Below are 576,716 nucleotides of genomic sequence, written 5' to 3'. Positions count from 1 at the left end.
AACTCGCAGGTAGGGTCGGTGGTGAGGAAGGCAAATGCTGTGTTAGCATTCATTTCAAGGGGACGAGAATATAAAAGCAGGGATGTAATGCTGAGGCTTTATAAGGCACTGGGTTAAAGCGGCTAAAGATGAGCTGGCATTGCAGAGGAGGTTTATGAGAAGGAGTGTGGAAACGAAGGGTGGTTTGATGGCTCTGTGCCTATACTTGCCGGAGGTTAGAAGAGGGGGGGGGGATCTCATTGAAACCTATGGAATATTGAAAGACCTACAGTAGATAGTGGAAGTGGAGAGGATGGGGAAGTCTAGGGCCAGAGGGCACAGCCTCAAAGTGCAATTGATTAGTAAGGGGAGAAGGCAGGAATATGGGGTTGAGAGAGATAATAAATCGGCCATGATGGAATGGCAGAGCAGACTCGATGGGCTGAATATCTCGGGGTCTTATTACGAACTGTAGGTACAAGTATATCGCACTCCTCAGGACTGGACAAGCTGTTCAGAGGACAATATTGGAGGTATAGAAAAGGTACAGGGGAATGCACAGGGTGTAATGACTTGCCTGACAGTTGTAGGGGTGGAGGCCGGCTAGCTCCTAGTCACCCACCCCAATTTATAAACAGTCCCCTTAAAATTCGGTACGTTGACTTTTGTTACACGTTAAGCAGCATCCCCCGGCCCTTTCTGGAGACTGGGGTGGGGGGGGGGGGTGGGGGGGAGGACAACTTTAGCTTAACCTGTATTTTGAAAGGTTTGTGTGTCACTGTTCATGTTGGTGCTACGGTAATGTGGCAGTTTGCGTGACGCTCTCTGAGCTCGGGGCATCGGAGTTGTGAGTCTCACTGTCCAGGAGGAGTGTGCCCGTTCTCCTCCCACAGGCCAAAGACGTACCGGTTGGTAGGTTAAATGGTCTTTGTAAATTGTCCCGTGATTATGCTGGTGTTAAATTAGTGGGTTGCTGGGCAGGCTGGTAGAGCCTGTTCCGTGCTGTATCTCTGAATAAGTATAGTGCTGTAAGTAAGGTGCTGCTTTGATTTCTCAACCTGGCTTCTGTTTATACAGCAGACTCCTCACCAGGAGCTAACTCCCTGCATTATTTGTGCTATTCCCCATATCTGTTTACAGTCACAGACTCGATAATCTCACTTGGGCACACACGAGGAACTCTGCAGATGCTGGAAATTCAAGCAACACACATAAAAGTTGCTGGTGAACGCAGCAGGCCAGGCAGCATCTCTAGGAAGAGGTACAGTTGACGTTTCAGGCTGAGACCCGTCCTGACGAAGGGTCTTGGCCCGAAACGTTGACAATCTCACTCTGGGCACGTATAGAGCCACTTTTGTTTGCTTATTGTTACGCAGGACGTCCCTACCGGGAAGGATTTAGATTGGAGTCTAATTCCATTGTCTGTTGGTGAGACCCCCGGTCTGGTTTCTTAGCCTGAGGGTTGAATTTGGGTTTCTGTCTGTGAGTTCAGTACGCACAGGAGCAGCAGTCAGCTGTGCTGTTCACTCGAACCTGCCGTTCAGTAAGCACACAGCTCTGAACTCTGCCTTTTCCTGCCTCATCCACTGTAAGGAGGCTGTATGTTCTTCCTGAGTGCATGCACAGGTTTCCCCCGGGCTCTCAGGTTTCCTCCCACAGTCCACAGCTAGTTGGATACTTTATTGATCCCAAAGGAAATTAGTGTCACAGTCACATTACAAGTGCGCAGATATACAAATATTAGGAGAAAAGTAAGAAAAAATTAGAAAAAATTTCCCTCAAACAGTCTAACAGGAGGGAGGTTACCACTTCCCCAGCTATGGGTTGACTCATTATAGAGCCTGGTGTCCGAGGGTAAGAATGACCTCACATAGCGCTCTTTGGAGCAACACAGTTGTCAGCGTTTATTACTGAAAGTGCCCCTCTGTTCAGCTAAGGCGGCATACGGATTGTGAGAAACATTGTCCAGAATTTCCAGGATTTTCCGTAGGGTCCGTTGTTCTACCACAGCCTCCAGTGTGTCCAGTTTGACTCCTATAACAGAGCCAGCCTTTCGAATCAGTTTATGAGGCTGTTGGCATCAACCGTATTGATGCCAATGCCCCAGTATGCCACCACATAGCAAACGGTGCTGGGGACAACAGGCTGGTAGAATGTGTGAAGGGGAGGCCTGCATCCTCAATCTCTTCAGGAAGTCGAGGCGACTCTGGTCCTCCTTGGACACAACCTCTGTGTTGTTGCTCCACTCAAGTCTGTCATCCATGTACTTGTAGGTCCTCACCGTCAGTAGTAACTGGGAGCAGGGCCGGCTTAGTCTTCCTAAAGTCCATCACCATCTCCCTTGTCTTACTGATGTTGAGCTGCAGATGATTCAGCTTGCATCATTTGACCAAATTCTTCACCAGGGCCTCATTCATCCTCCCATCCTCTTTATACACCCAATTATTACTGAGTCATCAGAGAATTTCTACAGGTGCCATGACTCGGTGTTGTGCCTGAAGTCAGAGGTATGCAAGGTAATGCCAATACGGCTCCCCAGTGGGGCCCAGTTCTGCTCATAACCGCGTCTGACACACAGCTCTGAAGTCACACATTAGGTTAATTACTCATTGTAAATGATCCCGTGATTAGGCTAGGGTTAAATCGGTGAGTTGTTGGGCGGTGTGGCTCAGTGGACTAGAAGGGCCTGTTCCATGCTCTCCACCCTCTTGCAGTTGACACTCCAATGTCTTTCAGCCTTGGGTGCGGATCAGTACATTAGCACAGTAGCCAAGCAGTTAGCATAAGACTGACGCCAGAGACCGGGGTTCAATTTGGGCCGCTGTCTGCGTTCTCTCCGTGACTGCACGGTTCTCTGGCGCTCCGTTTTCCTCCCACATTACAAGGACGTACAGGTTAATTGGCTAATTGGACCAGAATGGCCAGTTACTCTAAATTTAGCGAGGCACAAGATCTCCAACCTTCATCTGGGGTCCATAGTTCTGACAATGTAGGGGGGAAGAAATTTTGTCCCATCAGATCTCTGCTGGTCTACAGATCAGTCCAATTCTCTCCTAACCTTTTCCCCCCGGAGACTACTTTCCCTGCATCCTGATCAGCTTTCTCTCACCCGGTCCGGCCCCTCGCCAGAACTTTCTCTCACCCGGTCCGGCCCCTCGCCAGAACTTTCTCTCACCCGGTCCGGCCCCTCGCCAGAACTTTCTCTCACCCGGTCCGGCCCCTCGCCAGAACTTTCTCTCACCCGGTCCGGCCCCTCGCCAGAACTTTCTCTCACCCGGTCCGGCCCCTCGCCAGAACTTTCTCTCACCCGGTCCGGCCCCTCGCCAGAACTTTCTCTCACCCGGTCCGGCCCCTCGCCAGAACGCTAGGGGCAACTTGCGGAAGCCAGCTGCAAACTCACAAACCAACCGACACGTCTTTTGCACGTGGGAGGAACCTGGAGCACAGGGGGTCATGGGAGAGTACGTGCACGCGCGCGCGCACACAACCACACGTACGCGCGCATGCCTTGGGACTGAAAGTTGAAAAGCAGCGGGTCACTGCTGTCAGTGGGTCCATCCTTATTGTGAGTCGTAACGGGCTGCATCCCCGTCTGGCGTGGAGGGGCCACCGCACAGGATCAGAAAAAGCTGCAGAAAGTTGTAAGCTCTGCCAGCTCCATCACGGGCACTCGCTTCCCCAGCGTCAAAGACAACTTCATCAGGCAATGGCTCAAAAAGGCCGCATCCATCACATGGGTCCTCACCACCTGGGACATGCCCCTTTCTCACTGCTGCCATCAGGGAGGAGGTACAGGAGCCTGAAGACTCGCGTACAGCTCCTTCCTCTCCACCATCAGATTTCTGAATGAGCAGTGAAGCCATGAACACTACCTCATATCTTTCCTTTTTTTTTTGGCACTTTTTATTTATTCATGTTTTTTAAATGTATTGTTTTTGTTATTTTTATTGCCATGTTCTGCCACAAAAACATTTCACTACCTATGTTGGTGGTGTTAACCTGATGCTCATTCAGACATATTCCCCTAGTTTGAGGAGCGCCGGGAGTAAACCCACGTATTCGCGGGGAGGAACGTTTGAATTCCAAACCCCAAAGCCCTGAGTGGTTAGTGTGCCACTACCTTAGTTGTGCTACACGAGGAAATCTGCAGATGCTGGAATTTCAAGCAACACACGTAGAAGTTTTATGTGTGTTAGTTGTGTTACTGTCTGTTTTAATGTACATGTGGTAAATAAATTTGAATTCAGGCTCACTCGAGAGATTTTTTGCTGGTTTGGATTAGCTGGCACCTTTTGTGGATAGTCAGGAGGAAACAAGGATAGTATTCAGTATTCTGGGTTGGGATAGGTCCTGTTAAACCGGCTAAGCAGGAAAGGTTTCTGGGAGCTGTTGGAAATTGGTGCCTGGTTTGAAATTGACAGTTCTGATGAGGTTAGAGAGTGAGACTGCAGCCAAGATAAATTTGGAAGAGGTTTGGGTTCTCAGGTTTCATTCTCATGTCACTTTCCGAGTATGCATTCACAACTCCATATTCAGCCGCAAGCACGTGATGAATAATGGTGCTTTCCCTCTGTTTTTTGTTCTCCTAGAAACAGGCCCTCTTCCTCTTCCCCCCCCCCCCAATCTAACCCATGCCAAATGAGTAATCTCCCTAGTCCCATTGATCTGCACCTAGACCATAGCCATCCATCCCCTTCCCATCCATGTAATTATCCAAATTTCTCTTAAATGTTGAAATTGAACCTGTATGTCCTAACCCCAAAGCACTTAACAGTACAAGTGACAACACTCTGATTCAGTCAATTTAAAGTAATTAATTAATTAGCAACCCTTAATGGAGTAGGCCCCTCCAGCCCTGCGAGACACGCCACCCCGGTAACCTCACAACCCTGATTAACCCAAACTTGTCATGGGACAATTTACAATGACCAGTTATCCTCCACAGTACATCTTTGGGGAAAACCCACGGGATGGATGTACAGAGACTCCTTAGAATGGCGCTGGTATTGAACTACGGAGTGCCCTGAGCTGTAGTATTGCGCTAACCGCTTTGTTACCGTGATGCCCATAACAACCAGCGTGTCTTTGGGATATGGGGAGAATCTGGAGCAACCCTGGGAAACTCACTCAGTTGAGGAGCGGGTACACCCTGTGCGCAGACAGCACCGGGCGTCACGATTGTACCCAGTTCTCTGCTATTGTGTCACCATTTTCTTCATAATCATACTCTAACGATTATTCCTGAGCTTGGAGTCTTCAGAAAAACAGTCACCCTGAGAGAAATTCAAAAATATGTGGTGCAGAGGGACTTGGGAGTTCTTGTGCAGGGTTCCCTAAGGGTTAATTTGCAGGTTGAGTCAGTGGTGAGGCAGGCAAATGCAATATTAGCATTCATTTTGAGAGGACTAGAATATAAAAGCAAGGAAGTAACATTGAGGCTTTATAAAGGCACTGATGAGGCTTCACTCGGAGTATTGTGAGCAGTTTTGGGCCCCGTATCTTAGAAAGGATGTGCTGATGTTGGAGATGGTCCAAAGGAGGTTTACAAGAAAGATCTCTGAATGAAAGGGTTAACATGAGGAGTGTTTGATGTCTCTGGGCCTGTACTCGCTGGGATTCAGAAAAATGAGGGGGGACTCTCACTGAAACCTATTGAAAGTTGAAAGGCCTTGATAGAGAGGATGTTTCCTGTGGTGGGGCGGGGGAGTCTAAGACCAGAGAGTTGTGAATCTGTGGAATAAGCCCGAGATTGATTCTTGATTGGTCAGGGCATAAAGGGATACGAGGTGAAGGCAGGAGATTGGGGCTGAGAGGGAAATGGATCAGCCTTGATGAAATGGTGGAGACTGGATGGGCCAAATGGCCTAATTCTGTTCCTTTATCTTCAAGTCTTATGGACTTGAGATTTGACCTGACACATTTCACGCAAGATGACAGTAAGCAGTGATCAGCCTTGTGCAGGTGTGCCTGAGTCTCCTCTTGCTACGCCTTACCAGATAGCAACTGGCCTGGAATGCACGTCCTTGATTGACTGGGATTAAATCACTAACTGCATTATCACTATGCATCATCATTATGTGCTGTGTTGTATGACCTGGACGATCATGATCTATTACCCGTGACTGTTCTTGGCAAGTTTTTCCTACAAAAGTGGTTTGCCAATGCCACCTTCTGGGCAGTGACTTTACAAGACGGGTGACGCCATCCATTATCAGTAATCTTCAGAGATTGTCTGCCCGGCATCAATGGTCGCATAACCAGAATTTGTGATGGGCACCAGCTGCTCATACGACCATCCACCACCTGCCCCCATGGCTTCCTGTGACGCAGATCAGGGGCCGGGCAGCTGATACACCTTGCCTAAGAGTGACCTGCGGGCTCGTGGAGGGAAGGAGTGCCGTACACCTCCTTTGGTAGAGAAATATCTCCATCCTGAAACCCATTATCACTGTACACAGGCTAAATTTTTTATAGTGAATTATTTAGAGTTGTTGGAAGCATTTTTTTTTCCCCTTTCACTTTCTGACTGTTTCCACGAATGGAAGGGGTGGGTGGTCAGGACGAAGGGTCTCGGCCCGAAACGTCGACTGTACCTCTTCCCAGAGATGCTGCCTGGCCTGCTGCATTCACCAGCAACTTTGATGTTTGGGGCAGCAATGAAGGTCTTCCATCTGTTTGTCCTTGGCGGTCCATACATTCCAGAAACCAGTTTTCGTCTTGGTCTTGGTGGTGTTCAGTGCCCCTTTCACGTCAGTAGCTTCCTGTCTGCTTTCCACTACTGTCAGACATGCAAATCCCAGGTGGAGACACGGGAATACCGTCACACTCAGATGTAGAAGGACTCTGTGTTTCTGTAACAGATTTGTTTGGCCAGTCAGGGTTGTTAACCCCCAAGCTGAACCCCCCTCAAAACCTGGAGGGGGGGGGTAATGGTGGAGGGGTGCTTTTCTGACGAGAAATCTGCAAAGATCGGTGCTGGATATCGTGTTTGTAATTTCAACGACTAGGACGAGAATTGAGAGGGTGTGATGAGCAAGACTGCAGACAACCTGATTCAGTACTTGCAGAGCAACTGTAGTGAGTCTGTCTCCAACTCAGAAGGCTGCATGCTGGGGTCACAAATGATGTGCTGGATTTTTATTATGGGTGGGAGGGGTATGGTGAGCTATGTTCCAGTGGCACTGGGCAGAATGATAATGTTCTGAAGGACCTGTTTCTGTGGTGTCACTCTGTCACTCTTGGCTCTCTTGCCATCGGGCTCCTGGACTTTGCATGGCTCAGTGGTGAACTGGCTCCGTATCTGAGGCCTGCAGCCAACGGGATCCTGGGCCAATTTCACTCACCTCAGCACTGAACAAGGCGCTGTGGACTCACTTTCTGGGACTCTGCAGTTCACCTTCTGAGTATTACTTGTTTACCTTTTTAGCAGAAAGTGGGACTTGTTCTTTTATTTTTCCGCACATTGTCGGTCCTTGCGGAATTTCCCATGAACTACTGTGTTAAAGCTAACGGCATTGTGAAGGACCCCACGCACCCCTCAGACAAACTCTTCTCCCTCCTGCCATCTGGCAAAAGATATCGAAGCATTCGGGCTCTCACGACCGGACTGTGCAACAGTTTCTTCCCCCAAGCCATCAGACTCCTCAATACTCAGAGTCTAGTCTGACATCTACATCTTTCTTTTTCAATCTTTTTATCAGTTTCATAACGATAGACATAACATAGTATTGATACAAAGTTATTGAGATTACATTGTTATAATTAACATATTTAAATATAAACCCAGTTGGCACACTGGTAGACTGACATCTACATCACTTATTATTGTAATTTGTCCTCTACTGTGCCTATTGTCTTGTTTATTAATTATTGCAGCAGTCCCCGACCACCGGGCCACAAAGCATGTGCTACTGGACCACGAGGAAATGATATGATTTGGCGATATGAAATTATATGAGTCAGCTGCACCTTTCCTCGTTCCCTGTCACGCACTGCTGAACTTGAAATAACTTATCGAATCATACCAAACAACACACAAAACCTAGAATAACACTAACATAGTAAAAACAGGAATGATATGATAAATACACAGCCAATATAAAGTAGAAATAATGTATGTACAGTGTAGTCGGGAAGATTAAACCAAAACCGATTTGTAGAAAAAACATCGGCACGTACGCGTATGCGCACGTACACACATGCGCACACAGGTGCCGCGCAAGGCTTCGTGGTCATGGTAGTCTTTCTCTGGGTAAACACAAGTGTCCTGTATTTGACTGCTACTTTTGTTCCTTATTTGGGAGTGAGAAAGTTGGCAACCCTACTTGAACAATCCCCCCACCCCACCCCACCCCATCTCGGCGGCCGGTCCGTAAGAATATTGTCAATATTAAACCGGTCTGCGGTGCAAAAAAGGTTGGGGACCCCCGAATTGTACTGCCCTGCACTGTTTTGTGCACTTTATGTAGTCCTGTGCAGGTCTGTAGTCTAGTGTAGTTTTTATGTTGTTTTATGTAGTCTAGTATAGCCTTGTGCTGTCCCACATAGTCTAGTGTAGTTTTGTGTTGTTTCATGCAGCACCATGGTCCTGGAGGAACGTTGTTTCATTTTTACTGTGTATTGTACCAGCGGCTTATGGTCGAAATGACAATAAACTTGTTTTGTGGCAAGAAGATGAATCTCGAGGTGGTAAATGGTATACATAAATTTACTTCGAAGCCTGTGAAAATTGGAGGAATCATAGTCAGCTAATGATGTACACCACCTGGAAATTTGGGCGCAGCACAGGCAGATGGAATTTACTCCAGAAAAATGTGAAGTCAGGCACTTCAGGAAGTCATGTTCTTGTTGGACGTGTCAAGTAGATGTCAAGAATGTACAGAAAGATCCTGAAAATAATAACACGGGTGGTGAGAGTAGTTGAAAGGGAAATGCACACACAAAAAGCTGGAGGAACTCGGCAGGTCAGGTAACCTCTATGAAGGGGCATAAACAGTCGACGTTTCATGACGAAGGGTCAGGAAGTATGTGGAAACCATAGAAAGAGCGTAGAGGAGATTTACAGGGATGTTGCCTGGATTGGGGAGCATACCTTATGAGAATAGGTTGAGTGAACTCAGCCTTTTCTCCTTGGAGCGACGGAGGATGAGAGGTGACCTGATAGAGGTGTACAAGATGATGAGAGGCATTGATCGGTGGATAGTCAGAGGCTTTTTCCCAGGGCTGGAATGGCTAGCATGAGAGGGCACAGTTTTAAGGTGCTTGGAAGTAGGTACAGAGGAGATGTCAGGGGTAAGTTTTTTTTACGCAGAGAGTGGTGAGTGCGTGGGATGAACTGCCGGTGATGGTGGTGGAGGCAGATAGGGTCTTTTAAGAGACTCCTGGACAGGTATATGGAGCTCAGAAAAAATAGAGGGCTATAGGTAAGCCTAGGTAATTTCTAAGGTAAGTATATGTTTGGCACAGCTTTGTGGGCCGAAGGACCTGTATTGTGCTGTAGGTTTTCTAAGTTGCTTCGTCTCTGCCCAAAAAGTCAGCTTATTCTAATTTTGCAGATGCAGCTGAGGTCTTCGAGAAAGCCCCCTCCACCCCCCACCCCCCAAATCTACATCGGGCCTCACTGATGTAGAGCAGGCTGCATCTTCAGTGCTGGATACAGTAGATGACCTCAACAGGTGAAGTGTTGCCTCACTTGGTGCCCTGTACTGTTTTTTTTGTACAGGTGACACTGATTGGCTGCAGATCAGATCACAAGAGATGCTGAATGACTGTTCATGTAGAAAACCCGCTTTTGAAATGGCTGATGAGGAATGCTGTGGCAAAGTTGTTCCTCCGTGATGCAAATGGGTCATCGTCTCAAGTGCTTCTCCATGGAAACTGCTAATCACGTCAATTCTTTCTAGCTTAGTTACTGTTTTAAGTATAGTATTGTGTACGGTTCTGGTCACCCCTCTGTTGAAAGGATGTCCAGGTTTTGGAGAGGGTGCAGAAGTGGTTTGTTTACCAGGAAGCTGTCTGGTTTAGAGGGCATGCACTATCACGAGAGGCTGGATAAACTTGGGTCGTTTTCTTTGTAGTGCCGGAGGCTGAGTGGAGATCTGATAGGTTTACAGGATTGAGAGCATGGATAGAGTGAACAGGGAGTATTTGTTCCCCAGGGTAGAAATGTCTCATATCAGAGGGCATACGTTGAAGGTGAGAGGGGGTAGGTTTAAAGGGGGGATGTGAGGGGCAAGTTTTTTTTTAATACCCAGAATAGTGGATGCCTGGAATGCACTGCCCGATATGGTAGTAGAGGTAAATACCTTAGAGGCTTTTAAGATGCACATGGATGCAAGGTAGATAGGGGGATATGGACATGGTGTAGGTGGGAGGGGTGTTTTTGATTTGGTTTTAGCCAGTTTGGCACAACATTGTGGGCCGAATGGCCTGTTTCTATACTGTACTCTTCTATTAATCTATTAATATTTCTGGGGCCAATGTAGCACGCCAACAACTCACATACATCTTTTGGGATGTGGAGGAAACCCGTGGGGAGAACTCCTTACAGACAGTGGGTGGGAATCGAGCTCCGGTTGCTGGTGAGAGCTGAGTGTCTGATGGCGACCGAAGGTGAATGAGCCGCGCCCCCCCCCCCCCCCGATCGGACGCAAGCCCCTCCCTGTCCACCCCACACACGCCAATTTTGCTGTCACCTAAAGGTTAATATTGCAAGTCCGGTTTGCAGTACACTATGCTAACATGTTGTTCTCTTTTAGGTGCACAAGAATGGTAAGAAAACATACTCGTACACCAACCATGCCGTGGAGTCTGACAACTTGTGAGCAAACCGGATGCGGAAAGCTGCCTCCGGCTCGTTCCCGAAGTGGGCGGCTATGAAGCTTAATTTTATATCCATTATATTAGCTTTCTATTAAAAAAAAACTTTCAAAAATGTCTTTGCAAAAGAATGTTGGATTTGCTCCACTGCCAATTGTAATGTTAGAGATGCCTAGACCATGAATGTTATGGATGCTCAATATTACACATTTTTTAAGTGCGATTTTAGGGGAAGGTTTGGGCTCTACTGACTGCAAGTGGTGGGCTAGTAAGCTCAGAGAGGATATACACTGGGAGGGGAGGGGGGTCAGGAATATTCAAAGTCTGATACTCCAATACTATGTCCAAAAATACATGTGCATCTGCCAGTTGGTGGGGTGGGAGAGCAGGGTCTGTAAGGAGACCAGATGGTCAGATGGTAGTGGTCAACGATGTATTTTCATCACCCAGGTCCACATGAATTGCAATACCCCACAAGAGGGTGAGGCGTTTTGTATGGGAATGTTCGGGAGCATTGCTAAGAACTTGCTGGGTTCTGTGCAGAGCGCAGTCCTATCTACACGTCTCAGAAAGGGCTTCCAGAATAACTGTTGGATTGTGTTTCTCCAGCAGGAGTGTGAGGGCCACAGATCCCGGACTGATGCCTCATCTCTACCTTTCTCTGTTGGGAATATGGCAGCGTAGCTTTTGTCATTTTGTCATTTAAGTCAGTTTTGCAACAAGGGGCCACTTGGTGTGTGGATTCTAACCAGGAGCATCATCCCACCAACTATCCTGTACCCTTCCAAGCTTTCTGAAGGAGCTGTTGGTGCAACGGTAGTAAGGTTAACATCCAGTCACTGCTTGAGGATATCCAACACCCAGATGTGTTTTTTTTTTTGACTGAGAATTATTCCTGTTCTCCTTTGAGGTTGTGTGCGGAAGACTTGCAACCAAATGGGGAAGGGCAAAAAGTAAGGCCGCAATGTTATATTGTGTTTAATTTTATCCGTGTATAGTGATTCCATCCACAACATGCCAAGCCACGTATGTAAATAGTTAAACAAATATTCTTTGTGTAAATTGCACATTTGCATTGATGTTTGATTTCTCTAGTACCTCCTTCAGCCTCTTTTTGAATAATGTGCCTGTCTCTGTCCTGACCTCCCTGGATTCCACTGACAGTGAGTTGGTTTGGACTCTTGCAAACAATGGAAAATTGGTTATCCCTGCCCCCGCCTTTTTTTTAAACCATTTGAAAGGAATGTTCCCATTGAATGGAAGTATAAGACAAGGTAGACATTTTGAAAAAGTTCACCCAATTTTGCTATTTGTAACTGTTCTCGACCAAGGTTGGGAAAATTGGCCAAGAAAACTGAGCAAAAAGAAAAAGTGTGAATTAACCCCGTCTCCCCTGTGAGCCCCTGGGATGCCAGGCGCCAAATTTTAACCACCTTGCTCAATTAAAGCTTTTTATTTGAAGCCTCGAGATTCGTTGAACTCTGGACCAACTGGAGTTTTCTTCTATGGACTACAAAACCAGTTGCATGAAGGAGCTTTGCAAAAGTTGAGAGCTAGTAATATCCAATTTTGTGCACCTGCTTGAGGTGTGTCTTTGTTACTTGTTATTTTTAAACATACCTGTATAATTTTCATCTAAGCTGTATATATGTAAAGGCTATGATTCTATTAGAATGCTTTTTTAAAAGTATGATTGTGGGATTGTGTAGGTCTAGGGGTAGTTCAAGCTTTGACTACCCTGTGACCACAGCCCAGTGTCTCTTCTGGGATTAAACACTGTCAGGCTATAGTTCTTCATTGGGATAGCTTTGTTTTCTATTGGGGATGATCAATGTCTGATTAAGATGGAGAATATTTTCTAGGGCAGCTGACAATGAAGGAACTATTCAGGAACAAGAAGCTCCTGTGATGTAAAAAAAAAATTTAAAAAAATTCACATTTTAATTGGAGTTGCACAGATTTTCCAATGCCCACATTAGGCATTTTCAGGTGTGCACTCAATTTTTGAGTTGAATTTTACTCAAAACTACAGTGGCAGGTACAGCAATCCAAGATGGATTTCTCTGAACCAGTGCATGAATGTGCAGGTAAGGCATAAGCCCAAGGTGTTGAGATTGAATCTGTGGAGAAGGAAGTAGCATTAATTATTTGATTTCAGGGCTGGGATATAAGCTATTATTTTCCTGTTTGAATTCCTCATGTTATTAGTAATCATGAAACCATTGCTGTAATCAGAAACCTATTTATTGCATTATCCTTGGTATCGCAAATAACGTGATTTGCTGCTAATTGTATTTATAAACAGGCTGAATTCAACTCCACTCCTTTTTGAGGACAGCAAAATATTTAAAACAAGTGCATTGTTTTTTTTTTGGTGTCAAAATCCTTTACATTGCAATATTGGTCTTAAACCATGTGTGTTATAAAAGATTTTTCTTTTTGAAAATTGCCAAATGTAGGAGATATTCTGAAATGTGTTATTGATGTAATCTGTAATTGAAAAGGAAATTAAAAAAAAAAATAAAATATTTTGTTTCCTTTGATTATTAATTGGTCCCATGGTCACGGGGAAAAACTCATTTGCTTCAGGTTCAAGATTGTTTAATGTACCCAAGTGAAGTGGAACAGAACAGCCTAGGAACAGATCCTTTGGCCCACAATGTTGTGCCAAACCAGCTAAAAGGTAAATCCAAAAACACCCAAACAGTAAGCCCCCCTACCTACACAATGTCTGTCTAAATCTTAAAAGCCTTTAATGAATTTGCCTCTACCACCATGCCAGGCAGTGCACTCCAGGCAAAAAAAAACTTGCCCCTCACATCCCTCTTTGAACCTACCCCCTCTCACCTTTAATGCATGCCCTATTATTTGATATTTCAACACTGGGAAATAGATACCTATTCTAGCTATGCATCTCATAAATATATAAAACTCTGTCAGATCTCCTCTCAGCCTGTGCTGCTCCTGAGAAAACAACCCAAGTTTGTTCAGCCTCTCATGACAGCCCACGCCCTGTAAACCAGGCAACATCCTGCTTAAGCCTCTTCTACACCCTCTCTGAAGCCTCAACATCCTCCCCACAGTGGAGCAACCAGGCCTATGTGCAATACTCCAGATGTGAGTACAACTTACCTTCCCCAAGCAGTAAGCCTGATCAATACCACCTCCCACTTACTCCACTGCTTTAATATTTCCCATTGGTCACCTTGTGTAGTGTTAATTTTATGGAGATACAATCAATGTAAATAAGCTATTTTATGTATAATATTTGTGTTTTTATTAACATTTTTAATCCTGTTTTTTTTGTGATGTACCTCATTTGGAGGACAATTATTTCATTCTGTTGCAACTATATCTGGAGTATTGTTTTTTGGTCTGATGGTCCTCCAGGGGATGCTACGTAGCCTCCTCTGACAGGAGAGGGGTAAACCCCCCATGAGCAGAGTGGGTGGGGTCCTTTATGATTTTTCTGGCCCTTTCTATTTGTACATCCATTAATAGGTGTGTCAGTTATTGTGGTGAACCGTGTGTTATTTAGTAGCAAGTATTTACAACAACAGACTGCACTTGTATGCCATCAGTTGACAGCCAGACTACCTCAAAATACCACGTAGGCTCCAGTTATTTTTTTTTGTCTCTCCTCCAAGACCTGTCATTTGTAATGTCAAGAACTTCAGAAGGCCCTCTGGCCGAGTGCATCTTAGCTCTCCTACAATCAGTCGATGCACAAGCCAGGGTAGGTCAAGGAGAACAAATGTGTATGGTGTAGTTGTCCATGGGGTTTTTGTGGAAAGATACGGAAGTAGATGGCCAGGTCTGTCTTCCGCACAGATACTGCTGCTGCCCGGGTTGGAACCCAGCCGGATTCAAACTCTGGGCCCTCCAGTGCTGATGCCAGTACACCACCAGCCAGCCGACCCGTAGTCATCTTAAGGTTCCCTAAGGTTGTTACAGTTGTTGGGGCAGGCCTGGGCAAGGTTGTATGGAAGACCAGCAGCTGCCCCTGCTGCAAGTCTCCCCTCTCCACGACACCGATGTTGTCCAAGGGAAGGGCATTTGGACCCATACAGTTTGGCACCGGTGTCATCGCAGAGCACTGTGGTTAAGTGCCTTGCTCAAGGACACATGTTCCCTCGGCTGGGGCTCGAACTCACGACCTGCAGGTCGCTAGTCCAATGCTTTCACCACTTGGCCACGTGCCGGTAGCGGGATAAGCTCCCACTATCCATTAAGTGTTCCCAATGGTGTGTGTCTCAAATAGCCTCTGACAACCAAGTCCACCTCCTGGCCTTCGCATGTGGCTTAGCTGCTGAGCCTGGAGGAACTGCTTCCATTGATGGGAAGGGGCAAATATGGGTTACTAGAGCCAGTCACGTCAGGCAGATGGAGCTCGTCAGCTGTGGTTGGCAGCTCACCTGGCAGAAGGGAAACTGATCTCAAACCACCGCTGCCTTGGGGCTAGACCCACTCATGGAGAAGGCTTCGGGAGTAAACCCCGAGAGAACGTGTAAATAGAGCTACCTTTTCAATCAGGTCCGCAATCAAGATTCAAAAGGCAGAGCTATGCAGCAGTTTCTCAGAAACAGGCTGCAACCAACCAATGACAGGTTCATTAGTAAGGGCGAATAAAAATAACACAAGTGAAAGCAGAGCGGCATTCTTTTGAGCGAGCCAGTGTTTAGAGTGGCTTTGGCTCATCAGGCTTGGGCTGGTAAGTTAAACTTTCCATTCTTAATTGTTCATTCCACTTCTGATAGAGCATAGTATAGTGAGATTGGCTCCAGGGAAGTGTTTTTGTACTGTGTGCGGGATGCAGGAAGTCTTGGGGACCTCCAGTCTCCCGGATAAACATGTCTGCACCAGGTGCACCAATCTACAGCTCCTGAGAGAAAGCACTGAGGAACTGGAGCTGCAGCTCGATGACCTTCAACGACGGGAGAATGAGGAGGTGATAGATGGGCTACAGGGAATTAGTTACCCCGAGGTTGCAGGAAACAGATTTATTTATTTACTGGGGGGAACAGTGGAACGGGCCCGTCTGACTCTCTGAGTCACAGTGCCCAGCAACCCAGGCCTATTCACGGGACAATATACGGTGACCAATTAACCTACTGACCATGGACTGTGGGAGGAAACCAGAACACCCGGAGGAAACCTCTGCACACGTGGGAAGGAACATACCAGGATGGTACAAGATGGAACTCTGAACTCCGACAGTCCCAGCATCACGCTAACTGCTTCACTACTGTTGCTGCCCTTAAAAATCTTAGAGTTTTAAATTTCAAGACTTTAATTACACAGCTACTGTGTTGTACCAAGCACTCCCCTTCCTCTAGCAGTGGGGCATTGGAACATTCTGGAATGTCCTGATGCAGCTTTACAAATGTCTGTTGCTGCTTCATAAACGTACAATTTCCAACAATCCCTGCACACCCTAATTACAATTGATTTTTCGGACTCTCATGGCAATTTTCTCACAAAATCTTCCAATCTGCATGGTCCAGTATTATGATTAATTCCCTTTTAAGCCAATAGAGCATTTGCTTGTCTGTTGCTCTCTGAAATGAATCCATTACAAGTCAAGCCTGCTGTCTTCAATCTGAGCAGGTGTTACAAGAGAAAGACTGTGGCCTCATATTCTATTTCTGCTATAGGTTTTGCACTTTGGGATAACAAAATGAGATGGTCTTACACTGAGTCGTAGGGTACTAATGAGGTGGGTCTTACACAGCGAGTTGTAGGGTACTAATAAGGTGGGTCTTACACAGCGAGTCGTAGGGTACTAACGAGGTGGGTCTTACACAGTGAGTTGTAGGGCACTAACGAGGTGGGTCTTACACAGCGAGTCGTAGGGTACTAAGGTGTGCGGTACAACAAAACGATCAGGAAATGCAGATCGATAATTCCTTGCAAGTGGGGCCACAGATCATAGAGAGCTTTTGGCACATTGGCTTTCATATATCAGTGCATTGAGTACAGGAGTTGGGAAGTTACCCTGTAGTTGTATAAGACAATGGGGAGGCCTAAGTTGGAGTATTGTGTGAAGTTCTGGTCACCTACCGACAGGAAAGATGTCAATAAGATTGAAAGAGTGCAGAGAAAATTCACAAGGACGTTGCTGAGGCTTGAGGGCCTGAGTTCCATGGAAAGTTGAATAGGTCAGGACTTTATTCCATGGATTGTAGGAAATTGGAGAGAGATTTGATAGACACATACAAAGTTATGAGGGGTTTAGATACGTAAATACGAGCAGACTTTTTCCACTGAGGTTGGGCAAGACTAGAACCAGAGGTCATGTAAAGGGTGAAAAGTGAAATATCCTTCACTCAGAGGGTGGTGCGAGTGTGGAATGAGCTGCCAGTGGAAGTGATAGATTTGGTTTAACTGTAACATTTAAAAGAGGTTTGGACAGGTGCATGGATCAGAGGGGTGGGGAACACTGTGGACTGGGTGCAGGTAGATGGGACGAGGTTGAATATCAATTCGGCGTGGACGGAAGGTCTTGTTGCTCTGCTCTGACTGGTTATTGATAACATCATAACTCCAGAATGATCCCTAACAAACCTTCATAAAATTTTACTGAAGGAGGCTGTGGATACTCCAGCACTGAATAAATTAAATATGAACAGATACAAACAAGGTTAAGGGATTGGCTATGAAGGTGTTCTTGAGTTATGGGTTCAGCAGTTATCATGGTAGATACCAGAGCAACACTTAGGGGCCATATGCTCATTCCACCTCCAGTTGCTGATCTTTTTATGAAATTATGCTAAATGTCAGCAGTCTCCAGCTGCAGCAACATGTTCAATTTGTGCACTTATTTAAAGAAGGATATCAAGATGGTGAGGAAGGTGCAAACTTTGATAATCTTCCTCACTGTCCACTACTCCCTCAGTTTGGTGTCAACTGCAAATTTGCCGATCCAGTTACCCACACTAACTTCCAGATCATTGATATAGACAGCAAGCAACAACAGACCCAGCACCAATCCCTAGTCACAGGTCTCCAGTCAGACAAGCGACCGTCTACTATCACTCTCTGTCTTCACCCAACGTTGAATGCGATTGACTACTTCCTGAATGCCAAGTGACTGAACCTCCTGTGCAGGACCTTGTCAGATGCCTTCATAAAGTCCATGTAGACAACATCCACTGCCCTGCCTTCATCAGCTTCCCTGGTAGCCTCCTTGAGAAACTCTAAAAGATTGGTTAGACATGACCCAACATGCAGAAAAACCACGTTGACTATTCTTAATCAGTTCCAAATACGATCCAAAGACTTTACTACACACTACTGACATCAGACTCACCAGCCTATAATTACCCAGTTTATTTTTAGAGTCTTTCTTGAGCAACATTAGCTATCCTCCGGTCTTCAGGAAATAAAAATGGCACCTCCCGGCTTCTTACTTCATCCCAGCACTCCCACTCACCTCCTAGCTGGTAATCCTTCCCTCCCCCCACCTTCTTATTCTGGCATCTGCCTCATTCCTTTCCAGGCCCGATGAAGAGCCCTGGCTAAAAATGTCGACTGTTTACTCTTTTCCATGCGTGCTGCCTAGCCTGCTGAGTTCCTCTGCCATTACTTTGGATTTCCAGCATCTGCAGATTTTTTTCCAATTTCCAAACTAACTTCCAGCTGATACTTTGTGGCTTGTGAAGCCAACCGTTGTGACTCCGTCCCATTGAAATTACAGAGGGGAAGGCAAATGATGAACTCGAGGTGGGCACTTTGTTGAAGGTCTTTCTCTGTCACTGGAAGCACATTTCAGCACTGAGCTGTTTAGTCACTTAAACTTCTGGTTAATTGTATGTTCATGGAGACATCCTTCAACACTGTAACAAAAGAGGTATATTCTGGATGTCTGGTGTTTGTACTTGGAGGCTTTTGGAACCAGTATTGAATATTCAAATGGGTTTTGCTAGTTGGGATCTGCTGCCATTGTAACTATGTAATTCTGTCAATTTATGTGACTATATTAAGGTTAAGTAGGTGACCACAGCAATTGAAACAGTTGTTACTTGTTTATTTATTTATTTTTATGTAGCGGCAGAGCGAGAAACAGGCCCTTCTGGCCCTAAGAGCCATGTTGCCTAGCAACCCACCTATTTTAACCCCAGTCTAATCACAGGACAACCTACTAACCGGTACGTCTTTGGTCTGTGGGAGGAAATTCATGCGTTCCAAGGGGAGAAGGTACAAACTTACAGAGAACGCCGCAATTGACCTCTGAACCCCGATGCCCCCAAGCTGTAATAGCTTCGCACTAACTACTAACCTACCATGGCGCTTTGTGTCGAAGTATAAAACATTGTGTGGGGAGAGTGAGATTGTCTCCTCTCTCTCTTTCCTATTAGTAAGGGATTTTCTTCCAGTACTTTTCCTAAATGGCTAACACCTTGATACTCAGTGCTTAATTGTGAACTTCGTTATTGTTCAGTCATTTAGCAAGATATGGAAGTAGATTGCCAGGCCTTTCTTCTGCACAGATTCTGCTGCTGCCCAGGTTGGGGTCCGGCTGGATTTGAACTCAGCACCATCTGCTTTGAAGTCCAGTGCTGATGCCACTACACCACCGACCGGCAACCATGAACTTATTGGAAGATAACTCGGGCTCAAGAATCCTCCTCTTCTGCTTCTTATGTCTTTGTGTTTAGACAATGTAAGGCAGGTAATATAGCACATTCCAGAGCCTAGTAGGTGCCAAATTAGATTATGAGAACACTCAGTCCTCTTTTATTGTCATTTCAAAATGCATACAAGCATTAAGAAATGATACAATGTTTCTCTGGAGTGATATCACAGAAAACAGGACAAACCAAAGACTAACACTGACAGAAGCACATAATTATAACATATAGTTACAGCAGAGCAAAGCAATACCATAATTTGATGAAGAACAAACCATGGGCACAGTAAAAAAAGAAGTCTCAAAGTCCCCAAGTCAATCGACTCCCGAGTCCCCGATAGCAGGCGGCAAAAGGGAGAAACTCCCTGCCAAAAACCTCCAGGCACCATCAACTTGCCGATGCCTTGGAAGCAGCCGACCACAGCTGACACTGAGTCCACCCGTCCGAAAACTTCGAGCCTCCGATACAGCCTCCCGAGTGCCTTTGACCTAGCCCCGGCCGCTGAAACACGCAAAACCAAGGATTCGAGGCCTTCTGCTCCGGAGATTCCGGTTACCACACAGTAGCAGCGGCAGCGAAGCGGGCATTTCAGAAGTTTTCCAGATGTTCCTCCGTACTCTCATGTCCGTCTCCATCAAATCAGGATTGTGCACGGTCCCCTACTTGACAGATAACCGATATTCATCACCGGAAAGGCAGCGCGGGCTGCCCTCACTCCGCCATCTTCTGCTCCCTTAAGCTACAGTCAAGTACTGACATTAATAGGATCCCTATACATAACCTCAGTAACCTCAGAATTGAAGGACGTCCCTTTAGGTAGAGATGAAGAGGAACTTTCTTTAGCCAGAGGGTGCTGAATCTGTGGGAATTCATTGCTCTTACAGATCAATGGGAATATTTAAAGTGGAGGTTGATAGGCATTTGCTCAGTAAGGGTGTCAAAAGCTATGGGGAGAAGGGAGGAGAATGGGGTTGAGGGGGAAAACAAATCAGCCATAATCAAATGGTGGAGCAGATTCGATGGGCCAAATGGACCAATTCTGTTCCTATATTTTATCATCAGTCACGGGCATTGACCTCACCAGCATCGAGAACTGGTGATGCCTCAACAGACTGGCATCCACCATTAAAGACCTCCATCGCCTAGGACATGCCCCCTCTCATTTCAACCATCAGGGAGGAGGTACTCACTCAACGGTTCAGGAACAGCTTAGAAACACAGAAAACCTACAGCACAATACAGGCCCTTCGGCCCACAATGCTGTACCAAACATGTACTTACTTTAGAAATTACCTCGGGTTACCCATAGCCCTCTATTTTTCTAAGCTCCATGTACCTGTCCAGGAGTCTCTTAAAAGACCCTATTGTATCTGCCTCCACCACTGTTGCTGGCAGCCGATTCCACACACTCACCACTCTCTGCCTAAAAAAACTTACCCCTAACATCTCCTCTGTACCTACTTCCAAACACCTTAAAACTGTGTCCTCTCGTGTTAGCCATTTCAGGCCTCTGACTATCCACATGATCAATGCCTCTCATCATCTTCTACACCTCTATCAGGTCACCTCTCATCCTCTGTTGCTCCAAGGAGAAAAGGCCAAGTTCACTCAACCTGTTTTCATAAAGCATGCTCCCCAATCCAGGCAATGTCCTTGTAAATCTCCTCTGCACCCTCTCTATGGTTTCCACATCCTTCCTGCAGTGAGACGACCAGAACTGAGCACAGTACTCCAAGTGGGGTCTGACCAGGGTCCTATTTAGCTGTAACATTACCTCTCGGCTCTTGAACTCAATCCCACAATTGATGAAGGCCAATGCACCATATACCTTCTTAACCACAGAGTCAACCTGCGCAGCAGCTTTGAGTGTCCTATGGACTCAAACCCCAAGATCCCTCTGATCCTCCACACTGCCAAGAGTCTTACCATTAGTACTATATTCCGTCAACATATTTGTCCTACCAAAATGAACCGTCTCACACTTACCTGGGTTGAACTCTATCTGCCACTTCTCAGCCCAGTTTTGCATCCTATCAATGTCCCGCTGTAACCTCTGACAGCCCTCCCACACTATCCACAACACCCCCAACCTTTGTGTCATCAGTAAATTTATTAACCCATCCCTCCACTTCCTCATCCAGGTCATTTAAAAAATTCATGAAGAGTAGGGGTCCCAGAGCAGATCACTGAGGCACACCACTGGTGACCGACCTCCATGCAGAATATAACCCGTCTACAACCACTCTTTGCCTTCTGTGGGCAAGCCAGTTCTGAATTCACAGAACAATGTCCCCTTGGATCCCATGCCTCCTTACTTTCTCAATAAGCCTTGCATGGGGTACCTTATCAAATGCCTTGCTGAAATCCATATACACTACATCTACTGCTCTTCCTTCATCAATGTGTTTAGTCACATCCTCAAAAAAATTCAATCAGGCTCGTGAAGCACGACCTGCCTTTGACAAAGCCATGCTAACTATTCCTAATCATATTATGCCTCTTCAAAAGTTCATAAATCCTGCCTCTCAGGATCTTCTCCATCAACTTACCAACCACTGAAGTAAGACTCACTGGTCTATAATTTCCTGGGCTATCTCTACTCCCTTTCTTGAATAATGGAACAACATCCGCAACCCCCTGATCCTCTGGAACCTCTCCCATCCCCACTGATGATGCAAGGATCATTGCCAGAGGCTCAGCAATCTCCTCCCTTGCCTCCCACAGTAGCCTGGGGTATATCTCGTGCAGTTCCGGTGACTTATCCGACTTGATGCTTTCCAAAAGCTCCAGCACATCCTCTTTCTTAATGTCTATATGCTCAAGCTTTTCAGTCTGCTGTAAGTCATCCCTACAATCGCCAAGGTCCTTTTCCGTAGTGAATACTAAAGCAAAGTACTCATTAAGTACCTCTGCTATCTCCTCTGGTTCCATACACACTTTTCCACTGTCACACTTGATTGGTCCTTTTCTCTCACGTCTTATCCTTTTGCTCTTCACATACTTGTAGAATGCCTTGGGGTTTTCCTTAATCCTGTCCGCCAAGGCCTTCTCGTGGCCAATTCTGGCTCTCCTAATTTAATTCTTAAGCTCCTTCCTGCTAGCCTTATAATCTTCTAGATCTCTATCATTACCTAGACTTTTGAACTTCTCGTAAGCTTTTCTTTTCCTCTTGACTAGATTTACAACAGCCTTTGTACACCACGGTTCCTGTACCCTACTATCCTTTTGCTGTCTCATTGGAACGTACCAATGCAGAACCCCACGCAAATATCCCCTGAACATTTGCCACATTTCTTCTGTACATTTCCCTGAGAGCATCTGTTCCCAATTTATGCTTCCAAGTTCTTGCCTGATAGCCTCATATTTCCCCTTACTCTAACTAAACATTTCCCTCACGTCTGTACCTATCCCTCTCCAATGCTATGGTAAAGGAGATAGAATTGTGATCACTATCTCCAAAATGCTCTCCCACTGAGAGATCTGATACCCGACCTGGTTCATTTCCCAATACCAGATCAAGTACAGCCTCTCCTCTTGTAGGTTTATCTATATATTGTGTCAAGAAACCTTCCTGAACACACCTAACAAACTCCACCCCATCTAAACCCCTCGCTCTAGGGACATGCCAATCGATATTTGGGAAATTAAAATCTCCCACCACGACAACTCTGTTATTATTACACCTTTCCAGAATCTGTCTCCCTATCTGCACCTTGATGTCCCTGTTACTATTGGGTGGTCTATATACTCCTTGCATTAAAATAGACACATCACAAGCCATCGGTCTGAGCACGTCCCTTCTCTATCACCTGTGACTACCTGCCTGTAGCTCCTATCTATCACCTCCTCACTTTCCCTGACCAGACGAAGTTCATCGAGCTGCATCTCCAGTTTCCTATCACGGTCCCTAAGGAGCTGCAGCTCGACGCACCTGGGCAGATGTGCCCGTCCGGGAGGCTGGGAGTCTCCAGGACTTCCCACATCTGAAACTGAGCACAGAACACTGGCCTCACACATTCTTCCTGTCTGTATTCTACACAGATAACCTCCCTTGTCTCGATCCTTCATCACTGAAGCCCCGTTGAGCCAAAGCCTTCCTACTCTGTTTCCTGCTCCTCTATCGCTCACTCTATAAGGCCTTTCTCCTTTTAAACTCTTCTCGATGTTCTCACTAGCTGACGTCAATGCGCTTGCGCGGTCGTGCCCTGATCGAACCGCTGAATAAAATAACTGTCTCCTTTTAAACTCTTCTCACTTTTAATAGTCACAACATCATAGCTCCAAGTACTGATCCATGCTATAAGCTCATCCACTTTGTTCATGATGCTTCTTGCATTAAAATAGACACATCTCAACCACCATTCTGAGCGCATCCCTTCTTTATCACCTGCCTGTCCTCCCTCTCACACTGCCTACAAGCTTTCTCTATTTGTGAGCTAACCGCCTCTTCCCCAGTCTCTTCAGTTCGGTTCCCAACCCCAGCAAACCTCCCCGCCAGGATATTGGTTCCCCTGGGATTCAAGTGCAACCCATCCTGTTTGTACAGGTCACAACTGCCCCAAAAGAGGTCCCAATGATCCAGAAATCTGAATCCTTGCCTCCTGCCATGCATTTATCCTCCACTTCACTCTATTCCTATACTCACTGTCGCATGTCACAGTCAGTAATCCTGAGACTTACTACCTTTGAGGTCCTGCTTCTCAGCTTCTTTCCTAACTCCCTTTAGTCTGTTTTCAGGACCTCCTCCCTTTTCCTACTTATGTTGTTGGTACCAATATGTACCACGACCTCTGGCTGTTCACCTTCCCACTTCAGGATATCATAGACGCGATCAGAAACATCCCGGACCCTGGCACCTGGGAGGCAAACTACCATCCGTGTTTCTTTCCTGCGTCCACTATCACTGCTGCCATCCTCTTCCCCCTACCCTCCTGAGCCACAGGGCCAGACTCTGTGCTAGAGGCATGGCCACTTTTACTTCCCCCAGGCAGGCTGTCCCCCCCAACAGTACTCAAACAGGAGTACTTATTGTTAAGGGGAGACAGCCACAGGGGTGCTCTCTAGTATCTGACTTCCCTCGCCTGACTTACCCACTTATCTGTCTCCCTAGGCCCTGGTGTGACAGCTAAGCTTCTTCCCCTCTGTCATCAGATTTCTGAATGGACAATGAATCCATGAACGCTTACTCATTCGGACATGGTGTGGACATGGTGGAGGATTACAAATACCTGGGGATACGAATTGACAATAAACTGGACTGGTCAAAGAACGCTGAAGCTGTCTACAAGAAGGGTCAGAGCCATCTCTATTTCCTGAGGAGACTGAGGTCCTTTAACATCTGCCGGACGATGCTGAGGATGTTCTACGAGTCTGTGGTGGCCAGTGCTATCATGTTTGCTGTTGTGTGCTGGGGCAGCAGGCTGAGGGTAGCAGACACCAACAGAATCAACAAATTCATTCGTAAGGCCAGTGATGTTGTGGGGATGGAACTGGACTCTCTCACGGTGGTGTCTGAAAAGAGGATGCTGTCCAAGTTGCATGCCATCTTGGACAATGTCTCCCATCCACTACATAACGGACTGGGTGAGCACAGGAGTACATTCAGCCAGAGACTCATTCCACCGAGATGCAACACAGAACATCATAGGAAGTCATTCCTGCCTGTGGCCATCAAACTTTACAACTCCTCCCTTGGAGGGTCAGACACCCTGAGCCGATAGGCGGGTCCTGGACTTATTTCCTGGCATAATTTACATATTACTATTTAATTATTTATGGTTTTATTACTATTTATTATTTATGGTGCAACTGTAACAAAAACCAATCTCCCCCGGAATCAATAAAGTATGACTATGACTATTTTTATTTACATTTTACTTTCTTTGATTTCTTATTGCACTACCTATTTATTTTTAAATATATTTTTATTGTAATTTATAGTTTTTATATTATTATATTATTATTTTATTTTTACCTTATTATGCCTTCCAATGTACTGCTGCCACAAAACAACAAATTTCACGACAAATGTCCAGTGACATTGAATCTGATTCAGAAGATCGACATTTTGGTTCAGGAGCTTGCATTGGGTGTGAGAGTGAAGAGGGAGGATAGACAGCATAAAGAAGTGAGAGACTTGAGGGGAAGATAGACAGGAGCTGGTGTGTGATTGGTGGAATCAGGAGAGATGAGAGATGATGGGCAGATGGAGCTGTGGGGGGGGAGAGGGGAGGGGAAGATAGACAGGAGCTGGTGTGTGATTGGTGGAATCAGGCAAGATGAGAGGTGATGGGCAGATGGAGGGGAAGATAGACAGGAGTTGGCTTGTGATTGGTGGAATCAGGAGAGATGAGAGATGATGGGCAGATGGAGCTGTGGTGGGGGGGAGGGAAAGATAGAAGCTGGTGTGTGATTGGTGGAATCAGGGGAGATGAGAGGTGATGGGCAGATGGAGCTGTGGGGGAGAGGGGAGGGGAAGATAGACCGGAGCTGGCGTGTGATTGGTGGAATCAGGCAAGATGAGAGGTGATGGGCAGATGGAGGGGAAGATAGACAGGAGTTGGCTTGTGACTGGTGGAATCAGGAGAGATGAGAGATGATGGGCAGATGGAGCTGTGTGGGGAGGGGGGAGGGGAAGATAGACAGGAGCTGGTGTGTGATTGGTGGAATCAGGGGAGATGAGAGATGATGGGCAGATGGAGCTGTGTGGGGAGAGGGGAGGGGAAGATAGACAGGAGTTGGCTTGTGATTGGTGGAATCAGGAGAGATGAGAGGTGATGGGCAGATGGAGGAGAAGATAGACAGGAGCTGGTGTGTGATTGGTGGAATCAGGGGAGATGAGAGATGATGGGCAGATGGAGCTGTGTGGGGAGGGGGGAGGGGAAGATAGACAGGAGCTGGCTTGTGATTGGTGGAATCAGGTGAGATGAGAGATGATGGGCAGATGGAGCTGTGTGGGGAGAGGGGAGGGGAAGATAGACAGGAGTTGGCTTGTGATTGGTGGAATCAGGAGAGATGAGAGGTGATGGGCAGATGGAGGGGAAGATAGACAGGAGCTGGTGTGTGATTGGTGGAATCAGGGGAGATGAGAGATGATGGGCAGATGGAGCTGTGTGGGGAGGGGGGAGGTAGAGCTGGAGGCTGAGAAGTGACGTGGGGCTTCCCTTAAGTGAGGGACGATGGGCAGATGAAACCAGGTGTGGAAGGGGAGAGTTTGAAGAGGTGGAGGCCAATAAGAAAAAAGGAACAGAAAATGGAGCCGTGTAGTCGGAGGGAAGGTGGGAGGCAGAGACTGGGGTTAGAAGGTGAAAAGTGGAACAACGCATACAAAGTGCTGGAGGAACTCAGCAGGTCAGGCAACATCTGTGGAAATGGATATTTTCAACATTTTGAGCCCTGATTCTTCACCATGACTGGAAAGGAAGGGGACGGATGCCAGAATAAGATTTTGGCGGGGGTGGAGGGGAAGGAGCACAGGCCGGGAGGTGGTAGGTGAAGCCAGGTGGGTGGAGGACGGGGGATGAAGTAAGAAGCTGGGAGGTGAGAGGTGGAAAAGGTAAAGGGCTGGAACTGATAGGACATGAGAGTGGACCATGGGAGAAGGGGAGGGTGGAGGGCACCCAGAGGGAGGGGAAGAAGTAAGAGGCCAGAATGGGGAATCGAAGAAGAGGGAAGGAGTGAAGGAAGGGGACAAAAATTACTGGAAAGGAGAAATTGATAATTATACACCAGGTTGGAGCCGATCGAAACAGAATGGGAGGTGAGGCTCCTCCAACCCAACAGTGGCCTCATCGTGACAAAAAAGGAGGCCGTGGACCAACTTGTTGGAACAGAAATGGGGAGAGAAATTAAAATGGTTGGCCATCTGGAAATTCCGCTTTCAGCGGATGGAGTGGAGGTGCTCGACAACGTGACTCCCCCCATTTACCTCAGGTCTCACCAGTGTAGAGGAGGCCGCATCTGGGGTCACTGGACACAGTAGACAAGCCCCAACAGATTCACGGGTGAAGTGTTGCCTCGCCTGGAAGGACTGTTTGGGGCCTGAGATATCAACTTCCATAAATGGTACTTCGTGGCTTTGTGCAACCAAAGATTGGGTGTGGAGCATTCTGATTCTGTTCCAGTGAAGCTACACGGGGGAGGACGATCGATGAATGTTCCTGCTATTTGCACTTTGTAAAACTCTATCTCTGCCAGTTCTGGACAGAGCTCTTTTGTTACTTAAACTTCTGATTAGCAGCTGCATATTTGTGGCTCCATCTTTCGACACTAACAACAGGAGTATGTTTTGGGTGTCTGGCCCTTAGAACAGACATCAGTATTGAATATTCAAATGGGTTTTGCTAGTTGGGATCTGCTGCCATTGTAAATATGTAATCCTGTCAATTTACCTGACTACATTCAAGATGCTAAAGTCAAGTTGGCGATCATAGCAATTGAAACTGTAGTTAATTGTTTATTGTTACCTTTGTGTTGAAGAAGTATAAAATATCATGGAACACACACACGAAATGCTGGAGGAACTCAGCTGGCCAGGCAGCATCTATGGAAAAGAGTACAGTCGACGTTTCGGGCACAGATCCTTCAGCAGAATTTTCTCTTGTTTATAAAATGTCATGTCAGGAGTGGGAGATTCTTTTCGATTTGCCCTCTCCTGGAGGTTTGTTGTGTGAATAAAGTCTTTTATTTTTTCCCCCAAGTTACACCTCCCACGTGGCTCCGTTTTAGTCAGTCCCAACAGGGATGGGGAAGGAAAGACTTGGCAAAGGAAATACAGATGGATCGGTGTGTGGGTGTTGGCCAGAAGGAACCGGGTGGGGAGGGTGACAATCACAAACAAGGGAAGATCTGCAGATGCTGGAAATCCAAGCAACACACACAAAATTTTCATTTTAAAAATCTTTTTTATTAATTATTATTAAAGATCAACAAAAAATACATTAAGGTAATCAAGTCAATATGTCAATATGTACAATAAAGAAATAAATTACCAAATAACTGATTGACAAAGCTAAGCAATATATCAATAATAAGAAGAAAAAAATAGTGTTAAGAATATTTTTTTTGAAAGAAATAAAGGAAAAAAAGAACCCCTACTAACTAAAACAAAAAAACCCTACTAACTAAAAAACAACGGAAAAAAAAAACCCATTGGGAGCACGACCCCGGAGCTATACGCCATGCAAGCTTCCATTAAAAAAAAAACATCAATCCGCCAACTCAAATCCATTTAAACAAAAATCAGAAGGAAACCATCTTAATTAACTCAAATCAGATGATAGTAGCCGGCAAATGAACCCCACCTTTTCTCAAAATCAAATCGAGGATCAAAAGTTCGACCTAATTTTCTCCAAACTAAGACATAGCATCACCTGAGAGAGCCATTGTATCAAAGTGGGAGCAGAGGCATCTTCCCATTTCAATAAAATAGCCCTTCTAGCCAATAATGTAACAAATGGAACACACAGAAAACGCTGGAGGAACTCAGCAGGCCAGGTAGCATCTATGGAAAAGAATACAGTCAACATTTCTGGCCGAAACCCTTTATCGGGGGGTGACAAATCTAGGTAATGGAGGTGGTAGTGGGGGGCATGTGAGATAGAAAGAGTGAACGAAGAGTGAGAGAAAACCTAGGTGGACAGGTAAGTCTGGGAAAGTAATACTGCGGGGTGTGAGTTACCTCCCTCAGATTTCTGGAGAGCATTCAGCCCTCTTCTCATTGCTACCATCAAGGAGGAGGTACCTGAGCCTGAGGACACACACTCAATGTTTCAGGAACAGCTTCTCTCCTCTGCCATCAGATTTCTGAATGGACGATGAACCCATGAACACTTTCTCAGTATTCTTCCCCACTCTGTTTGCATACTTATTTAATTTAATATTTTAGATATATACTTACTGTCATTTATAGCTTTTTTATTAGTATAATACCCTGGGGAAGATTTCTACTTCAATGCTGTGAAGTAGTTTTATTTCAGCAGTTTTCTGTAAGAGCAGTGTGTCCTGCTAGTAAGACTGTTTTGGCTTTGGCTAAACATAAGGAGCCATGTTGTCCAATTTGGGAATGTGGTATCAGCCAATCCGGATCGTCTTGGTACATGTAACTTTCTGCCCAGTGAAACATCAGGGAGTGCTGGGCAGGAGCAGATTTCTGAAGGGCAGTAGTCTGGTTTGGGGTTTTTTAGGTGGGGGACAAGGTAAGATGCTGCAGGATGCTGTTTGAAGGTGAGCCCCCTTTATAAGAAGTGCTTTGTGCAGATGAATCTCTCTAAGGAGGAAGGGCCAATACTCTGGTGAGAGCCAGTTCATTTAAGATGGTCTTCAAGGGAGGTACAAACTGTGGTAGGTGCCTTCATGCAGACCATGGGGTAGGTACATGAGTAAAGTGATAAACCGGACTACAGAAATGAGCTCCAATGTTTATGTGCACATTTAGACTGGTTTAACAATAATGGGCCCTTTTATTTCTTTTCTTTTCTATTAATTGTTTAATAAAGTTGAAAATTGGTAAATATACTCTTTATAATTTAATGCTGGCGTATGATCTGTCATTTCTTGCTGACCAATAATTGTGTGTGAGCCGTATTTACACAGCATTCGGTACAATCAATGTTCCTTAATCAGAACGTCCCAACTTTCTTCCAGCACTTTGTGTGTGTTGCTTGGATTTCCAGCACCTATAGATTTTCTCTTGTCTGTGATCCCAACTTTCCTGTTTGGTGGAACCCTAATCATACTGACGCTAGACGTGTACTATTTGTGAAAGGTGGTGTTCTCACTGATGAGTCATGTGGCTGTTAGCGGAGTTGGCTAACGGGCCAAGTTTGTGTTCGAGCCCGGTGAGAGGGTTACATTTGTATATATTGAAATGTACTGCTGCTGAAAAACAATAATCTTTATGATATATACTGGTGATATTAAACCTGATTCAGATTCAGAAAGGATTTAATTACTGGTTAAGTTTTGCACTGCATCATATACTGAATGACCTGTTCCTGTGCCGTACCCTTCTATGTTCACGGCGGTGTAGTGGTTAGCCCAAGGCTTTACGGTTTGGGCGACCCGGGTTCGATTCCCACCCCTGCCTGTAAGGAGTTTGTACGTTCTCCCTGTGACCCAATGGGTTTTTTCCGGGTGCTCCAGTTTCCAAAGACGGCCGGTTGGTGGGTAATTGGTCATTGTAAATTGTCCCGTGATTAGGCTAGGGTTAGATTGGGCGATTGGTGGGCAGTGAGGCTCGAAGACCTGAAGGGGCCTATTCTGTGCTGTAGCTCAATAAATAAACAATTAATTCAAGCTTAGTGGAGGAATTTACAAACTAAAGACACAACGACTAAACAGAGCCACCACTTGCTCTTGTCCACACTGCAACACAATATGCGGGTCCCAGATCGGCCTCTACAGCCTCCTGAGGACCCACCAACAGACAACCCCTTAGGAGAACGTCACACTCCACTCGAGTGATCGCACTACCAATGAAGGAATGGTTATTGCATTTCCAAGTCAGGACGCATTTGTTATCCTTGCCTTTCTCATTGATAGAGGTCATGGGTAACTTCACCCATAGAGATAACTTCACTTGTGAAGAGTTTATTGGCTGTTAAACTATTTGAAGCAGATCGAGATATGAATGGCAGTCCACAATACATTCCTTTTCATATTTCCACACAGCGTCGGCCACAGATGATGGGCTTTGTTTCGCTCCAAGTGCATGGCAGGGAAAAATGTTCTGATGCAGGGTTCCAACACGAATCGTCAACAATTCCATCCCTTCAGACGCAGACGCTGCTCGGGTGGCCGAGTTTCAGCAACAGGCTGGTGCTGCCCATCTTGGCATCTGCCACCCCCGGTGTCGCTCGGTACAGTTCAGTCAGTCACAGGATCAGGCCCTTTCATTTCATGCCCCAAAGGTGGCCTTTGGAAACAGCCCTGATGCTTCGTTGCACACTCTGCTCTTTTTCTTGTCATTCTCCTTTTTGAAGCCTAACTCCAATTCTTTCCTAAAATTATTTCTGCAATCACCTGCAAGATTCATTAAATATGTTTTTCTCTTCTAATCCTTTCTATTCCCGTGTTTAACATCACACCCCTGCCTTTGTACTTACTTCACGCCCGTTATACTGCTGGCGTTTCAGGCAGTAATGAAGGTCCTCCATCTCTGGTGGTGTTCAGGGCTTCCTTCATCGTGTCTGTAGCCTCCTCTCGGTTTTCACTACTGTCAGCCATGTAAGCCCTGGATGGAGGCTCGGGAATACTGTCGCACTCGGATGTAGAAGGATTCCCCATTGCTGTTCCCATAACAATTTCGTTTGACCAGTCAGGGTTGTTGGCCCCGATCCTGAAACCCTGAACCTGGAGAACCGGTGGACCACTCTTAGTGTGGCCTCTACCCTTTGACCTGTCCACCATGGGTGACCCTACCAAGGGCCAAAACGTAAAGCCCTGACCCCAGCCAGCATAGCTCTCCAGGTCATTGAGGCACACCAACCTCCAAACCCTACGACAAGATTGTGGTCCTCTTGGAGATGCTGCCTTTGTGCCTCAGCTTTTTTCTGTGTGTGAACTTCGTCAGTGCACACAGAGCTGAAAACAATCTGCAGATATTGATGGGGGATCTCATTATAACCTACCCAATATCGAAAGGCCTACACAGAGTGCACGTGGAGGGGATGTTTCCTACAGTGCGAGAGTCCAGGTTTTAGGAATTGTAGAGGAGCTTTGCCCCAAAGTGGAGCAGTGGAGATGATTTAGCAGTGCGCGATAACTTTAATAATAGATCGCAAAGTAGCAAGCCACGACGAGCCAGAGGAAGGAGAGAACAGAAACCGAACACAAAGGGAAGCAAGGTAAACCTCAGGCAGGGAGATTGAAGGTGAGGAGCAACTGGTTCGATGAGTGAACAGGGTCTGTGGGGTTAAATAGGCTGCAGGTGGTGAGGCCAGAGTGAACGGCAGGTGAATCCTGTTAGCTGGGTGGAGACAGGGCGGTGCCAATGAGAGCAGGCCTGACAATAGGACCAGGGGGCAAGGATGTCCCTTTAGAGTATTAGATTATTAGATTATGAGGACACGCAGTCCTCTTTTATTGTCATTTAGTAATGCATGCATTAAGAACTGATACAATATTCCTCTGGTGTGATATCACAGAAACACAGGACAGACCAAGACTGAAAAACTAACAAAACCACATAATTATAACATATAGTTATAACAGTGCAACAATACCATAACTTGATGAAGAACAGGCCATGGGCACAGTAAAAAAGTTCAAAGTCTCTCAAAAGTCCCACATCTCACGCAGACGGGAGAAGGAAGGAAAACTCTCCCTGCCATGCCCAACCACAGTCCGACTCTGAGTCATCCGAAAACTTTGAGCCTCCGATTAGCCCTCCGACACTGAGTACTGAGCACCATCTCTGCCGAACGCTTCGACCTCAGCCTTAGTCGCCAGCAGCAGGCAAAGCCGGGGATTTTGGGGCCTTCCCTCCAGAGATTCTCGATCGCGCAGTAGCAGCGGCAGCGAAACCAGGCATTTCAGAAATTTCTCCAGATGTTCCTCTGCTTCTCACGTCTGTCTTCGTCAAATCAGAATTGTCCACGTCCCCTATTTAACAGATACGATATCATTTCACCGGAGAGCTGCGCGCGCTGTGTCGCGCTGCCATCTTCTCCTCCCGCCAAGCAGGAATAGAGATGAGGAGGAACTTCTTTAACCAGAATGGGTGAATCTGTGGAATTTAATGCCAAAGACAGCTGTGGAGGCCAGGCCGTTGAGTACACTTAAAGTGGAGGTTGAAAAGTTTTTATTTCTGTTGAGATACAGCGTGGAGAAGTCTCTTCTGACCTTTCGAGCTGTGCTGCCCAGCAATCCCCGATTTTAATCCTAGCCTAATCACAAGACAATTTACAATGACCAGTTAACCTAACAACCAGTGCATCTTTGGACTTTAGGAGGAAACCCATGCGGTCATGGGGAGAATGTGAAAACTCTTTACTGGCAGCAGTGGGATTTGAACCCAGGTTGCCTGTACTATAAACCATGCTGCTAGCCACTGTGCTACTGTACCACCCATTAGTAAGGGTATGAAAGGGTACAGGAAGAAGGCAGAAGAGTGGGAAAATAAATCAGCATTGGTGGGATGGCAGAGCAGACTCAATGGGCTGAATGGTCTCATTCTGCTCCAGTGGGAATAGAAAATCTCTTTCAACGGCAATGAGCAGAATATCTGTTAAAATAAGACCTTACCTTAGTGTTTATGTCACGACACGTCATAGTTCCAGTGAAAAATTGTTGTTAATCGTTAAGTTGTTTAATTTTTAAGATTCCTGTGAAGTGACTTGACATAATGGGACGTATTGATGGGAGTGAACTGGTTTACAGATGGAGTGGCTGTGATGATGAAATTAATCAAACATGAGTTTATTGCTCCTGGGATTTTAATGGTCGTGGTTCAGTGTGTCACTGCCTGGCACAGTCATTCTCAGCAGAGAGGATCTAAATTCCTCACAACCACGGCTCCCGACTCCCGCATGCAACCGAGTGAGGAGTGAACACGTTTCAAGTTGCAGAGTGGAGATTCCCTGTCACACAATACAGTATAGACCATACTCCAATTTCCAGTGTCAGAATCAGGTTGAATATCACCGGCCTATGTCAGAAAATTTGTTGTTTTGTGGCAACACATAGTAATTTTAAAAGCTATAAATTACAAAAAGAAAAAAATATATAAAAAATAAGTAGTGCAAAAAGAGAGGGATAAAATAAAAAGATTGAGGAGGTGTACACGGGTTCATTGTCCATTCAGAAATCGGATGGCAGAGGGGAAGAAGCTGTTGCTAAAATGTTGAGTGTGTGTCTTCAGGCTCCTGTACCTCCTCCCTGATGGTAGCAATGAGAAGAGGGCATGTCCTGGGTGATGGGGGCCCTCCATGATGGATGTGGCCTTTTTGAGGCGTTGCCTGTTGAAGATGCCCTTGATGCTGGGGAGGCTAGTTCCCAAAGTGGAGCTGGCAGCTCTCTGCAGCTTTTTCTGACCCTGTGCAGTGGCCCCTCCGTACCAGACGGTGTTGCAGCCGGTTAGAATGCTCCCCATGGTACATCAGTAGAAATTTGCGAGTGTCTTTGGCGACATACCAAAAAACCTACACAGCGTCCATATCTCTCCATTCTCTTCACGCTCATCTAAGAACTTTTTAAATGCCTCTATCACATTTGCCTCCAACCCTGTCCCTGGAATTGCGGTCCAGGCACCCACAGCTCTTTGAATAAGAAAAGCTTGCCCCACACATCGCCTTCCAACTCCCCCCGCTCACTTTAACGCAAACCCTGGTACTCTCTTCCCAGCAGCACGTTGAGATGGACTGCACTGGTTAAACAAGAGGGAAAGGAATGATTAAAGGTTAAAGATTAGCTTTATTTGTCACAGGTACATCGAAACATCACAGCACGTAATGAAATGCACGGTTTGTGTCTACGACCAACACAGTCTGAGAATGCTGGTGTCAGCTCACAAGTGTCACCATGCTTCTGCCACCAACTTACTGACCCTAACCCTTACAGACAGTGGCAGGAATTAAACCTGGGTTGCCGATGCTGTAAAGCATACGCTAATGGATGCCACAATAACAGCGTGACACTATTACAGCTCAGGGCATTGGAGTTTGGAGTTCAATTCCGACATCCTCTGTTAAGAGTCTATATGTTCCTCCCCATGAAACGTATGGGTTTCCTGCCACAGCCCAAAGACATATGGGTCAGTAGGTTAATTGGTCATTGTAACCTCTGCCATAGTTGGATGCATCAGCAAGGGAGATGAGGCTGAGTACAGATCTACGGCAGGAAACTTTGTCACACGGTGTGAGCAGAATTATCTGCAGCTTAATGTGAAAAAGACTAAGGAGCTGGTGGTAGACCTGAGGAGAGCTAAGGTACTGGTGACCCCTGTTTCCATCCAGGGGGTCAGTGTGGACATGGTGGAGGATTACAAATACCTGGGGATACGAATTGACAATAAACTGGACTGGTCAAAGAACGCTGAGGCTGTCTACAAGAAGGGTCAGAGCCGTCTCTATTTCCTGAGGAGACTGAGGTCCTTTAACATCTGCCGGACCATGCTGAGGATGTTCTACGAGTCTGTGGTGGCCAGTGCTATCATGTTTGCTGTTGTGTGCTGGGGCAGCAGGCTGAGGGTGGCAGACACCAACAGAATCAACAAACTCATTCGTGAGGCCAGTGATGTTGTGGGGATGGAACTGGACTCTCTCACGGTGGTGTCTGAAAAGAGGATGCTGTCCAAGTTGCATGCCATCTTGGACAATGTCTCCCATCCACTACATAATGCACTGGTTGGGCACAGGAGTACATTCAGCCAGAGACTCATTCCTCCGAGATGCAACACAGAGCGTCGTAGGAAGTCATTCCTGCCTGTGGCCATCAAACTTTACAACTCCTCCCTTGGAGGGTCAGACACCCTGAGCCAATAGGCTGGTCCTGGACTTATTTCATAATTTACTGGAATAATTTACATATTACTATTTAACTATTTATGGTTCTATTACTATTTATTATTTATGTTGCAACTGTAACGAAAACCAATCTCCCCCCGGGATCAATAAAGTATGACTATGACTGTGACTATGACTAAATTGTCCCGTGTCCCATGACTAGGCTAGGATTAAATTTTGGATTGGTGGCGGTGTGGTTTGAAGAGCCAGAAGGGCCTATTCAGCATAAGTAAATAAAAGCCTCTACGTTACTGACCTGAGTGATAAATGCTTGCCTTTCCAGCAACACATAAACCCTATGACTTTAAAAAGAACCTCCAAGAGGACCACACACTTTGTCGTGGTTTGGAGGCTCGCGCGCTTCAATGACCCGGAGAGTTACGTTGGCTGGAGTCGGGGCTTTATGCTTTGGCTCTTGGTAGGGTCACCCATGCCCAACAGGTCAAAGGGTAGAGGCTGGACTCAGAGTGGTCTGCCAGTCCTCCAGGTTCAGGGCTAACAACCCTGACTGGTAAAGGCAATGAAGATTTCTTCTGCATCTGAGCGCAATGTATTCCTGAGTCTCCGCCTGGGACTTGCGCGGCTGACAGTAGTGAAAGCCGAGAGGAAGCTGCTGACTTGATGAGCACTGCCAGAGGTGGAGGACCTTCATTGCTGCCCTAACCACCAGCGGCGTAACGGGCAGGAAGTAAATGGGTTCACTAGGAAGCTGGAAACACTAAAAATATCTGCTGGAGGACCTCAATGTGGCCAATTCCTTCCTTCCTCGGATGCTGCTCGACCTGCCGAGTTCCTCCAACAGATTGTTGTTTGCCCCTGATGTCTCATCAGTTTCCAAAATGAAACTCTGAATGTGCATAGTGAGTTTCAATATGTGGGAATAAACCACAAGGAGGTTTATAGTGAGGTAAATATTGACCAGTACAAGGAACTCTGCCTTCTCTTTGAAGTAGGCCAGAGGTACTATTTGCATACATAAATCAGCAAGATGATGACAAGAATTCAAAGCAGGGCTTGCTATTTATCTCCATGTCACAGTCATGTTCAGAGTTTGTCACAGTTCTCACCAAGTTTAATGTCAAGGCAACAGTGTTTACCAAAGGAGTTGACAATGTTGAAGGTAAAATGGTAGAGGGTTGGCAGCAACTATATTTACCTCAGCCTCACAATCACAACTTGCAACTATAGTTGCAATCACAGTGATGTCAACGGTGGTTGCTGCCGTTCTCATATTATTGAGAATAGCTCCTATTCAAATTACAGTTTTATTGCCCCGATACCAGCAGAGTTCCAGTTCTATTAATAGCTGGCTGTTCTTTTCATTTGGTTCAGCAACGAGTTGAAATTTCCTTCTGCGCGTCTTTCTACAGATGTACTGTGGAAGGTGTTCTGACAGGCTGCGTCAAAGTCTGCTGTGGGGGAGGTGGGGCTACAATTGGATCAAAGTAAGTTGCAGAAAGTTATAAAATTAGTCAGCCCCATCATGGTACCAGCCTCCATCCTATCCCAGATGTCTTCAAGGAGCAATGCCTCAGGAAGGCAGCGCCTGTCATGAAGGAGCCCCCCACCCAGGGCACGCCCTCTTCTCATTCCTACCATCAGGAGGGAGGTACAGGAGCCTGAAGCACACACTCAGTGATTCAGGAACAGCTTCTTCCCCTCTGCCATCTGATTCCTAAATGGACATTGAACCCGTGAAGACTACCTCACTACTTTAAAAAAAAATTATTTCTGTTTTTTTGCACTACTATTTTAACTTAACTATTTAATATACACATATATATATATATACTTACTGTAATTCAGTTTTTTAAAATATATTTATCATGTACTTACTCCTGCCATAAAGTTAACAGATAAACAGATTAAGAGATTAACAGACTAATAGATAAAGTTTATTGCGTTCACTCTCCAGAAGTGGCTGCGTGACCTTGGCTTCACTAGAAGAGAGATCGTCAACCAGCAGGACAGTAGCTGAGGCGGCAGAGAAAGGATCAGCGTGGGTGTGGACCAAGTATGTCCAGAGGGGCAGATAGTCAGACAGTGTATACATATCTTGCAAATCCTTCAGTAGTTGCATAGTCACCTGAAGAGCAGACTGTCTGTTGGATGGAAGTGACCAACAACTCTGATAGAGGCAGATGCCAAGTTTTTAAGCTCACCAGTGGGAGGTGGTGCTTTAGCACTGCTGGCCCACCACCTCGAGGGAGTCTTAATCATAAGCGGGCCGAAACTCCTGAAGACAGGTGGCAGATCAACTGATGATCCCACTGGTGATAGCACAGAACAGTTAACATCTTAGTCCACGTGTATTTTGTAACAAATTTCACACCAGTGATACTAAACCTCTGATTCTGACTCTGATGATCAATCTATGCATATAAGATATCCTATACATTTATATGTATTTCTTTTTTAATTATTATCGTGTTCTTTATCTTTTGTGTGTGTTTTTTTGTGCTGCTTTGGATTCGGAGTAACAATTATTTTGTTCTCCTTTACAGGTGTGTACTGGAAATGACTTTAAACAATTCTGAATCTTGAAATTAAAATTCTTTCTGTTAAAGCTACCTACTCTTTTATTGAACACTGGGATTCAGGTGCTTATTTTTCCTTCGACTTACGTAGGTACTGTTTATAGTCTAGGAACACCTTGCGTTTATGCTTAATTGGCTACTGGAACTCCTGCTTGTTCTCGTTAACCAGTCACAGTGTCTCCTAATACTGTCTCTTCATTGGCACTAATTATGGCGAATGCCAGGTGATTATGGCGGATGACATAATGATTTTTATTTAATTAATAACTTTATTTATTTAAGAAACAAAACAGTAACTGGCCCTCTGTCCAAATACATCCACGCCACCCAGTTACACCCATGTGACCAATTAACTCCTAACCCTTTGGACTGTGGGAGGAAACCAGAGCACCCGGAGGAAACCCACGCAGTCAGAGGGAATTGAACCCGGGTCGCTCGTGCTGTGATAGTGTTACGCTAATGTTATGCAGAGCTGGAATTACAGTGGAATCAAGTTATTTGGGCCACCGGTTAATCAGGTCAGCCCCCTTAATTGAGACAAATCTCAAAGAACAAATCAAGAAAATAGCCAGGATTCCCTCCGTTTATTTGGGACACTATGCTGCTTAATTGGGACAGGACGCCATTGCCGAACAGTTGCCAATTAGCCTCAGTTGTGCGCAATTGTGTGCCCATTAGACGTTACGCCGGGCTTAGAGTGAGGTTTCAAATTGCATCAGTTGTTTCTGCTTGTATTATGGTATTCATCTGGGTTGACGAAGGCTGATTCAAAAAGCAGTGATTTTTAAATAACAGTTCTTTATTTTGACTGAAAAAAATTTCAGACCCTTGCCAAGATGCAGAAGATCAATGAAGGTAATCCATTACCTCTACGAGGTGTCTGCGTTGATTTTGTTCATTCACAGTCAATCACAACTACACGGCAGATGAGTTCCTCTGTCAATAATTTTACAAACTAATACACAGTTTTATAGTACTGGTAGTGTTCTAACTTGTTCCATCTTTCATTTAAATATATAATTTGTCACTCAGTTAAATAGATTTTAATTTGTCTTTTTTATACTTTTTTTAACAATTTCTGTGACACCCCTCTTAATTGGGCCAAAATGTACTGGTCCTGATGCGTCCCTATTAACTGGAATCCTACATCTATACTGTTGTAGCAGCAGTTCTGCGGAGTATAGCAGCAGGTGAAATTAATGCTGCTTCATGTTTTTTTGTAGATACCATAGTAAGTATCTGCCTTTACTTTGCTAAAAACTAGAGTAGGTTCAATAGGTTCCTTTTCAAAGACAGGGGGCTTCCCTCCCTCCACCACCAACGCTGCCCTCAACCGCATCTCTTCCATTTCATGAGCGTCTGCTCTTACCCCATCCTCCCGCCACACGACCAGGGATAGGATTCCTCTTGTCCTCATCTACCACCCCACCAGCCTTTGCATCCAGCATATAGTTCTCCGAGACTTCCGCCACCTCCAGCTGGATCCCAGCACCAAACACACCTTTCCCTTCTTCTGCTTTCCACAGGGATCACTCCCTACCTGACTCCCTTGTCCATTCATCCCTGCCCACTGATCTCCCTCCTGGCACCTATCCTTGCAAGCGGAACAAGCCCCTGCCCCTACACTTCCTCCCTCACTACCATTCAGGGCCTCAAACAGTCCTTCCTGGTGAGGCAACATTTCACCTGTGAGTCTGTTGGGGTCATATACTGTGTTCGGTGCTCCCGGTGTGGCCTCTTGTACATCAGTGATGCCCGACGTAGGTTGGGAGACCACCTTGCCCACTTTGCCCAGCGCCTACACTCCGTCCGCCAGAGCAAACGGGATCTCCCAGTGGTCACCCATTTTAATTCCACTTCCCATTCCCATTCCGACATGTCCATCCATGGCCTCTCCCACTGTCTTGATGAGGCCACACTTGGATTGGAGGAACAACACCTTATATTCCGTTTGGGTAGCCTCCAAACTGATGGCATGAACATTGACTTCTCAAACTTCCAGTAATGCCCCTGCCCTCCTTCACCATTTCCCATCCTCTTGTCCCTCTCTCACCTCATCTCCTGGCCCACCCATTGCCTCCCCCCAGCTTTTTCTTTCTTCCATGGCCTCCTGTCTCCTTCGCCAATCAACTTCCTGGCTCGTTGTTTCATCCCTCCCCCTCCAAGGTTCAACTATCACCTGCATTTCTTTTTCCCCTCCTCACCTTTTAAATCTACTGCTCATCTTTTTTTCTTCAGTCCCGCCGAAGGGTTTCAGCGCGAAACATCGACTGTACTTTTTCCATAGATGCTGCCTGGCCTGCTGATTTCCTCCAGCATTTTGTGTGTGTCAGTGGGTACCTTCTCAGTTTGGAGTCATCATGTTTGCCCGAGTGGAGCATTTTCTATGGGTTCTGAGAAACCTACGTCCTAGATTTAACTTCAGCAGAGTTTCTGTTGTCCCGTCGTCACCATTTACAGCCAGGATGACAGAGAGCAGCAAAAGACTGCAGATGCTATAAATCTGAGATAAAGCCAGAAAAAACTAGAGATACTTAGCAGGTCTGCCAACATCTCAGTTTCAATTTCTCCTTTTGGCATTTATCCTCCCATCCCCTTTCCCTCTTCTATTCCGCACTCCGGCCTCTTACCTCTTCACCTCACCTGCCTATCACCTCTCCCTGATGCCTTTCCTCTTCCCCTTTCTCCCATGGTCCACTTTCTTATCCAGTTCCTTCTTCTCCAGCCCCTTGCCTTTTCAAGCTATCAGCTCCCAGCTTCTTACTTCATCCCTCCTTCTGCACCCTCCTGGTTTCACCTATCACCTTCCAGCTTGTCCTCCTCCTTTCCCCTCCCCCCCCACACTTTCATATTCCGGAATCTTCCTCCTTCCTTTCCAGTCCTGAAGAAGGGTCTCAGCCCAAAATGTTGACTGTTTATTCCCTTCCAGTGATGCTGCCTGACTTGCTGAGTTCCCCCAGCATTTTGTGTGTGATGCTAAAGACGGTTAATGTTTCTGATTGATCTTCCTATAAATCACCATCAGTGTCTTTCTCCACGGGTGCTCCCACCCCTGCTAAGTAGTTCCAGTATTTTCTGATTGCATTGTGGTCTAGTGGCTTACAGTGGTGTACGTGGGATTGTGAATGCTCCCTCTGAAATTCAGTGTACCAAAGGTGTGACATCGAGAGTTGTCTGACATTCATTACTGTTCTATGTTTACTGTTTAATATGTAAGCTATCACGCCAGCTAACATATCTGTCACAGACCCAGCCCAGTGCATAATAGGGTCAGGCAAGGTTGCATTTTCACACCAACCTGCTTCCCAATATTGCTCGCTCCAACAATCTCTGCTTGAAAGAGGAACGAATCTACAGCACACATAGCGAACTGCTCGGCCTTCACCTGCTCGTAGAATCAGCCACCTCCGTCACAGGCACCGACCTCCCCGCCGTCCAGGGCACTTTCAAAAGGCGATGCCTCAAAAAGGTGGCCTCCCTCATTGAGGACCCTCGCCACCCAGGACATGCCCCTTTCTCAATACCACCATTAGGAAGGAGGTACAGGAGCCTGAAGGTGCACATTTGATGTTTTCGGACCAACTTCTCCACCCCAGCCATCAGGTTTCTGAACGGCCCACAAACCCATGAACACTTCCTCACTATTTAGTAGCTGGTGAACGCAGCAGGCCAGGCAGCACCTCTAGGAAGAGGTAGAGTCGACGTTTCGGGCCGAGACCCTTCGTCAGGACTGGCCTGCTGCGTTCACCAGCAACTTTTGTGAGTGTTGCTTGAAATTCCAGCACCTGCAGATTTCTTTGTGCTCACTATTTAGTTCTTTTTTTTGTATATTTTTAACTGTTTGTTGTGTTGTACTGCTGCAAGAAAACATTTCACAGCATATATCATGATAATACACCTGTTCTGTTTCTCATTCTGAAACAAAAACACTCCAATTCAATATACCATATAAAGAATATGCCTGCGTACATGCCGAACTGTAAAGGCTGGATCTGAACGATAACTGATGTGAGGGTAGACCATGCAACAAGCTTCCAAAGGATAAGGGTCTTTACCAGCCTGCCCCCAGCCCAACAATCCACAAGAGAATACGGGTCACTTTCTGCGTCTACCCTGGCAGCCATTTCTTGGTGCTGGGAGGGCATTCCAGCACAGCTGAGAAAAACAGGCCTCAAGGCCCAGAACCTCAGACCCTGCACTGATCTCATGGTCCGTCCAGCTCCGAGTCAGAATTGGGTGGAATGTCACCAGCATGCGCCATGAAATTCCTTGTTTCACGGCAGCGGTACATTGCAATGCATGCACAATAATGGCGGGCTCTTCGCTTGCAAAGATCAGAAGGGGCAAAGTCTCCAGGGCTGTAGGACTTTCCTTCCCGCCTGCGCTGTGAAGGCGTGTAGTGAAGATCAGTGCGCGCGGACCCATTCCACTCTTTAGGCCAGGGGACGTTCCACAATGGCACCGCGAGCTCCGACGGCTGCAGCAGTTACAAATCTGTAGGTTGAGTACCGGAGTGTTCCTCCTTCTAGACAGATTGCCTGGTGAGGCTAACGAGTCCCGTCTACCCGGGTTTGGAATCGGAGCTGTCCTTCTCCTAGACTGGCTACCAACCAAGACCGATGAGCCCAGCCTGCCCGCCCAGTTATACTGGACACTCCGTCACGCCATGACATTGCAAACTCAGTAAGAACAGGGACACCATGTGAAGGCGTTGTTATGGGCACAGTCGTGTAGGAGAGGCCATATACGAGTGAGCCCTTGCATGGCGAGCCAAACAGAGGTTCTGTGGCGATCACTCCACCCGGAAAGGGAATTCGCCTCAACCCAATTCTCCATAACTCCCATAGCCACTGTTGGGCCTCTTTTGTAGCTGCATCAATACGTTGGGACCAGGATAGATCTTCAGAAGTTTTCTGATGACTCTGCCATAGTTGGATGCATCAGCAACGGAGATGAGGCTGAGTACAGGGCTACGGTAGGAAACTTTGGCACGTGGTGTGAGCAGAATTATCTGCAGCTTAATGTGAAAAAGACTAAGGAGCTGGTGGTAGACCTGAGGAGAGCTAAGGTACCAGTGACCCCTGTTTCCATCCAGGGGGTCAGTGTGGACATGGTGGAAGATTACAAATACCTGGGGATACGAATTGACAATAAACTGGACTGGTCAAAGAACACTGAGACTGTCTACAAGAAGGGTCAGGAGACTGAGGTCCTTTAACATCTGCCGGACGATGCTGAGGATGTTCTACGAGTCTGTGGTGGCCAGTGCTATCATGTTTGCTGTTGTGCGCTGGGGCAGCAGGCTGAGGGTAGCAGACACCAACAGAATCAACAAACTCATTCGTAAGGCCAGTGATATTGTGGGGATGGAACTGGACTCTCTGACGGTGGTTTCTGAAAAGAGGATGCTGTCCAAGTTGCATGCCATCTTGGTCAATGTCTCCCATCCACTACATAATGTACTGGGTGGGCACAGGAGTACATTCAGCCAGAGACTCATTCCACCGAGATGCAGCACAGAGCGTCATAGGAAGTCATTCCTGCCTGTGGCCATCAAACTTTACAACTCCTCCCTTGGAGGGTCAGACATCCTGAGCCAATAGGACTTATTTCCTGACATAATTTACATATTACTATTTAACTATTTATGGTGTTATTACTATTTACTATTTATGGTGCAACTGCAACGAAAACCAATTTCCCCCGGGATCAGTAAAGTATGACTATGACTATGACACCCAGGAACTTGAAACTCATCATAAATCCCTTCCGCGGCCGTCTTTACAGCTTACATGACATTCTCTCTTCTGTGTAAACAGAAAATACGGCGTTATCTACTGTGATAAAGATGATCTTGGAACCCAATGAAAGAGAGATTAGGACCGCTTGTGAGTGGTCGGATTACGAGATACACCTGTACTGGCCACATCAGTGCACCAAAGGCAATGCAGCCGCCTTCCAGACAAAGCACAAGAGGATTTTGCATTTGTCATCCCCTGACATGCTTGTGGATAAAGAAAGAAAGATTAGCCGTATTTGTCAATGTGGAGCAGACAGCGAGTCTGAAAACCTGGCGGGAGCAAAGGATGTTGGGAATGGTGAGGGTGGAGCACCGCGCAAGGGGTGTTGGACAGGTGGCAGGGAAGGAGTGCCCGGAGCAGGGGGTGCCATGGGGTCTAGACACACCCAGCCCTGAGGTACCAGGCAAGGTCATTTGGTTCCAAACAATTGGTTTATTGGTCATTATAGAATGTCTCTCTGGTGCTTCCAGCTCCCTCCCCTCTCCTTTCCCCTTTTCCCAGACATGATTCCCCTCTCCGTGTCCCCTTCCCACTCTCAGTCCACAATGGAGACCCATATCAGAATCTGGTTTATCATCAGTCACATATGTCATGAAATTTGTTTTATTTTTGTGGCAGCAGTACAGAGCAAAACATAAAATCACTACAGTACTGTGCAAAGTTCTTAGGCATCCTCGCTATATATGCGTGTCTAAGACCTTTGCACAGTACTCTACATCGAAACATACAGTGAAATGCGTCATTGGTGTCAAATCAATTCAGCCAGGGTTGTGCTGGACCATGCTTCCGATGCCAACATAGCATGCCCACAACTCACTTACCCTGACCATGCCAACTTTGGAACGGGGGAGGGAAATGGGGCATCCAGAGGAAACCCGTGAGGTTTCGGCGGGTGGGGGGGGGGGACATACAGGCAGTAGTGGGAACTGAACCCCGATCGGTGGTCACTGTAAAGAAAAGTGCTAACCGCTACACCAGCATGTCGCCCCCTGCAGGTAATAAAGCAAAAATGCGCCCTTACTGACCTGCGACGTGGTAGCCATTGTCACAACACCTACTGGGTTGGGTTCGATACGGATGATCAGATGAAATTCTGACCCAGATGTTATCCGATAACCACACACTCATTGGCCACTTTATTAGGTACACCTGCTCGTTAATGCAAATATCTAATCAGCCAATCGGGTGGCAGCAACTCAATGCATAAAAGCATGCAGACATGGTCAAGGGGTTCAGTTGTTGTTCAGACCAAACATCAGAACGGGGAAAAAATGTGATCTACGTGACTTTGACTGTTGGTGCCAGACTGGATGGTTTGAGTATCTCAGAAACTGCTGATCTCTGAGAATTTTCACGCACAACAGTCTAGAGTTTACAGAGAACGGTGCGGAAAAAATAATCCGCAGAGCGGCAGTTCTGTGAGTAAAAACGCCTTGTTAATGAGAGAGCTCAGGGGAGAATGGCCAGACTGGTTCAAGCTCACAGGAAGGCGACAGTATCTCAAATAACAACAGTGGTGTGCAGAAGAGCATCTCTGAATGCACAACATGTCGAACCATGAAATGGATGGGCTACACAGGGTTCCTCTCCCGTACCCACATCTGTGGCCACTGAGTGAATGATGTTATCAGATAGAATATTGTTATCCTATCTTTGGTTTTAAAGCCTAACAACTGGGCTATTGGTTTCTCTAAGGAAGGAATAGCTGATTAGTTAAAATTCTGACAACAGTTCTTGGTACTAATTTGCCTCACATCGGTCAGGAAAGATTCATCTCTCATCTCTTTTTAGTCCTCTCTTCTGGAGTAGCTGAGGATGTCTTGCTTGCATTCTGGTTTTGTGGGTTCTGAAGTGGCTATGATGCTGGCTGGTGGCGAAGTGGCTTCAGCGCTGGACTTCGGGGCGAGAGGTCCCGAGTTCGAATCCGGCCGGCTCCTTTGCACACTCTCCATCCGTGCCTGGGTTCAGTGTTGAGTTAACATCTCGACCTGGTTAAAAAAAAACCTGGAGTGGGATGGGCTCCGCCAGGTTTCAGATGCCCAAGGTAGAAGGAGATGAGTTATACAGCTCTTGTTACATGCACGTGCAGTTCAACTCTTTGAGTGAAAATGCAGAAAGTTTGAAGTTAATAACTCATCTCCTTCTACCTTAGGCCACAAACTTATCAATCACCCCTGCTGTGGACCACTTTCTGGAGGTCCAAGATGCCGACTTCTACAAAGAAGTAATCCGTATGCTCCACGACCGCTGGACTAAGGAAAAATAAATGTGCTAGGTTTTCTAAAATTGACTCCTTCTACCTTAGGTCACGAACTTATCAATCACCCCTCATACAGGTGTACCCCATACTGATGTTATACTGAAGGAGACTTTAAAATTTAACCTGAAGTGAATTTATTCTGAAAACCTCTAATGGCAAGAGCTTGGAGTAGTCTACTTCTAATCTGGTGTCAGGTTTGCTGGTTGCGTGTCTCTCCCGCCACAGATACTGGAGATGTTAGCCTACAACGGGGGCATTAGGGGCTTCTTCTCCCAAGAACGTCTCAGTATGAAGCCTGCTGCTCGTTTTGCTGATCAAAGCACTTCCATATCCACTAGCGTCAGTGGCCCGCCGCTGAGGTCAGCACTACACGATAGAACATAGAATAGTACAGCACAGTACAGGCCCTTTGACCCACAATGTTGTGCCAACCCTCAAACCCTGCCTCCCATATAACCCCCCACCTTAAATTCCTCCTTATATACCCGTCTAGTAGTCTCTTAAACTTCACTAGTGTATCTGCCTCCACCACTGACTCAGGCAGTGCATTCCACGCACCAACCACTCTCTGAGTAAAAAACCTTCCTCTAATATTCCCCTTGAACTTCCCACCCCTTACCTTAAAGCCATGTCCTCTTGTATTGAGCAGTGGTGCCCTGGGGAAGAGGCGCTGGCTATCCACTCTATCTATTCCTCTTATTATCTTGTACACCTCTATCATGTCACCTCTCATCCTCCTTCTCTCCAAAGAGTAAAGCCCTAGCTCCCTTAATCTCTGATCATACTCCATACTTTCTAAACCAGGCAGCATCCTGGTAAATCTCCTCTGTACCCTTTCCAATGCTTCCACGTTCTTCCTATAGTGAGGTGACCAGAACTGGACATAGTACTCCAAGTGTGGCCTAACCAGAGTTTTATAGAGCTGCATCATTACATCGCGACTCTTAAACTCTATCCCTCGACTTATGAAAGCTAACACCCCATGAGCTTTCTTAACTACCCTATCCACCTGTGAGGCAACTTTCAGGGATCTGTGGACATGTACCCCGAGATCCCTCTGCTCCTCCACACTACCTAGTATCCTGCCATTTACTTTGTACTCTGCCTTGGAGTTTGTCCTTCCAAAGTGTACCACCTCACACTTCTCCGGGTTGAACTCCATCTGCCACTTCTCAGCCCACTTCTACATCCTATCAATGTCTCTCTGCAATCTTCAACAATCCTCTACACTATCTACAACACCACCAACCTTTGTGTCGTTTGCAAACTTGCCAACCCACCCTTCTACCCCCACATCCTGGTCGTTAATAAAAATCACGAAAAGTAGAGGTCCCAGAACAGATCCTTGTGGGACACCACTAGTCACAATCCTCCAGTCTGAATGTACTCCCTCCACCACCACCCTCTGCCTTCTGCAGGCAAGCCAATTCTGAATCCACCTGGCCAAACTTCCCTGGATCCTATGCCTTCTAACTTTCTGAATAAGCCTACCGTATGGAACCTTGTCAAATGCCTTACTAAAATCCATATAGATTACATCCACTGCACTACCCTCATCTATATGCCTGGTCACCTCCTCAAAGAACTCTATCAGGCTTGTTAGACACGACCTGCCCTTCACAAAGCCATGCTGACTGTCCCTGATCAGACCATGATTCTCTAAATGCCTATAGATCCTATCTCTAAGAATCTTTTCCAACAGCTTTCCCACCACAGACGTAAGGCTCTCTGGTCTATAATTACCCGGACTATCCCCACTACCTTTTTTGAACAAGGGGACAACATTCGCCTCCCTCCAATCCTCCGGTACCATTCCTGTGGACAACGAGGATTATAAAGATCCTAGCCAGAGGCTCAGCAATCTCTTCTCTCGCCTTGTGGAGCAGCCTGGGGAATATTCTGTCAGGCCGCGGGGACTTATCTGTCCTAATGTATTTTAACAACTCCAACACCTCCTTTCCCTTAATATCAACATGCTCCAGAACATCAACCTCACTCATATTGTCCTCACCATCATCAAGTTCCCTCTCATTGGTGAATACCGAAGAGAAGTATTCATTGGGGACCTCGTTCACTTCCACAGCCTCCAGGCACATCTTCCCACCTTTATCTCTAATCAATCCTACCTTCACTCCTGTCATCCTTTTTTTCTTCACATAATTGAAGAATGCCTTGGGGTTTTCCTTTACCCTACTCGCCAAGGCCTTCTCATGCCACCTTCTTGCTCTTCTCAGCCCCTTCTTAAGCTCCTTTCTTGCTTCCCTATATTCCTCAATAGACCCATCTGATCCTTGCTTCCTAAACCTCATGTATGCTGCCTTCTTCCACCTGACTAGATTTTCCACCTCACTTGTCACCCATGGTTCCTTCACCCTACCATTCTTTATCTTCCTCACCGGGACAAATTTATCCCTAACATCCCGCAAGAGATCTCTAAACATTGATGGGCCGAAGGGCCTGTACAGTACCATTGGGTTCCAAAAGGATCACAACCATTTCAACTAGTGCGTGGAAAGACACACACTCAGCGATTCAGGAACAGCTTCTTCCCCTCTGCCATCCGATTCCTGAATGGATACTGAACCCACGAACACTACCTCACTACTTTTTTATTTCTATTTTGCACTATTTATTTCATCTAACTTTTTTAATATACTGTAGTGTAATTTACTTTTTATGAATATGTGTGAGGGTTGGTTGAATCCTGGGCTGGTCGTCCTGCTTACTTAAGGAAGGTGAAGCGTCTTCCATAGCCTGTGAATGCGGAGCAGCGTATATTGACCAGACGGGATGCACGGTGGAAACCCGCATCAAGGAACACGGGATGGGTATGAGTTTGGGTTACCTGGAGAAATCGGCAGTAGCAGAACATTGCACTTGCAATGACCATAGGATTAACGTCAACAGCACAAAACTGCTGTGCCGTGCCAATGGCTTTTGGACTACCTGGCGAAGGAAGCCTTTGAAATAAAAATAGAGACTAAGAATATTAAGAATGACAAAGGTCTCTCTCTAAGTAAGAACTGGGATTTGATTGTAAGCAAGTTGGGACAGAGGAAATCTGATTGGATGATGATTAACCAACGGGGGGGACAGATGATGGGGGTATATATAGCATCAGACTAGATGTGTCCAGGCATCATCCCTGACAAAGGTGGCAGAGTTTGTCATTAAAACCACGGTTAAAATGACACCTGTACCCCAACTGGAAACACGAGAAGAGTCTATTTGAGAATTGGTTTGTCACCAAACACACTCACAACTACAGATGTACCATTCTAACTTGATGCGTCACCGTCTGGTACGGAGGGGCCACTGCACAGGATCAGAAAAAGCTGCAGAGATTGTAAACTCAGCCAGTTCCATCAGGGGCACCAGCCCGCCCAGTGTCGAGGACGATGGCCCAAAAAAGGGGGCATTCATCATTCAGGACTCTCATCAGCTGGGACAAGCTGTTTGCAGGAGAAGGCACTTCAGCTGAAACTCGGTGTCCAGGAACAGCTTCTTCTCCTCTGAAATCACATTTCTGAATCGACAATGAACCCAAGAACACTGCCTCAATAGTATTTTTGCGACCTTTTTGCCTTGCTTACTTAATTTAATTACTTATACAGTATATATATACCTCATTGTAATCTGTAGTTTTTATTAGTATGCATAACACTGTACTGCTGCCACAAAACGACAAATTTCACAACATATGCCTGTTAAATGAACCCGATTCTGGCTGTAGCAATGGAACAGGGAAATGGGACTGAGATTATGATCAGTCAGTAGTAAAACTACAAAGGCAAACAGCCAAGATGATGATCACATCCAGCGAGACCTTTCAAAATGCGCTGCCCTACCCTCTTCACCGCTGTTGACCTGACCGTGGCCTTCACTTTGCTCAGCCACTATCTCCTCCTCCGTGTCTCCTCTCTTTCTCCGGTTTGATCTCACCTGTTTCCACTCCGAAGCACCTCTTGCAGATGTGACCTGGGTCAGTAAGAGGCTTCTGCCAGCCACTTGAGCAGGGCGCACAGGGCTGTGGATTTAATGCAAACAACTGGGATTAGTGTAGGTGGTTGGCATAGACGTGGTGTCTTCAAGTGCCTATTTCGATACCGTACACCTGAACAAGTCTAAAGTTAAGACTTTTTCTTTACCCCGATAAAGCCAATTATGTTCTTTATCCTCTATATATCTCTGCAGTCCTTTCACTCCAGAAACTCCTTCGGCAACTACTCTTCCATATACCATCTACTCTTTGTTTTCCCTTCCTCCTCCTCCTCCTCATCAGCATCATTATGTGCCGTGTCATATGACTGGGGTGATCGTGGTCTCTCGGCAAATTTTTCTACGGAAGTGGTTTGCCATTGTCTTCTTCCGGGCAGTGTCTTTACAAGACAGGTGACCCCAGCCATTATCAATACCCTTCAGAGATTGTCTGCCTGGCATCAGTGGTCGCATAACCAGGACTTGCGATATGCACCAACTGCTCGTACGACCGTCCACCACCTGCTCCCATGGTTTCACATGTCCCTGATCAGGGGACCAGCAGGTGCTACACCTTGCCCAAGGGCGACCTGCAGACTAGAGAAGGGAAGGAGCTCTTTACATCTCCTTCAGTAGAGTCGTGTCTCCACTCGGCCACCTGTACCCTCAGCCCTCCTTTAAACCCCCTCTCTCTCTCCCACATTTAAATCAGCTCCCTAGTTTTGGACAACCCAACATGGGAAACAGCCCATGGCTTTCTACCCTATTGATGCTCCTCATAATTTTAGATACCTCTATCATGTTGCCTTTCAGCCTCCACTGCTCTAGTAGCAGTAGTGCTTTCACTGTGAGTTGAGTGTGATGTTCTCCTAAGGGGTTGTCTATTGGTGGGTCCTCAGGAGGCTGTAGAGGCCGATCGGGGACCCACATTCTGGTGCAGTGTGGGCAAGGGTAGGTGGTGGTTGTGGTTCGTGGTTGGGTTTTTGGTTGTTCAGTCTCTTTCACAGCTGCCACTTGTTCTCTGCGACACAGTGGAGTCGCTCTCTCGTAGCGCAGCTTCCTCTTGAGCAGATTTCCTCCAGGTGTCTCTATCGAGTGCAATGTCTTCCCAGTTTGTAGATGTGGTGTTGAGTTTCTCCAGGCTGATTTTGATGTTATCTTTGAAGTGTTTCCTTTTCTCACCAGGGGCTGACAGTCCGACCTTCGCCTGGGAGTAAAGGATCTGTCTGGGGAGATGTGAGTTAGGTATTCAATGACATGACCTATCCATTGGAGAAGGTGTTGCTTTATCATGGTGGAGATGTTGTTCATGTTGGCCTCCTCCAGTACACTGGTGAAACAGTCTCATCTTATTAAACTCAAACTTAAGCAAATTTGTGGATGACACCGCGACTGGGGTGTAGTGAAGAGCGAGGAAGACTATCAGAGCTTGCCATGGGATCTGTTCCAGCCGGAAAAATTAGCTGAAAAATGGCAGACGGAATTTAGTGCAGACAAATGTGAGGTGTTGTGCTTTGGAAGGACCAGCCGGGGCAGGTCTTATGTGGACAACGGTAGGGCACTGAGGAGTGCAGTGGAACAAAGGGGTCTGGGAATACAGGTCCATAATTCTTTGAAAGGGGTGCTGCAGGACGATAGGGTTGTAAAGAGAGCTTCTGGCACGTTGGCCTTCATAAATCGAAGTATTGAATACAGGATGTTGAATTTTATGTTGTAGCTGTGGAGGGTTTGAGTTATGAGGAGAGAGTGGATAGGCTGGGTCTTTTTTTTCCCTTGGAGTGACCCTGGAGGCTAAGAAGTGACCTTATAGAGATTCAAAAGACTGTGAGGAGCAGAGGACATTACAGCACAGGAACAGGACCTTCAGCCAAGTGTTGTCCCAAACCAATTAAATTAGTAATCACGAGGAAATCTGCAGATGCTGGAATTTCAAACATCACATATAAAAATTGCTGGTGAACACAGCAGGCCAGGCAGCATCTCTAGGAAGAGGTACAGTCGAAGTTTCGGGCCGAGATCCTTCGTCAGGACTAACTGAAGGAAGAGTTAGTAAGGGATTTGAAAGTGGGAGGGGAAAGGGGAGATCCGAAATGATAGGAGAAGACAGGAGGGGGAGGGATGGAACCAAGAGCTGGACAGGTGATTGGCAAAAGGGATACGAGAGGATCATGGGACAGGAGGCCCAGGGAGAAGGAAAAGGGGGAGGGGGGGAAAACCCAGAGGATGGGCAAGGGGTATAGTCAGAGGGACAGAGGGAGAAAAAGGAGAGAGAGAAAGAATGTGTGTATATAGAATACACACATTCTGAAAGAATACAGGACGTTGGATTTTATGTTGTAGCTGTATAAGATGATGGCGAGGTCTAACTTGGAGTTTCGCGTGCAGTTCTGATCACAGGAAAGACATCAATAAGATTGGAAGAGTACGAAGAAAATTTACAAGCACAAGAGATTCTGCAGATGCTGGAAATCTGGAGTTACACACACAAAACGCTGGAGGCACTCAACAGGTCGGGCAGCATCGATGGAGAGGAATACAGTGAAAACATTTCTGGCCGGGACCTCTCATCAGGACTGGAAATGAAGGGGGAAGAAACCAGAATAAGGAGGGGGTGGGGAGGGGAAGGAGTACAATCTGGAAGGTGATAGGCGAAGCAGGGTGAGGGGGAAGGTAGGTGGGGGGGATGTTGAGAAGCTGGGAGGTGACAGGTAGAAAAGGTAAAGGGCTGAGGAAGAAGGCGTTTGATAGGAGAGGAGGTGGACCATGGGAAAACATTCTGGCTTCTTCCTCCTTCCTTTCCACTCCTGGTGAAGGGGAAAGGCTTTGAAGCACTGACTCTTTATTCCCCTCCATAGATGCTGCCTGACCTGTTGAATTCCTCCAGAATTTTGTGTGTGAGAGAAAATTAACAAGGATGTTGCCAGGACTAGAGGACCCGAGTTACAGGGAAAGATTGAATTTGTTAGGACTTTATTCCCTAGATTGTAGAAGACTGAGGGGAGACTTGATAGAGGTATACAAAATTATGGGGGCTATAGATAGCGTAAGTGCAAATAAACTTATTCTATTGAGGTTGGGTGAGACTGAAACTAGAGCTTGTAGGTTAAAGGTGAAAGGAGAAAACTAGGGTTGCCAACTTTCTCACTCCCAAATAAGCGACAAAAGTAGCAGTCAAATACGACACTTGTGTTTACCCCAAGAAAGACTACCATGACCTTGAAGCTTTGCGCGGGCACCTGTGTGCGCATGCGTGTACGTACCAATTTTTCCCTACAAATCGGTTTTGGCTTAATCTTCCCGATTCTGATACACTGTACATACATTATTTCTACTTTATATAGGCTGCGTATTTATCATATCATTCCTGCTTTTACTATATGTTAGTGTTATTTTAGGTTTTATGTGTTATTGGTATGATTTGTTAGGTTATTTTTTGGGTCTGGGAACGCTCAAAAATTTTTCCCATGTAAATTGATGGTAATTGCTTCTGCGCTTTACACCATTTCGGCTTACGAAGGGTTTCATAGGAATGCTCTACCTTAGCGAGGGAAATACGGGACAAGGGCGGTCCTGTATGGGACAAACCAATTTAGCCCAATATACGGGATGTCCCAACTAATACGGGACAGTTGGCAACCCTATGGGGAACCTGAGGGGAAACTTCTTCACCCAGTGACTGGCACGGGTGTGAAACAAGCTGCCAGTGCAAGTGGGTTTGATTGCAATATTTAAAAGAAGTTGGATAGGAATATAGATGGGAAGGGGTTGGAGTGCTATGGTCTTGGAGCAGGTCGGTAGGACTAGGCAGAATAATAGTTCAGCACAGACTAGGAAGGCCGAAGGGCCGGTTTCTGTGTGGTGGTGCTCTATAACACAACAGACATCCTTGCTGGTCTCATTATCAGATTGATTCCTTTATTTTATGATCATAAAAAGAAAGAGGAGAATGGTAAGAACTTTGCAGCAATATACTGTACACGCATGGTTGTGGTCTTCTGCTGCTGTAGCCCAAGGTTCACGTGTTGTGCACTCGGAGACCCTCTTCTGCACACCACTGGTGTAACATGTGGTTATCTGAGTTACTCTCACCTTCCTGTCAGCTTGAACCAGTCTGGCCATTCTCCTCGGACCTCCCTCAATAACAAGGTGTTTCCACCCACAGAGCTGCCGCTCACTGAATGTCTTTTGGTGGCACGGAGGTGTGGTGGCTAACACAAGGCTTTGTAGTATCAGCGACCCGGGTTCAATTCCCGCCGCTGCCAGTAAGGAGTTTGTACGCTCTCTCCGTGACCACGTGGGTTTCCTCCGGGTGCTCCGGTTTCCTCCCACAGTCCAAAGGTCAGCAGGTTCATTGGTCATTGTAAATTTAGATTATGAAGACACGCAATCCTCTTTTATTGTCATTTAGTAATCCATGCTTTAAGAAATGATACATTATTTCCTCCGTTGTGGTATCACAAAACACAGGACAAACCAAGACTGAAAAAACTGACAAAACCACATAATTATAACATATAGTTGCGACAGTGCAACAATACCATAACTTGATGAAGAAGTCCATGAGCACAGTAAAAAGTTCAAAGTCTCTCAAGTGTCCCACATCTCATGCAGACGGAGAGAAGGAAGAAAAACTCTCCCTGCCATGCCCGACCACAGTCCGACTCTGAATCATCTGAAAACTTCGAGCTCTGATCAGCTCTCCGACACCGAGTACTGAGCGCCATCTCTGTCCGAATGATTCAACCTCCATCTCGGTTGCCAACAGCAGACAAGGCCAGGGATTTTGAGACCTACCCTCCGAAACATTCCCGATCACGCAGTAACGACAGCAGTGAATTGGCGTTTCAGAAATTTTTCCAGGTGTTCCTCTATGCTTTCACGTCCATCTCCATCAAATCAGAATTGTCCACGGCCCCTATTTAACGGACACAATATCATTTTTCACCGGCGGGCTGCACACGTGCGGCATGTTGCTCTCTCTCCTCCCAGGATTAGGCCAGGATAAAATCGGAGGGTTGCTGGGTGGCATGGCTCAAAGGGTCAGAAGTGCCTACTCCACACTGTGTCTCAATAAATAAATAAACTCTAGAGAACGTTGTGTGTGAAAATCCCAGGAGATCGGCAGATTCTCAGATACTCAAACCACCCTGTCTGGCACCAAGAACCATTCCATGGTCAACGTCACCTAGATCACATTTCTTCCCCATTCTGATGTTTGGTCCACCTGAACCTTGTGACCATGTCTGCATGCTTTTTTGCATTGAGTTGCTGTTGCATGATTGGCTGATTAGATATTCGAATTAACGAGCAGCTGTACAGGTGTGCCTGATAAACAGAGAGTATATAATAATTTAGGGAAGCAAGATATATTGAGCTGTAAATGAGGGATGGAAATAGATATCAGGTCCCACTGCTATGTCTCTCTCAGAAATCCCTCTGCTCAGTTGCTGGCTTGCCAGGTACAATACGAAATATCCCCTTTGCTGCGTAGGGATTGTAAATAGACTGAGTGATGAATGGATGTCTGTTCTGATCGAGGCGATTCAACAAAATAAAATGGTAAGGCTTTTAACAGCTCAATGGTGCCTTTGTGTTGGAACCTGAGCGCGAGGTTTGTGGTTGAATTCCGTCTTCAATGTTATCTTTTGTCCACTTAAGAAAAGATCCTTTTTATTTAGATTTACAAAGCAGAATAGCTAACATTCCAGTTTTAAACTCAGGAGTAAGTCTACTAATATGCAAAGCAATAGGAGGTGAATATCCTAGTCTGGTCTCACCTTTCCCTTCCCCACCTTCCCATTCTGCCTTCTGTCCCCTTCTATTTCTAACCTTTTTAAGCCCCCCACCCACAGATGCTGTATAGATTTCTAATTGGGCACTACCTCACTATATTTTTCTCTCTTTATGCATTACTTATTTAATTTATTTTTATATATACTATTTACAGTTTATGTTATCATGTATTGCGATGTACCGCTGCCACATAACAACAAATTTCACAACACATGCTGGTGATATTAAACCAGGTTCTGATTTACGTTGATCACATTGGTTATAGTGCAATTGTTAAAATCCTCACGCACACACCTTGCCCCCTCTCCTGGTCTCACCTGTCACCCATACACCTTGCCCCCTTGCCTGGTCTCACCTGTCACCCACACACCTTGCCCCCTCGCCTGGTCTCACCTGTCACCCATCACCTTGCCCCCTTCTCCTGGTCTCACCTGTCACCCACACACCTTACCCCCTCTCCTGGTCTCACCTGTCACCCACACACCTTGCCACCTCTCCTGGTCTCACCTGTCACCTACACACCTTGCCACCTCTCCTGGTCTCACCTGTCACCCATCACCTTGCCCCCTCTCCTGGTCTCACCTGTCACCCACACACCTTGCCCCCTCTCTTGGTCTCACCTGTCATCCACACACCTTGCCCCCTCTCCTTGTCTCACCTGTCACCCACACACCTTGACCTTCTCCTGGTGTCACCTGTCACCCACACACCTTGCCCCCTCTCCTGGTCTCAACTGTCACCCACACACCTTGCCCCCTCTCCTGGTCTCACCTGTCACCCACACACCTTGCCCCCCTCTCCTGGTCTCACCTGTCATCCACACACCTTGCCCCCTCTCCTGGTCTCACCTGTCACCTGCTGGTTTTTATTCTTTCCACCCCTCCCCATCTTCTTCTTCTGGCTCCTGCTCCCTTCCTTTCTAGTCCTGATGAAGAGTCTCAGCCCGAACTGTTGTCTCCATTCCCAACTCTGGTCACTTCCCCCTTCTCACCTGCCTAATACTTCCTCCTGGGTCCCTCCTCCTTCCTTTTCTCCTATAGTCAGATTCCTTCTTTTCCTGCGCTTTACCATTCCCAATCACCTAGCTTCACCTGTCGCCTTCCAGCAAGCCTCTTTCCCCTCTCCCGCCTTTTAAATCGACCATCTCCCCCCTCCCTCTCAGTCCTGATGTCGGGTCTGAAATGTCGACTGTTTACTCTTTTCCACAGATGCTGCCTAGCCTGCTGAGTTCCTCCAGCAACTTGTGTATGTTACTCTTTTTATTCTCCTCCACAGATGCTGCCTGACCTGAATCAGAATCCGAATCAATCTATGTAAATAACCTATCTTCCGTTCTTATATTTATTGTGTTTTTAATTATTATTGTGTTCTTTATCTTATTGTGGTTTTTGGGCTGCGTCAGATCTAGAGTAACAATTATTTTGTTCTCTTTAACCCCTGTGTACAGGAAATGACATTAAACAATCTTGAATCTTGAAAATTGGAATCACGTTTATTATCTCTGACATACAGTACTGTGCGAAAGTCTGAGGCACCCTAGCTATATATGCTAGTAGTAATTTTATGTATTGCACTGTACTGCTGCCACAAAAAAAAAGTTCATGCAATATGTGAGTGGTGATTAACCTGATTCTGAAATGGATCTGTACTGTGGACTGAGAGAGGGAGGTGAGCCGGGAGAGGGGAGAGAATGGGAAGAACCAGAGCAACATTCTGTAATGCAACACACACAAATGTTGGAGGAACTCAGCAGGTCAGGCAGCATCCATGGAGAGGAATAAACAGTCGATGTTTCGGGCCGAGACCCTGAGTCCTGATAAAGGGTCTCGGCCAGAAACGTTGACTATTTACTCCTTCCCATAGCCTGCAGATTTCCTCCAGCATTTTGTGTGCATTGCTCTGGATTTCCAGCAGCTGCAGATTTTATAGGCAGCAGGCCAGGCAGCATCTCTAGGAAGAGGTACAGTCAATGTTTCGGGCCGAGACCTCTCGTCAGGACCCTAACGAAGGGTCTCGGCCCGAAACTGTACCTCTTCCTAGAGATGCTGCCTGGCCTGCTGCGTTCACCAGCAACTTTGATCTGTGTTGCTTGAATTTCCAGCAGCTGCAGATTTTCTTGTGTTTGTGAGACATTCTGTAGTTATCAATAAACCAATTGTTTGGAATCAGATGATCTTGCCTGGTGTGTCTGCACCCGTGCCACCCTCCCTGTCCCTGGCACTTCTTCTCTGCCACCTGTCCAACACCCCTCCCGTGGTGCTCCACCCTCACCTTTACGGACGTCCTTTGCTCCCGCCAGATTTACAAGCTCGCTCTCTGCTCCATGTTCACTAATACGATACTGTGCAAAAGTCTTAACAGTACTGTATAGTGTGAAATTTGTTTTGTGGCAGCATTCTAGTGCAATTCATAAACTATATTACAAATTTCAATAAGTATATACATATATATACATATATATATACATACACACACACACACTCCATATAGAACAAAAAGATAACAAGAATAGTGAGGTAGTTTTCATGAGTTTATGGGCAATTGAGAAATCTGTTAACCATATAACCATATAACAATTACAGTTCGGAAACAGGCCATCTTTGCCCTTCTAGTACGTGCCGAACTCTTACCCTCACCTAGTCCCACCGACCTGCACTCAGCCCATAACCCTCCATTCCTTTCCTGTCCATGTATCTATCCAATTTAAATTTAAATGACAACATCGAACCTGCCTCAACCACTTCTGCTGGAAGTTCGTTCCACACAGCTACCACTCATTAGCTGATGACTTTCTGGGTTCCTCCAGATTTTGTGAGTATTGCAGATTTTCAACAACAGAGGAGGAAATATTTTACACAAAGGGCACAAACTTCCATAGATGTGTGATGGAGAATATATTGACTGGCTGAACCATGGCCTGGTATGGAAACACCAATGCCTTTGTCCTGTGGAGGGGCATGTCTTATTCTCATTGTCAAAAGTCACTTCTGTCGTGATTGGTTAGTTTAGAAACTGCAGCTGCTTTTCCCATTGGAGAGCTGCCTGGCGTCCAGTTTCAAGTGTCCGGGGTATATAGGGAGCACGTGTGGGAGGTTCTCTCTCACTCTCGCTTCCTTTGTTTAAGGCAAGTGGTACACATGGCCTTTGGGAAGGTATGCTCTGTACGTGCTTTTAGCTAAGTATATTTGTTGAATGCACATATATCTGTTGAGTATTCAACTTTGTAGCGTCTGTAACTTGGGGAACATGAATTGGTTGAATTTTTACTGTTTCTAAATGAATGACTGATATAACCCATAGTCAGTGTATTTCCTGTCTCACTTGCCTGATTCAACATTACAGCTTTTGAACGAAAAATCCACAAAGGGTAGTGGATTTGACCCAGCACATCACAGATAAAGCCCTCCCAACTACTGAGCACATTTACATGAAATACTGTTGCAGGAAAGCAGCATCTACCATCAGGGACCCCCACCACCCAGGACAAACTCTCTTCTCACTGCTGCCATCAGGAAGGAGGTACAGGAGCCTCAGGACCCACATCACCAGGTTCAGAAACAGTTATTACCCCTCAACTCTCAGGCACATTTGCCTCCGTTATTGAAATGTTACTACAACTAATGATCTCACTTTAAGGAATCTTTATCTTGTTATTTCATGTTCTCAATATTTATTGCTACTTATTCATGTTTGCATTTGCTGTGCCGTCTTCTGCACTCTGGTTGATCTTTCATTGATCCTGTTATAGTTACTATTCTATAGATTTGCTGAGTATGCCCACAAGAGTTGTGGGCCACAAGGGTTGTATAAGGTGCATACACATAAATAAAGGCATCTGTTAGTCTTGCGGGACCATGGATCTGCGCCTGGAAAGTCTTCACTCTCCAGGGCGCAGGCCTGGGCAAGGTTGTATGGAAGACCAGCAGTTGCCCATGCTGCAAGTCTCCCCTCTCCACGACACCGATGTTGTCCAAGGGAAGGGCATTAGGATCCATACAGCTTGGCGCCAGTGTCGCCGCAGAGCAATGTGTGATTAAGTGCCTTGCTCAAGGACACAACATGCTGCCTCAGCTGGGGCTCGAACTCATGACCTTCAGGTCACTAGTCCAATGCCTTAACCACTTGGCCACGTGCCCACGTGACATACACATACTCTGATAATAAAAGTCACTTTGAAATTTGGTACTCGGATTAAACTGCCAGAGATGATGGTGAAGACAGGGAGGGGCACTGGAGTTGCCTTTCTCCATTATTCCAGGCAGACTATGATCCACAAAGCTAGACCAGCACAGCCCACTTAGCAACATGCAAAACATACCCAAAGCACTGGTGATATTCTCCATTGGATACCCCCTTCATTGGGTTTTTGCTTCCTCTTTACTTGTCACATGTAATACTGTGTCTGGCTCCAACAGGAGTCGATAATGGAGTTGTGCTTGGGGTGGGTCAGCGGGTCGGAGTGTTGATCAGTCTTATTGCTTGAGGAAGTAGCTGTTTTTGGTGGTCCCGCCGTGGATGCTACGTAACCTCCTCCCTGATGGGAGTGGGACGAGCAGTCCATGATCAGGGATGGTGGGATCCTTCATGATATTGCTGGTCTTTTCCTGGCACCTTTCTGTAAATATGTCCGTCTTGGTGGGTAGAATGGTGCTGGTGATGCAGTGACAGGGAGGACGTAGGGACGTGAGTCTATTTCCCAGGAAGGGGGTGCGAAAAACAGGTTGAAAATCAGAGGTGCGGGTTTTAAAAAGAACATCAGGGGCAGCTCCTTTGCACAACGGAGTGACCAGTCAGAAAGAGTAGTTGTGCTGGGTGCATTAGCATTGTTTAAAAGCCACCTCGGTAAGTACGTTGACCAGACAAGATTGGAGCACTGTGGGCAAACGTGGGCAGATGAGTGGTGGAGCCTGCTGAACAAAATGGTTGGCATTGGCCCGTGTGGGCTGAGGGCCAGCTTCTGCGCTGTGCCATGAGTGCTGAATAGTTAATTGATCCAAACTGCCATTCTTATTGGAAATATGGATAATATATAGATGCTAAATCAATCACAGATGGAGGCAAAGAGGTGACAGATGCAAACGTTGGAACCTGGAGCAAAGGTACACCCATCATCCAGGACATCTCCATCGTTAAGGACCCCAGTCACCTGGGAAATGTCCATTGTTAAGGACCCCAGTCACCTGGGAAATGTCCATCGTTAAGGACCCTGATCAACCAGGTAATGTCTATCTTTAACGACCCTGAATACCTCGAAAATGTCCATCATGATGGAATCCGATGACCTGTGACACGTCCATCATTAAGGACCCCCATCACCTGCAACATGTCCAACATGAAGGACCTCAATCACCCTGGACACGTCCATCATTAAGGACCCCCATCACCTGGAAGATGTCCATCATTAAGAACCTGATGACCTGGGATATATCCATCATTAGGGACTCTGATGACCTGGGACACGTCCATCAATAAGGACCCCAATCATCTCAAACATGTCCATCATTCAGGACCCCAATCAGCTGGAAAGTGTCCATGATTGAGGACCCATATCACCCGGGATGTGTCCATCAGCAAGAACCCTCAACACCTGGGACATGACCATCATTAAGGACCCCGATCACATGGGACATGTTAATCATTAAGGACCCTGATCACCTGAAACATATCCATTATTAATGACCTCCACAATCAGGACACACCCTTGTCTCATTGCTATCATCAGGGAGGACGTACAGGAGTCTGAAGACATAAGAGTTGCTTCTTCCTCTCAGCCATCAGATTTCTGAACAGATAATGAACTCAGGAACACTACCTTACTACTTTTCCCGCTCTTTTTGCGCTACTTATTTAATTTGCATATAGCTCTGAGGTGCAGGAGTTTAGCTCGAAGGTGATAGGTGAGTGGGATTGGTGGTTGGAGAGGAAGGAATCTGATAGGAGAGGAGCACGGACTAGAAGGGCCAAAATGGCCTGTTTCTGTGCTGTAATTGTTATATGGTTATATGGAGAGTGGACCATAGGAGGCATGGAAGGAGGAGGTGATAGGCAGGTGAGATGTGCTAAGATGCCAGAGTGGAGAATAGAGGAAGAGGGCAGGGGGTGGGATTTTTTTTTGCTGGAGGAGAAATCGTTGTTCATTCCATCAGCTTAGAGGCTACCCAGATGGAACATCTACCCCGAGAAGCCATGGACCGACACGTTGGAACGGGAATGGGGATTAAAATCTTGGCCACCAGTAAATTCCGCTTTTGGCAGATGGAGCGGAGGTGCTCAACGAACTGGTTCCCCAGTTTACGACTGGTCCCATCGGTGTAGTGGAGGCCGCATCGGGAGTACCGTACACAACAGATTCACAAGCGAAGTGTTGCCTCACCTGCAGGGACTGTTTGGGGCCCTGAATGGAGGTGAATGGTCAGGTGTGGCACTTGGACCACTTGCAGGGGTAAGTGCCGGGAGGGATGAATCAACAAGTGAGTCGTGGAGGAAAGCAGGGGGGGTGGGAAGGTAAAGATATGTTTGTCAGTAGGATCCCTTTGGAGATGATGGAAGCCGTGGAGGATGATGCATTGGATGCGGAGGCTCATGGGGTGGTAGGTAAGGAAAAGGGGGAGCTTCTTCACTCAGAGGGTGGTGAGAGTGTGGAATGAGTTGCCAGGGGAAGTCAAGGATACGGGTATGATTGCAACATTTAAGAGAAGTTTGGATAGGTACATGGGTGGGAGGGGTATGGAGGGCTATGGTCCCTGTGTGGGTGGTGGGACTAGGCAGAATAACAGTCCAGCATGGTCTATTAGGGCCTGTTTCTGTGCTGTAGTGCTCTAACACTATGACGCTGAAGGAGTATCATCTGATCTTAGACCTTGTTTACCTATGAAGCCAAAACTCTGCACATACTGAAATTATGAAGTGAAAACAAGGAGTGATGGAAACACTCAGCAGGTCAGGCAGCTGCCATGGAAACAGAGTCACAGCGAACACAGTTGCTGGAACCTGGAGCAAAAAGTGAGTTACACATCACTAAACTTTTCACACAACCTATGGATTCACTTTGAAGGACTCTTCATCTCATTTCCTCGCTATTTATTGCTTATTTATTGTTATTATTACTTTAATTTCTTTTTTCTCAGCTCAAGCTGGTAAAATGCTATTTAATGCTATTGTGTAGTGACTTTGGGATGATAACAGTTGTAGATATTCCTATTGGGACCATGGATACTCCATTCATGTTCCATAGTCTTTTAATTTCCTCTTTTAATTCAGCATATTTCTGGTGTTTTTCACTTATTGATTTCAGTAAGTTATGTGTGTTTGGAATGGCTATATCTATTAAGTAAGTTGTTTTTGCTTGTTTATCCTATAATATTATATCCGAACGGTTATTATGGATCCGTTGTAATATAATTTGTGGAACTCTGACTCTAAACCTGGATCAGGCTTGTATTTATAGTAAGGTATAGTGTCTTTTATGAGTTTGTATTTTAAAGCAAGGTTTTTGTGAATGATGTTTGCCACTTGACAGTTCCTGTGTAAGTAATCAGATTGAGTTAAACCCCTGTAGGATCCCATAATGTGATGGATTGTTTCTGGGTTTTTTTTGCCATTTTCTGCATTTATCATCTTGAATTTGTTGGTTTTTTATTATGTATTGTTGATTTGTTTTGTATTAACTATCTGATCCTGTTTTGCCACTAGGAACCCTTCTGTTTCTGGGAAGAGGTCTCCAACTCTGATCCAGGCGTTCAACACTTCCTTGTCAACATCCAGTCTGCTCCGATCACGGGGATATCTTCCATGAAGGGTCATGCTCTTCCATTGGTTAACTTTTTCTTCTGTGGTGATAATATCTTCATTTTTCTGGGCTGTGCTTTCATTTTCTTTTCGTGTGTACTCCTGGTAGAATTGTATATGCTCATGTGGAATGCTGAATCCTGTTTTCGTGGATAAAGACATATCCTCAGAAGTTTTATCAGACTGTTGTGTAAATTTTTATGTCTGTTTTTCCTCTTCCTCCTCCTGTCCTAGGCAGGATTAACCTAAGTGTGTTTGAGTGTACACAGAGTTTTCTAAAATCTGTCATTTCAGCTCTTATTTTTCTTTGTAAATTTTCCAGATCGGTTTTGGACCAAGATATTATGCCAAAGGAATATATTAATATGGGATTAGTGAAAGTATTATATTATTACTATTGAGTTATGCTTGACAGACTTTCTTAAGCTTTAAAGTAAATTCTATTGAAGGTTTTCCATTTATCACACTATATCTTTGTTTGTTGATATTCCAGAACCTTATGTTTCATATTCATCCATCAGTTGTATTGTACCATCTGTTTTATATTTTATTGGCCCTATTGCACCTACCGTTATGTTTAATGTTCTGCATTTTCCAGTCCAAAGTTATGTTGATATCTTAAGAGAATAGTTCAACTGTTTGAATTAATTGCTTCAGCTTTACTGATGCAGGAGCGTATAATTTCAAACCGTCCATGAATTCTTTGCTGTTTCTAATTTGATACCCGATTTTCGTCTGATTCAGTAAGCTCGAGGGTGAGTTTAAAGCTCGAGAGTCGTGCTGGAAAATGCCTCGGTTTATTTTGATAAGGGCTTATTCTGCCTCTTTTTGGTTGTTATAGATAAAGGTGATTCCGGTTTAAGAAGGCACTGGTGATGCCCAGCGACTATGTATTGGCAGCAATAAACAAAACAAAGCAAACTAAATACCTTATTAATAACACTTTACTGATAATGATCGATCAACGAGGAGCTGAGCTGTGGTGGAGGTGAGATTTGGCAGGAAGCATTTCGAGGAAAGCTGAGGTGAGTGGTGGCGGAGGCGAATCGGAGACACAAGGAAGGCATGTTGAGGCAAGCAAAGGTGGAGGTGAGAGGTTGAAGCAGAGTTGCAGCGCTCCTGAGGGCGAGGAAAGTTCTGATATCTGCTCAATTTAAGAGCCAGGCCGCACTGGAAAGGTCGGGTCCGGCTGAATCATAACGACAGGGTCCAGGCCCCAGAGTGGTCCGTGAACAAGGAATGACCTGATGTCTGGATGATTTAAGGACCGGGCCAGACTGAAAAGGTCAGGGTGTTGGGAGTGGAGGTGAGGTGAGGGCCGGTTCCAACTGGTTCTGCTCTCTGCCCCGCAATGTTTACTGGGCTCTGCGCTGAACTGAGGCTGTGGCCTGCTCTGACAACAGTGATGCCTGGCTTCACATCTGCGGTCTCATAACATTTACTTGACTTTGCGATGAACTAAGGCAGTGGGCTGCTCCGACTGCAGTGATTCCCGGTCTCGTGTCTTTCACTAAACCTCCGTTGTGAAGCTACCATTTGTGCAATTTGTTTCTTTTCTCTTTGCTTTGTGACTGCCTGTAAGGAAATGAACCTCAAGGATATATAATGATCTTAGATAATAGAAGTACTTTGAACTTTATAGTATGTCAATGTTTCATCAGACAAAGGATTCTCACAAGTGTTGCATATAGCTTATATATATTAGGAGCATCTATTAACAGCGAGTGTGGGACAGAATCAATTGCTTTTTGGTAGTCAATGTAATAAAATGAAAGATTTCTGCTTTTCCTCTGGGCTTGAATTACGGAATCTATTATCAGTTGTTCTTTGCATCCTTTCAAACCCTTTCGGCATCCTTTTTGCTCTTCTGTAATTATATTGCGGTATCCAAGTGAGTGGTGATTAGTTGCGAGATGCATGATGTTACAAGTTTATATAGAGTTTGTAAACAAGTAATAGGGACGATATTTAGATGAGTCATTTTTGATTTCCCCTTTAGGAAAATACCTAAAAAGTTAAAAATTCAGACACTTTTTCATGATTTTTAAAGTTGTTGATGTATTAATGTATTAATAAAGACAAGTAAATTTTTATTCCAATAATTATGAATATAATCACTGCTATTACTTATCCGGTTGTGGGTATTTTTTATAACCTCTTCAGCATATCCGTTGTAACTTCAGGTATTTGCACATCTTCAGTTGTGCAAGTGCATTCTTCTTCCTCCCTAATCCAGCTTGCGTCTTGATTTTTGCGTCACCTGTTTGACCAGATGTTATGCAAAAGGATGCAGGGAGAAGGCAGGAGATTGGGGCCAGAGGGAAATGAGTCAGCCGTGATCAAATGGCAGAGCGGTTTCGATGAGCCAAATGGTTTAATTCACCTCCTATGCCGTACGTTCTTATCTAGTAGGTCTTCGGACTGTGGGATGAAGCTGGAGGAAACCCACTCACTCAGAGGGAGAACGTACAAACTTCCTACAGCGGATGTCGGAATTGAACTCTGAACTCCGATGCCCCGAGCGTTAATAGCATCATGCTAACTGCTACACTACCATGGTCCCTCTGTCCTATAACACTCCCCTGGGCCCTAATCTTCCCTGTGAAAGTCTAACCCTGTTTTGATTTCCCAAAAGTCAGCAGCTTGCCCTTACCTGGACTGAATACCGTTCGCCATTCCTCGACTCACACTCTGAGCTTATTGAGATCCGCCTTGTGCTTCTTAATAACCTTTCATCTGTAAACTGTCTCCTTCTTCACAAGTGTTGGCTGGGTATTTCTAGCAACACTTTGCTTTTATTTCAGATTTCCAGTGCCTACAGATTGTTACTTTTTGGTTAACAGTCACTATTTACTAAACCTAGTTCTTTTTATTCAAGACTTATTAACTAAATTTAACGCAAACACGAGGAATTCTGCAGATGTGGGAGATTCAAGCAACACACATCAAAGTTGCTGGTGAGCGCAGCAGGCCAGGCAGCATCTCTAGGAAGAGGTACAGTCGACGTTTTGGGCCGAGACCCTTCGTCAGGACTAACTGAAGGAAGAGTGAGTAAGGGATTTGAAAGTTGGAGGGGGAGGGGGAGATCCAAAATGATAGGAGAAGACAGGAGGGGGAGGGATGGAGCCAAGAGCTGGACAGGTGATTGGCAAAAGGGGATACGAGAGGATCATGGGACAGGAGGCCCAGGGAGAAAGACAAGCGGGGGGGAACCCAGAGGATGGGCAAGGGGTATATTCAGAGGGACAGAGGGAGAAAAAGGAGCGTGAGAGAAAGAATGTGTGTATAAAAATAAATAACGGATGGGGTACGAGGGGGAGGTGGGGTATTAGCGGAAGTTAGAGAAGTCGATGTTCATGCCATCAGGTTGAAGGCTACCCAGATGGAATATAAGGTGTTGTTCCTCCAACCTGAGTGTGGCTTCATCTTTACAGTAGAGGAGGCCGTGGATAAACATGTCAGAATGGGAATGGGATGTGGAATTAAAATGTGTGGCCACTGGGAGGTCCTGCTTTCTCTGACGGACAGAGCGTAGGTGTTCAGCAAAGCGATCTCCCAGTCTGCCTCGGGTCTCGCCAATATGTAGAAGGCCACATCGGGAGCACTGGATGCACTATATCACCCCAGCCGACTCACAGATGAAGTGTCGCCTCACCTGGAAGGACTGTTTGGGGCCCTGAATGGTGGTAAGGGAGGAAGTGTAAGGGCATGTGTAGGACAAGGGAGATGCCCTCCTTTTTTAAAGAAAGGGGCTTCCCTTCCTCCACCATCAACTCTGCTCTCAAACGCATCTCCCCCATTTCACGTACATCTGCTCTCACTCCATCCTCCCACCACCCCACTAGGAATAGGGTTCCCCTGGTCCTCACCTACCACCCCACCAGCCTCCGGGTCCAACATATTATTCTCCGTAACTTCCGCCACCTCCAACGGGATCCCACCACTAAGCACATCTTTCCCTCCCCCCCCCCCTCTGCTTTCCGCAGGGATCACTCCCTACGCGACTCCCTTGTCCATTCGTCCCCCCCATCCCTCCCCACTGATCTCCCTCCTGGCACTTATCCTTGTAAGCGGAACAAGTGCTACACATGCCCTTACACTTCCTCCCTTACCACCATTCAGGGCCCCAAACAGTCCTTCCAGGTGAGGCGACACTTCACCCGTGAGTCGGCTGGGGTGATATACTGCGTCCCGTGCTCCTGATGTGGCCTTCTATATATTAGCGAGACCCGACACAGACTGGGAGACCGCTTTGCTGAACACCTACGCTCTGTCCGCCAGAGAAAGCAGGATCTCCCAGTGGCCACACATTTTAATTCCACATCCCATTCCCATTCTGACATGTCTATCCACGGCCTCCTCTACTGTAAAGGTGAAGCCACACTCAGGTTGGAGGAACAACACCTTATATTCCGTCTGGGTAGCCTCCAACCTGATGGCATGAACATCGACTACTCTAACTTCCACTAATGCCCGACGTCCCCCTCGTACCCCATCCGTTATTTATTTTTATACACACATTCTTTCTCTCACGCTCCTTTTTCTCCCTCTGTCCCTCTGACTATACCCCTTGCCCATCCTATGGTTCCCCCCCCACCTTGTCTTTCTCCCCAGACCTCCTGTCCCATGATCCTCTCATAGCCCCTTTGCCAATCACCTGTCCAGCTCTTGGATCCATCCCTCCCCCTCCTGTCTTCTCCTATCATTTTGGATCTCCCCCTCCCACTTTCAAATCTCTTACTAACTCTTCCTTCAGTTAGTCCTGACGAAGGGTCTCGGCCTGAAACGTCGACTGTACCTCTTCCCAGAGATGCTGCCTGGCCTGCTGCGTTCACCAGCAACTTTGATGTGTGTAACTAAATTTAACTCTTTTTTTTTTTTTCCCCAAATGCCAAGCTGTGAATGATTATCCCAGTAATAACTGAGTTGCTATCCATTCCTTTTTTTCACTGAAGTGAATATAATGTAGTTAAGGTAATGTTTTCCAGACCTGTATTCCTTTAGTGCATTGCTGATGCAGAGGTCATACGTAGGTGGACAGACAGATAACTTTTATTTTCTTTTTAATTTACTTAGAGATACATCATGGAATAGTCCCCCGTGGCCCTTCGAACATTGCCACCCCAGCACCCTGACAACCCCGATTTAACCCTAACCTAACCATGGGACAATTTACAATGACCAATTAACCTCTGACACCCCGAGTTGAAATTGCTCCATGCGAACTACAGTAGTGCCCAATTAAGGCCAATTTATACTTGTGCGTCAAATCGAGCCACGTACCCTATGCCTAGCCTGACGCTCACCTCCCCAAAATGTAACTACGCATCGCGGTGACGCAGACCGCAACAACTGTGATTGGTCCGCTTGGTAGCATCGCATTTCCTCCTACGCTGCAATAGCTTCCCATTGGGTGACTGAAGGGCAGGGAGGGAACTCTGGCTGCAATGCTTTCCATAAAGCTTTACAGACCCCCGAAATTATGGAGGACCCTGTGCTTGACGCCAGTTTGTAACTAGCTGCTACAGCCTGTTGACTTCCACCTGACGCTAAAACTCGAATGGTGGTTGCCAGTCTCTGAGTGTACTGTGCGTACACTGATGCAAAATAAATGGTTGGAGACGATGAACCAAATCATCAAATCTACCTGCCGACATCTGAAAATATTTGATATGCATTTCCTCGTCCATGTCTCTCAGTGGCCGGACAAGTTCAGAAAATTCACCCTCCTTCAGTTTCAGTCGCCATTGTGTGAAGTTCGAGTTTCTTCGTGTTGAATTTCAACATGAAGAAGCTCAACACAGTGGCATAGAAACCCCACCGCCAACTCGCATTTTGGCAGTGAATTGCAGAGTGACGCAGACACGCCAACGCACAAGTATAAATGCTCACAACGGCGTAGCCCACTTGCGTTGGCTACGTACGCACAAGTATAAATCACCCTTTAGCTGTTACACAAAGTGCAATGAAGGCAAATATCACTGAGCAAAACCCCAACGATAACAAGTAACATTCCCAGACTGTGCTGAGTTAGGTAATCTTAGGCATTGTGGCATCTGGGGTGTTGCAAACAGCAAGGAGAGGGCGTGGTAGCTTGATCTTTCTACATTCAGTCTTCCAAAGACATCCATGTGCTGGGAGTGATCCTTGTTTTGCAATGCACACTAAAACAGCTAAGGAACTAGGAAACTGATCACTATTCAGTAACGTCAGAGTAAGAACCTCATGGAATAAACTTGCGCAATGGGTGAGTTGATGATTAAACGTCTCTTTCAGAAAAGGGAACTTTTGAGCTTCATGGTGAGGTTCTGAGGGTTGATCAACCTAACACAATCGTCAAGCCTCAAATAGAGATAAAATCAAACAGACAAAATTATGGAGAAATGATCAAATCCAGGAATCAGAATCTCAGGAGAAGATTCCCAATGATTTTTATTAACGACCTGGATGTGGGGGTAGAAGGGTGGGTTGGCAAGTTTGCAGATGACACAAAGGTTGGTGGTGTTGTAGGTAGTGTAGAGGATTGTCAAAGATTGCAGAGAGACTTTGATAGGATGCAGAAGTGGGCTGAGAAGTGGCAGATGGAGTTCAACCCGGAGAAGTGTGAGGTGGTACACTTTGGAAGGACAAACTCCAAGGCAGAGTACAAAGTAAACGGCAGGATACTTGGTAGTGTGGAGGAGCAGAGGGATCTGGGGGTACATGTCCACAGATCCCTGAAAGTTGCCTCACAGGTGGATAGGGTAGTGAAGAAAGCTTATGGGGTGTTAGCTTTCATAAGTCGAGGGACAGAGTTTAAGAGTCGTGATGTAATGATGCAGCTCTATAAAACTCTGGTTAGGCCACACTTGGAGTACTGTGTCCAGTTCTGGTTGCCTCACTATAGGAAGGATGTGGAAGCACTGGAAAGGGTACAGAGGAGATTTACCAGGATGCTGTCTGGTTTAGAAAGTATGCATTATGATCAGAGATTAAGGGAACTAGGGCTTTACTCTTTGGAGAGAAGGAGGATGAGAGGAGACATGATAGAGGTGTACAAGATAATAGGAGGATTAGATAGAGTGGATAGCCAGCGCCTCTTCCTCGGGGCACCACTGCTCAATACAAGAGGACATGGCTTTAAGGTAAGGGGTGGGAAGTTCAAGGGGGATATTAGAGGAAGGTTTTTTACTCAGAGAGTGGTTGGTGCGTGGAATGCACTGCCTGAGTCAGTGGTGGAGGCAGATACACTAGTGAAGTTTAAGAGACTACTAGACAGGTATATGGAGGAATTTAAGGTGGGAGCTTATATGGGAGGCAGGGTTTGAGGGTTGGCACAACATTGTGGGCCGAAGGGCCTGTACTGTGCTGTACTATTCTATGTTCTATGATGTGTTCAATGGTGGAGAAGCCCTTCCCAGCACTGAGCACGTCTACATGAAGCGTTATTACAGGAGAGCAGCATCCATCATCAGGGACCCCCACCACACAGGTCACGCTCTCATCCCGCTGCTGCCACAGGAGCCTCAGGATCCACACCATGAGGTTCAGGAACAGATATTACCCCTCGCCCATCAGGCTCCTGAACTAAAGGTTCCTTGTGGCAAAGCAGGTGGTTAACACAAAAAAATCATCAAAAATACAGAATAAAAGACCAACCAATTCAAAATGATACATGCAAGAAACCAGAAACAATCCAAACATATCACAGCATCCTGCAGCAGGTTAACTCAATCTGATTTCTTTTTTTTATTTATTCATTTACGAGATGTGGCATCGCCAGCTAAGCCAGCATTTATTGCCCATCCCTAGTTGCCCTTGAGAAGGTGGTGAAGAGCTGCCTTCTTGAACCGCTGCAGCCCCTGAGGTGTAGGCACACCCACAGTGCTGTTAGAGAGGGAATTCCATGACTTTGACCCAGTGACAGTGAAGGAATGGTGATCTGTTTCCAAGTCAGGATGGTGAGTGACTTGGAGGGGGATTTCCAAGTGGTGGTGTTCCCAGGTATCTGCTGTTCTCATCCTTCTAGATGGTAGTGGTTGTGGGTCTGGAAGATGCTGCCTTAGGAAGTTTAGTGTGTTGTTGCAGCGCATCTTGTAGATAATACAAACTGCTGTAACTGTTCATCGATGGTGGAGGGATTAGATGATGGAGCTGCACTCATCCAGGTGAATGGTGAGTATTCCATTACACTCCTGACCTGAGCCTTGTAGATGGTGGACAGGCTTTGGGGAGTCAGGAGGTGAGTTACACGCTGCAGGATTCCTAGCCGTTGACCTGCTCTGGCAGCCACAGTGTTTATATGGCTAGACCAGTTCAGTTTCCTGCCAATGGTAACCCCCAGGATGTTGATAGTAGGAGATTCAGTGATGGTGATGCCACTGAATGTCAAGGGACGATGGTTAGAGCCTCTCTTGTTGGAGATGGTCATTGCCTGGCACTTCAGTGGCTCAAATGTCACTTGTCAGCACAAGCCTGGATTCTGTCCAGGTCCTGCTGCACTTGGGTATGAACTGCTTCACTATCTGAGGAGTCACGAATGGTGCAGAACATTGTGCAGCCATCTGCGAACGTCCCCACTTCTGACCTTGTGACGGATGGAAGGACATTGATGAATCAGCTGAAGATGTTGGTCCTCGGACACTTCCCTGAGGAACTCCTGCAGTGATGTCCTTATTTCTTACCCAGTCACTATCAAGTGGCAAACGTCATTCAATAAAATATTGCTTTAAGATATAAATTTATAAGACACCATACCTTACTATAAATACAACCCTGATTCAGTTTTAGAGCCAGAGTCCTACAAGTTATGTTATGACTGAGCCATTATTAAAGATAGGACAATCCATTACAACCATCCAGATATCATGTTACAGGATAAAGAAGGAAGAACAACTTATTTAATAGACATTGCTATTCTAAACACACATAACATACAGAAATCAGTAAATGAAAAGCACCTGAATTAAAAGAGGAAATTGAAAGACTATGGAACATGAACAGGGTATACACTGGCCCAATAGAAATATCAAAACTGGTATCATCCTAAATACACTGCACAATAGCATTAAACAATGAGGGCTACACAGCAATATCTACGTAAACCTTCAAAAAACCACAATACTAAACAGCACTAGAATAGTTCTTAGCAATTGACAAATGAGCGTGCTTGGCTATGCCTGTACCTCAGGTTTTACCAGCTTGAGCTAAGAGAAAAAAATATTACAATAATATTCATAATTATTGGTATAATTATGGCAGTGCGCGAGGCCACTTCGGTGGTGATGTCTGTTATCCGTCAAGTAGGGGACCGTGCACAATTCTGATTTGATGGAGACGGAGGAACATCTGGAAAACTTCTGGAATGCCCACTTTGCTGCCGCCGCTACTGTGTGGTAACCGGAATCTCCGGAGCAGAAGGCCCCGAAATCCTTGGCTTTGCATGTTTCAGCGGCCGGGGAGAGGTCGAAGGCGCTTGGCAGAGGATGGCGCTCGGGAGGCTGTATCGGAGGGGCTGGTCGAAGGCTCGAAGTTTTTGGACAGACGGACTCAGTGTCGACTGTGGTCGGCTGCTTCCAAGGTATCGGCAAGTTGACGGTGCCTGGAGGTTTATGGCAGGGAGTTTCTCCCTTTTGCCGCCTGCTATCGGGGACTCAGGAGTTGATCAACTTGGGGACTTTTGAGATTTTATTTACCGTGCCCATGGTTTGCTCTTCATCAAATTATGGTATTGCTTCGCACTGCTGTAACTATATGTTATAATTATGTGGTTCTGTCAGTGTTAGTCTTTGGTTTGTCCTGTTTTCTGTGATATCACTCCGGAGAAACATTGTATCATTTCTTAATGCATGTATGCATTTCTAAATGACAATAAAAGAGGACTGAGTGTTCTCATAATCTAATCTAAAAAAAATTACTTGCCTTGATCTGTACCTATTAGTACATATCAACAATTTTCTTAAGTAACTGAAATTATGCCCGAATTTTTGACAGAAGGTGAAACATATCTCTTACCTAAAGGGGAAATCACAAATGACTCATCAAAATATTATTCTATAACTTGTTTACAAGCTATATATAAACTTGTAACCTCATGCAACAAATCACCCCTCACTTGGATAACCACAATATACTTACAGAAGAGCAGAAAGGATGCCGTAAAGGTTTGAAAGGATGTGAAGAACAACTGATAATAGATTCTGTAACTCTAAATCAAGCCCACAGGAAAAGCAGAAATCTTTCATGTTGTTATATTGATGGCCAAAATGCATTTGATTCTGTGGTTAATAAAAGTTCATGATATATATAAACTACAACTAATATTCGTGAAATTCCGACAACATTTGATGAAGCATTGGCGTACTATAATCACTCTATCTATTAACAACCAAAAAAAGAATAGTCATCGTTACCAAAACTAACCCGAGGCATTTTCCAGGGTGACACTCTAACCCCACCATGGTTTTGTTTACTTTTAAACCCGCTCTCTGATTTACTGAATTGGACAAATATCCGGTATCAAATCAGAAACAACCAAATAAATTATACACCGGCCCACTTTCCATACATGAGCAATTTGAAATTATATGCTCCTTCATCAGTAAAGCTAAAGCAATTAATTCAAATAGTTGAATTATTTTCTGAATATATAAACTTTGGATTAGGTAAGTGCAGAACATTTAACATAAAGAAAGGTGCAATAAGAAATAGATCACAGTGCGATAAACATAGAAAATAGGTGCAGGAGTAGGCCATTCGGCCCTTCGAGCCTGCACCGCCATTTATTATGATCATGGCTGATCATCCAACTCAGAACCCTGTACCAGCCTTCCCTCCATACCCCCTGACCCCCGTAGCCACAAGGACCATATCTAACTCCCTCTTAAATATAGCCAATGAACTGGCCTCAACTGTTTCCTGTGGCAGAGAATTCCACAGATTCACCACTCTCTGTGTGAAGAAGTTTTTCCTAATCTCGGTCCTAAAAGCCTTCCCCTTTATCCTCAAACTGTGACCCGTCGTTCTGGACTTCCCCAACATCGGGAACAATCTTCCTGCATCTAGCCTGTCCAATCCCTTTAGGATTTTATACGTTTCAATCAGATCCCCCCTCAATCTTCTAAATTCCAATGAGTACAAGCCCAGTTCATCCAATCTTTCTTCATATGAAAGTCCTGCCATCCCAGGAATCAATCTGGTGAACCTTCTTTGTACTCCCTCTATGGCAAGGATGCCTTTCCTCAGATTAGGGGACCAAAACTGCACACAATACTCCAGGTGTGGTCTCACCAAGGCCTTGTACAACTGCAGAAGTACCTCCCTGCTCCTGTACTCAAATCCTCTCACTATAAATGCCAGCATACCATTCGCCTTTTTCACCGCCTGCTGTACCTGCATGCCCACTTTCAATGACTGGTGTATAATGACACCTAGGTCTCGTTGCACCTCCCCTTTTCCTAATCGGCCACCATTCAGATAATAATCTGTTTTCCTATTTTTGCTACCAAAGAGGATAACTTCACATTTATCCACATTAAATTGCATCTGCCATGTATTTGCCCACTCACCCAACCTATCCAAGTCACTCTGCATCCTCTTAGCATCATCCTCACAGCTAACACTGCCACCCAGCTTCGTGTCATCAGCAAACTTGGAGATGCCGCATTTAATTCCCTCATCCAAGTCATTAATAAATATTGTAAACAACTGGGGTCCCAGCACTGAGCCTTGCGGTACCCCACTAGTCACCACCTGCCATTCTGAAAAGGTCCCGTTTATTCCCACTCTTTGCTTCCTGTCTGCTAACCAATTCTCCATCCACATCAATACCTTACCCCCAATACCATGTGCTTTAAGTTTGCACACTAACCTCCTGTGTGGGACCTTGTCAAAAGCCTTTTGAAAATCCAAATATACCACATCCACTGTTTCTCCCCTATCCACTCTACTAGTTACATCCTCAAAAAATTCAATGAGATTCGTCAGACATGATTTTCCCTTCACAAATCCATGTTGACTTTATCCGATGATTTCACCGCTTTCCAAATGTGCTGTTATCACATCTTTGATAACTGACTCCAGCAGTTTCCCCACCACCGTTGTTAGGCTAACCGGTCTATAATTCCCCGGTTTCTCTCTCCCTCCTTTTTTAAAAAGTGGGGTTACATTAACTTCTGACAGAATTAACATCAAGGTTTAAGAAAATCTGCCAAACAGAGCTCAACAGTAAAACTATAACAAATATAACACTTTGCCAAGCCCATATTAACCCATTCTTTTGGCATAATAGGTTGGTCCGAAACTGATCTGGAAATTGTACAAAGAGAGGTGAGAACTGAAATGACAAATTTTAGATAACACTATGTACACACAAACAGACTTAGATTAACACGGCCTAGGAAAGAATGAGGTAGAGGAATAACCAGCATTTAAAATTTACACAACAATCAGATAAAAATTCTAAGGATATATTCTCATCTACAAAAAATGTATTCAGCACTCCACGTGACCATATGCAATTCTAATAAGGTGTACACACACGATTAAATTTAGAAGAGAGCCCAACCCAGGAAAATGAAGAAATTATCACTACAGAAGTAAAGTTAACCAATAGAAGAGCATAACCCACCATGGAAGACATCCTCACGAGCTGAGCAGACTAGACGTCAACAAGGAAGTGTTGAATGCTGGCTCAGAGTGGTCAGCCTCTCCCCTTGTGGCAATACAGGAGCAGGTGATTAACACAAAGAGATTAACAAAAATAGAGAATAAAAGACCAACAAATTGAAGATGACAGATGCAGAAAATGCCAAGAGAAACCAGAAACAATCCCAATATATTACAATATCCTGCAGCAGTTTAACTCAATCTGATTACTTACACAGGAATTATACTCCAAAATCTTGCTTTAAAATACACTCATAAAAGACACCATATCTTACTATAAATACAAGCCTGATCCAGTGTTAAAATTAGAGTCCTGTAAATTACATTACAACTGAGCCATTATTACAGATAGGACAATCCATAGTAACTGTCTGGATATAATATTACAGGATAAACAAGCAAAAACAACTTACTTCGTAGATATAGCCATTCCAAACACACATAACATATAGAAATCAAGAAATGAAAAACACCAGAATTATGCTAAATTAAAAAAAGAAATTGAAAGACTATGGAATATGACCAGGGTATTCATTGTCCCAACGGTATCATCACATTTGTTATCACCGGCACGTGATGTGAAATTTGTTAACTTAGCAGCAGCAGTTCAATGCAATACATAATATAGGAGAAGAAAATAAAATAAAATAATAATAAAAAATTAAATAAATAATAAACCAATGACAGTATATGTATATTGAATAGATTAAAATCAAGCAAAAAACAGATATAATATATATTAAAAAAGTGAGGTAGTGTCCATGGGTTCAATGTCCATTTAGGAATTGGATGGCAGGGGGGAAGAAGCTGTTCCTGAATCGCTGAGTGTGTGGCTTCAGGCTTCTGTATCTCCTACCTGATGGTAACAGTGAGAAAAGGGCATGTCCTGGGTGCTGGGAGTCCTTACTAATGGACACTGCCTTTCTGAGACACCGCTCCCTGAAGATTTCCTCGGTTCTTTGCAGGCTGGTACTCAAGATGCAGCCGACTAAATTTACAACTCTCTGCAGCTTCTTTCAGTCCTGCGTAGATATGTGTTTGAATCCAGAGCTGGGATCCACAACAACAGGGGTCAGGAGAATGGGAAGGTTCGTGGCTGTAATCAGCATCTGGAATACTTGCACAGATTACCCTTTCCTTAAGGTTGCCAGGTTCATTGGAAAATGTGTTATACGATGGTATAGCATAACTATAACTATAAAATGGGACAGAACTAGGCTATTAGGTCTATCAAGTCTGTTCCGCTGTTCCATCATGACTGATTTATTATCCCTCTCAACCCCATTCCCCTGCCTTATCCCCATCACTTTTGACACCGTGACTAATCAAGAACCATATATACTCAATGACTTGACCTCCACAGCCGTCTGTGGCAATGAATTCCACAGTCACTCGCCACCCTCAGGGTGAAGACATTCTTCCTCATCTCTGTTCCTAATGGACGTCCCTCTCGTTTGAGGCTGTGCCCTCTGGTCCTAGACTCACCCACTATAGGAAACATCTTCCCTACGTTCGCTCCATCCAGACCTTTCAACAGTCATTAGGTTTCCATGCGATCCCCCTCATTCTTCTAAACACCAGTGAGTATGGACCCAGAACCATCAAATATCCACATACACTAACCCTTTCATTGCCAGGATCATTCTCATGAACCTCCTCTGGACCCTCTCTAATGCCAGCGCATCTTTACTTAGATAAGGGGCCCAGTGGTGTGGACAGCCCAGCGCATCTGTAATTGTGAACTTCCCATGATTCAGGACACTTACAGAGACAGGTGTGTAAAAAGGGCCCGCAGGATCATTGGGGACCCGAGTCACCCCAACCACAAACTGTTCCAGCTGCTACCATCCGGGAAATAGTACCACAGCATAAAAGCCGGGACCAACGGGCTCTGGGACAGCTTCTTCCACCAGGCCATCAGACTGATTAACTCACGCTGATTTGAGTGTATTTCTATGTTACATTGACTGTTCTATTTATTATAAATTACTATAAATTGCACATTTGGATGGAGTGTAACATAAAGATTTTTACTCCTCATGTATGTGAAGGATGTAAGAAGTAAGGTCAATTCGCTTCAGTACTCCTCACAATACTCCAAGTGCTGTCTGACCAATAGAAAATGAAACTGATGTTATTGCAATGAGAGACGCAGAGATGGCAGAGGAACTGAATGCGTATTTTGCATCAGTCTTCACAATGGAAGACATCTGCAGTATACCGGACATTCAAGAGTGTCAGGGAAATTAAGTATGTGCAGTGAAAATTACGACTGAGAAGGTGCTCAGGAAGCTTAATGGTCTGAGGGTGGATAAATCTGATGGAATACACCCTCGGGTTCTGAAGGAAGTAGCTAGAGAGATTGCGGAGGCATTAACAATGATCTTTCAAGAATCGATAGATTCTGGCATTATACCAGATAACTGGAAAATTGCGAATGTTACTCCGCTATTTAATAGAGGTGGGAGGCAGCAGAAAGGAAACTATAGAACTGTTACCCTGGCATCAGTGGTTGGGAAGTTGTTGGAATCGATTGTTAGGGATGAGATTATGGAGTACCTGGAGGCACATGACAAGATAGGCCAAAACCAGCATGGTTTCCTGAAAGGAAAATCCTGCCTGACAACTACTGCAATTCTTTGAGGAAATTACAAGCAGGGTAGACAAAGGAGATGTAGTAGATGTGGTGTACTTGGATTTTCAGAAGGCCTTTGACAAGGTGCTGCACATGAGGCTGCTTAGCAAGATGAGAGCCCATGGAATTACAGGGAAGTTACTAGCATGGGTGAAGCATTAACTGATCAGCAGAAAACAGAGAGTGGGAATAAAGGGATTCTATTCTGGCTGGCTACTGGTTACCAGTGGAGTTCCACAGGGGTTGGTGTTGGGACTGCTGCTGTTTATGATGTATGTCAATGATTTGGGCTATGGGATTAATGGATTTGTGGTTAATTTTGCCGATGATACAAAGATAGGTGGAGGAGCGGGTATTGTTGAGGTAACAGAGAACCTGCAGAGAGAATTAGATAGTTTAGGGGAATGGGCAAAGAAGTGGCAAATGAAATACAATGTTGGAAAGTGTATGTTCATGCACTTTGGTGGAAGAAATAAATGGACAGACTATTATTTAGATGAGGAGAGAATTCAAAATGCAGAGATGCAAAGGGACTTGGGAGTCCTTGTGCAGGATACCCTAAAGGTTAACCTCCAGGTTGAGTTGGTGGTGAAGAAGGCGAATGCAGTGTTGGCATTCATTTTTAGAAGTATAGAATATAAGAGCAGGGATGTGATGTTGAGGCTCTATAAGGCACTCATGAGATCACACTTGGAGCATTGTGTGCAGTTTTGGATTCCTTATTTTAGAAAGGATATACTGACATTGGAGAGGGTTCAGAGAAGATTCACGAGAATGATTCCAGGAATGAAAAGGTTACCGTATAAGGAACGTCTGGCAGCTCTTGGGCTGTATTCCCTGGAGTTCAGGAGAATGAGGGGGGATCTCATAGAAACATTCCAAATGTTAAAAGGCCTGAACAGATGAGATATGGCAAAGTTATTTTCCATGGTAGGGGAGTCTAGGACAAGGGGGCACCACCTCAGGATTGAAGGACATCCATTTAGAACAGAGATGTGGAGAAATTACTTTAGTCAAACGGTGGTAAATCTGTGGAATTTGTTTCCTCAAGTGGCTGTGAAGGCCAAGTTATTGGGTGCATTTAAGGCAGAGATAGATAGGTTCTTGATTAGCCAGGGCATCAAAGGGTATGGGGAGTATGCAGGGGAGTGGGGATGACTGGAAGAATTGGATCAGCCCATGATTGAATGGCGAAGCAGCATCAATGGGCCAAATGGCCTATTTCTGTTCCTATATCTTATGGTCTTATGGTCTTTCAAAGCCTCAGCATTACATCCTTGCTCTTATATTCCAGTCCTCTCAAAATGAATGCTAATATTACATTTGCCTTCCTTACCGCTGACTCAACCTGCAAGCTAACCTTTGAGGAATCCTGCACAAGGGCTCCCAAGTCCCTTTACACCCCTGAGTTTTGAATTTTCTCCCCATTTAGAAAATAGTCCATGTCTTTATTCCTTCTACCAAAGAACATAACCATACATTTCTCTGCACTATCTTCCATCTGCCATTTCTTTGCCCATTCTCCCAAACTTTCTAAGTCCTTCTGCAGATTTCCTGCTTCCTCAACACTACCTGCCCTCCGCCTATCTTTGTATCATCTGCACACTTGGCCACAAAGCCATCAATTCCGTCATCCAAATCATTCACATATAACGTGAGAAGAAACAGTCCCAATGCTGATCCCTGTGGAACACCATTAGTCACCTGCAGCCAACCAGAAAAGGCCCTCTTTATTCCCACTCTTTGCCTCCTGCCAGTCAGCCAGTTAGTATCTTTCCTGTAATATCATGGGCTCTTGTCTTGTTAATCATCCTCATGTGCCGCACCTTGTCAAATGCCTTCTGAAAATCCAAGTACACAACATCCACTGACTCTCCTTTGTCTAACTAGCCTGTTATTTCCTCAAAGAATTCCAACAAGTTTTCCAGGTAAGGTTTTCCCTTGAGGAAACCATGCTGACTTTGGCCTATTTTATCATGTGCCTCCAAGTACCCTGATACCACATCCTTAACAATTGATCCCAACATCTTCCCAACCACTGAAGTCAGGCTAACTGGCCTATAACTTCCTGCCTTCCTACTTCCTTGAAGCTTGCAATTTGACATTTGGCATTTGTAATTTTCTAGTCCTCAGGACCATTCCAGGATCTAGCCATTCTTGTAAGATCATTAACAATGCCTCCACAGTCTCTTCAGCTACTTCTTTCAGAACCCAGGTGTGTAGTCCATCTGGTCCAGGTGACTTATCTACCATCAGACCTTTCAGATACCAAGCACCATCTCCATAGTAACAGCACAACACTCACTCTGCTCCCTGACACTCACAAATTTCTGGTGTACTTCTAGTGTCTTCTACAGTGAAGACTGATGCAAAATATTCTTCATTATTTCTTTATCCTCCATTACTACCTCTCCAGCATCATTTTCCAGTGGTGTGATATCCACTCTCACCTCTCCTTTACTCTTTATATATTTGAAAAGACTTTTTGTATCCTCTTTTATATTATTGGATAGCTTCCCTCCGTATTTCATCACAGGCAAAGCCCTCCCCACGTTGAGTATATTTAGAACAGTACAGTACAGAACCAGCTTACTTTATACTCTATTGTCACCAAACAATTGATACTAGAACGTACAATCATCACAGCGATATCTGATTCTGTGCTTCCCGCTCCCTGGATTACAAATATTAAATATTAAAAATAGTAAAAATTAGTAAATATTAAAATTTTAGATTATAAATCATAAATAGAAAATAGAAAAATGGAAAGTAAGGTAGTGCAAGAAAACCGAGAGGCAGGTCCGGATATTTGGAGGGTACGGCCCAGATCCGGGTCAGGATCCGTTCAGCAGTCTTATCACAGTTGGGAAGAAGCTGTTCCCAAATCTGGCCGTACGAGTCTAAAAAGCAAATCAAAATCCCTCCTACCTACTCAATATTTATATCCCTCCATCTTCCTCACATCCCTGTGCCTGTCCAAACATCTCTTAAAAGCCTCTAACGTATTTGCTTCTACCACTATACCGGGCAATGCAGTCCAGGCATCCGACACTCTTTGAATAAAAAAGTTACCCCTCACATTCCCCTTGAACCTCCCCCCCACCATCAATGCATGCCCTCTGATATTAAGACATTTCAACCCTGAGAAACAGATATTCCCTGTCTACTCTTTCTGTGCCTCTCATAACCTTATAAACCTCTGTGATCTTTTCAGTCCTCATGGCTTTTTCAGTTGCCTTCTGTTGCTTTTAAAATCTTCACAATCCTCTTAACTTACCATAAATTTTTGCTATATTGTATGCCCTCTCCTATGCTTTTATGCTGTCCTGGACTTCCCTTTGTCAGCCACAGGTGCCTCATCTTCTCTTTAGGATACTTCTTCATCTTTGATACATATCTATCCCGTGCCTTCCAAATTATCCCAAGAAACTCCAGTGTTAGCTGTTCTGCTGTCGTCCCTGCTAGTGTTCCCTTCCAATCAACTTTGGCCAGCCCTTCTCTCACGCTTCTGTAATTTCCTTTACTCTACTGTTAATACTGATACATCTCAAACTGCAATGTGAGTTCTATCATATTATGATCACTGCTTCCTAAGGGTTCCTTTATCTTAAACTCCTTAATCAAATCTGGTTCATCATGTAATGCCCAATCCAGATTAGCCTTTCCCCTAGTGGACTCAACAACAAGCTTCTCTAAAGAAACATCTTCTAGGCCTTCTAGAAATTTCCCTCTCTTGGGATCCACCACCAACCTGATTTTCCCAAACTATTTGCATATTGAAATGTCCCATGACTATATAGCTTTGTCCTTTTGATATGGATATGGCTTTTCTATCTCCCATTGTAACCTGGCTGCTATTTGGAGGCCTGAATAGAACTCTAATCAGGGTCCTTTTACCCTTCCAGTTTCTTAACTCTACACAACGATTCTATAACTTCTGATCCTATGCATCTCCTTCTAATGATTTGATTTCATTTTTTACCAACAGAGCCACTCCACCCCCGCCTACCCGTCCTTTTGGTACAAGGCTTATCCCTTGATGCTAAGCTCCCAACTATGATCTTCTTTCAGCCACGTCTCAGTGATGCCCACAACGTCATACCTGCCAATCTCTAACTGTTCTTCAAGATCATCTACCTTATTCCATATGCTGTGCGCATTAACACCTTCAGTCCTGTATTCATCGTTTTTTTTGCCCCCATGTTATACTCCAACATCCCACTGACTGGTTTTACCTCTCATTCCTCACAGTCTCACTACACACTGCATCTACTTGTATATCAACTGCCCCATCCTCAGCCCCATTATTCCAGTTTCCATTTCTCTACCAACAGCTCCAGCAAACCTGCCTTCAAGGATATTGGTCCCCATCGGGTTCAGGTGTAACCTGTCCTTTTTGTACAGGTCGTATCTTCCCTAGAAGAGATCCCAATGATCCAGAAATCTGAACCCCTGCCCCCTGCACCAGTTCCTCAGTCACGCATTCATCTACCAAGCCATCCTATTCTTACCCTCACCGATGGGAGATGTATGGAGGGATATGGTCCGTGTGCAGGTCAGTGGGACTAGGCAGAAAATGGTTCAGCACAGCCAAGAAGGGCCAAAGGGCCTGTTTCTGTGCTGTAGTTTCTATGGTTCTATGGCGTGTGGTACAGGCAGCAACTCAGAGATTACTGCCCTGGAGATCTTGCTTTTCAGCTTTCTGCCCAACTCTCTATATTCGCTCTCCAGTACCTCCTCCCATTTCCTCACCATGTCATCGATACCAATATGTACCATGGCTTCTGACTGTTCGCTCTCCCCCCTTGGAATGCTGGGGACCCAGTCCGAGACACCTCTGACCCTGGCACGTGGGAGGCAAAATACTTTCCAGCTGTCTTTATCACATCCAAAGAATCTCCTGTCTGCTGCTCAAACTATGGAATCCCTTATCACTACTGAACTTCCCTTCTCCCTCCTTCCTGCCCGAGGCACAGAGCCAGACTCAGAGTTAGAGATCTGTTCGCCGCAGCTTCTGCCTGGCAGGTCATCCACCTCAACAATATCCAGAGTGGTGTACTTATTATTGAGGGGACCGGCCACAGGGGTGCTCTGCGCTGGCTGCCTACTCCTTTCCCTCTCCCGATAGACACCCAGTGATCTGCCTCCTACACCTTAGGGGTGACCACCTCCCTGTAGCTCCTGTCTATCACCTCTTCATTCCCCTGTATGAGCTGAAGGTCATCAAACAGCAGCCTGGTGCACTTTGTGCGGATGTAGTTACCGGGGAGACTGGAGGTCTCCCAAAGATCCCACGTCTCACACAAGGAAACTCCAAGGAAAATCCACTAACACCCCATTCTCGGTGCACTGGCCACGTACTAACAGAAGAGCACACTTACTAGAAACTTAGGACCTCAGCCTGAAGCTTGCCTGTAGGGCCAAAGGCGGGTTACTCTTCACTGTCCCACTCCCACCCTGCAAGATGTCACTCTCTCAAACAATGATCCTTCAAAGAACTCATCCCCAATGAGACTTGCGGTTTCGGATAGCTCCTGCCTTGCAAGATGTCAATCTCGCAATCGCTACTTCAAACAATGACTCACTCCCGAAGAGACTTGCGGTTTCAAATGGCTCCCGCCCTCTCACTCACTACTTCAATGACTCACTTCCAATGACAGATCTAAAAAATGGAATAACTACTGTTCAGGCATTCTCCAACAGCCTGGAAAACCTTTGTCCAGCCCCGCAAAATCCTATGGAATCTGAATTAGAATCGGTTTAATATCACTGGAATATGTCATGAAAATTGTTGTTTTGCAGCAGCAGTACCATACACACTAAATTACAATAAAGTAAGTGAATAACACAAGAAGAGAGCTTTCAGAAATCTGATGGTGGCGGGGAAGAAGCTGTTCTTGAAATATTGAGCGTGTGTCTTCAGGCTCCTGTACCTCCTCCCTGATGGCAGCAATGAGAAGAGGGCCTGTCCTGGGTGATGGGGTTCTTTAATGATAGATGTTGCCATTTTGAGGCACTCCCTTTAAATATATCCAATAGCTTGCCCTCCACAGACATCTGTGGCAATGAAATCCACAGATTCAGACTAAAAAAAAAAACACCTTTTAAAGATGTCCTCAATGCTGGGCAGACTAGTGCCCATGATGGAGCTGGCTGAGTTTCCAACTTTCTGCAGCTTTTTCTAATCCTGTGCATTGGCCTCTCCAGACCAGACAGTCTCTGTGGCATTCATTCATTCAGACAACAGAGGGATATTATAACAAACTTCTATCGTAATTTGATCGGCTATTAACTCATTGATGTTATAACCAGTTGATGTAAAGTAGCCTTGTTGGTAATTCAAGCAACACACATCAAAGTTGCTGGTGAACGCAGCAGGCCAGGCAGCATCTCTAGGAAGAGGTACAGTCGATGTTTCGGGCCCAGACCCTTCGTCAGGAACCTCCTGAAACCTCAACAGGAACCTCGGCTCAAACATCTTCTTATAGATGCTGCCTGGCCTGCTGCGTTCCACCAGCATTTTGTGTGTGTTGCTTGAATTTCCAGCTTCTGCAGATTTCCTCTTGCTGGTAGTTACTGGGTTATTGCAAAGCGTTGGCATGGAGGGAACATTTGATTTACGTTGCAGGTTATAATTTTGTAGGCTTTATAGCTGCAGCATCACGCTGTAAGAGACCACCAATACCTCTGAATTGAAAATCATACAAACCATTCAGACGTCCAATCATTCAGACCATAACATCACAGGCAAAGCCCTCCCAGCCACTGAGCAAACCTACATGAAAGGCTGTCGCAGGAAAGCAGCATCTATTGTCAGAGATCCTCATCACCCAGGCCATGCTATCAGGTGGAAGGTACAGGAGCCTCAGGACTGAAAAGCTTGAGCATACAGACATTAAGAAAGAGAATGAGCTGGAGCTTTTGGAAAGCATCAAGTTAGTTAAGTTACCAGGACCAGACGAGATGTACCCCAGGCTACTGTGGGAGGCGAGGGAGGAGATTGCTGAGCCTCTGGCAATGATCTTTGCATCATCAATGGGGGAGGTTCCAGAGGATTGGAGGGTTGCAGATGTTGTTCCCTTATTCAAGAAAGGGAGTAGAGATAGCCCTGGAAATTATAGACCAGTGAGTCTTAATTCAGTGGTTGGTAAGTTGATGGAAAAGATCCTGAGAGGCAGGATTTATGAATATTTGGAGAGGTATAATATGATTAGGAATAGTCAGCATGGCTTTGTCAAAAGCAGGTCGTGCCTTATGAGCCTGATTGAATTTTTTGAAGATGTGACTAAACACATTGATGAAGGTAGACCAGTAGATGTAGTGTATATGGATTTCAACAAGGCATTTGACAAGGTACCCCATGCCAGGCCTACTGAGAAAATAAGGAGGAATGGAATCCAAGGTGACATTGCTTTGTGGATCCAGAACTAGCTTGCCCACAGAAGGCAAAGAATGGTTGTAGACGGGTCATATTCTGCATGGAGGCTGGTGACCAGCAGTGTGCCTCAGGGATCTGTTCTGGGATCCCTTCTCTTCGTGATTTTTATAAATGACCTGGATGAGGAAGTGGAGGGATGGGTTCGTACATTTGCTGATGACACAAAGGTTCGGGGTGTTGTGGATAGTGTGGAGGGCTGCCAGAGGTTACAGCGGGAAATTGATAGGATGCAAAACTGGGCTGAGAAGTGGCAGATGGAGTTCAACCCAGGTAAGTGTGAGATGGTTCATTTAGGTAGGTCAAATAGGATGGCAGAATATAGTATTAATGGTAAGACTCTTGGCAGTGTGGAGGATCAGAGGGATCTTGCGGTCTGAGTCCATAGGACACTCAAAGCTGCTACACAGGTTGACTGTGTGGTTAAAGCATACAGTGTATTGGCCTTCATCAACTGTGGAAGTGAGTTCAAGAGCCGAGAGATAATGTTACAGCTTTATAGGACCCTGGTCAGATCCCACCTGGAGTACTGTGCTCAGTTCCGGTCACCTCACTACAGGAAGGATGTGGAAACCATAGAAAGGGTGCAGAGGAGATCTGCAAGGATGTTGCCTGGATTGGAGAGCATGCCTTATGAGAATAGGTTGAGTGAACTCGGCCTTTTCTCCTTGGAGTGACGGAGGATGAGAAGTGACCTGATGGAGGTGTATAAGATAATGAGGGGCATTGATCATGTGGATAGTCAGAGGCTTTTTCCCAGGGCTGAAATGGCGAACACAAGAGGGCATAGTTTTAAGGTGCTTGGAAGTAGGTACAGAGGAGATGTTTTTTTACGCAGAGAGGGGTGAGTGCGTGGAATGGGTTGCTCATGACGATGGTAGAGGCAGATACAATAGGGTCTTTTAAGAGGCTCCTGGATAGATGCATGGAGCTTAAAAAAATAGAGAGCTATGAGTAACCCTAGGTAATTTCTAAAGTAAGTACGTGTTCAGCACAGCTATGTGGGCCAAAGGGCCTGTATTGTGCTGTAGGTTTTCTACGTTTCTAAATTTTAATGACTCGCACCACCAAGATCAAGAGCAGTTACTACCCCTCAACTATCGGGCTCTTGAACAAAAGGGATAACTACACTCTCTTCCTCATCTGTTGAGATGCTCCCAAAACCAATTACCTCACTTTAAGGAAACTTCACCATGTTATTTCATACTCTTGGTATTTGTTGTTATTCATTTATATTTGCATTTGCACAGTTTGTTGTCTGAGTCCGCCAGCAGGAAAACGAATCTCAGAGTTATATCTGGTGACATATATGTACTCTGATAATAAAATTTACTTTGTACTTTGTTGTCCATTCCAGATAACAGCTGCCTTGTTTTGTCAGCTGGAAGGTGACATCACTCTAGGAGCCTTAATTATTGTTTTCTTCCTGTTGGCTTTCTGAGTCGCTTGGTTTACTGAGTCTGCTGGTGACTAGTGGGGTACCACAAGGCTCAGTGCTGGGACCCCAGTTGTTTACAATATATATTAGTGACTTAGACGAAGGAATTAAATTGACTGGTCAAAGAACACTGAGGCTGTCTACAAGAAGGGTCAGAGCCGTCTCTATTTCCTGAGGAGACTGAGGTCCTTTAACATCTGCCGGACGATGCTGAGGATGTTCTACGAGTCTGTGGTGGCCAGTGCGATCATGTTTGCTGTCGAGTGCTGGGGCAGCAGGCTGAGGGTAGCAGACATGAACAGAATCAACAAACTCATTCGTAAGGCCAGTGATGTTGTGGGGATGGAACCGGACTCTCTGACGGTGGTGTCTGAAAAGAGGATGCTGTCCAAGTTGCATGCCATCTTGGACAATGTCTCCTATCCACTACATAATGTGCTGGGTGGGCACAGGAGTACATTCAGCCAGAGACTCATTCCACCGAGATGCAACACAGAGCGTCATAGGAAGTCATTCCTGCCTGTGGCCATCAAACTTCACAACTCCTCCCTTGGAGGGTCAGACACTCTGAGCCAATAGGCTGGTCCTGAACTTATTTCCTGAAATAATTTACATATTACTGTTTAACTATTTATGGTTTTATTACTATTTATTATTTATGGTGCAACTGTAACGAAAACCAGTCTCCCCCGGGATCAATAATGTACGACTATGACTATGACTAAATGCAGCATCTTCAAGTCTGTGGATGACACGAAGCTGGGCGGCAGTGTTAGCTGTGAGGAGGATGCTAAGAGGATGCAGGGTGACTTGGATAGGTTAGGTGAGTGGGCAAATTCATGGCAGATGCAATTTAATGTGGATAAACGTGAGGTTATCCACTTTGGTGGCAAAAACAGGAAAACAGATTATTATCTGAATGGCGGCCGATTAGGAAAAGGGGAGGTGCAACGAGACCTGGGTGTCATTATACACCAGTCATTGAAAGTGGGCATGCAGGTACAGCAGGCAGTGAAAAAGGTGAATGGTATGCTGGCATTCATAGCAAGAGTATTCGAGTACAGGAGCAGGGAGGTACTACTGCAGTTGTACAAGGCCTTGGTGAAATCACACCTGGAGTATTGTGTGCAGTTTTGGTCCCCTAATCTGAGGAAAGGCATTCTTGCCATAGAGAGAGTACAAAGAAGGTTCACCAGATTGATTCCTGGGATGGCAGGACTGTCATATGATGAAAGACTGGATCGACTAGGCTTATACTCGCTGGAATTTAGAAGATTGAGGGGGGATCTTATTGAAACGTATAAAATTCTAAAGGGATTGGACAGGCTAGATGCAGGAAGATTGTTCCCGATGTTGGGGAAGTCCAGAACGAGGGGTCACAGTTTGAGGATAAAGGGGAAGCCTTTTAGAACCGAGATGAGGAAAAACTTCTTCACACAGAGTGGTGAATCTGTGGAATGCTCTGCCACAGGAAACAGTTGAGGCCAGTTCATTGGCTATATTTAAGAGGGAGTTAGATATGGCCCTTGTGGCTAAAGGGATCGTGGGTATGGAGAGAAGGCAGGTACAGGGTTCTGAGTTGGATGATCAGCCATGATCATACAGAATGGTGGTGGAGGCTCGAAGGGCCGAATGGCCTACTCCTGCACCTATTTTCTATGTTTTTATGCTCTGAGCTCTTAGGCTCCAGGTCTCCTTGCTTCTCATTCGTAGGCAACAACTTCAGCTGTGTATTTGAAAAAACACAAGAAAAATAGGTACAAGTGTTGGCCACCGGTCAGTCTCCTCAAGTCTGCCCCACGACTTAGTGTGATCGAGCCTGGCCACAACAAGAGTGACTGTAACTACTGGGCATAAACTACAGGGAACCCAACATTGTCTTCAGGACAAGGTGCATTTTCTACTACTATCCTCACACTTATCTCTGGACTCTTGGTGTGGTGAAGATGAGAACTGATGTTGAAAGCCAGAGAAGTCAGAATTAGAATCAGAATCAGAATCAGGTTTATTATCACCGGCATGTGACGTGAAATTTGTTAACTTAGCAGCAGCAGTTCAATACAATATGCAATATAGAAGAAAATAAAACAAAATAAAATAATGATATTAAATAAGTAACTAAATCAATTACAGTAGATTGAATAGATTAAAAATCGTGCAAAAAAACCAGAAATAACATATATTAAAAAAGAGAGGTAGTGTCCAAAGCTTCAATGTCCATTTAGGAATCGAATGGCAGAAGGGAAGAAGCTGTTCCTGAATCACTGAGTGTGTGCCTTCAGGCTTCTGTATCTCCTACCTCATGGTAACAGTGAGAAAAGGGCATGCCCTGGGTGCTGGAGGTCCTTAATAATGGACGCTGCCTTTCTGAGACACCGCTCCCTGAAGCTGTCCTGGGTACTTTAGTACCCAAGATGGAGCTGTTTAGATTTACAACCTTCTGCAGCTCCTCTCGGTCCTGTGCAGTAGCCCCTCCATACCAGACAGTGATGCAGCCTGTCAGAATGCTCTCCACGTATTAGAAGTAGAGAGTAGCTTCCTTCTCCCAGGATGTGGTTCTCAGCTCTGGGAGCTGAAAATATCCAACAGTATGGATTCTCATCAGGACGTGGAGCTCGCCAGGAAACATGGCACTCACCATAATCATTTAAGGATTAAATACTTAGAGTTAATGAAAAGATCCAGGTTAACCACTGGAGCCCTTGCGATTGCAACTAATGTAGCCCAGCACTATAGGACCATAAAACATAGGAACAGGATTAGGCCACTCGGCCCATTGAGTCTTCCCTGTCATTCTGTCATGGCTGATTCATTGTTCCTCTCAACCTCATTCTCCTGCCTTCTCCCTGTAACCTTTGACACTCTGACTAATCAAGAACCTTCACTTGAAATAGATCCATTGACTTAGCCTCGACAGCCTTCTGTGGCAATGAATTCCAAAGGTTCTGAATAAAACAAAAAATCCTTCTCATCTTTGTTCTAAATGGATGCACCTCTAGTCTGAGACTGTGCCCTCTGGTCTTAGACTCACCCACTATAGGGAACATCCTCTCCTCATCCACTCTATCTAGGCCTTTCAATATTCAATAGATTTGAATGAGATTCCCCTTTATTCTTCTCGTAGGAAGCCAATATTGCCGGGAAATTCCAGAGGGGGAGGTGTCATTTTCTCAAAATGGGAATTAAGAAGCTCTCAATGTCATCCAGTAAGCCATACTGGATCAGAATTACCACATTCAGCCCATCCAACCTGCTTTTGGTTGTAAGTCTGATGGAGGGAAGGTATTTTAGTTGTGTTAATATTCATTGTGACCAGAGATTATGATCCAGTTTCATAACTGGCGGAAATTCAAGTTCGAGTTCAGGTTTTTTGATCACAGAAAAGACAAACCAGACAGGAAATTTTGGCGTTGTTTGGAGCTGGAGAGAGGCCGCTGTCAACACGCGCACTGCCATCTTGTGATGTATTCCGCTGGAACGTGACTTACTCCGGGTAAAATCGGTGTTCGGTGGAATGCCACTGAAAGCAGGTGGTGCTATGTAATCCAGTGCTCACCTGATTAGCTTTTATGGGTCAGCTTGGAAATACTTCAGATTTCTGCCAGAGGCATTGTAAATCACGGTGCTGACATGACTGGAGGACTGGTATCCCATTTCCACAGGCCTTCGTTACAAAGGATAAAAGCCACTTGGAATGTCCTTTCGGCTCCAAGGTTGAAAAGTTCGTTAAACGCAGCCTTTGTGGGAGAGGGGCCCAAGACAGCTACAAGGGCACTTAGTTACATACTGGGAGCAGCGTCCTGAGTTCAGTAAACAAAAAGAAAACTGCCAATTGAAACCCAAGGCTCTGACTGCTGCACTGCATGCAGGGGCTTCAGCATCAACCTTTGCTTAAGAACGCTGCTACTGATTAACCGAGAAAATATCTGAGGCAGGAGCTGTGGTTTGTACGTTTATTTCATTGTCAGAATCAGAATCAGAATAAGGCACGTGTCGTGAAATTTGTCAGCTCTGAGGCAGCAGTACAATGCAGCACATACTAATAGAGAGAAAAAGCTGTGAATTACAGTTCTCGTTAATATATTAAATAGTTAAATTAAACACGTAGTGCAAAAACTAGAAATGAAGAAGTAGTGAGGTAGTGTACATGGGTTCAGTGTTCATTCAGAAATCGAATGGCAGAGGGAGAGAAGCTGTTCCTGAATCGTTGAGTGTGTGCCTACAGGCTTCTGTACCACCTTCCTGAGGGTAACGATGAGTAGAGGGCATGACCTGTGGGGTCTTTTATGATGCGAAGCACCTTTTTAAGGCCCTACTCCTTGGAAAATGTCCTGGATGCTACAGAGGCTAGTGCCCATGATGGAGCTGACTAATTTTACAACTTTCTGCATCCTATCTTGATCCTGTGTAGTAGCCCTTCCCCCCACACCAGACAGTGATGCAGCCAGTTATAATCCTCTCCACGGTACGTCTGTAGAAGTTTTCCAGTGTTTTTTGGTGACATACCAAGTCTTCTCAAACTCCTGATGAAATATAGCCACTGTTGTGCCTTCTTTACAGCGGCATCGATGTGTTGGGTCCAGGTTAGCTCCTCAGAGATACTGACAGCCAGGAACTTGGAATTGCTCACTCCCTCCACTTCCATTTGTAGTATATGTGCACTGCTTGCATTTACAGCAAAATAAGATCGAGAGTGCTGACCAACGTCTGTACTTCATCAGGAGGCTAAAAACACTCAGCGTGTCTCTGTTGACTCACAACAATTTTTATCACTGAACCATAGAGAGCATTTCTGTCTGGATGCGCCACAAACAAGGGAAAATCTGCAGATGCTGGAAATCCACAGCAACACGCACAAAATGCTGGAGCGACTCAGCAGGCCAGGCAGCATCTAAGGAAAGGAGTACAGTCGACATTTCAGGCCGAGACCCTTCCCAAACCGGCGACTGTATATTTTTGCCTGCTGAGTTCCTCCAGCATTTTGTGAGTGCTGTCTGGATGTATAATGGCTTAGCACGGCAACAACTCTACAAGAAACTGCAGAGAGTTGTGGGCACGGCTCAGTACGTCACCAGAACCAACCTCCCCTCTATGGGCTCTGTCTACACTTCTCAGTGAAGCAGTCGGCATTAGCAGAGACCTCACCCACCTCTCTCCCATCAAGCAGACCAGACTGTGTAACCGCCATTAGACTCCTCAATTCCCAGAGTCTAGTGTGACACCAACCTACATACACACACACACACACACACTCTCACTCAACTGAACACCACTCCACTCCCTTTGCAATTTTTGCTCATTTCTTTCTCAATTCCCGCTAAAACATCGTTTACATTTACATCATTTATTATGATATTGTAATTTGTCCTTTACTGTGCCTATTGTCTTGTTTATGAATTATTGTACTGCCTTGCACTGTCTTGTGCACTTTAAGTAGTCCCATGTAGGCCTGAGGTCTAATGTAGCTTTGTGTTGTTTCACGTAGTCTAGTGTAGTTTCATGTAGCACCATGGTCCCAGAGGAGCATTGTTTCATTTTTACTGTATACTGTACCAGCAGTTATGGTTGAAATGACAATAAAAGTGACTTGACTTGACAGAAAGCCCGAAAGCCACCAGGCTCAAGGCCAACTTCTAACTTACTGTTATCTTGACCTGACCTCTTGTATGGCAATGTAGGTTCTCATAAGTAAAATGGCAGAGGCATTTTAAGTTTAAGGGAAACCATGCCAACTCCTTTATTGTCAACCACAGAACATAAAGTGCGATAAAACCTTCACATCATTGCACTAGACCAGCCTCTCAAGGTGATCCCCAACTCAATGCCGATGGCTGTGAATTGTGCCTATGTTTCCACTCATTAGCCAACAATAAGATGGGACTCTTGGCCTCACAATCTACCTTGTTATGACCTTGCACTTTATTGTTTCCCTGCACTGCAGTCTTTCAGCGGCTTTTACACCCTGTTCTGTATCACTGTCTCGCAGCACGGAGTGCTGGTTGCAACTTGGAACTCAATGCTATCAAAACAGTGGAAATGAGGATTGACTTCTGCTGACAACCTCCTACCTGTCCCCACCACCTTGGAAATTAATGATCAGGCTGTGTCTGTTGGTTGAGCCATTCGAATTCCTGGGGACGACCATCACCAATACATTGAATTGGGACAAGCTAATCACTAGGAAAGCCCAGCAGAGATTGTTCTTCCTATGCCACCTTAAGAAACTTAACACCTCAGGGCGTATCCTGATGAATTTTTACTCAGCCCTCATTGAGAGTGTGGTGACCACCTCTACCACTGTTTGGTTTCCCACCTCCAAGTCCAGGATGCATGAGTAGTCCACTATGCAGAGATTATTGGCTGTCAGCTATCAATATTAAAAAGAACATTTCATTGCCAGGGTGAAGAGGAGAGCTGAAACAGTTATTGCTGACTCCACCCACCCGAGCAGTCACCCATTCACCAAGTTGCCATCAGGGAGATGCTACAAGTCCATCACCACCAGGACCACACGTCATCTCTGAAGCTTCTTTCCTGTAGCTATCCAGCTGCTCAACAAAACTCACTTTGGTATAATACCCTAACTGTCCCTGCACAATATTGGTAAGTGGTCTCTCCTGTTCTCCTTGTTCCACTGATAACAGTTTAATCCGTTCTGTCCGTCTGTCTAGGTACCTTATCCAATGCGGGTGTTGGTGACCATGGTTTTCCATATAGATCTATCCCTCGCTCTTTGGATGACTTCCATTTCCTCGATGTGTAGCCACCTGGCTAGGCTTTTGATGTACGTAAGCTGAGGTCTTCCTCTAGGTTTGCTCCCCTCGATCTTTCCAGAGAGTATGAGTTTTTCTAGTTCATCTTTCCGCATGATGTGTCCTAGGAATCTGAGTTGTCTTTCCCTTAGTGTTGGTATGAGTGATCGAACTGCTTGGGCTCTTCTGAGAACTTCTTCATTTGATGTGTGTGTGGTCCATGATATTTTTAACATTCTCCTGTAGAACCATAATTCAGCTGCTTCCAGTCTCTTTTCCATTGCTGGAGAAATGATCCAGCATTCACTTCCATAAGTCAGGATAGAATAAATGTAACACTGCAGTATTCTGTTTTTAGTGTACGTGCTCATCTTTCTGTCTGTTAATATGGTCTTCATTTTTGGAAAGCTTCTTTCGCCATTGCTATTCTGTATTTGATATCTGTGTCGCACCTGCCATCACTTGTTATTAGACCGCTAAGATATCTGAATTTGTTGACTGGTTTGATGTTTGTATTTCCAAAATCTGTTCACTTATTTAATTTTTAATGTTAGATTAGATTAGGTTAGGTTATGAGGACACGCAGTCCTCTTTTATTGTCATTTAGTAATGCATGCATTAAGAAATGATACATTATTCCTCTGATGTGATATCACAGAAACACAGGACAGACCAAGACCGAAAAACTAACTAAAACTACATAATTATAACATATAGTTACAACAGTGCAACAATACCATAACTTGATGAAGAACAGGCCATGGGCACAGTAAAAAGTTCAAAGTCTCTCGAAAGTCCCACATCTCACGCAGACGGGAGAAGGAAGAAAACTCTCCCTGTCATGCCCGACCACGGTCTGACTCTGAGTCGTTCAAAAATTTCGAGCTCCGATCAGCCCTCCGACACCGAGTACTGAGCACCATCTCTGCCGAACACTTCGACCCCAGCCTCGGTAGCCAGCAGCAGGCAAAGCTGGGGATTTTGGGGCCTTCCCTCCAGAGATTCTCGATTGCACAGTAGCAGCGGCAGCAACCCGGGCATTTCAGAAATTTCTCCAGATGTTCCTCTGTGCTTCTCACCTCTGTCTCCATCAAATCAGAATTGTCCACGGCATCCTACTTACAAATACGATATAATGTTTGCACATGTGAATGTTCTGTTAATTGTTGATTGCTCGTGGCATATTACACTATTGTCTTGTAAATTGTTGGTTCACTGTTGTGTTGCCTGCTATGGTATTGTCCTGTGTTTTATGCTTGACACCGAACCACGATCAATTCTGGAATGTTGAATTGACTTTATCTCTTACATTCTTCACATACATGAGGAGTAAAAATCTTTACGTTATGTCTCCATCTAAACGTGCAATGTGCAGTCATAGTAATTTATAACCACTCTCTACAGAGTTTCACATACTGGCAACAAAGTGATTTGGATTTGAATTGTTATTGCTTTTCCTTATTCCAGTTTAATGATCTGATTTGTATGAGTAATATGCAAGGCAAGGTTTGATATATGTGACAATAAAAAACTAATATCGAAGATAATGGTGTTAATTCAGGGCAGCTAACATGCTGATTGGTTTCTCCAATGTCTTTGTAATGCTGGGTTAAGGATTGGAAGCTCTACCAGTGTCGCTGTTGCTCATTAAATTCCCTTTAGAAAATCCAGGTGTGAATCCTGGATAAAATCAAACTCAGTTGAGATACAAAGAGAAAATCCAGATTCAAAATTCAAGATCCAAGAAAATCCAAGATTCAAGAATGTCATTTCCAGTGCACAGGTATAGGGAGAATGAAATAATTGTTATTCTGCATCCAATGCAGCACAAAAAAACCCACAAAAGATAAAGAACACAATAATAAAACACACAATAAATATAAATACATAAGATAGCTTGTATACATTGTTTGATTGTACGTCTATAAAGTACATAAGGTGACTGATGGTAAATAATAAAGTTGTGGTGGAGTAACTGGGTGGAGGTATTGATCAACATTACTGCTTGGGGAAAAGGTTCAAAGGTTAATTTATTATCAAAGTATGTGTGCAGTATACAAATCTGAGGTTCGCCTTCTCCAGATAGCCACAAAACAAAGAAAAATCATGGAAGTTAGTTCAGAGCGAACCACCACCCCCCCGCACAAAAAAAAAACAACAGCACGATCGTCAACCCCCCCAAAACCCCTTCCCCTCACACGAAGTGCAATAAGAATATCGGCCCCCAAAATCCCCCTCTCCCTGCACAAAATCTAACAAAAGCGCAACAAGAACTTTGACCCCCAGTCCCCCCCCTCCAGCACAAAGAAACAACCCCAAATACCCCACACACACACAAAAATGAGATAGAATGGGTGAAATCACAGAATATAAAAACCATAAGACTGAAAAGAAGTCCACAGTCCATAGACCAAATCCATAAATGCAGAAACCTTGTATGATCCTCCAAAATTAACAAAAAAGAGAGACACAGATCTACCCTCTGACCACAGCAATAGGCCACACAGACTCCCTCACCGGCAGCAGAGCGATTCCCACCAGCGGACAGAAGACAGGCAGTTGGTGCTCACCCTCTGCACTCGGCTCGATGTTTCGATCTTTCTCGTTACTCTAATTGTTGAACAATGGAAGCTTTACACAGTGAAATGGGGTTGAATATTGGCTCGTGCCTTGTCTCATAGTTTCTTTGCCTGGAGGCTCGCGCTCGCTGCTTTCTAGAAACTTCTCGGGGACAGCAAAGTGTTGGATCACTCGATCGAACTCCAAACCGTAAGTCGCTATAGGCTCGAGCACTTCCAGAAACACTTTCAAGGTGAAAAATGGGTGTAAAAGAAGTGAAATGAATAGTTTCATGGTCTATCCAGGAGATGTCGACTGACGGAGCTTTGGATGCAGGCAGCATCTTGACTGGAAAAGTAACTCTATTTGCGTCTGGTGTTCCTGGTGTGGATGCTATGCAGCCTCCTCCCTGATGGGAGTGGGACAAACAGTCCATGAGCAGGGTGGGTGGGATCCTTCATGGTGTTACTGGCCCTTTGCTGGAACCTATCTGCAGTGTTCGAGAGTTTGTTTCTATCTAATGACCATTTATCAGAATTGCGACTGAGAGAGGACCTGTTAATCAACGTGGAATCACAACCTAAGCTATTATCAAATGGTCACTTGACTAGGTATTCAAAGCATGACAGAACACCACTCACTTAATAATAGACACAAGAGTTCCTGCGGATGCTGGAAATCCAGAGCAATCTTGGCCCGAAATGTCAACTGTTTATTCCTCTGACCTGCTGAGCTCCTCCATCATTTTGTGCCTGTTCCATCCACGTATAATTTGAAATGCATAGGTAACAGTCAAAGAGCCCAGCAGATCACTCAGATAGGTGCAGAATCTTCACAAGACCAGCTCAGTGAACTACAAGCAACCAAGCCCAAACATGTGGATTTTGCCATTCGTTTCTCCTCAGCCCTCGTTTCTCAAACAGCTCACTGTGGATCTCCGTCAAACAATCACATCTTCAGCCCTGCCCCACACCCCTCAGCTGACCTCAAACATGAAATCCCTTCTTCCCAAACTCAGAGGGCCAACCCAGTCTTCAAAATTAAGCTTTCTCTGACTGGATACGTGACGCGGTCTACTTTCCCAGTCCTCGGGCTTTTCTCCAGTGCATGCATCTTGTGACTCACCGTTCTCTCCACCCTTACGCATGGCCCTCCGTTGGTCAAGGTAGACCACGGATGTTCCGCCCTAACTGTCTACATTGTTGGTACAGTGAATGGGAAAGAGAGTGCAATTATCTAGTGGAGTAGCTAGGATTTTCAGAAGCCTTTTGATAAGGCCCCACACAAGTATTAGTTGAACCAAGTTGGAGCACTTGGAATTGGGGGTAATATATTACCATGGATTGAGAGTTAGGTAACAAATGAAAAAAAACACTAATATTTAGATTAGATTATGAAGACACGAAGTCCTCTTTTATTGTCATTTAGTAATGCATGCATTAAGAAATGATACAATATTTCCTCCGATGTGATATCACAAAACACAGGACAGACCAAGACTGAAAAAACTGACAAAACCACATAATTATAACATATAGTTACAAACAGTGCAATAATACCGCAACTTGATGAAGAAGTCCATGAGCACAGTAAAAGTTCAAAGTTTCTCAAATGTCCCACATCTCACGCAGACGGGAGAAGGAAGAACTCTCCCTGCCATGCTGACTGCAGTCCGACTCTGAATCATCCGAAAACTTCAAGCTCTGATCAGCTCTCTGACACCGAGTACTGAGCACCATCTCTGTCCGAACGATTCGACTTCAACCTCAGCCGCCAACAGCAGGCAAAGCCGGTGATTTTGAGGCCTACCCTCTGAAAGACTTCCAATCATGCAGTAACGACAGCAGCGAACGGGCATTTCAGAAATTTCTCCAGATGTTCCTCTGTGCTTTCACGTCCACTCTCCATCAAATCAGAATTGTCCACAGCCCCTATTTAACAGATACAATATCATTTTCACCAGAGGGCTGCGCACACAAGAGAATAAATGATAAACACAAGAGATTCTGCAGATGCTGGAAATTCAGTACAACACCCACAGAGTACTGGAGGAACACAGAAGGTCAGGCAGCATCTACGGAAATGAATCAGCAGCTAGTATTTCTGGCTGAGACCCTTCACCAGGACTAGAAAGGAAGGGGGGGAGATGCTAGAATAAGAAGGGTGGGGGGAGGGGATGGAGTACAAGCTAGAAGGTGATAGGTGGAGTCAACTGGGTGGGGGAGGGGGAGATGAAGAAGCTGGGAGGTGATAGATGGAAAAGGCAAAGGGCTGGAAAAGAAGGAATCTGATAGGAGAGGAGAGCGGACTATAGGTAAAAGGGAAGGAGGAGGGGCACTAGAGGGAGGCTGAGGTGAGGAGAAGAGGTAAGAGGCCAGAGTGAGGAATAAAAGAAGAAGTGGGGGGGAAGAAAATAAGATCAGAAAGAGAAAACAATATTTATACCACCAGGTTGGAGGCTAGCTAGATGGACTCTTCCAACCTGAGAGTGGCCTCATTGTGGCAGAAGAGGAGGCCATTATTTTCTTTAACTCCAGTGATAATGATGGCAGAGAGGCTTGAAGAGGATATACACAAGCAGAGTCAGTGGGCAGCAAAATGGGAGATATAGTACAAGGTGTAAGAGATGTCAACATGACTGGAAAACAGAAATTCTCGGTGGAGTAGCAAAGAGTGGAGGGCAGTGTGTTCAGAGGGAGTGAGGGTGGAACAGGAGAGAGGAGTGCTGAAGTTGAGACGGTTGACATCTCGGCGACAGTTGGAGATAAAAAGATCGAGTGCAGGTAGAAGGCCCGGGCGGGGTGTCCAGGAGGAGGAGGAGGGTTGAAGACAGGAGAAGGGGTCATCAGTAGGGGGAGGGTAATCCTTGCCAAAGGAGTAGGCTCAGAGACGTAGGCGACGGAAGAAGAGTTCAGCTTCATGGCAGGCACAGAACTCACTGAGGTGTGGACGGAGGGGGACAAAAGTGAGGCCCTTGCTAAGGACAGGACGTTCTGCCTCAGAAAGGGGAAGGTCAGAGGGGATGGCGAAGACACGGCAAGGGTTGGGGCTGGGCTCGGAGGAGGGTGAAGAGTGGGAGGTCTCAGGAGGGAGAGTTTTAACAGGAGAGAGGAGTGTTCCAGCCCGAAACGTCGACTGATTCTTTCCACGGATGCTGCCCAGCCTGCTGAGTTCCTCCAGTGTATAGTGAGAAATTGTCGGTACTAAGTGATGAGAGACTGAGATATGTTGATGTTCAGAAGAATTTTTGGTGTCCTTATACATAAATCACTGAAAGTTGTCAGACAAAGTTCAAAGTAAATTTATGATCAAAGTACATATATGTAACCATATACAACCCCGAGATTCATTTTGTTGCGGGCATGCACAGTTAATACAAAGAAACAATAAGAATAAATAAATAAGCGACACATATCGAGAGTGTGAGATGAACAGTCCTTCAACGTGCCTTTAGATTGTGAGAACAGATCAGTGAAGTTGAGTGAAGTTATCCTCTCTGGTTGAAGATAGTTGAAGGGTAACTGTTCCTGTACCTAGGGGTAAGAGTTCTGAGGCTCCTGTACCCCCTTCCTGATGGCAGCAGTGAGAGGAGAGCACGGCCTGGGTGGTGGGGGTCCCGGATGATGGATGCTGCTTTCCTGTGACATCTCTCCAGCACAGCCCGGTCATGAGAAAAACAGGCGTGGCAGGCAATTCCGAAGGCAAATGGATCTATGTAAGCCTTTATTACAAGAGGATTTCCGCTTAGAATAAAAATGTCTTAGCACAATTCCACAGGGCTTGATGAGATCATACTGGATCATTGCATACATTTCCAGTCTTCTTATCAATAAAAAAAGAATATCTTTGCTGCTGAACAAGTGCAATAAAACTTTGTCAGATTTGTCCCCGGGATGCTAAGTATGTCTTTTGAACTCCACCAACAAAGGGTGGATCAGAGATAACTTACACATGTGCACAAACGGAATAATACCATGGCTATTCTTCCTCGTTTCAGTCAGTACATCTTTCCACTGTGTCGTAATACATATTAAGTCGACATTTCCACACGTCAATAAATCTTCTATGATTATTAACTCTCATGATCACTCAGCAGCCTTGTCTGCCCATGCACATGCATATCTACTCTCTGAAACTACAGATCATGGCTAGGAAAGATTCAGGATATTTGAAAGCAACACAAGGCGCCTGTTGATGGCGGAGACGGATAAGTTGTTTGTAGTGCTTGGAGAAGACGATAAGATATAAGAGCAGAATTAGGCTATTTGGCCCATCGAGTCTGCTCTAATATTCCATCATGGCTGACTTATTATTCCTCTCAACCCCATTTTCTTGCTTTCTTCCCGTAACATTTGACAGCCTGGCTAATCAAGAACCTTATCAATCCTGCTCTAAATAGCCCTAATGACCTGGCCTCCACAGCTATCAGATTCACAACCCCTTTTTAAAAGGAGTTCCTCCTGACCGCTCAAACAACGTTCAGTAGTTTATTAATGAGCTAATGTCGCAGTAGAGAAAATGCTGGAACCCATTAACGAAAAAGCAGTAAAGGTCAAATTTGTTCAGTCAGGTGGAAGTAATTTTATTTTTTTGAAATTCCCGAAAGAACGTTGGAGGCTGACTCCCAGGAATATGAGGCCTGCTGGCTACCCTCTCCTGGGCTGGCCCGCCAGCCAAAGTGGTGTACCGGGGTGTGACCGCTGCCCCATGCAGAGTGTGGGTGGGGCCCGAAGGTGAGTGAGCTGCCCCAGAATGGGCACGACCAGCCCCTTCACCAGAGGTGCTACCCCTCCCTGGATTCCCCGTACACCCTGATCGTACTGCTTATGTATTACGTCTCTTAAAATGTTCAAGGGATTTAATGCGACTTTTTTTTTACTAAATCTATGATATGATATGATTATGAGGACACGCAGTCCCCTTTTATTATCATTTAGCAATGCATGCATTAAGAAATGATAAAATGTTTTCCCAGAATGATATCACGGAAAACACATGACAAACCGACTTAAAAACTAATAAAAACCATATAATTATAACATATAGTTACAACAGTGCAAAGCAATACCATAATTTAAGGGGGTAAGCGGGCATCAAGTTCCAAAATGTTTAGAACTATACAGCAGTTTTCATTTGCAGCTTTAGTTTTGGTTCTCTACCTCTAATTTACCATCTAAAATTTGACAATGTGCTACGGAGAGTCTGTGTCATGGCTTGGTATGGAAACACCAAAGCCCTTGAATGGAAAAGCCGACAAAAAGCAATGGATACAGCCCAGTCCGTCACAGGTAAGGCCCTCCCCACCACTGAGTACACCTACAGGGAGCGCTGTTGTAGGAAAACAGAGACCTCCTACCATCCAGGACGTGCTCTCCTCTCGCTGCTGCAATCAGGAAGTGTTACGGTATGCTTGCAGCCGCGCCAGACTCCAGGGTTTAGACGCTCCGATTCTCCGGGGTATGGATAGCTGGCACGGTCCCTTTGAAGATCCCGGCCTGCTCCGCTCTGCTCATTGGCTGCCATGTTGTTGTGGGTGCCAGGACCTGGATGTCTAAAGAGCACCTGAACTCAGCTTCGGGACTCGGTCTTCGGTTGTGTTTAGGATTTGTGTCTCCTTGGGACTCTCGTCTGGTGTCGTCAGGTTCTTCTAGCATCTAGTCAAGAACCGTTCTCCCATCTCAGTCTGGAAATCGTGTCTCGATTCGCCTTGGATATTCCAAACACTTGGGTCCTTGCCATCCTCGCTGAGGTCCCTCATCATAAGAAGGAGGTATAACAGCCTCGGGTCCCACACCACCAGGTTGAGGGACAGTCATTTTCCCTCACCCATCAGGCTCTTGAACCAGAGGGGATAGCTTCACTCTCCTCCAACAGGGCTTCCACAACCTATGTTCAATGCTCGATGTTCAATGATACAATTTACTATCAGCAAATGCATACAGTATACAACCTGAAAATCTTACTCTTCACAGACATCCACAAAACAGAAGAAAAAACCCCAAAGAATGAATAACAGGAAAACATTAGAACCCCAAAGCCCCTCTCCCGCCACCACACACAAACAGCAACAAGAGCATCAACCCTCCCCCAACTTTTCCCAGCAGAAAGCATCAGCCCCTCCCTACCCAACCCAACTTGGGTTTTCGGTTTGTTTTGGCAGCACTCTTCACTTGGAGCTGGTGTACTTGGTCACTGCCTTTGTCCCTTCCGACACGGCGTGCTTGGCCAGCTCCCCGGGCAGCAACAGGCACAGTGCGGTCAGGATCTCCCGCGAGCTGATGGTCGACCGCTTGTTGTAACGGGCTAGGCGGGAAGCCTCGCCAGCGATGCGCTCGAAAATATCGTTCACGAACGAGTTCATGATGCTCATAGCCTTGGAGGAGATGCTGGTGTCGGGGTGAACCTGCTTCATCACTTTGTAGATGTTGATGGAGTAACTCTCCTTCCTCAGCCTCCTGCACTTCTTGCCAGACTTGCCTGATGGTTTTGGCAGCGCTTTCTTAGTGCTCTTCTTGGGAGCAGGCTTCTGATCGGGCATTTCTTCCGCGGAGTTGCCCGACCTGCTGAGCTCCCCCAGCGTGTTGTGAGTGTGAGCCCCTCCCTACCACCCAGCAAGCAATAGCAAACCCCCAGAGACCACGAAACTACCGTTCAACACAACATTCCAACATCCCAACAGGCCCCCTCTCTCACTACCGAGGGGGAGAGCGATATCGCTCCTGCCACAGTGAGGGGGTGTGCCAACAGCTCGCTCTTTTGCTGTTACAGTCTGCAGTGCCGCTTATCTCGGGCTCCCCTCAACTTCAGAAGCAGCAGCAAACTCGCTCACGGTCAAGTGAGAGAGAAAGCGAGCAATTGTTTGAGCAGAGAGCCCTCCAACAGCCGTGCCCGCTGCCTCAATGTTCCGCTCTCCTGCAGCGCTTAAGTTGCTGACATAGGCGAGGAATCAGTTGTTCACAGGGCTCTTCATTTCATGTTTTCATTGTTTATTTATTAATTATTACTATATACTTCTTCTTTTTGCACTTGCACGGTTTGTTCAATTTAAAACATCAAGGGTCCCCAACCTTTTTCACACCGCGGACACCAGTTTAATATTGATGATATTCTTACGGACCGGCCGACCTGGGGGGTGGGGGGGGTGTTCAAGTAGGGTTAAACTCACCTCAACATGTCTTTTACAGTTAGGGTTGCCAACTTTCTCACTCCCAGATAAGGGACAAAAGTAGCAGTCAAATACGGGACAGTGTTTACCCCTGGAAAGACTACCATGACCATGAAGCCTTGCGCGGGCACCTGTGTGCGCATGTGTGTACGTGCTGATTTTTTCCCACAAACCGTTTTTGGCTTAATCTTCCCGACTACACTGTACATACATTATTTCTACTTTATATAGGCTGTGTATTTATCATATCATTCCTGCTTTTACTGTATGTTAGCGTTATCTTAGGTTTTATGTGTTATTTGGTATGATTTGGTAGGTTATTTTTTGGGTCTGGGAACACTCAAAAATTTTTCCCATATAAATTACTGGTAACTGCTTCTTCGCTTTACGCCATTTCAGCACGAAAGGTTTCATAGGAACACTCTACCTTAGCGGGGGAAATACGGGACAAGGGCAGTATGGGACAAACCAATTTAGCCCAATATACGGGATGTCCCGGCAAATATGGGACAGTTGGCAACCCTATGTTCAAGTTCAACAGTGCGTGACAGGGAATGAGGAAAGGTGCAGCTGACTCATATCGTTTCCTGGCGGCCCGGTGGCACATGCTCTGCGGCCCGGTGGTTGGGGACCGCTGTTTTACATACTTGCTGTTTGTCCTGTTGGGCGCCACTTTCACGGATTCTTTTGTGTTTCTTTGTATTTACTGTGAACGCCGACAGAAAAATGAGCCTCAGGATTGTGTATGGCAACATATATACACTTCGACACAAATTTACTTTAAACTTTGAAACTTTGAATTCTAGATTTCAGATTCCTCCATGGCCTTGCTAGCTCCTATGATGTTAGAAACAAGTGAATAATCTTCCCATTTTGAAGGTGTGCTTGTTCCTGGCTGCTTTCCAGCACCATTCCTCAGTCACAATGAACAGGGAAAGATTAACTAGTCCACTGACCCTGTCCGTCAGTCACGGTTTCATAATAGCCTCTGCCAGCTCGTACTCATGATCTCCTGGGAGTGGCAAACAAAAAGATTTCCAAGGCAAATTCAGGGAAAACCAATTTAGAAAATGCCTCTCTATCTCAGGGCTAATAAATCAGGCTAACAGACCATAGTACCAATGATTAATGTTATTACATATTCCATTTACTTTTCAAATGTCACAATTTCCACACCCAGAAACTGCTCTCCTTTAAAGGCATTTACATTTCGTGCGTGCCACTCCTTTGCAGCACTTTGGACCAGAGGGCACAGCCTCAGAATGGAGGAACGTCCGCTTAAAATAGAGAGGAGGGGGAATTTCTTTAGCCAGAGGGTGTGGAATCTGTGGAATTCATTGCCACAGACAGGTGTGGAGGCCAAGTCATTGCGTATATTTAAAGCAGTGATTAGTCAGAGTGTCAAAGGTTACGGGGAGGAGGCAGAAGAATGGGGTTGAGAGGGATAATAAATCAGCCAGATCAGACTTGATGGGTTGAATGGCCTATTGTTCCTACGTCTTTCTTGTGTCTCAGAGTTAATGTTGATTCTTTTTCTTTCCTAGATGCTACCTGACCTGCCGAGCATTTGGAACGTAACATTCTGGTTTGGGAAAGCTCTGATCAGCAATCCTGTTCTTTGCCTCTTTCTCTCTTCATAACTCTATGAACCAGATGCCTCTGTAAGCACTGGAAACACCTGTGTAAACCTGTCCTTATCCCTTCAGAGTAACACAAAGTACTGGAGGAACTCAGCAGGTTGGGCAGCATCTATAGAGGGGAATAAACCATCGACATTTCAGGCCGAGACCCTTCATCAGGACTGGAAAGGAAGGGGGCAGAAGCCAGAATAAGAAGGCATGGGGGTGGGGGGGACAAGCTGGCAGGTGACAGCTGAGACTACGTGAGGGGGAGGGTAGGTGGAGTTGAAGTAAGAAGCAGCGAGGTGATAGGGGGGAAAGGTAAACAGCTGAAAAAGACGGAATCTGATAGGAGAGGAGAGTGGATCATGGGAGAAAGGGAAGGAGAAGGGGCATCAGAGGTAGGTGATGGGCAGGTGAGACGAGAAGGGGGTAAGACGGAAGCCAAAACAGGAAATGGAAAAAGAGAGAAGGGGGAGGGAGAAGAAATTACTAGAAGTTGGAAGTTGACGATCATGGCACCAGGTTTCTCCCCCTCCATCCTTCTTTCTTTTTCCATTCCCATCCCGGTTTGCCGAGTTCCTCCGGCATTTTGTGTGCGTTGCCTGAGATGTTCATGCTGTCAGGGGGTTGGAGGCTTCAGATGTTCCCTTTGTCTCATCCATCCCCCCTCACCTGGCCTATCAAAGCCAAACCCTTTGCCTCATCCATCCCTCCCTCACCTGGCCTATCAAAGCCAAACCCTTTGCCTCATCCATCCCTCCCTCACCTGGCCTATCAAAGCCAAACCCTTTGCCTCATCCATCCTTTCCTCCTCCCTCTGTGCAAATTAAAACTAATCTGTCTTCTCACTTTCCCAGTACTAATGAATGGGTTTCAACCTGGAACGGTAATTGTTGCTTTTTTCTCTGTAGACGCTGCCTGACCTGCTGAGTGTATTCAGCATTTTCTGATTTTCGGCCAGAAAGTCATTTGGGTAGTACATTTATTTGTTCACAAGGCCCACAGTTTGCACAGACCCCTCACTGCACAATGTGCCTCAAATGGAAAGTTGAGCACTCTTTCAGCATTAATTAAAGTGACTTGTAAACACAAGAGATCCTGCAGATGCTGGAAATCCAGAGCAAATCACACAATATGCCGGAGGAACTCAGCAGGTCAGACAGCATCTATGGAGAGGAATAGGCAGTCAAGACTTTGGGCGGAGACCCTTCATCGTAACTGGGGAGGAAGGGGTAAGATGACGGAGTAAAAAGGTTGGGGGAGGGGAAGAAGGAGAGCTAGAAGATGATAGGTGGGAAAGATAAAGGGAATCTGATAGGAGAGGAGAGTGGACCATGGGAGAAAATGAAGGGGGAAGGACACCAGGGGGAGGTGATAGGCAGGTGAGGAGTGGCCAGAGTGGGGAGTAGAAGTTGAGGGAAATCAGAGTTACCTTGGTCCAGAGCTGGAGAGGCTGTTGCATTGGTCATGGGTAGTCAGTGTTGCTTCCCTCACATCTCAGGAATAGTTTCATTTTAATACTGGTAGTTCTACTGTAATGGAAAAGTTATATTCCAAAGACATCTTGTATTACAGAAAGTCACTTTATAGCAAGCTGTAGCTGCTCTCAAAGTATCGTTTTAAAGAGGCATTCCTAATTGCAATCGCAGTATAACCAACATGACTAATGTAAATCAGAATCGGGTTTCATATCACTGGCATATGTCATTAAATTTATTGTGTTACGGCAGTGGTACAGTGCAATACATATTTTAAAAACTATAAATTACAGTAAGAAATAGATATAAAAATCAATTAAATAAGTGGTTCCAAAAAGAGAGCATAAAAAATACTGAGGTATTTTTCACAAATGATCTGACTTGGTCCAACCAAGCAGAGTCCACTGCCAAGAAGGCCCACCAGCGCCTTTACTTCCTGAGAAGACTAAAGAAATTTGGCCTGTCCCCTAAAACCCTCACTAATTTTTATAGATGCACCGTAGAAAGCATTCTTCTAGGGTGCATCACAACCTGGTATGGAAGTTGTCCTGTTCAAGACCGGAAGAAGCTGCAGAAGATCGTGAACATGGCGCAGCACATCACACAAACCAATCTTCCGTCTGTGGACTCACTTTACACTGCACACTGTCGGAGCAGTGCTGCCAGGATAATCAAGGACACGACCCACCCAGCCAACACACTTTTCGTCCCTCTTCCCTCCGGGAGAAGGCTCAGGAGCTTGAAGACTCATATGGACAGATTTGGGAACGGCTTCTTTCCAACTGTGATAAGACTGCTGAACGGATCCTGACCCAGATCTGGGCCGTACCCTCCAAATATCCGGACCTGCCTCTCGGTTTTTTTGCACTACCTTATTTTCCCTTTTCTATTTTCTATTTATGATTTATAATTTAAAATTTTAATATTTACTAATTTTAGCTATTTTTAATATTTAATATTTGTAATCCAGGGAGTGTGAAGCCCAGAATCAAATATCGCTGTGATGATTGTACATTCTAGTACCAATTGTTTGGCGACAATAAAGTATAAAATGTAAGTATAAGGTAGTGTGCTATTGTCCATTCATAAATCTGACAGAGGAGAAGAAACTACTCCTGAGTCACTGAGTGTGACTATAGGGTTCTGTACCTCCCTGATGGTAGCAATGAGAAGAGGGTATGTCCTGGGTGATGGGGGTCCATTATGATGGACGCTGCCTTTTTAAGGCATTGCCTTTTGGAGGTGTCCTCGATGCTAGGAATCTGGAGCCTATGATGGAGTTGGCCGAGTTTACAACTTTCTGCGGCTTTTACTGATCCTGTGCAGTGGCCCCTCCAGACCAGACGGGGATACAACCCGTCAGAATGCTCTCCATGCTACATCTTGAGAGTCTTTGATGACATACCAAGTTTCCACAAAATCCTAGTGAAATATAGCCACTGTCGTGCTTTCTTTGTAATGGCGTCAATACGTTGAGCCGAAGATAAATCCTCAGACAAGTTGACATCCAGGAACGTGAAGCTGCTCACCCTTTCCACTTCTGGTCCCTCAGTGAGGACTGGTGCATGTCTCTCGACTTCCCCGTCCTGAAATATTCCTATTCTATCACTCATGCATTATGGAAACAGATTATTACAGACCTGGACATATTTTTTGGCGGGGAAGGATTTCTAGGTAAACGCTTTAACTTTGAGAGTGATGGTAAAATGTTTAAGCTCAGGCACAACTCAGCCCAAATAACCCTAACCCCACCCAAAGGCTATGTTGTGGTCACATGATAGTATATACTAGATGGCTTTTTTTTATCTCCTCCCTGTGACTTAGAGGTTTTCTGTAATTGTCAAAGAGCTTCTTCAGTTGAAATCACCAAGGTAGAGCAATGAGGTACTTAAGATTTCCAGGAACTCGGGGTGTATAGTGATTAAATTGTCTCCGTTTCTGTTTTCATGTTGCTATAGTGATTAGCATGCTAGAACACTTCCTCTCAGAACTTCTCACATTGGCTGATATCGAGGATTGCACGGCTAGTTTTAGCTTTGCATAAAAGATATAATACACACACACACACACACACACACACACACACACCTGTAAATATTGCAGCTATACCTCACACAACAGCATAGAAACAAACCAACGTCCTTCTGGTCTACATGGTTTGAAAGCTCAGGCGTGCGTGGAAGGTCGTGTTTGACAAATCTTACTGAATTTTTTGAAGAGGTAACTAGGAAAGTTGACGAGGGTAAAGCGGTGGATGTTGTCTATATGGACTTCAGTAAGGCCTTTGACATGGACATGCTAAACTCTCTTTTATTCATTGTATCCCACTCTCAAATTTATGAATTCAGTAGTCAAAAATCCTGTTTCAGCTTTATCTTAGATCTTTTATTTTAAAACAGGCAGAGAAGAAAGCCTGAATTTTATCCAACTAGTACATCAACTGATATCATGTTTGCATCTGGATTTAAACTACATATTCAGGTACATAACCTGTATGATGTCTGTGTTTGAGTTCCTTGGAGTGAAGGTGATTGAGGACTGACCTGATACAGTGCGTAAGATTACAAAAGGCATAGATAGGGTAGATTTGGAGAGTCCTTGGGAGGTCAACCTTGAAGCTCTCCCCACCATTGAGCACAACTACGCAGAGTGCTGTTGCAGGAAAGCAGCATCCATCCTCAGGGATCCCCACCACCCAGGTCAGGCTCTCCTATCGCTGCTGCCATCAGGAAGAAAGTACGGGAGCCTTAGGACTCACACCATCAGGTTTGGCAACAGTTATTACCCCTCAGCCATCAGGCCCTTGAACCAGAGGGGATAACTTCACTCAACTTCACTTGCTCTGTCACTGAACTATTTCCACAACCTATGGACTCATTTTCAAGGACTCTTCATCTCATGTTCTCAATATTTATTGCTTAATTATTTTTTTCTTTTGTTTTTGCACATTGGTTGTTTGTCCATCCTGTTGGGTGCGGTCTTTCATCGATTCTATTAAAGTTTTTGGATTTACTGAGTATGCCCACAAGAAAACAAATCTCAGGGTTGTATATGGTGACATTGATAATAAAATTACATTGAACTTTTAACCTTGAAGCCCCTTTCACAGAGAACTAAGACACAATTGTTAGTTAAGCCAAGGCTTGCCTCCTCTCTTGACCTAGGTCAAAATCACGTGAGTCTATTTTGGTGGGTGTACTTGCAGGAAAGATATTCCAAATTTTGAAGCTTACATCAGACAAGGAGCATTTACTCTGCTTACAGGGTTGATTGATATATTAGCCATCAGCCAGGTGTGGTGTGCTGAGAACCTGGATATGTCTAATCGCATAACTGATTAGTGAGTCTTCTTGTGAAGTCCCTTGGGAGAGGATGGTGTGCTTCCATTACATTTCTGATTGCTCTGTGCTGATTAATGAGGTGTATGTGGATTCCCCAGGTCCTATGACAGGTTACGCCAGTGGAACTTTATTGGACAGGTGGATGGGTGGTTGGACTGTTGCACATTCTTTCTGTTGTATTTGCCAGAGACTCAAACTGCCTGGAAAATCTTTGGATGTTTCTCTGCTAGGCTGAGCAAAATTGAGCCAAGGATTCCTACGAGTGAGTCCAGAACACAGTTGTTTCTAAACTGCACGGGTGCACAGCCCCGCCATAACTGAAATGTTCCTGCGCACATAGCTTTTGTTGCAGAGACAGACGAGAAAAAGTTTACAGAATGTGAAAGATTTTCTTTGTTGTACATTATAAACAATTAATAAACAAAATCAAAGTATACGACTTTTCAATTTTCATTCTAAATATTCTTAGCATGCATGTGGCAAAAAAATACACATTTAAAGTGCCGTACATTTTTCAGGCCGTGTAAAAATTTCCTGCTCAGAGCAATGGTTCATCCAAGCAGCTGTAAAAAAAATTAGAGGGAACTTTGATCGGGGAGTTACTAATTTTCAAGGAGGTTTTAAGGACACCTGGATGCAAATTTTTTTTTGTACTCACAGAAGTTACAGTGTTTGTTTTGGAATCTAGTGTGCAATATCTGGACAATTATGGTTTATTTTCCGATCTGGTTGAGGACTATCGAAGGCTTGATACTGGGACTACTGGACTGATTTAGGAATCAGTCCATTTAGGAATCGGATAGCAGCGGGGAAGAAGCTGTTCCTGAATCGCTGAGTGTGTGCCTTCAGGCTTCTGTACTTCCTACCTGATGGTAACAGTGAGAAAAGGGCATGCCCTGCGTGCTGGAGGTCCCTAATAATGGACGCATCCCTTCTGAGGCACCACTCATTGAAGATGTCCTGGGTACTTTGTATGCTAGTGCCCAAGATGGAGCTGACTAGATTTATAACCCTCTGCAGGTCCTGTGCAGTAGCCCCTCCTCATACCAGACAGTGATGCAGCCTGTCAGAATGCTCTCCACGGTTTTTGAGTGTATTTGTTGACATGCCAAATCTCTTCAAACTCCTAATAAAGTATAGCCGCTGTCTTGCCTTCTTTATAACTACATCAATATATTGGGACCAGGTTAGATCCTCAGAGATCTTGACACCTGGGAACATGAAGCTGCTCACTCTCTCCATTTCTGATCCCTCTATGAGGATTGGCATGTGTACCTTCGTCTTACCCTTCCTGAAGTCCACAATCAGCTCTTTCGTCTTACTGACATTGAGTGCCAGGTTGTTACTGTGGCACCACTCCACTAGTTGGCATATCTCACTCCTGTACGCCCTCTCGTCACGACCTGAGATTCTACCAACAATGGTTGTATTGTCAGCAAATTTATAGATGGCATTTGAGCTGTACCTAGCCACACAGTCATGTGTATAGAGAGAGTAGAGCAATGGGCTAACCACACACCCCTGAGGTGAATTGCAGAGGGAGGTACAGAGGCCCAGGTTCTGCAACTTCTCAGTCAGGATTGTGGGAATGATGGTATTAAATGCTGAGCTATAAGTCAATGAACAACATCCTGACAGAGGTGTTTGTATTGTCCAGGTGGTCTAAACCCATGTGGAGAGCCATTGAGATCGTGTCTGCCATTAACCTATTGTGGCAATAGGCAAATTGTAATGGGTCCAGGTCCTTGCTGAGGCAGGAGTTCAGTCTAGTCATGACCAACCTCTCAAAGCATTTCATCACTGTAGGTGTGAGTGCTACCGGTCATTTAGGCAGCTCACATTATTCTTCTTGGGCACTGATATAATTGTTGCCTTTTTGAAGCAAGTGGGAACTTCCACCTGTAGCAGTCAGAGGCTGAAAATGCCCTTGAATACTCCTGCCAGTTGGTTGGCACAGGTTTTCAGAGCCTTGCCAGGTACTCCATCGAGACCTTCCATTTTGCGAGGATTCACTCTCTTTAAAGACAGTCTAACATCGGCCTCTGAGACAGAGATCACAGGGTCATCAGGTGCAGCAGGGATCTTCACAGCTGTAGTTATATTCTCCCTTTACTCTTTCTCAAAGTGGGCATAGAAGGTGTTGAGTTCATCTGGTAGTGAAGCTTCGCTGCTATTCATGCTGTTGGGTTTCGCTTTGTAGGAAGTAATGTCCTGCAAACCCTGCCAGAGTTGTACATCCGATGTCACCTCCAACCTCGTTCGAAATTGTCTCTTCACCCTTGAAATAGCCCTCCACAAATCACACATGGTTTTCTGGTACAGGCCTGGGTTGCCGGACTTGAATGCCACCCATCTAGTCTTCAGCAGATGGTGTACCTCCTGGTTCATCCACGGCTTTAGCTTTGGGAATGTAGAGTAAGCCTTTGTAGGCACACACTCAACCACACAGGTTTTTAATGAAGTCGGTAACAACTGCAGCATACTCATCCAGGTTTGAAGATGAATCCCTGAATACAGTCCAGTCCACCAATTCAAGGCAGTCCTGTAGGCGCTCCTATGCTTCCCTTGTCCATACCTTCCCGGTCCTCACTACTGGTGCTGCAGTCTTCAGTCTCTGCCTATACTCGGGGATCAGACTTCCCAAAATGAGGGCGTGGAATAGCACGGTAGGCATTCTTGTTGGTGGTGTAGCAATGGTCCAGTGTGTTGTATTGCAAGTGATCCGTTGATGGTAATTGCTTAGTGATTTTTTCAGACTGGCCTAGTTAAAATCCCCCAAAACGATGGTGAAGGCATTAGAGTGCATGCTGATCCCATTGCTCAGATCATCTAAAGCCCGATTGACGTTGGCCTGAGGTGGAATGTATACTGCTACCAAAATGACCCCGTGGTAGGTAAATAGGACGGCATTTTACTGCCAGATATTCCAGGTCTGGTGAGCAGAATTGGGACAGCACTGATATATTTGTGCACCAAGAAGAGTTGATCATGAGGCATACTCCTCCACCTCTGCTTTTGAGAGACTCTATAGGTCTATCCTGACAGTGTATAGTAAGCCTGTCGATCAGAATCGCTGCATCCGGTACGGAAGGGGTTAACCAGGATTCCGTGAAACAAAGGACACACTCAGTCCCTCTGATTCAGCACCCTAGCTCTGAGATCATCGATTTTATTCACCAGAGACTGCACATTGCCAGCAAGATAGTTGGTACAGTATTGGGAGTTTAAACCCCCCATTTCCTTAAACGCACTTGTAACCCCGCGCTTCCTCCGTGGTGTCCTACGTGGGCGCTTCGGACCATAATCGGTGTTGTTTCTGTCAGTTTTAAGCAGCGATAGTTTGTTTAAATGCATTAAGATATCTTTGTTGACCGTACTGACCTTGGAAGCGGTTGTGTTTTTTAGCTGTTATCGGGCTGAAACGGGAATATTTAATTGTATTCATTGAGAGTACCTGCAGTAACTCGAGTAATAAACCTGATTCTGATTATAAGAGAAAGAAAAAGTTGTTTGCGGTCCACCAAGCCTGTTCCGTCATTTGAAGATCAGCTCTATTTGTCACATGTACATTGAAACATCGAAACATACGGTGAAATGTCCCATTTGCGTCAATGACCAACACAATGCAAGGATGTGCTGGAGACAGCCCGCAGGCGTTGCCATGTTTCCGGCGCCAACATAGGATGCCCACAACTTGCCAGCTAACCTGTACGTCTTTGGAATGTTGGAGGAAACTGGAGCAGACCCACGTGGTCATGAGAAGATGGTACAAACTCCTTTGCAGACAGCGTCGTGAATTGAACAATTCCGACTATCGTTCATCCATCGCTGGCACTGTAAAGCTGCACTAACCACTACGCTACCATGTCGCCTTAGTACAGCTGTTCCTCAGATCTTTTTCTCCATAACCTTTGACACTTCATTAATTGAAGCTTTGAATGTGTTCAAGGATTTAGCCTCCTCCACAACTTTCTGGAGCAAGGAAGTTGGATGATTTACAACCCTCAAGGAAAGAATTTCTTCCTCAATGGATACATAAATGGACACACTTGTATTCTGAGACTATGCCCTGTATTCCCAGCATCTACTCTATCAAGTCCCCTAAGAGTCTTCTATTTTTCAATAAAGAACCTGGCAGGTCGGGCAGCATCTGGGGAGAGAAAGGAAGTGGTGAAACAAGAATCCAAGGTAACTGGTGGAGTTAGAAGGGGCGAAGCAAGTTAAGCTGGATCAGGAATTGGAGGGGTGGAGCTGGACACAGAGGCAGGTGGGTGGATGGAGGCAGTGAATAAAAGGAGGAGGCAGATGGAGCAAGGTAGAAGAGACGAGGTCAAATGTGAAGAAGTTGCCGGACGGCGATAACAGCAACACAAAGGCTAGAATCTGACAATTAAGGAAGGTCCTTGGGGAAAGACGAACGGCAGATGGAACTACAACCAGATTGGTGGGAGGAGGTGGGAGAGAGAAAGCCTGAGTGTGAACTGTGTGTGCAGGGGGAAGGAGGCAAAGATGGGCGATGAGCAGCAAGAGGCAGGGTATGAGAAAGAGTTAGGGATAGGGGAAAACCTTCCAGAGGGAGGATTACCTACAACTGGAATACTCAATGTTCACTTCTTTAGATCATAATACCATAAGGCAGAGGAGCAGAATTAGGCCTTTTGGCTAATCTGGTCTGCTCCAGCATTCTGTCATGGCTGATTTATTTTCCCTCTCAACCCCATTCTCCTGTCTTCTCCCCGTAACCTTTCATCAACCTCCACTTTAAATATACTCAATGACTTGGCATCCACAGCTATCTGTGGCAATGAATTCCACAGATTCACCTCCCTCTGGCTAAAGAAGTTCCTTCTTACCTTTGTTCTAAATGGACGTTCCTCTATTCTGAGGCTGTGCCCTTTGGTCCTAGACTCCCCATCTCTAGAAAACTTCCTCGCAACACACATCCTGTCTAGGCCTTTCAATATTTGATAGGTTTCAGTGAGATCCCCCACATTCTTCTAAACTCCAGTGAGTTCACTCAGAGCCTTCAAAGGGTCCTCATATTTTCATTGCCAGGATCGTTCTCCTGAACCTCCTCTGGACCCTCTCCAATGCCAGCACATCTTTTCTTAGATAAAGGACCCAAAATTGCTCACAATACTCCAAGTGCAGTCCGCCAATGCCTTATAAAGCCTCAGCAATCATTCTTGTTTTTATATTCTAGTCCTCTTGAAATGAATGCTAATATTGCCTTTCCCTTCCTTTCCACTGACTCAACCTGCAAGTTAACCTTCAGGAGTCCTGCACATCTCCCTTTGCATCCCTGATTTTGAATTTTCTCCCCATTTAGAAGATACTTTACTCCTTTATTCCCTCTACAAAAGTGCATGACCATACACTTCCCTACACCACATTCCTTCTGCTACTTCTTTGTCCCAATTCTTCCAATCTGTCCAAGTCCTTCTGCCGACTCTCTACTTCCATAACACTACCTGCCCCTCCAACTACCTTTATATCGTCTGCAAATCTGGCCATAATGTCATCAATTCTGTCGTCCAAATTATTCACATGTAACATGAAAAGAAGTGGTCTCAATACTGACTCCTGCGAACACCACTTTTCATCGACAGACCCCCTTTATTCCCAAATTATGCCCCTTGCCAGTCAGCCAAACAAGTATCCATGCTAGTATCTTTCCTGTAGTATGACAGACTATCTTGTTAATCTCCTAATGTATGGCACCTTGTCAAAGGCCTTCTGAAAATCCAAGTTATCAACAGCCACCAATTTGCCTTTGTCTATCCTGCCCATTATTTCCTCAAAGAATTCTAACAGACTTGTCAGGCAAGTTTTCCCTATAAGAAAACCATGAACCTACTTTCTCAAGAGCCTCCTCATCCTTAATAATGTACTTCAATATCTTCCCAACCACTGAAGTCAGGCTAACTGGCCTATAAATTCCTTTCTTTTTCCTCCCTCCCTTAAAGACTGGAGTGACATTTACAATTTTCCAGTCCTCTGGAACCTTTCCAGGATCTAGTGATTCTTGACAGATCATTCATGTCTCCAGTCTCTTCAGCCACCTACTTCAGAACCCTGGGGTGTAGCCCATCTGGTGCAGCTGACTTATTTACATGCAGACCTTTCAGCTTCTCAAGCACCTTCTCCTTAGTAATAGCAACTACACTCACTTCTGCCCCCTGACGCTTTCGAATTTCTGGCATACTGCGAGTGTCTTCCACAGTGAAGTCTGATGCAAAATTAAGTTAATCCGCCATTTCTTTGTCCCTAATACTACCTCTCCAGCGGTCCAATATCCACTCTCGCCTCTCTTTTATTCTTCATGTATCTGAAAACTCTTTTGGTATTATCTTTGATATGTTTGGCTAGTTTACCATATTTCCTTTTTTCTCTTCTTATGGCTTCTTAGTTGCCTTCTGTTGGTTTTTAAAAGTTTCCCAATCCTCTGAATTCCCACTAATTTTTGCCTTATTAGATGCCCTCTCTTTTGCTTGTATGCTGCCTTTGACTTCCTTTAGTTCCTCTAGTTTGTGTTACACGTCACCCTGGCTGAAATTATTTATTTCAATATTTCCGAATTAGACAATCCCTTCTTAATTAGGATCAGCCTAACAAAACAATCAGATTCAGGAACTTGGAGGTTCAAAGTAACATACACAAAATGCTGGAGGAACTCAGCATGTCAGGCAGCATCTATGGAAATGAATAGTCAACATTTGGGGCAGATACCCTTCTTCAGGACTGAGAAGAAAGGGGGAAGACACCAGAATAAAGAGTGGGGGGAGGGAAAGGAGGATAGTTGGGCTTGTTTTCTTTGGCGTAATGGTGACTGAGAACTGATCTGATAGAGTGCATAAGGTTATGAAAGACATAGACGGGGTAGATAGTCAAAATCTTTCTCCTATGCTAGGTATGTCAAAAGCAAGAGGGTATAGGTTTGCACGTTGGTTTTTTGTCAGTCTTTATTAACCATATAACAATTACAGCATGGAAACAGGCCATCTCAGCCCTTCTAGTCTGTGCCGAGCTCTTACTCTCACCTAGTCCCACCGACCTGCACTCCCATAACCCTCCATTCCTTTCCTGTCCATATAGCTGTCCAGTTTAACTTTAAATGACAACATCGAACCTGCCTCAACCACTTCTGCTGGAAGCTCGTTCCACACAGCGACCGCTCTCTGAGTAAAGAAGTTTTCCCTCATGTTACCCCTAAACTTTTGCCCTTTAACTCTCAACTCATGTCCTCTTGTTTGAATCTCCCCCACTCTCAATGGAAAAAGCCTATCCACATCAATTCTCTCTATCCCTCTCATAATTTTAAATACCTCTATCAAGTCCCCCCTCAATCTTCTACGTTCCAAAGAATAAAGACCCAACTTGTTCAATCTTTCTCTGTAACTTAGGTGATGAAACCCAGGTAACATTCTAGTAAACCTTCTCTGTACTCTCTCTATTTTGTTGACATCTTTCCTATAATTCGGTGACCAAAACTGTACACAATACTCCAAATTTGGCCTCAGCAATGCCTTGTACAATTTCAACATTACATCCCAACTCCTATACTCAATGCTCTGATTTATAAAGGCCAGCATACCGAAAGCTTTTTTCCCCACCCGATCCACATGAGATTCCACCTTCAGGGAACTATGCACCATTATTCCTGTTCTACTGCATTCTTCAATGCCCTACCATTTACCATGTATGTCCTATTTTGATTAGTCCTACCAAAGTGTAGTACCTCACATTTATCAGCATTAAACTCCATCTGCTATCTTTCAGCCCACTCTTCTAACTGGCCTAAATCTCTCTGCAAGCTTTGAAAACCTACTTCATTATCCACAACTCCACCTATCTTAGTATTATCTGCATACCTTACTCATCCAATTTACCACTCCTTCATCCAGATCATTAATGTATACGACAAATAACATTGCACCCAGTACAGATCCCTGAGGCACACCATTAGTCACTGGCCTCCGATCTGACAAACAGTTTTCCACCACCACTCTCTGGCATCTCCCATCCAGCCACTGCTGAATCCATTTTACTACTTCAATATTAATACCTAAGGATTGAACCTTCCTAACCAACCTTCCGTGTGGGACCTTGTCAAAGCCCTTACTGAAGTCCATATAGACAACATCCATGACTTTACCCTCATCAACGTTCCTAGTAACCTTTTCAAAAAATTCAATAAGATTTGTCAAACATGACCTTCCATGCACAAATCCATGTTGGCTGTTCCTAAGCAGAACCTGTCTATCCAGATAATTATATATACCATCTCTAAGAATACTTTCCATCAATTTACCCACCACTGACGTCAAACTCACAGGCCGATAATTGCTCGGTTTACTCTTAGAACCCTTTTTAAACAATGGAACAACATGAGCAATACACCAATCGTCCAGCACCATCCCCGTTTCTAATGACATTTGAAATATTTCTGTCAGAGCCCCTGCTATTTCCACCCTAACTTCCCTCAATGTCCTAGGGAATATCCTGTCAGGACCTGGAGATTTATCCACTTTTACATTCCTTAAAAGCTCCAGCACTTCTTTAATCATCATAGTTTCAGAGAACTGATCAGAGCTCGAAGTTTTCGGATGACTCAGAATCGGACTGTGGTCGGCATGGCAGGGAGAGTTTTTCTTCCTTCTTCCGTCTGCGTGAGATGTGGGACATTTGAGAAACTTTGGACTTTACTGTGCTCATGGACTTCTTCATCAAGTTATGGTATTGTGCACTGTTGTAACTATATATTATAATTATGTGGTTTTGTCAGTTTTTTTCAGTCTTGGTCTGTCCTGTGTTTTGTGATATCACACCAGAGGAAATAATGTATCATTTCTTAATGTATGCATTACTAAATGACAATAAAAGAGGACTATGTGTCTTCATAATCCTAATCCTAACTTCCCTAACTGTTTCCCTTATCTTACACAATTCAATATCCTTCTCCTTAGTGAATACCGAAGAAAAGAAATTGTTAAGAATCTCCCCCAACTCTTTTGGCTCCACACATAGCCATCCACCCTGATTCTCTAAGGGACCAATTTTATCCCTCACTATCCTTTTGCTATTTATATAACGGTAGAAACCCTTGGGATTTATTTTCACCTTACTTGCCAAAGCAACCTCATATCTTCTTTCAGCTTTTCTAATTTCTTTCTTAAGATTCTTTTTACATTCTTGATACTCCTTGAGCACGTCATTTACTCCATGCTGTCTATATTTATTGTAGATCTCTCTTTTTTTCAAACCAACTTTTCAATATCCCTTGAAAACCAGGACTCTCTCAAACTTTTAACTTTTCCTTTCAATCTAACAGGAACGTAAAGATTCTGTACTCTCAAAATTTCATCTTTAAATGACCTCTATTTCTCTATTACATCCTTCCCATAAAACAAATTGTCCCAATCCACTCCTTCTAAATCCTTTCGCATCTCCTCAAAGTTGGCCTTTCTCCAATCAAAAATCTCAACCCTGGGTCCAGATCTATCCTTCTCCATAATTATATTGAAACTAATAGCATTGTGATCACTGGACCTGAAGTGCTCCCCAACACAAACCTCCATTACCTGACCTATCTCATTCCCTAACAGGAGATCCAACGCTGCCACTTCTCTCATTGGTACCTCTATGTATTGCTGCAAAAATCTATCTTGCACACATTTTACAAACTCCAAACCATCCAGCCCTACAGTATGGGCTTCCCAGTCTATGTGTGGAAAATTAAAATCTCCCACAATCACAACCTTTTGCCTACTAATAATATCTGCTATCTCCTTACAAATTTGCTCCTCCAATTCTCGCTCCCCATTTGGTGGTCTATAATACACCCCCATAAGAGTTACTGCACCTTTCCCATTCCTCAATTCCACCCAAATAGCCTTCCTAAACGAGCCCTCTAATCTATCTTGCCAGAGCACCGCTGTAATATTTTCTCTGACAAGCAATGCAACCACTCCCCCTCTTGTCCCTCCGATTCTATCACACCTGAAGCAATTAAATCCAGGAATATCTAGTTGCCAATCGCACCCCTCCTGTAACCATGTTTCACTAATAGCTACCACATCATACTTCCAGGTATCAATCCATGCTTTAAGCTCATCCACCTATCTTACAATGCTCCTAGAGCATTGATATATAGATTTTTTAAAAAATTCTGTTTTGTTTATTTCCCTGTAAATGTCTGCAAGAAAATGAATCTCAAAGTAGTTTATGTTGACATATATGTACTTTGATAATAATTCCTACTTTGACTTTGACTCTTGACTTTGAGAGGGAAAAGTTTTAAAGAGCATCTGAGGGGTAATTTTGTTTTACAGAGAGGTGGTGGTAGAATCAGACACAACTAGCATATTTCAAGTTCAAGTTTAATTATTATTCAACCATACATAAGTATAACCAAACATAACATTGTTCCTCCAGGGTCAAGATGCAAAACACGGAGCACAAATAGCACACATGGTTATGATTTCAGAAAAATATGCAGCCACAAAGAAAGAAATATATAGCCCAAGTCCCTGAGTGGCATGACTGCTGGTTGGTTAGTTGTCCTGTCCAGCTTGTTCTTTCCCGAAGAGCAGTATCGACTGGAGGGACCAGTCCCTAACCCAAGTATAGATTCCAGCGCACCCCACATCGGATCTTTCACAGTGCTTCTCCTAGCCAGCTGCAACAGGCGATCCTGTGGCCTCGGCACAACCGAGGCTACAGAGTTCCCCCACCGTTGGTCTCTCCAATGAACCACTATTCTATGTTACCAATGTCCAGCAGGGTCTTGCAATTGCAATGAAAGCATCCAAGACAATCACTTGCACCTCCGCACCATCCAACAGCACACAACACGTCCAGGTGACAATACAACAACGGTACACAGTAAGCCCATCTTTATTGAGCAACTTGCTGATGGGATAGTCCCGGAGTAGTTGATGTTCTTGGTATCCGGCAGTGATTTGTGATCGTAAGAAAGACATTCAAGATGAACAAATACATCTTTGATTGGACATGGAGTGGCTGCTGCATCCGAGCGTGCCGCCATCTTACCAGCAATGAGTAAGAAGCGTTTAGATGGGCAATGAAGCATAGAAGAATACTGTTGTAATGAGGGCAAGTTGGATCACTGTTGGTGGAAAATAAATTCAGGCTGTATATGCTGAGCTGGAGGGCCTTTTCCTATGCTCCAAACTTCACGATTCATCACAAAGACATCCTCAGTTTGCAATGGTCATATGACTGAGGTTGCAGGAAGTGTAAACTTGGCTAGTAGCTATGAAGCCATGAAAGCAGACCCAGCTAAAGTGAACTAGCAAACTACATCCAAGTATCATCAATCAAGGTACAGTGTCAGCTGCTTAAGAGAATCTTTCAAAATACATTTTGATGCTGAGGAAACTGGTGGAGCTGTGTGCTGACAAGTCTTCATGTCCCGATTGATTTCATCTTTGAACAAGGTTTCCTAACCTGTGGACCATGGACCCCCCAGTTAATGATAAGGGTCCATGGCATAAAAATAGTTGGGAACCCCTGTGCTGGGATCTTGACAGAAAGGAGTGGTGACATAGTTGATCCACTGGTTTTAACTGTATTTCCCAGATTCATGGAAAGCTACATTAGATTAGAAAATTTCAAAAACAACACCTTGAGTTAAAAAGGAAGGGAAACAGAGATTCCTTGCATTTATTATAAGGAAAATGTTAGAGTATCACAGTGTTTCAGAAGGCATATTTAAGATGCTGTATTAACATTCATTGCAGAAAATAGAAAGTGCATATAGGAGCTACAATATTTGCATATTCTTCCTATCTAACAGAGAGAACCAATGTTTGGCCAATTTCTGCGCTGAGCCAGATTGAGAGGATCGGGGCATTGAAGAAAAAGGTGGGGGATGGGCCATTGTTCAGCTCACCCCTCTGCAGGGTTTTTCACCTCAGTGCCAGGTTGACTCTGCAGCTGTGGCCTGCAATCATTGGTACTTGCCTCAGTGTTGAACTGGCTCCATGGCTAGGGCTTACAGCCATCAGGCTACTGGACTGGTAGTATAGGCTCAAGGTTGTATTCAAAAGGTTCAAAGGAACATCTAAACAAGCCTGATGCATTTTTGAAACAAGTCCTGTAAGTTAAAATAGAACTTTTTGGCCGCAATGAGCAAAGGTATGTTTGGAGAAAAAAGGGTGAAGAATTTCATGAAAAGAACCTCTCTCCAGCTTTTAATCACGGGGGTGGATCAATCATGCTTTGGGCTTGTGGTGCAGCCAGTGGCACGGGGAACATTTACTGGTAGAGGGAAGAATGAATTCAATTAAATACCAGCAAATTCTGGAGGCAAATATCACACCATCTGTAAAAAAGCCGAAGATGAAAAGAGGATGGCTTCTACAATGGGATAATGAACCTAAATACACCTCAAAATCCACAATGGACTAAGGTTTTGCCATGGCCCTCACAGTCCCCTGACCCAAACATCATCGAGAATCTGTGGATAGACCTCAAAAGAGCAGTGCATGCAAGACAGCCCAAGAATCTCACAGAACTAGAAGCCTTTTGCAAGGAAGAATGGGCGAAAATCCCCCAAACAAGAATTGAAAGACTCTTAGCTGGCTACCAAAAGCATTTACAAGCTGTGATACTTGCCAAGGGGGGTGTTACTAAGTACTGCCATGCAGGGTGCCCAAACTTTTGTTTAGGACCCTTTTCCTTTTTTGTTATTTTGAAATTGTAAAAGTCATAGTCATAGTTATACTTTATTGATCACGAGGGAAATTGGTTTTCGTTACAGTTGCACCAACCAAGAATAGAGTATAAATAAAGCAATATAAAACCATAAATAATTAAATAGTAATATGTAAATACCAGGAAATAAGTCCAGGACCCGCCTATTGGCTCAGGGTGTCTGACCCTCCAAGGGAGGAGTTGTAAAGTTTGATGGCCACGGGCAGGAATGACTTCCTATGACGCTCAGTGTTGCATCTCGGTGGAATGAGTCTCTGGCTGAATGTACTCTTGTGCACAACCAGTACATTATGTAGTGAAAAGATGGAAATAAAAAAGTTTTCTCGCTTAAAATATTAAGGAAATGTGTCATCTTTAACTTTATGCCTTTTGGAAATCAGTTCATCTTTTATTCGCTTAGCTATTCACAGTAACAGAAATTTTGACCGGGGTGCCCAAACTTTTGCATGCCACTGTATACCTATTGCTTACAAGAACTAGGCAAAAGTTTAACCTGGACACTGTACACTCAGTGACTTTATTACATACTTCCTGTACCTAATAAAGTGCCCACTGTGTGAACACTCATGGTCTTCTGCTGCTGTTGCTGATTCATTTCAAGGTTCAATATGTTGCAAGTTCAGAAATGCTCTTCTGAACACCACTATTGTATTATAATGCGTGCTTTTTTTAGAACCCATCGTCTTCCTGTCAGCTTGAACCAGTCTGGCTATTCTCCTCCGACCTCTCTCATTAACAAGGTATTTTTGCCTATGGAACTGCCGCTCACTGGATGTTTGTTGTTTTTTGCACCACTCTCTGTAAACTCGAGAGATTGTTGTGTGTGAAAATCCCAGGAAATCAGAAACTTCTGAGATACTCAAACCACCCTGTCTGGTACCAACAATCATTCCACAGTCAAAGTCACTTAGACCACATTTCTTCCCTATTCCAAAGGTTGGGTTTGAACAACTGAACCTCTTGACCATGTCTGCATGCTTTTATGCATTGAGTTGCTGCCACATGATTGGCTGATTAGATATTTGCATTAATGATCAGCTGTACAAGTGTACCTAATAAAGTGGCCACTAAGTGTATACATTTTTCTTTAATAACCAAAGCCAAATTCATGGTTTACTTGTACTGAAGCAGACAAAATCTAGCTCATGGCCAATTAAAGATGCATAATTTATTTTGAATTTAGTTTGAATTAAACTCCAGGACCTACAATAGAAAAACAATCTTGTTTTTGTCCATATCCTTTTCATTCTACTCACATTATGCCTCTTTTATAGCAGCCAGTTTACTTTTGCTGTTACCAGCTGCCCTTTAGCTCACCTACCTAGAATGTAAGGGCCTTTTAACAGTATCGAAGACACAATTCAGTTTACGCCCATGAACACTTTCAATGAGCTTCCGAAAGACTTGAGCAGGTAAATTGGTGTATTTTCCAACCACCTGCTGCCACCTGGTGGAATGGAGAATATACAGTATGTCAACTTGTTGCCAACAGAGACTGTGATGGGGCTAATTATTAACGATTAAACATTAGTTTCATTTATCACGTGTCCATTGAAACATCAAAATACACTGTACAGTGAAATACATTTTTTTGTGTCAATGAGCAACACAGTCCAAAATGTGCTGGAGGAAGCTCACAAGTGTTACCATGCTTCTGGCAGCAACATAGTATGCCCACAACTTACTAACTTTAACCTGTAATCTTTGGACTGTGGGAAGAAATCGGAGTGCCCAGATGAAACCCATACAAACTCCTTACAAATTGTGCTGGGAATCGAACCTAAATCAAAATTCAAAGTAAATTTATTATCGAAGTATGTCACCATATACATCCCTGAGATTTATTTTCAGTAAGTACACTGAATAAATTCACAATAGAATAACAATCATAATATAATCAATGAATGATTTGAAGGTCACTAGTTCGAGCCTCAGCTGTGGTAGTGTATTTGTGTCCTTGAGCAAGGCACTTAATCACACATTGCTCTAGTATCTGTGCGAGGAGTGGCGCCCCACACAGACTTCCAATCTGCGCCTTGTAAGGCATGAAAATGCCCGACGCAGGCCTCTCATGGTCTGAGTCGACGTTCCCCCCCTCCCCGTTCCAATGAATGACTGCATCAACCTGGGCATTCAACCAGTGTGCAAAAGAAAACAAACAGTGCAAAGACAAAAATAAAGAAATAATAATAAATAAATAAGCAATAAATATTGGGAGCATGAGATGAAGAGTTCTTGAAAGTGAGTGCACGTTCAGTGATGGGGCAAGAGAAGTTGAGTGAAGTTACCTCCTCTAGTTCAAGAGCCTGATGGTTGAGGGGTAATAACTGTTCCTGAAACTAGTAGTGTGGATCCTGAGGCTCCTGTACCTTCTTTCTCATGGCAGCAGTGAGAAGAGAGCACCTGGATGCTGGGGGTCCCTGATGATGGATGCTGCTTTCCTGTGACAACGCTCCACGTAGATGTTCTCAATGATGGGGAGGGCTTGCCTGTGATGGACTGGTCTGTATCCACTACTTTTTCCCACTATCCACTAGGATTTTCCATTCACGGTGATTGGTGTTTCCAATGCCAAGCTGTGATGCAGCCAGTTAATCTACTCTCCACCACACATCATTTTTAAGATGTCATGCCAAATCTTCACAAACTCTTAAGGAAGTAGAGGCATTGCCATGGCTTTTTTGTAATTGCACTTATGTGCTTAGCCCAGGTTTTCTGAAATGATAACACTGAGGAACTTAAAGTCGCTGATCCACCAATGAGGACTGGCTCAGGGACCTCTGGTTTCCTCCTTTAAAAGTCAATAACCAGTTCCTTGGTCTTGCTGACAATGAGTACAAGCTTGTTATTGTGGCACTACTCAGCCAGATTTTCAGTCTCCTTCCTATATGCTGATTCATCACCACCTTCAATTTAGCCTATGACAATGACGTCATGAGCAAACTTGAAAATGGCTTTGGAGCTGTGCTTAACCACACAGTCATAAGTGTAAAGCAAGTAGAACAGGGAACTAAGCACACAGCTTTGTGGTACACCTGCGTCGTTGGATATTATGGAGGAGATTTTGCTAATCTGAATATACTGGGATCTGCAAGTGAGGAAATCGAAGAACCAATTGCAAAAGGCGGTATTGAGACCAATGACTTGAAACTTATTGATTAGTTTTAAGAGGATGATGGTTTGAGTGCCGAGCTGTAGTCAGTAAAGAGTTTCCTGACGTTCCAGGGTTAAGTTAGGATCCAATGAAATGGCACCTGCTGTGGATCTGTTGTGCAGATTGGAGCAGATCCAAGTCACTTCTCAGGCAGGAGTTGATACGTTTCATCACCAACCTTTCAAAACACTTCATCACTGGATGTAAGTACTACTGGACCATAGTCATTGAGGCAGGTTACCACGTTCTTCATTGGCACCAGTAAGAATGAAGCTTGCTTGAAGCAGGTGTGTACCTCAGACAGCTGAAGTAAGAGGTTAACATTCTCAGTGAACATTCCAGCCAGTTGATCAGCGCAGGCCTTTAGAACCTGGCCAAGTGACCTGTCTAGGCCGGATGCTTTTTGTGGGTTTGCTCTCTTGAAGGCTGCTCGCACATTGGCCTCAGACTGAAATAGTAGGATGATCGGGGCTGTGGCAGTTTGTTATGATTCCTCTACGTTTTGACAGTCAAAGGTCACTGGCACTGTAAAGTGTTACACTAACAACTACACTATGTTGCCGCACTCTGAGAGCTTATGTAAAATCTTGTTAGTTATTCTCCATTAAAGTTTATCCCAATATTCCATTCCTCAGGTAACTTTCTCCCTTGTCCCGATCGCTATCTTCCACAGTATCTCTTTCTTTAATATCCTCTCTCCCTCATCTGGAGCCATCCATCAGAGAGGAGGTACATGACCCTGAAGAGCTACACTCAATGATTCAGGAATGGCTTCTACCCTTCCACCATCAAACTTCAATGCTCCATGAACACTACCTTGTTATTTTTTTTTTGTATTTTGTCTATTTAACAGAATTTTCTATTTTACTGCCAAACAAATTTCAAGTTGTTTAAATCAGTGATAATAAATTTGATTCTGATTCTCCCACCAGTCTCCTCTACCCTAGTGATGTTCTCCTTCAATAAAGTTGTGCTCCAGTAACCTCCTCTCTCCAATAACCCTAAGTATAACGTTATCCCTTAGTTACGCTTTCCCTTTCCCTCTCTCACTTTCAATTAACATTTCCTTGCACTCTTTCCTATAACTTTCTTTCATGTTTTCCACGTTTCTCTCTCCAATAATTGCTTGTTTCCAATCACTTTCTTTCCCCACTTTCCAGTAAATGTCTCATCCTTTCCAATATAAATGTCTCATCCTTTCCAATACTTCTCCTTTCAACAGCTCTCCCTTTCCAATTTCCTCACATTCAAAACATAGAACATGACACCAGTTCAGGTTTAATTGTCATTCAGCCATATGAATACCCATGAATACATCCAAACAAAATGGCATTCCTACGATGCTGAGCTGCAAAACACAGTATTAACAATCAAACACAGCACAAGCCACATATATGATAACAGTAAACATGCAGACACACAAAAAATATACTGCAGCCCAAGTCTCTGAGTGACATGTCCTGTAGGTTGATGCTACATGGATGCTGTTGGCAAAAATAAGCACGCAGTCCATAGATGAATGCAATCCAGTTAATCCTCCGAGCAAACACCAGAGAGCAGCACCGATGGGAGAGGACAGCCCCCATCCCAGCTTGGGTGCTGCACCATACTGCCTCCTCTCTTGGGCGGCAGCAACAGGTAAGCCCACGATATGAGGCCTAGTCCATGCTACAAATGAGGCCATGCAGCTCCCCTGCTGTCGGTCTTTCCAATAAACCAGTGAATTGGACGCAGGATCAAGGATCAACTTTATTGACCATGTACATATATTGGGAATTTGTTGTGGTGTATTGGCACAACATGCAACAAAATGCAACATTCAACAATTATCAAGAAAAAATAATTACAAAAATGAAGCTAGAGGTTAAAATACAGATATGGAATAAAATGTGCATAATAAAATATACATGCTTACAATATAAACCACCTCTTTGGCCCACAATGTTCTGCTGACCTTATAAACTTCTCTGAGATCAATCTAACATTTCCCTCCCCTGAAGCCTTCCACTTTTCAATCATCAATATGCATATCTAAGGGTGTCTTAAACATTCATAATCCATTGCCTCAACCACCATCCCTGGCATTGCATTCCATTAACACATCACTCTCTGTGCAAAAACTTACCTCTGACATCCCCCTATACTTTCCTCAGATCATCTTAACCCCTCATATTAGTCACCTCTGCCCTGAGGAAAAGCCTTGGGCTATCCACTCAGTCTGTGCCTCTTAGCAACTTGTCACTTTTATCATCCTCCTTCATTCCAAGGAGAAAAGCCCTTGCCACTCAATGTACCCAGCAACTCTGTCCTCCTGCGCACTTCCAATTTTCCTCTATTTCCTATGATTCTTTTGCCCTCCTTACACTATTTTTCCACCTCCCATTATCTTTGCAACTGTCTCTAACCAAAAACCTTGCTTTCTTCCTATTAGCCCTCTTGCTCCTTTCAACAACTTTCTTTCTTACATCCTCTCCAATAACACATTAATTTCTTTTGGCAAGTACTTTGATCTTCCCAACAACATTCTCATTTTCCAATAATTCTAACACCTGTACTCTTTCAAGCAATTCTCTTGTTCTATCCAACATCTTTCTTTTTCCAATAATTCTCTCTCTTAAACAACTTTCACTTTCCCAAATGTTTTCTTTTCCCAATAACTTCAGGGAATTGATTGGGAATGTGGGGAGAATTAACTCAGCTAAGGTAGGATTAGTATAGATTGTTGGCTGATGGTTAGCATGGATCCGCTGGGCCAAATGGCCTGCTTCTGTGCCGTACCACTCTTCGCATCTCCCTTTCCTCTCATGATATTCCTTCTTTCTTCAATGACGTTATCCCAATAATCCCATCTCTTCTTCTCAACACACTCCCTACCTCTACCACCAACTCTTAGCTCCCTCCCTCCCTGACGGCCATCATTCCCCGCCCGAAACCAACCGTCGCCCACGCGGCGCGTTCCCGCCCTCAGACCACGCTCACCGCGGCACGGCCCAATCACGTGACTCGGCCACACACTGCCCCGCCCCGGGCAGTTTGGCCCCGCCCACTGGTCGATATCGGTCTCCCGCCCTCTCCCTTCCCACTCCCCCCCTCCTCCCCCGGCGCTGGCTGCGTAATGACGTCGGCAACCGTCCGTCTGTCCGTCCAGGGCGGAGGGAGGTCGCGGAGATGTCCGGAGATGGCGGATGGCGCGGAGTTGAAGGTTGGCAATTAGCGGCGGTGCGGCTGGGATCGAGGGGGTGGGCGTGGTGAGCTCTGACCGTGCGAGGGTCCGGAGAGGAGGCGGCGCCTGTTCCGACCTGGCGCCCTGGGGAGCGGGCTCGGGGGAAGGCTGACAGCCGTCCTTTCCCTGCGGATAGGCCCCAGGCGGCTGGGTGGGCGAAGGAGGTGGGATGGGCCGGGAGGGGCGGGTTGCCAGTAAGCTGAGGGAGTGGGGTGGCTGGGATGTTGAGGGAATTTAGGAGTGGCGATAGAGGCGAAGGGGCAGGGTGTGAGGAGGCGTGACGAGTGGAATCTGCTAGAAGGATCGGGGAAATGGGTGCTGAAGAGACTTAAGCATGTTGTAGGATATGTTGCATAGGGAAGGCGGATGGTGGATGAGGGAAAGGGGTAGTAGTGAGGAAGGAGGACGATGCCTGCGGAGGATGAGGTGCGCGGGAGAAAAGTTAACAGGGTGTGTGAGGGGAGGGGCTCTCGAGGGGAAGGAGTGGTAGAAGGAAGGTTGCTGATAGGGGTGAGAGGCATGAGGTGAGTTGTCAGGGGGAAGAACGGGATGTGAAGAGGGGGGTGATGCAGGTGAGTGGAGGAGAGGTTGAAGAGATGTTGTCAAGGTGGAGGAGAGGTTACACACATCAAAGTTGCTGGTGAATGCAGCAGGCCAGGCAGCATCTCTAGGAAGAGGTACAGTCGGCGTTTCGGACTGAGACCCTTCGGCAGGACTAACTGAAGGAAGAGCGAGTAGGAGATTGGGGAGGGGGAGGTTGTCAGGTGGGCGAGGGTGAGTGGTGGGTCAACTGACTGCACTTGGGGTGTTGCAGGAAAGGGTGTGGGGAGGAGGGAGTGTCGGTAGGGAAAGGGGCACGAAGGAAGGGCTGCCAGGTGGGGGGAAGGAGCACAAAGGGAGGGGTGTTGAGGGGAGAGTGCTGGGACGAGAGATGTTAGAGGGAAGGTGTGCCAGTGTAAGGGGTGTTAGATGAGGAAATTAATTTGGAGGGGGTGGGAAGAAAGGGTGCCTGAGGAGAAATAATATGCATGAAGGAAGGTTTGTCAGGTGAGGAAAGGGGCACATGACTGGAGGGGTTGTCAGTGAGGGCAAGGGGCCAAGAATAGGGGGTGCCAGTGGAGGATGAACTCTTAAGTGTTTTGTGTTAGTCTTCACCGTGGAATACACCAGCAGAATGCCAGAAATTGAAGAGTGTTGGGGGGGGGGGTGCAAAAGTGAGTGCAGTTGCTACAACTAAGAAGGTGCTTGGGGAGAAGAAAAGTCTGATGAGTCACCTGGACCAAATGGGCTACATCTCAGGGTTCTGAAAGGAGCTAGCTGAAGAGATTTTCGAGGCCTTAATAATGATCTTTTAGTAATCAATGGATTCTGGAATGGTTCTGGAGGATTGGAAGATTTTAAGTCCACTTTTTAAGAAGGGAGGGAGTTAAAGCCAGGAAATTATAAGCCTGTTTATCTGGATTCTGGACATGTCAACTGTCCATAGAATGTAGGAGCATAATTAGGCCATTTAGCTCATTGAATCTGCTCCACCATTTGAGAATGGCTGACTTGTTTTCCCCCTCAACCCCATTCTCCTGACTTCTCCCCATGACCTTTGACAGCCTTACTTATCAAGTACCTATCAACCTCCACTTTAATATATCAAATGGCTTGACCTCCACAACCATCTGTGGCAATGAATTCCACTAATTCAGCACTCTCTGGCTAAAGAAGTTCCATCTTTTCTCTGTTCTAAAGGGACATCTTATAGTCTGAGGCTGTTCCCGCTGGTTCTAGACTCCCCAACTACAGAAACATCCTCTCCATATCCACACTATCTAGCTAGGCCTTTCAATATTCAATAGGTTTCAAACAGATTCCGCCCCCCCCCCATTCTTCTGAATTCCAGTGAGTGCAGGCCCAGAGCCATTAAATGTTCCTTATGTTAACTCTTTCATACCCAGGATAATTCTCAAAACTACTCACAAGTGTGGTCGCATTACGTCCTTTTATATTCTAACCCTCTTGAAATGAATGGTAACATTGCATTTTCCTCCTTTACCACCGACTCAACCTTTAAGAATTAACCTTTAAGAAATCCTACACAAGGATTCCCAAGTCCATTTGCACCTCTGATTTTTGAATTTGCTGCCCACTTAGTAAATAGTTTATGCCTTTATACCTTCTACCAAAGTGCATGACCATATACTTCCTTACACTATATTCTATCTGCCAGTTCTTTGTCCATTCTCCTAACCTGTACAAGTCTTTCTGCAGACTACCTGCTTCCTCAATACTACCTACTCCACCATGTATCTTTTTATCGTTTGCAAACTTGGCCACAAAGCCAAGTCATTCAAATCATTGACCATATAACATGAAAAGAAATGAACACCGTCCCATGCAAAACTCCACTAGTCACCAGCGGGCAAGAAAAGGCCCTCTTTATTCACAGGCTTTGCCTCCTGCCAGTCAACCATCTATGCATGGTAGTATCCTTCCTGTAATACTATGGGCTCTTATCTTATTAAGCAGCCTCATGTGTGGCACTTTATCAAAGGCCTTCTGAAAATACAAGTGTACAAATCCACTGATTCTCCTTTGTCTATATAGCCTATTATTTCCTCAATTTCAGGTAAGACTTCCCCTTAAGGAAACCATGCTGACTTTGGCTCATTTTATCATGTGCCTCCAAGTAGCCTGAAACCTCATCCTTAACTATATACTCCAACATCTTGCCAATCACTGAAATCAGGCTAACTAACCTATAATTTCTTGTCTGAAAGAACGGAGTGACATTTGTGATCTTCCAGTCCTCTGGAGCGATTCCAAAATCTAGTGATTCTTGAAAGATTGCCACTAATGCCTTGCAAAACTGCCCACAGTATTTCACTCAGCAATGGTATTTAGTTTCATTGACTCTCATTGGAAGTGGTCAATATTTAGTATTTGTGGAGGGGGTTTTTCATGCCGCATATCAGGTAATGTTCCTAACACCTAAGCCTGGGTGTCTTGGTGAGCATCCATGAACTGTTTACTGAGTATTTGTGAGGGCTCCACTGTAAAATATGACCTTCAACCTTCCTCCTTGCAGCACATGGTTATGAGTTTTAGGGTGTCAGAACTGCAGGTACTCCTGGGTTTCTCCGGCCGGAACAAGAGTGGCCGGAAGCACGAGCTACTGACCAAAGTGCTGCACATGCTGAAGACGGGCTGCAGTCCTGCGGTACAGATGAAAATCAAAGACCTGTACAGACGACGTTTCCACCGCAAGAGCCACGCTACCATGGAGCTCCCCCTGCTGCCCGTCCCAACCAGCGTGGGGCTGCCGCAGTCCAGCACAGCACTGGCTCTGAGCAGCCCCTCTCAGCTTCACTATAGTGCCTCTGCCGCCTCAGCCCTGCTGTCGCCGCTACTCTCCCCCCTGGGCATGCTGGCTCCCAAGCGTGAGGTGGACCTGCAGCATTTGTCACCTCCGGTGCACCCTGATGTCAAGATGAGGAGGCTGCCCTTCTATGATGTCTATGACGAGCTGACTAAACCGACCACACTGGGTGAGAATGAATTGCCCCTCCAGTTTCGTTGACTTTGTCCTGCCATGGGAAAACTGTGTTCCGCCTTCTCTCCTTACTTCATTGTTGGGTGGTGGGGCCTTGGTGGTAAGAGGGTGTCAGAATCAGATTCAGATTTATTTATCACATGTACATCAAAATAATACACTCAATGGCCACTACTTTCTCTACCTAATAGTGGCTGCTGGGTGTATGTTCATGATCATCTGCTGCTGTAGCCCATCCACTTCAAGATTTGTTGTGTTGTATGTTCAGAGATGGTCTTCTGCCCCCTACTGCTGTAATGCATGGCTATTTGAGTTACTGTTGCCTTCCTGTCAACTTGAACTAGTCTGGCCATTCTTTTCTGACTTTTGTCATTAAGAAGGCATTTTTACCCACAGAACTGCAACTCTCTTGAATTTTGTAGTTTTCCGCACCATTCCCTAAAGTCTAGAGACTGTTGTGTGTGAAAATCCCAGGAGATCAGTTTCTGAGATACTCAAACCACCCCATCTGGCACCAGCAATCTTTTCATAGTCAAAGGCACTTAGATCATATTTCTTCCTCATTCTGATGTTTGGTCTGAACAGCAAATGAACCTCTTGACCATGTCTGCATGCTTTTATACTTTAATTTGCTGCCACATGATTGGTTGATTAGATATTTGAATTTACAATCTGGTGTACCTAATAAAGTGGTCACTGAGTGTACAGTGAAATGCACTGTTTAGTTAAAGAACCAACACAACCTAAGGATGTACTAGGGGCAGCCTGCAAATGTTGCCACATGTTCCAGTGCCAACATAGAATGTCCGCAATATTCAGCAGAACAACACAAGCAGCAGCAATATGCAAAGCATCAACAGCCAAATAAGCTCCTTTTTCTTGTGTGTGTGCACAAACAGACACAGCCACACCCTACCTTCAACCCTAGGACATGCTACTACTGGGCTTCTGGGCCTCCGGGTTGGGCAAATAATGGTTCAGCGCAGAGCAGATGGGCCAAAGGGTCTGTTTTTGTGCTGTAATGTTCTATTCTATAACTGCTCTACCCCAAGACTCGCTGATCACAGGACTTTGACCTGTATTTCAGTGCAGCTGGGTAGTAGGGCTGGTTGCTGCAGAGTGGGGAAAGTCCCCTTTGCCCCAGTGTGGGCAGTGTGTCATAGTGCGGGCAAGGATTCTCGGTATCACAGGGTTGGAGAGTTCACAGCTGATGATTTGAGATCTGTGGTGTGAGATCAGATGTGGTCTGCACGCTGAGAAGGCCGCCCTACTATCTAAGAGCCACACTCCATTTGATTCAACATAGAAATGGGGCCTTCAGGCCAGCTCATGCCTGCTGATCCATTTGCCTCTGTTTGGCTTCTACCCCTCTGATGCTAGTAGAGGATCTTCCCTTCCGCCATCAGATTTTTGAACAGTCTGTCAACACCATCTTACTAATTGCTCTCTTTTTGTGCTTTAAAAAAATCCTGTTGTAACTTGTTATTGCTGCTACAAAACAATAAATTTCACATCAGTGATAATAAACCTGATTCTGATCTGAAAAGGTGACCTGACCAGGGATGACCAAATGCTTTGAGTTTTCTCTTTGTCAGGAATTGGAAGGCAGGGTTTTTGTGGAATCAAAATGCAAGAGCAGTGGGAAGTGTTATGGAAGTCAGTGGCTCATTGTCTGCGAGGCCCAGTGGTAGCCCGTCTTGGGGTTGGAGGCCTGTGTGTCTGTGTGCGCTACGGGGAGAGTTTGTGAATACTTAAATCTCTGCTTTCTTTACAGCCTCAAATACTGGGCAGCGGTTTGAGGAGGCTGTTGTTACTTTTGCATTAACTCCACAGCAGGTTGAGCAGATCTGCTCATCCAGGTAAGACTTCAAGTTTATTGTCATTCAGCCATACATGCATTTATGTATATAACTCTCTAGGGCCAAGGTGCAAAACACATAGTCACCCACTGTCACAAAATAATATTAGCACAGTTCCCTGAAGATTGACAGGGTGACAAAGTATAAGGCGAATGTTTATGTAAGACAGTATAATATTACTGGCACCATTATAATAAAACAAACAGATGTATAAGTACGTGAAACAGCAGCAATAAAATACAAAAAAAGTGACCAGTGCCACATGAGAATGTGTTTTGAGTTTTTTTGGGGCGGGGAGGGTGCACATTGCTTTACATCTGATAATTTACCAGAAGATGACTTGGTCAGAGTTGGAGAACTGTTAAGTGTTTCCAGATTGGCAGAATAGGGGGTCATACGAGTACATTGGGTCAAATGGTGTACTTCATTGGCATGTGTAGTGAAACTTGATTTGTAGCTTACAGTGTAATTTTAAAATACTATGTAACAAATTAGATAAATGGTGCAATAGACAAATAAAGTTTAAAAAGTTGAATAGTTAATGGAATAGCTGGCTGTACGGATGACTGATTCTGAATACATTAATTACCTCGACGTATAGTTAGAATGAAACTTTGCCACAGCATCTGTGGACTTTGATTATGAATACCATTTAAGATCACTGCATCTGCTTTCTTAGTGAGGAGATTGATTTTAACAAATCTTGCTTTTTTTTTCAGAGACCTGTTACTTGGGGCTAAAGGTGATCACACAGTACAGGTACAGCTAAGGTAAGTGAGTGACTGCTGCCATGCTATGAGCACAGCATTGCCATTCACAGAGTAGAGGTGGTTTTATTAGATAGTCCAAGAGGACCATGACCTTGCAGGATTTGGAGGCTTGTGTGCCTTAGTTACCCGGAGAGCTATGTTGGCTGGAATCAGGACCTTGGGCTTTGGCTCTTGGTAGGGTCACCCTTGCCAAACAGGTGAAAGGATAGAGGCCAGACTAAGTGGCCCACTGGTCCTCCAGGTTTGGGTGGTTCATCTCAGGGCTAACAACCCTGATTGGTCAAAATAAAATTGTTTTGGAAACAGCAATGAAGAATCCTTCTATAACTATGTACAACAGAGATTATGGACCTTCATTACTGCCCTATCTGCCAGCAGCATAATGGGCAGTAATTAATTGAGTCAAGCAGTATGGGATTAGGCCCTTCAGTCCATCAGGTCCATGTTGACCAGGATAACCATTCAAGCTAGTTTAGGATAATGCTTTACAGCACCGGCGGTTAGGGTTCAATTCCTGCTGCTGTCGATAAGAAGTTTGTATGTTCTCCCCATGATCACATGGGTTTACTCCGGGGACTCCAATTTCCTCCCACATTTTAAAGAAGTACAGGTTAGGGTTAGTATGATGTGAGCATTCAGTGTTGGTGCCAGAAGCGTGGCAATATTTGTTGACTGCTATTCCAGCACACCCTTGATCAGTGTTGGTTGTTGATTCAAACGATGTATTCTGCTGTGTTTTGATGTTTCGGTGTACATGTGGCAAATAAAGCTAAATTTTTATTTATGTCCTATTCTAAAACACTGCTCAACAGTATTTTAAAAGTTGTTATTGTACCTGCCTGTATCAATCTGGCAGCACATTCATACCACCCTCTGCTTTTTGTTTTAAAAAAAGTTGTCCCTCAAGTTCCTTTTAAAATCTCCCTTTTCATCTTAAATTTGTGCACTCAGCTTCTTGATATTCCAGCCCTGAGAAAAATACCATGCATTCACCCTATCTATGCACCTCTATAAGAGGACCTTTCAGATGCCTGTGCTCCAAGGGAGTAATGCCCTAGCATATCTAACTGCTCCCCATAACTCAGACACTCGAGTCCTTGTAACATAAATTTCCTCTGCGTTATTTCCAGTTTATTAAAAGAATTAGAATCAGGTTTATTAGCACATGCACTTAGTGGTCATTTTATTAGGTACACCTGTACTCTTCGTTAATGCAAATACCTAATCAGCCAATCATGTGGCAGCAACCCAATGCATAAGAGCATTCAGACATTGTCAAAGGTTCAGTTGTTGTTCAGACCAAATATCAGAATGGGGAAGAAATATGATCTAAGTGACTTTGACCATGGAATGATTGTTGATGCCATACGGGGTGGTTTGAGTGTCTCAGATAATGCTAATCTCCTGGGATTTTCACACAAATCTGAGTTTACAGAGAATGGTGCGAAAAACAAAACAAAAAAAAATCCAGTGAACAGCAGTTCTGTGGGTGAAAATGCCTTGTTGATGAGAGGGGTCAGAGGAGAATGGTCAGACTGGTTCAATCTAACAGGAAGGTGACAGTAACTCAAATAACCATGTGTAACAATAGTGGTGTGATGAAGAGCATCTCTGAATGTACAACATGTCGAGTCTTGAAGGGGATGGTCTACAGAAGTAGAGGACTACGTTGGGTTCCACTCATGTACTGAATCAAATGGCCATGAGTATATGTCATGTTGTGAAATTAGTTTTGTGGCAGCAGTGTAATGCAAGACATAATTGAACTACATTGAATACTTTTCTTCAAAGGTTCTGCTTGTGTGAGACCAGCTGCCCACAGGAAGATTATTTCCCTCCCAATTTATTTGTGAAAGTCAATGGGAAGCTGTGTCCTTTACCGGTAAGTGCTTGGCCTCCTTGTTCTGTGTGGTCGATCCTGGTCCACGGTACTCCCTGTCCTTATTTGAAGTCCTCTATTGGTCACAGTCAACCATGGATGTTGCGTCCCAGCTGCCTTTGTATATGCAAGCCAGGGTAGTACGATATGAAGAGCGAACTGTTGTCCGTGCAGTAGGCTCCCCCTCTCCACACATCTGATTAATCCAATGCAGTTTGGAACTTGCCAGTTGGTGTTGAACTTGAAGTAGAAGTGATGTTCATTTCAACCCTCTAAGTTGTATGGCATGGTAGCATTGCGGTTAGCACAATCACTTTGTAGCGCCCAGCAATCACCAATCGGAGTTCAATTCCCACTGCTGTCTGTGGGGAGTTTGTACATTCTCCCTGTGACCACATGGATATCCTTTGGGTGCTCTGTTTTTTTCTCCCCCTCACATTCCAAAGACCTACAGGTTAGAGTTATTGAATTATGGACATGCTATCAGAAGCATGGTGAAAGCTACGGCTGCCCCCAGCATATTCACAGATTGTGGTATTAACACAAAACAATGTTTTTCACGACATGTTTTGATGTACATGTGACGAATAAAGCTAATCTGGGGCCTATTCTGGTTGGTTGCGGGTGACCAGTGATGCAGACACAAAACTCAGCGAATGCACAAAGTTACCGAATGTAAAACAGAATAAGACAACTTAGAGTAGACAAAGGTGAATTGTCATGTCTGGAACTGCATAGTATAACTGGAGTATAATTGGAACAGAACACAGTAGTGTCTGGTATAAAACTGAAAATGGAGCTGGATATCGGATCAGCTTTGCCCATAATCCCTGAGGCTAACTACAACAGACTATTTTCTAAGATACCATTAGAGAAGACCTCAGTATGCTAAAGACCTACACAGGTGATAACGTGTCTCCCAATGGCAAACTGAAATTAATTTAACGTATGGAGGCCAAACACAACTGTTACAGTTTTATGTATTCAAAGGTGGAGGACCAACACTTTTTGGACGTGAATGGTTGAGGAAAAATCCAACTAGACTGGCACTCAATCAAAGCTGTCAGTGTGGCATCAACAGGCAATTGGAACCCAAATGGTAGCACTAACCAGAGGCTGTCACAGCTGCTTAATGCTAATCAGAAGGTATTTGAGAAAAGAATAGATAAACAGATTGAACACTTGGCCAAAAGCTGTTTGGGAAGCCGAAAAGTTCAAAGTGCACTATTATACCCATGGGAGTGGCCATCTTCACCATGGCAATGAGTACATACTGACTTTGCTGGGCTATTCATGGACTCCATGTTCCTGATTGCTGTGGATGGTCATTCGAAGTGGTCGGAGGTTATACCAATGAAGTCAACCCCATCAGTAACGACTGTTTTGGCTCTGAGGACTCTTTTCCAGAAATGGCTTACCAGAACAAATTGTGAGTGACAACAGATTACAATACACATCGGAAGAGTTCAGATATTCATGAAGAAAATTGGCATCAAGCATTTCAAATCAGCTTCTCACCACCCAGCAAAGAATGGATTAGCTGACAGGTTTATCCAAACATTCAAGATGTGTATTAAAGCGATGGACAAGGAGAACATTTCTCTACAGCACAAGATGGACAACTTCCTTTGTGTATCAGAACTCTGTTCATGCAATGGCAAATTAAATACTTGCAATGCTGTTCATGAGCAGGAATCTGAGATCTCACATAGACCTCCTGAAACTAGATCTACAGAGGGAAGTGCAGAATAAACAGTTCAGTTAGTTGCCAAGTGAAGCAGCAAGAAACTTCGAGATTAGACAGGAAGTCCTAGCGTGTAAATACTGAGAAGACAAGTGGATGCCCAGTATGAGAACTAGACCACTGATGTACACAGTGGACGTTGGAGATCAGATGCGGAGACATTATATACTGGATGCTCAACTGGAGAACACACCTTAGGTGATTGCATCCAACAAGACGGACACATTACAGTCACCAGGTTTGCCCCTCAATGAAGATCATGTCACTACCAGAAATGTAACACTGGAAAATGAGAGCATTCTCTTAGACAAGACACCCGCCAAACCTGATGCCACTCCACAGGTCCAGAGGCGCTATCCTGGAAAAAAAACAAAAGATTGAACCCTTAGAACAGTGAAGTTAGTTATGGACTGTTATTGTGAAAGCATTGTTATTTGGAATATGGGTTTATGAAAGGGAAATTGAATGTTTTGTACATATACAATTTTATGTTGCATTAAGCTAAAGGGATAATGTATTGATCTATTATTGATCTATTTCTTTTAGAGTAATGACCCCCCCCAGCACTAGATATTGATTTGTTGTCTACATCTCCCCCTCCCCCTCCCCCTCACACCAGTTAAAGCCACTGCTTTTATTTCATTGATATGTAGTTGTGCACAGACACAACTACCTCGTACGTCTTTGGAACGTAGGGGGGAAACTGTAGCAGCCTGAGGAAACCCACGTGGTCATGGAGGGAATGTACAAACTCTTTACACACAACGGCGGGAATTGAACCGGTGCTGTAATAGCATTCTGCTGACTGTTAAGATACTTTGACATGTACATTGTCGCGTGTCCAGCAGCAATGGATATGAAATTGAGTCAGGCTATATAAACAAACAATGATATTTATTAACCTCTACCCAAAACATAGAAAAGAAAAAAAGCTAGCTTAACTGGAAGTTAACTGTTATGCGGCCATCTCGAACAAACAGTCAAACTTAGAAATAGTTCTTAACGAGTCTTAAAGTAGTAAGTTGAAAAGTCCAAGAGATTTTTTACAGTCTTTATGGGGAGACTTTACTGCAGCAACCATTCCTCTGAAGAAAATGATGAATCTGCCGATCACGGTCGAGTGATGCCTTGTTGAAGCAATCACGAAGAAATAAAGGAACTGACCTTTGGGCTGGAGGGTGGACACTGCACAAGCCATCCTAACTCAAACGTGCCTGCCACAATTTCCCGGACAATTCAGATTCCAAACAGTTGATCACTTCCAAAACACTGAGCGTCATTAACTTTACTCGATCATTTGTTCCCGTACTTTGGTAAGGTCTTCACTCTCCAATACTAGATTGTAAAGGAAAACAAAGGGCAGTGATTGGCGAAACTGCCGGCAACAACGTGTTTGCACCTTAAAATAGAAAGTAAAACTGCGTCAAACTTTGGCGGGCTTCCTTAAATACCGTAGGGAACATGCCATCACGTGACATAACATCACCCCACGGTCATGAGACCATTACATCATCCCACTCACAAGACCATTACATCATCCCACTGTCCCATGATCAAACTGTGGGTGTGTCACAACATGGATAGGAAAAGTTCAGAGGGATGGGGGCAAAATGTAGGCAAATGACACTAGCTTGGATGGGCATCTTGGTAGGCACGGGTCAGTTGGTCTGAAGGGCCTGTTTTGTGCAGTATGACTATAACTCCATGATTTTTAGTTACTTTATTTAGAGATACAGCACAGTAACAGGCCCCTCCGGCCCAAAGGACCCACACTGACCAATTACACCCGTGCTACATTGTACATATTGGAATGTGGGAGGAAACTGAAGACCCACATGGTCACGGGGAAAATGTACAAACTTCTTGCAGACAGCGGTGGAATTGAACCTGGTCGCTTGTGCTGTAAGCATTACGCTAACTACTACACTACCTAAGGATTTCACTTGGTTACATTTACATCATGGATAGCTCATGTTTTATATCCTCTATTAGAAGTAGCGTAAGTTCAAGTTTATTGTCATTCAACCAGACACATGTATACTGCCAAACAAAATAATGTTCCACCAGATCAAAGTGCACAAAACAGTACATATAGTTCACACAAACAACACATCAAGTAATATTACCATAAATAAATTAACAAATAATTAGGTACATTTATAACACAGGTTAAAAAGTAAGCAGTATAAACTGGTTCACTGTGAGCAGCATCCAGGAAGAGGTTTGCGTCTAGGCTGCTCTTTGAGTGTGGTGAGTGCATGAGAGAGAGAATAGAGTACAACGTGCTTTCATTTGGATCATAGTTAGGCACTGAAAGTGGAACCTGCTTCTTGGACAGTGTGTGTGCCTTTACATTTTAACCATTAATTCCACAACAGGGCTACCTCCCTCCAACCAAAAATGGGGTGGAGCCAAAACGACCCAGTCGACCGATCAACATAACCTCGCTGGTTAAGCTCACGGCAACCGTCCCCAATATGATCACGGTGAATTGGTCCTCCGAGTATGGCAGGGTGAGTCTTAGCTTGAATGGGCTGACAGCTGTCCTTGCCCAGTATTGGCTTTGAGTTCGGGGAAGACTTGGTGGCTCCCATTGGATAACCTTTTCCTCCTTTCTCTCTTCCCCCCCCACCGTGTTTCGTTGAGCAGAACTATTCCGTGTCTGTGTATCTGGTCAAGCAGCTGACATCAGCCACACTGTTGCAAAGGCTGCGAGCCAAGGGGATTCGGAATCCGGATCACTCGAGGGCCTTGAGTAAGTGGATAGGGAGAGGGCGAGTTGGAGTTGGGCAGGAGTGGCATGGGAAAGGGATGCATGGGTGTTTTACAGTTCTGGCAAACTTGGGTTTGATCCTGTCCTCCAGCTGTCCTTTGTGCAGAGTTTGCACATTCTCCCTACAGATTCCTGGGTTTCCCTTTGGTGATCTGGTTACCTCCCACATCCAACAATGGTAGGTGAATGACAAGAGTCAAGGGGAAGGGTTAATGGACATGTGAAGGAGAATATGTTAAAGGGCTAATAGGAGGTGGGATTGGAATAGAACTGATTTTATCTTATTTATTTCTGTATTTGTTTTTATTTATTTAGAGATAGAATGTAGAACAGGCCCTTCCGGCCCATTGAGCCAGCAGCCCACCAATTTAACCCTAACCTGATCAGACGACAATTTACAATGACCATTAACCAACTAACTGGTACATCTTTGAACTGTGGGAGGAAAACTGAGCACCCGGAGGAAACCCACATTCACATGGGAAAGAACATACAAACTTGCTTACTGAGGACACTGGAATTGAACTTTGTTGCCCCAAGTTATAATAACATCGTGCTATGCCAGTAAGGTGTTACTCCCCTGAGAACCATCAGGTGTATAAAATCATGAGGGGCATTGATACGGTGAATATTCAGTCATTTTCACAGGGTTGTGGGAACCTAGAACTAGAAGGTATAGATTTAAGATGAGAGGAACAAGGTCTAACAGAAACTTTCCCACCCAGAGGGCAGTCCATTTTATGGAAGGAGCTACCAGAGGAAGTGGTTGAGGCAGGTAGATTAATGACATTTGGATAGGCACATGTATAGGAAAGATTTAGAGGGATTTGGCATAAATGAAACTGGCTTAGATGGGCATCTTGGTTGGTATGGATTGTTGGGCTGAAAGATGTTTCCATGTTCTAGGAAGGATGCAATTACACTGGAGGAGATGTAGAGGAAATTCACCAGCATGGTACCTGGGATGGAGAGTTTCTGTTAAGAGTTTGGAGAGGCTGACTTTAACTTCCTTGGAGCAGAAGAAGCTGAGGGAGACTTGATAGAGGTGTAGATAGCTATGAGGGGCAGAGATAGGGGAGACGGTAAGAAATTTTCCCCCACAATAGAGACTGAGAGTGGAGGTTTGAGGCAAGGGGTGAGAGGGTTTGAGGGTATCGAACAAAATTTATTTCACTTTGAAGGTGGTTGCAATGGGGAATTCTTTGCCTGCAAAGGCAGAGAAGGCAGGGACTTGTACAACATCCAAACAATATGGCATTGTAGCATAGCAGTTTAATCTTCAGTACAGAAAGGTTGAGACGGGTACATGGGGCATGTGCAGGCAAATGGGATGAGCATTGATGGGCATGAGCATGCTTGGAGCCTGTTGTTTCCTTGCTGTGTGACTTTATGGACCTGAATGGCATTGTGTCATGATGGTCAAGCAACAGGAGATACATCTGTAATTTCACAAGTCATTCAGAATTACAACAGACACGTAACTCTTTGGGCTGGGGATGCATGACCAGTTAATGCTATGCCTGTGAGATTACTGCAGTACTAATGATGTTTTCCCACCAAGGCAGCTAGGGATTTAAGTCTGAAATAAAACTGATTTCTGCAGGAAACTAAAACTTCCTTCCAAAAAAGGAAATCTGCTTAACACACAAAATGCTGGAGGAACTCAGCAAATCAGGCAGCATCTATGGAAATAAATAAACAGTCGATGTTTCGGGCCAAGACGCTTCATCAGAACTAGAATGGAAGGGAGAAATGCCAGAATAAGAAGGTGGGGGAAAGGGGAAGCAAGACAAGCAAGATGGTGACAGGTGAAACTTCCACCTTCTAACTGGGAGGTGATAGGTGGAAAAAGCAAAGGGCTGGAGAAAAAGGAATCGGATGGAGGAGAGTGGACAGTCGGAGAAAGGGAATGAGGAGGGACACCAGGATGAGGTGATAGGGAGGTGAGGAGAAGAGGTAAGAGGCTAGAATGGGGAATAGAAGAAGAGGGAGGGGAAGGGAAAAATTACTGGAAGGAGAAATCAATGTTGGAGTTGGAGGCTACCCAGACAGAATATGAGGTGTTGTTCCTCCACTCTGAGAGTGGCCTAACCTTGGCAGTAGAGGAGGCAATAGACTGGCATGTCAAAACGAGAATAGGGATAGGAATTAAAATGGTTGGCCTCTGGGAAATTCTTCTATTTTGCAGATGGAGCAGAGGTGCTCAACAAGCTGCTCAACTGACCTGGACCTTTGTATGAGTCTAGACCCTGTACACCCTGGTTGAGTCTTAACAGCCACCTGAAATTCCCCAGCTGGAAGCCAACAATGTACATGCTCTAAAACACAATTTTTGTTCTTAAAACAATTCATTTTATTTGCAAACAAAAGAAAACCTGCAGATGCTGGAAATCCAAGCAATATGCACAAAATGCTAGAGGAAGTCAGCAGGCCAGACAGCATCTATGGAAAAAATTACTGTCGATGTTTCAGGCTGAGACCCTTCGGCAGGACTGGAGTAAAAAAAAGATGAGGAGTAGATTTAAAAGGTGGGGGAAAAGAGAAAAACAAGGTGATAGGTGAAACTGGGAGGGGGAGGGATGAAATAAAGAGCTGGGAAGTTGATTGGTGAAAGAGATACAGGGCTGGAGAAGGAGGAATCTAATAGGAGAAGACAGAAAGCTGTGGAAGAAAGGAAAAGGGGGAAGGAGCACCAGAGGGAGGCAGTGGGCAGATGAGGTGGGGGGGGGAATGGTGGGGGTCGGGGGAGCATTACTGGAAGTTTGAGAAATCTACATTCATGAGATCAGGTTGGAGGCTACCCAGAAGAAATATAAGGTGGTGTTCCTCCGACCTGAGTGTGGCTTCATTGTGACAAGTAGTGGCAGCCATGGATAGACACATTGGAATGGGAAGTGGAATTAAATTGGGTGGCCACTGGGAGATCGGCTTTTTCTGGTGGACTGAGTGTAGATGGTCTGCGAAGTGGTCTCCCGATCTACATAGGGTCTCACCGATTATATGGGAGGCCATGCTGGGAGCACTGGATACAGTATATGACCCCAGCAGAGTCACAGGTGAAGTGTCGAAGGACTGTTTGGGGTGCCGAATGGTAATGAAGGAGGAGATATAGGGGCAGGTGTAGCATTTTTTCCACGTAATGAGGGAGATCAGTTGATGGGATGAATGGACAAGGGATCCCTGCAGAAAGTGAGGGGCAGGGAAAGATGTGCTTGATGGTGGGATCCCATTGGTGATGGTGGAAGTTTCAGAGATTTATGTGCTGGATACGGAGGCTGGAGGGGTGGTAGGTGAGGACAAAAGGAACCCTATTCCTGGTGGGGCGACAGGAGGATGGGGTGAGAGCAGATGTGTGTGAAATGGAAGAGATGTGGTTGAGGGCAGTGTTGATGGTGAGGAAGGGAAGCCCCTTTCTTTGAAGAAGGAAGATATCTTCATTCTCAAATGAAAAGCCTCATTCTGAGAGCGGATGCAGCGGAGACAGAGGAATTGAGAGAAGGGAATGGTGTTTTTACAAGTAACGGGGAGGGAAGAGGGATAGTCCAGTTAGTTGTGAGAGTCTGTGGGTTTATAATAGACATCAGTAGATAAACTGTTTCCATAGAAACATAGAAAATAGGTGCAGAAATAGGCCATTCGGCCCTTCGAGCCTGCACCGCCATTCAGTACGATCATGGCTGATCATCCAACTCAGAACCCTGTACCTGCCTTCTCTCAATACCCCCGATCCCTTTAGCCACAAGGGCCATATCTAACTCCCTCTTAAATATAGCCAATGAACTGGCCTCAACTGTTTCCTGTGGCAGAGAATTCCATAGATTCACCACTCTGTGTGAAGAAGTTTTTCTTCATCTCGGTCCTAAAAGGCTTCCCCTTTATCCTCAAACTGTGACCCGTCGTTCTGGACTTCCCCAACATCGGGAACAATCTTCCTACATCTAGCCTGTCCAATCCCTTTAGAATTTTATGCGTTTCAATCAGATCGCCCCTCAGTCTTCTAAATTCCAGTGAGTATAAGCCAAGTCCATCCAGTCTTTCATCATACGAAAGTCCTGCCGTCCCAGGAATCAATCTGGTGAACCTTCTTTGTACCCCCTCTATGGCAAGAATGTCTTTCCTCAGATTAGGAGACCAAAACTGCACACAATACTCCAGGTGTGGTTTCACCAAGGCCTTGTACAACTGCAGTAATACCTCCCTGCTTCTGTACTCGAATCCTCTTGCTATGAATGCCAGCATACCATTCACCTTTTTCACCGCCTGCTGTACCTGCATGCCCACTTTCAATGACTGGTGTGCAATGACCCCCAGGTCTCGTTGCACCTCCCCTTTTCCTAATCTGCCACCATTCAGATAATAATCTGTTCTCCTGTTCTTGCCACCAAAGTGGATAACCTCACATTTATCCACATTAAATTGCATCTGCCATGAATTTGCCCACTCACCTAACCTATCCAAGTCACCCTGCATCCTCTTAGCATCCTCCTCACAGCTAACACTGCCGCCCAGCTTCGTGTCATCCACAAACTTGGAGATGCTGCATTTAATTCCCTCCTCTAAGTCATTAATATATATTGTAAACAACTGGGGTCCCAGCACTGAGCCTTGCGGTACCCCACTAGTCACTGCCTGCCATTCTGAAAAGGTCCCGTTTATTCCCACTCTTTGCTTCCTGTCTGCCAACCAATTCTCTATCCACATCAATACCTTACCCCCAATACCGTGTGCTTTAAGTTTGCACACTAACCTCCTGTGTGGAACCTTGTCAAAAGCCTTTTGAAAATCCAAATATACCACATCCACTGGTTCTCCCCTATCTACTCTACTAGTTACATCCTCAAAAAATTCTATGAGATTCGTCAGACATCTCCAGAGATAGAGACAGTGAGATTGAGAGCGGGTTAGGGGGTATGGAGGGAAGGCTGGGGCGGGGTTCTGAGTTGGATGATCAGCCATGATCATAATAAATGGCGGTGCAGGCTCGAAGGGCCGAATGGCCTACTCCTGCACCTATTTTCTATGTTTCTATGAAAGGGGAGGGAGGTGTCAGAAATGGACCAGGTAAAGTTGAGCACAGGGTGGAACTTGGAGGCAAAGTTGAAGTTGATGAGTTCCGCATGGGTACAGGAAGCAGCACCAATGCAGTCATCGATGTAGCATAGGAAAAGTGGGAGAGTGTAGGCTTGGAACACGGACTGTTCCACGTAGCCAACAAACAGGCAGGCATAGCTGGGACCCATGCGACTGCCCATGACTACACCTTTTGTTTGAAGGAAGTGGGAGGAGCCAAAGGAGAAATTGTTAAGAGTGAGGACAAGTTCTGCTAGACAGAAGAGAGTGGTGGTGGAGGGGAACTGGTTGGGTCTGGTGTCCAGAAAGAAACAGAGAGCTTTGTGGTGGGGGATGGAAGTGTAGAGGGACTGGACATCCATCGTAAAAATAAGATGATGGGAGCCAGGGAACTTGAAATCATTGAAAAGATCTAGTGTGTGAAGTGTCATGGATGTAGGTAGGAAGGGATTGAACTGGGGGGGGGGGGATATTATTTACTGTGGTGCTTTAGCTATTGTAGGGGCCTCAGCTAAGCTCTCCCAACTCCTGTGGGAGATCACCAACTTGTTCTGGTCTTTGATGCAGCAGCTCTGCTAGATATACCACTGTGTCACCAATGTCATGGACAAACTGGCTGCTGTATTTCTTAAATTAAAATTGTTAAATTAAAATTATTACTATGACTTCAAGAAGTCATTTAGACCCAATGAGTCATACAGCACAAAAACAGGCCCTTCAGCCCACCATATCTGTGCTAGCTATCAACTACTTTATTAATCTAATTTTCCAGCACTTGGTACAGCCTTGGCATTTCAAGTGCTTGTTGGACACAAGTCTTAGATCAGCACAGGAACAGCTCACAATGTTCTGCTGAACCAACTAAATTAGGAATCAGATGGCCAACTAAACTAATTTTTTCTGCCCACAGAATGTCCATATCCTTCCATTTTCCTCACATCCACGTACCTGTCTGAACATCTCTTAAAAGTCCCTAATGTTTTTGCCTTTACCGCCACATCTGGGCACCACATTCCAGGCACCCACTACTATGTTTAATAAAAAATAAATACACATCTTGCCCCTCAAACTCCTTTGAACTTGTCCCCTCTCACCTTTAATGCATGCCCTCTGGTTTTAGACATTTCAACCCGGGGGGTGGAGGAAGATAGCATCAGTCTACTTCTGTCCATGCCTCTCATAAGCTCTATCAGATCTCTCAGCCTCTGCTGCTCCTGAGAAAACAACTCAAGTTTGTCTAACCTCTTGTCTCAAGGTGCTGCAAATGCTGGCATATGGAGAAAGTCTGGAGTCTCGACCCTGAAACACTGAACATTTCTTTGTCTCCAGTCCTGAAGCAGGGACCTGACCCTAAACATTGACTTTCCCCTTGATTCCACAGACACTGCTTCTTGCAGTTTCTGACTTCACAAACTTGCGGATCCTCAGTGTGCAGTTGTGGGGCTGCACGGTGTGTAGCAGCTATTGAAATGCTTTATAGCACCAGCAATCGGGTTCAATTACCGCCACTATCTAAGGTATCTGTATATACTCCCCGTGACCGTGTGGATTTCCTCTGGGTGCTCCAGTTTACTCCCACATTCCAAACACGTACAGGTTAGGGTTAGTGAGTTGTGGGCATGCTACATTGGTGCCAGAAGCACGGTGGCGCTTGTGGGTTGTCCCCAGCACAGTATTGCCATCGGACCGTGTTGGTCATCGAGACAAATGAAGCATTTCACTGTATATTTTGATGTACGTGTGATAAATAAAACTAATCATTATAGGTATGTGGCAGGTGAGGAATACTCAGATTGGAAGAATCTGAAGGGATATTGCTAACGGTACCATGGCTCAGCCAGAGTTGCCCTTATGTTAATGAGGAGATAAAATGATCCCATCTCCATTTGAATAGTCCGTATGAACACACACTACTGTGGTACTGTGGCCACATGCACACAGTGAGATGACTTTGTCCTGCCCCTGCCCTCCTCCTCTCTCCCACCCCCATTCCATCACTAGTTAGAGGGTTTTTTGCTGGATTACCTATGTGGTCTGTACTGGCATTGATTTGTTTCTTTTAATCTGCCTCTATTCCAGTCAAAGAGAAGCTGACTGCAGATCCCGACAGTGAGATCGCCACGACGAGTTTACGGGTCTCGCTTATCTGCCCCGTGCGTAATTTTGCAGTAGCTCGCTTATCCGGAGCCGCCGCTTGCTATCAAGATAGGGCTTGGCTTTTGCAGGCTCTCCTCTCTTTCGAAAGCTATTCAGCCTGTAGTTTGGAACATTGCTGAGAGCTGCCTCCGATAGCACAGGGATCAGTCCCAAACACTGGCAGGAGACGTAAGTGGGCTCAGGATCGATGCACTAGGAAAGGAATCAGTCAGGTTTTACTATCACTGACATACACTCAATCACCACTTTATTAGCTACACCTCATTAAGGCAAATATCTAATTAACCAATCATATGGCAGCAACTCAATGCATAAAAGCATGCAGACATGGTCAAAGAGGTTCAGTTGTTCAGACCCAACATCAGAATAGGCAAGAAATGTGATCAAAGTGACTTTGACTGTGGAATGATTGTTGGTGCTAGACAGGGTGGTTTGAGTATCTCAGAAACTGCTGATCTCCTGGGACTTCCATGCACAACAGTCTCTAATGGTGCAAAAAAACAATTTAAAGAATTCAGTGAGTAGCAATTCTGTGGGCCTTAATAATGAGAGAGGTCAGAGGAGAGTGGCCAGACTTATTTAAGCTGACAGGGTGACTCAAATAACCACGTGTTATAACAGTGGTGTGCAGAAGAGTGTCTCTGAACACAGTGTGTCAAACCTTGAAGTGGTTGGGCTACAGCAGCAGAAGACCACGAACATACTCAGTGGCAAACTTAAATATGGTATTGGAGTGGTGCTTAGCCTCACAGTTGTAAGTATAATGCAAGTAGAGCAGGGAGCTAAGCACACAGCCGTACCTAATAAAGTGGCCTCTGAGTGTATGTTGTGAAATTTGTTGTTTTAGAGCAGCAGTACATAAAAAATTACTATAAGTTACAATAAGAAATATTTTTAAAAGTGAGGTAGTGTTCATGGACCATTCTGAAATCTCTGCCTCTGCGCTGGGAGTAGAAGTACAACCAAGGGATCGGACTTTCCAAAGTGTGGATGTGGGGTAGCACGATAAGTGTTTTTAGTATAACAGTGGTCAAGTGTGTTGGTTCCATTGGTTCCACAGGCGATATGTTGGTGGTAATTGTTCAGAGACTTCTTCAAGCTGGCCTGGCTGAAATCCCCCACTACTTACTGTAATTTATAGATTTTATTACTATGTATTGCTTTGTATTAATGCTGCAAAACAACAAATTTCATGATAAATATCAGTGATATTAAACCTGATTCTGAAATCTGAAGGCAGAGGGGAAGAAGCCTTTCCTAAAACATTGAGTGTGTGTCTTCAGGCTCCTGTACCTCCTCCCTGACGGTGATAATGAGAAGGGGGCATGTCCTGGGTGGTGAGGGTCCTTTATGATAAATGCTGCTTTCCTGAGGCACCATCTTTTGAAGATGTCCTTGATTGTGGGGAAGCTAGTACTCATGTTGGAGCTGGCTGAGTTTACAACCCTCTGCAGCCTGTGTGTTGGCCCCCTCCATACCAGACAGTGATTCATCCAGTTACTGGAGTTAGGGAGAAGTGGTTTTTTCGAGACTTTTAAGGGAACTGGAGGAAGTGTGGTAATCAGAACAAGTCAAATTTATTGACTGTAATGTATGCACATGTGGCCTGGAAAAACATACTTGTGCCAGCATCATGTGCACATTGCATTAGAGACAAATCTGTTGTAATCTAATAAGAAAAACATTAACAAGAAAGAACACAATTGGAACAAAAAAAAAGTCCATTGTAGTGCAAGGTGGTCTTAGTGTTGCCATACTGAGGGTAGAATCACTGACGTGTTGTGAAATTTAGTGTTTTACGGCAGCAGTACTTTGCAATACACAAAAAGCCTATATTACAATGAGAAATATATAGTGTATATCTGTGTGTATATAATATATGTATGTATATGTGTGTATGTATATATAGTGCTTATAAAAAGTATTCACCTCCCCCCACCCCCCCCGCCACCACCTTGGAAGTTTTCATGTTTTATTGTTTTACAACATCACATTGGATTTAATTTGGCTTTTTTGACACTGATCAACAAAAAAGACTCTTTTGTGTCAAAGTGGAAACCGATCTCTACAAAATGATGTAAATTAATTGCAAATATAAAACACAAAATAATTGCATAAGTATTCACCCCCTTCAACTCAGTATTTAGTGGATGCACCTTTGGTAGCAATTACAGCCTTGAGTCTGTGTGGATAGATCTCTATCAGCTTTGCACATCTGGACAATGCCGTTTTTCCACATTCTTTACAAAACTGCTCAAGCTCTGTCAGATTGCATGGGGATTGTGAGTGAACTGCCACAAATTCTCTATTGGATTGAGGTCTAAGCTCTGACTTGGCCACAACAGGACATTAACTTTGTTGTTTTTAAACCATTCCCGTGTAGCTTTGGCTTTATGCTTAGGGTCATTACTGTGCTGGAAAACAAATCATCTCCCAAGTCGCAGTTCTCTTGCAGGCTGCATCAGGTTTTCCTCCAGGATTTCCCTGTATTTTGCCACATTCATTTTAGCCTCTAACTTCACAAGCCTTCCAGGGCCTGGTGCAGTGAAGCATCCCCACAGCATGATGCAGCCACCACCATGCTTCACAGTAGGGCTGGTGTGTTTTTGATGATGATGCGCGGTGTTTGGCTTGCGTGGGACATAACATTTAGTCTGATGGCCAGAAAGCTCAATTTTGGTTTCATTAGACTATAGAACCTTCTTCCAGTTGGCTTCAGAGTCTCCCACGTGCCTCTGGCAAACTCGAGCGAAGATTTCATCTGTTTTTTCCCACAGTGGCTATTTCTTTGCCTCTCCCCTTTAAAGCTGCGATTGGTGAAGCACCTGGGCAACAGTTGTTGTGTGTGCAGTCTCTCCCATCTCAACCACTGAAGCTTGTAACACCCCCAGAGTTGTCATTGGTCTATTGGTGGCCTCCTTCACTAAGTCCCCTTCTTGCACGGTCACTCAGTTTTTAAGGACAGCCTGCTGTAGGCAGATTTACAGCTGTGCCATATTCTTCCCATTTCTTGATAATTGACTTAACTGTACTCCAAGGGATATTCAGTGACTTGGAAATTTTCTAGTATCCATCTCCTGACTTGTGCTTTTCAATAACCTTTTCATGGAGTTGCTTGGACTGTTCTTTTGTCATCATGGTGTAGTTTTGCCAGAATACTGACTCACCGACAGTTGGACCTTCCAGATACAGGTGTATTTTTTACTACAATCAATTGAAATACTTTGACTGCACCCAGGTCTCCAAAACAGATCTCGATTTAACTAATTATGTGACTTCTAAGACCAGTTGGCTGCACCAATGAAGATTTTGTGTGTTATATTAAGGGGGGGAGGGGTTGAATACTTATGGGCACTGTGTGTGTGTGTGTGTGTGTGTGTGTGTGTGTGTGTATATAAGTGCAAATAGCAAAAATAGGGAAGTAGTGGTTAGGGTAGGCTAAAGAACTAAACAGTTGAAAGGAGGTAGCTGTTCTTGAACCTGCTGGTGTTGCACTCCTGCCTGATGAGAGCTGCAAGAAGATGGTATGGCCTAAATGGCAGGGATTTTTAATGATGGATGTTGCATTCTTGACACAGTGTCTCATCAAGATGGTTTCACCTTTAAACCAGTGGGACTAAACTGACTGCAATATGGCTGTGTCGAGGTTCAACACACAAGCTGCAGCAAGGGCAGGCATTCATCTCTTTGACTTTGCTCGACCGGTCATTATATCTGAGGCTGATCACTTCTGACCAAAATTGTAGCGTCTGGACAAATAGAACAGAGAGCAGTACTGCTCCTTTGGCCCAGATGTTATGCCGACCTTTTAACCTGCTCTTAAGATCAACCTAACCCTTCTCTGCCACAAGGCCCTCCATTTTTCTTTCATCCATGTGCCCATCTAAGAGTCTCTTAAATCTCCTTAAATCTGCCTCTACTATGACCACCACCACAGTAGTGTGTTCCTCACACCCATCACTCTCTGTGCAAATAAATAGATTTTTTTTTAAAACTTACCTCTGATCTCCTCTCTACCTTACTCCAATTGTCTTAAATTTATGCTCCCTTTATATTTGCCATTTCTGTCCTGGGGAGAAAGTTATTGTTGTCCACCTGATCTATGCCTCATCATCTTGTACCTATCAAGGCACCTCTTATCCTTCTTCACTTAAAGAGTAAAGCCTGAGGTCACTCAACCTATCCTATCCTTGTAAAACACACTCCCTAATCCAGACATCCCACCCTGCAAAAACTCATTTCAGGGAGGTAGCACCATCAATTTGCGGGAGACTCCCGGAACTTCCGGGAGAGGTGGGATGTCTGCAATAGAGTAGCTCCTGAGCAGCTAGCCAGCTAGTTTAAATAACGTTAGGTATGCTAGTGAACGAATGACACCTGTTAAGCTCACCTCAACATGTCTTTTACAGTCTTAACCCACCATGGGCAATAGAAAAGTCACTGTTGCAAACAGTGCAGCGAGCAACACTGTCATTATTTTGACCCCTATTAGTTGGGGGTACACTTCAGGGTAGTCTGGGGTGACGTATGTTTTATATTGTCTTTTTTTTTGGGAACACTCTGCCATGGGCGTGCGCGTTCTTGTTCTCTCTCTTTCTCTCTCTCTTTCTTTCTCTCTCTCTCTCTTTCTCTCTCTCTCGTTCTCTCTTGCTCACTCTCTCACACTCTTTCCTGCTGTCTTGCTCGCTCTTAAAAAAATTGATTTCCGGGATATTGTATAATTTGCAGGCATCAGGGAGCCACTATTAATATGTGGGAGACTCCCGGGAGAGGTGGGATGTCTGCTAGTCCAGGCACCATCCTGGTAAATTTCCTGTGCACCCTCTAAAGCTTCTACATACTTCCTATAATGAGGCAACCAGAACTGAACAGTGTGTTCCAAATGTGGTCTGACCGAGGTTCTTATAGAGTTGCAACATTACCTTGCAGCTTGTGAGCTCAATCCTCTGACTAATGAAGGCCAACACACTGTAGGCTTTCTTAACCATCCTTCAGTGCTGCCTTAATCACTGACTTATTAACCAAGTAGTGATATTTCTATGCTTAATTAAAGATTATCTGAAAAAATATTTGAACTGTATCCTTGTGTAACTTGTGTGTTTGGTAGCTATTGAGTTAAATGTTCTGACAGTTGTTTCTGACCATGATTGGTGAGTCGACAGTGGTGCAACAGCTAACACTGACGCCTCATGGCTCATCCTCTCCTCTGGTACTGTCAGGAATTTGTACCTCATCCCCGTGGCTTCCACAATCAAATAAAAAAAATTGTTATCAAATGATGTATAATATACTGTATGTTATCGTATACTACCTTTAGATTCATTTTCTTGCAGGCATTTACAGGAAAATAAAGCAATACAATAAATTTTAAAATGCTAAATGACGGACAAACAACCAATATGCAAAAGAAGACAAATTGTGCAAATAAAAAATAATACTGAGAACATGAGGGGTAAAGAGTTCAGAGTTGTGGTGTGTGAAGTTATCCACATACGTACTGTCTTAAGGCTCTTACCCTATGATAGTAAGAAGAGGGCATGGCCTGAATGATGGGGTCTTTGATGCTGCTTTCTTGCAGCAGTGTTCTTTGCAGGTGTGCTCATTCCATAGGGTGTTGCTGGTATTCCAGAGGGGTGCTGGTTGGTAGATTAATAGTTTACTGTAAGTTTTCCTTGGTGGAAAGTAGGGATATCAAGGAGTTGATGTCATGATCCAGGGATGGGACGTCCTAACGATCATTATTCGCTTGCGCTGGCCCATGTATTTTCCTGCTGGAGATCCTTTATAAGATCATGCACGTCTTGTAAGGTGGGTGAGAATTAGTTGATAATGCTTCAGTATTTCAATTAAACTGGAGGCAGTTTACAGATGGTTCTTCACACAAAAGGGTTGGGCATGCTGCTCCTTGGAGTGCTTTGCCATTGAACTTGGTTTCCCTTCGGTTTCCCCATTCTGAAATCGCGCTCCTAGTGCTGAGTTGGGGCTCCAGAGGACTGACAGTGTACCAAGTATAGACCGAGTTGGGGGTGTGGAGCCCCTCTGCATGTCGCTACTGCTTGCTTTATCCCCCCTCGCTCAGTGCTGATTGGGAGAACGCATATTTACCTATGTTCTCTCAACACTCAAAGGATTCAGACTAACGGTTTTGTCTGTTCCTGCAGCTGGGAAAGACAAGGCTTCACGTGCCGTGCCGAGCACTGACCTGTACGCACCTGCAGTGCTTCGACGCAGCGCTCTACCTGCAGATGAACGAGAAGAAGGCCACCTGGGTTTGCCCTGTCTGTGACAAGAAAGCACCTTATGAAAGTCTGATTATTGACGGGTATGCGAAAAGTCAGTGGAGTTTATTGTCATGAGCACATATCCACATATGCATAGGTGCAATGAAAACCTTACTTGCAGCAGCATCACAGGCACATGGCATCACATAAGCAACATTCACAAATAAAACATGAATCAAGCATACATTATACCCAATTTTACGCAACAAAAACAAGGTCTATTTTAGTGCAAAGAGTTGCTAAACCATACTGAATTTGGTTGGGCAGTTTGCTTCAGGAACTGAATGTTTGAAAGGAAGTAGCTGTTCCTGAATCGGGTAGTGTGGTTTCTAGACCTCCTGCCCATTGGTATTTGCAAGAAGATGGCATAGCCCAGATGGCAGGGATCTTTAACAATAGATGTTGTCTTCTCGAGGAGGCAACTACTGTAGATACTACCGATGGTGGAGAGGGATGTGTCCATGATGTATTGGGCTGAGTCCACTACTCAGCAGCTTTTTACATTCCTGCACATCTGAATTGCCCTACCAGACCATGACAGAATCTCTGTCTGCCTGTCTGTTTCTGGGAGAGAGTGATCCTTCGAATATAAGTACATTCCTTTAGAACAGGGATGAGGAGGAATTCCTTTTGACTGAAGGTGGTAAGTCTGGAATTCATTGCCAGTGGTGGCTGAGAAGGCTAAGTAATTGGGTATAATTAAAGCAGAGGTTGATAGGTTCTTGGTTAGTAAGGGCATCAAGGATTATGGGGAGAAGGCAGGAGAATGGGGTTGAGAGGATAATGTCAGCCATGATGGAATGCCAGAGCAGATTCAATGGACTGAATAGCCTAATTTATGTCTAATGGTCTTGCTATTACAAGGAGTCTGTGCTTGCTACGTGTGATGAGTTTAGCATCCTGCGCTCCCTGCTTCCTGCAACCCCCTCCCCCCTCCCAACCTTTCTTCCCAATTTTCCCAGTGTTTGAGCATCCTCTCTTTGTCCCTAGACTCTTCATGGAGATTCTCAACCTGTGCACGCATTGCGATGAGATCCTGTTCAAAGAGAACGGCTCCTGGAGCCCAATGCAGCCGAGGAAAGTCAAGCAGGAGCCTTTGTGGACGTCATACAGCAGCCCTGAGGGTAAGGAGGGTGACAGCTCCACAATGTACTTTACTACCTCAATCACTGACAGGTTGTTTTGTGCCAACACGTTTGTATCATGTAACACATAAAAATAAACTAAATTACCAGAAGGAAGATAAATATATAATGCAAACTGAGAGCAAATATTAAGGAAGAGTTCATGATTAGCCATGATCATACTGAATGGCGGTGCAGGCTCGAAGGGCCGAATAGCCTACTCCTGCACCTATCTTCTATGTTTCTGTTTCATGGGTTCATTCAAAAATCTGATAGTGCAGGGGAAGAGACTGTTTCTAAAATGTTGAGTGTGTGTCTTCTAGCTCCTCCTTGATGGTAATAATGAGAAGATTGAATGTCCCAGATGGCGAGGGTTCATAATAATGGATGCCACCTCCTTGAGGCACTGCCATTTGAAAATTGCCTCGATGGTGGGGAGGGAGTGAGGTTGGTGCCTGTGATGGAGCAGGCTGAGTTTGCAACCCTGCACAGCCTTTTCTGATCTTGTGCCTTGGCATTCCTATGCCAGACGATGATGCATCCAATTAGAAAGCTCTCCACAGTATATCTGTAGAAATTTGCTGACTCAAAATCTCCACAAACTCCCTACTGAAATATAGCTGGTGTCGTGCCGTCTTTGTAGTTGAGTCGGTATGTTGAGCACAGGGTAGATCCTCAGAGATGTTGATACCCAGAAACTTGAAATTGTTTGTCCTTTCCATTGCTGACCTCTCAATCAGGACTGGTGTGTGTTTTCTAAAATTCTCCTTCCAACTCCTCCTTCATGGTAGTACTTAGAAGGCAGCAGTTGTGGATTATGTGGGAAAGCAGGTCCCTCTGGTAATGACACTGTTCAAGTTGTTAGGGTGGTTAAGAGGGTCTGTGGTGTGTTTGTCTTCCTTAGTCAGGGGATTGAGTTCAAGAGTCACGAGATAATGTTGCAGCTCTATAAAACCCTGGTTAGACCACACTTGGAGTATTGTGTTCAGTTCTGGTCGTCTCATTATAGAAAGGACATGGAAGTTTTAGAGAGGGTGTGCAGGAGATTTACCAGGATGCTGCATGCCTTGGAGAGCATGTCTTATGAGAAGAATGAGCTAGGACTTTTCAGAGCTGTTGGAGGCTGCTGTTTTTGTGATCCAGAGGTGTAGAAGTCAAGAATGAGGCATAAAACATGTTCCTTTTGGCTTTTTTATTAAGTGTTATAAGAGCAGAGAACAAATAAAAGAAGGAAGAGTGAGAACAAAGAAGCCGTAATTCTCTTGTACAAAAACAAGCTCTAACTAGAATGATAACATTCCAGTGGTTGACCATAGGTGTTGCATCCCAGCTGTGTACTTGATATGCAAGCCAGGGCAATGTAAAATGGAGAGCCAGTTGTTGCCCATGTAACAGGCTCCCCCTCTCCATGCAGCTGATGAATCCAAAGGAACGGCAAAGACCAATATAGTTTGTTACCAGTGACGTTGCAGGAGTTGCCAGTCAGCATTGATTTCAATGTAGGACTGACTTACAGATTCCAGATCCAGATTGTTCCCTGGGGTTTATTCCTGAAATCTTCCCAATGAGTAGGTATAACTACAAGGCAAGCAGAAGTTTGAGATCAGAGTTTTCCTTCTGCTAGATGAGCTGCAAATCACAGCTGACAAACCCTATCTGCCTGAAGCGACTGCTTTTAAGGTGCCAGTAACCCATCTTTGCCCCTTCTCCTGTCAGTAGAAATGGATCAGCCAGGCTTAGTAGCTAAGCCACACATGAAGGTCAGGAACTGGACTTGGTTGTCAGAGGCTATCTGAGATGCACGCCATTGGGAGCATTTAATTGGTAACGGGAGCTTGTCCACACTATCCCCCTCCCACAGATATGACCTTAAGGAACTGATTAACTAATAATCTAGCCATATTCAAGTGGCATGACACCTGCTTCAGAGAAACTAGGAAGCTTCTAGAAAAATACAGAAATAGCTTTGCTACAATTACTTGAAAAGGTAATTACATAAAAATTCAAGTGAGCATAGGAAAGTTAAATGCAAGAAAAATAATACTACATTCTAATTCAACAGAGAGAAGGATGAGAGGCGAATTGATAAAGGTGCATGAGATGATAACAGCCATAGATATTGGAGAGTCAGAGACTTCTTTCTCTCCCCAGGGTGGAATGGCTAATATGAGGAGAATAACTTAAGTGTAGGGGGCTATGTTAGAGGTAGGTTTTCACACAGAGTGCTGGGTGCATGGAATGTGCTGCTGGGTCTGGTGGTAGGGGCAGAAACACTGGGGACATTTCAGAGACTGTTGGATAGGCATGTGGATGAAAGAAACATGGAGGGCTATGTGTGGAAGGAACGGTTAGATTGATCTTAGAGTAGGTTAAAAAGATTGACCCAGCATTGTGGGCTGAAGGGTCTGTACTGTGTTGTACTGTTCTATATTCTGTTACTCGTCATGGACAGGGGTAAGGAATTCCTGGCGCTAACAGAAGATACTATACCACTGGCAATGGCTTAAGGCTGAAAATTAAGTCACCACGGTCCGTGTGATGCTATTACAGCTCAGTGCATTCCAGAGTTCAATTCTGGTGCTGTTCTGTAAGGAGTCTTTGTACGTCCTCCCCGTGGAATACGTGGGTTTTCTCTGGGTGCTCGGGTTTCCTCCCACGGTATGTTAATTGGTCATTGGAAATTGTCCTGGAGGTTAGGGTTAATCGGGTTTGTCGGAGTTTGCTCAGGAGGCCGAGAGGGCCTACTCTGCGCTGTATTGTTAAATAAATAGACACGGTAGTGACCCCCCTCCATGAATGTAAGAGCGTGCTGAACCACACTAACACACTCGACATTGGGGCCAAGTGTACCCACATTAACATTCATATATATATTATTACAAGTACATCAGAACATATAGTGAAAGATGTCATTTGCGTGACAGCCAACACAACTCAAGGATGTGCTGGGGGCACCTTTAATTGCTGCCCAACATTCCGATGCTAACATAGCATGCCCACGGTGTTCAGCAGAATGCACAAGCAGCAACAACAACAACAAGCCCTTTTCCCCTACTCTCACACGCAAACAGGCCTCCAAACCCCTCCTGTTGCTCAGGGCCCAGATTCCACTTCTGGCTGTACACCCTGGAGCCCACCCTGGCTACAAACCTTCCGATATTCCTTGCTCCAGGTGTTCCCAATCCCAACCCATGTGCTGACTATAGGTCCTCCTCAGGTTATAAGCATCTGATTCATGTACGGCACATACGACCAGCAAGTGTCTAGGAGTTGGGAAAGATGGATTTGCCAAATGCTGCAGGACTCTTCCTCTGGGTGGGAACTCTGTTTGTGGCCATGGTCTGGAATCACCCGAGCCACGAGCAGTTCATAGGAGTGGAACCTTGAAATGTCAATACTTGCTAGTGGAACCTTGAAATATCACATCAAACAGTATTTGCTGGATGCCAGCTCTTCTGGTATTACACACCTGACCTCGCCAGTCTGTGAATCTGTGGATAGTGAGTAACCGGCTAACAAGGACAGTGTGTTCTTCTGTTGCAGCAAACACCGTGTTGAAGGAGCCTTTCTCCCAGGGAAAATACTGCTCTCAGCGCAGTTCCAATGCTGAGGTGATTGACCTAACGTTAGACAGCTCATCCGATGAAGAGGAGCCTCCAGTGAAAAGACACTGCCGTGTAATGACCCCCAACCACCTAGCCTCCGTCAACAAGCAGTGAGTTTGTGTTCACACTCTCTCAGCTTCTTTTACAGAAGTTTATTCAAATTATCGCAGAACACTATTATATAATGTACAGGACTTCATAAAAGACACTGCGTACAGTTTCAAATTAACATATGGTTAACACTGCCCACAACACTCTCGAGCCCCTGAGGGACCCACCATTCCTGGCAGTTGTTAATACTGTGTGCTCCTTCACCATGGATATTCGGGCATGGATGTAACCCCAGAGAGGGGCAGGCAGTGTCATCAACTGCTCACTGCCTGCTTTATGGTGCCTTTATTAGTCTAACAAATATAGTTCTCAGGGACATGAGACTAGGTGCTGGAATCTTTGAATCGTTCTTAGGGGAATAGGTTTTTATTCACAGGATTACAGTGGCCTCAGCTTAGGCTCAATGTTTCCATTGCTGAAATTTCTGTAATTCTTTGAATCTGAATTCTGAAGTTGCTGGAAGTCCAGAGTAACACACACAAAATGCTAGAGGAACGCAGCAGGTTAGGCAGCATCTATGGAGAGGAGTAAAGAATAGACATTTGGGTCCTGATGAAAGGTCTCTCCGGAAATGTCAACTCTATTCTCTCCATAGATACTGCTGGACCTGTGAATTCCTTCAGCATTTTGTGTGTGTCATTCTTAGAAGTGGGTAAGAGATGTGCAGATTTGCATGCAGTCACCCGTGCACACTCATGTTTGTTGATGGATGCATGCTGTGTGCACTTACTGACATGCACATTCTCTCTCACACATGCACTCAGAGATGAGTGGCAACACAGTGTGACCAGAGGTAACCTGCTCTGTCAGTCCTCAATGCAGCCATTTAGACCATAGGACATTGGGATGCCACGGTAGCATGACAGTATTATAGCCTGGGGCGTTGGTGTTCAGTTCTGGTGTCGCCTTTTAAGAATTTGTACGTTCTCCCCGTGACTGTGGGTTTTCTCCAACAGTCCAAAGATGTATGGATTGGTTGGCTAATTGGTCATTATAAATTGTCCTGTGATTAGGCTAGTGTTAAATCGGTGGGTGGCTGGGCACCGTAGCTTGTTGGGACAGTAGGGCCTGTTCCAACGCTCTGTGTCTAAATAAGTATAAACTAAAAGGACATGGGAGCAGAATTAGGCCATTTAGCCCTTCAAAGGCCTTAATCCCTTCAAAGTTTAAACTAAATTTGTTATCAGAGTACATATATGTCACCATATACAGCCCTAGGGATCATTTTCTTGCAGGCATACACAGCAGAACAAAGAAATACAACTGAATCAATGAAAAACTACACACAAAGACTGATAATCAATGTGCAAAAGAAGACAAACTGCAAATACACAAAAAAGTAATAATACAAATAAATAATACTGAGAGCATGAGTTGTATAGTCTGTAGGTTGTGGAATGGGTCAGTGTTGTGAGTGAAGTTATCCACTCTGGTTCAGGGGTCTGATGATTGAAGGGTAATTGTTCCTGAACCTTGGGAAAAGGTCCTGGCTCTGTTCTCCACAGGACACCAGTCGTAATCTCTTGACATTAGCTCACTGCACAGTTGTAGGTAGATGGATGAATGTGTAGTTTATTTTCATTGTAAATACCCGCAGGTTCCTGAACGTTCACCAGGTGCATCCAGTGCTTCAGGCTCCTGTCTCAACTACCATGTCTACAGATTACCTGTCCTCGCTCTCCATCCCCGAATATCACCTCTCCTACCAGATGCCACCATTGCCTCCAGACTTCCAAGGTAATATTTATTCTTCATAATGCTGCCTTTCCACCTTTGAATCCTTTGAGTTATCTCCCCTCCACCCCCCCCACCACCACTTAGATCGATTGCCCTTCCCCTTTCCCTCTCCCGTTGGGGCTTCTTGCCTTCAATGTCCTGGAATATTTTTCTCTGGGTTTGGGGGTGGGGGTTCTTCTTTATCAGGAGCCGTATAGATCAGAGACAGGCTCTTCGACCACCGTGCCCAGGCGAGTTATCCAGTGACACTCAGCTGCTGCGCAGGTTGACTTTGTGGTTAAGAAGGCATACGGTGCATTGGCCTTCATCAACCATGGGAGTACTGTGAGAGCCGAGAAGTAATGTTACAGCTTTATAGGACCCTGGTCAGATCCCACATGGAGTACTGTGCTCAGTTCTGGTCTCCTCACTACAGGAAGGATGTGGAAACTATAGAAAAGGTGCAGAGGAGATTTACAAGGATGTTGCCTGGATTAGGGAGCATGCCTTATGAGAATAGGTTGAGTGAACTTAGCCTTTTTCTGCTTGGAGCAGTGTAGGATGAGAGGTGACCTGAAAGGGTGTATAAGATGATGAGAGGTATTGATCGTGTGGTTAGTCAGAGGCTTTTTGTCTGGGCTGAAATAGCTAACACGAGAAGGCACAAGTGTAAGGTGCTTTGAAGTAGGTACAGAGGAGTTAAATCAGGGGTAAGTTTTTTCACACAGAGAGTGGTGAGTGCATGGAATGGGCTGCCGGCATGGTGGTGGAGGTGGATACGATAAGGTTTTTTAAGAGACTCCTGGACAGGTATATGAAGCTCAGAAAAATAGAGGGCTATGGGTAAACCTAGGTACTTTCTATGTAAGTATATGTTCGGCTCAGCACTGTGGGCTGAAGGGCAGGTGTTGTGCTGTAGGTTTTCTGTGTTAGTAAATTATGGGCGTGCTCTGTTGCTGCCGGAAGCATGGCAACACTTGCGGATTGCCCCCAGCACAGCCTCAAATTGTGTTGGTATTGACGCAAATGATGCATTTCTTTGTATGTTTTGATGTACATGTGACAATCAAAACTAATTTTTATAATCTTTCTGTTTAAACCTAAATCCATATCTTGTTAGGTATTGGTTCTTGCAATAGAATCTGGGGGTGAGAATTGATAGGAATATTGGCACGGTTAGTGGGGCACTTTACACAGCCAGTGACCTGGGTCCAGTTCCTGCTGCTGTCTGGAAGGAGTTTGTACATTCTCCCCATGACTGCATGAATTTGCTCCGGGTGCTCCAGTTCCCTTTTACAGTCTAAAGATGTACAGGTAAGTACGTTAATTACTGGTGAATGCAGCAGGCCAGGCAGCATCTCTAGGAAGAGGTACAGTGGATGTTTTGGGCCGAGACCCTTTGTCAGGACAAACTGAAAGAAGAGCTAGTAAAGGATTTGAAAATGGGAGGGGGAAGGGGAGATCCGAAATGATAGGAGAAGACAGGAGGGGGAGGGATGGAGCCAAGAGCTGGTCAGGTGCTTGGCAAAAGGGATATGAGATGATCATGGGACAGGAGACCTAGGGAGAAAGGGGGAGGGTGGGAAAACCCAGAGGATGGGCAAGGGGTATAGTGAGGGGGATAGAGAGAGAAAAAGGAGAGAGAGAAAAAGAATGTGTGTATATAAATAAATAACAGATGGGGTACGAGGGGGAGGTGGGGCGTTGGCGTAAGTTTGGAGGAACAACACCTTATATTCCGTCTGGGTAGCCTCCAACCTGATGGCATGAACATTGACTTCTTTAACTTCCGCCTCTGGTTGAAACCAGTGGTGTTAACATAGCATGCCCATAATTTACCCTAATTAGTACGTCTGCGATGTGGGAGGAAACTGGAGCACCCGGAGGAAACAATGCAGTGACAGGAAGAACATACACACTTCTTACAGACAGCTGTGGGAATTGAACCCATATCTTACAACTGGCACTGTAAAGCACAATACAATTCTCTCCAAGCAGCGTGGCTGAGGCTTGCCACTGGCAATTACATCCAGACGTCTGTGGCCTTCCAGGCTCCTGTGAGCTCCACTCCTGATTCCAGATGAATTTACCCCACGTTTTATTGCTTTGTCATTGGCTCTACCCCTTTGGGGTTTCTGCCTGCAAACTGGGTGTCATCTTTGTGTTTCCAACTTGCCTGCTCACCTACACCTGCGGTGAGGGGTGATGCCATAGAGTGCAAACTGATCCTTTGTATTTTTTCCCTCAGGTTTGGATTTATTCTCCTTCCTCCAAGCAGAAGGTCAGGTATGTAAACATGTGGCTGTGTGTTTCTGCATGTTCACCCCCTGTGCATTTCTTGCACACCTAATGCGGTTGGGATCTAACCAGGAGAAGAGTAGTTCTGTATTTGATTTAACGTAGTTAGAAATTAGTAAATTATATTATTAATAACTGACAGATTCTGTAGATGCTGAAACCTTGAGCAACACATACAAAACCCTGGAGTAACTCAGCAGATAAGGCAGCATCTATGAAGGGGAAATAAGCAGTTGACGTTACTGGCTAAGATCCTTCATCAGGAGTGATGAATGGAGGGGTACATGGGAGGGAAAGGGTAGATTGCTATTAGAGTAGGTTAAAAGATCAGCATAACATTGTGGGCTGAAGGGCTACTATGCTGTCCTGTTCCATATTTTACACTCAGAAGCCACTTTTTAGTTACCTCCTGTACCTAATAAAGAGATCACTGAGTGCTAGCCTGTGCGCTTCAAGATTCAATATTTTTTGCATTCCGAGATGCTCTTCTGCACACCACTGTTGTATCGTGTGGTTATCTGAGGTACTGTCATCTGCCTGTCAGCTTGAACCAGTCTGCCCATTCTCTGACTTCTCTCATTACAAGGCATTTTCACCAACAGAACTGCCACTGGCTTGATGTTTTTTTTGTCTTTCATTCATTCTCTGTAAACTATAGAGACTTTATGTGTGAAAATCCCAGCAGATCAGCAGTTTCTGAGATACTCAAACCAGCCTGTCTGGTACCAACAATCATTCCATGGTCAAAGTCACTTAGATTATGTTTCTTCCCCATTCTCATGTCTTATCTGAACAATAACTGAACCTCTTGACCATGTCTGCATGCTTTTATGCATTGAGTTGCTGCCACAGGATCGGATGATTAGATATTTGCATAAATGAGCAGGTGTACCTAATAAAGAGGCCAGAGTGTGTATGCTGCTTGACACTTCCTTGGTCCACTGTCCTTTCCTGTAAGATTCCTTCAGCCCTTCTTCCATCATTTTCATTTATTCCTCCCCCCGCCTCACCTACCACCTACCACCTACCAGCTTGTTGTACTCCCCCTCCCTACACCACCTTATTCTGACTTATGCCCCTTCTCTGTCTGATCCTCTCCGCAGATGCTGCCCGACTCAGCTAGTTCCAATTTATGGGCATTGCTTAAATAATTGTGATTATTGTCACGTGAAAAGCTCTTGTTTGCATGCCATTCAAGCAGCTCAGTCCAAGTACACTGAGTCAGTAAAAACAATCCCCAATGTAGTGTGAAAGGGAAATTGCAGTCACATATAATGTGCATGATGAGTCGGGTAGATGGAGCTCATCAGCCTGGGAAGACAGTCCATCTAAGAGAGGGAAAACTCTGATTTCAAACCTCCGCTGCCTTGCGGCCATACCCACTCATGGGAAAGGCTTCGGGAGTAAACCCTGAGGACAAATCCGGAGCTGGAATCCCTAAGGCAGTCCGACATTGCCTTCAACCTCGTTCTGGCAACTCCTGCGACGACACTGCTGCCAAGCTGTATCAGCCCTTGCCCTTCCCTTGGACAACATCGGTGTCATGGAGAGGGGAGACTTGCTGAATGGGCAACTGCCAGTCTTCCATACAACCTCGCCCAGGCCTGCGCCCTGGAGACCTTCCAGGCGCATATCCATGGCCTCACGAGACTGACGGATGCCACCAGCATGATGAGGTCAAGTGGGAGTTCAAAAGTTTACCTTTATCAAACGAAGGAATGGACAAAAGTGTCTGATAACAATGGGATTGAAGCTGTGCTTGAGCCTAGTGGTTGGTGCTCTCAGGCTTGTCACCTCATATTCCATCGAGGGAGTCTCCAACCTAATGATGGCATAAACATCAATTTTTCCTTCCAGTAAAGAAAAATTCCCCTTCCTCTTCTCTTCTGTACCCCACTCTGGTGGCCTCTTACCTCTTTTTATCTGCCTATCACCTCTGCCTGGTGCGCCTCCTTCTTCCCTTTCACCATGATCCACTCCTCTCTCCTATCAGATTCCTCCCTCTCCAGCCCTTTGCCTCTCCCACTGTGGCTTCACGCATCATCTTCTAGCTAGTCCTCCTTCCTGCCCCCACCACCTTATTTTAGCATCTTCTAACTCCTTTCGAGACCTGATAAAGGGTCTCGGCCTGAAACATCAACTGTTTATTCATTTCCATTGATGCTGAGATGACCTCCTGAGTTCTCCAGCATTTTGTGTGTACTTTGTATCTTCTGCCTGTTCTGTGGGTGGGGGGTGGGAGTGAGGAGAGAATGGTTAGAACAGAAGGGTCCTCGATTATGATGGCTTGTGGGAATTGTAGACGGAAGCAGCGAAGGGGAGCCTAGCTGATTTGTACAAACCACTTGCATCAATGGGAAAGGGAGGACAGAACTCAGACTTGAAGCAACTCTTTTCTGAGGCAATGATACGGTTATAGTGACTACCCAATTTTTAAAAATAATGCTGAGGCTTTATAAAGCATTGGGTCAGAAAGGGCCTGAAGGTCATTGGGGATCCGAATCACCCCAACCACAAACTGTTCCAGCTGCTACCATCCAGGAAACAGAACTGCAGGATAAAAGCCAGGATCAACAGGCTCCAGGACAGCTTCGTCCACTAGGCCATCAGACTGCTTAATTCACGCTGATACAATTGTATTTCTGTGTTATATTGACTGTCCTGTTGTACATACTATTTATTACAAATTATTATAAATTGCACATTTAGAGATGTATCATAAACATTTTTACTCCTCGTGTATGTAAAGGATGTAAGTAATAAAGTCAATTCAATTTGGATATAGTGATCACAATTCTATCTTCTTTACCATAGCATTGGAGAGGGATAGGAACAGACAAGTTAGGAAAGCGTTTAATTGGAGTAAGGGGAAATATGAGGCTATCAGGCAGGAACTTGGAAGCATAAATTGGGAACAGATGTTCTCAGGAAAATGTATGGCAGAAATATAGCAAATGTTCAGGGGATATTTGTGTGGAGTTCCAATGAAACAGGGAAAGGATGGTAGGGTTCAGGAACCATGGTGTACAAAGTCTGTTGTAAATCTAGTCAAGAAGAAAAGAAAAGCTTTCAAAAGGTTAAAAAAAAACTAGGTAATGATAGAGATCTAGAAGATTATAAGCCTAGCAGAAAGGAGTTTAAAAAAGAAATTAGAGCCAGAAGAGGCCATGAGAAGGCCTTGGTGGACAGGATTAAGGAAAACCCCAAGGCATTCTACAAGGATGTAAAGAGCAAGAGGATAAGACGTGAGAGAATAGGACCAATCAAGTGTGACAGTGGAAAAGTGTGTATGGAACCGGAGGAGATAGCAGAGGTATTTGATAAATACTTTGCTTCAGTATTAACTGCAGAAAAGGATCTTGGCAATTGTAGGAATGACTTACAGTGGATTGAAAAGCTTGAGCATATAGACATTAAGAAGGAGGATGTGCTGAAGCTTTTGGAAAGCATCAAGTTGGATTAGTCTCCAGGACCAGATGAGAGGTACCCCAGGAGGCGAGGGAGGAGATTGCTGAGCCTCTGGCAATGATCTTTGCATCATCAATTGGGATGGGAGAGGTTCTGGAGGATTGGAGGGTTGCAGATATTGTTCTATTATTCAAGAAAGGGAGTAGAAATAGCCCAGGAAATTATAGACCAGTGAATCTTACTTCAGTGGTTGGTAACTTGATAGAAAAGATCCTGAGAGGCAGGATTTATGAACATTTGGAGAGGCATAATATGATTAGGAATAGTCAGCATGGCTTTGTCAAATGCAGGTCATGCCTTATGAGCCTGATTGAATTTTTTGAGGATGTGACTAAACACATTGAAGGTAGAGCCGTAGATGTAGTGTATATGGATTTCAGCAAGGCATTTGATAAGGTACCTCATGCAAGGCTTATTGAGAAAGTAAGGAGGCATGGGATCCAAGGGGACCTTGTTTTATGGATCCAGAATTGGCTTGCCTACAGACGGCAAAGAGTGGTTGTAGACGGGTCATATTCTGCATGGGGTACCTTATCAAATGCCTTGCTGATGAGGAAGTGGAGGGATGGGTTAGTACATTTGCTGATGACAGAAAGGTTGCAGGTGTTGTGGATAGTGTGGAGGGTTGTCAGAGGTTACAGCAGGACATCAATAGGAAGCAAAACCGGACTGAAGTGGCAGATGGAGTTCAACCCAGATAAGTGTGAGGTGGTTCATTTTGGTAGGTCAAATATGATGGCAGAATATAGTATTAATGGTAAGACTCTTGGCAGTGTGGAGTATCAGAGGGATCTTGGGGTCCAAGTCCATAGGACACTCAAAGCTACTGTGCAAGTTGACTGTGTGGTTAAGAAGGCATATGGAGCATTGGCCTTCATCCACCGTGGGATTGAATTTAGGAGCTGAGAGGTAATGTTGTAGCTATATAGGACCCTGGTCAGACCCCACTTGGAGTACTGTGCTCCATTCTGGTCGCCTAACTACAGGAAGGATGTGGAAACTATAGAAAGGGTGCAGAGGAGATTTACAAGTATGTTGCCTGGATTGGGAAGCATGCCTTATGAGAATAGGTTGAGTGAACTTGGCCTTTTCTCCGTGGAGCGACAGAAGATGAGAGGTGACCTGATAGAGGTGTATAAGATGATGAGAGGCATTGATTGTGTGGATAATCAGGGGCTTTTTCCCAGGGCCGAAATAGTTAACATGGGAGGACACAGTTTTAAGGTGCTTGAAGTAGGTACAGAGATGTCAGGGGTAAGATTTTTTACACAGAGTGGTGAGTGCGTGGAATGGGCTGCCGATGATGGTGGTGGAGGCGGATACAATGGGGTCTTTTAAGAGACTCCTGGATAGGTACATGGAGTTTAGAAAAATAGAGGGCTATGGGTAACCCTGGCTAATTCCTAAAGTAAGTACATGTTTGGCATAGCATTGTGGGCCGAAGGGCCTGTATTGCGCTGTAGGTTTTCTGTTTCTAATTCAGTTTGGAGTACTGTAAGTTTGGGGCTCCTTATCTAAGGAGAGATGTGCTGGTATTGGAGAGGGTCCAGAGGAGGATCACAAGAATGATTCTGGGAATGAAGGGGTTATTATATGAAGTGGAATGGAAATACATGAGAACATTTGGCTAGAGTTTAGAAGAATGGGGGAATCTCATTCAAACCTATTGATTATTGAAAGGCTTAGACAGTAGATGTGGAGAAGATGTTTCTTATAGTGGAGAAGTCTAGGACTGGAGGGCACAGCCTCAGAATTATAAGGACATCCCTTTAGAATAGAGATGAGGAGGGATTTCTTTAGCCTGAGGGTAGTGAATCTGTGGAGACCAAGTCATTGGGTATATTTATTTATGTATCATATATTGAGGTTTGGTTAAATCTCCCTCTACACCATCTTGTAAACGCCTGTCAATTTTCATTGATTCTATGTTTCTTTGTATCTACTGTGAATGCCCACAAGAAAATGAATCTTTATATGGTAACGTAAATGTATTTTGATAAGATAATAAATTTGAACTTTGAGAAAAGTGCAGAGGAGACCTGTTGGGGGGGGTTAGAGACCAGTTTGTGTGTGTGAGTGGCTGGGAAAGTGTCTTGTTTTATAATGATAAACTTTCTGTTACATGTACATGGAAACGTATTGAAATGCGTCATTTGCATCAAATCGTATCAGCGAAGGTTGTGCTGGGCAGCCTGCAAGTGTCGCAATGCTTCCGGTGCCAACGCGACGTACCCACAACTTACTAAACCCAACCCATCTGTTTTTGCACTGTGGGAGAATCAGAGTACCCAGAAGACTCCCACAGAGAGAACGTACAAACCCTTTACAGGCACCAGTGGAATTGAACGCAGGTCACTGGTACGTTACGATAACCACTATGCTACTGTGCTACTCTACTTGCACTTGCGGGCTGCCCCCAGCACACCATCAAACGACGCATTTCACTATAATTGCAATGAATAACTAAATCTGAATGATCTGCCCACAGAACCAGCGGCCGATTTCCAGCAACTCCTCTGAGAACCTGGATCCTGTGCGTTCCTCATTCAGCCACTTCTTCCCGTTCACCTCCTCGCCCCAGTTCGTGGAGAGTGTCATCGGCCCCACCCGGAGCGTGCACGGGACTACCGGCCGGACCGGTAGCATCACCTCCAGCAGCCTTCCCAGGGAGAGCCGCCCACCTTGTCACACCGCTGCTGCTGGTGCAGTCCCCAGCAATGTACTGGACATCATCTCCCTGGACTGAGGTGGCAAGCCTGATGATGGGCAAGCACACCCAAACGGGAACAGGAACATGCTGGGATTTGTTCAGAGTCCGCAGATCCAGGCAGCAATATACCAGGGGAGTGTTTCACTCTGTCACCAGATCAGTAAATTCCAGGCATCAGCCCATTGCCAGGTTAAAAAAAAATCCCATTGATCTGGACCTATGCTTTAGGACTTACTTTTTGCCATGATCCCAGTACCTATACAGTGAGAGGGGGATAGGCAGAGCCACCCAACACAGACCTTGTCTGCTCTGGAGGGTAACACGGGGGAGTGTGACTGAACTGAAGACATTAACTGTCTGTGTCTAGAATCAGTGCAAGTCAGTTACCTGCAGCACAGAAAGCGGGGAACAGAGCTCGAAGCTTGCTGCTATCCAGCTCACTCACACCAGAAGGGACTGACGCTGCAAGCCCCCACAGAAGCAGAAGATTCCTATCTACTGGAAAGGAAGGCCTAACCCTGATTAATGACCCCCTATGACATCAGGAAGAATCCCTGGAATTTAGGGAGAGATTCCCAACTCTCCCCCCCACCCAAAAAAGGAGGCGCTGTCATGTTTTTAAAAGCAACTTGAATATATTTTCAATGTTAATCTTTTCCCCCTTTTTATAAAACTTTCTGTACAGAGAAAGCAAATGATCTATTTTCAGGCCAAGACATTTTGTAAATATTATAAAGTATTTTAAGACAACATTTCCAAAGACACACTTTTAAGCTAAATGAGGCTGAAAGCTTGATTGTGCCTATCACATGCAGGTACTGTATCTCTGCTTGTACATTTAACCGCATAGCTTTCAGTGAATATTTCTGCAGCAGAGGGACACCAAATGCCACAGGTCAAAGGCCCCGTGGGTGAAAGCTGTGGGGTGATGCCCCGAGGTGGTTACTTTGCCACCCATGAGACAGCTGGTGTAGATGGGGCAGGGGCTGTTAATTTTAGAACTGTTCACTAGACCTCAATGTATCAACCCAGTTATTGTAATTAAAGGACACAAACACTAAAAAGGTGTTGCTGTTATTTCAAGATTTGATGTGAATGTTGCCCTGCATCGCTGACAGCTCTATAATGAACAGACTGTAATGCACCATTTTCAAGGCATGGATCCCTACAACACACAAAATTCTGGAGGAACTCAGCAAGTCTGGCAGCATCTTTGGAGGGGAATAAACAGTCGACATTTTTGGGCTGAGAAAAGGGGACAGAAGCCAGAAAGAGAAAAGTGGGAGAGCACAAGGATGTCACTTTAGAACGGAAATGATGACGAATTTCTTTAGGTAGAGGGCAGTGAATCTGTGGAATTCATTGCTCATTGATACAGACAGCTGTAGAGACTATGTCATTGGGTATATTTAAAGCAGCGGTTGAGAGGTTCTTAACTATAAAGGCATCAAAGGTTGTAGTGAGATGGCAGGAAAATGTCTGGAATCCAGAGGCTCAATGTAACACATTAGAGTCCATTTCCCTCCATGGATATTCTGACCTGCTGAGTTGCTCCAGCATCTGTTGTCTTGAATCCAAAATTCTGAGGCAGCGCCTCTCTTCAAAGACTTCAGCTCAGTGAAGACTTCCCTGTCCTTGTGCCCAAAACTGTTTATTGGCACAAATTACTGTCTGCACATTATTGAAAGGCTGGCCAACGCACCAAAAGAAATGACCTTTTATTAAGCTGGTAGATTGGGCTAATGTCCCAGCCACTGGGCTGCCTTCTGCCCCAACACAGACTCAAAGTGGTGAAGTTGAGGTGGTCTCTGACATGGTGATTCTTGTTCCCTCCAGCTCACCGTTTTGGTGGAGCCTCCTTTTCGATCCGGGTCGTGGCAATGTAAGATTCCAAAACAAATATTGTCTCGTCCACCTGATTCTCACTCGAATCCAACCTGTGGGATAAAGACCAAGAGAGTCGGTATCCATCTCTTTGACGTTGAATTTTTGCAAACGCCGCAGGATTCAGAAATTGACCCAGTGCCCAGATCAAATGAAGAATACAGGGAGAGAAAGTTCTGGGGCAAGAATAGGCGATCAAGTTGATGGGGTTGTTAAGAAGGCGTATGGTGTGTTGGCCTTCATTATTCGGGATTGAGTTCAAAAGCCACAAGGTAATGCTGCATCTCTGTAAAACCCTGCTCAGACCATACTTGGCAGTATTTTATTCAGTTCTGGTCATCCCACTATAGGAAGGATGTTGGAGCTCAGAGAGGGTGCAGAGGAGATTTACCGGGATGTTGACTGGATTAGAGAGCATGTCTTGTGAGGGCTTGGGCAAACTAGGGTTTTTCTCTTTGGAACAAAGGAGGATGAGAGGAGACGTGATAGAGGTGTACAAGATGGTGGATAGAGGCAAGGAGAGGGTGGACTGCCAGAGACTTTTTCCCAGGGCAGAAATAACTAATCCAAGAGGGCAAAACTTTAAAGTGATTGCATGAAAGGGGGATTCCAGGGGTGTTTATTTTAACACCGAGTGGTGGGTGCATGGAATGCACTGCCAGGGATGGTGGTAGAGGCAGATATATTAAGGACATTTAAGATACTCTGAGGCACATGGATGGAAGAAAAATTGAGGGTTACATAAGGAGGATTAGTTTCATTTTAGAGTAGGTTCAAAGGTTGGCCAACATAGTGGGATGACGAGCCTGTACTGTTCTATAGCTTTATTTGTATCTGCCTTTACTGCCACCCCTGTCGGCATGTTCCACACACCTTCCACTGTGTACCGGCCATCTCCCACGCCTTCCCTCCCACCACCACTGGTGTATACACATCACCCTGGTCAGACCACGGCTCACACCCTCCACATGCTGCAGGCTGGCTGGGTGCTCACATGTTGACGTTGTGTTTGAGCGTCTCCAGCTGCTGTTGCTCGGGTGCGGTGATCATCTCTTCTATCTCCTGCAGCTGCACCTCCTCTGCCCCCGTCGCCTGCATCGACGCCATGATGGCCTCGATTCGCTGGGATTTCTCCAGCAGCCGCCTGGAAGAGGAGATTAAGATCATTGATCTGGTGCACACAGATGTTTGAGATGATAAGGGGCATAGATCAAGTGGATAGGCAGACTTTTTCTCAGGGTGGAAATGTCTGACACAATGGGGCATAACTTTTAAGGCGATTGGAGGAAAGTACAGGAGGGATGTCAGAGTGGCGAGTCTGTAGAACACCCTGTCAGAGGCGATGGTGGCAGATACATTAGGGGCAGATACTCAGAGGCACCTGGATGACAGAAAAATGGAGGGCTATGTAGGAGAGGAGGGTTAGATTGATCTTAGAGTAGGTTAAAAGGTCAGCACAACATGGCCTGTATTGTGCTGTAATATTCTATGTTCAACATCACAGAGGTCATTCCACACCACCCTGAACCAGGTTCTAGTGTGGAACAATCTTTGCGCTCAATACCAATGTGAGCTTTGTATGTATGTGTATGCCACTGTTGAGTCTATCCATTTTCACCTGAACAACACTGCCCGATACCACCCACGCAGGGATCTTTTAACTATTGCAACACTCTTCTAGCCAGCTAGCCTTGTTCGTTCTTCCAAATTTCTGCTGCCCCTTAGCCTAACTTTCATTCCCTCTGTTTCTTCCTGGTGGAACAACATCTAAAATTTAAATTCCTTGCGTTTTTATCCAATCTCTTCTAATCTTTGTGCTCCTCTAATTTTTCACCTTCCCAGATCTCCACGCTTACTGCCTGCAACCTAATTTCTACAATTCCCTCCCAAAATATGTCTGATTCTCCTATCCCACTTGTTCCTCAAGTCTTCCATCTTTAGGCTTTGGCAGTAGGTTACAATGGACAGGATTCAGAGCTGGGCTGAGAAGTGGCAGATGGAGTTCAACCTGGAAAAGTGTGAGGTGATTCACTTTGAAAGATCAAATTTGAAGGCAGATTGTAGGGTTAGTGGCAGAATTCTTTGCAAGGTGAGGTTAGAGAAGGATTTTGGAGTCTATGTCCATAAATCTGTCAGTTGCTCTGCAGGTTCATAGGATTGTTAAGAAGCCAAATAGTGTAATGTCCTTCATTAGCCAGGGGAGTGAGTTCAAGATCCACAAGGTAATGTTAGAGCTTTTGTGGGAGAGTATTAAGTTGGAGTAGGGCTAATTATGAGGGTATTAGGCAGCAACTAAGAAGCATTAATTGGGAACCTCTTTTCTGGCAAATCCACATCAGATATGGAGGGTATCTAAAGATCAATTGCATAGAGTACAGGAAAGGTAGGTTCCTGTTAGAAGGATGGACGGGGATGGAAAGATGGGAGAACCTTGGATATCCAGAGAGGTGATGAATTTAGTCAAGAGGACCAAGGAAAGCTTTGGAAATTAGGATCAAACAAAGCACATGAGTATGATGAAGCCAGAAAAGAACTAAAGAAGGGAATTTGGAAAGCCAGGAGGGACCTTGGAAAGGATTAAGGTGAACCCCAAAGCATTCTATACATACATCAAGAGTAGGAGGATAACTAGGGAGAGGGTGGAACCACTCAACAATAAAGGGGGAGTGAAACATTTGCTTGGATGCAGAGAGAGTGAGTGAGGTACTTCATGAGTATTTTGCTTCAGTATTTATCAAGGAAAAGGATATGGAGGACCAGGATATCAGTGCTGAATGTATAAATATGTTAGGATGTTTAGAGGTCAAGGAGGAGGAAGTGTTGGGCTTCCTAACGAGTATTAAGGTGGATAAGTCCCCCAGGGCCTGATGGGATTTACCCCAGGTTAATGGAGATGAGGTTGCTGGGCCCCTGACCGATATCTTTGTGTCCTAGCCCCAGGTGAAGTCCTGGAGGATTGGCAAGTGGCTCATGTTGTACCTCTAGTTATGAAGGGAACCAGGGAAAATCCTGGGACCTATCCACCCGAGTCTCAAATCAGTTGGGGAGGGAGGGAGACAGACAGACAGCATGGCTTTGTGCGTGGCAGGTCATGTCTTACCAACTTGATAGTGCTTTTGACAAGGTGACAAGAGTGATTGATGAGAGTAGGGCAGTGGATGTTGTCCAGATTGATTTTCATAAGGCGTTTGACAAAGTCCCTCATGGGAGGCTAATCCAGAAGATTTTTCTGCCAGAAAGTTCAATTTTTATAACCATATAACAATTACAGCACGGAAACAGGCCATCTCGGCCCTTCTAGTCCGTGCCGAACTCTTACTCTCACCTAGTCCCACCAACCTGCACTCAGCCCATAACCCTCCGTTCCTTTCCCGTCCATATATCTATCCAATTTAACTTTAAACGACAACATCGAACCTGCCTCAACCACTTCTGCTGGAAGCTCGTTCCACGCAGCCACCACTCTCTGAGTAAAGAAGTCCCCCCTCATGTTACCCCTAAACTTTTGTCCTTTAACTCTCAACTCATGTCCTCTTGTTTGAATCTCCCCCATTCTCAATGGAAAAAGCCTATCCCCATCAACTCTATCTATCCCCCTCATAATTCTAAATACCTCTATCAAGTCCCCCCTCAACCTTCTACGCTGCAAAAAATAAAGACCTAACTTGTTCAACCTTTCTCTGTAACTTAGGAGATGAAACCCAGGCGACATTTTGTCTCATCTGTCCACAGAATATTGTTCCAGACGTGTTGTAGAACGTGAAGGCGGTCTTTTGCAAACTTGAGATATGTAGCAATGTTTTTTTTTTGGAGTGCAGCGGTGTCCTTCCATGAACACCATTCTGGTTCAAGTGTTTTTCTCACAGAGGACACACAAACAGAGACTTTATCAAATTCCTGAGATTTCTGCAGGTCTTTTGCTGGTACTCTTGGATTCTTTTTCACCTCCTTGAGCACTGCATGTCCACTCCTAGGGAGAGTGGTAACAGTACTGAGTTTCCTCCATTTGTGGACTGATGAACACTCAGATCTTTAGAAATGCTTTTGTAGCCTTTTCATCTACATCGTGCATCTCTACAATTCTTCCAACATCCTCTGAAAGTTATTTTGATTGAGACATGATGCACAAACAGATCTTTCTTGAGAAGAGCAGGCTCTGTCAGTAACCTGACTTTGTGTGCCTCTTTTTAAATATAGGGCAGGGCACTTCTGCAACCCACACCTCCAATCTCATCTCATTGATTGGAACACCTGACTCCAAATAGCTTTTTTGAACCGAGACTGTGATTGTTTAAATGGCATACTCAGTATTGATGACAGGAAGCACAATGCCTGTGTGTTATTACTTTATGCAGATTGTATTTGTTTATTATTGTGACTTAGATGAGTAATGCAGAAAACCAGGTAATTGCAAAGGGTTCACAAACTTTTTCTTGCATTTGTAGATCAGTTGCAGATAAGGGCCGAGAAATAGCAGATAAGAGTTGCACCTCAGTAGAGTAAATGCAAGGAAACAGCACACTATTAAGGGCAAGATCCTTAACAGTGTTGCCGAGCAGTGAGACCTTGGGATCCCAGTTCATAGCTCCTTGAAAGTGGCTACACAGGTCGATAAGGTGGTTACGAAGCTTATGGAATGTTTGCTTTTATTAGTCGGAGCTTTGAATTCAAAATTCAGGAGATTATGTTGCAACTTTATAGAACTCTGTATAGGCCACATCTGCAGTCTGGCTGCCCCACGCTAGGAAGGATGTTGAGGCTTTGGAGAGGGTGCAGAAGAGGTTTACCAGCATGCTGCCTGGTTTAGAGGGAGGCTGGATAAACTTGGGTTGTTTTCTCTGGAGCGTCAAGGTCTGAGGAGGTTTACAAGATTATGAGACGATAGATCAAGTGGACAGCCAGAGACTTTTCCCAGGGTGGAAATGACTAATACAAGGGGGCATAATTTCTTATTGGGAAGTATAGGGGGATGTCAGGGATAGTGCAATGAGCTGCCGGGGATGGTGGCAGAGGCAGATACATTATGGACATTTAACAGACCCTTAGGTAGGCACATGGATGATAGAAAACTGGAGGGCTATGGGGGAAGGAAAGGGTTAGATTGATCTTAGATTAGGTTAAAAGGTCAATACAACATTGTGGGCGGAAAGGCCTGTACTGTGCTGTAATTTTTACGTTAAAAAAAAAAGCCCATCAAAAATTTGGTTCTAATTTTGACCCCTCTCCAGCCCTTTACCTGCGACTGGAATCCTAGCATTTCACCCCCTCCCCCCAACCCGCCTCCCAGCCTAATCCAGGTCACCGTCCCTCTCATACTTACTTATTCTCTCGAGTCTCGTGCTCCCGGCGAGTGATCAAGTTAACCACCGTCTGTAATGAAATGCCTACAATCAGTCCAGCAGGAAGCATAGACACAAACGAGAACCACCTTCTCCTGCTGCTTTGCCAAAGGACAGAGTGGGGCTGAAGGCGATGGAGAATTCAGAGCTGCAAAGGGACTTGTGAGTCCTCACGCAGGAATCCCTGAAGGTTAACTTGCAAGTTGAGGCGGCGGCAAGGATGCAGTGTTAGGTCTTTATAAGACACTGGACCCCTTATCTAACATCCTTTCCAATGTGCTGGCAAGATGGAATTACAATTTAAGGGGCTGCTCTCATCTCTCATTTCCACCCAGTTTCCTCCCCACTCGTGGGTTAATTAGCTACTGTAAATTGTAGATAGTGAAGGGATTTCAAAAAAGGGAGCTGGGAATTTCCTGTGAGAGTAGCAAGTTGGAAGGCTGCGAGACAGGAACATGAGGGAAATAGGATTGAACTCCATTGACTAAGTGGCCTTCTAGTCAGAGAGAGATAAGGCCATAAGACATAAGGGCAGAATTAAGCCAGTCGACCCATTATCATTCCCCCCCGCGCCCCCCCCCAGCTTTTACACAGATAGTATTTGAACAACTCTCACACACACACAAAAACTCCATAATGCGTCGTCTCTTTGGATGCTGAAAAAGCATTCGATCGAGTCGAATGGAAATATTTATTTAATGTTTTAGAGAAATTTGGCTTTGGTGTTAATTTTAATAATTGGATTAGAATGATATACAAAGCTCCTATTGCTACTGTTATTAATAACTGCAGGTCTCTCTTTTTCAGCTTTCACGGGGGACAAGACAAGGTTGTCCATTAAGTCCTTTGTTATTTAATTTAATATTAGAACCCCTTGCTACTGCTCTTCGTGAAGTTCAAAATATTTATGGGATTTTTGTGAATGAGACCATTCATAAGCTTTATCTATCTTACGTACATGGAAAAATACAGTGAAGTGTGTCATTTCGTGTCAACAGCCAGTACAGTGTGTGAGGATGTGCTGGGGCAGCCCGCGAGTGTCGCCACACTTCCAGTGCTGACATAGGATGCCCTCAGCTCACTGACCAAAACCCGTACGTCTCTGCAACGTGGGAGGAAACTCACGCAGTCATGGGAATTGAACCTAATCGCTAGCATTGTAAAGTATTGTGCTAACCGTTATGGCACTATGCAGTGAGGGCAATTTACAGTGGCCAGTTAATCCAGAGGGCGGGCAGACTGACACACACACAGCCAGAAGTTAGGATCGAATCTGGGTTTCTAGGGGTGCACCCGCTGTGTCCCCCAGTGTTGTTAACGGATCGGCTTTACCAGTGTGGCATCGAAGTCAGGAACTCACTAAACCTTCCTGCGTTTGGAAAGTGCCTGGAACTGGTGTAACCACGGGGACCATAGGAAAAGCTGTGCTTTCTCAGAATAGGCACAATGGGCTGAATGGTCTCCTCCCACAACGGCAGCAGATACCGAGGAGCAAGCAAGAGGCCGGGCTGGCCTCGCACGGCCGTGCGCGGAGTCACCTTGTAGCAGCGCTGCAGTATCATGCGCACCGTCGCCTGGAAGTTGACAGTGTACAGGTAGAAGGTTCTGGAAGGAGCGTGATCCGGTGTCTTGGGGATTTCCTGCAAGAGGAAAAGCGCGGCAGATCAAGGCTGGAGAATCAGTGGGGGGAGGGTCACCGAGGACCGGAGGCAGAGACAGAAGGCCAGGAAATGGATGGGTAAGACAGGGGGACAGGAGGGGTGCAGGAAGCAGGGGGAAGAGACGGGGGGGTGGGAGGGACAAATGAGATGGAGGGGTGGGTAATGGAGGAGTAAGCGAGGTGGCGAGACAGAGGTAGGAGTGTGGGGTAAGATGGGGAGAGACGAACTGTGTCAAATAAGATTGAGAGATTGAGGGGCGAGTTGGAGGGGCAGGAGGGTGTGAGTGAGTTGGATGTGGAGGGGGCGAGTAATTTGGCTGGCGAGGGGAGAGACGGATGAGCGGGAGGCAAGGAGGGATGAGGGACTGAGGTGGAGGGGTGAAACATGAAGGGGGAGAGACAGAGGGATGGGGTGGGAGTGTGATGTGAAGTTCCACCTGCAAGGAGATGAAATTCTCTGATAACATCCGGTACATCATCTCCTTCGCTTCCTTTGCCGGGATCATGGCAAAATCCTCCACCTGCTTCTGCTCCAGATGCCGCTTCCGAAGCAGGAGACGGAATATGCGGGCCGACCGCGAGCCGAACCTGTGGTGGGAGCATAGTGCCCGTTAATCCATAAAGCTGGCTAACCCAAATCCCCCCCGGCCCCACCATTCAGTCAAATCTGCCAGCCTGGCTCCCGGGGTCTTTATAAACCTCAGTAACCCTTTCCCCTCTCACCACAGAACTATTCTCTTGAGTTCTGGACTCCCCTAGCCTGAGGGAAAAGACTGTCCGTCGACCCACCTTATCAATGTCCCTCATGATTTTATAATCTAGTGGGAAATTGTTCCAACTATCCAAACTTTTCTGTATCTATTCCAACTTAATCACATCCTGAGGTACTGTATAGGGAGAGTCCAAGCCAGAGACTAGGGGTTGGAGGTCTGATGTCTGCGACTTTGAGAGTTGGGGGCAAAGGACTGTTCATTGTTTTGGTGTAACAAACAAAGCTAATCTTTATCGTTGAACTCACCGCAGAGGGTGGTGAATCTCTGCAACTCTGTACCCTGGAGACTGGATCACGGTTCAAAGTACGTATAATATGTACAACTTGGAAATTCACCTTCTTACAGGCAGTCACACAAAACGAAGAAACCCATTTTTTAAAAACTGCCCACTACCAACTGTGCCGGTCCAAACAATAAAAAGTAAACAATTAACACTCAGAACTAAAGTTCATGAAAGTGAGCCCACAGCCACGAAGCTGGTCCAGGAGCCGGTTAGTTGCAGGCCACAGTCTCGGTTCAGTGCAGAGACGAGTAAACCTCATTGAGCAGCGAGCTGAGCACTGGCCCCGACATCCTGAACTTTTCAGTTTGGACCTGCGCTAAATTGGCCAAACATTAGCTCACGATAGATATTAAAACACCCTCTCCATTCCTATTTTGGCCTCAGGACTCAGAGATTGCAGCACATCACTGGTTAAGTCACCTTGTGCTGTAGCCATTATCAGAGCCAGGGCACTGTGTGGCCAGGATAGCAGAGGCCAAATGGGCCAAGTGACGCATCTGCTTACCGTTCCTGCACGACTGACTCCACTGTTGCACAGGCCAGAGAAGCGAGAGCCCGATGGAGGTCGGAATGACGTCAAGGAATGCTCAGCCTCACACAGGCATCAACACCGCCCCCTTGAGCGCCTCCCTAGGGATATAGCCGGATACCGACCCTTGTCTCCCGGGCCCCTCCCTCAGCGAGATTTCTACTCCACTGACCCTATCTCACTGTACCGTGGTGTCCTCCCTCTTGGAGGCCTACCTGTGCAGTGACCTGTCTCTCTGTATACTGACCGGTGTCCCTCTCAAGGGAATATCTGTATACTCACTGGTCTCTCTCAGGGGAATATCTCTCTCCCCTCCCTCTTCCCCCCCTTCCCTCTCACTCTTTCTCTCCCCCCATCTCCCTCCCTTTCCGCTCTCTTTGCCTCTCTCTCTCAATACCTGTATACTGACTGCACTCTCTCTTACTGATCAGCGTCCCACAGTAGTTCTCTCAGGACTGCTCTAGCTCCCTCAGAAAGCTGAACCTTTCGGAAACGTTTCCAAGTGTTTGTGGGTTTAACAAGTTTGAGGGAGGGTCCTTGCGACAGTGTGGAGGGGGCAGGCTTCTGCGACATTCTCAGAAAGGATACTGATTACAAACATGCCACCACCGCTCTCTCCGGTCTTCCCGACAAACTCCATCTACAAAAAAAGGCAAAGAGCTCATCATGGATCCACGGAGAATGGAAGAACACGGGATTACGGAAGTGGGAATGGGACAACTCCAGGTGCAGACACACTCAACCCCGTCCTTAGTACCCAATCAGTCACAAGTCCGCACCTGTCTTTGTGGGGCAGTGGCCCCCCAGATATGGGTGTGTAAGGGACGTGGGGCCATTCGGCCCCTCAAGCCTGCTGCATGCACTGATAAAGTCATGGCCGCATCAATTACCTCAAGTTCAGGTTTGACTATACATATATATAACCAAATGAAACATTCCTCTAGACCATGGTACACCCACAGAACGTATATCACACTCAGCACATACACTAAAATATTACCATAAATAAGCTGATAAAATATAATTCAAATTGCATGTGAAATGTGCAGCAGAGGGAAACAGCTTCCTGTCGCAGTGGCGGGACCTTGGTGGTGGCAGGGTAATCCTTCGTCTCCCAGCCCGAGAAAAGAAGCTGTTACCCAGTCTGGCTTCGGTACCTCAACTTCCCACACCAACCTCGAACAGACGGTAAAACACAAACACAAGAGATTCTGCACACGCAAGAGGAACTCAGCAAGTCGGGCAGCATCTACGTAGAAGAATAAACAGTGTTCCAGGCCGAGACCCTTTATCAGGAAAGGAAGGGGGAAGGAGGTCCTGCCTTCTTCCTTTCCAGTCCTGATGAAGGATCTCACCCTGAAATATCGACTGTTTCTTCCTCTCCGTTGAATGGGCGGTGACTGTCTCCCCAGGCCTCTGAGGCAGACACTCTGCAGATTAACCACCAGTGAGTCCTACAGCACAGAAACATGCCTTTTGGACCACCACGTCCACGCTGAACACCAGCAAACAGAGAAACATAGAAAATAAGTGCAGGAGTAGGCCATTCGGCCCTTCGAGCCTACACCGCCATTCAGTATGATCATGGCTGATCATCCAACTCAGAACTCTATACCTGTCTTCTCTCCATACCCCCTGATCCCTTTAGCCACAAGGGCCATATCTAACTCCCTCTTAAATATAGCCAATGAACTGGCCTCAACTGTTTCCTGTGATAAGAGAATTCCACAGATTCACCGCTCTCTGTGTGAACAAGTTTTTCCTCATCTCAGTCCTAAAAGGAAAGGCTTCCCCTTTATCCTCAAACTTGTTCTGGACTTCCCCAACATCAGAAATAATCTTCCTGCATCTAGCCTGTGCAATCCCTTTAGAATTTTATATGTTTCAATCAGATCCCCCCTCAATCTTCTAAATTCCAGCGAGTATAAGCCTAGTCGATCCAGTCTTTCATCATATGAAAGTCCTGCCATCCCAGGAATCAATCTGGTGAACCTTCTTTGTACCCGCTCTATGGCAAGAATATCTTTCCTCAGATTAGGGGACCAAAACTGCACACAATACTCCAGGTGTGGTCTCACCAAGGCCTTGTACAACTGCAGTAGTACCTCCCTGCTCCTGTACTCAAATCCTCTTGCTATAAATGCCAGCATACCATTCGCCTTTTTCACCGCCTGCTGTACCTGCATGCCCACTTTCAATGACTGGTGTATAATGACACCCAGGTCTCGTTGCACCTTCCCTTTTCCTAATCGGCCACCATTCAGATAATCTGTTTTCCTATTCTTGACACCAAAGTGGATAACCTCACATTTATCCACATTAAATTGCATCTGCCATGAATTTGCCCACTCACCCAACCTATCCAAGTCACCCTGCATCCTCTTAGCATCCTCCTCACAGCTAATGCCGCCGCCCAGCTTCGTGTCATCCGCAAACTTGGAGATGCTGCATTTAATTCCCTCATCTAAGTCTAACCCCCTACATTAACCCTATTCATCAGCACTGGATCCTTGCCTTGAGGATTCAAGTGCTTGTCTGGATATGCCTCTCTGCCTCCACCACCCCCTCAGCCAGTGTGTTCCTCACCCCTACTTCCTCCCCCTCACCTTAAATCTGTGTTCACTATTAGGTGCCTCATAGGAAGGATGAGGAAGCTTTAGAGAGGGTGCAGATTTCCCGGGATGCTGCCTGCATTAGACAGCATGTTTTGGTTCAGCGAGCTGCAGATATTCTCTTTGGAGCGATAAAGGATGAGAGGTGATTTGATAGAGATGCACAAAATGATAAGCGGCACAGATAGACTGGACAGACAGCAGCATTTTTCCAGGGCAGAAGTGGCGGAGATGGAGGAAATTAACACTCTCCAACACAGGGGGAGACTTTAAATACCCACCGGGTCGTCGCTTAGCAGCGTGAGGTACTGGTCCAGGACCTGTTTGGAGATGTTGTATCCGGAAGGGAAAGCTCGGAATATCTAAACAAAAACAGAATTCTGAGTAGTCAATGCAAGGAGAAAGGCGAGCAGTTTCACTCTATCCAAAGCATGTTATCCCGGCTCCGAGAGTGTGTGATGGGACAGTGTAGAGGGAGCTTCACTCTGTGTCTGACCCCAGGAATGTGTGATGGGACGGTGTAGAGGGAGCTTCACTCTGTGTCTGACCCCGGGAGTGAGTAATAGGACAGTGTAGAGGGAGCTTCACTCTGTGTCTGGCATTGGGAGTGTGTGATGGGACGGTGTAGAGGGAGCTTCACTCTGTGTCTGACCCCGGGAGTGTGTGATGGGACAGTGTAGAGGGAGCTTCACTCTATGTCTGACCCCGGGAGTGTGTGATGGGACAGTGTAGAGGGAGTTTCACTCTGTGTCTGACCCCGGGAGTGTGTGATGGGACAGTGTAGAGGGAGTTTCACTCTGTGTCTGACCCCGGGAGTGTGTGATGGGACAGTGTAGAGGGAGTTTCACTCTGTGTCTGACCCCGGGAGTGTGTGATGGGACAGTGTAGAGGGAGCTTCACTCTGTGTCTGACCCCGGGAGTGCGTGATGGGACAGTGTAGAGAGATCTTCACTCTGTGTCTGGCATTGGGAGTGTGTGATGGGACGGTGTAGAGGGAGTTTCACTCTGTGTCTGACCCCGGGAGTGTGTGATGGGCGGCCGTAGAAGAAACCTCACTCCATAAGCCCACTTTCACGAGTTGCTAAGTATTCACTAACACCCCACAGATACAGCAGCGCCTCACCCGTAAGCTCACCTCGTTGGACGAGAGGGGTTGTGTGTGCGAAGAGTTGGACGAGGTGGTGACTTCACTGAGCCTCAGCATGGTCCTGACTATTTCACTGCTCGTCTGTGGGGAACAGAAACACCGCAACAGTCACTTCACGCCCCCTCACTCTTTCTGTGGCACTCCCTCTCCAACGAGACAAGCTGTACATCTAAAGAGGGTATCCAGAGACTTTTTCCCAGGGTAGGAATGGCTAATTACAGGGGGCATAGGTGATTGGAGAAAAGTATAGGGGGTATGTCAGAGGCAAGTTGTTTTTAAACAGAGGTGGAACATGCTGCCAGGGGTGGTGGGAGAGTCAGATTAGGAAATCTTAAATGGGCATGTCGATGATAGAAATATTGAAGGCCATGTGGGTGGGAAGGGGTAGATTCATCTCAAAGGCCAGCACAACATTGTGGGCTGAGGAGCCTTCACTGTACTGTAGTGTTCTATGTTCTATATTAAAATATCATTTACTTGTTCCAACTTTAGAACAGGGACCATCTTGTTCTCCTCGTGCACAAGCCAGTGAAGTGTGACTGAGGAGCACGTGCCCAGTTAATCGACCACTACAAAAGAAAGCGACGTACGTTAGGGAGAGGGAGCTGGGATAATTGATGAGTGTAGGAGTTGTGTTCTGTACAAGGCGTTGTGTTCCGTTCTGGTCACCTCATTAAAGATAAAGAGACCGAAGATGAGCTTTATTTGTCACGTACAGAATTGTGCATATTAGAATCAGTTCATCATCTCTCACGTTGTTTTTGTTTTGCCGCAGCAGTACAGAGAAATACGTAGAATTACTACAGTACTGTGCAAAAATCTTAGGCATCCTAGATATTTACACGTGTGCCAAAGACTTTTGCACAGTAATGTACATTGAAACATAAAGCCTACTTCACGCCAGGGAAATAGTCCCAGTCTGTCCAATCTCTCCTTCAACCTCAATCCCACTGGTCCCAGTAACATCCTTGTGAATCTTTCTGCACCCTCTCCAATTTAATCCCAAACTTCCTTTAGCCTGGCACCTAGAACAGCATGCAACACCCCAGATGTGGCTTAACCAGTGATGTGAAGATTAAAGATGAGTTTTATTTGTTGCACGTACATTGACACGGTGAAGTGCATCGTTTGCATCAACAACCAGCACTCTGAGGGCAGCCTGTAAGTGTCGTTATGCTTCTGGTGACAACATGACACGCCCTGAACTCACTAACCCCTAGCCTGTACGGTTTTGGAAGGGGGAGGAGACCAGAGCACGCGGAGGAAATCAGCGCGGCCGCGGGGAGAACGCACAGAGCTAGCAGCGGGAATTGCACACTGACCACTGGAGCTGTATAGCGTCAAGCCAACCACTGCACCGTGATACGAACAGAGGAGTGCCTCGATGATCGACGTACATGTGACAAATAAAGCCAATCTGCTTATCATACCGGTGGGAGAGATTGCCGAGCAGCTTCGCTGTCCCCACCCCGTCCCGCGAGACGCAGCCCAGCGGTGACAACAACGTGGGAAGCGAGCTGCGCTGCGTACCTGGTCGAGCTTGCTGCTGACTGCCGCGATGATGGCCTGGTCGCGGAAATGCTGGTGGAAGCGGTCGAAATTCACCTGCCAGTAAATGCCATCGTCGGGGGGAGACTGAGGAGGAGAATCGCAGGGCATCAGACGTGGGGAACACAGTTACACATGCCACCCCCCCCCACCCTGTCCCGTGTCCTCCTCCCCCCCCCATGGGACAGGTACAATATTAACTTCTCCCTCCCCTCACCAGAGTGCTTCCCACCACCCTCCTCCCCCTCGCCAGCCACCATCACAGAATACTACATTACAAGGGGGCAGGGTAAGAGGTGTCCCCCCCACCACCAACTGTTTGCACAGGCCTCACCTCCTGGTCCCACCGGTCGTGTTTCGAGCGCTTCGACCTGGGCTCCCCACCATCTCCCGACGGCTGCCTTCGGCGTTTACCTTGACCTGCGGGCACCCCAACAAAAAGAGGCGATGTTAGGTGGACTTGTGTCAGAGGTCACAGTTCACTGCTCCCCCTCGGGTGGGGGGGAAGAGACCAGCACAGAGCGGGCAGAGACACGGACCCTGCCGCACCAGAGAGTGGGTTCAATCACGACCTCCGACTCTGTGTGTGTGTGTCTGAGTATCTGTGTGTGCGTGTCTATGTACATCTCCGAGCACGAGTCCTTCTGGGTCTGTGCGAGTGTGCGTCTGTGCATTTCTGTGTATGAGTGTCTGCCTGTCAGGCATTTGTACGTTCTCTCTGTGACCACGTGGGTTACCCCAACATCCCAACAAAGTATGGGGTTGATGGATAATTAGTGTGTGGGCCAGGGGTAGAACGTGAGGGCAGTCAACGGGAATGTGCCGAGAATAAAATAGGCTGGCTGTAAGTGGTCAGAGGGCTGAATGGCCTGTTTTTAACTTTACGTCTGAATTTTGGATCACCTGGACTACAACTAAAGTCAGGCTGCTGTTTATCGAACATAGCTCTGCATTCAATACCATCATCCCCTCGGTACTAATCAATAATCATCCCCTCCGTACTCATCAATAATCATCCCTCGGTACTAAGCCTAAAAACCTGTGTCTCTGTACTTCCCTCTGCAATTGGATCCTTGACCTCCTGATCGGGTGACCTCAGTCAGTGCAGCTCAGAACTAACACCTTCTGCTCACTTACAATGAACACAGGCGCACCTCTACGATGCATGCTCTACTCTCTCTACACTCGTGACTGCGTGGTTAGATAACACCGCTGAGATCTATTTAGAGAACGGGCCCATCTGTCCCAAAGAATCGCATCACCCAGCAACACCCCTACGTAACACCACCATAACCACAGGACAATTTACAATGACCAATCAACCCAAGCGGGCCATCTTTGGACTGTGGGAGGAAACCCACGCGGTCACAGGGAGAACGTACAGACAGAACTAAACTCCCCGAGCTGTAACAGCATCACGTGAACCACTACACCACCGCGGTGCCCAGTTGGGTGACGCAGGTCTGCTGGTTGGGTGACGGTACTACCACCACCTTGCACTCAGCGTTAGTTAAGACCATGGAACTGGCTGTGGACTTCAGGGAGGGGGAGTCGAGGGAACACACTCCGGTCCTCATCGAGGGATCAGCAGTGGAAAGTGTGAGCAGTTTCACGTTCCTGGGTGTCAACGTCTGCGAATAGCTCTCCTGGGCGATCACAAAGGCACCACAGCAGCTATATCTCCCTAGGAATTTGAGGAGATTTGGTATGTCTCCCTGGATTAACAAGTTTCTACAAATGGAGAACACTCACTGATTGCATCACCACCTAATATACAGGCTCCAGCACTCAGGATTGAACGAGGCTGCAGGAAGCCGCAGCCAGCACAACCCTCTCAACCATCGAGGACATCCTCAAGAGGCAACGCTTCAAGAAGGCAGCATCCCTCACGAAGCACGGTCACCGTCCAGGACACGCCCTCCTCTCAATACTACCATATAACGATTACAGCACGGAAACAGGCCACCTCGGCCCTTCTAGTCCATGCCAAACTCTTACTCTCACCTAGTCCCACTGACCTGCACTCAGCCCATAACCCTCCATTCCTTTCCTGTCCATATATCTATCCAATTTAAACGATATCGAACCTGCCTCAACCACTTCTGCTGGAAGCTCGTTCCACACAGCTACCACTCTCTGAGTAAAGAAATTCCCCCTCATGTTACCCCTAAACTTTTGCCCTTTAACTCTCAACTCATGTCCTCTTGTTTGAATCTCCCCCACTCTCAATGGAAAAAGCCTACCCACGTCAACTCTATCTATCCCCCTCATAATTTTAAACACCTCTATCAAGTCCCCCCTCAACCTTCTACGCTCCAAAGAATAAAGACCTAACTTGTTCAACCTTTCTCTGTAACTTAGGTGATGAAACCCAGGTAACATTCTAGTAAATCTTCTCTGTACTCTCTCTATTTTGTTGACATCTTTCCTATAATTTGGTGACCAGAACTGTACACAATACTCCAGATTTGGCCTCACCAATGCCTTATACAATTTCAACGTTACATCCCAACTCCTATACTCAATGCTCTGATTAATAAAGGCCAGCATACCAAAAGCTTTCTTCACCACCCTATCCAGATGAGATTCCATCTTCAGGGAGGAGGATGCTGTCTAAGTTGCATGCCATCTTGGTCAATGTCTCCCATCCACTACATAATGTACTGGTTGGGCACAGGAGTACATTCAGCCAGAGACTCAGTCCACCGAGATGCAACACAGAGCGTCATAGGAAGTCATTCCTGCCTGTGGCCATCAAACTTTACAACTCCTCCCTTGGAGGGTCAGACACCCTGAGCCAATAGGCTGGTCCTGGACTTATTTCATAATTTACTGGCATAACTTACATATTACTATGTAACTATTTATGGTTTTATTACTATTTATTATTTATGGTGCAACTGTAACAAAAACCAGTTTCTCCCGGGATCAATAAAGTACGACTATGACTATGAGATTGAGGAGCCTCCTCGTCTTCTGCATTCTGGTTAAACGCCCAAGTTGGGCACTCTTTCATTGATTGAGCTATGGTTACTTTCTATAGATTTATTGAGTACGCCTACAAGAAGATGAAACTCAGGGTCATATGTGGTGAGCTATACTTTAATAATAATAAATTCACTTTGAACTGAAGACACACAATGTTTCAAGAGCAGCTTCCTCCCTTCGCCATCAGAATTCTGGACAGCCCATGGACCCACGATCACTACCTCATTACCTATATTTTTATCCATTTAGTTTTGTACCTTTAGTAAGTTTTTTTTGTCCTGCACTGCCGCCGCAAGTTTCACGACAGATGTCAGTGACAAGAGACCTGACTCTGATGCCGAGGGAAATATCACTCAGTGTGAGCTCCGCCACACAGCTGTGGCTGTTCACAGATTAGGCTTGTTCCAAGCTGGGAAGAGTGGATTTGTGGACTGGATGGAGTCAAGGGGAAAAAGTCGCTGGAGAGGATCTCACCAATCAGGCCGAGGTTGGGTACCGTGTACATCTCCTTCTCGTCCGAGACCAGCGTGGGAACAGGAGGGGGGCGGGACCCATCACCTGGAGGCAGCTCGGGAACCGTCTCGCACTTCTGAAGGAAGTGCGTCTCCACCAGGCGGACAAACGTGTCGGAGGCTTCACTGTACTCCACACTCCGATTGTCTGTGCCGAGGTAGAGGAAGGTAGAGAGAGAGACGGGATGATTGAGAGCTGTGATGTCTAAAAGCCATGGACAGACCCACATCACCCTCCCTCCTTCCAGGCTCTGACCCTGCTCTCCACCACCCTGACCACAACTCTCTGCTCTTGTAACCTCCCCCCTCTACCCACTCACTGTCCCTGCCCACCACACACCCTCTCCGCAATCGTTACCTCCTGCTGTGACCATTCAGGACCCCAAGCTGTGCCTCGTGAAACCTCCTCCTCCCAGTCCCTCCCTCTGCAGAAGTGATGACTGATCCCACCCTCCCCACCTCCTGTCATTTCACTCCCTTGGTCCCCTTTCCCTCTCTTAGTCCCCTCACCCTCCATCCTTCGTCTGTCCCCTCACCCTCCTCCACACCCCGTCACCCTCTCCCTCCATGTGCTCCTGACTCCTCCCTCTACCCACTCTCCTCCATCCCTCCATCTGCCCCTTGCCTCCCCCTCTACCCCTCTTGCCTCCTCCCTCCCTCTGCCCCCTCACCCTCCATCGTCTCGGTCAGCCGGTCAGCCACCTTCTTCACCACAGCACTCATCGACATCTTGCCGTTCTGGAGCAGCTCCTCCACGATCAGCTCACCCGTGTCTCCGTACAGCGTCTTGGCTGAGTAGATGTAGCGCGGGTAACGCAGGATGCGCTGGACGTTGGCGCCCAGCAGCTCGTACTCCACGTATCCTCGCTTGTGCAGGCGGTAGGCGGCGCAGTTGTGGTGGATGAGGACGCAGAGGGCTTTCTTAACCTGGAGCCCAGTGACGTTACACACAATTCACAACCTGCACACCACCCTCCCCCACCCTCCCAGGACGTCCGCGGTTCCCCCACCGCACCCACCCCTACAACGCCGACACTCTGCCCTCACCTACCCCTCCCTCCAGACACTCACCCCTCACCTATCCCTCCCTCCAGACACTCTCCCCTCACCTACCCCTCCCTCCGGACACCCTCCCCTCACCTACCCCTCCCTCCGGACATTCACCCCTCACCTACCCTCCCTCCAGACACTCACCCCTCACCTACCCTCCCTCCAGACACTCACCCCTCACCTATCCCTCCCTCCGGACACTCACCCCTCACCTAACCCTCCCTCCGGACACTCACCCCTCACTTACCCCTCCCTCCGGACACTCAACCCTCACCTAACCCTCCCTCCGGACACTCACCCACCTATCCCTCCCTCCGGACACTCACCCCTCACCTATCCCTCCGGACACTTACCCCTCACCTAACCCTCCCTCCGGACACTCACCCCTCACCTACCCCTCCCTCCGGACACTCACCCCTCACCTATCCCTCCCTCTGGACACTCACCCCTCACCTACCCCTCCCTCCGGACACTCTCCCTCACCTATCCCTCCGGACACTCACCCCTCACCTATCCCTCCCTCCGGACACTCACCCCTCACCTAACCCTCCCTCCGGACACTCACCCCTCACCTACCCCTCCCAAATGCCGACACTCACCCCTCATCTATCCCTCCCTCCGGACACTCACCCCTCACCTATCCCTCCCGAATGCCGACACTCACCCCTCACCTATCCCTCCCAACGCCGACAATCACCCCTCACCTCTCCCTCCCTCCGGACACTCACCCCTCACCTATCCCTCCCGACACTCACCCCTCACCTACCCCTCCCTCCGGACACTCACCCCTCACCTATCCCTCCCTCCGGACACTCTCCCCTCACCTATCCCTCCCGACACTCACCCCTCACCTATCCCTCCCTCCAGACACTCACCTCTCACCTATCCCTCCCAACGCCGACAATCACCCCTCACCTATCCCTCCCTCCACTCACCCCTCACCTATCCCTCCCTCCACTCACCCCTCACCTATCTCTCCTGAATGCCGACACTCACCCCTCACCTACCCCTCCCTCCAGACACTCACCCCTCACCTATCCCTCCCGAATGCCAACACTCACCCTTCACCTATCCCTCCCAACGCCGACAATCACCCCTCACCTATCCCTCCCGAATGCCAACACTCACCCCTCACCTATCCCTCCCTCCAGACACTCACACCTCACCTATCCCTCCCTCCAGACACTCACACCTCACCTATCCATCCGGACACTCACCCCTCACCTATCCCTCCAGACAACACTGACACTCACCCCTCACCTATCCCTCTGGACACTCACCCCTCATCTATCCCTCCAGACAACACCAACACTCATCCCTCACCTATCCCTCCCGAATGCCGACACTCACCCCTCATCTATCCCTCCCAACACTCACCCCTCACCTATCCCTCCCTCCGGACACTCACCCCTCACCTATCCCTCCCGACACTCACCCCTCACCTATCCCTCTCCACTCACCCCTCACCTATCCCTCCCTCTGGACACTCACCCATCACCTATCCCTCCCAATGCTGACAATCACCCCTCACCTATCCCTCCCTCCGGACACTCACCCTTCACCTATCCCTCCCTCCGGACACTCACCCTTCACCTATCCCTCCAGACAACACTGACACCCACTCCTCACCTATCCCTCTCTCCGGACACTCACCCCTCACCTATCCCTCCCTCCAGACACTCACCCCTCACCTATCCCTCCAGGCAACACCAACACTCACCCCTCACCTATCCCTCCCAACACCGACACTCACCCCTCACCTATCCCTCCCTCCGGACACTCACCCCTCACCTATCCCTCCCGACACTCACCCCTCACCTATCCCTCCGGACACTCACCCCTCACCTATCTCTCCCAAATGCCGACACTCATCCCTCACCTATCCCTCCCGACAGTCACTCCTCACCTATCCCTCCCTCCAGACACTCTCCCCTCACCTATCCCTCCCTCCGGACACTCTCCCCTCACCTATCCCTCCCTCCCGACACTCACTCCTCACCTAACCCTCCCTCCAGACACTCTCCCCTCACCTACCCCTCCCTCCTGACACTCACCCCTCACCTAACCCTCCCTCCCAACACTCACCCCTCACCTAACCCTCCCTCCAGACACTCACCCCTCACCTACCCCTCCCTCCGGACACTCACTCCTCACCTAACCCTCCCTCCGGACACTCACCCCTCACCTAACCCTCCCGACATTCTCCCCTCACCTACCCCTCCCTCCCGACACTCACCCCTCACCTAACCCTCCCTCCCGACACTCACCCCTCACCTAACCCTCCCTCCCGACACTCATCCCTCACCTAACCCTCCCTCTGGACACTCACCCACTTATCCCTCCCTCCGGACATTCACCCCTCACCTAACCTTCCCTCCGGACACTCACCCACTTATCCCTCCCTCCGGACATTCACCCCTCACCTAACCCTCCCTCCGGACACTCATCCCTCACCTACCCTCCCTCCGGACACTCACCCCTCACCTATCTCTCCAGACACTCACCCCTCACCTATCCCTCCCTCCGGACACTCACCCCTCACCTAACCCTCCCTCCGGACACTCACCCCTCACTTACTCCTCCCTCCGGACACTCAACCCTCACCTAACCCTCCCTCCGGACACTCACCCCTCACCTATCCCTCCGGACACTCACCCCTCACCTACCCCTCCCTCCGGACACTCACCTCTCACCTACCCCTCCCTCCGGACACTCACCCCTCACCTATCCTTCCGGACACTCACCACTCACCTATCCCTCCCTCTGGACACTCACCCCTCACCTATCCCTCCCAACACCGACACTCACCCCTCACCTATCCCTCCCTCCGGACACTCATCCCTCACCTACCCCTCCCTCCGGACACTCACCCCTCACCTATCCCTCCCAACACCGACACTCACCCCTCACCTATCCCTCCCTCCGGACACTCACCCCTCACCTATCCCTCCGGACACTCACCCTTCACCTATCCCTCCAGACACCAACACTCACCCCTCACCTATCCCTCCCAAATGCTAACACTCACCCCTCACCTATCTCTCCCGAATGCCGACACTCGCCCCTCACCTATCCCTCCCGACAGTCACCCCTCACCTATCCCTCCAGTCAACACCGACACACACCCCTCACCTATCCCTCCGGACACTCACCCCTCACCTATCCCTCCCGACACTCACCCCTCACCTATCCCTCCAGGCAACACCGACACACACCCCTCACCTATCCCTCCCGACACTCACCCCTCACCTATCCCTCCGGACACTCACCCCTCACCTATCCCTCCCGACACTCACCCTTCACCTATCCCTCCCTCCGGACACTCACCCTTCACCTATCCCTCTGGACACTCACCCTTCACCTATCCCTCCAGACAACACCGACACTCACCCCTCACCTATCCCTCCGGACACTCACCCCTCACTTATCCCTCCCGACACTCACCCCTCACCTATCCCTCCAGACACTCACCCCTCACTTATCTCTCCCAAATGCCGACACTCATCCCTCACCTATCCCTCCCGACAGTCACTCCTCACCTATCCCTCCCGACACTCACCCCTCACCTATCCCTCCAGGCAACACCGACACACACCCCTCACCTATCCCTCCCGTTAGCCGACACTCACCCCTCACCTATCCCTCCCAACACCGACACTCACCCCTCACCTATCCCTCCCTCCGGACACTCACCCCTCACCTATCCCTCCGGACACTCACCCCTCACCTATCCCTCCCTCCGGACACTCACCCCTCACCTATCCCTCCAGACACTCACCCCTCACCTATCCCTCTGGACACTCACCCTTCACCTATCCCTCCAGACAACACCGACACTCACCCCTCACCTATCCCTCCCAAATGTTAACACTCACCCCTCACCTATCCCTCCCTCCGGACACTCACCCCTCACCTATCCCTCCGGACACTCACCCCTCACCTATCCCTCCCGACACTCACCCCTCACTTATCCCTCCGGACACTCACCCCTCACCTATCCCTCCGGACACTCACCCTTCACCTATCCCTCCCTCCGGCCACTCACCCCTCACCTATCTCTCCCGAATGCTAACACTCACCCCTCGCCTATCCCTCCCGAATGCTGACACATATCCCTCACCTATCCCTCCCGACACTCACTCCTCACCTAACCCTCCCTCCAGACACTCACTCCTCACCTATCCCTCCCTCCGGACACTCTCCCCTCACCTACCCCTCCCTCCTGACACTCACCCCTCACCTAACCCTCCCTCCCAACACTCACCCCTCACCTAACCCTCCCTCCAGACACTCACCCCTCACCTACCCCTCCCTCCGGACACTCACTCCTCACCTAACCCTCCCTCCGGACACTCACCCCTCACCTAACCCTCCCGACATTCTCCCCTCACCTACTCCTCCCTCCCGACACTCACCCCTCACCTAACCCTCCCTCCCGACACTCACCCCTCACCTAACCCTCCCTCCTGACACTCATCCCTCACCTAACCCTCCCTCTGGACACTCACCCACTTATCCCTCCCTCCGGACATTCACCCCTCACCTAACCTTCCCTCCGGACACTCACCCACTTATCCCTCCCTCCGGACATTCACCCCTCACCTAACCCTCCCTCCGGACACTCATCCCTCACCTACCCTCCCTCCGGACACTCACCCCTCACCTATCTCTCCAGACACTCACCCCTCACCTATCCCTCCCTCCGGACACTCACCCCTCACCTAACCCTCCCTCCGGACACTCACCCCTCACTTACCCCTCCCTCCGGACACTCAACCCTCACCTAACCCTCCCTCCGGACACTCACCCCTCACCTATCCCTCCGGACACTCACCCCTCACCTACCCCTCCCTCCGGACACTCACCCCTCACCTACCCCTCCCTCCGGACACTCACCCACCTATCCCTCCCTCCGGACACTCACCCCTCACCTAACCCTCCTTCCGGACACTCACCCCTCACCTATCCCTCCCTCTGGACACTCACCCCTCACCTATCCCTCCCAACACCGACACTCACCCCTCACCTATCCCTCCCTCCGGACACTCACCCCTCACCTATCCCTCCCAACACCGACACTCACCCCTCACCTATCCCTCCCTCCGGACACTCACCCCTCACCTATCCCTCCGTACACTCACCCCTCACCCATCCCTCCCGACACTCACCCCTCACCTATCCCTCCCAAATGCCAACACTCACCCCTCACCTATCCCAACACTCACCCCTCACCTATCCCTCCGGACACTCACCCTTCACCTATCCCTCCAGACACCAACACTCACCCCTCACCTATCCCTCCCAAATGCTAACACTCACCCCTCAACTATCCCTCCCGAATGCCGACACTCGCCCCTCACCTATCCCTCCCGACAGTCACCCCTCACCTATCCCTCCAGTCAACACCGACACACACCCCTCACCTATCCCTCCGGACACTCACCCCTCACCTATCCCTCCGGACACTCACCCTTCACCTATCCCTCCGGACACTCACCCCTCACCTATCCTTCCCGACACTCACCCCTCACCTATCCCTCCGGACACTCACCCTTCACCTATCCCTCCCTCCGGACACTCACCCTTCACCTATCCCTCTGGACACTCACCCTTCACCTATCCCTCCAGACAACACCGACACTCACCCCTCACCTATCCCTCCGGACACTCACCCCTCACTTATCCCTCCCGACACTCACCCTTCACCTATCCCTCCCTCCGGACACTCACCCTTCACCTATCCCTCTGGACACTCACCCTTCACCTATCCCTCCAGACACTCACCCCTCACTTATCTCTCCCAAATGCCGACACTCATCCCTCACCTATCCCTCCCGACAGTCACTCCTCACCTATCCCTCCCGACACTCACCCCTCACCTATCCCTCCACGCAACACCGACACACACCCCTCACCTATCCCTCCCGTTAGCCGACACTCACCCCTCACCTATCCCTCCCAACACCGACACTCACCCCTCACCTATCCCTCCCTCCGGACACTCACCCCTCACCTATCCCTCCGGACACTCACCCCTCACCTATCCCTCCCAACACCGACACTCACCCCTCACCTATCCCTCCTTCCGGACACTCACCCCTCACCTATCCCTCCCTCCAGACACTCACCCCTCACCTATCCCTCCAGACAACACCAACACTCACCCCTCACCTATCCCTCTGGACACTCACCCTTCACCTATCCCTCCAGACAACACCAACACTCACCCCTCACCTATCCCTCTGGACACTCACCCTTCACCTATCCCTCCAGACAACACCGACACTCACCCCTCACCTATCCCTCCCAAATGTTAACACTCACCCCTCACCTATCACTCTCTCCGGACACTCACCCCTCACCTATCCCTCCGGACACTCACCCCTCACCTATCCCTCCCGACACTCACCCCTCACTTATCCTTCCGGACACTCACCCCTCACCTATCCCTCCGGACACTCACCCTTCACCTATCCCTCCCTCCGGCCACTCACCCCTCACCTATCTCTCCCGAATGCTAACACTCACCCCTCACCTATCCCTCCGGACACTCACCCCTCACCTATCCCTCCGGACACTCACCCTTCACCTATCCCTCCCTCCGGCCACTCACCCCTCACCTATCTCTCCCGAATGCTAACACTCACCCCTCGCCTATCCCTCCCGAATGCTGACACATATCCCTCACCTATTCCTCCCGACAGTCACTCCTCACCTATCCCTCCCAACACTCACCCCTCACCTATCCCTCCAGGTAACACCGACACATACCCCTCACCATTCCCTCCCGAATGCCGACACTCACCCCTCACTTATCCCTCCCAACACCGACACTCACCCCTCACCTATCCCTCCCTCCGGACACTCACCCCTCACCTATCCCTCCCTCCGGACACTCACCCCTCACCTATCCCTCCCAATGCCGACACTCACCCCCAACCCCACAGCAGTTTAGGGAGGGAGGTGGAGATAAGCCGTAGACCCAACCCACCCCCACTGTTTCAGCACCTGGTCGACAGGAGTGTCGGTGTCAGACGCGATCAGTCGCAGCGGTTGGCAGCCATTGCGGACGAGGTGCGTGCCGACATTGGCCACGATCTGACCGTAGTGCGCCTGGAGAAGGTGGGAGCATATCTGCGATTCCAGGTGAGTCATTTCTGTCCACAGCTCCGGACTCCCACCTCAGCTCCACAGGTTCAATCAGAACACTTCCAGCTTGGCCCGACTGCTGTGGATGGATCACCTTGATCACCCAAACACTCCTCCTCACCCCTCCCCTACCCCATCCCCTTTCCCTCCCCCCTCACCTCCACCACCCCCTCAACCCTCCCCTACCCCATCACCTCTCCTTCCCCCCACCTCTCCATCACCCCAACCCCTCCCTACCCCATCACCTTTCCCTCCCCCTCACATCTCCATCACCCCTCTCCTACCCCATCCCTTCCCTCCCCCCTCACCTCCACCACCCCTTCAACCCTCCCCTACCCCTCACCTCTCCATCAGCCCCCACCCCTCCCCAAACTCCCATCACCTTTCCCTCTCCCACCATATCACCCCTTCCGTCCCCTTCACCCCCTCCAACACTCTCACTCCTCCCATCTCCCCCTCACTCCATTACCTCCTCCCTTCTCATCAATCCCCCATCAATCTCACTCACCCCCATCCCCTCCTCTGTCACCCTCACTCCCCCTCAACCCCTCCTCTATCACCCTCACTCCCCCCTCACCACATCCTCTATCACCCGAATTCCCTCCATTATCCCTCCCGCCCATTAATCCCCCACCCTCATCCCTCCCTCCCCCACACCCCCATCCCTCACCATTCACTACCTCACACTCCCCGTCCGACATGAACCATTCTGGGCTGTCTTTGAGCTGGTGTAACAATCTTTCTCCTCCGGGGTCCCGACTTCCGCCCGGGCACTTCCTGTCCTTCTCTTTCTTTTCTCCGTCTGCCCCGCACAGAAATGGCGCCGCCACGCCCAGACGCCCGCCGCTCCCCACCTTCCCTCCCCGGCGGGATCCGGGGGCTGCCGGGAGCAGTGTGACGTCAGCGGGTAAGATGGCGGAGGCTGCGGCCGTGTCTCCGCTCCGCTTCTTCTGTCACTGCTGCAAGGGCGAGGTCTGCCCCAAGCTGCCGGTAAGGGAGCCGGCGCCCTCCGCTCGCTGCCTGGCGCGTCCCAACAGCTCCGGGGAAAGGGGGAAGGCGTCTGTCCGCGGGATCTCCTCTCAACTGCCGCCATTTTAGGCGTTGGATATTTTTTTAATTTAAATCCCTCCCTTTGGGCCGTTTGGAGGCGTTTTCGGGTCATGGGGCAGAGTGGGGGAGTCTGGGGCTGAGGAGTCCTGGGGACGACAGAGGGCTTGAGGGATCTGGGAGGGGAGAGACGGGTGGGTGCGGGGGGAGAATGGGGTCTGAGGGGGAGGGGAGAGGCGGGTGGGTGCGGGGGGAGAATGGGGTCTGAGGGGGAGGGGAGAGGCGGATGGGTGCGGGGGGAGAATGGGGTCTGAGGGGGAGGGGAGAGACGGGTGGGTGCGGGGGGAGAATGGGGTCTGAGGGGGAGGGGAGAGGCGGGTGGGTGCGGGGGGAGAATGGGGTCTGAGGGGGAGGGGAGAGACGGGTGGGTGCGGGGGGAGAATGGGGTCTGAGGGGGAGGGGAGAGGCGGGTGGGTGCGGGGGGAGAATGGGGTCTGAGGGGGAGGGGAGAGGCGGGTGGGTGCGGGGGGAGAATGGGGTCTGAGGGGGAGGGGAGAGGCGGATGGGTGCGGGGGGAGAATGGGGTCTGAGGGGGAGGGGAGAGGCGGGTGGGTGCGGGGGGAGAATGGGGTCTGAGGGGGAGGGGAGAGGCGGGTGGGTGCGGGGGGAGAATGGGGTCTGAGGGGGAGGGGAGAGGCGGGTGGGTGCGGGGGGAGAATGGGGTCTGAGGGGGAGGGGAGAGGCGGATGGGTGCGGGGGGAGAATGGGGTCTGAAGGGGAGGGGAGAGGCGGATGGGTGCGGGGGGAGAATGGGGTCTGAGGGGGAGGGGAGAGGCGGGTGGGTGCGGGGGGAGAATGGGGTCTCAGGGGGAGGGGAGAGGCGGGTGGGTGCGGGGGGAGAATGGGGTCTGAGGGGGAGGGGAGAGGCGGGTGGGTGCGAGGGGAGAATGGGGTCTGAGGGGGAGGGGAGAGGCGGGTGGGTGCGGGGGGAGAATGGGGTCTGAGGGGTAGGGGAGAGGCGGGTGGGTGCGGGGGGAGAATGGGGTCTGAGGGGGAGGGGAGAGGCGGATGGGTGCGGGGGGAGAATGGGGTCTGAGGGGGAGGGGAGAGGCGGATGGGTGCGGGGGGAGAATGGGGTCTGAAGGGGAGGGGAGAGGCGGGTGGGTGCGGGGGGAGAATGGGGTCTGAAGGGGAGGGGAGAGGCGGGTGGGTGCAGGGGATGGGATTTTCTTGGGGGAGAGTGGGGTCTAGGGCAAAGGGGTGTCAGAGGGGGAGGGTTTGTGCAGGGAGAATGGGGGAGGGAAGAGGCGAATGGGTACAGGGGTGGGATTTTCATGAGAGTGACAGTGAGTCTGGGGTGCGGAGAGGCGAATGGGCGCAGGGAAGGAGGTTTTGTTGGGAGGAGAGGGGTCTGAGAGGATGGTTTTGTGGAGATAGAGGAGTCTGGCGGTTGCAGAAGGACAATGGGGGGTCTGAGGGGGAGCGGAGAGGCGGGTAGGCTCAAGGGAGGGGAGGATAGTAGGGTCGGGGTGAAAAGGTCTGAGGGGGAGGGAGAGGTTTTTTACTGGAGTTTGGAAGGAACTTGGTGTGTTGACGGGAACGTGGAGTGTTTGTGGGGCTAGGGGTAGATGACGGAGTTGTAGATCAATGTGGGTGGCGATGAAGGGGTCTTGAGGTGGCGAGGGGTGGCTGTGGAGCAGTGTTGGATGGGAGGTGAGGGCCAGGGTGTTATGAGGGATGGCAGTATCCTGGTGTTGGGCAAAATACAGGAGGAATGAAGAACAGTTTCCTGTCCCCTCCGTTTCCCCCTGGAGACCAAACTGACCCCTTCCCATTGGCATTGTTCCCCATAGAGACACGATGTCCCGTCTCATGGTGGGTCTTTGTAGAGAGACGACCTCCTTCCGCAGAGGCAGCCGGCCCTGGTTCTGGCTGTGGGGTGGGGGAAAGTTTTGTTGTTGTAACTTGTATATCGGCTGCTTGTGCTGAACGTTGTTGGCGCTGAAATATGTGGCGATACTTGCGGGCTGCCCGCAGCACTAACTTAGGTTGTGTTGGTTGTTAATGTAAGTGATATGTTTCACTATGTTTCAACACATAAGTGGTTAATAAATAAAATTAAATCTAAATCTCTTTGCCATGAAAGAGCAGACTTCTCTCTTTCCCTGCCTCACCCAGCGGTTTTCACAGAGATCAGCATTCCAATAGTAACTATTTCATCACAAGAACAAACAGCCACCGTGCCCTCTGACAATTTGTTTCACGCCTTGGTCAACCACACCTGACCCCGTGATACCTATTTTTACATGTTTTTCCCTTTAAAACTCTCTTCCCCCTCCCACCCCCACTCTCTCCCTCTCTCCTTCCCCTCCCCCACCAACCCCTCTCTCCCTCCTTCATTCCCTCCCCCAGTGCAAGCTCAGAGTAACAGATCGCTGTCATCCGTGAGATCCAGACAGGCAGATTGTTTAGATGAGGGGTGTAAATCTCCTCAGGGTACTGGGAATACTCTGTCTGCTTGACTACTTCCTGTGTAATAGTGCTGTTTTCTATGGCTGGTTTTAAATGACCACGTTGGTTTGTATGGTGATGACTGAAGACCTAGACCTAACCAGCACACGTCGTAATGATGAGCTTTATAAATGTTGCTCAGTAGCTCCTGTGGTACTGGCTGTCTTCCCAATAAATCCACCGCTGTTCTGGTGCTGAGGTTTTAAAACGCATTGGTCAGACTGCACGTGGAGTGTTACAAGCAGTTTTGGGCCCATTATCCAAGAAAACATATACCAGCATTGGAGAGGGTCCAGAGAATGTTCCCGGGAATGAAAGGGTTAATGTAAGAGGAGCACTTGATGTCTCTGAGCCTTGTTCTCGCTGGAGTTTAGAAGAACTTTGGGAGTGTGGGGTGCGGGTAATCTCTTTGAAAGCGACAGAATATTGAAAGGCCTAGAGAGAGTGCACATGCAGGGGGTGTGCCCTGTGGTGGGGGAGTCTAGGGCCAGAGGGCACAGCCTCAGAATATAAGAACAACCCTTTAGCACAGGGATAAAGAGTAGTTTCTTCAGCCAGAGGATTACAGACCTGTGGAGTTCATTGCCACAGATGGCTGTGGGGGGCAAGTCATTGGGTATATTTAAAGCAGAGGTTGACAGGTTCTTGATTAGTCCAGGACCCCAAATATGACGGGGAGAAGGCAGGTGAATGGGGTTGAGGGGGAAAATAAATTGGCCATGATGGAATGGTTGGGCAGACTCACTGGACAAAGTGGCCTAATTCTGCTCCTTTGTGGTCTACGAGGCAGCCTCAATAGGGAGAGGTGTGACCAGACTTTAGGTTGAGGCCCTGTCCACTCTGTTACTCTCCCTGCCAATACTGCCGTATTTTCCGTGAGAGTCTTATTTGCTTAGTTCTGCCCTCTACCCTGTACCTCTAGTGATTTAATCCACCCACTCTCATTCAGGTCCTCTCTCTCCATTGCTAATCCATCTGCCTCATAATGTCACGCAATCATCCTTTCCGTCTATTCCACCAGCACATGCCTCTCCTGATACCTTCCTGTGCTCTGCACGTCATCACTGCCATTGTTCTGTGATTGGCGTGTTCGGCCCATCGACTGGGCTCCACCATTCCGTCAAGGCTGATTTATTATCTCTCTCAACCCCATTCTCCTGCCTTCTCCCTGTCCTTTGGCACCCTGACTAATCAAGAACCTACCAATGTCCGCTTTAAATATACTCACTGACTTGGCCTCCACAGCTGTCTGTGGCAATGAATTCCACAGATTCACCACCCTCTGGCTAAAGAAAATCTTTATCTCCGTTCTAACTGGACGTTCCTGTATCCTGAGGCTGTGACCTCTGGTCCTAGACTGCCCCACCATAGGAAACATCCACTCTGTCTAAACCTTTCAATATTTGATAGCTTTAAATGAGATACCCCTTCTGAGCTCCAGTGAGTACAGATCTAGAGCCATAAATGCTCCAATAGGTTATTATTGCTGTAGATACAGGAGATGCTTTATTCTGCATGCCAGCCATACCGATCATTTCATCACAGTGCACTGAGTTAGTACAATAACAGCATGAAACAGTGCAAAATTGCTGGAGGAACTCAGCAGGTCAGGAAGGGAATAAACAGTCAACGTTTTCAGCCAATTTCCTTCATCTCGACCCAAAACATAGATGCTGCTTGACCTGCTGAGTTCTTCCAGTATTTTGTGTGTGTTTCTCTGGATTTCCAGCATCTGCAGAGTCTCCTGTTTTAACAAGGTAAAGTGTTACAGTTGCAGAGAAATTACAAAGCAGACAGGCAAATAAAGGTGCAAAGGTCACGACGGGGTAGATTGGGAAAGCGAGGGTTTTTTCTTGCACAAGAGGTGTGTTCAAGAGTCTGAAAACAGCAGGGTAGGAGCAGCCCTGTAGCTTGGTGGTACGGGCTTTCAGGCTTTTGTATCTTCTTCCAAGAGGAGAGGGAAGAAGGGAAAGTGGGGTGAGTGGATTGTTTGATTATCTTGTCTGCTGTCCCGAGGCAGCAAGAAGCGTAGACAGGGTCCATAGCAGGCAGTCTGGTTCCTGTGATGCACCCGGCACAACACAACACTGCAGTTTCCTGCCGTCTCGCGCACTGTTATGTCCTGATAGGGGCATCAATGAAAATTGTTGAGGTTTGAATTTCTTGCCGAAATCCTGCCAAATTTCTTTAATGAAGTAGAGATGTTTTTCAATGGGCCCTCATGCTCTGCAGTTCAAAGGTGACACTTGCCTTTAGTGCAACCCGGACCACGCAGAACCTTGCAGATCAATTTCTGCAGCTGTGAGAAATCCGACACACACATACAAATGCTGGAGGAACTCAGCAGGTCTGGCAGCATCCATGGAGAGAATAAACACAAAGTTTTAAGCCAAGATCCTTCACCAGTGCTGATGAGGGGTCTCAGGCTGAAGTTTATTCCTCTCTGCAAATGCTGCCTGATTTAAAATGTTCATTTGGATGACGCTAAACTGGCATTGAGTGTGGATGGCTCTGCCTTCGACCCCCAAACAGAAGGCGCTAATCACTGGAGCCCTGTTCGGTGTGAGTGTGTCTCGAATACCACAGGCGGGATTCAGATGTACCTGGCAAACTCCTTGTAGTTTTCAAAACTGCATCAAGTTCCTTTGCCCTGCTGAGGCACAGAACAGATTGCTAAGAGCAAGACCGGTTTATCTGGAATTACAACAGGTGAGAACGATGTTCTTGACGTAGAGTTGAGCAGAGATTCCCCAGGCAGCTTCAGAGAGTGGAGGAAAGATTGGCCAGTCTGGCGTTGTGTGCTTTGGAGATTATCAGACTGAGTGAATACCTCCTTGTGATTCTTGCTGGCCCTTTCTCTCTCCCGATCTGCACATACCCTCTCTTACATCCACTACCTCCCAAACTCCTGGCCCTTTCTCTCTCCCGATCTGCACATACCCTCTCTTACATCCACTACCTCCCAAACTCCTGCGCAGTCCCCCATCACCATGCCTTTATCATTCTCCACCCCATCCACTGCTCATCACCCACACTGGTTCCCATCTCTCGTCTTTGCACTCCCCCGCCTCTCCACTCCCTGTCGCCCGCTCCGCTCCCCATCGCCCCCTCCACTCCCTACCTCTCCCCTCCCTTGGCCCATTTGTTCCCTTACACCCCCCCCAATCCCTCCACTCCCTCTGCACACCTTTTCCCCTTCCCCCTCTCAGCTCTCCTGCCCCCCTTTCCCCTCCCCATCCACTCCTCCAAATTCCCTTCTCCATCCCATCTGGCCCCTCAATTCCTCTCCTCCTTTCCCTTTTGCTCCCCCCGCTCCATTGTCCCCCCTGTCTCTCTCCCTCGGCCTCTCACCAGTCTGACGTCTGGCACCTCTCCTGCCCTGTGCCGGGATCTAATCCAGTGCTGATCCTGCCTTCTCTTCCCTTGCAGGAATACACATGCCCCCAGTGTGAATCAGGCTTCATCGAGGAAGTCACCGATCAGTCCAGGTGGGTGCTGCATCCATCCCAGCAGCGGGGGGATGTAGGGGAGGAAGACCTTCCTTCAGACCCCTTGGGTTGGGGAGGGACAGACGAGCGGGAGATGCTTGTTTGAACAGTGGCTGGGTCCCGATCTCCAGTCTCGGGTCCCCTGCAGGTTCCTCTCACCCTCTCAATCCTATACTCCCTACAGGTGCCATTGGCAGCTCTACAAGAACAGAGAATGCACAGCAGTCTCCACTACAAGAAGGCTTGCCACCGCCTTCCCTCCCTTACAGCCTAGTTTCCAGCCCGTGTCACCCATTATTCTTGTGGACTGTGGGAGAATCACAGGGTGAACGTACTCCTTAAGACAGCGGTGGGAAATGAACCTGGGTTGCTGACACTGCAATAGTGTTACACTCACCTCTACGCTGCCAAGTATAGATGCGGAGCTTACCAGTGACACCAGGCTTGGCTTGCAGGAACCGGCAGTTTGGTGATGCATCGCACCGTGGGTTCCGATGATCGGGAGTTCTGCTGTAGTTACGTTAATTCCAGACGTAGGGAACAATCTGCAAATCAGCGCCATCCCTCTCAGGGGTTGTCGGGTCAAGCTGCCCCACCTCACACACAAAGGTGACGGGGTGCTGCCCTCCCCATCCCTCGTCTCCCCTACACACAACCCACCCCATTCCTGGAGCCCAGTTCTGGTGGGGATAGTGTCCCTGGGGGACGGGTGGGGTGGAATGTCCCCGCGGGGGCAGATCGGTAAGCTCCTGCAGCCCAGGCACTGATTAACCCAGCCATGTATCCACAGTTTCCTGGATGGCAGGACGAATGGATTGGACGAAGATTCAGCCACACAGTTTGCAGAGGTCAGTTCCCCCCACCGTCCCTGTCCCGTCTGTGAGTTGTCTCCCCCTCCCCCTCATCCGCCCACCCGTCTGTGAGTCATTATCTTCTCACCCATGACCCCCACCCACTTGCGGGTCGTCTCCCCCTCATCCCCCCACAAATCTGTGAGTCGTCTCCCCCTCTTCCCCTGCCCATCTGTGACTCGTTTCCCCCCCACCCGTCTGTGAGTTGTCTCCCCCTCATCCGCCCACCCGTCTGTGAGTCATCATCTTCTCACCCATGTCCCCCCACCCACTTGCGGGTTGTCTTCCCCTCATCCTCCCACAAATCTGTGAGTCGTCTCCCCCTCCCCCTTGTCCCCCATCCATCTGTGAGTTGTCCTCCCCCCCCATTCCCCCCTCACCCACCTGTGAGTCGTCTCCCCCTCCCCCATCTGTGGGTTGTCCATCATCCTGGCTGGATTCCCGGATTCACATGCCTCTCTCCCTCCCTAATCTCTGTTCTCCCTGCCTTGCAGCTGTGGGATCGAACTTTCCTGAACCTGGACCAGACGTTCCTGCTGGTGGATGGGAGGCCGCTGCGTGGCGGCGCTTCGCTGGAACACGATGGCGGGGGACTGGACCGGGGTGGGCAGCAGAGTGATGTCTGGGGTCCTGGCCGGCATGCCAGGTTACCCGTGGCCAGGAGGTATCGGTCCAGGGCCTCCTCCCGGCCTGAGAGGTCTCCGGCCATCGAGGGGTAGGTAGGAGTCTGCGCCGTCTGCCGCTGTTCTGTGACATGGCTGCTCAGTTGTCCCTCTGTCTCCCGGAGCCGAGCCCAGAGACGCTGTAATGAAATCAGAATCAGTCAGGTTTAATATCACTGTTCAGTCCTTCTTCCGTCTCCCAGAGACGCTCTAATGAAATCAGAATCAGTCAGGTTTAATATCACTGTTCAGTCCTTCTTCCGTCTCCCAGAGACGCTCTAATGAAATCAGAATCGGTCAGGTTTAATATCAGTCCTTTCTCTGTCTCCCGGAGCTGATCCCAGAGACGCTGTAATGAAATCAGAATCAGTCAGGTTTAATATCACTGTTCAGTCCTTCCTCAGTCTCCCAGAGACGCTCTAATGAAATCAGAATCGGTCAGGTTTAATATCAGTCCTTTCTCTGTCTCCCGGAGCTGAGCCCAGAGATGCTCTAATGAAATCAGAATCGGTCAGGTTTAATATCAGTCCTCCTACATCTCCCAGAGACGCTGTAATGAAATCAGAATCGGTCAGGTTTAATATCAGTCCTTTCTCTGTCTCCCGGAGCTGAGCCCAGAGACGCTCTAATGAAATCAGAATCGGTCAGGTTTAATATCAGTCCTCCTACATCTCCCAGAGACGCTGTAATGAAATCAGAATCGATCAGGTTTAATATCACTGGCGCATGAATTAAATCTTGTTAACTTTGCAGCAGAAATAAATAAGTAAATCAATTACAGTAAGTATATTTATGTATATTAAATAGTTAAGTTTAAAATAACGCAAAACAGAAATGATATTAAAAAAGTGAGGTAACATCGGCGGGTTCAGTGTCAGTTTATAAATCGGATGGCAGAGAGGAAGAAGCTGTTCCTGAATGGCTGAGTGTTTCTGTGCCTCTGTCCTGATGGTAACAATGGGAAGAGGGCATGGCCTGGGTGATGGGGATGCTTAACGATGGAAGCCGCCTCCCTCAGGCACTGCTCCTTGAAGACGTCCTGGATACCAAGCAGCTGACTAACAACTTCCTGTAGCTTCACTCAGTCCTGTGCAGTAGCCTCCCCGCCCCCATGCTAGGCAGTGACGTAACATGTCAGAGTGCTCTCCATGGAAGATTTCGCGTGTTCCTGAATGGGTTGTCTGCCTCTGCCTCACTCTTCCTCTTTCCGCAGAATAATTCAGCAGTTATTTGCTGGGCTCTTCTCCAACGCTGGAATCCCAGGCTCTCCAACCTTCTCGTGGTGAGTCCGGTTCCCCACCCCTCCCTGCTAGCCAACCATCCCTGGGGATGGGTTCCATTCCTGGTGGGACCTCAGCTCTGTCTTGTATGATTCCTTTTGGTGCAGTCTCACTCTGTGTCTGACCCCGGGAGTGTGTGATGGGACTGTGTAGAGGGAGCTTCACTCTGTGTCTGACCCCGGGAGTGTGTGATGGGACAGTGTAGAGGGAGCTTCACTCTGTGTCTGACCCCGGGAGTGTGTGATGGGACAGTGTAGAGGGAGCTTCACTCTGTGTCTGACCCCGGGAGTGTGTGATGGGACAGTGTGGAGGGAGTCTCACTCTGTGTCTGACCCCGGGAGTGTGTGATGGGACAGTGTAGAGGGAGTCTCACTCTGTGTCTGACCCCGGGAGTGTGTGATGGGACAGTGTAGAGGGAGTCTCACTCTGTGTCTGACCCCGGGAGTGTGTGATGGGACAGTGTAGAGGGAGCTTCACTCTGTGTCTGACCCCGGGAGTGTGTGATGGGACAGTGTAGAGGGAGTCTCACTCTGTGTCTGACCCCGGGAGTGTGTGATGGGACAGTGTAGAGGGAGTCTCACTCTGTGTCTGACCCCGGGAGTGTGTGATGGGACAGTGTAGAGGGAGCTTCACTCTGTGTCTGACCCCGGGAGTGTGTGATGGGACAGTGTAGAGGGAGCTTCACTCTGTGTCTGACCCCGGGAGTGTGTGATGGGACAGTGTGGAGGGAGTCTCACTCTGTGTCTGACCCCGGGAGTGTGTGATGGGACAGTGTAGAGGGAGTCTCACTCTGTGTCTGACCCCGGGAGTGTGTGATGGGACAGTGTAGAGGGAGTCTCACTCTGTGTCTGACCCCGGGAGTGTGTGATGGGACAGTGCAGAGGGAGCTTCACTCTGTGTCTGACCCCGGGAGTGTGTGATGGGACAGTGTAGAGGGAGTCTCACTCTGTGTCTGACCCCGGGAGTGTGTGATGGGACAGTGTAGAGGGAGTCTCACTCTGTGTCTGACCCCGGGAGTGTGTGATGGGACAGTGTAGAGGGAGCTTCACTCTGTGTCTGACCCCGGGAGTGTGTGATGGGACAGTGTAGAGGGAGCTTCACTCTGTGTCTGACCCCGGGAGTGTGTGATGGGACAGTGTAGAGGGAGTTTCACTCTGTGTCTGACCCCAGGAGTGTGTGATGGGACGGTGTAGAGGGAGCTTCACTCTGTGTCTGACCCCGGGAGTGTGTGATGGGACAGTGTAGAGGGAGTTTCACTCTGTGTCTGACCCCAGTAGTGTGTGATGGGACAGTGTAGAGGGAGTTTCACTCTGTACCTGACCACGGGAGTGTCTGATGGGACAGTGTAGAGGGAGTTTCACTCTGTGTCTGACCCCGGGAGTGTGTGATGGGACAGTGTAGAGGGAGTTTCACTCTGTGTCTGACCCCGGGAGTGTGTGATGGGACGGTGTGGAGGGAGCTTCACTCTGTGTCTGACCCCGGGACTGTGTGATGGGACGGTGTAGAGGGAGTTTCACTCTGTGTCTGACCCCGGGAGTGTCTGATGGGACAGTGTAGAGGGAGTTTCACTCTGTGTCTGATCCCGGGAGTGTGTGATGGGACAGTGTAGAGGGAGTCTCACTCTGTGTCTGACCCTGGGAGTGTGTGATGGGACAGTGTAGAGAGAATTTCACTCTGTGTATGACCCCGGGAGTGCGTGATGGGACAGTGTAGAGGGAGTTTCACTCTGTGTCTGACCCCGGGAGTGTGTGATGGGACAGTGTAGAGGGAGTCTCACTCTGTGTATGACCCCGGGAGTGTGTGATGGGACAGTGTAGAGGGAGTTTCACTCTGTGTCTGACCCCGGGAGTGTGTGATGGGACGGTGTAGAGGGAGTCTCACTCTGTACCTGACCCCGGGAGTGTGTGATGGAACAGTGTAGAGGGAGCTTCACTCTGTGTCTGACTCCGGGAGTGTGTGATGGGACAGTGTAGAGGGAGCTTCACTCTGTGTCTGACCCTGTGAGTATGTGATGGGACAGTGTGGAGGGAGTTTCACTCTGTGTCTGACCCCGGGAGTGCGTGATGGGACAGTGTAGAGGGAGTTTCACTCTGTGTCTGACCCCGGGAGTGTGTGATGGGACGGTGTAGAGGGAGTTTCACTCTGTGTCTGACCCCGGGAGTGTGTGATGGGACGGTGTAGAGGGAGTCTCACTCTGTGTCTGACCCCGGGAGTGTGTGATGGGACGGTGCAGAGGGAGCTTCACTCTGTGTCTGACCCCGGGAGTGTGTGATGGGACAGTGTAGAGGGAGTTTCACTCTGTGTCTGACCCCGGGAGTGTGTGATGGGACGGTGTGGAGGGAGTTTCACTCTGTACCTGACTCCAGGAGTGTGTGATGGGACGGTGTAGAGGGAGTTTCACCCTGTGTCTGACCCCGGGAGAGTGTGATGGGACAGTGTAGAGGGAGCTTCACTCTATGTCTGACACTGGGAGTGTGTGATGGGACAGTGTAGAGGGAGTTTCACTCTGTGTCTGACCGCGGGAGTGTGTGATGGGACGGTGTAGAGGGAACTTCACTCTGTGTCTGACCCCGGGAGTGTGTGATGGGACGGTGCAGAGGGAGCTTCACTCTGTGTCTGACCCCGGGAGTGTGTGATGGGACAGTGTAGAGGGAGCTTCACTCTGTGTCTGACCCCGGGAGTGTGTGATAGGACAGTGTACAGGGAGCTTCACTCTGTGTCTGACCCCGGGAGTGTGTGATGGGACAGTGTAGAGAGAGCTTCACTCTGTGTCTGACCCCGGGAGTGTGTGATAGGACAGTGTACAGGGAGCTTCACTCTGTGTCTGACTCCAGGAGTGTGTGATGGGACGGTGTAGAGGGAGTTTCACCCTGTGTCTGACCCCGGGAGAGTGTGATGGGACAGTGTAGAGGGAGCTTCACTCTATGTCTGACACTGGGAGTGTGTGATGGGACAGTGTAGAGGGAGTTTCACTCTGTGTCTGACCGCGGGAGTGTGTGATGGGACGGTGTAGAGGGAACTTCACTCTGTGTCTGACCCCGGGTGTGTGTGATGGGACAGTGTAGAGGGAGCTTCACTCTGTGTCTGACCGCGGGAGTGTGTGATGGGACGGTGTAGAGGGAACTTCACTCTGTGTCTGACCCCGGGAGTGTGTGATAGGACAGTGTACAGGGAGTTTCACTCTGTGTCTGACCCCGGGAGTGTGTGATAGGACAGTGTACAGGGAGCTTCACTCTGTGTCTGACCCCGGGAGTGTGTGATAGGACGGTGTAGAGGGAGCTTCACTCTATGTCTGACCCCAGGAGTGTGTGATGGGACAGTGTGGAGGGAGTTTCACTCTGTGTCTGACTCCGGGAGTGTGTGATGGGACAGTGTAGGGGGAGTTTCACCCTGTGTCTGACCCCGGGAGTGTGTGATGGGACAGTGTAGAGGGAGCTTCACTCTATGTCTGACACTGGGAGTGTGTGATGGGACAGTGTAGAGGGAGCTTCACTCTATGTCTGACACTGGGAGTGTGTGATGGGACAGTGTAGAGGGAGATTCACTCTGTGTCTGACCCCGGGAGTGTGTGATGGGACAGTGTGGAGGGAGCTTCACTCTGTGTCTGACCCCGGGAGTGTGTGATGGCACAGTGTAGAGGGAGTTTCACTCTGTGTCTGACCCTGGGAGTGTGTGATGGGACGGTGTAGAGGGAGATTCACTCTGTGTCTGACCCCGGGAGTGTGTGATGGGACAGTGTAGAGGGAGCTTCACTCTGTGCCTGACACTGGGAGTGTGTGATGGGACGGTGTAGAGGGAGTTTCACCCTGTGTCTGACTCCGGGAGTGTGTGATGGGACAGTGTAGAGGGAGTTTCACTCTGTGTCTGACCCCGGGAGTGTGTGATGGGACAGTGTGGAGGGAGTTTCACTCTGTGTCTGACCCCGGGAGTGTGTGATGGGACAATGTAGAGGGAGCTTCACTCTGTGTCTGACACCGGGAGTGTGTGATGGGATGGTGTAGAGGGAGCTTCGCTCTGTGCCTGACCCTGGGAGTGTGTGATGGGATGGTGTAGAGGGAGCTTCACTCTGTGTCTGACCCCGGGAGTGTGTGATGGGACAGTGTGGAGGGAGCTTCACTCTGTGTCTGACCCTGGGAGTGTGTGATGGGACGGTGTAGAGGGAGTTTCACTCTGTGTCTGACCCCGGGAGTGTGTGATGGGACAGTGTAGAGGGAGCTTCACCCTGTGTCTGACCGCGGGAGTGTGTGATAGGATGGTGTAGAGGGAGCTTCACTCTGTGTCTGACCCCGGGAGAGTGTGATGGGACGGTGTGGAGGGAGTTTCACTCTGTGTCTGACCCCGGGAGTGTGTGATGGGACAGTGTAGAGGGAGCTTCACTCTGTGTCTGACCGCGGGAGTGTGTGATGGGACGGTGTAGAGGGAACTTCACTCTGTGTCTGACCCCGGGAGTGTGTGATAGGACAGTGTACAGGGAGTTTCACTCTGTGTCTGACCCCGGGAGTGTGTGATAGGACAGTGTACAGGGAGCTTCACTCTGTGTCTGACCCCAGGAGTGTGTGATGGGACAGTGTGGAGGGAGTTTCACTCTGTGTCTGACTCCGGGAGTGTGTGATGGGACAGTGTAGGGGGAGTTTCACCCTGTGTCTGACCCCGGGAGTGTGTGATGGGACAGTGTAGAGGGAGCTTCACTCTATGTCTGACACTGGGAGTGTGTGATGGGACAGTGTAGAGGGAGCTTCACTCTATGTCTGACACTGGGAGTGTGTGATGGGACAGTGTAGAGGGAGATTCACTCTGTGTCTGACCCCGGGAGTGTGTGATGGGACAGTGTGGAGGGAGCTTCACTCTGTGTCTGACCCCGGGAGTGTGTGATGGCACAGTGTAGAGGGAGTTTCACTCTGTGTCTGACCCTGGGAGTGTGTGATGGGACGGTGTAGAGGGAGATTCACTCTGTGTCTGACCCCAGGAGTATGTGATGGGACAGTGTGGAGGGAGCTTCACTCTGTGCCTGACACTGGGAGTGTGTGATGGGACGGTGTAGAGAGAGTTTCACCCTGTGTCTGACCCCGGGAGTGTGTGATGGGACAGTGTAGAGGGAGTTTCACTCTGTGTCTGACCCCGGGAGTGTGTGATGGGACAGTGTGGAGGGAGTTTCACTCTGTGTCTGACCCCGGGAGTGTGTGATGGGACGGTGTAGAGGGAGCTTCACTCTGTGCCTGACACTGGGAGTGTGTGATGGGACGGTGTAGAGGGAGCTTCACTCTATGTCTGACACTGGGAGTGTGTGATGGGACGGTGTAGAGGGAGCTTCACTCTGTGTCTGACTCCGGGAGTGTGTGATGGGACAGTGTAGGGGGAGCTTCACTCTGTGTCTGACCCCGGGAGTGTGTGATGGGACAATGTAGAGGGAGTTTCACTCTGTGTCTGACCCCGGGAGTGTGTGATGGGACAATGTAGAGGGAGCTTCACTCTGTGTCTGACCCCGGGAGTGTGTGATGGGATGGTGTAGAGGGAACTTCACTCTGTGTCTGACCCCGGGAGTGTGTGATAGGACAGTGTACAGGGAGTTTCACTCTGTGTCTGACCCCGGGAGTGTGTGATAGGACAGTGTACAGGGAGCTTCACTCTGTGTCTGACCCCGGGAGTGTGTGATGGGACGGTGTAGAGGGAGCTTCACTCTGTGTCTGACCCCGGGAGTGTGTGATGGGACGGTGTGGAGGGAGTTTCACTCTGTACCTGACTCCAGGAGTGTGTGATGGGACGGTGTAGAGGTAGTTTCACCCTGTGTCTGACCCCGGGAGAGTGTGATGGGACAGTGTAGAGGGAGCTTCACCCTATGTCTGACACTGGGAGTGTGTGATGGGACAGTGTAGAGGGAGTTTCACTCTGTGTCTGACCGCGGGAGTGTGTGATGGGACGGTGTAGAGGGAACTTCACTCTGTGTCTGACCCCGGGAGTGTGTGATGGGACAGTGTAGAGGGAGCTTCACTCTGTGTCTGACCGCGGGAGTGTGTGATGGGACGGTGTAGAGGGAACTTCACTCTGTGTCTGACCCCGGGAGTGTGTGATAGGACAGTGTACAGGGAGTTTCACTCTGTGTCTGACCCCGGGAGTGTGTGATAGGACAGTGTACAGGGAGCTTCACTCTGTGTCTGACCCCGGGAGTGTGTGATAGGACGGTGTAGAGGGAGCTTCACTCTATGTCTGACCCCAGGAGTGTGTGATGGGACAGTGTGGAGGGAGTTTCACTCTGTGTCTGACTCCGGGAGTGTGTGATGGGACAGTGTAGGGGGAGTTTCACCCTGTGTCTGACCCCGGGAGTGTGTGATGGGACAGTGTAGAGGGAGCTTCACTCTATGTCTGACACTTTTTTTTTTTTTTTTTTTTTTATTAATACAAAATTCTTTATTACAAATGTCGGTGCCATACAATATTTACAAACCCAGTGAATAACACATTTACTACACTACAAACAGACAATACATGTTAAACCAATATATTGCCATCCTCGTCAATGATGGCATTTACACCCCGCGGAGCCCAACGGTCCCGGAACATCTCGACGGTCGCCGTGGACTGTGCGTATTCCTTTTCAATGTTCACCCGGGCTCGAACATACCCCCTAAACATAGCCAGGCAGTCCGCCCGGGGAGAACCTCCTGCCACCCTTTTCCAGGAGCCACGGATGGCAATTTTCGCCAGCCCCAGGAGCAAGTTGACAAGGACATCCTCATCCCTCTGTGCCCCCCTCCTTACTGGATGACCATATATGAATAGGGTGGGACTGAAATGCAACCAGAAGGCGAGAAGCAGCCCACGCAAATACGCGAAAAGGGGCTGCATCCTCACACACTCCACGTACATATGGTACACGGTCTCCTCCAGCCCGCAGAAGTGACACGCGGCTGGGAGATCCGTGTACAAACTAAAGAACTTATTGCAGGGCACCGCTTTATGCAGCACCCTCCAGCCGAGATCCCCAAGGTGCATGGGAAGGACTCCCTTGTAGAGGGACTTCCACTGGGGACCCCCCTCACCTCCAGGTGGAAAGACCGACCGCCATGGCGTGTCGGGACGGTGGACAAATGCTAGGAAGTGGAGGGTGTGGAGCAGCAGCCCATAAAGGTACCTCCTGCCTGCATCCCTGAATGGGATTGTGGGTGTTGATGAAAGACGGCTCAAGTTGTGTGGATTCGTCTCTCGGGTAAGGCTGCGGGGCCTGGGCCCGACGAGCAGCTCAGCCCGAGTCGTTCCACACACCTGAGCCGCACTGACATCCGTTGAGACAGGGCAAGGGTCGGCCAGGACCCCGCCCTCTGCCAGAGGAGGGGATTCCCGGCCTGAGGCAACCATGTTCCAGACTCTCAGTAGGTCCTGATAGAAGCCGGGCAGCCTCTGCAAAGCAGCACGGCTGACGCCCGCCGGTGGTAGCTGCATATCTTCGGCAAGACAGCAGCCCCTCCGGAGGAAGAAAGTCGCCAACACGTGCCACCTGGGAGGGTGCTCGGCGTACAGGAATCTCTGCAGCGTCCTGAGGCGGAGAGCCGCCAGTCGTGTGCGTACACACACCAGCGACTGTCCGCCCTCTCCTTCTGGGAGACTCAGAACTGCTGCAGAGACCCAGTGCTTCCTGTTTCCCCAGAAGAAGTCCACTAGCTTCCTCTGCATTCTTGCGACAAAAGGGGCAGGGGGGGCCAAGGTGACCATCCGGTACCACAACATGGAGGCCACCAGCTGGTTTATGACCACCACCCTGCCTCGATAGGAAAGCACCCTGAGAAGGCCTGACCAGCGCCCTAGCCGGGCCATGACCTTTGTCTCCAGGTCCTGCCAGTTCGCCAGCCAGGTCTCCCCAGAAGGACTCAGGTAGACTCCCAGATAGAGAAGACGTCTGGTGCTCCACTCAAAAGCTCTCATCTCCTCCGGCAGGGAGTCCACCTGCCACTGGCCTACTAAGAGTCCGGAGCTTCACTCTGTGTCTGACCCCGGGAGTGTGTGATGTGACAGTGTAGAGGGAGTTTCACCCTGTGTCTGACCCCGGGAGTGTGTGATGGGACAGTGTAGAGGGAGTTTCACTCTGTGTCTGACCCCGGGAGTGTGTGATGGGACAGTGTGGAGGGAGTTTCACTCTGTGTCTGACCCCGGGAGTGTGTGATGGGACGGTGTAGAGGGAGCTTCACTCTATGTCTGACACTGGGAGTGTGTGATGGGACGGTGTAGAGGGAGCTTCACTGTGTGTCTGACTCCGGGAGTGTGTGATGGGACAATGTAGAGGGAGTTTCACTCTGTGTCTGACCCCGGGAGTGTGTGATGGGACAATGTAGAGGGAGCTTCACTCTGTGTCTGACCCCGGGAGTGTGTGATGGGACGGTGTAGAGGGAGCTTCGCTCTGTGTCTGACCCCGGGAGTGTGTGATGGGATGGTGTAGAGGGAGCTTCACTCTGTGTCTGACCCTGGGAGTGTGTGATGGGACAGTGTGGAGGGAGCTTCACTCTGTGTCTGACCCCGGGAGTGTGTGATGGGACAGTGTAGAGGGAGTTTCACTCTGTGTCTGACCCCGGGAGTGTGTGATGGGACGGTGTAGAGGGAGTTTCACTGTGTCTGACCCCGGGAGTGTGTGATGGGACAGTGTGGAGGGAGCTTCACTCTGTGTCTGACCCCGGGAGTGTGTGATGGGACAGTGTAGAGGGAGTTTCACTCTGTGTCTGACCCCGGGAGAGTGTGATGGGACGGTGTGGAGGGAGTTTCACTCTGTGTCTGACCCCGGGAGTGTGTGATGGGACAGTGTGGAGGGAGCTTCACTCTGTGTCTGACCCCGGGAGTGTGTGATGGGACGGTGTAGAGGGAGCTTCACTCTGTGTCTGACCCCGGGACTGTGTGATGGGACAGTGTAGAGGGAGTTTCACTCTGTGTCTGACCCCAGGAGTGTGTGATGGGACGGTGTAGAGGGAGCTTCACTCTGTGTCTGACCCCGGGAGTGTGTGATGGGACGGTGTGGAGGGAGTTTCACTCTGTGTCTGACCCCAGGAGTGTGTGATGGGACGGTGTAGAGGGAGCTTCACTCTGTGTCTGACCCCGGGAGTGTGTGATGGGACGGTGTGGAGGGAGCTTCACTCTGTGTCTGACCCCGGGAGTGTGTGATGGGACAGTGTAGAGGGAGTTTCACTCTGTGTCTGACCCCGGGAGTGTGTGATGGGACGGTGTAGAGGGAGCTTCACTCTGTGTCTGACCCCGGGAGTGTGTGATGGGACAGTGTGGAGGGAGTTTCACTCTGTGTCTGACCCCGGGAGTGTGTGATGGGACAGTGTAGAGGGAGCTTCACTCTGTGTCTGACCCCGGGAGAGTGTGATGGGACGGTGTAGAGGGAGCTTCACTCTGTGTCTGACCCCGGGAGAGTGTGATGGGATGGTGTAGAGGGAGTTTCACTCTGTGTCTGACCCCGGGAGTGTGTGATGGGACAGTGTAGAGGGAGCTTCACTCTGTGTCTGACCCCGGGAGTGTGTGATGGGACAGTGTAGAGGGAGTTTCACTCTGTGTCTGACCCCGGGACTGTGTGTGATGGGACAGTGTGGAGGGAGCTTCACTCTGTGTCTGACCCCGGGAGTGTGTGATGGGACGGTGTAGAGGGAGCTTCACTCTGTGTCTGACCCCGGGACTGTGTGTGATGGGACAGTGTGGAGGGAGCTTCACTCTGTGTCTGACCCCGGGACTGTGTGATGGGACAGTGTGGAGGGAGCTTCACCCTGTGTCTGACCCCGGGACTGTGTGTGATGGGACAGTGTGGAGGGAGTTTCACTCTGTGTCTGAACTGCTCTCTATCCCAGAATGAGAAAGATGGAGGAAGGAGAACGCAAAGGAGGGAGTGGGTAGGCGTGGGGCTGAGGTTCTGGAGGGACTATTTGCCGCTGATGGAAGAGTCGGGTGGGGTGGTAGGGGGGTGACGTAGGAGTGAGTGGCGGTGATGCCAGCAGTGACGAGTTATCAATGCTCTCTCTCTCTTCTGAGGGACAGGCTGCTGCACTCGAATCCTGCCGATTATGCTTGGGGACAGAGTGGGCTCGACGCCGTGATCACACAGGTGAGGAGCTGCCATTGGCTTGGCCACGGAACGGGTCAGCAGGGCTGGGTCTCCCTGCAAACATCCCTCCTCACCTCTCATTGTTCCCTTCCTCCCCACCTCCGACCTCTTGTTAACCCTGACCCTCAGTAGGGTGGAGCACGTCTCAGAAAGGGGGTGAGGGAGGAGTGTGTTTATTTAGCAACCCCCGCTGAACCCTGACCCTGACCATTTACAACATGTAATTACCCACCCGGGGATTGTGGGAGCAGACTGGAGATGTGGCATTGAACTCTGAGCTCCCACACCCCGTGCGGCAGTAGCACCGTGGCGCCTCGGGGGTGGGGGGGGGGGAGAGGTGAGCAGCGGATGGGTGGGTGGGGGGATGAGTGAGCGAAGGAAGGAGAAAAGGAGGCTACAGAGTTGGGGAGGCATTGGCCCTGGCAAGGGTTGGAGTGGGGGGCGATGCTGGGGTGGGAAGGTCAAAGTTGGGGGGGGGAGGACAGAGAGGAAAGGTTGAAGGGGAGGGAAGAGCAGAATGATGGGGGCAGGATGGTTGTTGGTGAAATGGCTGTGAGTTCCCTGTCTGTCTGGAACTACCCCAACGCTCTGCCGTGTGTATGTCGCACAGCTCCTGGGCCAGCTGGAGAACACGGGACCTCCTCCCGCTGACCGGGACAGGATCGCCGCACTCCCCGTTGTCACCGTGTCCCAGGAACAGATCGGTAAGCAGGCCGATGTGGGTGCAGTGCCTCCGGCGGCCAAGGGTCGAGTGGACATGGGGCTGAGGGTCAGCATTACTGACCCCAGTCCCACCCGCCACTGGAGAAGGGAGGTTTGGGTGGGTGGGGGGAGGTGGGGAATGGAGGAGGGCGCTGGAGTGGGCAGAGAGGTGAGGGTAGCGGGAACGTGGGTCGAGGGGGAGAATGAGGTGGAAGGGGAAGAAGAAGAGGAGGGTGGCGAAGGAGGTCGAGGGGTGTGATGACAGGGCAGGGGGTATGAGGGAGGGGTAGGAATGAGGAGGAGTGGGTGTGTGGGAGAGAAAGGGGTAAGAATGAGAGAGGAGGTGTGTGAGGGAGCAGGAGGAGTAGGAATGAGAGAGGAGGGCAGTGAGGGAGTGGGAGGGGTAGGGATGAGGGAGTAGGAGGAAGGGAGAGATAGTAATGAGGGAGGAGGTGTGTGGGAGTGGGAGCAGTAGGAATGCAGGAGAAGGAGATGTGAAGAAGGGGTAGGAATGAGGGAGGAGGATGTGAGGGAGTGAGAGGAAGGAATTAGGGAGAAGGGGGTGTGGGGAAGTGGTAGGAGGAGGGGTGTGAGGGAGGGATAGGGATGTAGGAGGAGAGGAAAGAGGAATGAGGGAGGAGGGGTAGGAATGAGGGAGAAGGGATGTGGGGAAGGGGTAGGAGGAGGGGTGTGAGGGAGGGGTAGGAATGATGAGCGTTTGGAGGGCTGAGTTGCTGATGAGGGTGTGAGGGATTGTGGTGTCGGTAATGTTGTACCCCTGCAGATTCCGCCCTCGAGTGTCCGGTTTGCAAAGAGGATTACCTCCTGGAGGAACAGGTCCGACAGCTGCCCTGCCACCACCTCTTCCACAACGATTGCATCGTCCCCTGGCTAGAGATGGTGAGTGATACCACCCCGTACCTCCAGCACAGAGTGCTCAGGGAGCAGTGCGGCAGGCTCGTCCTATAGCTCAGCACAGTCAGGGTCAGCTTTCGTCTTTCTGGCAGCAGTACATTGCAATACACAAAACAAACTAAATTGTAATAAATATTTCAAAAAGAGAGGAAAAAATAGTGAAATGTACAATGTCCATTCAAAAATCTGATGGCAGAGGAGGAGATGCTGTTCCTGAAACATTGAGTGTGTGTCTTCTGGCTCCTGATGGTAGCGATGAGCAGGGAGCGTGTCCTGGGTCATGGGGGCCCATAATGATGGATGCCACTTTTTTGAAGAGATTGGAGATGTCCTGGCTGTTGGGCAGGCTAGTGCCCATGATGGAACTGGCTGGGTTTACAATCCTCTGCAGCTTTTTTCCAATTCTCTGTAATGGCCTCTCCATACCGGACAATGATGCGAACAGTTTAGAATTGATCTATCCTTTCCATAATTTTATGTTTCTCTCAGATCCCTTCTCAATCTCCTGAATTCCAGTGAGTATAGTCGCAGGTGACTTAACCTCAATCCCTCATCTCAGGATTCAACCTGTGAACCATCTCCTCAAGGAAGGAGAGCATTTTTTTCAATACTGTGGGAGTCACTCCCTCCACCACCCCTGTCAGGCAGTGCATTTCTGATGCCAAACACTCCCTGGGGCGGGGGTGAGCATTCTCCCTCAGAATATTGTGTTGCAACTGTGGCCTCACCTGCACCCTGCCCACATTGCAATACAATTCTAACCCCTGCCCCCCACTTGCTGTTCACCACTTGCCTCTCTTCCTCCCACCCCACCCCCTGCTGTTTGCTGCTCTACTGCTGGACCCCCACCCACCCAACCCAACCGCTGTTTAGAAACTTAGAAACATAGAAAGCCTACAGCACAATACAGGCCCTTCGGCCCACAAAGCTGTGCCGAACATGTCCTTACCACAGAACTGCCTAGGCTTACCCATAGCCTCTATTTTTCTAAGCTCCATGTATCCATCCAGGAGTCTCTTAAAAGACTGTATCGTTTCCGGCCTCCACCACCGTTGCCAGCAGCCCATTCCACAAACTCACCACTCTCTGCGTAAAAAACTTACCCCTGATACCTCCTCTGTACCTACTCCCAAGCACCTTAAAACTGTGCCCTATTGTGTTAGCCATTTCAGCCCTGGGGGGAAAAAATCCTCTGACTATCCGCACGATCAATGCCTCACATTATCTTGTACACCTCTATCAAGTCACCTCTCCTTCTCCGTTGCTCCAAGGAGAAAAGGCCAAGTTCACTCAGCCTATTCTCATAAGGTATGCTCTCCAATCCAGGCAACATTCTTGTAAATCTCTTCTGCACCTTTTCTACAGTTTTCCACGTCCTTCCTGTAGTGAGGCAACCAGAATTGAGCACAGTACTCCAAGTGGTATCTGACCAGGGTCCTATATAGCTGCAACATTACTTTTCGGTTCTTAAACTCAATTCCACGGTTGATGAAGGCCAATGCACCGTATGCCTTCTTAACCACAGAGCCAACCTGCGTAGCAACTTTGAGTGTCCTATGAACTCGGACCCCAAGATCCCTCTGATCCTCCATACTGCCAAGAGTCTTCCCATTAATACTATATTCCATCAACATATTTGACCTACCAAAATGACCCACCTCACACTTGTCTGGGTTGAACTCCATCTGCCACTTCTCAGCCCAGTTTTGCATCCTATCAATGTCCCACTGTAACCTCTAACAGCCCTCCACATTATCCACAATACCTCCAGCCTTTGTGTCATCAGCAAATTTAGTCATAGTCAGAGTCATACTTTATTGATCCCAGGGGAAATTGGTTTTTGTTACAGTTGCACCATAAATAACAAATAGTAATAGTCATAGAAATAATAAATAGTAATAGATTAGTAATAGGAAATAGTAATAAATAGTTAAATAGAAATACTAACCCATCCCTCCACTTCCTGATCCAGGTCATTTATAAAAATCACAAAGAGTAGGGGTCCCGGAACAGATCCCTGAGGCACACCACTGGTCACTGACTGCCATGCAGAATATTACCCGTCTACAACCACTCTTTGCCTTCTGTGGGCAAGCCAATTCTGGATCCATAAAGCAAGGTCCCCTTGGATCCCATGCCTCCTTACTTTCTCAATAAGCCTGGCATGGGGTACCTTATCAAATGCCTTGCTGAAATCCATATATACTACACGGCTCTATCTTTATCAATGTGTTTAGTCATATCCTCAAAAAATTTAATCAGGCTCATAAGGCACGACCTGCCCTTGACACAACCATGTTGACTATTCCTAATCATATTACGCCTCTCCAAATGTTCATAAATCCTGCCTCTCAGGATCTTCTCCAACAACTTACCAACCACTGAAGTAAGACTCAAGTTTTTGGATCATCTTTTGGCGCAGGCGTGACCTGTACAAAAAGGACGGGTTGCACTTGAATCCTAGGGGGACCAATATCCTGGCAGGGAGATTAGCGAGGGCTACTGAGGTGACTTTAAACTAGAATGGTTGGGGGGTGGGAATCAAATTAAAGAGGCTAGGCGTGAGGAGGTTAGTTCACTACAGGGGGATGGGAACCAGTGCAGAGAGACAGAGGGGTGTAAAGTGAGGGTAGAAACAAAAAGTACTATGGAGAAAAGTAAAAGTGGCAGGCTGACAAATCCAGGGCAAACATTAAAAAGGGCCACTTTTCAGCATAATTGTATAAGAGCTAAGAGAGTTGTAAAAGAGCGCCTGAAGGCTTTGTGTGTCAATGCAAGGAGCATTCGTAATAAGGTGGATGAATTGAAAGTGCAGATTGTTATTAATGATTATGATATAGTTGGGATCACAGAGACATGGCTCCAGGGTGACCAGGGATGGGAGCTCAACGTTCAGGGATATTCAATATTCAGGAGGGATAGACATGAAGGAAGGGGAGGTGGGGTGGCGTTGCTGGTTAAAGAAGAGATTAACGCAATAGAAAGGAAGGACATAAGCCGGGAAGATGTGGAATCGATATGGGTAGAGCTGCGTAAAACTAAGGGGCAGAAGACGCTGGTGGGAGTTGTGTACAGGCCACCTAACAGTAGTAGTGAGGTCGGAGATGGTATTAAACAGGAAATTAGAAATGTGTGCAATAAAGGAACAGCAGTTATAATGGGTGACTTCAATCTACATGTAGATTGGGTGAACCAAATTGGTAAAGGTGCTGAGGAAGAGGATTTCTTGGAATGTATGCGGGATGGTTTTTTGAACCAACATGTCGAGGAACCAACTAGAGAGCAGGCTATTCTAGACTGGGTTTTGAGCAATGAGGAAGGGTTAATTAGCAATCTTGTCGTGAGAGGCCCCTTGGGTAAGAGTGACCATAATATGGTGGAATTCTTCATTAAGATGGAGAGTGACATAGTTAATTCAGAAACAAAGGTTCTGAAGTTAAAGAGGGGTAACTTTGAAGGTATGAGACGTGAATTAGCTAAGATAGACTGGCAAATGACACTTAAAGGATTGACGGTGGATATGCAATGGCAAGCATTTAAAGATCGCATGGATGAACTACAACAATTGTTCATCCCAGTTTGGCAAAAGAATAAATCAAGGAAGGTAGTGCACCCATGGCTGACAAGAGAAATTAGGGATAGTATCAATTCCAAAGAAGAAGCATACAAATTAGCCAGAGAAAGTGGCTCACCTGAGGACTGGGAGAAATTCAGAGTTCAGCAGAGGGGAACAAAGGGCTTAATTAGGAAGGGGGAAAAAGATTATGAGAGAAAACTGGCAGAAAACATAAAAACGGACTGTAAAAGCTTTTATAGATATGTAAAAAGGAAAAGACTGGTAAAGACAAATGTAGGTCCCCTGCAGACAGAAACAGGTGAATTGATTATGGGGAGCAAGGACATGGCAGACCAACTGAATAATTACTTTGGTTCTGTCTTCACTAAGGAGGACATAAATAATCTTCCAGAAATAGTAGGGGACAGAGGGTCCAGTGAGATGGAGGAACTGAGCGAAATACATGTTAGTAGGGAAGTGGTGTCAGGTAAATTGAAGGGATTGAAGGCAGATAAATCCCCAGGGCCAGATGGTCTGCATCCCAGGGTGCTTAAGGAAGTAGCCCAAGAAATAGTGGATGCATTAGTGATAATTTTTCAAAACTCGTTAGATTCTGGACTAGTTCCTGAGGATTGGAGGGTGGCTAATGTAACTCCACTTTTTAAAAAAGGAGGGAGAGAGAAACTGGGGAATTATAGACCGGTTAGCCTAACGTTGGTGGTGGGGAAACTGCTGGAGTCAGTTATCAAGGATGTGATAACAGCACATTTGGAAAGCGGTGAAATGATCGGACAAAGTCAGCATGGATTTGTGAAAGGAAAATCATGTCTGACGAATCTCATAGAATTTTTTGAGGATGTAACTAGTAGAGTGGATAGGGGAGAACCAGTGGATGCGGTATATTTGGATTTTCAGAAGGCTTTTGACAAGTTCCCACACAGGAGATTAGTGTGCAAACTTAAAGCACACGGTATTGGGAGTAAGGTATTGGTGTGGGTGGAGAGTTGGTTAGGCAGACAGGAAGCAAAGAGTAGGAATAAACGGGACCTTTTCAGAATGGCAGGCGGTGACTAGTGGGGTACCGCAAGGCTCAGTGCTGGGACCCCAGTTGTTTACGATATATATTAATGACTTGGATGAGGGAATTAAATGCAGCATCTCCAAGTTTGCGGATGACACGAAGCTGGGTGGCAGTGTTAGCTGTGAGGAGGATGCAGGGTGACTTGGATAGATTGGGTGAGTGGGCAAATTCATGGCAGATGCAATTTAATGTGGATAAATGTGAAGTTATCCACTTTGGTGGCAAAAATAGGAAAACAGATTATTATCTGAATGGTGGCCGATTAGGAAAAGGGGAGGTGCAACGAGACCTGGGTGTCATTATACACCAGTCATTGAAAGTGGGCATGCAGGTACAGCAGGCGGTGAAAAAGGTGAATGGTATGCTGGCATTTATAGCGAGAGGATTCGAGTACAGGAGCAGGGAGGTACTACTGCAGTTGTACAAGGCCTTGGTGAGACCACACCTGGAGTATTGTGTGCAGTTTTGGTCCCCTAATCTGAGGAAAGACATCCTTGCCAAAGAGGGAGTACAAAGAAGGTTCACCAGATTGATTCCTGGGATGGCAGGACTTTCATATGAAGAAAGACTGGATGAACTGGGCTTGTACTCGTTGGAATTTAGAAGATTGAGGGGGGATCTGATTGAAACGTATAAGATCCTAAAGGGATTGGACAGGCTAGATGCAGGAAGATTGTTCCCGATGTTGGGGAAGTCCAGAACGAGGGGCCACAGTTTGAGGATAGAGGGGAAGCCTTTTAGGACCGAGATTAGGAAAAACTTCTTCACACAGAGAGTGGTGAATCTGTGGAATTCTCTGCCACAGGAAACAGTTGAGGCCAGTTCATTGGCTATATTTAAGAGGGAGTTAGATATGGCCCTTGTGGCTACGGGGATCAGGGGGTATGGAGGGAAGGCTGGGGCGGGGTTCTGAGTTGGATGATTAGCCATGATCATAATAAATGGCGGTGCAGGCTCGAAGGGCCGAATGGCCTACTCCTGCACCTATTTTCTATGTTTCTATGACTCACTGGTCTATAATTTGCTGGGCTATCTCTACTCCCTTTCTTGAACAATGGAACAACATCTGCAACCCTTCAATCCTCCGGAACCTCTCTTTGTCCCCATTGATGATGCAAAGATCATCGTCAGAGGCTCAGCAATCTCCTCCCTCACTTCCCACAGTAGCCTGGGGTACATCCGGCCCGGTCCCGGTGACTTATCCAACTTGATGCTTTCCAAAAGCTCCAGCACATCCTCTTTCTTAATACCTACATTCTCAAGCTTTTCAGTCCAATGCAGGTCATCCCTACAATTGCCAAGATCCTTTTCCGTAGTGAATACTGAAGCAAAGTATCCTCCGGTTCCATACACAGTTTTCCACTGTCACACTTGATTGGTCCTATTCTCTAACGTCTTATCCTCTTGCTGTTCACATACTTGTAGAATGCCTTGGGGTTTTCCTTAATCCTGTCCGCCAATGGCCCATGGCCCCTTCTGGCTCTCCTAATTTCATTCTTAAGCTCCTTCCTACTAGCCTTTTAACCTTCTAGATCTCTACTAGGTCCTAGTTTTTTGAACCTTTCTGCCGTACATTTCCCTGAGAACATCTGTTTCCAATTTATGCTTCCAAGTTCCTGCCTGATAGCCTCATATTTCCCCTTACTCCAATTAAACGTTTCCTAACTTGTCTGTTTCTATCCCTCTCCAGTGCTATGGTAAAGGAGATAGAATTGTGATCACTATCTCCAAAATGCCCTCCCATTGAGAGATCTGACACCTGACCAGGTTCATTTCCCGATACCAGGTCAAGTGCAGCCTCTCCTCTTGTAGGCTTATCTACATATTGTGTCAAGAAACCTTCCTGAACACACCTAACAAACTCCACCCCTCACTCTAGGGAGATGCCAATCAATATTTGGGAAGTTAAAATCTCCCACCACAACAACCCTGTTATTATTACTCCTTTCCAGAATCTGTCTCCCTGTCTGCTCCTCGATGTCCCTGTTACCTTTGGGTGGTCTGTAAAAAACACCCAGAAGAGTTATTGACCCCTTCCTGTTCCTAACTTCCACCCACAGAGACTCTGTAGACAACCCCTCCATGACCTCCTCTTCTGCAGCTGTGACACTATCTCTGAATAGCAGTGCCACTCCCCCACCTCTTTACCTCCCTCCCTGTTCTTTCTGAAACTTCTAAAGCCTTGCATTTGAAGGAGCCATTCCTGCCCCTGCACCATCCAAGCCTCTGTAATGGCCACAACATCATAGCTCCAAGTGCTGGTCCATGTTCTAAGCTCATCCGCTTGATTCATAATACTCCTTGCATTAAAATAGACACATCTCAAACCATCAGTCTGAGTGTGTCCCTTCTCTGTCACCTGCCTATCCTCCCTTTCGCACCGTCTCCAAACTTTCTCTATTTGTGAGTCAACTTCCATCACTTCAGTTTGGTTCCCATCCCCCAGCAGTTCTAGTTTAAACTCTCCCCAGTAGCCTTTGCAAACCTCCCCACCAGGATATTGGTCCCCCTGGGATTCCAGTGCTTTTTGTACAAGTCACACCTGCCCCAGAAGAGGTCCCAATGATCCAGAAATCTGAATCCCTGCCCCCTGCTCCAATCCCTCAGCCACACGTTTATCCTCCAGCTCATTCTCTGATGCTTGCTCCACTGCCATATTTGTCATATTGTCGTATTTAATTTGGCTGCCGTCCTCTCTTCCAGCACGACACTTGTCCGGTGTGCCGCAAGAGTCTGAATGGGGAAGTCACCACAGGCCATCAGCAGACCTCAGAGCAGCTGTCCGGCAGCTCGGCGGGTAGGGAAAGCGGGCGGCGAGACCCCTGGGCGTATTGAAGGACTCTTCGTGGAGCACTTTGCAACCTGACTCCCCCACCCCTCTGCACAACTCAATCAATAATATTGTAAATTATATATATATATTAAAAGAATCAAGAGGGCAGGGTATAACTCGGAGCGGTGTCTCCTGGGCTGACAGAGGGAAGGGCAAGCCACACTGTGAATCCTGTGTGGGATCGGCCTGCGTCTCCACGGTTGCACTAAACGAATGGCTCTCCACACATTCTGTTCAGACCTCCCCCTCCCTCTCTGTTGGAGAAATTAACTCTCGATTCTGCAGGAAGGAAAATTCCAAGCCCAGTTGGAATTTGCCGAGATTTGGGTAGGGTGCAGTGAATGGGTCAGCCGGAAGGGCTGGAGCTCTCCCGAGGCACTTTACACATCTGGTTGGCTTCCTAGGGTGACGTTCTCCAGCCACCACTGGCCCGTCAGCCCAGAACTAGGTGCATGAAGACCGGGAGGAAGGGTGGTAATCAATCCCCCCTCCCCCTTCCCTCCAATGTTACACCCTGGTCTGAGTGTCCGACACTCAACCTCTTGTAGTGTGTGTGGTAGGAAGAACCTATTTGGCCACAGGGATCCTTTCTGGGATCAGGAGAGGCTGTTCTGCTGCTCTCCCACTGGGAACTGGCTCATTTCTCAGGGCAGGCGGAAGGGGACACTGGCCTGAATCTCTTCGACCCTCCCTCTTACCCGCTTTACGTGCAGGTCTGCTGAGATTCCGGAGGTGGCTTGGTGCTGGGCTCTGTAGTGGAAAGGATGGTCCAAATTCTCTTCCTGAGATAGGGTGATTCGTCTTCGGGCATTCCCCCAACTCCGTGTCTCCTCCCCCTCCCTCCCAGTAGTGTGTTACCAGGAATGTTTATGGTCACAGATCCCAGCATATTTCACCCACACGCTGGCAGTATTACTGAGCCCCCAAAGCAGGCTTCTGTTTGATACAAAAGGGCCAGTGTTTCAAGATGCAGTATTCTGTGTGTCAGAGAGAGAGAGAGAGAGAGAGAGCCTCAAACAAAGCCAGCAAGGTGGCGACAAGATGGTTCTTGGGTCACAGCGGCAGGTTCCTAACCCTCTTGCATTGGTTCTAACTTGACTGACGCTAAGTCTTCTGCAGCTGAGATGTGAAATGTTGCAAGGTTTAATTCGAACCTTGATGAATGCGAGTCCACTGCCCAGCAGTGACTAGGGTTGGTATGGAGTCAATGCCAGCTTGGGCTGGGCGTGGAACATGATGCAGGGAGCAGGATGTTGGGGGTACTGTACTGATAGAGCCAACTGGGTCAGGTTAGTCTATGCTCTGCCTCTCCGGTTCATTGCCTGGGCCATGGTTAGTCCGTCTGCTGCTGACTTCACGTCATATTGTCATCAATCCACTTCTTGGATTGGGAGCACGTTCTCGTAAAAACAAAAAAAACATACAAAATGAAACATTGGGTTTGGGTTCAGAATAGCGGGGTTGGAAATGAATTTCGGATTTACACCTGAGCTGGCCTCAATCTTGGGTTTGAGGTTTATATTAAATAAAAACTTTGTTTTAAATCCTCTGAGGTTGGCGTCCCGGGGTTCCCCCTGCCCCAATCCTTCCAATGTCAATGACCCTGGGGTTCCTGGTCGTACTTCCCCCCTCTGAGGTTGGGAACCCTTCCAAGGTCAGTGGCACCCCGGACGCACTGCTCTTCCTCCTCCGGGGTCAGTAATCAAGCAACTCATCGCCCCCTCCTATTCCTCCCCCTCTTCCTCCCACCCCCAGTGATCTCAGGGTGGCCCCTCGCTCCCTCCCCCCTGAGGTCAGTGATCCTGGGTTTCTCCCCGTCCCAGTTCCTGCACTATGTGGCAGCTCTCTGTTACCAGGAGACCGGGGTGCTCCCCCTCCTTCCTGCCCATCTTGCCGATGCCATCCCCAGTGCTCACCCCTCCCGTCCACAGTGCTTCCCTTCCTCCCTATTCCCTCCCTGCCTCTCCGCACCCCCACCCCCGACTACTCTCCCCCTCTCCTCCCCCGTTTCCCCACTCCCGCCCCACCCTTTCACCACGCTGCTCCAAGTGCAGATTCAAGGTGACGGGGAAAGGGTGAAGTGTTTGGAATCAGGGAGTATCCATCGCAGTGGAAATTAGGGAAGGGAGAGCCCCCTCACACTGGAGCAGGGAAGCCACTGTTGGGTGACTCTTATTACAGGGACCAGCCGTCTGTGGGATAGGGTTGGGGTCCTCTTGGCCCAATAGGCCCTTCCCTCCTCAAGGATAATAAATTCCCTGTTCATTATGCTATTTCCTTCCTGAATATTATGTATCTGTGTTATACAGTGATGCTGTTAATATTGCAGGACCCCAAAGACTCTACTGTAACAAAATTAAACTGAATTGAACGTGGACATAACTCTTACTCTCCAGAGGAGAGTCTGTATTGCAATTTTTTTTCGTAGTTGTAAATGTTTAATCTCTGTTCTGTCACTTGTTTAAAAGTTTTTATTTTGTAAATAAACTGAACAAAAATGATCAGATTTCCATGTCCTGCCCATCTGCTTTGGAGAATCGGAATCCGATTCAGGATCAGTATCACTGGTAAAGGTCGTGGGATTTGTCATAATAAACTAAATTACAATAAGAAGTATATATAAAAATTAAATTAAATAATTAAAACAAAAAGCAAAATTAGTGAGGTTCACTGTCCATTCAAAACTCAGACGGCACAGGGTTAGAAGCTGCTCCTGAAACGCAGTGTGCTTCAGGCTTCTGTACCTCCTCCCGGATGGTAGCAATGAGAAGAGGGCATGCCCTGGGTGATGGGGGATGTCCTCGATGCTGGGGAGGCCAGTGGCCGTGGATAGAGCTGGCTGAGTTTACAACACACTGCAACTTCTTCTGATCCTGTGCATTGGCCTCTTCGTACCAGACGTTGATGCAGCCATTCAGAATGCTCTCCACAGTACATCTGTAGAAATTTGTGAGTGTTTTTGGTGATGTATCAAATCTCCAGACTTCTAATCAAATATAGCCGCTGCCATGCCTTCTTTGTAACTGTATCAATATGTTGGACCCAGGGTAGATCTTGAGAGATGTTGACTCCCGAGAACTTGAAACTGCTCGCCTTTTCCATTTATGATCCCTTAGTGAGGACCTTTCAAGTCCACAATCAATTCCTTGGTCTTGCTGACATTGAATGCAAGTTTGTTAAGAGATTACTCAACCAGTTTTTTCTGTAACAGGGACCCCACAATGTGACAGCGCTGTGTGTGTGTGTGTGTGTATATATATATATATATATATAGAGAGAGAGAGAGAGAGAGAGAGAGAGAGTTTTGCCTATGTGTCTGAGGTTTGTCTCTACAGCTTGTGTGTGTGTCGGGGGTGGGGTGGAAGAACTACACAGCATTTCTAATTGACCGTTGGCACCCCAACTTCCAGCTTCCCCTCCTCCTGCCCTATCCCACTCACCCATGTATTCCCTGTCCCTATCATTTGTCACTGTAACTCCTCCAGCTGCATGGAGACGGCGAGCCAGTGGAAACAGAGACTAAACAGACACAGAAGAGGCAGCAGATGCTGGAAATCTGGAGCCGTGCACAAAATATTGCAGGTTGGGCAGCATCTGTGGAGGGGAATAGTCAATGCAGATGAAGGGTCTCGAGCCGAAACGTTGGCTTTCATTTCCCCCCACAGATGCTGCCTGACTCACTGGCCACTGTTCCCAGCATTTTCTGTGTCGCTGCAGATTTCCAGCAACAGCGATCTTGCTTCTGTCTTAGTTTAATCTCCCAATGTCTTTCATTCCGAAACACAAGTGGCTGCAGATTCCGGAATCTGGAGCATCAGCAATCTGCTAAAGGAACTCAGAGGGTCAACTATTGACGTTTCGGGCTGAAACCCCATATCTAATTTTACCAATTTATAGGTTTGTCTTCTAAGAGGTAGACAGAACCATCTAGAAAAGGGAGAGACGGGCACCACAGTCAGACCAGTGGCCTCTACCCCTTGGCCTGTTTGACATGGGTGACTCTACCAACAGCCAAAAAGCATAAAGCCCTGACTCCAGCCAGCACAGCTCTCCGGGTCTTTGAGGCACGCAAGCCTCCAAACCCAACGACAGGGTTGTGGTACCACTAATCCTCCAGATTCTCAACAACCCAGACTGGTCAAAAAGCAATTGTTACAGAAACAGCGAGGAAGAATCTACAGACAGAGGTGGGGGACCTTCATTGTTGCCCTAGATGCCCAGCAGCATAATAGGCAGTAAGTAAGGGCACCACAGTTAGAGTGGCACTATTACAGATCGGACATTCAGTTCCTCTGCTGTTCTGTATGTCCTCCCCATGGAAAGCTTGGGTGCTATGGTATCCTTCCACGGTCCAAAGACGTACCGGGTAGGATAATTGGGCATTGTAAATTGTCCAGTGATTACGGCTAAATTGGGATAGTCAGGGGCTGCTGGACAGCATGGCTCAGAGGACCAGAAGGGCCTTATGAGGATAGGTTGAGCTAGCTCAGCCTTTTCCCTTTGGAGCGAAGGATGAGAGGTGATTCGATGGACGTTTATAAGATTCTAGGAGGCACTGAACGAGTGGACAGTAGCAAGATGGAAATTAATGGCGAAGGACACCTTTGACATGAAATATCGACAGTGAGAATCAGGTTTAATATCTGTTAAGTTTGGTAATGCAATACATGATAGAGTAAAACTGAATAACTGAGTACGTATATGACTAATAAATAGTTATGTTAAAATGAGTAATTAAAAAGAGACGTTTTCCCCCTCTTTACCCTCATCAACTAATAAAAGCTTGACAAAGTGCTCGGGGGTCGGATTCCCCGCATTTCCACTGATACACAGGTCATGTTCTCTGGAGCCCTTGGGTAATCCTGTTACAGCATTCGGAATCACAACCACGATCAGCATTCGTCTCTCCTGCTCTTTAATCTGGGGGATCTCTCAAGTATGAAGGAGCAGGTTCTGACTTTGAGTCTGCAATATGAAACCTTTATGCAATTTGATAGTAAATTTACTTTGAACTTAGAGCAATAAAGAAAACAACTTCAAACATAGTTTGATCATCAATATTTCTTTAATTTTGATAAACAAAAGCTTTAAATAAAGTGCATGTACATGTATTCCTTCCACTGAGTGCTTCAGCCACAGAGACCAGCACCAGGGGAGGGGTAAAATCTGCTACTGCCCTCCACCTCTCCATGCTTAAACCAAACCCCTCACACAGCCTCAGCTGGTAGCCTGTCAGAGACACAGTTCTTTTCAAAAACAGAAAATGTTGTAAACACTCAGGAGGTTGGGCAGCATCTGTGAAGACAAGCAGTTAACATTTCTGGTCTGGGATGCTTTACCTACATCTCTTAATGTCTGGTGCTGCTTTTTGGCGGGATGGAGTTAGTCTGGCCTATACAGCTTCCCCCTTGGACATGTGAAGACCAACACAGCCCCCAACACTTGAGCTGGGAACAGAATTAGGCCATTAGCCCCATCAAGTCTGCCTTGCCATACATTCGTGGTTCTTGGGAATTGATCATTGCCCTGAATCCACTGGTTTAAGGGCAAATTTCCTTCCCAGAGGGACACTGGTGGATCAGGCGAGTTTTTGTTATGGAAAATCACTTCTGATGACTGACGGCCAGAGTTTAACCCCAATTTATATGCCCCAGGTGTTGCCGAGATGGGAATGGAACGTGTCTCTGTACCTGGTCACCTCCATGAAGGTAGCTGGGAAGATTTCTCTCAACAATGCCGAAGCAAAGTGCAACACAGATTAGATGTCTGCGGAGGAAGAAATAGGCGACAACATTTCTGCTGCAAAGATGCGATTTTGGGCCCGATCTGGGGTTGAGTTCTGTACCCCACTACTCCTTCATTAACAGAGACTGGGGCCGGGGGAAGAGAGATGGATTGGGCAGGACGGTAGCAAAGTAACACTATTACATCAGGGTTCAATTCCCACCACTGTCTGTAAGGAGTTTGTATGTTCTCCCATGACTGTGTAGGTTTCTTTCCACTTTCCAAAGACGTATAGACGGTTAGTGAGTTACATTAGCACCAGAAACAATCCTTGGACTGTGTTGCTCACTGACACATTTCACTGTATGTTTCGATGTACATGTGACACATAAAGCTAATCTCTTTAAATCCCCGGATCTAAAGGACAGTTGGCATTGGCTCTGCAAAGGCGACTAGAAGTTCCTCACTTGTGGTGTGGAAAAAGGCAGATCTTTTCCGACGGGAGACAGCAGACACTGGCATCTGGAGTAGCGCATCATTTGCTGGAGGAACTCAGTGGGTCGAGGAGTGTCTGTCTGAGGGGAGAAATTGTGAGAAGCCTGCACTGGGACTTCACACACACTTAACCCTGCCTGTTGGAGTGCATGAGGGTTGGGGGGGTGGTGGAGATGTGGAGAAGCCGGTGAGTAGGGAGTGGTAAAAAGAGGCAGGGATGGATGGAGGTTCAGGAGCAGGACATCAAGACCACCTCAGCTGGATTAGGTGCCGGGATGAAGAGCAATGCAGTAAGTTCTGCCGCATGACATATCTCACAACCACCAGAGAACGGTTTCCTTGCCTCTCCACCCCTCCACCCTCCCCCCAGCTCTGGCTTGGTTCCAACTGTTTTACCACTCCTGTCAAGAGGCATTTGCAGGTTGGAGAAAGCTTAACGGAAGAGCAGAGTGGTGGGGCTGTGTGTGGCTACTCCAGGGTTGGCGTTCACTTGGACCAGGCCAGCTCAATGCCTCACTTCTTCCCCTCGTCCAACTCATCACCTCCCTCCTCCTTTGGTTTCCTCTTGAAGAATCCACACTGTTGGTAGAGAAAAGGTTTCTCATGAGAAGCACCATTTTTACATAACTCGCCTTCCTTCCGATCGTGAGAAACACCACCCTTCTTTCTAGTCCCTACACAACTCACCTTCACTCCCACTGTGAGAAACATCACCCACCTCTCTGATCTTTACACAAATCACCTTCCCTCCCACCGTGAGAAACACCACCCTTTCTCGCTAGTCTCCACACAGTTCAACTTCCCTCCCACCATGAGAAACATCACCTTCTCTCTTGTCTCCACTCAGCTCACCTTCAAACCCCCATCTGTACTCCTTCCAACCAGGATATTAGTTCACTGAGGACTGGTCTGTGCCTTCTTATAATAAGATAGGAAGGGTGATGTGGTCAACTGCAAGACATTGACCTCGACAAAACCACATAGTCTCCTATCTCCACACCTTGTTCGAGGGCAAAACCCTCCCCATCACTGAGCACATTTACAAGAAGCGCTGCCACAAGGAAGGTCGAGGACCCCACCATCCAGGCCGTGCTCTCTTCTTGCTGCTACTATCAAGAAGGAGGTACAGGAACCTTAGGTCGGACACCACCAAGTTCAGGAACAGCTATTACCCCTCAACCAACAGGTTCCTGAACCAGCATGGATAACTTCACTCAGCACAACACTGAACTGATTCTACAACCTACACACTCACATTCAGGGACTCTTTACGACTCGTGTTCTCAGTTCACTTGTACAGTTCATCCTTTTTTCCACTTTGTTTGCCTGTTAGTCTTTGTCTTTTAATATATAAATTTTCATAAGGTATTTTATTTTCCTGTAACAAAGTGAATCTCCAGGTAGTTTGTATAATGGTAACTTACCATACACCTACTCTGATAATAAATTGACTCTGACTATCATAGAACAACACAGAAGGGAGACAGGCCATTCGGCCCAACTCATCTGTGCTGACCAAGATGCCGATCTGAGCCTGTCCTATTTGCCTGTATTTGGCCCACATCGCTCTAAAGTTTTCCTCTCTATGTACCGCCCATGGACCTTTGAAGTGTTCTTGGTGTACTTCCTCCTGCTTACTTCCGTACACCCACCACTCTCTGTGTGAAAATGTTGCCCTACAGTCCCTCTTCAATCTCTTCCCCCCTCGCCTACGTTTTGATTCCCCAGCCTTGGGGAAAAGACTGCATTCACTCTATCGCCGCCACTCATGATTTAATTTATACACCCCCATAAGGTCACCAGTGACATTCACCTTCCAGAGGATGAAGATGATGAGGGCCAGGAGGAGGAGACCACCGAGTGTGCTGCCGATTACGATCCACAAGGAGACCCCGACCACTGCTGGCCTGATCAGTTCCAGCACCACCTGGCAGGAGGGCAAAGATAAACTTGGTCAAATTTTTACAGCGCGGAATAGGCCCTCTGAGCCGCATGCCCCGGCAATACCCCCTCCCAGCAAACCTGATCCTAACCTGATCACATGGCAGTATACATTGACCTTTTAACCTAACCGGGACGTCTTTGGACAGTGGGTGGTAACTGGAGCTCCCAGAGGAAACTCAGGCAGTCACAGGGAGACCCATCAAATGCTCCTCTCACATTAACCCTTTCATCCCTGGGATCATATTCGTGTACCTCCTCTGGGCCCTCTTCATTGCCAGCACATCCTTTCTTAGACAGGGACCCAAAGGTGTTCAGAATACTCCACGTGCGGTTTGGCACTTCAAGTCCAGGCTGCGGGAGTGCCCGGACATTGGAGAACCAATTTAGAAACCTGTGTCCCCATGCAGCACCGAAAACCCCGCGTCAAAGAGGACACCTTGCAGTGCACCCACTCACCACTAGGTGGCAGAACAGACCAGCATGGCGTGGATTAATATTATCACACCTTCCAAGAAGCTTATCTGACACAGATCAAATGATTACACAGCGCAGTGAGCTACAATAGGGTAAAACAATAACAATGCAGAATAAAGTGCAAACACTACAAAGAAAGTGCAATGCAGGTAAACAATAAAGAGCAAAATCACAATGAGGTAGATTGTGATGCCATGAGTCCATCTTATTGTACAAGACGTCCGCTCAGGAATCTGATAACAGTGGGATAGAAACTGTCCTTACGTCTGGTGGTTCATGCTTTCAGGCATTTGTATCTTCTCCCCGTTGGGAGAGGGGAGAAGAGAGGTGGGGTGGGGGTGGGGGGGTAGGGGAGCGGGAGCCTTTGATTCTGCGGCCTGCTTTACTGAGGCTGTGAGGAGTGTAGACAGAGTCCATGGAGGCTGGTTTATTAGAGATACAGTGTGGAACAGATCCTTTTCCCCCACACAGCCGCACCGCCCAGCAACCCACCGATTTAACCCAAGCCCGATCACAGGATAATTGGTTTCTTGGCAATTTCCTTGCAGTCACGTGCAAAGCAGTTGCTGTACCAAACCCTTAAGCACCCAGACAAAACGTTGTGCACCAATAAAAACTGGTAAGTGTCAACGAGAATGTGCTGAATTTCCTCACCTTCCTGAGGAAGTAAGAGGTCTTGGTGAGCTTTCTTGTCCATGACGTCATGGACCAGGATGGGCTGTTGGGGACCTACAACTCTCAAACCTCTCGCCTTCAACACCGCTGATGCAGATAGACACATTTTCCCCCCACCCCTCCTTTCTGAAGTCATGGAGAGGGGTAAGGAGGAGGAGGAGAACGTGGAGGCCCAGACTGTAGAGAAAACACCACCATTTTCTGCAGAATGACATGGAGGACATTCAGAGAGACGGCCCGTGTTGGGTGAGGTCTGCTCACATGGAGGCTCCTGAGGCTGGCTGGGTCAGGATCCCCTGTGAGACGATATCCAGAGGCCATGGTTTGGTACAGCTCTGACTGTCCATGGCTGCAGCACAGTCTGGTGGGGGGGGGGGGGGCAGGGGATGTTCCAACTGGTGCAGATTATTCTTCTGACTTTGATCGGGCCAATAAAGAGGCAGCAACTCGGGGAACTCCTCGTCTGGGTGTGTGATCTGACAACGTAGAGGGAGTTTCACTCTGTGTCTGACCCCGGGAGTGTGTGATGAGATGGTGTAGAGGGAGCTTCACTCTGTGTCTGACCCCGGGAGTGTGTGATGGGACAGTGTAGAGGGAGTTTCACTCTGTGTCTGACCCCGGGAGTGTGTGATGAGATGGTGTAGAGGGAGCTTCACTCTGTGTCTGACCCTGGGAGTGGGTGATGGGACAGTGTAGAGGGAGTTTCACTCTGTGTCTGACCCCCGGAGTGTGTGATGAGATGGTGTAGAGGGAGCTTCACTCTGTGTCTGACCCTGGGAGTGGGTGATGGGACAGTGTAGAGGGAGTTTCACTCTGTGTCTGACCCCCGGAGTGTGTGATGAGATGGTGTAGAGGGAGCTTCACTCTGTGTCTGACCCTGGGAGTGGGTGATGAGACAGTGTAGAGGGAGTTTCACTCTGTGTCTGACCCCAGGAGTGTGTGATGAGACAGTGTAGAGGGAGTTTCACTCTGTGTCTGACCCCGGGAGTGTGTGATGGGACAGTGTAGAGGGAGCTTCACTCTGTGTGACCCCGGGAGTGTGTGATGGGACGGTGTAGAGGGAGCTTCACTCTGTGTCTGACCCCGGGAGTGTGTGATGGGACAGTGTAGAGGGAGTTTCACTCTGTGTCTGACCCCCGGAGTGTGTGATGAGATGGTGTAGAGGGAGCTTCACTCTGTGTCTGACCCTGGGAGTGGGTGATGGGACAGTGTAGAGGGAGTTTCACTCTGTGTCTGACCCCAGGAGTGTGTGATGGGATGGTGTAGAGGGAGTTTCACTCTGTGTCTGACCCTGGGAATGTTTGATTGCCTTGAATTTCCTTTGAATTTTACTCTGATATCATAAAGCAATGTTGACATTTGAACCTCGAAGCTGTTCACTCTGTCTGTGCCTCTCAGAAGTTTACATTCAATTCCCAGCTCTGCAATCTAACATATGTTTTGTACGTCCAAATGCGCGCCAAAGTGTGGACAAAGGTTGAACAGACAGCTGTGTTGCTAGAAGTGGTAGTAAGGGGAGAGGTCAGAGGGCACACCTACCTCTCGATGGTGTGCCGTGTCTGGAACTGTCAGTACCTCAGGAGCACGCACATCCAGGGTGAAGGTAGTCACAATCTTTAGAGATCTGAACTTGGCCTGTTGGGAAAGATGGAAGGATTTAGCAAGCCACCAGACATCTCAAAGTTCAAAGTACATATATTATCAAAGTCTGTATGTACAACCTTGAGATTTGTCTTCTTGCTGACAAAGAGACACCACAGAACCCATTAAAAACCCCACACAACAAAGACTGACAAATGTCCAATGTGCGAAAAGAGCAAATCATGCAAACGATAAAAAAGTGTACAAATACAGTAACACACAGAACTGCAGAGCCCCTGAAAGTGAGGCCACGGCTGAGGTGAGTGCTGATGGCTGTAGGCCACAGCCACAGCGTCACTTCAGAGTAGCGAGCCGAACACCAGCTCATTCTTCAGCCAGCCTTGACGCCTTAATCGTTTTAATCTGTATCTGTTCTCCTCGTTAATATTAATATTGAACGCGCATTCATTTTGCTGGATAAGGGCGATCTCCAGCACTAGCCTCTAAGGAGCAGAGCCTCAAAAAGGCAGCGTCCATCGTGAAGGACCCCATCACCCAGGACAGGCCCTCTTCTCATTGCTACCATCAGGGAGGAGGTACAGAAGCCTGAAGACACACGCTCAATGACTGAGGAACAGCTTTTTCCCCTCTGCCATCAGATTTCTGAATGGGCATTGAGCCCATGAACACTACCTGTCTCCATTTTTATTCTGCTTTCTTCATACTACTAATTTAATTTAATTATTTTATATACTTACTGTAATTCAGACTTACAGCCTTCTGAACCACCTATCGACCTGTGTAGCCATTTTCCTGGAGCTACGGACTTGGATCCCTAGATCCCTCTGCTCAGCAACACTGTTAAGGACCTTGCCCGTAGCACTGTACTGTTTCCTCGCATTTACCCTACCAAGGTGCAACACCTCACATTTATCTGGGTTAAGCTCCATCTGCCATTTCTCAGTCCATATCTACAACTGATCTATATTGTGCTGTATTCTTTGCCAGTTTTCTGCATTATCCATAACTCCACCAACCTCGGTAGTCTGCAAATTTACTAACCCACCCATCTACATTTTCATCCAGGTCATTTATATACATCACAAATAGCAGAGATCCCAGCACAGATCCCTGCAGACCTCCAGCTTGAACAGGCCCCTCAACCATCTATGCACAAGCCAGTTGTGAGTCGAAACATCCAATTCACCGTGGACCCCATCCATGTTAAATCTTCAGGATGAGCCTCCCATGAGGGACTTTGTCAAGCACCTTAATAAAATCCACATAGAAAACATCCACTGCCCTATCGTCATCAATCTCTCTGGTCACCGTGTCAAAAAACTCAATCAAGTTGGTAAGGCACAACCTGCCACGCACAAAGCCATGCCGACTGACTGTCTGCCTGTCTGTCTGTCTCTCGTTAATTAGGCCATGGGTTTCTAAATTCTCATATATCCCATCCCTAAGAATTTTCTCTTCAACTGACGTGAGACTTACCAGTCTATAGTTCCCAGGATTTTCCCTGGTTCCCCTCTTAAATAGAGGTACATTAGCCAACCGCCAGTCCTCCGGGACCTCATCTGTGGCTCGAGAGGACACAAAGATACTGGTCAAGGGCCCAGCAATCTCATCTCATCAGGCCCCAGGGACTTACCCACCTTGGCTTCAGTATTCACTACGGAAAAGGATCTTGGCGATTGCAGGGATGACTTACAGCGGACTGAAAAACTTGAGCATGCAGATATTAAGAAAGAGGATGTGCTGGAGCTTTTGGAAAGCATCAAGTTGGATGAGGAAGTGGAGGGCTGGGTCAGTAAGTTTGCTGATGACACAAAGGTTGGGGGTGTTGTGGATAGTGTGGAGGGCTGTCAGAGGTTACAGTGGGACATTGATAGGATGCAAAACTGGGCTGAGGAGTGGCAGATGGAGTTCAATCCAGATAAGTGTGAAATGGTTCAGTTTGGTAGATCAAATTTGATGACAGAATATAGTATTAATGGTAAGACTCTTGGCAGTGTGGAGGATCAGAGGGATCTTGGGGTCCAAGTCCATAGGACACTCAAAGCTGCTACGCAGGTTGACTCTGTGGTTAAGAAGGCATATGGTACATTGACCTTCATCAATCGTGGGATTGAACTTAGGAGCAGAGAGGTAATGTTGCAGCTGTATAGGATCCTGGTCAGACCCCACTTGGAGTACTGTGCTCAGTTCTGGTTGCCTCACTATAAGAAGGATGTGGAAACCATAGAAAGGGTGCAGAGGAGATTTACAAGGATATTGTCTGGATTGGGGAGCATGCCTCATGAGAATAGGTTGAGTGAACTTGGCCTTTTCTCCTTGGAGCGACGGAGGATGAGAGGTGACCAGATAGAGGTGTATAAGTTGATGAGAGGCATTGATCATTGATGACAGGCTTTTTCCTATGGCTGAAGTGGCTGGCATGAGAGGGCACAGTTTTAAGGTGCTTGGAAGTAGGTACAGAGGAGATGTCAGGGCTGAGTTTTTTATGCAGAGTGGTGAGTGCGTGGAATGGGCTGCCGGCAACGGTGGTGGAGGCAGATACAATAGGGTCTTTTAAGAGACACCTGGATAGGTACATGGAGCTTAGAAAAATAGAGGGCTATGGGTAACCCTAGGTAATTTCTAAGGTAGGGACATGTTCAGCACAGTTTTGTGGGCCGAAGGGCCTGTATTGTGCTGTAGGTTTTCTATGTTTCTATATTTCTAATACTCATTAGGAAACCCTACACTTTCTTCTCCTTGACCTCTAAACAACCGAACATATTTATACACAACTTAGCACTCTTTTCCCGGTCATTCATATCCTTTTCCTTGGTAACTACTGAAGCAAAGTTCTCATTAGGTGCTTTATTCACATTCTCTGCATCCAAGCAAATGTTCCTCGCTTTATCCTCGAGTGGACCCACCCTCTCCCTAGTTATCCTCTTACTCTTGATGTATGTATAGAATGCCTTGGGATTCACTTTAATCCTACTTTCCAAGGACTCTTCACAGCCCTGCCTGACTTTCCTAATTCCTTTGAGTTCTTTTCCGCTTTTTCATGCTCTTCATGTTGCATTTGATCCTAACTTCTGAAGCTTTACATACTTTTCCTTTTTCTTCTTGACTGAATTCATCACCTCTCCGGGCATCCAAGGTTCTCTTATCTTTCCATCCCCATCCTTCCTTCTAACAGGAACATACCTTTCCTGTACTCTGAGCAATTGAACTTTAATGGTCAATAAACCATACGCCTTCTTAACCAAAGTGCACAACAACTCTGAGGGAACTATGGACATGGGTCCGAAGATCCCTCTGTCTCTCCACACTGCTAAGAATCCTGCCACCCACCTGCGAGTTCGACCTTCCAAAGTGAATCACTTCACACTTTACTGGGTTGAACTCCATCAGCCGCTTCTTAGTCCAACTCTGCATCCTATCAATGCCCTTGTTGTAACCTACGACAACTTTCTACACCATCCACAACTTCTCCACCCTTTGTGTCATCTGCGAACTTACTAACCCACTCTTCCTCATTTATAAAAATCACGAGGAGCAGGGGCCGCAGATCCCTGCAGAACACCACTGGTCACCGGCTCCCAGGCAGAACACGCTCCATCTGCTGATACCTTCGACCTTCTGTGGGCAATTCTGAAACTACACAGCCAAGTTTCTCTGGATCGCATGATATCTCAACTTTTGTACTCGTACCTGAACAGATCCATCTATCATCAAAGGCCCAACCGTCCGGGCCAGGCCATCTTCTCACAGCTCCCATTGGGCAGGAGGTACAGAAGCCTGAAGACCCACATCACCAGGTTCAGGAACAGCTACTTCCCTTCAACCATTCAGTTCTTGAACCAACCAGCACAACCTAATCACTACCTCAGTATAGTAACACTTGGCACTATAATTGTTCTTGTATAATTTACGTTGTGTTTCGACGTGCCTGTGATGCTGCTGCAAGTAAGTTTTTCATCACGTCTGTGCCACAGGGTGGGAGGCAGCCACAGTAACCGGGTGACCGTACTCACCGTGGTGAAGAACTGTCCATAGAGTGCGTAGCCGAGGTGAAGAGCTAGCCCTTGGTTCCTGCCCAGGGCGCCTAGGTGACAGGTGAGGGTCGTGCAGAGGGTGTTGCTGCAGTCCTGTGGCACGGGAGACGGGAGAGGATCAGTCAGCCTAGCCACGGACAGGGCCCCGATCACCCCATGGCTCCAATCCGCGGGACTCTGTCCGCCCCGGTGAATCAGGAGGTCCACCCACCTCCCTTTGCCCCTGGATCCGGAGTATTCTAAACTCAGGATCTCAGACCCCATCTCTGTCTGTAAATCCAAACCACCCCCCCTACTCTCACATCTCCCCCCTCATTCCTGGCTACCATCCTCCCTCTCTCCTTTCCTTACCCAAATACCTCCTTCCTCTGCCACTCCCCCTGCCTTCCTCCCCCACACCTGTCCCTACTTCCCCTCCCTTCTTCCCTCCACTTACCCCTCCCTACTACACCCCTTCCTCTCCTCATCACATTATCCCTCACCTCTCTCTCCCGTCCCCACCTTCCCCTCCCTCTCCCATTCCCCACTGCCCCCCTCTCTCTCCACACTTTCCTCCCCTTCTTCACTATTTCCCTCTTCTCCTTCCCCTCTCTTCAAGATTTCCCTTCTCATCCCCCTCTCTTTCCCTTAGCCCTTCCCCCTCACTATATCCAGTTACTTGCTCCCTATTTCCCTCCTTCCCTCCCTCCCTCCTCTTCCCCCACTGCTCCCCTCGTCTATCTCCTCCCTCTCTCCCTCTTTGCCTCCCTCCACCTCCTCCCTCCCTCTCTCCCTCCCCCCTCCTCTTCCATTGTTCCCCCGTCCCCATTGTCCATATCCACTTCCTCCCTCCCTCCCTCCCTCCCTCTCCCCACGCCCCCATTCCCCTCTCCCAGTCGCTCACCAGTCTCTGTAGGTACCGGAGATCTCTGGGGAAGATCTGTGGGCCAGCCGCCGGCCCCCACCCCGGGGGCTCTGTTGCGTTTTGCATGGAGCAGTTCACCCCACTGACCTGTTGGGCGACACAGGTGCAGTCAGCGGGAGACGACGGCGTACAACTTAACCCACTGGGCGCTGGCACCTGTGAGTCAGACGGATCACAGATCCCAGGGAGGTAGGGAGGTAGGGAGGTAGGGAGGTAGGGAGGTGGGGGGGGGGGGGTGGAGAGTCCACAGCCGACAGCTTTGCCTTCCCTGCAGGCGATCACTCCGCTGCCTTACGTGAGACGCATCTCCTCCAACCCTGACCTATCCTGCTGTGATTCCGACAAGACTTTGGTTCAGCCGCACTTTGTACTGTGTGCAGTTTATCATTTTTGTTTTATTTAGCGATACAGAGGTGGAACAGGGCATTCCACCAAACAGCCACACTGCCCAGCAATCCCCCCATTTAACCCTAGCCGAACCACAGGACAATTTACAATGACCAACTAACCTACTAACACTAACCGCAGCACCCTGGGGAACCACAGGCGCTCACAGGAAGGACGTACAGGGCACCTCGGGACTGAACTCTGAACCCCTTGTTTTGTTCTGCTGTTGTGCTTGTTGCTTGTGTTATCCTGTGGAACACCTACGCTGATGCCGGAACACGGGGCGACACTTGCAGGTTGCCCCCCAGCAGCGCATCCTTAGATTGTAAATTGCCCCGAGATTGGGCTGGGATTAAATCGGGGGATTGCTGGGCGGCGTGATTCGAAGAGCCGGAAGGGGTCTCTACCGCACTGTATCCCAATAAATAAGGAATAAAGAATCAAGTAACGTCACAAGGCCTGTAGCCTTCCCTGCCTTGTGAATCGGGAGTTCGTCAGGTCATCAGTTTGTGAGAGTTTCTGCCCCCCGCCCCTTTGGGTGAACAGTTTTCCTCTAAACTGCTGGTCCCTTGTGTAGTCAGGGGAACTAGTTCACGAGCGGTGAGGTAATGTTAATGAGGGGCTTTGGGGGAATGTAAAGGTTGGGATGCCAGAGGGAGGTTTTCACACAGAGTGGTGGGTGCATGGACACGCTGCCAGGGGTGTGGACAGGGCTGGATTAACCCAGTAGCAAAAGTAGCATACGCTACGGGCCCCGCCCGCACTAAATGCTTGCAAGCTGCAGTCTGGTGAAATCGCCATCTCACCGTATCCTCACGACTGTTAGAGTGAGTTTACACTTCAGCCACCAGTCTTCTGTTCTTTGACAAAGTACTGTGGATTGAGTTCATAACAATGCATTTCCTAAAAGCTGTGAACCCAGTTTCATTTGTAACAATGCATCTCTGGCACCTCTGAGACAAGAATGCTAAGTTTACAGATAGTTGAGAAGACACCATATCTATGCTTTTTGAATATGAATTGTCCTCTATGTTAGCACGTAACATACCAAATAATGTATTACGGATTTTAACTTGCATTCCTGAAGGCCATGAATTCCTGCTTAGGCATACTGGCGCTGGTAGAATGAATTTAATCAAAAGATGTGAAAACTTCAAAGAATTGTCTATACTTGTAACTATGAACTGTTCTTTGTGTTCAGCAAATAAATATCGAGCCTCAACCACAAGGCGGTTAGATCTGTTCTGCCAGGGGTCTCTGCCTGTTGTAACCTTGTTTTGTCGAACAAAGAAACTGCCTTGTACCTACAGGTAACGCAATGCTCTGTGATTTCATCCACGTCACAACGACGACGACCTGGCAACGCTGTTGCTTTCATGTCGGGGGAGCTGCATGCTGCATGGTACAGTATGTGTGTGCAGGCGTGTGTTGGCTCTTTGCTGTGTCGTGGTATAAATGCTCATGCAAACCAAGGAAGGGGACATAAATCATACCTATCTAAAACAACATGTGAGGAATTCATCAATCTGATTGGACCCAGCTTACTGGATCACATTATCGGTGAAGTGAAGAAATACAAATATCATTCTGTTTCATTGGATTCTACTCCAGATATATCTAATGTGGACCAGCTGACTTTGACTGTGCACTATGTTTTGCCATCTGGACCAGCTGAATGATTTGTGAAGTTTTTGGATATGGAAGGTCATAGTGCTGAACAGCTCACTCAAAGTTTACTTGACTTTTTAAAGGAAAATGACATTGATACAAAAGACTGCCGTGGTCAAAGTTATGACAATGCTAGCAACATGAGTGGCAAGTATAGTGGCTTACAAGCACGAATCACAGAGCTGAATGAGTTTGTGGATTACATTCCATGTTTTGCACATTCACTAAATTTGGTTGGAAGATGTGCTGCTGAATGTTGTCAAGAAGCATTAATTTTCTTTCAGTTTGTAGAAAGCCTGTACACATTTTTTTCTGCTTCTACTTATCGATGGGATCTCCTTTCTGCTGCATTATCTGATGGTGGTACTCATTTGCCCGTTATGAAAAGAATGTCAGATACCAGGTGGTCAGCTCGTGCAGATGCAACAAAAGCACCTTTACACAGCTTTTCTGCAATAAAACAAGTCTTGGATGACATTTCAAATAACAATGATCAGAAGGCAGAGTGTCGACAACAGGCTCGTGGACTACTTTCAACCATGATGAAGTTGGAAACAGGAATATTGGTCATATTGTGGGATCAAGTATTACAGCGTTTTCAAATGACCAGTGCTTCTTTGCAATCTTCTGGCCAAGACTTGAACACAGCCTGTGCACTCTATGAATCCTTACATGGATATATTCAAGCTATACAGTCTACTTTTTTCAGACATTGAGCAAAAAGTCAAGGATCTGACTAAGTGTGAAGATTATCAACAGCAAACTCGAAGAAAACACAAGCAAAATCACGCGTATGATGATTTCAGTGGTTCCAGCACTCTTGATCCATTTGTTGAATCTCAAACGCCTTCTCAGAAATTTAAAAGCCGAACATTTCTTGCCATTATTGACAGCTTGCTTTCTGCCCTGTCAAAAAGGCAGAAAGCTTATCTAAAGGTGAATGGTGTTTTTGGATTCCTTCATCAGTTACAGTCATTTACACCCGAAGAGATCGTAAAGAAGTCATCAAATCTTATTAAATCATATCCGGAAGATCTGAAAGAAAGTCTTAATGAAGAATTTGTGCAGTTCACTGAACTATTGAAATCTGATCTTGCTTCTCATATTGGCGCCAAACAAGATCTCGTAGAGTTACAGTTGTACCGTTTGATAACTGACAATTCTTTGGAGTCATGTTCTCCAAACGTAGAAACTGCCTTGCGCATCTATTTGTCACTCATAGTTACCAACTTCAGTAGAGGATGCTCATTTTCAAAACTGAAAAGGATTAAAAATGAACTAAGGAGCACCATGGGTCAAAACAGATTGAACAATCTCACTCTAATGAGCATTGAACATGAACTTCTGCGTGAAATAGACGTTTCCAGTATCATCAACAAATTTTCTCATGCTAAATTTAGAAAATCTAACTTTTAAATTGTAGTTTTGTTACTTTTGACATTTGAAATTGATACCTACATGTAAGTAATACTATTACTGAAGTGTTAGACATTTGTTGTATTATCTGGCTGTATAGCAAATTAAAAAATTGAATTACTTTACTATGCAAGTAAATAATCTATTTTAATACTTATGTGCATTTTTAAAATTTAGGGCCCCTTCATAACATATGCTACAGGGCCCCACACTAGTTTTATCCGGCCCTGGGTGCGGACAGAGCCAGGTACATTGGGGGCATTTAAGATGGCCACGTGGACGAAAGAAAACTGAGGGTCTTTGTGGAAGGGAAGAGTTAGATTGGATCCAAGGGCCCGCGCTACATTGTGTTCTATGCTCCCCCCCATCCCCGTGCCCTTGATTACAGGAAGGTTTACCACTGTCTACTCTACTTATACCCTTGAGAGTTCAGTCAATGTCCCGTCCAGCTCCCCCCACCCCCCAGTCTTTCCTCCCATACTTACCGGCTCCGTGAAAGTAGTGGTCACTGTCGAAAAGCGGTGCTGCGCGCTGATCGCGGTCGGGATGGAGATCTTCGCTTCGAGATCCTCAGCCACAAAACACCCAAGGTTCCTGACCTGTGAACACAGATGCCGCAATGAAGCTCACCAGCGCACACATTACACACACACATTACAGACACACACACACATTACACACACACATTACAGACACACACACACATTACACACACACACACACCACACGCACGCACGGACACCAGCCGGCAGCCGGCTGCAGTGTAAGTTGCCCGGTGCGGACCCGGTTCGCGTGTCGCTTTACCTTGAAGCTTTGCGTGACCTCGGGCTGCATTTCTTCCGCCGCCAGCTCCCGGGCTGACTGTACCTCGTAGCGCTGCAGGCTGGACTCACTGCCGGCAGAGAGCAGCACGTTAGGCGGCGGGCAGAGCTGTGCAAAAAGAGCAACTTTCTTCCACCCATTCCATCTAGCCCAGGTCAGAACCATGCCATCCGGGCCATCCACTCCAGTGTTCCAGCCCTATCCCTGTATTCCATTATCCTCCCCCTCAACCCTATACTCTGGCCTGCTCCCTGCTCTCCACAGACTTCAGCAAACATGCTATAGATCCACAAAATGCACTACAGATGCACAAGAAATTTATTGTCTTGAAATGCATCAACGACCATCACGGTGCCAGGATGTGCTGGGGGCAGCCTGCAAGTGTGGTCACGCTTCCTGCATCAATGTAGCAAGCCCACAGTTTACCAGCTTTGGAACGTGGGAGAAACAGGATCACCCAGAGGAAACCCACATGGTCAACAGGGAGAACGTACACACTCCTTACAGACAATGGCGGGAATTGAAGCCCGACAGCTCGCGCTACAAAGAGCTTTGCTGACCACTACGTTAGTCTGCTGCAGGCACTGGAAATAGTGAACAATGCACAAAAGGCCAGAAGAACTCAGCAGGTCAGGCAGCGTCTAGGGAGAGGAATGAACAGTTGGCATTTCAGGCCAAGACCCTTCATCAGGACTGTTAAAAGCATCCAGACTGATCTTACTAACTCAACAACCTTCAGTGTTTTAGGAACAGCTTCTTCCCCATCTGCAGACATCCCACCTCTCCCGGAAGTTCCGGGAGTCTCCCGCATTTTAATAGTGGCTCCCTGATGCCCGCAAATTATATACAATGTCCCGGAAATTGATTTTTTTGAGAGCGAGAGCAAGAGAGTTCCAAAAAAAAGTCAGAGTGGCAGAGTGTTCCAAAAAAAAATATAAAACGTTCATCACCCCAGACTACACTAAAGTGTACCCCTGCCTAATAGGGGTCAAAAATAATGACAGTGTTGCTCGCTGCACTGTTTGCAACAGTGACTTTTCTATTGCCCATGGTGGGTTAAGACTGTAAAAGACATGTTGAGGTGAGTTTAACAGGTGTCATTCATTCATTAGCATAGCTAACGTTATTTAAACTAGCTGACTAGCTGCTAAGGAGCTACTCTGACATCCTTGCCATAGAAGGGGTACAAAGAAGGTTCACCAGATTGATTCCTGGGGTGGCAGGACTTTCATATGAAGAAAGACTGGATGAACTAGGCTTGTACTCGTTGGAATTTAGAAGATTGAGGGGGGATCTGATTGAAACGTATAAAATCCTAAAGGGATTGGACAGGCTAGATGCAGGAAGATTGTTCCCGATGTTGGGGAAGTCCAGAACGAGGGGCCACAGTTTGAGGATAGAGGGGAAGCCTTTTAGGACCGAGATTAGGAAAAACTTCTTCACACAGAGAGTGGTGAATCTGTGGAATTCTCTGCCACAGGAAACAGTTGAGGCCAGTTCATTGGCTATATTTAAGAGGGAGTTAGATATGGCCCTTGTGGCTACGGGGGTCAGGGGGTATGGAGGGAAGGCTGGGGCGGGGTTCTGAGTTGGATGATCAGCCATGATCATAATAAATGGCAGTGCAGGCTCGAAGGGCCGAATGGCCTACTCCTGCACCTATTTTCTATGTTTCTATTGCAGACATCCCACCTCTCCTGGAAGTTCCGGGAGTCTCCCGCAAATTGATGGTGCTACCTCCCTGAAATGAGTTTTTGCAGGGTGGGATGTCTGCGTCTGCCATCATAATTCTGAATGGACATTGAACCGTGAACACTACCTCAGTATTTTTACTCTCTTTTTGCACTACTTACTTAATTATATATATATATATATATATATATAACACACACAGACAGAGCGTACTTATTTATTTCTTTATTAAGATTCAGCGCTGAGTAGCCCATTCTGTCCCTTTGAGCCATGCCACCCAGGAACCCCACTGCCAATTTAATCCTCACCTAATCACAGGACAATTTACAATGACCAATTAACCCGTCAACCAGTCGGTCTTTGGACTGTGGGAGGAAACCAGAGCACCTGGAGGAATCCCATGCGATCATGGGGAGAACGAAAAAACTCCTTACAGCCAGCGGCGGGAATTAAACCCGGATCACCTGTACTGCAGTGTCGTGCTGACCACAACACCACTGTGCTGCCCCTATATATATAAAATGTGTGTGTGTATGTATAATTTCTCTTTTTGTAGTTTATGGTATTTATTATACCTTGCAATGTACTGCTACTGCAAAAGATCAAATTTTCTGACTTATGTCAGAGACAATAAACCCAATTCTGATTCTGAAACCAGGTGGGTTTTAATGAAAATCCGGTAGTTTTGTGATCACAGTTACTGAGATTCGATTTTTTTTGTAGTTCCAGATTGATTTAATTACTGGAGTTAGATTCCTTGCTGGCCATGGGATTGGAACTTCAACTACTGGCTGGATAACACAGAGCTCTGGGCAGTCGCCCAGACAGCAGCGCGGAATGCCAGGGAAATCAAAGGCACGGCAGACGGTGTAATTGCTGAAAGATGGTAGGAAGCTGAGAAAGTCCACTGGAAAACTAACTTCGCTATATCATGTGTCATAATTATCGTGGCATGGGAATAGGCCATTCTGCCCATCAAGTCTATGATGGTTTTTATTTATTTAGTGATATAGCATGGTAACAGACCCCTCTGACCTAAGAAGCTCACGGCACCCAATTGCACCCATGTTCAAGGCATCAAGATTGATTAATGTCAGTTCCAATACACAAGTGTAAAGGAGAACAAAATAATTGTTAGTCCGGATCCAATACAGCACAAAAAAACACAATCAGATAAAGAACACAATAATAAAAAAACACTAGAAATATATAAAATAGCTTGCATACATTGATTTTATGTCCATAAAGTGACACTAGGCACACGAGTGTCCATACATAGGGTGACTGACAGGAAATGAGAAAGTAGTGGTAGTCGGGGGGGGGACCACAACCTTGTCGTTGGGTTTGGAGTCTTCATGCCTCAATGATCCGGAGAGTTATGTTGGCTGGACTCAGGGCTTTACGCTTTGGCTCTTGGTGGGGTGTCCAATGCCAAACGGGTCAAAGCATAGAGGCCAGACTAAGAGTGGTCCATTGGTCCTCCAGGTTCGAGGGTTCAACTCAGGGCCAACAACCCTAACTGGTCAAACAAAACTGTTATGAAAACAGCCATGCAGAATCCTTGTATGTCTGAGTGTGACAGTATTCCTGAGTCTCTATCTGGGACTTGAATGACTGACAGCGGTGAAAACCCAGAGGAAGGTACTGACATGACGAAGGAAGCCCTGAACACTGTCAGAGATGGAGGACCTTCATTGCTGCGCTAAACGCCAGCGGTGTAACGGGCAGTAAGTACGTAAGTAAATTTGGGGGCATGGAGGGGTGAGTTAGTGAGTGGAGGCGTGGATCAGCCTTAAGGCATCCGTTAGTCTTGCGAGACCATGGATCTGCACTTGGAAAGTCTTCACTCTCCAGGGCACAGGCCTGGGCAAGGTTGTATGGAAGACCAGCAGTTGCCCATGTTGCAAGTCTCCCCTCTCCACGACACCGATGTTGTCCAAGGTAAGGGCATTAGGATCCATACAGCTTGGCACCAGTGTCGTCGCAGAGCAATGTGTGGTTAAGTGTCTTGCTCAAGGACACAACATGCTCCCTCGGCTGGGGCTCGAACTCACAACCTTCAGGTAGCTAGTCCAATGCCTTAACCACTTGGCCACGTGCCTTACTGCTTAGGGAAAGAAACTGCCTATGAGTCTAGTGGTCCTGGCGTGGATGCTACATAGTCTCCTCCCTGATGGGAGTGGGACAAACAGTCTATGAGCAGGGTGGGTAGGATCCTTACTGACCTAACCAATCAACCTACCAACCAGTACATCTTTGGAAATGGGAGGAAATGGGAGCCCGTGGAGGAAACCCAGGCATTTCTTGGATCAACCCTATTCCTGCACTCATTTCCCAGTAGCCTTCTGTCCCTCATATGCCGATTATCTGTGGTTGGCACGGTATCAGCTTGGGACGGCAACTGCTCTGCCCGAGACCACTAGAGAGTTGTGGACACAGCTCCGCACATCACGGAAACCAGCCTTCCCTCCATGGGATCTGTCTATACTCCTCACTGCCTCAGTAAAGCAGCCAGTATAATCAAAGACCCCTTCCACCCTGAATATTCTCTCTTCTCCCCTCTCCCACTGGGCAGAAGATACAAAAGCCTTAAAGTACATGCCAGCACGCTCAAGAACAGCTTCTGCACCGCCGTTCAATGGCTCCCTCATACAGTGAAACAGACTCTTAAACTTACAACCTACCTCGTTATAGTCTTGCACCTTACTGTCCTGCCAGCACCACACTTTCTCTGCAGCTGTCCGACTTTATTCTGCATTCTGTTATTGGTGTCCTGCTTCAATATGCTGGTGCATGTTGTGTGTGGATGGCATCCAGATCAAAGGTGGGTGGATGAGGGAGTGGGGATAACGTGAGAAGCTGGGAGGTGAAAGGTGGAAGAGGTGACCCCTCAGCTTCCCACATTCTTCCCCCTCACCCGGTCTCACCTATTGAAGGGCGGATATGTATATAATTCACATTGAGTTGGGGTTTCACTTTAAGAGTCTGGGCTGACGTGATGACGTAATTACACAAAGGGTTTTTAACGTGCTTCATGTTCAGGTTTTGGAGTTCAATAAAGCATGTTACGTTTTTTTTCTGAAACACAAAACACCCCACTTCGTTTTATTTGTGAAAACCTACACTACCACCCTTTCCCCTCCGCCCACTTTCTTACTCCGGCTTCTGCCCCTTCCTTTCCAGTCCTGGTGAAGGGCCTCAACCCAATACCTTGACCGTTTACTCTTCCCAGTCGATACTGCCTGACCTGCGGTTTGTGTGTGACACTGTCTGCTAGCCGCTTGGGGGATAATGACAAAGTAGTTTTTAATTTAGAGGTGACAGGCCCTTCTGGTTCAACGAGCCCATGCCGCATAATCACACCCATGTGACCAATAAACCTACCAACCGGTACGTCTTTGGGCTGTGGGAGGAAACAGGAGCACCCAGAGAAATCCACGTGGCCACGGGGAGAACGTACAAACTCCATACAGACAGTGGTGGGAGTTCAACACCGGTCTCTGTAATGGAGTTACAACAACCACCAATCTACCAGACCAGAATTAAAAATAGAATAACTCTTCAAAACAGCATTCAGCAGGTTTCTACCTGGGAAGACGATAGTCGAACTGTTGAAATTCAAATGGTAGAGATTGGAAATCAGAAACAGAAAACACAAGCTGCTTAAACACTTAGAGGAGAAACACACACACACAATGCTGGAGAGACTCAGCAGGTCAGGCAGCACCTATGAGGAGGAATAAACAGTCAACGTTTCAGGCCGAGAGCCTTCTGCAGGCCTCTGAAATGTCAACTGTTTATCCCTCTCCATAGATAGAAACAGAGAAACATAGAAAACCTACAGCACAATACAGGCCCCTCGGCCCACAAAGCTGTGCCGAACATGTCCCTACCTTAGAAATTACTAGGCTTACCCATAGCCCTCTATATCTCTGAGCTCCATGTACCTATCCAAAAGTCTCTTAAAATACCCCACCGTATCTGCCTCCACCACCGTTGCTGGCAGCCCATTCCACACACTCACCACTCTCTGCGTAAAAAACTTAACCCTGACATCTCTGTACCTGCTCCCCAGCACCTTAAACCTGTGTCCTCTTGTGGCAACCATTTCAGCCCTGGGAAAAAGCCTCAAGACTATCCACACGATCAATGCCTCTCATTATCTTATACACCTCTGTCAGGTCACCTCTCATCCTCCGTCACTCCCAGGAGAAAAGGCCGAGTTCACTCAACCTATTCTCATATGGCATGCTCCCTAATCCAGGCAACATCCTTGTAAATCTCCTCTGCACCCTTTCTATGTTTTTCACATCCTTCCTATAGTGAGGCGACCAGAACTGAGCGCAGTACTCCACGTGGGGTCTGATGAGGGTCCTATATAGCTGCAACATTACCTCTCGGCTCCTAAATTCAGTTCCACGGTTAATGAAGGCCAATACACCGTATGCCTTCTTAACCACAGATGCTGCCTGACTTGCAGTTCCTGTATGTTCCGCATCAGTTAATATTTGCCTAAGGGCAAGGAGGATCTCCTTATGTCTAGAAGCTGACAGTGAGCTGCTAGCCACAGCATGCCTCTGCCCCCCGTGTCCCTGACTCACCTCTGCCTCAGCTCTCGAGTGGCACCTACCTAGTGAGGAGGAGGTCGGCCTCGTGACGAACCGCAGCCCAGACCCGCACCGCGTTGTCGTGGAGGGTCTTGTCCATCTCGGCACTGTCACTGCAGAGAGGGGGAGTCTTCAGTACAATGGGAACACTGAACCCCCGCCATCAGGGCAGGGAGAGGGGCAGAGGGAGGGGGGACAAAGGCGGGGAAAGAGGAGGAGAGGGGCCGGAGAGGGAGAGCAGGAGGAAGAGGGCGGAGAAAGAGGAAGATGGAAAGAGAGGTGGGGAGAGATGAAGGGAAGCGAGAGTGGAGGGAGAAGAGGAGGGGGAAGGAGAGAGAGTGGGCTGGGGTGAGAGAAAGGTTGAGAGAGTGGGGAGAGAGAGGGGAGAGAGGGGCAAAGGAAGGGAAAAGGGGAATAGAGGAGAGAGGGGGTAAAGTGGTAGAGAGAGATGGCCCTGGTCTCAATGGGCTACACATCTCCATGGAGACACAGTCAGAGAGAAACAGGCCCTCGATCAGTCAGAGTCCGTATTAACCATCAAACACTTGATTCCACTTTCCCAATTTATCCCTGCCTCCAATTAACCCAGACGTTACCTCCCGCCCACACACCAGGGGCTTATTTATTGCAGCCAAATCACCTCCCAGCTGTACACCTTGGGAACATGGGATGAAATTGGAGCAAGCGTGGATGACCCATATGGTCTCAGGGAGAACATTGAAACTCCACACACAGAAGATACATGGTGAAGGTGACTCAGGGATTATGATTAATACCCCGGACCTTTACAGGATGTTCACACTCCCAGTCGCTGCAACGTGATCCAAGTCTAACGGCCGCCCACCGGACTCACCTGGTGACACTGAGGTGTAGCTCCAGCTCATCTGACAGGTACAGGCACCGAAATTCAAACTCCAGGCGAAAGGACACCTAAAGAAGAGCCTTTATTTGTCACGGCAGCACTACAGCTCAGAAACAGTCCCTTCGGCCCATCTACTCTGTGCTGAGCCGCTATTCTGCCTAGTGCCATTGATCCACACCTGGACTATAGCCCTCCACACCCCTCCCACCGTCCAAACATTCAAACATGCAGTGAACTGTGTCATTTGCATTAACAACCCACACAGTCTGAGGGTAGGCTGGGGGCTGCCCGCCAACATCGCCACATTCTCAGCACCAACACTACTAACAACTCACTAACTTCAACCCGTACATCCTTGGGATGCAGAAGGTAACCAGAGCGCTCAGGAGAACCCCACGCGGTCATGGGGAGGATGTACAAACTCCTTTTGAACCCTAATCGCTGGCGCTGTAAAGCATTACACTAACCACTACGTTATTGTGCTGCCCTTAGCCGACCCCAGAAATGACAGGCGTGTATGCATGCGTGCGCGTGTTTCATGCAAGTGCATGCATGTGCAGTGTTCCCCACATACCCGCATCAATGATCGGAAGACCGGGAAGCTGACGTTGCAGATTCTGTGATGGGGTGAAATCACCAGACATTCCACCTTATTCTGTCCATCGTCCTGTCAAAGGTGAGGATCATAACATTGGTGGACTGTAGGAAATGGGGCCCTGTCCATGAATCCAAAGGAGGATCAGCACCAACTACACACAAAAATCCCTCTGCACCATGCCAACAGGACATGGACAGCACAGGTCAGACACAGAGTGAAACTCCCTCTACACTGTCCCATCACACTCTCCTGGGGTCAGACACAGAGTGAAGCTCCCTCTACACTGTCCCATCACATACTCCCAGGGTCAGACACAGAGTGAAACTCCCTCCACACTGTCCCATCACACACTCCTGGGGTCAGACACAGAGTGAAGCTTCCTCTACACCGTCCCATCACACACTCCCGGGGTCAGACACAGAGTGAAGCTCCCTCCACACTGTCCCATCACACACTCCCGGGGTCAGACACAGAGTGAAGCTCCCTCCACACTGTCCCATCACACACTCCCGGGGTCAGACACAGAGTGAAACTCTCTCCACTCTGTCCCATCACACACTCCCGGGGTCAGACACAGAGTGAAACTCTCTCCACTCTGTCCCATCACACACTCCTGGGGTCAGACACAGAGTGAAACTCTCTCCACTCTGTCCCATCACACACTCCCGGGGTCAGACACAGAGTGAAGCTCCCTCTACACCGTCCCATCACACACTCCCGGGGTCAAACACAGAGTGAGGCTCCATCTACTCTATCTTATTACACACTCCAGTCACAGAGTGATGCTCCCTCCACACCCTCCCACCACACACTCAGGGTTAGACACAAAATGAAGCTCTCTCTAAACTCGCGGGAGGAGGTTACAAGGATGCAGCCATGACTCGAGGACTTGAGTTCTAGGGAAAGATTGAACAGGTTTGGACTTCATTCCCTAGAGTGTAGGAGAATGAGGGGAGATCTGATAGAGGTATACAAAATTATGAGGGGTATAGATAGGGTAAATGAAAGCAGGTTTTTTCCACTGAGGTTGGGTGCGACTAGAACTAGAGGTCATAGTTTAAAGGTAAAGGGTGATATGTATAAGGAGAGCCTGAGGGGGAACGTCTTCACTCAGAGGGTGGTATGAGTGTGGAACCAGCTGCCAGAACAAGTGGTGGATGTGGGTTTGATTTCAACACTTAAACAAATATAGATAGGTACATGGATGGGAGGGGCACAGAGAGCTGTACTCTGGGAGCTTGTCGATAGGACTGGGCAGAATATCGTTTCAGTGTGGACTAGATTATCCAAGGGGCCTTTTTCTGTGTCGTAGTGCTCTATTACTCTAAATAGACAGTTTTAGAACTGTGGCTGTCTACAAGAACACTGAGGCTGTATACAAGAAGGGTCAGAGCTGTCTCTATTTCCTGAGGAGACTGAGGTCCTTTAACATTTGCTGGACGATGCTGAGGATGTTCTCCGAGTCTGTGGTGGCCAGTGCGATCATGTTTGCTGTTGTGTGCTGGGGCAGCAGGCTGAGGGTAGCAGACACCAACAGAATCAACAAACTCATTCATAAGGCCAGTGATGTTGTGGGGATGGAACTGGACTCTCTCACGGTAGTATCTGAAAAGAGGATGCTGTCCAAGTTGCATGCCATCTTGGGTCAATGTCTTCCATCCACTACATAATGTACTGGTTGGGCACAGGAGTACATTCAGCCAGAGACTCATTCCACTGAGATGCAGCACAGAGCATCATAGGAAGTCATTCCTGCCTTTGGCCATCAAACTTTACAACTCCTCCCTTAGAGGGTCAGACACCCTGAGCCAATAGGCTGGTCCTGGACTTATTTCATAATTTACTGGCATAATTTACATATTATTATTTAACTATTTATGGTTCTATTACTATTTGGGTCAACTGTAACGAAAACCAATTTCCCCCGGGATCAATAAAGTATGACTGTGACTATGACTATTTACCTTCATAAGGAGACTTGTGAGGAGCAGGTTTCTGGAAAAGGTGATGTTTAGGCTGGTATTGTAGGCATTTTCCTTCCTGTTCTCCAGCAGCACGGCGACTGACACTCTCTGCCGATTGCTGCTGACGACGTACGGGTTCTGCCTGAAAGGAGGGCGTCTGTTCGTTAACGATTACACAACAAGCAAAAGCAAACTGCACAGCATCAGGGCTAAAACGACAACGGGTAGTCAAAACAGTCCAACACATCACCAGCACCAGCCTAACCACCATCAAGAACATACAGAGAGAAAGGTGCTGGAAAAGGGCCAGTAACATCATGAAGGATCCCACCCACCCGGCTCATAGACTGTTTGACCCACTTCCATCAGGGAGGAGGCTACGTAGCGTCACACTAGAACCACCAGACTCAAAAACAGTTACTTTCCCCAAGCAGCAAGGCTGATCAACACCTCCACCCACTAACCCTCCCCTCCACACCCCCAAACACCACTACTTTATCATTTCCTGGTAGTAAGACACTCCTGCCCAGCGTCACTTTATGGACACACACAGACATCCCACCTCTCCCGGAAGTTCCGGGAGTCTCCCGCATATTAACAGTGGCTCCCTGATGCCCGCAAATTATATACAATATCCTGGAAATTGATTTTTTTGAGAGCAAGCATGAGAGAACGTGTGAGAGAGAGCGAAAGAGCGAGAGCAAGAGCAAGAAAGCAAGCGTGAGTGAGAGCAACCACGAGCGAGAGAGCACGCGCACGAGAGAGTTCCAAAAAAAGTCGCCATGGTGGAGTGTTCCAAAAAAAGAAAATATGAAACGAACGTCACCCCAAACTACACTAAAGTGTACCCCTGCCTAATAGGGGTCAAAATAACAACAGTGTTGCTCGCTGCACTGTTTGCAACAGTGACTTTTCTATTACCCATGGTGGGTTAAGACTGTAAAAGACATGTTGAGGTGAGTTTAACAGGTGTCATTCGTTCATTAGCTTAGATAACGTTATTTAAACTAGCTGACTAGCTGCTAAGGAGCTACTCTATTGCAGACATTCTACCTCACCTGGAAGTTCCGGGAGTCTCCCGCAAATTGATGGTAATTGATGGTGCTACCTCCCTGAAATGAGTTTTTGCAGGGTGGGATGTCTGCACACAACCAATCTACGTTTATATGTGATCTTATGTATTAACATTTATTGTGCTTTTTTATTATTATTGTGGTTTTTTGTGCTGTATCAGATCTGGACTAACAATTATTTCATTTGCCTTTACACTTGTCTACTGGAAATGACATTCAACAATCTTGAATCCTGAAGCATTTCTCCCCACAGTTACTCCTTGCATAGACGCCACCTGACTCGCCGAGTTCCTCCAGCATTTTGAATGGGTGAATTTATCTCCGGCATTTCCGCTGTCACTCCTCTCCTCCCACCCACTGCGTCCCCTTCAAACTCTTTGACCCCACCCCCCCACCATCAGGCAGGAGGTACCGTAGCATTAGGACAAGGACTGTTTCTTCCCCCCAGGCTGTGAGATACTGAACTCCCCGTCACCACCCAGGTCTCTGCATGTGTGAAGAGCCAGCAGCGTTATACTGTTTACTTTTCAACTTGTATTGCAAATGTACCTCACGTTCAATGACAATCTTCTGGAATATATTTTATTATCCGTTCATTTATTTGTGGTGACGTTACTTCATGCGTTATGTGTGAGCTACATCAAGTTCACGTGCAAGTTTATCATCATCTGACTGCACAACCAAATGAAACAACATTCCTTTGGACCATGGTGCACCCAAAAAACATATATCACACACAGCACACAATGAAAAATATTACCATCAACAAGTTAATAAACTATAATACAAAGTGCATGTAGAGTGCAGCACAGGTAAACGGTAAACAGCTCGCTGTCCTAGTGACGAGACCTCGGTGGTGGCAGGGTAGTCATTAGTCTCACAGCCTGAGGGGAGAAGCTGTCACCCAGTCTACCAGTCCCAGTCCTGATGCTCCTGAACCTCCTTCCTGATGGCCCTGGGTCAAAGAGATTGTGGGATGGGTGGTAGGGATCCTCAGCAATTCCGGAGGAATGCTGTCTCGTTTGGCGGTATACTTGTATGGGATATACGTGTATAGGGTTGAATGACAATAAATTTGAACTTGAACCTCATCTTCCCACCCCCCCCCAAAACTCTGCCACTTTTAACAAGATTCCAGCACCATTGCACCCCCCCTCCTTCTCCAGCATTCTGTCCATGACTCCTTGCTGTATCTACAGTGCTGTGTACTGTCTTAGGCACCACATGTAATGAGGGCATCTGACTTTTGCACAGTTCTGTATATTGGTTAAGACAGGAAGGCAACTGGGAAACAGAAATAAGACATTTAGCTTTCTATTAGCTCAGTAGTATTAAGTGTTATTTGGTAAATGGAAAAATGTATACAGTACAAATCATATGCATATATAGATATATATATATATATATAGCTAGGGTGTCTAAGTCTTTTGGACAATACTGTATAGAACTACATCCACTCCCCATCTCACTGCACCCTCTCATACAGAGTCAGTTCTTTTATGTCTTTCACTCTGGCTATCCATTTTGTCCCGGTGCACTTCTGATCCATTCTCCCAACTAAGAGAGCGATTACTGAGTCTTTATAAGGCATTGGTCAGACCGCATTGGGAGTATTGCGAGCAACTTTGGGAGCCTGACGTGCTGGCCTGGAGAGGGTAGAGAAGATGGTCACGGGAATGATTCCGGGAATGAAAGGGTTAATAAACGAGGAGTGTTTGATAGGTCTGGGCCTGCACTCACTAGAGTTTAGAAGAATGAGGTTGGATCTCATTGAAACCTATCGGATATTGAAAGGCCTAGATAGTGTGGACGTGGAGAGGATATTTCCTATAGTGGGGGAGTCCAGGAACAGAGGGCACAGCCTCAGAACAGAGGGAGATGAGGACAGGTTTCTTTAGCCAGAAGGTGGTAAATCTGTGAAATTCATTGCCACCGAGAGCCTGTGGAGGCCAGGTCACTGGGTATTTTTAAAGAGGGGCTGATATATTCTTGATTGTTATGGGTGTCCAAGGTTATGGGGAGAAGGCAGGAGAATGGGGTTGAGTGGGATAATAAATCAGTCGTGATGGAATGGTGGAATAGATTTGACGGGCCGAATGGCCCAGTTTTACTCCTATATCTTATGGTCTTATGGCCTGGTTTATTATTGTCACATGTACTGAGATCCTCCAAGAAGACCATTGACTTGTCGTGGTTTGGAGGCTGGCATACCTCAATGACCCAGAGAGCTATGCTGGTTAGAGTCAGGGCTTTGGGCTTTGGCTCTTGGTAGGGTCACCATGCCAAGCAGGTCAAAGGGTAGAGGCCAGACTAAGAGTGGCTCACCAATCCTCCAGGATCAGGTGTTAGGGAAAAAGCAATGAAGAATCTTCCATATCAGTGTGCGACTGTACAGAGAACCTTCATTGTTGCCCTGAACGCCAGTGACATAACAGGTGGTAAGTAATGTACTGAGATACCGTGAAAGACTTGTTTGCCTGCTGTCTGCTCGGATCATTGTGTACATAAGCACATCGAGTTACAAGTCAGTAAAAAGGGAAAACAGAATGCGGATAGGAGTGTCACAGCTATAGAGAAAGTGCAGTGCAGGTAGACAGATAAAGTGCAAGAGCTACAACGAGCTTGAATAGGAGATCGATAACTTGAGAGGTCCGTTCAAAGATCTGATAAGGATCAGGTCAAGGCCTGGAGATGGCCTGTCCTAGGGTTGAGGTGTGTGTGTGTGTGTGTGTGTGTGTGTGTGTGTGTGTGTGTGTGTGAGAGAGAGAGAGAGAGAGAGACTCTGTGTGCGTGTGTGTGTGAGAGAGAGAGAGAGAGACTGTGAGTGTGTGTGTGACTCTGTCTCTGTGTCTGTGTGTGTGTGTGTGTGACTGTGTGTGAGTGACTGTGTGTGTGTGTGTGTGAGTGACTGTGTGTGTGTGTGTGACTGTGTGTGAGTGTGACTGTGTGTGTGTGTGTGTGACTGTGTGTGAGTGTGACTGTGTGTGTGTGTGACTGTGTGTGAGTGACTGTGTGTGTGTGTGTGTGTGTGTGTGTGTGTGACTGTGTGTGTGAGTGTGACCGTGTGTGTGTGTGTGTGTGTGTGTGTGTGTGTGTGACTGTGTGTGTGTATGTGTGTGTGTGTGTGTGTGTGTGTGTGTGAGAGAGTGAATGTGTGTGTGTGTGTGTGAGTGTGACTCTGTGTGTGTGTGTGTGTGTGTGTGTGTGTGTGTGTGAGAGAGTGAATGTGTGTGTGTGTGAGTGTGACTCTGTGTGTGTGTGTGTGTGTGTGTGTGTGTGTGCGCGCTGGAATATATGGCAACAATTGTGGGCTGACCTCAGCACATCCTTGGTCGTTGACACAAATGATGCTTTCCACTGTATGTTTGGAAGCACATGTGATTAAAAAAAATCTGAATCTGAATCTAATCTGACAAGAGTGGGGTGGAAGCTGTCGTTGAGCCTCTGGTACGTCCTTCCAGGCTTTTGTATCTTTTGCCCGATGAGAGATGGGAGAAGACATTATGTCCGGAGTTGGTGGGCTCCTCAAATATGATGGCTGCTTTACGAAGGTAGTGTTGAGTGTAGATGTAGTTAATGTAAGCGGGGGGGCGAGTTTGCAAGATAGACTGGGCTACATAACTCTCTCTTACAGGCTTGGGCAGTGCGGTTTCCATAACAAACCATCTCTGGTGCATCTGCCTTGTCTATGCTAGAGGAATTAATTTTGCACTACAAGAGAGCCTGCAAAAGAGACCCTGAGATTCCAGGCACCCGTGACTTTCATTCTCCATCTCACCCCCAGCCTGACCTCTCAGTCTCTGGTCTCCCACATTGGAGCAACAAGTCTTAAAACCTCCTCGAAGAAAAGGCTCTCATCATCAGCACACGATTAACCCCATCCCGCATCAATTCAGCTGTTGGAACTGATAACCACAAACATTCTTATTTTCTTACCTTGATCCAGAAATATCCAGATGCGCCTGAAGTGCGAGATCAGTCAAACACAGGTCATCATCCCCGCAGTCTTTAAAGAACGGGATCTGGGAGCACAGAGAGAAGAAAGCATGCCTGAATGCCAGAGCAGATTCCTCTCGACACCAGGTTAACAAAGGAGCAGCCCAGCTGTCCAAGCTGCCAGAGACCCAGGCTCACTCCTGACTTCCCGTGCTGACTGTGTGGAGTTTGCATGTTTTTCCTGTGGTGCAGTTGTATAGCAATGAAAAGAGGCCCTTCAGCCCATCATATCCACCCTGACCTTCCCTGTCCATCCACACTAATCCCAATTAAAGATTAGCTTCATTTGTCACACTTATGTCAACGACCAACACAGTCCGAGGTTGTGCTGGGGGCAGCCCGCGAGTGTGCTCACATAGCATGCCCACAGCTTACTGACCCTATCCCATATATCCTTGTAGGAGGATACCGGAGCATCCAGAAAGAACGGGGATGACACACAGACTGCTTATGGACAGCAGCGGGAATTGAATGCCGAATGCTGATCATTGGCGCTGTAATAGAGTTAGGAGTCTCCATCCCGAAACGAGGTTTCCCACCTGCCATGGTTGATGGAGCCCTGGCACACGCTTCCTCCACTTCGGATCGCACCCCTTCTCCCCAGCCAGAGGCAGCATTCCTTTGGTCCTCACCTTTCACCCCAGGTCAGACTCCGCATTCATCCCATCACTAGTCACATCTTCCTCTTCTTCACTTTCCTTCTCCTTCCCTTAGGAACCACTCTCTTCATGAGTCCCTGGTCCAGTCCTCTCCCACCCCTCCATGAACTTTGGCAACTTCTCCTGCCGGGAGGTCTAACCACCGTCCAGGGACTGAGTCAGAGGTCCACCTGCCTCAGTTCTCCAACGGAATGGACCGTATTCTGTGGTCGTGATGTGGCCTTCACCTTGTGAACCCGGGCAGCCATTTTGTGGCACGCCAGTGGCTGTGTCAGCAATGGCTGCCTCAAAGCTTCTGGTTCCATGCCATTTTAACTCTCCTTCCCACACCCACACCAATCTGACTGTCTGTGACTCTCTCCATTGCTACCGCAAGGCCAAAGCTGGATGAACAACATCTCATATTCTGCTTGGTGTGAAGACTGAGTTTTCCAACCCCAGGTGGCCCTCACTCCCACTACTTCTCCTTCCAATACACTGACCTCTCCACCTAGTTTTTGAATTTATAGAACATAGAAGAGTACAGCACAGTACAGGCCCTTCAGCCCACAATGTTGTGCCACTTAAATGTCCCCTAATGTTATCTGCCTCTATCACTAACCCGGCACCATGTTCCACATACCCACCACTCTCTGTGTAAAGAAAATATCTTACTTCTGACATGGCAACCCCCCCCCCCCTCCAATACTTTCCTCCAAATACCCTAAAAGAATGCCCTCTTGTATTAAACATTTCTACCCTGGGAAAAAGTCTCTGGCTGTCTGCTCTATCAATGCCTCTTTTCATCCAGTACATGGCAGGGACAATCTCTGGAAGGATTAGGGAGCCAATGGGAATTTCTCCGGCAAGAGGGTGATGAGGGGTTGGGGGTCTGGAACTCACAGTGTGAAAGGCTGGTGAAAAGAGGAATCCCTTCCATACCCTAAGGACCCTCACCATCTAGGAGATGTCCTCTTCTCATTGCTACCACCAGGGAGGAGGTACAGGAGCCCGAAGACACACGCTCAACATTTTAGGAACAGCTTCTTCCCCTGTACCATCAGATTTATGAATGGCCCAGGAACCCATGTACACTACCTCACTATTCCTTTTTTTCAGGCCATAAGATATAGGAGCAGAAAGAGCCCTTTTGGCCCATCGAGTCTGCTCCACCATTTCATCGTGGCTGGTGCAATTTTCCTCTCAGCCCCATCTCCTGCTTTCTCCCTGTATCCCTTCATACCCTGACCAATCAAGAATCTATCAACATCTGTCTTAAATAAAGACTTGGCCTCCACATTTGCCCGTGGCAAAGAATTCCACAGATTCACCACTCTCTGGCTAAAGAAATCCCTCCTCATCTCCATTCTAAATGGATGCTTCTCTATTCTGAGGCTGTGTCCTCTGGTATTAGACCCTCTCAGCATCGGAAACATCCTCTCCACATCCACCCTATCAAGGCCTTTCACCATTCGATAGGTTTCAGTGAGGTCACCCCTCATTCTTTTGAATTCCAGTGAGTACAGGCCCAGAGCCATCAACCACTCTTCATATGACAAGCCATTCAATCCTGGAATCATTTTTGTGAACCTCCTTTGAACCCTCTTCAGTTTCAGCACATCCTTTCTAAGATAAGGGGCCCATTATCTTTCTAAGATAATGGCAAGACTCTTGGCAGTGTGAAGGATCAGAGGGATCTTGGGGTCCAAGTCCATAGAACAGACACAGTTCTACGCCGGTTGACTCTGTGGTTAAGAAGGCATATGGAGCATTGGCCTTCAGTCGTGGGATTGAGTTTAAGAGCCGAGAGGAAATGTTACAGCTATTTAAGACCTTGGTCAGACCCCACTTGGCGTACTGTGCTCAATTCTGGTTGCCTCACTACAGGAAGGATGTGGAAACCATAGAAAGGGTGCAGAGGAGATTTACAAGGATGTTGCCTGGATTGGGGAGCATGCCTTATGGGAATAGGTTGAGTGAACTCGGCCTTTTCTCCTTGGAGCGACGGAGGATGAGAGGTGACCTGAGGTGTACAAGGTAATGAGAGGCATTGATCGTGTGGATAGTCAGACGCTTTTTCCCAGGGCTGAAATGGCTAGCATGAGATGGCATAGTTTTAAAGTGCTTGGAAGTAGGTAATGAGGAAATGTCAGGGGTAAGTTTTTTACGCAGAGAGTGGTGAGTGCGTGGAATGGGCAAAAATGATAGGGTTTTTTAAGAGACTCCTGGATAGGTACATAGAGCTGTAGGTTTTTTATGTTTCTATGCTTCTGTATAAACCTGCTCAAAATACTCCAAGTGAAGCCTCACCAGAGCTTTATAAAGATTCAACATTACATCCTTCTTTTAAATTCTAGTTCCCCTGAAATGAATGCTAACATTGCATTTGCCTTTCTCACCACAGACTCAACCTGCAAATTAACCTTTCGGGAATCTTGCACAAGGACTCACAAGCCCCTTTGTGCCTCAAATTTTTCTATTCTCTCTCCCGACACTGCATTCCATCTGCCATTTCTTTGTCCAATCTCCTAATCTAAGCCTCCCTACTTCCTCAAAACTACCTGCCCCTCCGCTAGTCTGCAAACTTGACAACAAAACCATCATCTCCATCATCTAAATCATTGATATATAATGTAAAAGGAATCAACTCAGACCCATGTGAAACACCACTAGTCATTGGGAGCCAACCAGAAAAGGCTCCCTTCATTCCCACTCTTTGCTTTTTGCCAGTCAGCCACTGCTTTATCCATGCTAGAATCTTTCCTGTAGTACCATTGGCTTGTTAAGCGGCCTCAGGTGTGGCACCTTGTCAAAATCCTTCTGAAAATCCACGTGCACAACATCAACTGATTCTCCTTTGTCTATCCTGCTTGTTATTTTTTCAAAGAATTTCAAAGCCTATTTTATCATGTGCCTCCAAGTACCCTGAGACCTCATCCTTAATAATCAACTCCAACATCTTCCCAACCACTGAGTTCAGACTAACTGGCCTATAGTTTCCTTTCTTCTGCTTCTCTCCCTTCCTAAAGAGAGGAATGACATTTGCAATTTTCCATTCTTCCAAAACCAGTCCAGAATCTGGTGATTCTTGAAAGAATATTATTAATGCCTCCATAATCTCTTCAGCCACCTCTTTCAGAACTCTGGGGTGGACACCATCTGGTCCAGGTGACTTATCTACCTTCAGACCTTTCAGTTTCCCAAGAACCTTCTCTCTAGTAATGGTAACTTCACACACTTCATGACCCCTGATACCTGGAACTTCCATCATACTGCTAATGTCTTCCATAGTGAAGACTGATGCAAAATACTTATTTCGTTCATTCGCCATTTTGTGTTACTTTCAGAAATGGAAAGACCTGAAGGTAGGTAAATTACTTAGAGCAGATGATGTACACCTAGAGTTCTGAAAGAGATGGCTGAAACATTATTTTCCAGTAGTCTGATATCCATTCTTGCCATTCATTCTATACACTTTATGTATCTGAAGAACCTTTTGGCATACTCTTTAATGTTATTGGCCAGCTTACTTTTGTATTCCATCTTTACCTTCTTAGTGATCTTTTTAGTTGCCTTCTGTTGGTTTTTAAAAGCTTCCCAATCCTCTAACTTCCCACTAATTTTTGCTCTATTATATGCCCTCTCTTTGGCTTTGACTTCTTTTGTTAGCCATGGTGGTGCCATATTTCCTTTAGAAAACTTCTTCCTCTTTGGGATGTTTATATCCTGTGCCTTCCAAATTGCTTCCAGAAATTTTAGCCGTTGCTGCTCTGCCATCATCCCTGCCAGTGTTCTTTTCCAATCAATATTGGCCAATTCTCTCATGTCTCTGTAATTCCCTTTACTCCACTGTAATATTGATATATCTGACTTTAGCTTCTCTTTCTCAAATTCCAGGGTGAATTTGATCATATTATGATCACTTTCCCCTAACGGTTCTTTTACCTTAAGCTCTCTAATCAATTCTGGTTCATTGCACAACACCCAATCCAGAATAGCTGATCTTCTAGTGAGCTCAACCACAAACTGCTCTAAAAGACCATCTCGTAAACATTCTAGATATTCCCTCTCCGGTAATCCAGCACCAGCCTGGTTTTCCTAATCTACCCACAAATTGAAGACCCCCATGACTATTGTAACATTGCCCTTTTGGCATGCATTTTCTATCTCCCATTGTAATTTGTAGACCACATCCTTACTACTGTTTGGTGGTCTGTATACAACTCCCGTCAGCGTCTTTTTACCCTTGCAGTTCCTTAGCTCTACCCATATTGATTCAACATCTTCTGACCCTATGTCACCTCTTTCTAAAGATTTAATTTAATTTTTTACCAACAGAGCAATGCCACCCCCTCTGCCTTCCTGCCCATCCTTTTGATACAATGTATATCCTTGGACATTAAGCTCCCAGCTATAATCTTTCAAACAAGGTTCACTGATGCCGCAACATCGTATCTGCTAATCTGCAACTGTGCTGCAAGGTCATCTACCTTATTCTGTATACTGCGCGCATTCAAATACAACACCCTCAGTCCCATATTCACCCTTTTCGATGCTTTTCCATCTTTTATGTTGCAACACATCCTGTTGACTGCAATTTTGCCCATTCAACAGCCTCTCCTCACTACACATTGCCTCGATAAACCAGCTACCTCATCTTCAATGCTATCATCCGCCTTTCCTATGATACTTCTTGCATTGAAATATATGCAGCTCAGGACCCTAGTCGCACCATGCTCAACCTTTTGATTCCTAACTTTGTGGTCTCACTACATCTGTCTCCACAACTTCACCACTAACTGCTTTGGCACTATTCCCACCCCCCTGCAACTCTACTTTAAACTCCACCGTGCAGCATTAACAAACCTTCCTGTTAGAATATCCGTCCCCCTCCAGTTTAGGTGCAAAGCATCCATTCTGTACAGGTCCCACCTTCCCTGGAAGAGAGCCCAATGACCCAAAACTCTTATGTCCTCCCTCTACACCAACTCCCTTTAAGGCATCCGTTAGTCTTGCAAGACCATGGATCCGCACCTGGAAAGTCTTCACTCTCCAGGGTGCAGGCCTGGGCAAGGTTGTATGGAAGACCAGCAGTTGCCCATGCTGCAAGTCTCCCCTCTCCACGACACCGATGTTGTCCAAGGGAAGGGCATTAGGACCCATACAGTTTGGCACCAGTGTCATCGCAAAGCAATGTGTAATTAAGTGCCTTGCTCAAGGACACAACACGCTTCCTCGGCTGGGGCTCGAACTCATGACCCTCAGGTAGTTAGTCCAATGCCTTAACCACTTGGCCACGTGCTCACACACCAACTCCTTAGCCATTTATTAAACTGTATAATCTTCCTAGTTTTGGCCTGACTAGCACGTGGCACGGGTAGCAATCCTGAGATCACAAACCCTGGGGGTCCTGCCCTTTAACTTAGCACCTAACTCCCTGTGCAGAACCTCATCACTCATCCTACCCATGTCATTGGTACCTACGTGGACCATGAGCTCTGGCCGTTCACCCTCCCCACTTAAGAGTGCTGAGGACTCAATCCAAGATATCCCGGATCCTGGCACCCAGGAGGTAACATACCACCCGGGAATCTTTTTTGCCCTTTTTTCAAACTTTTCTGAGTTCCTCTGTATAAAAAAGTGTGTGAAGTGTTAGAATCTGGGGGCAGTTATGAGAATGTGTGATTTTTATGTATTTATTTATTAGAGATATAGTGTGGAACAGGCTCTTTTCCCCCACACAGCCTCACCGCCTAGCAACCCACCGATTTAACCCAAGCCTGATCACAGGATAATTTATAATGACCAATTAACCAATTTGGACTGGGGAAGGAAACTGGGGCACTCAGAGGAAACCCACATGCTCATGGGAGAATGTACATCCTCCTTGCAGACGAGTGCTGGAATTCAGCTCTGAACTCCGAAGCCCCGACTGTAACAGCGTATTGGTAATGTTACTCCACCATGATTCGTGTGAATGGGTGCTTGAATGGGCGGCGCACACTCAGTGGGGCCATTTCTCACCAGGCTAGAGAGCAGCACAAGGTTACTCATCGCTCGACAACAAACGTTTTCAAAAGTGTCACCTCCTCAGAAATTCTTTTTTTGTTTGCGATAGACCACTTGAAGCTGCACACTAATATAATTTCAGACGACTTGTACCATGTAGGAATTTGGAGAAACAAGGAATTAACTTTTATTCAATATAATGCATTTAATTGCATAATGGTGATGACGGTTTGCAATAGTTCAACTAAGCTAAAAATGTTTTGTTGATGACTTTCACTTGTACTCAGTGTGAGGCTTCTCGCTTAAGTGTTCAACAATAATCAGTCAGTACTGATGGATTTCAGTTGCCCTGATAGCGTCTCTCTATGACAGCAACGTCCTGGTGAAATCTGTCACCGAGCTCGTCATTGACAGCACCAAGACGTGCAGGGAAGACGTCTAAATGGGAATGCGGAAAATTAATCTTTAGCGACATGTTGCACTTCATGGTTTTGTATGCTTGAAGCATGTTGCCAGCCAGCTGCATGTAGTTTGGTGCTCTGTAGTTGCCAAGAAAATTTTTCAACAACAGCCTTGAATGCCTTTCACTAATTTTCTCCGGTCCCACCAGAACTTCTTTGAATTACCTGTCATTGATGACCTGTTTGATTTGTGGACCAACAAAAATCCCCTGCTTAATCTTGGCATCAGTTATTCTGACTTGAATTATGAATTGAAAGAACAACTATAGGTGATTTACAAAAACTGGTGCGTGATAGGGACATTTCATGGTAATCTTCATGACCAGCAGCCCCAAATCAATAAGGTACACACAAAAATATTGAGGAAATAAACTCTTTGTTGTGCAGTGCTACTGATTCATTGATATGTTAGTAACTGGCCAGGTTTGTGAATGGTTTACTGAGACTCACCCAACTTCGAACAGTGGTTTCACAGCCATCATCCAGAATTGGTCCTGCGGGCTGCTCTGCCAGACTGAACTGCAACGTGAATCCAACGGATCGAATATAGTCAGCTGTGTCCTGCAAACAAGAAACCACAAATGTCAGGCGGAGGACGTTTGGACAGACCACATTGCCTGTTTCTCACTGCAGCAAAGGTAAACTGGCAAAACTGTTAAAGAATCATTCTGTATGTTCATCGTGGAAAATGCACAGAGCACGTGTTACTACAGGATCACACTCACGCAAGCATGCCAGAGACAGGCTAAGACCCCGACAAAGGTGTCAACAAGGCAATCGTTTTGCAGGTAATTTTAGAGCTCTATAAAACTGGGAGTATTGCGTTCAAAAAAGGATGTGGAAGCTTTAGAGAGGGGGCAGGGCAGATTTACTAGGATGCTGCCTGGATCAGGGACCATGTCTTATGAACGTAGGTTGAGTGAGCTAGGGATTTTCTCTTTGGAGCGAAGGAGGCTGGGAGGCGACTTGTTAGAGCTGTACAAGAAGGTTCAGTGTACAGACATAGACTAGTTCCCAGGGTGGAAATGGCTAGTGAAAGGATGAACAGTTTTGAAGTCTTTGGAGGAATGTCAGAGGTAGGTTTTTTACACTGAGACTGGCAGATACATTAGGGAGATTTGGGAGGCTCTCAGATAGGCACTTGGATTTGAGGAGGGAAGGGTTAGATTGACCTTGGAGCAGATTAAAATGTTGCACAGCACGGTGGGCTGAAGGGCCTGTACTGTGCGGTTATATTCTACGAGAAAAGGTCTTTGAAATAGTTGCACAACAGGAGGAGGAGAATTTACAGAGCAAATTCAGTGTGATATGTATCACTGTAAATACAAGAGTCACACAGATAGGGTCCACACACTCAGCAAGGGAATGGCATTGACACCCTAACACTACAAACAGGTGGTAAGAGTGGACTCCCTCACCTCTGCCCTTCTGACCCTCAACTCAGGAGCCTCCCAGGGCTGTGTCCTAAGCCCCCTCCTTCACTCTCTGTATACTCATGGCTGTGTCACCACCCACAGCTCCTATCTGCTAATTAAATTTGCAGATGATACTACACTGATTGGCCTTATTTCAAATAGTAACGAGGCAGCCTACAGAGAAGTTATCACTCTGACACAGTGGTGTCAAGAAAACAACCTCTCCCTCAATGTTGCAAAAATAAAGGAGCTGGTTGTGGACTACAGGAGGAACGGAGACAGGCTCACCGCTATTGATGTCAATGGATCTGGGGTTTAGAGGGTGATTTGAGCTCTCAGATAACTTTTACCAAGGTCTCAGACCTTAAATAGCTTGTGGGGGCTATGGCTTGTTCACAATCATCATTAGGAAAGGCCAGGTTATGCAAATTTCAAAGCTTTATAAATACCCTGACTCCTCAAACCTTGTCCCAACAATCAGCAGCCATGGGCTCCTCTAAGCAGCTGCCTAGCACTCTGAAAATTAAAATAAATGATGCCCACAAAGCAGGAGAAGGCTATAAGAAGATAGCAAAGCATTTTCAGGTAGCCATTTCCTCAGTTTGAAATGTAATTAAGAAATGGCAGTCAACAGGAACGGTGGAGGTCAAGTTGAGGTCTGGGAGACCAAGAAAACTTTCCGAGAGAACTGCTTGTAGAATTGCTAGAAAGGCAAATCAAAACCCCTGTTTGACTGCAAAAGACCTTCAGGAAGATTTAGCAGACTCTGGAGTGGTGGTGCACTGTTCTACTGTGCAGCGACACCTGCACAAATATGACCTTCATGGAAGAGTCATCAGAAGGAAACCTTTCCTGCATTCTCACCACAAAATTCAGCATCAGAAGTTTGCAAAGGAACATCTAAACAAGCCTGATGCATTTTGGAAACAAATCCCATGGACTGATGAAGTTAAAATAGAACTTTTTGGCTGCAATGAGCAAAGGTATGCTTGGAGAAAAAAGGGTGCAGAATTTCATGAAAAGAACACCTCTCCAACTGTTAAGCACAGGGGTGGATCGATCATGATTTGTGCTTGTGTTGCAGCCAGTGGCACAGGGAACATTTCACTGGTAGAGGGAAGAATGAATTCAGTTAAATACCAGCAAATTCTGGAAGCAAACATCGTACCATCTGTAAAAAAGCTGATGATGAAAAGAGGGTGGCTTCTACAACAGGATAATGATCCTAAACACACCTCAAAATCCACAATGGACTACCTCAAGAGGCGCAAGCTGAAGGTTTTGCCATGGTCTTCACAGTCCCCCAAACTAAACATCATTGAAAATCTGTGTAGAGGCCTCAAAAGAGCAGTGCATGCGAGACAGCCCAAGAATCTCACAGAACTAGAAGCCTTTTGTAAGGAAGAATGGGCGAAAATCCCCCAAACAAGAATTGAAAGACTCTTAGCTGGCTACAGAAAGCGTTTACAAGCTGTGATACTTGCCAAAGGGGGTGTTACTAAGTACTGACATGCAGGATGCTCAAACTTTTGCTTTGGGCCCCTTTCCTTTTTTGTTATTTTGAAACTGTAAAAGATGGAAATAAAAAAGTAATCTTGCTTAGAATATTAAAAGAAATGTGTCATCTTTAATTTTATGCCTTTTGAAAATCAGGTCATCTTTTATTCGCTTAGCTATTCACAGTAACAGAAATTTTGACCGGGGTGCCCAAACTTTTGCATGCCATTGTATCTTACTGTACATACTATTTATTATAAATTACTATAATTTGCACATTGCACATTCAGACTGAGCTGTAACGTAAAGATTTTTACTCCTCACGTGTGTGAAAGATGTAAGAAATAAAGTCAATTCAATTCAAACACAGGATTGGTACTGATACAGTTCGACATATCACTTCCACTCTACAGCACTGTGGCTCCAATTGCCTAACACAATAGACACTGCACATACAGGAGTGGACGGAAACACCCTGAAGCACTGAGTAGTGACAGGGTCTAACACAGACACAGTGTGTACAGGAGGGTCTAACACAGACACAAATGCACTGACATACCCTAATACAGACACTGTGTGTACAGTAGCAAGCCTCAAGGCCAGTGGTGATTCTCACAATGATACTCACCATGACGTAAAACTGAAGCTTCTGACATTCATGGCTGTCGATGACCATATGGATCTCTCTCTGTATCTGCCTCTGGTCACCCTCATCAAACAGGGCTCTGGGAGCAAACTTCTTCTCATCCAACACAATATTGTAGAGCAAACCTGCAGCACAGGGAGAGGGAGTTGGAAAATCAGACATTGAGAGAGCATGAAGCAGTCTTTTGGAGGAACACAGTAGCAGCTGTGGGAGGTAACAAACAGTCACAGAATATAGAATAGTGTGGTTCAGGAACAGGCAATTCAGCCCACAATGTTGTGCCCAATTAGCTTGCAATTCAAAGCCCAACTAAACTCATCACATCTGCCGACACAATGGCCATATTTTTTTCATTTTCTGCACTTCCATGTGCCTATCTAAAGATATTGAGCAACTCTATCATATTTGATTCCACCACCACCCCAGGCAGCACATTCCAGGCACCCACTGCTTTCTGTGTGAAAAAAGATGTCATACACACCTCCTTTGAAATTACCGCCTGTCACCTTAACCGCAGGACATTTGGTACTGGGCATTTCAACCCTGTGTAAAAGATACTGTCTGCCTACTCTATCTACGCCTAATTTTATAAACCTCCATCAGATTCTCCCCTCAGCCTCCGCCACTCCAGAGAAAACAACGCAACTTTGTCTGACTTCTCTTTATAGCTCATGTCTGCTGATCTAGGAAGCATCCTGGTGAACCTCTTCTCTTCCCTCTCCAAAGCCTCAAATCCCTTCTAGATAGGGCATCCAGAGCTGAATGCAATACTCTAGATACAGCCCAACCAGAGTTTTATAAATCCACAACATAACTTCCTGACTCTTGAACTTAATTCCTCGACTTATAAAGGCAGGCATGCCAGATGCCTTGTTAATCACCCTATCAACCTGTGGAGCCACTTTCAGGGAGCTATTGGACTTGGACCCCAAGAACACAGGTCCTCTGCACATCAACGCTGTCTTGCCAGGAATAATGTACTGTTTCTTTACATTTGATCTCTCAAAGAGCAACCTTTCAGATGCGGCCTGGTTAAACTCCATCTGCCATTTCTCTGCCCATATCTGCAACTGATGTGTATCTGGCTATACCCTTTGGCTATCTTCCATACTCTCACCTGCACCAGCAATCTTTGTATCAAGTGCAAATTTACTAAACCACCCTCCTCTGATAATAGGTCCCTGAGAGTGGGTTACAGTCTTGACTCTAATCCAGGCGTTCGGGGTGGGGGGGAGGTTATATATTGAATAACAAATCCCAGGGAGTGGATTACAGGTTGGAATTCAATTGAGGGTTTTTTTCAGGTTTCTAAGCAGAATAACTGACAATAGGTGTGAGTTATGGATTGGAATATAACTGAGGAGTTCAGCGGATCTATAGATAGAATAGCATACACTCAATGGCCACTTTGTTAGGTATACCTGTACACCTGCTCATTAATGCAAATCATGTGGCAGCAACTCATGTAGACATGGCCAAGAGGTTCAGTTGTTCTTCAGACCAAACATCAGAATGGGGAAGAAATGTAATCTAAGTGACTTTGACTGTGGAATGATTGTTGGTGCAAGATGGGGTGGTTTGAGTATCTCAGAAACTGCTGATCTCCTGGGATTTTCATGCACAACAGTCTCTAGAGTTTACAGAGAATGGTGTGAAAAACAAAAAAAAAACCCAGTGAGCGGCAATTCTGTGGGCAAGAATGCCTTGTTAATGAGTGAGGTCAGTGGGGAATGGCCTGACTGGTTCAAGCTGACAGGAAGGTGACAGTAACTCAGATAACCTCACATTACAATGGTGGTGTGCAGAAGAGCATCTCTGAATGCACAACACATCAAACCTTGAAGTGGATGGGCCACAGCAGCAGAAGATCACAAACATACATTCAGTGTCCACTTTATTGGGTACAGGAGGTATCTAATAAAGTGGCCATGGAGTTTATACCCATGAATGGTTTACAGAGGGAATCTAACCCAGGGTTTGACAGGCTTATATTGAAGGATGAATGCACAGCCTGATGCTGAAACCTTTGTTAATAAATAGTCACCTGCAAGACCATTCGATATAAGGATAAGGAGGTTATGCCAGAACACATAAAGGTTGGTTTGCAGGTGAAACGGGTTATCAGAACCATGCCTAGGTGACCAGCATATGGTTCCTCTAACACTTTAGCTCTCAGCTTGGTTGGTACAACAACTCTCAATCCCCACATAAGGTAACCTCCATTGAGAGCAAGTTCATGCCGGCACTGGTAAAAATGCGGAAATTGGAGTTTCTGCTGGCACATTCCTGCCATTTTGGGAGGCCACGTAGACCTGAGACAGTGTGGGGTCTTTTCCGGTTCCCTTTGGATCATCTCTGCCACGAGGGGGAGTCTTTCCATTTGTATCGTAGAGAATATGTCCTCTTTCGTAAATTTTTTCAGTTATTTCTGTTTCTAAGGGTAAACAGGACAATCCATCAGCATTTCCATGATTAGCTGTCCTTTTGAACTTGAGGTTGTAATTGTGTCCTCGAAGAAGCAGAGTTCATCTCTGCATTCATGTGGCTGCTGTCAGTGGAACACCCTTTCGTGGATTGAAAATGGACACTAGTGGTTGATGATCGGTAATAAGGGCGAATTATTTCCCATACAAACGTTTTACATCCCAAACCAGACTCATGGCCTCCCTGTCAATCTGTGTGTAATTGTTCTCTGCAGCAGTAAGGGAACATGATGCAAGGTCTATGGGGCGTACACTTCCATCATTCATAACATGTGACATTACTGCTCTTGCAGTGTACCAGAGGGCAAGGAGACACAGGCGAGATTCACTGGATGATGTGGGTCATAATGTAGAACATAAAATATAGAAAAACTACAGCACAATACAGGCCCTTTGACCCATAAAGCTGTGCTGAACATGTCCTTACCTTAGAACTACCTTAGGCTTACCCATAGACCTCTATTTTTCTGAGCTCCGTACCTGTCCAGGAGCCTCTTAAAAGACCCTATCGTATCCGCCTCCACGAATGTCGCCGGCAGCCCATTCCACGCACCCACCACTCTCTGCGTAAAAAACTTACCCCTGACATTTTGAAATTCTTGATCGACTCGATTCAAAATACCTGCAGCTCAGCAGCTTCCTGTATCACCACACTAAGAACACGGAGCAGGCCCGCTCGCACCTCGAGAAGGCGGTGAGCAGTGGGGAGGGTGGCACAGTACGGTGTATGAAGCAAGGATTAGTCCAGAGATCAGCCCACTGTCTCCTGATCCTCTATCCCCGGTTCCTCTGTCCCATCCTCACCCCTGCTCCCCTACCCAACTCTCACTCTTCAGTTCCTTTCTGTCCTCCACCCTCTCCACAGCCAATACCTGTGCCCTCTCCCAACCCTACTCACCTCTGCCGGCACTGTGTCCCTTCGTTCTCCCTCCCTCAGCACTCTGCCCTATTCTCACTCTCCTGGTTGTTTCCACATTTTCACTTATCCCCACTACTGTCAGTAGGAGAACTTTTACAACAGTTGTCTCCATGTGTGAGGGCTCTGTTTCCTTGGTCTTTTGGAAAGCCATCTCATACAGCTTTGTCCATTGCCATTTCTTCCTAATCAGCAGTAGTGAGTTCATGGGGTGGAGCACAGTCGCCAGGTTTGGCAGGAACCTCTTATAGTCATCGACAAATCCTAAAAAGGACCACAACTGTGTCACATCCTTTGGCCCTGGGGCATCCACTGCTGCCTGAATTTTCACATCACACTTGTGTAAATGTTGTGCATCGATGGTGTGACCACTGTAAGTGATGCTTCATTTAAAGAATTCACACTTGTGCTGTGCTCTGAGCCCACAATCTTCTACTGGAGGTCTCCTGAGGAGAGCTAAGGTACCGGTGACCCCTGTTTCCATCCAGGGGGTCAGTGTGGACATGGTGGAGGATTACAAATACCTGGGGATACGAATTGACAATAAACTGGACTGGTCAAAGAACACTGAGGCTGTCTACAAGAAGGGTCAGAGCCATCTCTATTTCCTGAGGAGACTGAGGTCCTTTAACATCTGCCGGACCACGCTGAGGATGTTCTACGAGTCTGTGGTGGCCAGTGCTATCATGTTTGCTGTTGTGTGTTGGGGCAGCAGGCTGAGGGTGGCAGACACCAACAGAATCAACAAACTCATTCGTAAGGCCAGTGATGTTGTGGGGATGGAACTGGACTCTCTCATGGTGGTGTCTGAAAAGAGGATGCTGTCCAAGTTGCATGCCATCTTGGTCAATGTCTCCCATCCACTACGTAATGTACTGGGTGGGCACAGGAGTACATTCAGCCAGAGACTCATTCCACCGAGATGCAGCACTGAGCGTCATAGGAAGTCATTCCTGCCAGTGGCCATCAAACTTTACAACTCCTCCCTTGGAGGGTCAGACATCCTGAGCCAATAGGCTGGTCCTGGACTTATTTCATAACTTACTGGCATAATTTACATATTACTATTTTACTATTTAACTATTTATGGTTCCATTACTATTTATTATTTATGGTGCAACTGTAACGAAAACCACTTTCCCCCGGGATCAATAAAGTATGACTATGACTAATCTTTTTACTGATGTCTTGAGATTCTAGAGCTGTTCCTTGTCATCCTTACCAGTAACAATAATTTTATCCAGGTAACACTGAGTGCCTGGACAGCCCTGTAGCACCTGGTCCATAGGTTTCTGCCAGAGTACAGGTGCAGATGCTCCTTCAAAAATAAGCCTATTATAGCGATAAAGCTCTTTGTAAGTGATTATGGTGAGAAACACTTTGGCCTCTTCTTCCATTTCCATTTGTAGGTAGGCCTCAGCTAAGTTCATTTTGTTGAAGTGTTTTCCTCCGGAAAAGTTTGAAAAGATATTCTCTATCCTGGGCAAAGAGTATTGATCTACTTTGAGTTCTGGGTTAATGGTGACCTTAAAATCACCATGGATCCTGACAGACCCATTCTTCTTGGCTACTGGGAGCACTGGCATTGCCCATGGGCTCCACTCAACCTTGGAAAGAATTCCTTCACTCTCCATGCAATCTAGTTCACTGGTTACTTTATCACGGATGGTATAAGGAACAGGACAGGCTTTGTAAAACTTGGGTGTGGCATTTTCATTTAACATTTGTAATGTCCTGGTTCATATCTTTACCATTATGCTCTACGTATTTCATTTTGACAGCTCTGTAGGAGCAGTCTGTTCTGTTTTCATGCTTGTTTGGGTTACTGTTGAAGATAAGAGGGAGGAGAACTGTGTGCCATCCAGTTAGAATGGTCGGATTAAGGGGAGGTTTCTCTGGTGAGGTTGGGCCTGGAGCTTTTGTTCGAGAGGAGATGAAGAGAGGAGACGCTGGGGAGAACTGATCATAGCACATGATCCAGTGGGAGACCTGTCTGTTTGAAATGGATTGCGAGCAGCGTTCAGAAAGTGGTGTGGGTGTTCAGGCTGACTGAGGGCCCAGCGCGTGAGTGACAGAGAAGGTCAAGATGAGCTCCAACTTCAGACTGTTTAATTAGAATGGGCCCTTTTCTTTTTGTTATTCTCTTCCTGCCCTTAAATTAAGATTCATAAATATAATTCCTTTAATCGTATTCAGTGTACTGTCTGTTGTTTCATGGCATTAATTTGTAACAGAGTAGCAAATGACACAATCCACACAAACCGAGGTTTGGGGTGGGATCGATCGCGCCTCAATCTCCCGAAAACAACAGGAATTCTGCAGATGCTGGAAATTCAAGCAACACACATCAAAGTTGCTGGTGAACGCAGCAGGCCAGGCAGCATCTCTAGGAAAAGGTACAGTCGACGTTTCAATTTTGTTCATGCTAACTTTCATTCCTGACTGCAACTTAAATGTGTCTCTGTCTGCTGTTTCCATTGATACAGCTATTCAACTGTTCTTTTAAATGTAAGCTGTGTTTCAGTTAGGAGCCATTTTTGAAAGTTTTCTTGTAAGATTCCACAAATTAAACAATCAAAGTGCATGATTAAGTCCATTACTGAACTGATGATCACCAGGCAATCTTTTCAATCTTAATTCAGCCACGTACGCTGAAATAGACCCCCCTTTCCTTTGATTCAGCTTATGAAACCTAAAGCATTCTGCAATCAGCAATGGTTTTGGTTCAAATGTTCCTGCATAACTTTCATGATATACACAAAGCTCATTTCAGCTGGTTTGGTTGAAGCAGTCATGCTTCTAAGCACTCAGCAAAATTGGCATTCACTTCTTATCGGCTGTTCCATTTGTTTTAAAATACTGCTCAGTATATAAATTCCAGTCAGCTCTTGTGCATTCAAACATGTCTATCTTTCCGATATAGCCAACTTTTTCTGCTCTTTTTTAAAATTTATGATTATTAACATCCTGTACTCACTGTTTAAGAACCCAGGAATTTGTCCGTTTTATGCTTTTTATTCTACTCAACTGTGTCTGTCACTTCCCGAAGCACGTGCTGTATTATTTTTCTCTCTCAACCATTTCTCACTCAACCATCTTGCTGCACTTCAACAGGTAGATGGTCATCTCAGGTTCGTTTAAAACTTCCTCATCGCCACTGCTCCGTTTTGTAACTCCAAAACATAAACTAATTACAAGAAAGAGATGAGAGCTGGGAATAATGTGTCTAACTTTGTTTTTACTTTAAGCAGGATGTACACATATGACTTGGTGGCATGCTGATATACAGAATGCCATTTATGTACTTTTACATATAACCTACAATCTATTTATCTATCTATCTATTTATTTATTGACACAGCGTGGAATAGGCTCTTCTGGCCCTTCAAGCTGCACTGCCCAGCAATTCCCCGATTAAATCCTAGCCCAATTGCGGGACAATTTGCAATGACCAATTAGTTTACCGACCGATATGTTTTTTGACTGTGGGAGGAAACCAGAGCACTCAGAGGAAACCCATGTGGTCACAGGGAGAATGTACAAATTCCGTACAAGGCAGCAATGGGATTTGAACCCGGGTCGTCTGTACTGCAATGCATTATGCTAGCCACTACGCTTCTGTGCCACCTGTCTGTTGTTTACATAATAATGAATTATGTAAACAATAAAGAATGCTTAGTCAAACAATATATTTACAATATTACTGAAATATGAAATACGCAACAGGGATCTTATAGAAACATATACAATTCAGAAATGAATAGATAAGTGAACCAGATAAGTGAGATTAGAACTAGGTGACATAGCCTCAAGATTCCGGGGAATAGATTTAGGATGGAGGTGAGGGGAAACTGATTTTCCCAGAGAGAAGTGAATTTGTAGAATTCTCTGCCCAGGGAAGCAGTAGAGGCTAGCTCATTAAATATATTTAAGGCACAGTTAGATGGATTTTTGCATAGCAGGGGAATTAAGGGTTATGGGGAAAAGGCAGACATGATCATATTGAATGGTGGAGCAGGCTCAACCAACCCAACGGCCTACTCCTCAAGTTCAAATTCAAGTGTAATTGTCATTCAACCATACACATGTATACAGTTAAATGAAACAGTGATCCTCCAGGCCCAAGCTGCAAAACACTGTAGATACAATCACACACAGCACCTATCGTTACCATAGCACATACAGCCACAAATTAATATTAGCAGAGGTCCGAATGTCATGGCCTGTAGATTGATGGTGGATGGGATGTTATCCTGGAGCCATGTTTCTGCAAGGACAAGTATGTAGCAGTTCCTCATCTTGTGCTGGGTCAGCCACAGATGAAAGCAATCCATCTCATCTCCCAGGGAGTGAACACTGGAGAGCAGGAGCACCGGCCTGCAGAAACCAGCGCCCAACCTAACCCAGATTCCAGCGTGCCTGACGTGTCCCTGTTCTCCCCCACACCACCTCCGGCGTCTTCTCCCCTGAATGGCTGTGGCATGAGGGCCTGGTCCACGCAGCAACCGAGGCCACTTAGCTCCCCCACCGCTGGTCTTCCCGTTGAACCAATGAGACGAAACCTGCTCCTGTTTCTTATGTTCGCATTTGAAAAGTGCAATCACCAATGTTACACTTACCGAGAGTGTTGTTGGCCAGTCCAGGCGACTTGGCCCTAGCTGTGAAACACACCATGGCAGTCACACAGGTGACATCTTTGCCGTTTATTCGGCAGTTCCGCTGCAGCATGTTGATGGAGGATGGACTGAATTCAACCGACACGTTCACCAAAACCACACGGAGCACCCTAGAGGAAGGAATGAACTGAATAAGAGCCCTCGTAAGGCTGGGAGAGAAGGTGTAGTGAGGAGGGAGTGGGATAGAGAGAATGGGGAAGGAAGAAGCAACTTCGCTCCCCACCTCCGACCCGGATCAGTAAGTCATGGGGTTCAGAAGACCGTGCAAGAACCAAGGTCAAGAGCCAGGGTTCAAAGTCCGGAGAGCGGCAAGTCCTGGAGTTGATGAAGGAGGTCGAAGCCCAGAAGTTAAAGACCGAAGTTGGTGAGTCTAGAGGTTGGAGGTCAGAGGTCAGAGGCCTGATGTTTGTGAGTCTAGGCCTGGGATTTGAGGTCAGAGGCCCAGAAGCAGCCTGCCGTGTGTGTGTGTGTGTGTGTGTGTGTGTGTGGGAGGGTGGGACAGCGACTTGCTTTGCTGTTGTTGCCCTGTTGTTCTGCTGAACATTGTGGGCATGCCATGTTGGCAAGGAATGTGTGGCGCCTCTTGCGGGTTGCCCCCAGCGTATCCTTGGGATGTGTTGGTTGCTAACGCAAACAACGCCTTTCACCGTCTGCGTCAGGGAATGTGTGATAAATGAATCCGATTCTCAATCAGAGCAAGTGTGGGTGAAGGGGAGGGGGAAGGAGTTTGTTGGTGGGGGAAGAATGACATAATACCACATACAGGGAAGAGGAAAGTGGTATTGAGTGAGGGAAGAGAGAGAATGTGAGCAAAGGAGAGAGACAGACAGTCAGAGCAAGGGGGGGTTGTGAGGGGAGCAGGAGGGGAGAGGAAGGACATGGTGGTTACAGGGCATGAACTGAATGAAGGGAAGAGAACATGGAAGGGAGGGGAGAGGGAATGAGTGAGGGCCAAGGGAGAGAGTGAAGGGCAAGGCAGAATGGTACGGGGAAGAGGGAGAGACCCCGGAGGCAAGGGGAAAAAATTAGGGGTGAAAGACATTTTTGTTAAAAAAAAAGATTAGCTTTGCTTGTCACACGTACATTGAAGCCCACAGAGAAACGCATCTTCTGCGTCAACGAGAAACACAGTCCGAGGATGTGCTGGGGGCAGCCCGCAAGTGTTGCCACACTTCTGGTGCCCACAGCTCACTAACCCTGACCCGTACGTCTTTGGAATATGGGAGGAAACCGGAGCACCCGGAGGAAACCCACAGGCCACAGGGAGACCATACAAATTCCTTCCAAACAGCGGTGGGAATTGAAGTCCATTCACTGGTGCTGTAAAGTGTCACATTAGTCACCTTGCTAGCATGTGGGGAATTATGAGTAAAGGGGGGGAAGTAGAGGGGCAAAGAGAGAGACCATGGGGGAAGAGCTGGGTACTGGACTGGAATGGGACAGTCCGTATTTCTGTGAACAGGTTTCGGGAGTGCAACTTGAACCCACCGTCTTTTGACTCACTGAGTGACAGCTGACACCTGCCACCGGACTGTGATAAGCAGTGGTAGCCAGTCCTGTCACTGACCCAGGGCATGGTGAAGCCCCAGGTGCACTGTAGAGTAGTGGTTAGCACAATGCTCTTCAGCAGCCATCTGCAAGAAACGGGTGCGATCCCTCTCACTGACTGTAAGGAGTTTCTACGTTCTCCCCGTGACCACGTGGGATCCCTACGGCTGCTCCAGCTTCCTCCCACAGTCTGAAGGTCGACAGATCAGGGTTAGTGAGTTGTGGGCATGCCATGTTGGTACTGAAAGCGTGGCAACACTTGCAGGCTGCCCAGCAACATCTTCAACACATTTCAATGTACATGTGATAAATCTTTATTTTTATTAAAACGGGCCCTCCCTTTAGTCTGCTACAGTCAGAATAACCCGTAGGATTTAGCCTGAATTTGTGGTGGCACAGTAGCTTTAAATGGTGCCCGAGGCAGGGCAGTCTCGCACCACGTTCTGCCTACTGACCCGAAAAGCATGGCTCTGCCGAGAGCTCCCACTGCCACGTCGATCAGTCCGTCTCCATCCACGTCCATCTGCCCGTCCGCGCTGCGGCCGAAGTACCGCAGCCCTGGGTCCAGAGCGGAGGCAGCAATTCTCTGGGAAAGAAGGAAGTGTACAGTGAACATCCCGTGCACCAGTTCCAGCGCCCCCCTCACAAATGACAGCGGCAACGAGAGCGCCCTACCTGCTTCCAGGTAGCCCCACGCAAAACGAGTTCACGGGATCACAGAAGGATCCCATTCAGCCCATCAATCTTGTGCTAGCTCATTGAAAAAGCTCTCTTGACTTCCTGACCAACAGACTGCAATCAGTAAGGACCTCCACCACGATTACTCTAAACACTGATTCCCCACGGCCCCCTACTCCACTCCTCGTGCACTCCTGACTGCGTGGACAGAAACATTGAAACAGCAGCCACTGTGTTGTGCTGTTGGAAGAAGACTCCTGCACACACTCTCTCTCTCTCTCAATAGTGACTGAGCGTCTATTGGTCCTCGAGTCTGGGGGACTCAGACAAGCGACACAGCAGATTGTAACGTCAGAACAGCGAGCTGCTGGTCTCTCTTCTCTATGTTGCAGGAGCGATCTCTCGCTCTGAGATGTCAGGGTGTTGGGATGGACAGTAGTTTTTGCTGGACTCTAGATCATGATCTCTGGGGGGCTTTGCTGGTGGGGACGGGGGGGGGTACTTGATGCTTTAGCTGGAGCAAGTTGGGGGAGGCGGAGGATTGATGTTTTACTGCTGCTTATGTGTGGGAGGGAGAGAGGGCTTCGGGGTTTTAAACTCTCTGTCATTCATTCTTTGGGGTGTTTTCTGTTTTGTGGGTGTTTGCAAAGATTAAGAATGTCAGGTCCTCTGATATTGAACTATTGAACTACATCTACGCCCTTGCAGATGATACCACTCTAGTGGGCTGTACCTCAAATAACAAAGAGTTGGAGATCAGGAAGGAGATAGCGAGCCTAATGACATGGTCTTATTACAATAGCCTTTCTCTCAATGTCAACAAACTAAAGAGCTGGTCATTGACTTCAGAAAGGGGGTGTGGTGCACATGTTCCTATCTGCATCCATGGTGCTGAGGTTGAGAAGGTTCAGAGCTTCAAGTTCCTGGGAGACAACATCACCAGTAGTCTGTCCTGACCCAACCGCGTTGATGTTACACCCAAGAAAGTTCTCCAACCCCTCTACTTCCTCAGGAGGCTAAAGAAATTCGGCACTTCTCGCCAATTCATATTGATGCACCGTAGAAAACACTCTGTCTGAATGCATCACAGCTCGGTACGGCAGCTTCTCTCCCCATGATCACAAGAAACTGCAGAGGGTTGTGGGCACAGCTCAGCACAGCACAGGAACCAGCCTCCCCTCTCACTGCCTCAGTAAAGCAGCCAGCATCATCAGAGACCCCACCCACCCTGTTCATCCTCTCCCCTTCAAGCCCTCTGATCAAAGTGAACACCAGTTTCAATTGTGGCAAAAGACCATAAACATAGGAGCAGAATTAGGCCATTCAGCCCATCATGGCTGATTTTATTAACCCTCTCAACCCCATCCTCCTGCCTTCTCTCCATAAATTTTGATGCCCTGACTACTCAAGAACCTATCAACCTCCGCTTTAAATACACCCAATGACTTGCAATGAATTCCACAGATTCACCAGTCTTTGGTTAAAGAAATTCCTCATCTCTGTTCTAAGGGGACATCCCTCTATTCTGAGACTGCGCTCTCTGGTCTTAGACTCCCCCACTATAGGAAACATCCTCTCCACATCCACTCTATCTAGGCCTTTCAATATTCGGTAGGTTTCAATGAGATCCCTCCTAATGCTTCTAAACTCCAGCGAGCACAGGCCCAGAGCCATCAAGTTTCCCTCATACGTCGTCACTTCCGGCTGCAGACCGACCTGTTTGTGGGCTGGGAGGATAGTGTATCGATGTCCGTGATAGACGTACACCGCTCCACGATGATTGTCCTCCAATGGGGCCCCGACAACCACATCATTAAAGGCATCGTAATTTAGGTCAGGAACTGCAGTGAGTGTGTACCCAAAGCGGGCGTCTTGCTTTTTGGCAGTGGTGCGCAGTGTATGGGTGAAGACCAGGGAATGCTGGAGAGGAAAGAGAAGTCAGTGATACTGTCATATTACAGTCATAGTCATATTTTATTGACTTGATTGACTCATCCTTGCACTCAACATCAGTAAGACCAAAGAACTGATTGTGGGCTTCAGATCAGGCAAGACAAGGGATCAGAAGCGAAGAGAGTGAGCAGTTTCAAGTTCCTGAGTGCCAATATCCCTCAGGATCTACCTATTGATGCAAATACAGTAGCTATATTTCATTAGGAGTTTAAGAAAATTTGGTATGTCTCTAAAAGCACTTGAAAGTTTCTGCAGAGGTACTGTGGAGAGCATTCCTACGGGCTGCATCACCATCTGGTATGGGGGGGGGAGGTGTGGAGCTATTGCGCAGGATCAAAGTAAGCTGCAGAGTTGTCAAATCAGTCAGCTCCATCATGGGCACTAGCCTCCATAGTATCCAGGTCATCTTCAAGGGCCAATGTACTGTCCATCATTAAAGACCCCCACACCCAGGTCATGCCTTATTCTCACTGTTACCATCAGGAAGGAGGTACAGGAGCCTGAAGGCACAGACTCAACGATTCAGGAACAGCTTCTTCCCCTCTGCCATCCGATTTCTGCATGGATATTGAACCCACAAACACTAACTCGCTACTTTTTAAAATTTCCATTTTTGCACTAATTTAACTACTTACTGTAATTCACAGTTTTCTCTCTATTATTATGTAAGGGGTTTCTTCTTTTATGTCACTGCGTAGTCTAATTAAAATGGCTTCTTTGTTATGTTATAACTGAAATGGCTTCTTTGTTATGTTAACTGCTGAGAAAGTCCTCCCGCTAGTAGTTTGTTTGGATCATGTTACTGATAAGAGGATGAACAAACCAATTGGGAGAGATGTTATTATTTCTGTGCGTCTGTAAGTTAGTGTGATGCGCGGGGTTTTTGGGCAGAAGGCGGGAGACAGAGACAGAGGATGGACCAGGTGCTGTGAGTCCGCTAACGGGGTTGGACCCCGAGCAGGAGTCCAGGGTCCAGGGTGTTCGGCGAGGAGAGGAGACGGAGGCGGACCCGTGTACAGCGTCTGGTCGACCACCGTTGTTGGTCCCAGGCGGCCGGTTGAGGTGGTCCGAGGGGTCACAGGGTGAAGAAGGAGGGTCGCGAGCTCCAACTTTTATGCAAGAAGAGATTGAACTTTGATAAGTGTGGCGCCTTTTATTTTCCTTTTATATTTTATTCTCTATTAATTATATAGTCCCAGTAATATCTATAAACTGCAAATCATTTAATTGTATCTGGTGTATTGTCTGTTATTTGGGCGGGGTGGGGTACATCACACAGCATCCACACAAACTATTACCCAGTTTGGTGGGGCCGAGGGCTGTTTCCCTAGACGACAGTGAGCCAAGCGACCCTGAGGGTGGCCGGGGGGGGGGGGCTACAATTATGTATTACATTGTAGTGCTGCCGCAGAGACAAGTTTTGTGACATATGGGGGTGATATTAAACCTGATTCAGATTCTGATCCTGTTCAAACACCACGGTTACTGAGGAGAGGGAGCTGCACGCAATACTCCAAATGTGGACTAATCAAAGTTTCATATTTCTGCAACATGAATTCCCAGCTCACAAACTTAGCACCCCAACCAATGGAGGCAAAGACTCTGTACCAGGGGTGGCGAACCTATGGCACTCATGCACAAGATGAGTAAACTTTTTGATGATACATGACACACAGTGCCACCCCTCAACTCTTTAAACCCCGCCCACAATACATAATGATCATCTTTACTCTCAAGTGAAGCAGAGAATGCTTTTTGTTACAACCCAAGAGCAGTGAGATTTTCACAGGAAAGGTCTCGTGCCTGCTAGGCACCAGCTAGATAGTTGTAAGAACACGTGATAATACATTTTGAAATCGTCACAGACCTGGTGTGCACATCGGTGCTTGGATAGTAAATGGTTATAATAACATTTTAATTCTATTTCCTATTCCCATTCTGACATGTCAGTCCACGGCCTCCTCCACTGCCGCAATGAGGTCACTCTCAGGTTTAAGGAGCAACACCTCATATTCCATCTGAGTATCCTAAAGGCATGAACGTTGATTTTTATAACTTCCAGTAGTTTATCCCCCTTCCCCTTCTCTCCATTCCCCATTCTGGCTCCCCTCTTACCTCTTCTCCTAAACTGCCCACCACCTCCCTCTGGTTCCCTTCGTCCTTCCTTTCTTCTATGACTCAACGTCCTCGCGTATCAGATTCCTCCTTCTTATGCCCCATTATCTCTTTCACTTTTCACCTCCCAGCTTCTTACTCCATCCTCTTTGCCACCTACCCACCTTCCCCCTCACCTGGTCTCACCTATCACCTGCCAACTTCTTCATCCCCTCTTTCTCCACCCTCCACCCACCATCCCCTCACCTGGTCTCACCTATCACCTGCCAGCTTCTTCATCCCCCCTTTCACCACCCTCCACCTACCTTCCCCCTCACCTGGTCTCACCTATCACCTGCCAGTTTCTTCATCCCCTCTTTCCCACCCTCCCACCCACCTTCCCCCTCACCCGGTCTCACCTGGTCTCACCTATCACCTGCCAGCTTCTTCATCCCCTCTTTCCCACCCTCCCCTCACCTGGTCTCACCTATCACTTTCCAATTTGTACTCCTTCCCCTCCCCCCACCTTCTTATTCTGCCTTCTCCCCCTGTCATTTCCCGTCCTGATGAAGGGTCTCAGACCAAAACATTGACTGTTTATTCCTCTCCATAGACGCTGCCTGACCTGCTGAGTTCCTCCAGCATTTCATGAGTGGTTGCGGTTATAATAACAATATTCTTTAGAAATTATGTTATTTTGCAATTGCCTTTTTAAAAGATTAATATTAATAATTTTTGTACATGTTTTCTAAACTGCTTAATTTAGTTCAATCTCCTGTTACAATTTTTATTAATAGTAAAATAACAAATACATGTAAATAAACAATAGGACTCCTTGTCTCTCCTTAAAAGGTCCATAATTTTGTTTTCCCCAGGGAAGGCGGAAGAGAGGCCAGCCAAAGGAAAGCTGGTGACACAACCTTGAACATGGGCTGTACCTGGGGTCAACTTGAAAGTCAGGTCCAGGACAGAGGAATCTGGCGAGCTACCGTCAACAGCCTGTGCCCCAGTTGAGGTGATGGGTTTAACTAATTAAATAACACGAGAGAGCTTTTTAGAAGATTGTTGTCAGCTTGGTCAAAAAGGCTTGCCAACCCTGACGTACACCTTCTTTACTGCTGTACCTGGATTGCAAAATACATACAGCACACCTCCTTTCACAAACTCCATGATGAGTCTCCAGCATCCAAGGTGAAGTATCAAAGCAGCGAGTCCCAACACCACAGAACCCAAGGAGGGAGGAGTGATGGGGGGGGGGGTGTCTCTAATTTATCTTCCATCTTCCCTGTAATCCACCTCCATCCCTCACAACACCCAAGTACCTTAGGCTAAGTACGAGTGTGCTGAAAGTCTTTAACCATGACTTTCACCACTGGGCTAACTCCACCTTGGACAGTCCCAAGCCCCGGCTGTGAAAGGAAGAGGGTTGGACATAGGGCTAGCAACCCCATCTGGTAACAACCCAGAGCCACAGAAACAGCATAAGAACCTCCAAGGATCTCATCCCTGGGGGAGTAAGATGGGCTACACCTGGGGAACGGCTTGAAAGACTAGCCCAGGACAGAGGACTCTGGCAAGTTACCGTCAGCCGCCTATGCCCTTTTGGGGTGATGAGCTTAACTAACTAAGTAACTAATTTACAATGATAATAATAATCTCTGATAACAATGATAATCTCAAAATTACCATGGCACCTTAGAAGATAATTGATTTTAGAAGATAATCTCTGATAACAATGATAATCTCAAAATTACCATGGCACCTTAGAAGATAATTGTCAATTTGGGCACAGGCTCTCAAAAAGGTTGGCCACCCCTGATGTCCTGACCAACCTATCTAACTGTGTTGCTACTTACAGAGAGTTATAAACTTGTGCCCCGAGATTCTGCTCCTGCCATTTACTGTACACTTTCCTTTTATATTTGACATCTCAAAGTGCAACAGCTCACACTTGCCTGTATTAAACTCCGCCTGCATTTATTGTCCATCTGCAAATGCCCCCTGAAAAGGCGATGGTGAGGCGCGTTCTTGAACTGCTGCCAAGTCCTTCTGGTAAAGGCCTGGGGTTTAGACCCCGCAACAAAAACATCACATCAGGATCCATGTGACTTAGATATACACATAGAACCCAGAACAGTACAGCACACTACAGGCCCCTGATGTGCTGACCTTTAACCTACTCCAAGATCAATCTAACCCCTCCTTCCCACATAGCCCTCCACTTTTCTTTCACCCATGCGCCTACGTAAGAGTCTTCTAAACGTCCCTGATGTGTCTGCCTCTACCACCAGCCATCACATTCCACACACCCGCGGCTCTGCGTAAAAAGACCCACCTCTGACATTCCCCCTTTACTCTCCTCCAATCACCTTGAGAGTATGCACCCTTGTTTTAGTCATTTCTGCTCTGGGAGAAAGACTCTGATTGTCCACTATTATCTTGTACACCTCTATCCAGTCACCTGCCATCCTGTTTTGCTTCAAAGAGAAACAGCCTAGCTCACTGGAAGGTTTGCTGCTGCAGTCTCTGCTCTGCCAGTTTGCTGGGGAAGTCAAAAGCCCAATGTAAATTTATTATCAAAGTACATATGCATCACCATACGTTACCCCGAGATCGGTTTCCTTGCAGGCATTCACAGTGGATACAAAGAAACACAACAGATTCAAGGAAAAACCACACACAAAGACAATCAGCCGATGTGCAAAAGATGGACAGACTACCCATCTCTGTGGATCCACGAGCCAGCTGGAGGCTGGAGGCTAAAGGCGGCCTGTCCTGAGATTAGAGGAGTGCGTGTGTGTGTGTGTGGGTGGGAGGAACAGGACTGGTTTTGCTGTTGCTGTGTTCTGTGTTGGTCTGATGAACGCTGTGGCAATGTTATGTCAGCGCCGGAATGTTCTGCAACACTTGCGGGCTGCCCCCTGCCCACACATGGGTGTGTTGGTTGTTAATGTGAATGCTGTATGTTTCGATGTACACGTGATACACAGATCTGAACCTCAATACGAGTCCCTCGGCGGTGAATGCCCACAATTTGGGAGGCATTGTCAGAGCAGTAGGGTGCGGCACGGTGGAGTAGTAGTTAGTGTAACGCTATTACAGCGCAGTGACCCGGGTTCAATTCCCGCTACTGTCTGTAGGGAGTTTGTATGTTCTCTCCTGACCACGCAGGTTTCCTCCGGGAGCTCTGGTTTCCTCCCACATCCCAAAGGTGGACAGGTCAGTAGGTTAATTGGTCACATGGGTTTCATTGGGCAGCAGAGGCTCGTTGGGCTGAAGGGCCTGTTACCGCTCCCTATCTCTAAATAAATAAATACACAAAAGATAATGACCTGGGGCTGAGTGCATACTGCAGAGCCAATTCTACACAATTTCCTGCTGGTCACCTACCTCCCGCACTCTATAAACATAGACCTTTCCCGTTTCCTTGTGGCCATCTCCGAGATACATGGGAGCTGCGACCAAAAGCACATCTGTCACCGTGTCGCCGTCCACATCCACCGGGCAAACCTCACTTCCGAAGTACGATCCGATCTGTAACAAAGCGGACGCCGGGGAAAGTTGCGTGAGAACTGAAATAAAAACAGGCGCGGTAACGTAATCGTTACCAAAGCGATCACCGATCGGGGGCTAATTCCAGCTGCTGTCTGCGAGGAGTTCGTACGTTCTCCCCGTGACCATGTCGGGTGCTCTGGTTTCCCCCCACATTCCAAAGATGTACGGTTAGGGTCAGTGATTTGGGCGCATACTATGTTAGCGCCGGAAGCATAGCGACATTTGTGGGCTACCCCAGCACAAACCTCGGACCGTTGACGCAAATAACACATTTCACTGTGTGTTTTGATGCACATGTGACAAATAAAGCTAATCTTTAACACCTTTTCTTTAACATGAATACGCAGGGAATAGAGAGGCAGAAGGGTGAGGTGCAGACAGAAAGGATTAGTTGAATTGGCATCATGCTCGGCACAGGCTTGTTCCTGTTCTAGACCATAAAAACAAAACACACAGGAGCAGAATCAGGCCATTCAGGCCATCGAGTCTGTTCTGCCATTTTGTCACAACTGATTTATTATCCCTCTGAATCCAGTTCTCCTACTTTTTCCCTGTAATTTTCGGTGCCCTTACTAACCAAGTACCTGTCAGCCTCTGCTTTAAATATACCCAATAACTTGGCCTCCACAACCGTCTGTGGCAATGAATTCCACAGATTCACACCCCTCTAGCTAAAGAAATGACTCCTAATCCCTGTTCTGAAGGGATGTCCTTGTATTCTGAGGCTGTGATCTCTGGTGCTAGACTCCCCCACTACTGGAAATATCCTTCCCATTTCCACTCTAAGGCTGTCAATATTTGACAGGTTTCAGTGAGATCCCTCCCTCGTTTTTTGAAACTCCAGTTGAGTACAGGCTCAAAGCCATCAAACACTCCTCATATGTTAACCCTTTGATTCCTGTAATCATTTTTATGAACCTCGGACCGTCTGTAATTGCAGCACATCTTTTCTTAGATAAGGTGCCCAAAACTAGTTACAACCATAATGACACTGTACTGCCCTTTGTTCTAAATCTAATCAGTGACAGCAAAACCTGCAGACGTGTGCGCGGTTTCAGCCCCTACCTGTTCTCCGACCAGGGACTGGTGAACAGTCAGGTTCCCCTTCCTGTCCATGTTGAAGAGAATAACCTTGCCTTTGTGCTTGAATCGGGGTGCCCCCGCCACGTACACACGTTGGCCATTCTTCCGTTTCAGGGATGACACGGTGTAGCCTGCAACAAGGAGAGCACACGTCAGCTCCAGCCCAATCTAAGGCAGTCTCACCTCCCGGCGTTCCACAGAAAGCAGGCTTGGTGCTACCCCAAGTCACAAGAGGACCTAGTTTTGATTTTAAATCCTTGGTTAGAACAGCCATCACTACACGAACACATTGTGAAGCCTTCATTGGTCGGGGTCAACGTGTATATTGCGTCCAAGCTGACTACGTATTAGCAAACCAGTACACGAGCCAGGGCATACAATATGGAGAGTGAGCTGTTGCCCATATAGCAGGCTCCCTCTCTCCACGGAGCTGATGAATCTGCAGAAATGGCAGAGACCGACACAGTCTGGCGCCAGTGGGGTCACAGGAGTCGCCAGTCAGCCTTGAACTCCACGTAGGACTGCCTCAGGGACTCCAGCTCTGGAATTTTCCCTCGGGGTTTACTCCCGAAGCCTTCCCCATGAGTGGGTTCAGCCACAAAGCAGTGGAGATTTGAAATCAGTATTTTCTTTCTCCTAGATGAAATGCCAACCTCAGCTGACAAGCCCCATGTGCTTGGAGCGACTAGTTTTAGGGTGCCAGGGACCATAAGATAAAGGAGCACAACTGGGCTGGTCGGCCCATCGCGTCTGCTCAGCCTCCACCATTCCATTGTGGCTGATTTACTTTCTCTCTAACTCCATTTTCCTGCCTTCTCCCCTAACCTTTGATCCCCTGAGTAACCAAGAACCTATCAACCTTTAAACATGCCCAGTGACTTGGCCTGAACAGTCGTCAATGGCAATGAATTCCACAGATTCACCACCCTCTGGCTATAAAAATTCCTTCTCATCTCTGTTCTAAAAGGGCGTCCCTCTATTCTGAGGCTGTGACCTCTGGTCCAAGACTCCGCCACTGAAGGAAATATCCTCTCCATATCCATTCTAACTAGGCCTTTCAACATTTGATTGGTTTCAATGTGATTTTCCCCCCAACATTCTTCAAAACTCCAGCGAGTACAGAGCCAGGGCCACAAAACACTCCTCATACATTAACCCATTTATTCTCAGCATCATTCTCATGAATCTCCTCTGGAGCCTCTCCAACACCAGCACATCATTTTCTTAGATAAAGGGCCCAAGGCCGCTCACAATACTCCAAGTGCAGTTTGACCAGTGTCTAAGAGGTGGCATTTGCCTTTGCCCCCTCTCCCATCAGTAGAAATGGTTCTGCTGGGCTTAGTAACTAAGCCACACATGAAGGCCAGGAGCTGGACTTGGTTGTCAGAGGCTATTTGAGGCCCACTGGGGCTATTTAATAGGTACTGGGAGCTTATCCCCACTACCTTCCCTGGCTATGACAACCTTAAGTTGGTATTATTTGCTAAAGGACGTGTACAAGTACCTCCTATTGCACTCTGTAAACATAGAGCTTTCTCATTCCCTTGTGCGCATCTCCAAGATGCTCTGGCGTTTGGTGCCTGTGAGCTGTAAGAATAATAAACCAGTTCCAATTCTAATTAAACCTATGCCCTCTAGTTTTTCAAACCTTTCCCTGGAACAAAGGAGGTGTGTACATCTTATCGATGCCCTTCATAATTTTATGTACCTCTACGATGTCACCACTCAGTCTCCTCTGCTACAAGAAGTACACTCAACGGCAACATTATGTATGTCTGCTCATTAATATGGCAGCAGCTCAATGCAGAAAAGCATGCAGACATGGTCACGAGGTTCAGTTGTTGTTCAGACCAAACATCAGAATGGGGAAGAAATGTGATCTCAGTGACTTTGTCTGTGGAGTAATACACATAAAAAATTGCTGGTGAACGCAGCAGGCCAAACAGCATCTATAGGAAGAGGTACAGTCGACGTTTCGGTCCGAGACCCTTCGGGCCAAAACGTCGACAGTACCTCGTCCTATAGATGTTGCCTGGCCTGCTGCGTTCACCGGCAATTTTTATGTGTGTTGCTTGAAATTCCAGCATCTGCAGATTTCCTCGTGTTGACTGTGGAGTGATTGTTGGTGCCAGATGGGGTGGTTTGAGTATCTCAGGGCCTATTCCACGCTGTATTTCTAAAGAAATAAATAAATAATGGGGAAACTCTGATCTCAAATCTCCGATGCCTTGCAGCTATACCCACTCATGGGGAAGGTTTTGGGAGAAACCCTGAGGAAAAACTAAAATAAGAAGTAAAACAAAGACCTCTAACTCAATGTCAGCAAGTTGAAGGAGCTGATTATTGACTTCGGGAGGAGGAAACCAGAGGTCCATGAGCCAGTCCTCATCGGGGGATCAGAGGTGGAGAGGATCAGCAACTTTAAATTCCTCAGTGTTATCATTTCAGAGGATCTGTACAGGCCCAGCATGTAAGTGCAATTATGAAGAGAGCCTGGTGGCAACTCTACTTCCAAAGATTTGGCATGACATCTAAAACATTGACAAACGTCTATAGATGTGTGGTGGAGAGTATATTGACTGGCCGTGTCACAGCCTGGTATGGAAACACCAATGCCCTTGAATGGAAAATCCTACAAAAAGTAGTGGATATGGACCAGTCCATCACAGGTAAAGCCCTCCCCACCATTGAGCACAAATACATGGAGTACTGTTGCAGGAAAGCAGCATCCGACGTCAGGGACCCCCACCACCCAGGTCATGCTCTCACCTCGCTGCTGCCATCAGGAAGAAGGCACAGGTATTACTACCAGGCAGCAGGGGAGTCCTCAGTAATTATTACTATTCGTTCCATCTCTTTGCTGGAGGCCAGTCAGAATTACGGTGTCACTGAGGTCTGCTGGCATTCTCCATTGTAGGAGAAACACCCAGTAAAAACTGTCGAGTTTAATAATCTGCAAGTGGTGGGTCCAGGATCAACATTACTCACCCTGTGCTTTTATTGTGCATGGATCAGCAATCTGCTGTGGTGTGTCGGCATGGCATACAACAAAAAACATTGAACAATAAAGGATTATATAACAATAAGGCTAGAGTGTGTTGTAAACAATCAAAATTAATCTCATGCAAGAGTAACATTCATTTCGGGAGACTAGGATATAAGATGGTTCAGAGGAGGTGTACGAAAACTATCCTGGGAATGAAAGGGTTAATGTGTGAGGGGTGTTTGAAGGCCCTGGGTCCATCCTCGCTGGAGTTTTGAAGAATAAGTTGGGGAGGGGGATCACGTTGAAACTTACCGAATATTGGAATTCCTAGATAGAGTGGATGTGGTCGGGATGTTTCTTAAAGAGCATGATTCTAGGACCAGAGGGCACAGCCTCAGAATAGAGGGATGTCCATTTAGAACAGAGGTGAGGAGGAATTTCTTTAGCCAGAGGGTGGCGAATCTGTGGAATTCTTTGCCACAGGTGACTGTGGAGACCAAGTCATTAAAGTGGATGTTGATAGGTTCTTGATTCGTCGAGGGGGGGTGTTCAAAGGATATGGGGAGAAGTAGAAGAATGGGGTTGAGAACGATAATAAACCAGCCACGATGAAATGGCAGAGCAGCCTCGATGGGCCAAATGGCCTATTTCTGCTCCTGTTTTATAACAGGGTGTAGAGTATGTATAATATTGGCACAGACGGTTCCATCGATGCGAGACAGCATGGATATCCATTGTACGTACCAAGGTAGGCAGCATGGTTCTTCAAGGCTTTGGGGAACTCTCGGCTCAGGGCTTCCCGCGACGTGATGACATGGCCATCAGCACTTTCCTTCACCACAGCTCCGTTCCAATCATACGCTCCGACAGCCCCGAGCAGGATCCCGTTCTGGGACACGTGTGAAGATTAAAGATTAAAAGAATTAGATTTGTCTCATTGCTTCTACAGCATTAATCCATTACAGAGATTTCTGCATGACAGGAGATCCTGCACCACAAGTGCAGGCCGCTTACACTGCATTGCAGTCAGCACTCTAGAAGCAGACAAGAATTACACACTCAGTTTATTTCAGGGACTTGTGCATTCAGAGATATACCTGCATTACTGGCCCAACCTTGCAGTCCCCTTCATTACAGTGACGCACGCATTACAGACCTGGGTTTAAAATGCAGGTGCACCATTGCAGCATGTCGCAAGGAGCTGAGCCATTGCTGATCATCATCCAGATATGGTAACACAGGGAAGCTGGCTGTGGGCTTGGAGCTGACCCACGGGGCTGCCCAGCGTAGGTGGGTGGAATGGGGTCACAGACGGACAGACAGCGAGCTCTCAGTGCAGAGAGGCAGCAGAGGGGAGATGTTGGACAGTGTCACCCTCAGGTGCCAGGTCTGGACGAGATGTGCAGAGCCGGTGGCACGAGTCAGTTGAGTTTATTGTCAGATGCACAAGCAAAGAGCGAGTAAAGATCAGCTTTACTTGTCCCGTGTACACCGAAACATACGGTGAAATGCATCAATTTGCGCCAACGACCAGCACAGTTCAAGGCTGTGCTGGGGGCAGCCTGCAAATGTCATCACGCTTCTGGCAGCAACATAGCATGCTCAGAATTCACTAACCCTAACATGTACGTCTTTGGAACTGTGGGAGGAAACCGGAGCACCCGGAGGAAACCCATGTGGTTACGGGGAGAATGTACAAATAGCAACGGAAATGGAACCCTGATCGTACAGCTGGCACTGTAAAGCCTTACACTACCATGCTGCCCTCTTGCCACTGTGCAGGAGAAGAGACAAGTCAGGGGATCAGAGGTGGAGACACTCAGCAACTTTAAATTCCTCTGTGTTACCATTTCAGAGGACCTCTCCTGGGCCCAGCATGTTAAATGCAATTACAAAGAAAGCACAGCAGCACCTCTACTTCCTTAGGAGTTTGCGAAGATTTGGCATGACATCTAAAACTTTGACAAACTTCTATAGACTTGAGGTGGAGACCATATTGACTGGGTGCATCACAGCCTGGTACGGAAACACCAATGGCCTTGGACTGAAAGTCCTACAGAAAGTAGTGCAACACACGCAAAATGCTGGAGGAAGAGTGAGTGTGGCTCTGATTTCCAGCATCTGCATGTTTTCTCTTGTTTGCGAAAAAGTAGTGGATACGGCCCAGTCCATCGTGGGTAAAGCCCTTCCCACCATTGAGCACATTTCAGGAACAGTTATTACTTCTCAACCATCAGGCTCTTGAACCAGAGGGGATAACTTCATTCGCCCCATCACTGAACTGTTCCCACAACCTGTGGACTCATTTTCAAGGACTCTTCATCTCACGTTCTCGATATTTAGTTTATTATTTATTTACTTACTTTTGTATTTGCACAGCTTGTTATCTGTTGCACACTGTTGAACACCCAAGTTGGTGCAGTCCTTCATTGATTCTGTTATGGTTATTACTCTATGGATTTATTGAGTATGCCTGCAAGAAAATGAATTTCAGGGTTGTATATGGTGACATATGGATCTCAGGGTTGTATATGGTGATATATTGATTTTGGGGTTGTATATGGTGACATATGAATCTCAGGGTTGTAAACGGTGATATATGAATCTCAGGGTTATATATGGTGACATATGGATTTCAGGATAGTATATGGTGTCATATGGATCTCAGGGTTGTATATGGTGATATATAAGTACTTTGATAATAAATGTACTTTGAACTTTAATTTATTATCTTCGAGGAACTTGGGAATACAGATCCATAACTTCTTGAAAGTGGTGCCACAGGTAGATAGGGCTGCAAAGGGAGTTTTTGGCACATTGGCCTTCATAAATCAAAGCACTGAATGCAGGAACTGGCATGTCACATAAAATTTCGACAACCTTCTATAGGTGCAGAGTGGAGAGTATCTTAACTGGATGCATTATAGCCTGGTATGGAAACCCCAGCCCCAGTGCCCAAGACTACAGAAAGTGGTGGATACAGCCCAGTCCGTCACAAGCAAATCCCTCTCCACCGCTGTGCACCTCTACAAGAAGTGCTGCCACAAGAAAACAGCATGCACCTTCAGGGATCCCCACCATCCAGGCCATGCTCTCTTCTCACAACTACCATCAGGCAGGAGGTACAGCAGCCTTTGGTCCGACACCACCAGGTTCAGGAACAGTTATTACCCCTCAACCGTCAGGCTCCAACTTCACTCACCTCAACTCTGAACTGATTCCACAACTATAGACTCACACTTAAGGACTCTGTATCTTTTACACTTTGGCTATTTGTCAGTCCTTGCATATGAATAGTTTTTCACATGTAAACTAAACAATTCTATTGGATCAGTACTTGGAGTTATGATGTTGCGGCCATTACAGAGACTTGGATGGCTCGGGGCAGGAATGGTTACTTAAATTGCCAGGCTTTAGATGTTTCAGAAAGGACAGGGAGGGAGGCAAAAGAGGTGGGGGCATGGCATTGCTGATCAGAGATAGTGTCACGGCTGCAGAAAAGGAGAATGACATGGAGGGATTGTCTACGGAATCTCTGTGGGTGTAAGTTAGAAACAGGAAGGGGTCAATAACTCTACTGGGTGTTTTTTATAGACCACTCAATAGTAAAAAGGACATCCAGGAGCAGATAGGGAGACAGATTCTGGAAAGGAGTAATAATAACAGGGTTGTTGTGTGGGAGATTTTAATTTCCCAAATATCGATTGGCATGTCTCTAGAGCAAGGGGTTTAGATGGGGTGGAGTTTGTTGACACAATATGTAGATAAGCCTACAAGAGGAGAGGCTGTACTTGATCTGGTATTGGGAAATGAACCTGGTCAGGTGTCAGATCTCTCAGTGGGAGAGCATTTTGGAGATAGTGATCACAACTCTATCTCCTTCACCATAGCATTGGAGAGGGATAGGAACAGACAAGCTAGGAAAGCGTTTAATTGGAGTAAGGGGAAATATGTGGCTATCAGGCAGGAACTTGGAAGCATAAATTGGAAACAGATGTTCTCAGGGAAATGTACGGAAGAAATATGGCAAATGTTCAGGGGATATTTGTGTGGAGTTCTGCATAGGTAAATTCCAATGAGACAGGGAAAGGATGGTCGGGTACAGGAACTATGGTGTACAAAGGCTGTTGTAAATCTAGTCAAGAAGAAGAGCTTATGAAAGGTTCAAAAAAAACTAGGTAATGATAGAGATCTAGAAGATTATAAGGCTAGCAGGAAGGAGCTCAAGAAAGAAATTAGGAGAGCAAGAATGGGCCATGAGAAGGCCTTGGCAGACAGGATTAAGGAAAACCCCAAGACATTCTACAACTACATTAAGAGCAAGAGCATAAGACATGAGGGAGTAGGACCAATCAAGTGTGACAGTGGAAATGTGTGTATGGAACCAGAGGAGATAGCAGAGGTACTTAATAAATACTTTACTTCAGTATTCACTGCAGAAAAGGATCTTGGCGATTGCAGGGATGACTTACAGCAGACTGAAAAGCTTGAGCATGTAGATATTAAGAAAGAGGATGTGCAGGAGCTTTTGGAAAGCGTGAAGTTGGATAAGTCACCAGGACCAGATGAGATGTACCCAGGCTACTGTGGGAGGTGCGAGAGGAGATTGCTGAGCCTCTGGCGATGATCTTTGCATCATCAATGGGGACGAGAGAGGTTCTGGAGGATTGGAGAGTTGCAGATGTTGTTCCCTTATTCAAGAAAGGGAGTAGAGATAGCCCAGGAAATTGTAGACCAGTGAGTCTTACTTCAGTGGTTGGTAAGTTGATGGAGAAGATCCTGAGAGGCAGAATTTATGAATATTTGGAGAGGCAAAATATGATTAGGAATAGTCAGCATGGCTTTGTCAAAGGCAGGTCGTGCCTTATGAGCCTGATTGAATTTTTTGAGGATGTGACTAAGCACATTGATGATGGTTGAGCAGTAGATATAGTGTACATGGATTTCAGCAAGGCATTTGACAAGGTACCTCATGCAAGGCTTATTGAGAAAGTAAGGAGGCATGGGATCCAAGGGGACATTGCTTTGTGGATCCAGAACTAGCTTGCCCACAGAATGCAAAGAGTGGTTGTAGACGGGTCATATTCTGCATGGAGGTCAGTCACCAGTGGTGTGACTCAGGGATCTGTTCTGGGACCCCTACTCTTTGTGATTTTTATGAATGACCTGGATGAGGAAGTGGAGGGAGGGGTTAGAAAATTTGCTGATGACACAAAGGTTGAGGGTGTTGTGGATAGTATGGAGGGCTGTCGGAGGTTACAGCAGGACATTGATAGGATGCAAAACTGGGCTGAGAAGTGGCAGATGGCGTTCAACCCAGATAAGTGTGAGGCGATTCATTTTGGTAGGTCAAATATAATGACAGAATGTAGGATTAATGGTAAGATTCTTGGCAGTGTGGAGGATCAGAGGGATCTTAGGGTCCGAGTCCATAGAACACTCAAGGCTGCTGCACAGGTTGACTCCGTGGTTAAGAAAGCATACGGTGCATTGGCCTTCATCAATCATGGGATTGAGTTTAGGAGCAAAGAGATAATGTTGCAGCTATATAGGACCCTGGTCAGACCCCACTTGGAGTGCTGTGCTCAGTTCTGGTCACCTCACTACAGGAAGATATGGAAACCATAGAAAGGGTGAAGAGGAGATTTACAAGGATGTTTACCAGGTACAGAGGAGATGTCAGGGGTAAGTTTTTTATGCAGAGAGTGGTGAGAGTGTGGAATGGGCTGCCAGTGACAGTGGTGGAGGCAGAAACGATAGGGTCTTTTAATAGACTCCTAGACAGGTATATGGAGCTCAGAAAAACAGAGGGCTATGGGTAACCCTAGGTAATTTCTCAGGTAAGGACATGTTTGGCACAGTTTTGTGGGCCAAAGGGCCTGTATTGTGCTGTAGGTTTTCCATGTTTCTATTTCTCTTTTTCTCTGTAAATGCCTGCAAAGTATGTATATGGTGACATTTACATACTTTGATATTAAATTTATTTTGATCTTGGCTTGATTTTGGAAAATCCTGAGAAAGCTGCCGGAGAAATACAACCTGCCAAACTTTCTCAAATTTGCTCGCCTGGGATTCAGTGTAGGATAAGCAAACCTTACTGGGAAGAGCAAAGCCTCCTCAGTTTCCAAGGTGCCAACTCCATGACTCTCTGAAACTGAAGCCAACGTTTTCACAACCTGAAGGCCCATTTGACGTCTACTGAAGCTGTAGGTCACGTACGCCGGCAGTGGGTCAGCAGGTGTGATGATGAACGGGATTTGGCGAGGAAAATGAGCCCTGTCTTGATCAGAGCCAACACCATCTCATGTTGGCAAGACTAAGCTAGTATTTCTCCGTTGATGTTGATAGATATATAAACAGCCACCAGGGACAAGTTATTCAGCCTCCAACCCGATGGCATAAATGTCAATTTCTCTTCCTGGTAAACAAAAATTTCTTCCCCCTCCCCTCTTCATCTCTTCCCCTTACCTCTCCTCACCTGCCTATCACCTCTCCCTGGGGTCCACTCCTTCTTCCCTTTCTCCCATTGGTCCACTCTCCTCTCCTATCAGATTCCTTCCTCTCCAGCCCTTTATCTTTCCAACACACCTGGCTTCACCTATCACCTGCTAGCTATCCTCCTTCCCCTCCCACCATCTTCTTATTCTGACACTTGACCCCTTCCTTTCCAGTCCTGAAGAAGGGTCTCAGCATGAAACATCGACTGTTTACTCATTTCCATGGATGCTGCCTAGCCTGCTGAGTTCCTCCAGCATTTTGTGTGCTACTGTGGATTTCCAGCGTCTGCACTCCTCCTCGTAATTACAGGTCGTTCAGTGCCAGTATGGTCAAGGTTTGGGTTTGGAAAAGAAAATAACTCAGATTTCCGATGCAACGTCTCTTCAAGAACTGTGTGGGTGTCAGGTGAGACTGTTACATAACTGTCTGGGCTCATACAGAAGTGAGGAGATGTTGGGAGGTGGAGTTTGGCGGTGTCAGGAATTGGTGGTCAGCCAATGCGTGATAGTAGCATAATCAGATCGTTAGCACCTGCACTCCTTTATCTATAGGTTTAATCTACTTAAACTCACTCTAAAAATAATTGTACTGATTTCATAAAATCATAAAACCATAGGACGTGGTAGAATTAGGCTATTCTGCCTATCATACTTGCTACACCATTTGATCACAGCTGCTTTATTATCCCTCTCAACCCAATCTCCTGCCTTCTCCCCATAACCTAATCAAGAATCCATCAACCCCTGCTTTGAATATACGCAATGACTTGGCCTCCGCAGCTGTCTGTGGCAATGAATTCCACAGATTCACCACCCTCTGGCTAAAGAAATTCCTCCTCGTCTCTGTTCTAAAGGGACGTCCTTCTATTCTGAAGCTGTGCCCTCTGGTCCTGTATCCCCATCGAAAACAACATCTCAATCCTCCCAACGTCCACTCTATCTAGGCCTTTCAATCAGGACCACTATCTGATGAAATATGAGCCCTCTACTTCCTCCACTGGCTGCTCCACACCCAAAAATGAAGACAGCCAAGAGACTTTCCAAATCAGATCTTTAAATAGATTTTGGATTCAGCATTGTTTGCAAGGACTGTCTTTATGGATTCTTCATCTGGACAGGCCTCAGTGCAAGGATTCCTGAAGGAAGTCGAGGTGCAAAGCAGCCAGCTTCAGGGTGGAAGAATGATATTGTTTTTATTTTGAAGGATCTGATGTTTCTTTTGGAAGTTGCAGGTTGAAGGAATGTTGGAAAGTTGGCAAGGAAGTGATGGGCAGCAGTGTCTGGAATGCAAACACACAACACAGTGTCAGCCAGAACTGCGTAGGATGCCTGCGTCTCAACTCTAACAACCTACCCGTCATCAATGCCCAGAGCATCTTATCGCCCCCTACCCCCAGTGTCATTAATCACTCCTATGCCAGTGCCTGTATTCAACCCCACCCCAGTCTATAATCACCCCCACCCCCAGTGTCATTAATCACTCCTGCCAGTGCTTGTATTCAACCCCACCCCAGTCTATAATCACCCCTAACCCCAGTGTCATTAATTGCTCTTATGTCAGTGCCTGTATTCAACCCCACCTCGTGCCAATAATTGCCCCCATCCCCAGTGTCTGTAATCACTGCCACCTCCCAGTGCCTGTAATCAGCCCATCCCCGTGCCAATAATCGCCCCACCCCCAGTGCTTGTACTTACTGCCACCCCCTGTGCCTATAATTGCCCCACCCCCAGTGCGGCTGTAATCGCCCCCACACCCAGTGCCTGTAATCGGCCCACCCCGTGCAAATAATTGGCCCCACCCCCAGTGCCTATAAATGCCCCACCCCAGTGCCTATAATCGCCCCTACCCCCAGTGCCTGTAATCACCCCTACCCCCAGCACCTATAATCATCCCTACCCAGTGCCTGGAATCACCCCCACCCCCAGCACCTGTCATCACCCCCATCTATGTGATCGCTCACCCCCAGCGCCTGTCATCATCCCCACCCAGCGGCTGTAATTGCCCCCGAACAGTATCGGTTCAATTGCAAGAATGTGACAGGTGCATATGCGGCCGATTGGATGCACGATGAATTGATTGGGCCTCCTACGTGCGGAGGGCTCTCTCGTTCCGCACGGACTTTCGAGTGTGCATGCATTCGTCTCGATGGGCCTGGTTCATCGCTCCCACACTGTACATTCCCAGTGAGTACACTGGCTAACATGACTCAGTAAAAACATTTAATCGTACTGCTCCGCTGACATCCCTGCTCCACGCATGGGTAACAGTTATCCCATCCTCCTTGCTAACTTTAAGTATGTACGGGGCAAGAATGACAACAGAGTAGCATCTGTCTTGTCCACACAGCCTCGATCTACCCACAGCAGCGCACACTACACAACCCCCCCCCCCCGCCCTCAGCACAACAGCACGCTCACCCCCATCACACCCCAGCAAAAGATGCAAACAACTGTCAATGCTGGAGGAACTTTGTCAAACAGTGAATCATCTGCAGCTCAACATCAGTGAGATGAAAGAGATGGTGATGGACTTTAGGAAGACTAAGCCTCCACTGCTCCCTGTTACTATTGATGGTGAGGACACGGATGTGGTGAGGACCTACAAGTACCTGGGGTGAACCTGGATGAGAGACTTGAGTGGAGCATCAACACAGAGGTTGTGTACAAGAAGGGCCAGAGTTGCCTCTACTTCCTGAGGAGACTGAGGTCCTGAGGAGTATGTGGGCCTCTCCTTCACATGTTCTACCAGTCTGTGGTCGCCAGTACAATCTTCTATGGGGTGGTGTGCTGGGGCAATGGCATCAACACAGTTGATGCCAACAGGCTCAATAAACTGATTAGAAAGGCTGGCTCTGTTATAAGAGTCAAACTGGACACACTGGAGACTGTGATAGGACAAAGGACCCCACAGAAAACCCTGGCAATTCTGGACAATGTTTCTCACCCTCTGCACGCCACCTAGGCTGAACAGAGGAGCACTTTTAGTAATAGACTAAGACAACTGCACTGCTCCAAAGAGCGCTATGTGAGGTCATCCTTATCCTCGGCTACTAGGCTCTATAATGAATCAACCTATAGCCGGGGAAGTGATGACCCCATTCCCCTCCTGTTACACACATCAAAGTTGCTGGTGAACGCAGCAGGCCGGGCAGCATCTCTAGGAAGAGGTACAGTCGATGTTTCGGGCCGAGACCCTTCGTCAGGACTAACTGAAAGAAGAGTTGGTAAGAGATTTGAAAGTGGGAGGGGGAGGGGGAGACCTGAAATGATAGGCGAAGACAGGAGGGGGAGGGATGGAGCCAAGAGCTGGACAGGTGATTGGCAAAAGGGATATGAGAGGATCATGGGACAGGAGGCCCAGGGAGAAGGAAAAGGGTGAGGGGAACCCAGAGGATGGGGCAAGGGAGGGACAGAGGGAGAAAAAGGAGAGAGACAGAAAGAATGCTGCTGCGTTTCTTCCCAGAGATGCTGCCTGGCCTGCTGCGTTCACCAGCAACTTTGATGTGTGTTGCTTGAATTTCCAGCATCTGCAGAATTCCTCGTGTTTACGTTCCTCTCCTGTTAGACTGTTTGAGGTAACTTATATTTTATCCTTTCTTACTTCTCTTCTAATATTTATATATTTGTATCTGTGCACTTGTAATGCTACTGTGACACTGTAACTTCCTTTGGGATCAATAAAGTATCTATCTATCTATCTATCATAGCACTGGGCACCATGACTGCACAGCCAGGATCACTGTTCTCGCAGAGAAGTGCTGGTGTTTACCAATGGTAGCCACAAGGGATGGTGAGAGTTCCTGGTTAATTTAACTCTCCCTGGCTCAGCACACCATATTCATCCCACAACTAGATCAAAGTTCAAAAAGTTCAAAGTTCAGAGTAACTTTATTATCAAAGTACGTATACAGTCAGTGTCCATTTTATTACGTACCTCCTGCACTAAATATACTGTATGTTTGTGGTTTTCTGCTGCTGTAGCCCATCCATTTCAAGGTTTGACGTGCTGTGTGCTCAAAGATGCTCTTCTGCATGCCACTGTTGTAATGTCTGGTTATATGAGTTACTTTCACTTTCCTATCATCTTGAACCAGTCTGGCTATTCTCCTCTGACCTCTCTCATTAACAAGGCGTTTTCACCCACAGAACTGCCACTCACACCATTGTTTTGTTTTTGCACCACTCTCTGTAAACCCGAGGGACTGTTGTGTGTGAAAATCCCAGGAGATCAGCAGCTTCTGAGATACTCAAACCACCCTGTCTGGCACCAACAATCATTCCACGGTCAAAGTCACTTAGGCCACATTCTTCCCCATTCTGATGTTTGATCTGAACAACAACTGAACCTCTTGACCACGTCTGCATGCTTTTATGCATTGAGTTGCTATCTCATGATTGGCTGATTGGATACTTGCATTAACGAGGAGGTGTACAGGTGTACTCACTAAAGTGGCCACTGAGTGTATGTTACCATGTACCACCTTGAGATTAATTTTCTTCGAGGCACTTAAAAATAAATACAATGGAATCTGATACCAGAGGATTTGTCCTGGGACCAGCGCATAACAGTTTCTCAAAGAAGGCACGATAGTGCCCCTACTTCCTGGAGGACACACCTAAAGGAACCAGAGGACACAGTTTTAAGGTGAGAGTGGGGATACTGAAAGGAGACCTGATGGTTAAGATTGTCCACATGGTGCTTGGTGGGTATGCGGAATGAGGTGGCAGAGGGAAGTACTGTTAGGATGTTTAAAAGCAGGTAGTTGGAGAGCAGAGGAGAGGAGATATATGGGCTGATTGTGGGCTAATGAGATTAGCACAGATAAGCAACATGGTCGGCTCGTTTCTGTGTTGTGTGATTCTATGATGCCTGTATGAAGACTCCAGGATCGAAGGAAAAGCTACGGAGGGTTGGAAACTCAGCCAGCTCCACCACAGGCACCAACCCCGCCATCGAGGACATCTTGAAACGGCAACGGTTCCAGACAGCCTCCATCACTGAGGACCTCACCATCTGGGACATGCCGTCTTATCATTCCTACCATCGGGGGGACGTACAGGGATCTGAGGAGGAACAACCAAAGTTTTTGGAACAGCTTCTTTCACTCCGCCATCAGATTTCTGAACGGTCCATGAACAGTGCCTCACGATTTTGATCTCTTTCTGCACGGCCCATTTATTTTTCAGCATAGTTCTTGTTGCAGCTTGGAGTATTGTTTTTGTGTTTTGCACAGAACTGCAAAACAACAAATTTCACAACATGCGTCAGTGATTATAAACCTGATAAAGATTAGCTTTATTTGCCACATGTACTGTAAATTGAAGCATACAGTGAAATGCGTCGGCATCAAATCAGACGAGCGAGGATTGTGCTGAGCAACCCCTGCATGTCATGCCACAATTCACGCTCGCAACTCTCTGACCCTAACCACACATCTTTGGAATGTGGGAGGAGACCCGAGCGGTCATCATCCCAAGGCCTCGTTCCGAGGCCCATTACTTCGGACCATCACAGAGCCTGCCCTGCTCACAAGCAGATGCTGAGAGCAAGAATGTCTCCGTTCCCCGACCCTGACAAACATCCAGCAGCTCACTACTCTGACTGGGACTCGCAAACTGCCCCCTTACCTCCAGAACGTGTGCTGAGAATCCTGCCTGTGACATTTCCAGCTCAAACGAACTTTCATTGTGCTGAATTGTTCCTGGAACAAACAAGGAAAAGGAGAATTGTATCAACACATAAGACCATAGGAGCAGAATTAGGTCATTCAGTTCATCGAATTTTTTCCACTATTCCATCATGGCAGACTTACTATCCTTCTCAACACCATTCTCCTGCCTTCTCCATAGCCACTGATATCCTGACTAATCAAGAACCTATCCGCTTTAAATGTACCCAATGACTTGGCCTCCACAGCAATCTTTGGCAATGAATTCCACAGATTCACCACTATCAGGCTAAAGAAATTCCTCCTCATCTCTGTTCTAAAGGGACATCCTTGTATCCTGAGGCTGTGTCCTCTGGTCCTGGACTCCCCCACTACAGGAAACATCCTCTCCACATCCACTATCTAGGCCTTTCAATAGTTGATAGGTTGCAATGAGATCCCCCTCATTCTTCTAAATTCCAGCAAGAACAAGGTCAGAGCCATAAAATGCACATGTTAACCCTTTGATTCTCAGGATCATATACATGAACCTCCTGCAGACCCTCTCCAATGCCAGCACATCCTTTCTTAGATAAGGCATCCAGAATTGCTGACGATACTCCAAATCCGGTCAGACCCTGGTATCCTTGCTTCCTTATTCTAGTGTCATTCAAGTGATATTCATGAAGTGCCACATGGCCGATTGAGGCTACTCTGCCAGTTAATAAGATTTCAGTTGGCCTGACTGTAACCTCAAACTGGGCAGCTGAAAGCACACACCACCAGGCTCAAGGAGCCGAATGGAGCTCTTGTACAGTAAGACCTCTTGACCTAAACAACCTACCTTGTCACAGCCCTTGCATCTTATCACTTGCCACAAAATCAACAGATTTCACAACACCCGCCGGTGATATTAAACCTGATTCTGCTTCCTCACTGAGGGATCAGAAGTGGGAAGGGTGAGCAGTTTCAAGTTCCTGGTTGTCAGCATCTCTAGGGCTCTATCCTGGCCCCAACATATGATATCGATGCAGCTACAAAGAAGGCACAACAATGGCTATATTTCATTAGGAGTTTGAGGAGACTTGGTACGTCATTGGCAAATTTCTACAGATGTACTGTGGACAGTATTCTAACTGGCTGCATCACTGTCTGGTTTGTGTGTGTGTGTGGGGGGGGGCTACTGCATAGGATCAAAGTAAGCTGCAGGAAGTTGCAAACTCAGTCAGCTCCATCACGGATACTAAGCTCCCGAGCGTCAAAGACATCTTCAAGGAGCAATGCCTCAAAAACACAGCATCCATCATAAAGGACCCCCATCGCCCAGGACATGCCCTCTTCTCATTGCTACCATCAGAGAGGAGGTACAGAAGCCTGCAGGCACACACTCAACAATACAGGAACAGCTTCTTCCCCTCTGCCATCCGATTTCTAAATGGACATTGAACCCATGAACATGCCTTCGCTACCTTTTTTTCTCTTTTTGCACCACTTATTTAATGTAACTTTTTAAATATATATACTCACTGTAATTTAAAGTTTGTATTATTACATATTGCAATGTACTGCTGCCACATAACAACAAATTTTACGACATATGCCAGTGATATTCAACCTGAGCCTGACCTGTGCTGCACCCTCTCTCTGACTGTAACACTCGTTCTGCTTTCTGTTATTGTTTATCTACCTTGGTATGCAGAACAAACTTTTCTCACTGTACAAAGTTAAACCAATTACGTCCACCACCCCACCCCACTAACCTTTACCCTCTTGCTATTTTATTCACTCTAGAGACACAGCAAGGTAACAGGCCCCTCCGGCCCAACAAGCCCACTTCGCCCATGCGACCAATGAACCGGTGCCCTGTCTCAGCAGAAGAGTCAAGGGAAAAGTACAGCCAGTGGAGCAATTCTGAAAGGTTGGAGGGGCCCACGTACCTTCTAACCCGAAGATTCGGTCTCCTAAGGCATCCACGATATCATTCAGGGCTGCCTCATCACTTACGTTGAAGAAGTGTTTCTCATCTGGGTCACTGGCAATAAATTTGATCTCCCTTATGAAGGTCTCGGTGTCTTTGCGCCTCCGGATGTAGTGGCCCAGGACCTGTCGGATGAGAACAGTCAGCTTTAATCTTGTCCGCTTATTTACTGTGGGGCTGTCCTGAGATTGAATTTTGGGCAAATATATAAAGTCACTGTATAGAGCAACACAATATGAAAACAGGTCCTTCAACTCCATGAGTCCATACTAACCACAATCTCCATCTTGCTGGTCCCAAATCCCTCTCAACAATGTTCCCCCATGTACTGGAGGCAAGGTCATTTGATTCTGATCAACTGGTTTATTGATCACTATAAGATGTCTCTCTGGTGCTTCCCACTCCCTTCCCCTTTCCCCAACCATGACTCTCCCCTCCCTGGCCCCTTCCCACTCTCAGTCCACGATAGAGACCCATATCAGAATCAGGTTTATCACTCACACATATCATGAAACATGTCTTTTTTTAGGGCAGCAGTACAGTGCAACACATAAAATTATAAGAGTACCATGTCACTCCAAGTCTTAGGCACTCTAGCTATATATATATGCCTAAGACTTTTGCACAGTACTGTATGTGTGTGGGTGGATGGGTGGGAGGGAGGAAAGGGGTTTGTTTAACTTTGTCACTTGGTGTGTCCGTGTTGTTTCTGCTGAGTATGGTGGGGCTGCTGTGTTGGCACTGGAAAATGTGACAACCCTTGTGGGCTGCCCCCAGCACATCCTCGGCTATGTTGGTTGTTGACACAATCAATGTGTTTCACTGTATGTTTCAATCCGTACTTTATGAGTAATCTGAATCTGAACCTGTACCCGGGTCACTGGCACTGTAATAACACAGTATGGTACCGTGCCATCCCTAATGCTAAGTTCTTTTTCTCGTGTAAATTACATATCATTTTTGTTCAGTTTATGCTAATGTTCTGATGGCTTTGGCAGCCAATAAGATGAGGGCATGGGCTGCTGAATGTTGTGCCCTTTTCGCCAGGAGGACCCTGTGCTTCACCAACCGGGAGCCTGGATCTGGGGACCAGGTTACTCCCGTAGGTTAAATACAGGCAGGTGGGCAGCAGGAGTGGGCCGGGTGTGTCCCATGAGCCACATGTTATGCAGTACCATCATCCACTCTCAGAATTTAGTCCCAGTCCTCACCAAGATTGTTCAGCACAGGAACAGGTCCTATGGCCCATGCTGAACTGTTATTCTCTCTACTTGCACTGGAACCATAGACTTAAATGCCCCTCCCATCCATGTACTTACCCAAACCTCTCTTAAATAGCAAACCCACATCTCCTTCCACACTCTCACCACCCTCTGAGTGCAAAAGTTCCCCCTCAGGTTCCCCTTAAACACTTCACCTTTCACCCTTAGCCTATGAACTCCAGTTCTAGTCTCACCCAACCTCAGTTGAAAAAGCCTTCTTGCATTTACCCTATCAATACCCCTCATGATTTTGCATACCTCGATCAAACCTTCCTTCATTCCTCTATGTCCCAGGGAATAAAGTCCCAAACTATTTAACTTTTCCCCGTAACTCAGGTCCTCAATTCCCAGTAACATCCTTATAAATTTTCTCTGACCTTTCTTAACCTTATTGACATCTTTCCTGTAGGTACACAATACTCCAAACTTGCTTCAACTTGCAAGCAAGGCTATGTCTGAAAGTGCTAAATAACAGATGACCAGCAATAAATTCTACAGGAAATTCTGCGGAGACAGCTTCTCCCAGACAAACAGGAAGAATGTGGAACTTATTCCCAAAGGCCATGGCCCAGTGATCTAGATTAATGTCGGTAATGATATGGATACAGAGCACTGAAGTGAAGAGAGGTTACTGACTGGTAGTATGAAGGAGCTGGATTAACATCTATAATGTTACAGATTCTGATATGGGCATAAAGGAGAAATAGGTTACTGACTGCTTATCCCCCTGCTCTACTCGCCTTAAGACATATGACTGTGTGGCTAAGCACGGCTCCACTGCCACATCCAAGTCTGCTGACGACACCACTGTCACAGACTGAATCAAAGGTGGTGAAGAATCAGCACATTGGAGGGAGATTGAAAATCTGGCTGAGTGATACCACAATAACAACCTCTCAATGTCAGCAAGACCGAGAAGTTGGTAATTGACTTCAGGAGAAGAAAGCCAGAGGTCAGAGGGATCAGAGGTGGAGAGGGTCAGCAATTTTAAATTCCTCTGTGTTACTATTTAGGAGGACCTGTCCTGGGTTCAGCACATGAGTGCAATTATGAAGAAAGCACGACAATGCTTCTATTTCCTTAGGAGTTTGCAAAGATTCGGCACAATATCTAAAACTTTGACAAACATTTTTAGATGTGTGGTGGATTGGCTGTATCACAGCCTGGTACGGAAACATCAATGCTCTTAAACAGAAAATTCTACAAAAAGTAGTGGATACAACCCAGACCGTCACGGGAAAAGTCCTCCCTACCATTAAGCACATCGAAGCATTATCTCAGGAAAGCAGACCCAGGTCATGCTCTCTTCTCACTGCCGCCATCAGGAAGTAGGTACAGGGACCTCAGGACATACACCACCAGGTTCAGGAACAGTTATTGCCCCCCAACCCCCAATCATTACTTGTTTCCACACATCCAAGACTTTTTGGCATGTTTAGTCGGAAAGTTAATATTGTCCAAAGTCGATCTAGTTAGGGGCTACCATCAGGTGCCTGTGTGCTCAGAGGACATTCCTGAAAGGGCTGTGATAACCCTGTTTGGCCTCTTTGAGTTTCTGCGCATGCCGTTTGGGCTGAAAAATGTAGCACAAACTTTCCAACGGCTGATAGACTCTGCATTAAAGGACTAAGATTTTCTTTTTATTTACCTGGATGACATACTTGTTGCCAGTGCATCCAAATCAGAACATGTATCTCATCTCCACACACTTTTTGAATGCTTAAGCCAACACGGGTTGATTATTAACCCTGCTAAATGCCAATTTGTGTTGTCAACCATCTCTTTCTCAGCCATCGCATCTCCGCAAAAGGTGCAAAATCCCTACTTCAAAAGTAGCCGCTATTATGGATATCCCACTGCCCTGCACGACTAAAAAACTATGAGTTTTTAGCAACACACACAAAAAGCTGGAGGAACTCAGCAGGCCAGGGAGCATCTGTGGAAAAAAAGTACAGTCGACGATTTGGGCCGACACCCTTTGGCAGGAGTTCTTAGGCATGATGAATTTCTATCACTGCTTCATTCCACGAGCTGCTGAACTTACACTTCCCCTGTATAGGGCCCTTAATCAGGTGCTTGACTGGTCAGCGGACTTGGCCAGGGCATTTGATGATACCAAACGAGCTCTTTCCAACGCAGCCCTACTGGTGCAACCCCTCCCAATGCACCCATGACCATTACTGCTGATGCTTCAGACTATGCTGTGGGTGCCACGTACGAACAGTTGGTCGGAGGCATGTGGCAGCCACTTGTCTTCTTCAGCCAGCAGCTCCGTTCCCCCAAAAGGAAATACAGCATGTTTAACCATGAGCTTCTCAGTCTCTAGTTGGATGTCCGCCAATTTTGTTTTCTTCTGGAGGTTCACCATTTCACAGTGTTCGCTGACCACAAACACCCTGTGCACACAATGGCCAAAGCATCAGACCCTTGGTCTGCATAGCAGCAATGCCAACTTACCAGAGTTCACAACTGATACACAACATATCAAGGGGAGTAATAATGCCGTGGCCAGTTGCCTCTCGGGACCAGCTGTTGAGGCCGTACACATAAAGGTTTGACGATACCAACATGGCAGCCGACCAAGTTACTGACCGACAGGTCCAGGCTGACCAAACAACAGTCACAGGCCTGCAGTTGGCCGACCATTCGGGGAAGCCTGGGTTTCTCTCCTGTGTGATGTTTCAACTGGTTGCCCCCACCCCAGAGTGCCCACAAACTGGAGGCGGACTGTTTTTGACTCCACACATGGCCTCTCGCATCCGGGCCGGAAGGCCTCTCAGAAGCTGGTTGCACTCAAGTTTGCATGGCACGGCCTAGAAAGGATGTGCGTGATTGGAGTGCAGCCTATGTGGAGTGCCAGCGGGCAAAAGTTAACCGTCATGTTCAGGTACCACTGGCACCTTTTGAGGTCCCTGAGCAATGGCTTGACCATGTCAATGTGAACATTGCTGTCCTCTTCCCCCATTCCGTCGTTTCATGCACCTCCTTACCATAGTGGACCATATCACCAGATGGCCAGAAGTCGTCCCCCTAGCATCAACGACGACTGCAGAGGTGGCTCGGGTGTTCATCAGCACCTGGGTTGCTCAGCTTGGCTCCCCATCTGATATTTCCTCTGACCACAGTCCCCAATTCATTTCAGACCCATGAGCTGCGATGGCCCAGAGCCTCGATGTTAGGCTACATCACACCGTGGCGTGTCACCCACAGGCCAATGGCCTATGCGAGTGGATTCACTGCTCCGAGGGCTTCCCTGGAGGATGAGCGTTGGAGTGACCGTCTCCCATGGGTCCCAATGGGGGGCAGAACAGCTCCGAGTGCCAGGTGATTTTATTCCTGAATCCACGATCGCCTGGTCGGCCTCTCAACAGCGTTGCACCCTCCTCAGTAAATTCCTCTGCACCTATTCCTCCCTCCCATCATGGCGTACTGCACCCTTGGGTTCCTGTTAACCTACATTCCACCTTGTTTGTTTTTGTCCACCATGATGCACACCAACATCCCCTCAGGCCCCCTTACAACTGATCTCCCTTCTGATCTCCCTCTTGGCACTTATCCTTGTAAGTGGAACAAGTGCTACACATGCCCTTACACTTCCTCCCTCACCACCATTCAGGGCCCCAGACAGTCCTTCCAGGTAAGGCGACACTTCACCTGTGAGTCGGCTGGCGTGATATACTGCGTCCGGTGCTCCTGATGTGGCCTTCTATATATTGGTGAGACCCGACGCAGACTGGGAGACCGCTTTGCTGAACACGTATGCTCTGTCCGCCAAAGAAAGCAGGATCTCCCAGAGGCCACACATTTTAATTCCACATCCCATTCCCATTCTGACATGTCTATCCACGGCCTCCTCTACTGGAAAGATGAAGCCACACTCAGGTTGGAGGAACAACACCTTATATTCCGTCTGGGTAGCCTCCAACCTGATGGCATGAACATTGACTTCTCTAACTTCTGTTAATGCCCCAACTCCCCCTCGTACCCCATCCATTATTTATTTTTATACACACATTCTTTCTCTCACTCTCCTTTTTCTCCCTCTGTCCCTCTGACTATACCCCTTGCCCATCCTCTGGGTCCCCCCCCCACCTGTCTTTCTTCCCGGACCTCCTGTCCCATGATCCTCTCGTATCCCCTTTTGCCAATCACCTGTCCAGCTCTTGGCTCTATCCCTCCCCCTCCTGTCTTCTCCTATCATTTTGGATCTCCCCCTCCCCCTCCCACTTTCAAATCCCTTACTCACTCTTCCTTCAGTTAGTCCTGACGAAGGGTCTTGGCCTGAAACGTCGACTGCACCTCTTCCTAGAGATGCTGCCTGGCCTGCTGCGTTCACCAGCAACTTTAATTCTGGGGTGGGATGGGCCTGTGCAGGGTAATGTGATTGGTGGAAACATACATACTTCATAACCACCGACAGGGTTTCACTTGAAGAGGTAATTACGTAAAGGACTTTTAGTGTGCTTTGAGTTCAGTTCTTGGTGCTCAGTAAATGAGTCGCTACGGCTTTTCTGAAACATAAAACGCCGCCACCACTTTATTTGTAAAAACTCACAACCCCATCATTAAAATGTTCCCACAGCCTCTGGACTCCCTTTCAAGGACTCTTCGCCTCATCTTCTAGATATTTATTGCTTTACTTATTTGTTACTAGTATTTCTTTCTTTCTGCATTTGCAGTTTGTTGTCTTTTGCACATGGTTGAATGCCCAAGTTGATGTGGTCTTTCATTTCTTCTATTATGGTTATTATTCTACCATGGATTTATTGAGTATGACCACAGGAAAATAAATCTCAAGACTGCATGTGGTGTCATATACGTACTTTGCTAATAAATTTACCTTAAACTTTGAACTTTAAGTGACAGTGTGAGGGAGCTGGATTAACATCAGAAATGAGGTGGTTAGTGATACAAGCACTGGGGGGTAGGGAGGTTACTGACTGACAGTGTGAGGGAGCTGGATTGACATTTTTTAATGATAGGGACATTGACACAGGGTAGCAAGTTCAAGTTCAATTTATTGTCATTCATCCATGTGCATGTACAAATGTATACTGCCAAACAAAACAAGTCCCTGCAGACCAAAGTGCACAACACAGTACATATTACTCACACACATAACACATACAGTAACATCACCACAAATAAGTTAACAAATAATCAGGTGTATTTACGACACAAGTTAAAAAGTAAGCAGTAGAACACTACCAGTGCCTCATGCGTGATGAGAACTGGGTGGAGATGGGGAATTCAGCAGTTTAACAGCCTGAGGGAAAGAAGCTGTTTCTCATCTTAACAGTTCTTGTCTTAGTGCTACGGTACCTCCTGCCTGATGGTTGAGGGTCACGGAGATTGTTGGACAGATGGGAGGGATCACTGACAATACTAAGAGCCCTGCATACACAGCGCTCCGGATGAATATCTCTGATGGCTGGAAAAGAGACCCTGATGATCAAAAGCCCATAAGACATCGAACAAAATTAGGCCATTCTGCCCATTGAGTCTGCTTCAACATTTCATCGTGGTTGATCCATTTTCCTCTCAGCCCCATTCTCCTGCCTTCTTCCCGTAATCTTTCACACCCTGATTAATCAAGAACCAACCAACCTCCACCTTAAATACACCCAACGACCTGGTCTCCACAGATTCACCACCCTCTGGCTAAAGAAATTCCTCTTCATCTCCATTCTAAATGGACATCCCTCTATTCTGAGGCTGTGCCCTCTGGTCCTAGACTCCCCCACTAAAGGAAACATCTTCTCCATATCCACTCTACTAAGGCCTTTCAATATTCGATACGTTTCAATGAGATCTCCCCTTATTCATCTAAACTGCAATGAGTAAAGAACACAGCCATCAATTGCTCCTCATACAATAAATCTTCATTCTTGGAATCATTCTTGTGAATGTCCTCTGAACCCTTTCCAATATTAGTACATCCTTTCTTAGATAAGGGGCCCAAAACTGCTCACAATACATCAAGTGAGGCTTCACTAGTGCTTTATAAAGCCTTAACATTACATAAAATCTCAAAATAAATGCATTTGCCTTCCTCACTACCGACTCAACCTGCAAAGTAACCTTAAGGGAATCCCAAGTCCTTTTGCACCTCGGATTTTTGAATTTTCTCCCCATTTTGAAAATAGTCAATGCTTTTATTCCTTCTGCCAAAGTGCATGACCATACACTTCCTGACATTTTATTCCATCTGCCACTTCTTTGCCCATTCTCCTAATCTGTCCAAGTCCTTCTGCAAACTCCCTGCTTCCTCAACACTACCTGCCCCTCCATCTATCTTCGTAACATCCACAATCTTGGCCACAATGTCATCAATTCCATCATCCAAATCATTGACATACAACCCAAAAAGAAGTGGTCCCAACACCTCGAGTCACTGGCAGCCAATCAGAAAAGGCTCCTTTTATTGTCACGCTTTGCCTCCTGCCAGTCAGCCAATGCTCTATCCATGCCGGTATCTTTCCTGACCCTCTGAGCAGTCCTCATAATCCTTTGTGGGGACTTGCGGTTACAAGGGGGACAGATGCTACTGGCTGTTAACTCAGGGGAGCTGGACTAACAACAGAGACGAAGCAGACAATGAGAAAGGGCAGCAAGGGGGTGAGATGTCTGAATGGCCATGTGAGGGAGCTGTATGAACATCTTTAGGTCTAGAGTTAGTAACACAAGATGCTGGAAGAAGGAAGATCACTCAGTGACAATGCCTGACTGTTCGGTGTTGGATGAGGCGGACAAGAACATATCAAAGGGATGGGATTGAGAGGGGGATGGGACATAATCGACGGCATGCCGTGGTAGGGCTGAATGGCCCACTTCTGCGCTGAAGACTCGAGAGGTGACTTACCGCGATAGCATAGCGACTGATGTTGCGTTTCTCGCACTCAGCCAGCGAATTGCGGAGATGCAGCCCATCATGTGACTCCCCGTCCGTCACGACGACCATCACCTTGGTAGCCCCCTTCCGTCCACCCCGCTCTGGACTGAAGGCCTCGGAGCTGAAGGTGCAGAGAACGATGGTTATAGAACCGTAGAACCATAGAACACTACAGCACAGAAATCAGGCCATCTGGCCCTTCTAGTCTGTGCCGAAACTTTATTCCACTAGTCCCATTGACCTGCACCCAGTCTATAATCCTCCAGACCTCTCCCATCCATGTACCTGTCCGGCATCTGCAGACTCCCTCGTTTGCTGAACGGGATGGGTGGGATCAATTTTCAAGGGGCAGGCGAAGACTGGATGAGCTGGACTGCTTTCTGGGCGGGGATGGGGTGCAATGGGCGATGACACCTACCCCACCACCCCCTCACCCTCACCCCTCCTCTCCCTCACCCCCCTCCTCCTCACCCTAACCCTTTGGCCAGTTGAAGTGGGTGCCTCAGGAAACGCAATGAGTCAGGGAAAATTAAGCAGCAGCAGCTGGCGCCTGGTACGCATCTGCTACAGAGCCTGCAATATATTTCTGCCTCACTGGGAAATGGCACAGTGTAGAAAGCACTGAACAGGAAAAGGTAAAAACATTTTCATACTTGGAGTTTTGAGTTGGAGTATTGCTATAGCCAACTGGGACGTTTTTGAACATGGAACAGCAGAGGCCCTTTGGCCCGAGATTTTGTGCTGACCTTTTAACCTCCTCTAAGATCAATCTAACCTTTCCATATACCCTTCATCCACCATAAAAGTCTCTGAAATGTCCCCAATGTGTCTGCCTCCTCCGTCACCCCGGCAGAGCATTCCGCACACCCAGCATTCTATAAAAAACCCTACCTCAGACATCCACCCCCCCCCATACTTTACTCCAGTCATAAAATTATGCACCATCACACCTGTAGGTGATAAACGTTGGCTTTACTTGTACACTAAACCATTGAAACACAGAGTGAAAGGCGCCGTTTGCGCCAACGACCAAGGATTGTGCTGGGGGCAGCCCGCAAGTGTCGCCATACTTCCGGCGACACCATGGCGTGTCCACATCTTACTAACCGGTATGCCTTTGGATTGTGGGAGGAAACCGCAGAGCCCCAAATAAATTCCTTACAGACAGCAGCAGGAATTGAACCCATGTCACTGGTACTGTAAATTTTTTATTTTATTTTATTTCTTTTATTTAGGGGTACAGCGGGGGACCGGCCCTTCTGGCACTATGAGTTGTATCACCCAATAACCCTAACCTAATCACAGGACGACTTACAATGATAAATTTACATACTAACCAGTATGCCTTTGGAATGTGGGTGGAAACTGGAGCACTTGAGTGAAGCCCATGTGGTTACAGGGAGAACATCCAAACTATTTTACAGAGCACGCCAGAATTGAACTCCAAACTCCAACACCCCAAGCTATGATAGTGTCACGCTAACCGCAAGCAGCCACACCTCCGTGTTCCATTACTTCCAGAATTCATCAGTTATCATCCATTCACAAACTTAAAATAAAGTGGCAGAAGAAATCCAACCTAGACAACTGTGAGGTGTTGTTCACCCTCTCTGCTCTCAGTCTTAATGCAGGGTTTCGACCCATGCTGTTGACAATTTGTTTCCACTCCCTCTCCCCACCCCCCCCCCATGCACACACAGAGTTGTTGTTGAAGCCATTGAGTTCTTCCAGCAGATTGCTTGTTGCTCCAAATTCCACCGTCTGTACTCTCTTCCGTCTGTAAATGTGAGCCCCCAGAGCTTTTTCTATTACATACATTTATGAAAGGAATAGATAAGGTCGTTGTTGTGTATTTAAAATTTCAGTAATATATTGTAAATATATTATTGGATTAAGTATTGTTTGGTTGTTCAAATAATTCATTATGGGTTATATATAAAAGTATGTGAATGGCACACGTCATTACACTGCCACATCATACATGCATGCCTCACAAAGTAAACATAAATCTAATGTGCACACATCTCTCTGGTTCCCTTGCTTTTCTTTGCAATTAGTTTTATGTCTTGGAGTTACAAAATATAACAAAGATAAAGGCCACAAAGTTGTTTCCACTGATAAGTGAGACTAGACCGAAGGGACATAGCCTCAAGCACTGTTCCCTCTAAGCTGCACAGGTGCACGGCTACACAGTAACTGAAATGCTCCCGTGCCCATAGCCCTTGTTGCCACGTGGCTGGAATTTTCTTTTATTTGTTCATAAAATTTTGAAATGATGTTAATAAAATTGTGACATATCCTGCAATTAATTGTATTAATGAATTTAATCCATAAATTTTCTAAATAATAAATATACCACAACCTTTACTTTGAAACATTTTAGACCTTCAATGTATTTACATTGTCAGTTTTTGAAGTTACAACTCTGTTACAAATTGTAACAATAAACACAGAATGGAAGTCATGGTAGCTCATTGTTAATAAATCAATGGAGGGATAAATATAGAGTGAGAGTCTTGGTCTGCTTTGAAGTAAAAGTCTTAAAGAAAGGTGTATAAAATCACGAGGGGCATAGATAGGGTGAATGTGCACAATCTTTTCCCCTGGGATTGGGGAATCAGGAACTAGAGGGCATAGGTATAAAGTGAGAGAACAGACATTTTAATAGGATGCTGTGGGGTAACTGTTCACCTGAAGAATGATCAGTATATGGAAATGAGCTGCTACAGAATACAAGAACTTAAGAAAGAGGAGCTGGAGTTGGCCATTCTGCCCATTCAGTAAGATCTGGCATGTACTCAACTCCACCTACCTGCACGTTACCTCATAACCCTTAATTCCCCTGCTATGCAAAACTCCATCTACACAAAATGCTGAAGGAATTCAGCAAGTCACACAACACTGGAAAAGAATAAATAGTCCATGTTTTTGGCCAAGAACTTTCATCAGGAATATAAGGGTCTCAACCTGAAATGTTGAATGTTTATTCCCCTCCATAGATGCTGCCTGACTTGTTCAGTTCCTCCAGCATCTTGTGTGTGCTGTGTGTGTTTAAAAATCTTTTGAACTCGGTCTTAAATATATTTAATGAAGTACTGTCTACTGCTTCCCTGGGCAGAGAATTCCACAGATGCACTACTCTCTAGGAGAAGTAGTTCATCCTCATCTCTGTTCGAAATCTATTTCCCAGAATCCCAACATTTCTTCTAATTATTTTTACAGTTGTGTGGACCAACCATTGCTCTGAGCAGGTTTATTAACAATGAGCTGCCAACTTCCATTCTGTGTTTATTGTTACAATTTTGACAGTGTTGTAACTTGAAACACTGACAATGTAAACACATTGAAGGTCTAAAATGTTTCAAAGTAAAAGCTGTGGTACTTCTATAATTTAGAAATTTTATGGATTGTATTCATTAATACAATTAATGTATTTTGCAATTATATTAGCAGAGATTTCAGAATTATATTAACATAATTTCAAAATTACATTAACATTATATAAAAGAAAATTCTAGCTGCGCAGCAACAAGGGATATGTGAGTGGGAGCATTTCAGTTACTGCGCAGCCGTGCATCTATGCAGCTGAGAGTGCTCGAGGCTATGTTCCTTCTGTCTAGTCTCACTTACCAGTGGAAACAACTTTCTGGTCTCTATCTTTGTTATATTTTGTAACTCCAGAACATAAAACTAATCAAAAAGAAAAAGAAGCGAGCCGGAGAGATGCATGCATATTAGTTTCATTTTTACTTTAAGTGAGGCGTGCATGTATGACGTGGTGGTGTGATGACGTGTGCCATTCACATACTTTTACATACAACCCATAATGAATTATTTAAATAACAATATATTTACAATATATTACTGAAATATTAAATACACAACAACATCTATTCCTTTCATAAATTTATGAAATTAATCAATCAGTGGGAGCTCATGTTGTGAAGCTATTGAGGCAGGTACATTAACAAAATTTAAAAGGTATTCAGATAGGTGGATGAATAGGAAAGGCATAGTAGCACAGAAGTTAGTATGATAATCTACAGTGTCAACTGTGAGGTAGTGGACTCGGCCCAGTACCTCATAGGTAAAGCCCTCAGAACCATTGAACACATCTACATGAAACACTGCCGTAGAAAAGCAGCAATCATCATCAAAGATCCTCACCACCCAGGCCATGCTCGTTTCTCACTGCTGCCATTAGGTAAAAGGTACAAGAGCCTCAGGACTTGCACCATCAAGAACAGTTACTTTTTTTAAAAAATTATTCATCTACGGGACGTGGGCGCCACCAGCTAAGCCAGCGCTTATTGCCCATCCCTATTTGCCCTTGAGAAGGTGGTGATGAGCTGCCTTCTTGAACCGCTGCAGTCCCTGAGGTGTTGGTACACCCACAATGCTGTTAGGGAGGGAATTCCATGATTTTGACCCAGCGACAATGAAGGAATGGTGATCTGTTTCTAAGTCAGGATGGTGAGTGACTTGGAGGGGGATTTCCAAGTGGTGGTGTTCCTAGGTATCTGCTATTCTCATGGGTCTGGAAGGTGCTGCCTTAGGAACTTAGTGTTGTTGCAGTGCATCTTGTAGATAATACACACTGCTGTAACTGTTTGTCGATGGTGGAGGGATTAGATGCTTGTGGAAGGGGTACCAATCAAGTGGGCTGCCTTGTACTGGATGGTGTCAAGCTTCTTGAGTGTTAATGGAGCTGCACTCATCCAGGTGAGTGGCGAGTATTCCATTACACTCCTGACCTGAGCCTTGTGGATGGTGGACGGCTCTGGGGAGTCAAGAGGTGAGTTACACGCCGCAGGATTCCTAGCAAGTCGACCTGCTGTGGCATCCATGGTGTTTATATGGCTAGACCAGTTCAGTTTCCTGTTAATGGTAACCCCCAGGATGTTGATAGTAGGAGATTCAGTGATGGTGATGCCACTGATGGTTACTACCCCTCAACCATCAGGCTCTTGAGCAAAAGGGGATAACTACACTCATTTGCCCCATCATTGATTATTCCCACCACCAATGGCCTCACTTTAAGGACTCTTTTATCTTATTATTTCACATTCTTGTTATTTATTGTTATTTATTTATATTTGCATAGTTTCTTTCCTTCTGCACTCTAATTGATCTTTCATTGATCCTGTTATAGTTACTATTTTATAGATTTGCTGAGAATACCTGCAGAAAAATGAATCTCAGGGTTGTATGCGGTGACATATACGTATTCTGATAATAAAATTTAACTTTGAAGATCAGGGTTTAATTCTGTAAAGAGTTTTTACATTCACCCTGTGACCGCATGGGTTTCCTCTGGATGCTCTGGTTTCCTCCCAGAGTTTAAAGATGTATAGATTAGGGTTAGTAAGTTGCAGTGATGCTATGTTGTTGCTGGAAGCATGGCAGCATTTGGCGGGCTGCCCCCAGCACGTCCTTGGATTGTGGTGGTCATTAACATGAGCAATGATTTCACTGCTTCAATGTACACGTGACAAATCTCTTTATCTCTCTTCAATATCCAGGGGAACGAGCAACTGGGACTATCTTAGATGGGAATCTGGGTTGCCATGGCAACAGTTGGGCTGAAGGACCTGCTTCTGAGCAGTGTGACTCTACAATTAGTCTCAATACGACCAGGAGGGAGCAGGGCCGGCAGAGCAGCACTCCCTCCACTCAAACATCAAATCCCCAGGGCAAGGAGGGAGAGATGGCAAGAAAGGCATGGTACACACACACACACTCACACTGACACACACACACTCGCACTGACACACACACAGAGTCACAAACACACACACACTCACACACAGACACACATTCACACACACACTCACACTGACACACAAACAGAGTCACAAACACACACACACTCACACACAGACACACATTCACACACACACTCACACTGACACACACACATTCACACACTCACACTGACACACACAGAGTCACAAACACACACACACACACACACACAGACACACATTCACACACACACTCACACTGACACACACACACTCACACACACACAGAGTCACAAACACACACACACACACAGACACACATTCACACACACACTCACACTGACACACACACAGAGTCACAAACACACACACACACTCACACAGAGTCACAAACACACACACACACTCACACACAGACACACATTCACACACACACTCACACACACACATTCACACACTCACACTGACACACACAGAGTCACAAACACACACACACACTCACACACAGACACACATTCACACACACACACACACTCACACTGACACACACAGAGTCACAAACACACACAGACACGCATTCACACACACACTCACACTGACACACAGACACACACATTCAAACGCTCACACTGACACACACATTCACACACACACTCACACTGACACACAGACACACATTCACACACACACACTCACACTGACACACACACATTCACACACACACTCACACACATTCACACACTCACACTGACACACACACATTCACACACACACACTCACACATTCAAATGCTCACACTGACACACACACATTCACACACACGCTCACACACATTCACACACTCACACTGACACACACACATTCACACACACACAGACACACATTCACACACACTCACACGCTCACACACACACATTCATACACTCACACTGACACACACACAGACACACATTCACACACTCACACACATTCACACACTCTCTCTCTCTCTCTCTCTCTCTCACACACACACACTCACAAAAATATGTCGCTGTTCTAGATAACAGGAGCTACACTCGCACACACATAGGCGGCTACTATTTTTACCCTGAAGCACAAGGTTGGCAGTCATGGGGCTGAGAGAAAGCCTTTGTGTTAAATGTCTCCAATCCCCTTTGTGTTCTGTGAGCTGATGAATGAGCTCTTTTTGTGGGACCTCAGCCCCCTGGCCCAGGGGTCACCTGACTAGAGGTCATGGCAGTATGACTGGTAAGGCTCCCACTACTCCTGTGGGTGGGGGGGCAGGGAGCTTCAGCCAAACAACAGAAAATGTCAAAGTTCAGGGCAGCAGTGCCCGGAAACAACCCGCCAATCAATGCAACCGCAAGGAAACCTCCTGTTCCCAGACTGGGGTCAAGCCTGCAGAAATCTATTAATCAGGCGGACCCCTCCTCCCCCATCACCGCTGCCTCCCACCGCTGGAACGTAAAGTAGATCAAGAGAATCAGTTGGAGGAACTTAGCAAATCAGGCGGCCCCTACGGAACCAAAGACCCTGAGTTCCTTCAGGATTTTGTGTGTGTTGCTCAAGATTTCCAGCACCTGCAGAACCTTTGTTGTTTAGGAGGCTGTAAATTGTTAATATTTACTTGTAACTGAGCAACTTAGTGTCTTTGGTGACTTACTTCCATCGCTAGCCACATTACCAAAGTATTTTGTCTATCTGTCTATATAAATTATCTATCTCTGTCTCTTTATCTCTCTATCTGTGAGTTTATCCATAGCTTCTCTCTCTGTTTATCTAACTATTTGTCTATCTATCTATCTATCTGTATCTATCTGTCTGTCTGTTTGTTCGTGTTTCTATGTAGAGATACATCACGGTCCGGCTGGTGGTGTAGTGGCATCAGTGCTGGACTTCGGGGCGAGAGGTCCCGAGTTCGAATCCTGCCAGCTCCCTGGCTCTCTATTGAGTGTCGACCTAACAACTCGACCTCGTAAAAAAAAACCTGAAGTGGGATTTCAGGTGCCCAAGACACAGCCGTACGATAAGCATGGTGCAAAAAGCTTATCATGACGTGGTAGCGTTACGCTGACACACTATGTGACGGTGAGAACTCCTTCAATGCCCACTCTACACACAGTAGAGTGGGCATTGAAGGAGTGGTGGGAGGGGCACAAATGCATGGCAGGAGGATTGGGCGAGCTGACTTTGCTCTGCCCACTGACTCCTTTGGCGCCGAACGTCCTGAGACTCACTGCGTCACGCCGACATTCATTACCAGGCCACTCGGATCGCCATCGCCGTCTTGGTCTCGCGGCCACCCTGCCGGCTGATGTTTCTGGCGGCCTCGATCACCCTCCGCGCTGTTTTGTGCTGGCCAAGGTGGAACTCATGAATGACCGTCTCCGCGTACTGCAGTACACCAATCTAAGGGAAGTAACAGAGATCGTGACCACTAAGGAACTGGCTCAGCCATGGCTAAACATACCCTCTGGTCTTTCAATAGACAGCGAAAGAAATAACCATATGAAAGAGTCCAGAATGTGGCCGGTATAACCCAAATTCACCAACAGCCAGACCAAACTCTCCCTATTTCTATAACTTTCACCCACCCACTGATCTACTGCTCCAAGCTGTACTGTTCCCAGCTTAACCATTTCCCCAAACACTGTTCTTAGAGTCATACAATAATACAGCACAGAAACAGACCTCTCAGCCTACCGTGTTCCCGCTAACCAACCAGAGAGCTGCCAGAATTCAGCCAGCTCCATCATGGGTACTTGCTTCCCCACTATCGAGGACGTCTTCGAAAGGAGAAGGGCGGCATTCATTGTGCAGGATTCCCACCACCCGGGACACGTGGGAGTACCATCAAGGAGGAGGGACAGACACCCAGCAGTTTAGGAACAGCTTCTTCCCCTCTGCCATCAGATTTCTGAACAGTCCAGGAACCCATGATTATAACCCATGAACCTCATTATTATACTCTCCTTTTGCACTATTTTTATATTTCTTGCTGTAACATAAAAAACGTCTACATATTTTATGAGCATTTATCTCTCCGTATCCAATCTATATCCCACTATACCCTGCCTGTTCACCTGCCCATCTAAATGCCTCCAAAAGGACACTCTCATATCCGATTTCACCACTTCCCTGATGGTGTGATCCACACACCCAACACTCTGTGTGTAAAGAAATTTGCCTCAAAAATAATTTTAAACTTCCACCCTCTGTCCCTGAATGTATACCCAGTGTTTGATATTTGCACTTTGGGGAAAATGTCACACGACCTACTCTATCTATTCCATCTGTGATTTTATATCATCGATCTGGTCTTCCTCATCCCCTGACACCCCAAAGAAAACAATTGAATTTTGTTTAATCTCTCCTTATAGTTAATACCCTCTAATCCAGGCCCCTTCCAGGTGAACATTTTCTGCACCCTCTCCAAAGACTGCAAGAGCAGATTTTGCCATTCAGCCCTTCGAGCTTGCTCCGCCATTCCATCATGGCTGATTTACTATCACTCCCGACTACATTCTCCTGCCTTCTCCCCATAACCTCTGACGCCCTTACCAATTAAAAACCTATCAACTCCACTAAATATACCCAATGACTTGGCCTCCACAGCCAATTGTGGCAGTGAATTCCACAGTTTCAACACCCTGGCTAAAGAAATTCCTCCTCATGTCAGTTCTAAATGGACGTCTCTCTACTTTGCGGCTATGCCCCCTGGTCTTAGACTCCCCCACTAGAAGAAGCATCCTCTCCTTATCCACTCTATCTAGACCTTTCAACATTCAATAGGTTCAATTAGATTCCCCCCTTATCCTTCGAAACTCAAACGAGTACAGGCCCAGAGCCATCAAACACTTCCCATATGTTAACTCTTTCATTTCCGAGATCATTCTTGTGAACCTCCTCTGGACCCTCTCATAGTCATAGTCATTGTCATACTTTATTGATCCCGGGGGAAATTGGTTTTCGTTACAGTTGCACCATAAATAATTAAATAGTAATAAAACCATAAATATTTAAATAGTAATATGTAAATTATGTCAGGAAATAAGTCCAGGACCAGCCTATTGGCTCAGGGTGTCTGACCTATGATGTTCTGTGTTGCATCCCGGTGGAATGAGTCTCTGGCTGAATGTACTCCTGTGCCCAACCAGTACATTATGTAGTGGATGGGAGACATTGTCCAAGATGGCATGCAACTTGGACAGCATCCTCTTTTCAGACACCACCGTCAGAGAGTCCAGTTCCATCCCCACAACATCACTGGCCTTACGAATGAGTTTGTTGACTCTGTTGGTGTCTGCTACCCTCAGCCTGCTGCCCCAGCACACAACAGCAAACATGATCACACTGACCACCACAGACTCGTAGAACATCCTCAGCATCGTCCGGCAGATGTTAAATGACCTCAGTCTCCTCGGGAAATAGAAACGGCTCTGACCCTTCTTGTAGACAGCCTCAGTGTTCTTTGACCAGTCCAGTTTATTGTCAATTCGTATCCCCAGGTATTTGTAATCCTCCACCATGTCCACCCTGACCCCTCCAATGCCAGCACATCTTTCTTTTATATTATAGCCATCTTGAAATGAAAGCTGACATTGCATTTGCCTTCCTTGCCATAGACTCAACCTGCAAGTTAACCTTCAGGGAATCCTGCACAAGGACTCCCAAGTCTCGCTGCATCTTTGATTTTTGAATTTTCTCCTCACTTCGGAAATAGTCTACACTGTTATTCTTTCTACCAAAATGAAGAGCATACACTTCCTATACTATATTCCATTTGCCATTTCTTTGCCCATTTTCCTAATCTGTCTAAGTCTTTCTGCAGACTCCCTGCTTCCTCAGCACTACCTGCCCCTCCACCTATCTTTGTATCATCCACAAACTTGGCCACAAAGCCATCAATTCTGTTATCAAATCATCGACAACACTGACCCCATTGGGCCACCACTAGTCATCGGCAGCCAACCAGAAAAGGCTCCCTTTATTCCCACTCTTTGCCTCCTGCCAATCAGCCCATGGTCTAGCCATGCCAGTGTCTTTCCTTAAGTTTTTCAGCGGCCTCATGTGCAGCACCTTGTCAAAGGCCTTCTGAAAGCTTCCACACCCTTCTGTAATACGATGACGAGAACTACACACAGTACTTCAAGTGTGGCCTAAGCAAAGTTTATACAAATACTGTCCGATGAGAGACCTGGACAAGAATGGTTTGGAGTATCTGAGACAAGAATCAAGACACCATATGAGACTGAAATGAAGACAGGGTTCTAAACTAGGCGCTAGACAAGAATCCAGAGTACAGCTGATGATAGAGCACTGAACCTCAGTTCAGGTGCTCCTTAAATATTAAAATCCTGGCCCAAAACATGGCCGCCAATTAGCGGGGTGGGCCTGACTCTTTAAAGGGACTGCTCCAGCTACCCATATTCTGGAGAGTCAGAGTGTTCTAACCCCTGGAAGCTGGTACAGTTGGGTCCTTCACATAACATACTGTACATGTCATACAAGAGGAGCCTGGATGTACAAGAAGAAGCTGGATGTATCCTTTATAAAGTGGAAAAAGAAGAGACTATTTATTTGAAACTTTCAATATTCTTACAGGTTTCACCAGAATGGACACTGGGAGCTTCCTTCTCTTGGCTGAGGTGTTGATCATCAGAGATGATCATTCAATAGGGGTCAGGTTGTTTAGGAGCGAGATGAGTTATGGAGTATAGTAGCAAAGAAATAGGCTCTGCAGCGCAATCTCTCCATGCCCAGATGGTAAATTGGTAAATTAGAAACATAGAAAACCTACAGCACAGTACAGGCCCTTCGGCCCACAAAGCTGTGCCGAACATATCCTTACCTTAGAAATTACCTACGGTTACACATAGCTCTCTATTTTTCTAAGCTCCACGTACCTGTCCAGGAGCCTCTTAAAAGACCCTATCGTATCCGCCTCCACCACTGTCACCGGCAGCCCATTGCATGCACTCAACACTTTCTGCAAAAAAAACTTACTCCTGACATCTCCTCTGTACCTACTTCCAAGCACCTTAAAACTATGCCCTGTCATGCTAGCCATTTCAGCCCTGGGAAAAGGACTCTAACTTCCGCTAATGCCCCACCTCCCCCTCATACCCCATCTGTTATTTCTTTATATACACACATTCTTTCTCTCTCTCTCCTTTTTCTCCCTCTGTCCCTCTGAATATACCCCTTGCCCATCCTCTGGGTCCCCCCCCCCATCTCTCTCCCCAGACCTCCTGTCCCATGATCCTCTCATATCCCCTTTGCCAATCACCTGTCCAGCTCTTGGCTCCATCCCTCCCCCTCCTGTTTTCGCCTATCATTTTGGATCTCCCCCTCCCACTTTCAAATCTCTTACTAGCTCTTCCTTCAGTTAGTCCTGACGAAGGGTCTCGGCCCAAAACGTCGACTGTACCTCTTCCTAGAGATGCTGCCTGGCCTGCTGCGTTCACCAGCAAATTTGATGTGTGTTGCTTGAATTTCCAGCATCTGCAGAATTCCTGGTGTTTACATGATGATGATGATGTCATATGACATGGCACATAATGATGATGTACAGAATAAAGTGGTACAGTTACAGAGAAAGTGAAGTGCAGGTAGACGTCATGTGCAAAGTCACAACAAGATATATTGTAAGGATACGTCCACCTTATCGTACTATGGAATCATTCAATAGTCTTTTAATAATGGGATAAAAGCTGCCCTTAAGTCTGGTGGTACGTGTTTTCATGTCCTCACATCTTCAATTTGATGGGACAGGAGAATGTCCAGGCTGGGTGGGATTGTTGATTTACTGAGGCAGTGAGAAGTGTAGGCAGTGCCCATGGTGGGGATTCTGGTTTTTGAGCTGTTCCCACAACTTTCTGCAGAAGGTGGTGATGAGCTGCCTTCTTGAACCACTGCAGTCCCTGAAGTGTCAGTACACCCACAGAGCTGCTAGGGATTTTGACGCAGCGACAATGAACGAACGGTGATATGTTTCCAAGTTAGGATGTTGAGTGACTTTGAGAGGGATTTCCGAGCGCTGTTGTTCCCAGATATCTGCTGTTCTTGTCCTTCTAGATGGTAGTGGTTGTGGGTCTGGAAGGTGCTGCCTTAGGAACTATGGTGTGTTGTTGCAGTGCACCTTGTAGATAGTACACACTGTTCGTCGATGGTGGAGGAATAGGATGGTTTTGGAAGGGGTCGTCGTTAGGTCCCATCTGGAATTTCCAGTTGGCGGACGATTTCCCTCCACACCGCTCTGTCCCAAAACTTGTCCACAACATCCCTAGTCTTGTCCAGCTTGGTCCAATCCTTGATGTTATCCAGCCACGTTGTTCCTTGCCTTCTTCTTCCTTTCCTTCCCTCCACCTTTCCATATAGCAAGTCCGACAAGATGTTATCTCTCCGCGTAACATGTCTACAATAGGCAACTTTTAACTTCATAATCTTCTCCAGCAATATCTATGGTCTATCAACTTCGGACAAAACCCTCTCATTTGAAACTTTCTCTACCCAGCTGATCTTCAACATTCATCGATAGCACCACATTTCAAAAGCATTAATTGATTTCATGTCATCCTTCTTCAGGGTCCATGTTTCTGATCCATACCTCAGCACTGACCATACGTAACACTCGAGGAAGCGGATTCTACTTTGGATGTCCACCTTCCGATTGCATAGTAGATCTTTTAGCTTCATGAACTGGGCCTCAGCCGATACCTATTCTCCTTCTGATCTCAACTTCACATCTCCCGTCGTCTGTCAGACAACTGCCAAGATATTCACACTTTCACACCTGTTCAATGTCTTGTCCATTCACTTGTAATGATACCATCATGAATGAGTCTTTAGTGTTTGTTTTGCTTACCACCATCAATTTTGTTTTCTTAGGGTTGATTTTAAGTCCGTAGTCAAGGCTTTTCTCATTCACTTTTTTCAGCATAATTTGCAGTTCGTATTCGCTGTCGGCTAACAACGCGGTGTTGTCCGCATACCTGATGTTATCCACCTTCCAGCCTCCGATTGGAATACCTGTCTCCTGGTGGTCGCATTCCCAAAAAATCCATTCTCTGTAGAGGTTGAACAAATCCAGCAATCCAACACAGTCTTACCTTACGCCTCATTTATCACAAGCCCATGGTGATAGCTCATTTTCTACCCTGACCACCGCTTTCTGTTTCCAATACAAGTTCCTTATTATCTGCACATTCTCCCATCCCAGATCGTACTTGTATCAAAAGCCTTTTCGTAGTCAATAAAGCATAAGTAGATGGTCTTTTGTGCCTCAATGCATCTCTCCATGATTGGAAGGGGTACCAATCAAATACTTTCCTAGTATTCAGAGTCATAGAGTCATAGAGAAATACAGCACAGAAACAGGCCCTTCAGCCCATCTAGACTATGCTGAAACATTTAAACTGCCTACTCCCATTGAGCTGCACTACAACCATAGTTCTCCAAACTTTTACCATCTATGCATCTATCCAAACTTCGCTTAAATGTTGAAATTGAGTTCGCATGCACCACTTGTGCTGGGCAGCTCGTTCCACACTTCCACGACCCTCTGAGTGAAGAAGTTTTCCCTCATATTCCCCTTAAACTTTTCACCCTTCACCCATGACCTCTGGTTGTTCTCCCACCCAATCTCAGTGGAAAAGCCTGCTTGTATTTACCCTATCTATACCCTTCATAATTTTGTACACCTCTATCAAATCTCCTCTCAGTCTTCTACATTCCAAGGGGTAAAGTCCTAACTGTTTCAGTCTTTTCTTATAACTCAGGTCCTTCATTCCTGGTAACATCCTTGTAAATTTTTCTATACTTTTTCAACTTTATTTACATCTTTCCTGTTGGATGTTGTTCCTCTCCACGTCTTGTGGAGCAACAGGTGGTGACTTTGCCATTTCTTTAGTATTTGTCTGTCTTTTACAAGGCCAAGTTACTAGCTCGATGCTCAACCCAGCACGGACAGAAAGAGTGCAAGGGGCCAGCCGGATTCGAACCGGGACCACTCGCCTCAAAGTCCAGTGCAGATGCCACTACACCAGCCAGCTTCTCCTGTAGGTAAGTGACCAAAACTGCACACTAAACTCCAAATTATGTCTCACCAACATCTTATACAACTTCAACATAACATATCAAATTAGGCCAATGTGCCTGTTCCTTTGTGTCCATTGTCAACTGCCAGACCTCATATCCATATTAAAATCCATGTGTATCTCTGTACCCTGTTAATTAGCTTCAAAGCCACTGGAAGATTTTTGTCAAGGAATTTCTTCAAAGCCATTTGCAAGTTACACAGAGACTTTGAATGCAATGTTAAGCCAAAGCACAGTCCACAATCGCAGATCCACATAAAAGAGCGTGGAATTTCTTGCTGATGTCCCAGGCTAAGATTTTCTCACACTGTCCTTTGGGATCAAGGGTGATTTACTTTCACTTTGGTTTCATGTTGTTCTGAGGAGAAATATTTGCGCTGAGAGGGAGATGAGGCTTTCAAATTCCCTGCCGCAGAAGGCTGTAGAGGCCATTGCTGAGTTCATTCAGAATGGATATCCATTGAGCTCTGGGTATTGGGGGTGGTAGTGGGGACAAGCTCCCACTACCTAGTAAATGCTCCCAATGACGTGAGTCTCAAATAGTTTTTGACAACCAAGTCCAGCTCCTGGCCTTCACGTGTGGCTTAGCTACTAAGCCTGGTAGAGCTGCTTCTACTGAGAGGAGAAGGGGCAAAGGCGGGTTACTGGTGCCCTAAAACCAGTCACTTTGGGCAGATGGGGCTTATCAGCCGTAGTTAGCAGCTCGCCTAGAAAGAAAACTCTGATCTCAAACCTCAACTGCCTTGTGGCTATACCCACTCATTTGGGAAGACTTCAAGAGTAATTCCCAGGAAAAATCCAGAGCTGGAGTCTTAATGCTGAGTTCAATGCTGACTGGCAACCCTGAGACACTGATGGTGCCAAACCATATCGGTCTCTGTTCCTTTGGATTCATTGCTGTGTGGATAGGGGGGGCCTGCTTGCTCTCCATATCAGACTCCCGACCAACACTGGTGCTTGATGTAGGGCAGGGGAAACAGCTTCAAGTTGGAGGATTAGGCTCAGAACGTAGAGAAATACAGCACAGAATGAGGCCCTTCAGCCCACAATGTCGTGCCAAACCAAATAAATTAGCGATCAAATGGCCAACTAGACTAATCCCCTGTGCCTACACAATGTCCATATCCTTTCATTTTCCTGGCAGACATTCGTGTGCCAAGAGTCTCTTATAAGTCCCTAATGGATCTGCTTCTACCACTACCCCAGGCAGCGTTTTCCAGACACCCACCACTCTCTGTGTAAAAAACATTTGCCCCTCACGTCTCATTTGAACTTATCCCTCTCACCGTAAACGCAGGCCCTCTGGCATTAGACATTTCAACTCTGGGAAAAAGATAGTCCGTGCCTACTCTATCTATGCCTCTCATGATCTTAAAATTCTCCGTCTAACCTCCCCTCAGCTTCCGCCTCTCCAGAGCAAACAACCCTAGTTTGTCCAACTTCTAGTTATAACATATGCCCTCTAATCCAGGTAAAACTCCTACGCAACCTCTCCAAAGCCTCGACATCCTTCTTTAAATGGCGTGACCAGAACTGTATAAAATAGACCAGATGTGGCCTAACTATTTTATAAAGCTGCAACATAATTTCCTGACATTTGAACTCTATGCCTCCACTAATAAAGGCAAGCATGCAATATGCCTTCTTAACCACCCTATCCTCAAGGCATGATGTTGATGAGAGCCTCACAGGGCCAGATGATCTATCCTTCTTAAATAGAACACTACAGCACAGTACAGGCCATTCAGCCCATAATGTGGTGTTAACCTGTTAACCTACTCTAAAATCAATGTAATGTTCCCTCTAATTATTTTTTTACAGCTGTAGTGACCAACCATTGCCCTGGGCAGGAAATTTTTACATGGCCTGAAAACTGAGTGGCACTTTAAATGTTTTGTTTTGTAATATGCACATCAAACAAACACAAACCACAACCCACAGTAGTAAACAATATGCGGCAGTCAGAACAACTGGCAGGCACAATGGGAAAAGTAAAATGTTTAGACTAGACGGCGTCAGTGTCAGGGGGCCGATGGTTTATTGACAATGAGCTACTGATGAGCATTCTGTGTTACAATTTGCAACAGTGTTGCAGCTTGAAACTCTGCCAACTTAAATACGTTGAGGCTCTGAAATGTCACTGTCTGTGAGGAGTTTGCATGGTACGTTCTCCACGGGAACATGTGTGTTTCTTTCTACATTTCAAAGGCACATGGGTTAGTAATTTGCGGGGATGCTAGGATGGCACTGGAAGCATTCCAACATTCACATCCTCAGACTCTGCTGGTTGTTGTTGCACTCAATCCATGTCACTGTATGTTTCAACGTACGTGTGACAAATAACAGTAATCTTTATAATCAAAGTTCTCTAGCAGGTAAGGGGTGTCTTCGCTAACTAATATGTTAAGTTTACACCAGTCCTGGATTTTGATTCAGTTTGCTGCTGTAAGGATTTTCCCAGAAAAGGCGTGGGGAGGAAATACTTTGAGGTTTTTGAAATTATATGGATCATCTCAGATTAGAGGCTGTGTAATGGGGTCAACGCCCTGCTGGCAACTTGGTAATGACTGTTCCCTCTGTGAGTGGCAGCACCGTGGAACAGAACAGTGACAAAACAGCTCGGCGGTGAGCTGAACTGTTTGACCCTAGAGCCCAGGCTCAGAGCCTGTGGAAGGACGGAAAGGCACCAAATAAACAGAGGGAAATTAAACGTGACGGCAGGGTCCAGCTACTAAGCATGTGGCAGGGGCAAAACGACAGGACGATGCAAAGTGGAGAGAGAGCTTATAGCAGACAGCAGGGCTTATTTTTAATGGAGGGTGGAGCATATTTCAGTGGAGTCTAGTGTACATTTTACTGGAGAGTGGGGTATATTTCTGTGAAGGAATAAATCTTCAGTGGAAAGTGGGATATATTTCAATGGAGACTGAGGTATATTTTAGTGAGGAGTGGCATATATTTCAGTGGAAAGTGGATTACATTTCAGTGGAGGGGTAAATCTTTAGTGGAGAGTGGGGAATATTTCAGTGGAGGGGTAAATCTTTAGAGGAGAGTGGGGTATATTTAATTGGAGACTGGGGTATATTTCATTGGAGAGTGGGGTATATTTCAGTGGAGGGGTAAATCTTTAGAGGAGAGTGGGGTATATTTCAGTGGAGAGTGGGTTATATTTCAGTGGAGGGGTAAATCTTTAGAGGAGAGTGGGGTATATTTCAGTGGGGAGTGGGGTATGTTTCAGTGGAGGGGTAAATCTTTAGAGGAGAGTGGGGTATATTTCAGTGGGGAGTGGGGTATATTTCAGTGGAGAGTGGGGTATATTTCAGTGGGGAGTGGGGTATATTTCAGTGGAGAGTAGAATATGTTTCATTGGACAGTGGGGTATATTTCAGTGGAGGGATAAATCTTTAGAGGAGAGTGGGGTATATTTCAGTGGGGAGTGGGGTATATTTCAGTGGAGGGGTAAATCTTTAGAGGAGATGGGGTATATTTCAGTGGGGAGTGGGGTATATTTCAGTGGAGAGTGGGGTATGTTTCAGTGGAAAGTTGAATATATTTTATTGCACAGTGGGGTTGGAGAGGATTTTATTCCCGGTGGGTAGATGTGTATGAAATCATGAGGGGCAGAGACAGGGTGAGTGCACCCTGGGGAGGGAAATCAAATCAAGAGGGCAGAGGTTGAAGCTGAGAAATGAAGGGCAATGGCTTCACACAGAAGGTGATGGTATGAGCTACCAGAGCAACTAGTTGAGGCAGATACACTGACATTGAAAAGGCACTTGGACAAGTAGTGTATATTTTAGTTTTGTTCAGAGATATAGTGCAGAACATGTGTTTCATGCCCAATGAGACACACCACCCAGAAAAGCCTCCCATTTAACCCTAGCCCAATCACTGGACAATTTACAATGACCAATTAACTTACTAACCCGTACGTCTTTGGAATGTGGGAGGAAACTGGAGCGCCCGAAGGAAACCACACGGTCACAGGGAGAGCGTGCAAACTCCTTACAGACAGTGCTGGAACTGAACCCCTAACTCCGACGGAGCAGTAATAGCGTCAAGCTAACCGCTAAGGTACCGTGGCACCCCAGCATATGATACTGGGAAATGGGCCAGTCAAGGGCGAGATATGAACTCGTCCACATCTTGGTTAATGTGGACGAGTTCAACCAAAGTACCCATTTATGTGTTGTGTTACTATGACGCTATGAGGCTGCGTTCTCTGTTACCCTGACTCTTGAAGGTGCTGGACTTGCCTGTATCTGCTTTGGCCCGATGTGGAATTTGTGCAGGACATTGCTGAGGAATCTCTGAACTTCATGCCAGGGGTAGATGCTGTTTGACCCATCCAACAGAATCACAATGTCCATGGACATGCCACAGTCTGAAAAAGAGATGGAGATGGTTTGTAGAGGTGTAGGTTACACAGTATGTCATATGACAGGTTTGATTGCAGGCAGTAAACTCAGTCAGGACTGGAAAGGACCGGGTGGGGTGGGGGGCAGAAGAAGGAATAAGAAGGTGGGGCGGGGAGGTGTTGGGAGGAGTACAAGCTGGAAGGTAATGGGTGAAAGCCGCTGGGTAGGGGAAGGAGGATGAAGTGAGAAACTGGGAAGTGAAAGGAGGAGGAGGTAAAGGGCTGGGGAAGATGGAACCTGATAGGACAGGAGAGTGGACCATGGGAGAAAGAGAAGTAGGGAGGGCACCGGGGGAGGTGAGGAGAAGAGGAGAGTATGAGGGAAGGCAAGTGAGGAGAAGAGGAGAGGTGGGAGAGGAGCCAGAGTGGGGAATGATTTCCCCCGAGTGAGTCATAGTCATCCAGTTCTCGCAGTGAGACAGGAGGTCACCCAGACATCCCACAGTAATCCCAACACTGCCAGACCCTGTCTCTGTAGCTCCCTGCAGTTATCCCTCTCACACATCCATCAGCGCTCCATGGATTATCTTACAATTGTACACACTGACGGTTTATTTATATTAGCAAATTCACCTGCCAACATGTGGAAGGAAGCTGAACATTCAGCTTCAGGTATGCGGTCTCCAGACAAAAACATTTTCCTCACAAAAGAACTTTAAAAAAATTGGAGCAGGAGTCAGCCATCTGGCCCATCAAACCTGCTCCACCATTCAGTATGATGACGGCTGATCTGACTGTGGACCCCGCCTACCTGCCTTTTCCACAGAACCCCTAACTCCCCTGATATGCAAAAATCTATCTAACTCTGTCTTAGATATACTTAATAAGGTAGCTGCTTCCCCAGGCAGAGAATTCCACAGGTTCACTACTCTCTAGGAAAAGCAGTTTCTCCTCATCTCCATCCTAAATATATTCCCCTGAATATTGAGGCTATGCCCTCTGTTTCTAGTCTCACCTACCAGTGGAAACAACTTTCCTGCCTCTCAGATATCTATCCCTTTCATAATTTTAAATGTTTCTATATGATGCCATTCTTGTTCTCCTGAAATCAAAAGAAGCTGAAACAATTATAAAGACAAGTTCTTCCACACAACATCTAACAAGGGCAGCACACAACTCTACAACCATCAGGCTCCTGGACCGACCTGGGTAACTTCACTCACCTCAATTTTGAACTGATTCCACAACCTACAGGCTCACTTTCACGGACTCCACAACTTGTGTTCCCTCCATTATTATTATTTTATTTGCACAATTTCTCTTGCACGTTGGATATTTGTCGGTCTTTGTTTACTATATATATGTTTTTCTTATACATTATACTGTATAGGAGTATTATACAGAAATTATACTGCATAGGAGGAGGAGAAGATGGCAGCGCGACGCAGCGTGCTGCAGCCACTCCTGTGAATGATAATCTGTAATCTGTCAAGTAGGGTGCTGTGCACAATCCTGATTTGATGGAGACAGACGTGAGAGCACAGAGGAACATCTGGAGAAACTTCTGAAATGCCTTCTTCGCTGCCGCTGCTACTGTGTGTTCCAGAATCTCCGGAGGAGAAGGCCCTGAGACCTCGGCTTTGCTTGTTACTTGGCGGCCGGGGCGGGGTCAAAGCGCTCGGCAGAGATGGTGCTCAGTGCTCGGTGTCAAAGGGCTGGTCGGAGGCTCAAAGCTTTTGGACGGACTCAGAGTCGGCTGTGGTTGGGTGCTTCCAATGCATCGGCAGTTGTCGGTGCCTGGAGGTTTATGGCAGGGAGAGTTTCTCCCTCTTGCAGCCTGCTATCGGGACTATCGGGAGTCGATCGGAACTTTGAGACTTTTTTTTACCGTGCCCATAGTCTGCTATTTATCAAATTATGGTATTGCTTTGCACTGTTGTAACTATATGTTATAATTATGTGGTCTTGTCAGTGTTAGTCTTTGGTTTGTCCTGTTTTTAGTGTGATATCACTCTGGAGGAACATTGTATCATTTCTTAATGCATGCATTTCTAAATGACAATAAACGAGGACTGAGTGTCCTCATAATCTAATCTAATTTCTTTATTTTCCTGCAAATGGATGCAAGATAATGAACCTCAAGGTAGTATATGGTATCATGTACTGTACGTACTCGGATAATATATTTCAAAGTCAAAGTAATTTTATTTTCAAAGTATGTATGGTCATCATATACTACCTTGAAATTAATTTTTTGTAGGCATTATAGGAAAATAAAGAAATACAGCACATAAACAAAGACTGACAAACAATCAATGTGCAAAAGACGAACTGTGCAGATAAAAACCATGTCCTGAGAACATGGGTTGTAAAGAGTCCCTGAGAGTGAGTCTGTAGGTTGTGGAATCTGTTCAGTGTAGAGGTGAGTGAAGTTAACCAAGTCGGTTCAAGAGCCTGACGTTGAAGAGTAACAACTACTCCTGAACCTGGTGGTGTGGGAACTAAGGCTAAGACGGTAATTGCGCAAAGAGGGCCTGGATGGCCTGGATGCTGGGGATCCTTGATGACGGATGTTGTTTTCTTGTGGCAGCGCTCCATATAAATGTGGTCAATGATGGGGAGGGATTTTCCTGTGATGGTCTGGGCTGTGTCCAACACTCTCTGTAAACCTTCCCGTTTCTGTGCACTGTGTTTCCATACCAGGCTGTGATGCAACCAGTTAGGATACCGTCCACCGTGCATCTATAGAAGGTGTTCTATAACAGGGGTTCCCAACCGTTTTTATGCCATGGACCCTTAGCATCAACTGAGGGGTCCATCAATCCCAGAATAGGTGGCACAGTAGCACAGCGGTTAGCACAACGCTTTACTGTACCAGCGACACAGGTTCAATTCCCACCGGTGCCTGTAAGGAGTCTGTATGTTCTCCCCATGACCGCATGGGTTTCCTCCGGGTATTTAAGAGGGAGTTAGACATGGCCCTTGTGGCTAAAGGGATCAGAGGATATGGAGAGAAGGCAGGTACAGGGTTCTGAGTTGGATGATCAGCCATGATCATACTGAATGGCGGTGCAGGCTCGAAGGGCTGAATAGCCTACTCCTGCACCTATTTTCTATGTTTCTATGTTTCTATGTTTCCTCCCACAGTCCAAAGACGTACCGGTTGGCAGGTTAATTGGTCAATGCAAAGTTACCGGTGAGTATACTAGGATTAAGTTGGGGGTTGGTGAGCGGTGCGGCTCAAAGGGCTGGAAGGGCCTATTCCAGGCTGTATCTCAATCAATAAACAAATAAAGATAATGCTACTTTGACTTTGAATGCTGAATTTACAGCTTGTATGCTTTTACAGCCATTTACAATGTACAGTATGTCGCAAGTTCACTTATTTCTGCATGGGCTTCATTATCTTATCAGGCCATTTGTGAGATCCTAAACACAAGAGATTCTGCAGCTGCTGGAAGTCCAGAGTAACACACATAGAACGCCGGAGGAATTCAACAGGTCAGGCAGCGTCTACAGAAATGAACAAGCAGTTGACATTTCGGACTGAGACCATTCATCGGGACTAGAGAAAAGGGAATATGATAGGAGAGAAGACCTTTCCCACCCACCTGTCTTCACCCATCACCTTCTAGCTAGTCTTCCTTTTCCTCCTTCCATCTTTTTATTCTGGCTTCTACCTCCTTCCTTTCCAGTCCTGAAGAAGGGTCTCGGCCCAAAACGCCAACTATTTATTCATTACCGTCGACGCTGCCTGACTTGCCGTGTTCCTCCAGCATTGTGTGTGCGTTTGGACTCAACCACACTGTGGTGTGTCTGGAGTCAAATATAACACTGAATGGCCAACAGCGACTGATTTCTTTCCCTGGGGATCATCTGTGAACCAGATGGTTTTTCTGCAACCATCTGGTAGTTTTGTGGTCACCGTTACTAAGAGTAGTTTTTCATCCCAGATTTATTTAATAAAGTGAATTTAAATTCCCAGCTGCCATGGATGGATGCAAATTTATTCCACTTGACCATTAGTCAGGAACTGTTTTGTGGGCCGTGACGCAGCCACAAACTTTTAACACAGACCAGGCAGGTGGAACTTGACAGAGTAGGTGGAGAGTGGGGGGTGGGGAGGGTTCCTTGTGCTCCTCTCAGCTTCCGATTCAGATCTATTACATGCAGTGAAATGTACTGTCTGCGTTAACAACCAACACATCCAAGAATTTGCTGGGGGCAGCCGCCAGTGTTGCCACACATTCCAAAGTTCAGAGTAAATTTATTATCAAAGCATGTGATACATCTTCTTGCAGGCAAACATGGAGAAAACAACTTTCATTCCCACACCAACAGAGCATGCCCACTATGCCCTGCAGAACATACCAAACGACAAAGCAGCAACGACAAAACAAGCCCCCACTCCTCCTTCCCAATGCCCAGCCACACACAGACACAGTTCTCTAACCCCAAGACAGGCCATTTTCAAACTCTAGTGACTCCCCTAGCGGACTCACAAAGATTCATCGATTCGAGCATCCAGCCATCTTGACCAATATTCCCTCTATTTTTTTTTACAGCTGCATGGACCAACCATTACTCTGAGCAGGAAATGTTTACATGGCCTGAAAACTGTGCAGCACTTCAGCAGGCTGGTGGTTGATTAACAATGAGCTACTGACTTCCATTCTGTGTTTATTGTTACAATTTGTAACCACGTTGTAAATTGAAACACTGACAAATGTAAATACTTTGAAGCTCTAAAATGTTTCAAAGTAAAGGTTGTGGTAAGTTTATTATTTAGAAAATACATGGATTATATTCATTAACACATAATTAGTTATAGTATATTTCACAATTTACAAACATAGATTTCAAAATTATATTAACATTATATAAAACAAAATTCCAGCTACGCAGCAACAAAGGCCATGTGTGTGGGAGCATTTCCATTACAGCCTGGCCATGCACCAGCTCAACTTAAAAGGGAGCAGTGATCTTGACACCGTCCACATTTGGCTTCTTGAGGGCCAGCTGCAGAAATACAAGGAGCACACTGCCTTCTACAAAAGATGTGATGGAAAATGGAGAGAGTCCAGAGCAGGTTTACAAGAATGATCCCAGGAATGAGGGGTGTTTGATGGCTCTGGGCCTGTACTCACTGGAGTTTGGAAGAATAAGGGGAAATCTCATTGAATCCTAATGAATATAGAAAGGCCTAGATGGATTGGATGTGGAGAGGATGTTTCCTATAGAGAGTTAGTCTAGAACCAAAGGGCACACAGAAGAGAGGGACATCCCTTTAGAACAGCCAGAGGGTGGAGAGTCTTTATTTATTTATTGATATGTAGCACAGAATCGGCCTTTCCAATCCTTCAAGCTGTGCTGCCCAGCAAACCCCAAACCCCACCCCCCCAATTTAACACTAGCCTAATCACACGACAATTTACAATGTCCAACTAACCTTCCAACCGGTACGTCTTGTGACTGTGGGAGGAAACCGGAGCACCCGGAGGAAACCCACGTGGTCACAGGGAGAACGTACAAACTCCTTACAGACAGCAACAGGTTGAATACTTTGCCACAGACGGCTGTGGAGGCCAAGTCATTGGGTGTATGTAAGTGGAGGTTGATTAGAAAGGGTGTCAGAGGATCAGGAAGAGAATGGGATTGAGAGGGAAGATAAGTCAGCCATGATGGAATGGTGGAGGACTCAATGGGCTGAATCTGCTCCCATGTTTATGGCCTTTATTTAACAACACTGACCTCACCACGCTGAGACCAATGGGCCCTGATCATACCTTGAACAGTGGGTGCGATGATTCCTGAAGGCTGAAAGCTAGAACTGATGTTGGTACAAATTCCTGTGTTGTAAATGGAACTTCCACACGTTTGGGACCAGAGCGGAGCACAGACCTGAAACAAGAGGCAGAATCAGTGTGACCCAGGTGCCCTGAAAGGGTGGGCAAGGAAAGAGCTGACAGCCAGCTTGCTCCTCCAAAGGCAGTCCCAGCTACCAAAGCCCTGTTACACCAGCTCTGCTCTTACCCCCAGTCAATTCTGGATTCTTACACTGCCAAAACAGATCAGTGCAAACTCAGAATAATTACGAGTGGCTGGATTACCTCCTTCATGCTGAATGAAAATTTTTAAAAAATGATGCAGATGTTGAAAGTTTGAAATTAAAACGGAAACTTCTAGAAACACTCATGAGATCACACAACATCCATGCATGGAAAATCAGAGTTTAACATTTCAGGTCCAGTTGGTAAATTGGTTTATTATTGTCAAGAGTGTACAGGCATTTATTGATTTATTTGTTAGTAGTAATTTTTGTTATATTTGCACTGTTTGCCTTCTTTTGCACATTGGTTGCTTGTCTGTCTTTGCATGGGAGTAGTTTTTCATCAATTCTATTTTTGTTTCTACTGTGAATGCCGGCAAGAAAATGAATCTCAGGTCTGTGTATGATGACGTATCTGTATTTCGGTAGCAAATTTACTTTGAACTTTGAATGCACCGAGGTACCGAGTGAAAAACTTAGCTTGGCAAGTCCCCCATACAGATCATTTCATCAGACTGATGTAGCTCAAGAGAAATTAATTACAGAGTGCAGAATAAAGTGTTTCAGTAACAGAGGAAGGCAATAAGGTGGAAGGTTTATCACAAGGTAGTTTGTGAGGTCAGGAATCTATCTTATTGTAATAGTGGACTGTTCTTATCACAGCGGGATAGAAGATGTCCTTGAGCCTTATGGTATGTGCATTTATGCTTTCATATTCTACCCGATGGGGGTGCATGGAGAAGAGGGAATGTCTGGGGTAGGTGGAGTCTTAGATGATGCTGACTGCTTCACCAAGGAAATGAGAACAGTGATATGGTTGGACTTTCTCTAAGGAAAATCATGAGGAAAGTCCTGAGGTTGGAGAATGGGTTAGCGGGTAAGAGGGAGTAAAGGGGCTCGTTTTGCTGTGGTTGTTCAGTTGCTGTTGTTATTGTTGATCGTGTTGATCAGCTGATCATTGTGGCCATGCGACATTGGTGCCAGAATGCGTGGCAACCCCAGCACATCCTCGGACTCTGTTGGTTGTTAATGTAAATGACGCATTTCACTGTAACGCACACAAAACGCTGGAGGAATTCAGCAGGTCAGGCAGCAGCTATGGAAATGAATAAACAGTCGACGTTTTGGATACTTGACTGTATGTTTGATGTACATGTGATAAATAAATGAATCTGGATTTGAATGTGAACATCTGAATATCAACAACAGAACACTAGGACAAGGTACAGGTATCAATCGTTCGTTTGTTATGTGCCGAGTCGTATGACATGGGCAATCAAGGTCTTTCCATGACCATGATTACCCTTGGCAAATTTCTCCTCAGCAGTGATTTGCCATTGCAGCTTTCTGGGCAGTGTCTTTACAAGATGGGTGACCCCAGTCATTATCAATACTCTTCAGAGATTGTCTGCCTGGCGTCAGTGGTCACATAACCAGGACTTGTGATATGCACCAGTTGCTCATATGACCATCAGCCAGCTGCTCCATGATTTCACATGGTCCTGATCAGGAGGGTGGGGGGGGGAGCTGGAGGGGTTAAGCGGGTGCTACACCTTGCCCAGGCTAGCGGAGGGAAGGAGCGCCTTACACCTCCCATAGTAGAGACGTATCTCCACCTCCCCCCACCCAAGGTATTATTATTGCCACTAATAAAGGATCACAGGACGTAGAAGTTGAAGCAACTGTTGAAAGATTTGATTTTCTGACTTAAATTGCTAATGATAATAACTGTAAAGCATTAAAAATAATGCATTTTAACCCCAACTATGAGCATTCTTAAATCTTGGTAGCACCATACCATGAATCCCTGAGAGTTGCGTGCCAATGTCATGCCAAAGAGTGTGTCCTTCATTTTGTCGGAGACATTTTTCAGAGCTGCCTCCCCTGCAACAAACAGAATTAAACTGAATGTATCACAAAATACAGAATGATAATTACAGTTCTATATATACCCACGCTCATTAACACAAGCACATCACCAGAAAATTGCACCACAGTGTTAATTATCACCTTCCACAGTCTTTTGCTTTCTGTAATATCTTCTGTTCAACGTAGCAGAGGTTGCAAGACCATAAGACAAGGGAGCAGAATTAGGCCATTCAGTCGATGAGGGCTGCTCCACCATTCCATCATGGCCGATTTATTATTTCTCTCAACCCCATCCTCCAGCCTTGTCCCCATAACCTTTGACACCCTGACTAATCAAGAACCTATCAATCTTTGCTTTAAATATACCCAATGACTTGGCCTCCACAGCCAGTTGTGGCAATGAATTCCACAGATTTATCACCCTCTGGCTAAAGAAGTTCTGGCTCATTTCTGTTCGAAATGTAAGTCCCTCTATTCTGAGGCTGTGCCCTCTGGTCCTAGCCTCACATACTACAGGAAACATCCTCTCCACATCTAGGCCTGTCTAGGCCTTTCAATATTCAATAGGTTTCAATGAGAACCCTCTTCATTCTTCTCAACTCCAGTGAGTACAGGCTTTGAGCCATCAAACACTCCTCATAGGTTAACCCTTTTATTCCCAGGATTATTCTTGTGAATCTCCTCTGGACCCTCTCCAATGCCAGCACATCCTTGGGACCTAAAACTGCTCACAACACTCCAAGTGGATCTGACCAATGCCTTATAAAGCCTCAGCATTACATCCTTGCTTTTATATTCTAGTCTTTGCTCAGCAAAGATTTCTCATAGCTTGAATTGGATACAAAGTACGTGTCTGATCTGGACAGGGACACCACTGTTTCATCTACGCTATCTTATCATACACACCAAGGCCACAAGAGCCTGGCTAATACAAGAAATTTGACGGAAGTTTTTGGAACAACATCTTCCCCTCCACCATCAGATTTCCGAATGGTCAGTGAACCCATGTACACTATCTGACACTGTTTTTGCCTTTTTATGCTCTGTTTTTGCACTACTTATTTAATTCAATTTATATAAATATGTACAGTGGATTCCAGTTAAATGGGTCATCAGTTAATCGGGACAGCCACTTATTTGGGACACTCTTAAAGAACAAAAGCTAATTGAGAAAACAGATGTGATTCCCTTTCTTTATTTGGGAGACTATGCTGCTTAATTGGGATGGGAGACTATTGCCGAACAGTTTCTGACTAATGTCAGTCGCGTGCACTTGTGTGGCTGTTAGTAACTACACCTTGCTTAGAGTGAACAGTTTTTAAATAGTGTCATTTGTGTATTTGTGTTCAAAAAACAATGATCTTTGTCACTGATAGTTGGAGAGAAATAAGCAGTAGGACAATTCAAAACTGTTTTGCTCACTGCAGTTTCAAGCATTCAAGCTTGGAGATACCAGAAACAGCCAGGAATGAAAATGAAACAATTTCACAACTTCAACAAGTTGGGGACTACAGAGAATTTGAAGGTATCGACAATCACCTTTAATGTCACAATGAAGATCTGGAGGCTGCAATTGTCGGAAGCATTGTTTGAAGGCAGTCCATTATCTGCACTTAGTGTCTGCACTGATTTTGTTCATTTACAGTCAATCAAAAGAACACATCAGCATACACTGGATTAATTCCTTGGTCGATAACTAATAGGAACTGATATACAGATTTATGGTACTGCTATATTTTCGGTAGTGTTCTAATTTGATCTATATTTCATTTAAATGCATAATTTGTTACTCAGTTAAACAGTAGTTTGTCTTTTTAAAATAGCTTTTTAACTATATACATGAAAATTTGGCTAATTGGAACAGCCACTTAATTGGGCCAAAATGTACTGGTCCAGATGTGTTCCTATTAACTGGAATCCTATATAATGAGGGACAAAGAAATATCAGATGAACTTAATGGGTACTTTGCATCTGTCTTCACTGTGCAACTTGCAGTGTGCCAGGGGTCCATGAGGGTCACGGAGCAGCAGTGAGTCCTATTGCTATTACAAAGGAAAAAGTGCTAAGCAAAGGTCTTAAAGTGGGTAAGTCCTGACGAAGGGTCTCGGCCCGAAACGTCAACTGTACCTCTTCCAATAGATACTGCCTGGCCTGCTGCGTTCACCAGCAACTTTGATGTATGTTGCTTGAATTTCCAGCATCTGCAGAATTCCTCATGTTTGCAAAGTCAGCATGGTTTCTGTAAAGGGAAATCTTGCCTGACAAATTTTTTAAAGAGTTCTTCAGGGAAGTAACAAGCAGGGTGGACAAAGGAGAGGCAGTGGATGTCATTTACTTGGATTTTCAGAAGGCGTTTGATAAGGTGCCACACACGAGGCTGCTTAACAAGATAAAATCCCATGGCGTTACAGGAAAGATACTGGCATGGATAGCAGAATGGCTGACAGGCAGGAGACAACGAGTGAGAATAAAAGGGGCCTTTTCTAGTTGGCTGCCGGTGACTAGTGGTGTTCCTCAGGTGTCAGTATTAGGACTGCTGCTTCTCACATTGTTTGTCAATGATTAAGATAAAGGAATTGATGGCTTTGTGGCAAAGTTTGCATATAATATTAAGATAGGTGGAAGGGTAGGTAGTGCTGAGGAAGCAATGCAATTGCTTCAGGACATAGACATATTGGAAGAATGGACAAAAAAGTGGCAGATGGAATACAGTGTTGGGAAATGTGACAATAGTGCAGACTATTGTCTGAATGGGGAGAAGGTTCAAACATCAGGGGTGCAGAGGGACTTAGGAGTTCTCAGACAAGACTCCCAGAAGGTTAATTTACAGGTTGAGTCTGTGGTAAAGAAGGCAAATTCAATGTTGGCATTTATTTCAAGGGGAATAGAATATAAAAACAAGGAGATAATGCTGAGCCTTTATAAGACACTAGTCAGGCCTCATTGGGAATATTGTCAACAGTTTTGGGCCCCATATCTCAGAAAGGATGTGCTGTCATTGGGGAGAGTCCAGAGGAGGTTCACGAGGATGATTTTGGGAATGGAGGGGTTAGCATATGAGGGAGCATTTGGCAGCTTTGGGCCTGTACTCACTGGAATTTAGAAAAGTGCGGGGGGATCTCATTGAAACCTACCAAATGTTAAAAGGACTAGATAGGATGGATGTGGAGAGAATGTCTCCTACGGTGGGGGTATCTAGAACTAGAGGGCACACCCCCAAAACTGAGGGGGTGACCTTTTAGAACCGAGGTAAGGAGGAATTGTTTTAGCCAGAGAGTAGTGAATCTGTGGAATGCTCTGCCACAGACTGCGGTGGAGGCCAAGTCCTTGCATATATTTAAGAGAGAAGTTGATCGTTTCCTGATTGGTCAGAGCATCAAAGGATATGGCAAAAATCCAGGTGTATGGGGTTGATGGGAATCCGTGATCAGTCACGACGGAATGGTGGAGCAGACTCAATGGGCTGAATGGCCTAATTGTGCTCCTATGTCTTATGGTTTTACGGTCTTATAATTTGTAGTTTTTAAAATTTTTAAGTATTAAGTAATTAAGTAAAAATAAACAACAATAAACTTCACAACATCTGTCGGTGATATTAAACCTGATTCTGATTCTGAGAATCAGGAAATTCAGAGCAACACGGAGAAACTGGTGGAGGAACTCAGCAGTTCAGGCAGCATCTATGAAGGACACCAAACAGTCAACGTTTCGGGTGAGACCCTTCATCAGGATTGGAAAGGAAGGGGAAGAAGCCAGAATAAGAAGATGGGGGAGGAGGAGGAGTACGAGCTGGTGGGTGTCAGGTGAGAGGGAAGGTGGGTGGGTGTTGTGGGGGGAATGAACATAGAACACAGAAATTTACAGCACATTACAGACCATTCAGCCACAATGTTGTGCCAACCATGTTACCTACTCTAGAAACTGCCTAGAATTTCCCTAGCACATTGCCCTCTATTTTTCTAAGCTCCACGTACCTATCTAAGAGGCTCTTAAAAGGCCCTATTGTATCAGCTTCCACCACCGTCGCCAGCAGCCCATTCCACGTACCCACCACACTCTGTGTGAAAAACTTACCCCTGACATCCCCTCAGTACCTATTTCCAAGCACCTTAAAAATTATGCCCCCTTGTGTTAGCCATTTCAGCCCTGCGAAATAGCCTCTGGCTATCCACACGATCAATGCCCCTATCTTATACACCTCGATCAGGTCACCTCTCATCCTCCATCGCTCCAAGGAGAAAAGGCCAAGTACACGCAACCTATTCTCACAAGGTACGCCCTCCAATCCAGGCAACAGCCTTGTAAATCTCCTCTGCACTCTCTCTATAGTATCTACATCCTTCCTAGTGAGATGACCAGAACCGAACACAGTACTCGAAGTGCGGTCTGACCAAGGTCTTATATAGCTGTAACATTACCTCACGGCTCTTGAACTCAATCCCACAGTTGATAAATGCCAACTCACCAAATGCCTTCTTCACAGCACGGTCAACCCGCAGAGCGGCTTTGAGTATCCTATCGACATGGACCCCAAGATCTCTCAGATCCTCCACACTGTCAAGAGTCTTACCATTTATATTATATTCTGTCTTCAAATTGGACCTACCAAAATGAACCACTTCACACTTATCGGGGTTGAAGTCCATCTGCCACTTCTTATCCCAGTTCTGCATCCTATTGATGTCCCGCTGTAACAACTGACAACCCTCCAGACTATCCACAACACCCCCAACCTTTGTGTCATCAGCAAACTTACTAACCCACCCTTTTACTTCTTCATCCACAAAAGCACAAAGAGGAGGGGTCCCAGAACAGATCCCTCTGGAACACCACTGGTCACTGACCTCCATGTAGAATACAAACCATCTACAACCACCCTTTGCATTCTGTGGGCAAGCCAATTTTGAATCCACAAAGCAAGGTCTCCTTGGATCCCATGCCCCCTTACTTTCTGAAGGAGCCTTGCATAGGAAACCTTATCAAATGCCTTACTGAAATCCATATACACTACATCCACTGCTCTAGCTTCATCAAGTAAGAAGCTGTGAGGTAATAGGTTGAAGAGTTAAAGCGCTGAAGAAGGAGGAATCTAGTAGGGGAGGAGAGAGGACCATGGAAGAAATAGAAGAGGAGGAGAATCAGAGGGAAGCGATGGGCAGGTGAGAAGAGAAGGGATGAGAGGGGAACCAGAATGAACAATGGAAAAAGAGAGAAGGGTTGTCCCCTGACACATTATTAACCAAGGCTCTTCCAGTAAATGGCAGCATGTTTGATCACATCAGCTTCTATGGGGTCAACCAAAGGTGTTATTGTCCTTTTTAAATGTATTTTTATGATCACAAGACCCTGTTGAACATTATGAGCTTAAAGATCTGCGGGTCTACTCCGTCAGCGAGTTGCTCGTTGGCAGAGAAAGTGAAGGAGCTGGACTTGGTGCCGGTTGTGCTGCTGCCTGCGGCACAGAGACGCCAGTGGAGCCAGTACGTGAAGGTGGTGTCCAATCTGACGGCGAGTGATTGTCTTGGTCAGTTTTATTGTGATCGCAAAACCCTGTTGGACATCGTTAATGTAGAATGACATCCTAGCTGGAGTTAGTGCTGCCCTCCAGTGCTCGCTCAGCAGAAGACAAGCTGTACTGTGTTCGACTGCAGACTGCTGCAACACTCATGGACTCAGGGACTTGGATTACATTTTTTTTTGTGTGGGACTGTATTTTACTGGTAACTTATAGGAGCTTGCTATTTTGTATGTTCTATATGTGTCTTGTGCTCTGTATGACTGTTGGCACCATGTTCTGCGCCGGAGTAACGCTGTTTCATTTAGCTGTATCTGTGGGTATTCACATATGATTGAAGAACAATTGAACTTAATAGGATGGGTTAGATTCAGAGTAACACTCCTTCACTGTCCTGGAGTAGATTTCCAGGGCAGGGGGAGCATTGATTAGAATCAGAATCAGGTTTAATATCACCAGCAATTGTTGTGAAATTTGTTGATTTTGTGGCAGCAGGACAATGCAATACATAATAATAGAGAATAAACTGTGAATTACATTAAGTATATATATTAATCAGCTAAATAAATAGTGCAAAATAGAAATAAAGAAGTAGAGAGGGAGTGTTCATGGGTTCAATGCCCATTCAGAAATTGGATGGCAGAAGGAAAGAAGCTGCTCCTGAATCGTTAAGTGTGTGTCTTCACACTTCTGTACCTCCTCCTGATGGTAGCAATGAGAACAAGGCATGACCTGGGTGATGGGGTCCTTAATGATGGACACCACCTTTTTGAAGTATCGCTCCTTGAGAATGTCCTGGATACTATGGAGGCTGGTACTCATGATGCAGCTGGTTAATTTTACAACTCTCTGCGGCTTACTTCGATCCTGTACAGTAGCCACCCCCCTCCCCACCCATATAACCATATAAACCATATAACAATTACAGCACGGAAACAGGCCATCTCGGCCCTTCTAGTCCGTGCCGAACTCTTACCCTATCCTATTCCCACCGACCTGCACTCAGCCCATAACCCTCCATTCCTTTTCTGTCCATATACCTGTCCAATTTAACTTTAAATGACAACATAAAACCTGCCTCAACCACTTCTGCTGGAAGCTCGTTCCACACAGCTACCACTCTCTGAGTAAAGAAGTTTCCCCTCATGTTACCCCTAAACTTTTGTCCTCTAATTCTCAACCCATGCCCACTTGTTTGAATCTTCCCCACTCTCAATGGGAAAATGTCTATCAATCCTCCTCATAACTTTAAACACTCCTTTCAAGTCTCCCCTCAATCTTCTATGCTCCAAAGAATAAAGACCTAACTTGTTCAACCCTTCTCTGTAACTTAGGAGATGAAACCCAGGCAACATTTTAGTAAACCTCCTCTGTACTCTCTCAATTTTATTGACATCTTTCCTATAATTCGGTGACCAGAACTGTACACAATAACACCCCCATACCAGACAGTGATGCAGCCACTTAGAATGCTCTCCACCGTACAGCTGTAGAAATCTGTGAGTGTTTTTGGTGACACCAAATCTCCGTAAACCCCTAATGAAATATTGCTACTGTTTTGCCTTCTTTATAGCTGCATCGATATGTCTGGTCCAGGTTAGACTCTCAGAGATATTGACACCCAGGAACTTGAAATTGCTCACTCTCTCCACTTCTGATCCCTCTATGCGTGCTCCCTCATCTTACCCATTCTGAAATCCACAATCAGTAAAGCTCCCTGTACACACAGTATCAGGTCTAGGGTAGGACAGGTTAGATACAGAGTAAAGCTCCTTTTACATTGTCCCAGCATTCACACACACGGCTGGGACAGCGTGGATTGGAGAAGTTCCCTTTTCACTTTCCAATCAAGTGCACACAAGGCAGGGGCCCTTGATCACCCCATCATTCCTAAACCATCAGCCAAACACTGTAGGGCTCTGAACCAAAAAAGTTAGAGTTATTTTACCTGAGTTTAATTTCATACAGGTTGTGCTCTTTCGGCTGGCCACGTTGCATCGATAAATGTCACCTTCCTTGTTCTTTGCATTGCCATCCCAAGGGGCACTGACCAGCAACCTAAGGAGAAAAGTTGACACAGTATGACAACATAAACACAGGAGATTCTGCAGATTCTGGGAATCCGGAGAAACACACACAAAACACTGCAGGAACTCAAAAGTTCAGGGCAGCATCTACGGAAAGGAATAAAGGGTCGACGTTTCCGGCCGAGATCTTTCAATCAGCAAGAAAGGTGTTGCTCCTCCACCCTGAGGGTGGCCCAGAGCAAACCGCAAAGGTGTCGTTGGCAACAGGGTGTACCTGGTTGAAAATCGTCAGTGGCTCACCGAGGCCATTGATATGGCAGTCACCCCGAGGAACACGATTTTAGTGCATGTGGCTCAGCATCAGATTTATCATCAGTGGCATTTGTCATGAAATTTGTTGTTTTGTTGCAGCAGTGCATTGCAGTACATAAAAAATTACTATGAGCTACAATAAGAAACATAAGAGAAATAGATAAGTAGTGCAAACAGTGAGGTAGTGTACATGGGATCAACGTCCATTCAGAAATCTGATGGCAGGGAGGAAGTTGTTTTCCTAAAACTCTGACTGTGTGCCTTCAGGCTCCTGTACCTCCTCCCTGATGGTAGTGATGAGAAGAGGGCACGTCCTTGGTGATGAGGGTCCTTAAGGATGCAGGCATCGCCTATTGAAGGTATCCTCCATGTTGGGGAGGCTAGTGCCCACGATGGAGCTGGCTGAGTTTACAGCCACTGCAGCTCTTTCTGATCCTCCTCCACACCAGAGGAGGCAGCCAGTCAGAATGCTCTTCATGGTACATCTGTTCCAATTTGCCAAAGTCTTTGCTAACGTACCAGATCTCCTCAAACTCCTAATGAAATCAGAATCTGAATCAGGTTTAATATCACCAGCATATATCATGAACTTTGTTGTTTTGCGGCAGTAGTACATTGCAGTACATAGTAATAAAAATACAAATTACAGTAAGAAGTATATATATTAAAATGTTAAATTAAACAAGTAGTGTAAAAAGAAATTAAAAAAGTAGTGGGTGCAATATCCATTCAGAAATAAGATGGCATAGGGGAGGAGGTCCTGTTACGACACACACCCAACTGCACCAGCTTCCGGGGGTTAGACGCTCTAACTTTCTGGAATATAGATAGCTGGCACAACCCCTTTAAAGATTTAGGGCCATCCCGCTAATTGGCAATCATGTTTTGGGCACCAAGAATTGAGTTTTTAAAAAGCACCTGAACTGAGGTTTAGTGCTCAATAGTAAGCCCTACTAGTGATATCATTTAGTGTTTGTTTTGTGCTCAGTTCTCAATCCAGTTTGATACCGTGTCTTGATCCTAGCCTCAGATATTCTGGCATCTGGGTCCAAACCATCCTCGTCAGGGTCTCCCGTCACAGTATGGTTGAGTCAGTATGGACCCAGAGTCCTTCGTCCGCTGTGACCGGCCACTGCGAAGATATTTCCAGACGGAGCCTGGAGATACACGACATCCAGGTAACCGTTGGTCAACATTTGCAAGGAGGAAGCCAGAGTGGGTCGGGAGAGCTGGTGGTTCCCGCTACGGAGCCAGTGCATCTTCCAGCCCCGGAGAAGTTCGACAATGACCCCGGCTCTTGCTGCGGCTTCCTCATTCAATGCGCATTAGGTTTGAACTCCAGCCGTCCCAGTTCCCTTCGGAGCGTGGACAGGTGGCCTTCATCTCTCTCTTCTGACTGGAAGAGCCCTGGCCTGGGCCACGGTGCACTGGGCACAAAGGTCGGAGATTGGTTCAGATTCTGAGGACTTCATGGCCGCTAATAGGAAGGCGTTCCATCGCGCAGCCTTGGCTCAGACAGTCTGACGAAGATTCGACAGGGCGGGCGGTCAGCGGCCAACTGCACTATCAAGTTTTGGACCTTGACCCAAGAGAATAGCTGGAAAGGGGAGGCCTTGGCCACTCTATACCAGCCACAGACTCTGAGATGAACTGAAGGATGCCCTCGCCTTGGGGGGGGGGGGGGCCAGCAGAAGACTTAGAGATTCTGATCAATCAATCCATTCGTCTTGATAATCATCTGGCAGCATACAGTAAGTGAGACTACATCAAGAAGTCAAAGAAGGCTAGCCCAAGCCCAGCCTCAATGCTTCGTAATTCCACTCTCCCATCTCAGACCATGACCAGCCTGTCTCCTGCTCACGATCCTGTCGAACCCGTGCAAATTGGCCATACATGAATCTCTGCCAATGAGAGGTTCTGGCAAAGGATTCAAGGTTGCTGCTGTTACTGAGGGGAAGCAGATTACTTGCAAGCCGAACGTCCGAAGCCGCAGCTGTCAGGAGAACTGTCATGCCCATCCGGTGTTGGGAGGACTGTGATGGTCGCAGCCACTACCCCCAACCTCGAGGATTTTGGTTTCACGCTGAGGGTGGTGGTGTCCTGTGTTATGAACTGGCAAGATGGGAATGCTTTCTTGGACTCTGGGGCAGCTGAAATGTCCTGGACTTGGAAATCGCCCATCGGCTCAACATACCGCTGCAGGAGTTAAGCCAGCCAATGTTCACAACTGTCCTGGACGGCTGTCTGCTTGGTTCCGGGCAGATCCGGCAGCAGATGGTGGTTTAGCGGATGAGGATAGAGGACCATGCGGAGGACATTAGTCTCTATATCACCAAGCCTCCTCACATACCCCAATCCTTGGGCACCCTTGGCTGTCCTGTCCCGGCATAACCCTTCCGTGAACTGGAAGGAAGGGAGGATCACTGCATGGTCCAGTCGCTGCAAGAAGGTATGTTTTCATCTTGGTGTTCCGACCCCCAGTCTCTCCCGAGACCAGCGGCCGGCGAAGGGGCAGACTTCTGTTCGGGGTAACATGGAGCCTTCAGGAAACCCAGTCCTGCCTTCAAGGGCAGACAAGCCGGCCCCGGCCAACAGGCCTGTGTGAGCCCCGACCCTGCCCACGCAGGGGTGTGCCGGAACTGCACCTCTAGTTCAGGAGCAAGCCAAAAAGGTGCCCAAGCAGTCTGGAATTCTAGCAGCTAAGGCAAAGGGCACCAGTTGCCAGACCTATCCAAAATGGAGCCTAGTCCTGGAGCACAAGAACCACTTGTTGTGCCTCACTGCCAAAGCCTGAAGAATTGGACTGTGATTCAGCCTCTGTTTTCACTAAGACTCTTGTGAATCTAAGAAGAAGACTCTGAGGTCTGCTAAATCCTGCCACCGCCCCCCCCCCCCCCAGCTGCCTAAAGCTCCTCAACATCCTTGGAGGAAGGTTCAGGGGTAATTGCAGTGACCCAGCCAGTAGCAATCACTTCTGTCTACGAGGGTCTGGAAGAGGTCTTCAGTAAGGGAAAGGCCTCAACTCTTCCGCCGCACCAACCCTACGACTGTGCAATAGATCTACAGCCTGGTACTTGTCCTCCACGGGGTCGATTATACACACTCAGGCTTGGAGAGAAGAGCTGTGGAGTACATAAGGAAGGCTCTTGCCTTTGTATTCACTCGGCCCTCCACCTCACCAGCTGGCATAGGCTTCTTCTTCGTACAGAAAAAGGACGGGAGCCTGCGGCCATATATTGATTACAGAGGGCTCAATCACATAATGATCAAGAATCGCTACCCTCTTCCACTCATGAGCACTGCCTTCGAGATCCTCCAAGGGGCAAGAGTGTTGTCGAAGCTAGACTTGCAGAGTGCGTTCACAGAAAGGAGGGTGATGAGTGGAAGATAGCATTCAGCACACCGACAGGGCACTATGGCCTTGTGAACATGCCAGCAGTTTTCCAGGCTGTTATGAATGACATGCTCCAGGATACCCTCCATAAGTTTGCCTTTGTCTACTTGGATGACATCCTAATTTTCTAGAAGTCCATGGAGAAGCACGTTGCTCACGTCAGGGATATTCTAAAGAGGCTACTTGATCATGGACTTCACATCAATTTGGAGAAGTCTGAATTTCACCTTACCACCACTTCATTTTTGGGTTTCAACATCTCTAATGGCAATCTCAAGAGGGACCCTAGTTAGACTCAGGCAGTCAGAGATCAGCCACAACCATCCATTGTGAAACAGGTCCAACGGTTCCTGGGATTTGTCAACTTTTATCAAGTTCATCAGAAACTTCAGCTCAGTGGCAGCTCTGCTGACAGCACTAACCAAGAGATCCATTGGTCCTTTTGTTTGGACTACCAAGGCAGAGGCTGCTTTCACAGAGCTCAAACAGCGATTCACAACAACTCCCATTATTGGCTGCACCTAACACAGACTTTTCCTTCCCTTTATCGTGGAGGTGGACGTTGAAGTGGGTGCGGTGTTGTCTCAGTGGATACCTTTGGACAATAAACTGCACCTGTTCTTTTCCAGGCAGCTATCTCGGGCACAGGTGAACTACGACACTGGAAATGGAGCTGCTCGCGGTCAAGTTGGCTCTGGAGGAATGGCGTCACTGGCTCAAGGGGGCTAAGAACCCTTTTACCATACGGACGACCACAAGAACCTGGCTTGTACTCAGGATGCCAAGAGACTGAATTCCAAGCAGGCCAGGTGGTCTCTTTTTTTAACCATTTTAATTTCATCCTGACCTATCGACCAGAAGCCAGGTGTCTCGTCCCGTCAGTTTGACGAACCCAAATAAGAGAAGCAGTCTACCACCATTTTGCCCCAAGCCAAGGTGACAGTGCCAATTTGATCGGGAATCAACACATTTGTTCGCAAGGCCCAGGCACAAGGGGTGATCCCTCAGAACGGCCCTCTGGGTCAGCTATTCATTCCTAGTCCTGTCCAGTCTCAGGTTCTTCAATGCAGACATACATCAAGATTGACCTCTCACCCAGCGATTGCCAAGACCCTCGAGTTCCTTAAGAGACGATATTGCTGGCCTGGAATGGTGAGGGAGGTCCGTCAATACGTGCTGGCATGCGAGGTGTGCACCCGGAACAAGGAGACCTGCACCAAACCTCAAGTGCTTCTTCACCCTCTGCCTGTTCCGGACAGATCTTGGGCACACATCTCCATGGACTTTGTCACGGGACTACCTCCTTCCACGTGGAAGACCATTATCATAGTAATTGTAGATCGCTTTTCAAAGGCCTGCAAATTAATCATCTTGGACAGGCTATCATCATCATCAGAGACGGCCGAAATTGTCCTGCACCAGGATCCACAGTTTTGCAGTGGACATTGTGCCGGATCGTCCACAATCCACATCATATTTTGGAGAGCATTCTGCAAGCTGAATGGGGCAACAGCGAGTCTTTCCTCTGGGTTTCACACACAGTCTAACAGCCAGATGGAGTGGGAGAACCAAGGTTTGGAATGAACCCATAAGACCATAAGATATAGGAGCAGAAGTAGGCCATTCAGCCCATCGAGTCTGCTCCGCCATTCAATCATGGACTGATCTATTAGCCTGCCGACTCGCTCTGCCTTTTATCCTCGTGATTGGAGCCACCTCCTCTCCAAACTTCTGATGTCCGGATTGGCAGCTGGCCAAAGCACTATTACCATTTGGATATGTCCATACATGGCCTCCTCTACTGCCATGCTGAGGCTAAACTCAGGTTGGAGGAGCAACACCTCATATACTGTCTAGGTAGCCTCCAGCCCCCTGGTATGAACATAGAATTCTCCAACTTCTGGTAATTCCCTCCCCTTCCCCTATCCCTATGACAGGAGAATGGGGTTGAGAGGGAAAGTAAATCAGCCATGATGGAATGGCAGAGCAGACTCGATGAAGCAAGTGGCCTACTTCTGCTCCTGTCTTAAGAAGTCAATTTATGAGAAGGTGCACAAAGACAGGCTGAAATGGCCTGTATGTATGTGAGTCGTGAGGAGGTTGCCCCTTTAGCCGAAAGGTACTCAAAGTGTTTGAGCTGCCTCAAGGCTCTGGCAGTGGCTTATGGTGCAGAGAAGCCTGCCACGTGAGCTCACACCAAAGAGAAGGCAGACAGGGGGCTGGGGAGGAATTTGGGTCAAAGTCCTCCATGACTCATTTAGGTATTGCATCTAAAAAGCTCTGGGACTTGGTTCAAGAGGTATTGTATCAGCTACGGAAATTGTATCAGCAGCTGTACCGCTGAGAGGCTGCAAAAGCCCAGCCAAGTTGCAGCTACTGTGTCCAAGGCTTTCAAATTCTGAATAGCTTCGCATCAGCCAAGTAATGAGAGAAACAGATGTGACACTGGCATTGAACAAACAGAGAATCACTTATATTGTCCAACTACAGAGACAAAAGAAAATCTGAAACCTGCAAATCATATTCAGTCCTTCCTGTTTTTTCAGTAGAATCAGACATTAAGAGTGACTCATTTTTGGAGTTCAAAATATTTTGCCCCTTTCTCTGTCCTGAAAGTGATATCATTCACTCAAATTGGGCCCATTGGGAGCTACTGTTCCCATTATCTCACATCTCTCCGACTGTAAGGAGTAGTCAGGAAAAAGCGACGCCAATTCTTCATCACCCTTTGTACACTCACGTGTGTACACACAGACAGACACACACACACACAGACAACAGCAACAACACACACACACACAAAACTACACTCTCTCAGCCACAACCACTCTCACACAACCACACTCACGCCCACACACAACTGCATTCACACACACACACAACTGCACTCACACACACTACACTCTCACACATACTCTCTCACACAACTACACATACACCCACACTCACTCTCTCACACAACTATTCTCTCTCACATACACACACACAACTACACACTCTCTCTCTCACACACACACACAACTACACTCTCTCAAACACATTCTCACACAACTACACTCACACGCAACAATCTCACACAACTACACTCACATGCACAAACTACATTCTCACACACATACACACAACACTCTCTCACATACACTACACTCCCTTGCACGTGCTACTCTCTCTCTCTCGTGCGCACATGCTACACTCCCAAAATCAAAAGGAGTACTCCTGTCTGATTTGCCTGAGTACTTTATATATACTTTATATTTCATTGTCGCCAAACAATTGATACTAGAGCGTACAATCATCACAGCGATATTTGATTCTGCTCTTCGTGCTCCCTGCGGTACAAATCGATAGTAAATATTAAAATTTTAAATTATAAATCATAAATAGAAAATAGAAAAGGGAAAATAAGGTAGTGCAAAAAAACCGAGAGGCAGGTCCGGATATTTGGAGGGTATGGCCCAGATCCAGGTCAGTCAGGATCCGTTCACAGTTGGAAAGAAGCTGTTCCCAAATCTGGCAGTACGAGTCTTCAAGCTCCTGAGCCTTCTCCCAGAGGGAAGAGGGACGAAAAGTGTGTTGGCTGGGTGAAGTATCAATTACAGTAATGACCACCAACCCTCACCTCTGAGTGAGTCTCCTTATTCCCATTCTAGCCCTCTGGGCCAGCACAGTGCCCCCACCCCCCATGGGGTTCTACACTCAGTTGGGGTGGCACTGACTCGATGGAACTTCATCTTCGACATACCCCCTTGACTCTATGGAGCAAGGTAAGGAATGGGCGTGATACCCACGGACAGGAAAGAAGTGTGGCAAGTTACACCAGGCACCCAGAGTGGCTGTGGCAACCCAGAGGCTTGCAGAGAGCAAGGTCATCTGTAGAAATGCTCAAAATACACTCAGTGGCCACTGTATTAGTCCATCCACTTCAAAGTTCGGCGTGTTGTGCGTTCAGAGACGCTCCTCTACACACAAATGGTATTTGAGTTACTGTTGTCTTCCTGTCAGTCTGGCCATTCTCCTCTGACTTCTCCCATTAAAAAGGAATTTTCACCCACAGAACTGCCGCTCACTGTATGTTTTCTGTTTTTCACACCATTTTCTGTAAACTCTATGGGGGGTCAGTGCATGAAAATCCCAGGAGATCTGAGATACTCAAACCGCCCTGTCTGGCACCAACAATCAATCCATGGTGAAAGTAACCTCGATCACATTTCTTCCCCGTGTTTAGTCTGAACATCAACTGAACTTTGGTGAGACCTGTTGTAAATTGGGGGTCCGCTTCAGTGAGCACCTCTTCTCCTTCTGCCAAAGCGGAACTTCCCAGTGGCCAAACATCTTAATTCCAATTCTCATTCCCGTTCCATTGCTTCCCCTTACGCCAAGGTGAGGCCCCTGCAGGGTGGAGAATAACACTTCATATTCCGTCTGGGTAGCCTCCAATCTGATGGCATGAATATTGCTTTCTCCTTCTGGTACAAAAAAACTTCCCTACCCCTACCCTCTTCTATTCCTCACTCTGGCCTCTTACCTCTTCTCACCTGCCTAGCACCTCCCCCTGGGTCCCCTCCTCCATCCCTTTCTCCTACGGTCCACACCCCTCTCCTATCAGATTCCTTCCTCTCCAGCCCTTTATCTTTCCTACCCACCTGACTTCACCTATCTCCTTCAAGCTATCTTCTTTCCCTTCCTACCCCCACCTTTTTATTCTAGAATCTTCCCCCTTCCTTTCCAGTCCTGATAAAAGGGTCTCAGCCCTTTCCATAGATGCTGTCTGACCTGCTGAGTTCCTCCAGCACTGTGTTGAACTGAACCCCATGACCATGCCTGCATGCTTTTATGCACAGAGTTGCTGCCATATGATTGGCTGATTCGATATTTGCATTAATGAGTGTACCTAATAAAGTGGCCACTGAGCAAATGAATGCTTTCTTAAGGCATTCAAGATATTTCAGCATGATGGACAGACTACTGAGCTGAGGTAGCCAAGATAAAAATTGCCTGCAATTTCTTGATGGAGCGATTGGCTACGTTTTAAAAGAATCCTGAGATTGCCTGGGCTGATGTTTCATCCAGAGCTTCAACAAAGGCCAGGAATTGGATTCAGGAATCTGATTTCAATTAACGAACATAGTTGCTTAATGGAAGAAGTATGTCTGAACTCATGGACGGCGGGGGGGGGGGTGCACACTGGAGTTATGAGACATAGCAAATGATCAAGAGCTTTCATGATTTCCATTCCTGTTGACGTGTGGCGGGGAGGGGGGGTGGTTATTCCATAGCTTCCAAATTTTCTGTCACAAAACAATTTACTTCTTTGGCTAAAATGGAATGAAAACTGCCTGTCCTTCCCAAGTGAGAATTATTTAAGAGTTATAACATCATCCCCTTCTTTTTCCATTGCCTTCCACATTTCAGATTACTGGAATGGTAACTTTAAAGCTGTCCGCTTCTCTCCTTCCTCCAAATCTCTCAGTACTTCTTCTCATACTCCTTATTTCCCTCCATAGATGCTGCCTGACCTGCTGTGTTCCTCTAGTATTTTGTGTGTGTGACTCTGGATTTCCAGAACCTCCTGAGTCTATGTTCTGTTGAAGGGTCTTGACCCAAAATGTCAGCTCTTTGCTCCTCTCCGTAGATGCTGCCTGACCTGCTGAGCCCCTCCAGCAGTTGGTGTGCGTTGCCCTAGGGTTCACGATCGGTGCTCCTACCGGGATGTCCAGTCGGTGGACACAAGACGCCACAAGTGCTGGATTCTGGAGCAACAATCTATCTGCTGGAGAGATTTGGCGTAGTCGATCGGCATCCGTGCAGAGGAGGAAAAGGAATGGGCAACATTTCGTATCGAGACCCTGCATCAGGACTGAGAGAGGTGAGATGGCCAGGATAAAGGGGAGTGGGGGGGGGGGTGAAAAGAAGACAGAGAGACAGAGACAGATTGGTGGATCAAGGAGGGGTACAGGTAAAATGGTAATTTGGTTTATTATTGTCACAGTGGTACATAGAATTTAGAACAGTACAGGCCCTTCAGCCCATGATGCTGTGCTGATCCTTTAACCTACTGCAAGATCAATCTGATCCTTCCCCACTACATAGCCCTCCATCTTTCTATCGTCTACGTACCTATCTCAGAGTCTCTTAAATGTCCCTGATGTGTCTGCTTCTACCACCACTCCTGGCAGTGCGTTCCACACACTCACCACTCTCTGTGTAAAAATACTTACACAGAACATTGGTTATTAAAGCACAGCATAGACCCTTTGCCCCACAATGCTTTCAAAAAAGAGATAGATAGAGCTCTTAAAGATTGCGGAATCAAAGTTTATGGGGATAAGGCAGGAACTGGATACGGATTGTGGATGATCAGCCATGATCCCAGTGAATGGCGGTGCTGGCTTGAAGGGCTGAATGGCCTACTCCTGCACCTATTGTCTATTGTCTAATGTCGTACTGACCTTAAACCTACTTTAAGATCAATTTAACCCTTCCCTCGTTTTGATATCCACCCATACTTTCCTCCAATCTCCCTAAAAATTACGTCCCCTGGTGTTAGCCGTTTAACTCAGTCATGGGTGATCCCAAATCCGGATGTGAGAGGAGGAAGGTTGGACATGGGGATATTAACCCCATCACATAAAAACCCAGAGCTACAGAAGCTCCAAAGAGCTCGTCCCTGGGAGAGGAAGGATGGGCTGCACCTGAGGACAACTTGAAAGGCTGGCCCAGGACGGAGGACTCTGGTGAGCTGCTGTCACTGAAGGGGTGACATATTCGCCACTTCCACCCTAGGACAAAGCCTCATAATACTGAAAACCTTTGATCGATACAGATCATTTCATCACCTCAGTGCATTGAGATAGTGCCAGGGATACCACAGAATTCACAGCAAAGTGTTGAGAAGTCAGGTCAAGTCACGTTTATTGTCAATTAACTATATACATGTATGTAACCAAATGAGACAATGTTTCTCCAGACTTGGGTGTAAAGAACAATAGTACACATAACACACAGACTACACAATAACTTAGGAAAGTAAGAATTAAATCTACAAATGAATCACACATAAACAAGTTCAGAAGCCTAATGGTTTGAGGGAAGAAACTGTTTCCCATCCTGACCATTCTTGTCTTTATGCATCGGAGACTCCTGCCCGATGGTAGAAAGTCAAAGAGGATGCTGGATGGATGGGTGGGATTCTTGATAATACTAAGGACCCTGCATATGCAGCGCTCCTGATAAATGTACCCGATGGATGGTGGGGAGACCCCTAACATCCTCTCAGCCGTTCTCACAGTCCTTCACAAGGAATTCCAGTCCGATGCTGGGCTGCTTCCGTACCAGATGGAGATGCAGCTTGTCAGGACTCAGTTAAGGTGGGTATGGAGGGAGCCTCGCTTGCCTCAGTCTCCTGAGGAAGTGGAGACGCCGCTGTGCCTTCTTATTCCGGGAGGTGATGTTGAGGGACCAGGTAAGGTTGTCCATGATGTGAACTCCCAGGAACTTGGTGCACTTAACTCTCTCTATGGAGAAGCCATGTATGCGCAGAGGAGGGTGGTTCATCTGCACCTTCCTGAAGTCCACCATGTAGGCAGAAAGTTTAGTGTAGGCAGACAACAAGAGCAGATCGAGTCATGTAGGACTGATCAACTCTGGCCCCTGTCTCGCCACTCCCCTGCTTCTCTCTTATCAGCTATCTCCCCTCTCCACCCTCAATCCTTACGCAGGTTCTAGACATGAAACTTCAACAATTCCCTTCTGCCCCTCAGATGCTACCCAACGCTTTGAGTTCCTCTGGCAGATCGATTGTTGATGCAGTTGGTCCATGAATTACGTCTGCATGAACAACTCTGCCAATGGAAGCATCCCCCCCAGAGTTGGGTTTATTCATTAACAGAATCCCCATGATCTGTGGGACTGAGCCTCAGTAATCATGAGCCATTGCAAATGAAGCGATGGAGAGAAAGGTTTTTAAATTGAGATTCTGAATAATTTTGGTCAGTTTTTATTTCACTTACTTAGAGATACAGCACGGCGTATGGCCTTCGACCGATGAGCTGCACTGCCCAGCAATTTACCCCTAGCCTAATCACAGGACAATTTACAATGGCACATTAACCTACGTCTTTGGACTTAACAGTACATCTTCGGACTGTGGGAGGAAACCGGAGCACCAGAGGAGACCCACACATTCACGGGGAGGATGAATAAACTCCTTATAGACGGCAGCACAGGATGTCCAAACTCCAACACCCCGAGCTGTCGTGGCATTCAACAACTTGATTTCCCTGAATCTGAGCATAGGCTCTCAGCAAAATTTGGTGAACCTCTGTTGCCAAGGCTCTGCTATACAGATTGGAAAGAGCTGCAGAGGGCTGTAGGCTCAACCAGCTCCATCGCCTCCCCACCATCGAGGACTTCTTCAAAAGGCAGTGCCTCAGGAAGGCGGCATCCACGATGAGGACCTTCATGATCCAGGACATGCCCTCTTCTCATTGCTACCATCAGGGAGGAGGTACAGGAGCCTAAAGACACACACTCAATGTTTTGGGAACAGTTTCTTCTCTTCTGCCATCATATGGCTGAACAGTCCACGAACACTATCTCACTTTTTCCTCTTTTCCTGCATTATTCATTGTATAAAATATTTTTTATTGTAACTTAACAGCAATTTTTTTCAGGTATTGCTCTGTGCTGCTGCCACAGTACAACAAGCTTCATGACATATGTCAGAGGCAATAAACCTGATTCTGATTCTAAGGGGCTAATTGCAAACTGGATACAGAGCATCACATATTCTACTTGGTGTGAACATTGAATTTTTCAACCTCAGGCAGCTCACACTCCCACTGACCTGTCCAACTAGTTTTCTTCTCCCTTCCTCCACTTCTCCCATCTCCTTCCCTAGTCTAGTTCCATCAGCCCATTGTAGCTCCCCATCGGGCTCCATCTATTTTTAATATATCGCCCTCTACTGTTGCCACAGAACAAAGTAGGTTTATTATCAAAGCATGTATACTGTATACAATCCTGAGATTCATCTTCTTGCAGGCAGCCACAAAACAAAGGAACAGAATAGAATCCATAAAAAACCACACACAACATAGACTGACAGACGCCCAATGTGCGATAGGAGAACAAGTCATGCAAACAATAAAAAAACTGAACAAATAATGGTTGCAACGTGAACAGCAGGGTCTCCGAAAGTGAGTCCACGGCCACGGAGCCAGTTTAGGGCTGAGGCAAGTGAAGCCGGTCCAGGAGTCTGTTGGCTATAGGCCAGAGCTACACAGTCAGATCGGTGCCGAGGGGAGTGATGCCAGATCTGGAGCCCGATGCCTACAGGGCTACGACCTACTCCCCAACCTGGCGGTATGGCACCCAAGACTCCTGCACCTCCTGCCCGATGCTGGCAACAAGAGGACAAACTTCACGACGTATGTCATCGACAATGAACCCAATTCTGATTCGGAAAGGCAGGTGAGAGCAGATGGAATTGCTCCACAACTGATGCAAAGCAGGATTAATAAAGTTCGCGGTTGCCTCCCAACCTTTCAAGTGGAGCCTTTTAATCAGAGTGAGCATTTGAAGGATTGCTGTAGGACCAAATGTCTGGCCAATGCCTTTGAATGGAAAATCCTACAAAAGGTAGTGGGTTTGGCCCAGTACATCACGGGTAAAGCCCTCCCAACCATTGAGCACATCTACATGAAACGCTGTCATAGGAAAGCAACATCCATTATCAGAGATCCTCACCACTCAGGCCAAGCTCTTTTCTCGCTGCTGCCATCAGGTAGAAGGTACAGGAGCCTCAGGACTCACACCACCAGGTTCTAGAACAATTACTACCCCTCAACCATCAGACTCTTGAACAAAAGGGGATAACTATATTCACTTGCCCCACCATTGAAATGTTCCCAGTACAAATGGTCTCACTTTAAGGACTCGGTATCTCATTACTTCATGTTCTCATTATTTATTGCTATTTATTTATATTTGCATTTGCACAGTTTATTGCCTTCTGCACTCTGGTTGGTGTTTCATTGATTCTGTTATAGTTACTATTCTATAGATTTGCTGAGTTTGCCCACAGGAAAATGAATCTTAGGGTTGTATATGGTGACATACATGTACTCTGATAATAAAATTTACTTTGAACTTTGACCTGTCTATTCCTTTGTCCACAGGATGACATCAGCAGACCCATTTCATGCACAGATACTTTATTCTAGAGCTCTTCACCTGCTCTCTGGTACCTCGTCCAGACTGAAGTTCTTAGTGCTCAGGACCAGACGCCAAGAAGCTAACTGATTACTGTAGGTGCGAATTTGTCCCCACACAGCAGCAAAACCCTCACACAAGTATCAGAGGTCCCTGGAGTAGGAGCCCAGTCTGCTATTTTTGTTTTCCAAGCTGTCGTTTGCTCTCCTAGCTGACAGCCAACTAATTCAGCCTGGCCAGGGACATGATATTGAACTTACAGTCAGTGGCCACTTGATCAGGCACAGGAGTGGAATGTGTCGTGGTCTTCTGCTGCTGTAGCCCATCCACTTCAGGGTTCGACATGTTGTGCATTCAGAGATGCTCTTCTGCACACCACTGTTGTAGCGTGTGGTTATTTCAGCTTCTGTCTCCTTCCTGTCAGCTTGGCCATTCTCCTCTGACCTCTCTCATTAACAAGGCTTTATCACCCACAGAACTGCTGCTCAGTGGATGTTTTTTTTTTTGTTTTTCACACCATTCTCTATAAACTCTATTGTGTGTGATAAGCCCAGGAGATCAGTTGCTTCTGAGATACTCAAACCACCCCATCTGGCACCAACAATCATTCCACAATCAAATTCACTTAGATCACATTTCTTCCCCATACTGACGTTTGGTCTGAACCTCTTGACCATGTCTGCATGCTTTTGTGCCTTGAGTTGCTGCCACATGATTGGCTGATTAGATATTTGCAATAACAAAGCAGGTGTAAAGGTGTACCTGATAAAGTGGCCACTGATATAATAGGGTCTTTTAGGTAAGTACATGGAAAAATAGAGGGCTACGCGGTAGGGAAATTTTAGGCAGCTTCTAGAGTAGGTTACATGGTCAGCACAACATTATGGGCCAAAGGGCCTGCAATGTGCTGTAGAATTTCTATGTTTCTATGATTGTACCTGTTTGTTAATCTCTTTATACAATGGAGAAGATAACAGTGTCTAAAAGACTTATACTCAGACTGAAGCAAGTGTGAAAGAAAATTATTTGCAAACTTACCATTTCTGACCCTCCGCTTCCTGTTGCTGAACTTTATACCCAAACTGACCCTTCTTTGGTCCTCTGAAGGTTCTGACTTCTTTGACATTAATGTTGAATGAGTCACTGAGGCCTGTCAAAGCAGAAATGGACGGTTAGATGCAGAGCAAGAGATGAGCTCTACAACCCTAGGGTCACTATGAGTTGGGTAGAGAGTCGCGATTCGGATTCAGATTCATTTATTTATCACGTGCGCACCAAAACCGACAGTGAAATGTGTCATTTGTGTTAACAACTAACACCACCTAAGGATGTGCTGGGGGCAGCCTGCAAGTGTCGCTTCACATTCCGTGTCATGCTCACAATGTTCAGCAGAACAACAGCAAAAACAAGTCCCGACGAAGGGCATCAGTCCGAAACAAAGACTGTTTATTCCCATACATAGATGCTAGCCTGACCTGTTGATTGTGCGTAGATTTCCATCACCTCTAGTGTGTTGCAGAAAACAAGCCCTTTTCCTCCCACCCACAGACAGTCCTTTAAGTCCAGCCTCCAGTCTCCAGGATTCGGCCTTCGCGTTTCAAATCCTGGATTTCCAATCAACCTTTGGGCTACATTCTTTGGTATGTACCACCTCCCCAACCCCCCGCTCCCCCGTCTAACCAATAATGGGACCCCGAACTCCAGCCTCACCGACTCATCGCCCCTTGTGCCCCTTGCTCGTACGGACATCTGACCCCAGGACCAACCACCCTGGGACAGCCCGACATCCACAGATGTCTCTCATCACCCACCCATATCGATGGTCTTTGAGTGCGGAGCAGGGGCCTGCACTCCGGATGTGCTTTCTCCCTTTGTCCACGGTGCTGGCCTTCGAGCTGTCCCTCACACTGTCCCATCACATACTCCCAGGACAGGGACAGCACAGGGTTAGGTACAAACTGTTGCACACTCTACAATATCCAGTCACACGCTTTCAGAATAAGACCATAAGACAAGGGAGCAGAATTAGGCCATTCAGCCCATCAAATCTGCTGCACCATTCCATCATGGTCGATTTATTATCCCTCTAAAACCCATTCTCCTGCCTTCTCCCCATGGCCTTTGATACCCTGTATGCTGCCTTGAGGTTCATTTTCTTGTAAGCATTTACAGGAAAATAAAGAAACAAGATAGAATTTATAAAAATCTGTACATAAATAAAGACTGACAATGTGCAGAAGATGACAAATTGTACAAATAAAAAATAAATAGTACTGAGAAGATGAGTCCTTGAAAGTGATAGGTTGTGGAATCAGTTCAGAGTAGTGGCAAGTAAAGTGATCCACACTGGTTCAGGAGCCTGATGGTTGAGGGGTAATAACTGTTCCTGAACCTGGTGGTGTGGGTCCTGAGTCTCCTGTACCTTCTTCCTGATGGCAGCAGTGAGAAGAGAGCACGGCCTGGGTGGTGGGGGTCCCGGATGATGGATGCTTCTCTCCTGCAACCAAGCTCATTGTAGATGTGCTCAGTGGTAGGGAGGGCTTTACCCGTGATGGACTGGGCCGTATCCACCACTGCCTGTAGACTTTTCCATTCCTGGGCTTTGGGGTTTCCATACCAGCCCATGAGGCAATCAGTCAGGATGTTCTCCACTGTGCATCTATAGAAAATTTTAGGTGACGTGTCGAATCTATGCAAACCTAAAAGTAGAGGCACTGTCATGAATTCTTTATAATAGGGAATTTAAACATCCACAAGATTACCAACTGGTCAATATCTGTATCCAACTAGTCTATCTGTTCAACTTTAGAACAGTTTGGCAACAGGGGCCATGTTGTTCTCCCTGCGCATAAGTCAGTAAAGTGTGACTGAGGAACAGATGCAAACTTTCAGAGTTAACTTAATCAGCCATGATACAGGCAGTGATTCTCTTCAACAAGATAGTCTAACCATCTCTTCTACAGCATCACCATCACCTCGGCACCCACCGTTAACGTTCCATGGTCACCAGATACAAAACCAGATCAGCCGCATGAATACTGTGGCTACAGAAGATCAGAGATGGAATATTCTGTGGCAGGTGACTCACCTCCTGACTCCCCAAAGCCTTTCCACCATCTACATGGCACAAGTCAGGAGTGTGATGGAATATTCTCTGTGTGAGTGTAGCTCCAACAGCATTCCAGAAGCTGAATACCATTCAGCCGTTTGAATCTGTCAACTCAAAAATCCATCCCCTCCCTCCACCATTATAGCCTGGTAGCAGTACATTCAGTGGTTGCTTTATTGGGTACCTCCTGACACAAGCTAATAGAGAGAGGAACGCTACACAAGCTAATCTAGAGACTGCTGCACGTGAAAATCCTAGGAGATCAGCAGCTTCTGAGATACTCCAACCACCCTGTCTGGCACCAACAACCATACCATGGTCAAAGTCCCCAATTCCGAAGTTTGATCTGAAGCTCTTGACCTTGTCTGCATGCTTTTATACATTGAGTTACTGTCACATGATTGGCTGATTAGATATTTGCATTAACGAGCAGGTGTACAGATGCACCTAATAAAGCCACGAACTGTATCTTCAAGATGGAGCATCAATTTAGCAAGGCTTTCCTCCTCTGATCTATTTCATCATATCTGGGCTATACAACTGCTTACAATGAGCTTTGTAGGAATGCTTAACAGTGTTCCACAATAAATCAGCCAAGAAGGAATGGCTGGGCAGACTCCAGAAGCCAATTGGCTTAATTCTGCTCCCGTGTCGTAACAGCTTTATCAGAGGTTCATAGGTTCTTGACTAGTAAGGGCGTCAAAGGTCAGGGAGAGAGGCAGGAGAAGGGGGTTGAGGGGCGAAATAAAGGCAGATGTTAGTGTGACATCATTACAACTCAGGATGTCAGAGTTCAGAGTTCAATTCTGACACCCTCTGTAAGAAAGTTTGTACACTCTTCCAGTGTGCGCATATGTTTCCTCCGGGTGCTCTGATTTTGTCCCACAGTCTGAAGACGTACTGGTTAGTAGGTCATTGTAAATTGTCCTATGATTAGACTTGGTGGGTTGCTGGGCAGTGCGGCCCCCTGGGCCAGCAGTTCCTGTTCCGCACTGTATCCCTAAATAAAATAAGTCAGCCATGACGGATTGGAGGGGCAGATTTGAGGAGCAAATGGCCTGGTTCTACTCCTATATCTTACGATCTAATATACATTTTGGAAAACAATTCACAAATTGTATCAGCAGCCACTACAGACTGAGCCAGTCGGAAAGAGCAACATGTTGCAAAGTGCTAAGCTCACTTGTTTGGGGAAATAACCACCCGGGAGAGTCCAATTACACTTTCCTTAACTCGCTCCTTGCAACAGGGAATTCTAAATGTTGCTTGTCAGGAGGAAGTTTACTGTTAGCAGTAACCTGGCAAGTCACATTCTGAGGCGGCTGCAAGGCTACAAAGAGCAGGCCGTTAAAGAGCAGCTCCCTAAAGAGACGAAAAGCCACCTACACTTAAGACGAAGTTGGAACTTTCACTGTAAAAGCAAAATCATAACTGACTTCCGCAAGCGCACTGCATCAACAGTAGTGCGATCACTCGCGCTAATGGAGAATGCCTGTGCTTGACTTTGTATAACGTGGGGAGGCTGGTAGCAGTATACATTGCATCTCAACCAATGTCAATCAGGCTTTAGATGATCTGAGCAATGGAATCAACTTGCACAAAACAGCGCACACTAACGCTTTCACCATCGTTTTGGGGGATTTTAACTAAGCCAGTCTGAAAAAAAAATCACTAAACAATTACCATCAACAGATCACTTGCAATACCAGAGAAAACAGCATACTGGACCATTGCTACACCACCAACAAGAATGCCTACCGTGCTATTCCATGCCCTCATTTTGGGAAGTCTGATCACCTGGCTGTACTTCTACTCCCCGAGTATAGGCAGAGACTGAAGACTGCAGCACCAGTAGTGAGGACCAGGAAGGTATGGACAAGGGAAGCATAGGAGCGCCTACAGGACTGCCTTGAATCGGTGGACTGGACTGTATTCAGGGATTCATCTTCGAAACTGGATGAGTATGCTGCAGTTGTTACCGACTTCATTAAAACCTGTGTGGTTGAGTGTGTGCCTACAAAGGCTTACTCTACATTCCCAAACCAAAAGCCATGGATGAACCAGGAGGTACACCATCTGCTGAAGACTAGATGGGTGGCATTCAAGTCCGGCAACCCAGGCCTGTACCAGAAAACCATGTGTGATTTGTGGAGGGCTATTTCAAGGGCGAAGAGACAATTTCGAACAAGGTTGGAGGTGACATCGGATGTACAACTCTGGCAGGGTTTGCAGGACATTACTTCCTACAAAGCAAAACCCAACAGCATGAATAGTAGCGAAGCTTCACTACCAGATGAACTCAACACCTTCTATGCCCACTTTGAAAGGGAGAATATAACTGCAGCTGTGAAGATCCCTGCTGCACCCAGTAACTCCATGATCTCTGTCTCAGAAGCCCATGTTACACTGTCTTTAAAGATGGTGAACCCTTGCAAGGAGGAAGGCCCAGACAGAGTACCTGGTAAGGCTCTGAAAACTTGTGCTAACCAACTAGCGGGAGTATTCAAGGGCACTTTCAGCCTCTGACTGCTACAGGCGGAAGTTCCCACTTGCTTCAAAAAGGCAACAATTATACCAGTGCCTAAGAAGAATAATGTGAGCTGCCTTAATGTCTATTGCCCAGAAGCACTCACATCTACAGTGATGAGCTTTGAGAGGTTGGTCATGACTAGACTGAACTCCTGCCTCGGCAAGGACCTGGACCCACTGCAATTTGCCTATCGCCACAATAGGTCAACAGCAGACGCAATCTCAATGGCTCTTCACATGGTCTTAGACCGTCTGGACAATACAAACACCTATGTCAGGATGCTGTTGTCGACAGTAGCTCAGTATTTAACACCATCATTCCCACAATCTGTGTGGATTGGTGATAATATCTCCTCCTTGCTAATGATCAACACTGGACTACCTTAGGGGTGTGTGCTTAGCCCACTGCTCTACTCTCTCTATACCCATGACTGTGTGGCTAGGCATAGCTCAAATACCATCTATAAATTTGCTGATGATACGACCACTGTGGTAGAATCTCAGATGGAGATGAGAGGGCGTACAGGGGCGAGATATACCAATTAGTGGAATGGTGTCGTACCAACAACCTTGCACTCAATGTCAGTAAGACAAAAGAGCTGATTATGGACTTCAGGAAGGGTAAGACAAAGAAACACACACCAATCCTCATAGAGGGATCAGCAGTGAAGAGAGTGAGCAGTTTCAAGTTCCTGGGTGTCAAGATCTCTGAAGACCTAACCTGGTCCCAACATACTGATGCAGCTATAAGGAAGGCAAGACAGCGACTATACTTCATTAGGAGTTTGAAGAGATTTGATATGTCAACAAAAACACTCAAAAACTTCTATAATGTACCGTGGAGAGCATTCTGACAGGCTGCACCACTGTCTAGTATGGGGGGCGGGGGGCGGGGTGCTACTGCACAGGACCGAAAGAAGTTGCAGAGGGTTATAAATTTAGTCGGTTTCATCTTGGGTACTAACCTACGAAGCACCTAGGATATCATAAAGGAGCGGTGTCTCAAGAAGGCAGCGTCCATTATTAAGGACCCCCAATACCCAGAGCATGCCCTCTTCTCATTGCTACCATCAGGTAGGAGGTACAGGAGCCTGAAGACACACACTCAGCGATTCAGGAAACCCCTCTGCCATCCTATTCCTAAATGGACATTGAACTGATGAACAGTACCTCACTTTTTTTAATATATATTATTTCTGTTTTTGCACTATTTTTAATCTGTTCAATATACCTATACTGTAACTTATTGATTTATTTTTCTTCTATATTATGTATTGCATTATACTGCTGCTACTAAGTTAACAAATTTCACGACACATGCGGTGATAATAAACCTGATTCTGATGCGCAGACGGCCACCACATGGTCCTCTACAGGCGTGGGGGGGGTCAGGGTCGAAAACAACTCAGGACCCTTCCCTGTTGCAGCCTTCTTCCACCTTCACTGCTGGTGTGACGTGTCATCGTCTTCCACCAGCTCCGTTGTTGAGGTTTTGGTTGGATCAGTCCTTGACCAGAATCTCCCCCTTGACCTTACCGCCATGGGTGACCCTACCAGGAGCTAAACTCCAGACACCATCGCCCCTGGGATCTCAGGAACTCACGAGCCGCTCCACCACAGCAAGGCGACGATCCTCGGAGAGGTCTGCATCCACAGCTTTGTTCCTCTCCCTTTCTCGCAGCCCTCCTCTCAGAGCCAGATTAGTTTCTTGTCATATACACCGGGACGCAATGAAATTCCTCGGTGGAGTGGAGCCGACAGAGTAACAGCATAAATACCACAATAACGAGTGCAGTCTAAATTAGTGCAAAAAGAAATGCTGGCGTGACTTCAAATGAATTAATAAAGAGAGGCCTCTGTTGATTGGGGTCAACTGTGGATGTTGCGTCCTGGCTTTTTTTTGATAGGCAAGCCAGGGCAGTATGACATGGAGAGCCAGTTGTTGCTCATGTAGCAGGCTCCCCTTCTCCATGCAGCTGATGAGTTCAAAGGAACTGCAGAGACCAATACAATTTGGCACCAGCAGTGTTGCAGGAGCTACCAGTCAGTGTTGAAACCAATATAGGACCGTCTTAGGGAGCAAAGAGGTCCTTCTGCAGCTGTACAGGTGAGACCCCACCTGGACTATTGTGTGCAGTTTTGGTCTCCAAATTTGAGGAAGGACATTCTTGCTATGGAGGGAGTGCAGCATAGGTTCACAAGGTTAATTCCTGGGATGGCAGGACTGTCATATGTTGAAAAATTGGAGCAACTGGGCTTGTATACACTGGAATTTAGAAGGATGAGAGGGGATCTGATTGAAACATTTAAGATTATTAAGGGATTGGACATGCCAGAGTCAGGAAACATGTTCCCAATGTTGGGGGAGTCCAGAACCAGAGGCCACAGTTTAAGAATAAGGGGTAGACCATTCAGAACGGAGTTGAGGAAAAACTTTTTCACACAGAGAGTTATAGATCTGTGGAATGTTCTGCCTCAGAAGGCAGTGGAGGCCAGTTCTCTGGATGCTCTCAAAAAAGAGTTAGATAGAGCTCTTAAAGATAGTGGAGTCAAGGGATATGGGGAGAAGGCGGGAACGGGGTACTGATTGTGGATGATCAGCCATGATCACAATAAATGGCGGTGCAGGCTCAAAGGGCCGAATGGCCTACTCCTGCACCTATTGTCTATTGTCTATTGACTCCAGCTCTGGATTTTTCTCTTATGTTTAGTCCTGAAGTCTTCCTCATGAGTGGGTACAGCCACAAGGCAGTGGAGGCTTGAGATCAGTTTTCCTTCCAACCACGACAGACGAGCCCCATCTGCCCCAAGCAACCGGTTTTAAGATACCAGTAACCTGCTTTTGCTCCTTCTCCTGTCAGAAGAAATGGCTTGCCATGCTTAGTAGGTAAACCACACATGAAGGCCAGGAGCTGGACTTGGTTGTCAGTGGCTATCTGAGACGCACACGTATTTTATAGATAGTGGGAGCTTATCCACACCATTACCCCTGGCTATAACAACTTTAAGGAAGCAAAGAATTAATAACAGATGTAGAATTATGCAGGCAACATCACCGGGATGTGAAAGAGGTGATTTGTTCAGATAGCAGTGGAGAATAAGATGTTTTTAAGTTGGTCATCTGGGCTTTCAAGCGACCACATCTTTTCCCAGAAAGTGCATTGACCTTCATTAGACAGGGGATTGAGTTTAAGGGCCATGAGGTAATCCTGTAGCTCTGGTTAGATCACACTTGGAATATTGTGATAAAGGTAGAGATTAGCTTTATTTGTCATGTGTACGTCGAAGTATCTTGAAATGCATTGTTCAAGTCAAATCGAATCAGTGAAGATTGTGCTAGGCAGCCCACAAGTTTTGCCATGCTTCTGGTACCAACAGCTCACTAACCCTAACTCTCCGTCTTCCGAATGTAGGAGGAAACTGGTGTATCCGGAGGAAACCCACGCTGTCACAGGGAGAACGTACAGACAGCGGCAGGGAGCGAACCCCAGACTTACAGTTGCCTCTGTCATAGCGTTACACTAACCCCTACACCACTGTGCCACCCTATTGTGTTCAGTTGTGGTCGCCTCACTGTAAGAAGGACGAGGAAGCTTTAGAGAGGGTGCAGAGAAGATATACCAGGATGCTGCCTGGATTAGAGAGTGCGTCTTATGAGGATAGGTTGAGCGAGCTAGGGCTTTTTCTTTGGAGTGAAAGAGGGTGAGAGGTGAATTGACAGAGGTGTACAAGTTGATAAGAGGTATAGATTGAGTGGACAACCAGAGACTTTCTCCCAGGGCAAAATGATTAATGTATGAGGATACTGTGGTAAACCATGTATGTATGTTGTAACTCGGTTACCTGTCTGGACACACCCCTCTGCTGACTGTCCCTGTGGCTCCTCCCACAGAGTCCTGTATAAAGGTGTTCGTCTTGCCCCTCCCCCACAGTCCGGGGGCAGACACTCACTGTGGAGGTCGTATTGTACAGTGAATAAAAGCCTTTCAGTATTTTACCAAACCTCAGTCTTTTGGAGTAATTGAAGGTGCTTCAGATACACCTTTAAGAATTTCCTTCACGCGCTTATCCTTCTGGTGGGTGAGTAGTGAGTCAGTGACTGTGAGACTCATAGTATTAAATTTTTTTTAACACACCCGACATCCACACAAACACATTGCAGCTAGGATTGTTAAAATTCCTGAAAGATACCTCATTCTTTTATGTGCTATTCCCAAAAGGAAGGAAACCAAGTCTTTCACTGCCAAAATCATTCTCCATATCAGATCGGAGAATAAGATACTATGGTAGACCTACGTATCCCAGCAAATGTTACTGACCTGCTTGATTGTGTGCATGTAGCCATTAGGGCATTGGACATACAGCAGCCTTACTGAATGTGATTGGTGACTGCCACAGCCTTTTGTGTTATGGAGTGTGAAAGTTCCTGCTTTGATCCCTGTCTGTACTAACTTGTGTCAGCCAATCAGCCAGTTCTAGAGTTAACATATACCAGCCACAGTTCCCACTCCAGACTAGGAATGACCATAACACATCGGAGCAGAACTCGGCCATTCGGCCCATCTAATCTTGCCGTGATCGATTCACAGTGCACAGGAGGGAGACTGAAAATCTGGCTGACGACAACAACCTCTTACTCAATATCAGCAAGACCAAGTTGCTGATCATTGACTTCAGGAGGAGGAAACTGTTGGTCTATAAGCCAGTTCTCATCGGGGGATCAGAGGTGGAGAGAATCAGCAGCTTTAAGTTTGCCAGTGTTATCATTTCAGAGGACCCGTCCTGGATTCAGCATATAAGTGCCATTAGGAAGAAAGCACGGCAGCACCTCGACTTCCTTAGAAACTTTGCAAAGATTCGACGTGTCATCTAAAATTCTGACAAACTTCTACAGATGTGTTCTGGAGAGTATACTGACTGGATGCATCACAGCCTGGTATGCAAACAGCAATGGCCTTGAATGGAAAATCCTACAAAAAGTAATGGATATGGACAGCTCAGTCCATCACAGGTAAAGTCCTCCCTACCAACAAGCACACCTACACAAACGCTGCCACAGAAAGGCAGCATCCATCATCAAGGACCACCACCACGCAGGACATGCTCTCTTCTCGCTGCTGCCATCAGGAAGAAGGTATGGGAACATCAGGACCCACATCACCAGGTTATTACACCTCAACCATCAGGCTCCTGAACCAGGGGGGATAACTTCACTCAACTTCATTCGCCCCATCACTGAACTGTTCCCACAACCTGTGGACTCACTTTCAAGGACTCTTTATCTCATGGTCTCAATATTTATTGCTTATTGTTGTTGTATTTTGTTTTCTCAGCTCAAGTTGGTAAAACCTGGGATACTGGCATAGCCAGGCACAATCATTTCTCAATTGCAAGGAACTTTCGGACTGTTCTAGTGGCGTTTACTATTATGGCTTTCTGGAGATTTACATGTGTAGGTCTAATTGTTAATTGTTATTGTGTAGTTACTGTGGGATGATACCAGTCGTAGATATTACTATTGGGACAATGGATACCCTAGTTATGTTCCATAGTCTTTCAATTTCCTCTTTTAATTCAGCATATTTCTGGTGTTTTTCACTTCTTGATTTCTGTATATTGTTTGTGTTTGGAATGGCTATATCTATTAAGTAAGTTGTTCTTGCTTGTTTATTACTAATTTTGATTTTTGTATTTGCACAGTTTGTCTTTTGCACATTAGTTGTCTGTCCATCCCGAAGGAGTCGTCTTTCATTGATCCTATTGTGCTTTTTTGTATTTGCTCACAAGAAAATGAATCTCAGAACTGTATACAGTGAAGAGAACTACGATGGCGCTAGAGAGGAGCTTCTTCGAGCTCATTTGTGGAAACAATTTCATTTCTACCCTTAATGTCTCTTTATTTTCCTTTTCAAGGTAGATCGGGTTCTGTCAGTGCCCTTGACCTGCAGCTGCACTCAAACGCAAACACGAGGAAATCTGCAGATGCTGGAAATTCAAGCAACACACACAAAATGCTGGTGGAACGCAGCAGGTCAGACAGCATCCATAGGAAGAAGTTGACATTTCGGGCCAAGACCCTTCATCAGGACTAACTGAAAGAAGAGATAGTAAGAGATTTGAAACTACGGCAATGGTTCCCACATCATTGGGGCTCTCCGACTAGCCATTTGATGATATCCCAAGGGCATAACCTAGAAGACGACCGCACCTTCAGGATTCCGAGGTTTTGCGGCCCTGTGGACGAGTTGATTCTATGCCAGTGCCGCTGACTGAAGAGTCACAGGAGAAAATGGACTATCAGGAGCAGCGGATCAGCTGTTGGATGTCTCTGTACTCGGCGAACCACTCTCTCTTTTGTTTTCTCATTGGCGAAGGAGAGTTTCCAACTGATTCTCAAGTCAGAGAACTCAAGAAAAGCAACACGGCTGACTTTAACACCGTAAATCAGCAAGTTGTTTTGTTTTTGTTGGTCTCCACTCTCGCTATGTGACATCTCTCCGCCTCTTTAAATAAAGGGAGAGAGGAGGGAGGAGGAAGGAGGGGAGAGGGGAGAGGGGAGGAGGGGAGAGGGGAGAGGGGAGGAGGGGAGAGGGGAGATGGGAGAGGGGAGAGGGGAGAAGGGAGAAGGGAGAAGGGAGAAGGGAGAAGGGAGAAGGGAGAAGGGAGAAGGGAGAGGGAGGAGGGGAGAGGGGAGAGCCATTGTCAAATTGATCTGGTGAATGATTAGTTTTTCTTGACTGCAGATCATGGTATCTCTTGGGGGTTTTGCTATTGCTTGCTTGGTGGGTGGTGGGTGCTGATGCTTTTTTTGCTGAAATAAGTGGAGTAGGAGTTAAGATCGGGGCAAAGTTAAGATGGCGCTAAATGGCACTCCTTTGCTTGCATCTTCGGAAACAGCTCTATTTCCATCTTTAATATCTTTATTTTTCCCTTTCAGGGTTCTTTTGAAGACCCTGACCTGGGGTTACACGCTGACTTCGGTGGACTGGGCGTTGTTCGGCACGCCAAGGGTTCGGCCTGAGAGTCTGGCTCTAATTCGGAAACCTAAGATCTTGGGGCTCTGGAGACGGGCAGATTGGGGGTCGGTGTCTCTGCAGGAGACCCATGTGTCGTCGGGAGAGCCGGGATATCTCCTGTGGGCCCGAAGACCCGAGATCTTTGCGATCTTCGGGCACAGGGCTCAAAAAAAGCGACGTAATGGACTTTTAACATCGTAAACCAGCGAATTGTTTGTTATGTCTCCCCGCTCACTGGGAAAATGGAGACACCTTTTTCTCCCTTATTAGGGGGGAGACAGAGAACCTGTGGTATGTCAAATACCAGGTGAAACGTGAAGTCTTTGGGGTAACTGCAAGTCTCTGTCTTTGCGATTGCTTTGCTCACGCTTGAGTGCTTGGTGACGGTGCGGATGCTTGCTTCTTTTTTGCCTGTGGGGGGAGGGGGGATTGTTGCTCACTGCCGCTTACGCGCGGGAGGGAGGGGAGCTGGGGGACTTTGGGGTTCTTACATTTATCTGTCGTTCATTCTTTGGGGCACTTCTCTGTTTTCGTGGATGTTTTGCAAAGAAAAAGCATTTCAGGATGTATATTGTATACATTTCTCTGACATTAAATTGGATATTTGAACCTTTGAAACTTTAAGGAGGAGGGGGAGGGCTGATACTTTGCTGCTCCATGTGCTTGGGAGGGGCAGAAGGGGGCTTTGGGGTTCTACTGTTTTTGCTGTCATTCATTCTTTGGGGTACTCTTCTGTTTTTGTGGATGCTGGTGAAAAGCAAGAAATATAGTACATTTTCTGATATTAAATGGAACTATTTAATATATGATCACAGTGAATGGTGGTGCTGGCTCAAAGGGCTGAATGGCCTACTCCTGCACCTATTGTCTATTAAACTATAGAGTGATATATATGTACTTTGATAATAAATTTATTTTGAACTTTGAACTTTCAATCCCATTCTCCTGCCTTCTCCCCATAATCGTTGACACCCTTACTAATCAAGCTCCCCTCAACTTTTCTTGTAGATATACCCAATGGCTTGGTCTCCACAGCCATCTGTGGCAATGAATTCCATAGATTCACCACCTTCTGGTAAAGGAAATTCCTCCTCGTCTCTCTTCTAAAGGGACATCCTTCTATCCTGAGGCTGTGGCCTCTGGTCCGAGACCCAGCAACTACGGGAATATTCTTTCCACATCCACTCTATTTAGGCCTTTTGAATATTCAGATTCATTTTGGCTGCCACAGTGGCCTAGTAGTTAGTACAACACTATCACAGCTTGGGGCTCTCTGCCGTAGAGAGTTCAGTTCCAGCAACATCTGTAAGGGGTTTGTGTGATCTCCCTGAGAAATGTGTGGGTTTTTTCTTGGTGCTCCAGTTTCTTCCCACAGTCCAAAGAAGTACCAATTAGTCATTGTAAATTGTCCTGTGATTAGGCTAGGGTTAAAGAGGTGGGTCATAGGGGGGAAGGAAGGAAGGCCTGTTCCACGCTGTATCTTTAAATAAAATATATCAATTATCACATATACATTGAAAAATATGGTGAAATACCTTGTTTTCATTAACAGTCAACAGACCTAACGATGTTCTGGGGGCAGCCCACAAGTTTCGCCACACATTCTGGCACTAACATAGCATGCCCACAATGTTCAGCACAAACAACACGAGCAACAATAACAACAGCAGAACAAACCCCTTTCCCACCCTCCTCAAAGTCAAAAGTCAAAATAAAAATTATTATGACAATACATACATGTCATCCACATACATCCCTGAGATTTGCATACTCAGCAAATCTATAGAATAGTAACTGTTAACAGGGTCAATGAAAGAGCAAGAACAGCAAACTGTTGAAATACAACTTTAAATAAATAGCAATAAATAATGAGAGCATAAAGTAATAAGATAACAAGGCCTTGGTCCTGGACTCTCAAAGTCACAGATGTCACGCCTCCATCCTTTAGTCTCTGGCTCATACTCGCAGACACACAGACATTGGCCCTTTGATCTTGGACAAGCCAACCCAATAACTGTCTCAATTTGCAATTAAAAGAGCACTCCACGAGTTGTTTTCCAGGATGCAATAGACAATAGGTGCAGGAGTAGGCCATTCAGCCCTTGGAGCCAGCACCACCATTCACTGTGATCATGGCTGATCATCCACAATCAGCACCCTTTCCTGCCTTCTCCCCATATCCCTTCACTCCGCTATCTTTAAGAGCTCTATCTAACTCTTTCTTGAAAGAATCCAGAGAATTAACCTCCACTGCCTTCTGAGGCAGAGCATTCCACAGAACCACAACACTCTGTGTGAAAAAGTTTTTCCTAAACTCCGTTCTAATTGACTACCCCTTATTCTTAAACTGTGGCCTCTGGTTCTGGACTCCCCCAACATCGGGAACATGTTTCCTGCCTCTAGCATGTCCAACCTTAATAATCTTATATGTTTCAATCAGATGCATACTGAAACAGGCCTTATTTGATACTCGGAGGTCATTAACTCGGTGGAACAGCAGCCAGCAGCTGATTTTGACAGAGGTGACCAGACTACACTGATGAGTCTGTCGTTCCTGCGTTAGTCACCTTAGAACTCACAAAAGTGTTCTGAACAGAGGTTATATTTAATCAGAATGACTACCCAAGGAAAAGATGATCATATTTTGGTGATACTTTTGGAATCATCAACATTTTAGTTCAAACCTCAGCAGCAGGACTTAGGCTGGACCAATCCATGCTTTATTCAGGTTGGGATTATCCACTTAGTGTTATCACATGCAACTCCGCCATGGGCATTCCCAAGCCCAGATGTTAAAGGATGAGGGTTGGCATGGGGCTCCGGAAACGCCAACGGAGGTCCCAGAGACTTCATTCTTGGGAGAGGTTGGGCTACACCTGGGACAACTTGAAAGACTGGACCCTGGCAAGCTCCTGTTGGCAGCCCATTAGGGGTGATGGGCTTAAGAACTCAGCAGGTCAGATAGCATCTGCAGAGGGGAATAAACAGTCAACGTTTGGGGCCAAGACCCTTCATCACAACAGAGTCTGTGTGAGAGTGTGTGGTGTGGGAGGGATGAAAAATGGGCTCGGTTTCCTGTTCTTCTCATGTTCTGTTGTTGCTAGTGTGTCCTCTGGTCCTAGACTTCCCCACTATAGGAAGCATCCTTTCCACATCCACTCTCTCTAGGCTTTTCAATATTCCATCGGTTTCAATGAGATCCCCCTCATAAACTCCAGAGAATACAGTCATGATCGAATGATGAAGACGACTCAATGAGCCAAATGGCCTAATTCTGCTCCTATGAGTTATGGTCTTTCTTAAAACAATGTTTACACTGTGAGCTTCACATGAGCAAGGAATTTCACTGCAGCCTGGTATGTATACGACAATAAACTCATCTGAAATGGGACAGTCAAAAGTCCTTTCTAGCATGGTACCAGGTATTAAAAAAACAGCAGACATAGTTTAAAAGTGAGGGGAAGGAGTTTTAAAGGGGATCGAAAGGGGAAGTAAATGCAGCTCCATCATGGCCACTAGCCTTCCCAACATCGAGGACATCTTCAAAATGGCAGTGTCTCAAGGAGGTGGCATCCATCATGAAGGACCTTCACCATCCAGGACATGTCCTCTTCTCATTGCTACCATCAGGGACGAAGTACAGGAAGCAGAGACACACACACACACACAGTTTTAGAAACAACTTCTTCCCCTCCACCATCAAATTTCTGAACAGTCCATGAACGCCACCTTACTATGTTTGCTCTCTTTTTGCACTACTTTAAGTATCCTTATTGTAACTTATACCATTTATATATTACATTGTACTGCTGCCACAAGACAACAATTTCACCACTTACTCTCAGTGGCCACTTTATTAAGTACCTCCCAAACCTAATATAGTGGCCACTGAGTGTATGTTTGTGGTTTTCTGCTGGCGTAGCCCATCACTTCCAGGTTCGATGATTTGTGTGTTCAGAGACGCTCTGAAAGTAACGCATGGTTATTTTAAGGAGGAGGAGCTTAGGAGAGTCAATGGTGCCTAACGGCAACTCCTTTGCTTACACCTTCAGAAACAGCTCTATTTCTATCTTTAATATTTCTATTTTTCCCTTTCAGGGTTCTTTTGAAGACCCTGATCTGGAGTTACACGCTGAGTTCGGTTCTTTAGGGGAATGGGACCCGCTCTTGGGGTTTCACGACTGGCCGTTATTCAACATGCTAAGGGCTCGGCCTAAGAGCTTTGCTCGCCTTCGGAGGTCCGAGATTTCGTGGCTCTGGAGACGGGCGGATCGAAGGTCGGTGTCACGGCAGGAGATCGGTGTGTCGTCGGGGGAGTCAGAAGATCTACAGCTATGTGCCCAGAGACCTGAGATCTTTGGGCACAGAGCTAGGAAAAAGTGACATAATGGACTTTTAACAACATAAACCACCGAGTTGTTTGTTGTGTCTCCCTTCTTGCTGTGAAACAGAGACACCTCCTTTTCCCTTATTAGGGAGAGAGAGAGCCTGTGGGTGAACAAGTCGTCTTTGGAGTACTGCAAGTCTGTGTCTTTGCTGTTGCTTTGCTGCATGGTTGAGTGCTCGGTGGAGGGAGGCGGGGGATCGTTGCTTGCTGCCACTTACACATGAGAAGGAGGGGAGCTGGGAGGTGAACTTTGGGGTTCTAACATTTAACTGTCATTCATTCTTTGGGGTCACTCCTCTGTTTTCATGGATGGTTATGAAGAAAAAGCATTTCAGGATGTAGATTGTTTACACTTCTCTGATATTAAATGTACCTTTGAAACCTTAAACCGATCTGGCCATTCTCCTCTGACTTCTCTCAGTAACAAGGCAGTTACACCCACAGAATTGCCACTCAGTGGATTTTTTTTTTTTGTTTAACGCGCCATTCTCTGTAAACTCTAGAGATTGTTATGAATGAAAATCCTAGGAGAACAGCAGTTTCTGAGATACTCAAACCACCCTGTCTGGCCCTGAATGGTGGTGAGGGAGGAAGTGTATGGGCACTTGTTCCGCTTACAAGGATAAGTGCCAGGAGGGAGATCTGGTTAGCTGCCAGTGACTAGTAGTGTTCCTCAGTGACCTGTGTTTGAACCGCTTCTTTTTACATTATATGTCAATGATTTGGATGATTGCATTGATGACTTTGTGGCCAGGTTTACGGGTGTTACAAAGATTGGTAGAGGGGAAGATATTTTTGAGGAGGCAGAGAAGCTACAGAAGGACTTAGACAGATTAGAAGAATGGGCAAAGAGACAGATGGAATACAGTATTGGGAAGTGTATGGTCATGTACCTTAAAAGCGTAGTCTATTTTCTGAATGGAGAGAAATTTCAAAAATCCGATGTGCAAAGGAACTCGGGAGTCCAGGTACAGGATTCCCTAAAGGTTCATCTTCAGGTTGCGTAAGTGGTGAAGAAGGTAAATGCAATGTTAGCATTAATTTTGAGAGGTCCTGGAATATGAGAGCAAGGATGTAATGTTAAAACTTTACAAGGCACTGGTGAGGCCTCACTTGGAGTATTGTGAGTAGCTTTGGGCCCCTTATCTCAGAAACAATGTGCGGACATTGGAGAGGGTTCAAAGGAGGTTCATGAAAATGATTCTGGAATTGAAAGGCTTATCGTATGAAGAATGTTTGATAGCTCTAGGACTGTACTCACTGGAATTCAGAAGAATGGCGGGGGGGGGGGTTTCAATGAAACCTATTGAATGTTGAAAGGCTCAATAGAGTGGATGTGGAGAGGATGTTTCCTATGGTGGGGGAGTCTAAGACCTGAGGGCACAGCCTCAGAATAGAGGGGTGTCCTTTTAGAACGGAGATGAGGAGGAATTTCTTTAGCCTGAGGGAGGTTAATCTGTGGAATTCATTACCATAGGTGGCTGTGGAGGCCAAGTCTTTAAGTATATTTATGGCACAGGTAGATAAATTCTTGATTGGTCAGGGCATGACGGGATATGGGAAGAAGGCAGCAGATTGGGGCTGAGAGGGAAATGGATCAGCTATGATTTAATAGCACAGCAGATTTGATGGGCCAAATGGCCTAATTCTGCTCCCATGTCTTAAGGTCTTATGGAAATCTGAAGTTCCAAACCACCAGGTTCAGGATCAGCTACTTTCCTGCAACCATCACAGTCTTGAATCAACCTGCACAGCCCTCACCCTCAGACAAGATACCAATAGTGCTGACCACCTGTGGAGCTGCATGGAACAGAAGATAAAGCCCTCAAGAGAAGGGAGAACAGAGGAGAAAGTTACCAAAATGTGAGCAACTCTCTCATAATCTCAGGGTGCACTAAATTCTTCACAGCTAATGGATTACTTCTTTCAATCTGCAGTCTGTGTACAGATACACAGTGTCAAGGAAGTTACAGGTCAACCACTCTCTGTTGTAGTGAGGGAGCGAAGAGCACAAAGTTCCTCGGTGAGCACAGAGCAGACAATCTAACCTGGACCCACAACACCTCCTTATCAGTCAAGAAGGTGTAAGGGGGTTTCGTCTTTTATGTTATTGCGGAGGCTAATTAAAATGGCTTCTTTGTTATGTTATACTTGGGAATGCTTCTTTGTTATGTTAAACGCTGAGAAAGTTCTTCCCGCTAGCAGTTGTTGAATCACGTTACTGATGAGAAGATGTTATGAACCAATTGGGATAGTTGTTATGTGTTTGGTGTATTTGAAGATACTGTATGCGTGGGGTTTTGGGGGAGAAGGCGGGGGGAGCGAGACAGAGGATGGACCAGGTGCTGTGAGTCCACTAACGGGGTCGGACCCCGAGGAGGGCGTTCGGCGAGGAGACGGAGACGGACTCGTGTGGAGCATCTGGTCGACCACCGTTGTTGGTCCCAGGCGGCCGGTCAAAGTGGTCCGAGGGGTCGCAGGGTGAAGAAGAAGGTTCTTGAGCTCCAACTGTTTGTGCACGAAGAGATTGAACTTTGATAAGTGTGGTGCCTTTTATTTTCCTTTTATATTTTATTCTCTATTAATTATATAGTCCAGTAATATCTATAAACTGTAAATCATTTAATCGTATCTGGTGTATTGTCTGTTATTTGGGCGGGGTGGGGTACATCACACAGCATCCACACAAACTAATTACCCAGATTGGCGGGGCCGAGGCTGTTTCCCTAGACGACAGCGAGCCGAGCAACCCTAAGGGTGGCCGGGGGGGGGCTACAAAGGCACAGCAGCACCTGCACTTTCTGAGGAGATTGAGATATGCAAGGCTCCCCACCCCAATTCCAACAACTTCCTACAGGAGCACTTTCGATTGTTCTGTCTGGCTGCATTTTTGTGTGGCACAGAAGCTGCAACTCTGTACAGGGGATAGTAAAACCCACCAAGAGGATCTCCCTCCCTCCTGTTTGTAACATTTACCAGCAGCATCGTACATTAAGGGCCCAAAGCATTTTTGAGGATCCCTACCACCCATTCCAGAATCTCTTTCGTCCACTACTGTCAGGAAGGAGGTGCAGGAGCATCAGGACTAGGACTGACAGTTTCTTCCCTCAGACTAATGAATACCCTGCCACCACCGAGGTCTTGTCACTAGGACAGCGTGCTGTTTACTGCTTACATGTGCTGCCCACTACATGTAATTTGAATGATATTTTATTAATTTATTTGTGGTAATATTTTGATTTATGTGCTGAGTGTGATAAACGTTTTGCGGGTGGACCATGGTCTAGAGGAACGCCATTTCCTTTGGTTGTATATGTACAGTCAGATGATAACAAACTTGAACTTGGAAAAACATGAACATCACAAACAGAAATGAGAAATACAGAGAGTGGAAATTTATCCTCTGATTCCAAGCTCTGGGTTCAATTATTCTGCACAATAATTGCAGTCATTTGAGAATAAAGTTCAGGTCCAAATCTGCAATAAAAGCACAGCACGGTTAGTGCTATGCTTTACAGTGCCAATGGTCAGTGATTGGGGTTCAATTCCCGGCACTGCCTGTAAGGAATTTGTATGTTCTGCCCCTATTTAGAGGTACAGCATTGAATAGACCCTTCCAGCCCACTAAGCCGCACCACCCAGCGACTCATCTATTTAACCCTAGCCTAGTCACAGGACAATTTACAATGACCAATCACTGGTACCTTTTTGGAATATGGGAGGAAACCAGAGCAACCAGAGGAAACCTACATGGTCACAGGGAGAATGTACAAACTCCTTGCAGATGATGCCGGAATTGAACTCGGAACTCTGGAATGTCCCGAGCCATAATAGCATCACCCTAACCACTAACCCTACAAAGAGTAAATTGAAAAATTACAAAGGTGATTTCCACAAACTGGCTGCTCCATTATAAAAGTCCTTTCTAAAGATATATAATAAAAATAGCAAACACAAGAAAATCTGCAGATGCTGGAAATTCAAGCACAACACACACGAAATGCTGGTGGAACGCAGCAGGCCAGGCAGTATCTACACTGCGAAGCCTCTTCCAGGGATGCCTGAGTCCTGACGAAGGGTCTTGACCCGAAACGTCGACTCTACTTCTTCCAAAAGATGCTGCCTGGCCTGCTGCGTTCCACCAGCATTTTGTGTGTGTTGCTATTATAAAATAGGATGCCTTGGTCATGTAATCAGCAGATGTTGCTTCTATACATTGATAGGTTCTTGGTTAGTAATGACATCAAAGGTTGCATGGAGAAGGCAGGAGAAGGGAGGTTGAGAGGGACAATAAATCAGCCATGATAGAACGGGGTTGCAGACTTGATGGGATGAATGGCCTAATTCTGCTTCTATGCCTTATGACCTTATACTTTTGTCAGGTGAGTAAACTGCACATTTGGTTTTTAAATACGCTATAACTCTGTGTATCCCGTTCATAGCTCAGAGCATAGGCACAGCTCCAAAAATCTGAAAATTTGTTTGTGTTAGATTTAGCACAAGGATTGTGCACTTTACTGTTGGTTTCTTCTACGAGGTATTCTGTAGCCCAAAGCGTGCCTAATTTTACAACTGAAATTTGATGAAGGTTTTTTTTTCGGATCTATTTTTGAGGTGCCAAATACTTGGGTGGACCTGACCTAAATACTATGATTTAACCCAGTTGGACAAATATATCCAAGAGAAAGAACAAACATTGGAGATTGTGCAGATGCTGGAAATCCAGAGCAACACATGCACAATGCTGGAGGAACTCAGTAGGTCGGGCAGTGTCTATGGAGATGAGTAAAGAGTCAACGTTTTGGGCCAGGATCTCAGCCTGAAATGTCAATTCTTTATTCCTCTCAAAAGATGCTGCCTGACCTGCTGAATTCCTCCAGCATTTTGTGTGCATTAATCCAAGAGAAATTTATTGAGATAGCAAGGAAATGCCTCCTATACTAAAACAGAAGCTGTGTACAATGACCAAGGAATCACTTTTCTGGATGCTTTGGTGGAACAGGAAATTATTCCTTATTAATTTGGGTCAAAGTCAAATGCCCTGCGCATGGCATCATCAGAAAGTTGATAGCTTCTTGATTAGTAAGGGCGTCAAAGATTACAGGCAGTAGGGAGAAGACTGGAGTTGAGGAGGATAATAGATCAGCCATGGTTGAATGGCAGAGCAGACTTGATGGGCCAAATAGTAGTAGTCATACTTTATTGATCCCGGGGGAAATGACCTAATTCTGCTCCGATGTCTCGTGATCTTATACTTCAGTCAGGTGGGTTGCCATGGTACCGGGGCGGTTCGTGCAACACTATTACTGCTTGGGGCGTCAAATTCAGAGTTCTGTTCCGATGCCATCAGGAGCTTGTACAACCTCCCCATGACTGTGTGGGTTTTCTCTGGGTGCTCTAGTTTCCTCCTACAGTCCAAAGATGTTCCGATTAGTAGGTTAATCAGGCATTGTAAATTGTCCTGTGATTAGGCAGGGGCTGCAGGGCAGGATGGCTCATTGGGTCAGAATGGCCTGTTCTGCGTTGCGTCCCTAAGTAAAATAAAAACTGCACATTCGGTTTTTAAATTCTCTGTAACGCTGACAAATGTGGACTTTCCATCATGAAATATTAGTCAGGAAACCGTAAAGGAAATAAAAATCCTAAAATATTGTAAACATATCGTCCGGGATGAATGTACAATTACAAAGCAGGCATTGAAGCATTAAGATCGAATTAGACACAATAATAAATTAAGGGGGGTTGTTACTTTCGAGCCAGCAGGATATTTTTGTGAAATGCTACAAGTAATTCTGGTAACTAAAATGAATGAATTGAATACTTATATCAGAGAAGGAGAGATCTGGGAAAGGTTAAATGTCTCCACTTGAAAAGCAATATGTGAGCACAATGAACAGGCAATGCATCTGCAAGAGAGCTTGTTTAGGATTTAACTGGATTAGGAAATGGGGAAATTAAACAGGAGGACTCAATAGGAATGGTTTTGAGTATCATTGTATGATCTGATGTGAGCTGTTTACCCAGATGTCACTCACACCATCTGAATTACCAATCAGATACCTCCTTCTCCAGCCCTTTACCTGGCTTCATCTTTCACCTTTTAACTTTGTGTCCTTTCCCTACCCCTATCTTTTTATTCTGGTGTCTTCTCCCTTCCTTTCCAGTCCAGAAGAAGGGTCTTGGTCTGAAATGTCGACTGCTTATTCATTTCCATAGATGCTACCTGACCTGCTGAGTCCCTCCAGCATTTTCTGTGTATCGATCTGGATTTCCAGCATCTGTAGAATCTCTTGTGTTTAGAAATTGCCACTAGTTGCTTGAAACCACTGGTTGCACTCTTCATTTCTTGGAGCATAGGAGAATGAGGAGAGATTTGATAGAGATATACAAAACTATGAGGGAATGTCTAGCTGGAGTGGATGTGGAGAGGATGTTTTCATTAATGGAGGAATCTAGGCCCAGAGGGCACAGTCTCGGAGTACAAGGACATCACTATGGAAAAGAGATGGGGAAAATTTTCTTTAGTTGGAGGGTGGTGAATCTGTGAAATTCATTGCTATGGACAGCTATGGAGGCCAAGTAATTGGGTATATTTAAAGCACAAGTTGATGGATTCATGATTAGTCAGGGTATCAAAGGTTATGGAAAGAAAGCAAGAGAATAGAGTTGAGAAGGACAATAAATCAGCATGATGAAATGACAGAGCAGACTCAATGGACCAAATGGGCTAATTCTGTTCTTATATGATTTTAAAGATAGGGTAAATGCAAGCAGGCATTTTCCACTAAGGTTGGGTGAGACTAGAACTAGAGGTCATGGGCTAAGGGTGAAAGGTGAAATGAAGGGGAACCTCGACACTCAGCGGGTGGTGAGAGTGTGGAACGAGCTGCCAATGGAAGTGGGGGATACAGGCTTGATTTCAACATTTAAGAGAAATTTGGGTAGGTACATGGATGGGAGAGATATGGAGGGTTATGGTCCAGGTGCAGGTTGATGGGATGAGGCAGATTAATAGTTAGGCATGGACTAGGTGGGCCAAAGGTCTGTTTCTGTGCTATAGTGCTCTATGTCACAGAGCATGAATAAAGACCTTCTGAAGCTTCCTAGAGGACCTGTACAATATAAATCCCTTGACGGTTTGACAGACATTGATGAGATTCTTTATTTTCGTGGAATTTTTAAATTTTCTGTGACCACCAAGCATGCCGTCACATAATCTGGAATTACAAGGAGATTCAATTTTACGGCTCAGGAGTTTAGACTCATCAATATTAAGATATGACACAAGATTAGCTGTTCACAGATTACTACCACATATAATTGAGGCTACATTTGTGGAAAATGGTTCATCCCCCAGATACCAATTACCCTATCTGACCTGTTTTTCAATCCAAGTGACCTCAGTTCCCCGTTCAACTTAGTTTTGCTGTGAGCAAAGCTACATAGAAGGCACATCAGTGGCTATTTTCATTGGGAGTTTGAGGAGATTTGGTATGTCAACAAAGACTCTAACAAATTTCCACGTACGCACTGTGGAGAGTATTTTAATGGTTGCATCACCATCTGGGATAAGGAGGGATCACTGCGCAGGATTGGAAAATCTACAGAAAGTTGTAAACTCAGCCAGCTCCATCAAGGGTACTAGTCAAGGACCCCTTCAAGAGATGGTGACTTAAAAAGGTGGCATCCATCATTAAGGACTCCCATCACCCAGGACATGCCCTCGTCCATCAAGGAGGAGGTACAGGAGCCTGAAGACACACACTCAATGTTTTAGGAACAGATTTTTCACCTCTGCCATTAGATCTCCGAATGGACAGTGAACCCATGAACAGTACACTGTCTCACTATTTTTTAATCTCTTTTTGCACTACTTATTTATATATATCTAACTGTAATTTATAGGATTTTTATTATTATGAATTGCAATGTAGTAAACCAACCCATGAGCACACCCTCCCTATTTTTGCTACTGATCGGCACTAATTATTTTATAGTATATTGGTACTGATTATTTTTCTATCTTGCACCACAAACCGACAAACCGACAAATTTCATGACATGTGCCAGAGATATTAAACCTGATTCTGACTCCGAGCATTAATGGTGCGCAAAGATAATCGCTAACAGATACTAGCTTTCATTTTGAAAATTTTCCTACAGTTAGCTGCACGTTGGTTGCTCCAGAACTGGAGATATAAGTATTTTGTACATTTTCAAATTTTTTTAGATACTATATATCTGAAGCACTTCAACATTAAAATCAAGTAACTTCACATACTGTGCCTACGTAAAGAGAACTTTAAGCTTGTTACCTATGATTGTGTGGCACAGGAGCCTTCGGATCAACACTACCATGTTCAGGAACAGTTATTACCCCTTAACCATCAGGCTCTTGAACCGGGGGGAATAACTTCACTCAGCACAGCACTGAATTGATCCCATATTCTACAGACTCACTTTCCAGAACTCTTCACAACTCATTCTCAGTATTATTTATTTTTATTTGCATAATTTGCCTTCTTTTGCACATTAGTTGTTTGTCAATCTCTATGTATAGGTTTTCATAAATTCCATTGTATTTCCTTATTTTCCTGTAAATGCTTGCAAGAAAATGCTCAAGGTAGTATATGCCAACATTGACATACTTCGATAATAAATTTACTTTGACCTTGACTCCATTAAATATAATTTTAGTATACATATTATTCAGTGTTTATATTTGTATCGTAACTTTAGTTACAATGCATAATTTTAACACCCTAATTATATTATTTGTGGAATAATTATATTCTATGATTTCATTTCATTTACAAGGAGTTGTTATAAAACTCAACTGCATGGAAATAAGTGATTCATAGTTCAGAATCAGGTTTAATAGCACTGGTGTGTGTCATGAAACTTGATTTGCAGCAGCAGTACATTGCAATACATAGATAAATTAAATTAAGTAAGCAGTGCAAAAAGACAGCAAAACAAATAGTGAGGTAGTGTACACGAGTTCATTGCCCATTCAGAAATCTGACAGTGGAGGGGAAGAACTTGTTCCTAAAACATTGAGTGTGTGTTTTCAGGCTTCTGTACCTCCTCCTTGATAAGACAATAGACAATAGGTGCAGGAGTAGGCCATTCAGCCCTTCGAGCCAGCACCACCATTCACTGTGATCATGGCTGATCAACCACAATCAGTACCCTTTTCCTGCCTTCTCCCCATATCCCTTCACTCCGCTATCTTTAAGAGTATCTAACTCTTTCTTGAAAGAATCCAGAGAATTGGCCTCCACTGCCTTCTGAAGCAGAGCATTCCACAGATGGTAACAATGAGAAGAGGGCATGTCCTAGGTGACGGAGATCCTCAATGATGGATGCTGCCTTATTGAGGCATCGTCCTTTGAAGATGTCCTCAATGCTGAGCAGGCTAGTAACCATGATGAAGCTGGCTGAGTTTACATAACAACTTAGACAATGTTGGACATAGCAGCAAGTCTATTAATAAATTCCAATAACTAAAGATGGAGCTTTTTTGTTGAGCTGCTTGAAGTGAAATCAACATTTATTGACAAAATTTGCTTCCTGACAAGTCTAGATTTAACAATGCTATTTTACATTTCGACATTCTCCAAAGCATTCGGTTAAATCCTACAATTTAACCCCTCATCCAAACGAATGGTTGGAGTGGATAGTGTTACAGTGGGGATTCTGAGGTTTCAACAAAGAGAGGCTTGAGAGAGAGAAGGTGAAAAAGCCATAGGTAGATTTTCCCCCCACAGTTTATTTATTGTTTTCTCTTCTTTATATTTGCACAGCTATAACAGTAAGGATGCCAGAAGATAGTGGAAAACTCCTCTTGTGGGACGTGGGAAGGCAAAGAGACCTCCAGTGTCCTTGACAGCTACAGCTGCGAGGAGCATCCTGCTGCAGCTTCTAACACTCCACATTAAGGAGTTGGAGCTGGAACTGGATGAACTCCAGATCATTCAGGAGGCTGAGGGGATGACAGATAGGACACATCGAGAGGTAGTTAGACCTAAGGTGCAGGACACAGGTAACTGAGTGACCGTCAAGAAAGGAAAGGGGATGGGCAGCCAGTACAGAGTACTGCTGTGGTTGTTCCCCTCAACAACAGGTCTATCACTTTGGAAACTGTCGCAAGGGGATGACCTGGAAGAGGAAAGTCACTGCGGTCAGGTCTCTGGCACTGAGGCTGGCTCTGCGGCTCAGAAGGGAAGAGGTGAACTGTGGTGATAGGGGATTCATAGACAGGAGGTTCTGTGGATGAGAACGAGATTCCCAGATTGTATGTTGCCTCCTAGGTGTCAGGGACCAGGAGATTTTAGGTCAAGTCCTCAGCATACACAAGTGGGAGGGTGAACAGCCAGAGGACGTGGTCCATGTCCTTACCAATGACATAGGTAGGAAGAGTGACAAGGTTCTGCAAAATGAGTTCATGGAATTAGGTGTCCTGACGAAGGGTCTCGACCCGAAACGTCGACTGTACCTCTTCCTAGAGATGCTGCCTGGCCTGCTGCATTCACCAGCAACTTTGATGTGTGTTGCTTGAATTTCCAGCATCTGCAGAATTCCTTGTGTTTGCGTCATGGAATTAGGTGCTAAGTTAAAGGGTAGGGCCTCCAGAGTTGCGATTTCATGATTGCTACCCGTGCCACGTGCAAATGAGGCCAGACATAGGAAGATCATACAATTTAATACATGGCTGAGGATTTGGTGCAGGAGGAAGGATGTCAGATTTTTGGATCATTGGGCTCTCTTCCAGAAAAGGTGGGACCTGTACAGAAGAAAGAGTTTGCACCTAAACTAGAGGGGAACTAATATCCTCGCGGGAAGGTTTTCTAGAGCTGCACAAGGGTGGAGGAGGGGTGGGGGTCGGGGAGCAGATTTAAACTAGAGCTGCAGGGGATGGGAATCAAAGTGTCTGGACAGATAGTGGAGAGTTTGTGGAGACAGATGTTGTTAAGACCTCAAAGTCAGGAATCAAAAGGTTGAGCATGATGTGACCAATGTCCTGAGGAGCATATATTTCAATGCAAGAAGTATCGTAGGAAAGGCGGATGAGCTCGGGGCATGGATCAACACCTGGAATTATGACGTTGTACCCATTTGTGAGACTCGATTACAGGAGGGACAGGACTGGCAGCTCAATATTCCAGGGTTCCCTTGTTTTAGACATGACAGGGGGGCGGGAGGGATTAAAGGGGAAGGGGTAATGTTACCACTCAGGGAAAATGTCATGGCAGTGCTCAGTCAGGACAGACTGGAGAACTCATTTAGTGAGGCTTTATGGGTAGAACTGAAGAATAAGAAAGGTACAACCACGTTAATGGGGGCATATTACAGAGCACCCAACAGTCTGCAGGATTTAGAGGAACAAATTTGCAGAGAGATCGCAGACTGTGCAAGAAACATGAAGTTGTTATTGTAAGTGATTTTAACTTTCCCCATATTGATTGGGACTCCCATACTGAGAAAGCGCTTCACTATGACAGCTGTTTTTAGAGTCATAGAGTTATAGAAAAGTACAGCACAAAAACTGGCCCTTTGGCCCATCTAGTCCATGCCAAACTATTAATCTCTCCAGTCCCATTGACTGCACCCAGGCAATAGTCCTCCATAGCCCTCCCATATATGCACCTATCCAAATTTCTCTTAAATGCTGAAATGAAATCACATCCAATACTTGCACTGGCAGCTCGTTCCACACTCTCATTACCCTCTGAGTGAAGAAGTTCCTCCTCAGGTTCCCCTTAAGTCTTTCATCTTTCACCATTAACTCATGACCTCTGGTTGTAATCTCACCCAACCCCAGTGGGAAAAGCCTCTTGGATTTATCCTGTCTACAATATACCCCTCATCATTTTGTATACCTGTATTAAATCTCCCCTCAATCTTCTACATTCTAGGGAATAAAACCCTAAATCTTTTCCTATAACTCAGGTTGAGCCCACTCACGGGGTGTCCCCAGCACATTCCTAGGTTATGTTGGATGTTAAATCGAATGACACATTTCTCTGTATGCTTTTGATGTACATGAGATAACACACATAGGAAACTTGAAGGAATCATCACAAACACCACAGCCCCCAATGATCCTGGGATTTCAGTCTCCGAGGCCGACATGTGTGCGTCCTTCAGGAGGGTGAATCCGTGGAAAGTATCCGGCCCAGATGGGTATCTGGCCAGGTACTAAAGATCTGCGCTGACCAACTGATGGAGAATTCACCTCTCGTTTCAGCAGTCTATGGTACTCAGCCACTTCAAGCAGGCTTCAATTATACCAGTGCCTAAGAAGGATGTGGTAATCTGCCTCAATGACTATCATCCAGTAGCACTAACATCTACAGTGATGAACTGTTTTAAGACATTGGTGATTAAACATATCAATTCCTGCCTGAGAAGCGACTTGGATCCACTGCAGTTTGCCTACTGGCAGTAGAGACCCATAGCAGATGCCATTTCATTGGCTCGTCACTCAACGTCTGGACAGTGAAGACGCATACATCAGGATGCTCTTTATCAACTACAGATTGCCATTCAATTATTATCCTCTGAAAACTACTCAATAAGCTTCAAGAGCTTGGCCTCAATACCTCCTTGTGCAACAGAATCCTCGATTTCTTCACTTGCAGACCACAGACAGTTCGGATTGGCAACAATATCTCCTCCACGATCTCCATCAGCGCAGGTGAATCACAAGGCTTTTTCCTTAGACCACTCCCCCCAACTTGCATTGCACTTGTGACTGTGTGGCTAAGCACAACTTCAATGCCACATTCAACTTTGCTGACAACCACTATCGTAGACTGAATCAAAGGTGGTGACGAATCAGTACATAGGAGGGAGATTGAAAATCTGGCTGAGTGGTGACACAACAACAACCTCTCGCTCAACATCAGCAAGACCAATGAACTGTTTATTGACTTCAGAAGCAGGAAACCAGAGTTCCGTGAACCAGTCATCATCAGGGGATCAGAGGTGGAGAGGGTCAGTAGCTTTAAATTCCTTAGTCTTATCATTTTGGAGGACCTGTTCTGGGCCCGGCATGTAGGTACAATTAGAAGAAGGCACGGCAGCACCTCAACTTCCTTAGGAGTTTGCGAAGATTTAGCATGACATCTAAAACTTCGACAGACTTCTACAGATGTGTGATGGAGAGTATATTGACTGGCTGCATCACAGCTTGGCATGGAAACACCAGCACCCTTCAAAAAGTCGTGGATATGGCCTATCCATCACCGGTAAAGCCATCTCCACCATTGAGTACACCTACACAAAGCAGCATCCATCATCAGGGACCCCCACCACCCAGATCATGCTTTCTTCTTGCTGCTGCCATCAAGGTGGTACGGGAACCTCAGGCCTCACACCACCAGGTTTAGACCATAAGACAAAGGAGCAGAAGTCGGCCATTCGGCCCATTGAGTCTGCTCCACCATTTTATCATGAGCTGATCCATTCTCCCATTTAGTCCCACTCCCCCGCCTTCTCACCATAACCTTTGATGCCCTGGCTACTCAGATACCTATCAATCTTTGCCTTAAATACACCCAATGACTTGGCCTCCACCACTGCCCATGGCAACAAATTCCATAGATTCACCACCCTCTGACTAAAAAAATTTCTTTGCATTTCTGTTCTGAATGGGCACCCTTCAATCCTTAAGTCATGCCCTCTCGTACTAGACTCCCCCATCATGGGAAACAACTTTGCCATGAGAAACACATCCACTCTGTCCATGACTTTCAACATTCGAAATGTTTCTATGAGGTCTCCCCTCATTCTTCTAAACTCCAAGGAATATAGTCCAAGAGCAGACAAATGTTCTTCAGACGTTTAGGAACAGTTATTACTCTCAACTATTAGGTTCTTGAACTGGAAGGGATAACTTCACTTGCCCCATCACAGAACTTTCACACAACCTATGGTGGACTCACTTACACGGACTCTCGATGTTTATTGCTTTTTACTTATTCATTTGTTTGTTTATTATTTATTTCTTTTTGTATTTTGCACAGTTTATCGTCTTTTGCATATTGGTTCTAAGCCCAGTTGCTGCAGTCTTTCATTGATTCTATTATGGCTTTTGGATTTACTGAGTATGCTCACAAGAGAATGATTCTCAGGGTTGTGTATGGTGATACACTTTGATAATAAACCTACTTTGAACTTTGATAAATAAATTTGAATCTAAACCTGAATGAGAAAGGTCAGCCTGGATTACGTGTTCAAGTCGCGAGATGAGGTTTAAGTCTACAAGACAGAAGTACAAGTCTACCACAAAGTACAGGTTGTTACTCAGATGCTGGAAATCCAGAGTAATACATACAAAATGCTGGAGGAACTCAGCAGAGGAATAAACATTTGATGTTTCAGGCCAAGGCACTTCATCAAAACTGGAAAAGAAGGGATAAGAAACCAGAATAAGAAGTGGGAGGGGGGGTGGGAGGAGTACAAGCTGGCAGGTGATAGATGAAGCCAGGTGAGAGGGAAGGTGGGTAGGTGGGAGGGGGGGGGGAAGAAGTGAGAAGCTACGAGATAAAGGGCTGAAGAAGGCGGCCTCAGATAGGAAAGTGGACCATGGGAGAATGGGAAGGAGGAGGGGCACCAGAGGGAGGTGAGGATAAGAGAAGGGGTGAGAAGGGAGTCAGAATGGGGAATGGAAAAAAGAAGAGAAGCAGGGGAGAAATTACCAGAAGTTAGAGAAATTAATGCTGGACAGATTGGAGGCTACACAGACAGAATGTGAGTTGATGCTCCTCCAACCAGAGAGTGGCCTCATCATGGCAGTAGAGGACTATTACTGTTCCACTTGCTTTATGCTAAAGCTGGTTATTTCATCCACTGAAGTCTCAACTCTTGGGAGTGGGACACAAGTACTGTTTGTCATGTTAGAATTTTCTAGCATTGCTTTGAAGAACATTGCATAAGACTGTGGCAAATGCCACAATGATTACTGCGCTGTGGCACATAAAGGAACCGGACTATTATTTTATTTACTTACTTATTTTTATTTAGAGATACAGCATGGTGGCAGTCTCTTCTGGCCCACCCAATTACACTCACATGAGGCAATTAACCTACTAACCCATACATCTTTGTAATGTGGGAGGAAACCATAGCACCTGGAGGAAACCCACAGAGTCACGGGGAGAGCTTACAGACAGTGGTGGAAATTGAACCCAGGTCTTTGGTGCTGAAATAGTGTTATGTTAACCATGCCACCCTAAATTAAATGCTCCGCTGGGAGTTGAACCCAGGATCTCCTGTTTACCAGACAGGAGCTTTGAGCAGTTAAGCCACATAGGAGGAAAGTCACAATTGAAATGGCAACGCTTAATATGAGCAGAGCATCTTGCAAAACAATAACACGAGAAATCCAGGCCAACGTTAGATGTTAAAAATATAACGAGGGCTCTCAGTGCTCTTGCAAACCTCTAATCATGACGGTGTATTTAGTGTGGGTGGGGTGAGTTCTTCCTGTGTGGGGAGAGAGGGCGTGGACGGAGATGGCTCTGACAGACCGTCTACTGTTGGAAGAGAACAAGCCTCTGTTTGATTTCTGGGGCCAGACTCACAATTTAGCTGCGTCACCAAAAACGCCAGCAATCTCCATTGACTGATTACTCTGCAGGAGTAACCCAAGCTGCAATATCCTGTTTCACTCAGCTACCTGGAGCTTTCCTTCAAGATAAATTTACAAGCAGAAAAAACATCACAGCTGTTCAGTGTGTATATTTATTTTGGGGAAACACGTGCTGCGATCCTAGTAGTGCCCTCAATCAGTGATTTATTTCTTACCTCAGGGCTCTAATGGAAAGAGTGAGTAATTCTCTTCCAAAGTAAAGAGTTATTTGTATAGGAGGCTGTTGCCAGATGTTTAGGAATGGTGGCTTGAAAGGTGGTGCATTTTCTCTGAGCCCCGAGTGAGTTCAAACGTTTCTGAGGTAAATGGAGTGTTACTGTTTGGCTTAGGTGTGTGCCGGCAGAGATGTTTTTTCTGAAAACCTTGAGCAAGCACACACTTCCTGTTCAAATTCCTGTTGTCATACTTCTATGTCAACATTTCAGGCTGAAGCGGTCATTGTAAACATTTTGAACAGACCTACTGTAGACACCCAATTTTGCCCATAACCATGTAGTCTCCCAACATTTCTCCCCAGCCCATATGTGTCTTCAGAGAGTGAGCCTCCCCCTCCATTAACTCCACCTGCCCTTCCCACTACCTTAGAAAAGCAGCCAACATAATCAACGACTCATCCCATCCTTGTCAGAATCAGAATCAGTTTTAATATCACCAGCATATGTCATAAAATTTGTTAACTTTGTGGCAGCAGTAGCACACAATACATAATAGAGAGAGAAACTGTGAATTACAATATATATATATTATTGAATTATAATATACATGTAAATTATAATACATATGAATTGAATTCATATATATAGTATATATATGAATATTCATATATATGAATATATGTGAATTATAATATATATATATTTAAATAAATAGTACGAAAATAGAATTTTTTAAAAAAGTAGTGAGGTGGTGTTCATGGGTTCATTGTCCATTCAGAAATCAGATGGCAGAGGGAAAGAAGCTCTTCCTGAATCATTGAGTGTGTGCCTTCATGCTTCTGTACCTCCTTCCTGATGGAGGAATGAGAATATGGCATGACCTGGGTGATGGGGTTACTTAATGATGGATGCCATCTTTTTTAAGGTATCATGTCTTGAAGATGTCCCGTATACTACGGAGGCTAGTGCTCATGATGGCGGTGACTAAGATTACAACTCTCTGAAGCTTACTTCCATCCTGTGGCATTAGCTTCTTCCTCGAACCCACTTCCCGCCACCCCACCCCCATACTAGACGGTGATGCAGCCAGTTAGAATGCTCTCCATGGTACATTTGTAGAAATTTTCAAGTGTTTTTGGAGAAATACCAAATATTTTCAACCTCGTAATGAAATATAGCTGCTGTCGTGCCTTCCTGATAGCTGCATCGATATGTTGGGTCCAGGTTAGATCCTCAGAGATATTGACACCCAGGAACTTGAAATTGCTCACTCTCTCCACTTCTGATCCCTCTGTGAGGACTGGTGTATATCTTACCCTTTCTGAAGCAGACAATCAGTTTTTTTTTATCTTACTGACATTGAGTGCGAGGTTGTTGCTGCGACACCACTCAACTAGTTGCTATATCTCACTTCTGTATGTCCTCTCAACACCATCTGAAATTCTGCCAATAATAGTTGTATCATCAGCAGATTTGTAGGTGGCATTTGAGTTTAGCCACACGGTCGTGGTGTAGAGTGAGTAGAGCAGTGGTCTTAGCACATATCCCTAAGGTGCGCCAGTGTTGATTGTCAGCAAGATGAAGATATTGTTTCCAATACGCACGGATTGTCCCTTTTTTCGTCTCATCCTGTCACGCAGAAGAAGCAAATGCCCAAGAGCACGTACATAGTGTCTATAAAAAGTATTCACCTCCCCCCGGAATATTCATGTTTTATTGTTTTACAACATTGAATCACAGTGGATTTAATTTGGTCTTTTTATGACACCGGTCAACAGAAAAAGACTCTTTCATGTCAAAGTGAAAACAGATCTCTACAAAGTGATCTAAATTAATTACAAATATAAAACACAAAATAATTGATTGCATAAGTAGTCACTCTCTTCAAGTCGGTATTTAGTAGATGCTTTGGCAGCAATTACAGCCTTGAGTCTGTGTGGATAGGTTTCTATCAGCTTTGTTCATCTGGACACTGCAGCTTTTCCCCATTTTTCTTTATGAAACTGCTCAAGCTCTGTCAGATTGCATGGGGATCGAGAGTAAACAGCCATTTTCAAGTCCAGCCACAAATTCTCAATTGGATTGAGGCCTGGACTCGGACTTGGCCACTCCAGAACATTAACTTTGCTGTTTTTAAGCCATTCCTGTGTAGCTTTGGCTTTAGGCTTAGGGACAAATTTTCTCCCAAGTCACAGTTCTCTTGCGAATACATCACGTTTTCCTCCAGGATTTCCCTGTATTTTGCTGCACTCATTTTACCCTCCACCTTCACAAGCTGCAATGAAGCATCTCCACAGCATGATGCAGCCACCACCATGCTTCATGGTAGGGATTGTGTGTTTTCGATAAGGTGCAGGTTTTGGCTTACACCAAACATAGTGTTTAGTCTGGTGGCCAAAATGCTCAATTTTGGTTTCATCAGACCATAGAACCTTCTTCCTGACTTCAGTCTCCCACATGCCTTCTGGCAAACTCTAGCAGAGATTTCACATGAGGTCTTTTCAACACTGGCTTTCTCTCTGCAACTGGTGAAGCACCCAGGCAAACAGTTATATGCGCAGTCTCTCCCATCTCAGCCACTTGTAACTTGAAGCTTGTAACTTCTCCAAAGTTGTCATTGGTCTCTTGGCGGCCTCCCTCACTAGTCCCCTTCTTGCACGGTCACTCAGTTTTTGAGAACAGCTTGCTCTAGGCAGATCTATAGCTCAGCCATATTCTTACCTTTCTTGATGATCGACTTAACTACTCCAAGGGATATTCAGTGACTGGGAAATGTTCTTGTATTCATCTCCTGACTTGCGCTTTTCAATAACCTTTTTGCAGAGTTGCTTGGAGTGTTCTTTTGTCTTCACGGTGTAGTTTTTACCAAGATACTGACTCACCAGCAGTTGGACCTTCCAGAAACAGGTGTATTTTTACTACAATCAATTGAAACATCTTGACTGCACACAGGTCTCCAAAACAGCTCTCCATTTAACTAATTATGGGAATTCTAAAGCCAATTGGCTGAACTAGTGATGATTTGGTGTGTCAGTTTAAAAGGGGGTGAATACTCAAGCTATCAATTATTTAGTGTTTTATATTTGTAATTATGAATTTGCAGAGATCTGCTTTTACTTTGGCACAAAATAGACTTTTTCTGTTGATCAGCGTCAAAAAAGCCCAATTAAATCCACTGTGATTCAATATCGTAGAACAATAACACATGAAAACTTTCGGGGGGGGGGGCAGCTGAATACTTTTTATAGGCACTGTACCACCAAAATCAGAGACAATGTATGTCCCTGTTATCAGACTCTTGAATGGACATCTCATACGCTAAGGGACGAACTCTTAATCTCCCAATCTCCCCAGTCATGATCCTTGCACTTTATTTGTCTGCCTCCACAGCACTTGTTCTGTAACTGCAATGCTGTATTGTCATTCAGTTTTCTTTTTACTTCCTTGATGTACTTACACATGGGATGACTTGTCTGGAGGGCACACAAAACAAAAGCTTTTCACTGTGTCTGGTACACGCAACAATAATCCAATACCAATAACACTGCCAGCATTTTGGAGCATCGTATCTTTTTAAAGAGCTTTCCAAAAACTTTGCTCTCACCATCCTTAAGGCAGGAGAAGAAGTAGGCCAGTTGGCCCATCAAGTCTGCTCAAGGCTAATTTATTTCCCTTTTCAACCCCATTCTCCTATCTTCTCCCCATAACCTTTGGTGCCTATCAACCTCCACTTTAAATATACCCAATGACTTGGCCTCCACAGCCTTACCAGATTCACCACCCCATGGCTAAAGAAATTCCTGCTCATCTCTGTTCTAAAGGGACATCTTTCTATTGTGAAGCTGTGATCTCTTCTCCTAGCCCACTATTGGAAGCATCCCTTCCACATCCACTATATCTTAGGCCTTTCAATATCCCCACCCCTTGACTAGAGGGGAAGGAAAATAAATAAACCGTGCAGTGTTCCTGGTCTAGATCATTTTACCGAGCACTTGCACTTGTCTGTGTACGTCAGGTGTGGACAGGGTCAGGATCAGCTCAAATATCAAACGTTTCATGAAATTTTATCTCTCTCTCTCTCTCTCTCTCTCTCTCTCTCTCTCTTTCCACTCCTCTCTACCCCTCACCTACCCCCACTGAGCTGTGATCCAGATCCATAGCTCCCTCAAAGTCACCACACAATTTGACAGGGTGGTTGAAAAATTGTATGGTGTGTTGGTCTTCATTAGTCAAGGAATTGAGTTCAAGAGCCACAAGATAATGTTGCAGCTCTACAAAACTATCAAGAAGAGGCATAGATCAAACGGATAGCCAGAAACTTTCTCCTAGGGTAGAAATGGCTAGGCATAGCTGGAAGGTGATTCAAGGAAAGTACAGGGGGATGTCAGAGGTAAGATCTTTTTTTAATACACAGAGTGGTGGGTGCATGGAGTATATTGCCAGGGGTGGTGGTAGAGGTAGATGTGTTAGGGATGCTTATGATATTCTTAGAGAGGCATAGAGAAACGGAGAGGGAGAGAAGAGTAGCTTAAGGAGTCAGCACAACATCGTGGGCCTGTACTGTGCTGAACTGTTTTATGTTCCTTCAGTCAAGAGAGAGGAGGACAGAAAGGGAGAAAGGAGAAAGAGAGGAGAGGAGAGAGAAAGGGGAGAGAAGAGGAGGGGGAAGGGAGGGGAGTGGAAGGGGAAGGGGAGGGGAATGGGAGAGGGGGGAGTGGGAGGGAGAGGGGGAGGAGAGGGGGAAGAGAGGGGGGAGGAGAGGGGGAAGAGAGGGGGGAGGAGAGGGGGAAGAGAGGGGGGAGGAGAGGGGGAAGAGAGGGGGGAGGAGAGGGGGAAGAGAGGAGGGAGGAGGGAGGGAGAGGGAGAGAGATAGTTAGATATGCCCCTTTAAGTGCAAGAACATTTGGTATCCACAGTAATATTCAATGGACCCTGTGCTACTGTGGTCAGCATACAAACTATGAAAGGCACAAAGCCAATTTGGGCTGCTTTCTTGGTCACAACACCAGAATGACAATCAAAGCACAGGGACTTCCACTGAAACCACAAAATTAATTCCATTATGTAACAAGTTAGACACAAGCTTGCTTATTTGTTCCAGAAAGCACTGATGGGGAATGGAAATTAACGTTGTTCGCACACATTATATCCACCTGTGTCTTCAGCGGCAGCACGACTACACAGCAGTCAGTATCCACACCCTGGAAGTCACAGCCAAGGTTATTGTTATGTGCACAAGTACGGTGAGGTACAGGAACTATGAAAAGTTTGCCTGCCCTGGAATCACAGGCATATATACTCAGTGGCCATTTTATTTGGTATTTCCTGTACTTGCTGCAGTTTAGAACAATGAGGGGGGGATTTTGTTGAAACTTATCGAATACTGAAAGGCCTAGATAGAGTAGATGTGGAGAGAACAACAGGAATTCTGCAGATGCTGGAATTCAAGCAACACACATCAAAGTTGCTGGTGAACACAGCAGGCCAGGCAGCATCCCTAGGAAGAGGTACAGTCGACGTTTCAGGCCGAGACCCTTCGTCAGGACTAACTGAAGGAAGAGCTAGTAAGAGATTTGAAAGTGGGAGGGGGAGGGGGGAGATCCAAAATGATAGGAGAAGACAGGAGGGGGAGGGATGGAGCCAAGATTCTCCCCCTTCCCCTCCCACTTTCAAATCTCTTACTAGCTCTTCCTTCAGTTAGTCCTGACGAAGGGTCTCAGCCTGAAACGTCGACTGCACCTCTTCCTAGAGATGCTGCCTGGCCTGCTGCGTTCACCAGCAACTTTGATGTGTGTTAGATGTGGAGAGAATGTTTTCTGTAATGGGGGAGCCTAGCACCAGAGGGCACAGTCGAGAAAACTAGAGGGGAATCCATTTAGAACAGTGATAAGGAAATATTTCTTTAGCCAGAGGGTGGTGAATCTGTGGAATTTATTGTCACATATACAGGCTTAGTCACTGAGTGTATGTTCATCATCTTCTGCTGCTGTTTCCATCCACTGCAAGGCTCAACATGTTGTGCATTCAGAGATGCTCTTCCACACACCACTGGTATAACGCTTGGACATTTGAGTTCCTGTCAGCCTGAACCGGTATGGTCATTCTCCTCTGAGCTCTCTCATTAAAAAGGCTTTTTTTTTGTCCACAGAACTGCTGCTCACTGAATGTTTTTGCTTTTCACACCCATTCTCTATAAACTCTGGAGACTGTTGAGAGTGAAATCTGCAGATCAGCAGTTTCTGAAATCCTCAGTACACCCCATCTAGCACCAACAATCATTCCATGGCCAAAGTAATTTAGATCGCATATTTTGCCTGTTCTGATATTTGGTCTGAACAACAACTGAACCTCTTAACCATGTCTGCATGCACACTGAGCTGCTGCCACGTGATTGGCCAATTAGATACTTGCATTAACAAGAAGTTAATAAATTATCCCACCTGAGTCTACTTTCAGATAACACACAAAATGTAAATTATACAGGAGCGTGAGGAAATGACTTGCAAAACAAAGAATGAGGGCAGACTAAAAACAATTAGGGGGATGTCCATACCAATGTGAGAGACGGCCCATTGCTGAGGTAGGATTAGAGTTACGCAGGTCAGTTCAAAAGCCTGATGAGTGTAGGAGGGTAGCTGCTCCTGAACCTGTAATATGGGACTCCAGGCTTTTAGTTTATTTAAACATACAGCACCTCCTGGCCCAGTGAACCTATGCTGTCAAATTATACCTGTGTGATTAGTAGGTTTAACATACTAACTCGTAAGCCTTTAGAATGTGAGAGGAAAATGGAGCATCTAGAGGAATCCCACGCAGTCACAGCGAGAATGTACAAACTCCTTATAGACACTGGTGGGAATTGAACCCAGGTCGCTGGCGCTGTAGTAGCATTACGCTACCGTGCTGCCCTTTCAAACACTTGGCCGACGATAGCAGCGAGAGGAGGGCATGATCTGGATGGTAGGGATCCGTTATGATAGATGCCATTTTCTTGATACTGTCAATGGAGGGGAGGCTGTGCACATGATGAACCAGGCTGTGTCCACTCTAGAGCAAAAACTTAACTGGGCATGCCCACCCTATCAACAAAGTAAATTTATTATCAAATATATATGTCTTCATTTTCTTAGAGGTATTCACAGGAAAATAAAGAAATACAATAGAATTTATTACATCTATAAATAAACAAAGACTGACAAACAACCAATGTACAAAAGCAGACAAATAGTGCAAATTTTTTTTTAAACTGAGAACAAGGGTTGCAGAGTCCTTGGAAGTGAGTCTGCATGTTGTGAGATCAGCTCAGAGTCGAGGTGGGTAAAGTGATCCATTCTGGTTTGGAATGACTACACAACAGAACAGAGAACAGATGCAGTGCTCTGCTCTTGTCTCAGGTTTTCACATCAACGACCACAAAGCATGTGTCAACATAGATCACAGACCATAGAAATCTACAGCACATTACAGGCCCTTTGGCCCACAATGTTGTGCCGACTATGTAATCAACTGTAGAAGCTGCCTAGAATTTCCCTACCATATAGCTTTCTATTTTTCTAAGCTCCATATACCTATCAGACCCTATTGTATCTGCCTCTACCACCATCGCTGGCAGTGCATTCCACACACCCACACTCTCAGTGTGAACAACTTACCTCTGATATCCCCCTTGGCACCTATTTCCAAGCACCTTAAAACTATGCCCCTTATGTTAGCCATTTCAGCCCCGGAAAAAATCCTCTCGCTGGCTCAAAGGGCCAAATGGCCTACTCCTGCACCTATTGTCTATTGTCTATCCACATGATCAATGCCTCTCATCATCTTACACACCTCTATCAGGTCACCTCTCATCCTCTGTTGTGCCAAAGAGAAAAGGCCAAGTTCACTCAACCTATTCTCATAAGGCAGGATCACCAGTCCAGGCAACATCCTTGTAAATTGCCTCTGCACTCTCTCTATAGTATCCAAATCCTTCCTGTCCATCCAGATTTCTTGAGAAGGTATTGCATGACCTAGCTCCAGACGTGACATCCAGCTGCATCTTGGCCTGCCATAAACAGCTCCAAGAAGCAGGTGTGAAGACCAGGAGCCAGATAAACACAATGCCAAAGATCACCTCAAGAAGCTGGAATACTAATGCATGGGTACTTTGGGACGTGCTATAAGGCTATTAAAACAAAAACTTCACTCCATCTTAAAAACTTCTTGCCCAGGCAGATAATCTGATCAACCACTCTAGTTAGCCCTTCACCCCCTCTATCTGTTACCCCTGTCACTGCACTGCAAACATTTTAAACCACTCTTGAAAATGTTGTTTACATTATAAATACATGCTGGTATTTATGCATTTATGCACATTTTATTCCATATCCATACTTTAAACATTATTTAATATAATTCTTTATTCTTAAACACAAGAGATTCTGCAGACTCTGGAAATCCAGAACACACACAAAATGCTGTTGTGTCAATACCACACCCCAAACACTGGAGGAAATGAGCAGGTCAGGCAGCATCTATGGAAATGAACGAACAGTCAGTGTTTCGGGCTGGGACCATTCTTCTGGACTGGAAAGGAAGGGGGAAGAAGCTAGAATAAGAAGGTGGGGAGAGGAGAAGGAGGACAGCTAGCAGGTGATAGGTGAAGTCAGGTAGGTGGGAGAGGTAAAGGGCTGGAGATGAAGGAATCTGATCGGAGAGGAGAGTGAACCATTGGAGGAGAAACTCTATTCTTTTAGTTGTTGAATGTTGTTTTCTGTTGCATATTGCACCAATGCACCACAGCAAAGAAATAGAGCAGTACAGTACAAGAACAGGACTTTTGGCCAACAGTATCTGTGCCTACCATGATGCCAATCCAAACTAAAGCCACCTACCTTCACACAGGCTATCTCCTTCCCTTCACTGCCAATTAAATACCTCTTAAACACCACTGTGATATCTGCTCCCACCACCAACATGTTCCAGGCACCACCACGCTATGTGTAAAATGTACATGGACAATAAAGTTGATCCTAGATGAAGTATGTTTTGCTTGAGCTCCACACCCTTCCAATTGGTTAGAAAAAATAATAATACCACACCCCACCCAACCTGAGCTCCCCAATTCTGCCTCATTTAATCCCTGCCTGCCCTCCCCAATACCCCTGCTCCTGCCAACATGCCGACCACCAAAATTGTCACCAGCATGAAACTATGAATACAGAAGTGCTTCACATGATAAATAAAACAGGGCACAAAATCTTAATGAGGCTTCCCCCACATTGCCTGGTTTCTTGAAGTCCATTTTGGACGACCACTCAAATCCTTGTGGGAGAGGGCAGTAGTGACAGCAATGAGATGAGACTAATTGTCCTGTATAAACAGCTCCTTTCCAACACAGCTGCGAAGCTACCCGACTGGAGTTTAAATCATAGAGGAAGAGAGCATAGTCACGCACACAAAATGCTGGAGGAACACAGAAGGTCAGGCAGCGATGGAAAAGAATAAACAGTTGACGTTTCGGCCCGAGACCCTTCATCAGGACTGGAAAGGAAGGGGTAGGAAGTCAGAATAAGAAGGTGACAGGAGGGGAAGGAGTACAAGCTGGCAGGTGATGGGCGAGACCGGGTGAGGGAAAATGTGGGTGGGTAGGGATGAAGTGAAAAGCTGGGAGGGGGGTGGGTGGAAGAGGTAAAGGGCTAAAGAAGAAAGAAGCTGATAGGAGGAACAGCCGGCCATGGGAGAAAGGGAAGAGGTGATGGATAGGTGAGGAGAAGAGAAAGGGTGAGAGAGGAACAAGAATGGGGAATTAAAAGAAAGAAAAGGGGGTGAAAAAAACCATAAGTTAGAGAAATCGATGTTCATTTTGTCAAATTGAGGGTTACCCAGGTGGAATTTGAGCATATTTATAGCTACCACTCGATACTTAATAGAGCTCTGGAGGGTGTGATTTGAGCAATACTGATAAAACTCTGACCAACAGAGCAGCTAAGCCCCTTAATCATAACATTGCCTATATAAACTCCCTCTCTTATCAGCTTATTTAATTTCTCTCAAACTGGACCCACATTTATTGGTCCACGCCTGCCTTGTATATGCGTTCATACAAGACTTCACTAGTGCACTGGCCTCTGAATGGATATCCCGCTGAGATCATCCTGGCAGATCTCCTCCCTAGTCCTCTACCAGTGGAAAGGTCAGGTGCATCAGTCATATGGAAAGACTGTTGCGCAAGTCAGGAGCAAGTGTAGCCACTTCTCAATCAGCCTTTTATTGGGACACCATCTAAATCACTGCAGCAGTTCACTGATGCTGCTGTCGAGCCATCAGTCCTGGGCAATCATCCAACTTTATCAGTGCTTGATGAGTTCAAAGAATTCAAAACAAACTGCGTGCCAGAACTGGCTGATTCTGAAGCAAGATCATGATTTACCCGGTTTTTCCACTCTCCACAGATACTACCCAACTGGGTAAGCATTTCCATCACCCCCTTTGATTTCAGGTTTCTGCAGATGCTGTCCACGTCTGCTGGAGCCTCGAGACCAGAGGTCTGTCCTGGGGTTACAGGATTGTGTATGTGCATAGATGGGAGGAAGACTTGTTTTGCTGTTGTTGTGGTCTGCAAAGCAGTATGGCCATGCTATATTGCACCGGAATGTGTGACAATACCCGTGGGCTGCCTCCAGCACTTCCTTGGGTTGTTTACGAAAACAAAGCATTTTACTGACACAAGTGATTCTGCAGGTGCTGGAAATCCAGAGTAACCTGCATAAAATGCTGGAGAAGCGCAGGAGGGAAAAACAGTCAATGTTTCGGGCCAAGAGCCGTCATCAGAACTGGGACGAAGGATCTCACCCCTAAACAGCGACTGTTTATTAATTTCCATAAATGCTGAGTTCCTCCGGCATTTTGTGTGTAGTAACATATTTCACTCTATGTTTCGCTGTATATGTGATAAATAAACTTGAATCTTGTTGTGTTCTGCACTTCAATGTTCTAGTGCTGTAGCTCGTCTCTCTTCATTTTGTTCACATTTATTGTCCCTCTGTACAGAATAGCTACAATTAACAAGACTTCATTACACTCACTCAGCTCCATCAACACCATCTGTATCACTCATGCTCTCTTGCCATCATCATACCAGAGTAATTCCTTTAGTTTTCTCCATCCATCAGCAAGGCTAGTGTTTGAGGCCTGGAGTTCAAGGTCCCATCATCAGTGAGTCCTGGGGTCAATACTGAAGAGTGAAGCCCAAAGGTCTATCAGAAGTCCAGAAATTGTAGCTCGGTGGCCAAAGCCCCGGATCTGCAAGTCCATGAGACCTGTAGAGGCTTGAGGCCTGGCCTGCCCTGGGGTCAGAGGACTGTCTGTACAAGTTAATGGGTGGGTGGACGGAAGGAGGCTTGTTTTGCAGCTGGTATTCTGCTGAACATTGTGAGAAGGCTACATTGGCATCAGAATGTGTGGCGACACTAGTGGGCTGGCCACAGCACATCCTTCGGTTGTTAACGCAAATGAACACTTCACTGCATGTTTTGATGTACTTGTGATAAATAAATGAATCTGAATCCCTCTTCCATTATAATTTACAACACAGGTCTTTTAACTTTTATTTATTCTTCTTTTAAAACTTTATTTATTTAGATACCGTGTGGAATAGGCACCATCCAGCAGCCCACCTACTTAACCAGTTAGCCTACTAACCGGTACATCTTTGGACTGAGGGAGGAAACCAGAGCACCCGGAAGAAACCCATGCAGCCGCATTAAGAATATACAGGCTCCTTACAGGCACCAGTGGGAACTGAACCTGTGTTGCTGGTACTGTAAAGTGTTGTGCTAACAACTACACTACCGTGCCATCCAACCTCGTTTAATGGTAGGGGTCCATGGCATAAAAAAGGTTGGGAACCCCTGTTATAGGCCACCCAGCAGCCCACCTATTTAACCAATTATGTTGTGGGGATGGAACTGGACTGTCTGACGGTGGTGTCTGATAAGAGGATGCTGTCCAAGTTGCATGCCATCTTGGACAATGTCTCCCATCCAATACATAATGTACTGGTTGGGCACAGGAGTACATTCAGCCAGAGACTCATTCCACCGAGATGCAACACAGAGCGTCATAGGAAGTCATTCCTGCCTGTGGCCATCAAACTTTACAACTCCTCCCTTGGAGGGTCAGACACCCTGAGCCAATAGGCTGGTCCTGGAGTTATTTCCTGGTATAATTTACATATTACTATTCAACTATTTATGGATTTATTATTTATGGTGCAACTGTAACAAAAACCAATTTCCCCCGGGATCAATAAAGTATGACTATGACTATTAACTTACTAACTAGCACATCTTTGGACTGTGGAAGGAAACCAGAGCACCCGGAAGAAACCTACGCAGTCACAGGGAGACTATACAAAATCATTTCAGACAGTGCCAGAATTGAACTTCAAACTGCGATGCCCCAAGCTGTAACAGTGTCACACTAACCACTATGCTACTGTGGCACCCAGGTCTAGGGTTTTTCCAGGTCTGATGAAATAAGCTTTCCTCCCAGATGCTGCCTGACCTGTTCATTTCCAGCCCTTTTTGTTTTATTTCAGATTTCCAGCATCCGCAAATTCTTGCAATTGAATTATACGTCTGCTTATCCAAATTAGCATCACTGACTCTGCCTCTACAGGTACGTCTCTAAATAATTTAACCCATTGAGCTCAGCCCCAGTCAGCATGGAGGTACTATCACTATTTTGATTAACAACTTACACACTTAACATAGAGTCATAGAGGACGACAGCACAGAAACAGGCACTTCAGCCCGTCTAGTTACTCAGCCTGGTGCCGTTGACCCACATCTGGACCATAGTATTCCATACCCCTCCCATTCCCCATTTTAAATAAAAACAGCCTTTATATCTTAGAGAAATACTCATTGCCCACTTTATTAGATACACCTGTTTGTTAATGCAATCAGCCAATCATTTATGCAATTCAATGCATAAAAGCATGCAGACCTGGTTAAATGGTTCAGTTGTTGTTCAGACGGAACATCAGAATAGGAAAGAAAGGTGATCTAAGTGACTTTCATCGTGAAATGATTGTTGGTGCCAGATGCGGTGGTTTGAGTATCTCAGATACTGCTGATCTCCTGGGATTTTCATACACAATCTCTGGAGTTTTCAGAGAATGGTGCAAAAAACAAAAAAAAACATCCAGTGAACGGCAGTTCTGTGGGTGAAAATGCCTTGTTAATGAGAGAGCTCAGAGGAGAACGCCCTGACTGGTTCAAGCTGACAAGAAGGTGGAAGTAATTCAAGTAATCAGACATTGGCATGCAGAAGAGCATCTCTGAACACACAGCACATCAAACCTTGAAGTGGATGGGCTACAGCAGCATTACACCACGAACATACAGTACATTCAGTCGTCACTTTATTAGGTGCAAGAAGTACATAATAAAATGGACACTGACTGTATGCATACTTTGATAATATATTTACTCTGAACTTTGAACTTTTTGAACTTTGATCCAGTTGTGGGATGAATATGGTGTGCTGAGCCAGGGAGAGTTAAATTAAATTAACCAGGAACTCTCGCATCCCTTATGAATATCTCAGGAACTGTTGATCTCCAGGGATTTTCACACACAAGAGTCTCAAGGGTTTATGGAGAATGGTGTGAAAAACAAAAAAAAACATCCTGTGAATGACAGTTCTGTGGGCAAAAACACCTTGTTAATAAGAGAGGTTAGAGAATAACCAGACTGGTTCAAGCTGACAGGAAGGCAGTAATTCAAATGACCACAGGTTATGACAGTGGTGTCAGAAGAGCATCTCCAAACACATAACAGGTAAAACTTTGAAGCGCACGGGCTATAGCAGCAGAAAACCATGAATATACACTCAGTGGCCACTTTATTAGCTAAAGGAGGTGCCTACTAAAGTGGCTACTGAGTGTAAATGAGGAAAAACTAGCAACGTAAAAGAAGTTAATTCTAATTAGTTCACCACAGAACTGTTTGACCTTCTTTAACAAAGTTTACTTGGGAAATAACTTCAGGAGAATGAAACAGCACAGGTAGGTTCATACCGCAAGAGCCCATTCATTTTTATTCTCTTTCCTTATCTGAGAAAAAAGGACTTAAGGGAAGAATATGAATGTCAGATTCAGATCCAGAGTTATTTATCACATGCACATCAAAATAGAGAGTGAAAAGGGAGATGTTAAAAGTGAGGAGGGAAATGAGGTCCACTGATAGGAAGGCAGAGAGCAGGAAAGTGATTTGACAACACAGAGTGCGGTGGAGAGTAAAAACTGTCCTTACCTTTCCATAGTACCAGAAGGTAGAGGATAACGGAGCATCTGTTTAACTCCATAGTCACAAACAAACATCAGATTGGAAGAGAGCCGCAGGAACGTCGCAAGTAGCTCCAGATCTCTCAGTTCCTTCGGCACTCCCCAAGAAATGCAGTGAACAGTAGTGTTTGTGTCCCCTGTCTCATTCAGCACAGGGTGAGCTGGACACAGGGATCTAGGTGTTTACTGGAACAGCAGCACGATTGTGCAATGCCTTGTACTTATTTTAAGTTCTTTCCATCACTTTTCTTACCATATGTTTGAACTTTTCTCTAAATAAATAAAAATTCCCACATAGGTATTTTGATCCTGTTTTTTTCCAAGTCTATTTTCTTACTGCCTTTTCCACTCTTGCCTTCTCCCCCCTTTCTCTGTCACTCTGAAAACATATTTCTAATTCTTTCACTGTTTTACTAAGTAAGCATATATCACTCAGATGCTATAATTTCTTCTGTATATTATGTGCATATGCCCTATACTGTACTGTGTCCCTATCATCCTCCTTTTCTCTCAGGCACTGTCACATTTCCTAATCATTAACTGAATGCAGCAGAGAGTTTTGAGATATGTTCCAGACTATTTTACATCACCCACTTTATACACAGCCTGTGGTCTCGGTGCATAAACACAGCCCCTCCCACGGGCAGTGCGAAGTTACACTCCATCCAGTCACCGTCTCTGAAACTTTCTGCTCCTGGGCTGTTTCTCCAAGATCTTCTGGCCCACTGCCTTGAAATTGCAGACTCTCTCATTACTTACAGGAAAGTTACATTTTTTCTACCCTTTAATTTCAGTTCTGCACCAGATCTTATAAATGTGCTAAAAAGAAAATACTTTGGTGTTTTCTCATTATATGGCGATGGCAGCAACATGTACACCAATTTCCAGCTCTTGAAGCTAGGTTGTGGCATCTGGTATAGTTAGGCAAATGCATTGGAAAAAAAATCAGAAGACAGCCGTTGACATTATGTTCCTTGTTTGACTTCCTTCACTGCAGGCACAGTTAAGATTGCAAAACAGCCCCCTCATCCATTGTCTCCATCTACACTTCCCACTCATAAGACATGGTCTTGAATGCAAATAGCATCCTGGTAAATCTCCTCTGCACCTTCCATATCATTCCTACAATGAAGTGACCAGAACTAGGCATAATACTCCAAGTGTAGTCTAACCAGAGTTTTATAGAGCTGCAACATTACAACTTTTGAACTCAATCCCCCAACTACTGAAGACTAACACACCATATGCCTCTTAACCACCCTATCAACCTACATGGCAACTTTGAGGAACCCCAAGGTCCACACCACCACCAACCATAATGTCATCTGCAAATTTTTGTTCCAACCATGAGTAGATTTCCTTCCCAACTTTGCTCATGGATCTACCTTCATTATGTATGCTGTTTCCTGCAAGAACTTTAACATCTTATATGTACTCTTAGTAGTCACTTTATTAGATACACCTGTATGTTAATGCAAATATTTAATCACCAATCATGTGGCAGCAGCTCAATGCATAAAAGCATGCAGACGTGGTTAAGAGGTTCAGTTTTGTTCAGAACAAATATGAGAATAGGGAAGACATGTGATTTAAGTAATTTTAACCATAGAATGATTGTTGGTGCCAGACGGGGTGGTTTAAGTATCTCGAAAACTGCTGATCTCCGGGAATTTTCACACACAAGTCTCTAGAGTTTACAGAGAATGATGCCAAAACAAAAAAGAACATCTAGTTCTGTGGGTGAAAATCCCTTTTTCACGAGAGAGCTCAGAGAAGAATGGCCAGACTGGTTCAAACTGACAGGAAGGTGACAGTAATTTAAAAAAACATGCATTACAATAGTGGTGTGCAAAACAACATCTCTGAACGCATGGGCTGCATCAGCAGAAGACCACACCGGGTCCACTCCTGGACCTAATAAAGTGGGCCACTGAGGATGCTGTCCAAGTTGTATGCCATCTTGGACAATGTCTCCCATCCACTACATAATGTACTGGGTGGGCACAGGAGTACATTCAGCCAGAGACGCATTCCACCGAGATGCAACACAGAGCGTCATAGGAAGTCATTCCTGCCTGTGGCCATCAAACTTTACAACTCCTCCCTTGGAGGGTCAGACACCCTGAGCCAATAGGCTGGTCCTGGACTTACTTCATAATTTACTGGCATAATTTACATATTACTATTTAACTATTTATGGTTTTATTATTACTATTCAATTATTTATGGTGCAACTGTAATGAAAACCAATTTCCCCTGAGATCAATAAAGTATGACTATGACTATAATCCATATTAGGATTCACCTGTCTTTCCCTACCCAGGTTCTTAACTCCCTGTAACCTGATTTAGAAGCCAGTGGGAAAGTTCCAACAAGAAATATCTTCAAGGCCATTTATAATTTACACAAATACCTTTGAATGAAATGTTAACCCAAAGCCCAATCCAAAATCACAAATCCACATAAAAGATTCCATTCCATTCATTTGAGAGGACAGCGTGGAATTTACTGCTGACATCCTTGGCCAAGATTTTCTCATACAGTTCCTTGGGATTAAGGATAATTTGCTTCAATTTTGTTTTCATGAGTGCTCTGAGGAGGTCACAACGGAAGGTGCAGTCTCTTCAAAGATGGGGTAAGTAGCGGCTAGCGGGATGGGAGAGTAGACAGGATCTGCTCCTTCTTCTTCTGACTCATGAATTCATACCATCCTACCTGCTCCTTTGCTATTGAGAGGCATGCATGGGTCAGGCTGTGGGAGCAAACTGAAAGGCCACACAGAGCTGGTGTTTGAAATAACAAGCAACCGACCGAAAAACTGATGTGGACTAGGAGACTAGATAATGCTGAACTACCTGAGCGTGAATTTGATACAGTCTCCATTAGACCATAAGACAAAGGAGCAGAATTAGGCCATTCGGCCGGCATCTGCTTCAGCATTCCATCAGGGCTAATTTATTATTCCTCTCAAACCCATTCATGTAACATTTGATGCCTTTACTAATCAAGAACCTATCAACCTCCACTTTAAATGTACCTAATGACTTGGCCTTCACAGCTGCCTGTGGCAAAGAATTCCACAGATTCACCACCCTGTGGCTAAAGAAATTGCTCCTCATTTCTGTTCTAAAGGAACGTATTTCTATTACAAGGCTATGCCCTGTGGTCCTAGATTCCCTCACTATAGGAAATATCCTCTCCATGTCTAATTACATTTTAGTAGTAGAATGGTGGCTACAAAAAGACCTAATTCAGTAATAGATTAGGTGCTGATGACAGGAGGGTGGTGGGGCAGAGCTACGTCTCTACCAAAGGAGGTGTAAGACACTCCTTTCCTTTGCTAGCCTAGTAAGTTGTGGGCATGCTCTGTTGATGCCGTGACACTTGCAGGTTGCCCCCAGCACAATCCTTGGTCTGTGTTGGTCTCTGAAGCAAATGACATATTTTACTGAATGTTTTAATGTACATGTGACAAATAAAGCTAAGGCCAATCCTTAAAGCTGCTCTGGTTTAAAATTTCTTCTAAGAAAGTGTGGCTTTCGATTCCCAATACCAACCATCTTGCTGGCAAACATACTGCCTCTGGTAAATAAAATCAAAGATCTCAGAGCTAAATTGCTGTACCAGAAGGGCATTAAGACCAGTTGCGCTTTTTGTTTCATGGAATCTTGGTTACCTGCTCCATTCTGGATGCAGCAATTCAGCTTGATGGTTTCACAATACACCACCAAGAAGGGACTGCTGAGTCTTTCAAAGGCAGAGGAGATGGAGTATACTTTGTGATTACTCATAGTGTGTACAGATGTTGCAATGCTGTCCCAGTCCTGCTCACCCAACCTAGAACATCTCGTGATCAAGTATTGTCCATTTTATTTGCTGTGGGAGATTTCTGTGATCATCTTGGTGATGGTGTACATCCCACATCAGGCCAGTGTCAAACAGGCTCCAGACAAATTGAGCAACGCAATAAGTAGGTATGAAATAGCACATGCTGATGCCTTCCTCTTCATTTTGGGGGGATTTTAACCAGGCCAGGTTGAAAAAGTCTCTAAATAATTATTACCAATAAATCACTTGTAGTACCAAAGGAAACAATGCACTGGACCACTATTACACCACCATCAAGAGGACTTACTGTGCTTTCGAAAGTCTGATCACCTGGCTGTACTTCTACTCCCTAAGTATAGGCAGAGACTGAAGACTGCAGCACAACTACTGATGGCCAAGAAGGGTTAGACAAGGGGGTGGGGCGCAGGACTGCTTATGGCACTGCTTTGACTGGTCTGTATTGAGGGATTCATCTTTGAATCTAAATGAGTACGCCACGGCTGTCGCTGACTTCATTAAAACCTGCGTGGATGACTATCTGCCTATGAATACATACCGTACCTAACCAAATCAAAAATCTTGATGAACCAGGACTCATAGTCTGCTGAGGGCTAGAACTGTGGCATTCAAGTTTAATGACCTAAAACTATACAACAAATCCAGGTACGACTTCAGGAGGCCTGTCTCAAGGGCAAAGGAACAATTCTGCACGAAGTTGCAGGTGGAATCAGGTGGACATCAACTCTGGCAGGGTTTACAGGCCATTACTTGCTACAAAATGAAACCTAACAACATGAATGGCCGTGATGCTTCACTTCCCTAATGAGTTCAACACCTTTTAAGCACACTTTGAAAGGGAAAATAAAACTACAGCTGTGAGGATCCCTGCAGCATGGTGACCCTGTAATCTCTGTCTCAGAGGCCAATGTCTTTCAAGAGGGTGAACCCTTGCAAAGCGACAGCCCCCGATGGTGTACCTAGAAGGGTTCTGAAAACTTGTGCCAACCAACTGGTAGGGGTGCTCAAAGAGACTTTCAATCTCTCATTGCTACATTCAGATGTTCCCACCTGCTTGAAATGGGCCCAAGAAGAGCAGGCTGAGCTGCCTTAACAAGTGTTGCCCAGTTGCACTCACATCTACGGTGATGAAGTGCTTTGAGAGGTTGGTTATGGCTAGAATTAACTCCTCCCTCAGGAAGGACCTGGACCCACTGCCCATCGCCACAACAGATCTACAGCAGATGCAATCTCATTGGATCACCCGGCCAATACAAATACCTATGTCAAGGTGCTGTTTATTGACTACAGCTCAGCATTTAACGTAATCATTCCTAGAGTTATAGCCGAAAAGCTCCAAAACTTGGGCCTCTGTACCTCCTTCTGTAACTGGATCCTCAACTTCCTAACTAGAAGATCACAATCTGTACAGATTGGAAATAACATCTCTACCTCGCTGACAATCAACGCTGGCGCACCTCAGGGATGTGTGCTTAGCCCACTGCTCTACTCTCTCTCACCCACGACTGAGTGGCTAGGCACAGATCAAATGCCATTTATAAATTTGCTGACAACACAAGTATTGTTGGCAGAATTTCAGATGGTGACGAGAAGGCCTACAAGAGTGAGAATAATGTCGCAGCAACAACCTTGCATTCAACCAAACAATTGATTGTGAACTTTAGAAAGGGTAAGACAAGAAAACATACACCAGTCCTCACAGAGGGATCAAAAATGGAAAAAGTGAACAGTTTCGAGTTCCTGGGTGTCAATATCTCTGAGGATCTATCCTGGGCCAAATATATTGATGCAGCTACAGAGAAGGCATGACAGCAGCTATATTTCATTAGGAGTCTGAGGAGATTTGATATGCCACCAAAGATACTCGCAAATTTCTACAGCTGTATCACGGAAAACATTCTAACTGGCTGCATCACCTTCTGGTATGCGGGGGGGTGGGGGTGCAGTGTGCTACGGCACAGGATCAAAATAAGCTGCAGAGTTGTAAACATACTCAGCTCCATCATGGGCACTAGCCTCCATAGTACCCAGGACATCTTCGAGGAGCGATGTCTCAAAAAGGCAGCATCCATTATTAAGGACCCCCATCATCATGAAATACCTTGTTCTCATTGTTACCATCAGGGAGGAGGTACAGGAGCCTGAAGACACACACTCAATGATTCAGGAATAACTCCTTTCCCTCTGCCATCTGATTTCTGAATGGATATTGAACCCATGAACACTACCTCACTACTTCTTTATTTCTATTTTGCACTACTTATTTAATATAACTATTTAATATATATATATATATATATACATACTTACTGCAATTTGTGTTTTTCTATTATTATGTATTGCATTGTACTGTTGCTGCAAAGACAACGAATTTCACAATATATGCTGGCGATATTAAACCTAATTCAGATTCTCAAGCTAATCTTTACTGCTTTGAAATTCTGCTGTAGGTAGTACAGGTCTCAGAAGCATCCAGGAGGGTAGGGATCATCTGTGCCTGGTAGACTATTAGGTTTGTACTAGATATAGGTTTTGATTTTTAAAAATCTTTTTCCTCAAATGACCAATAGCATTTTGAACATTTATCCCTCTTTGAACAATACTAATGTGTATTATTTGGTCATCACAATGTTGCTATTAGTGGGAATTTGCTACATGTAAATTCAATAATTTCTTAGACCATAGACCATAAGGCATAGCAGCAGAATTAGGCTATTCAGCCCATTGCTATCTCTACAATTCAATCATGGAAGATTTATTTTCCCTCTCAACCCCATTCTACTGCCTTCTCCCCACAGCCGTTGACACCCTTACTAATTAATTCCTTCAATTACAATGATACCTAATTACGGCCACCCATAAAAGAATGCTGGTGAAATCATTAGGAAATATGATGTAGACAATCATTTTGACTTGAACTATCACCGCGGCAGAAACAATCAAGCTATCAATTCTGACACAGGGTTTCAGACCTGAGACGTTAACTGTTTCTTTTCCACCAGAAGCTGCCCGACCTGCTGAGTTTATCAGCTGCCAAGGGCCAGAGGGTATATATGTAAGATGCCTTTCCTTGTTCCATAATATGGTCCCGTGGACCGAAAATAACTCACCTACTAGTGGAAGGACAATTCTATAGAAAGGAGGAAGATTCGGGTTGGGGGGGAGGGGTTAAGAAAAATGTTTATCAGAAATATCAAGAAAAGCTCAGCCAATCATTATAATTACTTTAATGTTTTAAAAAACCCAAATCTACATTTCAGTTTGCACCTGGATTATGCGTGGAACTATACTGCCCCATAATGGTGATTTCTTTGCTAGCATGATACTTTATAAATTAGAAGCTATGATTTGTGTGCAGTGGAACAAGCTAATTAATTTACTGTACATACGCTCCAGAGGCTAGGAACTTGAAATTTGTGTAAGACAAGATGATTACAAGTAGGTAGAGGGGTTTAAGGCAGGAGCAGGGTTGGAAAAGCTTTGTGACTAGTGGTGGAGGAGTACTAGAAAAGAGGACCGGTTCAAGATTAGCTTTAGTTGTAGATCAAAATATATAGTGAAATGCACCATCTATATCAACGACCAACACAGTCTAAGGATGTGCTGGGCTCCGCCCGCAAGTGTTGCCATTTTTCCGGCACCAACATAGCATCCCCACAACTCACTAACCCTAGTTAGTCTTTGGAATGTGGGAGGAAACTGGAGTACCCAGAGGAAACCCATGTGGTCACAGGGAGAACGTACGAACTCCTTACAGACTGTGGCAGGAATTGCTGGAAGGTGGTAACATTTGTAGGCTGCCCAGCAAAATCTTGTTGATTTATTCTGATTTGATGCAAATGAAGCATTTCACCATATGTTTCGATGTGCATAGGACAAATAAAGCTAATCTTTAAAATCTTTCCTTTAACATACAGGGAATGGAGGGATAGGAATCATGTTCAGGCAGGAAAGATTAGTTGAACTTCACGTCATGGTTGGCACAGGCTTGCTCCTGCACTGTACCCTTCTATGTCCTGTCCCTAGTCAGTGACAGACGAAAGCTGCAGACGCAATATGCGGCAACTTAGAGCTATCTCAGCCCCTACCTGTTCTCTGACCAGCGTCTGGTGAACAGTCAGGTTAGGGTTAGTTGTGAGGATGTTATATTAGCACCAAAAGCATGGTAACGCTTGCAGACTGCTCTGCACAGTACTCACTAATTTCATTTGATTTGATGCAATTGATGAATTTCACTCTACGGTTTCAATATTCATGTGACAAATAAAAGTAATCTCTCTAATTGCTAACATTTCTGCACTTCAGATTTACTTCTTTAGTCACTGTTAGATACTTCATAAGAATGAGAATCAGATTTAATACCACCGGCACATGTTGTGAAATTTATTAACTTTGCGGCAGCGGGACAACGTAATACATAATAATAGAGAGAAAATAAACTTGAATTACAGTAAGTATGCACATATTAAATAGTTAAATTAAGTAAGTAATGCAAAAAATAGGAAATAAAAAGAAGTAGTGAGGTAGCATTCATAGATTCAATATCCATTCAGAAATCTAATGGCAGAGGGGAAGGAGCTGTTCCTGAATTGTTGAGAGTGTGCCTTCAGTTTCTGTACCTCCTTTCTGATGGTAGCAATGAGAAAAGGGTATGTTCTGGGTGGTGGGGGTCCTTAATGATGGATGCCACCTTTCTGAGGCACCACTCCTTGAAGATGTCCTACATTACAGCTGGGAGCTTAAGGTCCAAGGATGCACATGATATCATGATATTGAAAGGACAGGCAGGAAGGCAGAGGGGGGTAGCATTGCTCTGTTGGTAAAAAATGAAATGAAATCATTAGAAAGAGGTGACATAGGGTCAGAAAGTGTTGAATCATAGTGGATAGAGCTAAGGAACTGCAGGGGTAAAAAGACCCTTATGAGAGTTGTATACAGACCACCCCCTCCCCCCAAACAGTAGTAAGGAAATGACCTATAAATTACAACGGGAGATAGAAAATGCATGGCAAAAGGGAAAAGTCATTGGGGAATCATGTTGGTGCTAGATTGCAGTAGGGGGAATTTCTAGAGTGCCTATGAGATGACTTTTTAGAGGAGCTCATGGTTGAGCAGACTAGAAGATCAGCTATTCTGGATTGGGTGTTGTGCTATGAACCAGAATTGATTAGAGACCTTAAAGAAAAAGAACCTTTAGGGGAAGGTGATCATAATATGATCAAATTCACTCTGGAGTTTGAGTAGGAGTAGTTAAAGTTGAATGTATCAGTATTATAATGGAGTAAAGGGAATTACCGAGGATGAGAGAGGAGCTGGCCAGAATTGATTGCTAAAGAACACTGGCAGGGATGATGGCAAAATAGCAATGGCTGGAATTTCTGGAAGCAAATCAGAAGTCATGGGATATATACATCTCAAAAAGGAAGAAGTTTTCAAAGGAAAGATGACACAACCATTTCTAACAAGAGAAGTCAAAGCTAACATAAAGCCAAAGAGAGGGCATATAATAGAGCAAAAATTAGTGGGAAGTTAGAGGATTAGGAAGCTTTTAAAAACCAACAGAAGGCAACTAAAAAAGTTATTAAGATGGTAAAGATGGAATACACAAGTAAGCTAGCTGATAATATTAAAGAGAATACCAAAAGTTTCTTCAGATACATAAAGTGTAAAAGAGAGAAGAGAGTGGTATCAGACCACTAGAAAACAATGTTAGAGAGGTAGTAATGGGGGACAATGAAATGGTGGATGAACTGAGTAAGTATTCTGCATCAGTCTTGACTGTGGAAAACATGTAACAGAATGGTGGAAGTCCCAAGTGTTGGGAGGCATAAAGAATGTGAAGTTACCATAATTAGATATAAGATTCTTGGAAAACTGAAAGGACTGAAGGTAGGTGGCACCTGGATCAGATGGTCTACACCCCAGAGTTCTGAAAGAGTTGGCTGAAGAGATTGTGGATGCATTAGTATTGATCTTTCAAGAATCACTAGATTCTGAAATGGTTCCGGAAGCCTGGAAAATTGCAAATGTTACTCCACTCTTCAAGAAGGAAGACAGGCAGAAGAAAGGAAACTATATGCCAGTTAGTCTGAACTCAGTGGTTGGGAAGATGTTGGAATCAATTATTAAGGATAAAGTCTCAGGGTACTTGGTGGCACATGATAAAATAGGCTGCAGTCAGCATGGTTTTCTCAAAGGAAAATCTTGCCTGACAGATCTGTTGGAATTCTTTGTAGAAATTACAAGCAGAATAGACAAAGGAGAATCGTTTGATGTTGTTCTTGGATTTTCAGAAGGCTGATTAACAAGCTACGAGCCCACGGTATTACAGGAAAGATTCTAGCATGGATAAAGCAGTGGTTGATTGGCAGAAAGCAAAGAGTGGGAATGAAGGGAGCCTTTTCTGGCTGGCTTCCGGTGACTAGTGGTGTTCCACAGGAGTCTCTGTTGGGACCAATTCTCTTACATTATATGTAAAAGGATGATGGATTTGATAGCTTTGTTGCAAAGTTTGCTGGCAATGTGAAGATAGGTGGAGGGGAAGGTAGTTTTGAGCAATTAAATAACATACAGATGGACAGACAGTTTAAGAGAATGGGCAAAGAAATGGCAAATGGAATACAGTGTTGGGAAGTTATGGTCATGCACTTTAGTGGAAGAAATGAAAGGGGTGACTATTTCCTAAATGGAGAGAAAATACAAAACCTGAGACGCACAGAGACTTGGGTGTCCTTGTACTGGATTCCCTGAGTCTCTGGTGAGGAACACAAATGCAATGTTAGCATTCATTTCAAGAGGGCTATAATATAAGAGTTCCTTAAGGTTGTTATAGCCAGGGGTGGTAATGGGGACAAGCTCCCACTACCTATTAAATGTTCCCAATGGCGTGCATCTCAAATAGCCTTTGACAACTAAGTCCAGTTCCTGGCCTTCATGTGTGGCTTAGGTACTAAGTCTGGCAGAACTGTTTCTACTGACAGGAGAATGGATAAAGTCAAGTTACTGGCGCCTTAAAACCAGTCGCTTCAGGCAGATGGGGCTCATTAGTCATGGTTGGCAGCTCATCTAGAAGGAAAACTTTGATCTCAAACCTCCGCTGCCTTGTGAGGAACCCACGCATGGGGAAGGCTTCGGGAGTAAACCCCAAGGGAAAAATCTGGAGTGAAGTCCCTAAGGCAGTCCTACATTGAATTCTATGCTGACTGGTAACTCCTGTGACACTGCTGGTATCATACTGTACCGGTCTTTGCTGTTCCTTTGGGTTTATTAGATGCATGGTGAGGGGGTGCTTGCTACATGGGCAACAGCTTGCTCTCCATATCGTACTGTCCAGGCTTGTGTATCTAGACAGCAGAGACGCAACACCCATGGTCGACTCTGACTGACACAGGCCTCAGGAGCAGAATATAGAAACATAGAAACATAGAAAATAGGTGCAGGAGTAGGCCATTCGGCCCTTCGAGCCTGCACCGCCATTTATTATGATCATGGCTGATCATCCAACTCAGAACCCTGCACCAGCCTTCCCTCCATACCCACTGATCCCCGTAGCCACAAGGGCCATATCTAACTCCCTCTTAAATATAGCCAATGAACTGGCCTCAACTGTTTCCTGTGGCAGAGAATTCCACAGATTCACCACTCTCTGTGTGAAGAAGTTTTTCCTAATCTCAGTCCTAAAAGGCTTCCCCCTTATCCTCAAACTATGACCCCTCATTCTGGACTTCCCCAACATTGGAAACAATCTTCCTGCATCTAGCTTGTCCAATCCCTTTAGGATTTTATACGTTTCAATCAGATCCCCCCTCAATCTTCTAAATTCCAACGTGTACAAGCCTAGTTCATCCAGTCTTTCTTCATATGAAAGTCCTGCCATCCCAGGAATCAATCTGGTGAACCTTCTTTGTACTCCCTCTATGGCAAGGATGTCTTTCCTCAGATTAGGGGACCAAAACTGCACACAATACTCCAGGTGTGGTCTCACCAAGACCTTGTACAACTGCAGTAGTACCTCCCTGCTCCTGTACTGGAATCCTCTCGCTATAAATGCCAGCTTACCATTCGCCTTTTTCACCGCCTGCTGTACCTGTATGCCCACTTTCAATGACTGGTGTATAATGACACCCAGGTCTCGTTGCACCTCCCCTTTTCCTAATCGGCCACCATTCAGATAATAATCTGTTTTCCTATTTTTGCCACCAAAGTGGATAACTTCACATTTATCCACATTAAATATAAAAGTAAGGATGTAATATTGAAACTTTATAAAGCTCTGGTGAGGCCCCAATGGTGAATTGTGAACAGGTTTGGGCCCCTTATCTTAGAAAGGATGTGTTGAAACTGGGGCGGGGGGGGGGTGTTGAAAGAAGGTTCACAAAAATGATTCCGGAATTAAATGGCTTGTCATATGCAAAGTATTTGAATGCTCTAGGCCTGTACTCACTAGAATTCAGAAGAATGAGGGGTGACCTCATTGAAACCTATCGAATGGTGAAAGGACTTGACAGAATGAATGTGGAGAGGATATTTCCTATGGCAGGAAGAGTCTAAGACCAGAGCCTCAGAATAGACACTATTTTAGAATTGAATTGAATTGACTTTATTTCTTACATCCTTCACATACATGAGGAGTAAAAATCTTTACGTTACATCTCCATCTAAATGTGCCATGTGTAATCATAGTAATTTATAATAGTTTATATTAAATAGAACAGTCAATGTAATATACAGTACACTTAAATCAGCATGAGCTCATCAGTCTGATGGCCTGGTGGAAGAAGCTGTCCCAGAGCCTGTTGGTCCTGACATTTATGTGTGCTACCGTTTCCTAGATGGTAGCAGCTAGAATAGATTGTGGTTGGGATGACTTGGGTCCCTAATGATCCTATGGGCCCTTTTTACTTACCTGTCCTTGTAAATGTCCTGAGTCATGGGAAGTTCACAACTACCGATACACTGGGCTGTCCGCCCCACTCTCTGCAGAGTCCTGCGATTAAGGGAGGTACAGTTCCCATACCAGGCAATGATGCAACCAGTCAGGATACTCTCAATTGTGCAATCTTTATGTATATTGAAGGCAGAGATTGATAGATTTTTGATTGGTTAGGCCATGAACAGATACTGGGAGAAGACAGGAAATTGGAGATGAGGGGAAAATTGGATCAGCCATGATGAAATGGCAGAGCAGACATGATGGGCCAAGTGGTCTAATTCTTCTCTTATAGCTCATGGTCTTATACTGCGGAGGCTCGTGCCCACGATGGAGCTGACTGAGTTTACAACACTCTGCAACTTACTTTGATCCTGTGCAATAGATCCCCATACCTGATGGTGATGCAGCCAGTTAGAATGCTCTCCATAGCACATCTATGAAAATTTGTAAGTATTTTTGGTGACATATCAAATCTCTTCTAACTCCTGATGAAATATAGACACTGTTTTGCCTTCTTTATAGCTACATCAATATGTTGGGTCCAGGTTAGGTCCCTGAGATATTGACACCCAGTAAAATCCTGAATGAGATTTGATAGGAGCAAAGCTATCAGCCCTGTATTTTGGCTCTGCAAGAAAACCTGTATTGTTAAGACAGGCGGTGTCCTGTCTAACAATTCTCCACAGGGAGCACCTAGTGTCAACCTCAATCTGTCTTCTAACCTTCCGTGGTAACAGTGGCTTAGTAGGTAATACTGGTGCCTCTGAGTGAATGGACTGTGGAATCAAGTCCAAAACCAGAACACAAAACATAGAATATTACAGCACAGTACAGGCCCTTTGGCCCACAATGTTGTGCCAACCTTTTACCCTACCCTAAGATCAATCTAAACCTTCCCTCCTACCAAAGCCTCTAGTTATTTTATTATCCATGTGTCTATCTGACAGCTTCTTAAATGTCCTAATGTATCTGCCTGTACTACCACCCAGGGCAGTGCATTTCACGCACTGACCACTCTCCATGTAAATAACCTACCTCTGACATCCCTGCCTATACCTTCCTCCAATCACCTTAAAATTAAGCCCCCTCATACTTCCACCCTGGGAGAAAGACTCTGGCTGTCCACTATCTATGCCTCTTATCATCTTATACACCTCTAGCAAATCGCCTCTCATCCTCCTTTGCTCTAAAGGGAAAAAGCCCTAGCATGCTCTACCAATTCTCTTAAACTTGAGGGGGTCTAATATCTAGTCTGATGCATCAGAGCAGCACTGGAGAAATCCGACCAGCTGGCTTTGTGCCTTCTGCCTGTAACTCGGGAAGCACCTATGGAGGGGAACAAACAGTTGAGGCTTCAGGCCAAAACCCTTGTTCAAGTCCTGATGAAGGGTCTCGGCCTGAAATGTCAAAGTTCAAAGTACACTTATTATCAAAGATGTATAAATTATGCAACCTTGAGATTTGTCTGCTCACAGGCAGCCACAAACAAGAAACTTGAAAGAACTTAATTTAAAAAAGACCAACACCCAATGCGCAGAGAGAGAAAAAAAACACAAATCATGCAAACAATAAAAACAACCAACAGCATTCAGAACAAAATCTCGCAGAAGCAAAGCCCAGAGCAGGCCACAATCTCAGCCTCAGCGCCACTAAGAGTGGAGTAAACGTCGCGGAGCTGTGAGCAGAACCAGCCCGAACCTCGCCTCCAGTCCTGAGACCCTGTTTTTTTCAATCCGTCTGGCCTGACGTTTATTATGTCAACTGTTTATTCTCCTCCACAGATGCCTGACTGACTTGCTGAGTTCCTCCAGCGTTTTGTGTGTGTGTGCTTTTGTTCTAATTGTGCTCCTGCATTTTTGTAAAAGTTGTGTTTATGTTTTTCTTGTGAATTTGAGGACTTGAGTTTTAGGGAAAATTTGATTAGGTTAGGACTTTATTCCCTGGAGTGTAGAAGAATGAGGAGAGATTTGATAAAGGTATACAAAATTATGAGGTGTATAGATAGGGTAATGCAAACAGGCGTTTTCCACTGAGGTTGGTTGAGACTACAACTAGAAGTCATAGGTTAAGTGTGAAAGGTGAAATGTTTCAGGGGAACCTGCAGGGGCAAATTCCTCACTCGGGGTGGAATGAGCTGCCAGCAGAAGTGGTGGGTGTGGGTTTGTAAGATCAATTAGGGTTCAGAGGCAAGTCAATGGGATTAGGCCAAATAATATTTTGGCAGAGACCAGATGGGCAGAAATGCCTGTTTCAGTGTTGTAGCCCTCTATGAATGCTGCCTTTTTGATGCTATGTGCCTGTGATGCTGCTGCAAGCAAGTCTTACATTTCACCTGTGCAGAATTGGACTTGTGTACACAACAATAAACTCGACTTTGATTTGACACACTGTATGAAGTAATTCCTTTTGCATGAGATATTAAACCAAGGCCTAAAGAAGGAGGCAGATCTTCCCACCCCTGTGCATACAGAATCTTAAAGGCTTACTCAATTATTAATCATTTCTCAGATTGTGAGTAAGGAAGATTTAAAGAGAGGATAAACTGAGTGAGTAGGCAAGGACATGGCAAGTGAACTTATTGTGGAAAAATGTGAGCGCACTTAGCAAAAATAACAGGAGAACGGAGTATTTGTTACACAGTGAAAGATTAAATAGGGTTAATGTTAAGGGGACCTAAATACATCTGTACCTACTCCCATTGGAAGCCATGTCAGGCTGGAGGTTGGGAGGCCACTTCTCAACAGATGAAAGCCCCATGGAAGGACTAAGTTCGAGCTGTCACTCTCCTCGATGCTGATGGAAGATGTTTTCGAAATTCCGAGACATATGTGATTATCGGTGTGGACTGTAGTTCATATTGGTCTCCTTCAGTTTTTCTGTGTTTTCTTTCTTGTTGCCGATTGGTGGGTGGGAGATGTTACTCTTTTGGGTGAGGGAGTGGTTGGCTGTTAGAGGTTACCGTCGCTGGTTTTTTGCGTGAGAGGACCTTGGCAATTAGGGGTTTGATGTTTTAGCTGCAGTTTCCGGGTGGGCTATCTGTTAGTTTTTGCATGAGGGAGAGGTTGGGGGTTAGGGGTTTGATGTTTTAGCTGCCGTGTCTGGGTGAGCGATCTGTTAGTTTTTGTTCAAGGGAGAGATTGGGGGTTTTAGGGTTTGCGAGTTTTGTTTCTTTTTCTTTTCCATGTGGGGGGGGGGGCCGCAATGACTTCCATGGTTTTATACTTTATACTTTATTGTCGCCAAACAATTGATACTAGAACGTACAATCATCATAGCAATATTTGATTCTGCGCTTCCTGCTCCCTGGATTACAAATCGATAGTAAATATTAAAAATTTAAATTATAAATCATAAATAGAAAATAGAAAAATGGAATGTGTTTTATGTTATAAATGTTTTATGTATTAAAATTAATAATAATAATTTATGTAATAAATGTTTTTTATTTTATTTTTTAAATGTTCTGTATTTTATGGCTATCTGGAGAAGGCGAATCTCATAGTTGTATTCTACCTACATACTTCGATAATAAAATGAACCTTTGGAACCAACAAATAATTGACTAAGTAAATAATATATTAGCATTCCTTCTGAAATGAACATAGGAGTGAGAACTCAGGGGTTTATGCTCCTCATTCGCTGACTTTGGCAAGTCCTGGGATCAAAGGCCGAAGGCTGATCAGAAGTCTGGCAGTCAAGACAGAACAGCCAAAGCCCTGGGTCTGCAAGTCTGCTGGAGAAGTTAAAGGCTCAATGCCTGTGAGTCCTCTAGTCTGCTGGAGGCCTGGAGACAGCCTGCTCTGTGCCTGGAGGACTGTCTATGTGGGTGCATAGGTGGGTTGGTAGGAAAGAAATGAGGGGTTTCTTATGTTGGTTGCTATTTTGTTCCTGTTGTTGTTGTTGCTTGTGTGTTTCTTTGGAACATGGTGGGCATGCTATATTGGCACTGGCATGTGTGGCATGTGGAGCATTTCACGGCTCTGGGCCTGTACTCACTGGAGTTTAGAAAAATTAGGGGGAATCTCATTAATACCTATTGATTATTGAAAAGCCTAGAGAAAGTTGAAGTGGAAAAGATGTTTCCTAAAGTGGGGAAGTCTAAGACCAGAGGGCATAGCCTCAAAATAGAGGGCTGTCCATTTAGGACAGAGTTGAGGAAGCATTTCTTTAGTCAGAGGGGAGTGAATCTGTGGAATTCATTGCCACAGACGGCTGTAGAGGCCAAGTCATTGGGTACATTTAAAGTGGAGGTTGATGGGATATCAAAAGTTAGAGTTAAGGCAGGAGAATGGGATTGAGAGGGATTATAAATCAGTCATGATTGAATGATGAAGTTATGGTCTGAGTTATGGTCTTTCTTAATAGAATGCTTTTACTGTGAGCTTCATGTGAGCAAGGAATTTCACTGCAGCCTGATATGTATACGACAATAAACTCATCTGAAATGGGACAGTCAAAAGTCCTTTTTAGCGTGGTACCAGGTATTAAAAAAACAGCAGACATAGTTTAAAAGTGAGGGGAAGGAGTTTTAAGGGGGAAGTAAATGCAGCCAGCTCCTTCGTGGCCACTAGCCTTCCCAACATCGAGGACATCTTCAAAATGGCAGTGTCTCAAGGAGGTGGCATCCATCATGAAGGACCCTCACCATCCAGGACATGTCCTCTTCTCATTGCTACCATCAGGGACGAGGTACAGGAAGCAGAGACACATACACACACACACAGTTTTAGAAACGACTTCTTCCCCTCCACCATCAGATTTCTGAACAGTCCATGAACGCCACCTTACTATGTTTGCTCTCTTTTTGCACTACTTTAAGTATTTCTTATTGTAACTTATACCATTTATATATTGAATTGTACTGCTGCCACAAGACAACAATTTCACCACTTACTCTCAGTGGCCACTTTATTAGGTACCTCCCGAACCTAATATAGTGGCCACTGAGTGTGTGTTTGTGGTTTTCTGCTGCTGTTCAAGGTTTAATAATCAATACATTCAGAGATACTCTTCTGCACCCCATTGCTGTAACACATGGTCATTTGAGTTACTGTTGCCTTTTTGTCAGCTTGAACCAGTCTGGCCATTCTCCTCTGATCACTCTCATAATAATGCATTTTCTCTGACAGAACTACCACTCGCTAGCAGCGTTTTTTCATTTTTTGGACTATTCTCTGTAAATTTTGGAGGAGAAGATGGTGGCGCAATGGCAGCTCGCGCGGCCTCTCCGATGAATTAATGATATGTGTAATCTGTCAAGTAGGGGACCGTGCACAATTCTGATTTGATGGAGATGGACGTGAGAGTACAGAGGAACATCTGGAAAACTTCTGAAATGCCCGCCTCGCTGCCGCTGCTACTGTGTGGTAACCGGAATCTCCAGAGCAGAAGGCTCCGAATCCTCAGCTTTGTGTGTTTTAGCGGCCGGGGCTAGGTCGAAGGCGCTCGGGAGGCTGTATCTGAGGGGCTGGTCAGAGGCTCAAAGTTTTCGGACGGACGGACTCAGTGTCGGCTGCTTCCAAGGCATCGGCAAGTTGACGGTGCCTGGAGGTTTATGGCAGGGAGTTTCTCCCTTTTGCCGCCTACTATCGGGGACTCGGGAGTTGATCGACTCAGGGACTGAGAGTTTTTTTACCGTGCCCATGGTTTGTATTTCATCAAATTATGGTATTGCTTTGCACTGCTGTAACTATATGTTATAATTATGTGGTTCTGTCAGTGTTAGTCTTTGGTTTGTCCTGTTTTCTGTGATATCACTCCGGAGAAACATTGTATCATTTCTTAATGCATGTATGCATTTCTAAATGATAATAAAAGAGGAGTGAGTGTTCTCATAATTTTTTTTTTGTAATATAATTTTTATTGAATTTTCAAAAGGAATACATGAAAAAATAGAATCTACCCTCCCCCTCCCCTTAACCCTCCCCCCCCCATATATAGTCCTACCTAAAAAGAAAGAAAGAAAGAAAAAGGAAAGAAAGGAAGAAAAGAACCGCCTGGGTATTGGAAGGTTCCCACATGCTCCATGGGATTCAAAATAAATTTGGTATAATTATTCGTTACTTTCCTCAAGTGACCAAAGTCTTTATCGGAGCACTTAAATATGCCATCCTATCTTTTGTAAATAAGGGCGCCAAATATTCAAAAATGTTACATATTTGTCTCTTAAATTATAAGTAATTTTTTCGAGTGGAATAGAACTAGCCATTTCATTATTCCAACGATCCATACTTAAATACGAATCAGATTTCCAAGTAACTGCTATAGTCTTCTTAGTTACCGCCAATGCAATTTTTATAAATTCTTTCTGATATTTATTCAATTTAAGTTTCGGTTTTATCCCTTCAATATCTATTAATAGAAATAATACAGGGTTATGTGGAAGTTGAGTTCCAGTAATTTGTTCCAATAAGATTCTTAAATTTATCCAAAAGGGTTGAATTTTAAAACAAGACCAAGTAGAATGTAAAAAAGTACCAATTTCTTGATTACACCGAAAACATTTATCAGATAGATTTGAATTTAATCTATTTATTTTTTGTGGTGTAATATATAATTGGTGTAAAAAATTATATCGTACTAATCTAAGTCGAACATTTATTGTATTTGTCATACTGTCAAGACAAAGTCTTGACCAATTTCTTTCATCAATATTAATATTCAGATCTGTTTCCCATTTTTGCTTTGACTTATGGGTTCCTTGTTTAATTGTCTGTTCTTGAATCAAATTATACATACAAGAAATAAATTTTTTAATTTTCCCTTTTTGTATTAAAATTTCAATTTCATTAGGTTTTGGCAAAAACATTGTTTGACCCAGCTTACCTTTTAAGTAAGCCCTTAATTGAAAGTAACAAAAGAAAGTATTATTAGATATTTTATATTTATCCTTTAATTGTTCAAATGACATCAATATACCTTGTTCAAAACAATCTCCTATAAACTTAATCCCTTTGTGGTACCAATTATATAAAAGTTGATTGTCCATTGTAAAAGGAATAAGTCTGTTTTGGAACAAAGGCCTCCTTGCTAATAGAGATTTCTGTGTTTCATTACCAACATTTATCTTATTCCATAGATCAATCAAATGTGTTAATATAGGAGATTCTTTCTTTTCCCGTATCAATTTAGATTCCCATTTATATATAAAATCTTCAGGTCTATTTTCTCCTACCTTGTCTAGTTCTATTTTAATCCATGCTGGTTTTCGATCATCGAAGAAAGATGCAATAAATCTAAGTTGATTTGCTTTATAATAGTTTTTAAAGTTTGGAAGTTGTAACCCTCCTAACCCAAATTTACATGTCAATTTTTCCAATGATATTCTTGACATTTTACCTTTCCAAAGAAATTTTCTCACACATTTATTTAACTCTTGAAAAAATTTCTGTGGCAATTGTATTGGTAATGTTTGAAAAAATACTGTAATCTAGGAAATATATTCATTTTTACAACATTGACTCTACCTACTAATGTTATTGGTAATATCATCCATTTGTCAAGATCCTCTTGAATTTTTTTCAATAGTGGTAAATAATTAAATTTATATAAATTCTTTACATCATTATCAAGTCTTATACCTAAATACTTTATACCATTTACCGGCCATCTAAATTGGGTTACTAATCGACATTGACTATAGTCTCCTTTAGTAAGAGGTAAAATTTCACTTTTATCCCAATTTATTTTGTAACCTGATACCTTCCCATATTCATCCAATCTAGAAGATAATTTATGTAACAAATGTTGTGGGCTTGTTAAATAGATCAAAACATCATCGGCAAAAAGATTAATTTTATATTCCTCCTGATTAACTCTAAAACCCATAATATCTGGATCAATTCTAATTAGTTCTGCTAATGGCTCTATCACCAATACAAATAAAGCAGGTGATAGTGGACAACCTTGTCTAGTTGACCCTTTTAACTGGAATGGTGTTGAGATTTGAGAGTCTGTCACTACTTTAGCTTTAGGGTTAGAATTTAAAGTTTCAATCCAATTTATAAAAGATGTTCCTAACCCATATTTTTCTAGTACTTTAAATAAAAAATCCCATTCTAATCTATCAAATGCTTTTTCTGCATCCAAAGCTACTACTATACTCTTCTCATCCCTTTTTTGTGCCAAATGAATTACTCATAATCTAAACTGTTGTGCATGAAAGTCCCAAGAGATCAGCAGTTCCTGAGGTATTGTCTGGCACCAATAATCATTCTACGGTCAAAGTCACTTAGATCACATTTGTCCCCCATTCTGATGTTTGGGCCAAACAACTACTGAACCTCTTCAGCATGTCTGCATGCTTCTATGCATTAAGTTGCTTCACATGATTGACTGATTAAATATTTGCATTAACAAGCAGACTGTCAAGTGTACCTGATAAGGTAGCTACTGAGTGTATGCCAGTGATAATAAACCTGATTCTGAAGTACACAGGGGGTGGCTGATATTGGGAATGCACTAGCAGAGGAGGATGTGGAATCAAATACAATCAATGTTGGAGAAGTACTTAGACAGGTACTTAAATAGGCAAGGCATAGGAGAAACAATCTTCTGGAGAAACTCAGTGGGAGGAAAGGAACTGCTGACATTTTGGTTGAAATCATGCATCAGGACTGACAGGATTCCCACTGTCGGTCCTCCTGCAGGGTTTCAACCCAAAATATCAACAATTCTTTTTCCTCCACATATCTACAGAAGGCAGAGGCCCAAAGAAATCACGAGGGCCCTGGTCACCAGGGTCAGAGGTCCGTATGAATCCAGAAGTTGAGGCTTGGAGGTCAAACCTATGATCAGCAAGTCCTGGGGTGAAGTCCAAAGCTGGAGAGCTGATGTCTGCGCATCTAAGAGTCCATGGACACGGGCTGAAGACCCAGAGGCAACCTATCTGGGGCTGGAGGCCTGTCTGTGTGCAAGGGGGGAATGGGAAGGGGCTTGTTCTGTTAGTGTCGTTCTGCAAAACATTGTGGGTTTGCTTTGCTAACACTTGCGGGCTGCCCCCAGCACATCCTTACAGACACCCCACCCTGCAAAAACTCATTTCAGGGAGGTAGCACCATCAATTTGCGGGAGACTCCCGGAACTTCTGGGAGAGGTGGGATGCCTGCAACAGAGTAGCTCCTTAGCAGCCACACACATCAGACTTGCTGGTGAATGCAGCAGGCCAGGCAGCATCTCTAGGAAGAGGTACAGTCGGCATTTCAGGCCGAGACCCTTCATTAGGACTAAACTGAAAGAAGTGCTAGTAAGAGACTTGAAAGTGGGAGGGGGAGGGGGAGATCCGAAATGATAGAAGACAGGAGGGAGAGGGATGGAGCCAAGAGCTGGACAGTTGATTGGCAAAAGGGATATGAGAGGATCATGGGACAGGAGGCCCAGGGAGAAGGAAAAGGGGGAGGGGGGAAAAACCCAGAGGATGGGCAAGGGGTATAGTGAGAGGGACAGAGGGAGAAAAAGGAGAGTGAGAGAAAGAATGTGTGTATATAAATAAATAATGGATGGGGTACGAGGGGGAGGTGGGGCATTAGCGGAAGTTAGAGAAGTCAATCTTCATGCCATCAGGTTGGAGGCTATCCAGACAGAATATAAGGTGTTGTTCCTCCAACCTGAGTGTCGCTTCATCTTTACAGTAGAGGAGGCCGTGAATAGACATATCAGAATGGGAATGGGATGTGGAATTAAAATGTGTGGCCACTGGGAGATCCTTAGCAGCTAGCCAGCTAGTTTAAATAACGTTATCTAAGCTAATGAACGAATGACACCTGTTAAACTCATCTCACCATGTCTTTTACAGTTTTAACCCACCATGGGCAATAGAAAAGTCACTGTTGCAAACAGTGCAGTGAACAAAACTGTCATTATTTTTGACCCCTATTAGGCAAGGTTACATTTTAGTGTAGTCTGGGGTGACGTATGTTTTATATTTTCTTTTTTTGGAACACTCTGCCATGGCGCGTGCGCTCTCTCTCTCTTGTGGTCACTCTCACGCTCGCTCTCTCAAAAAAATTGATCTCTGGGACATTGTGTATAATTTGCGGGCATCAGGGAGCCACTATTATGCGGGAGACTCCTGGAACTCCCGGGAGAGGTGGGATGTCTGTCCTTAGATTGTTGGTGGTTGAAGCAAATGACGCATTCCACCATATGTTTTGATTTATATATGTAATTCTGAGACGCTGCCCGACCCAGAGTTCCTCCAGCAGATTGTTTGTCACTTGGGTGCCATAGTAGCACACTAGTTCGTGCCACACTATTATTACAGCTCAGGGCATTGGAGTTGGGCGTTCAATTCTGGCATCTTCTTTAAGAAAATTTGAGTGCTCTTCCCCTGTGCCTGGGTTTCCTCTGGGTACTCCAGTTTCTTCCCACAGTCCAAAGACACACCAGTTAGTAGGTTAATTGGTCATTGTAAATTATCCTGTGATTAGGCCAAGGTTAAATTGATGGGTTGCTAGGTGGCTCAGCTTGTTGGACAGGAATGGCCTGCTGTATCTCTAAAAAAGAAAAAAGAAAATTTCGGGCGCTTGTCTCCACAGCATCAGACCCAAATGCAAGCGAATACAACAAGCAAAAAGGCGGGCATGCATTTGGTGGGCCAATGGGCTATAAAACCCCTCACCCTTGCAACTATCGTTGGCAAATCTTTCTGCAACTTCCAAACCCTTCCTACAGTTTATGTTTCTAAAGTGCAATATTAACAATGCTTGGGGTCTGCCCTCTACAGACCTTTCAAGATATGTCTGCGTTGAAGATATTTAAAATCTTACTGAGGAAGGGGATTTTGTACAGATCTACTTTTCAAATATTTCCTTCCCTCGCATTGTAAAGCTCTACAACTCTTCCCCAAACTTTTCGCACACTTGGTTCGTGGTGTTGGAGAGGTTTCGTCTGGAAAGACCCACTGAAAATGTATGATTAGAAAAGGGGGTAAACTCCTCAGAACAGGGTCAAACTGTGAAGTAAATTCCTTCACCGCCTCCTCTAAAACACAAAGGTGGACCTTTTTTCCCCTCAGTACACCTTAATTGGCAAATAATATCGGACACTAGCCTTCTTCTCTTCAGCCATGACAGCTCCGTCCTCCTCCTCCATTGTTCGACGCTACCGGCCGCCGACTTCACCCGGGAGGGGTCTCCACTATTCCCCAATCCATTGACCCCTCCAGCTTTGGCGCTTCTTCGAACGGTGGCGGGCGGAAACGCCTACTTTAATCTCGATTGACATCCATCTCCACCAATTGGACGTGCTATCTGTCCTCAGTCTGCCACTCTAACCAATAGAATTTAAACTACTGGGCAGGACTAGGAAATCTTCTGAGTGACATCGATATTGAGCAATAGAACGTCGTTTCTCAATCTCCCACCCAATGGTGTAGCTCAGTGGATAATTGACTGCTTAACAAACCAATCAAAATTGGATTACTTCCAGCGGCCGTTGCTTCATCGCATTACACCTTTTCCCACCCTCTCCAATTGATAGACTTGATCACTGACCAATCATAGACTGGAATGTTGGATGTTCGGTTCGTTTTTGACTAATGGGCATGAGGAAGCGGCGGCGGCGGCCAATGGGAGAGTAGCCGGCGGGCGGGATACGCAGGCTGAGCTGTGAGTGTAATGGAGGCTGAGTAACTGAGGGAAGATAAAGGCTGTTTGTCCTTGGCTGGGGAAAGAGAAGGAAAGAGGAATCTTTTTATTTTTTTTTTAAGTTTGTGTTTGGAAAAAAAAAACCAAGCAAAAAAAAATGGAGATGAAGAAAAGGATGAACCTGGAAATGAAGAAAAGGATCAACCTGGAGCTGAGGAACAGGAACCCAGGCGAGGTAGAGGCTTTATTACACATTAATGGAGTGAGCATTAGCACCACATGTCACTGTGTTTAGAATTTATCCCTCTCGTTCACCAGAAAACTCACCTTCTTCCCTCTCTAGTACAAGTACGCGGAGTGTAATAGTTACTTTTAAAACTCACTTGGCCTTCGCATTCCCTGTTTTATATATTTTTGGCTTTCTTGGAGGGGGGGAACATGCGTAATTAGTTTAAACTTTATTTATTTTTCCTTTTAGAAGAGAGAAACTTTCAGTTCTGCACCGTTACTCTAACCAGCACTTGAACTTGTTTGCGTTGGAAGAGGATTCTTTTTAACCTCGCAACCCAGTTCATAATAAATTTCACCCCTCCCCCCGCCCAGATCACGGATCGTTTCCTTCCATTTTCTTTGAAAGAAAAGGTATACCTCGAGTTTTCATCGCCTCATTGTTGTTTTCTGATGTTTTATGGGTCGTATTCCAGCTGGAATAATTTAAAATGTTATGCTGGATATCTCCAATCCGGTTTAACCCACCGTCCCGCTCGAATGAGAGATTTGATGGTACAAACAAGGATGAAATAGATCCTGCTGTCTTGGAACGATGCTGAGTTTTTGTTTTGCATAAGTTTATTGGAAGGTTCCAAGGACTGTTCTGGCAATTTAATCTTTGAGGATGCACGACCTTGGTTTGTATGCTTTTTTTTAATGCAAAAAAAAATCGCATTGTTCATTTAAAGTTGTAACAAGAAAAAGGAGGTTGTTTTGAATCCGAAGAAATGACGCGTTTTTTTTTCCCCTTGTGGACATCTTCAGCAGTGGGCTACCTTTTTTAAAAAAAACAATGATCTTAAATATTTACAACTCTGAATGCGGTAGTGTTTTGAGTTATTAATACAGTTTTCTTTTTTTTTACCACCCATCTTTTTAGCATCCCATATTGCCCCACACACCCGCCCTTCCTGTCAGCTCTCAGTCAGTTTTGTACATCCTGTTTTAATTTCTTCACCTTCATTTTCCAAAGATTTCTGGAGCTGAAGGCAGTTCGTAAGCCTGAGCCATTTCCCAGATGATTTAAATGTGTCCACATTGACCACGGTAGAACGACAGTGTTGCAGCTCAGCAAGTTTCAGAGCTCAATTCCCGTGCCGTCTGCAAGGAGTTTGTACATTCTCCCCTTGACCTCGTGGGTTTCCTCCCAGTCCAAAGACCTACCGGTTAATAGGTTGATTGGCCATTGTAAATAGTCCTGTGATTAGCCGAGGGTTGGATAGGTGGGTTGCTGGGCTCATTGGTTTGGAAGGGCCTATTCCGTGCAGTATCTCTAAATAAATAAAAGCGAAACTATCGTGGGAGTTCAAAATGATTGAAGAATTAATTTCCCGGCCTGGAACCCACGTTGGTCTGTTCACATCCGGCGTTGCTTTCTGGAGAATGAGGAATAATGCAATTGTTTTGTGAATCAAAGATTATAATAGCCTTGTATTTAGATTTATTCAAAATAATCTTGAGCTGGCTTTTGAATCTGTTTCACTGTCATGGACATTGCAACTTGTAACTCTTTTGTTTTGCAATGAAATATTTGAAAAAGTGTGGCGGTGTTCATGGACCATTCAGAAAGGTGATGGCGAAGGGGAAGAAGCTGTTCTTAACGCATTTGAGTGTGGCTCTTAAGAGTCCTGTACCTGCTCCTTAATGGTAGTAATGAGAGGAGAGATGTCTTAGATCACGAGGGTCCCTAGTGAAGGATGTTGCCGCCTTGAGGCACTGGCTTTGAAGGTGTTCTCAGTGGCTCGTGCCCACGCTGTCTGAATTTACAACCTTCTGCAACTTTCCTGATCCTGTGCGTGGGTACCTCCAACCGGAAATGATGCACCAATCGCAATGCTCGCAAAAGTAGATCTGTAGAAATCTGCTAGCTATAATGGCTAGTGCCCATTGCTCATTGTGGCCCTGGATCATCTGGAAATAGTGCTCCCTATTTGACCTTTGCCAGGACGGAGGAATCATATCATTGTCAGGTGATAAAGCAGCTCCTGTCCCGGGGGGGGGGATGGCCTAAGTTCCTAGTTCTGGCCTCCAACTTGTCCCTTTTAGGCAAGGAGAGGATTGGAATTATCCCAAGGTCTTTGGTCAAATAAAGGCATAGGAGCACAATATGGCCATTTGGCCCATCAATCTGCTCCCCATTCTCCCCCGTTACCTTTCACACCCTTACAAATCAGGAACCTAGCAACCTCCGCTTTAGGTATACCCAATGACTTGGCCTCCACGACCACCTTTGTCAATGAATTCCACAGATTCACCGCTGTCTGTGAAAAGATATTCCTCCTCATCTCTGTTAGAAGGTACGTCCTTCTAGTCTGAGGCTGTGCTCTCTGGTCCTAGGTGCTCTCGCTATCTGAAACATCCTCTCCATGTCCACTTATCTCAGCCTTTCAATATTTGGTAGGTTTTAGTGAAAATTCACCCTCTTTCTCCCTCTCCTCCCCCCCCCCCCCCACACACACACACACGCTTTTCTAAGCTGCAGCTAGTATAGGGCCAGGGCCATCAAATGCTCGTATGTTAACCCTGTCATTCCTGGAATCATTCCTAGCCTTCTGTAGACCTTGGCCAGTGAGGTGTTCTGGCTATCCTACCGTCAAGTGTCCTGGGTTCGATCCTATCCTCCGGTGTTGTTTGTCCAGATGCTTCATTTTCCTTCAATGTCCCAAATTCTTGCAGGTGAGAAGGTTAATTGGCCTTGGTAAATTGTACAGGTGAATGGGAGACTAAAATAGGGTTGCTGTGGGAAGAGTGCAGATCGATACTTGATGATGGGATAAGATCTGAAGATTAAATATTTATTTGCCACACGTACATCAAAACATACAGTGAGATGTGTAATTTGCGTCAATGACCAGCGCAGTCCGAGGATGCGCTGGGGGCAGCCCATAAATGTTGCCGTGCTTCCAGCATCCCCGTTAACCCTAACCAGTACATCTTGGGAATGTGGGAGGAAACACGCACGAAAGTACACACAGTGGCAAGAATTGAACCCTAAAGCCTAGCACTGGCCATTACGCTACCATGTCACCTTGGTCAACTGAAAGGCTTGTTTCTTTGCTTTGAGACTCCCGTGATCCTAAAGTACTCTTCTGGAGGGGATAATTTAGCTTCTCAGAGTTTAAGACTAGTTCAGGGTTTCACGCATCTCTGTAATTTCTCTGGGGTGCTGTCTTACGAATTGCTTCCTTTGGCCGTGCTGTCTTTGACTCTGGCTTCAGCTCCTTCCCTCAACAGGGTGACCAGGTGTAGTGCCTACGTCTAGACCGTGTTAGTCGAATATTTACGCACAAGTGTTTTTGTATTGGACCCCACTCAACAGTGTTGTTTATGCAAGCAGACACTAAAATATCAAGTATTTGACAAAACCAAATTTGCCATTGAAAAGTTGATGGGGCATGTGACAAAAGGCGTGGTCTAAGAGGTAGGAGAAAAGAAAACATTCTGGAATAGTGAGTTACACAACTTAGAATTGGGCCCTTCCATTTGAGCCGGTGTTACATTTTGTAACTTTAAAATATTAAACTAATTCAAGGGAAGACATAGGAAACCAAAATGTGAGTCTTCCCTTCGTGTTTTATGCTAAGCAGTGCACGCATGCGTCACGTGGTAGCGTAAAAATGTATGCAATTCTCCTATTTATCCATAACTCATAATGAATTATTTAAACAAGCAAAATGCTTAATCAGCAACATACTTACAAGATTACGGAAATATTAAATGTAGAACAGCCATGATGCACTCACTCCACTAAGGACGGTCCCAAGCTCAGCTGCACAAGGAGGAGGGCAAGTCGTGGGGCTAACAACATCTCGTTTATTTAAAAAAAAAAACACACACACACGCCCAGATATACAGAAATGCCAACAAAAGCTTTAAAGACCTCATCCCCTGGAGAGGAAGGATCTTCGCCTAGTAGACGTATGTGATCACGTTGTGAAAGCCTCAAGTCTGTGAAAGCCACGGGGCCATACAACCTTCTTTCATCCAGGTTCACCACCTTTGCTCCTATCATCCACATCTTTACCATGGTCCTCGTGCTGCAGAAGTCAAGTACCAACATTATCAGGTGAGCACTAATGTGGAATCCCCAGGGAAAGTGGTAATGTGACCTTGAAGCTGACGCCAGGATGATGGGCTACACATAAGAACAACTTGAATGACTGGCCCAGGACAAGGGACTCCAGTGAGCTACTGTTGGCAGCCTGTGCCTCAGTAGGAGTGATGGGCTTAACTCAACAAACACATGGTGTGCCTATTTTATTCTCAACATCGCCCTCCATTCCACCACTCACCCACACACCAGGCACTGTACACCAGACAGTGGGCTTGCCATTCTGTCTGTATTTCTTGGGAATGTGGGAAGAAATTCCGTGAGGTTCTCCCCAAAGGCACTGGAAAACACGAGCACAAAGGACAGGATTGAGAAAGTTAGGTGTGTACTAAGGGGTAAAAATTGATGATGAGTTAAGTTGTTGAAAGAGTGGTAAGTAGGCTACATGGTGACTTTTTTAACAATTGAATTAATTTTATAATTAATGAATTAGAAGCATCTAATGGTCTCGACAAGAGAATTTGATCTTGAGTGAGTTTGGACCCTTTGTGACACTTATTGAGTTGATGTTAAGTAGTGGGATGGGTTGTCTAGATTATATTAACTTTGTTTATTACAAGTACATGGTAACATACAGTGAAATGTGTCATTTGCATCAACGACCAATACAGCTTGCAAGTGTCACTGTGTTTCTGTTGCCAGTGTAATATGCCCACACCTTACTAACTCTAACCCGTATGTCTTTGGAATGTGGGAGAAAACCCACACACCCGCAGAAAGGATTTACCTGCTTACAAAGGACTCTGGAATTGAACTCTGAACTCTGCCCGGAGCGGTAATAGTGTGCTAACTGCTGTGCTGCCATGGCACCCCTAACATGTGCATATGACCTACTCAGTTGAGTTCCAAGATGTTTCACTGTGCACCAGCTGGTATTTAATCCCATTGCCAATGCTCTGCCCAACATTTTACCTAATCTTTATCTTGTGAGCCTTGCATAGCCTTCCGTGTGATCCACAACACCGCCAACTGGAGTTTGGATTTCAATTTTGGCACCATTTGTAAGGTGTTTGTATGTCCTTCCTATGAATTTGGGTTTCCTCTCCCATTTCAAAGATGTACCAGTTAGTAGGTTAATTGGGAAGTTGTCCTGGGACGAGGCTAGGGGTAACTAAGTATTGCTGGGTAATGTGGCTTGTTGGACTGGAAGGGTCTGTTTCAGGCTGTACCACTAACTAACAAGCTAAATAAATAAACTTACTGATCATAGCTTCTGCATTCATATCCAAGTTGTTAGCCAATTTTGGATCATTTAGCTAGCTCATCCTAGGGTTGGCATGGTAAAGTAGCAGTTAGCGCAAAGCTTTAGAACACCAGCAATTGCCAGTCAGGGTTCTATTCCCACCACTCTCTATAAGGAGTTGTCCATTGTTATTAACCAAAACTCTAAGACAAGGACCCTTACATCACCAAAGAGGTCAGTGTTACTTGAAAACATTCCATTTCATGGTTTTCCATAATGAAGAGCCAGGTCAGTTTGTCAAGAAATGCAAATTGAAAAACTTTTCAGAATGTAGATCTTACAGCCCTTTGGCCCATGATGTTGTGACAACTTAACCAAGTTAAACCCAACCCTTCCCTCCCACAGGCCCTCCATTTTTTTTTTCTCTTTTAGCCTAGCTTTGGTACTAGTTTCACACACATTCGGTGGGGGAGGGTGATTTTGTATCTTCAGATATTTGTGTATTCTGTGAAAGGAGTTTCCATCATCTGAACAGCTGCAAAGTGTGGGGGTTGGCTGTTAAAGGGGGTGTTTAAGGAGCTCATTCAGTTGGCAAGCTCAGAGGTATTGAGAGGAGGACAAGGCTGGAAGATGAGGGTCCTTAGTGATGGATGCCAAATTTAGTTTTTATTGCTTGTCTTGCATTTTTTCTGAATCAGAATCTGGTTTATTATCACCTGCATATGTCATAAGATTTGTTTATGGCAGCGGTACAGTGTAATACATATTTCAAAGTAAGTTACAATAAGAAACTTTTTTTTTAAAGTAGTGCAAAAAAAGTAAGGTAGTGTTCATGGTCCGTTCAGGAATTGATGACAGAGGGAAAGAAGCTGTTACTAAAATGTTGAGTGTGAGTCTTCAGGTTCCTGTACCTCCCTGATGGTAGGAATGAGCAGAGGATATGTCCTGCATGATGAGGGATATTAATGAGGATGCCACCGCCTTTTGAAGATGTCCTTGATGGTGAAAAGGCTAGTGCTTTTGATGGAGCTGGCTAAGTTTACAACCCTCTGCAGCTTTTTCCCATCGTGTGCATTGATGCTTCTACCAGATGATGCAACCAGTCAGAATATACTCCACAGTTGGTCTTTGGTCTCCTTGAGCTCCTAATAAAATAAGCAATTGGAGACAGAGTTTATACTCTTAAAGCCTTTCAGAAAATAACTTGTCTATTTCAACAGATCAGGTATAGTGAGTTGTTTTTGTTTGCTGCTTAACTCAAAATCTACAAAGAGAAGTGGATACTGCAGTCTAATCATGGGTAGAGCCCTCCCCACTATTGAGTGCATCTATGTGGAGCTCTGTTGCAGGAAAGCAGTGTCTACCACCGTTCCAGTCTTCTCGCTGTTGCCATCAGTAAGGAGATACGAGAGCCTCAGGAGCCACGGCACCAGGTTTAGGAACAATTAGTACTCCTCAACCATCAGGATCTTGAACTGGGTGGGGGGGGGGCAGCTTCGCTCGCCCCATTACTGAACTGTTGCCACAACCTGTGGACTCGCTTTCAAAGACTCTTCATCTCGTGTTTTGATATTGTTTATTATTATATTTCCTTTTGTATTTTCAGAGTTTGTTTTTGGCTTATTGGTTGTTTGTCCTGTTGGATGTGGTCTTTTGTTGATTCTGTCATGTGTCTTGGATTTGCGTGCATGCCAGCAAGAAAGTGAATCTTAGGGTTGTATGTGGTGACATATGTGTACTTGAAAATTTCACTTTACCAGGTTGAAGTTCAAAAGTTAAAACTGCTTGCTGCACATTCATCAGAATTGGGTGAGCCAAGTTGTTCCATTGTCCAGAGTGCTTGAGGATTCTCATCTTTAAGGTCCACAGTCCTTGAATAAACTCAACAGTGTTGCTGGGAACGGTGTCTCAAATGCCCAGAATAGAGAAATTTGCTATAAACACAAGAGATTGTGCAGATGCTGAAAATTCAGAACAACGCACACAAAATGCTGGAGGAATTCAGCAGGTCAGGCAGCATCAATGGAGAGGAATAAACAGTTGACGTTTTGGACCATAGCCCTTCATTAGGACTTTTTTAAATAAAAAAAAAAATAAAAAAAAAAAATAGAAGTCTTCAGAATCTGGCTTCTGCCCTCTTCCTTTCCAGAATGATGAAGGGCCTCAGCCCAAAACATCGACTGTTTATTCCCTTCCATGGAAATTTGCCAGCTTTGGATGTTTCCCCTTAGTGTACTCATTTCCAGTTCGAGATTTCCAAAATTAATCATTCCTTGTTTTGAGGTTAATCTTCCTTGCAATCCTCTCGCCACCTCCCAGTCTCCTGAGTTATGAAGGGCTCCTGTAGATCTCTAGGTGACAGTGAACTAAAAGTCTGGAGTCCATCCATTGTGACCAGATTCTGAGCACAGGGCAGATTTTGATCTAAGTGTTTACATATTCAGTGGGATTTAATGGAACACAAAAGCCCCCCCCCCCTTTTCAGGAGTTCCTTTAACTCATTCATGCCTTTCTCTTGAAAGTTGTTTGACATGTTTCTTTATTGTTCATTGACCTAATGCACTTTCATTAATGACTAACTGCTCTCCCTTGAATGGAAGTGTACTCACATATATTTAGGATTAGGAAATGGCCATTAATACTGAACATGTTTAAAGCTTTCCATTTCCTTGCTTGCCATCGCAATAGCCATGGTAAAGTCCTGGACACCCAAACACCGTAGGGCACATTAGATCCCTCTACTGTCGAGGTTCTCTGGCTGATAAATTCTGCTAAATGGGATCAAGCATTTCCCCAGCAAGGATGTTACTAACCCCAACTTCAATGGGCCAGTCCCTGCATTCAATGCACCATGCATTAATTGCTTGGGAGTTCTACCTTAAGGCCTCAGTCTGTTTAGAGAAAGCAGATCTCTAGTCAGCAGTTTTATTGTTTTGCTTGGTAACCTTGCAGATTAGAATGTCCTTGGATTCCAATTCCAGTGTTCCATAGCAAGATGTCCACCCTGTATCAAATTAAATATTCGGTGTATTCAGTTTCTGTTAAATGGGTGCATCTTTGCCCCAAAGTCATAAGACATAAGCGCAGAATTGGGCCATTTGGCCCATTGAGTCTGCTCCACCATTCCATCATGGCTGGTTTATTATCCCCCTCAACCCTGTAACACAATACCAAATTAAACTAAATACCTTCTTCCTACCCACATCCCTTCATTCCCTGAGAAAGGGGACGAGAAAGCAAGAGGAAACAGTAAGTGAAAGAAGAGTGTAGAGAGAAAGAAAGCGCATAAGGTAGAAAGAGAAAGTGAATACATGCATATTTATGAGAGACCATAAGATATATTGAAGTGGAATTAGAGCATCTGGCCCATCAAGTGATTTATTTTTCCCCTCGAGCACATTCTCCTGCCTTCACCTCGTAACCTTTGACACCCTGACAAATCAAGATCCTATCAATCTTAAGTAAAATTTATTCATGTATATGTTACCACGTACTACCTTGAGATTCATTTTCTTGCTGGCATTTACTGAAAATAAAGAAATGCAACAGAATTTATTTTTTTTAAATATATTCATAATGACTGACAAACAGCCAATGTGCAAAGGAAGACATTGTGCAAATAAAGTACTGAGATGAGTTGTGGCACCTTGAAAGTGAGTTGGAGTCAGGTCAGAGTTGTGAGTGAGGTTACCTATGCTGGTTCAAGAGCCTGATGGTTGAAGGGTAATAACTGTTCCTGAATCTGGTGGTGTGGGACCTACCTCAGTCCTGATGGTGGTAGTACTGAGAAGAGATTGGCCTGGATGGTGGGGATCCATGATGATGGATACTGCTTTCTTGTGGCAGCACTCCATGTAAATGTACCCAATGGTTTGCCATGTCCTATTTAATCTTTTAAGAACTGATGGGTGGCACCTACGAGGGTGTCAACATTTTCTTTTCCTGTTGATTCAGCTGCCAGCCTGATTTCTCAGGAGTGAGAGGGCACAGGCGATCTCTCCCAATACATACTGTCTATGTACTGCTGCGTTCTTAGACACTCTTAGTGAATCATTTTATGTTGCTCAGTCATTGTGGTGGGAAGCCACAGGTCTTGGCACTAACATGGCCACGTCACCTTGAGTTACTTGTCACATGTCAGTAGAGCTGCCTTGAAGTTAACACTGTGCAAGTTTAGCAACGTCTGCTTCTTGACTCTACTGCTGGCGCTACGATTAAAGAGCAGCACGGTAGTGTAGCAGTTAGCACAAACCTTTACAGCACCAGCAATCACGATTGGGTTTCAATTCCCACCACTGTCTGTAACGAATTTGTACATTCTACCAGTGAGTACAGGTTTCCTCCAGGTACTCCGATTTTCTCCAGGTATTCTGAAGTAGTACAGATTGGGGTTGGTAAGTTGTGGGCATGCAATGTTGGCTGCAGAAGCATGGCGACGCTTGCAGTCTGCCCACAGCATGTCTTCGAACTGTGTTGGTTGACAATACAAGCAACAAGTTGCGTGTATACCAAACCGCACAGTGAAAAATAAAGCTAATCGTTCATCCTTTAAAGGATGCTTGCATTTGGCACAGAAATGGGTAGAGTGGCTGACGTCAAGCAAGGCAGCTGGGGTGAAAGTCGGTGGGGCAGCCAGGTGGCTCAAAGAATGACGTGTGGAATTTGAAGGCGAGGCTATACATCAGGAAGAGCGTAAAGCAAGGAGGTACACAGTGGTGGAGTGTGGAGCAATGGGGCACCTTGGAATGCATGTCTACTGATCCTTCATGGTTGCAGGGCGAGAGCTGAGACCAATGAAATGCTCTCCGTCAGACTGAAGATGAGCTTTATTTATCATATTGAAACATGCAGTGAAATGTGTTGTTTGCCTTGTACTTTTGGTCTCCCCTATACTGGAAAAGACTTTTCCTATTTTAAGAGAGATCAACAGGTCAACTTTTGATCACATGTACATTGAAACTTCAAAATACACGGTGAACTGTTGTTTGCCTCAACAGCCAGCACAGTCTGGGGATATGCTGGGGGTAGACTGCCAATGTTGCCACACTTCTAGTGCCAGCCTAGCATGCCTAAAACTTACTATCCCTAATCAGTGCGTCTTTGGATTGTTGAAGGAAGCCAGAGCACCCAGACAAAACCCAATGCGGTCTTGTGGAGAACATATAAATTCCTGGCTCCCCTCTTACCCCTTCTGTTCACCCGCATACCACCTCCTTTCTGGTTCCCATCCTCCTTTCCTTTCTCCGATGGTCTACTGTTGTCTCCTATCATATTCTTTCTTCCTTCAGCACTTTCTCTTCCATCTATCATCTCCCAACTAATTACTTCCTCCCCCATCCACAACTGCTTATTCTGGCTGCACCCCCCTTCCTTTCCAAGTCCAGATGAAGGGTCTTGGCCCAAAACATCTCTTTATTCCTCTCCATAGATGCTGCCCAACTTGCTGAGTTCCTGCAGCATTTTGTTTGTGTTGCCGAATCTCTTGTCTTTAATATTTTGATGGAGAGTTGCTAGAAGGGATTTGGCAGACACATTGAAGATGAGACTGCAAAGGTGTTGCTATGTATGTGCTGGCAAAGATTACTGAAATTGCCTCATGGAGCTCAAAATAAGTTGTACTGCTATTTTATTTTCTCTCTCCTCATTCCAGGTGGCCGAGTTAGTAATTGACAATTGTCGCAGCAACGAAGGGGAGATCGATGGCTTTGGTGATGGATTTAAGGAGCTGGAGTATCTCAGTATGATCAACGTGGGACTCAAGTCTCTCTCCAAACTCCCAAACCTCCATAAACTGTTAAAGGTGAGCGCTCGCAGCAGGGGGTTTTGGAAAAGTGGATGTGGGCAGTGGGCTGGGCAGAGAAAGCTGTGTTTCCAAGTCTGAGGAAGGAGATGGCACTCGCTGATTTCTTCCCTCTCCTCAGTGGTGCTAATGTCATCAGAGGTGTCTAACTGGTGCAATGGACAGATAACACCTGATTATTTATTTATCACATGTACAGTTAAATGCGTCACTTGTGTTAACAACCAACACATTCTGGTGCCAACATGACATGCCTCTCATGTTTTCAGAACACATAAGTAGCAACAGCAAAACAAGCCCCTCTGTCACCCAGAGGTAGCAGCCTGAAGGGCAAAGACCAAAGCTGGTGAGTCCAAAGGAGACAGCCCAAAGTAGTCACCAGGGTCGTAGGTCTGTGTGACTTCGAAAATCAAGGCGAGAAGGTCAAACCCATGATGGTCAAGTCCTCGGGTTAACTCAAGTGCATTTCGCTGTATGTTTCGATGTTCATGTGATAAATAAATCTGAAAAGGACTGATGGCGCCATCCATTCCAGAACAGCGCACAAACACTCTGAATCTCTCACTGCAGCTCTGGCACAAAGAGCAAAATAAAGGTGCAGCAAGATCTTGTTCCTCATTCCCCATTATGTGGGTGGAGGTTTGAGTTACCCTGGGTGGTATACCCCTGTGGACTATGTCCACAAAAGGGTAACTCGCTAACAACATGATTTTCATCAAACTCCTCATGCATCGCATGGGCATGCTCCCCCATCTTATTCTCCATGAACTAAATAATGTCTCATAGCCCACAGACACTTTTTCCACTCCCTCATTACTGACCTTCCCCACTCAATGAATTTCCCAAAATGCACTTTTCTCTAAACACAGAAGGAATACCTCCTTATTTATTTAAGTGTAGCAGTTAGCCCAATGTCATTACAGCTTGATGTTGAAATCAATTTCGGCATCTCTGTGAGCATGGGTTTCATCCAGGTGCTCTGGTTTCTTCCTACAGTCCAAAATCGTACCACTTAGTAGGTTACACACACAAAATACTGGAGGACCTCAGTGGGCCAGGCAGCATCCACGCGGGAGACAAAAGTACAGTCAGCGTTTCGGGCTGAGACCCTTCACCAGGACTGGAGGGGAAAAAAGATGAAATGGTTTAAAAGGTGGAGGTGGGGAGAGAGAAACACAGGTGATGGGTGAAACCGGGAGGGGAAGGGATGAAGTAAACATCTGGGAAGTCGATTGGTGAAAGAGATACAGGGCTGGAGAAGGGGGAGTCTGGTAGGTGGGAATAGAAGGCCATGGAAGAAAGGAAAGTGGGGAGCACCAGAGGGAGGTGATTGGTGGGCAAGGAGATAAGGTGAGAGATGGAAAAAGGGATGGGGACTGGTGAATGAGAGAGTGGGGCATGCCATTACCAGAAGTTCAAGAAATCAATGTTTATGCCATCAGGTTGGAGGGTACCCAGAGGGAATATAAGGTGGTGTTCCTCCGACCTGACATCGTGACAGCCTAGAAAGGCATGGATTGACTTACCAGAATGGGAAGAAGTGGGATCTCCCAGTAGCCACCCATTTTAATTCCACCTCCCATTCCCTTGCCCCCTCCTTCACCATTCCCCTTCTTCCCCCTCTCACCTTGTCTCCTTACCTAAACATCGCCTTCTTGTGTTCCTCCCCACCCCTCCTCCTTTCTTCCTTCCATGGCCTTCTATCCCCACCTGTCAGACTTCCCTCTTCTCTAGTCCAGCTGCAGGGTCTCTGCCTGAAATGTCAACTGTACTTTTTTTTTCCGCATAGATGCTGCCTGGCCTGCTGGGGTTCCCCCAGTATTTTGTGTGTGTTGCTTGGATTTCCAGCATCTGCAGATTTTCTCTTGTTTGTGATCTGCTTAGTAGGTTAATTGGTCATTGTAAATTGTCCTCGATTAAGTTAGGGTTAAATTGGTGGGTTGCTGGGTGGTGTGGCTTAAAGGTTCTGCACTGTATATCTAAAATACTTTTTTTTGTCCTTTATTCTTCAAAGTGGGCACTTTCTCCAGGAGACTATAATTTAGATGGGTGTGCTGTCAGTAACTGCTGTGAGAATTGAGAAGGTTTTGGGAGCAGTGGAGGGGAAGGTAGGCTTATAGACATGGGGTGTTGGCCGGACCAGGGCTTATTGTGGGAAGTTAACATTCATCGTCCTTGCTCTGAATGGACAGAACAGAGGTGTGACCATGGGTGGTTGTTGATGAGTGGTTTGGGGGGGGGGGGAATTGTGAAATGTCCTTGGGATACAGCACAGGTGATCATGGGGTGTGGGTGCTACACTGAATACAACTTAGGTTGACAACCTAACCAGCATCTCAGATAGAAGCAGCAACACACAAAAAATGCTGAAGGAACTCAGTAGGTCAGGCAGCATCTACTGACCTGCTCCTTGACAAGACTCAGGATTCAGAATTGGGTTTAATATCGCTGGTGTATGTCATGAAATTTGTTTTGCAGCAGCAATACATAATAAAATTAAGTAGTGCAAAATGAACAGATCCAAAGGAAAAAACATTACTGAGGCAGTGTTCATGAGTTCATTGTCCATTCAGAAATCTGGCAGAGGAAGTAAACCGTTGACTGTGTCTTCAGGCTCCTGTACCACCATCTCGGGTAGCAATGAGAAGATGGCTTGTCCTGGGAAGTGTTGGAGCACCCGCCACCTCTTCTAGCTATCCTCCCTCTTCCTTTCAGTCCTGATTAAGGATCTTAACCTGAAACAGGCTCCATAGATGCTGCCTGACCTGCTGAGTTCCTCTGTCACTTTGTCTGTTGTTTAAAAGTGTGAGGGCCTTTTACTTTCAGGGTTCTGCAGTACAAGTTCTGACCTCACCAAGCTCTGGCCTCCATTGCTTGGGTGGGATATATGGAGAGAGAACAGCCTGGATTTGCCAACAAATAGAATGCTGGAGGAACTCAATAAGTCAGGCAGCTTCTGTGGAGGGCAATAGAGTCAGTGTTTTGGGCTGAGACCCTTCATTGGGTCTGGAAATCAAGAGGGAAAGATGCCAGAATAAGAAGTGGGGGAGTGAGGGGTACAAGCTGGCAGGTACTAGGTAAGAAGAAAAGGGGGGTGGGTGGGGGAGAGAGCATGAAGCTGGAAAGTGATCAGTGGAAGATGGTAGGAGGAGGAATCTGATTAGTAGAGTGGACTGTGGAAGAAGGGGAAGGAGGAGAGAAACCAGGGGGAGGTGATGAACAGGTGAGAAGAAAGGGCACTTGGACTCTCCCCATTGTCAATTCAAACACTTTCCAAGAATATCTGGCAATGTCTGTAAAACCTCAAAGTCAAAGTAAACTTTATTATCCAAGTATGTATATGTTACTATATACTACCTTGAGATTCATTTTCTTACAGGCATTCATAGAATTTATGAAAATCTATACATAAAGACAAACAACCAATGTGAAAAATAAGGCAAATTATACAAATAAATAATACCGAGATGAGTCCTTGGAAGTGAGCGTGTAGGTTGTGGAATCAGTTCAGAATGGTGGGGAGTGACGTTTCTATGCTGGTTCAGGGGCCTGATGCCTGATGGTTGAAGGGGTAATATCTGTTTCTGAACCTGGTAGCGTGGGTCTTGAGGCTGGTGTAACTCCTTCCCAAGAGAGCATGGCCTGGACGGTGAGGGTCTCTGATGATGGATGCTGTTTTCTTGTAACAGAGCTCCATGTAGATGTGCTTAATGGTGGAGGGGATTCTGCTGTATCCTACTTTCTGTAGGCTTTTCCATTCTTGGGCATTGGTGATTCCATACCAGACTATGATGCAACCAGTGGGTATACTCTGCTGTGCATCAGTAGAACCGCTTATCAGATTTGTAGGTGTTGTGCTGAATCTACGCAAACTTCTAAGAAAGTAGAGGCTTTGCAAACCGCTGATGTCCTTTTTTTCTCTCTTTCCCCCCCCCCTCCCTTCCCCCCCCCCCCCCCCCACACAGCTGGAGCTCAGTGACAATTCCATCTCAGGAGGGTTGGAGTTACTAACGGAGAAGTGTCCCAACCTTGTGTACCTCAACCTCAGCAGCAATAAGATAAAAGACTACAGCACGGTGGAGCCTCTGGTAGGTGACTGAAACTCTACCTTTGTTCATAATCATAGTACTATAGCACAGAAACGGGTCCTTTGGGCCTTTTGCGTGTTGAACTGTTATTCTGCCTAGCCCCATTGAACTGTATCTGGACCACAGCCCTCCATGCTCTTCCCGTCTGTGTACTGAACCGATATTCTCTTAAATATTGAAATCAAACCCACATCCACTACTTCCGTTAGCAGCTCGTTCCACACTCTCACCATCCTCTGAGTGAAGAAGTTCCCCCTCCTATCTCTTTAAATACTTTATCTTTTACCCTTCAGTTCTAGTCTCACCCAATCTCAGTAGAAAAGGCATGCATTTACCCAATCTCTACTCTTCGATATTTTGTATACCTCCATCCGATTTGATTCTCTTGCACTCCAGGGAATAAAGTGGTGACCTTTTCAATATTTCCCTGTAACTCAGATCCTCAGGACCTGACAACATTGTTGTAGGCTGTCTCTGTACACTTTCAGTCCTGTTGATTGATATTGGAAAGACTGTAGGGTGGTAAACAGGGTAACTGACTACAGCTTTATGGTGACATCCGACCACAGTGACAGAGCTGCTTGGTAGCATGGTGGTTAGTGTAAGCACTTGCCAGTACCTGCTATAGGCGTCCAATTCCCACTACTCTCCATAAAGAGTGTGACCCTTGACTCTGTGGGTTTACTCAGGTGCTCTGGTTTCCTCCCACGTTATAAAGACGTACCTACTCGTAAGTTGTGGGTATGTGTTGATGGCACTGAAATCACAGTGACACTTTCATTTTATATGGGAAGAACATGCTAAGTTTCATACAGAGGACACCAGCTTGAGCTCAGTCACCTCAAACTGAGTTGTGTTGGTTGTTAATGCTGCCTGACCTGCTGAGTTCCTCTAGTACAGGGGCTCCCAACCTTTTTTTTCCTGCCATGGACCCCTGCAGTTAACACACTTACATTTTCTCCCTTGCAGTCTCAACGATGATGTGCCACTCAATAACACCCATGTGACCTACTAATCTGTATGTCTTCAAATGTGGGAGGAAAGCAGAGCACCTAGAGGAAACATGCAGTCATGGGGGAATAGAAAAATTCCTTTATTTCCTGCATTCCTTTGTACATCTTTGCCCCTCAATCACATCATATCTGATGCTGGATCCCTCTGGATTGATGTATTTGAAGGCTGATTTTAAAACCAGCCCAAACCTTTAATTTTATATTAAAAGTCCTGTGGGCTGTCTCCGGTTGACATTAATGGCAATACCTTTCTTTTCCAAACTTCAGAAAAACCTGACACATTTGAAGAGCTTGGATCTGTATAACTGTGACATCTGCAATCCCAGTGACTACAGAGAGAACATTTTCAAGCTCCTCCCCCACATCACCTACCTGGACGGCTTTGACCGAGACGATCAGGAGGCTCCAGAGTCTGATGATGAGGGTAAGAGATGATTGTCTTGAAACTAGGGAATTGGTGGGGGGGGGGGGGGTGCGGTGGGCACGTTCTGTACCTTGCAGTCTTGGTCCACTGAGTCTGAGCCCACCATCTGTCTGTGTGCCAACCCTGCTCTAGTTTCTTTAGCAAACAAGTAGGGTTTTCTTTGTGGAGTGGAGGAGGATGAGAGGGTCATAGAGCACCATAAGCACAGAACCAAGCCCATTGGCCCACCTGGTTCATGCTAAACTGTTAGTTCCATTGACCCGAACCTGGGACATAACCTTCCATGTTCCTCCCATCCATGTATTTATCCAAACTTCAGAATCAGGATCAAGTTTAATGTCACTGGTATATATGAAATTTGTTGTTTTGTGGCAGCAGTACAATTCACTACATAATTAAAAAAAAAACTAAAAATTGTAATAAATGTATATTAAAAGTTAAGTAGTGTAAAAAGGAGGGGAAGATGTAGTGTTCATTGTCCATTCAGAAATCTGATGGCAGAGGGAAGAAACTGTACCTGTACCACCACCTTAATGGTAGCAATGAGATGTGGGTATGTTCTGGGAGATCCTCCAAGAGAACCACAACTTTGTTGTGTTTTGGAGGTTTGCGTACCTCAATGACCTGGAGAGTGGTATTGGCTGGAGTCGGGGCTTTATGCTATAAAGCCAGGGTCACTGATGCCATACGGGTCAATGGGTAGAGGACAGACTGAATGGTCCATTGGTCCTGCAGGTTTGAGGATTCAGCTTGGGGTGAAAACCCCGACCAGTCAAACAAAATTGTTATGGAAACAGCAATGAAGAAGCCTTCTACATCTGTGTGTGATGGCCAAGGATAGACAGCAATGGAGATCCTTCATTGCAGCCCTAAACACTAGCAGAGTAGCAGGCAGTAAGTAATGTGGTGGCGGACCTTAATGACGGATGCTGCCTTTTTGAGGCATCTCGTTTGGAGGTGTTCTCGATGTTGGGGAGAGCCTGTAATGGAGCTGGCTGAGTTTACAACTTTCTGCAGGTTTTCTCTGAATGTTGCAATTGAACCCTCATCCCCCACTTCTGCCGGCAGCTCACACCACCCTCCTGAGTGAAGAAGTTCCCCTTCAGGTTCTGCTTAAATATTTCACCTTTTACCTATGGCCTCATGTTCTAGTCTCACCCAACCTCAGTGGGGGGAAAAAAGCCAGATTCAAATTACTATCTATTCCTCTCATAATTTTGTATACCTCTTATCAAATCTCACCACCCCCCCCCCGCCCCCAACCATTCTCCTCGGGGAATAAAGTCCTAACCTATACAATGTTTTTACTATAACTCAGGTCCTCAAGTCCCAGCTACATCCTTGTAAATTTTCTCTGCACTCTTTCCATCTTTATCAAGGTGTGTATGAGTCATTGATAGATGGTGCTCTGTTTCCCAGTGCAGAAGTGGCTAATACTTTGCAGCATAATTTTAAGGTGACTGGAGGAAAATATGAGGGGGGGGGTGTTAGAGGTGGTCCTTGTACAGAGTGGTGGGTGTGTGAAATATGCTGCTGGAGGTGGTGGTACAGACAGATGGGACACTTAAGAGACTCTTGGATGAGCACATGGATGATTGGAAAAATGGAAGGCTATGTGGGAGCAAATGGAGTAGGTTAAAAGGTGGGCCAATGGGCTGTACTGTGCTGTAATGCTCTATTCCTCCCGATCCCCATCTACTCGCCCACTTGGTCGTGACGAACTCTTGCGTCTTTGAGTCACACAGTTGTGCATCAAGGAGATGAGTCCCTTCATCCCAATTCATTTGGAATGCGATTTGAGCACCTACATCCCCCCCCAAGGGGGGAGACCACGCAGACAGTGCCTGAGGTCCGGATCGAATCCTGTTTGCTAGAACCACCTGTGCCAGCCGGCCCCTTCTCCATATCTGTTCAGTTTGAAGGTTCAGGCACTACAGTAGTGTAGCGGTTACTGTGACACTATGACAGCTTGGGGCGTTGAAGTTCAATTCTGTAAGAAGCTTGTGTGTCCCGCAGAATGCTTGGGTTTTCTCTAGTGGCTCTCGTTTCCACCCACAGACCAAAGGTGCATCAGTTAGTAGGTTAATTGGTGTCTCTAAACTTTCCCATGATTGCACTAGGGTTGCTGGGTGGTGTAACCTAATCTGCACTGTATCTCAATAAACAAGCCCCCTCCTGGGTGTTGACTTAGATTGAACCATCTTTGGTCATTGGCTTAGGGAGTTGGATTTCTCTGCTGTCTCATCAAGTTGGTATTTCTCCCCAACTCTTTCCCTTAAAGCAAACAAAGCCATGCCCAAAGCTGCTCTGGGGTTCACTGTGTTCAATTTTCCAGGCTCAGAGTCATAGTTGGTAGATAGCAGCACATTAGAATAGCAGCCAGCGTAACACTTCACAGCACCAGAGATCGGAGTTCAATTCCTGCCTCTGGTTGTACGCTCTCCCTGTGACTGTGTGGGTGTTGTCCACATGCTCCAGTTACCCCTCACATCCCTGAGATGTATGGGTTAGAATTAGTAAGTTGCATGCATGCAGAAGCGTGGCAATACTTGCATCTGGCCCCACATCCTCTAACTGTGTGGATTGTTAACAGAAAGAATGTGTTTCACTGTTTTGATGTATATGTGACAAAGCTGAATTTTATACAGTACAGAAAGGCCTTTCGGCACAACTTCCCCATGCTGACCAAGTTGTCTACTCGGGTCATAATATCATTTTCACGCTACAGTTTATTTTAACCATCTGGCCATGGAGAGAATACTTCTAATAGTGGGAAAGTCTAGGATCAAAGGACACAGCCTCAAATAGAAGGATCTCCCTTTAGAACAGTAATAAAAAGTAGTTTCTTTAACCACAGGCTGAATCAGTGGAATTCATTGCCACAGGTGGCTATGGAAGCCAAGACATTGGCTATATTTAAAGCAGAGGCTGACAGGTTTTTGATGAGTAAGGACGTCAAAGGTTATGGGGAAAAGGCAGGAGAATGGGGCTGAGGGGGAAAATAAATCGGCTGTTATAGAATGGCAGAGCAGACTTGATGGACTGAATCATCCTAATTCTGCTCCTTTGACTTGTGGCCTTCCAGAGACAAGTTCAGGTAAAATGTCTTAAATGTTTCCTTTGCAGAGGAAGACGAAGAGGATGAAGATGGAGCGGCGGCAGCAGGGGGTTACTACGAGGAGGATGAGGATGAGGAAGAAGATGAAGAGGAGGAGGATGACGAAGAAGAGGAGGATGACGAGCCCGAGGAAGCGGAGGAGGTCGGATTATCCTATCTCCTAAAAGAAGAAATTCAGGTTGGCTTCTAGTACCTGGTGCTGAAACAGAGGGGCCCGCTGAAAGCTTAAGAAACAGGAGCAGCAATTGGGCCACGTGACCCCTCTGGTTCACCCCCAACTACCTTCTCGGGGGACTCCCATGGTCAAGTCGACCTTAAAAGATAAATCAGAGTACGGTGGATTCCAGTTAATTGGGACGTTTCAGGACCAGTACATTTTGGCCCAATTAAAGTGGCTGTCCCAATTAGCTGAAGTTTCATGGAAAGAGTTAAAATGTATATTATTTTTAAAAAGGGAAACTGAGTAACAAGTTGTGTATTTAACTGAAATACAGAATAAATTAGGACACTACCAATGTTGCACCAGTACTATAAAACTCTATAGTTCCTGATACTTGTAGATGGAGGAATTCATCTGAGTCTTTTGAATGTAAATTTAGCAAAATCAGTGCAGACACATAGTGCAAATAAAGGGCTGCCTTCACAAAATGCTCTCCACAATTGCATCCTCTATCTTCATATTCATTGCAACATTCAAGACATTGTTGATGCCATCAAATTCTGTCATTTTTAACTTGAAGTAGTGAAATCTTTTCATGTTCACTCCCAGTCGTTTCTGGCATCTCCAAGCCTAAATGCTTAACTGCAGTGAACAAAACAGTTCTGAATTGTCGTACTGTTTATTTCTCGCCAACTGTCAGTCACAAAAATCACTACTTTTTGAACAGAAGTGCACCCAACCGGTGCTCTAAGCGCAGCCACGCAAGTGCATGCAAATAACGCTAGATAGAAACTGTTCGGCAGCAGTCTCCTGTCCTAGTTAAGTGGCATAATATCCCAAATAAACAAAGGAAATCTTGGCTATTTTCTTGATTGATTTTTGATCTTTAAAAGTTGCCTGAAATAAATGGCTGCCCCGATTAGCTAATGGTCCAATTGACTGTAATCCCCTGTATTTCTAAATGGTTTAAAAAAACCCTGAAGCAAAGAGATCTGCAGGCCCATGTATATAGATCATTAAGGTTGAGCCTGGCCTACAACTACTTTGACTGTAAAGCACTTTGGATATCTTAGATTTTCAAAGATTCTGTATAAATGAAATTCAATTCTATTTATTCCAGGATGATGAAGACGATGATGATTATGTTCATGAAGGAGAAGAGGGAGAGGAAGGTGATCAAGGTAACTTTGTGACTTAAAAACCATTGTGCGTGCTTGAATCTGACCTGCCATTTGGTCATGGCTGGTTTCACGATTCAAGATTGTTAAATGTCATTTCCCATACACAAGTGTAAAGAAGAACTAAATAATTGTTACTTCAGATACAATACAGATAAAACAGAAAATGCAGGAAGATGAGGAACACAATAATTGTAAAAACATAAGATGGTTTTTATATGAAAAAAATCTGAACCTTTTGCAATTATGTGGTTTTCTGCATTAATTACTTCATCTAAGTCACAATACATAATTTACCTAAGCTAATAAAACAAATAATTATACTCTTCGTGTCGTTATTGAACACGTTTAATCATTTACAGTCCAGACTGGAAAGTATGAGCCTTTGTATTTAATAACTGCCACCAAGCATTTCCTGTATCTGCTGATCAGACTTGCACAAGGGTGAAGAAGAATTTTAGACCATTGAAATGAAGAATTTTAGACCAACTGAAACAAAACTGTTTCAGTTCATCAGTGTTTCTTGGCTACCTTGCATGAACAGCCCTCTTCAGGTGACGCCGTATTATCTCAGTTGGGTTAAAGTCTGGACTCTGACTTGGCCATACGAAAACACAAATTTTCTTCTTTTTAAACCATTCTGTTGTTGATTTACTCTTGTGTTTTTAGATCATTGTCTTGTTGCATCATCAAACTTCTAATAAGCTTCAAGTGACGACTGTTACCCTGACGTTCTCTTTTTAAAATGTCTTTACACAATTTTGAATTAATTGTTCCCTCAATGATTACAAACTCCCAGGCCTTAAGACAGCGAAGCAACCCCGAACCATGATGATCCTTCCACCATGCTTCACAATTGGGATGGGGTTTTGGTGTTGGTGTGCAGCACCCTTTTTTCCTCCAAACATAGCAGAGGTATATTTCTGCCAAAAGTTTAACTTTTGTCTAATCTGTCCACAGAACATTGTCCCAGAAGTGTTGTGGAACATCCAAGCGGTCTTTTGCAAACTTAGGCATGCAGCAATTATTGTTTTGAGAACAATGGTTTCCTCTGTGGTGTCCTTCCATGAACAGAGATTCTAGCCAATTTCTGAAGATTTCTGCAGGTCTTTTGCTGTTACCCTTCTTTTTCACCTCCTTTAGCATTGCACATTGTGCTCTTGGTGTGATCTTTGCAGGACGTCCACTCCTAAGGAGAGTAGCAACAGTACTGAGCTTCCTCCATTTGTAGACCATGTCTCTTTCTGTAGACTGATGAACATTCAGGTCTTTAGAAATGCTTTTGCAGCCTTTTCCAGCTTCATGCATCTCTACAATTCTTCTAAGCTCCTCTGATAGTTGTTTTGATTGAGGCATGTTGCATTTAAATGGATCTTTCTTGAGAAGAGCAGGCTCTGTCAGTAATCAAGACTTGGTGTCTTTTTATTTATTGGCGGGGCACCTCTACGCCCCACACCTCCAATCTCATCTCACTGACTGACACACCTGACTCCACATAAGCTTTTGAAGAAGGCATTACCCGAGAGGTTCACGTACTTTTTTTTTTGAACCTAGACTGTTATTGCTTAAATGATGTACTCAGTATTGATAAGAATACAATTGTTTGTGTGTTATTAGTTTAGGCAGATTGTGTTTGTCCATTGTGACTTGGATGAAGGTCAGACCACGTTTTATGAGTAATTAAAACCAGGTAATTGCAAAGGGTTCACAAACTTTCTTGCAACTGTACATAAGATTCTATGTCCATAAAGTGACGCTAGGCACTGTCTGGTGACTGTCAGGAAATGAAGTAGTGGTGGTTGGGAGTTTTCCCTCTTGACCTTATTCTTCGAATTCTTCCTGTAACCTTTGATGTCCTTACTAATTAAGAACTTGTCAACCATCGATTTTAAATATACCCAATAGCTTGGCTTTCACAGCTGTCTATGGCAATGACTGCCACAGATCCACCACCCTCTGGCTAAAGAAATTTCTTTTCATCTCTGTTCTAAAGGGTGTCCTCCTATTCTGAGGCCGTGCCCTCTGGTGGTGACCCCCCCCCCCCCCCACTATTGGAAAAGTCATCTCCACCTCCACTCTATCTGGGTCTTTCGATATTCAGTAGGTTTCATTGAAACCTCCTTCCCCTCCACCCATTTCTTAACTCCAGGGAGTACAGGCCCAAAGCCATCAAATGCTCCTCGTGTGTCAGCCCTTTCACTCCTGGGATAATTCATGTAAGCCTCCTTTGGACCCTCTCCAATGTCATCCCATGCTTTCTTAGATAAGGTGCCCAAAATTGTTCACGGTACTCCCAAATGCTGTCTGACCAGTGCCTTTATAAAGCTTCAGCACTACATCCTTGCTCTGGTATTCTAGTCCTTTGAAAATGAACACTAGCATTGCATTTGCCTTCCTTGCCACCTATTTAACCTTCAGGGAATCCTGCAATAGGCTTCCCAAGTTCCTTTGCACTTAGAATTTCTGAATTTGCTCTGACACTGACAGAAGGGGTATGCTGTACGGGCTCTTTGCCTGAACCATGGGACTAACCCACTACCTGGTGATTTTTCTCTAACCCCAAGAAATCTTCCTTTGGGTATTATAGTTCCTTTGTGACTATTTTGACGGCTACAGTGACATCAGCTTCCACTGCCTGTTCCAAATCTACCTCCTTAGTTAAAAAATACAAGTGTTCCCTGTTTGCAGCTGCACTCATTACCCACAAAGCCTGTAACCCTAACTGCAGTCAAAACACAAACTGGCACAAATGCCTATGCAGCATTGGGCCTCACTTCGCTATACTGTTGCAGGTTGGCAAAGTTTAATACTGGAAGGCCCCTCCCCCATGTGTGGCCACCATGATCCATTTGGAGTTGCATTTGAACTTCCAGTGTGCCCTGAAACCTCAGCTCTAGTTGCCCACATTTCGCTTCCCCAGCTACCCCCCCATTCCCCATTCTAACCAAATTTTGCACGGGTACCATCAAGACTGTCCTGACCAGCTGCATCACTGTCTGGTATTGGGATTGCAAGGCATCTGACCACAAGTCCCTACAAAGGATTGCATGGACTGCTGAGAGGATCATCGGAGTCTCTCTTCCACCCATCCGAGACATTTATCAGGAGCACTGTGTACACAGGGCCCTTAGCATTGTCAGTGATCCCTCCCACCCATCCAATGATCTCTTTGAACCCCTACCATCAGGCAGGAGGTAACATAGCATTAGGAGAAAAGCTGTTAGGATGGGAAACGGCTTCCTCCTACAGGCTATGAAACTACTGAACTCCTTGTCACCATCCAGGTCTCAAAAACATCATACTCTTTACTTTTTAACTTGCGTCATAAATGCACCTTTTTGTTAATTTACTAATGTTAGTATTACTTTAAATTTGTGTGAGTTACATGTACTGCTGTGCACTTCGGTCCGGGGGAATTGTTTTGTATGGTTAAATGACAATAAACTTGGGTATGCAACGCACAAGTTACATAAATGCTGCCAGGAAACAGTCAGATTTTTGTGACAATGTGAACTGCCCCCTCAGTGTCTCCTTTGGAAGGGGTGTCAAGGGGATGAAACCTTTGTCCGTGCGCTGACCTGACATTGTTGCTTCTTCTGTCTTCCCTCAAAAGACGTGGCCGCTCAGGGACAGAAACGGAAACGAGAGGCGGATGATGAAGGTGAAGAGGATGAGTAGTTCCCTCCGGGTGTGACCAAGCGCCTGTTTTTACCGCAATACAACATCGTAACATACTTGCTACGGTTTAAGTAGTAACTGTCACAATTGGAGTTGAAAGGGGTGCAGAGGAGGAACCTGGGGTTGGAGGGAAAGGAAACTATTTTGTTGTACTTTTTTTAAAAAACCATTCCAGTTTTAATAGCAAAGTCCTGGATTCATTTGTGTAGTTTTTTTTTTATTTGCAAAGCCTTTCTTCGGAGCTGTGTGAAAACCATACTCAAAAGTTCACGCAAAGTGAGATTCTAAAGATTTAGTTCTATTGTGTGTGCGTGTGTATGCGTGTGTTCCCAGTGGGGAAGGTTCCGAAGTGGTGGTGATGCAGTGAAAAGCAAAATTGGAGTTCAATGCATATTTCAAAGCACTATACAATTGCTTTATTTTCTCTGAACAATTACCTGTCTGCATTTGCTATGTAAATCGTCATGCTGCAGTTCCAATCTCCTGCCAGGAGAGGTGCTGTAGTACACCACTGAGAGCAGATTACACTCCTCACACTGGTAAATCATCAATATAAATGTTGACACTGGAAATCACAGGAAAAAAAAAGACAAAGTCCACTCACCTTAAATAAATTTCCCAAAACACTTTTTACCTTGTGTGTATTCTCAATAAATTTCTCCCCAGTTTTGTTTCAAACTTGTAGCTTTCCATTCCCCTGCAGGTGATATTCCTCACCTTGGCTAGCTGGAACTCTGGTTGGTCTGACATAGACCAGTGATCAGCCTCCAAAGCCTCAGAATCCGTGTTCAAGAAGCATTTCCCACAAGAGCTTTGTTTTTCTCCAGATGGATGTCTTTTTTAAAATATACATTTTCCTTCCCCTTCTGGGAAGAAAATCCAAATCCTGTATAGTTTCCAATTGAGGAGGGGGGACTAGATGGCAATGTTTGGCTGGAGACAGATGGTACAGCTACAGCTTGCTGCTGGTAATGCGGGTGGCTTGTGTGCTTATGGCCAGTTGTCTAGCTAATAAGTTCATACTCTTCTGCTCCTAGTGGATTTTGTTTTTGTAACTATCAAATTACTAAATCTAGGAACACCCTAACCAATCTTTCAGGGAGTGTAGAATGAACATGATATATTTGTGCTTTAGCCTTCCATGGCAAACAATTTATTTGATTTCAGACTTCTGGTTTAAGACATAAGGTATGGCTGGCTATATCCTTTCGTAAAGTCCTGTCTCCATAGATTGCTCCTGACCTCCTTCAACTCCCATTGAAATCGCATTTTTAACCTGTTAAGGATTCCTCTACAGGCGCAGACAGTTAACTCGCGTGTAGGGATGGGGTTTTGTATCTGTAGATTGTGTGGGGGGGGGCTTTTGTTTTGTAGATGTCCTTTAAAACACCTGAGCACTGTTGGAATTCACTCCCCTGCCTGCAGGATTGAGGGGTTCCTGCAAATCAAAATCAAGAAACTGCAGGTGATAATTCTGCTGATGCTTGTGTGTGTCACAGATTATATTTTTAATGCTTTTTTCCCCCCCCAAAGGAATTGTGCAGATGCACTGATTCTGGAAATGAGAGCCAAGGAATAGCTTTTTTTTTAATTCTCCCTCACTTGAGATGGAGCCCAGACACAGGCTATCCTTCCCATAACTACCTGAATGCCCCAATATGGTAGTGATACCTTATTGCAGCTAAAGGCATTGGGAGTTCAATTCCAACCTCATCTGTAAAGAATTTGTACGTTCTTCCCTGTTTACGCGTGGGTTTCCTCCAAGTGCTCCGGTTTCCCCTCTCAGTCGAAAGATGTACTGGTTAATTGGTTACTGTAAATTGTCCTGTGATTAAGCTAGGGTCGCTGGGCAGTGTGGCTCGTTGGGTGGAAGAGCCTGTTCAGTGCTGTATCTCTTAAATAATAACTAAAACAAATAAATAAACTTTGGCCTGGTTGAGGTCTGAGCAAAAGACATCATTCTGTACAGCTTCCTCCCCCACCACTCTACACCTGCCCTTCTCTTCAACGTGCTCCCTGTTAGAATTTAATTCTAACAGTGCTCAGAGTGACACTCCCAATTTTTTTTTTTAAAAAAGAACATTTTTGTAAATTGTCTGGTTGGTTGCCTTTTTAAGAAGAGAACAGCCTCCCTGCCCCTCTTTTTGTGTTCAAAATTGTTTTTGGAAGAATAGTTTTTTTGGTTTTAGGATATACTGTATTTGGATGAAGCCATGGTAGAATTTTTAAATTTGGAATAATGAATTTGAAGCATTATTTTGCTTCGGCATATATATATCTCAGCCCAGGCAGTTACGCTGTAGCAGTCTGTGAATGTTTCTCCAATTACTACTTCCAGGGATATTCCCAGGACATTCATTTGCATGTGTTAGCTCCCTGTAGGGGTGTGCATTCCCTTCTGCACCAGACCCTTCCCCAGTGGTAAACAAGAACTTGTTTGTACATGCCATGACCTTGCCCGCCAAATGTGACTAGTTGACTTTCCTCTCTACCCCTGTATTTTAATTTTTAATTATTTGGGGTGGAGGGTGGTTGCAATTTTCATTAAACCGTGAAAATAGAGCCTCCTGGGAACATCTCTGGGTCTGTTTTGTGCTGTAAACATAATGCCGTTTTTGTTTATATATAAACTCAAAAGTTGCACAAAATAAAGTTCCAAATGTTTCAGTAAAATTTCTAGCCTCTGAGGAAGTGTTGACTCAGATTTCACAGAAGCAAATGAAGTGAGGCATCTGAAACAAATGAGAGTGGAGTGGAGCACAGAAACAGGCCAGGTGTTTGACCCTACCTATACACCTTGGCATTTTTCTTCTCACTTCAGCCTCGTCCCACCTTTTCTCTAAACCTGTCAGCATAAGGAATAATGTGTGGTAATATTGATAAGTCCCATGGATTGGTGGTCTATGCCAACACAAGCATTTCTGCAGGTGCCGGAAATCCAGAGCCACACATCGTGCTGGAAGAGCTCAGCAAGTCATGCAGCATCTACAGAGAGGGATAAAGTAGAAATTTTGGGCCAAAACTCTTCATCAGGGCTGGGAAAAGAAGATGTTTGGGTGGGGGGGGGGTTGAAAGGGTACAAGTTGGCAGGTGATGGCTGAAACCATGTAAGAGGAAAGGTGGGTGGGTAGGGGAGGAGGGGATGAAACAAGGGACATGACAGGTGGAAGAGGTAAAGGATTGAAAAAGGAGGAATCTGATAGGGGGGAAAAAAGCAGTCCTGATGATGGGTCTTGGCCTGAAATGTGGGCTGATAATTCCTCTCCATAGATGCTGCCTGACCTGCTGACTTCTATACCACTGTTGTTTGGTGTCCCCTTGCAATACCATGGGTGATGGAGGCAGATGCAGGTGAGGAAGTGTCTCTTTGGTGTATGCACTTGATTGGCATATGCCATGCTACATTTACAGTAATACACTCATCCCTACAACATCCTGGTGAGCCACGTCGCTACTTTTTCCAAAGCCTCCACGTCCTTCCAGTGATGGGAGCTGCACACGGCAAAATGCTGGAGCAACTCAGCAGGTCAGGCTGCATCGATGGAGAAGAATAAACAGTCACCGTTCTGGGCTGAGATCCCTCACCCTGATGAGTCCCCATACTCCAGTTGTGGCCTAATCAAAAGTTTCTGTAAGTGTAACGTGAATTTCCAACTTCTAAACTTCAGTGTCCTGACCAATGGAGGCAGATATTCCGCACTGAGATGACGAACCTATGATGGTACACTAAAGTTTTGTTGACACATGGCATTCAGTACTACCCCTTCAATTCCATAAACCCTGCCCATAATAAAGGAAAAAAATCACAATGATTATAGTTAAATGAAAGAGTGGATGAATTTTTACAATCCGAGAGCAGTGAGATGTTTTCACCAGCTTGGCATCAGTTAGATGGTTGCAAGAACATGTGCCACTGGGTGGTAGATTTTGAAATCCTCACAGACTTCATGTACACATTGTATTTGGATAGGAAGTGATTACAATAACATTGCTATTTAGAGATGATATTTTCCAATTGTCTTTAAAAGATTGGCATTAATATTTGAACAGGGTTTCTAAAATGCCGTTTTTATTTCAATCTCATACTTTTATTAATAGTAAGGCAATGAATACACATTAATAAGCAACATCCTGTTCCTTGATATCCATAATATTACTAATTTTATTAGTCATTGATAATCTCTACTCAAAATTACCTTGGCTCGTGAGGTGATTATTTTTTTTTTTTAGATTATTGCCAGTTTGGGTGTACATTTTCTAAAAGGTTTGTCACCCCAGAAAGCAGAGAGAACTGTTCTTCAGAGCGTCGATACCAGCTGCCTACAGATTGGTTGCCATCAATCCCAAGACTGCTTGGCACATCAAGGTTAGTGACAGATCAAACTCCCTGAGCTACTGCACCATCTTTTTGAACTATTCAAGATTGTTTAATGTCACTCCCAGTACACAAATGTAAATAATTGTTACTCTGGATCTAGTGCATCACAAAAAAAACAACACAATTAGATAAAATAATGCATAATAAACACTAAATACAAATGCGTAACATAGCTTATTTACACAGATGGAGTTTATGTCCATAAAGTGAACTAAGTTGTACGTAAACAACAGGAATTCTGCAGATGCTGCAAATTCAAGCAACACACATCAAAGTTGCTGGTGAATGCAGCAGGCCAGGCAGCATCTGTAGGAAGAGGTGCAGTCGACGTTTCAGGCCGAGACCCTTCGTCAGGACTAACTGAAGGAAGAGTGAGTAAGGGATTTGAAAGTTGGAGGGGGAGGGGGAGATCCAAAATGATAGGAGATGACAGGAGGGGGAGGGATGGAGCCAAGAGCTGGACAGGTGATAGGCAAAAGGGGATACAAGAGGTCCAGGAAGAAAGACAGAGGGGAGGGACCCAGAGGATGGGCAAGAGGTATATTCAGAGAGACAGAGGGAGAAAAAAGAGTGTGAGAGAAAGAATGTGTGCATAAAAATAAGTAACAGATGGGGTACGAGGGGGAGGTGGGGCCTTAGCGGAAGTTAGAGAAGTTGATGTTGTACGCAAGGTGGCTGACAGGAAATGACATAGTGGTGGTGGTTGGGAGTGTTGATCAGTGTTGATCAGCCTTGCTGCTTCGGAAAAGTGACCATTTTTTGAGTCTAATGCTATGTAGCCGCCTCCCTGATGGGAGTGGGGTCCTTCGTGATGTTACTGGCCCTTTTCCAGCACCTTGATAGCAGTTACGCTGGTGCCAGTGATGCATTGGGCAGTTTTGACTGTCACAACTGGTGATACATCTGTGCTGCTACCTGACCTGATTGTTGTAGAGCACTATAGCGCAGACACGACCATTTGGCCCCTCTAGTCCATGCTGAACAGTTATTCTGCCTGGTGCCATCGACTTGCACCTCGACCATAGCCCTCCGTACCCCTCCCCTCCACGTATTTATCCAAACTTCACCTGGATGTTGCAATTAAACCCATAACCACTGCTTGCACTGGCAGCTGGTTCCACACTCTCACTGACCCCTCATGTTCCCCTTAAACATTTCACCCATCACCCTTAATCCATGACCTCTAGTTCTACTCTCACCCACCCTCAGTGGGGGAAAAGCCTGCTTGTGTTTTCCTTATCTATATCCCTCATAATTCTGTATACCTCTTTAAAATCTCCCCTCTCCTACACTCCAGGGAGTAAAATCCAAACCAATTCAAACCTTCCCTGCAATATACTTGTAAGCTTGCTTGTTTTTTTTTTTTCAATCCTATTGATATCTTTCCTGTAGGTGGGTGACCAGAAATGTGCACAATATAATCTGTGGATGTTTCCAGCACTTTTCTGCTAAATTTCTAGCATCTGTGGGTTTATTTTGGCACCCCATGTGTTGGTTAGTAGGTTAATTAGCCTCTATAAATATTCCCTAGTGTAGGTGGCTACTAGGAAAAGCAGGGAGTGTGGGAGTTAAATTGCTCCATTATTGCCATATTTACACAGGTAAATTGGAAAAACTATTGTGTGGCATCCACACATAATTTCATTACATCAGCATATCGAGGCAGTACCAGGGGAAAGCGATAACAATGCAGAATATTCTGTCACGGGGGAGTGCGTGTTTTCCCTCTCTTGCCCTTTACCGCAGCCCTCCACCTCTGGTAGTGTTCAGGGCTTCGTTCATCATGTCAGTAACTTCCTCTCGGTCATGCAAGTCCCCGGGTGGAGGCTCAGGGATACCACACTCAGATTTAGAAGGAAACTTCATTACTGTTTCTGTAACAATTTTGTTTTTACCAGTCGGGGTTGTTAACCCTGAGCTGAACTCCCCTGAACCTGGAGGGCCTGTGGACCACTCTTTGTCTGGCCTCTACCCTTTGACCTGCTTAACATGGGTGACCCTACCAAGGGCCAAAGCACAAAGCCCTGACTCCAGCCAACGTAACTCTCCAGGTCATTGAGGCACGCGGGCCTCCAAACCCATTGTCAAGGTTGTGGTCCTCTTGGAGGGCAGGGAGACGATAAGATGCAAAGGCCACAGCGAGGTAGATTGTGAAGTCTGACCTGACCTCATGTTATTGTACTAGGGGACTGTTCATAGTCTTAAAGCAACAGGATTGAAGCTGTTCTTTTGCCTATTGATCCATGCTTTCAGATTTTGTACCTTCCGGAATGGGAGGTGAGCAAAAAGAGATGTCCAAGGTGGGTGGGTCCTTGTTGGCATATGAGCCCCATCACCCCCTGCTGGCATGAACATTGACAGCAGTTTGCCACAGTCCTCTATCCTGGGCCAGTTTTTTTTTTTAAGTTTTCCCCCAAGTGCAGCCCATCTTCTCGGTCCTTCATCTCCCAGGGATGAGGTCTGTGAGCTTCTGTTGGTGTGTTTGTAATTCTGGGTTTTTATGAGATTGCCGTGCCCAACCCATCTTCTTTTACAGTTGGACCTGAGTCCGAACATGGCAGAGCGTGGCCATATGAGAGGAAACTCAAATTGGTGTAGAAGGCTGCTTGATGGTCACGATCTTTCTGATGGGCCAAAGGGTCAGTTTCCCTGCTGTGTGAAAACCATAAAACATGGGGACATATGCAAAATGCTGGGAGAGCTAAGCAGGTCAGGCAGCGTCCACGGAAATTAATAAACAGTCGACGTTTCGGGCTGAGACCCTTCTTCAGGACTTGAAAAAGGGTTTTGGTCCAAAATATCAACTACTCATTTCCATGGATGATCCCTGGCCTGCTGAGTTCCTCCAGCATTTTCTGTGTGTTGCTTTGGAGTTCAACCATCAGCAGAATCCCGTGTTTCTAAGACAAGGCATAGGAGCAGAATTACACCATTCAGCGCATCGAGTCTGCTCTGCCATTCGATCATGGCTGATTTATCATCCCTCTCAATACCACCCTCATGCCTTCTCCCCGTAACCTTTGATGTCCTTCCTAATCAAGAGCATAAGGAAGTAGGACAGGTTTGAGGAGATGTTTCATATGATCACTGGCTGATATGTCCTACAGCCCTCCATTCCCTGATCAGGATAAAGCTGCTTTCTCAAAGAATAGTCTCCACACTGCTACCTGTCTCTCTCAAAAAAAAAAGTTTTAAGTATGTTTCCCTTAATCTTCCATGTCCCCTCAGATTCTTCCTGTGTAAAGGTTTGGTCACTCTGTTACAAGAAACACATACAAAATGCTGTAGGAACTTAGCAGGTCAGACAGCATCTGTGGAGATGTATGTAAGAAAGATGCGGTTAAACTGGAAAGAGTGCAGAAAAGGTTTGAGGAAGTCACAGGGACTAGAGGGCCTGAGGTTTTGGGAGAGATATAGGCCAGGCTGGATTAATTATTCCTTGAAAGGGATAATGTATGAGGAGTGTTTGATGGCCCTGGGCCTGTATCCGCTGGAGTTTAGAAGAATGGGGCGGGGGGGTGGGGTGGAATCTCATTGAAACCTATTGAATATTGAAAGGCCTAAATGGAGTGAATGTTTCCTATAGTGGGTGAGTCTAGGACCAGAGGGCACAGCCTCAGAATAGAGGGGCATCCATTTAGAACCAAGGTCAGGAGGAAATTCTTTAAGTAGAGGGTGGTGAATCTGTGGAATTCATTACCACGGACGGCTTTGGGAGGGGGCATTAATTACATATATTTAAAGTGATGGTTGATAGGTTCTTGATCAGTCAGGGCACTAAAGGTTACAGGGAGAAGGCAGGAGAATGGGGCAGGGAGGGATAATGAATCAGCCATGATGGAATGGCAGAGCAGAGTAGACTCGATGGGCTGAATGGCCTAATTCTGCTCCTGTGTCTGATGGTCTTAAGTCTATGTCGCATGGAATGTAAGAGAATGAGGGTTGACCCTTCAGAAGTGTTTACAGTTATGAGAGGTGGATGGTAACAGTCTTTACCCTTGGGGTGAGAGGGGAAAGATTTACAAGTGATTTGGGGGGGGACAACATCATATAGAGGTTGTTGAGTGTATGGAATGAGATGTTATCAGATGTGGTTGAGGCAGTGTCATTGAATGAGTACATGGAGGAGTGGTTCTTGGGGGGATATGGACTGGAGGCAGGAAATTGGGACCAATAGATGGGTTGGGCAGGAGTACCTGTTCGTGCTGTATTGGTCTATGAATCACTCTTAACTCCATTTTGTGGGAAGCGGGGCGATAAGAATGGCAAGGAAAGCCAAGAAGTCGCAATAATCGGTGGTAGTAAGAGCTCGGGCTCAATTAAGTTATAAACTACACTGCTGTGCATTGAATGCCTTTTAGTGCCTTTGTCACTTACATTAAAAAATAATGCTGAGAAATATTTATTTAAAGTGGGTGACTCTGCCTATTACACGTGTCACAGATTATGACTCCATACTAAACGGCGATGCGGGCTGGCGGCTCATTATTTACAGAGGCGCTCTGGGAGCTGCAGTCCCGCTGTGCCGGGATTTGTATGATATCGTTAAAACCGTAGACGCCGGAAATCGCGAGTCGTTCCACTCGTGCCGTAGAACAGTACCGTTCCCTGAGCGCCCCCTGCACGGGCATCATACAAACGCCTTTCCAAGGCAACGGACAAGCAATGGGCGGGCGTGGAAGTCCAGCCCTCCTCCGGGACCAAACTGATCCCGCAAGCCTAGGCTCCTAAAGATGAAAGGAGCCCCACAAAATGTTCCTGTCTTTACTTGTTTGGTTATCTGTCTCTCTGGTAAGTCGTAGGAAGTTCAGGGCACGGTGAGAGGCCACTTATCCCGGCGAATCTATGCTAGTCCATTGTCCTCCATGCCGGATGGGTGCGGGTTAAAGCAATTTGGGGATCTTAAACACGGCCAGGGCTTCCTGCCTCCACTTTGTGTTCGACGTGCTCCAAGCTTTGATTTGGACCAACAAAAAAACATCCTGACCCTTCCACCAATTCTCCTAGGTGACTCGCCTTGCAAGAAAGAAATATCACCCCAACTTCCAATCAGGAGTGATAATAATGTTATCCTCTTTCATTAAACTTCCGCTTGCCCTACTATTTCAAAAAAAAAACCCATCCTCCCTCCCCTCATCACTAAATTTATCCCGACTTCCCAAAAATTCCCTGCTACCAGGTGTATCACTACACTCTTATGTGTGGTGTCCAGGACGTTAGGCGTTGCCGTTTAACCAGAGCCCTATCCAGACCTAGCTGTTCGCGTGTGTCTACGCTAGATCTTCCTAGGTAGGCATTCACCTCTACAGCCGGTGTTTCCAGCTGCGCCCTGCGAAATGGGAGTCCCCTTAGAGCGGGAGTTTCCAACCTGGGCTCCACGGACCTCTTGGTTGACGGTAAGGGTCCATGGCATTTAAAAAAAAAGGTTGGGACCCTGCAGTAGAGGACACAAAATACTCTGCGGATGCTGGGGTCCAAGCAACGCGCACAAAACGCTGGAGGAACTCAGCAGGTCGGGCAGCATCCATGGATGTCCTGACGAAGGATCTCGGCCCGAAACGTTGACTGTTCGTTTCCACGGATGCTACCCGACCTGCTGAGTTCCTCCAGCGTGCTGTGCGTGTTGCTGGTAAGAGCCAATGCCTCACACCACCAGAGTCTCAGGTTCCATTCCCTGGGTGACTCCAGGTGACAAACATGAGTCTTGTTTGTCACATGTAACTTCAATACCGATTTTGTCTTCTTATAAGAAGCGTTTTATATTTATGAAATATATTCACAGTATGGAGTACTACTGTATTAAGTTAAGAGTTCTGAATGTATCCAAAGCGACCATTATTACGTTCATCATTATTACATTATTCCATTATTTCAGAGGTGGAATCTCATGTGTTTCGGTTAACACAAAATATACGCACCGTTAAGATGTACGAATTCAATGACATCACAATTCTACTTTTTCAATTGCATGGCAATAATGCAAAATATCAGATTTAGGATGAGGCGAAGTGGGGGTGGGGCGAGAGGGCGGCTCAACAGAAATGTTTGAAATTCAAATTCAGTTTGAAGGCAGTCAATCCGTTGTGATTGCTCCAAACTTACATTAGGTCGAGCTTTCTCTAAGCTCCACATATTTTCCCATCTTTGCCTAATATTTTGTTTTGGGATACAGCGCCGAACCGGCCTTTCCGGCCCGTCGAGCCACACCACCCCAATTTAACCCTTAACCTAATTACAGAACAATTAACAATGGCTAATTAATGCGCCTCGGCCCGTGGTGTAGTGGCATCAGCACCTGATTCAGACGCGAAATGTGACGTGTTCAAATCCGGCTAGCTCCTTGGGTTGAGCGTCGAGCATAAATGCATTCAGGAACAAGGTTGGAATTTAACCTACCAAGCCGTAGATTTTTGGACTGTGGGTGGAAAACGGCCCCCGGAGGAAACCCACGTATTCCATGTGGAGAATGTACAGACATATAGAGAGGACGCCAAGATTGAACTCAACTCCGAACTCCAATGGCCCAAATTGTTAAAGCGTTGCACTGACCGCCATGCTATCGATTTGATTATCTAACTAAAATCTGTTACTGTTGGAATTTCTAATATTGTGACACACACGGGGGTCAGCGGTATAAGGGGAAGCAGGAAGAGAAAAGGTGTAAAAGTTTATTTTTAATAAAGGTGGTGTAAAATGTTGCCTTACGAATTTGATGTGACATTTGACTGCATAATACAACTTCTATCTGCACCTACCATCTGAGCAGACTGCATTCATTGAGAATGAGGAAACTGCCAGGCATTTACTGGGCACAGCCTCAGAATACAAATATGTACCATTACAACAGAGACGAAAAGAATTTCTTTTGCCAGACAGAGGGTGGTGAATCTGTGGAATTCATTGCCACTGACGGTTCTGGAGGCCAAGTCATTGGGTATATTTAAAGTAGAGATTGATACATTCTTGATTAGTCAAGATTATGGGGAGAAGGAAGGAGAATGGGGTTGAGGGGGATAATAAATAAGCACTGATGGAATGGTGAAGAAGACTCGATGGGCTGAATGGCCTCGTTCTCATGTCTTATGGTCTTGTGTACACTGAAACATCGAGTGAAATGACAAGCAACACAGTCGGAGGATGTGCTGGGGGCAGCCCACAAGTGTTGCCACACTTCCAGTGCCAACAGCGCATGCTCACACTCACTAACCGGCAAGGCTTTGGATTGCAGGAGGAAACTGGAGCACCCGGGGGAAACCCATGCAGTTGCAAGGAGAACGGACAGCTTCCTTACGGACGGTGGAGGGTTTGAACCCGAACACTGGTGCTGTTAAGCATTACACTAGCCATTTCGCAACCATTCAAACCCTCTGCTAAGTGCCCTGGTATCCTCGCACTTCCCAGAAGACTGTGGGTCAATGAGTCAATTGGCCACAGCACCCTCCCTCCCTCCCCAAGTGAGGCCCACCCAGGGGGAGTTGATGGGACAGTAGGAATAATAAAAAGTAGTTAGTGTGGGAAAACCAGAGGGCACAGCTTTAAGATGAGAGGGGGCACCTTTACACGGAGACTGGCGGATGCCTGGGAGATGCTGCTAGCAACGGTGAAGGAAGCGGATACAACAGTGGTGTTTAAGAGGGCGTCGGAACATGAAGGGAATGGAGAGATATGGGTCACGTGCAGGCAGATGGGAATAGTTTCGTTCAGCATCGTGGCCAGCACAGACACCGCAGGCCGAAGGGCCTGCGCCGGAGCTATGCTGATCTATGTTCTATACTTGGTGATCAGCATTGCCAAGGGTCCTTAATGCACGCTCACATGTATCATAACGTGCCCACGAATGTCAGTTGTGCCCTTGGAGATTGGTTAACTCTGACCACATGTCAAATTCAAAGCCCAGTTTACGGTCAGATGCGCAAGTTATTCTGTGCACAGGTGCGATGAAAACCCTACTTCCAGCAGCATCACAGGCACGTGGCATCAAATAAGCAGCACTCACAAGAAAAACAAATTAAATATGAAATGATTCACTTATTTATTTAGAGACACAGCGTGGATCTACTGGTAGGAAATCGCCCTCCAGCCCAACGAGCCAAGCGGACTAGCAACCCACCTACTTAACCCAAGTCTAATCACAGGACAATTTACAAAACCAATTAACCTACAAACCAGTAGGCCTTTGGACTGTGGGAGGAAACTGGAGCACCCGAAGGAAACCCGCCCGTTCCACTGGGAGAACGTACTAACATGCTTACAGAGGTCACTGGAATTGAACTCTGAACTCCGCCCCCTGTGCTGTGATAGCATCATGCTAACGGCTACACCTCCGTAGTACCCACTACTCCACCATGGTGCCAAGATCTGTACAATTTTGCACAACAATTATGCGCAATTTTTGCAAGAAATGCAATTAGAACGTAAGAAATAGGAGCAGGAGTAGGCCATCCGGCCCATTGAGTCTGCCCACCATTCAATAAGATCATGGCTGATCTGTCCATAAACTCAGCTCCATCTACCTGCCTTTTCCCCATAACCCTTAATTCCTCTACAATGTAAAAATCTATCTCACTGTATCTTAAATATATATAGTGAAGACTGCTTCCCTGGGCAGAGAATTCCACAGATTCACCATTCCCTGGGAAAAATAGTTTCTCCTCATCGCCGTCCTAAATCTTCTCCCCTGAATCTTGAGGCAATGTCCCCTAGTTCTAGTCTCACCTATCAATGGAAACAACTTTCCTACTTCTATCTTATTTATCCCTTTTTTTATGTTTCTATAAGATCCCCTCTCATTCTTCTGAACTCCAGACAGTACAGTCCCAGAAGACTCAATCTCTCCTCATAAGTTAACCCCTTCATCTCTGGAATCAACCTGGTGAACCTCCTCTGCACTGCCTCCAAAGCCAGTATATCCTTCCTCAAGTATGGAGACCAGAACTGCACACAGTACTCCAGATGTGGCCTCACCAGTACCCTGTATAGTTGCAGCATGACCTCCCTGCTCTTGAACAAAGATAATCATTAGAACAAAGATAAAACATTGTAGTGCAAGGTGGTCCAAAAGCGTTGCTGTACTGGGGTAGCGACCAGGGTTGTGCCAGTTGGCTTATGAACCGAATGGTTGAAGGAAAGCATCTGTTCATGGGACTTATCAGGCTTCTGTAGCTCCTGCCCAATGGGTAGCTACAAGAAAATGGCATGGCCCAGATGATGGGGATCTTTGCGGAAAAATGCTGTCATTTTGAGGCAGTGCCGTAGATACTACAGATGGTGGGGAGGGATGTGCTTATGATGCTTTGTGCTGAGTCTATGGCTCTCTGCGGCATCTTATGCTGCTGTGCATTCGAGTTGCCATACTAGACCCTGATGCACCCGTTTCTGATTCTGTCCTGATCTAGGGGTAGGAAATGCCCAAAAGAAGGTCAGCCCCATGCCTACATCCCCTCCAAAGAAGGAAGGTGTTGGTGGTGTTTTACCTCCTATAGGAGCTGTCACAAGATAAACTAGATCAACTGTACAACCCTCCATCCCGTGGAGACACAGCTCCCTCAACAATGCTCCTGCCAATATATCTTCCAAGCCTGCACCCAAGGCTATGAATAAACTTTCAGATTCAGAATTAAAATCTGGTTTATTATCACTGACAAATGTCATGAAATTTGTAGTTTTGCAGCAGTGGTACAGTGCAATACATTTAAAAAATCACTAAGTTACAAAAATATATAACCAATAAATAAGTAGTGCAAAATATAATTATGGAGAAGGATAGGTCTGGACCCAGGGTTGAGATTTTTGATTGGAGAAAGGCTAACTTTGAGGAGATGCGAAAGGATTTAGGAGTCTTCGATTGGGACAAACTGTTTTATGGGAAGGATGTAATAGAGAAATGGAGGTCATTTAAAGGTGAAATTTTGAGGGTACGGAATCTTTATGTTCCTGTTAGGTTGAAAGGAAAGGTTAAAAGTTTGAGAGAGCCATGGTTTTCAAGGGATATTGGAAACTTGGTTTGGAAAAAGAGAGATCTACAATAAATATAGGCAGTATGGAGTAAATGAGGTGCTCGAGGAACATAAAGAATGTAAAAAGAATCTTAAGAAAGAAATTAGAAAAGCTAAAAGAAGATACAAGGTTGCTTTGGCAAGTAAGGTGAAAATAAATCCAAGGGGTTTCTACAGTTATATTAATAGCAAAAGGATAGTGAGGGATAAAATTGGTCCCTTAGAGAATCAGAGTGGACAACCATGTGTGGAACCAAAAGAGATGGGGGAGATTTTGAACAATTTCTTTTCTTCAGTATTCACTAAGGAGAAGGATATTGAATTATGTAAGGTAAGGGAAACAGGTAGGGACGTTATGGAAACTATGATGATTAAAGAAGAGGAAGTACTGGTGCTTTTAAGGAATATAAAAGTGGATAAGTCTCTGGGTCCGTTCAAGATATTCCCTAGGACCATGAAGGAAGTTAGTGTGGAAATAGCAGGGGCTCTGACAGAAATATTTCAAATGTCATTAGAAATGGGAATGGTGCTGGAGGATTGGCATATTGCTCATGTTGTTCCATTTTTTTAAAAGGGTTCTAAGGGTAAACCTAGCAATTATTGGCCTGTGAGTTTGACATTAGTGGTGGGTAAATTGATGGAAAGTATTCTTAGAGATGGTATATATAATCACCTGGATAGACAGGGTCTGATTAGGAACAGTCCACATGGATTTGTGCGTGGAAGGTCATGTTTGACAAATCTTATTGAATTTTTTGAAGAGGTTACTAGAAAAGTTGACGGTAGATGTTGTCTATGTGGACTTCAGTAAGGCCTTTGACAAGTTCCACATGGAAGGTTAGTTAGGAAGATTCAATCGTTAGGTATTAATATTGAAGTAGTAAAATGGATTCAGCAGTGGCTGGATGGGAGACGCCAGAGAGTAGTGGTGGATAACTGTCAGATTGGAGGCCGGTGTCTAGTGGTGTGCCTCAGGGATCTGTACTGGGTCCAATGTTGTCTGTCATATACATTAATGATCTGGATGATGGAGTGGTAAATTGGATTAGTAAGTATGCAGATGATACTAAGATAGGTGGAGTTGTGGATAATGAAGTAGGTTTTCAAAGCTTGCAGAGAGATTTAGGCCAGTTAGAAGAGTGGGCTGAAAGATGGCAGATGGAGTTTAATTCTAATAAATGCGAGGTGCTACATTTTGGTAGGACTAATCAAAATAGGACATACATGGTAAACGGTAGGGCATTAAAGAATGCAGTAGAACAGAGGGAGCTAGGAATAAAGGTGCATAGTTCCCTGAAGGTGGAATCTCATGCGGATAGGGTGGTGAAGAAAGCTTTTGGTTTGCTGGCCTTTATAAATCAGAGCATTGAGTACAGGAGTTGGGATGTAATGTACAAAGCATTGGTAAGGCCAAATTTGGAGTATCGTGTACAGTTCTGGTCACTGAATTATAGGAAAGATGTCAACAAAATAGAGAGAGTACAGAGAAGATTTACTAGAATGTTACCTGGATTTCAGCACCTAAGTTACAGAGAAAGGTTGAACAAGTTGGGTCTTTATTCTTTGGAGCGTAGGAGGTTGAGGGGGGACTTGGTAGAGGTATTTAAAATTATGAGGGGGATAGATAGAGTTGACGTGGATAGGCTTTTTCCATTGAGAGATTCAAACAAGAGGACATGAGTTGAGAGTTAGGGGGCAAAAGTTTAGGGGTAGCATGAGGGGGTACTTCTTTACTCAGAGAGTGGTAGCTATGTGGAACGAGCTTCCAACAGAAGTGGTAGAGGCAGGTTCAATATTGTCATTTTAAGTAAAATTGGATAGCTATACGGACAGGAAAGGAATGGAGGGTTATGGGCTGAGTGCAGGTCGGTGGGACTAGGTGAGAGTAAGCGTTCAGCATGGACTAGAAGGGCTGAGATGGCCTGTTTCCATGCTGTAATTGTTATATGGTTATAAAAAGAGAGCAAATTAGTGAGGTACTGATCATTGTCCATTTCGAAATCTGATGGCAGAGGGGAGGAAGCTGTTCCTGAATTGTTGAGTGTGTGTCTCCAGGCTCCTGTACCTCCTCCCTGATGATAGTAATGAGAAGAGGGTGTGTCCTGGGTGGTGGGGGTCCTTCATGATGGGTGCCGCCTTTTGAAGATGTCCTCGATGGTGCCCATGATGGAGCTGGCTGAGTTTACAACCCTCTCCAGCTTTTTCTGGACCCTGTGCATTGGAGCCTCCATGCCTGGTATCAGTCAGAATACTCTCCATGGTATACCTGTAGAAATTTGTTAGACCCTTTGATAATCTGCTCAAACTCCTAATAGAACATGGCTGCCAGGATGCTTCTTTGTAATTGCATCAATATGTTGGGCCCAGGGTAAAGATATTGATGCCTAGAAACTTGAAACTGCTCATCCTTGACCCCTTCTGGTTTAAGATGGCACTCCTGAAGACAGACGACGGCTTACTGGCGGTTCATAAAGCAAGAAGTACAACTAAAGGGTTTCTTGTTTTGTGGCTGCCTGTAATGAGATGAATCTCGAGGTCTTATAATCTGTACGTACTTTGATAATAAATGTGCTTTGAACTTTTAACTTTGAACTCTGAAGGCTTCCCCTTCCTGAAGTCGACAATAAGTTCCTTGGTCCTACTGACACTGAGCGCACGGTTGTTGTGACACCGCTCAACCAGCTGATCTGTTTCACTTCTGCATGCCTGTATTTTATCAGTATTCAAGTTATTTCTGTTCATTTTTCTTTCCCACAGACGCTCTCTGAAGCTGTGGTGTGGAGCCACGCACCCCAAAGTTCGCTCAAGGATAATGGTAAGAAAATATACGTTATTATTGTCACAAGTACTGAGGTACAGTGGAAGAAAAACTTCCTTTTGCATGCTAGCAGTACAGATTGTTTCATCACTCCAGTGCCTTGAGGTAGAACAAGGAACAACAATAACAGGACAGAGTGTTACAGTTACGGGGTAAGTGCAGTGAAGGTAGACAAGAAGGGGGCAAGGTCAGGACAAGGTAGATACTGAGGTCATTTTAGGCACTCTGTCGGCTGAAGTTGGCCATGGATGTTGCATTCTAGATGTCTACGTGATGTGCAAACCAAGGCGGAATGATATGGAGACCAAGCTGTTGCCCATCTAGCAGGCTCCCCATCACCATGCAGCTGATGAATCCAAAGGAATGGCAGGGACTGATACATTTTTGCACTAGTAGCATTGCAGGGGTTGCCAGGGAACATTGAACTCAGCATAGGACTGTCTTGGGGATCCCAGCTCCAGGTGTTTCCTTGGGCTTCACTCTCAAAGTCTTCCCCATGAGTAGGTATAGCCACAAGGCAGCTGAGGTTTGAGTCAGAGTTTTCCTTCCCCTAGATGAACTGCCAACAGCAGCCCATCTGCCCAAAGTGACTGGTTTTAAGGCACTAGTAATCAGACTCTGTTCCTTCTCCTGTCAGTAGAAACAATGCTGCCGGGCTTAGTGGCTAAGCCACAGGTGAAGGCCGGGAGCGGGACCTGGTTGCCAGAGGATGTTTGAGGTGCACGTCAGTGGGAACATGTGCAAGGTGGTGGGAGCTCGTCTCCGTTGCCACCCTGGCTATAACAACCTTAAGGAACCTACACTTGTGTGCTCCAGACCACCTTATCATACTCAGGAGCAGTTCATTGGTCTGATAACAGCGGGGTAGAAGCTGTCCTTGAGCCTGCTGGCTCCTGCTATCAGGCTTTAGTATTTTCTGCCTGATGGGAGAGGGGAGAAGAGAGAATGTTTGGTTACGTTAGCTAATTTACTGAGGCAGCATAATGTGTATAAGACCATAAGACATTGGAGCAAAATTAGGCCAACAAGTCTCTCTACCGTTTCATGACTGACTTATTATCCTTCTCCCTATAACCTTTGACGCTCTCACTAATCAAGAAACTATCAACCTCCACTTTAAATACACCCAATGACTTGGCCTCCACAATTGTCTGTAGCAATGAATTCCACAGTCACTCGCCACCCTCAGGCTAAAGAAATTCCTCCTCATCCCTGTCTTAATGGACGTACCTCTAGTCTGAGGCTGTGCCCTCTGGTCTGAGATTCTCCCACTATTGGAAACATCCTCTCCACATCCACTCTACCTAGGCCTTTCAATATTCTATAGATTTCAATCGAATCTCCCCTCATTCGTCTAAACTCCAGTGAGTACAGGCCCAGAGCCATCAAACACTCCTCATACATTAACTCTTTCTTTTCTGGGATCCTTCCCATGGACCTCATCCGGACCCTCTCCAATGTGAGCATATCCTTCCATAGATAAGGGGCTGAAAACTGCTCTCAATGGTCTAAGTGTGACCTGACGAGTGCCTTATTAAGTCTCAGCGTTAAATCCTTGCTTTTATATTCTAGTCCTCGCAAAATGAATGCTAACGTTGCATTTGTTTTCCTGCAAGTTATCCTTTAGGGAATCCTGCACTAGGACTCCCAAGTCCCTTTGTACCTCTCATAGTGATTTTTCTCCATTTAGAAATCAGTCAAAACCTCTAATTGTTTTACCAAAGTGCATGAGCACACACTTCCATACATCGTATTTCATCTACCACTTCTTTGCGCATTCTCCTAATCTGTCCAACTCCTTCTGCAAACTCCCTGCTTCCTACATACTGACTGCCCCTCCACCTATCTTCATATCACCTGCATACTTGGCCACTATGCCATCAATCCCTTCATCCAAATCATTGATATACAACGTGAAAAGAAGCAGCCCCAACATTGACCCCTGAGGAACATTGCTTGTCACCAGCAGCCAACCAGAATAGGCCTTTATCCCAACTCTTTGCCTCCTGCAAATCAGCCAGTCTTCTATCCATGCTGGTATCTTTCCTGCAATACCATGGGCTCTTATCGTGTTTAGCAGCCTCATGGCCAGATCTTGTCAAAGGCCTTCAGAAAATTCAAGTACACAAGATCCACTGACTCTCCTTTGTCTATGCTGTCGTTATTTCCTCAAAGAGTTCCAACAGGTTTGTCAGGCAAAATTATCCCTTATGAGCACATGATAAAATAGGCCAAAGTCAACATGGTTTTCATAAGTGCCCTGAATCCTCATAATTAATAATAGACTCTAACATCTTACCAACTATTGGAATGAAGCTAACTGGCCTACAATCTCCTGTCTTTTGCCTTCTTCCTTTCGTAAAGAGTGGGGTGACATTTCCAATTTTCCAGTCCTCCAGAACCATTCTAGGAACTAATGATTCTTAAAAGACCACTACTAATGCCTCCACAATCTCTTCAGCCGTCTCTTTCAAGAACCCTGGGGTGTAGGCCATCTCTTCCAGTTCCCAAGCACCTTCTCCTCAGTAACATCATCTACACTCACTTCCGCCCCGGCACTCTCGAATTTCTGGCACACTGCTGGTGTCTTCCATAGTGGAGACTGACGCAAAATACTTATTAAGTTCATCCGCTATTTCTTTATCGCCCAATATTACCACGATAGCATCATTTTCCAGGAGTCCGATATCCACCCGCGCTTCTCCTTTACTCTTTGTACTGTATATCTGGAAAAAAACTTCTGGTATCCTCTTATATTATTAGCTAGCTTACCGCACCTTCATATTTCATTTTTTCTCACTTTATTAATTTTTAGTTGCTTTCTACATTTTTGAAAACTTCCCAGTCCTCTAGCTTCCCACAATTTTTAGTTACATTGTATGCCCTCTCTTTTGCTTTTATGCTGTCTTTGGCTTCCTTTGTCAGCACACTCCCTGTAGAATACTGCTTCTTCTTTGGGATGAATGGATCCTGCACCTTTCAAATTGCTCCCAGAAACTCCAGCCATTGCTGTTCTGTCAAAATCCTTGCTAGTGTCCCCTTCCAATCAACTTTGGCCAGCTCCTCTCTTGTGCTTCTGTAATTCCCTTTACTCCACTGTAGTCAAGTCAAGTCAAGTCACTTTTTATTTTCATTTCGACCATAACTGCTGGTACAGTACACAGTAAAAACGAGACAACGTTTTTCAGGACCATGGTGCTACATGAACAATACAAAAACTACACTGAGCTACGTAAAAAGCAACACAAAACTACACGAGACTACAGACCTACCCAGGACTGCATAACGTGCACAAAACAGTGCAGGCATTACAATAAATAATAAACAAGACAATAGGCACAGTAGAGGGCAGTAGGTTGGTGTCAGTCCAGGCTCTGGGTATCGAGGAGTCTGATGGCTTGGGGGAAGAAACTGTTACATAGTCTGGCCGTGAGAGCCCGAATGCTTCAGTGCCTTTTGCCAGATGGCAGGAGGGAGAAGAGTTTGTATGAGGGGTGCGTGGGGTCCTTCATAATGATGCGTTTTGCTTTACGGATGCAGCGTGTGGTGTAAATGTCTGTAATGGCGGGAAGAGAGACCCCGATGATCTCAGCTGACCTCACTATCTGCTGCAGGGTCTTGCAATCCAAGATGGTGCAATTTCCGAACTGGGCAGTGATGCAGCTGCTCAGGATGCTCTCAAAACAACCTCTGTAGAATGTGGTGAGGATGGGGGGTGGGAGATGGACTTTTCTCAGCCTTCGCAGAAAGTAGAAATGCTGCTGGGCTTTCTTTGCTATCGAGCTGGTGTTGAGGGACCAGGTGAGATTCTCCACAAGGTGAGCAGCAAGAAATTTGGTGCTGTTAACGATCTCTATGGAGGAGTCGTCGATGTTCAGCGGAGAGTGGTCGCTCCGTGTCCTCCTGAAGTCAACAACCATCTCTTTTGTTTTGTTTACATTCAGAGACAGGTTGTTGGCTCTGCACCAGTCCATTAGCCACTACACCTCCTCTCTGTATGCTGACTCATCGTTCTTGCTGATGAGACCCACCACAGTCGTGTCATCGGCGAACTTGATGATGTGGTTCAAGCTGTGTGTTGCAGCACAGTCGTGGGTCAGCAGAGTGAACAGCAGTGGACTGAGCACACAGCCCTGGGGGGCCCCTGTGCTCAGTGTGATGGTGTTGGAGATGCTGCTTCCAATCCGGACTGACTGAGGTCTCCTAGTCAGGAAGTCTAGGATCCAGTTGTGGAGGGACGTGTTCAGGTCCAGTAGGCTCAGCTTTCCAATCAGTTTCTGAGGAATAATTGTGTTGAATGCTGAACTGAAGTCTATGAACAGCATTCGAATGTACGTGTCTTTTTTGTCCAGGTGGGTTAGGGCCAGGTGGAGGGTGATGGCAATGGCGTCGTCTGTTGAACGGTTGGGACGGTACGCAAACTACAGGGGGTCCAGTGAGGGGGGCAGCAGGGTCTTGATGTGCCTCACGACGAGCCTCTTGAAACACTTCATGATGATGGATGTGAGTGCGACGGGACGGTAGTCGTTGAGGCAGGACACCGAAGACTTCGGCATGGGGATGATGGTGGCGGCCTTGAAGCACGTAGGAACAACGGACAGTTTGGCCCTCGCTGTTGTTAGGGCTGCCTTGTCGCCTGCTCTGAAGGTGGAGTCACGGGACCTCAGCAGCGCATGCGCCTCTGCGGTCATCCATGGCTTCTGGTTAGAGCGCGTAGTGATGGTCTTGGCCACAGTGATGTCATCGACGCACTTGCTGATGTAGCTAGTCACTGATGCCGTGTACTCCGCCAAGATGGTAGAGTCACCATCGGTTGCAGCCTCCCTGAACATGTGCCAGTCAGTGTGCTCAAAGCAGTCTTGAAGAGCAGAGATGGCTCCTGCTGGCCAGGTTTTCACCTGCTTCTGAACTGGTCTGGAGCGCCTGACGAGCGGTCTGTATACTGTAATACTGATACATCCGATTTTCATTTCTCCTTCTCAAAATGCAAGATGAGTTCTATCATATTATCATCACTGACTACTAAAGGTTCCTTTACCTTAAGCTCCCTAGTCAAATCTGGTTAACTACACGATTGCCTGCCCCCTAGTGGGCCCAACCTGCTCTAAAAGCCATCTCACAGGCATGCTACAAATTCCTTCTCTTGGGACCTAGCACCAACCTGACCTTTTTTGGAATTCCCCATGACTATTGTAACATTGCCCCTTTCACAAGCACTTTTGTATCTTTCAAGATTCAAGATGTCAAGATTGTTTAATGTCACTCTCTGTACACAAGTATAAAGGAAAACTAAATAATTGTTACTGCAGATCTGATGCAGCACAAAAAAAACACAAACACAATAATAAAAAGCACAATTAATATAAATATATAAGGTACACACACAAAAAATCCTGGTGAACGCAGCAGGCCAGGCAGCGTCCTGCTTACACAAGCTAGCTAATATACATTGATTGTACGTACATAAAGTGCTGCTAAGTGTAGGAGTGCCTATAATAAGATGACAGACAGGAAATGATGAAGTAGTGGTGGTGGGGGGTGTGGAGGGGTGGGTTGGTGGGTGGACGTGTTGATCAGCCTTGCTGTTCGGGGAAAGTAACTGTTTTTGAGTCTGATGGTCCTGGCGTGGATGTTACGGTGTGTAGTCTCGTCCCTGATGGGAGCAGGTCAAACAGTCCATGAGGAGGGTGGATGGGATCCTTCATGATGTTACTGGCTCTTTTTCAGCATCTTTCAGTACATATGTCTGTTGAGGTGGATAGGCTGTTGTAATCTCCCATTGTAATTTATACCTCACATCCTGGCTGCTGTTTGGATGTCTGAATACAGTATAACTCCCACAAGGATTCTACAACTTCCAATCCAGTGTCACTTCTTTCTAAGGATTTGATTTCTTTTTTTTACCCCTGGGCTTCCTATGCTCCAGGGAAAATTGTGCCAGCTTATCCAGCTTGCTTTATAGCAGTCCTGGAAAACTGAGTTAGTTTGTTATTGTCACATGTCCCGAGAAGCCTGTCCTGTTTATTGTTCACATGGATCAGATCATGCATTGAGCTAGAACAATGCAACTTACTTACTGCCCGTTAAGCTGCTGGCGTTTAGGGCAACGATGAAGGTCTTCCGCCTCTGGCGGCGTTCAGGGCTTCCTTCATCATGTCAGTGGCTTCCTCTTGGTTTTCACTACTGTCAGCCACGCAAGTCCCAGGTGGAGACTCAGGAATACCGTCACACTCAGATATACAAGGATTCTGCATTGCTGTTTGCATAACAATTTTGCTTGACCAGTCAGGGTTGTTAGCCCTGAACCTGGAGGACTGGTGGACCACTCCGAGTCCAGCCTCTATCCTTTGACCTGTTGGGCATGGGTGACCCTACCAAGAGCCAAAGCATAAAGCCCCGAATCCAGCCAATGTAGCTCTCCAGGTCACTGAGGCACGTAAGCCCCCAAACCATGGCAAGGAAGGATGTGGAAGCATTGGAAAGGGTACAGAGGAGATTTACCAGGATGCTGCCTGGTTTAGAAAGTATGCATTATGATCAGAGATTAAGGGAGCTAGGGCTTTACTCTTTGGAGAGAAGGAGGATGAGAGGAGACATGATAGAGGTGTACAAAATAATAAGAGGAATAGATAGAGTGGATAGCCAGCGCCTCTTTCCCAGGGCACCACTGCTCTATACAAGAGGACATGACTTTAAGGTAAGGGGTGGGAAGTTCAAGGGGGATATTACAGGAAGGTTTTTTACTCAGAGTGTGGTTGGTGCGCGGAATGCACTGCCTGAGTCAGTGGTGGAGGCAGATACACTAGTGAAGTTTAAGAGACTATTAGACAGGTATATGGAGGAATTTAAGGTGGGGGCTTATATGGGAGGCAGGGTTTGAGGGTTGGCACAACATTGTGGGCCGAGGGGCCTGTGCTGTGCTGTACTATTCTATGTTATGTTCATCTTGGGCGAATAAAGTGTAGAAGCTACCAAAAATGTGCAGTGTAGGTAAAGAATAAGGTGCAGATAGATAGTGAGGTCAAGAATCCATCTTATCCTACTGGGGAACTAGGTAATACTCTGACAACAGCTGGGTGTCAGCTGTCCCTGAGCCTGGTGGTATGTGGTTTTTGGCTTCTGCCTGATGGGAGAGAGAAGGGGGTATGTGGGTAGGGTCTTTAATTATGTCAGCTGCTTTACTGAGGCAGCAAGAAGTTAAGACAGAGTCAGTCCATGGAGGGGAGGCTAGTTTCTGTGCTGTGCTGAGCTGTGTCCACAACTCTCTGCAGTTTCCTGCGGTCTCAGGCAGAGCAGTTGCCGTGCCAACCCATGGAGCATCCAAATAGGATGCTTTCCATGGTGCGTCGGTAAAAATTGCTGAAAGCCGACAGGAGCCTGCCACATTCTGAGGAAGCAGATGTGCTGGTGTGCTTTCCTGGCCGTTGTATCTACAAGGTTGGTCCAAGACGGTCAATTGGTAATGTTCACCCCGAGGAGCTGGAAGCACTCTGCCCTCTGACAAGGCATTGAGTGGACCAGATAGAACGGTGAGTTGGTTTTGGTTGGGAACCCCGAACTGAATCTGAGCAAATTCTACTTACAGCAGAAGCAAGCCCCTTGAACAGCGACGGCAGAACGCTGGGTGACATCATCTTCGATGTCTACGCCAAAAATGCGTCCATGCCATCGCTGCTGGAACGGATGCTGGCGGACGACGTCGGCAAGCAGACCAACCATGAGGTAAGAGTCTTCCAGCCCGCCGCCGCTCAGCCCGCGCAGCGCCAAAGCAATGGCAGCATGAGAAAAGGGGTCCCTCAGCAGCCAGGCCAGTCCTCCAAGGGACCTCCCGATGCAGTGGATGTGGCGCACCCCCAGAAGGGTATTGGCTACGCAGAGCGGGAGCTGCAGCTGTTCCGCCAGCTGTTCGATAGGTACTTAAATTTCAAAGTGCACAGGACAGGCGAAGGGGCGGAGGATGCAAGAAAGGAGCTCGAATCAACTTGTGAGAAAATACTCCGGAGGAAAGAGAAGAGGGCGGAATCGGGGATGGGAGATCACAGCAGTCAGGTGGGAGTAACGACCACTGAAGCAGATTACTCCCATGGGCTCTCTAAGGGTGACCATTACCAGATGACGAATACAACCAGGTCATCCCAAAATACTTCCAACCAGCAAACAAACTTTTCCTCCGCATTTGAAACCCTGGTTAAAACAATGTTTTTCCCCTTCGCTGGGCCCTCTCATGAAGCTCCCAGCCAGGAGGAAGCTGAGGGCAGAGATAAGGGAACAATTAGACAGAAAGTCTTCGAGACTGACCTGACCCAGAGGAGCCCTGAACTGTCACCCACGGCAGAGGCTGGCACGGAGCCTCAGACAGAGGAGATGACCGTATCTCAGCCGAATGTCTTCACCTTAACTACCATGGCGTCCGAGGTGGGCAAACCCACATCGACACCAGATTATCTGAAGGACAGTTCGTCGACATCAGTCACAGGGACACAGGCGGAAGTTTCCATTTCAACTATCGAAACTCACAGTGGCAATGCCACCACCTCGACCACACCGACTGCAGTCTTCCAGACAGTCAGCCCCTTCACACCAACCACGGAAAAAAGTGATTTTTCCACTCCCTCCAAAGGGTATGATCTTTCCACCTCATCCACAGAGTTACATAATCATGTCTTTCCTATCTCGTCCAAAGCACCTCAGAGGCACAGCTCTCCCGTCACCTCCAGAGGACCTCAACAACATGGCTCTCCTACCCATTCAGAAGGACCTCAACAACATGGCTCTCCTACCACTTCTGAAGGACCTCAACAGCATGGCTTTCCTACCATTTCAAATGGAGCACAACAACGTGGCTCCCTCACCCCTTCAGAAAGACCTCAACAGCATGGCTCCAGTACTGTTCCAGTTGGACCGCAACAGCTTCGCTCCCCCACCCCTTCAAAAGGATCTTATCAGCGTGGCTTTGCCATCCATTCAAAAGGACCTCAACAGCATAGCTCCCCTAAGCCTTCAAAAGGAACTCAAGAGCATCGCTCTTCCACCTTGTCAAGAGGACTTGCAAAACACGACCTTCCCATCCCAACAAGAGGACCTCAACAGCATGGCTCACCCACCCCGTCAAAAAGACCTCGAAAACATGGCTCCCCAGGCCCTTCAGGAGGATCCTGGAAGCACGTGTCACACTCCGCTGCCGAGGTCCAGTCCGACAGCGGGACAGCCGACCCGTCCAAACAACGCCCGGGGAATGGGTTAACCGTGCCAAAGCGGAAAGGAATCCTGAGCAGGAGCTTGCTCATGCAGGAAGACGAACCTCAGAATGTGGGCGATGAACATGCGATGTTTGAATTCATATCTACCACCTCACCACCCGAAGGGAAGCGACATGAAGTGGTGAGAATTGAGGAGACCGCTGACCCCTCAAACGAGTCGGAGATCGCTTCACTCGAGAAGCTTATGAAGAATCTGAACGAACAGTTCTCCAGGCGAAGCCCCACCAAGAACGACGTGAGGAACCTGGAAGCTGCCATCGAGCACTTGAATGTAGCGCGCTCGAAGTTCGCGGACGCCGAGGCTCCCCGGGAGCCCGGCCACGGACCCGCTCCGATTCCCTACCGGAGTAGGGCTGGGCAGAAGGAGGCAGCGGAGCCGCAGCGCCCGCAGCTCAGATCGGAGCCTACCGGTAAGGCGGACGAAGCGCTGGAAGAAGTTATCTTCTTCCCCGAAGCCGTCTTCACCGGCGGACGGGCAGAGAGAGGGGATGGAGCGCAGACGTACTTGAGCTCCGACTGCCGCGCACGGCACCCGGCTCCGAAGGAAGGGGCGCAGGAGGCAAAACGAACGGCGGCGTTGCCCCCGCTGAAACAACAGAGGGAGGAAGAGGGAATGATTCCGGGGGGGGGTCACTCTGCAAGCCACACCAGCGTACTTGGAAATGCGGTGTGCCACGTTGATGCCGTCCAGCCGAGAGACGGGAGTGCGACAAGATACAGGAGGTCCCCGCTTTCTCGCTGCAGCCCGCCATCAGACGACGCTCGCAGCAGACGAACCCCAAAACCATCCGTGAAAGTCAGCTCTCCAGGGGTAAAGCACAGTCCGCTTCCGATCTCCTCCACGGAGAGGCACTGGGGGCCACTCCACGACCTCCCGTTGAACGCCCGCGGGCAACAAGCGCCTGCCTCTTCTTTCATTCGTCCGCCCGTACACGCGGTGTCTTCCAAGGGACCTTCCGAGGTTTCCCGTGGTTCTCCCAAAAGGGCTTCTGTGAGTCTCTCGCACGCCCGGTCGGATGAGGGGGCTTCCGCGCATTCCACAGCGCGGACATCATCCCTTTCCGCGACCACGAAACCTCACATCCTTAAAGGCCCGTCGCTCTCTTTCCTTGGGAACGGCAGACCCACGGCCAATGTGTCCGTTCCCGCTCAGAGAATACCAGTTAACAGAACGCCTTTCCGTCCTGTTAAACCCCCACCATTCAAAAATGCGCCAGCAACCAGAAACCCTCAGCATACACTTCGGTCCAATGCCCATGTAATTGGACATGACTCAATGTATTCCCAGAAAAATGGCCCAGAATCGCCCATTCGCAAGAGGTCTCTACTGACTCGCCCTCCCAGTCCCCGCAAGCATAACGCAAGTTTGGATGCTCCCTTTCCTCCGGCCCACCGCTCCCGCCAAAACCAACCTGCCGATTCTTTCCTGAGTGGGAGAGATGGGTTGCCTCCCAACATCTCAGATCAAGATCTGTCAGGGAACGGGAAACCTCGAAGAGGTTCCCAAGGGGCGTCCAGGAGCACTCCCTTGAAAAGACTACTGGCCAGTTCCCGCGGTACGAAACCCAGCGGTGCTGTTTATCCGTCGGCAACAGGAAATAGAAAGCCATTCCTGAACTCCGGAATTCAGCTCAGGGAAGAGCCTCGGGCTGTTTCAGCAGGAGGCGCAGACTCCCTTGATCAGCGCGTTCGCGCTTCACAGACCCCTAGAAATGGCAGGCGTGCCATTCCCCCTCCTGAGGACGTTCGGTCCTCAAATCCTTCTCACAGGCTCAGATCGCCTCCCCCCGAGAACGTACAGTTCTCAAATTCTTCCCTCCGTTTGAATCCACCTTCTCCCGAGAACGTAAGGCTTTCAAACCCTTCCCATAGTCTCAACCCACCTTTCCCGGAGAAGGTACCGACTTCACACCCTTTCCACAGATTCAGTTTTCCGTCTCTTGGAAATGTAAGATCTTCAAGCCATTCCCGAAGTTTCAGACCATCTTCCCCAGGGAACAGAAGGACTTCAAACCCTTCCCGCAGTTTTAATCCACCTTCCCCGGAGAATGTACAATATTCAAACCCTTCCCAAAGGTTCAATCCACCTTTCCCTGATATCCAATCTTCTCGTCCTTCCTCCAGACTGTTTTCTGCTGGGAGCAGAAAATCTTTAAACCCTTCCCAAGGTCTCAGATCATCTTCCTCTGGGAATAGAAGACCATTAAATCGTCCTTTTAATCTCAACCCATCTTCCTCTGGGATTTTAAGATCTTCAGAATCTTCCCGGAGACTCAATCCATATTCCACTGGGAATATGGAACATTCCAATAGAAGGTATAAAAACAATTCCCAAAATCTCAACCCTTCTCTTACTGAAAACGAGAGACCCTCTTTAGTGAAAAGTCCACCTAACCCTGAAGAAATGTCTCCTAAGCTTCCCCACCGCCTCAATCCCCGGCCCCCTGAGAAAGGGCGGTTGTCAGAACTCTTCTATAAATTCACTCCACCCGCTTCTGCAAAGAAGCGTTCCCACAACCCCAATCCATCCAGCGCCATAGATGAACTGGCGGTAGCCAGACCAAACAACCCCCCTCAGGCGTCTTCTGTGGGAAGGCAAGTCCCGCGACTGCATTTCAGTTTCCCTCAAAAGGCCCCCCAAAACAGACCGTCTAATTCCCAAAATTCCATTTTGGACGCCTCCATGAAAAGATTTTCCAGCCCTTCGCTGAGCCCCAGACTGGTTGCCCCCAGTACTCGTACTTCCATCCTCTTAATAGATGAGCCGTCTCAAATCTCTAACACGCGGCGGATCCATCACGTGCATTACCTGAAAACCCCCATGGACAGATCTTCGGCCCTGCGCCACCCCACTCCCACTGCCCGCTGGGATAGAGCGCCTTTTGAGGAGTCTGCCATCACGGCCCCAACGGAGAGACTACCTCCTAATCCTGTGACAACTCCCCCCACCAGGAGGTTTTTAAACCCAATTCCGATGGAAAACGTGGCCCCGAGTTCTTTAAATGCCCCCTCTCTAGACATTCCCATCAGGAAGCTGGTCCCACGCCTTCACCAAAGCCGGGTCCATAGGAGACCCATCGGCTTATCTTCAACCCCTTCCGGCGGTCCCAATCCAGTGGCTCCTTTGGGTGTGTCGCCTCCCCCAGAACAGATTCTCCTTCAGGTTACACGCCCACCAATTGTCACGGACGAAGTTCTTCTACTCGTCCCGGACGAGACGCAAGAGCCACGTGCTCACCACCGGGAGGTAGTCACGGCGGTGGCCCCACTCCACCCGCAGGTCGCTGGCGAGGTGACACGGGTGGGTGGGCGTGCGCCTCGCCCTCACCGCCTTCACGCCCTGTACCCCCCCGCCAGTCAGCCTTCGCCCCTCAGCGCCGCAACTCTGACCGAGAGCTGGCGACCTCTCCCCACGTCCACCGCTAGCACCCCCAAGCCCGGCACGACTGCTAAGACAAGCAAGGGGCCGTTTAAACACAAGCAGCACCGTCCCACCTCCAGCGAAGCCACCACGGAATCCGCGAAGAGGAAAATTGACCACAATAAGACAGCCCGACCCCCGAAGAAAAAAACTTCCAAAACTTATCGCGTTAAAAGTACTCCCGACCCCGTCCGCAAGAAATCATCTAGAGCCTCCCCCAATCCTGCTGCGGTCGTCCCGGGAGATAACACACCCTTATACCCTCCCCCCAATAAATCCCCAAGTGGCCCGTCATATAAGAAATCGTGGAGGCTGGCCTCTAGTCCAAACGTCGCTCCGAATGAGGGATCTTCCCGCGATCCAGTCAACGGGAGATCCGAAGCGCACTCCCAAGCTTCGGCTGCAGACTTATCAGCGAACTGGGCGCCCTTCTTAGCAATTCCAAATGTTGGACAAATCGCACAGAATCACCATGGCCACCGTGCCATCGCTCCCTCTGTGGGACTACCAAACGGCCCAGCAATGGATCTTGATCACAAGGAGCCCTCGGGCCACCTCGGCTCCCGCCAAGCCCCCACTCCCCACGGGCACGCTGCGTACTCGCCCCGTGCTGGAAGTTCCCGCTTGTCGGGACCCCCAAGTGACGCCATTCCAAACCGGCTTCCGATCAGTAGGGCGTACGAGAGTCTCCGCAGATCTGTCCGGAGTATAAAGGCAGCCATGGGGTCCTTGGCCTTTCCTTCTCGCCGGCGCACCGAGATGGCCCCCCGCGTCGCAGGGGGCCCCGCCAACCCTTGCAAACTGTAGGGTTACCTCACCGTCATCCGGCCCTATTCCGGGACACGGCTGTGCACAGTCCCGCAAATCCAGCAGCGCAAGGCAAGCTCGCTGCGTCCCGACTCAAAAACGTACTGGGCCCAAAAGTGGCGAAAACGATCTGACAGCAGCGGATCACGAATTGGAGGTGTTGACATCGAGACCAAGACAGTAGCACACGGCCGGTAATATTCGGGCAACCAAGACGACTGCTACACGCTGGTCGAGTGGGGAGGAATTGTTCCGCGTTGTGCCAGACACCACCTCGGGGCAGTTCTCCAGCCGTCCCCACTCCCTATTCTCCGAAGACCCATTGTAGCTCTTTAAAAAAGTGTGGGACTGCGACACTTTCTTCTTGAAAATGTACATTTATTTATGTGCAATTACATATTACAAAACAAAAGAGAGAAAGCATTTTGCATTGCATACTTTGCATTTTGAGTTCTGTCATTTCTGTAGTTACAAATAAGACTTACAACATTACAGAGTGTGTCTGCCGTTTGACCCGACTGACAGCGCTTTCCAATTGAAAACTCCGGTAATTCAGTACGTCCGGCCGCCGCACTAAATCAGTAGACTTCACTACCTATTAACACCACGGCGTAGCTCAAGTTTATTTTTGTTTTTAGATTTTACCCGGCATTATAATAAAATCTCCAGGGAACCGGAGACCAGATGAGTTACATAGGAATCTGGACCCGGTAATTTACAGGGATTTGGAAACCGAGAGCCAATGAGTTTCAGGGATGTGGGACCCGGTTCCCGGTGAGTCTCAGGGTTTAGATGGGGCCAAGCCTTTTGTGTATCCTGGAGGATTTATTGAATCAATATGTGGACAGTCCATTGAGAGGAGGGAAATGAGCCTAGCCAGCTAACTGACCTTTCAGTGGGTGAACAGTTAGGGAACAGTGACCACAACTCCTTAACTTTCAGGGTAGCTATAGATCAGGACAGGATTGGACCTTGCAGTGGAGTTTTAAATTCTGAGGGCATTAGGCAGGAACTAAGAAGTATCAATTGGGAACACCTTTTCTCTGGCAAGTCCACATCAGACATGTGGAGGGTGGTTAAAGTCCAATTGCACAGAGTACAGGAAAGGTGTGTAGTCACGGTTTTTAGTCAATAAAAAGGCAGTGCATGTAAAGCTTCTGAAATTAGGATCAAACGAAAAACGTGGCATTTAAAGAAACCAAAAAAGAAAAGAAAGGGAGGCTTTGGGGTTCTATTGTTTAACTGTCATTCATTCTTTGGGCAGTCTTCTGTTTTCCTGGATGTCTGTGAAGAAAAAGAATTTCAGGATGTGTATTGTATACATTTCTCTGATATTAATTGGAACTATTGAACTAAGGGAGGGAATTTGGAAAGCCAGGAGGGACCTTGGAAAGTAGGATTAAGGTGAATCCCAAGGCATTCTATACATACATCAAGAGTAGGAGGATAACTAGGGAGAGGGCAGGACCACTCGAGGATAAAGGGGAAAGTAGGTGAGGTACTTAATGGGTACTTTGTGTCAGTGTTTACCAAGGAAAATGATATGGAGGACCAGGAGAAGAGTGCTAAGTTGTGTATAAATATGTTAGGGCGTTTAGAGATCAAGGAGGAGGAAGTGTTGGGCCTCCTAATGAGTATGAGGTGGATAAGTCTCCAGAGGAAGAGATGAGATTGCTGGGCCCTCGACCAGTACCTTTGTGTCCTCTCTGGCCAACAGGCGAGGTCCCAGTGAGCGGTGAATGGTCAATGTTCTATTTAAGAAGGGAACAAAAGAAAATCCTGTGAAGTATAGACCAATAAGTTTCACGGCAGTTGTAGGGAAATTGCTGGAGAAAATTCTTAGCAATAGGATATATGAGCATTTGGCAACCCATGGCCTAATTAGGAAGCGCCAACATGGCTTTGTGCAGGTCAGGTTGTGCCTTACCAACCTGATTGAGTGTTTGACAAGGTGATGAGAGAGACTGATGAGGGTAGGACAGTGGATGTTGTCCACATGGATTTTCATAAGGCACTTGACCAAATCCCTCATGAATGGCTAATCCAGATTAAGATTAAGAACAGGGATCCGTTCTGGGACCTCTGCTGGTTGTGACCTGGGTGAAAATGCAGATGCGTGGGTTAGTAAATTTGTGGATGATACCAAGACTGGTGAAGCTGTAGAAGACTGGCAAAGAATACACCACAGGATAGATCAGTTACAGATATGGGCAGAGAAATGGCAGATGGAGTTTAAACCAAATAAATGTGAGGTGTTGCTCCTTGGTGGGACAAATGCAAGGAAACAGTACAGTGTTAAGGGCAAGATCCTGAACAGTGTTGCTGAGCAGGGAGATCTTGGAATCCAAGTTCATAACTCCATGAAAGTGGCTACACAGGTTGATAGGTGGTTAAGAAGGCATATGGAATTCTCATTTTTATTAGTCGAGCATTGAGTTCAAAAGTCAAGGGGTGATGTTGCAACTATAAAACTCTCGTTAGGCCACATCCGGAGTATTGCATACAGTTCTGGTCACCCCTCTATAGGAAGAATATTGAGGCCTTGGCAAGAGTGCAGAAGAGGTTTACCAGGTGCTGCCTGGTTTACAGGGCATGTTCTATCATGAGAGGCTGGATAATCTTGGGTTGTTTTCTCTGGGGTACTGGAGACTGAGGGGAGAGCTGATAGAGGTTTACATGATTATGAGAGGCACAGATAGAGTGGACAGAGAGCGGCTTTTTCCCAGGGTTGAAATGTCTAATACCAGAGGGCATGCATTGAAGGTGAGAGAGGGTAGATTCAAGTGGGATGTGACGGTGAAGTTTTTTACTCAGAGAGTGCTGGATGCCCAGTATGGCAGTAGAGGCAAATACATTAGAGGTTTTTAAAAGATGTTTAGGTAGGCCCATGGATGTGAGGAAGATGGAGAGATATGGACACTGTGTAGGTAGGAGGGGTTAGTGTTTGGGTATCTTTGATTTGGTTTTTAGCTGGTTTGGCGCAATATTGCAAGCCTGTTCCTTGGCTGTACTGTTCTCTGTTCTATGTGTACGGCCAGAAGCCCAAGTGCCCAATTTCCACGGGATGAGGGCAGAGAGCAGATTATTGGAGTTTTATGTTTGAATCCAACTTACCAGGGAATGTTTTCTCCCCCACCGGCCTGATGTCCAAGAGGATGCATTCTGATCAGAGGGTGGTAACCATTGGAATTCTCTCCCAACATTGGCCAAGGCTAACAGCGATGAACCTTTGGGTCAGTTGGGGGGTGGGGCAGATTCAAGGTGCTGAATAGTTCCTGGGGTTTACCCACCAGAATGGTGAACTAACTCTGCCGGACCAGATCCGCTGATCAGAGGTTCTGGGAGCAATGCGTTGACGTGGAAGGATTGTGCCCGGTTTTTTGTGAGCTGTGTGGGAGCGTCACACAACAGCGTCACATCGAAAGGCCTCTTGGGCTAACGTATCTCAAGGGACCTCATTGTCTGTGGGGAAATTGACTCCCCTCGTGCACCTTTGGAAAGTAGAAAAGCAATTCTTGAGGGTGTTTAATTGGTGGCCCACAGTGCATTGAGTCTGCACACGAGTAAATGTGCTGGATGGTGTCTGTGGGTAAGAAGTTTACTGACTCTTTAATCCCGTGTGCTTTTCATCACTGTATGGATAGCACTGAGCATCTTCAGCCGATAATATTGTCCCAAACCTTTAACCTACTGAAAGATCACTCTAACCCTCCCCTCCCACATAGCCCTCCATTTTTTCTATCATCCATGTGTCTATCTAAGAGCCTCTTGAGGTGGCATCCGTTAGTCTTGCGAGACCATGGATCTGCTCCTGGAAAGTCTTCACTCTCCAGGGCGCAGGCCTGGGCAAGGTTGTATGGAAGACCGGCAGTTGCCCATGCTGCAAGTCTCCCCTCTCCAGAACACCAATGTTGTTCAAGGGAAGGGCATTAGGACCCATACAGCTTGGCACCAGTGTCGTCGCAATGTGTAATTAAGTGCCTTGCTCAAGGACACAACACGTTCCCCCGGCTGGGGCTCGAACTCACGACCTTTAGGTCACTAGTCCAATGCCTTAACCACTTGGCCACGTGTCCACATAAGAGTCTCCTAAATTTTGCTAATGTATTTGCCTCGCCCACCACCCCTGGCAGTGCGTTCTACGCACCCACCTCTCTGTGTAAAAAAAGAACTTTTGACATTCCCCCTATACTTTCCTCTGGTCATCTCAAAATTATACCCTCTCGTATCAGCCATTTCAGTGCTGGGGAGGTTTCTAGCTGTTCACTATGCCTCAAGATAAACAGGCAGACATAATAGGAGCATTTAAGAAACTCTTAGAATGAACATGAATGAAAGAAAGTGGGTGGGGGTGGGCCACATAGGAGGGAAGGGTTAAAAGGTCGGCACAGCTTTGTGGGCCGAAGGGCCTGTAATATGCTGTAGTGCTCTATGTTCTATGATACCAGGAGCTGAAATTCTATCCTGAAGACTTGAAACTTCCCATATCCCCAACTGGCTTTCTCAGTGCTGGTTAGAGATCGAGAGTGTCTGCCTTTGATCCCCAGCAGTTCACTGGGTCAGGTGATGCCCTTATCGTTGAGGGGAGGCATTCTCACCTTTGGAGTCCAGCACACTGGGCCCTGCTTGGAACCAGGGGGTCTGGCAAAATTCAAACTGGGCACAAATCAGCAGATACAGGAATGACAGTATGGAGAATCCACCCTGAGCGTTGTCTCAGTACTGAAGCTGGGAGGTTGTCCAACCCAGTCCTGGGATCCAAAGACAAAGTTGACTTTATTGTCATACCGGAATATCCATGTATGCACAGGTCCAAAACTAAGTTACAGCAACATCTCAGGTACGTGGCACCAGATAAGCAGCATTCACAAGAAATATATACAAATTATACCACACTTTTACAAGACAACAATTCAAACATAAGAAGCCCATTTAAGTTCAAAGTGATCTGTATCAAACTGTGGTGATTAGGGTTGTGCTGGTTGGTTCAAAAATGGCTGAAGGGACGTAGCTGTTCTTGAACCTGGTGGTGTGGGACTTCTGGCTTCTGGAACCCTGCCTGTAGGTATGACCGATAGTGGGGAGGAAGAGTCCACTACTTCACTGCACGTTCCTGGGCACTCGAATCGTCGACGCGTCCAGTCAGGACACTCTCAACAGAACATCTGCAGAAGTTCATCAGTGGCGAGATGAACCTCCCACGGAGGTCGCACCTTCCTCGTGACTGCATCTGTGGGTTGGGCCCAGGAACACTTTGAGAAACGTTAATACAAAACGGTGCTCAGCCATTGCTTGATATCACATGGAGTGAACTGGCTGAAGAGTAGAGACCTTAGCTCTCAGATCAAATGTCTCTTCAGAAATGACATTTGAGGTAAATGGAAACACCACATCCGCCGATCTCAAACAGTGAACCTGAACTTTAATGCAGGTGGCAGAGCCAGTGTGGGGTTTCGTGGGATCCAGCAGGGATATCACCACCTCACACATCACAAGTCTAGCTCCATGGCGATACACATGACTGTTTTTTGAAACACACAAGGGTCGTACCAGATGCAGGGTAGACCTCCCCATCAGATTCCCCAGACCACGGCCTTTCAAACAGAGTAAAATTTCTCTCACACACTCCCAGAGTCAGATACAGAGTGAAACTCCCTCTACACCATCCCATCATATAATTCTGGGGTCAGACACAGAGTGAAACTCCCTCTGCACTGTACCATCACACACTTACAGGGTCAGACACAGAGTGAAGTTCCCTCTACACTGTCCCATCACATACTCACAGGGTCAGACACAGAGTGAAGTTTCCTCTACACTGTCCCATCACACACTCACAGGGTCAGACACAGAGTGAAACTCCCTCTACACTGTCCCATCACACACTCCCGGGGTCAGGCACAGAGTGAAGCTCCCTCTGCACTGTCCCATCACACACTCCCGGGGTCAGACACAGAGTGAAACTCCCTCTGCACTGTCCCATCACACACTCCCGGGGTCAGACACAGAGTGAAACTCCCTCTACACCCATCAAGCATTCGTGGGGTAGAGAAGTTGGGTACAGTCACCTCTCTGCCACCTGAAGGTAGCAAGAGCAGGTTTGAGGAGATTTTCTCCTCAGTGGAAGGCCCATGAAATGTAACTAAGCTGGTTCACCATCACTGTCAGCCATGTACATTTGCTTCCACTGACCCTTTCCCAGTTTTTAGAATCCTTAGTCCGTTTATAGCAATCAGGAGATGAAAAACTATTCATGAGTCGGCAGAAGTGACTGACGGCCAGACCAGGTAGGTGCTCTCAGTCCTTGCTCCCAGACGCCGTCTGCTACATCACCTCATCCCGTGGTTTTGGACACGATCGTTGCACCGACCAACCAGTTCGGCAAGATCCTTCGGACACGGTGCAGACTCGGCCTGAACGCCAGCCTCACATCAGCACGCATCTCCTGGCCGGTTCCTGCTCTGCATTCGCCTGCCGACGCACCTTCTCTGTTTTAAAAGAGAATGCAACTCAGGATAAGTTAAGGCTCCCAGACAAGGGAAATATTCCAGACCTGATGGAGAGGCCCTACAGAGATGGATGAGATTGGCCATGGATGTTGCATCCTATGATCAGTCAGATGGTTCAATTCTTAATCTTCACAGACATCCATGAAATATAAACCCCGCAGAATGAATGAGAGAAATATCAGAGCCCCAAAGCGCCCCCTCCCCTCCTAACCAGAAGCAGCAGCAAAATCATCGCCCCTCCCTCCCTGCTTGTGCCAGAAGCCCCAACCCCCCCACCATGCAAGCAAAAGCAAACGAACGCCATAGAGACCATGATCTCCCCCCCCCCCACCCCGACGCAAAGACCAACTTCCTCACACCCTCCATCGAGAGCGAGGGAGAGGGGGATCATTCGAGGACAGAGACCTTCCTCCGACAGCGGTGCACGCCGCCCGTCATACGCAAACCAGGGCGGTACGATATGGAGAGCGAGCTGTTACCCGTGTAGCAGGCTCCCCCTCTCCACGCAGCTGATACGGCAGAGACCGATACAGCTGGCACCAGCGGATAGAGGTTCACAAAATTATCAAGGGCTTGGATCGAGACGATATTGGGAACATTTATTCCAGGATAGAAATACCAAATGGAGTCACAGAGCATGGGAACAGGCCCTCCAGCCTAACTGATCCATGCTGCCCAAGATTCCCACCCAAGCGAGTCCCATTTACCCTTGTTTAGCCCAGGTGGAGGGAATAGCTTTCACATCACAGTTATACTGCAAACAGGCCCTTTGGCCCATCTGACCTATGCTGACCAAGATGCCCCATCTGCAGTAGTGATTGGTCTGCATCCTTTCCTCTCCAGGTACCTGTCAAACTGTCTTTTAAACGTTGCCACTGTACCTGCATCAACCACGTCCCCCAGCAGCTCGTTCCACGTTAGTACCGCCCTTTGTGTTACAAACAGTGGCCCCTCAGGATCGTATTAAATCTCACCCTAAAATGATCCCATCTGGTTCTTGATTCCCCAACAAGGTGGGCATTTAAGAGACTGTTAGATAGGCACATGGATGAAAGAAAAATGGAGGGCAATGTGGGAGGGACGGCCAGGTTGATCTTGGAGTAGGTTAAGGGTTGGCACAACATTGTGTGCTGTGCTGTGCTGTCCTATGGTCTAAGCATTCGCCCTATCTCAGGTGAGAGGGAAGTTTAAAGGAGAAGTGTGGGCAAGTTTTTAGAATTGAAATTGGTTTACTATTGTCACACGTACCGAGATACGGTGAACATTTTGTCTCGCGTACTCTTCATACAGATCAAGTCATTACTCACTGCATTGAGGTAGAACGAGGTAAAAAACAACAACAATACAGAATAATGTGTAATGAGGAAGCGCAGTGCAGGTAATTGATAAGGGCGCAAACTCATAATGTGGTCGATTGTGAGGCCATGAGTCCAACTTACTGTATTAAGCAACTACCTGGGAATGAAAGGGTTAATGTATGAGGAGCTTTTGACAGCTCTGGGCATGTACTCACTGGACTTTAGAAGAATAAGGGGTGAGGGAGCGTTCTCACTGAAACCTACACAATACTGGAAGGCCGGGATGTTGGACGTGGAGAGGATGTTTCCATTAGCGGAAGAGTCTTAGAGGGCACAGTCTCAGAATATGGGACACCCATTTAGAACAGAGACGAGAGGGAATGTCTTCAGGCGGAGGGTGGTGAATCTGTGGAATTCATCACCACAGATGACTGTGGAGGCCAAATCACTGTGTATATTTAAAGGGGATGTTGATTGCTTCTTAATAAGGGCATCAAAGAGGATCAAAGGCAGGAGAATGGGGTTGAGAGAGAAAATAAATCAGTCATGATTGAATGGTGGAGCAGTCTCGATGTGCCAAATGGCCTAATTCTGCTGCTACGTCATATGGTCTTAATTAATAGTCTTATAACAGCAAGTGCTAGGTACCTAGAATAGACTGCCAGGGGTAAAAGACACAGACAGATAGACTACACAGGGAATGGAGAGATAGACACATCGATAGACTATACAGGGAATGGGGATAGACACATCGATAGACTATACAGGGAATGGGGATAGACACATCGATAGACTATACAGGGAATGGGGATAGACACATCGATAGACTATACAGGGAATGGGGATAGACACATCGATAGACTATACAGGGAATGGGGATAGACACATTGATAGACTATACAGGGAATGGGGAGGTAGGCACATCGATAGACTATACAGGGAATGGAGAGATAGACACATTGATAGACTATACGGGGAATGGAGAGATATGGATCACAGGCAGGCAAAAGGGATTTACTGCAGATGAATTTGGCATTGTGTTCAGCACAGAGTGGTGGGCTAACGGGCTTGTTCCATGCTCCCTATCCCAGTCCAGGCTAAGTTCACCTGCCAGGTCGGTCCTTCCGATCTCCACCAGGCCCTCGTACAGCTCCTTGATTGGGTGCTTGCCCAGGCTGCTGATGCCGTGAAGCCAGATTAGTAGCATCCGGTACCCGTGCTCCTTGTAGCTGTCGCTCCCTTGGAAACAAAGAGCGAATGAGATGGGTAAGGGTTTGCCCCAGGACAACTCCCCTCACCTTTAATGAAGATGTTTCAATGTGTCACTGTTGAGAGCAGGTGGCACATGTGACTTCAGCAGAAGTGTCTCGACCGTAAACATCAACTGTCCGTTTCTGTCCGCAGATGCTGCCTGACCCACTGATTTCCTACCACAGCTTCCGTTTTGATTGCTGCTAGGAACCATTGCCCCAGTTCTGTCCCGCTTTCTCCCCATAATCCTTAACTCCCTTTCCAACCAAGGACCTACAACTCTCTGCCTTAAATACACCCTACACATGGCTTCCACAGGCATTTGTGGTGATGAATTCCACAGATTCACCATCCTCGGAATGAAGAAATTCTTCCTCAATTCTGTTCTAAAGGAACATCTTGTATTCTGAGGCTGAGTCCTCTGGTTATAAACTCCCCTCTACAGGAAATATCCTCTCCACATCCACTCTATCTGTGCCCTCTGGTCCTAGACTCCCCTCTACAGGAAACATCCTCTCCGCATCCACTCTATCTGTGCCCTCTGGTCCTAGACTCCCCCACTATAGAAAACATCCTCTCCACATCCACTCTACCTGTGCCCTCTGGTCCTAGACTCCCCCACTATAGGAAACATCCTCTCCACATCCACTCTATCTGTGCCCTCTGGTCCTAGACTCCCCCACTATAGAAAACATCCTCTCCACATCCACTCTATCTGTGTCCTCTGGTCCTAGACTCCCCCACTGTAGGAAACATCCTCTCCACATCCACTCTATCTGTGCCCTCTGGTCCTAGACTCCCTCTCTATAGGAAATATCCTCTCAATATGTGCTCTTCCCAGGCCTTTCTAAATCCAGTAGTTTTCAATGAGATTCCCCCCTCATCCCTCTGAACTCCATCAAGTACAGGCCTACAGACACAAAATGTTAAGCTTTCCATTCTTGTGAAATTCCTCTGGACCAGCACATTGTTCCTTAGATTCGGGGCACAAGGCGGCTGACAACATTCCAAATGTTATCTGACCAGCATCTTGGATAGCCTCGTAATAAACTCGCAAAGTTCTGCAGATGCTGGAAATCCAAAGCAACACACACAAAATGCTGGAGGAATTTACCTCCCCCTACCCCCGTCTACATTCTGCAAGGATCCGTAATTCCCTTGTCCGTTTGTCCCTTCCCCACTAATCTCCCTCCCGGCATTTATCACTACAAACAGTCTAGGTACTACACCTGTCCGTTCACCTCCTCCCAAACCTCCATTCAGGGCAGCAATAAGTCCTTCCAGGTGAGGCAACACTTCACCTGTAAACCTGCTGGGGTCGTCCATTGTGTCCAGTGGTCCCGATGCGGCCTCCTCCTCAGAGGTGAGACCCCTCGTAAACTGGGGGACCGTTTCGGAGAGCACCTCCACTCCATCCACCAGAAGCGGAACTTCTCGGTGGCGAAACATTTTAATTCCCATTCCCATCCCGACATGTTGGTCCACGGCCTCCTCTTGTGCCAAGATGAGCCCACCCTCGTGTGGAGGAGTTCAGTTTGGGTAGCCTCCAACCTAGTGGTATGAATATTGATTTCTCCTTCCAGTAAAAACATCTTTTCCCTCCCCCTCCTCTCTTCTTCTATTGCCCACTCTGGCCCCTTACCTCTTCTCACCTGCCTATCACCTCCCCCTGGGTCCCCTCCTCCTTCCTCTTCCCCTAATGTCCTCCCTCCTCTCCCATGGTTCCTTCCTCTTTGTCTATTCTACCCACCCGGCTTCACCAATCACCTTCTAGCCACCTTCCTTTCCCTCCCCCCCACCCTTCTATTCTGGCGTCTCCCTCCTTCCCTTCCAGTCCTGAAGCCCGAAACGTCATCGGCTTATTCATTTCCATAGATGCTGCCTGACCTGCTGAGTTCCTCCAGCATTGTGTGTGTGTGTGTTGTCAGCATTACATCCTTGCTTTCACATTCTAATCTTCTCAAAATAGATGCTGACATTAAATTTGTCCTCCTTACACCGGCTCAGCCTGTAAGGTAACCTTTAGGGAATCCTGCATGAGGACTTCCAAGTCCCTCTGATTTCAGATGTTTTTATTTTTATTTAATGATCCAGCACAGAACGTGCCCTTCCGGCCCAACGAGCCTCACCACCCAGCAACCCACTGATTTAACCCCAGCATAATCACAGGGCAATTTACAGTGACCAGTTAACCTACTAACCGGTGCGTTGTTGGACTGCGGGAGGAAACCGCAGCACCCGGAGGAGACCCACGTGTTCGCAGAGAGGATGTACAAACACCTTACAGATGACACCAGAGTTCAACTCTGAACTCCGACACCCTGAGCTGTAACAGCGCCACGCTGACCGCTACGCTACCATGATGCCCTACGACAGCATAGCAGTTAACGCGACGGCCCCCCAGTGAGCAAGCTCACCACTCTGCCTCCTTGGCACCAACCCTGCTCAAAATTACTGCCTACGCCAATCCCTCCAACCCAGGAATCAACCTCCTCCCGCTGTCTCAGACGCAACACCTCCTTCCTCAAGCATAAGTGGAAAGGGAGCCCACGGGCATAGAATGATCCCACTCCCCCACGAATGGTCTCTGTTCTCCGCACGTCCCCATCAATTCCACCACCCCCCGAGACTCTACCCCTCACCCACCAGCTGGGGGGAATTAACTCGACAACCACGCATGTCGGTGGGATGCGGGAGGGAAGTGGGAAACACACATGGTCACAAGGAGAACGTACAAACTTAAAACTCACGCACAAGGTAGTCCGTCCTCATCAATCCTCCCCATCAGTATCTGAATGCTGGTCTCACTGTTGGGGGGGGCAATTAACCCTGGACACGGAAGGAAACTGGAAAAACCTGGAATTCTCTAGTGTTTAAGCGTGTATATACACACACACACACACACACACACACACACACACACACACAGTGAGACACTTCATCAGGACTGGAAATGAAGGGGTAAGATGCCGGAATAAAAAGTTGGGGGAGGGGAAGGAGGATGATTCGGAAGCTTTCAAAATCCATCAAAAAGCAACTAAAAAGCTAGAAGAAGGGAAAAGATGAAATATGAGACTGGCCAGTAGTATAAAGCAGAATAACTAAAAGATTTTTTCGGATATATAAAGAGTAAAGAGCAGGAAAGGAATGGAGGGTTATGGGCTGAGTGCAGGTCGGTGGGACGAGGTGAGAGTAGCGTTCGGCACGGACTAGAAGGGCCGAGATGGCCTGTTTCCATGCTGTAAATGTTATATGGTTATATGATAGCTAGAAGGTGATGGAAGCCAGGTGAGTGGGGGGGAGGGGATGAAGTAAGAAGGTGGGAGGGGACAGGTGGGACAGGTAAAGGGCTGGAGAGGAAGGAATCTGAGAGGAGAGGAGAGTGGACCTGGGAGAAGGGGGAGGAGGAAAAGCACTAGGAGGGTGTGACGGGCACGTGAGGAGAAGAGGTAGGGGACCAGAATGGGGTAAAGGGGAAGAGAGAAGAGGGAGGAGGTAAATTACTGGAAGGAGAAGTCAATGTTCATGTCATCAGGTTGGAGGCTGCCCAGACGGAATATGAGGTGTTGTTCCTCCACCCTGAGAGTGGCCTCATCATGGCAGAAGAGGCGGCCATGGACCGATATGTTGAAATGGGGATAGGAATTCAAATGGTTGGCCCCCGGGAAATCCCGCTCTTTTGCGGTTACCGGGACCACTGTCAAGGGATCGTGTTTCGATCGACGCCGACCACAGCACAGAGTTCCGTTCCCCACCCCTCGGCGTTTCCACCATCCGTCACCCCCACACCCCAACCCTCACCTGTCCACTGGTTTTCCAGCGCCTGGATGTGCTTTGCCGAGAAGCCCCAGTGCAGGGCCAGCTTCTTCCAGTCTCCCGGCTTCTGGTGCCTGGTGGCCAGAGCCCAGAGCACAGATCGCACCCGGCTCAGGTCCCCCACGTGCCTGAAGGTCAGGTCCAGCTCCCCTGTCTGCCCATTAGCACCCTGGGGTGGGGGGAGGGGGGGAAGGAGGGAGATATCAAACACGGGAGCTGGGCTCACATCGCTTTACCCCCATCCCCTCTCCCCAGCCGCTGGAGATGAGGCTCCCCAGCCACTGTAGCCGATGGAGCCCGCTCCCTCACCTCTTCCAGGGAGAACGGAGAGGGCTCCCCTGGTCCTCATCCTTCAGCATGCCACCAGCACCTTCTTCTCACAGTTACAACGGGGTTCCCCAGCACTGGCCACGTCTCCCCCTCTCCCAGCTCCTCCCCTGGCTGCACTCCACAGGGACCATTCTCTCCTTGGGAGGCTGAGGAATTCTGTGCCTGCCACCCTGTCTGGTTACATCACGGCTTGCTGCGGCATCTGCTCTGACCGTGATCCCAAGAAACAGCAGAGGGGTGTGGACACAGCTCAGCACATCAGAGAAACCAGCCTCCCCTCCATGGACTCTGTCCACACCTCTCACTGTCTCAGTAAAGCAGCCAGTAGAATCAAAGCCCCCACCCACCCCGAACAATCCCCCTTCTCCCTCTCCCATCGGGCAGAAGATACAAAAGTCTGAAAGCACCTACCACCAGGCTCCAGGAGAGCTCCTATCCCACCGTTTCAAGCCTACTGACCGGTTCCCTAGCATGACAAGATGGACTCTTAACCTCACAATCTACCTCACCGTGCCAACCGCACCTTATCATCGGTTTGCACTGCACTCGCTCTGCAAGTGAAACACTTTCTGAATTCTGTTATTGCTTTCACTTGTCCTGCCTCTACACACTGATGCGATGAAATGATCGGTATGGATGGCTGCAGAACAAAGTTTTCACTCTACCTTACCCAATTCAATTTATCCTTCCCGACTCACCTCTCCCCGTCTCCGGGCAGCTTTCCCTACAACCGTAAGGGGCGTGAAACCTGCCCCCCCACACACATACACACATCCTCCGTTTGGGCATCTAAACAGGTGAGCTGGAGGTTCACCAGCACCTCCTCGAACCTGGTCCATCTCATCCACTGCTCCCGGTGCGGCCCCCGCGACCTCAGTGAGACCGGGCACAAACCGGGCAGGACAGCCCTGCCCACTCGCGGCACCCCCTCCCGCGGCAGGGACCGGTCACTCGGAGGCAACATGGAACAGCGGGAGAGAGCACTGTACTGCGGAGGGAGTGCCACCTCACAGGAGGGGTGGTGAGGAGGGAGATCTTGTGCTGTAGGAGGGGTGGTCAGGAGGGAGATCTCGTGTTGCAGGAGGGGTAGTGAGGAGGGAGTGCCACCTCACAGGAGGGGCAGTGAGGAGGGAGTGCCGCCTCGCAGGAGGGGCAGTGAGGAGGGAGTGCAGCCTCGCAGGAGGGGCAGTGAGGAGGGAGTGCAGCCTCACAGGAGGGGCAGTGAGGAGGGAGTGCAGCCTCACAGGAGGGACAGTGAGGGAGTGCCACCTCGCAGGAGGGGTGGTGAGGAGGGAGATCTCGCGTTGCAGGAGGGTTGGTGAGGAGGGAGATCTTGTCTGCAGGAGGGGTGGTGAGGAGGGAGATCTCGTGTTGCAGGAGGGGTAGTGAGGAGGGAGTGCAGCCTCACAGGAGGGGTAGTGAGGAGGGAGTGCAGCCTCACAGGAGGGGTAGTGAGGAGGGAGTGCCACTTCGCAGGAGAGGTAGTGAGGAGGGAGTGCAGCCTCACAGGAGGGGTAGTGAGGAGGGAGTGCGGTCTCACAGGAGGGGTAGTGAGGAGGGAGTGCAGCCTCACAGGAGGGGCAGTGAGGAGGGAGTGCCACCTCACAGGAGGAGTGGTGAGGAGGGAGATCTCGCGTTGCAGGAGGGGTGGTGAGGAGGGAGTGCCGCCTCGCAGGAGGGGTGGTGAGGAGGGAGATCTCGTGTTGCAGGAGGGGTGGTGAGGAGGGAGTGCCACCTCTCAGGGGGGGCAGTGAGGAGGGAGTGCCGCCTCACGGGAGGGGCAGTGAGGGAGTGCCACCTCGCAGGAGGGGTGGTGAGGAGGGAGATCTCGTTATCCTCCATGTGAGCCGATGTTTGTTTGGCAGGATCTCCTCTGCCCCTCCCCTCATTCCACTGTGGGATCGTCCTGCCCGTGCTCCCCCCCACCACCCCCAGCCCCTACTCACCAGAGAACGGGCGTGGAATCTCTCCGCCTTGATGATCATGTCGGCCAGTGCCGCGTGCTGACTGCGGACAGCCCAGTCGAGCGCTGTGTGCCCCTGCTGCTGGGCGACACACACACACACACGGTCACTGGGCACAGACAGTGGAAGTGTCTCCCCCCCCCCCCCCACCCACCCACCCACCCAACCCCTCCCACTTCAGTCCAGTGTCGGACACCCTTACCGGGTGAACAGTGATGGGTCTCACTGCTTTCCATCTCCCACCCCAGCAGGGCAACTGGAGACAGGTCAGGAAGCCGGAAGTGGGACAGTGACATTGTGTGTGTGAGAGAATGAGTGTGAGTGAGTGTGTGTGTGTGTATCTGTGTGTGTTTCTGTGTCTGTGACTGTGTGTGTGTGTCTGTGTGTGTGTGTCTGTGTCTCTGTGTGTGTTCTGTGTGTACGTGTGTGTGTATGTGTCTGCCTTTGCAAGAAAGTGTGCCCAGCAGTGTGTGTGTCTGTGAGAGAGGTGGGGGGGGGGGCGCGGAGGGAGAGAGGAGAGCGCCAGAGAGAGAGGGTGAAGGAGTGTGAAAGACGGGTGTGTCTGTGTGAGTTTGTGAATGTATGTGTTATGCACACACACACATCCTTGCACACATGCAGCCTAAGCCTGCCCCCGATCCCTGATCCCCAGTCCCTGAACGGAATCCATTCCCAGGATCTGAGCTGCCACTTCCTGACCTCCCCAAGCCCAGCGGCAGAGAGCCGCCCCTGTATCCGGCGGTGGGGTCGGGGCTGGGGGGGAGAGGGGGAGGGTGGTGGGTGGTGCAAGGAGACTACAGCACCTTGGCCCAACAAGCTGGAAAGAAACAGCCAGAATATTTTGCTGAGAGTCACAAATCTGGGCACGTCCCCCTGCACCCATCCAGGTCCAGCCATGTCCAGGAGACAACAGCAGCCTCAATGAGCAGAGCCCCGTTTGGCACCAGGAGTTCAGGAGGGGCGCAGGTGGGTTGTGGGGAGGGAGACTGCAGCACCTGGCGAGCACCAGGACCCGCGGGCGGGAGCAGGAGGAGCGGGATAGTGCCTGACCTGGTCCTGGAGGTGAAGGTTGATGTTCGCCCTCAGCAGCAGCTCCACAATAGGTGACTGGCGCCTCTCCACCGCCACGTGCAATGCGCTTTGCCGCCTCTGCAGACCAATGAGAAGGAAGAGGCCTCAGCGTACTCTATGTGACCGGGGGGTTGGTGGGGACGGTTCTGAGGAGGTGAGGTGGGATAGGGAGAGTTGGTTAGCGGGTGGGAAGGAGGATCAGTTCTCCTTACAACCACTGCATCATGGGAACACGTGTCTCACATGTGTGTGTTTCAGGCAGGCAATTTACAAAGCTCCCAATATTCAGATAACCTGCCTTTACAGTTTGTGAAAGAACTGGCCAGCCACAGTGAGGTATCACCAACCTAAATACCATTAACCTTCTGAACTTATGGACTCATACAGCAGGGTAACACAGGTACAATAAGCCTCCCCACATTCCCATCAACATCTCACCTCCCCAACACAGATTCTGTAAACAATTTACAGTGGCCTTTGGGATGTTGGGAGGAAATGGGAGTAACCGTGGTCACAGGGAGAACCACACACACACACACACACACACACACACACACACAGTGTCACAGGGGCCGGGATTGAACCCAGGTCTCTGGTACTAGGAGACAGCCGCGCTATCGGTTACACCACTCTGCCTCCCCACGGATGCTGCCCGTACGGCTGGTCATTCTCTTTTCTCACAGCCCCAACATTTTGCTCCCTCTCTCCCCTTTCATTCAACCCCACTTACGCTTTCAATGGATCTGCCTTTAACAACCCTCTCCTGCAACCCACCCACTCTCTCTCTCTCTCTCTCCAAGGGCCACTACCTCTCTGTCCTGTTGCGAACATTCTTGTCCTTCTCTCCGCCCTTTCCTTTCCAAATTTCCCAGGTTTTAAGAGGCCACCAAGCTGCAACATTCCCAGTCTCTCTCTCTCTCTCTCCTGCAAAGCCCTTGACTTGACGAGGGCCCCCTCTGTGCAGCTTTTGGTTGCATAGTTCAGGGATGTGTACTGAAGCTACAAGCATCGCAAGCACAACAACACAATGTCCAGTTGCTATACTCAGTGGGTCAGGCAGCATCTACGGAGGAAGATAAAAGGTTGACATTAACATAGAGAGATCCATGGTTCCACCTCCTTCCCTTTCTCCCATGGTCCACTGTCCTCTCCAATCAGATTCCTTCTTCTTCAGCCTTTTACCCCTTCCACCTATCACCTCCCAGCTTCCTATTTCATCAACCCGCCCCCACCCATCCACCTTCCTCCTCACCTATCAGCTGCCAGCTTGTACTCCTTCCCTCCGCCCACCTTCTTACCCTGGCTTCTGCCCCCCTTTCCTCTCCAGACCTGAGGAAGGGTCTCGGCCCAAAACATCGACTCTTTATTCCCCTCCATAGATGCTGCCTGACCTGCTGAGTTCTCCGGATTTCCAGCACCTGCAGAATTTCGTGTTTATCCTTTTCTATACCTTTCTTTCCCTCTTCCAAAAACTTTTTTTGGGGGTTCATTTCGCAGAATTTCTCACGCACAAGGTCACACTGACTGACTCCTCCTAATGAGAACAACAGGAATTCTGCAGATGCTGGAAATTCAAGCAACGCACATAAAAGTTGCTGGTGAACGCAGCAGGCCAGGCAGCATCTCTAGGAAGAGGTGCAGTCGACCTTTCTGGCCGTTAGGGTCTTAGGGTTAGACCCTTAGGGTCTCGGCCTGAAACGTCGACTGCACCTCTTCCTAGAGATGCTGCCTGGCCCGCTGCGTTCACCAGCAACTTTTATGTGTGTTCCTCCTAATGAGACTCTGTTTAACCAAATGCTGGAAAATCCTGTCCATCAGAGTCCCTTTCAGTAACTTCCCCACTATTGGCGTCAGACTGACCGCCTGCCCTTGCTACCCTTCTGAAACAATGGAACAGTATTAGCCGCCCTCCAGTCTTCAGGAACGTCATTTGTAGGCACACGTTACGCACACGCGTTCCAGGGACACACATCACATGCTTGTGCATTACAGGCGTGCATGTGGTACAGTCGTAGCCCCAAAACAGGTCCTTCAGCCAATCCACTCCAATGCAAACTATTATGCTGCCTGGTGAGAGATCGGCCCGCCCTCCACATATAACCATATAACAATTACAGCACGGAAACAGGCCATCTCGGCCCTTCTAGTCCGTGCCGAACTCTTACCCTCACCTAGTCCCACCGACCTGCACTCAGCCCAAAACCCTCCATTCCTTTCCTGTCCATATATCTATCCAATTTAACTTTAAATGACAACATCCAACCTGCCTCAACCATTTCTGCTGGAAGCTCGTTCCAAACTTCTCCTAAATGTTGAAATGGAAACCACACCCACAACGACTGCTGGCAGCTCATTCTACACTCTCCCCACCCTAAGTGAACAATTTCCCCCTCAACATTTCACACTCCACCCCTGACCTACGGCCTCATGTTCTAACCCAGCCTGTTTGCGTTTACCCTATTAATACCCCTGATAATTTTGTGTGACTCTTACACTGTGGGCACCTGTATTCCAGGCAGATATGCTGTGGGTGATTTGGAACATATTATCAGTGAGCAGGGGCCGTGTAAACCACTTATCCCACAGCCTGTCTACAGCATGCAGTCCCTGCCACACCAGCCTCACTGACCTGTAACCTCTGCTGGCTTCAGCCCAGCCACAGCCCTTTTGTCCTCTGAGACCAGGGGGCGACCTTAGACCTTCCTCCTCACATCGACCCCCTTTCTCCATCCTCCGCCCCACACCCTCCACTCCCCCTCTGCGGAGGACTTCTGCACGGTGTCCCGCCAGCAGCCACTCCCGCGGCCGATCGTCAGTCTGGTTGGCAGCAGTTGAAAGCTCCTTTGTGTGAGGTTCTAACGTAGCTGTGCGAGAGGGCTTCACTGGCAGCTCACTTCCCTGTCCTGCCTAACCTGTCCTCTCCCGCAAATTAGGCCCTCGGGACTGAAACTAAGTTTTAAACCTAATAAATTGACAAGTTGCTATGCCAGGAGAAGGGGAGTTGCACAGTCTGAGACTCGAATTGGATGAGGAACGAGAGGGGTGGGTGTGACAGAATCTATAAGCAAGTGTCACTGTTTAGTAAAGTATAAAATATAAGATATAAGGAGTCTCCCATTTAAGGCAGAGAGCAGGTGAAGGTTTCTGTTAGAGGGAACACCCCACCAAAGAGCAGAGGAGAAAGAGTTTGTCATATTCTGATTAACAGAAGGTCAAAGTAAATTTATTACAGAAGCCGGTAGAACCATATACAGATTTCAAATTCATTTTCTTGAGAAGGGGTGAATGCTTGCTGGGGGTCGGTGGGAATTTGGAGTTGAAATTACAGGGTAACCATGATTTACAAACATCAACACAAGAGATTCTGCAGACGCTGGAAATCCAGAGCAACACACACAAAACGCTGGAGGAACTCAGCAGGCCAGGCAGCATCTGTGAAACGGATAAACAGTTGACACCGCGGGCCAAGACCCTTAATCGGGAACGGAAAGGAAGGGGACAGATAGGAGGGCAAGCTGGCAGGTGAGAGGTGATGCCAAGTGAGGGATGAATGAAGTGAGAAGCTGGGAGGGGATAGCTGGAAAAGGTAAAGGACTGGAGGAAAGGGAATCTGATAGGAGAGGGGAATGGACCGTGGGAGAAAGGGAAGTAGGAAGCTGCAGAGAGTCATGGACTCAGCCCAATACATCACGGGCACATCCCTCCCTCCCCACCGTCGGTCGTGTCTGCAGGAGGTGCCACATCAAGAAGGCAACATCCATCGTCAAAGATCCCCACCACCCAGGCCAGGCGATCTTCTCATAGCTCCCATCGGGCAGGTGGTCCAGAAGCCTGAAATCCCACCCCACCAGGTCCAGGAGCAGTGACGTCCCATTGATCATGGTGTTCTTGAACCAACCAGCAGAGCTCAACTCAAATCACTACCATTTACCAACACTGTGACCACCCTGCACCACAATGGACTTTGCTTCTATCAGGTCTAATTGTGTTCTTTGTTGTGTATAGTCTATGTTTTTCTTGTGAATCTGAAGCTCTGTGTCTGAGATGCTGTTACGAGTAAGTTTTCCATAGCTCCTATGCACACACACTTGGGTGCCTGACGATACACTCAACCTTGGCTGTTGCTCTCACCCTGGCTCCCTTACAACAGAATGGAGATGGCGTGCTCACGTCCTCACCTTCTACCCCCAACCTCCGCCTCCAAGACGCCCTCTTTCACATCCGTCTCCTTGGTAACCTTTGGCCTGTTATTCCTCACCCCTCCTCTGACCAGCAATCTACTGCCCCAAGCATGAGACACTCTGCAGAGGCAATACACACACACACAGCATGCTGGAGGAACTCAGCAGGTCAGGCACCAACGACTGGCACCCTCCCCTCTCAACACTAGCCACCTGCCTTCTTTGCCCTGATCCCAAAACGTCAGCCATTCCTATCCACTTCCCAGACGCTGCCCAGCTCACAGAATTCCTCCAGCAGATCGTTCCCTGCCCCGCGTTCCATCACCTACAGCCTCTTGTGCCTTGGTTCTCCCCCTCGTCCCATCCCCCACTCTACTCCCCATCCCATCCCCCACACTACCCCCCCGTCCCATCCCCCACTCTACTCCCTTGTCCCATCCCCTATTCTACCTCCCTCGTCCCATCCCCCACTCTACCTCCCTCGTCCCATCCCCCGCTCTACCTCCCTCGTCCCATCCCCCACTCTACCTGCCTCGTCCCATCCCCGCTCTACCCCACCTCGTCCCATCCCCCACTCTACCCCACCTCGTCCCATCCCCCACTCTACTCCTTGTCCCATCCCCCACTCTGCTCTAACCCTCATCCCATCCCCCACTCTACCCCCTCGTCCCATCTCCCACCTCACCGAACTCGTCCCCTCCCCCCACTACACCAACTTGTCCCGTTGCCCCACTGCACCACTGTCTCATCAACCACCCTTGGACTTCATACACCGTCGGGGGGGAGGGGTGTGCAATTTACAGTGGCCAATTGACCCCCGGGCACTGTGTGTCATTGAGGTGTGGGAAGGAATGGGAGCACCCCAGGGGATATTCATGCAGTGACAGGGAAAACACACACACACACACACACACACACACACACACACGCCCGCACACAGAGTAACTAATCGATCTCATCCCAGTCCGATTCTGGTATCACCCATCCACCCATGCAGTGATTTTGCCCACTGACCCTGGGCGTGGACAGCGAGGCAGTGCCAAAGGTTGGCATCGAACCAGGTTCTCGGGGCCTGAGGGGTAGTGTCTCTACCCACTGCACCACCCACAACCCACATCCTCCTCCGCCCCTGTGAGCACGAACCCAGTGGACCCCATCCCTCCAGCCCTTGCAGAGACCACGACTGTGCGCAGACAACCCATGGAAAACCTACGGAATCGCAGATGTTGACGTCGCAGCCGGCCGCGAGCAGGCGCTGGACGAGCTCGGGGATGTTATGCTTCACAGCAAGATGGAGGCAGGGATCCTGTGGAGAAAGACTGCACAGTTAACTTCCCTCGAGCCGACCGAGAGGCCATTCCCAGATCCTGCTGCTTGGGGAGTGAAATCATTACCCCGTCTGGATAACCTTCACCTCATCCCACCAACCCACCCCCTGTTCTAAACCACTCTCTGCCAATTAACACAGAACAGAGAACAGCACAGTACAGGCCCTTCGGCCCACAATGCTGTGCTGACCTTTTAACCTACTCTGAGATCAATCTAACCCTTCCCTCCTACATAGCCCTGCATTTTTCCATCATCCCTGTGCCTATCTACAAGGCTCTTAAATGTATCTGCCCCTGCCACCACCCCTGGCAGTGCGTTCCACACACCCACCACTCCCTGTGTAAAAACTTCCCCCCTCCAATCACCTTACAGTATTGCCCCCTCATATTAACCATTTCCTGGTTTAAAAAAAGTCTCTGGCTATCCAGTCGATCTATACCTCTGATCATCCTGTACCTCTGTCGTCACGTCTCATCCTCCTTCGCTGCAAAGAGCAAAGTCCTGACTCGCTCAACCTATCCTCACAAAGTATGTTCTCCACTCCAGGCAGCACCTTGGTAACTTTCCTCCGCACCCTCTCCAAAGCTTCCACATCCTTCCTATAGTGAGGTGACCAGAACTGAACACGATACTCCAAGTGGGGCCTAACCAGGGTTTTATAGAGCTGCAATGTTACCTCACGGCTCTGGAGCTCAATCCCCTGACTAACAAAGACCAACACACATAGGCCTTGTTATCCACCCTGTCAAACTACATGGCAACTTTGAGGAATCAGTGGACATGGACCTAAAGATCCCTGTGTTCCACCACACTGATAACAGTCCTGCCATTAACCCTGTGGTCTGCCTTCAAATTCAACCTTCCAATTAGCTTCTTAGTTCCAGGATTTGATTCAACTTAGCAGCCTCCCTGTTATCCTGCTGTGGGGTTTGGACACAGGACTTCCAAAGCCCAATGCTTACTGCTTGTGCTGTTAGGTGGGGGGACATCAGGTGGGTAATGGGGTAGACATCACCCTGCACTGTGTAAGGTTGGGGGGCACAGACTGACGGCTCGGGATTCCAGTTCGGGGGTCCGATTGGTGGGAGTGTTTGTACGTGAGGACCTCTGATAACAGGGTTACCCTTTCATACATAGACCATAGAACCGTACAAACAGACACAAAATCAAATTAAATGCCCTCACGTGCACATGATTCACATTCCCTCCATTCCCCGCAGCGCCCGTGCGTCTGGCAAATGTATTTCCCGAAGTAAAAGCGTCTGGACGACCCCTGGGATGTAGGTGACCCCGGGTCGTCTTTACCGCGCGTGTGGGTGGGTGGGGTGAGTGCAGGGACGCCAGTCAGAGCTCCGGCCTCACCTTGTTTCCCCTGGTGTTGACGTCGATCCCCTCTTGCATGAGAAGTTGGCACACCTCCAGGTGCCCGTGGCTGATGGCGTAGTGCAGGGCGGTGAGGCGTTGCTGTGCGAGAGGGAGCGGAGGTCAGGGGCTGGTCGGGAAGCCGCGGCCTGGGCTCTGCCCCCACCCGGCCAGCCCTGCACCCCCGCACACAGTCCAACAGCCAGTCAGAGTCCCACCAGAGAGGGGGAGTGTTTAATCGAGGATCCCCTGACCGGAGGGAACCCATCCTAGGGATCTAGTTAAGGGCATTTCCCGTTCCACAAGTTTAAGGCCATGCCTCTGTTTCACACTTGCTCCTTACACACACACACACACACACTGCCATCAATGTGCACACACAAGCAAAAGCACGCACACACTCACAACCACCAATGCACAGACCCTCCCGCCTCACAGACTTGCATTCCCTCCCGGACTACCGCTCACTTGCACCTCCACACACACACGTGCACTGAAACCTGCCCACGTCTTGCCAGCCTTGCACATTTGCACATTTGCACCCAGACTGTTGCACACCCAGCCCTGAGCCTTGCACGTGTGCCCCCACACCCCCCCGATGCCATGACCCACCCACCCCCCCCTCCCCGTGCGTACTCACGGAGCTGAGGGCGTTGATCTGACACTGGCTGTCCAGCAGCGTCCGCACGCAGCTGAGGTGGCCAGCCTGAGCGGCCAGGTGCAGTGGCACCAGTCCATCCTGTGTCACAGCTCGGGAAAGACCCCAGTACAGGTCAGAACGTCCCCCAACTGAACTGCTTCCTCACCCCCCGCACGTCCCCACCCCCACACTGACCCCCATCCAACACTCCCCCCACCCCTCACACTGACCCCCATCCAACACTCCCTCCACCCCTCACACGTCCCCACCCCCACACTGACCCCCACCCAACACTCCCCCATCCCTCACGCATCCCCACCACCACACTGACCCCCACCCAACATTCCCCCCACCCTTTACACATCCACACCACCACACTGACCCTCACCCAACACTCCCCCCACCCCTCACACTGACCCCCATCCAACACTCCCTCCACCCCTCACACGTCCCCACCCCCACACTGACCCCCACCCAACACTCCCCCACCCCTCACGCATCCCCACCACCACACTGACCCCCACCCAACATTCCCCCCACCCTTTACACATCCACACCACCACACTGACCCTCACCCAACACTCCCCCCACCCCTCACACGTCTCCACCACCACACTGACCCCCACCCAACACTCCCCCCACCCCTCACACGTCCCCACCAACACACTGACCCCCACCCAACACTCTCCCCACCCCTCATACGTCCCCACCACCACACTGACCCCCACCGTCTACACCACACCACTGACCCCCACCCAACACTCCCCCCACCCCGCACACATCTACACCACCACATGTCCACACCAACACACTGACCCCCACCGTCTACACCCCCACACTGACCCCCACCCAACACTCCCCCACCCCTCACACATCCACACCACCACACTGACCCCCACCCAACACTACCCCACCCCTCACGCATCCACACCAACACACTGACCCCCACCGTCCACACCCCCACACTGACCCCCACTCAACACTCCCCCCACCCCTCACATGTCCACACCACCACACTGACCCCCACCCCTTCACACGTCCACACCACCACACTGACCCCCACCCAACACTCCCCCCACCCCTCATACGTCCCCACCACCACATTGACCCCCACCGTCTACACCACACCACTGACCCCCACCCAACACTCCCCCCACACTGACCCCCACTACCCACACCCCCACACTGACCCCCACCACCCACACCCCCACACTGACCCCCACCGTCTACACCACCACACTGATCCCCACCCAACACTCCCCCCACCCCTCACACATTCCCACTACCACACTGACCCCCACCTTCCACACCCACTGACCACACCACCCCACTGACCCCCACCCACACCACACCACTGATCCCCCCGTCCACACCACCACACTGACCCCCACCATTCCCCAACCCTCACAGTCTCTCCCACTGTCTCCAACAATCCACATCTCCTCTCCCCACAGTCCCCCACCACCCCATTGTCCGCCACACCCCCACCAAACATCATTCCTCCCACCGTCCCCAATGATCTTCACCATCTCCCAACCCCACCTCCCCACCCTCCATCCCACACCATTCCCACCCCTCCCACCTTCTCTCACCGTCCACCCACTGGCCCACAGGCACCCACCGCAGTCACATTCAGTAACACCACTCCGCCCCACTAACACCGCCATTCCCAAAATCCCTGTCCCATCCCCTTCCTCCACACAGTCCCAGCTGAGGCACAGAGATACAAGCATTCAGGCAGCTTCTGGGGAGGAAGAGAGACAGAGGGATGGAGAGGGGGGAGAGACAGAGGGTTATAGAGAGGGAGAGACAGGGATAGGGAGAGGGGGAGACAGGGAGAATGACCGTGAGTAGGAGAGAAAGAGATAGAAGTGATAAGACTGAGAGAGAGTGGGAGAGGGGAGAGGATAGAGAGATGGACAGAGAGAGAGGGAGGAGGGATTGAGAGAGAGACAGAGCGAGCCCATTAACAATTTAACAATTTGGGTCAGGGACAAAGAAGGAGATAAGATCTCTTTAATTATGAGGTGCAGAGGGGTGGGTGAAGGACATTATCCTGCTCCCACTCTGACCCACTGGCCTTGACCTGAGGCCCCACACAAGCCTGAGGAAACGCAGCCTACATTCTGCCCGGAAACCCCGCAGCCTTCCTGACTGAGTGCCTATCGGAGAGATTCCCTTTGCCCGACCCATCCTCCCCCAGCTTCTAGGCAACCTAAAGCTGGCTTCTTCCCTCCCTTGCTGAGCTGAGGGGAAGGTTCACGGGTCGCAGGCTCAGATGTTAATCTGTTTCTCCCTCCGCAGATACTGCCCAACCCACTGAGCCTTTCCAGTCTTTCCTGTTCTTACTTCAGATTTTCCAACATCCACCGTTATTTCCACTTTAGTGAGCATCTCACAATATGACAGTGTGTACAGTCATAATAGAGTAATACAGTCACCACAGCAGGCCATTCGGCCCAATGCATCCTTACTGGGACTAGCCCCATTTGCCTGCACTTGGTCCACATCCTTCCAAAGCTTTCCAATCCACACATCGATCTAATATCTTTTAAACATTGCTACTGTACCCACCTCTACTACTCAACCCTCCCCCCACCATCAAGATCATGCTCAACGGGCAACACCTCAAAAAAACGACATCCATCATTAAGGACCCTCACCACCCAGGACATGCCCTCTTCTCATGGCTACCATCAAGAAGGAGGTACAAAAGGCACCTCTGGGGTGTATGGGGTGTTGGGGGGGGGTAGCACCTCCAGTGGGGGAACATGTCGCGTCCTTTTCAAGGCAGTTAGTCCACCTTTGGTCCTCACCGGGCACTCAGCTCTCACCTGTGGCTCCCCGTAGCTGTTTGCATGCGACAGCGGCCACACCCCGGGCAACGGCTTCGACAAGCCGGGTAAACCGTCGGTAGCCGACGGATCTCAAACTCTCGGTGAGATAGGGAGTTGTCTATCCCAGCATGTGAAGACAGACTCCGGTGGATTGAGCGGACGAGACCAATGGAAGGTCCAACGGTCAAGAAGGCGGTCTCTGAGAGCATTGTGGAACGTGTAGAGCTGGACAAGACACAGAAGACATCCTGGTCATCCACTGCGCCTAGTCCCTTCTCCAGTCGTCACGACTCTGTCTTGCCACTGGATCCAGATGGGAATTGGGAAGAGAGAGTGAGGCTGACGCTGCGCAACTCTCCCTCACTTAAATCCAAATCACGCGCTAGTCTCGACACCATCATCATCATAATGGTGTCGAGGTCTTCATCAACATCGATGATGGACGAACACAGAAGGCACACACTCAGTGATTCAGGAACAGCTTCTTCCCCTCCGCCATCAGATTTCTGGAGACAATGAACCCATAAACGCCTCCTCAGTATTTTCTGGAAAGGATGAGCAACTTCAAGAAGGGGAAGTCGAGGGAATGCACACCACTCCTCACTGAGGTGTCAGCGATGGAAAGGGTGAGCAACTTCAAGCTCCTGGGTGCCAACATCTATCCCGGGCCCAACGTATTGATGCAATCACAAAAAAGTCAGAGCAGCGGGTATATTTCATAAGGAGTTTGAGGAGACTTGGTATATCACCAAGAACTCTTACAGAGGTAGAGTGGAGAGCATTCTGACTCGTTGCATTGTCTGGTACAGAGGTGCCAGAGCACAGGTTTGCAAGAGGCTCCAGAAGTTTCCAGACCTAGCCAGCTCCACGAGCCTCCCCACCAACGAGGACATACTTTGTACTTTATTGTCGCCAAACAATTGATACTAGAACGTACAATCATCACAGCGATATTTGATTCTGCGCCTCCCGCTCCCTGGATTACAAATCCATAGTAAATATTAAAAATTTAAATTATAAATCATAAATAGAAAATATAAAAATGGAAAGTAAGGTAGTGCAAAAAAACTGAGATGCAGGTCCGGATATTTGGAGGGTACGGCCCAGATCCGGGTCAGGATCCGTTCAGTAGTCTTATCACAGTTGGAAAGAAGCCGTTCCCAAATCTGGCTGTACGAGTCTTCAAGCTCCTGAGCCTTCTCCCGGAGGGAAGAGGGACGAAAAGTGTGTTGGCTGGGTGGGTCGTGTCCTTGATTATCCTCTCCAAAAGGCAATGCCACAACTGGGTGACATCTGTCACTGAGGGCATTCACCCTCTTCTCGTTACCACCATGCAAGGAGGAGGTACGGGAGCCTGAACACACCCAGTGTCTTAGGAACAGCTTCTTCCCCTGCATCATCAGGTTCCCGAACCGTCCGCTGCGTCACATTCCTCAATTGCACAATTCACTTATTTGTAAGTTTTTGTAAGTTTTACATCCTCGCACCGGACTGCTGTTATAAAATACCTACTGTGTGTTAGCCATACTAAACCTCATCCTGAGCTCCCTCCACATACCCACCACACGCTCTGTGTGATAAAACCGGACCCTCCAATCCCCTCAAAATCTCTCACAATCCTTATTGAAGGGAGATGTACGCTCACTGGGGTGAGAGAGTGATCCTGACACCACAAGCTAAAGGGATTCGATGTGTTTTCCGAAGAGAACCAGCGTGTAAGACATCTCTTATGGTCTGATGGTCTCAGACATTGCATGGTGGATGTGGAGGGATCGTGTGGATTCCAGGCACAAGCGGCGGACCAAGGCAGCACGGACTGACCTGATTCTGTGCATCGGAGCAGATGGCCGACGTCAGGAAGGACAGCAGCTCCGCGTGGCCCCGTCTCGTCGCCAGGTGCAGGGCGCTGTTGGACTCCTGGGGCGAGAAAGAGCAGGGGGGCGGTGAACAGACTTCCCGCGTTGCAGCTGTGCCAACAACGCCGGCCCGCACCCGTTGCGGCTGCGCGGACAGCCACGCCACGCCCCCACCCCACACGTTCCACGTACCTTGTCGACAGCCTGAAGATCGCAGCCCAATTCACACAGGAGGCTCAGCACGTCTGAGTGTCCACTCTCGGCTGCCAGCAGCAGGGGTGTCTTCCCATTCTACAAAGCAAGATCCCGTGAGGAAGCGTGGGCACCGGCCATGGGAGGGGTTTGAGAGAGAGGGTCGAGGGAACTCACACATTCCTGTGGGAGGGACGAGGGAACTCGCACATTCCTGTGGGAGGGACGACGGAACTCGCACATTCCTGTGGGAGGGTCGAGGGAACTCACACATTCCTGTGGGAGGGACGAGGGAATTCACAGATTCCTGTGGGAGGGACGAGGGAACTCACACATTCCTGTGGGAGGGACGAGGGAATTCACAGATTCCTGTGGGAGGGACGAGGGAACTCACAGATTCCTGTGGGAGGGATGAGGGAGCTTCCCAGGTTTGGGTGGGAGGGATGAGGGAGCTTCCTAGCTGGGGAAGGAGAGGGTTAGACTAGGGATCTCATTCGATACAGGATGGGTTCGAGAGAACGTCTCAGGTCTGTGAGGGCAGGGGGAGAGAGTGATTCGAGGGAGCTCCTCAGGACTGTGAGGGAAGAGAGAGTGTGGTTCGAGGGATCTCCCAAGTCTGTGAGGGAGCTCCCCTGCTGAGCTTGCCAGGTCTGTGGGGGAGTGGAGAGTGGCAGAGGGAGCTCCCCAGGACTGTGAGGGAGGAGAGAGTGTGGTTAGAGGGATCTCCCCAAGTCTGTGAGGAAGCTCCCCAGGTCTGTGAGGGAGTGGAGTGTGGTTAGAGGGAGCTGCCCTGGAAGGGTGGGGGTAGGGAGAGATTAGGGGGAGCTCCTCTTGCAGAGGAGAGAGGTATGGGGGGAGGACCCAGATACATGAGTGAGGGATGAGTTTGGGGAATGACAGGATCGAGGGCTCCCACTGGGTATAAGAGGGAGCTGCCCACACACTACAGAGCGGGGTTAGAGGGAGGGCAAAGTGCATAGGATGGAGGGACAGATCGAGGGGTGAGAACGTGGAGTTAAAGGGAGTATCCTGAGTATGGGAGGGAGGGAAAGGGGGAGGGTGGGGGGTCTGGATATGTTACAGACGAGGGCCAGGGGTTGTGTGGGAGACTGACCTGGTCCGGATCATCTACAGGGATCCCCTCGAGGTCCTCAACCACATACCGGATGATGCTGGGGTGGCCTTGCATGGCAGCGCAGTGCAGCAGAGTCTGTCCTAGCTGCAGAGATACAGAGCAAGATCCCGTCAGACCAACACTCCCCTGCTCTGGAGCACAGCACTGACGTTAACCCAGTTCCCTCACTGAACCCTCTCCCCCAGTGCCATGACCAAAAGACAGAGGGGGCAGAATCAGGCCACTCAGCCCATCGAGTCTGCCCTGTAATTCCATTGTGGCTGATTTATTACCTCTCTCCATCTCACTTTCCTGTCTGCTCACTTTAACTATACTGTATACAGTAACTTGGCCTCCACAGCTGCCTGTGGCAATGGATTCCACAGATTCACTGCCCTCTGGCTAAAGAAATTCCTCCTCATCTCTATTCGAAAGGGATGTCCTTCCTTTCTGGTCCAAGACTCCCCCATTATTGGAAACATCGTCTTAATGTCCACTATATCTAGGTCTTTCAAGATTCAATAGGTTTAACTGAGACGTTAATCCAGTCCCCTCGCTAACCTCCTCCCCCAGCGGCCTCTGTTACTGACTATATTTGCACTGACGTTAATCCAGCTCCCCCACGCCATCCCTCAGTGACCCCTCTCCCCCAGGACCCTGTCACTGTCTGTAACCCCACAGGTGTTAATCCGGCTCCCCCATGCCGTCCCCCAGTGATTCCTCGTCTCCAGCTCTCTGTCACTGACTGTCCGCACTGACATTAATCCAGCTCCCTCACACCGTCCCTCAGTGACCCCCTCCCCCAGCGCCGTGTCCCTGACTGTCCCCACTGACGCCGGTCCCCGACACGCCGCGTCGACCTCTCTGAGGAGACACTGACCCTGTTCCTGGCTGTCACCGTCGCTCCGGCCTTCGCCAGGGTCTGCAGGGTGCTCAGGTTGCCGTGGCTAGCAGCTAGAAGTAGCGGCGTCATTCCAAACTGCAGGAGGAAGCGGAGATCCGTGTGAGGGGGGGGGTGCGGAGTGTACGCGGGGGCGCTCCGCGCTCTGGGACCCTTCCTTGAGTCACGCTGGTGTCTCTGCTTACCTTGTCTTCGGCGTCTACCAACGCGTGGTGGTCTACGAGGAGACTGGCTGCCCTTTCGTGTCCGGCCATAGCGGCCCAGTGCAAGGCTGTCCGGTTCATCTGTGGGGGGGGGGGGGGGTGAGAAGGGGCAGGAACAGAAACCTCACTACGATCGGTTGTGCCAGCCATCCCCGGAATATCCAAACACGATGCCTCTGCATCCCGCCCCCACCGTCTTACCCCTGCCCACATTCCCACCAAGCTACTCCCTTCACACACCCTGTACACAAGTATCAGAGGGCAGCCCATCTCACTGGAGGCATGGGGCACTGAAAAAAGGCCCTTCAACCCGTCTAGAGTGGGGGTGCAGTGGACAGCGAGGAGTTGTATCAAAGCTTGCAAAGTCATCCGGACCAGCTGGAAAAGTGGGCTGGAAAACGGCGGATGGGATTTCAGTGCACTTTGGGAGGACTGACCAGGGTAGATCTCACACAGTGAGCAGTAGGGCACTGAGGAGTGTGGTGGAACAGAGGGATCTGGGAATACAGGTCCATAATTCCTTAAAAGCAGCATCACAGGTAGATAGGGTCATAAAGAAAGCTTATGGCACGTTGGCCTTTATAAATCAAAGTACTGAGTACAGCAGTTGGGATGATGTGTTGATCCTCTGTTGGTGAGGCCTAATTTGGAGCATTGTGTAAACAACAGGAATTCTGCAGATGCTGGAAATTCAAGCAACACACATCAAAGTTGCTGGTGAACGCAGCAGGCCAGGCAGCATCGCTGGGAAGAGGTACAGTCGACGTTTCAGGCTGAGACCCTTCGTCTGGAGTATTGTGTGCAGTTTTGGTCGCCTACGTACAGGAGAGATGTAAATAAGATTGAAAGAGTACAGAGAAAATTTACAAGGACGCCGCCAGGACTTGAGGATCTGAGTTATGGATAAAGGTTTTATTCCCTGGAGCACAGGGGAATGAGAGGAGATCTTACAGAGGTGTACAAAATTATGAGGGATTTAGTTACAGTGAAGGTATGCAAGGTTATCTCCTCAGCTTGGGTGAGACTAGAACTGGAGGTCATAAGGTGAAATATTTAAGGGAAACCTGAGGGGAATCTTCTTCACAGAGGGTGAACAGAGAGGGTGGTTGTAACATTTAAGAGACTTTTGGAGAGGTATGGAGGGCTATGGTCTGGGTGCAGGGAGACAGGAACAGGCCAGCATGGGCTTGACGAGCCGATGGGGCTGCTTCTGTGGTTAGTGGTGAATGACTCTGTGGTCCATGTTGACTAAGACCCCCATCGATGCTGGTCCCGTTTACCTTTATTTAATCTATCACTTCTAAGCTTTTCCAGTCATGGGCCTATCCAAGTGTCCTTGCTGAAGCTGCCTCAGTTACTTCCTCTGCCACCTCATCCCATACATGAATCACACTTTGTTTGAACATGTCTGTCACTCAGGTCACTATTAAATCTCTCCTCTCTCACTTTAAACTTACAGTCTCTAATTCTTGATTTCACAACCCTCGGATAAAGCCTGTGTGTACTCACCCCGTCTTGTGCCCCTCATAGGAGTGTGGCCTGTGGTCAACTGGTTAGGGCATTGGACTAGCGATCAGAAGGTCATGGGTTCGAGCCTCGGCCGAGGTAGCGTGTGTGCCCTTGAGCAAGGCACTTAACCACACAATGCTCCAGTCTACCCAGCTGAGAATGGGTACTGGCAAAAATGCTGGGGGTTAACCTCGCGATAGACTGGCATCCTATCCGGGGGAGAGTCTCGTACTCTCAGTTGCTTCACGCCACGGAAACCAGCATAAGCACCGGACTGATGAGCCACAAGGCTCGTGACAGACTTTTAAGGCATAGGAGTAGAATTAGGCCACTTGGCCCATCGAATCTGCTCCACCATTCCATCAAGGCTGATTTATTATCTCTCTCAACTCCTGTCTTCTTCCCATAACCTTTGAACACCCTGAACAATCAACAACGCATCAATCTCCACTTTAAATATACTCAATGACTTGGCCTCCACAGCCGTCTGTGGTAACGAATTCCACAGATTCACCACCCTCTGGCTAAAGAAATTCCTCCCCATCTCTGTTCTAAGAAGATGTCCCTCTACATCGACACATACAGTGAAATGTCTTGTTTGCGTTAACAACCAGCACAACCCAAGGGTGCGTGCGGGCAGCCCACAAGGGTTGCCACACATTCTGGTGCCAATGTATTGTAGTGTGCCCACCATGGTCCACAGAACACAACAGTAACAGAAGCCTCTTTCCTTAGGGATGCAGTGAAGGTCCTCCATTCTGCCTGTCCTTGGCCATCTTCTCTGTTGTACCCGCAAGTCCCAGGCGCAGTTTCAGCAATACTGTCACACACAGAACAGTTTTGTTTAGCCAGTCAGGGTTGTTATCCCTGAGTTGAACCCCCAAAGCTGGAGAACCAGTAGATCACTCTTAGTCTGGCCTCTACCCTTTGACCTGTTGGGCATGGATGACCCTCCCAACAGCCAAAGCACAAAGCCCTGACTTTATCCAACACAGCTCTCCAGGTCATTGAGGCAAGCAAGCTTCCAAATCCTATGACAAGGTGATGGTCCTTTCAGAGGAGACTGGTCAATGACGAGACCTCGAACTCCAGGTATGCAAACCCACTGGCCCTTGGGCCTTCTGCTCACAGTCTCCCTGTAATCCACCTCGCCAAATCCTCACTCTCCCAACACTCTCCCTCCCCTCATCTCCCTCCTCAAAGCCACCACCATTCCACAGAGGGTAGAGATGCTGCCTCGTGGCTCCGGAGACCAGGGTCCGACCCAGGCATGTGCAACAGTGACCATTCACTCACCGAGTTCCTGGCGTTGATGTTCACCTTGCCCCAAATCAGCTCCCTGATCGCCGCCGTGTCATTGACCCTGGCAGCCTGCTGCAGCCTCTGCTCGGAGCGCAACACTGCGTTCGGAGAGAGATCACCCCATCAGTACAGCACAGCACTCCCTCCACACCGTCCCAGAGAGAGATCACCCCATCACTACAGCACAGCACTCCCTCCACACCGTCCCAGAGAGAGATCACCCCATCAGTACAGCACAGCACTCCCTCCACACCGTCCCAGAGAGAGATCACCCCATCAGTACAGCACAGCACTCCCTCCACACTGTCCCAGAGAGAGATCACCCCATCACTACAGCACAGCACTCCCTCCACACCGTCCCAGACAGAGATCATCCCATCAGTACAGCACAGCACTCCCTCCACACTGTCCCAGAGAGAGATCACCCCATCAGTACAGCACAGCACTCCCTCCACACCGTCCCAGAGAGAGATCACCCCATCAGTACAGCACAGCACTCCCTCCACACCGTCCCAGAGAGAGATCACCCCATCAGTACAGCACAGCACTCCCTCCACACCGTCCCAGAGAGAGATCACCCCATCACTACAGCACAGCACTCCCTCCACACCGTCCCAGACAGAGATCATCCCATCAGTACAGCACAGCACTCCCTCCACACTGTCCCAGAGAGAGATCACCCCATCAGTACAGCACAGCACTCCCTCCACACCGTCCCAGAGAGAGATCACCCCATCACTACAGCACAGCACTCCCTCCACACCGTCCCAGAGAGAGATCACCCCATCAGTACAGCACAGCACTCCCTCCACACCGTCCCAGAGAGAGATCACCCCATCACTACAGCACAGCACTCCCTCCACACCGTCCCAGAGAGAGATCACCCCATCACTACAGCACAGCACTCCCTCCACACCGTCCCAGAGAGAGATCACCCCATCACTACAGCACAGCACTCCCTCCACACCGTCCCAGACAGAGATCATCCCATCAGTACAGCACAGCACTCCCTCCACACCGTCCCAGAGAGAGATCACCCCATCAGTACAGCACAGCACTCCCTCCCATTCCAGGTCAGACACAGTGAAAACCTCTCCACACCGTCCCAGATACAGAGTGAAACCCCCTCCACACCGTCCCAGGGTGAGACACAGTGAAATCCCCTCCACACCATCCCAGAGAGAGATCACCCCATCAGTACAGCACAGCACTCCCTCCCATTCCAGGTCAGACACAGTGAAACCCCCTCCACACCGTTCCAGGGTCAGACACAGTGAAACCCCCTCCACACCATCCCAGAGACAGACACCATGAAAACCCCTCCACACCGTCCCAGATAGAGTGAAACTTCCTCCACACCGTCTCAGGGTCAGACACAGTGAAACCCTCCACACCGTCCCAGATACAGATACAGAGTGATACTCCCTCCACACTGTCTCAGAGTTAGACATGGTGAAACCCCTCCACACTGTCCCAGATAGAGTGAAACTTCCTGCACACCATCTCAGGGTCAGACACAGTGAAACCCCTCCACACCATCCCAGAGTCAGACACAGTAAAACCCCCTCCACACCGTCCCAGATAGAGTGATACTTCCTCCACACCGTCCCAGATAGAGTGAAACCCCCTCCACACCGTCCCAGGGTCACACACAGTGAAACCTCCTCCACACCGTCCCAGATAGAGTGAAACTCCCTCCACACCGTCCCAGGGTCAGACATGGAGTGAAATTCCCTCTACACTGTCCCAGGCTCAAACACAGAGTGAATCCCCCTCTACACCGTCCCGTCACAGATCCCCAGGTTCAGATACAGAGTGAAACCACCTCATCATCATCCCAGCACACGCTCCCAGGGTCAGACCCAGAGCGACGCTCCCTGTACAAATATTTAACCTTTGCCTATTTGGAGTCAGGCTGAGACAGTAATTTCCTGCAGATTCAGGCCAGACAAGTCCCGCCGCGTTGAGTAAAATAGGATTAACCTTCGGCTCCTATCGCGCCTGCCAACACCCTCTCCACCGGCACTCGCACCCCGGTGATGAAGACTTACATGCCGCGTCCCCGATCGCCGCCTCCTCCATGATCCGCCCGCCGCTCGTCTCCCGGCTCCCGTCGCCGTCGGCTCGTACCGGGAACCGGACGGACGGGGCGAGGCCGCAGAGAGCCCAGCGTCTGCCTCCGACTCTGTCTCTGGGAGGGAGGGAGGGTGGGAGAGGATAGGAAGGAGGAGTGAGTGAAGGAGGGAGGGAGGGAGGAGAGAGAGAGGATAGGAAGGAGGAGTGAGGGAGGGAGGTAGAGAGGGGGAGGGAAGCGAGCAGATGGAGTGAGGAAGAGGAGCGGGGAATGGAGAGGGAGTGAGTAGTGGAATAAGGAGGGGTGGAGGGAGGGCAGGAATGGAGCTGAGGGGAGGGGAAGGAACAGGGGAATGGAAGTGGGAGGGGAGGGGAAGGAAAGAATAGGGAGGAAAGGTGAGACAGGGAGGGTGGGAGCAGAGACAGGGAGGGGAGGGACGGAGGGAGAGGAAGATGGCGGGATGGGAGGGGAAGGGAGGAGGAGTGGTGTGGGCTAGAGGGTAGAAGAGAGGAGTTAGGGTAGAGATGGGAGAGAACAGGGGCTGGAGGACCTGGGGATACGAGGGATACAGCTTGGCGGGTAGGGGAGTGGAGTGGGTAGGAGGAGGAGAGGTGACGGAAGGAGGGGGGGAGATCTAACCATTCCCGCCACCACCCCTCCAGCTCCGCCTTTCGCAGTCCGACCCCTCCCCTCTCCTCTGTCCCGCAGTCCTGAGGAAGGGTGTCTACCCAATCAAGAACCTGCTTCCCTCCCACGTTTACGTTTTTATTACAAGTTAATAGTTAAGGAGCGAACTTTCTGTACTCACCATCACTAATCGATAACTGCTGTCTGGAAATCCCAGGTCATTGACTGGAATTACGTTTCACGGTGGAATTGAAACTCTGGTCTGGGGATTACTGGTCCTCAGTCTGACCACAGTGCCCCACTCGGGGTGGATGAAATGTTGGTGAAGTTCAAAGATTGAGGTGAGGTGACACTTCACCTGCGATCTCTCAGGCCCTCAGCTTTATCTGGTGCTCCCACTGCAGCCTCCTCTACATCAGTGTAGGGGGAGGGGGCGCTTCGTCAAGCACCCCCACTCTGTCTACCGCGAAGTGCAAGGCCTCAGTTTGACTTCCCATTCCCGTACCTGCATGTCGGTCCACGTCCCCCTCTACTGTCGTGATGAGGCCACACTCAGGCTGGAGGAGCAACATCTCATTTTCCGTCAGTGTAGCCTCCAACCTGACGGCCAATTTCCTGGAATCTCTTACCCTCCCTCTTCTCTTTTTTCTCCTTCCCCACTCCGGTTCCACTCTTACCCTTCTCTTCTCTGCCCACCACCTTCCTCCTTCCCTGTCTCCCATGGTCCACTCTCCTCTCCTATCAGATTCCTTCTCCTCCTTCTCCGCAGTATCCAAGAGCAGTGCCTTAGCAAGGCGACATCCATCATTCAGGATCCCCACTACCCGGGACATGCACTATTTCAGCTCGGAATGCTCCAGGGTTCAGAGTTCAATTCCAGCGACCTCTGTAAGGAGTCTCTGTCTGTCCTCCCCACAGAGTGTGTGAGATTTCCCCGGGTGCTTTGGTTTCCTCCTGAAGTCCAAAGACGTGCGGGTAGGCTAATCGGTCGTTGTAGACTGTCCCGTGATTAGGTCAGGGTGAATCAGGGTTGTGGGGTTGCTGGGCAGCGTGGCTCAAAGGCCCCGAAGGGCCCATTCCACTGAGAAGCTAAATAATGTCTTATGGGTTTATAAGCCACGTGGCAGTCGTATAAACCTTTCACTGGGCCACTCTTAGAGAGGTTCTGGCCACCCCATTATTAGGAAGGAGCTGGAGGCTTTGGAGAGGGTGCAGAAGAGGTTCACCAGGATGTTGAATGAACTTTGTCTAAAGGGAGGTTGGACAAATATCGGTTTGTTTTCCCTGGAGTGCCAGAAGCTGAGCGGAGACCTGATAGAAGTTTAAAAGGTTATGGAAGGTCATGCCCTCTTCTCATTGCTACCATCAGGAGGGCGGTACAGGAGCCTGAAGACACACACTCAATGTCTCAGGAACAGCCATTCACCATTAGATATCTGAATGGACAATCAACCCATTTACACTAGCTCACTTCCTTTTTCTTTTTTGCTTAATTTTTTATATATATGTAATGCTCAGTTATAGTGGCTCGTATATGTCTAGGGGAAATCCCACCCAGCACCTGCCTGAACGCTTCCCGCTGGGTCGGTCGCCGCCCGAATCAATCCCAAACATCAATCATCAGCCAGCACATCCAGTAAATTTTAACACATACACTTTATAGATATTACTAATTCTATGACATTAATATAAATTCGATATAGAAAAGGAAGTAATGAAAAAAAAGGCGCCAAGACTTATCAAAGTCCAAGTTCTTCGCACGCAACTGTTGGAGCTCAATCAATTCCTGACGACCACCCGAATCCTGTCGACTCCCGGCTCAGGACCACCCGGAGTGATGGACCGGAGCTTCTCCGCACATCCGCCGTCCTCCCCACCTCTCCTCCAACTCCCCATCTCTCCTCCGTCCTCCCTGTCCCTCCTCCAACTCCCCGTCTCCCCTCCGACTCCCCGTCTCTCCCCCATCTCCCCGTCTCCCCACCATCCTCCTCATCTCTCCTCTGACTCCCCGTCTCTCCTCCGACTCACTGTCTCTCCACCGTCCTCCCCGTCTCTCCTCCAACTCCCCGTCTCTCCACTGTCCTCCCCGTCCCTCCTCCGACTCCCCGTCTCTCCTCCAACCCCCCGTCTCTCCTCCGACCCCCCGTCCCTCCTCCGATTCCCCATCTCTCCCCTGACTCCCCATCTCTCCTCCGTCCTCCCCATCTCTCCTCCGTCCTCCCCATCTCTCCGACTCCCTGTCTCTCCACCGGACTCCCCGTCTCGCCACCGTCCTCCTCGTCTCTCCACCGTCCTCCACGCTTCTCCACCGACTCCCCGTCTCTCCACCATCCTCCCCGTCTCTCCTCCGACTCCCCGTCTCTGCGCTGTCCTCCCCGTCTCTCCTCCGACTCCCCGCCAAAACCCCGTCCCCAGTCATATGATACAGCATTATCACCCGAAAACAAAACGATACATGAACACCCATTGGCTAATAGCACCCTGCTGTCTGTATTAACTCAAGCAACTGTCTGGCTAGAGACTCTCTCAGCATTTCACATAACAAAGAATCCATTTTAAATTTAAATTTAAATAAAGAGACCCTGTACACACACACACACACACACATATATATATATATATATTTGTAACATGAACAAGGTCGCCAGATAGTGGATACAGAAGTGTTTTATTCAACAAAACGAGACTCTTGGAGGAAGAGGCCTCTTGACCCAATATTACGTGACATTTTTATGTGCTAAAGCTGAAAGGTAACAGCAGGACAATTCTATACTTACAATGTATCTACAATGCTTCCTCTCAATTACATATAGTTTTCACTCACCTCCTTCTCCGCACCCACATTCCAGACACCCAAAATAAATATTAATCAGCATTGTCTGCTTTTCAATTAACCAGTGTCCACAGCTCCAGGAAAACTATTGTCCAGCGCTGCATTTTAAATTTAATCTACAATCTATGTCCATGTCTAAAGAATGGCTGCTATTGAATTTAATATTTGTTATATACCCTAACTCCAGAATATGCCCTAACAATATGTATAATTGTAATAGAACCGTACATAGAAAACCTACAGCACAATACAGGCCCTTCGGCCCACAAAGCTGTGCTGGACATGTCCTTACCTTAGAACGACCTAGGCCCTCTATTTAGCCCTATAAACAGAGGGCTATTACCCATAGCCCTCTATTTTTCTAAGCTCCAGGAGTCTCTTAGAAGACCCTATCATTTCCGCCTTCACCACCGTCACCGGCAGCCCATTCCACGCACTCACCACTCTCTGCGTAAAAAACTTACACCCGACATCTCCTCTGTACCTACTTCCAAGCACCTTAAAACTGTGCCCTCTCGTGCTAGTCATTTCAGCCCTGGGGATAAAGCCTCTGACTATCCACACGATCAATGCCTCTCATTATCTTGCACACCTCTGTAATGTCTGGATTTTTAGTATTGTGTACCACATTGTACAGCTGTCACAAAACAAATCTCATGACGCATGATTCTGATTTTGATTGTGTATGGAGATAGAGTGGACGGTCAGAGTGTTTTTTCTGGGGTAGAAATGTCAGATACTGGAGGGCTCAGCTTTACAGTGAGAAGGGGGAAGCTTAAGTAAAGCAAGTTGTTTCCCGGAGAGTGATGGGTGCCTTGAACACGCTTCCTGGAAAGGTGGGGGCAGATCCAGTGTCGATATTTAAGAGGGATTTAGATTTCTTTTCCCAGAGGCTGGTGAATGTATGGAATTCATTAAGATACACCAGCATACAGGAAACGGAGGGATAGAGAACATGTGCAGGACGATAGGGTTAGTCTGGATTGACTTCGGGATCAGGACAAACATAGTGGGCCAAATGGCCTGTTCCTGTACTGGACAATTCCTTCCACTATTTTTCCTATGTAAACAGTCACACCCAGTTGTAATATCTGGCCGACAGGCATCTCCCTGGAGTGTGTCCACCTCAATTCTCCAACGTAAACAGTCACGAGCATTTCAGGGTCCAAGTTCAAAGTAAATTTATTATCAAAATATGTGTATGTCATTATTTACAACCCTGAGATTAATTTTCAAGATACGTGTGTGTCACCATATGCAACCATGAGATTCATTTTCTTGCAGGCATTCACAGAGAGCAGAGACATACAATAGAGTGCATGAAAAACTTCTCACAAAGACTGACAAATAACCAAGGTGCCAAAGAAGACAAAACTGTGCAAATACAAAAAAAAGAACAAACTTTATTTATCTATTGAGATACAGGGCGATCCCTCCACCTGTGCTGCCTAGCCACCCCCCCCCCCCCCACCGATTTAACCCCAGCCTAATCACAGGACAATTTACAATGACCAGTTAGCCTAACAACCGGTACGTCTTTGGCCTGTGGGAGGAAACTGAAACACTGGAAGGAAACCCACGCGGTCATGGCGGGAATGCACAAATGCCTCAGCGGAAATTGAACCCAGTTCGCCTGTACCATAAAACTTTGTGATAACCACTAAGTAACTATACATATATCAAGGACATGTCCTTAAAAGTGAGTCCACAGGTTGTGGGAACAGTTCAGTGGTGGGCAAGTGAAGTTGAGTGAAGTTTTCCCCCTTAGTTGAAGAGCCTGATGGTTGAGGGGTAATAACTGTTCCTGGACCAGGTGGTGTGGGTCCTAAGGTTCCCGTACCCCCTTCCTGATGGCAGCAGCGAGAAGAGAGCACGGTCACGGTTGACAGGACTCGATGCTACCTTCTTGCGGCCGCGACTCTTGTAGATGTGCCCTACGGCTTATTATCACTGACAAATGTCGTGAAATGTATTGTTTTGCGGCAGCAGTGCAGTGCAAATCATTTTTAAAAATACCATAAACTCGAAAAATAAACTGCCGCGGAGGAATAGCGAGTGTTCAGGTTGGGCAGGAAGGACAAGGGGAAATGGGACATTACCCCGCCGCCTCCAGTCGCTCCCATTGCGAATGTGGAAATATGATCGCAGCCTGTCCCCGGACTGGGTGCAATTCCAGCTACATTACTCCTTGTCCCCGGACTGGGTGCAATTCCAGCTACATTACTCCTTGTCCCCGGACTGGGTGCAATTCCAGCTACATTACCCCTTGTCCCCGGACTGGGTGCAATTCCAGCTACATTACTCCTTGTCCCCGGACTGGGTGCAATTCCAGCTACATTACTCCTTGTCCCCGGACTGGGTGCAATTCCAGCTACATTACTCCTTGTCCCCGGACTGGGTGCAATTCCAGCTACCGGACAGTACTCCGTGTCCAGCAGGAAGACAATGATGAACGGGCAACGCAATGCTGGCGACGCCCGGATCCTGGAATGATCCACTGTATAAGAAGCGCGTTTCGCTCATCTGCTGCTGGATAAAACAGCGACTCAGAGTGTGTGTGTTGGGGTGGGGGGTGCTCATCCTCAGCCCGCACTCTGCTCGAGGGAGCGGCCCTTGGTCAGCAGCGGGGCGTTTTCGGGGAGAGTGAGAGCCGAAAGCGACGCCTCCCAGTGAAATGACTTCACCGTTCGGCCCCTTTGGTTTGTGGTGTCTGCTGCCGCCTGGCGGTCACTGGCGGCACTGCAGCTCTCCGCCGGCGTCTAAAGTTCAAAGTTCAAAATACATTTACCGTAAAAGTACATCTATGCCACCATGTACTGCCCTCTGCATCAGCATCGGCAAAGCTTCTCCATGGATTGGCGAGACCCGACGCAGACTGGGGGATCGTTTTGCTGAACACCTACGCTCTGTCCTCCAGAGAAAGCAGGATCTCCCAGTGGCCACACATTTTAATTCCACATCCCATTCCCATTCTGACATGTCTATCCACGGCCTCACTCAGGTTGGAGGAACAAAGACCAAGACTGCCGTGTACAATGCCTGCGTTATCAGCACCCCCCTGTATGGTAGTGAGACTTGGACCATCTACTCCAAACAGGAGAGGAAACTCAATAGTTTTCACCCGCACAGCTTTTGCCGCATCCTCGGCATCACCTGGAGAGACAAAGCCCCAAACTCTGAGGTCCTCTCCCGCAATTTTTATGTGTGTTGCTTGAAATTCCAGCATTTGCAGATTTCCTCATGACTGAGATTCATTTTCTTGCGAAATACAAAAAAACACAGCACAGACTAAACTTGAATCACTGAAGGATGCTCGACAACTTTGGCAGGGAAGGGTTGGATTGATCTTTGAGTAGGTTAAAAAGACGGCACAATACGATATTCTATGTTGGCAGGAGTCAGAGAGTGGATAGGATAGATGTGTTTCTCAGGCTGGAGGCCTGTGACCAGTGATATCCAGCGGGGATCAGTGCTGGGTCCACTAATGCTATCTTCATTAGGAATCAGAATCAGGTTTAATATCACTGGCATATGTTGTCGCGTTTGTTGTTTTGCAGCAGTGGTACTTTGGGGTGTATGGGGTGTCCGGGAAGGGGTAACACTTCTGGGTGAAAGGGTTTGTCGTGTTCCCCTGGGGATAGCTCATCGACCTCCGGTCCTTGCCGGACTCTCAGCCTTCACCTGTGGCTCCAGGTAGCTGCCCGCGTGCGACAGCGGTCACACTGCTTCGACAGGCGGGCCAGAGCGGGTGAGGGTAGCTCGCACCCCGGTGAGATAGGGGCGTGCCTTTCCCGGCGTGTAAAGTCGGCTCCGGTGCTCTGGGCGGATGAGACCGACAGTGAGAGGGCGGTTCTTCAATGCTTCGGGAAGAGCGAAGAGCGTGGCGAGGCACTGAAGACATCACGGTCATCCAGTGCAAACAAGGAAGTCTCTAGCAGTGGCGATCTCTCGTACCACTGGAATAGGGCTCCTGAGGTCGAGAGAGTGGAATTGCCCCAGGGCCACGGCTTTTTCATTTTCAAAGTTTCCCCACGCAGGTTCTACTGCGCAGCTCATTCCTACTCAAAACTTTATTGTCATTGTCGAAACCGGCGGACAACCAACACACTGCAATGCATGATAATTTTTTAAACTATACAATAAGAAATATATATAATTAAATAAGTATAAAAATGGGAGAAAATAGTGAGGTGGTGTACATGGGTTCATTGTCCATTTGGAAATCTGATGGCGCAGGGGAAGAAGGTGCTCTTAGTTGTTGAGTGTGTGTCTTCAGGCTCCTGTACCTCCTCCTTGATGGTCACAATGACAAGGGGTCCACGTCCTGGGTGCTGGGGGTCGTTAATGATGGACGCTGCCTTTTTGAGGCATCACCTTTTGAAGATGTCCTTGAGGCTGAGTTGGCCACTTTCTGCAGCTTTTTAACATCCTGTGATTCCGATCTGGATGAGAGCGTACAGGGCGTGGCTGGTAAGTTTGTGAGAGACTCCACAACGGGTGGCGTGGTATGCGGTGCTGAAGTCTGTCCAAGTCTTGATCGGCTGGTAGGTGTTGTAGAACAGAGAGACGTAAGTTTACAAGTAAATTGTAAATCAGAGTATAGAGTACAGGACTTAGGGTGTTATGTTGAGATTATATAAGATTTAGTGAGGCCTAATTTGGGGTATTGTGTAGTTCTGGTCACCAACCTATGGGAAAGATATGAATAAGATTGAAATTGTTCGGAGGAAGTTTACAAGGATGTTGCCGGGACTTGAGTTACAGGGAGAGGTTGAATGGGGCAAGAGCTTCGAGTTGACACCAGTGGTGATGTCCTCCAGACAGTTCACAGAACCACCTCCTTTACTTCTTCCTTCAAACATGAGGTTAACTTCACTCACCCCATCACTGAACTGATTCCACAACCTACAGACTCTCTTTCAAGGAACCGTCAACTCGCATGCTCGATATTCATTGCTTGTTTGTTTATTTATTGTTGTGTATTTTTTCCTTTGTATTTGCAGTTTGCTGTCTATTGCAGACCGTTGGATGTGGTCTTTCATTTTATTAATGTCCTTCGGTCCCACACCACCAGGTTCAAGAGCGGTTATTACCCTACAACCGTCAGACTCCTGAACCAGAGTGGATAACTTCACTCACCTCAACTCTGAACTGATTCCATAACCCACTTTCAAGGACTATTCAATTCATGTTCTCAATATCTATTGCTTATTTATTATTGTTATTTTGTCTTTTTCTCTTTCTGTATTTGCAGTTTATTGTCGTTTAGACATTTGGTTGTTTGTCGGTCTTCGATCTCTGTGGTTTTACATTGGTTCCATTGTGTTTCATTATAGTTTCCGTGAATGCCCACAAGAAAATGAATCGCGGGGTGTGTATGGTGACCTGCAGTTTATGTACTTGGATTATTAACTTACTTTGAACTTTGAACACAACCCAAGACAGCCCACAAGTGTTGCCACACATTCTGGTGCCAATATTAACAGGCCAACAATATTCAGCAGAATGATAGAAGCCACAACAACAAAATAACATTAAAACAACCACCTTCCCCCCCCATCCCTCTCTCCCTCACACACACACACACATATCCCACTCTCACACACACACACACACACACACCCCCACTCTCTCACACACACACACCCCACTCTCTCACACACACAAACACACACACACACCCCACTCTCTCTCACACACACACACCCCACTCTCACACACACACACCCCACTCTCTCACACACACAAACACACACACACACCCCACTCTCTCTCTCACACACACACACACCCCACTCTCTCTCACACACACACACCCCACTCTCACACACACACACCCCACTCTCTCACACACACACACCCCACTCTCACACACACACACACACACACCCCACCCCACTCTCTCACACACACACACACACACACCCCACACACACACACCCCCCCCCACACACACACACACACACCCCACACACACACACACACACACACACACACACACACACACACACAGGCCTCCAACCTCAGGACAGGCCTCCTGCTGGCCTCCGGCCTCCAGTGAAATCGCAGGCCCACGGCCTAGGCCACCAGCCCCCAACTTCCCCACTTCCCATTGACCTTTGGCATCGACCCCAGACTCAATGAAATGGAAGGCCTCGAACTCCAGGCTCACTAGGGGAGTCGCCAGCCCTCATCTCTTCTTTCTACACGGACCTCCGATCCTGAGGAGTCAAAGGCTGAGAGGTAGAGGAGGTCATGTGGGCTGTGCACAAGTTAGATGGTCGGGTCTCGGAACAGGTCCTGCGGCCCACTGACCACGATGCCAAATTCCACTCTGCTCAGCTGCATGTACCATACAAGATCCATCTCCCTTCACTCCCAGCCTCCGGGGAATCTCGGACGAGATCACTGCACGGGAGTAGGCCCTTCAGCTCCCAGTGACAGTGCCAAGCACAAGGGGCAAGTTACACTGATCCCATATTGGAATCAGAATCAGAATCAGGTTTACTATCACTGGCATTTCAAAGGTTGCATTTAATGTCAGAGAAATGTATACAATATACATCCTGAATGCTTTTACTTCACAACCATCCACGAAAACAGAAGAATGAATGACAGATAAATGTTAGAACTTCAAAGTGTCCCCCCCCCCCCATTTCCCCTCTCTCTGGCGCGTAAGTGGCGGCAAGCAACAATCCCCCCTCCCCCCACTGGCAAAAAAATGCATCACCCAGCACTCAAGTGTGAGCAACAGTAAATACACAGACTTACAGTTACCCCAAAGGCTTCATGTTATACCCGGCATCTGACAGACCACAGATCTTCTCTCACTCTCACTAATAAGGGAGAAAAAGGTGTCTCCATTTTCCCAGCGAGCAGGGAGACATAACAAACAACTCGCAGGTTTACGATGTTAGAAGTCTGTTATGCCAGTCTTTTTCGAGCTCTGTGCCTGAAAGTGGCAAAGATCCCGGGTCTCCGGGCCCACAGCAGATATTCCGACTCTCCCGATGACACAAGGGTCTCCTGTCGTGACACCAACCCTTGATCCGCCTGCCTCCAGAGCCCCAAGACCCTAGGCTTCCAAATCCAAGCTGGACTCTTTGGCCAAGCCCTTGGCGTGCCGAACAACGTCTAGTTATGGGACCCCGAGAACGGGTCCCATTCCCACAAAGAACCGAACTCAGTGTGTAACTCCAGGTCAGGGTCTGCAAAAGAACCCTGTAAGGGAAAAATAGAGATATTAAAGATGGAAGCAGAGATGTTTCTGAAGATGCAAGGAGCCGCCGTTAACGTTTGTCATGAAGTTTGTTGTTTTCGGCAGCAGTACATTGCAGTCAAAACTATAAGTTACAATAAGTATATATAAAAAAGAAAATTAAATAAAATTAGTGTGAAAAGAGAGTGAAAAATACTGAGGTGGTGTTGATGGGCTCATTACTTACACATTTACTCACTGCCTGTTCTACTGCTGGTGTTTCGGGCAGCGAAGGTCCTCCATCTCCAGCAGCGTTCAGGCTTCCTCCATCTTGTCAGTAGCTTCCTCTGGGTTTTCACTGCTGTCAGCCAGGCAAGTCCCGGGTGGAGACTCAGGAATACCGTCACACTCAGATGTAGAATTCTCCATTGCTGTTTCCACAATCATTTTGTTTGACCAGTCAGAGTTATTAGCCCTGAGCTGAACCCCCAAACCTGGAGGACTGGTGGACCACTCTGAGTCCAGTGTCTACCCTTTGACCTGTTTGGCATGGGTGACTCTCCCAAGAGTCCGGCCCTGACTCCGGCCAACGTAGGTCTCCGGGTCATTGAGGCCAGCCTCCTAACCCAACGACAAGGTTGTGGCCCTCTTGGTGGACATGGGTTCAATGTCCATTCGGAGATCTGATGGCAGCGGGGAAGAAGCTGTTCCTGAGTCACTGTGTCGCGTCTCCAGGCTCCTGTAGCTCCCCCATGATGGTAGCACTGAGAAGAGGGCACGTCCTGGGTGATGGGCAAATCCCATTTCATGCACTTGTCCAAATGACTCTTAGAGTGTCCAGCTCCAGTACCACCCGCCTCTCAACCTTCCACCCTCTCAACTTCAGTGCTTGACGTTTCCACCTGGAAAAGAGACTCTGAACAGATACTTTATCGATTTCTCTCACAAGACTAATAACTTATTTAGTGAAGAGTGGGCCCTCCTTGGCCCTTTGAGCCGCACCACCCCAGCACCCCCTGAAAGCCCCGATTTAACCACAACCTAATCACGGGACAATTTACACTGACCAATCCACCTGCCCGGGACTGTGGGAGGAAACTGGAACGCCCGGGAGAAAGCCCGCGCATTCCACGTGGAGAACATACAGAGGACGCCGGGACTGAACTGCGAACTCTTACGACTGAGCTGTAATAGTGTCACATGCTCACCGTAGTGTCCAGGTCTATAACCTGTGACAGGTGCCCTCTGGGTCTGCCTGAAACTCATTGGTCTCCAGCACATCGACAGAAAGCCGCTGACTGGCACGGTCCATGCTGCGTGACTACGCTCAAAGTTCGGAGTATATTTAATATCGGAGTGCATACATGTCCCCGTACACAACCCTGAGATTCATTGTCTTGCGGGTAAATCCATAATAGAATAGTAACAGAGGAAATGAAAGACCACACCAACTTGGGCATCCAACCAGTCTGCAAAAGACAACAAACTGTGGAAAGAAAGACCAAAGAAAGAAAGAGAGAGAGACAGACAGACAGACAATAAATATCGAGAACATGGCGTGAAGAGTCCTTGAAAAATGAGTCCATAGGCTGTGGGAACATTTCAATGATGGGGTAAGTGAAGTCGAGTGAAGTTATCCCCTCTGGTTCAAGAGCCTGATGGTTGAGGGAGTAATAGCTGTTCCTGAACCTGCTGGTGTGAGTCCTGAGGCTCCTGATGGCAGAGATGTGAAGAGAGCATAGCCTGGGTGGTGGGGCTCCCTGGTGATCAATGTTACTTTCCTGCGACAGCGTTTCACGCAGATGCGCTCAATGCTGACGCATTGGCGCTCGATGCAGCCACCCCAGGGCTCGGAGGGGCAGGACCACAACTGAGAGGGAGGGGTCAGACTGGGCGAGGAAGCCCCCATATCATTGTAGTGGTGTACTACCCCAAGGGGGCACTCACGTGGGTTTTAAGGAAAGTAATACTTAACGCATCGTAAAAATAAGAGATTCTGCAGATGCTGGAAATCCAGAGCAACACACACAAAATGCTGGAGGAACTCAGCAGGTCAGACGGTATCTATGGAGAGGAATGTTTCAGGCCGAGACTTCGTCAACACATTGTCTATGGATGTATGAATGGAAGGGCATTGTACGGTTTATTCTTGAAAATACTTTTTCTTTAGACTCTCGAAAAGCAATTGCTAAGGGTTTTAAGACCAAATCAAAAAGCAGAGGGCTCAAAGGACAACCTTGTCCAGTCTGTCTGTTATTGAAGTATGGGGATCTGAGCCATCATTATAATAATATTATGTGGTAAGGTATTTTTTTTCTTCTTTTTTTACCAGCCAGCTCATTTTGGTAGTGGGGGTAGATTTTATTTTACGCTGATGAGAGATCACGAACATAGGGTTGGGTAGCCTCCAACCTGATGGCATGAAGATTGACTTCTCTAACTTCCGCTAATGCCCCACCTCTCCCTCGTAACCCATCCGTTATTTATTTATATACACACATTCTTTCTTTCTCTCTCCTTTTTCTCCCTCTGTCCCTCTGACTATACCCCTTGCCCATCCTCTGGGTTCCCCCTCTCCCTTTTCTTTCTCCCTGGGCCTCCTGTCCCATGATCCTCTCGTATCCCCTTTTGCCAATCACCTGTCCAGCTCTTGGCTCTATCCCTCCCCCTCCTGTCTTCTCCTATCATTTCCGATCTCCCCCTCCCCCTCCAACTTTCAAATCTCTTACTAGCTCTTCCTTCAGTTAGTCCTGACGAAGGGTCTCGGCCCGAAACGTCGACTATACCTCTTCCTAGAGATGCTGCCCAGCCTGCTGCGTTCACCAGCAACTTTGCTTATTCTATTTTATTTCATTTCATAATTCAATCCTTTTTTCTACATGATTGATTTGGAATATGGGATACTGTGATCATATTACTGTGATTTAAATGTAATGTAATTCGTATTACTTACTTGTATCCTTGTGAATTTTGTATTTGTATTCATGCAATTTATATAATATTAATAAAAATATTGAAAGAGAAAATAATTTTTTATTATCAATAATATTTATTTTGATTAAATTGTACACTATCTCCCCTCAACTTCCACCTCTCCAGAGAAAACAAGCCTATTTCGTCCAACCTGTCCTTACAGCTCAAGCCTTCAAATCCAAGCAGCCTCCTGATAAACCACTTCTACACCTTCTCCCAGACCTGGCCCGAAACGTCAACTGTTCGTTCCTCTCCACAGAAGCTGCCTGACTTGCTGAGTTCCTCCAGCATTTCGTGTGTGTTACTCTGAACTTGCAACATCTGCAGAAATTCTTGTGCTTATGATTTTCTGCTTTACTGTGCAGTCTCCTTGAGGGATGCCGACCCCGAAGAAGTTTGATGGGACTGCAGTGAGACCCCCTCCCACTTTTCCCCACTCTGTGACCTCAGCTGCCCTCCAACTCTTCGACAATGTGCTCCTTCGTCTATCACCTTCTAGCTTGTCTCCCCTTCCTCTCCCCCACCCACAATCCTATTCTGTTGTCTTTCCCCTTCCTTTCCAGTCCTGAAGGAGGGTCTCAGCCTGAAACGTCGACTGTTTATTCATCTCCATAGATGCTGCCTGACCTGCTGAGTTTTGTGTATGTGTGTGTGTGTGTGTGTGTGTGTGTGTGTGTGCGCGCGTGTGTGTGTGTGTGTGTGTGTGTGCGCGCGTGTGTGTGCGTGTGCGTGTGTGTGTGTGTGCGTGTGTGCGTGTGCGTGCGTGTGTGTGTGTGTGTGTGTGTACGTGTGTGGGTGCGTGCGTGTGTGTGTGAGTGTGTGTGTGTGTGTGTAGGTGTGTGCGTGTGTGCGTGCGTGCGTGTGTGTGTGCATGCGTGTGTGTGTGCGTGCGTGTGTGTGTGTGCGTGTGTGTGTATGTGTGTGTGTGTGCGTGTGTGTGTGTGTGTGTGTGTGTGTGTGTGTACGTGTGTGGGTGCGTGCGTGTGTGTGCGTGTGTGTGTGTGCGTGTGTGTGAGTGTGTGCGTGTGTGCGTGCGTGCGTGTGTGCATGCGTGTGTGTGTGCGTGCGTGTGTGTGTGTGCGTGTGTGTGTGTATGTGTGTGTGTGTGCGTGTGTGTGTGCGTGTGTGTGAGTGTGCGTGTGTGTGTGTGTTGCTCTGGATTTTCAACACCTGCAGAATCTCTTCTGTTCTCAGTTTTCCAAGTATAGCCTAACCAAGGTTTTATACAGCTGAAGCAAAACTTCCTGACTCTTATACCCAACCCCAGACAACGTAGGCCTCCTTTACCGCTCTATCTGTCTGTGTGGGCACTTTCAGAGAGCAGTGGACTTGCAGGCCAACAGTCCAGAGCAGCACACACACACACACACACACACAAAATGCTGGAGGAACTCAGCAGGTCAGGCAGCACCCAGGGGAGTGGATAGGCAGGTGAGGAAAGAGGAAAGGGAGAGGCACATCTTGAGGATCCTGCCATTTTCCTCCTACATTTGACCTCCCAAAGTGCAACTCCTTGTATTAGCCTGAATTAACCCCGTGCTGCTAATTCTCTGTCCAATTGATCTACAGTATATCCCGGGACTGTCCAACTCCGCCAATTTTTGTGTCACCAGCCCAACTGCCTACATCCTGCAGACGCTGGAAATCCAGCGCAACAGGCACAGAGGGCCGGAGGAACTTAGCAGGTCAGGCAGCATCTGTGGAAGTGACTTACAGTCCAAGATGAAGGGTCTCGGCCAGAAGCATCAACTGTTTATCTCCCTCCGTAGATGCTGCCTGACCTGCTGAGTTCCTCCAGTATTTTGTGTGTAACCACCTCCGCTCTCTACCAGTTCATTTGTCCACATTTACATAGAGATAGGGTAACAGCACCCCCCCCCACCGTGCAACAAGCCCAATTACACCCACGTGACCAATTAACCCATGAACTCTTACGTCTTTGGATTCTGGGAGGAAATCAGGGCACCCGGAGGAAACCTACATGGTCACAGGGGGGCAAACGTACCTACTCCTTACAGACAGCAGCGGGAATTGAACCCGCTACAGCAGGGTTATGCTACTGTGCGGGAGATACGTCACAAATAACAGAGATCTCAGCACGGATCCCTGCGGACCTGACCGCAGACTTCACTTTAGAATAACACCACTACCTCTGCCTCCTACGGCGAACCCAAAGCTGAATCCAGATGCCCAAACCCCACCCACCTTGGGCTGCCACGGTAGCGGAGCAGTTAATATCGCTCGGGGTGCCGGAGTTCAGAGTTTGGAGATCAATTCCGGCATCCTCTGTAACAGATTTCCCTCCATATGTGGGGGTTGCTTCCCACAGTCCAGTTAATTACTGTAAACTGTCCTGTGATTAGGCTAGGGTTAACCGTGGGTTACCGGACGGTGTGGCTCAGGGGGCGGGAAGGCCTGTTCCGCGCTCTAAATAAACCCACCTTTTGAATCGGCCTTTCTTGAAGAAATGGGTCAAATGTTTTATTGAAGTCCATGTAGTCAATATCCACTGTCTTACCTCCATCGATCAAGTTTGTAAGTTTGGGAGGAGCGGTGGGGTGGGTGCACCGTAGGTGTAGGAGGGTCAGTAAGGAGGGACCACCACACAATAGGAGGGGTAGCAAGGAGGGAGCGCAACACAGTGGGAGGGATAATACTGGGGGAGAGTTGCACTTTGGGAGTGATGCAGTGTGGGGGGACTGATGAGGGAGTGATAGAGTGTGTGAGGGACTGAGGGAGTGATGGAGTGTGTGAGGGATTGATGAGGGAGCGCTGCAGTGTGTGAGGGACTGATGAGGGAGCGCTGCAGTGTGTGAGGGACTGATGAGGGAGCGATGGAGTGTGGGAGGGACTGATGAGGGAGCGCTGCAGTGTGTGAGGGACTGATGAGGGAGCGATGGAGTGTGTGAGGGGCTGATGAGGGAGCGCTGCAGTGTGGGAGGGACTGATGAGGGAGCGCTGCAGTGTGTGAGGGACTGATGAGGGAGCGATGGAGTGTGTGAGGGGCTGATGAGGGAGCGCTGCAGTGTGGGAGGGACTGATGAGGGAGCGCTGCAGTGTGTGAGGGGCAGCGCGGTAGTATGAGTATGAGCGATGTAGGAGTGTTCTGAGGGCGTTACGGTAGGGGAGGGAGCTCTGCAGTGTGGAAAGGGCAGTGCAGAGGGAGCGCCGCACACCGGGAGGGATTCCACGCTCTCCAGGGGCATTTTACGTGAATTGCCCCCGACTTGGTCCGGAGGCGGATGACGTTTCATTTACTGCTGCCATTCACCCGCTCTGCTCCAATCACATGCGCCGGGGAGTTTCACGCCATATAAGGAGAGGAGAGTACAACCGGCTCCGCCCCACAACCCAGCGCTTAACCCCTTCCTCGTCGGGATGCTCTTCAGACCCCCAGCAAGGAAACGGGAATCTTCCCCAGTACCGTGTGGAATCTTCTCGAGTGAGGAATCCCCGGCTAATAGATTGAGGGAGCACCACACTGTTGCAGGGTCGAAAACAGAGGGATAGCTACACTAGAGATTCTGTAGGTGCTGGAAATCCTGGACACACAAAATGCTGGAGGAACTCAGCAGGTCAGGCAGCATCTATGGAGAGGAATAAAGAGTCGACGTTTCGGGCCGAGACCCTTCATCAGGACTGGAAGAAGCCAGAATAAGATGGTGGGGGAGACGGGAGGGGAGGTAAGACAAGCTGGCAGGTGACAGGTGAGTGGGTGGTAAGAAGCAGGCGGGTGATAGTTGGAAGAGCTGAAGAAGGAATTTGATAGGAGAGGGGAATGGATCGTGGAAGAAAGGGAAGGGGGGGCACCAAGGTGAGGAGAAGGTAAAGGAGTGGGGGGGCAGAGAGGGGGATGGAAAATAAGAATGGGGGGGTAAAATCTGTGCTCATGCCATCAGGTTGGAGGCTACCCAGGCAGAACATGAGGTGTTGCTTCCATCCCGAGAGTGGCCTCATCGTGACAGAAGAGGCCACGGACCGACATGTCGGAACAGGAATTAAAATGGGTGGCCCCCGGGAGATGCTGCTTGTGGATGGAGTGAAGGTCCTTGAAGGAGTTTGTTGAGTGAGCCCCACACTGCGGGAGGGGCGGTGAGGCGTGAGCAGGAAGCGGCACTCTGCGGAAGGGACAGGGAGGGGAGCGCTGGGGCGGTGAGGAGGGAGCTTCACACTGTGATGCTGCTGACCGCTACGCTACCGTTGCGCCTGGGACGCATCTTTGGGCAGCTTCCCTCTCTCCATAACCTATCAGCCGATAAGCTTGTTTGTATAACCTTCCAGAGGTACTCCCCTCGTCACAGAGTAATAGAGCACGGAAACAGGCCATTCGGCCCAAATAGTCGATGCTATCCAATATATCTACCTGAGCTAGTGCCTGCATTGCCCTTTAAACCTTTCTATCTACGCACCTGAAGAAGAGTTTCACAAATATTGTAATTGTACCCCACCTCTGCGCTTTCCTCTGGCAGCTCGTTCCACAGCCCACACAACTCTCAGTGTGAAAAAGCTACCCCCCCCCACCCCACTTATAAACCTTTCCCCTCTCATCTTAAACTTTGCCCTCTGATTTCATCTCTCCCACCCTGGGGGGGGGGAGAACTGAACATTCACCTTATCTACAGCCCTCCCGGTTTCCATAAGGTCATCTCTCAGCCTCCTTCACTCCAGGGGAAACAATTCTAGTTTATCCAGGCTTATAGTCATAGAGTGCTACAGCACAGAAACAGGCACTTTGGCCCATCTAGTCTATTCTGCCTAGTCCTTTCGACCTGCACCTAGAGCATCAGATTATATTGTCAGGAGCAGAATTCGGCCATTGGGCTCATTGAGTCTTAGAGACATAGAAAACCTACAGCACAATACAGGCCCTTCAGCCCACAAAGCTGTGCCGAACATGTCCTTACCTTAGAAATTACCTCTATTTTTCTGAGCTCCATGTATCCATCCAGGAGTCTATTAAAAGACCCTATCGTTTCTGCCTCCACCACCACCGCTGGCAGCCCATTCCACGCACTCACCACTCCCTGCGAAAAAAGCTTACCCCTGACATCCCCTCTGTACCTACTTCCAAGCACCTTAAAACTATGCCCTCTCATGCCAGCCACTCCAGCCCTGGGAAAACACCTCTGGCTATCCACACGATCAATAACTCTCATCATCTTATACACCTCTATCAGGTCACCTCTCATCCTCCGTCGCTCCAAGGAAAAAAGGCCAAAGTTCATTCAACCTATTCTCATAAGGCATATTCCCCAATCCGGGCAACATCCTTGTAAATCTCCTCTGCACCCTTCCTATGGTTTCCACATTCTTCCTATAGTGAGGTGACCAGAACTGAGCACAGTACTCCAAGTGGGGTCTGATCAGGGTCATATATAGCTGCAACATTACCTCTCAGCTCCCAAATTCAATCCCACGATTGATGAAGGTCAATGTACCATATGCCTTCTTAACCACAGAGTCAACCTGCATTGCAGCTTTGAGTGTCCTATGGACTCGGACCCCAAGATCCCTCTGATCCTCCACACCGTCAAGACTCTTACCATTAATACTATATTCTGTCATCATATTTGACCTACCAAAATGAACCACCTCACACTTACCTGGGTTGAACTCCATCTGCCACTTCTCAGCCCAGTTTTGCATCCTATCAATGTCCCGCTGTCTGACAGCCCTCTACACTATCCACAACACCCCCAATCTTTGTGTCATCAGCAAATTTACTAACCCATCCCTCCACTTCCTCATCCAGGTCATTTATAAAAATCTCAGAGTAGGGGTCCCAGAACAGATCCCTGAGTCACCAACTTTCATGCAGAATGTGACCCGTTTACAATCACTCTTTGCCTCCTGTGGGCAAGCCAGTTCTGGATCCACAAAGCAATGTCCCTTTGGATCCCATGCCTCCTTACTTTCTCAATAAGCCTTGCATGAGGTACCTTGTCACATGCCTTACTGAAATCCATATACACTACATCTACTGCTCTATCTGCATCAATGTGTTTAGTCCCATCCTCAACAAATTTAATCAGGCTGGTAAGGCACGACCTGACTTTGACAAAGCCATGCTGACTATTCCCAATCATATTATGCCTCTCCAAATGTTCATAAATCCTGCCTCTCAGGATCTTCTCCATCAACTTACCAACCACTGAAGTAAGACTCACTGGTCTATAATTTCCTGGGCTATCTCTACTCCCTTTCTTGAATAAAGGAACAACATCCACAACCCTCTAATCCTCCGGAACCTCTCTCGTCCCCATTGATAATGCAAAGATCATTGCCAGAGGCTCAGCAATCTCCTCCCTTGACTCCCACAGTAGCCTGGGGTATATCTCGTGCAGTTCCGGTGACTTATCCAACTTGATGCTTTCCAAAAGCTCCAGCACATCCTCTTTCTTAATATCTATATGCTCAAGCTTTTCAGTCCACTGTAAGTCATCCCTACAGTCACCAAGATCGTTTTCCGTTGTGAATACTGAAGCGAAGTATTCATTAAGTACCTCTGCTATCTCCTCTGGTTCCATACACACTTTTCCACTGCCACACTTGATTGGTCCTATTCTTTCACATCTTATCCTCTTGCTCTTCACATACTTGTATAATGCCTTGGGGTTTTCCTTAATCCTGTCTGCCAAAGCCTTCTCATGGCCCCTTCTGGCCCTCCTAATTTCTTTCTTAAGCTTTTTCCTGCTAGCCTTATAATTTTCTAGATCTCTATCATTACCTAGTTTTTTGAACCTTTCGTAAGCTCTTCTTTTCTTCCTGACTAGATTTACAACAGCCTTTGTACACCACGGTTCCTGTACCCCACCATCCTTTCCCTGTCTCATTGAGATGTACCTATGCAGAATTCCACACGAATATCCCCTGAACATTTGCCACATTTCTGCCATACATTTCCCTGAGAACATCTGTTCCCAATTTATGCTTCCAAGTTCTTGACTGATAGCCTCATATTTCCCCTTACTCCAATTAAACATTTCCCTAACTTGTCTGTACCTATCCCTCTCCAATGCTATGGTAAAGGAGATAGAATTGTGATCACTATCTCCAAAATGCTCTCCCACTGAGAGATCTGACACCTGACCAGGTTCATTTCCCGATACCAGATCAAGTACAGCCTCTCCTCTTGTAGGCTTATCTACATATTGTGTCAAGAAACCTTCTTGAACACACCTAACAAACTCCTCCCCATCTAAACCCCTCACTCTAGGGACATGCCAACCGATATTTGGGAAAGTAAAATCTCCCACCACAACAACCCTGTTATTATTACTCCATTCCAGAATCTGTCTCTCTATCTGCTCCTTGATGTCCCTGTTTCTATTGGGTGGTCAGTAACAAATATCCAGTAGAGTTATTGACCCCTTCCTGTTCCTACCTTCCACCCACAGAGACTCCGTAGACAATCCCTCCATGTCTTCCTCCTTTCCTGCAGCCATGACACTATCTCTGATCAACAGTGCCACGCCCCCAGCTCCTTTGCCTCCCTCCCTGTCCTTTCTGAAACATCTGAAGCCTGGCACTCTGAGTAACCATTCCTGCCCCTGAGCCATCCAAGTCTCTGTAATGTCCACAGCATCATAGCTCCAAGTACTGATCCACGCTCTAAGCTCATCTGCTTTGCTCATAATACTCCTTGCATTAAAATAGACACATCTCAAACCATCGGTCTGAGCGTGTCCCTTCCCTATCACCTGCTTACCCTCCCTCTCGCACCGCCTCCGAGCTTTCTCTATTTGTGAACCAACTGCCATTTCATCCTGGCTGATTCATTTCCCTTCCAACTGCATCCTCCTGGCCTCTCCCCGTAACCTTTCATGGCCTGACTAATCACGAACCTATCAACTACCACCTTGAATGAATATACTCAATGTCTTGGCCTCCACAGCCATCTTTGATAACACATTCACCACCCTCTGGCTAAGAAATCACTCCTCATCTCCGTTCAAAATGGATCCCTCTGTTCTGAGACTGTGTCCTCTGGTGATGGACTCACCTGCTAAGAGAAAAAATACTTTCTACATCCACTCTATTTGGGCCTTTCACAGGTTTCAATGAGATCCCCCCCCCCCCCATTTCTTCTAAATTCCAGCAAGTACAGGCCCAGAGCCGTCAAACACTCCTCATATGATAACCCTTTCATCGTTGTGAACCTCCTCTGACCCCTCTCCAGTGTGAGCACATTCTTTAGTAGATAAGGTGACCAAAACGGTTCACAAAACTCCAAGTGAGGCCTCACCGGTGTGCTTTAAAACCTCAGCATTACATCCTTGCTTTTATATTCTAGTCCTCTTGAAATGAATTTGCCTTCCTCACCACCTGCAAGTTAACCTTTACAGAATCCTGCATGAGGACTTCCAAGTCCCTTTGCACCTCAGATTTTTGAATTTTCTGCACATTTAGAAAATAGTCTACGGTTTTGTTCCTTCTGGCTGTGTTCCATTTGCCACTTCTTTACCCATTCTAATCTATCCAAGGCCTTCTGCAGCCTCCCACTTCCTCAAAACTATCTGCCCCTCCATCGTCCATAAACTTGGCCAGAAAGTCATCAATTCAGTCATCCATATCACTGACATACAACATAAAAAGAATCAGTCCCGACATAGACCGCTCTGGAACACCACTAGTCACTGGCAGCCAACCAGAAAAGGCCCCCTTTATCCCCAGTAGCTGCCTCCTGCCTGTCTATCCAAACCAGTATCTTTCCTGTAACGCCATGGGATTTTATCTTGTTAAGCAGCCTCATGTGTGGCACCTTATCAAACGCCTTCTGAAAATCCACGTAAGTGATATCCACTGCCTCTCCTTTATCCACCCTGCTTGCTACTTCCTCAAAGAACACTAACAGATTTGTCAGGCAGGATTTCCTTTTACAGAAACCATGCTGATTTTGACTTATTTTATCATTAGTCTCCAAATACTGTACCCTGAAACCACATCCTTAATAATAGACTCCAATATTTTCTCAACCACTGAGGTTAGGCTAATGGCCTATAATTTCCTTTCTTTTGCCTTCCTCCCTTCATAAAGAGTGGAGTGACATTTGCAATTTTCCATTCTTCTGGGACCATGCCAGAATCAAGTGATTCTTAAAAGATCATGATCAATGCATCCGTTATCTCTTCAGCATCCTCTCTCAGGACTCTGGGATGTAGTCCATCTGGTCCAGGTGCTTTATCTACCTTAAGACATTTCAGTTTGCCGAGCACTTTTTCCTTTGTAATAGCAATGGCATTCACTCCTGCTCCCTGACACTCACAGACCTCTGGCACCCTGCTAGTGTCTTCCACAGTGAAGACAGATGCAAAGTACCCATTTAGTATCCTGCTTTATATTATTGGCTAGTCTGGCCTCACATTTCGTCTTCTCCCTTCTTGTAGCTTTTTTAAGTTGCCTTTTGCTGGATTTTAAAAGCTTCACAATCATCCAAATTCCCACTCATTTTTGCTACCTTATATGCCCTTTCCTTGGCTTTTACGCAGTCCTCAACTTCCCTTGTCGGCCACGGTTGTCAACCCCTGCCATTTGAGAACAACTTCTTCTGTGGGACATATCTATCCTGCACCTTGTGAACTATTCCCAGAAACTTCAGCCATCTCTGCTCTGCCGTCATCCCCGCCAGTATCCTCCTCCAATCCACCTGGGAAAGCTCCTCTCTCATGCCTCTGTAATTCCCTTTATTTCATTGTGATATAGATACATGTGACTTATGCTTCTCCCTCTCAAATTGCAGTATGATTTAAATTATATTATGATCACTGTCTCCTAAGGGTTCCTTTACATTAAGCTCCCTAATAAGATCTGGGTTATTACACAACACCCAATCTAAGATGGGCTTTCTCTGAGTAGACTCAAGCACAAACTGCTTTAAAAAGCCATCTCATAGGCATTCAACAAATTCCCTCTTTTGAAATCCAACACCAACCTGACTTTCCCAACCCCCTTAAATATTGAAGTCCCCTATTACAATTGTATCATTACTCCTTTTATATGCCTTTTCCACTCACTTTGCAATCACAACCTCACATCTTGGCTACTATTTGGAAGCCTATAAATGATTATTCTCATCATGTTTTTTTCACCCTTGCAGTTTCTTAACTCCACCCACAAAGATTCAACACTCTCTGACCCCATGTCACTTCTTTCTAAAGATGTAGTTCCATCTCTTACCAACAGAGCCACACCACCACCTCTGCCTTCCTGCCTGTCCTTCTGATATAAAGTATATCCTTTGATGTTAAGCACCCAGCTATGGCCTTCTTTCAGCCATGGCTCAGTGATGCCCACATCATACCAACCAACCTCTAATTCGGAATGCTACTCGCATTTAAATACAGCACCTTCAGTCCTGCATTCTTTGCCCTTTTGAATTTTGCTCCTGTGGTACAATTTCAATCTTTGCTCTGTCTGCATGTGTACCCAATCATTGGCTTCTTCTTCCTACATTCATATCACATATCACGTCATCTCCTTGTGAACCTGCTGGCTCATCCTCAGCTCTATCACACTGGTTCCCGTCCCTCTGCCATATTAGTTTAAACCACTCCCAACAGCTGTAGTAAACCTGCCCACAAGAATATTGGTCCCTCTGGGATTCAAGTGCAACCCATCCCTTTTGTACAGATCACACCTGCCCCTGAAGGGGTCTCAATTATCCAGAAATCTGAATCCCTGTCCCCTGATCAAATTCTTCAGCCACACATTTACCTGCCTCCTCATTCTATTCCTATCCTCACTGTCGCAAGGCACAGGCGGCAATCCCAAGATAACTACCCTTGAGTCCTGCTTTTTAGCTTCCTTCTTAACTCCCTGTATTCTTGTTTCAGGACCTCCTCCCTTTCTCTACTTATGCCATTGGTACCAATATGTACCATGACTTCTGGCTGCTCACCTCCCTTTTCAGGATACTGTAGATGCATTCAGAAACATCACAGACCCTGGCACCTGGGAGGCAAACTACCATCTGTGTTTTCTCAAAGAATTCCATCAGTTCGTCAGGCAAGATTTCTCACTTGAGGAAACTATGCTGTCAATTGCCTATTTTATCATCTGTCTCCAAGTACCCTGAAACCACATCCTTAATAACTGACTCCAACATCTTCCCAACCACTGAGGTCAGACTAATTGGTCTATAATTTCCTTTCTTTTGCCTCTCTTCCTTCCTGAAGAGTGGAGTTTCATTTGCAATTTTCCAGACCTCCGGATCCATGCCAGAATCTAGTGACTCTTGAAAGATCATTACTAATGCCTCCACAATCTCTTCAGCTTCTCTTTCAGAACACCAGGGGTAGTCTATCTGGTCCAGGTGACTTACCTACTCTCAGTTTCCCAAGCACCTTCTCCCTAGTAATAGCAACTGCACTCACTTCTGCCCCCTGACACTCTTGAACTTCTGTCATACTGCTCTAGCATCTTCCACGGTGAAGACTGATGCAAAATACTTATCAAGTTCAATGGCAATTTCTTTCTCCCCATTACTACCTCTCCAATATCATTCTCCAGTGGTCCGATATCTACTCTCACCTCTCCGTTACTCCTTATACAGTTGAAGTCAGAAGTTTACATACACCTTGGCCAAATACATTTAAACTCAGTTTTTCACAATTCCTGAAACTTAATCCTAGAAAACATTCCCTGTCTTAGGTCAGTTAGGATCACTATTTTATTTTAAGAATGAGAAATGTCAGAATAATAGTAGAGAGAATGATTTATTTCAGCTTTTATTTCTTTCATCACGTTCCCAATGGGTCAGAAGTTTACATACACTTTGTTAGTATTTGGGAGCATTGCCTTTAAGTTGTTTAACTTGGGTCAAACGTTTGAGGTAGCCTTCCACAAGCTTCTCACAGTAAGTTGCTGGAATTTTGTTCCATTCCTCCAGACAGAACTGGTGTAACTGAGTCAGGTTTGTAGGCCTCCTTGCTCGCACACGCTTTTTCAGTTCTGCCCACAAATTTTCTATCAGATTGAGGTCAGAAAATGATGCTTCATCCTTGGGAGCAATTTCCAACCGCCTAAAGGTACCACATTCATCTGTACAAACAATAAACAATATGGGATCACGCAGCCGTCATACCGCTCAGGAAGGAGATGCATTCTGTCTCCTAGAGATGAACATACTTTGGCACGAAAGGTACAACCCGATCCCAGAACAACAGCAAAGGACCTTGTGAAGATGCTGGAGGAAACAGGTAGACAAGTATCTATATCCACAGTGAAATGAGTCCTATATCGACATAACCTGAAAGGCTGCTCAGCAAGGAAGAAGCCACTGCTCCAAAACCACCATTAAAAAAGCCAGACTACAGTTTGCAAGTGCACATGGGGACAAAGATCTTACTTTTTGGAGAAATGTCCTCTGTTTGGCCATAATGACCATTGTTATGTTTGGAGGAAAAAGGGTGAGGCTTGCAAGCCGAAGAACACCATTCCAACCGTGAAGGGGGGTGGCAGCATCATGTTGTGGGGTGCTTTGCTGCAGGAGGGACTGGTGCACTTCACAAAATAGATGGCATCATGAGGAAGGAAAATTATGTGGATATATTGAAGCAACATCTCAAGACATCAGCCAGGAAGTTAAAGCTCAGTCACAAATGGGTCTTCCAAATGGACAATGGCCCCAAGCATACCTCCAAAGTTGTGGCAAAGTTGCTTAAGGACAACAAAGTCAAGGTATTGGAGTGGCCATCACAAAGCTCTGACCTCAATCTGATAGAAAATTTGTGGGCAGAACTGAAAAAGCGTGTGCAAGCAAGGAGGCCGACAAACCTGACTCAGTTACACCAGCTCTGTCTGGAGGAATGGAACAAAATTCCAGCAACTTGCTGTGAGAAGCTTGTGGAAGGCTACCAAAACGTTTGACCCAAGTTAAACAATTTAAAGGCAATGCTATCAAATACTAACAAAGTGTATATAAACTTCTGACCCACTGGGAAAGAGATGAAAGAAATAAAAGCTGAAATAAATCATTCTCGCTACTATTATTCTGACATTTCACATTCTTAAAATAAAGTAGTGATCCTAACTGACCTAAGACAGGTAATGTTTTCTAGGATTAAATGTCAGGAATTGTGAAAAACTGAGTTTAAATGTATTTGGCTAAGGTGTATGTAAACTTCTGACTTCAACTGTATATCTAAAAAATCTTTGGTATCCTTTTTAATATTATTGGCTAGCTTACCTTCATATTTCATCTTCTCCCTCCTTTTGGCTTTTTAAATTGTTTTCTGTTGGTATAGAAGAATTGGAGAACTATGGTCAACTGAATTGGTATATGCTGTTGACCATATCCCTCCCATCCATGTACTTATCCGAACCTGTTAAATGTTGCGATCAAACCTGCACCCACCTAGAGCGAAGGGAAATGAGGGAGGGTCTGATGGAGGTGTACAAAAATCACCCCATGATGATGTCTCCAAGACTCTGGCCTCTTATGGCAATGAAACGTTTGCCAGCACCAGAGAACAACTCAACCCAACCATGATACGGTTATGGAACAGGTAAATGCACTGAGACTACAAATAGAGGTCATGGGTTAAGGGTGAAAGGTGAAATGTCTAAGAAGAACATAAGGGGGATCTTCTTCACTCAGAGGGTGGTGAGATTGAGCTGCAAGCAGAAGTGGTGGATACGGGTTTGATGCGACTTTGGATAAGTACATGGACAGGAGAGGTCTAGGGGGATATGGTCTGAGCACAGGTAGTTAGGACTAGGCAGAATGACAGCTTGGCATGGACTAGATGGGCTGAAGGGCCTATTTCTCTATTGTAGTGCTCTATAATTCTGAATCTATGTGTTAATGGTCGCATGTGTCTCTCTTGTACAGCACTTGCATTTACCAAGTGGGTCCTGGCCTGATTTCACTTACCAAAACGCAACACCTTGCACTTGTCTAAACCAGATTCCATTCCTTGCCAACTTTCCCAATTGACCTGGATTCTGTTGTCATCTTAAGAAACATAGAAAACCTACAGCACAATACAGGCCCTTCGGCCCACAAAGCTGTGCCGAACATGTCCTTACCTGAGAACTACCCGAGCTTACCCATAGCCTCTATTTTTCTGAGCTCCATGTATCCATCCAGGAGTCTCTTAAAAGACCCTATTGTTTCCGACTCCACCACCACCACCAGCTGCCCATTCCACAAACTCACCACTCTCTGCGTAAAAAACTTACCCCTGACATCTCCTCTTTACCTACTTCCAAGCACCTTAAAACTGTGCCCTCTCATGCTAGCCATTTCACCCCTAAGAAAAAGCTTCTGACTATCCACACGATCAATGCTCTCATTATCTTGTACACCTCTATCAGGTCACCTCTCATCCTCCGTCGCTCCAAGGAGAAACGGCCGAGTTCACTCAACCTATTCTCATAAGGCATGCTCCCCAATCCAGGCAACATCCTTGTAAATCTCTTTGTGGCACCCATCCCTCCCTGCAGCCTCATTCTAATGTTTTTGCCTCCTTCCCAGTTCTAATCAACGGCCTTCAACCTGATATGTTAAACCCCGTTTCTCCCTCTACAGGTGCTGCCTGGTCTGCCGAGTATTTCCAGCACTTTGTTTTTATTTCAGATTTCCATCATCTGCTGTATATTATTTTGATTTCCATACGCACAATATGCAGCTGAGAGCCAAACTGATGCCTCGAAGCAGAGATGTGTCAGTGCCTCAAAAGATCGAGTTACTGCATTGAATGCGTTCGTAGTTGTTTTTTGGTTCCCTTACGCACCGTTGCAGAACGAGGAAGTCAAGCTGCTTGGTACAGAAACTGCACTGCAATGGACAGGAAGGCTATACGAAGAGTTATCAGAACTGCCAATGCAACATCGGCACCAGCCTGCCCGCTCTCAAGCACAGAAATGTATACAGAAAGGTGCCGGTTACGTCAGTCAGGGTCGCACCCACCCTGCTCATGGACTGTTTGTCCCACTCCCCTCAGGGAGGAGGCTACGTAGCATCCACGCCAGGACCACCAGACTCAAAAACAGTTACTTTCCCCAAGCAGTAAGGCTGATCGACACCTCCACCCACTGACCCTCCCCTCCACACCCCCAACCACCACTACTTTATCATTTCCTGTCAGTCCCCTTATGTACAGACACCCCCGTGTCTAGCGTCACTTTATGGACACACAATCAATCAATGTGTCTGAGCTATCTTGTCTATTTATATTTATTGTGTTTTTTATTATTGTTGTTTTCTTTATCTGATTGTTTTTTTGTGCTGCATCATATCCGGAGTAACAATTATTTTGTTCTCCTTTACACTTGTGTGCTGGAAATGACATTAAACGATCTTGAATGTTACTGGGTGAATCCAGAAAATTAAGTACGATAGGGTTCCACATTTAAGTATAGAGTTTGATTCTGATTGGATTCTTTCTTGTACTATTTAAGTTGTTAATTTATATTTCCTTTTCTTGTGAGTATTGTGTGTCTGATGGTACGGCCTTGCAATGCTTTCTCAGACTCAGATTCAATATTTATCACATCTACATTGAGACAGGCAGCGAAACACATCATTTGCATTAACAGCCAGCACAGTCCAAAGATGTGCTGGGGGCAGCCCGAAAGAGTCACCATCACAGCTTGCCCACAACTCAGTAACCAGTACGCGTTTGGAATGTGGGAGGAAACCTGGGCACCTGGAGGAAACCTACACAGACACAGCGAGAACAGGTTCCAGCACCAACATAGCATACCCACAATGTTCAGCAAAACAAGCTTTTACCCCCCCCCCCATCTCTCACACACACACACACACACACACACACACACACACACACACAGTCCTCAGGAGAGGCCTCCGGGCTCCAGCCGTGGACACACAGAGCTTAGGGGTGGTCTCATTGTATACACGGACCTGTGAATATGACAATAACTCGACTTCGACTTTGGAAATTTCTGGGACAATAATCGATGCAGCAGTCGACATTGAGATTCACAGTGTAGAACGTTGGCAGCTTTAAGCTCCTGGGTGTTAACATTTCCAAATACTTGTCCTGCGCCCACCAAACATACTACAAGATGTCCATCACGGATAAAGCCCTCCCCACCATTAAACCTACATGGAGCACTGCTGCAGGAAAGCAGCATCCATCATCAAGGACCCCCCCACCCAGGCCGTGCTCTCTGCTCGCTGCTGCCATCAGGAAGGAGGTACAGGAGCCTCAGGACCCACACCACCAGGTTCAGGAGTAGCTCCTACCCCTCAACCATCAGGCTCTTGAACCAGAGGGGATAACGTCACTCAGCTTCACTCGTTCCATCACTGAACTGTTCCCACAACCTCTGGACTCACTTCCAAGGGCTCTTCATCTCATGTTCTCGATATTTATTGCGTATTTATTTATCGTTGTTATTTTTTTGTTTTGTATTTGCACATCGGTTGTTTGTCCATCCAGGTGAGCACGGTCTTTCATTGATTCTATTGTGGTTCTTGGATTTACTGAGTATGCCTGCAAGAAAACAAATCTCGGGGTTGGATATGGTGATGTATATGTACTTTGATAATAAATTTACCTTGAACTTTGAAGCAATCAGAGGGAAGGCAATGACAGCATCTTTACTTCCTCAGGCGGTTTGGCTTTTCAACCAAACACTAACAAACTTTAAGAGGTGCCCGGTTGAAAATATCCTGGCTGGTCAGATCGTGCTCTGGTAATTCAAATGCCCAGGAACACAAGAAGCTGGGAGTGTTCGTGGAGTCAGCCCAATAAATCAGGGGCACATCCCTCCCTCCCCACCATCGGTTGTGTCTGCAGGAGGTGCTGCCTCGAGAAGGCAACATCCATCGTCAAAGATCCCCACCACCCAGGCCAGGCCGTCTTCTCACAGCTCCCATCGGGCAGGAGGTTCAGAAGCCTGAAGTCCCACCCCACCAGGTTCAGGAGCAGCAACGTCCCTTCACCCACTCGGTTCCTGAACCAATTGGCACAACCATAGATGCTGCAGTTTAGCGATACTATCACCACTTTTCCCTAAAATTGACCTTTTTTCATTCTAATTGTGAAAGTTGTGTTAATTTGTGTTTCTTTATGAATGCTGCAGTGTACCTGTGCATAGACTTACTTGTGCGTTCTACCTTGTCTTGCCCTTCCTCTTTACTGTCTGTCTGCACTCTCTCTGTAGCTGAAACACCAATAAGGATTGTCATTTTACTTTAGCGATACAATGCACGGCAGGCCCCTTCCGGCCCTTCAAACCACCTCCCCCCACCACAGATCTGATTAACCCCAACCTAATCGCGGGACAATTTACAGTGACCGATTAACCCACCCAGCACACCTTTGGACTGTGGGAGGAAACCAGAGCACCCGGGGAAACCCATGCATTGCACAGAGACTCCGTACAGAACGAAACAGAAATGAACTCCGATCTCTGGAATGCCCCGAGCCGTAACAACGTCGCGCTGACTGCTATGCATTGTTATTGTTGTCCCTTGTACCACCCGAATGCACTGTTGTGATGAAGTGTTCCATAGAGATGGCATATAAAACAATATTTCACAGTACACATGATGATAATAAAGTGATTTAAACTGAATTTAGCTTCACTTATAGTGGTGAATTTCTATGTAAACATGTCACGTTGTAATTACACCCTCTACCAGCAGAGGCACTCCAGCTCATCATCCCCCTACAGGTGGGTATCTGTAACTGCACCCGCAACCTAACAACAGAATTGATAAAGGGTCTCAACCAGAAACATCGACTCTTTCTTCCTAGATGCTGCTTGGCCTGTTGAATTCCTCCAGTTACTAACGAAGAGACATTGGAATGAGTTTATTATTGTACAGTGAAAAGTTTGTCCTGCATTCTGTTCATACAGACCAATTCATTATGCACTGCAAGCTCGTTGAAAGTTTGTGCAAATGCCTTCTATAAACCCAAGGCAGGGTAGAAACTGCTTTGTTTTTCCTTTTAAATTCAGTTTTTAATTTACTCGTATTAAAATCACAACTTCAAACCAAAAATATCTGCGCAGAAGGATGCTTCATGAGCTCATAACACTGGGTTTTAGATGGCCCGACAGTATCGGCTGCTCTCTCTCTCGTATTTGTCCAGTCCGTCCTTTTTCTTCGGGAAAATTTCCCTGCGAATGTGCCAGGGTTCATTTGGAACTGATACCCCTGACACAGAGGGTTCAATGCAGCCAGATCCAGCAGGCTTCAAACAAAGCCCAGAGCTTTTATAGCACCACACTAACACTGAACGGCTTTTTGTTTTAGCAATGGAAGGGTAGGGGTCCTTCCCCTCAGTAGCCCCTGTTTTAAATACTCTCCTCCTGCCCAGGCCAACATTTTCACAGCACATCATTCTCCCCCCATCTTGCATTCTGCTTCACAACTTATTGCCCTGGACTGTCTGTTTTGTCACTGCCCCCAGCTACCCCTGAGTGTGACATATCTGTGATGCTTACAGACAGCAGGAGGGAGCAGTAGTGGGGAGGAGTGAGGGGGTGAAGGGGAGTTTCATGTAGGTAATGGGGTCAGTCATACTTATCTTTCGGGCGGGACTCAACTCAATACCCATGTTTCCATTCTGTGAGGGGAAACAGAGTACCGCTGCACAACTTCAGAGTAGAGGGTGCTTCAGTACTGTGCTCCCCCCCTCCCAAAGAAGCAACCAGCCCCTCTCCAACACTCACTTCCCACAGTCTCCCTCACAATGATGCAGGGGTCTGGAGGCTGGTTGAAGAGGGGAGCTGGGGAGGGAGGCACATGCTCACTGAGCGCAGGATCTAGGTGAGAAGGAAGGTTGGGGAGGGGTTATTTTGGAGAGTGACCCATCACCCTTTATTCAGGGCTCCTGAAACCACGGGGGTGTGCAGAGGCAGGGAATCGGATGCACGCGAGGTGTCAGTCATTGCAGCAGAGGAGGATTGCCTGCACAAAATGCTGGAGGGGCTGGGTCAAAATGCTGACCTGCAGAAGGGGCATTCGTGTCCCTGAGAGATGAGCCGCCAATTCTAACTGCAGAGTTTCTGGGGCTGGCTTCTGCTCCGCGGAGCAGCCGGGCTCCTTGAACTTGGAGCAAAGGAGGCTGAGAAAAGACTTGATGGCTATCTGAGAGAGATGTTGCTACCACAATTCAAAGGGCCGGAATTACAAAAGCAATATGTGGTGGGGAGGGGGGAATTAAAGCAAGTTTCCGTCTCTCCTGGTGGGGGTGAGAGGCCAACCGGTCCAGTACGGACACTCACTCGCTCGTTCCAGTGCAGAGGCGGTGGGCGAGGGGGCGTTAGGGGAGGGAGTGCATTGTCCTGGGCAGTGTCATATTTTACAGTCTATGGAGGATGAGGAAGAGGGAACAGGGTAGGAAAGAGGTGAAGAGAGGGAAGAGAGAGGCCAATCTGCCCATCAGCTCCTGTGCACCCTCACTAATTCCACTTAACACAAAGACCCTGCCTTCACTCCGAGGTCCCGCCCCCACCCACAGGCCACTTCACATATGTCACCGCCCTCAGCGCGGAAGCCCCGCCCTGCTGGGGATAGACCACGCCCCAAATTCAGGGGCCCCGCCTCCACGGAGATGGGACCACCCTCCCGCGTGAGGGCCCCGCCCCCACTCACAGGCCCCGCCCCCGCGGAGATGGGCCCCGCCCACAGGACCGGGGCCTCCTCCCGACTGGCTCCACTCACATCAGGCCGGGCGGCCGGCCATGCTGAGCTCCGGCTCGGTCCGCGCTCGCTCGGGCTCCCCGCACAGCTGCCTCAGTTCCTTGATCTCCTCCAGCACCCGCTTGGCCTGGCTCCAGTTGGACAAGGCCTCGGCCAGCAGCCCCTGGGCCTGCCGCAGGGCGTCGGGCTCGCAGCCCGGGCCGTGCCGCCGCGGCCCCGCCTCCTGCAGCAGCATCTGAGTCCTCTGCAACTTGAGGGCGACGAGGTCCCGGATCCGGGCGAGCCGCTCGCCCTCCGTGCTGCCCCGGGACGCCACCGGGCCTGCGCGGGTACCGCCGGCTCCGGGGCCCAGCAGGGTCTCCTCCGACGCGCACTTACTCCGCTTGGCCATGCCCGGGCTCCGCGGCGAAGAGCGGGCGTCCCGGTCCAGTGAGGCGGCCGAGTGCCGCTGGCGCCCGAGGCCTCCGGGGGACGGCGTCTCTGGGTCGGTGTCGGGCCGGGGTCGCCGCTGCTGCTGCTGCCCGGCGTCGTCCTCCTGGATTAGGTCAAGGGTCAGCATCCCGTCCGACGTGGAGGTGGAGGCCTGCGGAGAGCGGCTTCATCAGTGGCCGGGCCTCCACTCCTGGTCGACCTTCCCACCGCGAGGACGGGACGGGAGGGAGCAGGAGTTTGGAATGGCTGGGTGGGTAAGCGGGTCCAAGACGGTGGCTGGCCAGACCTGTGGAGCGCCGCGCAGAGGAGGGTGAAGGGATGGGGGAGCGCCATGCAGTGGAGTGTGCGGGGATGAGGGAGCACTGCAGAGGTGGGTCTGGGGATGAGGGAGCGCCATGCAGAGGTGGGTCTGGGGATGAGGGAGCACTGTGCAGAGGTGGGTCTGGGGATGAAGGAGCACCGTGTAGGGGTGGATGTGGGGATGAGGGAGCACAGTGCGGGGTCGAGGGAGTACCATGCAGAGGTGGGTCTGAGGACGAGGGAGCACCATGCAGGGATGAGGGAGCGTCATGCAGTGGAGTGTGCCGGGATGAGGGAGCACCGTGCAGGGGAGGATGTGGGGATGAGGGAGCACAGTGCGGGGACAAGGGAGCACCATGCAGAGGTGGGTCTGGGGATGAGGGAGCACCGTGCAGAGGTGGGTCTGGGGATGAGGGAGCACCGTGCAGGGGAGGATGGGATGAGGGAGCACCATGCAGAGGTGGGTCTGGGGATGAGGGAGCACCGTGCAGGGGAGGATGTGGGGATGAGGGAGCACAGTGCGGGGACGAGGGAGTGAGGACCACGCAGGGTTGCGGAAGTCGGAAGGCAGGGCAGAGGAAAGGGGGATATCTGAGGGAGCAGCGCGTGGGAAATGACAACAGGGCTTGGGAACCAGGCAAGCTCCCACAGCTCTGAACAGGTAACCAATCATGAGGTGGGGCTGTGACCATGTGACCCGGCGAGTGCATGGGACACCTGTCAATCATTTCCGGTCTTGTTGCCCTGAGGATTAGACCTGGGGGGTGGACCCATGGGGGGGGTGGAGGAAGTGTTGCCCAGTCCTCCTCCCCATCCACTAAATCCGAGCTGTAACCACCCCCCACACCGCGACCCCTCGTGCGTATGAAGTAAGGGCGCCCACTCACCACCGCCATCAAGTGCCCACGGGTGGGTGGGCGACGTGCGTGCTGGATCTTTGCTCTGTCCCGCGTTGGATGAGCTAAGAAACTCTCTTCATCGACGGTCACCTGACAATCACAAGCACAGAGGGTTAGGGCTGCACGTGGCATCGTGCGGTGTGTGTGTGTGTCTCTCTCTCTCTGAGTGTTCGTGTGTGCCTGTCCGCCCGTGACAATCGAGGGCTTGTGTCTCCGCGTCAGGAGGGAATGTTTTCCAATGACGATGATCGTCCCTCAAGCCACGCTCTCTCCACGCCACTGCCGTCGGGAAGGAGGTACAGGAGCCTCAGGACCCACATCACCACGGTCAGGGTCAGTTATTTCCCCTCAACCGTCAGGCTGCTGCTCTGCAGGTACCTTCACTCACTCCACCATTCTGCACGGACTGGCTTTCAGGAACTCGACAACTTGTGTTTCCTCCAAGAGGACCTCCACCTTGTCGGAGGGTTTGGAGGTTTGCGTGCCTCAATGACCCGGAGGGCTCTGTTGGCTGCAGTCAGGACTTTGTGCTTTGGCTCTTGGTAGGGTCACCCATGGCAAACAGGTCAAAGGGTAGAAGCCAGACCAAGAGAGGTCCACCAGTCCTCCAGGGTCAGGGGTTCATCTCAGGACCAACAACCCTGACTAGTCAAACCAAACTGTTATGGAAACAGCCATGAAGAACCCTTCTATATCTGAGTGTGACGGTATTCCTGAGTCTCCACCCGGGACTTGCGTGGCTGACAGTAGTGTAAACCAAGAGGAAGCTACTGACATGGCGAAGGAAGCTCTGAACACCGCCAGAGATGGAGGACCTTCATTGCCCGAAACGCCAGAGAACTCATGTTCTCAGCTTTGTTTATTGACTTTTATTATTTCTTTGTGATTTTGCGGTTTGTTTTCATTTGCATGTTGGTTGGTTGTCCGTCCATGTGTGTAGTTTTTCATTGTATTCTGAATGGCTCGCAAGAAAATGAATCTCGGCAGTACATAATGTCATATACCTGTCTTTGAACTTCAACCATAATGTATGCAATTATAAATATTTTATTTGTCACGTGTGCATCAAAATAAATGCATCGTTGCTCAAACTTACTAACTCGTGTTGTGGGAATGAGGCAGAAAACAGAGCATTCACAGGAGGAATACCCATGGTCATGGGGGTGGATGACAGAGGACATTCTGACTCCCTGCAGGCAGTGGTGGGAATTGGGCAGAGGAGTTGAGACGTTACATTGTGGTTGTACAAGATGTTGGTGAGTTGCAGTGGGCCTGGCACAGAGTTACAGTCCCTCCTGGTCATCCAATCACACTGTCCCGGGGTCAGACACAGAGTGAAGCTCCCTCCACACCATCCCATCACACATTCCCGGGGTCAGACACAGAGTGAAGCTCCCTCTACACCGTCCCATCACACACTCCTGGGGTCAGACACAGAGTGAAGCTCCCTCCACACCATCCTATCACACACTCCCGGGGTCAGACACAGAGTGAAGCTCCCTCCACACCATCCCATCACACACTCCCGGGGTCAGACATAGAGTGAAACTTCCTCTACACTGTCCCATCACACACTCCCGGAGTCACACAGAGTGAAGCTCCCTCTACACCGTCCTATCACATACTCCCAGGGTCAGACACAGAGTGAAACTCCCTCTACACTGTCCCATCACACACTCCCAGGGTCAGACACAGAGTGAAGCTCCCTCCACACCATCCCATCACACACTCCCGGGGTCAGACACAGAGTGAAACTCCCTCTACACTGTCCCATCACACACTCCCGGGGTCAGACACAGAGTGAAGCTCCCTCTACACTGTCCCATCACACACTCCCGGGGTCAGACACAGAGTGAAGCTCCCTCCACACCATCCCATCACACACTCCCGGGGTCAGACATAGAGTGAAACTTCCTCTACACTGTCCCATCACACACTCCCGGAGTCACACAGAGTGAAGCTCCCTCCACACCATCCCATCACACACTCCCGGGGTCAGACACAGAGTGAAACTTCCTCTACACTGTCCCATCACACACTCCCGGGGTCAGACACAGAGTGAAACTCCCTCTACACTGTCCCATCACCACTCCCGGGGTCAGACACAGAGTGAAACTTCCTCTACACTGTCCCATCACACACTCCCAGGGTCAGACACAGAGTGAAGCTCCCGTCACACTTTCGATACAAGGAACAGGTTACCTCATCCAGGATGCGATTCTTGGCCCGGCCGAGGGCGGTACTGATGGCGTTAATCCAGGACTCTTTCTCCTCGGGACTTAGCGCCAGGAAAATGAGGTTGGGCGCCTGTAGCGAGACCGAGAGGGTAGGGGAGTCATTGGAAGTATCAGCAAAGCTACAGTCAGACAACTGCCTCCCGACGCATGCGTTCCCCCCGCATCACGCCCTCCCACCGCACCCACCCCCTTCGTACTGCCCCCTCCCATGGGCGCAGGCACCGAGACCGAGGTCAAAGGAGACCGGTGCGGACCAAAGGTGGGATTGGGGAGTCTCACCGTGTTCCCAGGATGCCGGCTGCGGATCAGCGTGAATTTGCTGTGGTTTTTCTTGCTGCGACTCTTAGATTTCCGCAGTTCCTCGCACTTCTCGTAGTCGGCGAGATCAAATCTCTCCAGCGCCGCCTTCTCGTCCTTCACCTAGGGGGCGACACCGGTCACCGTCACACCCAGAGGCTGTCGAAAAATGCCCCCTCCCTCGTCCCCCCGAAAATTATCCATTCCCTCTCTGGCCCAAAATTCAACCCCAAGTCACACCTAGGGCGGGATTTCCACTGTGTCCGGCTTCGCACACAGTCAGGGTAGCGATAGTAGAATGATGTGGAGACGGGGCGAGGTGTAGGGGCTAGACAAGGAAAATTGTAAGGGGAGGAGGGGGTTACGGAGGCTAGGAGGGTTGTACGGGAGGGAGGGGGTGTTAAATCTAACAGTAACGAACTATACAGACTGTGACTGCTGATATAGTTATCAAAACCCGAGACACCGGTGAGCTTAACACTGATCAGGACACCTTGCATCAGGTAAGGGCGTTGGCAGTAGAGGGAGGGAGGGGTTTCCAGAGGGTTGAGGGTTTGGTCAGTGTGTCTCAGTGAGCCTCCCCGGCTCGGTGGGGGGGGGGTGTATCCTGGAGAGGGGGCGCGCTGCTGCCCACACGTCCCTCTCCGTTATATTTAGCTGCTCTACGCGATGCGGTTTGAGTCTAGTGCTGCTCACTTCCTCGCGGCCGCTCTCCCGTCTCGCAGCAAAACCTCACAGGGTGGAAGGCGCAAGCGGCGTTGCAAAAATAAACCTTGACTCACGATCAGTTCGAGTTTGTCGGCCCTTAGCCAGCTGTTGCATTCTGGTGAGTGTGAACTGAGTGCGGGAGAATGTTTCTGTGTCCGTGTGGGTGTTTGTGTGAGGTTGTGTGCCTGTATCTGTCTGCATGTGCCTGTATTTGTGTGTGTGTCTGCCTGTATCTGTACGTGTGCCTGTATCTCTGTGTTTGTGTGTGTATCTGTATGTGCCTGTATCTGTGTTTGTGCGTGTGTGTATGCGTGCACACAGCTCTGTGTGTGCATGGTGACTGCATCTGTTTGCGTGTGTGATTCAAGACTTTGCGTGTGTGATTCAAGACTGTTTAATGTGATATCCAGTAAACAAGTGTAAAGGAGAACAAAATAACTGTAACGTAAAATCTGATGCAGCGCAATGAAAACCACAATAAGATAAAGAACACAACAATAATAAAACACAATAAATATAAATACATAAGACAGCTTATTGAAATAAATAAGATTGACTTTATGTCCACGAAGTGACACTAGACACAGGAGTGTCTGTACATAAGGTGACTCTGACAGGAAATTATAAATCTGGGGGGAAGGGTGGAGGGGTGGGGGTGTCGAGGGGTGGGAGGTGTTGAGGGGTAGGGGTGTCGAGGGGTGGGAGGTGTCGAGGGGTGGGGGTGTTGAGGGGTGGGAGGTGTTGAGGGGTAGGGGTGTCGAGGAGTGGGGGTGTCGAGGGGTGGGAGTGTCGAGGGGTGGGAGGTGTCGAGGGGTGGGGGTGTTGAGGGGTGGGGGTGGGGTGTGGTAGAGTGGGTCACTGGCTGTGTACACATATTATGTACATTTACAGAGGTGTATGTAGACATGCCAGTTTGTGGATGTGTGTGTGAGCGTGCACTGCACTAGTGTGTGTGTATGCAGGTACGTGAGTGCATGTGTGTACATGCGTGTGTTTCTCTGTAAGCAGGCAACACCAGTGATTGGGGCTGAATTCTCAGGGCTGTCTGTGAGGAGTCTGGATGCTCTCCCCGTGACTGCGTGGGTTTCGTCTGGCTGCTCTCGTTCCAAGGACGTACAAGTCAGGGTTAGTGCGCTGTGGCCACGCTACACTGGTGTCGGGCACGTGGTGACACTCGCGGGCTGCCCCCAGCACATCCTCAGACTGTGCCGGTTGCTGACACGAATGGCACATGTTGCACCGTACATGTGAAAAATAAAGCTACTCTTCCTTTAAAAAGTTTGTGCACGACTTCACTTTTGTGTATGTGTGCAGATATGTATGTTCATGCTGGTGTGTGTGTGTATGTGTATATGTGTCTGTGTATGTGTGTGTGTGTGTGTGTGTGTGTGTGCGTGTGCGCATGCTTGTTTTCGTGTGCGCCTGGTAGAGCTGACAAACTCTGCCCATCTTGACCGGCTTCCTTGTCCTTCCTGACCAGGGCCAGCGGGTTTGGTGTCTCCGCTGGGTGGAGGCCATTGAGGAACAGGGGAGACAGAGATTCCTACCCTTGTCAGTGGGTCCGTATCCCCAGAGTCCCCTGCCTGGCCTGACCTGACCGCAGCCCGAGCACCTTCACCCCCCACTAGGGGCAGTTGGGGATAGGGGATGAGTGCTGACAATGGGCCCAGTAAATGAAGGACTCACCAGTGCAGTTCTAGAGGGGTGAGAAACAAAAAGGGGGAGGCAGGGATGACATGCCTGGGGAGGTGGAGAGAGGGAGGGGGAAGGAGGGAGATGAATGGGGGAGGAAGGGAGGGGCTGGGAGAGGGAGAGAGATGGGGTAGGGCAAGAGGAAGGAGGGGGTGGGAGAGGTTGGGTGGTGGGGATTAGGGAGGAAGGGAGGGGAAGGGGTGAGCAGAGGAGAAAGGGAGGGATGGAAAGAGGGAACGAAGAGAGGGTTGAGAGTGATGGAGGGAGAAAGAACGTGACAGAGAGGTAGGAGTGAGCGAGGGAGAGGTGAGTGAGTGGTAACAGCCTCACGGAGGGAGTGCCTGTAGGTCTGAGCTTGGCCCCAGCCCGAGACTGAGAGAATCCAAACCCCCCGGGTGCAGCCTCACTTCAGGAAGCCCATCACAGATTCTGCCTCAATGTGGAGTGGTCAGAGCCCAGGGACCCAGGGGAAGGCAGGCAAGTCCAGGTGAGGTGGGGGAGGGGAGACAGCACAGCCAGGGTCCTACTCCCCACCCTGGGATAGTTCACCACCGCCCCTCCCCCCCCGTCCTGGGAATCTCCCAGCTTTTGCATTGGTCCCTGGACCACCAGACCCCGTACCCTACCTCCTTCTCCGAAATGCACAGCTGATCCAGCTTCAGCATCAAGTAGCGACTCTTCCACACGTCCCGGAATATCCCCCTCCCACAGTACTTCCGGATCCAGCCGCTCTTCTCCAGCTGGGCGGGGGGTAGGTTCCCTTCCTGTATTCCCTGTCGGACCAGACATCCAGGACATAGGGTCACATGGCAGGAAAACAGGCCTTTCAGCCCGACTGGACCGTGATAGCCAGCCCACGTTCGGCCCATGTATATATATAGCGCAGTGGTTGGCGTAACGTCGGATCCCGTTGCTATCTGTGGGGAGTCTGTATGTTCTCCCCGTGACCGCGTGGGTTTCCTCCGGGTGCTCCGGTTTCCTCCCACAGTCCAATAACATATGGGCTAGGGTTAGTGAGTTGTGCGCCTGCTCTGTTGGAGCCAGAAGCGTGGTGACACTTACGGGCTGCCCCCAGCACACGACACATCTCACTGCATGTTTCGATGTACATGTGACAAACCAAGCTAATCTTAATAACCTTTCCCATCAATGTACTTTCCCGAGTACCCTGTAAATGTCGTTAATGTAGCTGCCTTGACCACTTCCTCTGGCAGCTCGTTCCATACACAGACTACTCTCCGGGTGAAGAATTTGTTCCTCGGGTTCCTATTAAATCTTTCTCCTCCAACCTTAAACCCCTGCCTTTAGTTCTTGATTCCCCAGCCCTGGGAAACAGACTGAGTGCACTCACATGATCTATGGCCCTCGTGATTTTAAACTCCTCTGTAAGGTCGCCCCTCATTCTCCAAGGAATGAAGTCCCAGCATGCTCAACCTCCCTCCCTAGCTCAGTCCCTCAAGTCATGGCACCATTCTTGTAAATCAATTCTGCCCTCTCTCCATCCTAAAGGTATAATTCCTGTAACAGAGTGGAGCGACCAAAACTGAACACAACACTCCAAATGTGGTCTGACCAACATCTTGTACAACTGCAACATTAGGTACGACTTCTGTGCTCCATGCTTTGACTGACGAAGACCACCAGTGTGCCAGGCACCACCTCCACTGCCCTGTCCACTTGGAGGACTTCAGGGCAAGAACCAACAGGACTTCTTGGTATTTTCCTAAAGTCTTTCCCTATCTGATCCCTCAAAAAAAAAATCCAAATCTTTTTTTAAGGGGTCATTTTCAGGGGAGTGGACCGTGGGGCAGTTCTAGTGCTCTCTAGAACTGGACACCAGAACTTAAGACCACTAACTCCTGATCCAGACCACAAGTCCCAAAAACTGGCTCCTTGGCCTCCAGCTTCAGGCAGTCAGATTCCGCGGGGCTGTTCCCACCGGAATCTTCTTCACATATCGTTGGACAAGGATCAATCCCAGATGACTGCACCTTCTCCAACTCCAGACCCGCTGGATTCACCCTGTCAGGTGGATGAGCCTGGCGAAGACCCCGTCCCAGGACCCTGGACAGTTCTGAAATGCTGACATAGAAATAGAAGAGTGCCAGGCCATTCGGCCCACAATGTTGTGCTGACCCTTTAACCTACTCCACAATCAGTCTAACCCTTCCCTCCCACATAGTCCTCCATTATTCTATCTACTATATCTAAGACAGCCCCAATGTATCTGCCTCTACCAACACCCTTGGCAGTGTGTTCCTCTGTGGGGAAAAAACTACCTCTAATCACTTTTAAATTATTCCCCCTTGTATTATCTATGTCTTTCCTGGGGGGGGGGGACTCTGTATCGGTGCCTCTTATCATCTCGTATTTGTACACCTCTAAGAAGTCACCCCTCATCCCCCCTCCTTTCCAAAGAGAAAAGCCCGAGCTCACCCAACCTATCTTTGACTCAACCTATACTTTCACCCCCTACATCCCAGACTTCTGGACCCCACACCCGGGACATATGGACCTTACCCTCCCCGTCCCTCACCCCTCCCATAAAAGAGACATCGTAAACCCGGGACCCGGGGCCCAGACCAACCTACGCACGGGCGGGAAGGCCTGATCTCGACCCCACATACCAGTATGCCGGTTCCAGATTCCAGCTGGGAGAGACCAGCTTCCCGATCACCGGGATCTGTGCCCAGTTCCCAAGTCCCAAGTCCAAACCCAGGGCCACACACCCACCGAGGATATGCTGCTTTTACACCCAGACATCCCGTCTCAGACCCCATCCCAAACATCATGTCCCTTTCTCATTCCAGACCTCCCGTCCCCTGCCCCTGCCCCAGACTCGACTTTGGACGCAGAACTAGGAGTCTAGACAATCAGTCTCTGGACAGTCAGACATCGGACCCAGAAGCTCAGAAACTGGACTCCCAGGCTCCAGGCTCTCAGACACCCTGCCCAGGGACTTCGGCACCGAATAGTGGATCAGCGGGGCTCATGCACCGGACCCCGGGGCCCAGACACCAGATCCTGAGCCCGGACCCAAACCTCAGACGCCAGACACTATTTCCAGATCCCTCGAGATCAGACCCAGACACCGGACCCCAAACGCTTGGTCACCAGCCTGGGCTTCAGACAACCGCCGACACTGGACCCCAGAATCGAGCCTCCAGACACCAGGCTGCAGCCCCAGACGACGGACGCGGAGCTTCGCAGACGCCATCCGCCTGCGCCGGGGGCCTCGGGAGATCCCCGCTCTATCCCACCCGGCTGCCGCCGCTCCACACTCACCCGCTTGCTGGGCGCCGCCGTCTTCCTCATCGTTTCTCAGCCCCGGGCTCCGGGACGCGGCTGTAGCTAGCTCCGGCCTGGGCTCACCCGGGCACCGGCGGTTCAGTCTGCGACTCCCTCCCTCGCACGGAGCTCCCTCTTGCCTGCCCTGCAACCCGGGGAGGAGGGGGGGGGCTCCCCCTTTGCACTGCGGATCCCCACCTCCCACCCCGCGTCGTCTCTCGCTCTGTATCTCTCCCCGCAGTTACTGCTCCGCTCACTAATCTTCCTTTTCTCTCTCTCCCTCTGTGACCACCGCTCCGATTCTCTCTGTCTCTCTCTCTCCCCCACACATCCAACTAATTCATTTCTTCGTATTCACTCCCGCTGTCAGTCTCCGCTTCTCATACATCTTAACTGGGGGGGAAAAAACACACTTTGTAGAGACCGGATCTTCAATAGCTCATTTCTCAGAGGAAGTTCGCGTTAACCCATCACAGACTAGGCGCTCTCAAAGAGCACGCTGAAAACACAGGGCTGATTTTCCATAATTTAATACAAAGGGACGAGCCGGGGCAGTTAAAACTTTCTCTAAACAAACAAGGTTGAAAGAGTTCAGAGAAAATTCACAAGGACGTTTCCAGGTCTGGAGGGCCTGAGTACTAAGGAAAGATTGAACTGTAGTCTTTAGAATGTAGGAGATTGGGAGTGGGGGAGATTTGATATCGGGATACAAAATTATGAGGGGTAAATGCAAGCAGGCTTTTTCCACTGAGGTTGGGTGGGACGACAACTAGAGGTCGTGGGTTATGGGTGAAAGGTGAAATGTTTAAGGGGGACATGAGGGGAAACTCTTCACTCAGAGGGTGGCGAGAGTGTGGAACGAGCAGCCGGCGCAAGTGGTGAATATGGGTTCGATTTCAACATTTAAGACAAGTTTCGATAGGTATATGGGTGGTACCAGTGCAGGTCAATGGGAGTAGGCAGTTTAAATGATTTTAGCATGGACTAGATGGGCCAAAGGGCCTGTTTCTGTGCTGAATGGGTGTGAAGAGGGTGTACCCAACAGTGAGCACGGACTCAGGATCGAGGGAAATGCCTTTAGAACGAAAATGAGGAGTAATTTATTTAGCCAGGTGGTGAATCCGTGGGATATTTTTTAAACCACAGATTCTGTGGAGAGTAAGTCATTGAGTATATTTAAAGCGGAGTTTGATAGGTTCTGAGTTAGTAAGGGCAATGGGGAAAAGGCAGGAGAATAGTCAGCCATGGTTAAATGGGGGGGGTAGATTTGATGGGCCGAATGGCTAATTCTGCTCCTATGTCTTATGGGCTTACAAGTCGAGGGTCTCCACAGATTAGCCGAGGTGGGGGAGGGAGGGGTGAGACCCCAAAGATGACAGACACTGGAATCTGGAGTAATCTGGACAGAATCAGTGTGTGTGTGTGTGGAATTGCAGATGTTTTGGGTCAAGATGGATTGGTGTGGTGCAGAGGATCTATGGGTGTGTGGAAAACCAGGGTCCAGAATTTGGGGGGATAGAGTTAGCCGTTTACACAACAGTCACAACCCCTTCTCCAGCTTTTTCCACGACCACCAGAAGTACCTACAGGTGGTGCCTCCTCATCAAAGATCTCCAGCACCCGGGCCACGCATTGGGCAGGAGGAGGTACAGGACACCACCAAGTCGGGAACAGTTATCACCCTAAAACCATCAAGCTCCTGAACCACACTCACCACAACTCTGAACTGATTCCACAGCCTATAGACTCACTTTCAAAGACTTACAACTCATGTCCTCAGTTTTCTTTTCTTTGCACAGTTTGTCTCTTCTCTTGCCCACCGGCTGTTCGTCAGTCTGTGTCTGTGTACAAGAGTCGTTTCTGCTAAATTGTTTTCTTTTTCTCCTGTAAGTGCTTGCAAGAGCATGAACCTCAAAGAAGTAAATGGTAGAACATACATACTTTCATAATTACTTTGACTTTGAATGTTTTCTTCTCGCAGTGGCCACGGGGCAAGTCACCACACCAGAATCAGGAACAGCTACTTCCCCTCAACCGCTAGGTTCCTGAAACAACTGGGACATTCCAAATCACTACCTCAGTTTCACACAGAGCATTGAACCTTGAACCAGGTCTCTCAGGCTGTAGAGACACACCAGTGCCTAGCATCACTTTATGTACATACAATCTATCTATGTATATAAGCTATCTTATGTATTTATATTTATTGTGGTTTCTTTTCCTGTTGCATTAGATCCGGAGTAACAATTATTTTGTTCTCCTTTACACCTGTGTACTGGAAATGATATTAAACAACCTTGAACCTTGTGAACAGGACAGCGCAGTACAGGCCCTTCAGCCCACAATGTTGTGCTGTCCCTTTAATTTACTCTTTAAAATCAGTCTAACCCTACCCTCCTAGCACTTTGCATTGAAATATAAATGCTCTGATTGTGTTCCGTCTTGTAAAAAAATTGTGTATAAATTATGTTTTTTCTTATGAATGCTGTTTATCTGGTGTTATGTGTAAGAAAGATTTTCATTACCCTGTGCATACGAAATAAACTTCACTTTCACTTTATGGGATGGTGTGAGCTGAGGGGCCGCTGAAATCTGACCAGAGATCAGCCAGGAGAGAGAGGTTTTGGAAGGTGACAATTTAAACCGGGTAAATCGGTTTCCTACCATCATGTGCACCAGTGAAAGGTCTCAGCCTGAAACGTCGACTTCACATAGGTGCTGCCCGACCTGCTGAGTTCCTCCAGCATTTCGTGTATGTTGCTCATGTTAGTGAAAGACATTGTGTTGCATGCCATCCACCGAGGTAGCACAAGAGAAAACTATTAGAGAGCGCAGCAGAAAGTGTTATAGTTTCAGAGAAAATTACAGAGCAGGTAGACAATAAAATGCAAGGGCCAGGATGAGGGAGACTGTCAGGTCAGGAATCCAAATCTCATACCAGGGAACTGATCAGTAGTCTGATAACAGTGGGATAGAAGCTGTCCTTCAGCCTGGTGGTTCGTGCTTTCAGACTTTCGTATTTTCTGCCTGATGAGAGAGGTGAGAAGAGAGAATGCTCGGGGTGGGTGGGGTCTTTCATTATGCTGGCTGCTTTATCAGGCAGCCTTTGTAAAGAAGGAATCAAATAATAACAATAATAATAGCTTATTTCTAGAGCACTTTTCATACAAATGATGTCGTTGAAAGTGCTTTACAGGGGGACCTAGGTATAAAGATCAAGAGGATATACCTGATTGGAAGACAGGTGAGTGAACTCAAGCAAAGACCGCTTAGAATTTTAATTCCTCCAAACAAATGTTCATTTTTTACTTCGGCATGTTAAAGTGAAGACAAAGTTCAGGTGAGAGGATTTTCCCAGTCTTCAGACTGGCAAAGATTTTCATATTTAAAGAATGCTAACTGACGTTAACAGTTGGAAAATTGAACAGAGTAATTTTTTTTCAACTGGGATTACTAATGGTTATTTGATGGTCAGCTCGACACCAATGGGCTGAAGGGCTGGTTTCTGTGTCTCTATCTCTCGACCCGCGCCCCCTTTGGGACATTGATGTTGCCAGCATCAATTGTCTGTCCCTGGCTGCCCTGGAATGAAGGGGTCCATCGCGTGGGAGAGTGTAGAGCGGAGAGAAGAACCTCAAAGCAGAGGGTCTAGGTTTACGGAAAGAGTTTCGGGGGAGTTGGAGGAAGAATTTACCCTTTGCCTACCACGGAGGGTGAATAGACTGGAACACACTCTCTGAGGGGGTGGTGGAAGTGCTGAAGAAATGGGTACATCTGTACTTGGGCGAGACCAGGCGACCAGGAGCCCAGGACAGAGAAGGCTAGAGGCCAAGTGCTGATAAGTGTGCCAGTAGAAGTTGCTCGATGGACTAAAGGACAAGTCTCTATGTCTCCTGCCCTCCTGAGGACTGCTTCCCTCTCTGTAATAACCCTCCGGTACTGAGACAGAATCCCTTGATTTGGATTTAAAGTCCACCTACTTGAGGAGATTTGAACCCAGCAACTCTACTTTCTAAGGGGTTTGCATAGATTTGGCATGTCGTTAAAAACTCTGACAAACTTCTGTAGCTGCACAGTGGAGACGATCCTGACAGGCTGCATCGTGGCCTGGTACGGAAACACCAGTGCTCAAGAACGGGAAAGGCCAAAGAGAGGGATGGACGCAGCCCAGGCTCCCACCATCCAGACCAGGCCCCCTTTCCACTATCACCATTGGACAGGAGGTACAGGAGCCTCAGGACTCACAGCAACAGGTTCAGGAACAGTTGTTACCCCGCAGCCATCAGGCTCCTGACCAGTGTGGATAACTTCACTCACCTCCACTCTCAAC

The 576,716-nt window shown here is 46.9% G+C and overlaps 9 protein-coding genes and 1 long non-coding RNA gene across 19 annotated transcripts in view; 4 read left to right on the top strand and 6 right to left on the bottom strand.

Annotated features, from left to right (window-relative positions):
- LOC140212188 (uncharacterized) overlaps positions 1-13,325 on the top strand; it is a 68,420-nt gene extending 55,095 nt beyond the window's left edge. For both annotated transcript variants that reach the window (XM_072282868.1, XM_072282860.1), the window contains one exon: positions 10,737-13,325. In XM_072282868.1, the coding sequence (XP_072138969.1) occupies positions 10,737-10,802 (66 nt within the window). In that variant the 3' untranslated portion in view covers positions 10,803-13,325. The remainder of the gene's footprint in view (positions 1-10,736) is intronic.
- A 90,391-nt stretch (positions 13,326-103,716) lies between these two features.
- Positions 103,717-104,088, bottom strand: LOC140212255 (histone H2B type 1-H-like). The gene has a single exon (XM_072282977.1). The coding sequence runs from the start codon at positions 104,086-104,088 to the stop codon at positions 103,717-103,719; it is 372 nt and encodes a 123-aa protein (XP_072139078.1).
- A 26,056-nt stretch (positions 104,089-130,144) lies between these two features.
- Positions 130,145-172,441, top strand: LOC140212195 (E3 SUMO-protein ligase PIAS3-like). 2 transcript variants are annotated; one of them, XM_072282883.1, is made up of 15 exons: positions 130,145-130,250; positions 133,348-133,807; positions 135,587-135,671; positions 136,391-136,441; positions 138,233-138,323; positions 142,443-142,577; positions 142,714-142,819; positions 149,987-150,060; positions 156,226-156,386; positions 157,336-157,469; positions 161,013-161,184; positions 162,783-162,922; positions 165,150-165,187; positions 170,840-171,025; positions 171,156-172,441. In XM_072282883.1, exons 1-15 carry the CDS (start codon positions 130,164-130,166, stop codon positions 171,411-171,413), a joined length of 2,178 nt encoding a protein of 725 aa, XP_072138984.1. In that variant the 5' UTR covers positions 130,145-130,163; the 3' UTR covers positions 171,414-172,441. The 2 variants fall into 2 exon arrangements, with proteins under 2 accessions (XP_072138984.1, XP_072138993.1); XM_072282892.1 differs by lacking the exon at positions 170,840-171,025 and having other exon boundaries at positions 130,146-130,250.
- On the bottom strand, positions 172,004-199,628 carry polr3c (polymerase (RNA) III (DNA directed) polypeptide C). 3 transcript variants are annotated; one of them, XM_072282925.1, is made up of 15 exons: positions 199,532-199,628; positions 198,711-198,930; positions 191,324-191,579; positions 190,615-190,800; positions 187,487-187,572; positions 187,135-187,239; positions 185,593-185,685; positions 184,739-184,819; positions 182,434-182,485; positions 181,822-181,882; positions 180,698-180,848; positions 180,139-180,240; positions 178,582-178,631; positions 174,256-174,405; positions 172,004-173,314 (listed from the first exon to the last, which is right to left on the bottom strand). In XM_072282925.1, the coding sequence occupies exons 2-15, from the start codon at positions 198,855-198,857 to the stop codon at positions 173,215-173,217; spliced, it is 1,620 nt and encodes a 539-aa protein (XP_072139026.1). In that variant the 5' UTR covers positions 198,858-198,930; positions 199,532-199,628; the 3' UTR covers positions 172,004-173,214. The 3 variants fall into 3 exon arrangements, with proteins under 3 accessions (XP_072139026.1, XP_072139043.1, XP_072139034.1); XM_072282942.1 differs by having other exon boundaries at positions 198,711-198,927; positions 199,532-199,625; XM_072282933.1 differs by having other exon boundaries at positions 199,522-199,612.
- A 98-nt stretch (positions 199,629-199,726) lies between these two features.
- rnf115a (ring finger protein 115a) lies at positions 199,727-230,361 on the top strand. Of its 2 annotated transcripts, none has more exons than XM_072282966.1 (9): positions 199,727-199,841; positions 205,839-205,897; positions 206,688-206,745; positions 207,243-207,463; positions 208,624-208,692; positions 218,702-218,768; positions 219,379-219,472; positions 220,255-220,370; positions 227,726-230,361. In XM_072282966.1, the coding sequence occupies exons 1-9, from the start codon at positions 199,764-199,766 to the stop codon at positions 227,855-227,857; spliced, it is 894 nt and encodes a 297-aa protein (XP_072139067.1). In that variant the 5' UTR covers positions 199,727-199,763; the 3' UTR covers positions 227,858-230,361. The 2 variants fall into 2 exon arrangements, with proteins under 2 accessions (XP_072139067.1, XP_072139069.1); XM_072282968.1 differs by having other exon boundaries at positions 199,728-199,841; positions 218,696-218,768.
- A 2,548-nt stretch (positions 230,362-232,909) lies between these two features.
- Positions 232,910-414,050, bottom strand: itga10 (integrin, alpha 10). Its single transcript, XM_072282845.1, has 30 exons — positions 413,440-414,050; positions 367,324-367,435; positions 352,289-352,398; positions 344,754-344,839; positions 342,693-342,807; positions 336,806-336,933; positions 325,712-325,860; positions 317,678-317,828; positions 309,513-309,678; positions 307,556-307,629; positions 296,175-296,319; positions 292,427-292,575; positions 291,197-291,340; positions 285,476-285,679; positions 283,537-283,667; positions 281,477-281,643; positions 273,441-273,583; positions 270,351-270,461; positions 262,733-262,818; positions 257,724-257,865; positions 255,736-255,828; positions 255,153-255,229; positions 254,323-254,412; positions 247,983-248,070; positions 247,664-247,777; positions 243,687-243,794; positions 242,783-242,896; positions 238,707-238,802; positions 235,888-236,001; positions 232,910-234,653 (listed from the first exon to the last, which is right to left on the bottom strand). The coding sequence occupies exons 1-30, from the start codon at positions 413,489-413,491 to the stop codon at positions 234,588-234,590; spliced, it is 3,525 nt and encodes a 1,174-aa protein (XP_072138946.1). The 5' UTR covers positions 413,492-414,050; the 3' UTR covers positions 232,910-234,587.
- A 23,779-nt stretch (positions 414,051-437,829) lies between these two features.
- On the top strand, positions 437,830-464,811 carry anp32e (acidic (leucine-rich) nuclear phosphoprotein 32 family, member E). 2 transcript variants are annotated; one of them, XM_072282831.1, is made up of 7 exons: positions 437,830-438,069; positions 449,049-449,198; positions 453,164-453,286; positions 454,567-454,723; positions 457,850-457,983; positions 459,122-459,182; positions 462,793-464,811. In XM_072282831.1, the coding sequence occupies exons 1-7, from the start codon at positions 437,992-437,994 to the stop codon at positions 462,855-462,857; spliced, it is 768 nt and encodes a 255-aa protein (XP_072138932.1). In that variant the 5' UTR covers positions 437,830-437,991; the 3' UTR covers positions 462,858-464,811. The 2 variants fall into 2 exon arrangements, with proteins under 2 accessions (XP_072138932.1, XP_072138923.1); XM_072282822.1 differs by having other exon boundaries at positions 437,831-438,069; positions 457,850-458,019.
- A 33,482-nt stretch (positions 464,812-498,293) lies between these two features.
- Positions 498,294-529,408, bottom strand: LOC140212167 (uncharacterized). The gene is made up of 15 exons (XM_072282808.1): positions 529,253-529,408; positions 527,196-527,299; positions 524,373-524,471; positions 524,167-524,265; positions 523,287-523,391; positions 522,173-522,271; positions 521,946-522,041; positions 517,288-517,386; positions 516,648-516,749; positions 515,170-515,262; positions 509,755-509,853; positions 508,687-508,782; positions 506,396-506,579; positions 502,451-502,582; positions 498,294-500,024 (listed from the first exon to the last, which is right to left on the bottom strand). The coding sequence occupies exons 1-15, from the start codon at positions 529,281-529,283 to the stop codon at positions 499,963-499,965; spliced, it is 1,500 nt and encodes a 499-aa protein (XP_072138909.1). The 5' UTR covers positions 529,284-529,408; the 3' UTR covers positions 498,294-499,962.
- Positions 529,409-539,453: 10,045 nt separating this feature from the next.
- Positions 539,454-547,380, bottom strand: LOC140212163 (uncharacterized). The gene is made up of 3 exons (XR_011889660.1): positions 545,348-547,380; positions 540,181-540,849; positions 539,454-539,956 (listed from the first exon to the last, which is right to left on the bottom strand). It is a non-coding gene; the product is annotated as an uncharacterized lncRNA (long non-coding RNA).
- An 11,898-nt stretch (positions 547,381-559,278) lies between these two features.
- On the bottom strand, positions 559,279-572,831 carry LOC140212148 (pleckstrin homology domain-containing family O member 1-like). 4 transcript variants are annotated; one of them, XR_011889656.1, is made up of 7 exons: positions 567,481-567,756; positions 566,681-566,821; positions 566,367-566,471; positions 564,153-564,254; positions 562,555-563,116; positions 559,983-560,042; positions 559,279-559,369 (listed from the first exon to the last, which is right to left on the bottom strand). XR_011889656.1 is itself a non-coding variant. In XM_072282775.1 (6 exons), exons 1-5 carry the CDS (start codon positions 567,739-567,741, stop codon positions 562,556-562,558), a joined length of 1,170 nt encoding a protein of 389 aa, XP_072138876.1. In that variant the 5' UTR covers positions 567,742-567,756; the 3' UTR covers positions 559,279-559,369; position 562,555. The 4 variants fall into 4 exon arrangements, 3 of the variants coding, with proteins under 3 accessions (XP_072138876.1, XP_072138889.1, XP_072138867.1); XM_072282775.1 differs by lacking the exon at positions 559,983-560,042; XM_072282788.1 differs by lacking the exons at positions 559,279-559,369; positions 559,983-560,042; positions 567,481-567,756 and adding exons at positions 569,725-569,871; positions 572,384-572,831 and having other exon boundaries at positions 561,975-563,116.
- Between the last annotated feature and the right edge of the window lie 3,885 nt (positions 572,832-576,716).

Source organism: Mobula birostris, chromosome 2, assembly GCF_030028105.1.
Source record: "Mobula birostris isolate sMobBir1 chromosome 2, sMobBir1.hap1, whole genome shotgun sequence".
NCBI lineage: Eukaryota > Metazoa > Chordata > Chondrichthyes > Myliobatiformes > Myliobatidae > Mobula > Mobula birostris.
The sequence above is the reverse complement of the archived record's forward strand: the minus strand, read 5'-3'. Positions and strand labels throughout refer to the sequence as shown.

What these genes read in the sequence shown, in the direction of transcription:
- polr3c (XM_072282925.1), bottom strand. Translation starts at nt 198,857, where the DNA reads ATGACTCACCTGGAATCGCAGATATGCTCCCACCTTCTCCAGGCGCAC. An exon ending in AGAATTTCATCTCCTTGCAG is followed by an intron (nt 180,241 to 180,697) that starts GTGGAACTTCAC and finishes TTCCTCTTGCAG; the next exon opens with GAAATCCCCAAGACACCGGA. An exon ending in TACTGCAGCGCTGCTACAAG is followed by an intron (nt 178,632 to 180,138) that starts GTGACTCCGCGC and finishes ATTTCATTACAG; the next exon opens with ACGGTGGTTAACTTGATCAC.
- LOC140212167 (XM_072282808.1), bottom strand. Translation starts at nt 529,283, where the DNA reads ATGGAGGAGGCGGCGATCGGGGACGCGGCAT. An exon ending in TGGTAGACGCCGAAGACAAG is followed by an intron (nt 524,266 to 524,372) that starts GTAAGCAGAGAC and finishes TTCCTCCTGCAG; the next exon opens with TTTGGAATGACGCCGCTACT. An exon ending in CGGTGACAGCCAGGAACAGG is followed by an intron (nt 523,392 to 524,166) that starts GTCAGTGTCTCC and finishes GTATCTCTGCAG; the next exon opens with CTAGGACAGACTCTGCTGCA.
- itga10 (XM_072282845.1), bottom strand. Translation starts at nt 413,491, where the DNA reads ATGGAGTTAAACAGATGCTCCGTTATCCTCTACCTTCTGGTACTATGG. An exon ending in ATGTTTATAGAGTGCGGGAG is followed by an intron (nt 285,680 to 291,196) that starts GTAGGTGACCAG and finishes TTTCCTCTCCAG; the next exon opens with CATTCCCTGGTCTTCACCCA. An exon ending in ACTGGCCAACAACACTCTCG is followed by an intron (nt 273,584 to 281,476) that starts GTAAGTGTAACA and finishes CCTGTGCTGCAG; the next exon opens with GTTTGCTCTACAATATTGTG.
- anp32e (XM_072282822.1), top strand. Translation starts at nt 437,992, where the DNA reads ATGGAGATGAAGAAAAGGATGAACCTGGAAATGAAGAAAAGGATCAAC. An exon ending in TCCAGAGTCTGATGATGAGG is followed by an intron (nt 454,724 to 457,849) that starts GTAAGAGATGAT and finishes TTTCCTTTGCAG; the next exon opens with AGGAAGACGAAGAGGATGAA. An exon ending in GGGAGAGGAAGGTGATCAAG is followed by an intron (nt 459,183 to 462,792) that starts GTAACTTTGTGA and finishes TTCCCTCAAAAG; the next exon opens with ACGTGGCCGCTCAGGGACAG.
- LOC140212148 (XM_072282775.1), bottom strand. Translation starts at nt 567,741, where the DNA reads ATGCACACACAGAGCTGTGTGCACGCATACACACACGCACAAACACAG. An exon ending in CCGACAAACTCGAACTGATC is followed by an intron (nt 566,822 to 567,480) that starts GTGAGTCAAGGT and finishes GTCGCCCCCTAG; the next exon opens with GTGAAGGACGAGAAGGCGGC. An exon ending in AGAATCGCATCCTGGATGAG is followed by an intron (nt 564,255 to 566,366) that starts GTAACCTGTTCC and finishes TGTGATTGTCAG; the next exon opens with GTGACCGTCGATGAAGAGAG.
- LOC140212195 (XM_072282883.1), top strand. Translation starts at nt 130,164, where the DNA reads ATGACGTCGGCAACCGTCCGTCTGTCCGTCCAGGGCGGAGGGAGGTCG. An exon ending in GGAAGCTGTGTCCTTTACCG is followed by an intron (nt 138,324 to 142,442) that starts GTAAGTGCTTGG and finishes ATTCCACAACAG; the next exon opens with GGCTACCTCCCTCCAACCAA. An exon ending in GAAAGTCTGATTATTGACGG is followed by an intron (nt 156,387 to 157,335) that starts GTATGCGAAAAG and finishes CTTTGTCCCTAG; the next exon opens with ACTCTTCATGGAGATTCTCA.
- LOC140212255 (XM_072282977.1), bottom strand. Translation starts at nt 104,088, where the DNA reads ATGCCCGATCAGAAGCCTGCTCCCAAGAAGAGCACTAAGAAAGCGCTG.
- rnf115a (XM_072282968.1), top strand. Translation starts at nt 199,764, where the DNA reads ATGGCGGAGGCTGCGGCCGTGTCTCCGCTCCGCTTCTTCTGTCACTGC. An exon ending in GAAGTCACCGATCAGTCCAG is followed by an intron (nt 205,898 to 206,687) that starts GTGGGTGCTGCA and finishes ATGTATCCACAG; the next exon opens with TTTCCTGGATGGCAGGACGA. An exon ending in CAGCCACACAGTTTGCAGAG is followed by an intron (nt 206,746 to 207,242) that starts GTCAGTTCCCCC and finishes CCTGCCTTGCAG; the next exon opens with CTGTGGGATCGAACTTTCCT.